General features: G+C 43.0%; 6 protein-coding genes and 1 non-coding gene across 16 annotated transcripts; 4 read left to right on the top strand and 3 right to left on the bottom strand.

Annotated features, from left to right (window-relative positions):
• Window positions 1-60475: 60475 nt before the first annotated feature.
• Window positions 60476-70918, top strand: F3 (coagulation factor III, tissue factor). Of its 2 annotated transcripts, XM_072129050.1 has the most exons (7): window positions 60476-60701; window positions 64608-64719; window positions 65954-66138; window positions 66819-67006; window positions 67398-67548; window positions 68438-68481; window positions 69551-70918. In XM_072129050.1, the coding sequence occupies exons 1-7, from the start codon at window positions 60632-60634 to the stop codon at window positions 69578-69580; spliced, it is 780 nt and encodes a 259-aa protein (XP_071985151.1). In that variant the 5' UTR covers window positions 60476-60631; the 3' UTR covers window positions 69581-70918. The 2 variants fall into 2 exon arrangements, with proteins under 2 accessions (XP_071985151.1, XP_071985150.1); XM_072129049.1 differs by lacking the exon at window positions 68438-68481.
• A 27209-nt stretch (window positions 70919-98127) lies between these two features.
• On the bottom strand, window positions 98128-129200 carry ABCD3 (ATP binding cassette subfamily D member 3). 2 transcript variants are annotated; one of them, XM_072128860.1, is made up of 23 exons: window positions 128989-129200; window positions 119008-119044; window positions 117601-117699; window positions 117422-117510; window positions 115100-115169; window positions 110550-110647; window positions 110247-110370; window positions 108862-108918; window positions 108636-108778; window positions 108031-108100; window positions 107779-107848; window positions 106580-106677; window positions 106412-106503; window positions 104893-104984; window positions 104740-104812; window positions 103783-103846; window positions 103521-103598; window positions 102694-102759; window positions 102504-102593; window positions 102075-102194; window positions 101282-101386; window positions 100833-100889; window positions 98128-99135 (listed from the first exon to the last, which is right to left on the bottom strand). In XM_072128860.1, the coding sequence occupies exons 1-23, from the start codon at window positions 129138-129140 to the stop codon at window positions 99058-99060; spliced, it is 2022 nt and encodes a 673-aa protein (XP_071984961.1). In that variant the 5' UTR covers window positions 129141-129200; the 3' UTR covers window positions 98128-99057. The 2 variants fall into 2 exon arrangements, with proteins under 2 accessions (XP_071984961.1, XP_071984960.1); XM_072128859.1 differs by lacking the exon at window positions 115100-115169 and adding an exon at window positions 114682-114751 and having other exon boundaries at window positions 128989-129199.
• Window positions 129201-183983: 54783 nt separating this feature from the next.
• Window positions 183984-271854, top strand: ARHGAP29 (Rho GTPase activating protein 29). Of its 3 annotated transcripts, none has more exons than XM_072128881.1 (24): window positions 183984-184140; window positions 192629-192963; window positions 228648-228791; window positions 242753-242849; window positions 243423-243495; window positions 245491-245554; window positions 246631-246768; window positions 246981-247045; window positions 247979-248089; window positions 248403-248483; window positions 249797-249985; window positions 250150-250287; window positions 255472-255662; window positions 255804-255970; window positions 256047-256172; window positions 256522-256620; window positions 257516-257679; window positions 257891-258079; window positions 258888-259025; window positions 259372-259601; window positions 260138-260411; window positions 260502-260613; window positions 261475-261561; window positions 268550-271854. In XM_072128881.1, the coding sequence occupies exons 2-24, from the start codon at window positions 192702-192704 to the stop codon at window positions 269419-269421; spliced, it is 4011 nt and encodes a 1336-aa protein (XP_071984982.1). In that variant the 5' UTR covers window positions 183984-184140; window positions 192629-192701; the 3' UTR covers window positions 269422-271854. The 3 variants fall into 3 exon arrangements, with proteins under 3 accessions (XP_071984982.1, XP_071984984.1, XP_071984983.1); XM_072128883.1 differs by lacking the exon at window positions 268550-271854 and adding an exon at window positions 262455-262542; XM_072128882.1 differs by lacking the exons at window positions 183984-184140; window positions 192629-192963; window positions 228648-228791 and adding an exon at window positions 232841-233069.
• A 12529-nt stretch (window positions 271855-284383) lies between these two features.
• ABCA4 (ATP binding cassette subfamily A member 4) lies at window positions 284384-435762 on the top strand. 3 transcript variants are annotated; one of them, XM_072127295.1, is made up of 52 exons: window positions 284384-284712; window positions 303559-303649; window positions 308332-308425; window positions 310904-311045; window positions 316863-317002; window positions 319975-320102; window positions 333771-333968; window positions 342570-342659; window positions 343070-343310; window positions 344238-344377; window positions 345697-345813; window positions 346106-346303; window positions 350649-350854; window positions 354902-355078; window positions 359284-359506; window positions 364920-365141; window positions 365302-365506; window positions 377707-377790; window positions 378983-379048; window positions 379394-379591; window positions 379874-380051; window positions 382845-382976; window positions 386393-386532; window positions 387452-387589; window positions 387718-387911; window positions 388022-388106; window positions 390455-390660; window positions 391496-391544; window positions 393158-393241; window positions 396925-397136; window positions 398276-398400; window positions 400782-400880; window positions 402425-402617; window positions 402832-402926; window positions 405527-405559; window positions 407301-407406; window positions 407492-407566; window positions 408745-408914; window positions 410026-410203; window positions 411076-411191; window positions 411536-411683; window positions 412996-413119; window positions 416233-416362; window positions 417842-417962; window positions 419153-419215; window positions 422223-422329; window positions 428055-428196; window positions 429153-429287; window positions 429719-429822; window positions 429899-429991; window positions 432547-432796; window positions 435072-435762. In XM_072127295.1, exons 2-52 carry the CDS (start codon window positions 303572-303574, stop codon window positions 435186-435188), a joined length of 7089 nt encoding a protein of 2362 aa, XP_071983396.1. In that variant the 5' UTR covers window positions 284384-284712; window positions 303559-303571; the 3' UTR covers window positions 435189-435762. The 3 variants fall into 3 exon arrangements, with proteins under 3 accessions (XP_071983396.1, XP_071983398.1, XP_071983397.1); XM_072127296.1 differs by lacking the exon at window positions 284384-284712 and adding an exon at window positions 295370-295390; XM_072127297.1 differs by lacking the exon at window positions 393158-393241.
• Window positions 435763-445235: 9473 nt separating this feature from the next.
• LOC140103631 (very-long-chain enoyl-CoA reductase-like) lies at window positions 445236-476430 on the bottom strand. 4 transcript variants are annotated; one of them, XM_072126783.1, is made up of 13 exons: window positions 476360-476430; window positions 459799-459849; window positions 458272-458323; window positions 455969-456013; window positions 455368-455471; window positions 454929-455044; window positions 454552-454657; window positions 451089-451161; window positions 450957-451000; window positions 450690-450747; window positions 450071-450159; window positions 448357-448402; window positions 445236-448272 (listed from the first exon to the last, which is right to left on the bottom strand). In XM_072126783.1, exons 1-13 carry the CDS (start codon window positions 476366-476368, stop codon window positions 448145-448147), a joined length of 921 nt encoding a protein of 306 aa, XP_071982884.1. In that variant the 5' UTR covers window positions 476369-476430; the 3' UTR covers window positions 445236-448144. The 4 variants fall into 4 exon arrangements, with proteins under 4 accessions (XP_071982884.1, XP_071982883.1, XP_071982886.1 ...); XM_072126782.1 differs by lacking the exon at window positions 476360-476430 and adding an exon at window positions 471449-471655; XM_072126785.1 differs by lacking the exon at window positions 458272-458323 and having other exon boundaries at window positions 455980-456013; window positions 476360-476383.
• A 38669-nt stretch (window positions 476431-515099) lies between these two features.
• On the top strand, window positions 515100-536372 carry GCLM (glutamate-cysteine ligase modifier subunit). Its single transcript, XM_072128762.1, has 7 exons — window positions 515100-515479; window positions 522251-522316; window positions 524440-524524; window positions 524771-524827; window positions 528935-529137; window positions 531314-531428; window positions 531855-536372. Exons 1-7 carry the CDS (start codon window positions 515354-515356, stop codon window positions 532025-532027), a joined length of 825 nt encoding a protein of 274 aa, XP_071984863.1. The 5' UTR covers window positions 515100-515353; the 3' UTR covers window positions 532028-536372.
• A 3346-nt stretch (window positions 536373-539718) lies between these two features.
• Window positions 539719-539803, bottom strand: TRNAR-UCU (transfer RNA arginine (anticodon UCU)). Its single transcript is given in 2 exon segments — window positions 539719-539754; window positions 539767-539803. It is a non-coding gene; the product is annotated as a tRNA-Arg (tRNA).
• Window positions 539804-576716: the final 36913 nt, after the last annotated feature.

The following is a 576716-nucleotide window of genomic DNA, read 5'->3' as shown; positions in this document are numbered from 1 at the left end:
CCGGGGCAAATCGGTTATTTTCGGGAAAACCGACGAAAAAAAGCGATTCGAGCCCTTAGTAAATGACCCCCATTGTGTTTTAGCAAATGCAGTGGAAACGCAATGTAACCTCAGCATGTGATCACGGCTAATGCCTTTGGAATGCGTCAAGAAACAAATCAAAAAATGTGACGCAACTAGAGATGAGTGAGCACTAAAATGCTCGAGTGCTCGTTACTCGAGTCGAACTTTTTCCGATGCTCGAGTGCTCGTTTCAAATACCGAACCCCATTAAAGTCAATGTCAGACTCTAGCATTTTTCAAGGGGACCAATAAAATGTGTCATTTTATTGAGAAATAAGGAAGTCAGTCCGGTTTTTTCGTTTTTTTTTTATTCAATGGAATATTCGTGGAACTTCGAAAAGGAGAATGACCCGTGTTAAACATCTGCAATGTGTTCTTCACACAAAGGGGGAAGATTTTCTTACCCAGTCCATTCGCGATCCAACAGTGCGTTCTGTGTGGAGGATTCGGGTCTTCCGGCGATTCACTAAGGTAGTGCGCCCGATGTCCACTAGGTGTCGCTGCTGCACTGAATGCACTGAAGTTCACCATCATATCCTAGGTGCAGGTAAGCGCGTGTCAAGTGACATTTTTTTTTTTAATGCGCCGGTTTTTCCACATCCATCGGGTTTTCGTTCTGCCACGCCCCCCATTTTCCGTCTTGTGCATGTCGCCGCCGATGCGCCACAATCCGATCGTGTGCGCCAAAACCCCGGGGAAATTCAGGGAAAATTGGCGCAAAATGGAAAAATTTGGGTAACCCACTGGATAACCGTGATTCGGGCCCTTAGTAAATGACCCCCATATTGTTTTTCATATACTATTGTGAAGAACACCTTTATGCACTCATGTCTTCCGATAAGTTAGCAGATGTATGTGTTCTCCACACATATTGGGTGTCATTTACTAAGGGGTCGGATCGCGTTTTTTTCATCGGATTTCCCGATATTTCCCGATTTGCCCCGGGTTTTTGGGGCACACAATCGGATTGTGGCACATCGGCGCCGGCATGCACGCGACGTAAATCCGGGGCGTGGCCACCGGAAAACCCGACAGATTCGGATAAACCGTGGAATTTTTTAAAAAAAAAGGGGCGCTTGACATGCACTTCCCTGCACCCAGGATAGCTTGGTGAACTCCAGTGAACTCCAACGGACTTTAGCGCAGCAGCGACACCTAGTGGACATTGGGCGCACTTCCTTAGTGAATCGCCGGAAGACCCAAATCAGCATCTGAGAACCCGCCGCTGGATTGCGAATGGGCCGTGTAAGTAAATCTGCCCCATTGTTCTTACCATACTATTGTGAAGAACACCTTTCTGCACTAATGTCTTCTGATAAGTTAGCAGATGTATGGAAACATCTGCAATGTGTTCTTCACTCTGTTCTTCACTTAAATGATCCTTAAGTGAAAGCTCGTTCTCGAGCAGGCGAGATACTCGTCCGAGCAACGAGCAGTTTCGAGTACGCTAATACTCGAACTAGCATCAAGCTCGGACAAGTGTGCTCGCTCATCTCTAGACGCAACGTATCATGTGAACGCGCTCTCAGGCTCTGCACATGTTATAGATTGTCATGCGCAAAATTCCCATCTAATACGTGCATTTTTTATAAGCGGGTTTTAATGCAGATTTTTGTAATTTTGTAACTTCATGATTATTTTTCACATAAACATTTTGTCAGAAGCATACATGATTTTTTAAATCAGAAAACAATTATGATAGCAATTATGATTAACATTATCAACCATCATAATATGTGGCTGTTCACATTTAATCCCTCCTCTCCCCCTCCATCCCGCCTAAACAGATGTGTCACTCAGCAGGAGGGAGGTGTCCAGTTATAAGGGCACTGACCTCATTGGGAAACCGCCAAATACAATGGCAATAGCCAATCGCTGTCTTTTGCCAAATTTGACTTTCAGGGGGAGGATCAGGCAGCGTACCACCCTCTATACGCTCACAGTCATAAGTCAGTGACGTACATTGTAAGGAAACACTGCTGAGCCCCACAAGTTTTCCTTATTATGTATGTGATAAAGAAGAGGTGACTGCAGCCGGAACATAACTCATAACTGTCCAAAACCTAAATTTCATGCTGTATTTCTTGTGACTCCATTTCTATTACAATCATTGGCCTAAATCGCTCATGTTTAGCACTTTCCTCAATGTCTCCTTCTTGTCCAGGTAGCTGCTCGTAGCAGATTTGTAATGCAATAGTCAGTGATTTTATTCCATGAATTCTTCACCCATGTCACAGCCACTTGCAGGATATAAATGATGAACTAATTCTACTAATACTAATGTATAATGTGAAGAGAGCTTCAGCAATGGCTGCCGCTAGATCTCATTTTCAGGGGAGGCCTTATATTTGTAAGCTTGAAAAAAATTATTTTAGGGTATTTTCTTATTTTCAGGGAAACAGGGTAGGTACTACATAGGTGGGCAGGGCTTGTACAGTAACCGGTTGTTATGTCAGACTTGCACTCGCCGTCTGTTTCCTGACCCTTGGTCTAGATCTGTTACACGGCATGTATCATGGAGATAGCTGGAGAAAGACAGAAGCTGTACTCAGTGTAGAGGGGTTAACTAATAACATTTTTGTCAAATTTAATGAGAAATTTAAAAGAATCTTTTCTCTTATTCCCGGTTTTGATACTATTCAGGCTGAGGACGTTTTCCCTTATGGGCAGAGTATTCCATTCCTTTGATGGATCTGCAGACAGGTTCGGGTGGGGAAGCCTCAGGAGTTTTTGGATTTCCCCTAATCCTTGCTACTAGCATAGGAAATTGTCCTGAATTATAGGAAATTGTCCTGCAGCTTGTGAAAGATTCTAAAAAGTTCCAATCACTGCAATTAGTCTAATCTGCAGTGGAGAGTTAGAGACTTACAGTATATAGGACTATGTAATATGGCATCAGATATTCTATTCCTTCATTATGCTCCCAGCAATCATTTGAAGGGCATCTATTACCAGGATGAAGGGTCATAAACAAAGCACACTGACATACTGGTGTGTGCCCCCTCTGGCAGGATCTGTTCTTCTTTTAGCTTCTTATGCCCTTGTTTAAAAAAAAAAAAATATATATATATATATATATACTCTTAAAATTATGCAAATGGGCCTCTAAGTGTCATTTGCATAATTTTAAAGCCTTTTATTATTTAAAGCAAGGCCATAGGAAGCTTAAAGACGAGCAGACCCTGCTCTAAATGTCAGTTCTGTAAAGTTCCTTATGTACAAGTAATGTTTATTCAGTTTTTGGCAATAAAGGAGGCAGCTGTTTGCAGCAATGAGGGTGGCATTTCCTTCTATGCCCGATCGCTGTGCTGTCACTACATGTTGGAGTGTAGGGCTCCTCCACAAGTGGCTGCACCTGAACTCTGAATCACAGCATGTATGAACGTGTAACCTATTACAGAAAGAAACAGAGAGTAATGTAAGGGTAGAACAATCATTTTAGGCTAGATGGGGAGGATTTATCAGGACTTGGAGGGTGGTAGAGTGGACCAGCACGGGGCATTCCTGTCCCGCACCAGTGCACTCACTGTAGCCTTCAAATATTTAGGACTGAATGTTCACAGGGGCCGGGGCTCCTGTTGTACCCGGAGGGGGGTATCATTATGTACCAGCAATCTGTGTGTTAAATTAAATTCTGTGTATTCAATATAAAATTCCCCCCAGTAAAAGAAAGTATTTTGGTCTGTTTTTAGAATTGGAAGTTGACCTATAAAACCTCATGCAAATTTACCTTTACTAGTCACAGGGAGCAGCTTCATCTAGACAAGCACTAAATAATGTCAGCTTTGCTTGCTATGGCTGATGTCAGACAGTGAGGGACATTAATTAATCAATCTGGGACTTGTTAAAGGAAATCAACCACAAAAAAAAAAATAAATAATTCTCAGCATGGGGCGCAGGGACAAGATGTGCAGCACTCCGGACTGCTTAATTAGGCACGCCCCCATGCTGGGAGAGGGAGGAGACGTCATGCGAAAGGCATGTGAGAGGGAGGTGACGAGGGCGTGCATAATTAGCAGCCCGGACTGGCGAGCATCTTGTCCCTGTGCCTTTTGCTGCTAATTATAACTTTCTTCAAGTGAGGAAGAGCGGAGATAAGAGCGTTTTTTTGGCTTTTTTATTTCCTTTAATCCTTTTATTTTGAATATTAAAGTATTTGATTTCTCGTAAGGGCTAGTTTAGGATGGAACATAAAGCAGGGTTGCCACTAGGAATTGCACAGCCCTACAGAACCCAGAACACGATACACATCTCAGGTGTCTCAGAACCTCATACTACACACCTCAGCTGCCTTAGAACCTCATAATACACACCTCAGCTGCTGAAGAATCACATTATACACACTTCATATGCTGAAGAATCACATTAGACACACCTCAGATGCTGAAGAATCACATTATATACACCCCAGATACTGAAGAATCACATTATGCACACATCAGATGCTGAAGAATCACATTATACACACATCACATGCTGAAGAATCACATTATACACACATCAGATGCTGAAGAATCACATTATACACACATCACGTGCTGAAGAATCACAATATACACACATCAGATGCTGAAGAATCACATTATATACACCCCAGATACTGAAGAATCACATTATGCACACATCAGATGCTGAAGAATCACATTATACACACATCAGATGCTGAAGAATCACAATATACACACATCAGATGCTGAAGAATTGCAATATACACACATCAGATGCTGAAGAATCACATTTTTGTCTTTTTATCCCCCTTTTCTTTTTGTTCATTTATCCCTAATATTATTGTTGTCATAGTTTGTACTTTACTCTCTGTACCCTCTCTGCTGCTGTAACGCTGTGAATTTCCCCACTGTGGGACTAATAAAGGATTATCTTATCTTATACACACATCAGATGCTGAAGAATCACAATATACACACATCAGATGCCGAAGAATCACATTATACACATATCAGATGCTGAAGAATCACAATATACACACATCAGATGCTAAAGAATCACATTATACACACATCAGATGCTGAAGAATCACATTATACACACATCAGATGCTAAAGAATCACATTATACACACATTACATGCTAAAGAATCACATTATACACACATTGAGATACTGAAGAACCACATTATACACACATCACATGCTGAAGAATCACATTATACACACATCAGATGCTGAAGAATCGCATTATACACACATCAGATGCTGAAGAATCACATTATATACACATCAGATGCTGAAAAATCACATTATACACACATCACATGCTGAAGAAACACATTATACACACATCAGATGCTGAAGAATCACATTATACACACATCAGATACTGAAGAATCACATTATGCACACATCAGATGCTGAAGAATCACATTATACACACATCACATGCTGAAGAATCACATTATATACACATCAGATGCTGAAGAATCACAATATACACACATCAGATGCTGAAGAATCACATTATACACACATCAGATGCTGAAGAATCACATTATACACACATCACATGCTGAAGAATCACATTATAAACACATACGATGCTGAAGAATCACAATATACACACATCAGATGCTGAAGAATCACAATATACACATATAAGATGCTGAAGAATCACATTATACACACATCAGATGCTGAAGAATCACAATATACACACATCAGATGCTGAAGAACCACAATATACACACATCAGATGCTGAAGAATCATATAATACATATATCAGATGCTGAAGAATCATATAATACATATATCTGCTGCCACAGAACATGTCACCTGCTGCAGAATCTCATAGCAAACACACCAGCGTATGGAGCTCTATTTTGCTACATTATATAATGGAAGGACATGATGGAAACTAAGTTCACATCACCCATATTTCTGTTACAAGGAAGGTGAAGGTTTTCCATTCATCTTCCATTCCAACAGGCTAGATCACTATCACAGGTGCCCCAGCCTCCATCATCTAGGGACTCCTACATAGAACTCTGGTGTTGCCCAAGGGAGAAACCATTCCATCAGCCTCTCCCTCCATATTTCTTGCACACCACTTGCTAGAGACCTGCCAGGCTGTAGGCCCGTCCTCCGATCCCAAATCCAAGCACCATGACCAGGTGTCTGGGCCCCCTCTCCTGTCCGGGCCCCTATCCAGAGACCAACTAAACCTCCCCTGAAGGTGGCCCTAACATAAACTGAACAAAGTCTGTGTAGCCTTTCTTTTAGTCAAAGGACTAAAACTTGGGGAGTAAAAAGGAAGCTTCCTGATACAGTACCTAATGCTGAGCCGTTCAGCTTACCTTATACTAAAACATGGTGCTGCAGATAGGACACTATGTACAATCTTCTCAGGACCTCCTACTTTATAACATGCTTCCTGCAGACAGGGCCGCATCTGCCATGAGGCGAGATGAAAATCTCGCTTCAGGCGGCAGATGCCCGATCCTTGATTAGAGCGGCACCCTGGGCATCTGTAATGTAGGTGATTCGGGCGCTCATTGCCGCCCGAATCACCCACCATGAAATTAATCGCGTCTGTTTCTTTAAGAACCCTGACGCGATTACTATAAAGAGCAGAGATGGGACGGGGGCGTGGTGTGTATGTACGCTGTGACCTGACAGCGTGCACTGCAAGTATCTCCAGCCTGCCGACAGGTTCTCCTGTCCTACCGGCCTCCATGTGCAGCTAACAGGAGTGAGGAGCCATGAGTGAAGTTGGCTCTGTACGGACCTTGTGCAGGGAGACCGGAGGACAGGAGGAGCAGCAGGAGACTGCAGGTGGAGGAGCCCAGGAGTGTGCCGAGCCTACACAGGTGCAGTACGGGTGTCGGGTGCCACAGGTTTGCAGGCAGGAGCCTCTGAAATGCTGACTGTAACCCCTGCTGTGCCAGGGAGCAGTAAAGAACAGAGCTCAGGTAGTGAGGGGCTGGATGTGCTCCAATATCAGGTTGTTAATAGAGATGAGCGAGCACTAAAATGCTCGGGTACTCGTTTTTCGAGACAAACTTTTCCCGATGCTCGAGTGCTCGTCTCGAATAACGAGCCCCATTGAAGTCAATGGGAGACTCGAGCATTTTTCAAGGGGACCAAGGCTCTGCACAGGGAAGCTTGGCCAAACACCTGGGAACCTCAGAAAAGGATGGAAACACCACGGAAATGGACAGGAAACAGCAGGGGCAGCATGCATGGATGCCTCTGAGGCTGCTTAATCGCACCATTATGCCAAAATTATGGGCAACAGCATGGCCATGACAGAGTGACAGAATGAAGCTAGATAGCATCTAAAACATCCAATAATTGACCCTGACACTATAGGGGACGGCATGCAGAGGCAGCGGCAGCAGCGGCAGGCTAGAGAGTGGCATGGCGACATACCCTAAATGGACTCAGGCTTCAAACCAATGGGTGGCAGAGAGGAACCAAAGGAAGTGAGCAAGAAGCGCTCAAATAATATCGGTACATGATAAAAGTTTGCCAGTATATTTTGTGGATTACACAGCAGGGTGGCGACAAAGTTAACATGGAAGCCATGAAAACAACCCAAAATTCTGCCTGACACAGCTCGTTTGATAAGGGGACCATGTATGGAGGCAGTGAACTAGTAGTAGATTAAAGGTGCTGCAGTTAAAACTATGTTAGTTGGATCTTGGCATGGAGCTGGCGCTCCGCTGCCAGGCGAGCTTTCGCCAATCCAAGCCCCTGTCTCTAGGCTACTCCCCATACAGCACTTCTAAGAACCTTTTGTATAAGATCAAGTGTAGTAATGATAAAAGTTTGCCAGTATATTTTGTGGATTACACAGCAGGGTGGCGACAAAGTTAACAAGTTTGTTGTGGAAGCCATGAAAACAACCCAAAATTCTGCCTGACACAGCTCGTTTGATAAGGGGACCATGTATGCCTACAGTTCATGCCAGTCGCTGCACTGGCTGCCAGTCTCCTTTCGAATACAGTTTAAAATAATAACCCTCATCCATAAAGCTCTGTATAATGCTGCACCCCCCTACCTCTCCTCTCTAGAGCTGCACCAATTCTATGGAATGCTCTGCCCCGGACTATCAGACTAATACCTAACCTCCAAAGTTTCAAACGTGCTCTTAAAACCCATTTCTTTAGCCAAGCCTATAACACTCATTAACTGCATGAAGTTTTAACTCTTCTACTAACCCGTCCTGTGTCGTCCTCCCATCTGTTATCCAGCAACCAACAGGCACCAGACTTCTCTGCAGTCCCATTCACCCTGGACCTGGTATATAAGATGACGGCTGAGTGGTTCAAGCGACAGCAATTCCATTTATTATATTTTGTTCTATTCCCTAAGAAGAATGGCTTGACCATTAAATATTCTTTTACCTCGTGTTACCCCATCATCTTCATAAACCGTAAGCTCTGGCGAGCAGGGACCTCACTCCTGTTGTTCCATACAAATGTTGTGCTCTGTTACATTACATTTGCATTTGTTTCCTATGATTTGTAAAGCGCTACGGAATATGATGGCGATATATAAATAAAGATTATTATTATTATTATTATAGAGGCAGTGAACTAGTAGTAGATTAAAGGTGCTGCGGTTAAAACTATGTTAGCTGGATCTTGGGATGGAGCTGGCGCTCCGCTTCCAGGCGAGCTTTCGCCAATCCAAGCCCCTGTCTCTAGGCTACTCCCCAAACAGCACTTCTAAGAACCTTTTGTATAAGATCAAGTGTAGTAGCGTTCTTATAAGTTTGGGATATGGCGGGTGAGGGGAATGTAAACAGAGGCGCAAGAAGCGCTGAAATAATATCGGTAAATGATAAAAGTTTGCCAGTATATTTTGTGGATTACACAGCAGGGTGGCGACAAAGTTAACAAGTTTGATGTGGAATGCCCTGTAATAGCTCTTGGGCGGTGTGCCTTTTATCACCTAGGCTCAGCAGTTTGAGCACCGCCTGCTGTCGCTTAGCGACGGCACTGCTGCTGTGCCTAGAGCTACCGACTGATGGCGCCATGGCAACGGATGGTAATTTGGAGGAGGAGGAGGTGGAGGAGGGGTGGGAGGAGGTATAGTAGGCCTTTGAGACCTGGACCGAGGTAGGCCCCGCAATCCTCTGCGTCGGCAGTATATGACCAGCCCCAGGGTCAGACTCGGTCCCAGCCTGCACCAAGTTAAGTGTAGTAGCGTTCTTATAAGTTTGGGATATGGCGGGTGAGGGGAATGTAAACAGATGCGCAAGAAGCGCTGAAATAATATCCGTAAATGGTAAAAGTTTGCCAGTATATTTTGTGGATAACACAGCAGGGTGGCGACAAAGTTAACAACTTTGATGTGGAATCCATGAAAACAACCCAAATTTCTGCCTGACACACCTCGTTTGATAAGGGGACGATGTATGGAGGCAGCTATATGGACGACTTTTGGAGGTAGCAATGGAGACAACGTGTGGAGGCTGCTATGGAGACAATTTAATTTGGATAGTGCCTGTATGTGGTAGTCCAAAAAAGTTTTCAAACCAGAGGAGCAGGTAGGTGGCCCTCCAGAAAAATGAAATAGATTGAGTGCCTGTATGTGGCAGTCCAAAAAAGTTTTCAAACCAGAGGAGCAGGTAGATGGCCCTCCAGAAAAATGGAATAGATTGAGTGCCTGTATGTGGCAGTCCCAAAAAGTTTTCAAACCAGAGGAGCAGGTAGGTGGCCCTCCAGAAAAATTGAATAGATTGAGTGCCTGTATGTGGCAGTCCAAAAAAGTTTTCAAACCAGAGGAGCAGGTAGGTGGCCCTCCAGAAAAATGAAATAGATTGAGTGCCTGTATGTGGCAGTCCAAAAAAGTTTTCAAACCAGAGGAGCAGGTAGGTGGCCCTCCAGAAAAATTGAATAGATTGAGTGCCTGTATGTGGCACTCCCAAAAATTGTTTAAAACAGAGGACCGGGTAGGTCGCCCTCCAGAAAAATTAAATGCATAAAGTACTATAGCTAGAGCCAGTGGGCCCTGTCAAAAAATAGCCAGTTTCCTCTGCTTTAGTGTACAAAGAGGAGGAGAAGGAGGAAAATGAGGAGGAGGAGGAGTGCATAAATTATTCAGGTTGAGCTTCCTTCACCTGGTGGAGATTGGAAATTATGAGAAATCCAGGCTTTATTCATCTTAATAAGCGTCAGCCTGTCAGCGCTGTCAGTCGACAGGCGTGTACGCTTATCGGTGATGATGCCACCAGCTGCACTGAAAACCCGCTCGGACAACACGCTAGCGGCAGGGCAGGCAAGAACCTCCAAGGCGTACAGCGCCAGTTCGTGCCACATGTCCAGCTTTGAAACCCAGTAGTTGTAGGGAGCTGTGTGATCATTTAGGATGATGGTATGGTCAGCTACGTACTCGCTCACCATCTTTCTGTAAAGATCAGCCCTACTCTGCCGAGACTGGGGACAGGTGACAGTGTCTTGCTGGGGTGACATAAAGCTGGCAAAAGCCTTGTAAAGCGTACCCTTGCCAGTGCTGGACAAGCTGCCTGCTCGCCTACTCTCCCTCGCTACTTGTCCCGCAGAACTACGCACTCTGCCGCTAGCGCTGTCAGAAGGGAAATACTGTTTCAGCTTGTGCACCAGGGCCTGCTGGTATTCATGCATTCTCACACTCCTTTCCTCTCCAGGGATGAGAGTGGAAAGATTTTGCTTGTACCGTGGGTCCAGGAGAGTGAATACCCAGTAATCGGTGCTGGAACAAATTCTTTGAACGCGAGGGTCACGGGATAGGCAGCCTAGCATGAAATCTGCCATATGCGCCAGAGTACCAACGTGTAAGAATTCACTCCCCTCACTGGCCTGACTGTCCATTTCCTCCTCCTCCAACTCCTCCCACTCCTCTTCTTCTGCCCATACACGCTGAACAGTGAAGGACTGAACAATGGTCCCCTCTTGTGTCTCGCCAACATTCTCCTCCTCTTCCTCCTCATCCTCCTCCACCTCCACCTCCACCTCCTCCGATATGCGCTGAGAAACAGACCTAAGGGTACTTTGGCTATCAACAAGGGAATCTTCTTCCCCCATCTCTTGTGACGAGCGCAAAGCTTCCGACTTCATGCTGATCAGAGAATTTTTCAACAGGCCAAGCAGCGGGATGGTGAGGCTGATGATGGCGGAATCGCCACTGACCATCTGTGTTGACTCCTCGAAGTTACTCAGCACCTGACAGATATCAGACATCCATGTCCACTCCTCATTGTAGACTTGAGGAAGCTGACTGACCTGACTACCAGTTCTGGTGGAAGTTGACATCTGGCAGTCTACAATCGCTCTGCGCTGCTGGTAAACTCTGGATAACATGGTTAATGTTGAATTCCACCTCGTGGGCACGTCGCACAACAGTCGGTGAGCGGGCAGTTGGAGACGGCGCTGCGCTGCCCTGAGAGTGGCAGCATCTGTGCTGGACTTCCTGAAATGCGCACAGATGCGGCGCACCTTCGTGAGCAAATCAGACAGATTGGGGTATGTCTTGAGGAAACGCTGAACTATCAGATTTAACACATGGGCCAGGCATGGCACATGTGTCAGTCTGCCGAGTTGCAGAGCCGCCACCAGGTTACGGCCGTTGTCACACACAACCATGCCTGGCTTCAGGTTCGGCGGTGCCAGCCACAGATCAGTCTGCACCGTGATGCCCTGTAATAGTTCTTGGGCGGTGTGCCTTTTATCGCCTAGGCTCAGCAGTTTCAGCACCGCCTGCTGTCGCTTAGCGACGGTACTGCTGCTGTGCCTAGAGCTAGCGACTGATGGCGCCATGCCCACGGATGGTAGTTCGGAGGAGGAGGTGGAGGAGGGGTGGGAGGAGGAGGAGGCATAGTATGCCTGAAAGACCTGGACCGAGGTAGGCCCCGCAATCCTCGGCGTCGGCAGTATATGACCAGCCGCAGGGTCAGACTCGGTCCCAGCCTCCACCAAATTAACCCAATGTGCCGTCAGCGATATACAGTGGCCCTGCCCGGCAGCACTCGTCCACGTGTCCGTGGTCAGGTGGACCTTGTCAGAAACGGCGTTGGTCAGGGCATGGATGATGTTGTCTGACACGTGCTGGTGCAGGGCTGGGACGGCACATCGGGAAAAGTAGTGGCGGCTGGGGACCGAATACCGAGGGGCGGCCGCCGCCATGAGGTTGCGAAAGGCCTCGGTTTCTACTAGCCTATAGGGCAGCATCTCCAGGCTAAGCAATCTGGAGATGTGGACATTAAGGGCTTGGGCGTGCGGGTGTGTTGCACTATATTTCCGTTTCCGCTCCAGCGTCTGGGGTATGGAGAGCTGAACGCTGGTGGATGCTGTGGAGGATCGTGGAGGCGACGATGGGGTTTTTGTGCCAGGGTCCTGGGCAGGGGGCTGACTATCAGCTGACACAGGGGAAGGAGCAGTGGTGTGCACGGCCGGAGGTGAACGGGCTTGGTGCCACTGAGTGGGGTGTTTAGCATTCATATGCCTGCGCATACTGGTGGTAGTTAAGCTAGTAGTGGTGGAACCCCTGCTGATCCTGGTTTGGCAAAGGTTGCACACCACAGTCCGTCAGTCATCCGGTGTTTCCTTAAAGAACCTCCAGACTTCTGAAAATCTAGCCCTCGCCGCGGGAGCCCTCGCCACGAGAGCTTCACTACGTGACACATTTGGCGCTGATGCACCTGCTCTGGCCCTGCCTCTCCATCTGGCCCCACCACTGCCTATTCCAACCTGTTCTGGTCAAGGACTCTCCTCCGTCTCAGAAGCACTGTGTTCACCCGGCCTCTCAACCCAGCTTGGGTCTGTCACCTCATCATCCTCCGATCCCTCAGTCTGCTCCCCCCTCGGACTTCCTGCCCTGACAACAACTTCCCCACTGTCTGACAACCGTGTCTCCTCATCGTCGGACACCTCTTTACACACTTCTTCCACTACGTCAAGAAGGTCATCATCACCCACAGACTGCGACTGGTGGAAAACCTGGGCATCGGAAAATTGCTCAGCAGCAACCGGACAAGTGGTTTGTGACTGTGGGAAGGGTCCAGAAAACAGTTCCTCAGAGTATGCCGGTTCAAATGCCAAATTTTCCTGGGAGGGGGCAGACTGGGGAAGAGGAGGCTGAGGTGCAGGAGCTGGAGGAGTGCCGATTTCGGTGACATGGGTGGACTGCATGGAAGACTGACTGGTGGACAAATTGCTCGAAGCATTGTCGGCAATCCACGACATCATCTGTTCGCACTGTTCTGGCCTCAACAGTGCTCTACCACGAGTCCCAGTAACTTCAGACATGAACCTAGGGAGTGTAGCTCTGCGGCGTTCCCCTGCTCCCTCATCAGCAGGTGGTGTCTCACCCCGCCCAGGACCACGGCCTCTGACCCCTGCAGTAGTTGGACGCCCACGTCCCCGCCCTCGTCCTCTGCCCCTAGCCCTCGAAAGTTATAACTTAAATTTTTTTTTTAACTTTTTTTTGTGTTTTTTTGTGGTTTTTTTTTGTGTGTTTTTTAGTTTTTAAAACCAAACGATGCTATGCTATTGCTATGGCTATTTTCTAGCCAAGTATGAAAGCACACTGCTATGCCAGATGAGATGACGCTGAGTTATGAAAAAATAAACGTAAAATAAAAAGGAAATGGCAGACTGTGCCTAATTGAAATCCAACCCCTAATAAATTTTCCCACTTCGGTCTTTGCGATGGATATGTGCGTCACTAAGCGCTAAACACAAAGGTCGCAAGTCTCACTACAAATTCCTCACAATTGGCTAGTAGATGCACTGCAGCAAGGACAGCCACCAGCAGATCAACCAGAAATAAAATATATATAACGCTATTGTAGGCGTAAGTAAGCCGTTTGGATTCTCCTTTGGCTATTTTCTAGCCAAGTATGAAAGCACACTGATGAGATGACGCTGAGTTATGAAAAAATAAACGTAAAATAAAAAGGAAATGGCAGACTGTGCCTTATTGAAATCCAACCCCTAATAAATTTTCCCACTTCGGTCTTTGCGATGGATATGTGCGTCACTAAGCGCTAAACACAGCGGTCGCAAGTCTCACTACAAATTCCTCACAATTTGGTAGTAGATGCACTGCAGCAAGTACAGCCACCAGCAGATCAACCAGAAATCAAATATATATAACGCTGTTGTAGGCCTAAGTAAGCCGTTTGGATTCTCCTTTGGCTATTTTCTAGCCAAGTATTACAGCACACTACTATGCAAGATGAGATGACACTGAGTTATGAAAAAAATAAACGTAAAATAAAAAAGGAAATGGCAGACTGTGCCTAATTGAAATCAAACCCCTAATAAATTTTCCCACTTTGGTGTTTGAGGTGGATATGTGTGTCACTAAGCGCTAAACACAACGGTAGCAAGTCCCCCTGCAAATTCCTCACAATATGGTACTAGCTGCAAATAAAAAAAAAAAAAAAGGATAACGTTATTGTAGCCCTAAGAAGGGCTGTTGGGTTGTTGTAGAATCACTCCTGCCTAACACTATTCTAATAGAACACCCTAACGCTTTCCCTGACCAGCAGCAGCTCTCTCCCTAGCGGCATCCAGACACAGAATGATCCGAGCAGCGCAGGCAGGGGCTAGTCTATTCCAGGGTCACCTGATCTGGCCAGCCAACCACTGCTATCGACGTGTAAGGGTACCACGTCATGCTGGGTGGAGTGCAGAGTCTCCTGGCTTGTGATTGGCTCTGTTTCTGGCCGCCAAAAAGCAAAACGGCGGGAGCTGCCATTTTCTCGAGCGGGCGAAGTATTCGTCCGAGCAACGAGCAGTTTCGAGTACGCTAATGCTCGAACGAGCATCAAGCTCGGACGAGTATGTTCGCTCATCTCTAGTTGTTAACCCTTGGTGTGTGCATGGAGGCAAAATTTCCCCAAAGATTTTATAAACTCTTTACCTCAACTCTTTGTTTACCTATTGATTTTTGCTCAGCTTTGTATAGATAGGCTGAGGATACTAGTAATTACTATATACTTCACTTGCATCAACTAATCCTCCATCCGCTACTGCTTATTTCACCTGCACAGAATGAAGTAATTCAGCTACAAATGGTATTCTTCATAGACTGACCTACTCTGGTATCCGTTATTGTATATTCCAGCTGTATAGCAACTATATTATGCCCCATGTGCAGAAAGTGAACTAATTCTTTACCAAATACTGTATATTCCTCCTGCATAGACAAAACTAATCCTTTATCAGATACGAATAGTATTTTCCATTCTTGGTGACTGAACTAATCTGGTGTCTACTGTATATTCTATCGGTATAGCAGTACGCTTCATCTGCAAAAGATCTTTTTATCAACTACAGGCGGTCCCCTACTTAACACCCGACTTACATACGACCCCTAGTTACAAACGGACCTCTGGGTGTTGGTAATTTATTGTACTTTAGTCCTAGGCTACAATAATCAGCTATAACCGTTATCACTGGTGTCTGCAACTAAGCGTTATTGTTACTCCTGGTTCTTATGACAACCCAACATTTTTTAAATGGGAGTCGGGGGGCAGCATTTTCAATTTTCGCCTCAGGCAGCAAAATGGCTAGAATCGGCCCTGCCTGCAGATAGGATTGTTACGCCTTTTTATGTTTGGGTCACAGGGTTCAGGTTTAAAGTGAAATGGGATGGTTGACTGACTACCAGAAAATCTCTCACTATGTAATTAGATTCTCATACTCTATAACATGCTGCCTGCAGATAGGACACCATGTACAATCTGCTCAGCTCCTCCTGCTCTATAACATGCTACCCGTAGGGAAGACATTAAAGACCTTCCCAGCATCTCCTTCTCCGCTGCTCTAGAGCAGGACTGCACTTGACAGGTTCCCTTTAAGTCAAAGCATCTGGCTGAGTAATGCTTAAACTAATACTGTTAAAACATCATGATTTGTAAAATCCACAAAAAAAAGAGTATGATAAATCGGAATGGTAAGGTTCCCTCCACGGGGCATGTACACCATTAGTTACATTTTGGTTGTGGTTGTATCATTCCATTAAAGCGTTGTGACTATTGGTCACAAGTTGTGATTAAAGATGAGGTCACACTACAAAGTTTCCGGTGTAAGCCTGTGTCTCTCTCCTGGAACCCTGGAAGCAGGAACCTACAAAAGAGTAACCAAGTATTACATTATTCTAAGTATCCTACTGCTATGGCTGTACAGTAATCATCCAAAAATGAGTGACTTTATTACTTTTTACTGAAACTTTTATGACCATATAAAGGAAGAACCCCTGACATGTCACTCCACTTTCTTCAATGGTCTTTACAGAAAGGAAATTGTGACAATTTTTGCAACTTTTTAAAATGCAAAAGGTGAACCACAGTCACAGTTTTTAAAGACCATTGTGAATTATGTAAAAGAATAATGTCGCAATTAACCTATTTTGCCAATTTCTGAAGCTAGAATTGTATAATGTTTGTCTATTGCGAGTCACAGGAAGGACATCTACCAAAGCAAAAACATTAAAAAACAACTTAATAAGATTTGTGGGCGTATCATGTAAGTTTACTGTTAGGCCTCATTCACACAAAGGTAATGGTGACCTATATGCTACTGCACTTGTTGCGCCTGTATATTGGTCCCCATTGATGTCTATGACCCCCAGTCACCGTGCAGTGAGCAAATGATGTTTTACCGCACAGTGACCATGCACGGCAAAATATAAGACATGTATAGGACATATATTTCAGACCGTGAATGCTTTATGATACACCTCAGCAGCTCAGCTGCACTATTATCACACAGTATTTAGCCTGGTATACTTAGTTACCTTATATGTGGTTGTTCAGGCAAGTCCCTTATGTAAGTGCCCATCAGCTTTCGATGTAACTTTTCCCATGATCTTTTCATTGTGTTTATGTCTCCGATGGTTTGGTGTTGGACCCAAGAGAAAATAATAATGCTGGATGCTGCCAGGGAACATAAAATTGGCGACTTTGTGTGATTATTATGGCAACATACCTAATTATTTCATCACTGGAACCACAGGAAAAAAATTGCAATTTTGCCAGAAATTGATATTGTGACCTAAACTGAGATAAAGCTCGAAGTTTTCCAAGAAGGAAGGATAACAATATCCATTGACGCTAATATGCTAGTCTAGACATGAATATGACACAAGGACGTCTTGTCCAAAACACTAAGGAATTGCACTTAATGGCCCAATAATTAATCTATACAATGGACTGCATGACATAAATGTGTAATGGATGTCTTTCCTACATAAAAGACCTTCATCTATCTTTAAAATGAAGCACCCATCGCTCTCCATCCATGACAATCAAATCCAAAATGGCCCTGGTCAGTCAGTTTTTACAGAAACAACCAAGACTTGTCATTTGTGATGTCCATTGATGACTGCAAATGTTCCCTCGTAGGAGTGAACCTGTCATGAGGCAAGCTTAGCCTGTTGCCTCAGGCAGCACCACCTGCAGGAAGTGGGGAGCAGCATTAAGACAACAGTCAGCTGCTACAAAGCAGGACTATACATCATATACAAATACATGCAGAACATACACATAAACATACACTATATAGACATCATACAAACATACATATAGTATATACACACATACACATAGCATATATACAGGGTCGGCTCCAGGTTTTAGTAGGTCCCTGGGTGACAGGGGTCTGATCACAAGGAGCCCTACTGCTGTTACCTTCATCCATTGGTATAATGGGGGACCCAATGGCCGACCTCGGCTTGTATGGGGTTATCTGCCTTAACCCATTATACATTACATTGGCGCCTCCTTACCCAACCAGATATCTTACCATGCTTTCTTATTGCCATAAAGCTGGGGGTCTCTTAGCGGACCCATGGAAATAAGGGACAGTTCATGTGCTTCGTTTTGTAAGGTCTCTGTATTTCCTTATTCCATAATTAGCTATTCCACAGAATCTAAAGCATGGGAAAGCGCTGTATGATGCACATACTATTGAGCAATTAGTTCCATGAAATGCATCTCATACGTCTGTCTGGTATTTTTACGCAGAACATTTTAGTGTTTTTCGGCTTTTAAGGCAATGTCTGCAATACATTATATGAAGGCATTACATATATACTGTATACAGGAAATATGCATCAAACTTTCATGATCAATATGATAACTTTATATATTTCTAAAAATTATCTCTATCATCTATATGCTATAATATAGATTTTGTATATCATCTTCCAACCATTTACCATTTATATTGCTTAGATATGTCACATGCTTTAGTAAAACTTTATTGTTCAATATTTTTTTTTACAAAATTCAAAAATTGTCAGTAAAGCTTCTGTAACAGAACAAAAGGTGCTACCTAAATGCCATTTTTCATCATAGATATTAAATAAGTTACCATAAATACCATCAGTGTCAGACTGGGTTGCCTTAGGCCCACCAGAGAAAATTAATCTGGAGCTTCCAAATTGGGTTGTTCTCTGTTGGACCTGTGGGATTAAGTATTCAGTAGGGTTGAACCGGGGCCCACCGGAGGATCCTCTGGTGCTCTGGTGGGCCAGTCCGACACTGAATGCCATATACAAAAAAGCTTGACCACTGAGACTCACAGAATGATAAATCCCTTAAATCATCCATAATGGGAACAGAATGTTTTTGAATTCTTTGAAAAAAGCTAGTTTTACATTATCACATGATGCCTTATATCCATTTCAAAGTTTTTAACACTTACCAGCCTACAGTAAAAATAATGATGCAGAGATCTATGGTTATTATTTGTCACAAAAGTATTACAGTCATGTGGTGCTACAATGTAGAAACCTTACTGTAATACTAAATGCACACACAAATTCTAAAAAATAAGTAATTTTTTTTTTAGTTAACAGATTTTTGGGGGCTTCCTTTAGTATTTATTATTAAGTGGCTTCTTGTGTCAGTTCCATGTCTGTCTTTGAGGCTCTAATGCCCTCAGATTTATTAAAGTGGCAAAAGCAAAAACCAATCTAAAGTGAGAATAAATTGTATATTAATGTTATCATGAGTATTACATGCATTCTTGGTCAGTAGCAACTTTCATAGTCAGCATAAAACTACTCAGGTTAGAACACATCTTTATGGTTTATTACATTATCTGTAATCAGAATGCATAACGAGATATATGTCATTAGTACTCTGTAATTAACATTGACAGAAAGTACAGGATTCCCAGCCAAGCCCTGGAATGAAGCAGAAATATTGCTTCCTTTACTGTCAATTGTTAAAGTGATAGGGCTGAAAAGAAGGATCAGTTTTTTTCTAGTACAGCGCCACTCTCTGAGTTTATCCTCAGTCACAAGTCACATCCACAGGATAGGTTTAGGAGACGTTAAGTTTTACTTTTTTTTTTTAATCCATCAGTCTGAACTGGGCTCTAGTGGCTGACCTGATATCTGCCACAGCCTTCACGCTGCTCTCTGCCTGTGTCTTGTAAGCATAACCCCTGTGTACCTGTGATTGCTGGCCCTTTCAACCTACGGAGGGCCCTAGTCTTCCTATAAGTATCCATTTGTGCCCCTTAGCTGGTCAAACTGCTGTTGAGCCTGTTCACACTAGCTCTGCCTTTGTATTTTCTAACCTCCTGGTATCTGATCTCCTGCCTGTATTTCTGACTTCTCTATTTGGATTGCAATTTGCTCCTAATGTTCTCAACTTGGATTGTCTACTCTGCCTTATCGTGTTTCTTGTTTTTTTTGGCCTGTTACATGTGGGCACTGAGAAATAAGGAGGGATCGTCTTCTAGTTGTCTACTCCCTACGTATGGTGGGCCGGGCCATAGGAAGGGATAGCTGGGGATTGGGTTTTGCATCAGGGCTCACTGTCTGTGTCTTATGTCTGTACCCAGGCCCTGCATTACATTTCTTAAAGCATGAAATAAAAACATGTTATCCCTGTCCCCTTGTCCTGTAAGATATATCAAGAGGTCAGAGCTCCTTAGCATGCAGCTGCATAATTACTTTGCTATATAAATGGGCACCCTGCAATTCCTATAGTTTATATCTGTAATTCTAGATCTCTGCTTGCTGTCCCTCTATAGAAAGCTTCTGGGTTTACTTACAGTGAACAGAAATCTGACCATGGTCACACAGGTGCACGGCTCGTTATAACACCCACATCTTATTGCTCTCTGTGACATAACGAGCCGTGCACCTGTGTGACCATGGTCCAATTTCTGTCCAGAAGCTTTCTATAGAGGGACAGCAAGCAGAGATCTAGGCAACCATGAGGAATTGATACAAAAAGTATATTGGAAAATTGTATAATTTTTTATTATGAAAACAATGACAATTTGCTGAAGTGGGAACACCCCTTGGCTGTGCTCCAGGAATTGTGACTTTATCAAGGCTTGTATGCCAGTATATTCTTCACCAATAAAGCTATCATACCAGTGCCAACAGAGCCAAGACCCATATATATGAATGGTTTACTCACAAGATTGTTGCCTATGGGTAATAAAGTCTGTATTTTACTCCCCTTCTTTCAAAAATCCAAGATTGTTTTTTGCATAACAATGTGTTTTTTCTTGTGGACCCATGTCTCGGATCGCGGGCGCACCCGTGTCCCTCCGTGTGCCCCCAGAGTCCAGCTGAATTCACCTCTCCTGGCTCCAGCGGTGGTCTCTGCAGCTCGCCCGTCCCCGTCTCCTAGGCTGATAATTGGCACTGGCCTGCCACCTTCCCACATAAATTCCTGCCCCTTCCTGTGACCCTTGCCGGATCTTCAAGCCATTCCCTGAAGAGAAAGCCCTGCTGTGTATCCGGGTACAGACTCCTGCATTACTACCTTGGCTACCACCTAGTTGCACCTGTGGAACGACCTGGTGGTACCCTGCCAAAGCAAGACCATCCCATTTTTCCGCAGGCTCTGGTGAAGACCAGGTGCCACTTAGACTCCGGTCCCAGGTGTCGGTGGTACGATCTCCCGCCGTGGTCCAGAGGGTCCACAGACTCAGAGCCCTGACACAATGTACTGTTAAACTGGAAAAAAATTCTGATGCCCATATTTTTCTTACATTGGTGTATAGACAAACAGACAAAATCCAAAATGGTGGCAGGAAGCAAGAAAATAGTATAACCAGCAGTAAGTGAACTGAGGATTAAGTATTTATAGAGTTCCTGGCTGCAGATTAGATAGGCCGTCTATCACTCAAACCACACCTGACAACCTCTAGTTCAGAAGTATGTTGTAATCACCCAGTTTTCCATAGAACTAACTATGCAGAGCCTCATGAATAGTAGCTCTGGATGTGGTTCCCAGTCATACAACTGTGCACCAAGAATCCATTCAGCGCTTTCTGATAGTACTACTAATTGATCAGTTCTTATTAAAAATGTACAAATCAGTGCAATACTCCATTTCCAGAGAACTTTAAGTTTGTTCAGCTATTTATCCTTAAAAAACTTTATCAGATACAAGAAAGTTTATTTTGGGGAGAGAATCATTACTGTGGCTTTGCTGGTGACACGGCTTTGTCCTATCACGTACAGTAGGAATGTTTCTTTATCCGGGCTGTAATTATTTGCTCTGACATGACTGCAGAATTTAATACCAGCAGAAATACCAATGTTCTTATGTCTGTAAATCTAATCTGCCATGCATAATCTAACAACAATGATGGCTTTGCAACTCAAGATGATTCAAATCTTTATAAAAAAAATACCAATGGGGAACAAAAGTGGGTGTTTGGAAAGCTCACATGTAAACAAGGCTGAGAATATAAAAACTACAAAGAAATGTGGGACTGTTATTCTCTGTCAACGAAATTAAGAAGTACAGGCCTCCATTGAAGCGTGCGGCAGAGAGGTCACCAAAACTATTATGCAATCCCCTTCATTAGGGAGTTCAACCAAGAACAGTGAGAAGTCCATGTGGTTTAGACCATACATTTTTAAAGATTGCTACAATTTGGTGGAATCCATAGTAAAAGTACAAGTTTTTCCTGTTCCTCACCCAAAAATGTGGACAAGGATGTGGAGACCAAGGAATCTTCACCCTTTCTAAAAGACATCCATGTTAGACTTGGATTATCGAAAGTGTTACCTTATTGCAACATCCTGAATATCAACTGATTGCTGTAGATCTAGAATTATAACCGCATATGATGTACTACAGGGACCACTAGCAAGTAGTCTCAATCTATTAAGGAGAACCTGGGTGGAAGTTCTCAATACATCTACAGTGCCCTCAAAGGGGAAATTACAGCATTACAGAGTGTTCATTAAGAATGAATGGGATTTACATGAACACTTTATTGACAGAGTGAGAAATGGTCTTTGCAGCTATTCTATGCTCCATCCTGTTGATACAAGCCTATTGAGTTCACACTTTTTGTTTTTTGCTATACGTTGTAAGGACACAATGGTCAGATTCCCGACTATCCTTACAACATATGGCATAGAACTATCCCACTGTATGCTTATACTGTGAGATACTTTGCCTGGTGACTCCTCCTCCCCCATGAATGCTGGTGGAGGAGTGAACAGCAGCAGGCAATCACTGCTGCCAATGTTAGGGGTGTTTCACCAGTGATGTCATTGTCCTTATATGGACAGTGACAGCACCAGCGTCCTCCCTCCTGCTGAGCGATGTATCTAGCAGAGCCTTGGGGACGTAGCATTTGTTCCCCATAGGCCTCTGTTGCCTCCACTGAAGGTATTAAAGGGAATCTACCACCACGATTCTACCTATAAAGGTAGAACAAGTGGTAGGCAGATGTATGGGACATGAGGATAGCCCTTTTTTGGGCTTATCCTCACGTCCCGGCTATCTTTTAGAAAACTTTAATCCCCTGATATGTAAATTTTTGTAAGCGGCTACTGGGGTGTGGAGTAGCCAGACATGAGGCTACAAGTCGTGGCTACTCCACGCCCAGTAGCCTCTTTTCTCCACCTACCATTTCATCTTCGGCGCGCAGCTCCTCCATGCGCAAAACACCGCAGATGCCGGGGACTCGGACGTGGGCTGCGCACCGAAGATAAAATGGTAGGCGGAGAAAAGAGGCTACTGGGTCATGGAGTAGCCGCAACTTGTAGCCTCATGTCTGGCTACTCCACACCCCAGTAGCCGCTTACAAAAATTTACATATCAGTGGATTAAAGTTTTCTAAAAGATAGCTGGGACGCGAGGATTAGCCAAAAAAAGGGCTATCCTCACGTCCCATTCATCCACCTACCACCCCTTCTACCTTTTTAGGTAGAATAGTGGTGGTAGGTTCCCTTTAAGTCACTCAGAAGGGGAGAGCAGGATGGAAAGACATAGCTTGCTACGTGTTTTCATCCTCTCTTTTTTACAGAATACGTTGTATACTGAGCAGAAGGAGTCTATGTCAATGGGTGCGCTCTAAAAATGGTTTGAACCCAGCCTAACATCTATTTATTCTACTGCTCTAATATAGTATATAATTATATTATAATAAAGTAATTGTATTCTAGCTACAAAGCACAGACTATAGACTATAGCCTGCAGATAACATTTCCTAATGCTGCAATGTTCTTATACCTATAGGTGGCACAAAAGGCACAGTCTTCCACCTGGCAGTGAGACATTTATCATATCTTTCCAATGATATAACTATACATAGGACTACAATTGAAGTCACTTTTTCATATAATTATAAAGTTAAATCTATACCATAAGGACATAGGATGCGTCATATTATGTATAAAGGGATCAATATAGAAATACCTTTCCTTGAAATATTTCCAATTCAATACATAGTGCCCAGACCTAAGTGTCATAGTACTGTTTCCCAGGATTTTGGAAAATGGCTTCTGGTATCCTGTTGTGTTCTCTGGTTAGATTCATTACAGCTTATTAACGGATATCACTTGTTTTAGTCTTCTCATGAAATTTAACAATTCTCATCAATGCTGGTGATTTGGAAGAGACAGAATAGAGTTTATGGAACACAATCAATCTGCCAGATGCAAAGTACTAGGAGCTCACACCTGTCAGGTGTACATCTGTGATGTTTGGGGATATAGGGACACCTGATATTTGACTACTAATGTGTCCAAGGCTCTTCTACTTCGGAAACTTCTACTTCTATAATTTAGGTGCAGTTCTTTGGATCGTTGCCCCATAAATTCCTATGATTTCGTAAGAAAATTATTTGCTTCATTGCATCTTCATGTAGTCTAAGAAATACAACTGATCAACACCCTGTAAGGTCAAGGTCAGTCAAAGTTCAGAGGTCTTAATTTCTAGAACCAAACAAGTACCAACAGGTAGTAGAGCGCTCAAGGTTAGCTGTTTGTACCAGATCAAAAATTCTATGAGTTGTGACTCACTAAGTAGTTCTGTAAACTCTGCTTTCACAGTTTTCCTATCTAGCCGGACATGTCTACCGCACAGGATGAAGGCGACCACAAGATGTCAGGTTATCTTCAGTAGCATAGAAAATTAACTTGGATTCTAGCACTAAATAATACCACTAAGATAACAATGTGGAAGTGGATACATAAATCTATTTAAATGATGATGTTTCCTAATCATCAGATGAATCCAGCATCAGACACTCTGATATATATATATATAAGGTTGTCATTTCACTCCTGTCCTGTCTATGTAGTAAGATTGATGCTGTTATTATGTAGTAAGTATTTTTTTAGTAAAATTTCTATGTAGTAAGTTTGGTTCCTCTGTTATATCTACAAAAAGAAATTGGTTTTGCAATTGTCCCAATTTAATATGTTTAGTTATGATACAGTTTCTCTGCAACAAGTTTAGTTAAAATAGTATTTTATACAATAAACATCAGATGATTAAAGAAATGTAGACCAATGGGAAGTCCATGCTCTCGGTATAGTCCAGGGCCAGCGATAGTCTTCAGCTGAAATTACTCTGGCAGCACGGTGGCTCAGTGGTTAGGACTACAGTCTTGCAGAGCTGGCGTCCTGGGTTTTTTTTTTTTTTTAAACGCTTTATTAAGACGATCAAGTCAACATACACGGTAATACAAAGTCTCATGATAATATCCACATAATTATGTATAATTCTGAAATACCAATAAAATGAATAAAACTTTTCCATGGACAACATTTCAGTGAAAATAATGGCTTTGTGAGCCACCCCTGGAAATCACGAGATCAGGTGAAATCACGTGAAAAACAATGGCAATGTGAGAGAGCCCTAAATCTGCAGGGTCTGTTTAATTACCATAATAGAATAAATATGGTTCTAAATGGGTCTTCTAGTTAAGTACCGGTGCTTAATCTTGATGAATATGATTACACAATACCGTAAATTACACAATGATGTCAAATAAATTCTGCACATTGTTGGTTTTCCCATATCAAAAATGTGCAATAATAACCCAGTGAATGTGAAGTTGAAGCCATTCCTATTATTCACTGCTGTAATGTAAATGTGGGCTGAAGCCATGTATCTGTAGTCACAGCGCATGTTTAATCCCTGATTCACTGCCAGACAAAGCTTATTGTTCTCTGGAACAGATCATACAGCCATTCGCCCATGGAAAGATTAGCAACCTCTCATCAAGGGTGACAAGGTCAGCTCGTTCTGGAATTGGGAATCATTTACCGAAAGCAGACTTCCAAAATCGTTCATCATATCTTTGTCTTATTGATCTAAAACTGTAAAACCATTCCATTATCTCACAACATGGCTGTATGTGTAGATAGTAGTAACTTTTGTACTACCAAATACATTCTGGTAGTATAAATGAACATTTGTCTGGAAAGGGGGTTGAGCCAAGTTTGGACTAATTAGCTGCAGGTTGAGCCACTGTATTCCATAGTAAAGGATTATTGTAAATTAGGAAAAAGGCTCTCAGCTATCTCCGGCGCTCCTTGAGACATGGGAACCCAGAGCATGCTCTGAAATTTTTGTCAGTCCCTAAGTATTGAATGGCGAGGCAAGACAAATGCTTGAACTGCAACTCCATCAAGTAAGAACTGTGCCAGTTTCAACACTTGGATGCCCAACATTGGGCTGTAGAATTTCAGGTAGGTGAAACTAAAAGGTTTAGGAAGCCCTATTTGATCTCCTGGTGCCCATTCTGGCATAGCCTGGTGAGTCACGCTGGTCTTGGCAGAAATTCTGCCCAGACCATGACAAGCCTTCCGTTCATGCATCAAGGTGCTGGACGGGTGAGGCCAAAAAGTCATGGAAGCCTTATCCATCCTTCAGGAGCCCTTTTCAGCATGGCTTGGTGGCTTGCCCCAGTTCTAAGCATCAGGGCTCCAGGAAGGCACACTTCCTGGATGTTTAGGAGTGGGAGGACCCCCATTCTTGTGACTGTGGCAGTCCCAGAAAGTTGACCCCACCAATCACATTACCGGGCTACATAGCAACTTTGCCCAAATATTACAGGTTAATACTAAATCTATCATAATAAATAAAATTGAATGCTGTCATGTTGCAACACAAATCTTTTAATTCTCATTAGCTGCAATGAACTTAGTGATACTCTGCAATTTGTGGCCATGTAGAAGGTGTTACAGCCAATGTTACCATATTGTGCTAGCTTATAGATACATTCATTGCATATCAGTGAAAGCAAGACTGATCATTTGAAGGAAGTAATTGCCAAATAACTCTTTTAGTAGTTTACCCAAATCCTTATCTAGCCAATATCTGTTGTTGGGAAGTCAGGGAAGCATGTAAGAATCCTTATGGAGACTTTGCCATTATAGGCCGTCTCTGGAGGGGTGTGGAGACTTCCTAGATTTAGATACACTGATCTACTCATTCAATAGATGATCTACTCATTTCAGGACCGGTTATGATATTTTTATTGCATTGGGTCCAAAATTTAAATCCAAAACCTCAGAATTTTGTACTTTGGATCACAACACTTTTGCTTTTGATAGTAATGCTCGGCTTTAGCTCTTGAACAGAAAATCCCCTTAAGACTTTTCCAGTCCTGAGAAGGATACTGGAAGATCATGAGCATAAAAGCATCACCACACCATCATACTACCGCCACAATATCTGACTCTGGGTACTGTTCTCACATTGTGGAATGCAGACGTAATGTGACTTTAGAAGTATTAGACTTGGATGTCATCCAGACTCCCTTTCTTGTTCCCAGTTTTTATCAAATGTAAGATAAGCATTGTTGTTCCTTATTGGAAGCAGTGCTTGAAACCCACCTATGAATCTAAATTTTGGATTTATAAAAAATGACCATCATTAAGCGGCCAGCGTCTTGTTTGGAAATTTGGGCTTGTCCTTCTAAATAGCAAATGAGTCATTAGAAATAAAGGTTATAAAACTCAAAGAATATCTTTGGTCTGTAGAATAGTGGTCCTGTAGAAACATTAGTTCAACATTAGTTCAAACATAGGGTAATGGTTTACTATTCCATGCACAGTTGTCAGAATTGAGCAAAACCAACTGATGTAGCTTCTTAAAAACATGCAAACCCCAAAAAGGGCAGTTTTGCTGATCTCTGGCATCACTGCCTCGAGGTCAGCTATGAAGCTGCAACAAAAAATGTCCTCTTTTCTTTGGTGCAACTATTCAAATATCTCCACCAAGTCCACCATTTTCCACGTGGTGGAGTGTTCCTGCTGCTGCTTTCTTTTCGGAGTTTGTCTGGGTGGTGTGGAAGGCTGGGAGCATTCCCTTCTTACACTTCTGCAGACATTGTGCCACCTGTACCTCCCTCCTGGGTCACCTCAACTGTTTCCCAACTTGGTCGACTGTCTGACAAAATTGGTGGTAGTGCGATAATGACAAATATGTACATTTAAATATTAAATTAAGGTTTAAAAACTTTGCCAACTGAGGACCTTTCACCACCTCCAACATTTTAGCGTACCATTCTGTAGGGGCCTGCACTCATCTCCTGTTGTATGTGCCAAAGCTGATAGGAGCCTGGAGCAAACAGCAAAGCAGAAGACGCTGATGTCAACAAGCAGTAAGTGTGGGAGAGGTAAGTATCGGATGTCTGAAACTCCTTAGGCAAGTGGCAAATTAGAAACATTAATCAATCTGGATCCTTATATCACCATAGGGAACTAGAATGTTAATTGACAATTAGCACATCCGAGCATGCTGCAATTCCGTCATGGCTTAGGACACTTTCCAAAAAAAAAAGAACTGATTATGGATGAAGCACATGGCACACTCCCTTCCTGGAATAGGTGTGGCAAGTGGCACTTGTTCTGTTCAAACTGCTAAAAGGGAGTGAGTCCTTGCATCTGTACCCAGTCCTGTAGCCAGGTACAATAAGCGAACAAAATGGGGTGAGGGGGAGAATAAACAGTACATCCAAATTTTGTCATGCTGTTTCGTGTTAGCCTGCTTCCACCCATCTGTGACCATCTTGTCCCTTATCTCTTCCCATGAGTCCATTGCCAGAGTACTACTATACACATGTATCCCACAGCAGGGCATGGGATTGTACCAGTGTAATTAATGTGTCCATATTGTTACGGCTCAGGGCGTACAGCTCAGGACACCAAACTTCTCTTCTCAGAAAGACGTCTGCAAAACTCTGGCAGCACAGGTCCCACTCGCTGATCTCTATGGCAACCCACCGCAAATATGGGCCACATGCAGATGTAACTCTCTGCCACATGTGGCCCATATATCTATGGCAAAGGATAAGACATGCTCCATTTTTACTGCATGGCCATACAGTTACAATACAGTGTGGTGGGGCATATGGGGGCCATATGGCCATAGGGCCATTTTTGGAGCCATATTTCCCATTAGAGTCTATGGAGGAGATGTATCTGTGTATGAGGTAAACATGTTCTCATTACCCATGGAAACCAATCAGAACTCAGCTTTAGTTTTATAAACATCTGTGTGAAAGCGAACGATGAGCTCAGATTGGTTGTCATCAGCAACAAGAACAGTTCTGCTCTTAGACACTTGTGATAAATCTCCCCTTTTTATGTGGACACAAATACAGTAGTACAGTCAGGCTAGCTCACAGCCCTGAAATATGGACGTGCGAATAGATCCTAAGAATGCTTTACATAATTAAGTGTCACTACAAGTGAAAACATCCAGACAATGTCATTAAGAACTACCTGAATGTAAAGAAGAAGACTGATTTCTGCAAGTACTTAAAGGGAACCTGTCATCAAGCCACAATAAACCTCACTCACCTTCTGTGGCTTTGTTGAAAAGTGCAGCACAGACGTCCCAGCTTAAATCTGCCTCCTTCCACTCGTAAAATCATTCCATAAACTTTTTCTGCCTTTGTCTATCTTGGCCCCGCCCACTGGAATGTGACTGCCACCACTTGGCCCCATCCATTATGGGGCCAATGAAATGGTTAAAAGATCTGCAGTTTCCCATACAGTTCTCGCTGCTAAATACACTATGCCCTGAGAGGGCAGCATTCTGGTAAGGACAGGAAGAGCACTTCATGTTTGCTTAGGTTGAGAGTTGAAGAGACACTGAGCTGTCAGTCAAAACAAGGAGGTGTGGTTCACTGGCAGCAGGGGAGGAAATTTGACTCTTCTCTTCAGAAGTTGACTCATGTCTACTCAATTGCAAATCAGAAAAACAGCTTTAATTGAGGTACAGTGCCTCAGTGGTAGATGACTTGGGGTGATTTGGAGAGTATTTTTAACCCTTAACCAGCAGGTATTACTGGTATGCGGCGTAAAATTCTGGTGGTAGGTCTTCTTTAAATGGCCTCTAAAGAGCTTTGATCTCAATATTGGGACACAGTTACTTACGTGGTACCTGCACAATCCCCGATCCGGAATGTCCGACGAGGATGAAGTCTGCCGCAATTCACTACGAACGTGCGCTCGATATCCTGCATGTTTCGCTTCACCCAACCAGGTCCCCTGAAGTTCACCTTCTTCTTCCTGGTGTATGTAAGTGCTTGGCTTGCTACACAATTTAAAATGTTAATTCCCGCACGTTGTCTGACTCCGTCGGATCGTCCGACGGCCCACTCCCTGATTTGTGCGATTGCGACAGAAAACGATCGAATGCCACACAATCCCCGACCCGATCCCGAAAAGTTGGGAAACCCAACAAAGATGAGGCTGTGGGACCCTTAGTAAATAAGCCCCATTGAGTTTGTTCAGATTATATGAAAAGACTCTACCAAGCATTCGAGCCATCATCCATAGAATTTTTCTAAAACGATCCGCAAGTATATCTAAAAGAACTGCTGCTGTTTTGTAGGGCAAGAGCGTTCACACCCAACTTTTTGTTTGTATTTTTACCCTAGCGTTACTGCAATCCTTCTTACTTTCCGGCATTTTCCACGCCTTCCTAAAACATTTGCACAGTGTTGTATATTTTTTTCACGATATCAGTAAGAGGTCAATTACTTTACATGGCTTATCAGTTCTTTGTACTTTGCATTTGCAGGTAAATTGTTATTTAAAATATCATGTAGAAATTCTCATGTGATTGTACGTGAAGGATATTGACAACCGCTGGATATTGTTCTCTGTTTAGATTATTCACCTCCTGTAAGGGACGGTAGCTAAGACCGGCTCCAATATACAGACACACAAATGCTTACTCCGTCTGCTGAGAGCTGGAAATGTGGAACGTTTTACCAGACTAAATGTTCCATAAGTCAGCAAGACGGCAAAAATGTGAGTCATCTGCAGAGGGTTACCTTGTGAGTCAATGCTCTCCCATCGTGTTGGCAGACGCTTGCATGTGTCAGAGCGTGAATGCAGTAAAGTGTATGTAAGGTGCTGTGTCTGCACAGTCCATAGCTGAGCCGGTATTACTCTATATAACATTTGTCCTATGTCCCCTGGTGTTGGATTTAATATTTCAGGTTTAATCAATGAATGATTTCAGTAACGAGGTTGGTATTTATGGCAGAGCAACGAGTCTACGCCTGGACATTATAACATTCCTCGAGTGATATTTCTTTGTGGTTGCCGCTTCTTGACCCTTACTTACAAGTTAATGAGTGACATAAGTGGATCAACCAGTTTTTCTTCATTTTTTTGAAGAATATTTCTTCTTTGCACATTCTTCCCTTTCTTTGTTAACCAGAAGTTTTCCAGATCTACTGTAGCTACTGGAAATTATGCTTATATGAAAGGCATCACAAGCGGAGGCTACTAGAGTATCCCTATACAGACTGAGGTGGTACTTGAGTGAGAGGGGAGACTCCTTTATACCAATTTTTTCCAACAAACTTATCCCTAAAAAAAATAATTTGCATGCCCAACACTTACCCTAACCACAAACCCTCGAGCACCCACAAAGTATAAGACCACCACTTACTGACATCCTTTCCAGCAGCCCCCAAGTTAAAATGACCCTTTCCTGCAGTACCCCCTTACAATGCTCCCTTTCACGCAGTACCTTGTTATTCTGCTGCACCTCCGTTATAATGCCTCTTTCCTGCAGTGCCCCTCATAATGCCCCTCTCCTGCAGTGCCCCTCATATTGCCCCTTTCCTGCAGTGCCCCTTATAATACCCCTTTCCTGCAGTGCCCCTCATAATGCCCCATTCCTGCAGTGGCTCTCTTATAATGTCCCTTTCCTGCAGTGGCTCCCTTACAATGCCCCTTTCCTGCATTGCCTCCCTTATAATGCCCCTTTCCTGCAGCGGCTCCCTTATAATGCTCCTTTCCTGCAGTGCCCCTTATATTGCCCCTTTCCTGCAGTGCCCCTTATAATACCCCTTTCCTGCAGTGCCCCTCATAATGCCCCATTCCTGCAGTGGCTCTCTTATAATGTCCCTTTCCTGCAGTGGCTCCCTTACAATGCCCCTTTCCTGCAGTGCCCATTATAATGCCCCTTTCCTGCAGTGCCCCTCATAATGCCCCATTCCTGCAGTGGCTCTCTTATAATGCCTCTTTCCTGCAGTGCCCATTATAATGCCCCTTTCCTGCAGTGCCCCTTATATTGCCCCTTTCTTGCAGTTCCCCTTCTATTGCCCCTTTCCTGTAGTGCCTCCCTTATAATGCCCCTTTCCTGCAGCGGCTCCCTTATAATGCCCCTTGCCTGCAGTTCCCCTTCTATTGTCCATTTCCTGCAGTGCCCCTTATAATACCCCTTTCCTGCAGTGCCTCCCTTACAATGCCCCTTTCCTGCAGTGCCCATTATAATGCCCCTTTCCTGCAGTGCCCCTTATATTGCCCCTTTCTTGCAGTTCCCCTTATAATGCTCCTTTCCTGCAGCCCCTACAATGTCAACTTTTCCTACCAGTACATGGCTTTGTAGGGAAGTCTGTTAAAAGCCAACACATAAGTGTCGTAAAGATAGACTGGACTGTCTTACAATTTGCCAGATTCATCTGATGCAGCTTTATACTGTCTAGCCTAAAGTTATGCTGAGGTTTTTAGTAAATCCCCAGTTTGCTTACCAGCTCCATAGTAGTGAATAGAGTCTTGGTCACACATGTGATCCAGAAGGGTATTTGGTCCCCCATTCTACTGATCGCTGATCCCAACCAATCTCCTGGAATAAAATCTGTAGTGAGACTACTCTAGTAAAGCCATTGATGCCAAAGTATTCACTTACCATTCACCTTAATATCCTTATATTACTGATTATATACGAGCTTGTCATTATTTTCTGGTTGCTAAGTGTTCTCTGTAGGAGTGGAAGCTACAACATTGTGGATTTACGTCTTTACTATAAACTCAAAGGAAAAATGCTGCAGGTAGTAAAAAGAATTTGCCTTTAGTAGAATCTGACTCACTCCTCGCATCCTATAGACCGCTACTTGTAATGTACATCACGCTGACTTTCCGTATCCATCTGCTCCTCTCATCAGTGAAAGTGATGGATGATAAATTTCCCCAAACCCCCAGCAGCATCTGAGAGATGAACAACGTACGACTGGAAGGACTCAATTACTGTGTCATCTATAAGAGGCTTTCTCGTCTGAGTAACTTCTTGTTGAGGTCAGTTATTCACTTCTGGTAGGAGAATACCTGGCAGCAGTCTGTGTCTGATTGTGTGCGGAGGCAATGAAGTGCAGGAGCATTATGTAATGTATAGCAGTCTTCCCAATATAACAGTGATGTCATTGTGCATACACTTATATATACATATGGTTATACAGAATGATGATGACAGGTGACTCAGAAGTAACGAAAAGAGGTAAAAGTTTATGGTCACATTACAACTCATCGCAACACGTCAGCCAATGTTATACAGTACTCATCCAATATACTAATGATACAGTACAGGATCTGTACTATAGTAAGTAATGTAATCAAATTAATAAAATATTTTCTGTATTTATTCCCTTCCCTTCCTTGGTTGAACTTGATGGACAAGTGTCTTTTTTCAACCGTATAAACTATGATACTATGAAAGGGGAAGATGAACGTCTGATACAAAAACCCCTAATGCTATAAATACATGAATATAACAAAACTCTATGTCATCAATTACCAAACAAAGCTTAAATAATTTTGCTTTTATGATTCACAAAATTATATGGGCTTTTTAAAGTAGGTGGAGTTATTGCCAAGATGGCCGCCATCTACAACTACAAGTCCCATGATCCCTTAGTTCTCAGTAACTCCTCCTCCCTCTCCCAGTGATGATGTAACAGACTGTCCTGCTCTGTTACTATAGTAATGATGTGTAACTGCCATCACTGTACATGGTATCACTGAGATGACGTCTCACCACAACAATGGTCATACTGGATGCACTGCAACCAACCGACTACAGCCAAATGTAGTGGTGATCACATGACCTGCCCAGGCAGGTGCAGGACATGTGATGTGGACATGTGATCTTCTGTCCTGTGGCACCTCCTTTTCTCCTCCAGAGGACTAATAGAAGGGCCAGTAGCATTTTAATTCTCCATTACACTGTATGTCCACAGCATTTTTCTGCTAAGAGAGCAAAATTTAAAATAACAAAATTTTAATGACAACTAATTAGCAAAGAGAGGACTGAAAATTAAAGATACAGAATGCAGTAAAGAAAAGTGCTGTAAAATGATGATTACACATCATATAATGGCCAGACAAGTATGCAAAGCAAGGAATGTATTAACCCAAAATTCCTTTTAAAAAAAGTGATGACATCATTGCTAATTACATATGTATCAACTTTATTACAATGATGTCTCTAATAAAGAGCATACTTCTTTATCACAGAGATTCCCATAACAAATGGGTCTAGAACCCTCAACTCTGTGGTCAGCCCCATGGACAATATTAGCATCAGGAGGAACGTTCCAGACTGTTGTTGTTGTTGCAAATTTCTGTGTTTATAACTTTTGAACCCCAAGAACTATTACAAATCTACAGCAACTGATTTCTTATAGTTCTGGACTTCTTCCATATGCTGCACCTTCCCATTGAAAATCATAACCTTAATCCAATATGGCAGCTTTCAAATTGGTGGCCATGTTACGGTCAAAGATAGCCCTCCTCACCCATTAATAACTGGGGTATCTGAGATGTCATTTTTCCTTTTCAGTTCTGAAAGAAAAGGGTATCCTGGATCTATCACCATGCACATTGAAATAAACATAGTGGGGGTTTTTTGGGGGGTGGTTGAGTTTTTTTATGGCACCATTTATTCTATATAGTGCAATAGTGCATTTGTTTAACAATTATTCAGGAGAAATGGAAAAAAGACAATTCCACATTTTTTTCGGTCCTTGTTTAATGGTCACAGTGTTTTCTTAGGTCAAATAAAACAAATAATTGCAGCGATTCAAAGTTTAGTTTAGATCTCAATCTCTCCATCACCATTAGCACACCTTGATTCTTGGGGGATGAGGTATTTGTCATGATTAGGACTCATGTATACAATAGTTATGGGGCTGTGATGTGGCCCTAAAATTGGCAGCCAGATCACCGGTCCCCGTAGAGGTCTATGGCACCCGGTCACCTTGCAGTGAACACACTCAATGGGGGACATTTATCATACGCTAGCGCATATTCGCAGCGGGATACATCAAGAGACGGAATCCTCTTGATGTATCGGGGCAGGAGGCTGCGCCGCGCCGGCCCACTCCCGGAAATAGCGACTTGGCGTAGAGGTCCTGATAAATATGCCCCAATGGGGGAGATTTATCAGAAGTGTCTGAGAGCAGAACTGTTTTAGTTGCTCATGGCAACCAATCAGAGCTCAGTTGTTATTTTCCCACAGCATTTTATAAAATTATAGCTAAGCTCTGATTTGTTGCGAATAGTTTTACCTCAAATACTTCTGATAAATATTCCTAACTGTGTCACCATCACAGGGATTGTTAAACATTCGAGATTAGAGTTATCTGCGATCCCTGAAACCTCCAGCGTTCGTGTTGTATGAGGTAAAGGTTTCAGGTTAAATTTTAATATAAAAGGGGTTTCACTGTTTATTTTTTAAGGTGTTTTTAATGCCATTTTATGTTAATCGCAAATCCATTTTAAGCGTTGATGTAATTGGGAGATTCTCCCGGCCGTAGATTTTGTTTTAGCCAGATGTTTTTAATACATATGGGACAGCACATAGCCAAAACTCTTTCACCTCCTGCTTCACAGCGTGGAAATTCTTACTGCATACTTTGTAGTTTATTCATAATACATGCAGTAGAATCTCTCCAGTCAGAGAGACTACCGTAGCCGCCTGATTTCCGATGTCTGCCATGTACGCTTGTTATGAATGTCTCCTACTGTGCTAACAATCCCAATAGGAACTGAGGAAACATTGTGCAGTAATAGACGGTTTCCCTATAAGAAAGGCTGAATGCTGAAACGATGACCAATTTTCTAGCACCAATTACAAATAATTCCATAGAATGTGAGCGCATTCATCTCTACCCTATGTTTACAAATATGGCTTAAAGGCGCAGACCACAAGTATTTTACAAGGTTTCTTCTGTAAGGAGATTACTCATTTCTAATTCCCCAGCATTGACATCATACGTGTTAAATACATTTTCTTGAATTTTTTTCATGTTTTCCGGAAATATGTAAATAAGTTTTCGTGAATGAGTTGGGAAAAGGAAAACATTACTCCTTAGCTACCTCATATTTGCATATTTCCAAGATTCCTCCAGTGAGATTCAATGGCTGGATGTCTCTACATGCCTGCAAGGCGGCCTTAATTGACAAAGTCTACGTAATGTGAGCTCTTACTTTTCCGACTTAATGTTTTTCATCATTTAAGACATTCTGAGATAGAACTTAAAAAAAAACACTTTTACACACCCAAAAAAGTTCAAGTACCCTTTTCCATGAATTTTCAGGATAAGTTGAAGTGTGTGTGTACAAAGGTAACAGTATTTCTAGATATTAGGAGACTTTTTCTTTCTAGCAGTTTTCCCCTCTGCAGGTTCAATCTTTAATTCTCATATGTCCCTGATCAGGTGGATGAGACTAGTCGCTAAAATGTATTCCTTGGAATATGGATAAACCAGAAGATTCTGGTCCATATCTCTTTCACTCACCTAAGATCACATCATGGAGCATATTAATACTAACTAAGTAATCCTAGGAATGTAGCTTTTGAGTTAGAAAGAAATGTACTCTTCAGCTCTTAAAGAAAAACTATCACTAGGTTTCCCCCCACCAAACCCCAAGCATCCTCAGCTAGGATATGAAATGTCTGTTCAAGAATTCACTCTTTTATATGAAATCTCTGCAATTCACCTATAAAAAGATCTTCTGTCAAATGAGGTAAATATGACTCTTCCCACCTCAGACTTTTTGTGTCATATTAAAGATAAGGATCTTATCTTTCGGATGACATAAATCATATGGTTTTGTAAGTTACAGAGGCAGAGATGCAGGCAGGTAAAGACAAAGGCCATATTTATCAAAATTAGTGCAGTCTGTCCCATGCACAGTTTGCCTGGGACAGAATGCACCAAATTAAAAAATATAGGCTTTTAAAATTATGCAAATCATTTGCCTAGTTTTAATGCCCATTTTTCTTAAAAGCAAGGGCATAAGAAGCTGAAAGAAGAGCAGATCCTGCCAGAGGGGGCACATACATGCATGTCTGTATGTTTGGTTTACAATCCTTGATCTGGTGATAGATGTCGTTTAAGATATTTAGTAAAAGTTAAGTTTAATTGGTCATACCGTGCTTATAGTTGTCATTCATATTTTCAGCCCTATTACACATTGGGGGGCATTTACTAAGGGCCCGATTTGCGTTTTCCCGACGTGTTACCCGAATATTTCCGATTTGCACAGATTTTCCCTGAATTGCCCCTGGATTTTGGCGCACGCGATCGGATTGTGGCGCATCGGCGCCGGCATGCACACGACGGAAATCAGGAGGCGTGGCAGAACGAAAACCCGACGGATTCTGAAAAACCGCTGCATTTTAAAAAAAAAATGTGTCGCGAAAATTGCACTTACCTTCACTCAGCCCGGCTCGGTGTATTCCAGTGCGTTCCGATGCTCTTCAGCGCAGCAGCGACATCTGGTGGACGGCGGAGGAACTACCTTCATAAATCCCGGCCGGACCCGAATCCAGCGCAGAGAACGCCCTGCTGGATCGCGAATGGACCGGGTAAGTAAATCTGCCCCACTGTATGGGGTAAAAGAGCTTGGATGCATCGATATTATCTCTCCATATAGACTTTTTTGAGATCTCTAAAACAGCTGTCTTGCTACAGACCGGAAAGCAATTTTGAGGATTTCCATGTAAGTGATGAAGGAGCAGGTTCCTCAGTGTGCTTCACTGTTACAGAGGACTTTCTGATTAGGTCATCTGTATTCTCCATGATGCTGACTAACTGCACTGTCCTCCCGTTCAGAAAAGAGGGAATGACAATGACTGAACTTACGGTGGTGGAAAATCTTCCAGATGCTAAACACGTTTCTGGAATTCCTGGAGATGTACGTGCCTCTGAAAACATCTCAAGGCAAGTTATTTCATTCAACAGCTAAATTTGGTACTGAACGAAGTTGGCCATCTGCCTTTAGATTTCTCCTGATACCAAATTCTGCCTAATATATATAAAAATGATGTTATGTTACTACAGATGATATATACACATATACAATCCTTTTGTAAATAGAAAACAGGGAAAAAAATTATCTATATTCAATCTGCAACTTACCGTATATACCAAAAACCAACCCGAATATAATTTTAAAACAAAAAACTGGGAAAACCTATTGACTCGAGTATAAGCCTAGGGTGGGAAATGCATTGCTCCCAGCCTCCAGCCAGTATATAGATAACCAGTCCCCTTACCCGCCCAGTATATAGCCAGCCCATTACCCCCTAGTACAGGGGTAGGGAACCTATGGCTCGGGAGCCAGATATGGCTCTTTTGTTGGCTGCATCTGGCTCTCAGACAGATCTTTAATAAATAGTGATGGCTGCTGATCACTGGACACAGGCAGCGACGTTACCGCTGCCTACGTCCTTTGTACGACCCCGGGGCCATCATCTAAGCCTGGTTCAAACCGAAGAATTTGGGAGTGATGAGGCGCTGCCTGCAGAGAGTGCTGGTAAGTGAATATTCTTTTTTTAATGGGGCTACCAATATACTGGGAGGCATGTGCTGTGGCTACCTATTTACTGGGAGTATGTGCTGTAGCTACTTTTCTACTGGAGGTATGTGCTGGGACTACCTATCTACTGGGAGGCATGTGGTGGGTGTCAGGATTTGGAGTAGTGAACCCCCTTGACCACCGCGATCAATGAAGTAAGCAGACACCTGGCACTGGAATCTAAGTGGCACTTGGTTTTCATCAGAGCCTGCCGCAAAGCAGAATGGTCTTGCTACAGCAAGGTACCACCAGGTCGTTCCACAGGCGCAGCTTATCCACCGTGGCAGCCAAGGTCGAGGTACAAGATCACTAGGCAGTCTCGTGGTCAGGAACAGGCAGACTGTCAAGGCAGGCGGCAATGATGCAAGGTCGGGGATGGAGCAAGAGGTCAGGGCTAGGAGCGAAGGAGCAGAATCAGGAACAGGTCCGGGGTCACAACGGGAGGTCAACTCTTTGGAAACATTAAGATCCGGCGGAGAAGAACCCGGGAAGTGGGCAGCACCAATCAGTGGCGCTGGCCCTTTAAATCCGTGAGTGCCGCCTGGCGCGCGCTGGCCAGCCGGGACAGGAGCCGGAAAGTGGTGAGTTGAGTGAGCTCAGAAAGGGGCGCCGCCAAGGAGAGGGGCACGTGTATGCCTGCGATCCGAGACATAGCTTGCTGGGACTACCTATCTATTGGGGGGCATGTGCATATGGTACGATTCTTACGGAATAACATTTTAAAATATGTGGCGTTCATGGCTCTATCAGCCAAAAAGGTTCCTGACCCCTGCCCTAGTATATAGCTAGCAAGCACGTACCCCCCAGCAGCCCCAGCCCCCAGTATATACCCAACCCGGTGCCCAAGTATATAGTCAGACCACTGCCAATGTATATAGCCAGCAGCACATTCCCTTAGTATATAGCCAGCAGCACATTCCCCCTAGTATATAGCTATCAGCCCCCGCCCCCAATATATTGCCACCAGCCCCTGTCCCCATTATATAGTTAGCAGCCCCCTGTCCACAGTATATTACCTGCAACCCCTGCCCCAGTATATTGCCAGCAGCCCTTGCCCCCAGTATATAGCCAGCAGCCCCTGCCCCCAATATACAGTGAGCAGCCCCTGCAAACAGTATATAGCCAGTAGCCCCTGCCCCCAGTATATCACCAGCCAATAAAAAAAACTAACTCTGTACTCACCTTTCCAATGCCCCCTGCAGGTCCTCTTCTTCGTTCTGGAACTTCAGCTCCGTCTTTGGGTTTCTAGCATGCTGGGACCCGAAGATGTAGCCGGAGTCCCGGAAGCAAGAAGTGGACCAGCGGGGGACGTTGGAACGGTGAGTACAGAGTTAATTTTTTTGTATAGACTCAAGTATAAGCCAAGTACATTTTTTGTGCTGACAAACTCGGCTCCTGCTTGAGTATATATACGGTAGTTTTAAAATCTCCTATGCAAACCTATGTGTCTCCAAGGAAACATCATGCAAACAAGCCTTGCGTAGTCTGATTCTGCAGTCTAGTTCCATTCTTTCTGCTCCCTATTGAAAATACTGTTAATAAAATGTACCCATATGAAAGTAAACTCTCTTTACTGTTTTTATAGTTGCAGATAAGTTAATCAATGTGATGATCTTAGAAACAGGTACTACATTTTCTTTTGAAAGACAAAACGTAGTTATGCTATTTAGATTAAAGGTCTTTTTTCATATGACCTATCCTGTGATAGTATCTCATTGTCGAGGGTCTGACACCTAGGTCTTATGTCAATCAGCTGATCTGGCTGCATCCAGATATCAGAAGCTATAAAGAGAATGCAGCCAGAAGCAAAGGGCTCCGTCCACTCCATAGTGGCAGTTCAGGAGTACTGCAGCTCAGCTCTCGTTCTTTTCAATGAGTACACTACCTTTTAATGGTGACTGCAAAGTGAACTGCATTATATATTTCCATGTTCCTCCACTGAGTAGTTGCCTATCCTTTTAAGAAAAGTGGAAACATTCTGACAGCTAGAGCCTCGATCATTTGTTGAACATCTTGATTCATGGATGACAGAATCGAAGAAAATTGCTTATTGTCTACCAGTTAAAGATTTTTCCACCTTTGGACCCAGTGAAAAGAAATACAACAAGATAAAAGTAAATAACATACTAATTGAAGATACAATTTAGATGATTGGGTTTGATCAAGTTTTATTACCTTTAGATAAACAAATGACGCCAACAATGGTGATACATGGCCACAACTTGTTCTGTAATCCTCTCGTTCTTGTGTAAATTGTTGGATGGTAATAAGAACTGTGTCATTGGTTTCAGTGTGAAGAACAATGTCTCATCAATGACAAAATCCACTTTCCTTATAAGGTACTGAGACATGATGCCCGGACGAGGGCTTGGCTTTTACATGTCAGTGGAGGAATGCTCTCTGCTACTGCATATTGTTCTTACTCTCCAATCCAGGTGGGTGGGGCAGTGAATAAGATATTAAAAATGCTAAGTTATGTGACAGTACACAAAGTTTATTCTATGTAACTGTCTTGCATCACATTGAGCAGAAGTGTTGATATTTTGGATTCTTTTACAAATAAGTATGGAAATGGTATGTTTCATGAGAAAGTTGTGAAAGTGATGTTATCAGGATTGTCATGTTGCCCCACAGTGAGTCGGTATAAGAGCTAAGCAGATTATATCTGGTCATATTTTTAGAATTTTCACAGAAATGGCAGCCATTGGGGCACATTTACTAAGGGTCCGCAGCCGCGAATCCGTCGGGTTTTTCCCGAATATTTCCGCTTTGCGCTGTATTGTGGCGCACGCGATCGATTTTTGGCGCAATCGCGACGACTTTCGCGCGACAGAAATCGGGGGCGTGGCCACCGGACAACCCGAAGGATTCGGAAAAACCGCAGAATTTAAAAAGCCATTTGTGTCGCAAGATGAAGCACTCACATACACCAGAAAAAAGCAGGTGAACTTCGGCGGACCTCGGCGCAGCAGCGACACCTGGTGAATATCGGCGCACGGACCTTAGTGAATCCCGGCAGAACCCGAATCAGCGTCGGAGAACCCGCCGCTGGATCGCGACTGGACCGGGTAAGTAAATGTGCCCCATTGTCTTTGCTTTTGTCTCTGCATATCAGCCTACTGGCACTACATGAGAGGTCTTAGTTCCTAAAGATCATGGCCTACAGGCATGAGATAAGTCAATATAGCATTTCATTCCCACACACCATGGTTCAACCATTGGAAACCCCAACATTCATGTGCAATATAAATAATGGGCAGTGTACATGATCAGCAGTGACTTCAGCACTAGCTGAACATGCAAACTGATAACCTATTGTTATGAAGCACTAAGGGAAACTTGCAGCCCCCTAAATTTCTTGACTCATGGGTGTCCCAGATGTTTACCCCCATCAAGTCTGTCTTAGAAGTATTAGAAGACCAAAACAGATTGAGCAGATCACTTCAGACTACTTGTTGACTACTGTAGCTCTTAAAGGAAACCTACCATGAGGTATCTACCATCAGAAGTACATCTGATGGTAGGTTCCTGCTGACTGCCTCTGCAGTAATCTGTAATGGAATAATCTTGGAACCAAACCTTATTTGTTAAAAAACTTTATTATAGGAATATGTAAATTAACCGCAGAGGCTCCTGGGGCGTGGAGTAGCCTTAGCTCCCAGTGCCTGGCCAGGCTAGTACATGTCCCACCACTTTTCCCTTAAAGGGGCCTCCACCAAATGTGGGTGATTGGGGTGGTTATGGGAGTGTATTTGGGTCCGGGGCCCCCGGGCCGAAGCCAGCAGATGTGCAACATGCCCCAACTTCTGTCTATGTAAGAGCGAGAGATCAATAAGTTCCCTGCTCTGCCATAGATGATTGGAGCCTCGGAGGTGTTCCAAGATGGCGGCGCCCTCCTGCTGGAGGGGGAGGGGGCAGAGACATCACACATTGCAAGGAAAGAATATGAGGTCGCAGGAAGGTGAGTACAATTTTATTATTTTATCTAGGACTGTCTATAGGGGGATTGTATATACTGTAGTTCTTGTAGGAAGTGTATATAGTTATTATAGGAGGGCTGTATATAGTTATAATAGGGGTCTGTATAAAGTTATTATAGGGGGTCTGTATAGAGTTATTATAGGGAGTTTGTGTATAGTTATTATAGTGGACTGAATATAGGGGTTGTATATAGTTGTCATAGGGGGACTGTATATATAGTTATAATAGGAGGCTGTATATAGTTACTGTATGATGGGGCAACTGCATATAGTTATAGGGTGGCTGTATAAAGATGTTATGGAGGCTATAAAGTTAATGTATATAGTATATAGTTAATGTTGGGGGGCTGTATATAGTGATTACTGGGGGTCTGTACATAGTGATTACTGGGGGCTGTATATAGTTATTGGTAGGGGACTGTATATAGTGATTACAGGAGGTTGTATATAGTGATTACAGGAGGCTGTATATAGTGATTACTGGGGGCTGCATATAGTGATTACTGGGGGCTGTATATAGCTATTGGTAGGGAGCTGTATACAGTGATTACTGTGGAAGCTGTATATAGTGATTGCTGGGGGATCTGTATACAGTGATCGCTGGGGGGCTGTATATATCGTTTACTTGGGGCTGTATATAATGAATACTGTGAGCTGTCTTTAGTTATTGTTAGGGTGCTGTATATAGTGATTACTGAGGAGGCTGTATAAAGTTATTTCTGGTGGGTTGTATATAGCGTTTGCTGTTTTCTGTCTGGATTACATTCAATGGTGGCCCCCACCAACCTTAATCTGGCCATGGTCAATGTTCTTGTGCTGTGACCACGTTCTTGTGGCATGGTCAATGTTCTTGTTCTGTGACCACATTCCTGAGCCAAAGACTATGTTCTTGTGCTGTGACCACATTCTTGTGCCATAGTTCATGTTCTTGTGCTGTGACCATGTTCTTAAACCATGATCCATGTTCTTGTGCTGTGGTCAATGTCCTTGTGCTGTGACCACATTCTTGAGCCATGGCCCATGTTCTTCTGCTATGGCCACATCTTGACCAATGGTCCATGTTCTTGCGCTGTATCCATGTTCTTGTGCCACATTCCATGATCATGTGCTGTATCCATGTTCTTGTGCCCTGGTCCATGTTCTTGTACTGTGACCATGTTGTTGAGCCTTGATCTATGTTCTTGTGCTATGATCATGTTCTTGTGCCCCAGTCTATATTTTTCTGCTAAAACCAAATCTTAAGCCATGGTCCATATTCTTGTGCTATGACCACATCTTGACCAATGGTCATTTTCTTGTGCTGTAACCATGTTCTTGTGTCATGGTTCGTGTTCTTGTACTGTGACCATGTTGTTGAGCCATGATCTATGTTCATGTGCTGTATCCATGTTCTTGTGCCACGGTCCATGTTCTTGTACTGTGACCATGTTGTTGAGCCATGATCTATGTTCATGTGCTGTATCCATGTTCTTGTGCCACGGTCCATGTTCTTGTACTGTGACCATGTTGTTGAGCCATGATCTATGTTCATGTGCTGTATCCATGTTCTTGTGCCACGGTCCATGTTCTTGTACTGTGACCATGTTGTTGAGCCATGATCTATGTTCATGTGCTGTATCCATGTTCTTGTGCCACGGTCCATGTTCTTGTACTGTGACCATGTTGTTGAGCCTATGATCTTGTGCTATGATCATGTTCTTGTGCCACAGTCCGTGTTATTGTGCGGTGATCACATTCTTGTGCCACAGTCTATGTTCTTGTGCTATAACCACATTCTTGAGCCATGGTCCATGTTCTTGTGCTGTGACCTCGTTCTTGTGCCATGGTTCCCTTTAAATTGCAAGGGACATGTATGTTTCTAATGGACACACCTTTGTTAAACATTCAGTTGAGTATTTGACCATAAGCCTCTGAGAACAGCAGGTAATAGCTGGGTAAACAGCTGGTGCACAATGCTCCTCTCTTCACTTATCAGATCCTGGTTTCACAATAGGGGGTGTCTGAATGACACCATAAATTATTTAAGGCATGCTCAAAAACATGTGACATCAAAAGTTCCTTATTTTTATGGCTTTGCATACAATGAGTTTATCCTGTTTCACCGTGTACTTGTCATGGATTTTCCAGGATCATAAACTATCCATCGGGTACAAGGAGTGTCTGGCAGAATGAAATAACTTCATATTACACTTCAAGTCACTGGAAAAAATCATAGTCAAAAATTGTTAATCCATGTGTCCTTGAGGTGAGGATTAAAGAGGATTTCCAGGTCCCCCACCGAGACCTTCATTGCCTCATTTCATTTTATACTGTAGAGCATATCAGACATTAACTGCTTTGCTAATAGAGGATTGTGATTGTACAAAGAAGCCAGAATGAAGAAGCGGAGCTGCAGTGTGAAGTAATGGACAAGAGAAAATGTGAGCTGCAACAACACCTGAACCTAAAATTTCTCCAGATTTAGTTTTTAGACTACCAAAGACACTAGTAGACAATGGGGGCTATGTACACACTGGTGTAGAAGTCCTGAAATAATCGCAAATGATAGCTTATTGCTAGCAATTGTGATTATTTTCCCCTTTCTGCCCCCTCTACACCAGGGGGTGCGAAGGGGTGTGAAGAGGGGCACGGCTGGGCATCGAGTGGGCATGGCCAGTGGCAAAATAACAGCCCAGATAGCAAATAACAAGCAATGGGCTGCTCATGTTGCATCTTCTCACAGTACATGGCGCCAATATTAATTCGGGACCAAGAGTATGCTTATCCATTTTTCTAGAGGAAATAACTAACCTTTTTTTGCCACTGTCTTCCCCTACCTTTTTTTGCCACTGTCACTTTTTGGAACGCAGCTCCTTATAATTTAATGCTGACTTTTAAGAAGTTGTGCGACAGGACCTGGGATTTAGCAAGGTGAACCAGTCTCCCCTTAACTGTGATTACTAGGAAGAAATATTAGATTATATGGTTGCCACTACTAATGGCTAAGTTACCTTCGACCTGTCTACTGCATCGTTACAGGGGTGCACCAGCCATGAGGCGAGTTGAGCCTCTTGCCTCAGGCAGCACCACCTGCAGCAAGATGGGGACAGCATCAGGGGCGCAGTTATCTGCTACAAACAGGACCCGACACTTAAAGATCCTGGGGCAGATTTATAAAATGTGTCCTAAGGTTAGGCACCACAGAGTTAGAGTAGACAGTCTTATTCGACACCAGATTTATAAAAGCCCTAATCCTGGATAATAAATCTGTCCTAGTATAAGACTGTCTAGTCATACTCTGCACCTCCAATTAGTTAGCTTACTTTACGCCAGAAAATTAGGACACAATTCTGACAGGTTAGCAGTATATCTGGCGCATAGACCTCTTTGGTGTGGGGCCACGCCCAATTTTCTTAGGCTACGCCCCTTTTGTCGAGCTAGTCAAAGGAGAGCCAGAAAACTGTCTAAAACCCTTTATAAATGTGGTGCAGACTGTTTTTTAGTGCAAACTACGACATATTTCTGCCGTTGACAGATTAATAAATCTCCCCCAGTGTCTCTTCATACCTGACGTCAGCACTGATGTAAGATGCAGCATGGAGAGCTCACTTAACCTGATACATGAGGTACTGAATGGGGCAGAGGGGGCGCCATTCTATAGATCGCCTCAGACAGCAGAGAGTTTAGGTTCACCCCTGCATGGATAATTGAGCTAAATATAGTTTGGATTAGAGGGAATAGAGCTCAGATTCTCAAATGAACTTGGCGGGAACTCTAGAGAGAATAGAGTTTGGCCCATGTCATCATTTACATATAAATGGAAAAGTAAAGAAGAAAACCCAGAGGAGCTACAAGGTTTATAGAATCATCAAGATGATTGTGTCATACAAACACAAGTATAAGAACTGCAAACAACGGTATTGACGTTACTGAATTATTAAAATCTGTTATCAAACACCTAGTGATGAGGCGAAGGATGAAGGTGAAACCTTCCCACTGAATAAACAAGGTGGCCTACGTGTAATAAAACATTAAAAATGTCCTGACTCATTTCCTTGATTAAGGTGTGTACCCAGCGCCTCAGACTGCACCCGTTCCCTGTAATGTGACATTAATTCTTGCCTCTTATTTCCTGGAATGGCTGAATATTCCAGATGAATTATACTGAGCTAATATATAAGAGTACTCATTAACCATCGAGAATCATAAACAACTTTTACTAAATTGGTCAGTATCTGAGCTCAGGGGGTTGGAAGAGATTTATATCAATCTATGTGTTAAAGGAGTTGAGAGAAATTTATAGCATATTAGAAAATGAAGCCATTAATATCCATGTGGAGGTAAAGAATGTCTCCACCAAAAAGACTTTAAAGGAAATCTACCATTTGTTTTTATGCATTGTGAACCACACATACCTTGAGAATGCTGTAGTTACACCGATGCAGAAACATATCTTGTTGAATCCCTGATCCGAGTGGTTTTGCTCAAGAAACAATTATAAAATTCAGGACCTTAGGAAAGCTGGATGCATACTGGTTGCTGTGTTTCATGGAGCTTCCTGAACTGCCCAGACAGGACTAATCAACCTGAGCTGGATGACTCATAAACAGCAGCTGGGGGATGGTGCAGCAACTGATTACTTCTGCCTGTCAGGGACAACACAGTGAATACAGTGTTCTCTGGAGTAGTGTATAATTAGGGTGAGGAGAAGTGCCGGGGCAGCCACAGGAGTGACAGTCTCATTATCATAATTTTAGAATCGTTTTTTTTAGCAAAACCACTTAGTGCAGGGATTAAACAAGATATGTTTCTGCATCCATGTAACTACATCATTTTGAAGGTATGTTTGGTTCACAACGCATAAAAGCAAATGGTAGATTTCCTTTAATACATTTTAGTGATGAACCACCAGAATTTCTCTTGGGACAACTCCCCTTAGGCTACATTCACATGCACGCAGCTGAGCAAGCATATGGGAGGCGCGCTGGAGAGGAGGAGGGCTAAACACTGCTCACCCCTCCCCTCTCCATAGGAATTGGTGCCGCACGGCCGTTCTTACGGCCAAAGATAGAGAATGCTCACGGAACAGTGAGCCATAACCGTCTTTGGGAATGTATATCCAGCCGCAAAGTCCCTCTGACGGTCGTGTGATGCGGCCTAAGACTGAGATTTTTTGTATATTCCAACAGAAAACATACAAACCAGGATCTCTACATAGTTCAGAATGAGATATACCTATGATAATACAGATAATAGTAATCTAGCAGATGACCAGGCTGGACCTGCCGGCAGTGTGAATTCCTCAGGCTGACTTCATTCACAAGAGAGATTATATTTCTCCAAGAATTCCGAAGAATTCACCAAGAATGTCCTCCTGTCATCTGCTCAGACTGAAGGATAAGAATTTCCATTCTACAACCTGTAAAGTAATTCTATCCCCAGCAAAGGACATTTGGAGAAAAAATTAGAATCAGGAGACAGGAGTCATTACGTCAGATTCTCCGTTTTGGCCTACGGAACGTCTTTAGGGTTTTAACATGTTCTTTGTTGAAGGAACAGGTAGATGGATAAAGCAGGATGAAATATTGGTTAGAGGAAAAAGTTAGTATAGCTAATATATGGTGTAAATGTGTAACGATGGAAGTTAGAACAGTGATGTAACAAACAATATATTGTAGACCCACAAGGTTACTGCCACTTGGTGTAGGAAACAGCTGACTCAGAGAAGTCAGCAGACACTGGTAAGAAGAACCAGGGTCAGGTAGAAAAAAATCAGGAACAAGCCTAGGTCAGGGCAGGGGAAATCTTACTTTTAATCAAGAAAATGAACACCAATCTTGGCGTTGGGTTCTCGCTAGGGGCGGATTAAGAATGCCAGGAACCAAGCTAAATATTATAGCCCCTAAAAGTCTGGAATCACAGCCTGCATATCGAACTAGAATCAGCTTCTTGGGAAATAGAGGATGTTTCCCTTCTGTCTGCTTTCAATCTGTGGTTTTAGGACCTTCAAAGGTTCTAAAATGGCTCTTTTGTACACATGTATTGAGAGCAGAGACAGATATACCAGTATGTCATGGGTAAAGGTCCTTCTGAGTATAAAATATGGTGGGTAGTTTGGGTGGCCATGGGCTAACCTAGAGGTTTTGGGCCCTGGGCTACCTCCCAAACCCCCTTTATTATAATCCACAACTTTTTCACACTCAGGAAAAAGTACCATATTTTTCGGACTACAAGACGCTTCTTACTATAGGACGCACCCCAGACTTAGGCTTCCAAAAAAAGGAAAAATATATTTTACACCAATTAAAATATCCCTGCATCATCCGTACAGTTACACACACAGCCCTGCATCATCCATAGAGTTATACACACAGCACTGCATCATCCATAGAGTTACACACACTCCATACAGTCTCACACATAGCTCTGCATCATTCATACAGATACACACCCAGCTCTGCATCATCCACACAGTTACGCACACAGCTCTGCATCATCCTTACAGATACACACACAGCTCAGCTATACACAGAGAACACCCCCCACACACACTTCCCCCTTCCCCCTTCCCCCTTCCCCCCTTCCCCCCTTCCCCCCTTCCCCTTCTTCCTACCCTGTCCCAGCCCAGCATGTCCCCATTCTCCCAGTATCAGGTCCTGTGGTGATGTAAGAAGCATGTGATCAGTCACATGATTCTGACATCACTGCAGGTCCTGTAGGACACCTGGGAGAGGGGACAGCAGTATGGAGGTTCCTCTCTGGGAAATCGGGTGCAGCTCTGTGTCAGGGGATCATCTGATCTCCATTACAGCGGTCAGGAGGGTCTGGCAGTGCTGGATCCTCCTGACCTTCGCTCTATAAGACGCAGGCACTTTTTAGCAAGATTTTTTTTTGCTAAAAAGTGTGTTTTATAGTCCAAAAAATATGATATAAAATGGATTGAGCAAACTAAAAAAAAGGAGCAGGGAGAGGATATATCTACAGATGACTCCATCCTCTTATTACAAAGGGTTTTGATATGGGTAAGTGTTACTCCTTTTAGGTTTAATTCTTATCTTTGTGAGTCTCTATTTGTATTAGTTCTACTGGGATCATTTTTCTATGTTTGAAGATTCACGTTATTTCTTAGTACATACCATATGGTTACCCTACAATCTTCATCTTGTAAGGCCCCTTCTACACTAGCGAGTGTGATGCGATGAACTCGCATCACACTCGCAACGCAAGCTGCCGGGAACGCACGGCCCGAACCCTGCACCGCGGGAGTGAACTGACATGCTGAGTTCACTCCCGCGGTGCAGTGTTCGGGTCGTGCGTTCCCGGCAGCTTGCGTTGCGAGTGTGATGCGAGTTCATCGCATCACACTCGCTAGTGTAGAAGGGGCCTAAGTCTAATTTCACTGACATGTGAGTTACCACAAGCATCCTCCGTGTGTCATATGGGATAACTCTCTATTTTCTGTGCTCCATTGTCTGTGGTCTGTATCTTTTTAACCGGTTACTCTAACAATAAATATGATTTTTTTAACTAGTGTATTTGTCGGTATTGTTATTTGGTTTGGCACTCCATGTTTATGGAGCACAATAGGTTATATACACTCAGGAAAAGCCAATATCTTCACATAATCACAGCAGAGCAGAAACAAGATCCAGAGCAGGAACACGATCTTAAAATATAAGCTAAGAGGGAAACAGACGGCATCATAAAAGGTGATAAAGGCCTCTTATTGCCGGGGGTCCCTGGGGATAGGACTAGGACCGGCTTTCTATCACAGGATGAGGTAGGGGTGTGCTGTGTGCCAAAATAAAGACATCTCCCCAGATAAAGTAACTGACCCACCACCAATGTGCACTGGGAGAGACAGGGTGCAGACAGTCACGTCCCACTAGCCATATTGGTTTTTACATTTCCTAGTTTACATCTACCACCAGGATTAAGGTAAACCAAGCTAACTTACATGCTGGTGTGTGCCCCCTCTGGCAGGATCTGCTCTTCTTTTAGCTTCTTATGCTCTGGTTTTGTACAAAAAAAGACTTTTAAAATTACGTAAATGCGCGTGATGGGGTCCGGACTGCCTTTTTTTAAGCCAGGGCTTAAACCATCCATAAAAAAGCACTAGGAGCTGATTACCAAAGTACGCATCTAAAGTAAGCAGCTCCTAGCGCTCCTATCTCAGATGCAGCAGTGTTACACTGCTAGCTTTATCGGAAACCTCTAATAACACTAGCAGACACTGCTTCGAAGTTCAATAGAAACGCCGGACCGCGCTCAAAAAGGTCCGGCGTATTCATGAGGGGGCGGAGCTCGGGGCGATGTCTGCCGCATGAAGCTTGGCAGTGAGCGCCGGCCTATGGAGTGGGGGGGCGGGGCGGTCCAGGGGCAGCACCTCGGACCACCCCCTCATTACAGATGCCCCTATCTTCAGTTCTATTGTAACTAGAAACATGTCATATTAAAGATAAGACCCTCATGTTTCACATTTCATGAGACCAGTATTTTTGCGAGATACATGCAGTTAAAGAAACTGACAGTAACTGAATTTTTATCTGCAACTCCTGCAATTTTCATGTCTTTCACTCTATCTCAGGCACAAGCCTGCTGCAATCTGAAAGGTGAAATAATGATCTTAATATGACAAAAGCAGGTGCTATAGAGCTGAGCATAGGGGCATCTGAAGTGAACTCCCCCTAAAGCTTCTAAACATGACTCATCTCAGGTAAAATATGACGCTTTTCTGCTAATGTTAACATGATTTTGGGGGTAGTTTTTTTTATAGTTAAACCGGTGAGGTTTTACATAAGAAAGAGAATTCTAGAAAGGTTTTTTTTTTACTCCACCTGAGGGGGCTGATAGTTTAATGGTCTAAAAGTGTCCATTTAAGCCCGAAATTTTAGATTAATTCACTTTTTAAATAAATCTATACCTCCATCGGCTTATCTCCTCCTTACTTGATAAGATTACGATTATGAATCATCTGCATTTTATCGTGACCAGTTCCCTATAAGTTTAGAGGTGCAAAGAATATGGAACCCTTTAAATACTAGGTGTTACTTTACCCTCGGGCTGTAAATATTTCCTGGTCAACCATTTCATTACACAATATCCTGTAACATAAAGTGTAAACACAGACATATCTATAAAGTGCGGTCCATGGCTGCTTTTCCAGGGGCTCCAGACGGGGCTGAGATTTGGGATTTCTCCGGAATTGTATTAACCTTTTAACTTTACAGCTTATGTCTGGGCTTTACATTCCATGTTAATGATATGCTGGCTCTGAGCGCTGCTTCTAGCTTGTTGTGTATCCGGTAGACTGATACAATGACCTGTGCGGCGTTGCATGTTCTTATATTAATATGCAGAATAGTTTTAAAGGACTCAAAGGACTAATAAACTACTGCATAAGGTTTCATTAGAGGAGCGAGAAATGAACTGAGCTGAAGCAGCCTCTTGGTTGTGAACTACACTCAGACATCCATACATGGGGTCTTCTAATGTGGATACTAAATGTAAATACCCTCAGGTTAGTCAGTTGGGAGGGTCATCTTAGAACTACAATTTCTGACATAATTGTGGTCTATGATCCGTTACACGACCACCTTCCCATTGTAAAACTTGCCCTTGATCAAACATGGCGGCTTTTAAGAAGAACCTACCACACGTGAAACCCCCACAAAACACACACATTACCTTCTAGATGTCTTTATACATGTTCCACTGATGCCTCTATCAATGGGATTAAAGCCACCATTCTTTTAAAAAGCTTTTAGCGATGTCCTCTGTTCCCGTCGTGGTGGCAGGGAGCTGCAGTATGTAGTCTGTACACCCCTCCTCCCCACCAAGGTTAACCCAGCCCCCCTCATGAATAAGTGAGAAATGTTACTCCCTGAAGGCAATATGCCTTCCTAAAGGCAGTATGAGGTTGATTTCTCTTCATACAGCCAGGTCTCTCTCAGCCCCCAGCTTTCTGAGGGAGTGGTTAATATTGTAGCAGTGCTGTGCCACACACAAGCCCTGTCTGTAACTCTCTCTCAACAAACCAGCAATGGATTATGTACAACTTCCTACTGCTCCTGAAGGAAGGAAGCTGTATATGTATTTAATTGAATATTGGCAGATGGTCCCTATGTACAAATTTCATACCAGCAGCATGTTTGTAGCCAGGGCAGAGCAGTGATATATCTGCATGTGCAGGACTCCAGTATCATCACTGGACTCACCTTAGGTGAGTTGCATATCAGTTTACAGTCGTGGAAAGGAACCATTTGGGAATAAAGGCAATGCTTTTTTATCATAGTTTTTAATGGAGTATTTATTCTGGTTGCATTAATTTGCATTACAGGTTCTCTTTAAGTTGACAGCCTTGTTCCGGACATACCATAAAAGATTTGCACCATTAACCCATTACTTGGGGGGGTATTAAGGGATTTAATATGCCCTTTTGTCTATGAAATAAAGGGGTGTCCCAACTCCCAAGACCCTGTATGTAAAAGATCCAGAATATAGTTATGTGGCCAGAGCTGCAGCAGAAGCCTTTACAGCTTTCTATAAAACAGACCCTTGGCATGTCATATCAGCTAAGAAAAACACTAGGAATTTTTTTAATATGTTTACTGTTACTTTACTTGAATGAATTATGAAACTCTTTCTACTAGGGCGCACTACTACTAGGATGCACTAAAAATTACAGCCTCATCCAAGAGATAAACCCTGGAACAGTTACATTCAATGTAAATGTAACTTATTTCACACAATTTTATAAATATTGTCTATGGCCTTCCATAATTTTAGACTGGGCCTTTCAAGGTGAACATTTTTCCCCCATTAGATCATCTATAGATAAAGGGACTATACATTTTGTAGGTTGCAACACAAAGTACTGATGAAATACGAGTCAAGGCAAAGTGCTGTATATATGACTGTATAAGTGCATTCCCCTCCAGAACTGCATTCCTATAGATCATAAGGAAGCCATCCCTGGCTGGTACTCCGGTCTTATCAGAACCTGGACTTGTCTGACATCTGTCTTCATGAGCCAGCCCAGGAAGATTGCCAGAAAACCTGGTTTATGTCAAGATCCATACATCACAAGCCACCTGACCACCCTCACCATTCCCCATGGTATGCCAGCACCTCCAGGTTTCCCACACTGAGGAATTCCTCTCCAAGTGTTAATAAAGCATACCGCCCCGCTGATTGTTATTGTTCTTCACTTCTAAGGGGATGACTAATTAACTTGGTGGGTGATTTGTGTCTGTAGTGTCCTATATAAAGTTATCAAAGCAATAACTTGATTAGTCAACCTCACCTCCCAAACACATCTTCCTCCTCCAAGACTTATTTTGCCTTCTGAAGTTTTACTACTGATATACTAAAGTATGTAGTTTACAGCAGAAACGTGGGAAAAAGCTTCATTACAGCACTTATGGGGGGCACTTATAGTGATAGTCCTCTTACCTACATCAAATTATTACCATTTATTATTGAACAAAACTCTAAACATAGAAATTATGGCTATTGTTAAAAGTAACAAAAACGTACTCTAAGTGCCATTCATTCTACATTCACAATACATTTATTGCTGTCATTGAATGTGTGTTCCACATAGGTGACATACAGTATCTATTATCTATGAATCTTCTGGATATCAAATCGGTCAAAAATTGGCACAGCATAAATATTGTGTATATCATATAATTTATTGTTTAATATACTATTGAAGGAGGATATTATAATTCTATTGGGGTGTTGCTGAATAACATATAATAATGGGGGTGTTGTATATTATACAGTTGGGTGATGCTGTATGAAATAAGAAGATTGGAGAGCACGGTATATATCATAATATATTGAGGGTTCATAGTGTATTTAATATTAAGGGGGTAAAGTATATATTATAATTTGTTGAATGATAAATATGGGGGATCACAGTTTGGTCAGTTTAAAGAAAGGGGATATGGCAGTGCTGGCTGTATGAGAAGGATGTGGATGAGGACCTGGGGGTGCAGGCTATGTGAGGAAGAGAACTGTGGATGCTGGCTTGAAAAGGAGGAAGATCTGTGGGTGCTGGCTCTGTGAGGAAGAAGAGGGGTACCTGGGAGTACTGGCTATGTGATGAGAATGAGAAGGACATGGGGGCAGCTCCCCCTCTTATTGTGCCCCCCCCCCAGCAGCTCCCCCTATTATTGTGCCCCCAGCAGTTTCTCCTCTTATTGTGCCCCCCCAGCAGCTCCCCCTGTTATGCCCCCAGCAATTCCTCCTCTTATCGTGCCCACCCCCCAGCAGCTCCCCCTCTTATTGTGCCCCCCCAGCAGCTCCCCCTATTATTGTGCCCCCAGCAGTTTCTCCTCTTATTGTGCCCCCCCAGCAGCTCCCCGTTATGCCCCCAGCAAATCCTCCTCTTATCGTGCCCGCTCCCCAGCACCCCTCTTTTGTGCCCCCAGCAGTTCCTCCTCCTATTATGCCCCCCCAGCAGCTCCCCCTCTTATGCCCCCAGCAATTCCTCCTCTTATTGTGCCCCCCGCAGCAGCTCCCCCTCTTATTGTGCCCCCAGCAGTTCCCCTCTTGTTGTGCCCCCCAGCACCCTCCTCTCTTTTGTGCCCCCAGCAGTTCCTCCTCTTATTGTGCCCCCCTGCAGCAGCTCCCCCTCTTATTGTGCCCCCCAGCAGCTCCCCCTCTTGTTGTGCCCCCCCAGCAGCTCCCCCTCTTATTGTGCCACCACAGTAAAATAAACCCAGCTTTCCCCTTTCCCCCTCAGCAGCTCCTCTCTCCTGCTGTATGTAGCAGTGAAGGTGACAGAGTCATAGGAATAATGCAGGGAGTTGTCTGCTCTCTGCATTGTAATCAGCTCTGTCTGCATTTAATAAATTAAACATCACAAATTAAAAAATGTCCCATGTGTCAATGAAATGTCCACAGTGAATAATAAAGACACCTACCTGCTGCTATAATGAGACACCAAACAAATCTGTTTCTTTGTCCCAGAAAACCCCAATAAATGCCATGAAGCACAATATCTACAGTAGGAGAAAAGTTACTCAAGGCGTTTATCTGAATGTATGTAACGACTGATAATTCTCTTTTGTAGATTCGGCAAAATTCTGATTAACTTCGACATTCTTTCTCATGATCCAACACGACTGCGGGTCATGAATCACTACAGAATGTAGATAATGCATGCGGAGAAGACAGGGTTATGCAACAGAATTCGAGACAATTACATGACTTTGTGAAATGAAACTAAAATATTACAAGTATTAGTAACCTGATTGGATATTTGACATGGTTTGGTCCGTTTAATGGAGTTATTTTATAATCTTCCCCATTAAAGGGATATTCCCAAGTCAGGTAGTTCTGAGTCCCAAGTCTTTGTCGCACACATGCAGCCATATTGTACTTACCCTAGTTAAGTTTCTCTGACCCCAGTCATATGACCCACCAGAAGCAGGACCCAGGACGTCCTGTGACTTGCTGAGTTCTAGTGGATGAAGGGGGCCATGTAACCACTACTGCATGCCCCATCCATGGTAACCACTCCCATAGCAGTAGAAAGTGGGTTACCCTATTAGGGTCTTGTACTAACCTTGGTAATCTTTCTTATAAGTAGTCAACCATAGCCTAATCTAGCCCTTTTCATTGTATAAATAAAAGTATGGCATAAAAAATAAATATTAAGAGAGAAATATAGAGAGAGGAAAGAGGTGCCACATGTGTAAAACCTTGTTAGGTTAATGATAATTCCACCTTCTTGGAATTGAGCATTTAGTATTATTTGGGTATAGGCGTAGAGGTATATATGTTGGTCTTGGCTGCATGCCTGGAGGTACTCGGCGATGCCGTCAAGATGAATATGATGAGGGAAAGAGAGATTCCTCCATTTCCCATCTGCATCAATCACATGATATTGAATTTTAAAGAAAAGTCACTTTTTTATTGAATGTACCATATTTTTCGGAGTATAAGGCGCTCAAAAAATCCTTTGATTGTCTCCGAAATCAAAGGGGCGCCTTATAATCCAGTGTGCCTTATATATGAACAATACTTACAGACAACAGTTGGCTTGAACTGTGCATAGGTGTGCCACCTGCTGGTCATTCATCCTTACAATCAGGTGCGCCTTATAATCCGGTGCGCCTTATATATGAACCTAGACGTTTTAGCAGGCATTTATTGATGGTGCGCCTTATAGTCCGAAAAATACTGTAGTTGAAAAAGCTGGTGAAACACATTTTAATGTATGTCATATGTTACTGTAAATGAGGCAAAGCCCAGTTCGAGCATGAAAGGCGTTTTGCCTGCATTTTAACTACATTCAAGATTTTTTAAAATTCAATATTGTGTGATTGGCACCAATGTCAAACGAAGGAATTCCCCTTTGTACTTCCTTCATCACATTAAATGATAACATTTTAGATAATTTTTTGGGGGGGCAACTTATGACCACATTTTTTGTTGTTGTAAACAGATTGATAATAAGAGCTTTTAAAGCGAAACAGTCTGTCACATTGGGACCCCGGAGTCCGTGTGTCCGTCTGATGTTGCCATGAGAATAAAGATTTTTTGGATCAGAAGATGTGTTCCTTCTGTTTCCAGATTGATAAAATGCCCCAGTATCTGATATTTTCTATCTGTGCTCTATTATTCTACACCTGGTATAATCCAGTTTGGAACAAGTTTTGGAGTGTTGCTTGGTAAGCAGAAGGGCGGTGCTGGCAAGAGATAATTTGTCAATAATATTAATTTTTCCTGTGGGAAAATCACCTCCGTACATATTGTAATGTAATCCTTTCTTATTTACTGCTGTCTACACACTGTACGCCCAAGGAAATCATCTTTTCTTTCTCTAACTTTCTCTTTCTTTTCTTTCTCTTCCTCGACTAAATAAAAAATTACAGAAACATCTACACATAATTTCCATTTTTGAACCCCCTTCTATCTCTCAGCCTCATATGGCTGGGACGCAGCCTGCTGTAGTATGGGCCACCCAAACTACTTTATAGCAATAAAAGCACCAACCTCATCAATTCAGTTTCGAAATTAATACAAAACACCACAAAACTAATGGATAGAAACATCATCTAATCATTTGGTTACCTGGCACTAAAATGGTACTAAAAAATGTACTTCCTGTAAGTTCACAAAATTCACTAACTGTTAAATGTTAGCGAAGTAGAAGTCATAAGATACAGAATTTACAAAAATACAGAAAAATATAATATAAATAATAATAATTCCTTTATTTATATAGAGCACACATATTCCGCAGTGCCACACAGAGCTTGCCAAATCAGTCTCTGTCCCCAATGGGGCTCACAATCTAATCAACCTATCGGTATGTTTTGGAGTGTGGGATAATTTGATATGAGCAAATCATCCAAGGTTAGATCCGTAGAAGCTTTGTAGAATTTTTCATTAATATTTGGTCCAAACCGATTGGTATACAATTCCCTCTATCACCTTAAACACAGATTCTTTTTTTCATAAAATGCCCCTCTCTCTTTTCAGTATTTTTCTACAATTTCCCCTCACTCATTTCCCTTCCCTCATCTCTGGGATGACAGCAGTAGGTAGATGCCATTTTGAAAGATTCATCCAAAGTGAATCAGAGAAGATTGAGATCCAATTTGATGCCTGAAAAATGACAGATTTGTACCGAATCTGCAAAGCAATAAAGAGATTCACTTATCTGTCAAAGTGATTTTTAAAACATTTTTAGATGTCTACAACATAGTCACAGGATATTCCGAATATATCTGAAGGACACGTGTTCCACCAATATCTATCTACGTCATGGTGAACTCTTGGCTGAGGAGACAGGTGCTAGACATAGGGGTCAGCTGAGCAATCATACTCTAGTTCTTCTACCACTCCAATAGTGGTAAAAGGAAGCTGAGCTGTGATGCCAACCACTACTCCATTTATTGCCTTGAAGTACAAGTCAGCAGTAGCCTCACTAGATAGGACAGAGAGTAGAACAGCCCTTTTCCAGAAATCTATGTCATATCTTTGGATAAGGAAAACCCCTCTGAATGGGTTTTATCACAAAAAACCTCATCACCGATTCACAGATTGCAGGACCCTTGGCAATCACACAATTGGCTGTCATTGTTTTACTGTGTAGACTGGTACAGTCAGAAGAGTCATCTCATGATCATTACAGGGCACTTATCAGTCATCATTCATAGGATCCCTGTTTAGCACAGGACTTTTAGGTTGTCCTGGGCACTAACTGTAGATATGATATTCTGTCTGAAAGACCTCCAACCCATCTGTAACCATATTAGATCATCAAAATACTCACATAAGTTCAAAGAATTTCAGGGGATGACTGAGCTCTTGTGGGGGGAAGGATCAGTCACTCATGGTTGATGGAAGGGATGAACTGGAAAGCAATGAGGCTTTGGCAGGAACAAGGTCATCAGGAGGCACGGAATAAATATGAATAGGTCCTTTTACATTGGGATGAATCACAATCTACCCTGTACAGTACATTACTATAATTACTGTATCCATGGGGATTCAGAGAAGAAATAGAAAGCAGAAATTGCAACAAATTTGAATCATTCTACTTTATAGTCTTGTGAGTTACATAACTGAAGAACTGAAACTTTAAAGCATTAAATAAATCTGTTAAATAAGCTGAGAGTAGTTTAGTCCAGATACAGTTATAAATCTTTGGCAAGTTTTGGGGTATTATTGTCTTACCATGAGTCCTTGGTGCAGCTGTAACATAAAAATCTATAGAAATGTAAGATTTACAGATAATGAAATGGATACATTTACTCTTTACAGATTTGTTGACATAGATTTGGTAATAGTCCAGAGATTGATAGACAGATACATTATAGATCATTAAAAATAGACAAATAGATAAAATGTATAGATACTTAGATCCACAGATGAATTATAGATGTGGATATGGATTGAATCTATCTACAAGATAGATGATTGATAAAAAGAGAGATACATTATATAGATAGGTAAATAGACAGAGAGATTAGTTGTAGATGGATTAATGATAGTTTCGTAGTTTCAAAACTAGTTTAGAAGACAGATAGATAACCAGGAGGACTGAAGGATATGTAGAAACTGAACTGATAGACATATGGAAATATTGATAGAGACATAGATAAAAAGGTCCGACAGATAAAGGCAACACTCCAAATATAAGTGAACTATTGACTTCTCCTGACATATGTTCTCAATTGTTGTGGATTAGATAATGATAGATAGCTAGACAGACAGACAGATAGAGATAGGGTACATTCACCGCCGTGTGCTGGAGAGGAGGAGGTGACCCCTCCTCCCTCCATAGAGAATAGCGGCGTGCAGCCGCACACTCGCCGACCGAAAGCATGCTCTATCTTTTTGCGGTATGCGGCCAGTTTCCCGGCTGTACCACTATTTCTGTCTATGGGGACGTACATACGGCCGTATGTATGTCCCCGCAGACGGCCATGTGAATAAGCCCATAGATAGATAGATAGATAGACAGACAGATAGATAGATAGATAGATAGATAGATAGATAGATAGATAGATAGGCAAAAATAATTTAATTATACAATAAGATACGAAAATATATGTGCATGAAGTTAGTAGGCTTACAGGGGAGAGAGAGAGAGATAGATGAGAGAGAGAGAGAGAGATGAGATAGATATATAAAGAAATATAGATATATGATAGACTGTAAGCTCTTGTGAACAGGGTCCTTACTCATCTAATTATGTTATTATTCTGTAATGTCTTGTTTTCTTTGTATATGTCCCCCATGAAATATACAGCGCTGGAGCATATGATAGCGTTATATGAGTAAGTAGAGTTTTTACTGTGTTATTACCCTTTGTGCTTAGGTAAAAGATAGATAAGAAGCATCTATCTGTGGATGAGGGTCTCCGGACACATGCGGGTCTGTCTCCCTTTGACGTCATCCCCTCAGCACTGTATGTATCAGCACTGTATGTATCAGCACTGTATACGTGATGAGAGCAGAGCGGCCTCTAGCGGCGCCGGGCAGTGGTGACAGGAAGAGCCGGGCTCCTCCCCCCGCCCTCACCTATGGAGCGGCTCCGGCTGAGGCGCCTGCTGTATATAAGGGAGGCAGCGGCCGGAGCAGTCATACAGAGCAGCCTGCTGCAGCACAGAGCACAGAGCACAGCTGGTGCCCGGCCAGGACACGCGTTATATTCTGTGCTGTACACCATTCCTCCGGGATTACCACAACTCTACAGCTGTAATCTCATTACCTGCGGATTATACCACACAATGCGCTGCCCACACACTGTACTGCTGCTGCTGGGCACCCTGTCCTGCTGGCACCCCAGCTCTGCACAAGGTGAGATATGTCACCCTTATGTATCTTACATATATGTCTCCTGTAGTGTTCAGATATCTTCATATAAAGTTCTCCTTTCCTGGATAGTTACTGATTCCTGGATTATAAAGGAAAACTGGAGTATTACAAATAGAGGAATTGGTAAATTCTGGATAATTGTGCTAATCTGGTTCAGATTATGTTGTGGTACAATATGTGTCCATTATTATTCCTACCATAAGTAGCAGAAGTGCAGGGATTTGTATGCTCCTCACACAGAAGAAGGAAACTTCTGCGATAAATCTTTGCTGCCTTTATAGCAATAGTTTCCCACAATCTGAGATTTTGTAATAGAAACCAATTGGATTATTCTCCATTAGATCTCAGATCAGTGTTAGATTACATGAAGATTAGATTATATGTTTAGAAATCACTAGATTTGTGTTCACTGGCATTTTTCTTGTGCTTTTTAATCTGTATTAGACAAAAAACATCATGGGACCGTCTTTTACGTTATTGTATTTGGCCGGAGTGAGAACAACTCGTTAGGCTGTGTTCACATTTGCGTAATGAAGAGAATGAACATAGAGAATCACTGATGAAGTAACGCAGTATGCGGAATCTGACACCAGACGGTCCCTATGGATTGGGGTTCGTTCTGGATGATGAATCCTCTAGGGGCCCTTTTTTTTGTTAATATATTGGTATAAAGTTATAATGTAATATCAATATGATTGCCTATAATATACAAGTTACCAATATCATATATGCCTATTCCTATTCATTGCCTATATCATACTTCTATATCATAAATAAGTTAGATTTTACAGTTGTAATATTCAGAGGATCTCACCCTACATAAGACTATTACAAGTTCCTTGTCCTTATAAGGACATGTGACCGGAGGCCAAGTGCATCTACAGAGGACACGGAGATCATAGGTTTATCCTCATATCATATATAATAGCTATACTATATACACCCATTTCCTGTGCCATGTTTACCACCCAGTAGTTATTACAGAATCCTAAATAATGAGATTTATGGAACACGACCAACATTGTAGAAGGTCCCCAAATCTGACCAACCATTGATAGTATTACTGACCTCCCATGACTAGTTAGTCTGCACCTCCTATTATTACAGACTTGCTAAATCCCTGTCCATGCAGGTAGCACTCATACATGGAAAGCCACCTCCTCCTATGAGCCGTAGGCCTGGGCATAGCTGCAGCTTCACCTCCCTCCCCTCCCCATTCCCAAGAACTTTATGTCCTCACACTCTCCAGCCCTGTGTGTTGTTAGATGTACAACCCCTTAAATCTCGACATCCCAGGAAACCTATATAACAGTAGGTCACATAACTTGGCCATTTACATGGATTAAGAGCATTTAAAGTGACCTTTGAAGTCCTAGTCCCCTCTCAGCAGGATGGTTTGACTTAGTTTTACTGTGATCCCTAATTGACTCGGGATGTTTTACATTTACAAGCAGATGAGGAAAAACTCAGAGACCAAACATGTTGTAAGGATCAAGTATCCCAGCGCCGCCTTACACAGTAAATCTCTGGATAATGGCTACAGATGTCTTCTCCTATATGAAGATATTTCACATCACAGTAACACATTTGTTATAGAGATGTGGATATGATGTCAGGGATTCTCTTTGTAGTCAGACCTTTCAGACAGGGCCGGTGCAACTATAGAGCGATATAGAGGAAAATTTATATTTGGCCACGTTTATCACAAGTAGTGCAAAGTACACTATGTGCGGTTTGCCTGTGGAGTGCGTGGCAATTAATCAAAACTGGCGCACAGTATTCAATAATGTGCCGCCCCCTGCACTGCTTGGGAAGTGTGCGCCAACTTTTTTTTGGTGCACCTTTAACATAGAGCGTGCAACACAATTCTGCCTAGTCGCAGTAATAAATATGGCGCACAGTCTTACTCTGCACCAGAACGCCCCTTTGGGTGCAGAATTTTATGACACGGTTAACACGGTGCAGCTGCGACACAAAACTGGCGCAGACTCTTTATAACTACATGTGCAAGAAGATTTTACGTTTTTTCGGTGCAAAGTCAGACACAAAACTGGTGCAAATGCTTTAATAAATGTGGAACGTTGTTCTACAAAAAAAAGCTTTTCAGAATTTTGTGGTTCTGTAGATTAATCTCCTTTATAAGTCCTTGTTGAAGGACCTGTGATCGGCGGCTGTACTTTACCCTCGGTAGTTTATTCACTGCTGACTGAAGAATGTGGCAATAGTCCAGATGATATCAGATCCAAAGAGCTGCTCTAGTTTCTATAAAACTCTTATTTTATATAAAAAAAAGTTAATTAATTGTCCTCACCAAATGTGATCCGAGAACCAAGATCCCCCGACTTGTGCTGTACTATGTATGTCATCTATAATATTCACTGTAGTCGCACAATAAAGTAACAAGTTGAAGTTTTATTTTGCACCAAATTATTGCAACATTTATAGCCCTTTTTGGTTCCATGTGTCTCCCCAAAGTATCATTATGTCTACGGCCTCCTGATCTATAAGAATGCACCATTCTCCACCCAATACTACTGCGCTGTCACAGTTAGTATTAACTTCTATCTGTTGGCAGGTTTCTGGACAGTTCACCGGATTTTAGTAAATGTATAAGCAGAAGTCACATTCAGCTAATTATGAATTCAGATTAACCCATTGTATTCAGTAAATGAAGTGAGATTTCGCATTGTGTTCTAAATATTTGATATTTTGTGTTTGTCATAACAAAAATAATAAATAATAACTTAAAGAGTTTTATCAAGTTTACATGATCTCCTATCAACAGGATAGAGAATAAACATCTGAGATTCTGACTGCTGGGGCCCCTATCCATCACAAGAACAGTCCTGAGAGCAGGGGTCCAGTTCTTACTAATGAGGACGAGAAAGGTGCCCCAGTACTATGGGAGCATTGGAAATTGTTGAGCACTGCTTGTAGTACTCCTTTAGAGAGTGACCAGGAATGGCGGCGATGTGCAATTTCCATCCATAAAAATACAACTGAATGGAGGAGCAGGGTGCATGCTCATCTTGCTTCTTTATCAATTAATGGGGACCACCATTCTTCTTTCTTGTGATCTGTGGGGGCCCCAAAAGATTGGTCCCCAACCCATCAGATTGTGCCATATACTGTGGATAGGGGCTAAAATGCTAATTTTTATAACTCCTTTAAAGCTGATGTAATGTGTATGGGTCCCAGTGCCCCCCTCCCTCAGCTCACACCCCTGTATACAAACAAAAACATAGGCAGTGTATAGGAGGAATCACTAGCAGGAATATTGCACAGTAGTTTCAGAAGGTTTTACTTGCCAAGTTTTTGTACCAGGTAGATAAATCTCAAAGCCGAATTTTCCAGGTCACGCCTTCGCCATAAACACTGGGATCTGGCTTGAGTCCTTACACAGTGGGATCTTATCTGCCAAGAAGCGTTTTTATGTATCTGAACTAAACCAGATTAATGAGGGAAAGCACAGACAAGGAGATATACCGGTATTTCAGAATATGAATTATTTTCTCAATGTGACATGCAGCCTACAGCATGATAGGAGTTGTAGTTTACAATCCATCTGTCCGTGAGGAAGAGGAATCATCCCTTAATGAACCAATTGGTAGGTTTGGGTTGAGCTTGTGTTCATAGACACCAACCAGTCTGAAGAAGGAGAGCTGCAGTCATAAGCTACACCTCTGCCTGGAGGTAGGTGTCAGACAACCACTGCCTCCAGTACACAATGCAATTAAACGTTTTGCAACGACCAACGATTGGGGCAGTTGTGATATTAAATGTGGCTACAATAATTTCAAAGCGCATAGATTTGTTTTATAATTACAGATGAAGCGTCCGCGAAGCAGCAGTAGTATTAACCTTTAGAACGCAATTTTTATTTTGTAGGTGAGAAATATCCTACGGCAACTGACATCAGGTGGTCATCTATCAATTTGAAGACTATCTTAGATTGGGCTCCGAAACCTACAAACTACACTTACACCGTGCTGATAAGAGGGTAAGTGATTATCTCAAGATATCCGGTTAAGATCAAACTTTAGGTTATTAGATGAATATTAATTTCTAGCTTAATTCCTAGAAACCTTTCTGGCTTCCAAGGAAATTTGGGTTGCATCCCGTCACTACCCCCTTGGTGGTTGCCATGACCTGAATCCTCATAAAGTATAGTATAACCAGCAACACTACAGCTTAGAGGAGCTGGGTGCCAACTCCTTGGAGCTATATTTCTTTTAACATTACCCACCACACTCTGCCAACCCGCACTCTGGGCACTCGGGGGCACAGATTATTACACCGTCATCATGGCTTCTGTAGAGGTTGAGTATCTTTGTGGGTACAATGAGTTGACAAAACATGTTCTGTATGACATATCACACCTTTTCCGGGAAAGTTGGATTGCGATTCCATTGTCAGGACCTTTTAGTTCATTAAGGTGTGGAACATATTTTCTTGATTACTCTGTGTGCAGACAGATGGGCAGATAGCGGAGGTATTGACATAGGGGAGAGCTGTGCACTGTGTGTACGTGTTCCTGCTTGTACTGAGTGATCACAAGTAGCTGTGAAGTTTTTACGTTAGAAAGTTCGGAAAAAAGCTTCAAGGTATAAAAGAAATAACTGGATGTACAAGTTCTGCATTCCACATTCACTGCTGATTTATGGCTGAATAACAGCTATGATCTATATGTGGGAGCTGAAAATCGGTACAAAAATCTAGTCTGGGTAAGGCTGCATTTCACAAGAACGTTGGGGGGCATATATTTGGGCGCAAATTTTCCACTGAATCTACATCCCCCCATAGTAGTCTATGGCACTCGGTACGCTGAGCACATCGTGTGCTCCCTCTAACACACCCGCAAAAAAGATGGGGCGTGCTCTATCTTTGGCCGTAAGAATGGGCGTGCGGCTCTATTTTCTATAGAGAGAGTTGGTCGCCTCTTCTCCTCTCCGGTGTGCCCGGCCATAGCATAGCGTTCATGTGATGCAGCCCAAGGGTCATTTATATAGCAGTTGCACCATGTACTCACCATGTAGAGAATTTCTATAAACTATTTGCCACCTCGGTGCTAAGTAGGAGTAATAAAACTAATAAAATCCACGTTTAGGGGGTCTATAGTTCATGCCCATGGGTGTCTCATAGCCCCCAATACAAAGAGGTCAAGTGTAAATAACATGTGGCTCCACCAGAAAGGACCTGAATGATGAGACCCGAATCTGTTTTTGTCTTCTCAGTAAATATTTTCTAGACTGGAAGAAGAAATGTATCTTCACCACGGACACCACATGCGATGTTTCCGACCTGATGAAGGACCCTAAGGACACTTATGATGTCCGAATTGTTTCAGAAATCAGATCACCGGATGGGATAGAGGAATCTCCCTATGCTGAGGGTCCTTCATTTACACCCTATGAAGAAAGTATGTATAGACGGGGGCTGGGACACATAAGTGAATATAGAAGAATGATATATGGTTGCACTGTTTTTATGGAATGATTTAAAGGGGTTGCCCACTTTACCTTGTGCTTTTCTAATGTGTCTGAAGGAGAGGCATATTATGTAATTTACTAATATACATCTATTAATAGTTCTGTTCTGCTTTCGTGATATGTAAAGTGAAGCCTCCTGTCTTTTACCTCATCAGTCAGACATAACATGTGTGCAGATGGAGGGTCATCTCTATCGGTCCCTGACAGGACCTTAATGTTGTATACATAAATGCATCATAAAGTCCTGGCAGAGCGATTGCTCATGGACAGATAGAGATCACATGACCCTCCATCTGCAGCCATTTTATGGGCAGGAATCTCTGGCTGATGAAGTAAAAGACAGGAGGCTTCACTTTACATATCAAGAAAGTGGAACAGAACTATTAATAAAGTATATTGGTAAATTATCTCATATCCTGCCCCCCACAAGTTACAAAAACATGAGGTAAAGTGGCCAACCCCTAGGAGTCATCACATTATTATACGAGTAGATGGTTGACTGTTTCAATATCAATAATTAATGCTCATAAAATGTTTAGTAATATTTCCTCTATGGTTCTATAATCCTCCTTGTGCTCCAATATTTACATGTTGTCTGTTTCTTTTCTAGCAATTATTGGGAAACCAGTTATCCGAAATTTTACACTGAACAAAGAGCTGAACACTCTCACAGTTCTGATCAGAGATACCCCAACGCCGTACAGATTCTCCAACAACACTCCAAAGACTGTGCGGGACTTTTTTCCAAATGACTTCACCTATACATTATTCTATAGGAAGGCGTCTAGCACAGGAAAGGTAAGTCCAAAGCCTCCTATTTTCTGGTACCATCATTGCCCCTTTTTGTATCACATGTGCACCTGCGGTAGCTGAATGCTATTCCTTCCAACTCCCTCTCGGGCTTCATTTACATGGATGAGCACATGTTGGCGCTGCTCCCCCCTCCACTATCCATAAGAAATCGCACTGCAGGCCGTTCTTATGGCCAAAGACAGGGCAAGCTCGATCTTTTTTGAGAACGCAGAACAGTGAGCACAACGTGCCGAGCCCGGACGCCATAGACGTCTATATGTCGGATATATGTCCCTCTGACAGTCGTGTTGCATGCTCAGTTTGGCAAATTGTACATCTATTATAAATGTCATTTGTTTATACAACCAATAGATGCAATTTTTTTTCACCCTTACAGAAACAGCAGTCATCTGACACCAATGAAATCGTCATAAAAACAGATGAAGGAGAAAATTACTGCTTCTATGTCCAGGCATCAGTTCCATCACGCAAAGTAAACCGCATGAGCCAAAACTCTGATGAACTGTGCACCTCATCTGATGCAGGAGGTAGGTGTCTACTGAGATGACTGCTCACTGCCAAAGCTTCTGCTAAAAAACTATTAAGGGGAGATTTTATTACGGGCTGATGTTGCCAATGGCTAGGGTAGACTTTTTGGGCCTTTCCATTGCAGGAAAAAAACTGTATAGGCTTAGGTCACACAAGTAATGAAAGGTCTGTTTACATCTATTGAGCTGGTAAGTATCTAAAAATTTGAGGGGCCAATACCAGCACCATTCAGTACTTACAGATTGCAGTGTACTGATCTAGAAGTAAATACCTACAAAGTGGCCTGCACCATTGCTTGAAGATAGACCATCATTAGAAAAATCATTGGCGACCCTTCTTGGGCCTTAGAGCCGTGGCAGTGAACCTAAGGCACGGATGATGGAGGTGGCACTTATTGCCCTATCTGCAGGCAACCCAGGCTGTCAACCCGGCACAGAGTTGACCAGACAGGACTCGTGGCCGCCTCCTGTAGTCCCAGGATGTGCCATGTTCAGGGATATTTGAAATCTACACATCTATGGCTGGCTGAGGGGTGAGGACTGATGGGTCACTGGAGCTCCCACAATTCTTCATGTTCAAGGGAACCTAAACAATAATCTAAAATGTCTCCTTCTTTATACTGTATTGATGTCCTCAAGAAGAGAATATGATTGAAAGCTGTAAAAAAGTAGGGAATAATAAGTCGCTGCTTAAATTGCCACGTTGTCAATAACAGGGGGTTTTTTGTTGCAGTTTGGGTTCTTGGTCTGTAAAAGGTTCTCCGTTATTACCTTAGAGCTTTAAGGATTTCAAAACTTGTATAAATATGACTATTTTGGAGTGTGGGTCATGTATACCTGTATCAGCCATATGATTGTCATAGACTCTGAACTTGTATTTGCTTTCCAGCTGCCAGTGGGTTTTTCCCCTCCACTGCAGTGTTGTGCCTCAGTGTAAGTTGACTCCTCTCGTAGACATGTGGGAGCTGGGTCCTAATGCATAACACTCCTTATTAATGCTCTTCCCACGCTATTAGGTCAATAAGTCATATGTGCTTCAACATGGGATTCTCTGTTCTCACCAGTCTTACTCTATTCATCTCTGCTGTTACCAACACATTACTTACTGCGATGTGTTGTGGCTTTTTATGAATATTCGAGTTTTAGTGGGAATGGGTCAGTTACATAACACTAAGGGGGCAAAACCTCCTTTAACAAGACCAGTCACCTCTCCAGACATGTCGATTTTAGTAAAAACTTGAATTCCCAACTTTTTTTGTTCCTCTCTCTATGTTGTCGTGTTCCACTCAATGACACTTATGAATAAATTAACAGATGGGAGTTACCAACTGGAGGTGTCTCTACATGGGCGGTGATGTAGGACTGTGCAGTGACACCCCTTTGACCGTTGATAATGGTTCCATCCAGTTGCCGGATTATTCATAAATATTTAGAGACCGTGATAATTGTTGATCCAGGATGGATACTAAAGGGCATCTACCACCAGGATGAAAGACTGTATGCAAATGAGCCCGAGGGGCTCCAGGCTCCATTAACACCTATGGAAATTGGAGCCCCTCAGGCTCATTTGCATACAGTCCTTCATCCTGGTGTTAGATGCCCTTAAAGGGAATGCAAAATTACTAATTTAATATGCATTGGGAGGTGACATCTGTGACATTTTATGACATATCTTCACTGCCTCCTCTTGGGACATGCAGGGAATGACTAAGATGTGATACAAGTCATAAAATGATATCTTGCTTCCAGCATAAATGTATAGCTTAGGAGTTTCTTTATGCACTTGTGGTATAGAATATAAATGATCTCTAATATAGACGCTGCTTTATAGATGATATCCTACTAATAAGATGGAAAGCTTTGGTGAAAAGGGAATAACCCCATATGTATCTACACTTGGCCTGAGATACATATATTGAATGCATGCGATATATACAACAATGTATTTCTGCTTCACGCCCTATAACCCTGGTCTTTGTCTTCATTTTCCCCCCCCCCCCAGGTTTTGATATTATTGTCCTGGTTGCGGTAGGAATTGGAGTAGCTCTTATCGTATTCATAATCGTGCTGTCGGTGATACTATGCAAGCGCAAAAATAGAAAGAATGAAGAAAAGTCAAAAGAAGAAGAAGCCCTGAACGCTGCGTAGGGGACGGCCCCTATAGGACCACTACATGGAGGCATTGACTCCTGCAGTCACGGACTCCTCAGTGCACGCTACCCACTGCTCAGACGCAGCAAAGGACAATCCTGGTTTCTGTGAAACTTCGAAATCTAATATTCTGCTATTATTTATGTCAATATTTGACTGGGTACAAGTTTTTAGTTTGTTATAATGGGTGTATGAGGCATTCCTATACCATGATGAATGTTTAGTTGTGATAATTGTCTGTCGGGTATCGTCGGTGCTACTGGACTTGGCACCGAATTAGGAATATTTGATAATCATAATAATAGCAATATAATAATATTTTACTTTCAAACACTACCATGACAAATGTTAGCATATTATGACATTCCATTTTTCCAGGATTTTAATATAATTGTTTTTTTTTTTGGGGGGGGGAGGGGGCTATTAGTATTTTGATATTTAATGATCTTGGGGGGAGGTCACTGCAGTGTTACAGTGTTCTTTCCATATACTGAACAGAGACTATGCTTCATATTGAAATGTTATACACATTGCTATCCACAAAGCTGTTTCTGTCTTGTCGCCCCTCATCAGCGCAGATATTAAAATCCTAGCTCTACGGAGTATTTTAGGAGGAACCTAAGCTGGCCTTAAATATTAGATAAGCATGATCTGAATGGATTTACCAGCTTCTTCATGTGGCAGATCTCAGGGGAGACAGAGTTGGCTTTAAACTTGATGTTCTCAGGGAGATAAGTCACTGCCAGATGTGTCCGGAACTGGTTTTCTACATTGATAACACATGTATGTGAGGAAGGGTAGGGGTAGTCGGGGACCGACTATATACTGCAAGCCCTACCCTTTATCCGAACTTAGGAAACAATACATATACATATGGATAATACAAAGCTGCTTTCTGTTTGTGAAACATTATAGAAATCCTATGAGAAACACTACTGTATGTCATGACATGGATCCACTGACCAGGAGATGTGTATGCTGGAGACAGAGCACTTATCAGGAGAATATTCTATATTTTTATAAAGGGACTCGTATAGAGACTTCAGATACGGAGATAATGTTGTAATTGGTGATTACTTTTATAATTTGACAATCAATGGTACTTATTTATATAATATATATGATTAATATTAGATGATAAATTTATTTGTGTTTTGTAAAAGAAGTAACTTATTTTTTTATAGGATTTATTTTCAAAATAAAGGTGACTGGGAAATAATATTGGAGTCTTGTCATTGGTCCGGCCACTATTGGTAGCATAAGGGAGATTTTATATACAATGCGTACATGGAAGACATTTGTACAACTGGTTCGTACTCAAAAGTTAGAAACAAGATCCGTCAAGTGTTGAGCTAAAGTTGGTGAAGGAAGAAGCAATTTGATACATTACAAATTTTCCTTTCACTCATACTATTTATTAATTTAGTTTTTTTTTCATACAAAACAACTGTAAGCAGATTTTAGCCCATTAAACTACCGTTCCCCTCAGGTAGGATATGAAATGTCTTTTCTAGAATTCCCTCTTATTTATGTGAAAATCTCATCCATTTACCTAAAAAAACACCTCCTTAACCCCTTAAGGACGCAGGGTTTTTCAGCTCATTTCTCGCTCTCGAACTTCAAAAATCCATAACTTTTTCATTTTTACGTGTACAGACCTGTGTGAGGGCTTATATTGTGCGTAACAAATTTTACTTTCCCGTAATGTTATTTATTTTAACATGCCGTGTACTGCGAAGCTGAAAAAAAATTCCACATGTGAAAAAATTGAAAAAAAAACGCACGTTCTTGTGGGCTCAGTTTTTACGACTTTCACTCTTCGCTCCAAATTACATGCCTACTTTATTCTTTGGTTCGGTGCGATCGCGGTGATACCAAATTTATACAGGTTTTATTGTGTTTTAATACATTTTCAAAATTTAAACGAATGTGTACAAAAAAGAAGAAAAATTTTTGCCATCTTCTGGCGCTAATAACTTTTTCATACTTTAGCGCACGGAGATGTGTGAGGGGTCATTTTTTGCGAAATGAGGTGACGTTTTCATTTTGGGACGCGGCAATACCTAATATGTTTGATTTTTACTGTTTTATATCCGTTCTAGGGAAAGGGGGGTGATTTGACTTTTTAATATTTTATTAATTTTTTTTTTCTCTTTAAATTTTTTTTTTTTTTAGACCACCTAGGGTACATTAACCCTAGATGGTCAGATCGCTCCTACCATATACTGCAATACTACAGTATTGCAATATATGGCATTTTTGCAGGTCATTCATTACAATGAGCCACTGGCTCATTGTAACGAATCTGCAGAAGCCATGTAGCCTCGTGTCAAAAGAAGACCCGAGGCTACCATGGTAACCGATCGCCGCCCCCCAATGACGTTCGGGGGCGCGGCGATTGCATTAAAGATGGCGGCGGTCGCGCGCCGCCGTTTTTTAAACGCCGGCGACTTTGCCGGCGGCAATCACATGGTTTATTGGTTATTAGCGGTGGGGGTTTTCTGCAAAATGCAAAACCCCCCACTTTTGTATGAAAAGGACTCCGCCCGTGAGCCCTCTTCATACATCCCTTATACCTCTGCACTGTAGAGCTACGGCGCAGAACTTTAAGGGGTTAAAACAACTGTAAGCAGATTTTAGCCTGTTAAACTACCGTTCCCCTCAGGTAGGATATGAAATGTCTTTTCTAGAATTCCCTCTTATTTATGTGAAAATCTCATCCATTTACCTAAAAAAAACAACTCCTTAAAGGAAACCTACCACTTGAAGTGGCAGGTTTCTGATGGAAATACCGGGCACCAGCTCAGGGTGAGCTGGTGCCGGAGCTTATTTTTGTTAGTGTTTTAAACCGCGGTATCGCGGTTTAAAACACTTTTTAAACTTTATAGCCGGTGCAGGGAGGTACACTTCCTATGTAGCCGCGCGCACGGTAAGCGCCGAGCGCGTACCTGCCTGCGCCGGCTATAAAGTTTAAAAAGTGTTTTAAACCGAGGTATCACCCTGAGCTGGTGCCCGGTATTTCCATCAGAAACCTGCCACTACAAGTGGTAGGTTTCCTTTAAGTCAAGTGAAAATGAGCAGAGAAGAGTCATATTTGCCTGAGGTGAGTCAAGTTTAAATAGTTTTGATAAATTAGGGACACTTAATCATAGATCCAGACACTATATTTGTTATCCGTGGCCTCCTCCCTTCTAAAATCAACTTTTAAAATAATGCAAATGAGCCAAGGGGCTCTGGTGGACGTGACCAGAGATTATCAGGCAGAGGAAGGGAAAGTGCTGAAGGACCATGGGAATGGGGAGACAGTGTAACAGCCAGAGAAGCTACAGCACTGAGGGGCTCTGTTAAACACACACACACACACACACCCCGCTTGTTGATTTTAGAAGGAAGGAGGCAATGGATAAGAAATATAAGAAGATTACCACAGTCACGGTGCCTGGATCTATGAATAAGTGCCGAAACTGTATATTTTATAATTGAAGTTCCTGACAAAAAATTTTTTGTCCCAGTGACAATTGGATTTTCAAATTTTTTTTTGCTGAAATGGGACCAAAGATTAACAATAAAGCTTCATTACAGACACCTTACAGCTGATCATTGCAGCCGGGGACTAAAGTAACATCCAGAGAGCTTCACCAGAGGTCACAGGGGGCAGAGGGGTCCATCTGTAACTAGGGGTCAGGTGTCCTTAAGTAGGGGACCGCCTGTATTGCTTGTCAATAATACTTGGCATTTATAATGTAATCAGAAACCCTTTGTTTATACACAGCCTATGCTGACAACTTTCAGGTACTTTGGACTATTTTCTGTGTATTTAGTCCTTAAAGTGTACTGAATGGTATTCATAGGGGAAGTTAGTGATGTGTAGCTTCACATTCAAACACTATTTCACAATTTAGATTTTGATAATACTTTAGCAAATAATTTACTTATCTTATCTGTATATGATGTAAAAAATTCTCATCCCAGAAAATGAATCAGCAAAAAAAAGCCTATGAAATGTTGTCCTGGATTAGAAAAACACAGCTTAAGGCTACATTCACACACATGTATGGGGACATATATATATATATATATATATATATATATATATATATATATACGGCCCCCCATACACTTCTATGGGCTCATGGCATCATACGGGAGCGGAACGGTGCAGCTCCGTAGCCCGGGAAAAGATAGGACATGTGTCCGTCCAGTGTTATGGCGCCATGCGCTGTATATTCCTATGGAGAGGGGCGGGGGTGTGCTGCGCTCAACTCCTCCTCCTCTCCCCGGGTGCTGCCGTGTGCCCGCCGTGCTACGGCAGTGTGCATGTAGCCTTAGGGTGCATTCACGCGTGTTGTTAAAAACGCACTACAATAGCTGGAGAGCCTAATTAAATTGATGTTTTTAACATTTGCCTTTACAAAACGCATACGTTAACAAACACTTTAACAATTTGTTAACTTTGGTGTTTTGGAAATGCAAATGTTAACCTCAATTTAATTAGGCAAATCTCTCTTCAGCTGTTGTTCTGTGTTTTGAAACGTATGCGTTAAACGCCACGTGTGAACGCCCCCTCGCTCTCCCAGACACAGCGCTGGTATTACAGCTCTGCTCTATTGATAAGGATGAAGAGCAATTTCACACCTTACTTACTTTAACACTGCACCCAAGATACAGTAACAGCCAATTGCACAATAAAGGGTCTTTTTAGTCTCGCCCTCTAAAACCAATCCTATTTTTCATGTGGCCCCATGGGAACATTAAATGCCCCCCCGCCCCTCGATTTGAGTACGGAAAGTATTCAGACCCCTTTAAATTTTTCACTTTGTTTCATTGCAGCCAATTGGTAAGATCAAAAAAGTTTTTTTTTTCTCATTATTGTAGCCCCTGCACCCCATCTTGAAAGAAAAAGAACAGAAATGTAGATATTTTTTCTTATTATTTGTTTTTTTTTTTTTTTGCACTCTATGCGACATAATATGTCTTGCAGTGAAGAGAGGCTTCTGTCCTTGGGTTTCTTCTTTACCTCTCTTACCAAGACTCTCCTCCCACAATTGCTTAGTTTGGCTGGATGGTCAGGACTTGGAAGAGTTGTGGTCATCCCAAACTTCTTCCATTTAAGGATTATGGAGGTCACTGTGCTCTTAGGAACCTTGAGTGCTGCTGAAATTGTTTTGTAACGTTGGCCAGATCTGTGCCTTGCCACAATTCTGTCTCTGCATTCCCTGGGCAGTTTCTAGGACCTCCGGATCCTCATATGATCCGGCATACACTGTGAAGTCTTATATAGACAGGTGTGTGCCTTTCCTAATCAAGTCCAATTAGTTTAATTTAACAGAGCTGGACTCCAGTGAAAGCGTTGAGCCATCTCATGGAGGATCAGAAGGAAATGAACAGCATGTGAGCTAAATATGAGTGTCACAGCAAAGGGGTCTGAAAACTGATAATTCAGTTTTTCTTGTTTAATAAATTAGCAAAAATGTCTATATTACTATTTTTTTGTCAAAATGGGTGCAGAGTGTAAATTAATGAGCAAAATAAATGAATTTTTTTGATCTTACCAATTGGCTGCAATGAAACAAAGAGTAAAAAAAATGAAGGGGTCTGAATACTTTCCGTATCCACTGAAATTATGTACTAGAAACAGAATGTTTTGCATGCAAATCAAATCTGTGGATTGCAGTCACCTGTAACACTAAATATTCACCAAGCTTATAGCTTGTAGTTACCCTACTCCAGTGATGGAGAACCTTTTAGAGACAGAGTGCCCAAACTACAACCAAGACCCACTTATTTATCGCAAAATGCCAACACAGAAATGTAATTAGTGATTTATGCGTCACAGCTTTCATTCATATCAGCACCCTGAGGACACCAATAAAGCAGAAAATACAAGAAATTTGGATGATCATTGTAGCTTCCCTCTAGGATCCCATAAACAGGAAGAATTGTCATGGCCGGAGCATTAGCTACAATGATAAATCCAGACCTGTCCACAGCTTCCCACTCCTCCAGCAGTCCCAGGTAGCACTGCCACTTTAAAATATCTCTGTGCACAGCAAGTCCTGGTCTGTCTGGGACTACAGGAAGATACCTGGAGTCAACTCTGGTGATGGCCTGGGTGCCCACAGAGAGGGCTCCGAGTGCCGCCTCTGGCACCCGTGCCATGGGTTCGCCACCACTGCCCTAGTCTGAGCAGAGATTTGGTGGTATACGTCTATGTGAATGCTGGAATGTCAGGTGGAGCGAAGCCAAAAGAAAGCAGAATTCTGTTTCAGCCTTTCAGCAGGGAAGAGGTTGGCAATGAGAAGTGACATGTCTACAACCCCTCCGGAATCACTGCACTCCCTGCAGCCTCTTCCCTCCTATTTGTACAAGTTAAAGAGCTGTTGACGTGGAGCACAAGCTCTTAATGGATCTCCCCCGCCAACCATTCCTCCTCGCTTACAGCCACAGTCCACTGCTTTTCATTGAAATCTTTCCGGCTCGGGCGATTGAGCCCATCCAAGTAATCTCACCAGGACAGGTTTGTGCATTTCCTGCATAAGGTCTTGTCTTGTCATGTACCCTGTACACTAAAGGACGACAATGCACAGGAATGGAGCAAACTCCCTGGGGGGCGCCAGCAGTCTATAATAACACTCAGAGGGGGTCAGAGTGTCCATATGAGGACACGACATTCATGTAGCAGCAGATGTTTGTGCTTATCGTAATGTACATGTATCTATCATCCACATCAAAGGTCATTCCCTGCATTCCTGTCATCTCTATTATGCCACTGGATCGCATTAAGTATTTTCCCAGGATTTGTACAATTGTTATTCTGTGTGAACATCACAGGAAGTTATTTCTTGCTTTGTAGGATGAAAAACATATCAATATCGAGACTTTTCTTGAGAGAGCAGCCACACAATCAGTTTTTCGGATGCAGGTGCGGATGATTTTTACTCTACTCCAGGTTTGGGCATCAAAAACTGCATCTGAAAAACTGAATGTGTGGACGCACCCTAAAACTTTTATTTCAAACATCCCATTATTATTTCTAGACATGATGCCCTTTCTAAGAAATTCCCATTTTAATCTGTATGCAAATGAGGCAGTTGGTGAACCAAGGACCAAGAGCACTGCCATTCATGCCTGGACCACTGCCCTCTCCATCGGATAAGCAGGGGATTGGTCTTGTCAACAGCATAGGTGACACTTCCCCGGGTGCTAGGGAAATAACCCTAACTGCATCAACTGCCTCATGGTTGATCAAGTTATGAGCCTTTCTTGGACCATGGCAACCAATAAGAACTCAGCTATAATTTTATAACTAGCTGTTGGAGAATGGTTGCCATGGGAAGTAGAACAGTTCTGCTCTCAGACACTGGGGATAAATCTCCCCCAAAGACTTTAGTTAGTGAATTATATTTCTTTGAAATGAATGAAAAAATAGTAACATGGTGCCTATATGGGCGGTGATGAAGGAATTACCACTACAGGTTATGCCTTTATACATTAATGCAAAACAAATCTACCATCAAAATCCATTATACTAAACCAGGGACACTTACTCATAGATCCAGGCACAGTGACTGTGGTAATCTTCTTATATAAGTTATCCATGGCCTCCTTCCTTCTAACATCAATTCTGAACCAGAAGGGCTCTTGGGGGTGTTACCAGAGTCACTCCATCCTGCTACACTCCCCCCTCCCACTGTGTGCTGAAACTTCCTCTGCTGCTGTGAGACTACATCAGGCAGAGTGAGGGGAAGTGCTGAGGAAGCAGGGGTGGAGTAAGACAATAGATCCTGTGAATCTGCAGCACAGAGGAGCACAGGTAACACCCCCAGAGCCCTACAGGCTCATAAGCATAATTTTATACGTTAATTTTAGAAGGAAGGAGGCCATGGATAACAAATATAAGAAGATCACCACAGTAACAGTGCCTGGATCTATGAGTAAGTGTCCCTGGTTTATCATGATGGGTTTTGATGGTAAATTTCATTAAAGTTGTATGCAATGGCTGAGCTTGATGTATACATAATGATAAGACACATTATATAGTGGGATCCAGTATTTATCAGTATTAGGCTACATTCACACGAACGTATGGGGGACGTATATACGGCCGACGTATATACGGCCGATATACGTCCCCCATACACTCCTATGGGCGCACGGCACCCTACGGTGTCCTATCTTTCCCCGTAATACGGCGCTGTGCGCCATTAATTCCTATGGAGAGGGGGGGGTGAGCTGCGCTCACCTCCTCCTCCTCTCCCCGTACACTGCCGTTGCCCGCTACGGTACGATACGGGCGGGCAACGGCAGTGTGAATATAGCCTTAGGGGGATATTCACACCGTTAAATGTTGCAGAAGTTACTACTAAAACCAGTTCCATTTCCATCGTGGCAGCGAGCACCTAGATGTCTGCAGGCACCATTCATTACAAAGGAGACAGTCACTGAAATGTCTGCAGCAAATCGGCTTCATGTCTTTTCACCCTTACACGGATCAGCACCAAATATGGCTGGTATCCTTCCCCGGTATAAACCAGGTGCAGCTTATCTTCATACAAGTGTCAAGTGTTTGCTTTCCTTTCAGTTCCCCGAATAAGAAGATTAACAGGCGTGTCATGCCGGGTAGGTACCTCCTCTCATTTCTTATCTGCAGAGCACTAAAATGTTAAAAGACATAAAACTTGTGCTATCTCAGCAGAAGAAATGCTGCCTAGTGCAACAAATAGGGATAAATAATGCTCTTAGCTGTAACAAAATACAATTGGTTAACATATTTTCTGTCTATATTTCTCTATCTATCCAACTAACTATCTCTATCTATCGTGTTAACTCACACATAAGCTGTTTTATGCTCATTGTCTATGCAATCAAAGCTAAGAGCTCATATTAATGACCGGTGGCAAAGTAGAATCTGAGCTGTGATTGGTTGCTTACTACCACAGCAGCAGACATTGGCTCCTGTATATGGTGGTTAATAAGTGGATTTTGGAAAGCATGGGATGAAAATCAACCCAAAACCTAGTCTATGACACTCTATGAGTCACAGAGAGCGGCTGTGCAAATTTTCGGTGATTTTAAACGTGACGGTGGAAATTCCTTTTGTGGACATAGATACATACACACATTTAGCTTTATATAGTAGATATCACTTAAAACTGCCACTTTTTGGAGCCATGATTTGGGTTTCCTCCCAGCACATACCAATGGCTCTAGTAAATAACAGACTGTGATGGCATATTCTGGTGATATTCAACCACTGAGGACATTTATGGTGATCCATCCCAATTTAATTAATAAAATAAAAATAGAATTGTGTTCATATGTCTCATATACACATATTGCCAAAATCATACCCCCTTAATAAGCAATCGTAATAAGGAAGATCAGATATGAGAAATCCGACGATTGCAGCTGCTTAATCCTGATTTTGTGTTAAGTAGGAGTGAGCTGCAATACCATACTTAGCCACCATCTAATGTAAAGCACTGTAGCTGGTAAGCAGTGTGCAGGCTGTGCTATGCATCGCCATTTTGGAGAAGACCATTGCACCAGATGATGTCATCAGGAGTGTCAACCCTTCTCAAAATGTTGCCTTCTCAAAACCCGACCCTGTTAGAAGTCCAGGGGACCTGAACCGGTTCTTTGCTGTTCAGGTCTACTCAACCACTGCTGAGCGTGAAGTCTCTGGTTCATAAATTTCCTTTACTTCCCCTTCCTTCACTTTTAAGCCCCACTGTCATCTAAATGGGATCTAGAAATACAAAGACTCTTGTCCTAAATGAAACCTAGAAACAAAGCACAGAAACCAACTAGTTCTATATAATGGGGTCTGGGGTCTGACCTTACTTCTTAGCTGTACATATGTTAATTTGGGTTACATGGAGTTAAATATTGTCTGGACTGAAAGCCGGGTCCTCTAATCACCTCCCATGGAACTTGTATGGAAGCGGAATTCCAAGAATCCCAAACAAGCAAAGCTGTCATCATCTTTTGTTATCAAAGAGATTAGAAGGAAACTTTCTGCCCACCGCATCACAACACATTTCCTTCGGCTTAGGGTCATGAATTTTCTGTTTGGGAGAAGGGAATAAATACAGTTGACAAAAACATGAGATAACTTTAGAAAAACTTTGGTATAAATAGATCACAGCAAACAGTGAAGTAATGTAACTATGTAACTACTGCTGGTATCAGTGACCTATAGTCCCCGCAGCCACTTCAGTCTAGTAATCATTTTCCTATGTCTCAGTAATGTATCGGTCTAGATGTGATGGATATATATATATCTACTGCTTTACACCTTGTACACATAAATAAGTGTCTACTCAGGAGAAAATAAGTTGCTTCTCCAGTGCCACCTACTGTATGGCTAGGCTGGTAAAAGTGTTGAAAAGCCCCAAACTGTACAGTTTGGGTCTGTACCGATCGTGGCGGGTTCAGCACCTACGACCCCGAAGCGCACTATTCAGGCTTTGGGAAACCATGGCAAGCTGAGCAGCCATTGTTTAGCCCCCTAATAACCACAGCCATGCCGACTAGAGGCAGGGTCACAAATCCCAGCACCGTTACAGAGAGAAGAGACAGCTAGTGAGAGGCTGATGATCATAATTTACCTTTTCAGGGCACTGAGGTAGACAGAGGAAGCTGCTGTTATAAGAGAAAGATGGAAGTCAGTAATATTTTCCCTTTTTATGGCACTTTGAAGAATTGTATATTGCTACTCAGTGCTACCTTATAGTACCAGTCTTAGTACTATTAGCATTATACAATGTTACATTACAGTACAAGTCAATAGTATTTGCATTTATAGCATCATACAATACTACCATACAGTACCAATCTTAGTACTATTTTCATTTACAGCACCATACAATACTACCATACTGTACCAGTTTTAGTACTATTAGCATCATACAGTGTTACGTTACAGTACCAGTCTTAATAGTATTTGCATTTATAGCATCATACAGTCCTACCATACAGTACCAATCTTAGTACCGTTTTCATTTACAGCACCATACAATACTACCATACTGTACCAGTCTTAGTACTATTTGTATCATACAATTCTATGTTACAGTTCCAGTTGAATTGTCAAACTTTTGTCAAGGCAACTGCCCTGTTTTATCATCTATCTATTATTTGTCATCTATCTATTACTCTACCCCATTTTGGGGTGTGAAAAGTCCCCCTTGACTTCAATTGGGGTTCGAGTTTGGGGTCAAGTCTGGATCCTAAACTGATTTTTCCCAATGTTCCATCTGTCAAAATTTTGAAAACCCGCATATAATTACCAGTAAGTCAATTTCCAACTTGTTAGCAGACCTTGAAATATGACTGAGGATAATAGTGTCCCAATCTGTCATACTGTATGGCTTTGACAATACGCAGTAAAGAGTCAACTCTCAAGAAGGAAGATCAAAAGTTGGGGCAACATTGCAATTAAGTGGAAATGCAATTAGACTACCCAGGGGACTCTCTGTAAAAAGTTCAGTCATTAGGAGAGATAGAGACTGCTTAAATATTAAACATAGAAAGAAGGACACATGAACAGATTTATTACATAAAATATAGTACAAAGTTTACTATTTTCATCTGCACTATTCAATTATAAAAATTTGTCTAAGTTTAGTTATGCTTAAAATTAATTGTATATTATATTGGTGGTGGTGGTGGTGGGGGGGGGGGGTTCTTAACCTTTGCTTATTCTGGATATCTGTATGAATGTCTGTACTGCAGTAACATAGATTGGCCACTACATAGGATTGGGAAACTTGCATATGTCTAGTATATTGATATGGTACATGATATTGTAATTGTACAAAGGACCCAAAGACATTCTTTCCAGTTAAGGGAAGGTGACTCTATCAAATGGCAATAACAATTCTACATAATGTATCGTTAGCCTGGGAAAGCAGGAGCCGCCTGAATAGTGACTCAGTAGGTGATCCATGTAAGTACAAAATATTTACTTGTGGTTGGAATAGTCCTGGTTGTTTTTTTAGCGGCAGATTATTTATCTCCTTTGGCCCTAAGACTAAAGAAAATTACTAAAAGAACCACAAATCAACAAAGAGCTAAAGGATGAAAGATGGACGCGGTTGGATCTGATCTATTCCAAACCACAGATCAGACATAGTTTACATGTAATACCGTGTCCCTCCTCATTCTCCACAAATATTGTGTCTACGGATCTAAAGATGTGATGCAGCTGCTCACTTCAACCCTTACTAAGGACATTCTCATCATCAATTTACTCAGCTCCCCCTGCTCTATAACATGCTGCCTGCAGAACACTACGTACAATCTGCTCAGCTCCTCCTGCTCTATAACATGCTGCCTGCTGAACACTATGAACAATCTGCTCAGCTCCTCCTGCTCTATAACATGCTGCCTGCAGAACACTACGTGCAATCTGCTCAGCTCCTCCTGCTCTATAACATGCTGCCTGCTGAACACTACGTGCAATCTGCTCAGCTCCTCCTGCTCTAGACCATGCTACTTCCTGATAGCACACTGTATAGTCAGCTTAAGAGCTCCTGCGTTAATATGCTGCCTACAAAAAGGACATTATTAGAGATGAGCGAACACTAAAATGCTCGGGTACTCGTTATTCGAGACGAACTTTTCCCGATGCTCGAGTGCTCGTCTCGAATAACGAACCCCATTGAAGTCAATGGGAGACTCGAGCATTTTTCAAGGGGACCAAGGCTCTGCACAGGGAAGCTTGGCCAAACACCTGGGAACCTCAGAAAAGGATGGAAACACCACGGAAATGGACAGGAAACAGCAGGGGCAGCATGCATGGATGCCTCTGAGGCTGCCTAATCGCACCATTATGCCAAAATTATGGGCAACAGCATGGCCATGACAGAGTGACAGAATGAAGCTAGATAGCATCTAAAACATCCAATAATTGACCCTGACACTATAGGGGACGGCATGCAGAGGCAGCGGCAGCAGGCTAGAGAGTGTCATGGCGACATACCCTAAATGGACTCAGGCTTCAAACCAATGGGTGGCAGAGAGGAACCAAAGGAGGTGAGCAAGAAGCGCTCAAATAATATCGGTACATGATAAAAGTTTGCCAGTATATTTTGTGGATTACACAGCAGGGTGGCGACAAAGTTAACATGGAAGCCATGAAAACAACCCAAAATTCTGCCTGACACAGCTCGTTTGATAAGGGGACCATGTATGGAGGCAGTGAACTAGTAGTAGATTAAAGGTGCTGCAGTTAAAACTATGTTAGTTGGATCTTGGCATGGAGCTGGCGCTCCGCTGCCAGGCGAGCTTTCGCCAATCCAAGCCCCTGTCTATAGGCTACTCCCCAAACAGCACTTCTAAGAACCTTTTGTATAAGATCAAGTGTAGTAGCGTTCTTATAAGTTTAGGATATGGCGGGTGAGGGGAATGTAAACAGATGCGCAAGAAGCGCTGAAATAATATCCCTAAATGGTAAAAGTTTGCAAGTATATTTTGTGGATTACACAGCAGGGTGGCGACAAAGTTAACAACTTTGATGTGGAATGCCCTGTAATAGCTCTTGGGCGGTGTGCCTTTTATCGCCTAGGCTCAGCAGTTTCAGCACCGCCTGCTGTCGCTTAGCGACGGCACTGCTGCTGTGCCTAGAGCTACCGACTGATGGCGCCATGCCCACGGATGGTAATTCGGAGGAGGAGGAGGTGGAGGAGGGGTGGGAGGAGGTATAGTAGGCCTTTGAGACCTGGACCGAGGTAGGCCCCGCAATTCTCTGCGTCGGCAGTATATGACCAGCCCCAGGGTCAGACTCGGTCCCAGCCTGCACCAAGTTAAGTGTAGTAGCGTTCTTATAAGTTTGGGATATGGCGGGTGAGGGGAATGTAAACAGATGCGCAAGAAGCGCATGATGCGCATGGAGCTGGCGTTCCGCTGCCAGGCGAGCTTTCGCCAATCCAAGCCCCTGTCTCTAGGCTACTCCCCAAACAGCACTTCTAAGAACCTTTTGTATAAGATCAAGTGTAGTAGCGTTCTTATAAGTTTAGGATATGCCGGGTGAGGGGAATGTAAACAGATGCGCAAGAAGCGCTGAAATAATATCCCTAAATGGTAAAAGTTTGCCAGTATATTTTGTGGATAACACAGCAGGGTGGCGACAAAGTTAACAACTTTGATGTGGAATCCATGAAAACAACCCAAATTTCTGCCTGACACACCTCGTTTGATAAAGGGACGATGTATGGAGGCAGCTATATGGACGACTTTTGGAGGTAGCAATGGAGACAACGTGTGGAGGCTGCTATGGAGACAATTTAATTTGGATAGTGCCTGTATGTGGCAGTCCCAAACATTTTTCAAACCAGAGGAGCAGGTAGGTGGCCCTCCAGTAAAATGGGATAGATTGAGTGCCTGTATGTGGCAGTCCCAAAAATGTTTCAAACCAGAGGAGCAGGTAGGTGGCCCTCCAGTAAAATGGAATAGATTGAGTGCCTGTATGTGGCAGTCCCAAAAATTCTTCAAACCAGAGGAGCAGGTAGGTGGCCCTCCAGTAAAACGGAATAGATTGAGTGCCTGTATGTGGCAGTCCCAAAAATTTTTTAAAACAGAGGACCGGGTAGGTGGCCCTCCAGAAAAATGGAATAGATTGAGTGCCTGTATGTGGCACTCACAAAAATTGTTTCAAACAGAGGACCGGGTAGGTGGCCCTCCAGAAAAATTAAATGCATGAAGTACTATAGCAAGAGCCAGTGGGCCCTGTCAAAAAATAGCCATTTTCCTCTGCTTTACTGTACAAAGAGGAGGAGAAGGAGGAAAATGAGGAGGAGGAGGAGGAGTGGATCAATTATTCAGGTTGAGCTTCCTTCACCTGGTGGAGATTGGAAATTCTGAGAAATCCAGCCTTTATTCATTTTAATAAGCGTCAGCCTGTCAGCGCTGTCAGTCGACAGGCGTGTACGCTTATCGGTGATGATGCCACCAGCTGCACTGAAAACCCGCTCGGACAAGACGCTAGCGGCAGGGCAGGCAAGAACCTCCAAGGCGTACAGCGCCAGTTCGTGCCACATGTCCAGCTTTGAAACCCAGTAGTTGTAGGGAGCTGTGTGATCATTTAGGACGATGGTATGGTCAGCTACGTACTCCGTCACCATCTTTCTGTAAAGATCAGCCCTACTCTGCCGAGACTGGGGACAGGTGACAGTGTCTTGCTGGGGTGACATAAAGCTGGCAAAAGCCTTGTAAAGCGTACCCTTGCCAGTGCTGGACAAGCTGCCTGCTCGCCTACTCTCCCTCGCTACTTGTCCCGCAGAACTACGCACTCTGCCGCTAGCGCTGTCAGAAGGGAAATACTGTTTCAGCTTGTGCACCAGGGCCTGCTGGTATTCATGCATTCTCACACTCCTTTCCTCTCCAGGGATGAGAGTGGGAAGATTTTGCTTGTACCGTGGGTCCAGGAGAGTGAACACCCAGTAATCGGTGCTGGAATAAATTCTTTGAACGCGAGGGTCACGGGATAGGCAGCCTAGCATGAAATCTGCCATATGCGCCAGAGTACCAACGCGTAAGAATTCACTCCCCTCACTGGCCTGACTGTCCATTTCCTCCTCCTCCAACTCCTCCAACTCCTCTTCTTCTGCCCATACACGCTGAACAGTGAAGGACTCAACAATGGTCCCCTCTTGTGTCTCGCCAACATTCTCCTCCTCTTCCTCCTCATCCTCCTCCACCTCCACCTCCTCCGATATGCGCTGAGAAACAGACCTCAGGGTGCTTTGGCTATCAACAAGGCAATATTCTTCCCCCGTCTCTTGTGACGAGCGCAAAGCTTCCGACTTCATGCTGACCAGAGAGTTTTTCAACAGGCCAAGCAGCGGGATGGTGAGGCTGATGATGGCGGCATCGCCACTGACCATCTGTGTTGACTCCTCAAAGTTACTCAGCACCTGACAGATATCAGACATCCACGTCCACTCCTCATTGTAGACTTGAGGAAGCTGACTGACCTGACTACCAGTTCTGGTGGAAGTTGACATCTGGCAGTCTACAATCGCTCTGCGCTGCTGGTAAACTCTGGATAACATGGTCAGTGTTGAATTCCACCTCGTGGGCACGTCGCACAACAGTCGGTGAGCGGGCAGTTGGAGGCGGCGCTGCGCTGCCCTGAGAGTGGCAGCATCTGGGCTGGACTTCCTGAAATGCGCACAGATGCGGCGCACCTTCGTGAGCAAATCAGACAGATTGGGGTATGTCTTGAGGAAACGCTGCACTATCAGATTTAACACATGGGCCAGGCATGGCACATGTGTCAGTCTGCCGAGTTGCAGAGCCGCCACCAGGTTACGGCCGTTGTCACACACAACCATTCCCGGCTTGAGGTTCAGCGGTGCCAGCCACAGATCAGTCTGCGCCGTGATGCCCTGTAATAGCTCTTGGGCGGTGTGCCTTTTGTCGCCTAGGCTCAGCAGTTTGAGCACCGCCTGCTGTCGCTTAGCGACGGCACTGCTGCTGTGCCTAGAGCTACCGACTGATGGCGCCGTGCCCACGGATGGTAGTTCGGAGGAGGAGGTGGAGGAGGGGTGGGAGGAGGAGGAGGCATAGTAGGCCTGAAACACCTGGACCGAGGTAGGCCCCGCAATCCTCGGCGTCGGCAGTATATGAGCAGCCCCAGGGTCAGACTCGGTCCCAGCCTCCACCAAGTTAACCCAATGTGCCGTCAGCGATATATAGTGGCCCTGCCCGGCAGCACTCGTCCACGTGTCCGTGGTCAGGTGGACCTTGTCAGAAACGGCGTTGGTCAGGGCACGGATGATGTTGTCTGACACGTGCTGGTGCAGGGCTGGGACGGCACATCGGGAAAAGTAGTGGCGGCTGGGGACCGAATACCGAGGGGCGGCCGCCGCCATGAGGTTGCGAAAGGCCTCGGTCTCTACTAGCCTATAGGGCAGCATCTCCAGGCTAAGCAATCTGGAGATGTGCACATTAAGGGCTTGGGCGTGCGGGTGGGTTGCACTATATTTGCGTTTCCGCTCCAGCGTCTGGGGTATGGAGAGCTGAACGCTGGTGGATGCTGTGGAGGATCGTGGAGGCGACGATGGGGTTTTTGTGCCAGGGTCCTGGGCAGGGGGCTGACTAGCAGCTGACACAGGGGAAGGAGCAGTGGTGTGCACGGCCGGAGGTGAACGGGCTTGTTGCCACTGAGTGGGGTGCTTAGCATTCATATGCCTGCGCATACTGGTGGTAGTTAAGCTAGTAGTGGTGGAACCCCTGCTGAGCCTGGTTTGGCAAATGTTGCACACCACAGTCCGTCGGTCATCCGGTGTTTCCTTAAAGAACCTCCACACTTCTGAAGATCTAGCCCTCGCCGCAAGAGCCCTCACCACGGGAGCTTCACTAGTTGACAGTGGCGCTGATGCACCAGCTCTGGCCCTGCCTCTCCGTCTGGCCCCACCACTGCCTCTTCCAACCTGTTCAGGTCGAGGACTCTCCTCCGTCTCAGAAGCACTGTGTTCACCCGGCCTCTCAACCCAGCTTGGGTCTGTCACCTCATCATCCTCCGATCCCTCAGTCTGCTCCCCCCTCGGACTTCCTGCCCTGACAACAACTTCCCCACTGTCTGACAACCGTGTCTCCTCATCGTCGGACACCTCTTTACACACTTCCACTACGTCAAGAAGGTCATCATCACCCACAGACTGTGACTGGTGGAAAACCTGGGCATCGGAAAATTGCTCAGCAGCAACCGGACAAGTGGTTTGTGACTGTGGGAAGGGTCCAGAAAACAGTTCCTCAGAGTATGCCGGTTCAAATGCCAAATTTTCCTGGGAGGGGGCAGACTGGGGGGGAGGAGGCTGAGGTGCAGGAGCTGGAGGAGTGGGGATTTCGGTGACATGGGTGGACTGCGTGGAAGACTGACTGGTGGTGGACAAATTGCTCGAAGCATTGTCAGCAATCCACGACATCACCTGTTCGCACTGTTCTGGCCTCAACAGTGCTCTACCACGAGTCCCAGTAACTTCAGACATGAACCTAGGGAGTGTAGCTCTGCGGCGTTCCCCTGCTCCCTCATCAGCAGGTGGTGTCTCACCCCGCCCAGGACCACGGCCTCTGACCCCTGCAGTAGTTGGACGCCCACGTCCCCGCCCTCGTCCTCTACCCCTAGCCCTCGGGTTAAACATTTTTAAAATGAGAGTTATAACTTTTTTTTTTTTTACTTCTTTTTGTTTTTTTTTGTGTTTTTTTGTGTTTTTTTTTTTTTTTTGTGTTTTTTGTTTTTTTTTGAGTTTTTAAAACCAAACAATCCTATCCTATTGCTATGGCTATTTTCTAGCCAAGTATCAAAGGAAGCACACTACTATGCCAGATGAGATGACACTGAGTTAGTGCCTAATAGAAATCCAACCCCTACTGAATTTTGCCACTTCGGCCTTTGCTATGGATATGTGCGCCACTAAGCGCAGAACACAGCGGTCGCAAGTCTCACTACAAATTGCTCAGAATTGGCAAGTACATGCACTGCAGAAACTACAGCCACCAGCAGATCAACCAGAAATCAAATATATAGAACGCTACTGTAGGCTTCAAGAAGCTGTTTGTATTCTCCTATGGCTATTTTCTAGCCAAGTATCAAAGGAAGCACACTACTATGCCAGATGAGATGACACTGAGTTATTGCCTAATAGAAATCCAACCCCTACTGAATTTTCCCACTTCGGTCTTTGCTATGGATATGTGTGCCACTAAGAGCTAAACACAACGGTAGCAAGTCCCCCTGCTAATTCCTCACAAAATGGTACTAGATGCAAATTAAAATAAAAAAAGTAGAACGTTATTGTAGCCCTAAGAAGGGCTGTTGGGTTCTTTGAGAATCACTCCTGCCTAACAGTAAGCTAATAGAACACCCTAACGCTTTCCCTGACCAGCAGCAGCTCTCTCCCTAGCGGCATCCAGAGACAGAATGATCCGAGCAGCGCGGCCAGCGGCTAGTCTATCCCAGGGTCACCTGATCTGGCCAGCCAACCACTGCTATCGACGTGTAAGGGTACCACGTCATGCTGGGTGGAGTGCAGAGTCTCCTGGCTTGTGATTGGCTCTGTTTCTGGCCGCCAAAAAGCAAAACGGCGGGAGCTGCCATTTTCTCGAGCGGGCGAAGTATTCGTCCGAGTAACGAGCAGTTTCGAGTACCCTAATGCTCGACCGAGCATCAAGCTCGGACGAGCATGTTCGCTCATCTCTAGACATTATGTACAATCTGCTCAGCTTCTCCTGCTCTAGTGATGGGTCGTTCAAGAACGAACCAACTCTAAGAGCTGGCTCTTTCATGTGAATGAAGGGAGTCGGCTCCCCTCAGTGAGCTGATGTCTTACTTAACCCCGGCCCCTAATCCGCACAAAACCCCCCGTTTTAGCCCGATAACAATGGGTTAAAAGTGGTGTGGAGTTGGGGGACTGGCTGAATTGAGGCTCCCTATCATATATTTAATAGGGAGCCGTTCAGGAGCCAGAAGAGCCAACTCTTCTTAGTGAGCGGAGCCAAATGATCCAACTCACTAAGAAGAGCCGGAATTCCCATCACTATCCTGCTCTATAACTTGTTTCCTGCAGATAGTAACCTTTGTACAATCTGCTCAGCTTCTCCTGCTTTATGACATGTTTCCCGGAGAAAGGACTATATGTACAATTTGCTCAGCTCCTCCTGCTCTATAACTTGCTTCCCTCAGATAGGACACCATGTGCATTCTGCTCATCTCCTCCTCCTGCTCTATAACATGCTGCCTGCAGATAGGAAACTATGTAAAATCTGCTCAGCTCTTCCCGCTCTATGACATGTTTCCTACAGATAGGGCACCATGTACAATCTGCTCAGCTTCTCCTGCTTTATAACATGTTTCCTGCAGATAGGACACCATGTACAATCTGCTTAGTTCCTCCTGCTCTATAACTTGCTTCCCGCAGATAGGACGCTATGTACAATCTGCTTAGTTCCTCCTGCTCTATAACTTGCTTCCCGCAGATAGGACACCATTACAATCTTCTGAGCACCTCCTGCTCTATAACATGCTGCCTGCAGATAGGACACTATGTACAGTCCGCTCAACTCCTCTTGCTCTATAACATGCAGCCTGCAGATAGGACAAGTGATGTGTATTGCTTATTTGAAGGGGGAAGGCAACATTTTTGAAGAGACAACAAGGTAGGTTGATAAAGGGCATTAGATATTGTTGTCAACTTACAACATCATTTCCCAGAGTTCCTGCCCTCTTACACAGTAGGATGAGAAATGTTGCTTTGGATCCGTTCCATAAACCCAGCAGTGCCGCAGGCAGTGTCTTATTCCGTATATATCCCTAAATCTGCAGGGCTGGGAGGCAGCTATTTCCCATGGATGTCAAGCATTTTTTCTTCCCTGAGCAGAAGATGAATAAACTGAGAACATACCTTGTGTATATTTATCCCGGCTCAGTATATACTCTGGCTGGAATAGTAAAAGCAGACGTGACCAGTCACAATAGCGGGTCCTAAATTTCCTAGGGTTTTATTTCTACAATGCAGCGAGTCCCACTGTGCCTTAAAGGAAATTTACCACCAGGATGAAGAATTGTAAACCAAGCACACTGACATACTGGTGTGCGCCCCCTCTGGCAGGAACTACTCTTCTTTTAGCTTCTTATGCCCTTGTTTTTACAAAAACAAGGCTTTAAAAATTACGCAAATGATCCCGAGGGGCTCCACACTCCATAGATGTTAATGGAACCTGGAGCCCCTCAGACTTATTTGCATAATTTTTAAAGCCTTTTTTGTAAAAACTAGGGCATAAGAAGCTAAAAGAAGAGTAGTTCCTGCCAGAGGGGGCGCACACCAGTATGTCAGTGTGCTTGGTTTACAATCCTTCATCCTGATGGTAGATTTCTTTGAACTCTTAGATGGATTATCCTGGTCATGACAACTGGGCATGAGACACCAATATCCAATTACTATGTAGTACTAGAAAATGTAATAATGGGCCAGGCGGGGAACAAGGCAGTGTTAAGATTACATGTTCTGGTTTTTGTTTGCATTTCTGATGCCAGATTTGGGTGAAAAAGAGAGAGAGGTTATAAATGTCTTCTGCCTTTACCAGTTTTTAGAAGTGATTTTACCTTTGTCAACTCCAAAAGTAAAACAACTAATATAGAATAATATATAAGGAGTCACATTTCCTACTTGATACACAACCCAAAGCCCCATCCCCCAGCACTGCCCCATTCACAATGACTGACACCCCTGGAAGAAATGGGCATAAGTAAGGGGTAAAGGTCTCCCAAGTTCTACAGTAGATTTTTTTACTGGCTGATTATCATTCTAGAATTTTTTTTTTATCTTTAATATGTCTATTGATATTGATATTTTAAAAAATAGGGGAAACCCAATTTCTTATTATGAAATGATATTTTGGTTGAGTACAATATTCTGCTTCATGTGGCATTTCAGTGAATCCATATCACACATGGTTCTGGAAAGGTAGGTGTGGAAAGCTTATATACCGGATTTTTCGGCCTATAAGGCGCACCGGAGTATAAGGCGCACCTCTAATAAATGCCTGCTAAGAGATCTAGGTTCATATACAAGGCGCACTGGAGTATAAGGCGCAGGATCAAATGCAGTACCTAAAAATGACCAGCAGGTGGCAGACCTGTGCACAGTTCAAGCCAGCTACACTTCCGGGAAACTTGTATTCAGCGTGTCAGAGAGCTCCGATCTCAGAGGTATGGGCTGTTGGGGGTTAATGCAGGGTCATGCAGCAGGGGTTAAGCGGTCTCCCTCTGCCCCTTCTCCTTCCCTCCTCAGCCAGGGTGTTATTCCTGTGGTGTTCCCTGTGGCTCCTTCTCTTTCCCCTGTTACAGGGCTGTCAGGTATGGGGGATTGGTTACTGATGATGATGATTGCCTGGTGGTCGGCACTATGGCCGCTCCGGTCTCTCCATGCTAGGGGAGGGCAGGATGGGCACAATGTTAGTTGTGGTGCCAGGGCACTTCAGGAGCTAGGGACCCTGTATACTGTGTGGGAAGGTGCAGGAAATTTCTGGGGATGGAGCTATTAAACACTGGTAAATGTACAGTACATCTTGTCTGTAGTACATTTCTGTATAAGTTCATATATAAGGCGCACTGGCCTATAAGGCGCACCTTTGATTTCTGAGAAAATTAAAGGATTTTTGGTGCGCCTTATAGGCCGAAAAATACGGTATATGAAGTGGTTTTATTTGTGAGGTTAAGGTGTAGACTCTCCCTTTGCGATATCATGTCCTGATGTAGTACAATAAACGCATAGTGACATGGGAAACGCTCCCGGATTTTCTGATCCTGCCACATAATTAAATTTATGAGTCCTACAGAACAGCGTAAGACAATGTAATAGATCATAATGATGGATCACCGGAAAAAACCCTTGTCAAATTGGGTAATGGAGTAGATGGTAGATAGTATAATAAAAAGTATATACAGTATTAATCACATAGATATATAGGACGTACGGCTATGACCATGTATATAAATCATCCAGTTAGTTACTGACTGAAGAATAAACCCAGTGTACTGCCGGCCGGGACTATCTGCTGTATTGGGGATCAACCAGATCATAACAGTTTACACTGATTCTTATACATTTTCTGAAGCCTTTGACCCAGTCCCTGCAATCTCCTGCATAGTTCAGCGCTCCCGTCCCTCTGTGAAATAGCCTAGAAATAGATGGCTATGGGGAGGAATGCAGCCATGACTCAGGCAGGAGGTGACCCACAAATGCTGAGCTCACTTTTACCTTCTTATAAAAGAGATGTTATGAAACCGCAAAAGAAACAGGATATTAAATGGGAACTAATGGTTTCACAAAACTTATATTTATATACAAAACCTTTGGCTATTTCTTCACTTGTCAGCCTTCCTTAAAGGGGTTGTCCAGTGTTAGGCCCTACCCACCAGTAGGGGTTCTCAGTGATTAGACCCCCACAGATCACAAGAACGGGTGTCCATTGTACTCCCGATGACCGTTTAGCTCTATAAAGCTGACAGAGATAGACAAGTGGGGTGCTCGGCTATCTCCTTTAGAACCATAGAAATGAACGGAGATGACTCAAGCTCCTCCAGTCATCTCGGGTGCATTGGGAGTCCCACAACTGAGAACCCCCGCCGATCAGCAAGTTAGGTCCTTTCTGGCGGCTAGGGCCTAACTTATTATTACTGGACAACCCCTAAAATCTCTTCTAATCTCTTGCTAGAGTACATTGGACAGAAACTTGCATTGATATCAGATTTCATAGAAGTCTATGGAGAGGAGAGGGGAAAGGAATGAGCAGGCTATGAATGATAGAGCTGAGATCCAGGAGCTATATATTAGTGGAGGGGGCCAGCACAGGGACACCCCTTGTAGAGCACTTACTATAGAATTATTTAAACTATTATCTAACCAAATCAGACCGTACAGTAAATGGAAACCCCTGTTAAGGATTCAGGAATGAGTACTACACAAATATCAGATTATATACTAAAAAATGAGGAGAGATTCTTCTTGGAATGAAAATCACTAGTAACTACTAGCAGTTTAAATGCTCCAGCCAAACAAGTTCCCAAATCTCAAATTTCTGGACGCAAGAGGATTATTGGGGTAAAATGTAGATTATTATTATAACATAGTTATATCTAAAATTGTATACTTTGGGGTTTTTCAAGATTATAAAAAATATTTACTAAGCGAGAAAATAATTTGTATTAGCTGATGTCTGCAGCAGTTATAGGTAAATAGGTATAGGCAATACAAGTCCATGACAAAACCCATGTCCCTCACTCAGCGCCTGTCCCATGTGTATGATGAACTATATGTCCTTATTATGGCTGGAAATAAATCTGAATTACTCCATCTAGTGGTGGTAACTGGATTTATGTATAAAAACACATACGGTATTAGGACTTTAATAAAAAAGCAAATTGTACACACTCCCACAGGTAGACGGTTCTACTGACCCTAGAGTGTATTATCAAGTGGCGTTTTGTGGGAATCTGCCCTTATGTGTTTTGGCCAAACCCCCTCCCACTTACATTTTGTAGTAACACCAAGGGGATTTAAAAAAAAAAACAAAACAAAAAAACAACAACTTTCCTCTAGTTCACCCAGCATTTTGGAACTATACACAGAATAGCATAATAGGGTGTCATAAGACACTTGTGGAAAAAGAAGATTACTCGCCATAATATGTTAAAATACCATCATCAGCAGAAAAAATCCCAAATAAAAGGTGGCAAAAGAGCTGCCCCAAGCTTTATTGTTACTCCTATACACCGGACCTGGAGGGGGCACAGCAGTGAGACCCTTGCCGATCAATCACAAGAACGTGAAATGCTGGACATGCAATGTGTGTCTGACCTCGCATTCAGTGGGGCTTATTTACTAAGCGACGTGCGCTGCACTTTCGTCAGACTGACTTTTTCAGGGATTTCACGTCTGGAACAGGCAACTAACAAGGGTCTGCAGCTGTGTGGGCTTCCATGCGGCAAAAATTAGAGGGCATGCTATCAGAAGATCCGACTCAGCACAGGATTTAACTTGCAAAATGTGTCGCAAGTCCAAGCACTTAAGAGTCCACCTTCTTTTTAGTGGTGCATCTATTGGACCTGAGCGGGGAAGCGACACTTGCAGGATATCGGGCGCACAATCTTAGTGAACCGCGGCAGAGTGCTTTATAGTCCGACAATGCACTTTTGGTGAACTCCAGCGGCCGAGTTAGTAAATGAGCCCCAGTGTGTATGAGAGCAGCAGAAATACCCGGGCACTGTGCCCAATCTTCCCATAAACACCAGATTGTGGGGGTCCGTTCTTATGACTGGTGGGGGGGGGGGGGGGACAATAAACCTTAGGATTACCCCCTTGAAGGGAACCTGTCACCACATTTGCACATATACAGCGAGTGACAGGTTCCCACAGTGCTCCATTAACTTTATACACTTTCCTTGCATACAGTCAAATCTAGAGGGGGCATATCCTCCCCAGGCTGAATCCAGCAGCATCTTCTTAGCATTCAACAATGTCATGTGACCAGTGACATCTCAGGTCCTTTAGCCTCCTAACATTAGCAAACTGTACCCCATGCAAATACCTGATCACATAATGTTATGCAGCCTGCATGGACTTTTACGCCTCCCCATCCTCCAAGGATGTGATTTCATATGATTAGATACATGCATGGGGTACAGTTTGCTAGTGTAAGGAGGCTATAGGACCTGAAATGATGTTAGCCAGAGGAGGCCCCACCCCCTCAATACCATCTAGATTTGGTTGCATGCAAGGCAAGTTTATAAAGGTGAATTGTAGGGATCTGAGATAAACAATCTTTAGCTAAAAGAAGGGTGTCAGTTATTTAACATGCGAACCTGCCACTAGTTGTATTTGTGAAAATGTGGCGACAGGTTCTCTTTAAAGCTTTATATTTCCAATTTTCAAAATTTGGTTTAACTTGTTGAGGACATAGGACAAAATAGATCAATAGTCTGACAAAGTGCTCCATGTCTGCTGTGTACGGTGGCCTATTAGGCCCAGTCCAAAACTGGATCTATGAGGCAAATTGTCAGTAAAAGACAGTTACAATACATTGCAGCAATGTACACTCACCGGCCACTTTATTAGGTACACCTGTCCAACTGCTCGTTAACACTTAATTTCTAATCAGCCAATCACATGGCGGCAACTCTGTCTTGACCATGTCTACATGCACCATCTCCTGCAGTTCAAACCGAGCATCAGTATGGGGAAGAAAGGTGATTTGAGGCCTTTGAACGTGGCATGGTTGTTGGTGCCAGAAGGGCTGGTCTGAGTATTTCAGAAACTGCTGATCTACTGGGATTTTCACGCACAACCATCTCTAGGGTTTACAGAGAATGGTCCGAAAAAGAAAAAACATCCAGTGAGCGGCAGTCTGTGGGCGGAAATGCCTTGTTGATGCCAGAGGTCAGAGGAGAATGGGCAGACTGGTTTGAGCTGATAGAAAGGCAACAGTGACTCAAATCGCCACCTGTTACAACCAAGGTAGGCAGAAGAGCATCTCTGAACGCACAGTGCGTCGAACTTTGAGGCAGATGGGCTACAGCAGCAGAAGACCACACCGGGTGCCACTCCTTTCAGCTAAGAACAGGAAACTGAGGCTACAATTTGCACAAGCTCATCGAAATTGGACAGTAGAAGATTGGAAAAATGTTGCCTGGTCTGATGAGTCTCAATTTCTGCTGCGGCATTCGGATGGTAGGGTCAGAATTTGGCGTCAACAACATGGATCCATCCTGCCTTGTATCAACGGTTCAGGCAGGTGGTGGTGGTGTCATGGTGTGGGGAATATTTTCTTGGCACTCTTTGGGCCCCTTGGTACCAATTGAGCATCGTTGCAACGCCACAGCCTACCTGAGTATTGTTGCTGACCATGTCCATCCCTTTATGACCACAATGTACCCTGTAACATCTGATGGCTACTTTCAGCAGGATAATGCGCCATGTCATAAAGCTGGAATCATCTCAGACTGGTTTCTTGAACATGACAATGAGTTCACTGTACTCAAATTGCCTCCACAGTCACCAGATCTCAATCCAATAGAGCATCTTTGGGATGTGGTGGAACGGGAGATTCCCCTCATGGATGTGCAGCCGACAAATCTGCGGCAACTGTGTGATGCCATCATGTCAATATGGACCAAAATCTCTGAGGAATGCTTCCAGCACCTTGTTGAATCTATGCCACGAAGAATTGAGGCAGTTCTGAATGCAAAAGGGGGTCTAACCCGTTACTAGCATGGTGTACCTAATAAAGTGGCCGGTGAGTGTATCTTATGAGGGCTCACGGTGTCCCTAGTGTAAGTCCCCTAATGGGACAGTAAAAAAAAAAAAGTTTTTTTTAGTGCTTACTACCTCCCAAAAATATATAACGGAAAGTTATCAAGAAGTCAGATGTACCCTATAATATTATCAATCTAACATTTCCCCGCTATAAATAAATTGAGGAGTAAACATACTATAGCTCTTAGAACATGGAGACACATAGGCAAAAGCGGTTTCCTTAAAAAGGGTTTTAAACAGGGTCAGAGGTTACCCTTGACCTGTGGATTTTATGGGGCTGCTTGATGAGGACACATTGGTTCTCACCAATTCACAGATTGGATGAACTAAAACAAATGTTTATTTAGTACAAAGGTGAAAGGTGATGTTACCATTTCACTGGTAGTTGGCTCAGGTTTCATGGTGGTTACACACAATACAACAACAACTACTCCCAATATACAAACCTCAATATGCACAAAATATGCTAAACTGTACCAAAAAATAACACTTCAGAATTCTGGTGAAGTCGTACCAGTTTATAGCTTTACCCCTTTGTGTCTAAGCCATTGTAGACCTTCAGGACCAGGCCTGATTGTTAAAACTTGCCCTGTGTCATTATAGGTGGTTATACCTTGGTAACGCTATAACATATCCAAAGGATGTTGAGATTGTTTTTTCGTCACACATTGTACTTCAAAGTGATAGAAAAATGTTGATGATATCTTTTGTGTTTAGTTACGAAAAAAAAAGGAAATTTGGCAAAAATTTTAGAAATTCATTTTCAAAGTTTAAAATGTTGTGCTTTTCAGGCAGATAGTTATAAAGTTTCTTGGGTGCTGCGACTCATATTTCCCAAATGTCTGCTTTATATCAGTGTGGGCTTATTATGCATCTTCTCTCTTATTTAGGTTGTCAGGAGGTTCAGAATTTTTGGTGCAATTTTTCTCATTTTTATGAAAAATGCCAAAACTCTTATTTAGAGGCACCTGCTCAGGTTAAAGTGACGTTGAGAGGCCTAAATGGCAGTAAAACCTCAAAAATTATGCCATTTTAGGAACTACACCCTTCAAGGTGTGAAAAATTAATGTTAAGAAGTTTGTTAACCCTGATCAATCCTACCATATACTATCATACCACAGTATGGCAGTGTATGGGGATATTTATCCTCATACATTACAATGGGCAACTTTTGAACTCTTTTACTTATCAAAGCGATTATAAGATTGTTTCTCATCACATTTATCAATGCAAAAATGAATAAAAAATTCAGAATTTTGAAAAATGTGCCATTTTCAAAATCCAAAATCATCGTGTTTTTATAGAAAGATAATAGAAAAGCAGATCCAGAGCCAGAGGGGGCACACACCAGCACACAAGTGTGACTGGTTTACAAAACTTCATCCTGGTGGTCTTAAAAACAAAAATGACGGGGAATGTTGAAATCCAAGGGAAGATCCTGCACTTCCTGAAAACTACTTTCGGAGGAATGTTATGCGGCCCTCCTATACATTATATCCCCAACAGGTCAGCAAAATAAGAATCTAACGTGTACAACCTTGTAATTTATCTCAATAATAAAGGTGAACGTCCAGTATGGAATGTGCATGTAATGAAGGAGACACAGGGCTGAGGATTTACACAGATCCCATTTATTGCATTACTCAGTGCATGCCTGTGTGCGTCATAGTCCAATGTCATACATATCCAGTTAATGCCCTTACCCTCCAAGTCATGTACACAATAAATGGTCTATCACCCTGCTCAGTGATCTCCTGTTATACAGCATAGCTACTATCTTAAGTTAATAAGGTTATAATAAATCACATGGAAAGTATCGGAAAAATACACTGAAATCTGCACGTGGGACGTGTAAATCGGTTACATATAAAATTAGAGACGGAAAGCATCAGTCTAGACATATCCAGTGGTATACACGTAGCCTACGCCTGCCTGGTGGATACTGGCCCAGTCCTCGGGGACGTGCGGTGCCTGCCTAGCAGACATTACAACCCGGCAAAGCCATCGCCAGCCAGTGTCATCCCCCGGTTGGAATCTCTGTCATGCTTTTGGCATCGTTATAACAAGAGAACATAATAAATCCTATAATTTAAGTGCATCTTGTCCATTTTTTCTGCATTATCTCAAAATATAACCTGAGATGAATTTAAAACAATAAAAAAAGGACGTATTTTACTGCAACCACATGAAGCCCCTCTAGTCCCAGACTACAGAGCAGTCAATGCTTAGAGAGGAAGCACAGGAACGGGCCAACAGTACTTTCCCTTAGTCCTTAAGACCAGAGCAAACTACGGGATAAGATCTTTCACTCCTTCTTGGAAACTGCCAAGAAAAACTGAGGAATTGATTTTTGCAGAGTGATCAGATCGGCTGATTTGCACCTCATGGAGGACTTTCATTGTACCTTTGTACAGTAGTGTTAATAATTACATTAACTTATTAGACTCCAATTACTTAAAATTAGTCAAAAATCTGCTAAGAAAAAGAAAACTAGGTCATAGTTTTATTTTTCCTTGAGTCGGTTCTCGGCTATGTTACTTTAAGATCCAAACTCAATGGTTTCTTCAGTAATTGGCTTGAACTCGTAGTTGCCGCGTCCATCCATGTGGAGGTAGTACTGCAAGAAGAAGAGACATATCCATAAGGGCAACATACACATAGCTCTTACTGATACTAGCATCTGCAGCCTTCAATCATGGATTAGAATCAGGGCAGGACAACCATCTTTCCGGCGGAAACTTCCAAGGAAATCACCAAGGGTCTGGCTTCCCATCCGGCTTTGGGCAAGAGACGATTTTACTGGCAATAAGACATGACCCTACAATGGCTGCTGCACAGGAACACAGCAGAACATCTATATGAATGACTCGCTGAGTAAGTAAAATACATGGACAATCTGAATTGTTGTGGACCTAATGGAATATTCAGGCCTATGTGTATTCCGGTAGTGGCAAATTTAAAAAAAAATGTTTTTAAGAGGTAGCTGCCTCTATCCACATGCCTAAGGCCAGTTGTGGACAAACCCAAGGAAACTCACCTGTATGTTCAGTTCAATCCTACAAACTGCACAAAAATACTGTATAAACTGTTACAGTGCCAGCGAGGCTGTGTGGTCAGCAGACAGGGAGTCCTTGCATCATATTTCTGTAAGATGCAAGGACTCCTGTCCTGTGCAATGTGTACAATCTGTGGGATCGGACCAGGATATTGCCTAAATACTATAGAGTTGCAATACCAGAGGATGTGGGACATGCATCTTTATTTTTACTTTTTTCTTTCCTTTCTGCACATTTTTAGATTTGTTGCTCCTTTGGGGAGTATATGCACCTACGCCAGGGTGTTAAAAAGTTTGGTGGTGTGTGTTTCTGTGTTACAAAAGTGTCTTTGCAAGACCAAGACAGGGCCTTCTAGGAGCAAATTGAAGTACAACAGACCCTTACTTGGTTCCTTGAACTCACAACACCATATGTTCTTATGCATCACAGACTGAAATACATAAGAAATACAGTGATGCACCCCTTAACACCCCAGCTGACGTGCTGTATATAATGATGTTATTTATATACAAAGTGGATTTTGCCACTATGGGCACTATGATCTGACATTGATCTATAATCCTTCCTAACGTTGTGTACTTAAATTTATATATTGTGGACCAGGACCACCACCATTGCTTGTGAATTTGGTCTTCAAGACCTATTAAGAATTAATATTGACATGATATGCTTGTAATTTTGCATTTAATAAAAATGGTCTATACTTGGCAATAATGTGATGTGTATTATCTTTTGAGTTTGGGTTATAAGATACCATTTTGTAGGGAATAATACAATACTAGTGCCCCAATGAATGCAGAACTGTGGCCTCCTATCAGAAAAGTTGTGAAAATCAGACCCCAACCAATATCAAATTGATTTGCCTATGATACAGGGTGGACCATCAACCTTATAGCCCTTGTGAACCCCTCTAGCAGACTCCATTATTATTCTGCTTTCCCTTTCAAAATGGAAAATGTATATCAACCAACAGATCCATAAATTGTAGAATTGTAAAGATTGTTTTAAAGAGTCCATCTCATCCCGGTCTCATTCTGTGGCTCCATGTGACCGGCCGATTCTGTCGATGAAAGCCGTGGCCAGCCATTAGTACCTCTATTCAAATACATGTGAATGGCAGCCACTCATGCTTCACATGGACAGATCACAGCTTTATATGATGGGTTGAGGGACAATTTCACTGTTAAGAAGCGGTGGAGGAATAAGCATTACAGTCTATGGCTATATATTTTGCACATTTGCTATAACTTGTATATACCTCATGGTGTTTCCACAGGGACTTTCTGTGTGACACAGTGAAGAGAGTTATTCCGACCTAGGAAAGAAGGAGATGTGTTTATTACAAACTATAAGATTTTGTGAAAAGATGCAGGATTTAAAGTGCCCTATGTAACCTTATCACTCATGATGTGTATTGAAAGCCAATTGTCTCCCTTTAGCTCATTCCCTGCAATTAGCCACATTTACTAAAATATTTGGAAAATCCCTTTAAATGGAGAAGTGCACCTCTGCTAGTAAGTTGCCAGTCAGAATGAAGCTGCCAGTTAGATTCGATGCCACATGGGGGACATTGTAAATTCTGACAATTATGAGATCATTCCTTCTGAATTGACCATGTCCTCAGTGATGAGGTTATACCTTACATTTATTAATGTACACGTTGTATGACTGTGTCCAGGACACTAGCCTCTGTCTATGTCCACTTACCTTCCTACAGTGGTTGTAAATGTAACCTTCCACATCCACACTGACCGCGCTCGTGCACTCATCCAAGATTGCAAACTGAGGCTTATGGTAAAATAACCGCGCCATCTGAAATGACAAGGACGGTATCCTCATAAAACATTACCTTACAATAATGGACACAAGTAAGCAATAGCTGTCATTCTTCAAATAGCGTCACTTTCAGGGCAGTTCAAGTGACAGAGAATTATACTTTCATCTCTGCAATGTTATAACAGGTCCACATCACCACGAGTCCAGGTGTGCAGTAAAATATAGAGGTACTACTTAGGTCCCATGCACACAGCCGTATGGGGGCCAAGTGATTTGGAGACATGGCACCCAGTGTGCACTCAGTGTCTCACCAAAACTGTGACCTAGTAGGATGGCTGCCGCTGAAAATATAGGAGTTGTCCTATATTTTGCCCCTTTTACTGTGCGGCCGCAGGGCTTTCAATGTAGAGGGGACGGGTGAGGAGCACTCAACCCTCCTCCCTCCTGCACTTACGGCTTGGGCAAGCATTCCTTCATGTGCATGAGGCCTAAGAAGATCAGATCAAATACATTAGGCGATAGATTGTGCCTTATGCATATGGCCACATCTGGGGAGGATGCAAGTCCTGGCTGTGGGTAACCATAATGTTGATTTTGTTTCTCCTACAAAAAAAGGTAGGTAAGTGGTGCTGGTGAAAACGTGAAAATTTGCACGTCGCAACACAACCAACCTGTCCTACAGAAGAGAAGACACAGAAGAAGAAGAAGAGCATTTATAACATACCGCCATTCTTTGCTTCTCTCCACCGCTGAGAACATCCATCCAGTCCTGGACACTATCCCAGCCACCCTCGCGGTCAAGGATCTGCCCCAACTGGACATTATCCAGATAGTCCTTCAGTACCTGTAGGAAAAAGATTAGACACAAAAGATCAATCAAATTAAACAGAGTTAGGCCACTTTTACACTGGTGTTTTTCTCATCTGTGATTCCTGGACTATGACGGAAACCTGACCGAGCCATTGTTTTCTACGGCTGTTTGCAACAAATCCAGTATCCTAGAAAACATTTTTAGGACCTTCTTTCCACCACTGGCTAAAAAAACAAAAAAAAAACAAAAAAAACACACAACTCACAATGGAAACACAAGTGTGAACTGACTCATAGGGGGAGAGAACAGCACAAACATTTATTAGCAATGAATTCTTCTTACCTTATCAGGTATGCCTTTGCGTTTCTGATCTTCTTGTGTGTCCGGATAGATGACTTGGTCTCGTAATGTCCCAAGTGTCATATACGGTCTCTGTGTTAGGAAAATTAGATAAATGTAAAAAAAAAAGTTGACCTTTTTATATCCTTACAATTATCAAAGTATGAAATAATAAATGGGAATGAAACTTTACCTGAGGAACGTAAAATAGCTTTCCCCGTTCAGGTTTGGTAAGAGATCCCCCAAAAAGTGGCCATAACTATTGAAATTAAAAAAAAAAAACAGATTTAGTAAGGATAGTTATATTTTATAATACTAATATTTTAGCATTTATCTCACTACAACTGTTTCATATGACTTATTATTATTACTGTTATTATTGCCTTTTTTAATTTGTATATGTTCTGTAAAGCGCTACAGAATTTGATGGCGCTATATAGGTAAAGATGATTGTTATTACAGACAAGTAAAATATGGGCTTTCAGGAGAAGCACAAGCATCTGTTTGTGTCATGATTCGATAGATCAGACCCCATCATGATTTTACTTTTCCTGTTCCCATAATGGAGAGACATGAAAATGATATTGTTAATGCGAAAACCTCTTAATAATGTCATATACCAAATAAACTAACACTGGTGTTCTGCTAGTTGCCCATCTGCTCTACCTTGAGACTTCTCCATCCATGGAGGACATATGTCTGCACTAAATAACCGACATATCGGATTCCTAATTCACTCCATCAGACACCATAGCCAAGGCTGGTCTGACTATTTTTTTGGCGCAGGTCCATTATAGCTGCACAGAATAGACATGCTGTACCTGGCATCCAGCTGACACACGGACAAAGTATGTCGGACCAAACTTGGCCATATGACTACAGGTCGGGGGGCTACACAGTTATGTTACCGTTAAGAATTTGGGGATTAGGGACTTCAAGTGGTATCAAAATCTAACATGAAAAGAAAGTATTAGTGTAGAAAAGTGTACTAAGAGACGTCTCAACTAGGAGTAAACTCACCTCTCCTAATACACGGAACAGGGAACTCTTTCCACAACCGTTTGGCCCACAGACAAGTACATTGGTACCAGATCTCACCTGTACAAAACAACAAGACACATTCAAACTTTTCCCTATGTCCAAAAATACTATAATAAACAAACCCCCAAAACCAGCAGATAAAGGTGGTCACGCACATTACTGCAGTACAAATACATCACATCCATTACTGCACTATATGTCAATGAATATACAAATAACCTTTCAGGGGGACATTACTTACCTCAAAATTAAGGTCTCGGATTAAAATATCACCATTTGGTGTTGCTAGGGGGACATGTTCAAACCTAATAATACAAAAGATTTACAAACGCATCAGGACTTATGCATGTGTCTTATAACAGAAAAATAACCTATTATAAAATAAAAACAAAAAAAGATATAATGGGGGAAATCTATCAGAAATGTCTGAGAGCAAATTTGTTCTAGTCCCCCATTGGAACCAATCGGAGCTCAGCTTTCATTTTTCCACAGCTGTTTAAAAAATTAAAGCTGAGCTCTGATTGGTATCTCTGGGCAACTAGAACAGTTTTGCCTGATAATTCTGATAAATCTCCCTCAATTTATGTATATGACTATTGCCCCCCTGTACACACTGTAGTACTGCGTAAGATTTCATGCACACAAACGTATAGCATACACCCCGCTGGAAAAGGGGAGCGCTCCTCTTCCCTCCATCCTTCACAGGGAGCCAGGGAGCTGTGCAGCCAGCCATACGTATGGTAAACGATGCTTTAACTTTTTTCCGGCAACAGTATGGTATGGTGACAAGCCATGCACTTCTATGGTGGGCATACGCCAACTGCGGTGTGTACGGTTGGCATATGGCCGCTATATACGCCATGTGCATGGGGCCTAACACTACAGTACACTATGACACCACAGCATAATATTCATACCTTGGTCTGAATTCTGTAACCTAAACCAGCACATATGATTCCTAAAAGCCTCCATAGTTTATAGTAGAGGAATAACCTGCAGTCCTGGTTACCGCTCAGTTACATGCGACCACTAATGTAGAAACTTGCTCAGCTATTCCAGTAACATAATCTGACATTTCCTGCCTGGATTACGACATAGCGGCCTTCCCCATCCTTGGGAAACCATTGTGGTCAATAACATGCCGCGCCGTTCTCCTCATTGCAGCTGTAAGCGGAGATAGGATCTGCTCAAAACCTACTTGATGATGTTGTCAGCGTTGATGACTTTTCCACTTCCAGGGATTAAGGGAATACTGGGGCGATTTTCGGTCTCTGCAATAACAAAGAAATGTGCCATCAATCCAGGCGTCTACACATGTCATGTATCCATTACAACACCGACAAACATTCACCTTTTTCCTGTTGAGAAATCATTGTCCGCTCATATTTCCCTTGATTCAGTTCTTTCAGCACCTGCATGAGCTCTGTGATCCTGGCTGTGAATCTAGAAAGGGAAGATAGGAGTTTAATTCATGCAAAAAGTACCAAACTGGGGGATAAACCAGGGACACTTACTCATAGACCCAGGCATTGTGACTGTGATCATCTTCTTACATTCGTTATCCACGACATATTTTGAAAAAATAATGTATAAATGTATGCTAATGAGCGTTACCAGAGCCCCTCCGTTCTGCAGATTTACCGGCTGTTATATTGAGCAGTACATGTCTCACCCCACCCCCTCCTGCTCTCTCCCTCCCCCCCTTTGCCTGTGTAATCTAACAGCTGCAGGAAGTGGGGGAGGAAAGACCTGTGCTGCTCATTGTAACAGCCTATAAAGCTACAGTACCGAGGGGCTAAATTTAGCAAAATTTAAAAAAAGTTGAAGGAAAGACGCCATGGATATCAAATAAAATAAGATGACCTAAGTCATGGTGCCTGGATCTATTAGTAAGCACTACTTTAGTGCTATGCAGTGAAGAAAGGATAAGGCAGAAACAGTAATAAAACGCTTCTACCTTCTCCCTACGGTCTCCGGCTGCCTGACATTCATAGACCCGTCCTGCTGCCACCAACAGCACGGGAGCAGGAGAAATTGTGGGCGGTCAGTATCAAATTAACAGTCCTAGCACAGAATAGAAATATTTGGAGAAGCATCTTGTCTAATCGGAAATTAAGACTATAGAAAGTGTATGCTGGACAGTCAGGCCGACAAGGTCATTTTCTGGTGCTCGGGGCATCTGCACAAGTCCAATCCTTATTAATGGGCCTCAGGTTTATGCATCCAGACAAAATGCAGTTCCAGCTTTGTGGGCTTAGAAGGTTTTGTCATTAATGATATTTATATATTCATTATGATATTGATATAAATATCACATTGTGGGGATCTCGGCTATGATCCCCAGTTCTGCCAAGTTCCTCTTATCAGATTTATACTTCCGTGTTTTATCCACCATAGTTCCTGATCAGAAACCTTATAGCAGTCCATGGAGTACACAATGAAGCTCTATACTGTGCCCAATTTTTGATCCCTTTAAGATATTGCTATACAATATGTTTGCTTAAAAATCACAGGATGGAACAGAACTTAAACAACCGTGCTGAGAGCATGATGGAAAAGACGATATAGAGAGAAGATGCAGGATTGTGTGGTGGACGGACCAAACACTATCCCTCATTGTACAGATATAACTGATGTCTGGTTGTTCCAAGGGGAGATAGAGACTCCCTGCACAATACAGAACTATGGTGTTTGGACTTCCATCCCTAGAAAAGTGTTCGGTCTATTATGTGTGGCCACCACATGGTCAAATTTCAGGGAGAGGCCACACATGGGGGTTTTAGCCCTAGAACAATCCACAACTTTCCTAGATGTAGGTGGATATGTAGATTACAGCTATCCATTTCTATAGATTATGTATGAGACCGTACCCTGCCAGCCTGGTCATCTCCCGTCCTGCCAGCACAATCCTTCCAAGTGCTTGGGACATCCTCAGCAGCATCCTTCCGCTCTGGTAGTAATCCTTTCGGAGAAAGACAAGCAGTGAGACAGAGGAATAACCACACAGACAGACGGTCTCGAATGAGGACATCACTCACCTCCAGGAGCTCGGCATGGGTGCTGTTCACATGTCGTGGGTGATTGGGTGTGAGGAATGGACGGCTGACAACCAGATAACCGACAACTGTAGCAAGATCTGCAAAAAAAAAAAAATGTATCATGTAAATACCTAAAACATTTCATGGAAGTTTTGGGGTTTTCCAGCCCCAAACTCTAAATAACTCTAAATTCATAGGGGAAATCATCACTGGGTGCTGTGGCTGTGGTCTTATTTTACTGGTTCAGACAACTTTGGCTACATGCAACACCCTGGTGGGTAATATAACTGGTTACAGCCAAATTGTATATATTGTTATATGTTTGATAACTGGATAGTATTTATCATGTACTGTAATACTATTGACCATCGCCACATCTTTTGTTTTGTGGTTTTTAATGTGTGTTTTTAACCTTGTTTTCTTGATGGCCAATTAATAAAGTTTGTATATTGTTTATAATGAATTGACTATTACGAAGTAAGATTTATTTTTGGATCCTATATACTTCAATTGGTATTGCATGGTGGGAGTGCAACAGGCATATCCCCTACTGCCAAACGAGCACCGATGTAGGATAATGGTCTCCCTGAATGTTTAAGTCTATAGGCATGGAGAGGGACAGTGTAGTGATGGGGGGCAATACTTTATACATTTTGTTTTTCTGGGCGAATTTGACCTTAACACTAGTCACTAAACCAGAAGCTTCATCCATAGGTCTGAATCTGTCTCTTTAGGCCACAATTACACAAGTAACCGACCTCCATTCCAGACTGTATCCTGTACTCTGCCCTCACCACACACTGCTAGGGGAGGGGTGGCCAGCACGAGGAACTAGAGCTCTGCATTTTGGATTATTACATGGGCGTCACTCAAGCACTGGCAGATATGGCTGTGCAGGAGATCCATGAATAAGCAGGACAAAGCTTCAGCTTCTATATTGTCATATAGAAAGAAAATGGCGAGCAGCACAATATGGGCATCATTCTCTTTGTTTTTAAAGGGGGAATCACATAAGAATTTGGTGAAATCATAACTTTATAGTTACACTTTAGGTTTACAGGCATGGAGAGAGCCAGCGCAGCGGCAATGCTTCCTAAGATTTTCAGTAAATGTAGTTTTTGGAGGGTTAAGGCCTGTGACAACTAATTGAATCCATTAATAAAAAGAACGAACACCACCGTATGCAGATAGTTACTTACATTTTGCAATAATGTTGTCTACAAAGCCCATGGAAAATCGGAATAAAATAAATTTATGCAAATGTTCCACCTGTTGGAAACAAAGTAAAAGTAATTGGATGAAGTTTTACTTTCTGCTACCCTGCACCGTACATCAGCAACTGCAAACTTCTGCTGCTTTTGCTACACACATACATTTTCACAATTGGCAAGTTCTAATCTTATGAATTTTATAAACAACAATAACTTTGCAGTTTTATTATGTTTTCTTACCAGTTTGTTAAAAGCGGAGTGGATGGTCAGTTTTTCCCTCTTGTTTCCATTGTAGAAGGCAATTTCTTCACTAAAGGAAAAAAAAAAGTGTAAATTACCTATAGGTGGTAGAGGCTGCCAGTAGCAATAACTTCCTATGCATCACAGGGCTAAGACAGGTTCTCTTGAAAGGGAGATGCTGCAGAGCATAAAACCCCTTTGACAGAGCAAGAGTTCAAATAAAGGAGGTTTCAGATTAAAATACACACCAACCATTACTAATAAAAAAAAACTAAAAACAAAAACACAATTTATCTAGAGATTAACCCATTGAGGCGCATTAAACTCATCACTTGGTTTCTGCACTAGGAGTCGGAGTAATACACCCAGCAAGTGCACAGTGAAGTTATACTATTATATTGTACTATAATATTATTTGTGTATGGAAACATATATAAAGTCCACCCACACAGTACAGACATTATTAAAGCTCATCTTCTCATAAAGGCAACACATTGTCTACCCTGAAGATGGTTAGACTTTTTCACAATAGGGAAACATCAGGCCTCTATAGGGTTAACTAAAACAAAAATACAGCGTTTCTTAGCAACAAAGATGAAGATTACCTATTGGTAATGAGCCGTGAGTTGACGTATCTGTATTCCCCTTCATATCTCTGTTCGGTAATAGTCATTTTACCAATGGGTCTCCTGAGGCGTGTAAGGAAAAGTCCTGAGACAAGCAGATAAGCCATCATGCTCGCTGGCCCCTAAGGAAAGAGGGCACCATGAGTATTAGTGACAGTGACGCACGTGCTACGTGGATAAGACAACAGCACCGGGGGCTACTTACCTGAGCTCCAATGGCACTTGTCAGCTTGAAGATGTACAAGACAATGTCCAAGAATGGCTGAAACACAGAATGATATAAATATAAGACTCGTGGCCAACAATGGGTTAAAACAGCTTATAAACACAGGTCAGATGCTGTGATGCATTTCAGTCCAGATTAACATCCCAGGTTCTCTATTATGGTGGAGAATGATGGAAATTACATAATGATGGTAAACAGAAGCCCTTCCACTTACCAACAACAATAATCCAGAAGACATTGAAGGATCCCTTCCATCACGCTTCTCTTATTAGAACGGAAAAAAACAATGTGTGCTGCTGCGTTACTATCAGCATCTCATTTCCGTTATTCTTTTCCATAAAGGAGAATATCAGAAATCACGAGCAGATATGTAAACCTTGCCTAACCTTGTTATCCTAATAGGTATCCAAGGAGAACAGATGGTCAGTTCCTGGCAGCTTTAGGAGACAACACCAAAAATCTCACCTTCTTTCAGATTACCACAAGGTGGCAGCACTAATCACTTCCCAACTTACTGGTCAGGGAAGAAGGGAGGCAACCTATACATGACTATTCACTGCCAAATACACTTACAGCTCCTTCCTGACAAGTACTACCCTAACAGTAAGCATCTTGCTTTACATGTGTATCCACACCAAAAGAGGCTTTACGCTCACTTTACCAAAACTGCACTTTAAAAATATGCAAATTAGGCCGTAGTGCTTAGGCAGAGCACCTCAGGACACCAAGTCCCAGGACCCAGGAGTGACATAGCCACAGGGGGAAGGATGAGAGAAGGTGCTTGGTGATGGAAGTGTAGCAGGGGGCATTGTTATTGCTGTCCTGAAGTGCTCTGCTAACATCCTCAAAGCACTTCAGTCTCATTTGCATATTTCTAATGTTAATTTTTGGTACGAAGAGGCAGCTAGAAAATAAAAACAAAGGAATGGGGTGGGGCCCTACATTACACAGCAGTTAGTTTCGGTAGGTAAATCGTAGTAACGAATTCCCTTTGAGCACATACATTTCTCTACACTCCACCAAATGGATTGAATACAGTGCTATCATTTCAAAGCAAAAAAAAAGCGTAATACAGCACCATGTCCTATAGAGAAAGTTTGTTGCAAAATACACGTATACAGGGTGATAGGAGAAGTCAATGATGAGGGGGGTAGTCCTGTGTCTCCTGTTCTAATGGAGAAGTCATACATATGCTGTGGCACACCAGTTATCTCTATGGCACTAGATCAGATCCTGTTTTATCCAAACAGGGGCTAGAGGGGTATTCTCAAGAATAGTATGTAGGTCCTCACAACCACAGGGTAGGGTCAAATACATGATAGATGTGTCCCAGCCTCTGTAGATGGGACACAGTGTGCACTCACCTTGCTCAGGTTGGAGTACAGGTCCACCACACTGTTGCAGAATTTCTCCACGTCCTGTGTAAGGAGCTGATCAGCATTTGCTATCCGGTTATCCAGGTTTCCCATTTTATAATAAGTGAAGGATCTTCATACAAATAAAAAAAATGAAAATAAAAACAAAAAAAAAAAAAAAAACATTGCAGCAATTTTGGAAAACCCAATTATAAAGCACCCACATATAACAGGTGGTGATCTATAGTATATAACTGTGTGTTATAGCACGTAGATGGACCCGTACAGGACCGACTCCGGGTAGGTACTTACTTCAGGTACTCATCATAAAGGTACTTGGTCAGGCGCTCCCGGAAACACAACTTCAGCTCATTCAGACCAAATTTTAAGAAGTTATTCACCAGCGAGATCTGCAAACAGGCAACATCATTTTAGGGTGTATTCACATTATGGGACATTTGGTATAGAAATGTTTCCATCATCAGAACGGGGTTAGAAATCCATATGCATCTGCCCAAGCACACCTACATACTACTATTATTTTGGTAGCACAAAGGTACACCAATTCTGACACAAATTGTCTTTCTCTTAAAAAAAAAAAAAAAAAAAAAAAAAAAAAAAGTTCTAAAACCTTTAACTATCCACTGGAGAATTCGGTGGGGATCCTAGTGCTGGTTCATGAAAACAGGGGTCCAATATGTCCCTAAAAGGAATAAAGCACTTGTGTCTGCTGCTCCAGAGCGATGACAGAGATGGGGAGTACAGTAGTGTTATGTGTATTATGTGTTTGTTATTACCGTATATACCCGAGTATAAGCCGACCCGAGTATAAGCCGAGGCCCCTAATTTTATCACCAAAAACTGGGAAACCTATTGACTCGAGTATAAGCCGAGGGTGGGAAATGCATTGGTCACAGACCCCAACAGTATACAGCCTGCCCCCAGTAGTATACAGCCCAGCTTGCCCCCAGTAGTATACAGCCCAGCCCAGCTTGCCCCCAGTAGTATACAGCCAGTCCAGCCTGCCCCCAGTAGTATACAGCCAGTCCAGCCTGCCCCCAGTAGTATACAGCCCAGCCCAGCCTGCCCCCAGTAGTATACAGCCCAGCCCAGCTTGCCCCCAGTAGTATACAGCCAGCCTGCCCCCAGTAGTATACAGCCAGCCTGCCCCCAGTAGTATACAGCCAGCCTGCCCCCATGTAGTATACAGCCAGCCTGCCCCCATGTAGTATACAGCCAGCCTGCCCCCATGTAGTATACAGCCAGCCTGCCCCCATGTAGTATACAGCCAGCCTGCCCCCATGTAGTATACAGCCAGCCTGCCCCCATGTAGTATACAGCCAGCCTGCCCCCATGTAGTATACAGCCAGCCTGCCCCCATGTAGTATACAGCCAGCCTGCCCCCATGTAGTATACAGCCAGCCTGCCCCCATGTAGTATACAGCCAGCCTGCCCCCATGTAGTATACAGCCAGCCTGCCCCCATGTAGTATACAGCCAGCCTGCCCCCATGTAGTATACAGCCAGCCTGCCCCCATGTAGTATACAGCCAGCCTGCCCCCATGTAGTATACAGCCAGCCTGCCCCCATGTAGTATACAGCCAGCCTGCCCCCATGTAGTATACAGCCAGCCTGCCCCCATGTAGTATACAGCCAGCCTGCCCCCATGTAGTATACAGCCAGCCTGCCCCCATGTAGTATACAGCCAGCCTGCCCCCATGTAGTATACAGCCAGCCTGCCCCCATGTAGTATACAGCCAGCCTGCCCCCATGTAGTATACAGCCAGCCTGCCCCCATGTAGTATACAGCCAGCCTGCCCCCATGTAGTATACAGCCAGCCTGCCCCCATGTAGTATACAGCCAGCCTGCCCCCATGCAGTATACAGCTTGCCCCCCCCATGTAGTATACAGCTTGCCCCCAGTAGTATATAGCATGCCCCCAGTAGTATACAGCTTGCCCCCAGTAGTATACAGCACCCCAGCCTTCCCAGTGTAGTATACAGCCAAGCCTGCCCCGTGTAGTATACAGCCCAGCCCAGCCTGCCCCGTGTAGTACACAGCCACCCCAGCATAAAAAAATAAATAAATAAACTTATATACTCACCCTCCGGTGGCCCCGATGCGCAGCGCTGCTCCCCCGTTGTCTGCACGGCTTGTCTTCAGGCTTCTGTGCCCGTCTTCCTTCTTCTGCGGGGCGCCACCATTGCTCTCTCCCGGGCCGGCGCCTAGTGTGACGCGCCGCTGCTGACGTCATGCTAGGCGCCGCCCGGGAGAAAAACAATGGTGGCGCCGAGCAGAAGAAAGAAGACGGGCACAGAAGCCTGAAGACGAGCCGTGCAGACATCAGGGCCACCGGAGGGTGAGTATACAAGTTTTTTTTTTTTAAAGTAATTTTTATTGACTGACTGCTGTATTGACTCGTGTATAAGCCGAGGGGACGTTTTTCAGCACATTTTTTGTGGTGAAAAACTCGGCTTATACACGAGTATATATTAAAAAAAAAATGGGTGAGGGGTGGTTTCTTATTGGAGGGTGTGGGGTGGGTTTATGTATATTTATAGTCATTTATGTTTATTTGGGGGTGTGGATTGTCGTTGGTTATTGGTTTGGTTTAGGATGTGATAATCGGTTGGGTGGGGGTTGTGGTATTTGGTGTTTATTCATTTTGGTGTATTGTAAGTTATTGTTTTTGCTAGGTGTGAATGTGGCTGGACCAGCAGGTAAGATATTGTATATATTTTGTATATATTGTGATTTATGTTTGGTTTGTATTGTTATGTTTTTTATTTTTATATAAAATAAAAAGATCTACAGTACTCCACCGCTTCCATCAGTAACATAGATAGTGAATGGAGCGATGGTGTGCATGTCCAACCTGCCACTACATTCATTTGAGGTATAAGGAACCACTGTTCGTGTGGTCCTTGTGGTCCCAGTAGTTGGGCCCCCATGATCAACAAGTTGCCTCCTATCCTGGAGAGTGGGGATAACTTGTTGTAGCAGCATAACCCCCTTTCGGTAGATGGATAGGTGTGCCGTCCTGAGATTCGAGCAGACAGGATTAGAGCCTACTTAGCATCTTGGGTAGCAAAACGAACATCACTTCTTGTTCGGGAGGGGTGAGAGGAAAAGTACTTATATTGCTGAAATCAGTAAAGCGATATCTGCTATAGGATGTGAAGAGATGAAGGAGAGAGGTTTTCCAGACAGCATGTGTATGATGTCAGGTTAGATCTTAATATCAGGGGCTGGGGAGGGACTGCACTCCCGTCCTCTGGTGCCCCGCTGTACTGTGCCCCCATTTGTTCACAGGGGCACGGAAGCTGTGTCGAGTTCGGCTTCTGGCCTGTCATGCCACCTCTGTTGCTATTCCTAGCTCTCTATCAGGCGCTGTGATATAGGGACAGGTGGGCATGGTCGGCCTGATGCCAAACTCAGCACAGCTTCCCCCCATGGGACACCGGAGGAGGAGAGTACAGCTTTGTTTTTTTTTTGTTTTTAAAAATCCCTCCCCAGCCCTCCTGCAGAATTTTAAAAACAGCCGGACAACCCCTTTAATGGTAAAGCTTCATTGCAGACTGGGACAAAAGTAAAGCATCTAGAGCGCTTCACCAGAGGTCACAGTGGGCAGCGAGGTCCGTCTGTAACTGGGGGTCGTCTTTAAGCCAAGGGTTCTTAAATTGGGGAATACCTGCACATACATTTAACCCCTGAATGCAAATAAAATTGCCAATAACTGACAGCAAGCAAAGATTGTCAAAACTGAGCAATTGATTTTTACTTTCCAATTTTAGAAGAGTTCCCATGATAAGAAATTACGGAATATATATAGAATGTTGCCACAAGGCGTTTTCCAGGCCAAAAACACGGATGACCCATTATAAGGATATAACCTCAATGACATTCATCCTATAGAATGGAATAAAGACAGACAGCACCATTCTCTGTATAGTGGCCTGGTCAGGTAACTGCAGCTTTACTACATATTCAGTCACTATACAGAGAAAACTGTCCGATTCGGGTTTCACAATTTGGAACCAAAATGAGGATAATGTCTTCAATTTCCTTTTTCAATTTTACCTGGAAAATCCCAAAGCGATGTGGATCGTCAGTGTTTACCAGTTAGGCCTAAAACCTATGTGCAGGTCTCATGTGACTAACTTGCATCAAATTCTCATCGTGTGCCAGAATGCCCAACCCAAAAGCTCAGCTTGTCAGCTCGGTCCCATTAGACGCGCTCATGGGTTTTAGGCCTTATGCTCAAGTTCCCTTTTGGATATTGAATCTCAGGGAAAAGGCTGAAGTTCCCTTTATACTCAAGATTTGGGGAGGGGGTCCTATTCTACATCCTAACCATAACCCCTACCGTCAGAATTTAAGGAATTTAGCAAAGATTAATATATGAAACATTGCAACAAAATCAATATGAAGAGAAGACACTTACGGCCGGCATGGCAGCGATAAAGTTGAACAGATATTTCTTAAAGTCTTTTCTGCTACGGCCAATGATTGCGCTGCAAACCATCACATGCACAAAGCGTTAATAACATACAACATACAGTAAAAAAAGAACAGACACATGTAAAGCCTGGCCTATGGGTAAAAGAACATTTCTAAGGAGACTCTACAGATCTGTGGTGACACATATTGTTACGATGCTACTGAAATCTCTCATGCTGAATGGGCACACAAGATCCCAAATTTTGCAATAAAACAAAATTGAATTTACATTATTTTGAAGGAAGGCGCTAGTTATTTACAAGCCGTATGCCATCTACACTTTGCATGCTTCACGGCTTAGCAGAACTCCACAAAGCAAAGGCCATGCTCCAAAAAGTTGGAGTATTTCCACAAAGTGTTACCAGTGGAATAGCAGCGATATACTGGAAAAAGTATTCCTGGAAAATGGCCGGATCTCTGCTTATGATTCCGCTGCAACCAAAGCAACAGAAAGGATTTCTTACTGGTTTATAGGGAATAAATAAAAGTCATCCACAAAAATGCAGATGAAAGAGGTTTCAATTGGGCATTTTCAGCTGTAAAGTTGTATAAAGAATAATGGCAACAAAAAGGAACCGCTGCAGAAGGACAAAAATCCATAACCTCCCTCCTTGTAAAATCAACTTTTAAAATTATGCTAATAAGCCAGAAGGGCTCTCGAGGCATTACCAGACTCCCTCTGTGCTGCAGCTTCACAGGCTGTTTCACTGTCGCACCCTCCCTACGCCCCCCCCCCCTTTGCTTGCTGTAATCTCCTACAGTGGGAGTGTGAAAACATTCAGTGTAACAGAACAGCCGGACAAGCTATAGCACATATTGGTAACACAGAACCCTTTTGATTCATTAACATAATTATAGAAGGGAGGCGACTATGGATAACAAATATAAGAAGATTACCACGGTGATCTGAGAAAAGCCTCATGAGCAAGACTATCTTTTTTCCTGTTCTGTGTATAAATAGATGTATTTTGGCTGTAAATATAGGACATTTTTCACCCATATGAGCATGTATGGCAGCATATCTGTAACATAGCCTCATAAAACACAGTGGGCCGGCAAATGATAGATGGCTTACAGAATGCACCTCCCACTGGTTCTGGTCTCCCAGGGTACTGCACGTATATACGGCAGTGTACGGTGCACAACTGTTTGCAATCTGTATTTTATATGTTCCCATAGAATTCTATAGGGCGTTCAGAATGGAAATACATGAGAAAACAATTTATGTCTCGCCGACAGTACGGTACGTTGCACAATACGGCCATTACAATGGATGGCCTCATTGCCCATTGTAATGAATGAGGCCGTAGGCTACATCTATATACGGCCATTTTCATACATTCATGTGCATGAGGCCCAAGTATCCCTGGTTCATGATGATGGATTTTGATGGTATAGTAGATGGAGAGAACCACAGCACCGAAACAGTAAAAATTCGAAGAAGTCTTTATTAGTCTTTCTCAAGATTCAAATTGGAATCAAAACGTTGCTTTTTTATGCCTGGATGATGCACTAATTAAGGCTTCTTTGAATTTTTACTGCTTCGGTGCTGTGGCTCTCTCCATCTACTATGCTCAATTTGGAGTTTTAAACACCTGAGCACACCATCCCTCAGGACGAATTGTCCTTCTCTTTCTGTTTACTGGATTTTGATGGTAGATTTCCTTTAACCATCCATATGGATACAGGGTCCTTGGTTTGACTTAAGCATCAGTCATGAGCTTTGCCTTTGTGAGGGGTCAGACTCCTGGGTTTACCTGGTATTGGCACAACAGGGACTGCAGTTCTACTTAGGTGCCCGGTGTTACAGAGAACTAGCAGGAGCTGCCCACCCATTAGCCCATGCCAGCAGAACCATAGATATAACTGGAAAACAGGATTTCTTCCACACTATTATTTATGTGATCTGCAGGACACACCAATGATGGCTGCTTCTGCTCCACAGACTGGCTATGTGACTTTTAGTTGGCCACATAGCCCAATGGCAGCTCAGTCCCTTTAAAGAGGACCTGTCACCCAAAAAATGCACAGGCAGCTGCTTACTTTAACGCTACCCCAGTTTTATCACTGAAACTGCTAGCTTTATCGGTATCCTCTGATAAAGTTAGTAGACACTGCAGCGCCGTACAATATGAACACTGTACCAAGCTCACAGCGGTCCGGCATATTCAAGGGGGCTGGACTAGGAGGCGGTGACTGCCGAATGAAGCCCGTTAGCCAGCCTATGGCGTGGGGTGGTCTGGTAAAGAAGCAGTGCCTCGGACCGCACCCTCATGAATACGCCGGACCACTGTGAGCTCTGTCCAGCGTTCCTAATTTAGAGTGCGGCAGTGTTTCCTAGCTTTATCGAAGGGTCCCGATAAAGCTAGCAGTTTATCACTGCTAACTATGGGGTAGCGCTAGGAGATTGTCCATTTAGTAAGCAGCTCCTAGTGCCTTTTTTTTGGGGTGTCAGGTCCTCTAAGGAACATGAAATTGAGCTGTAATATCAGGCACGGCCACTGTGCTATGTATGTTGTCGTGATTGATATGGAGTGAAGAGATCACAGTAAGCAGTGTTATCATAAAAAAGAGAATCTCTTTTGTGATATCATGCTGAATATATGCAGTGACGGATGCCAGGAAAGCATAAGATCCCCCAACAACTGCATGAAGTCCAGAGAATGATACCGGATCACAAATACCTTTCAATAAAAGTCCCATTCTGAATCATCCAAATGTCACAGTACGTGCGGGCGACCAGGGTGACGGCTATCAGCGTCAGATATCCGCTCTGTAACACACAGATATACAGGCATCTAGTGACAAGTCACAGCACAAAGCAGCAGAGGCTACACCACTGTACAAGGCATCAGACACCCACCTCTCTAGAGAACGCCTTAGGGACTAATATTCTCAGGATGCGGCCAATCCTGGCAAAGAAAACGTGGTCCACCACCGCTTTCTCCTTTTTTCCATCTCTCTGTAGAAACAGAAGAAGTTTTTATGTTAAAAAAAGCTATTAAAATAAGAATTTGATCTTTTTTTTTTCCACAATGGCAAGTAATGAGCATTTGTCCTGTCTATGGGAGTGCTGGAAGTTTCCAAGCAGTGCACTCTGAAATTTCCAATGATCCCATAGGAATGAATGCAGCTGCAGGATGCATGGAGCCCCGGTTTCATTTATCTAGAGAAGAGAACCCCCATAATTGTGAACTACAGGGGGCTGTTTTCTGTGTGTTTAGGGTCATTCGGTCCAAGCAGTCAGACTCATCCACAGGATTGGGATAACAATCAGATTGCTAAGTGTTAATGACGCATGGGACACCCCTTTTAATCCTGGTCTACAGCTCTGGGCGAATCTTTTAGACTGAGGAGCTTTCAGCTCCCTGTGCTGAGCGGTTCCACAGTCCTCCCCTAAGCTATTAGTAAGAGCTCTAGCATTAAATACTTCACCAGTTACTCAGAGCAGAAGGAAAGGTGGGAAGCTGCACAATGTAGAAAGCACTTCAGGCTGAAAAAGACCCTCCCAGAGCACTGCAGAACAGCAATGCCACAGAGCTGGTTTTAAACCTGGTCACGTTTCACAGTCCTGCTGCTACAGACACCATAAACAAAAGTGTGCAGTGGTAAAATGACCAACTCCACAAACATAAATGTAAAAGTTATGACATTTCCTTTACATTCCTGATCTAGTCCTGGTCTTAAGATTTAGGCCAGGGCTGTATAACAACATGTATTGGTCTAAGGGCCGTACTGTCATACTGCTCAACTTTAAGGGGCAGTATCAGTAACCACATCTACCCTGACTTGCTGTAGCCATGCTTAGATACCAGGTAAAACTATAAAGTTGAATAAATGGGAATCTCAGGGGAATAATTTTTAGCTAAAAGAAAGGTGTCAGTTACTAGGGCTCTATGGGAACCTATCACTACCAGGATTTAATCCAAAGCATACAACCACAGACACAGAGTGGAGTAGCAGGAATGTATCCAGGAGCACTGAGGACTAAGCTGCAGTTTGCAGTTTTGTATAGTTATATCTGCTGACCGATCCCCTATTTTTTAAATGTGTATGAGACACTTGATTTCAACAGGTCAGGCTTTTGATTCTTTATAGCCACTACCAAATATTGCTCCTTCCCCTCTGTACATCAGCAGTGAGGGTGGTCAGCCATCCTGTGTGCACACAATCTACATGGCCGCAGCAGACAAGCCTCTTCCCCAATACATTTCTCAGCAGTGAAGCATAAATCAGAAAGAAGACTTCTCTATAGAAGAAGGACACTCGCCTCATTATTCTGTGCTGGTGTCCTTCCATTTTTCTTCCTGCAAAAGAGAAATCAAATATTAATAAACAAGTTTTGTACATATCACGTCTTTGTCTCATTTCTAACCCGCACAGGATGCACCATAAATATCTGATAGATTACGGTCCCACTTATAGGAACCAAATGTATCCCCCAAAAGAATCCAGGTGATAATATACTAGAGATGTCTAAGTCCCAGATGCAGAATCAACAACCAGCCTTTCAATCTACCATAAATATCCAAGATAAGAATAAAACACATCATGTATGGTATGGGTGACCCTATTAGGGTCTTCTACTCCTACCCTATTAAAGTTTTTTTTTATAATTTGTCAACACCTTTAAAGCCATGTCTTGCAGGAATAGGTGCTGGATGATGGGGACACAACATCCAGCACCCCCACAGATCTGATTTCATGATAAACAGTAAAAGGGATAAGAACCAGACAGCTTCTGCCTCTGTGTAGTGGTCAGACAGGGGAACTGCAGATCACCTCTATTTATATAAATAGGAGCCAAGCTGCAGCGACACTACAGAAGAAGGAGCCGTATGCTTCCATTTCCATTCTCCGTTTATCTAACAAATATTTTGGTTGTCAATATTTTTAGCTTTAATGTGTCTTCAATTAAGCAGGACTGTAAAGAATGCCCCCCGACCTTTGTGGGTCCTTGTAGGTAATGTGAATCCGATTTGTTTCATTCTAATATATTTGGAGAAAATGCTACATAGAAAGGATCAGCACAGAGTGACAGACGGAAGAGCGAGTTAAAGGGGCGGTCACATTGGAGCACGCCCTCTAGGAAACACGTCCTCCACCTGTGCCCTGGGTGTTCTTTCACCTAGTTTCACACCAACGTGTTGCAGAACCTTTGTCCTACTGCTGGAAACACCCGATACAAGTCAAAGTTGAAGCAGATTATACTGAAACGGCTGCCGGCTGTCAATGTAATGATGCAATCCATAGTGTGTGAGCTCATAGAGATGAATTTCTCAGTGTGTTATCCTTTGAATCCATGGATAGCACATGGATGACATCTAGGTAGGAGTGTGTGAGGCTTGTGAGGGGCAGCGAGAATACAGACCCCACTCTGCACAGTCAATAACATACGTTGTATCCATCATCCGGGATACTCCGGACATTACTGACATTAAGACATTACTGAGCAGTCACATTTCCAGCATGACATGAACGTACAAGACTATAGCCTTCATTAGGTGCGGCTGGGAAATACAGGTTTATCATACAGATGAACAGATAACATCCCAATGCTTTAATAATACAGATACAATATTGTGAAATTCCATGGAAAACCCAAACAATTACAGAACAAAACAAAAAAGCTCACAATCCATTTTCTTGCTATAAAGTGTCACTTATGCTGCAGAGTATTGACCTTTGGTAAATCAATGACCTGCAATGCATACTCCAAGCACGCGCAGCGTACAACCAGATCCAGCCCACGTGTTATCCGATAACATGAGGCGAGCGGGTGCCGCACCTTACACTGACTCATCCCGCGTTACTACAAGATAATATACACGGGGTGGACCAGAACGCAATGTGCTGCATATATAATCCTCTCCTAGGCTGCAGACACCTGTAGTTTTTGTTGCTGTTTTGGTGCAAAATTTGCAGCAGACATTTGAGAAAAAGACAGAATTGGGTTAAAAATGGAACGTGAAATAGAAAGGAATGAACTTCGGTACATTCATAGAATTCCCTCATTTATGTAAATTCTCACACGTTTACCCAAAGAAAAACCATTTTCAAAGTCATATGCAAATGAACAGAAGAGAGTCACTCCCCCCCCCCCCCCCGAGACGAGTCACTTTTAGAGAATGGAGGTGGAATGTCACCTCGGAAGCTTCCATCTTCAGTTCTAATGATATGAAAGATGAGGATCACCTTCAATGCATGTTTCTAGGTGCTTTAGAACAGAAGATAAAGGCGTGACAACCCCCCCCCCCCTGCTGTAGCAACTAAACTTGACTGTTCCCAGGTAAAACATGACTCTGCTCATCTTTACATGACTAGTAAGGTAAAGTGAGGTAAACTGACAAAAATTTCACATAAAAAGGGAAGTCTAGAAAAGGACATATCCTAGCCCTATGGATTTCATATCCGAGCCATAGGGGGCTAGTAGTTTAGAGGTGTAAAATGGTGACATTGACCATGTAATATTAGGACACTATATGCACTTGCTAATTAATCACCTACAACATTAATGGTAAAACTGTTTGACCAACCCACCTATGACTATCCGGTACATCAGCTCTCTATACCTCTACAGCCCGGCCGCGCCAGGGTTGATGCCAGTTTGTGCCACGCGGTTTACTCATCTTTTGTGCTTGATCATCATTGAAGACCATATGCATATTTCTATATGGCCTATGAAAGGCAATTACTTCTTTAGAAATGGTCACAGTGCATTGCCCCGTTATCTGGGCGCAGACCTGGGGAAGGTTCATACATAAGTTCGGAGAGACGATACACTGGGGCAGGGGCTGGGAATGAATCAGCAGGACACAGGGCAAAGATCTATCACAGGAGACACTTCTACCTGCTCAGCCTCCAGATAAAACTGCAGATGGAACAGTTCCCTAATATTAGATTCTCTGAAGTGCTGACCCTAGAAGCTGGACCTCTAACAGGACTGAGGACGCCAAACCCTTCTTTATAATCTGCACCTTCGCCCTAGGAATCTTTGACTACAGGTTATAGCAGCCGACTACTATCCGCACAGAGACACCGACATGATACCTAAGTAATTTAAAATAAACTTTTCAGCTGAACCCAGGACATTACAGGAGATCTATCAGCGACACCATTTTGCTAGTAGTATATTGTAGAGAAATGAAAGGAAATCTACCATCAAAATCCATCATGATAACTCAGGGACATTACTCAGGTTCAGGCAGCGTAACTGGTAATCTTCTTATACGTGTTATCCATGGCCTTCTTCCTTCTAAAACCAACTTTTTAAAATTATGCTAATGAGCCAAAAGGGCTCCTGGAGGTGTGACCACAGCCCCTCTGTGTTGCAGCTGAACAAGCTGTTACACCATCTCCCTACCCTTTGCTCTCTTATTATTTCCCCTCCCTTTGCCTTAGTAATCTCACTGCAGCACAGCAACTTTCAGCGCACAGCGAGCGGGGAAGTGCTCCTGCACAGTGTAACAGCTTGTGAATCTGCAGCACAGAGGGGATCTGTAACAACACCAATTAGCATAAGTTTGAAAGTAGATTTTTAGCAGGAAGAAAGCCTTGGATAACAAATAAAAGTCATGGTGCCTGGATCAGGCGTCCCCTTTATCATGCTTGATTTTGATGGCAGATTTCCTTTAAGTGGGATTTTCAACATATCTATAATTTTTCTCATCATGTAATTTTCTAAGATATTCTCAGTTTAATCCATATATTAATGAGACATGTGGTACTCATGGGTCCTGCTTATCTGATGGAGAGGGTTCTGGGGGCTAAGAATATGACCTAACTGCCTCATTAACATATGGATTTAACGGAAGATTTCTCAGAAACACTAACGGACAGAAATAATAAAAGATATGTTGGGAACGGTGGTGTTTTTCTCTACAAAATGTTGCCAACAGATTGTAATACTTGGAAGAGATGCAGGACTCCCTTTAAACCAAAGATCTGTGGCCTAAAAAAATCTAGAAATATTCTCAGTGCTGACAGAGTAATATACAACATAAATCAAGATTATAACCAATACTACATGCAACAGGGAGATTACAAAGTGACAGCATGTTACATGCCTATGTCCACATACCCTAAATGAATAAATGGGATAATTGGAAATCCCCGATTGCTGAGAGAGGTGTAACAATTAATGTATCAGAGTATATTCACTTCATTACAATTGCAGACCATTACCTCCACTTACTGAGGTGCAGAGCAGAGCATCACTTGTTACAGGGATGTCGCTGGCCATAGATTAGATACAGAATGGTTGACCCAGACAATTTGGACAGGACTGGCTGATCAACTAATGTGTATACCTCAGCCCCAACAGCAAATAATGGAAATTAGGATCAGGCAGCTGGATTCCAACATGCCCGATCATTGTGTTGGACATAGGTGGCACTCGGCAGAGCCGATTGTCTATCAGTGAATAAGTCATCCTCCCAAGTGTGTGGCCTTGTATCCCAGTCATATATCCACTCGGAAGACATGTGTCATTGTGACCTTCAACACACACCTAGTTAATAATATAAGGACACTGAGCGCTCTTATAGATACGCAGAGAGATGGCATCTGATAAGGTTTTCGCCATGGTTGCAAAATGAAGAACGTAATAGGAGACTTGAGCCTAAATGTGAAGGATGTGAACCTAATAGAATAGTAACAGCTCCGCCCACATATCCACAAGGGGTGATAGGGCAATAATGTAGCCGGAATACTACTAACCTTTGACAAACAAGTCCCTGTTATACAACTCCTTAAAGGATGTTTACCACCAGGATGACAGACTGTATGCAAATGAGTCTGAGGGGCTCTGTGCTCTATTAACACCTATGGAGCCTGGAGCCCCTCAGGCTCATTTGCATACAGTGCATCCTGGTGGTAGACTATCTTTAAGGAGGTTATTACCATCTCATAAAGTGGTAAGATACCATGAAGAGAAGGGGAAACTAAACGCTTGGATGAATAGGCTACAGAACTGATCTCCTGTGACATCCGCCTCACAGTGTCCCTGTAGAAGGAAAAGCTTGGTAGCCAATCCATATGCAAGATTGGTGAGGGTCCTATGGGTTAGGTCCCAACCAAACTATAAGTTGGGAATGACCCCAAAAAGCAGTTTTGGCTGTAGTTACCCCAATCTGTAACCCCAATTCTTTTTACAGTAGTTTTGTAATTTCTTATACAAAGTCTAAGTGTTCACACATTCAGGTTTTCATAAGCAGTTTCCAAAGCCAACAGCAAGTGTGGATCATGATGGGTGAGGACAAATCATTGAGAGAAGCTGCTGCTCCTCTTTTTTCACTCCACTCCTGGTTGGACATTAAAAACTGAAAATGTGAACGCACCCTAAAGAGAGGATATGGAGATTTCTGCTGTGTGTGAATATACTCCTATAAAGGTCACCTATACACCTAGAACCAAGTCCATTAAAGGGAACCTACCACCACAAATCTACCTATAAAGGTATAACGGGTGGTAGGTGCATGTATGGGATGTGAGGATAGCCCTTTTTAGCGCTAATCCTCACGTCCCCGCTATCTTTTTGAAAACTTTATTGCCCTAATATGTCAAATTTGTAAAGCGGCTACTGGGGCGTGGAGTAGCTGGAGATGAGGCTACACGTTGCGGCTACTCCACGCCCCAGTAGCCTCTTTGCTCCTCCTACCCTGAGATCTTCGGTGCGCAGCTCCTTGTGGCTGCGCACCCTCGTCCAAGAAGCCGGAGTTCTGTGCAAGTGCAGTATCTCCGGCCTCGGAGCTGCGGCCACGCAGGCTCGGGCCTGGGCTCTGCGCATGCGCCGAACACCTGTTTGTAGGACAAGGGGGCACAGCTAAGAGGAGCTGTGCGCCGAAGATCTCAGGGCAGGAGGAGTAAAGAGGCTACTGGGGCGTGGAGTAGCCGCAACGTGTAGCCTCATCTCCAGCTACTCCACGCCCCAGTGGCCGCTTTACAAAATTTACATATTAGGCCAATAAAGTTTTCAAAAAGATAGCAGGGACGTGAGGATTAGCGCTAAAAAGGGCTATCCTCACATCCCATACATGCACCTACCACCAGTTCTACCTTTATAGGTAGATTTGTGGTGGTAGGTTCCCTTTAAAGGCTGAAACCTTGACAGGGAGAAGCGCTGGAGAATAATTGTCCTCAAATAAAAGTCCCCAGATTTCCAAACTGTTCTTTTTCACATAGTAAATCCTTTGTCCTGTTTGGCAAATCCTTTGTTCAGCATTGGGTTAGGAATTCTCCTTTTTTGTAAATCAGCTTATTTTATTTTCTTAAAGGAACATTGTATGAATGGCCAGCAGCAAAGTGAAAAATAAATCCACCCCGTAATACTTTGTTGCTCCCTCTTTTCCAACCAGTATTATTCCAATCAGCCTTGATAAATCACTGCTCAACTCTGCACTAGAATCATGGGAGAGAATAGAGATATAAATCAATAAAACTATCCGCCAATCTGCCTGCAGATAGGACACTATGCACAATCTGCTCAGCTCCACCTGCTCTATAATATTCTGCCTGTAGATAGGACACTTTACACCATCTGCTCTATAACATGCTGTATGCAGGTAGGACACTATATACAACATACTGAGCTCCACCTGTTCTATAATATTCTGCCTGTAGATAGGACACAGTGTATAATCTGCTCAGTTCCTCCTGGTCTATTACATGTTGCCTGCAGATAGGACACTATGTACAATATACTGAACTCCATCTGCTCTATTATATGCTGTCTGCAGATAGGACACTTTACACTATATGCTCAGCTCCACTTGCTCTATAACATGCTGCATGCAGGTAGGACATTATATACAACATACACTATGTATAATCTTTTCAGCCACTGCTACTTTTTAATGCATGTAGATTAGACTACCTTTCTTTGGTCTGAGCCTACATTGTCATTGACATTGGCAAGTTCACGCCATCATTGTTGCTGAAGCTCACTAAATATTTACTACACAGTTCCTGCGTTGCTTCACATTCTCTGGATTGGAGTAAATAGGCAGTAAATGTCGCACATACGTATCAACGGATGCACTTAAAGGGTTTGTCCAGTTTCCACGAATAATTGTTCTTGTTTGTAGAAGGAAAAGTTTTACAATGTGATGAGCTCACGAGGCCAGGGCGTCACCCTGCGGGTAAGCAGGGATGCTAATAGGACTCGTGTATAAGAAGGAATATTGGGCTATGTATCAGCGGGTCATGGAAGGACCATCAAGTCATCCTGAAGATGAACAAAAATGGAGGTGGGACGAGTGTGGAGAAGATTTACCGGTTCTGTGTAAATGTAGCCAAGTCATTGCAGAACGTTATGTAACTGCATAAAATAGAGAATTATATTGTAAACTGGATTAAAGAAGCCGGATAATGGATAGGCTCGGCTTACACTGGAGGCGTTTGTAGCTATGGCTGAGCTCACATCACATCACCAGTTTCTATTCAATGGGAACTGAACACGGATAAAAATTAAAAAAACTCTTCCATTAATAATCACTTTCCATCACGCTGATGTTTATGATGGAAATGGCACTTATCAGATGGGACAGGGTTATCAGCCTATAACAGAACCTACTAGTGGTAGTGATGGAAACCCGGCCCATTTCCCTCATATTTGATGGGCTACAACACTTACCGTATTTTGTTCTCAAAATGCCAGTGTTATCCATCATATGACTGGTTCACAAGTGTGAACACAGCCTAAACATATCTTCACAAGGCTAACATAAAACTGGGGCTAATCTGCTTGCAACCTTCTGGCCTGGACCAATCGTGAATAGACTGTAAGCTCTTGTGATCAGGGCCCTCACTCCTACTGTTCCATATAACTATGTTTGTCCCGTGTAATGTCTTATTGTACTTGTACATGTCCCCTATGATATGTAAAGCGCTACGGAATATGATGGCGCTATATAAAAGATTATTATTACTATTAAAGCTGTGCCAAGAAAGGAAAGATCACTTCCTGTATCAATGCCCAGAACCGTCAAGTCCTGCAGATATTCCCTATAGAATTTATGGGGGATACCCAGAAATATCCCCAAATCCACATCAATAAAACACAATGTGAACACGTCCTAGAATCTCTCAACAGAACAAACATGCTGAGTGCAGTTAAGTAGTTAAAAATTAGGCCCAGCAAGTCCTACAAAAATAAAGTGCAAGTTCGTCAGTCCAAACTCACCCTTTTCCAGATCTCTGCTTGCTGTCATTCAATTTGAAGCTTCGTCATTTAAGTCCGGTGGATGAATTCCAGGTCATGTAATGTCACACAGGTGCACGGCTCTAATTACTATGTGTTATATAACGAGCCTTGCACCTGTGTGACATCACATGACCAGGGACTGGTATTCATCCACGGGATGTAAACAATGAAGCGTTATATTGAACAACAGCAAGCAGAGATCTAGAGAACAGCGAGGAATTGATAAAGTAGATTGGAAAATTGTGTGACTTTTCATTATACAAACCATATTGATTATTTTCTAGAAGTAGACAACCCCTTTAAGCCTCTAATAGAAGTCTCGGCATATTTGTCAGGAAGAACAGCGTTACAGGAGGTAGAAGAAAACATGACATGACGTGATGAACCGCTTTATAAGATAATGGAGGTGTCATATCAGAAAGCATCAATAACAGTAGTGTGAACAGAACCGTGGGTCAGCACCACATACGCAAGGTCGGTCCGTAAAAACAAACTGTGCGCTGTCTGAGCGCTGTGCACGGACTGTCCACAGTGCAGAGGATGGTACACGGAGCATCATATAGTGATATATGATGCAAGGATTCCCTGCTACATGGCAGAACATCAGAGCCGCAGTGTTATAATAGACTATGAGTTCCTTCATGATATTACTATGATGCTTAGAGAGTCCTTAGTGGTTGGTCCATAAACCCATCCAGCACACGGTCTGTGATTCATGGACCGATCACCCTCGCAGGCCGCCTGTCTTCCACTTCTCACAGCTGAGAGTCTGCTACAATCTCTCCAGATTGTTGACCAAGACTGATACATAACAATATACAGAAGAGACGCTTCACTGAGAGTGTATGAGACCCGCAGGACGTATCTAACTACAATACAGCGACAAAGCTTCACTTTATTTACATGGAACCGGAAACGGCTATTGAAGGGCAATGTACAAAGATCGGCACAGGACACCGTTCACACCTGGTGCCAGAGTTGTGGGTGCAGCGTGGTAAGACACAAAGGTTACCAGCATCAATTATTCATGACTCAGCAGATTAGGGAGGAGGCGGCTGGCGATAAAGGCTTTCCCTATGGATGTAGAGAAGCCCCCGGGTGCAGGGGACTGGTCGCTGCCCATATACACCCTGCACCTGACTACACGCCCCATGGCATCGGGGATGTGATCTATCCCTCACAATGCAGTCTAGGAAAGCTGTGTATTCCCGGGAGAATCATATGTCCTCGCATGGCATATCCCACGCCTGGGAGATATCCACTGGATGCTACAGACCCTGCAGCAGATAATCTGCAGCAGAAAATCTTTCAGAAAAGTTAAGAGGATTCAGAAGGTAAATTCTGCGCCAAATCTGCATCAAAGCCTAAAACACATTCAGAGTATTCAGTGGAATGAACCAGGAGACGCTAAGCAGAGGAGAAAGAGTGGAGGACTACAAGTCCCAGCACAGCCTCCCCCATACAGTAACCAGAGGAGGACTACAAGTCCCAGCACAGCCTCCCCCATACAGTAACCAGAGGAGGACTACAAGTCCCAGCACAGCCTCCCCCATACAGTAACCAGAGGAGGACTACAAGTCCCAGCACAGCCTCCCCCATACAGTAACCAGAGGAGGACTACAAGTCCCAGCACAGCCTCCCCCATACAGTAACCAGAGGAGGACTACAAGTCCCAGCACAGCCTCCCCCATACAGTAACCAGAGGAGGACTACAAGTCCCAGCACAGCCTCCCCCATACAGTAACCAGAGGAGGACTACAAGTCCCAGCACAGCCTCCCCCATACAGTAACCAGAGGAGGACTACAAGTCCCAGCACAGCCTCCCCCATACATTAACCAGAGGAGGACTACAAGTCCCAGCACAGCCTCCCCCATACAGTAACCAGAGGACTACAAGTCCCAGCACAGCCTCCCATACAGTAACCAGAGGAGGACTACAAGTCCCAGCACAGCCTCCATACAGCGCACGGCTCTCGGTGTGATGACCTCTAGCGCTCGGGCCCCGGGTGTCCCGCTCTCTGCCCTCCGCCCCTTCCCCGGTGCTCTCACCCGCTGGCTCCCCTCCGTCTGTTGAGCAGGTAGAGCAGGACGAGCGCCGCCCCGGCCGCCGTGGAGTTGCGGGCGGTCAGGTACTTGCTGTACACCGGCGCCATGGTCACTGTCAGGAGAGGAGGAGGCGGCGCCGGCCGGGGCTGCAGCATGCCGGGAACGTCTCTATGCCCCGCCCCCGGTCCGCCCAACGTGTCATCTCCAGGGTAACGGCGTCATGGTCCTCCCCGGGCGCTGCGGCCTGCGACTAGTTATGCAGGAGAACCTGCCGGAGGCCAGGAGACCCCTAATACCAGAACCCGAACCATAGCCCCAAATACCAAAACGCCTAATACCAGAACCTGAACCAGAGCCCCTAATACCAGAACCCGAACCATAGCCCCTAATACCAGAACCATAGCCCCTAATACCAGAACCGCTAATACCAGAACCAGAACCCCTAATACCAGAACCCCTAGTACCAGAACCCCTATATACTGACCCAAGACCAGAACCCCTAATAACAGAACCCCTAATACCAGAACCCCTAAAACCGAACCAGAACCCCTAAAACCGAACCAGAACCTATACTGACCCTAAACAAGAACCCCTAAATACCGACCCAAGACCAGGACCCCTGTATACTGACCCCAGACCAGAACTCCTAAATACAGACACTAGAAGTGGACCCCTAAATACTAACCCTAGACCGGATCCTCTAAATACCAACCCAAAAACTAGTAACCCTTAATACTGACCCCGAATCAGAACCCCTAAATACCGACCCAAGACCTGAAGCCAAGACCAGAACCCCTATATACTAAACCAGAACCCCTAAATACAGATCCCAGACCTGGACCCCTAAATACTGAATGCAGACTAGAACCCCTAAATACTAACCCTAGACCGGATCCTCTAAATACCAAACCAAAAACTAGAACCTTGAATAATGACTCCAGACCAGAACCTCTAAATACTGACCCCAACTAGAACCCCTAAATACTGACCATAGAACAGAACCCCTAAATACAGACCCTAGACCAGATCACCTATATACCAACCCCAAATTAGTAACCCTTAATACTGACCGTAAACCAGAACCCCTAAATACTGACCCTGGACCAGAACCCTTAAATGTGACCTTGGACCAGAACCCCTAAATACTGAACGCAGAGTAAAACACTTAAATACTAACTTGAGACTGGATCTCCTAAAAACACTGACCACATACCAAAATTTTATATGGGCTTTTCTGTGTACAAATGATTTACTCCCTATTGGCGGGATATCATTTTCTATGCCCTGTACTGGTAACCAGACCAAAAATATTACAAATTCACTAAACTTGATGAAAAAACGGTATACCGCCATTTTATTTTGGGCTCTGTTTTTGAGGCTTTCACTGGGCCGGGCGATTATGGGTATACAAAACAATCTTGTGCCATATTATGACTTTAATAACTTTTGCGTCATACATTGCGTGCAGAGGTGCACAAGGGGCCAATATTTTTGCAGGATTTGATGACATTTACACTGATACCATTTGTGGGACTCTAAATTTCTATGAGTTGCAAAATGACAAAAAGATAGGGATAAAAATCCCTAACAATACTGTAACCCTAGGGCAGTGGTGGGGAACCTATGGCACGGGTGCCAGAGGCGGCAATCCAAGCTCTTTCTGTGGGCACCCAGGCCATCGCCCCAGCACACCAGACAGGACTCAAAGAATCCTTTCCGTCATACATTAAATTTATACTTTGCTACTGGGGACTTTAGATTGAGGAAGAATGTGTAGACAGGACCAAATGATCTCTGGAGGGCCTTCTGCTGGCCCCAAGATTCTCTGTGTACAGATGGACACTGGAAAGAAGCTAAAATGATGCAAATTTTCCATCTTGTCCTCAGGAGGCCAATATGATTGAAAGTTATTGAAGAACAGGGAACAATAAGTTACTGCTTTAATTTTTGGTTGGCACCTCACAATAAATTTTGGGAGTTTTGGGTGGCAGTTTGGGCACTCGGCTACTCATAGGTTCACCATCACTGCCCTAGGGGATCGACTTGATCCTACTATAAACTTCCATTTTGCACGATCTGTTACAATGTGCCGCCTGTAACAGATCATCAGACATTGGAACTTATTTACTAAGGGTCGCGGATCACACTTTCTTCGGACTGTTCATGGTTTTTGGGATTTGCACAGCTTTGATTGTGCTGTATATAGTGATCGCAGGGGGTTGTATATAGTGTTTGCTGGGGGAGCTGTATATAGTGATTGCTGGGGGAGCAGTATACAGTGATTACTGGGGGCTGTATGTAGTGATTGCTGTGGGGCTGTAAATAGTGAATACTGGGAGCTGTATATAGCGATTACTGGGGGCTGTATATAGTGATTACTGGGGGGCTGTATACAGTGATTACTGGGAGCTGTATGTAGTGATTGCTGGGGGTGTATACAGTGATTGCTGGGAGCTGTATACAGTGATTACTGGGAGCTTTATACAGTGATTACTGGGGGCTGTATATAGTGATTGCTGGGGGCTGTATATAGTGATTGCTGGGGGAGCTGTATATAGTGATTGCTGGGGTCTATATAGTGATTGCTGGGGGAACTGTATATAGTGATTACTGGGAGCTGTATGTAGTAACTGCTGGTGGGCTATATAAAGCGATTGCTGGGGGGCTGTATATAGTAATTGCTGGGGGGCTGTAAATAGTGATTACTGGGAGCTGTATGTAGTAATTGCTGGTGGGCTATATAACGCGATTGCTGGGGGGCTGTATATAGTGATTGCTGGGGGGCTGTAAATAGTGAATACTGGGAGCTGTATAAAGTGATTGCTGGGGGGCTTTATATAGTGATTACTGGAAGGCTGTATATAGTGATTACTGGGGGAGCTTTATATAGTGGTTGCTGGGGGGTGTATACAGTGATTACTGGGGGCTGTATATAGTGATTACTGGGGGTTGTATATAGTGATTGTTGGGCGGTGTATATAGTGATTACTGTTAGCTGTATATAGTGATCGCTGGGGGGTTGTATATTGTGATTACTGGGAGCTGTATATAGTGATTGCTGGGGGGCTGTATATAGTGATTACTGGGAGCTGTATATAGAGATTACTGGGTGGGCTGTATACAGTGATTGCTGGGGGGCTGCATATAGTGGTTGCTGGGGGACTGTATATAGTGATTACTGGGGGGCTTTATATAGTGATTACTGGGGGGCTGTATATAGTGATTGCTGGGGGCTGTATATAGTGATTGCTGGGGGCTTTATATAGTGATTGCTGGGGTGTATATAGTAATTGCTGGGGTGTTTATAGTGATCACTGGGAGCTGTATATAGTGATTGCTGGGGAGCTGTACAAAGTGACTGCTGGGGAGCTGTACAAGGTGACTGCTGGGGAGCTGTATACATTGGTTGCTGCAGGAGCTGTATATAGTGATTGCTGGGCGGTGTATATAGTGATTACTGTTAGCTGTATATAGTGATCGCTGGGGGGTTGTATATTGTGATTACTGGGAGCTGTATATAGTGATTACTGGGGTCTGTATATAGTGATTACTGGGGTCTGTATATAGTGATTGCTGGGGGGCTGTATATAGTGATTACTGGGAGCTGTATATAGAGATTACTGGGGTCTGTATATAGTGATTGCTGGGGGGCTGTATATAGTGATTACTGGGAGCTGTATATAGAGATTACTGGGTGGGCTGTATACAGTGATTGCTGGGGGACTGTATATAGTGATTACTGGGGGGCTTTATATAGTGATTACTGGGGAGCTGTATATAGTAATTGCTGGGGTGTTTATAGTGATTACTGGGAGCTGTATATAGTGATTGCTGGGGAGCTGTACAAAGTGACTGCTGGGGAGCTGTATACATTGGTTGCTGCAGGAGCTGTATATAGTGATTGCTGGAGAGATTTATTTAGTGGTTGCTGGGGGGCTGTATATAGTGATTGCTGGGGGCTGTATATTGTGATTACTGGGGGCTGTATATATAGTTTGCTGAGGGCTTTATATAGTGATTATTGGGGGCCTGTATGTAATGATTGCTGTGGTGTATATAGTGATTACTGGGAGCTGTATATTGTGATTGCTGGGGAGCTGTATATATTGGTTGCTGCAGGACCTGTATATAGTGTTTGCTGTTGAGCTGTAAATAGTGATTGCTGGGGGGCTGTAAATAGTGAATACTAGGAGCTGTATGTAGTGATTGCTGGGGGTCTGTATATAGTGGTTGCTGGGGGGTGTATACAGTGATTTCTGAAGGCTGTATATAGTGATTACTGGGAGCTGTATATAGTGATTGCTGGGGGTTTATATAGTGATTACTGGGGGGGTTATATATAGTGATTACTGGGGGGGTTATATATAGTGATTACTGGGAGCTGTATAGAGTGATTACTGGGGCAGTATATAATGATTGCTGGGGGCTTTATATAGTAATTATTGGGGGCCTGTATATAGTGATTGCTGGGGTGTATATAGTGATAACTGGGAGCTGTATATACTGATTGCTGGGGGAGCTGTATATAGTGATTGCTGGGGAGCTGTATATATTGGTTGCTGCAGGAGCTGTATATAATAATTGGAGCTGTATATATTGGTTGCTGCAGGAGCTGTATATAGTGATTGCTGGGGGGTTGTAAATAGTAAATACTGGGAGCTGTACATAGTGATTGCTGGGGGGTTGTATATTGTGATTACTGGGAGCTGTATATAGTGATTGCTGGGGGGCTGTATATAGTGATTACTGGGAGCTGTATATAGAGATTACTGGGTGGGCTGTATACAGTGATTGCTGGGGGGCTGCATATAGTGGTTGCTGGGGGACTGTAGTGATTACTGGGGGGCTTTATATAGTGATTGCTGGGGGCTGTATATAGTGATTGCTGGGGGCTGTATACAGTGATTGCTGGGGGCTGTATATAGTGATTGCTGGGGGCTGTATACAGTGATTGCTGGGGGCTGTATACAGTGATTGCTGGGGGCTGTATATAGTGATTGCTGGGGGCTTTATATAGTGATTGCTGGGGTGTATATAGTAATTGCTGGGGTGTTTATAGTGATTACTGGGAGCTGTATATAGTGATTACTGGGAGCTGTATATAGTGATTACTGGGGGCTGTATACAGTGGTTGCTGGGGGTAGCTGAATAAAGTGATTGCTGGGGGGTCATATATAGTGATTACTGGGAGCTGTATACAGTGATTGCTGGGGGCTGTATACAGTGATTAATGGGGGGCTGTATATAGGGATTGCTGGGGGAGCTGTATATAGTGATTGCTGGGGGAGCTGTATATAGTGATTGCTGGGGGAGCTGTATATAGTGATTGCTGGGGGAGCTGTATACAGTGATTACTGGGAGCTGTAAATAGTGATTACTGGGGGCTGTATAAAGTGATTGCTGGGGGGTTGTATATAGTGATTACTGGGAGCTGTATATAGTGATTGCTGGGGCCGCTATATATACTTATTTCTGGGGGCCTGTGTATAGCAATTTGTGTTGCCTGTTTGGACTACATTCAATGCGGGCCCCCACCAACCTTAATCCGGCCCTGTTCATGACCAAATGATTTAGCAGGGAACAATAAATAATATAGTTCTCTTTTATTTGACACATCAATGCAGATCTACAAGCGTTTGGGCCATTTTACACCTATAGGTGATGCCACACGTGACGTTTTTGGTCTGTTTTTAAGCATGCGTTTTCAGTCCATTTAAAAACACATGCATTTTTTTAGTTATTGCAGCAGTTTTTTGCACCAGTTTTTGGAGCAGTCTTACATATCAGGTGCAGATCTACTATTTCCACTTCAGCTGGTAATGGAATGGGTCAGGGCAAGGCATCCCTTCACCCGCTGCTGTATTATAGCCTGCAGACTGAAGCAGGGCCTGGCATAGAATTGTAGCCGGTCGCTGGATACATCGGGAGGTCGGAGCCACCTGATGTTTCCGGAAGGGTTGGCTTTACATCAAAGTTCAGGTGTATGATAAGTGCCCATTCCCCAATCTAAATGTTTTTTCCACAACTGGATTTAGCTCACAATAACTGATGCTAAAGCTCATGGAACAAAATACATATTAAATTCCAGGGGGAAAGGGGGGGGGGGTGGTGGCGGAATATGTTTTATTCTGGGTTCCCTTTTAGAGACTGCAGAAGACTGTACTTCTGGAATGGTTTGTTTACTTATACTGTATATTTTCATACCTTGTACTCAATATATGATTCATGGTACACAGGCTTGGCACCCGAAATTCATGTACCTTATGATGCACCTCTCATTACTATATTGAACAGATATGCTATGTTTTGCTTCTGTTTTGCTATATGCTTTACTTTGTACAATCCATTGTTCATTATCTGCAACGTGATTGTTTTATACATATTTACCGTACATATGGTTCTCAACCGAGGTATGGTGAGCACACACGTGTCACTGTACCATACCGTAGACGAAAAAAGAGCATGCTCTTGGCCCCGGCACTAAGCATCCTTATGGAGAGGGGATGGGTGTGGATGGGGGACAGGAGGAGGCTGGGGGGCTGGAGGACAGGAGGAGGAAGCTGGGGGACAGCAGGGGCTGGAGGACAGCAGGGGCTGGAGCACAGGAGGAGGAGGAGGCTGGGGGACGGGAGAACACAGGAGGAGGCTGGAGGACGGGAGAGCACAGGAGGAGGCTGGAGGACGGGAGAGCACAGGAGGAGGCTGGAGGACGGGACAGCACAGGAGGAGGCTGGAGGACGGGAGAGCACAGGAGGAGGCTGGAGAACGGGAGAGCACAGGAGGAGGCTGGAGGACGGGACAGCACAGGAGGAGGCTGGAGGACGGGAGAGCACAGGAGGAGGCTGGAGGACGAGAGAGCACAGGAGGAGGATGGGAGAGCACAGGAGGAGGCAGGAGGACGGGAGAGCACAGGAGGAGGCTGGAGGACGGGAGAGCACAGGAGGAGGCTGGAGGACGGGAGAGCACAGGAGGAGGCTGGAGGATGGGAGAGCACAGGAGGAGGCTGGGGGACGGGACAGCACAGGAGGAGGCTGGAGGATGGGAGAGCACAGGAGGAGGCTGAAGGACGGGAGAGCACAGGAGGAGGCTGGTGGATGGGAGAGCACAGGAGGAGGCTGGAGGACGGGAGAGCACAGGAGGAGGCTGGAGGACGGGAGAGCACAGGAGGAGGCTGGAGGACGGGAGAGCACAGGAGGAGGCTGAAGGACGGGAGAGCACAGGAGGAGGCTGGTGGATGGGAGAGCACAGGAGGAGGCTGGTGGATGGGAGAGCACAGGAGGAGGCTGGTGAATGGGAGAGCACAGGAGGAGGCTGGTGAATGGGAGAGCACAGGAGGAGGCTGGTGGATGGGAGAGCACAGGAGGAGGCTGGTGGATGGGAGAGCACAGGAGGAGGCTGGAGGACGGGAGCGCACAGGAGGAGGCTGGTGGATGGGAGAGCACAGGAGGAGGCTGGAGGACGGGAGCGCACAGGAGGAGGCTGGTGGATGGGAGAGCACAGGAGGAGGCTGGTGGATGGGAGAGCACAGGAGGAGGCTGGGGGACGGGAGAGCACAGGAGGAGGCTGGAGGATGGGAGAGCACAGGAGGAGGCTGGAGGACGGGAGCGCACAGGAGGAGGCTGGAGAACGGGAGAGCACAGGAGGAGGCTGGTGGATGGGAGAGCACAGGAGGAGGCTGGTGGATGGGAGAGCACAGGAGGAGGCTGGAGGACGGGAGCGCACAGGAGGAGGCTGGAGGACGGGAGCGCACAGGAGGAGGCTGGAGGACAGGAGCTACAGGAGGAGGCTGGAGGACAAGAGAGCACAGGAGGAGGCTGGAGGACAGGAGACTACAGGAGGAGGCTGGAGGACAGGAGACTACAGGAGGAGGCTTGAGGACAGGAGCTACAGGAGGAGGCTGGAGGACAGGAGCTACAGGAGGAGGCTGGAGGACAGGAGCTACAGGAGGAGGCTGGAGGACAGGAGCTACAGGAGGAGGCTGGAGGACAGGAGCTACAGGAGGAGGCTGGAGGACAGGAGCTACAGGAGGAGGCTGGAGGACAGGAGCTACAGGAGGAGGCTGGAGGACAGGAGCTACAGGAGGAGGCTGGAGGACAGGAGCTACAGGAGGAGTCTTGAGGACAGGAATACGCTGGAGGCTACAGGAGGAGGCTGAAGGACAGGAATACGCTGGAGAACAGGAGGAGGCTGGAGGACAGGAATACGCTGGAGAACAGGAGGTTACAGGAGGAGAATGGAGGACAGGGACCAGGAGTAGATAGTATTATGTGTAAGTTTGGGGAGATAAAAAGAAGTGGAAAAACAAATGTAAAGGGAGGATAAAATTGAAGATTTTCTATGTTGCAGAGCTGCATTAGGGGCATTGAAGTATTTGGGGACCATCAAGGTCGATATTATACTATGCTTCTGGGTGGGACAATGGGCGTGGTTTAGAAAAGGGTTTCTCTCACCCAAAAGTTGGGAGGTATGCTGGGTCGACAGGATACCAGCCAGTACAATAGCCGGATCTGCACATATAGCAGGGCAGCTCCCCAAGAGCCCTCCCCATAATTCAGCCCTGGTAACATTGTATTAATATATAATGTAAAAAATAGTTTTTTTGTTGTGTATTAAAAAATAATTTGTAATCTCCTGCAAGCAGGGCCCTCATTCCTTTCATTTGACCTTGTTACTACTCAGTAATGTTGGCGCTGATGAGGACAGGAGACTACAGGAGGAGGCCTGAGGACAGGAGCTACAGGAGGAGGCTGGAGGACAGGAGCTACAGGAGGAGGCTGGAGGACAGGAGCTACAGGAGGAGGCTGGAGGACAGGAGCTACAGGAGGAGGTTGGAGGACAGGAGCTACAGGAGGAGGCTGGAGGACAGGAGCTACAGGAGGAGGCTGGAGGACAGGAGCTACAGGAGGAGGCTGGAGGACAGGAGCTACAGGAGGAGGCTGGAGGACAGGAACTACAGGAGGAGGCTGGAGGACAGGAGCTACAGGAGGAGGCTGGAGGACAGGAGCTACAGGAGGAGGCTGGAGGACAGGAGCTACAGGAGGAGGCTGGAGGACAGGAGCTACAGGAGGAGGCTGGAGGACAGGAGCTACAGGAGACTACAGGAGGAGGCTGGAGGACAGGAGCTACAGGAGGAGGCTGGAGGACAGGAGCTACAGGAGGAGGCTGGAGGACAGGAGCTACAGGAGGAGGCTGGAGGACAGGAGCTACAGGAGGAGGCTGGAGGATAGGAGCTACAGGAGGAGGCTGGAGGACAGGAGCTACAGGAGGAGGCTGGAGGACAGGAGCTACAGGAGGAGTCTTGAGGACAGGAATACGCTGGAGGCTACAGGAGGAGGCTGAAGGACAGGAATACGCTGGAGAACAGGAGGTTACAGGAGGAGAATGGAGGACAGGGACCAGGAGTAGATAGTATTATGTGTAAGTTTGGGGAGATAAAAAGAAGTGGAAAAACAAATGTAAAGGGAGGATAAAATTGAAGATTTTCTATGTTGCAGAGCTGCATTAGGGGCATTGAAGTATTTGGGGACCATCAAGGTCGATATTATACTATGCTTGTGGGTGGGACAATGGGCGTGGTTTAGAAAAGGGTTTCTCTCACCCAAAAGTTGGGAGGTATGCTGGGTCGACAGGATACCAGCCAGTACAATAGCCGGATCTGCACATATAGCAGGGCAGCTCCCCAAGAGCCCTCCCCATAATTCAGCCCTGGTAACATTGTATTAATATATAATGTAAAAAATAGTTTTTTTGTTGTGTATTAAAAAATAATTTGTAATCTCCTGCAAGCAGGGCCCTCATTCCTTTCATTTGACCTTGTTAGTACTCAGTAATGTTGGCGCTGATGAGGACAGGAGACTACAGGAGGAGGCCTGAGGACAGGAGCTACTGGAGGAGGCTGGAGGACAGGAGCTACAGGAGGAGGTTGGAGGACAGGAGCTACAGGAGGAGGCTGGAGGACAGGAGCTACAGGAGGAGGCTGGAGGACAGGAGCTACAGGAGGAGGCTGGAGGACAGGAGCTACAGGAGGAGGCTGGAGGACTGGAGCTACAGGAGGAGGCTGGAGGACAGGAGCTACAGGAGGAGGCTGGAGGACAGGAGCTACAGGAGGAGGCTGGAGGACAGGAGCTACAGGAGGAGGCTGGAGGACAGGAGACCACAGGAGGAGGCTGGAGGACAGGAGGCTACAGGAGGAGGCTGGAGGACAGGAGCTACAGGAGGAGGCTGGAGGACAGGAGCTACAGGAGGAGGCTGGAGGACAGGAGCTACAGGAGGAGGCTGGAGGACAGGAGCTACAGGAGGAGGCTGGAGGACAGGAGCTACAGGAGGAGTCTTGAGGACAGGAATACGCTGGAGGCTACAGGAGGAGGCTGAAGGACAGGAATACGCTGGAGAACAGGAGGAGGCTGGAGGACAGGAATACGCTGGAGAACAGGAGGTTACAGGAGGAGAATGGAGGACAGGGACCAGGAGTAGATAGTATTATGTGTAAGTTTGGGGAGATAAAAAGAAGTGGAAAAACAAATGTAAAGGGAGGATAAAATTGAAGATTTTCTATGTTGCAGAGCTGCATTAGGGGCATTGAAGTATTTGGGGACCATCAAGGTCGATATTATACTATGCTTGTGGGTGGGACAATGGGCGTGGTTTAGAAAAGGGTTTCTCTCACCCAAAAGTTGGGAGGTATGCTGGGTCGACAGGATACCAGCCAGTACAATAGCCGGATCTGCACATATAGCAGGGCAGCTCCCCAAGAGCCCTCCCCATAATTCAGCCCTGGTAACATTGTATTAATATATAATGTAAAAAATAGTTTTTTTGTTGTGTATTAAAAAATAATTTGTAATCTCCTGCAAGCAGGGCCCTCATTCCTTTCATTTGACCTTGTTAGTACTCAGTAATGTTGGCGCTGATGAGGACAGGAGACTACAGGAGGAGGCCTGAGGACAGGAGCTACTGGAGGAGGCTGGAGGACAGGAGCTACAGGAGGAGGTTGGAGGACAGGAGCTACAGGAGGAGGCTGGAGGACAGGAGCTACAGGAGGAGGCTGGAGGACAGGAGCTACAGGAGGAGGCTGGAGGACAGGAGCTACAGGAGGAGGCTGGAGGACTGGAGCTACAGGAGGAGGCTGGAGGACAGGAGCTACAGGAGGAGGCTGGAGGACAGGAGCTACAGGAGGAGGCTGGAGGACAGGAGCTACAGGAGGAGGCTGGAGGACAGGAGACCACAGGAGGAGGCTGGAGAACAGGAGGCTACAGGAGGAGGCTGGAGGACAGGAGCTACAGGAGGAGGCTGGAGGACAGGAGCTACAGGAGGAGGCTGGAGGACAGGAGCTACAGGAGGAGGCTGGAGGACAGGAGCTACAGGAGGAGGCTGGAGGACAGGAGCTACAGGAGGAGGTTGGAGGACAGGAGCTACAGGAGGAGGCTGGAGGACAGGAGCTACAGGAGGAGGCTGGAGGACAGGAGCAACAGGAGGAGGCTGGAGGACAGGAGCTACAGGAGGAGGCTGGAGGACAGGAGCTACAGGAGGAGGTTGGAGGACAGGAGCTACAAGAGGAGGCTGGAGGACAGGAGACTACAGGAGGAGGCTGGAGGACAGGAGACTACAGGAGGAGGCTGGAGGACAGGAGGCTACAGGAGGAGGCTGGAGGACAGGAGCTACAGGAGGAGGCTGGAGGACAGGAGCTACAGGAGGAGGCTGGAGGACAAGAGCTACAGGAGGAGGCTGGAGGACAGGAGCTACAGGAGGAGGCTGGAGGACAGGAGCTACAGGAGGAGGCTGGAGGACAGGAGCTACAGGAGGAGTCTTGAGGACAGGAATACGCTGGAGGCTACAGGAGGAGGCTGAAGGACAGGAATACGCTGGAGAACAGGAGGAGGCTGGAGGACAGGAATACGCTGGAGAACAGGAGGTTACAGGAGGAGAATGGAGGACAGGGACCAGGAGTAGATAGTATTATGTGTAAGTTTGGGGAGATAAAAAGAAGTGGAAAAACAAATGTAAAGGGAGGATAAAATTGAAGATTTTCTATGTTGCAGAGCTGCATTAGGGGCATTGAAGTATTTGGGGACCATCAAGGTCGATATTATACTATGCTTGTGGGTGGGACAATGGGCGTGGTTTAGAAAAGGGTTTCTCTCACCCAAAAGTTGGGAGGTATGCTGGGTCGACAGGATACCAGCCAGTACAATAGCCGGATCTGCACATATAGCAGGGCAGCTCCCCAAGAGCCCTCCCCATAATTCAGCCCTGGTAACATTGTATTAATATATAATGTAAAAAATAGTTTTTTTGTTGTGTATTAAAAAATAATTTGTAATCTCCTGCAAGCAGGGCCCTCATTCCTTTCATTTGACCTTGTTACTACTCAGTAATGTTGGCGCTGATGAGGACAGGAGACTACAGGAGGAGGCTTGAGGACAGGAGCTACAGGAGGAGGCTGGAGGACAGGAGCTACAGGAGGAGGCTGGAGGACAGGAGCTACAGGAGGAGGTTGGAGGACAGGAGCTACAGGAGGAGGCTGGAGGACAGGAGCTACAGGAGGAGGCTGGAGGACAGGAGCTACAGGAGGAGGCTGGAGGACAGGAGCTACAGGAGGAGGCTGGAGGACAGGAGCTACAGGAGGAGGCTGGAGGACAGGAGCTACAGGAGGAGGCTGGAGGACAGGAGCTACAGGAGGAGGCTGGAGGACAGGAGCTACAGGAGGAGGCTGGAGGACAGGAGCTACAGGAGGAGGCTGGAGGACAGGAGCTACAGGATGAGGCTGGAGGACAGGAGCTACAGGAGGAGGTTGGAGGACAGGAGCTACAGGAGGAGGCTGGAGGACAGGAGCTACAGGAGGAGGCTGGAGGACAGGAGCTACAGGAGGAGGCTGGAGGACAGGAGCTACAGGAGGAGGCTGGAGGACAGGAGCTACAGGAGGAGGTTGGAGGACAGGAGCTACAAGAGGAGGCTGGAGGACAGGAGACTACAGGAGGAGGCTGGAGGACAGGAGACTACAGGAGGAGGCTGGAGGACAGGAGGCTACAGGAGGAGGCTGGAGGACAGGAGCTACAGGAGGAGGCTGGAGGACAGGAGCTACAGGAGGAGGCTGGAGGACAGGAGCTACAGGAGGAGGCTGGAGGACAGGAGCTACAGGAGGAGGCTGGAGGACAGGAGCTACAGGAGGAGGCTGGAGGACAGGAGCTACAGGAGGAGTCTTGAGGACAGGAATACGCTGGAGGCTACAGGAGGAGGCTGAAGGACAGGAATACGCTGGAGAACAGGAGGAGGCTGGAGGACAGGAATACGCTGGAGAACAGGAGGTTACAGGAGGAGAATGGAGGACAGGGACCAGGAGTAGATAGTATTATGTGTAAGTTTGGGGAGATAAAAAGAAGTGGAAAAACAAATGTAAAGGGAGGATAAAATTGAAGATTTTCTATGTTGCAGAGCTGCATTAGGGGCATTGAAGTATTTGGGGACCATCAAGGTCGATATTATACTATGCTTGTGGGTGGGACAATGGGCGTGGTTTAGAAAAGGGTTTCTCTCACCCAAAAGTTGGGAGGTATGCTGGGTCGACAGGATACCAGCCAGTACAATAGCCGGATCTGCACATATAGCAGGGCAGCTCCCCAAGAGCCCTCCCCATAATTCAGCCCTGGTAACATTGTATTAATATATAATGTAAAAAATAGTTTTTTTGTTGTGTATTAAAAAATAATTTGTAATCTCCTGCAAGCAGGGCCCTCATTCCTTTCATTTGACCTTGTTACTACTCAGTAATGTTGGCGCTGTATGAATACAGATTTATTATTATTATTAATACTTATTTGTGAGATAAACAGATTCATTATACATTGGGAAGATGTTATACCCATAATACCCTGCAGGGGGTGCTGTTGTCCTGCAAGTCAGATGGTCGTACAATCATTCATGTTCTGCTCCCTGCCCCTGTCCGAGAATGTTTCCCATACACTTTTCTTAATTATTACTATTATTTTATTTCAAATATATTCCACAATATAGTGCTATAATAATAATAATAAAATATAACATGTATGACGCAGGAATGCTGATTGGGTTGATCGTCTGGAGCTGCATACTGATGCCAAAGAAGATTGGTTGTTTTTTAGATTGTGTCTACACATTTGTATCTACATTATATAATCATGATTACAGTTTGACGCCATTGCCTCGAGGTTATGCAGGGGCTCCATGCATCACATATTACTATGATGCTTGGAGTCCCTCCCTAGCACTGTGTTTGCTCCATGAAATCCTACTAGCACATGGTCTGGAATTCACGGACAGAGCACATTTGTGTGCGTTAGCGTAAAGGGCTTATTCACAATAATATCTAAGTCTCTCTGTAATTGACAGCTCACCGATACAAGTCAATGGTTTCTAATTTTCCTCCACATGCAACTCGCTACTTCTCCTATGCTGCCATGTTTTCCATACCAGATTATTCCATTAAAGGACACCTGTCATCAGGTCTGTGTCACTTGTCCTGTCACTACTACCTGTTGGAGCAGCTCACAAGGATCCCATCCCAGCCTTTATCTAGTCACTTCATACATTAACCCCTTATCACCGACACTAGTTTTCAGCTCATTGACCAGACTCGATTTTTCAAATCTGCCCCGTCTCACGATAATTGGTTATAACTTCGGAACGCTTTAACATATCCCGGTGATTTTGAGAATGTTTTCTCGTGACACACTGTACTTTATGTTAGTTGTAAAATTTAAGTGATAAGTTTTGCGTTTCGTTCTGAAAAAAAGTAAAGATTTGCAAAAGTTTGTAAAAATTCTTCATTTTCCAAGTTTGAAATGTTCTGCTTTCCAGACAGGAAGTAAAACTACCCAAAAAGCTTGATAATTAACATTTACGGAATATCTGCTTTATGTTGAGCTGATATTTTATGCTTCCTGTCATTTTTCTAGGATGTTATGAGGTGCAGAACTTTAGGTGCGATTTTTCTCATTTTCATGAAAATCGCCAAAACTCACAATTTGAGGGACAACTCAGCTTTCAAGTGACTTTGAGAGGCCTAAATAATAGTGAAGCCCCATAAATTATAATGATAAAAAGTTAACCCCTCAACGTATCTAAAACAACTTCTATTAAGTCCATTAACCCTTTAAGTGTTGGGAAAATAAATTCATTTAGGCCAAAACTGACATTTTCAGAATAAATTAAATGATGAAACGCTCTGCAAAGTTTGATGCCTAATTCCTCCCGAGTTTACTGATACCCCATATGTGGTGGTAAACTGCTGTACAGGCGCACGGCCGGGCATAGAATAGAAGCTGCACCATTCACAGCAGATTTGTATTGTCACATTGTACTACCTATACATTTTTTTGGTAATGTGAACATATGAGGGCTTATTATTTATGGGATGAGATACAATGTATAGATAATTCATTTTGGGAGTCTAAAGCTTATTCATGAGATTTTACTAACTATTTCAAGGGGGTCACAAACAAAATCATCAATTTTTATTTAGGATTTTTAGCACTTTTTTTCCCATGCTCACCATAAGGTAAAAATAATATTATATCTTTATTCTCTGGTTCACTACGATTGCGGTGATACCTCATTTATATAGTTTTTCTTATCTTTGCTCAATTTTCCTGAGCAAAACCATTATTGGAGAAAATCGCATTGTTTTTACTATTGACAACTTTTCAGGGCCATAACTTCTGTATTTTTCTGTTGTCAGTTCTGGTTGAGGGCTTATTTTTTGCAAAAAGAGTTCAGTCGTATTATATTAGGGAATGTAACTTTTTTTGATCACATTTTAGAACATTTTTAGTGATGGTGTTTGATGAAAAATTGTATATTATGGGAAGTTTTCCGTGTTTGTTTTTACGTCGTTCACCGAGCTGGTTCAATATTGATTTAGATTTATTGTACAGATTAATACGGACGCGGTGATACCAGATATGTACCTTTTTTTGTGTTTTATATACTTTATTTGCATTTTATGTGTTACTGGGGAGATTATGGGACTTTTATTTTATTTATTTATTTAATCATATTATAAAATGACAAAAAAAAAATTTTCACTTTTTTATATTTTCTACTTCTTGGCTTGAACAAGCGTTCATCCGATCGCTTCTTCAAGCCTTAACACTGCAATACACTTGTGATCCACGGTAAGGGAGGGTCCGTGGCGTGTAAGGGGTTAAACACCCGGGATCAGAAAAACCCGACAGATCAGATATCACAGCCCGACACCGGCACTATACTGACCCGATGTCCCTAAATATTCTTCTGACCGCGCCGCCGCAGAAAGGCGTAGTGTCAGAAGAAGCACCCTTAATGACCGCCGTAGAAGCCCAATAGGGCGGTCACTAAGGGGTTAATCATTATAAAATCATATTTTCTTTACTATATAAATGAGGCTGGTCACATGGTCAGAGGCAGTGATGTCACTCCTGTTACCCCTCCCATCTCCTCCCCCTGCTCATGTCTGTGTGTAATGTATAGTAAAGCATTGCAGTGTGTGTGCTGCATCTGCTGACATGCTGTGTTCTGCTATACACATGTGTGATACACAGACATCAGCTACACAAGTACCTGACATGTTCTGCTATAATATGGCTGCCTGGAGCTGTTATATCTCTCCTATACACACACACATGCTGCAGGGGGCGCCAGCACCAGGAAGCACATGGAGGAGCCATTACACCATTATACATCACACCATTATGCAGGCTGTCAGTCATGTGTATAGGAGTATTTCACACACCCAGGCTGCAGGAGGGGACATTTCACAGGTCATTTGCATACAGCTTTAGGACCTCATTGCTTAGGTTTACAGGCATGTAGAGGGACAATGAAGGGATAGAGGCAATGCTTTCTAATGGCAGTTTATGAAAATATATTTAGTTTAGGGGGTTCTCTGTAAACTACACGTCTCCTCAGGCAGGGGATGAAATGTCCTTTCTAGTGAAATGTCATCTGTTTACCTATAAAAAATTTCACGTTTGCATTAAAAGCCGCATCCAATATTTATATGACTTTGTCATGCCGATTTGTCTGTTTAGTGTAGCGTGTTTTTGAGCGTTTATTATGCATTTTATGCACGTGTTTTTTTACCTGTTTTGTTTCATCTGATCTGCTCTGTCATTTCAAGCATAAATCTGCATCAAATCCTCATCATGGTTCTGTTTTGATGCACAAATTTTTGCACATTTTATGCACATTTTCAAGGTAAAGAAAACACATGAAATAATCCATGCAAAAGAAAAATAACATGATCAGTGCAGCGCTGCATAATCTGTGTGCGGCCGCACTTTCGTCGGGTTTCCCGTCTTTTTCCGTTTTGAGCCGAATTCCGTCGTGATTTTGGCGCACGCAATCGGATTTCAGCGCCGGAGAAGATGGTGAACTCCGGCGGACCTCGGCGCAGCAGCGACACTTGCAGGAAGTCGGACGCACGAGCTTGCTGAATCACTGGAAGACCCGAATCCTCGTTGGAGAACGCGCCGCTGGATCGCGACAGGACCGGGTAAGTAAATGAGCCCCATTGGGGTTCTTTTACTAAGGGTCCGCAGACCGCACTGTCATAGGAATATCTGACGATTTCCGATGTGTGCCGCATTAAGAAGGCCTTTTTCCGTACGCAACCGGATTTTGGCACATCAGCGCTGGCTTTCATGCGACACAAATTGGGGGGGGGGGGGCAGGCCGTCAGACGATCCGATGGATTCAGACAACGCGCTGGATTTAACATTCAAAATTGTGTCGCAAGCCAAGCACTATACTTGAAGGAGGGAGCCACAGCACCAAGGATCAAGTTCAAGAAGATTTATTTACATGTGCATCCAAACATGATCAGCGCGACGTTTCGATTCACAATGAATCTTTATCAAGCATGCTTGATCCTTGGTGCTGTGGCTCCCTCCTTCAAGTATACTGACTCTTGGTTTCCGGCATCAGAAACTTCGGCCGCGGGCACCACCATAAACTGCTCCTCATTAGAGAAGGATTGCTGTCCTACCCCTCCATTTGCAAGCCAAGCACTTACATGCTCTGGGTAATAGAAGGTGAACTCCGGCGGACCTCAGCGGGGAAGGGACACATGCAGGAAATTGGACGCATGATCTTAGTGAATCGCGGCAGCTCCGAATCCTCATGGGACAACGCACCTCAGGGATCGCAACGGGACGGGTAAGTGAATGTGCACCATTGGGGTTCATTCACGAAGGGTCCGTGGACGCAGCTGGGTCCGTGGCTGTGACAGATATTTAATAGGGGATTGTGTCGCATGTGATTGGATTTTGGCGCAGCTGCACTGACTAACATGCAACAGAAATCTAGGGACGGCCATCTTACGATCTGACGGATTCGGACTGAGCGCGGGATTTAACTTCAAAATAGTTTCGCAAGATCAAGCACTTACATGCACCAGAAAGAAGGTGAACTCCGGCGGACCTGAGCGGGGAAGAGACGATCTTAGTGAATCGCCGCACAGTGCATGATCGTTGGACAATGCACTTTCTGTGAACTCCCTCGGACAGGTAAGTAAATGTGCCCCATTGGCCCAGATTTAGAAAAAGTGGTGCAAACTTCCTAAGTACAGTTTAGCTCACTATCATGCAGGGTGCACGAGATGATTCAATAGCTGCACACAGTATCCATGTTTGTGTGGGTTTCCTCCGGGTCCTCCGGTTTCCTCCCATACTCCAAAATCATACTGGTAGGATGATTAGATTGTGAGCTCCATAAGTACAGGGACTGATTTGGCAAGCTCTGTACAGTGCTGCGTAATCTGTGTGCGCTATATAAATAAAGGAATTATTATTATAAAGGAATTATTATTATCTGGCGCAATCTGCATTTCTATGGGAAGTGTGAACCTTTTTCTTTTTGGTTCACTTACATTACAGCGTGTGACACAGTTCTATCGAGTGGAAGTAATAAATGTGTAGCAAGACTAAGTAGACTAAGCGCTACGTGGCACTTTAGGTGCACAGTTTTCCAAAGTGTCAGATAAAATGTTGCCTCGCCACAAAAGTAGCGCAAACACTTAGAAATACATGTGCAAGTTCCAAAGACTTTCTAGTTCACAGTTAGACAAACATTGATTCATATATCTGGGCCATTGTCTACATCATTTATTCAGTCACGTTCACTTTATTGCTACTGTATTATGCTGCAGATTTTCCACACCAAAATCCACAACCTGTGCAGATACGACGCTGAAAGGAGAGTGACACTTCAGACTCTCCTATCTTTTATTCTATAGAATCCAGAAACATGATTGTGATGAGGAGAAGAATCTCATCTAGTGCCAGTTTTTTGACGACCATGTTTTTCAACTTGGCTGCAGTTCGAGAATCTTCTCCTGTATGTATAGTTTCCTAGAACTTTTTTGGAGCAATTTTTGGCGGATTTAAAAAACAAACAATAAGTAGGTCTACCAACTTCTAAACCCCTTCTTGAATGTGGTTTGACATTTCTGATGCTCATTTGTTCTTCTTGTGGTGCGCCAAATATACTGGCCCAGATGTATAATTCGTGCTGTGCCAGTTTTCTGTCGTACTTTGCACAGAAAAGAATATCTTTGGAGCTGTACATGTATTTATAAAGTGTCTGCGCCAGTTTTGTGACGCAGCTGTACTGTGTCGAAGGCAAAAAAATATGTATGCCTAAAGTTAGGGATTAGTCTGTGTTTTCAACGCATCTAATACAGCGACTCGACAGAATTGTGTTGCAGGCTGTATGTCACGGTGCACCTAAAAAAAGTTGTTGCACACTTCCCGAGCAGTGCAAGGTAATAATTTTAGACTGTGTGCCAGTATTCAATAATCTGGGGCACCCTTTACAGGAAAACTGCCCTTAGTTGCATCTCTTTTGATAAATCTGGGCCAATAATGAATGCCCACCCTTATATCTCTCACCTCTGAAAGATTAGATTCTTATCTATACCATGACACCAACAGCGTGTATCTAGGTACAATAAAACCGCAGATAGGGTGATCTGAAGTCACACTCTTTCTGAAGTTTTTTTTTATGGGTAAATGGACGAGATTTCACATTTCTTGAACGGATATTTCATACTCTACCAAAGGGGCTGGTAGTTTAATGGTGTAAAATTTGGAGTCCTTGAAAGTCTATGGGGCTTATTTATTAAGGGTCTCAGAACGCACTTTCGTCGGACTTTGCATTTTTTTTAGGGATTGCAAGGCTCGGACAAGTATTTAATAGGGGTCTGCTCTGGGATTGTGTTGCATGCAATCGTTTTATTGTCGCAGCTGCGCTGGTTTCCATGCAACACAAATTAGGAGGTGTTCCTTTGGATGATCTGACTGATTCGGACTGAGCACAGGATTTAACTTTCAAATTGTGTTACAAGACAATGCACTTATATACACCAGGAAGAAGAAGGTGAACTCTGGCGGACCTAAGCGGGGAAGCGACACATGCAGGATATCGGGCGCACGATCTTAGTGAATCACAGCAGAGTGCAATATCGTTGGACAATGCACTTTCGGTAAACTCTGCGGACAGGAGAAGTAAATGTGCCCCTATGTGTTGGTGAAAAAAATTGGACAACCTCGAGTAACACCCACATGTTTTTCCAGGGTCTCTTGCAAATTGATGGCATGGAAACTTTTAAAGGATAAAAAGTGTCTGTTCTGGGCACATTAACAGTTCCCACCATATATTCCATAGAGCAGAGCACAGCATTGCCGGGCAGCCATGGCTACGGTATCCCTTTCATATATTAGCCCAAACAGTTAAAATACAATCCAGCTTATTGCATTTCAAATGCCAGCTCCATATTGAATGGAACCAGCGTAGAAACTAATTCTTCCTTTTCTATGGGGTTTATAGTCCGGCTGAAGCTCAATGCCGTACAGCAAGCGTGAGACGATCTGTGATTCTGTAGCTGCTGAATTGTACAAAAATATGGGCCTGGGGTATTTGTTGAGCTGAATGTGCTGATGCATCACACAGAAACCTACAACAGGAGCTTTACAGCAGCGGACAATGCTATAATCCCTAACTAATATTAATCAGTGTAATGGAGTTTTTAACAATAACTGTTTACTGTCTCATTGACTGCTCTGGACAAGGTAGGGTTAAATAGCTGAGAAGAACAAGCCCAGGGAAGAGAGTGTGAATGCAGAAACCATGGTGCAGGAGTATACATGTCATGCCTCTGGAGTATAATTAACTCCAGGTTACGGCAGGTAATCGCTGCTTTATTGTCCTCTAAACAAATAAATATTTCATGTGCAACCGACTCACAATTATTCTTCTAGATCTGCTATAGAATAAAGGAAAGCAAATCTGGAAATACAGGAGTTCTGCTGCTTAATGCACAGACCATACACTGCTCAAGGCTGGGGAACAAACCAGGCAGGGTCATAGCTGGCGTTCTGCTGCAAGTACGGTTGTGCAATATGGTGTAAACGGTGGAACATGTTTCAACACATGTGCATCACATTTTACTATGTAGTTTCCGTGGAGGGGAACTGTGTGACTTTTAGGCTACATTCACACTGTCACATGGAAGACGTATATACAGCTGACGTATATACGGACGATATGCGTCCCCCATAGACTGCAATGGCGCCCTGCGGGTGCGGCACCGTACCGCTCGGTACCCTGGGAAAAGATAGGACATGTCTTTTCCCGTATTACGGCGCCGTGCGCCATACATCCCTATGGAGAGGGGCGGGGGTAAGCAGCGCTCATCTCCTCCTCCTCTCCCCGCACGCTGCCATGTGCCTGCTGTGCTATGGTATTGCGGGCAACAGCAGTGTGAATCTAGCCTTAGTTTGAAAATCTGTAGTGATTTTGTCCACTTTGAGACTAGGAGGCTTAGGACTTTGCGGCTAAAAATTTGCAGTGATTACACCTAGTTTCATACTAGAAGCACTAGGACTTTGCAGTTGATAACTAGTGGTGTTTACACCAAGTTTCAGACCAGGACAAGTTTCAGACTTCAAACAAGTCTAGGAGACATAGGACTTGAAGGTCGATAACCAGTAGTGATTACAGCCATTTTCAAACTAGGAGACCTAATACTTTGCGTTTGAAAACTTGCAGTGATTACATCTAGTTTCAGACTAGGAGCCCTAGGACTTTGTGGTTGATAATTAGTGGTGTCTACACCAAGTTTCAGACCAGGAGAAGTTTCCGACTTTAGACAAATCTCAGACTAGGACTTTGCAGTGGAAAAGGTGCAGTGATTACACCCAGTTTCAGACTAGGAGACCTAGAACTTTGCAGCTGACAAGAAGAAGTGATGGCACCCAGTTTAGACTTGGAGGCCAATGACTTTGCGGTTGAAAACTTGCTGTGATTACACCTATTTTCAGACTAGGAATCCTTTGTGGCCTTTGTGGCTGATTACCAGTGGTGTTTACACCAGGTTTCAGACCAGGACAAGTTTTAGACTTCAGGCAAGCTGCAGACTAGGACTTTGCTGTTAAAATCTTGTAGTGCTTATGCCAGTGTCAGACTAGGAGACCTAGGAACTTATCGATCAACAACCAGAAGTGATGATACCATGTTTCAGACTTGGAGACTAAGGACATGGAGGTTGATAACCAGTAGTGTTTACACCCATTTTCAGACTAGGAGACCTAAGACTTTGCCGTTGATAACCAGTAGTGATGACACCCTGTTTCAGACAAGGAAGCCAAGGGTTTAACCTAGGACCCACAAGAAAAAATCTATTCTTGGGACCCGGCACTGTACAGATACAATCAAATATTATGTGGTACCCATTTCTAAATTCCAAAAACATAGCCAACACAAATTTCGTTCAGTAGATGTTTTTACTATATAGTAGGGTGCCTCGTATAGTTCTTGCATTGGAGTTCAGCAGCTTTAAATTGTGCCATCTTCCATGGAGTGCGGATGGTAATTACCACATTTATCCATCAACATTATAGGATAGGTTTTTTTTCCAAACACAAACTAAAGCAAGTTATATTATCCTATAGTCTTTTACTACACTGAAACGTGTCGCTCAGCACTTCCATCCTTCCACATCCCAAATTAGCCCTTACCTAATTATAGTACACAGTGATTAATAGGTAAAGAGTAATTCTATAAAATTATTGGATACAAGGCTTTAATCTTCCCATGAGTCACATTTTGGGTATTTTTATATTTTATATAGCGATGTTCCATTCATTGGATGGCAATGCAGGTCTTACAGAGATGGATATATACTCATTAAGGACAGATAAAAGGATTTAGTTTACTAGGTCATAACAACAAAATGAATGAGTGAATATGTTTCAGCAGATAAAGATTATGTCACTGTCAGTGCACACCTTAGGAAGCAAACACATCCTAATTATTACCTTGGCTATCCAAGACCTAGTCATTTTCAATACTACATATTTCTGAGGGAGAGAAGGTCCAATAATCAAAGAGGACCTGCCACCCCGAAAATGACCCCCACAAAATGTGCCATTTTTAAAAAAAATGTATTTGTGGTAAATTGATTTAAAGCGATACGACCTCTTACTAAATAAGAGGTCGGATTCTCCTATCTTGTGCCCGGGCAGTCGGCCTTATTCATAAGGGTGCTGGGCGACACACCCCCAGCACGCCCCTGTCTGCGGGGATCTGTAGGAGAAGCCGGCAGCATCGCATGTATTGCGTAATCGCCGCCGGCTCTCCGAGATTCGGCGCTGTATGTAAGCCTGGCGCGGCCGCAGCTGCTGTTAGTGCGATATATGGTCTATGGGTGGAGGTATATGTGATCTCTTCTCTGTATATGGTCCATGGATGGAGTTATATGTGATCTCCTCTCTGTATATGGTCCATGGATTGAGTTATATGTGATCTCATCTGTGTATCTGATCTATGAATTGATTTACATGTGATCTCTTCTCTGTATAAAGTGTATGGGTGAAATTTTATGTGATAACCTCTCTGTATATGGTCTATGCGGGAGTTATCTGTTATCTCCTCTCTGTATATGGACTATGGGTGGAGTTATATGTGATTTCCTTCATCGACCGATTTGGCAAGCTCTGTGGAGAACTGCGCAATCTGTGTGTGCTACATAAATAAAGAATTATTTTAAGTGAAGTTATATGTGTTCTCTTCTCTGTATAAGGTGTATGGGTGGAGGTATATGTGATCACCTCTCTATAAGGTGTATGGGTGGAGGTATATGTGATCACCTCTCTGTATAAGGTGTATGGGTAGAGGTATATGTGATCACCTCTCTGTATAAGGTGTATGGGTGGAGGTATATGTGATCACCTCTCTGTATAAGGTGTATGGGTGGAGGTATATGTGATCACCTCTCTGTATAAGGTGTATGGGTGGAGGTATATGTGATCACCTCTCTGTATAAGGTGTATGGGTGGAGGTATATGTGATCACCTCTCTGTATAAGGTGTATGGGTGGAGGTATATGTGATCACCTCTCTGTATAAGGTGTATGGGTGGAGGTATATGTGATCACCTCTCTGTATAAGGTGTATGGGTGGAGGTATATGTGATCACCTCTCTGTATAAGGTGTATGGGTGGAGGTATATGTGATCACCTCTCTATAAGGTGTATGGGTGGAGGTATATGTGATCACCTCTCTGTATAAGGTGTATGGGTGGAGGTATATGTGATCACCTCTCTGTATAAGGTGTATGGGTGGAGGTATATGTGATCACCTCTCTGTATAAGGTGTATGGGTGGAGGTATATGTGATCACCTCTCTGTATAAGGTGTATGGGTGGAGGTATATGTGATCACCTCTCTGTATAAGGTGTATGGGTGGAGGTATATGTGATCACCTCTCTGTATAAGGTGTATGGGTGGAGGTATATGTGATCACCTCTCTGTATAAGGTGTATGGGTGAAGGTATATGTGATCACCTCTCTATAAGGTGTATGGGTGGAGGTATATGTGATCACCTCTCTGTATAAGGTGTATGGGTGGAGGTATATGTGATCACCTCTCTGTATAAGGTGTATGGGTGGAGGTATATGTGATCACCTCTCTGTATAAGGTGTATGGGTGGAGGTATATGTGATCACCTCTCTGTATAAGGTGTATGGGTGGAGGTATATGTGATCACCTCTCTGTATAAGGTGTATGGGTGGAGGTATATGTGATCACCTCTCTGTATAAGGTGTATGGGTGGAGGTATATGTGATCACCTCTCTGTATAAGGTGTATGGGTGAAGGTATATGTGATCACCTCTCTATAAGGTGTATGGGTGGAGGTATATGTGATCACCTCTCTGTATAAGGTGTATGGGTGGAGGTATATGTGATCACCTCTCTGTATAAGGTGTATGGGTGGAGGTATATGTGAACTCTGATTTCCTGACCCTGTGTTACAGGTATATTTTATAATTGTAACTCCAAAAACACACTTGACACCAGACAGCTGATCATTGCAGCCTGGGACTAACGTGAAGTATCCATAGAGCTTCACCAAAAGTCAGAGAGGGCAGAGAGGTCCGTCTGTCACTAGGGGTCATCTGTAAGTTGGGTGTCCTTAAAGGAAATCTACCACTAGCTGGTAGACATATTAAACTACAAATACTTACCTACACTCCTCTTGATGTTGATCCCGGCTTTGCCCTTCTCTAAGCTTGACACGCTAGAAAAGAAACTTATAAGTAGCAGCCTAAAGCGCGGGGCTAATAATTATACACACACCCGCTCCTCCCTCTCCCATAATTAGCAGCCCGGAGCACTGGTCATCTTGTCCCTGCGCTTCAGGCTGCTAATTATAAAATTCTTTTCTAGGTGATCCCAGCATGAATACAATTGGATGAGTAGGCACAGGTGTAGGGGAGGCCTAAGAGATCAAATACACATAGCATATGTGTCCTGTCTTGCTAACATAATATGGCCTCCTGCCTAATAATACCGCACCTTGGTAGTGCCAGACAAAATACTCAAATAGAATCCAAAATTACCCTTCAGAGAGAAGGGAGAGAGGGCACTAATACGATACACAAGTGGTTAGTCTTAAAATGTCAAAACCTTTATTAATGCTACAATACATAGTACAGTTTTAAAAACCATGGAGACAAAGTTGTGGCCTTAACGTTGAGGATATCCACAGAATACAACACAATATTGAGTGGTGAAACACAAAGACAAAAAGGGCGGTCTAACACCGGGGCGAGGTGGAGCTGATACATATGTATATGCAGTATAGTGAGCTGGACGCCAGGGGGAATGAACCCTATAAAAGCTGTCTGAAGTATGCACAGTGTGCACAGCATGAAGATGGCCGCTGGGATGTGAGTCTAGTACACCAGGGCCTCTTAGATTAGGCTACCAGTTCTTACCTAATGTTCGTGATGTTGCTCCACCGCCCGGGAAGACCGCCTCCCCGACGCGCGTTTCGGGCTCTAACTGAGCCTTCGTCTGGGAGTGGCGTCTTCCCGATGATCCCAGCATGTCAGGCTTAGAGAAGGACAGTGCAGGGATCAACATCAAGAGGAGCGTAGGTAAGTATTTGTAGTTTATTATGGCTACCAGCTTGCGGTAGATTTCCTTTAAGTCGGGGACCACCTGTATACAACAATCTCCCTGCTCAGAAATAGCTCACAATCTAGAAAAGGGTTGCACATAATTAAATTGGGGGTCACAGTATTTAATATAAATCTAAGTAGCCTTTCTGCATTTCATTCTGCACCAGGTTATAACACCATAAATCTGCTAAGAGGTTCCCCATAACCTTTTCTCCACCAACGATGCTATCATTGTTTTTATGGCTTGTGGCACCTTCGGAATACTTCATGATCACTTTTCACTACAGGCAGGATCACTTTTTCTTTTTCCTGGTGTTTGCCTGCTGTTATTGAGTCATACATAGCAGCGTGATGTTGTATTCATGCCTGGATGGTCTACAATACTATGGGGGATTAACACCTTCATTATATGTTGACTGGTATCCTATGCTGACTTCCACCTCTCAGTCATGATCCATTGTCCCATTTCTTCCCACATGACCATGGATTCACTTGACTAAGTGCATTTCTTACCTGTTACTTCCAGCCTTGTCCAGCGTTTCTCACATTTACACTCCTGCTCTAAGTGACTCTCACATCACTCGTGTGTTTGTGTATCGGCCATGGTTAAACAATGGAGAGCACTCCAGTGACAATGACTTACTGTAACCCTACATCTCATGAATGTTGTTCATGGCACAGCAACAACAAAGGAAGTTGAAGCTCCTATTACATGGACAAGCATTTGTAGTTACACTACTTTCCAATGGAGGGATGAACATCACAGTAAGTGATGCCGATTAGCCACCACTTTCATCCAGCTTCTCGAATGGAGAGATTTTTTGCACAATTGTACTTTGATCAATGCATGCACAGGTAAATTAGGTTTTATTCCACGCCAGGAGATTATTTAAAGGAACTATGAAACATTAAAGACAGTGATCCCTCCTGTCTATGGCCAGTGTCTGGTATGACAGCTCTGTTACAATCAGTTTGTCGTTCCTCACTACAGTTATGTTCACACTGGGGCTCATTTACTAAGGGTCCGAATCGCGCATTTTCGTCGGGTTATCCAGATATTTCCAATCTGCGCCGCATTGACCCGGGATTTTGGATTGGATTGTGGCGCATCGGTGTCGGCTTTCACACAGCAGAAATCAGGGGGCGTGGCCGTCGGAAAACCCGACGGATTCAGAAAAAACGCGGAATTTAAAAAAAATTTGTGTCGCAAGAATAGCATTCACATACACCGGGACGAAGAAGGCGAACTCCGGCGGACCTCAGCGCAGCAGCAACACCTACTGCATATCGGGCGCACAACCTTAGTGAATCCCGGCAGACCCGAATCCTCATCGGACAACGCACCGCGGGATCGCGACTGTAAATGAGCCCCTCTGTGTTTTAGACTGCCATGTTCAGTGTATGAAAGACATGAAGTGTTAATTATATTTTGGAACTCAGACTCATGGACTCAGACTCATAGCATCATAGTCATCAATGATCCCATGAGTTATTCATTTTTTTCAGGACTACTGCGCCCTACTGAAAGTATTACAGAACAGGGCAAGAGTATCACAGAATTGGGGATAACATTCCATTTGGTGAAGGTCCAACAGCTGCGACCACCAATGGTCATGAGAATCTCAAAATCTCAAAATCAAGAGGATCTCAAAAAGTATCTGATTCTTAATACTGGGTGTAATGCCGGGTGTAACTATTGTGTGCAACAGCGCCCAGGCCCGGAGATAGAGGGGGCCTGCATCTGCCTGAGGTATGTGCCGGCCCCCCTTACCTCTTAAGGAGGCATCATAGTCAGTGGCGGTGACTCCGTCAGCCTCCTCATTAAAGAATAACGGTCAGAGTGGCCACCAGGAGAGATGCCTCTGCTTGTGGCCTCCCTATAACCCTGTCTCTCTGTAGAAGCCTAGGCTAAGAGGAAGCTATGATATCACCGACAGCTGAAATTAAATGATGGGTGATACTATTAAATAGGAGAAGTGTTTATAATAAATATATAAGGGGTGCTGCTATGAAATGAGGGGTGTTACTGTTAAATATGAGGGTGCTACTATTAAAAATATATGAGGGGTGCTGCTATGAAATATATGAGTGTTAAAGTTATGAAATGAGGGGTGCTGTATATAAATTAGGGGCTACTGTATAAATATTTTTGTGGGTAAAATATATATTTCTGCATGGGGTACTATATAATGGAATATAGTTTATACTTTATTATATATTGAGGGTGAAACAGTGTATTATATAGTATATGTATGGGGCAATGTGTGGAGTTGTATGGAGTAAGTGTTGTATAGCAGCACAGTGCTATCTTGCCATCAATGGGACACTATACTGTAAGTAGGGGCTTAACTAGAAGAGGCTGGACTTCTGAATGTCCCCCCTTAAAAAATATACATGTGTACACATCACATATCCACACACATACAGAAAATACACAGATACATAAAATACCATATACAGGCATACAGCACAGATACACCTAATATTCCAGATGCTGGGGCCCCATGACACTGCGGGCCCCATAGCAGCTGCTATGACTGCTACCACTGTAGTTACGCCCCTGACTATAAGTAAATGTGATATTTTTAGGGGAGATTTGGAGATGTGCGGCAAGGAACTGAAGACAACTGACTGGCAAATCCTGCAGTGACGGCCAGGAGAGTCATAATGAGGAGTTTTACCTGTTGGAGAGCAATTATAACCTCGGAAGAGCCCACCAGTATATAGACAAGAATGGACCAGGCCAGGACAGATGGGGAAGGCAGCAGCTGCAACTGATTGTGATGTCTATCTCTACAATATGAATAGTGTGAAGTACATTTATTGCTGCTATATTTATATATACAGTTTATTCATTGCTGGTATATATTTATGTATTTTTTTCTTCTTTTTCATATATATTTAGGTGTATCTGTGTGAAGCGTTTATAGAGTACATGTTTATGCTCAACCGCAGACATCAGTGAAGGTTTTTGTATGTGGGGCCACGACACACTGGGGCCTATAACTGTTTCCTTACCCCCCTGGTGAAGCAGCATGCTGAGCATGCACCCTGACACTCTATTCAGTTCTGTGGGATTAGCCAGGGAGATTCCCAGGCGCTGTGCTCACCAATCTTCAGCAACTGTCATATAATTGAATGTAGAGTCAGGGCACATGCTCAGGGGGATCCAATTTCTGGTGGTCCTGTCCCATCATACCCTAACTCATTAGGATGTTACCCCCAATCCTTTGGTTTAGGGATAAATACTTAAGTTAGGACAACCCCTTTAATCATCCTTGTTTTAAACAGTAGGCATTAGTTTCTGAAACTTTTTCTAGGAATACAACTATTAACCTTTTAATATGGTAGACAGTGAACACGGTATCCAATCTTTTGTTTTGTGAAACTCCATTCAGAAAAGCTTGAAAAATCAGTGTAAGATGGTGATAAGCAGCCAGAGATTATCTGCTCTGTACACAGCATTATTTATCTCTGTCGATGCCCTTGAAAGTTCTGGATGTGTAAAGTCATATTGTCTCATATTGTCATGGGTGTGTTAAAATTTTATAATTCTAAACCATTTTTAGGTTTTTTATTTTTAATGTTGATCAATTGAAGTTCCATTCTTAGCAAAATTATGTCTTTTTGTCTGAATGGAGTATTAGGTGCTCCATTTGAGTCTCTGTTGCACCTGGAGATAGGGCTACATTGGGGGTCATTTACTAAGGGCCCGATTCGCGTTTTCCCGACGTGTTACCCGAATATTTCCGATTTGCGGCGATTGTACCTGAATTGCCCCGGGATTTTGGCGCACGCGATCGGATTGTGGCGCATCTGCGCCGGCATGCACGCGATGGAAATCGGGGGGGCGTGGCCGAACGAAAACCCGACGTATTCGGAAAAACCGCTGCATTTAAAAACGGAAAATGTGTCGCTCGGGACACGTTTACCTGCACTCAGCCGCCCTCGGTGAATTCCGGCGCGTTCAAATGCTTCTCAGCGCAGCAGCGCCACCAGGTGGACGTTGGAGGAACTACCTTATTAAATCCCGGCCGGACCCGAATCCAGCGCAGAGAACGCGCCGCTGGATTGCGAATGGGCCGGGTAAGTAAATCTGCCCCATTATCTTTGAATGAAGCGTCAATGTACATGTTTGCCCTAAAACCCTATTCCCAACAGTCGTATCAGGACTGATCAGCAATTGTTCTCCTATTCACATAATTAAAAACTTGGATAATCCCTTTAATTGTATTGATAATAAAAAATCATGAGTTATTAGGTATAATATTAATAGACCACACCAAAACACAAGAACACTGTTAGAGCATGAACCTGCTGATCACACACTTCACCCAAACAGGTCCTGTCGCTACACAAGTTAAAATGAAGTGAGATTTAGGAGATAACGTTTATTAGGGCTAGTCACTCTACCTGCCTGATTACAAGATTGCGGTAGGTTTCAGCAATTATGTAAGATGTATGTGAACCCCCCAAGGCAGAGAGATCTCAACCAGTTTTAACTTGCAAGTGACATTCAGGTTTTGATCTTCTTTCAATAGACTAAACACCCTGAGTAGAAGTTCACAAGGAAGCCCATTGCCGAGTACTAACACTGACTCCAATTATTTGAATATGTCTTTAAAGAAAATTCACCATTTGCTTTTATGCATTATGAACCAAAAATACCTTGAGAATGCTGCAGCTTCACTGATGCAGAAACCTATCTTGTTTAATCCCTGAACTAAGTGGTTTTGCTGAAAAATCAATTATAAAATTATGATAATGAGGCTCTGTGGCTCCTGTGGCTGCCCCGGCGCTTCTCCTTTTACCCTAATTATGCACTGCTTCAGCCTTGTCCTGCCCAGCATAAGCCGAGAATACATCATCACTGTGTTGACCCTGACAGGCAGAAGTAAGCAATCGCTGCACCATCCCCCAGCTGCTGTGTATGAGTCATCCAGCTCAGTTTGATTAGTCCTGTCAGTTCAGTCTATGTGGAAGTCATGTGTTTATGTACAGCAGCCACATGCCACAGAGCAGAACCACATGGTTCAGGGGTTAAACAAGATATGTTTCTGCATCAGTGTCGCTACAGCACTTTCAAGGTCTGTTTGGTTAACAATGCATAAAAACAAATGGTAGATTTTCCTTTAAGGCATAGATATTGTTAGTGGTGGTTGTCGTATTGAAATTTGCATTATTGCTGAAGTTTGTTATGCTTGATATGTTTATTATACTCACCATAAACTGTATAAAATCCATAAACTGTATATCCATTAAAAAATTACTGCTAAAAGAAGTCACGTATTGCGATGACATGTTTGCTACATGTTTTCACTGTGAGCAAGGCAATCCTCAAAACATGTAGCCAAATTGTAGCCATGCATTTGGTTGGTTTGAAATCATTCTTCATTTGTAGAAGTTTGAGAAGCTGTGAAAATGTTAATACAGCTGCTTACACTTCCAGCAATGAAGAAAAACCAAGAATGAAGAAATTAACAAAAATTAAGAGAAGGGGAGGGGCGAGCCCACCTGAAACGAAAGTTGGAAGCCTTGCATATGGCGAAAGATGAAGCATACTCTATCTTTTTTCCGGTGATGGCACCTGCAACACCCTCGCCGATGCAATGGCGAGGGAGTGTTTGCGAATACGTCTCACCTGCATGTACCCACATCACATTACATGGTCCTGATAGGACATAGGGATATTGCAGTGGTGAATCCTGCCTGGCAAGGCAGAGGTTAAGTATTTTGTATGATGCAAGATGCTATTGTCCAATGATATGTGTTACATCCTGTGCTTTGTGAGCTGAGATGTGATTGGAGGAGCAGCCACCACCTGACCAAAGGGAGGTAATAAAACCCCCTGGCCAGGAATGTTCTGGGGGATTCCAGTATGTCATTCTAGAGAGAAGTCTCTCAGATCTTCAGAGAGATTCTAGTGTAGGAGAATCCTAGTGAGTGAGTGAGTGAGTAATCTGTCTAGCCCATACCAGAGCAGGAAGAGCCTAGCCCCTGCCTCTGAAGAGTGGAGCATTAGACTAGAGTAGTATAGTGAGGAAAAGGGGTATCATCTTACCTTTAAAGGTGATACCTGAAGCCCTACAGGACAAGCTGAAGCTTCCTACCAGGACACAGCTGCCTCCCAGCCTGCCCTCTACATCCAGGCTGGTGAACTATCTCCTGAGGCTCCCTCCAACTCACATCTCAGCACTCCATCTACCTGTTAAAGGCATGTTGCTGCGGTTCCTGCCGGTTCAAATAAAGAACTGTAAGTTGTTTTCTTCAACTTCTGTCTCCGTCTGGTCCCTGCTAATACGGCTGCCTTCATCACCGGCACCCTGTCCATCACCCAGAGACTCACACTCGGGACATTAAGGGGTTGCCCCAGGGAGATCCGCTATAGCAGCCTCTCCCTCATCTTTTCTTGCCAACACCACCCTGCTGGAGACCTGCCAGGCTGTAGGACAGCCCTCCGGTTCCCCCGTACCAAGCACCGTGACAATAGCGTGCTTAGGCCGCCACCGCCAGCCATATATAGCCTATTGATCTTCCCCAAAATGGAAGAAAAAATCCAACAAAATAGCACAAAAACAAGGGGTAGCGGTAAAAGGGTTTTTTTATACTTTATTTAAATCAAAAAATAACAATAGAATAATAAAATGACAAACACTGGTGAATGATGGTACAACCCCAAGTGGGACACAAAAGAAGCTGTGACCCAGGCAGCGAAATCATCAAAGTAAGTACATGTGGAGTGAAAGCAACTGTGGCTTTACAACTATGTACATGGGAGCTATGGACATTAAATATGACAAAGTCTATGAATCGGCAAAGTGCATGTGCATATATGGTAAGCAGGTATAGTGTATCTTACCCATGTGTAGGATGATCGTTGCCTGGAATGACAGCGCCCCGACGCGCGTTTCGGCTGGCGTGCAGCCTTCGTCTGGGGGTCGACCAGCCACTCCAGTACCGCGGGCCCCGGCTGTCACCAGGCCTCTCCTCAAAGGGCTAGGCCCCGGTGGGGGATGTTGCAAGTGGCGTCACGAACAGGATTGATACTTCTGTGCCTTATTACGGCATTAAAGACTTTCCTTTATTAAAAAGACTGTGCTGTCTAACCCTGCTGCCATCCGGGTTTAGGCCCAAGTGATTGTGTGTTTCACATTGAACTGTTATACTGCTGCCACGTGCTGTCGAGCGCCGCTCCAGCACTCAAGAGGTTAATTCCTGCAAGAACTGTTTCAGCTCTGCTACATCCGGCGCTGCCGCGCCTGAAGCATTTTACCTCAGAGGCGTGTGGCGCAGCAAGTATTTCAAGCCCGCCAAATCTTGACTGGCGGGAACTCCAGAGGCGTCATTAGGCTCCGCCCCCTGCGCGAGTGGCGCGAAGCACCGTGGAGGAGGAGCTGGAGCGTGTGCGGCCGGCAACGAAGAGGGTTAATCGGCCATCTTGGATTTCGGCGCAGGCCGCGCCTGAAGCCTGCCAGCAGCGTGCGCCTCATCCGGAGTTCCGGCGCACGTGTCCTGCCACTGGAGGAGAACACCGCTGAGCATCACCGAGCCCCTGCTGTCTGCCGGACATCGGGAACGGAGTCCTTCGTGTACCGGAGCTGTCCTGTCACCGCGGCTGATCCTGAGTGAGTACCGCTGGGGAAGTTAAAGGGGGGTAGAGATTGTTTCCGACGCTAGGTTATTGGCTCACCTCCCAGGGAATAGTGACTGTGTCTTAAAGTGCCCACGTCCCATTCTAGCCATCGCCCATAGCAACGGACTTTGTGTAACCCTACAGGCTTCCCTCAGTTAGGCCAGTCATGTCCACCCAGGACGAAGATACGGGACTGGAGCAAGTCCCGTCCCCTGGTCCCTCCTCAGGGTACCGGAGCATGTTAAGTCCTCCAGAGAGTCCCTTCAGCCCTGCTACAGCTAGTGTCCCTGGGACTCCCACCATGATGCCTCTGACTATGCCCTACTATCTGGGGGCCCCCTGGTTACCCTACTACGAGGGAGAATCACATACTCTCCCTGAATTCAGGGAAAAGTTGTTAGCCACCTTCGCCTTGCTCCCGTTCACAGAGGAACAGAAAGTGGGCATCCTCATCGGGCAGTTGAAAGGACCCGCTCTCCGGGAAGTCAAGTCTTGGCCCCGAGAACAGTGTCAGAATGTGGTCCAAATTCTTGATAGGCTACGCAACACCTTTGACAAGTGTACCGTCTCCGAGTTGAAGCAGAAGTTCTTCGGGAAAAGACAGAAGCCCCAAGAGTCCCTCCGAGACTTTGCCCTCTCCCTACAGGAGACATGGAAGGCCATCACCTGCCTTGAGCCCAAAGACGCTAAAACCTCTGATCAAACCTTAAGGGAACAATTTATTAATGGACTTGTTGATAGAAATCAAAGGTGTCAACTAAAGATCATCTCTTCTCAACATGCCCAGGCCTCTTTCCTTGAGTTTAAGGAAATTGCCATTGACATATTAGGAGACCGACCACCTATTGGACCGCAGCAAGAGCCTGAATCCGTGGAAATGGAAGAATCTGCTCTCGCTTGCCATCCCACGCAGTCAGCATCACCTACTCCGGCGGCTCTGGAAGCTACTGGCATATCAGGACCGGTCCCTAATCTGGCGGACACCCTGCATCAAATCCTCGATCGGTTGACCCAGTTGGAAGTAACTGTCTCCGCTATGAGGAGGAAACCTCCAGAGAACCCGGTACGGTCAGCTACTCCTCGTGAATCTCCGACTAAACAGCGCCCAAAGGAAGCGAAGTCGTTAAGCACCTGGAGTCAGAAGAAACCCCGCCAGCGGTGCAGCTACTGCCATAAGTATGGGCATGAAGAGAATGATTGTCGTCAGTTAAACGACAAACCCTTGGAGCTAAGGGACGACCTCCAAGGGAAGAACTTGTAAGTCCCCGAGATGCCAACTGGATGCCCAGGTTCGTGGGGACTCGCCCCATGGTTCATGTAACCATCAACGGAGTTACCCTACCGGCCTTAATTGATACCGGCTCTCAAGTGACCACCCTCCGGAGTGCTGCCTTCGAGAAATGCCGGGGAAAAGCATCCTTAGTCCAGCCTCCCAAGGCTTACTTGAACATTATTGCTACGAACGGAAAACCCGTTCCCATCCGCGGCTACTGGGAGCCCACACTAACCATTGGAGACACTGAGTTAACCAGACAGGGCGTAGTGGTGACACGTGTGCCCGAAAACGGTAACTTCTCCCTGGTACTGGGTACCAATGTCCTCCGCAACTGCTACCCTGAAGTGCTGAAGGCTCTCCACGACTCCCTGCCAACAGTGCCCAACGGTTCCCGGAAGGTAATTCAGGAGACTATGCAGGTTCTAGCGGCGCAACAGAAGTTTGCTGGCCCTAATGGAGAAATCTGCAGAGCCCGGATCAAGGATCCCCAACCTGTCCGCCTTCAACCTGGGACTGAGACGTTAGTATGGTGTCGAGCCTGCATGGGCGTCCAAGGTCAAGACTACCAGGCGATAGTAGAACCTCTACCAGCTGATGAAGACCTGCCCATTCTAGCCGCCAGGAGCCTAGTCACGGTATCCCGAGGACAAGTAACCATTCGACTGCTAAATGTAGGAGACTCCCCAGTGGATCTGAGAAAGTACCAAGCCGTAGCCACTCTCTTCATCGTCCATCCTGAAGACTTGGTGGAAACCTCTCTGTCTGCCTCCCAGCAGTTGGAACTGAAGCAAAGTGCTGAAGGTGAGCCTGCCGAGCAATCCTGGTGGCTTGAGCTCAATATTGGAGACGACGATTTTACTCCTGCAGACCAAGTACAAGGTGTCCTGGATGTCGTTATGAAGCACCACCGGGCCTTCAGCAAACACCCACTGGATTTTGGGCAGACTACTCTGATCCAACACACCATCCCTACTGGCTCTCATCCTCCTATCAAGGAACGATACCGGCCCATACCTCCAGCCCGCTACCAAGAGGTGAAAAAGCTGGTACAAGAGATGAAGACAGCCAACGTTATCCGGGAGAGTCACAGCCCATGGGCTGCCCCGCTGGTCCTTGTGAAAAAGAAGGATGGAACCCTTTGATTCTGTGTTGACTATAGGAAGATCAACAATATCACCCACAAGGATGCCTATCCTCTGCCTCGAATCGAGGAATCCCTCGCAGCCCTAGGGTCAGCTGCCTACTTCTCTACCCTGGACCTGACCAGTGGCTACTGGCAAGTGGCCATGGCGCCGGAAGACAGAGAGAAGACGGCTTTCACCACCCCAATGGGCCTGTTCGAGTTCAACAACATGCCGTTCCGGCTATGCAACGCCCCAGGCACATTTCAACGGCTGATGGAGAGATGTTTGGGTCATCGCAACTTCGAGACCGTCCTGCTATATTTGGACGACATCATCATCTACTCCAAGACTTATGAAGACCACCTCCACCATCTGGCTGAAGTCTTCCAAATCCTGACCCAACATGGGTTGAAAGTCAAGCCCGCCAAGTGCCACCTGCTACAACCTAGCGTCAAGTACCTGGGACATGTGGTGAGCGCTCATGGAATTGAGCCTGATCCAGAGAAGATTGCAGCTGTCCACGACTGGCCTACCCCATCAACCGTACGGGACATCAAAAGCTTCCTGGGATTTGCCAGTTATTACAGGCGCTTCATCCCGAAGTTTGCCCAGCTGGCGGCTCCCCTGCAAGAGCTTCTAAGGCCAAAAGAGAGCCAACGTTCCCGAGTAGCCATTGAGTGGACGGCCGAACGAGAAGCTGCCTTCCAGATGCTCAAGCAACGGTTGACTGAGCCCCCGGTGTTGGGATATCCAGACTATAGCCTGCCTTTCACCCTATACACTGATGCCAGCAAGCAAGGCCTAGGGGCGGTATTATCCCAGCTCCAAAATGGAACTGAAAGGGTCATAGCCTACGCCAGCCGTTCCCTCCGAGAACCGGAGCAAAACGACCAGAACTACAGTTCCTTCAAGTTGGAGTTTCTGGCGTTAGTCTGAGCTGTGACCGAAAAGTTCAAGGACTACCTAGCTGCATCATCTTTCACTGTCTTCACAGACAATAATCCTTTGGCGCATCTGAACACTGCACGTCTTGGAGCACTGGAACAACGGTGGGCCTCCAGACTTGCCAATTTCAGCTTTACCATCAAGTACCGGGCTGGTAAGACCAATGACAACGCCGACGCTCTGTCCCGTCTCCCTGACCAGTGGGAGGGACCCTCCGCGGATGCTCAGTGGGAAGATGTGGAGATGCCAGCGTTCTATGCCCGGTTTGTGCGTCAAGATGCCCAGAGAGTTTACTCCCTACCGACAGAGGCAGCGCCAGCTACTCCTCAAGAAGAGTCAGAGCCCCCTGCGGAAAAGGACCTCTGGATGAGTCTTCAGGCTGATAGCCGTGCCATAGGAGAAGTAATGGACTATCTCTCTAGTGGGCGAGTGCCTGAAAGAATCCGGCGCAGAAGAGCTGATGGAGAACTGTCTCAATTGTGGCGCCAGAGAAAGACTCTGAGCATGCACCAGGGTCTGCTAAAGAGAAGAACTCTGGACCCTATCACTTATGACCGGCTGTACCAGATTGTGATTCCCAGGAGGGATGCCAAAATAGTACTGGAAATGTACCATGACCAGTCCGGACACTTTGGCGCTCAGAAGACTGAAGCCACCCTCCGAAGGCGATTCTACTGGGTCAACATGAAGTTCGACATTGAAGCCTGGTGTCGAGAATGCCCAGCCTGCGCCATCGCTCGAGGAGAGCGACACAATCAAAGGGCCCCTCTACGTCCCATTGTGAACCAACGGCCCTTGGAGATCCTGGCATTGGACCACGTGAAGTTGGAGCCCAGCAGATCCGGTCACAGTTATGCTCTTACTATCATCGACCACTATACCAAATTTGTGGTTGCAGTACCTGTCAGAGACCTGTCTGCAAGGACCACCGCAGCGGCCCTGTGGAAGAGCTTCATCCTCCCCTATGGCTGTCCGGACCAGATCCTTACAGACCAAGGAACAGCATTTGAGTCCCAAGTCTTCCAGGAGCTGTGCACTCTATATGGCTGCAAGAAGCTGAGGACCACAGCCTATCATCCCCAAGGCAACGGGCTTTGTGAAAAGATGAATCAGACTCTAATCAATATGCTGAGGACTCTGACCCCTGCAAAAAGGGCTGACTGGCCAAAACTGTTGCCCGAATTAGTGTACCTGTACAACAATACCACTCATTGCTCCACAGGGTACACCCCGTATTATCTGATGTTCGGGAGACACGGCCATCTCCCTGCGGATATGACCTGGGACATGGAGTCCCCTGATTCCCAGTCTTTACTCCCCCAGACTGACTGGGTTCACGAACACCAGAGGCGCCTGGCGGATGCCAGAGAAGTTGTGGATCTGCGGTTGGAAGAGGCCCGGGAGAAACAAAAAAGGGACTTCGATCGTAATGCCTGTGCTGAGCCTTTTGCCCCAGGAGATCGAGTGTGGCTGCGCAACAACCATCCTACCAGTAAGCTAGATGGGCGTTGGGAGCGTGAGCCATACCTAGTTAGGGACAGTCTCTCCCCTGAAGTCTACGATATTTCAAGAGGAGACCGTCCACTACTCCGGGTACATAGGAACCAGCTGAAGAGATGTCTTCGTCCTTTTGCCCCTATGCCCACACCTCTCACCTCGACCCCCAACTTACAGACCTCATTGTGTTCACCTACCCCCAGTTTCTTGGAACTTGTGACTTTGCCTCAATTCTGTTTTGTTTCCACTCCAGTAAGAGGTACCTCGGAGAGACCATCATCCCCACCGCAGTCTCCAATACTGCTGCCTGTGGAGGATGATCCGGCTCCACTGTCTGCAACCCCTGAAGCATCAGAGCCAGCTGAGACTCCGACTCCAGCGCCTGAATCAGAGGAGGACGATGAGGAGATTGTTATCTTCTCCCAGCCGGAACTTCGGAGGTCTCAAAGGGAGACAAAAGGTAAAGCTCCTGCGTACCTGCAGGAGTACCAACTGGTGTCACACAGACGGAGGAGGCAGGTACGCTTTTCTGACACCGAAGTACTTACCACCGAAGAAGATACTGAGTAACCCCTGAAGGGCTGTAGCCCACTTCAGGTACTGTACCATGTACATATTGTATATTTCTGTCCTTTCCCCAAAGAGCCAGAGACTTTCCTGAGACTCTTACCCTTATTTATCTCAGTCAAGAGATTTCTTCAAAGGACTCTGTCCCTCTACACTAGAGGAGACCCTTTTCTTCTCAGTGCACTTTTCCCCACATCAAGGGCTGTACCCAGAAGATGGACTTTGTCATTAGAGACCTTCTGTGAGACTTTTGCCAGATACTACCGAGGAAAAGTTGCCACTTTATTTATTATTATTTTGCACTTAATGCCTTCCTTTTTAGGTACGGACATTATGTTTGCACTTCCATGCCTTTTCTTTGCAGGAAAAGAGACATTTGCTACCGTGCTACCCTGAGTAGCCTATCTACCTCTGTAACGTTTGTAACGTTCAAGATGTGTACCCATTGGGCTTCTTAGCCAATGTGAGTTGACCTGTTTGCACACTGTCAAGATATATGTCAGTAGTCTGCATTAACCCTTTCATAGGCTTTACAGGTTGTAGTGTGGCTGTGTCGGACCGTCTTTCTGTAAAACACTGACCGCTACCTTATCCCCCAAACCGAGGTTTGCACATGGGGGTAGTCCGTAAACTGCGGGTCTTTAGGGGACCGGGGGTGTTACAGAGCTAGCACCTGGATGCCACTCATACTATGGGTAAGGATGCCAGTCAGGAGGTACTCGTGTCGCATATGCTAACGCAATGCAGATATACACATTATATAATTGCCGCCAGGGAAGAAGTGTTGATACAACAAATATACAGGCCTTGGTGCAAGGAGTGGATTACAGGACATGACACCACACCTTTCCTACCGTACAGTTCGGTTTAATGGCGTCAGCGACCAACTGTCATACAGCTATATGTTTTGTCTCAGTCCGACACCAACCCAGGTGCCTGTCTCCAGGACCATGGGCGGTTTGTCCCTACGCCTCACATAGCCTGCACTTCCCAGAAGTGCCTTTAGCCCCCTCTGTGCCCCAAAACATCTATAGTCGAGCCGAGGGCGGCTCTTTCAATTGCCCCCGGGGTATGCAACACCCTCGCCGATGCAATGGCGAGGGAGTGTTTGCGAATACGTCTCACCTGCATGTACCCACATCACATTACATGGTCCTGATAGGACATAGGGATATTGCAGTGGTGAATCCTGCCTGGCAAGGCAGAGGTTAAGTATTTTGTATGATGCAAGATGCTATTGTCCAATGATATGTGTTACATCCTGTGCTTTGTGAGCTGAGATGTGATTGGAGGAGCAGCCACCACCTGACCAAAGGGAGGTAATAAAACCCCCTGGCCAGGAATGTTCTGGGGGATTCCAGTATGTCATTCTAGAGAGAAGTCTCTCAGATCTTCAGAGAGATTCTAGTGTAGGAGAATCCTAGTGAGTGAGTGAGTGAGTAATCTGTCTAGCCCATACCAGAGCAGGAAGAGCCTAGCCCCTGCCTCTGAAGAGTGGAGCATTAGACTAGAGTAGTATAGTGAGGAAAAGGGGTATCATCTTACCTTTAAAGGTGATACCTGAAGCCCTACAGGACAAGCTGAAGCTTCCTACCAGGACACAGCTGCCTCCCAGCCTGCCCTCTACATCCAGGCTGGTGAACTATCTCCTGAGGCTCCCTCCAACTCACATCTCAGCACTCCATCTACCTGTTAAAGGCACGTTGCTGCGGTTCCTGCCGGTTCAAATAAAGAACTGTAAGTTGTTTTCTTCAACTTCTGTCTCCGTCTGGTCCCTGCTAATACGGCTGCCTTCATCACCGGCACCCTGTCCATCACCCAGAGACTCACACTCGGGACATTAAGGGGTTGCCCCAGGGAGATCCGCTATAGCAGCCTCTCCCTCATCTTTTCTTGCCAACACCACCCTGCTGGAGACCTGCCAGGCTGTAGGACAGCCCTCCGGTTCCCCCGTACCAAGCACCGTGACAATAGCGTGCTTAGGCCGCCACTGCCAGCCACTCCGGTACCGCGGGCCCCGGCTGTCACCAGGCCTCTCCTCAAAGGGCTAGGCCCCGGTGGGGGATGTTGCACACCGTTTGGCACGATATGGGGAGACACGTGTATGTTCACCGTACCGTGCCATGCACAATGCACTTCTATGGCAGCCATATGCTAGCTGCCATTCATATGGCTTAGCATAAGCGTGGATTGTAATAGTGGCAGGACATTTTTTAAATTGAAGACAAATAAAGTTTATGGATTTTAAAGAAGAACCTGGATTACATGAAGTGACATTCAATATCATGTTTCTTGTAAGCAGTGGGCTGTACCACGTGCACGGTCATTTTCTGGACAGAGGTGATCATCAGAAACTGTATTGTGTGCAATGCTCTATATTCATTAGGCTGTTGGTGCAGGCCGGTGGGTCCTGTAAGTGAGCCATTAAAGGGATGGTTTGTGAGAGAATGAACTGCCAGTGATTGGGCTACGTACTGGAGCATTGGGATGTTTAAAATAGGGCAGCACAGTGGCTTAGTGGTGAGCATTACAGCCTTGCAGCGCTGGGGTCCTGGGCTCAAGTCCCAGGGTCAACATCTGCAAAGAGTTCCCTCTGTGTTTTCATGGGTTTCCTCCTGGTCCTCCAGTTTTCACCCACACTCCAAAACATACTGGTAGGTTGATTAGATTGTGAGCCCCATTGGGGACAGGGACTGATCTGGCAAGCTCTGTGTAGTGCTGCGTAATTTGTTTGCATTATATAAATAAAGGAATTATTATTAAATCCCATTGGTCTATGGACAAAGCATAACGAACCCAACCAAATTATATCTTTAGTAGCAAGAGATGATGATACTGTGTGAAGGCTTGTGGCTGTTATTGTTATTATTACTACTGAAGAGTAAAAAACGAAAGTGTAATGGTTTGCAGCAGAATGGTGTTCAGTTTATTTAAAGGGAATCTAGCACATGGAATGGATGCAGTGCTAGTTAACCAAGCACACTTACATGCTGGTGTATGCCTCCTAAAACAGGATCTGTTCTTCTTTTTGCTTCTTGCTTCTTGCTTTTTGCTTAGTTTTTCAGAAAACCATATTTTAAAACTATTCAGAGAGTTTCACTGGCTTCTGGCTCTGTTGTCTCAGTAAAGCTCTATGGGTGCGGAGGGAGGAAACGCTGAATGGAGGTGTGAAAGTTAACAGACAATGGATATAGACAAGGCTTTTGTGATGTATTCAGGAGCACCGAAGGCTCAATTGCATAATTTTGAAAGACAGTTTTAAAAAGTAAGTGTCATGGCCGTACCCGCGATCCTTGGTACAGATCGTGGGTATACCCGTGCCCTTCCCTGTGGCACGGTTATCCCCCCGCCCGGACCTACCTCTCCTAGCTCCTGGCTCTGCCCCGGTCCCATCTAGGCCGCAAGTGTCCCTGCTCACTAGGGGGCGCGCGCCAGCTCACTAAGATTTAAAGGGCCGGCGTCCTCCTGATTGGCGCTGGCTAATCCGGCTCCACCTTATAATCTGATGGCTCCAAGCATTCCTCACTGGATCTTCAAACCATTTCCCCTGAAGTGAAAGCCTCCTATTGTCCCTAGCGTTCCCATACGCTCCTGGTTTCTCCTGTGCATTTCCAGCGTTCCTCCATGTTGCTGAGTTCCCTGTGGCGTTCTTGTATCCCTGTGGCATTCCTGTGGCATTCATGTGGCATCTCTGTGGTGCTCCTGTGGTCCTGCCATCCTGAGGTCCAGCTCCTGTGGTCCATTCCTGTGTCCTGCTCCTGTGGTCCATTCCTGTCATTGTGTGGGTCATCGTGCCTGTACTCCAGTCCGTGCATGCATTCCTGTTCCATATCTCAGTTACGAAGTTCTAAGGTTTCTTCCAGCACTGTATTCCTGTTGTTTCCCCAGGCTTGGACTGTCACTAGATTGCTACCTTGGCTGCCACCGCGAGCCTAGTCGCACCCATGGAATGACCTGGTGGTACCCTGCCGCAGCAAGATCAGGTGCCACTTAGACTCTGGTCCCGGGTTGCAGCTAGCTCCTTCACCTCTCGTGGTGGTCCAGAGGTTCCACAGACTCTTCCCAAAGAGACTTTTCCCATACACTTGTCCCAGCAAGTGTGACAGTAAGATCCGGCCATGGACTCCGCCAAGGTCATGAATCCTGCTAAAGCCATGGACTTTGCCAAGGATCCACATCAGTTACTGGCTGATTTGCCCAGCATCATCGCCCCAAGAGACTGCTGCCCGAGGAGAACTTCTAGACAAACTCGCTGCCACTCTTCAATGAATGACTGACTCTCAGCAGCAGACTCCTGCAACTCCTTCTGCTGCTGCTTCAGTCACCCCGCCATGTTTTCCGGCAGAAGAGTCTAGACCCGAATTTTCTATGCCTGATAAATTTGGCAACTCTAAATTGTGCAGAAGCTTTGTTTCCCAGTGCTCGCTGTACATTGAACTAATGTTGTCCCAGTTCGCCACCGAACACTCTAAGGTGGCGTTTGTCTTCTATTTGCTCTCTGGAGAGGACCAGGTAATAGCTACCCGGTCATGGCTACCTCTACCACTTTCCTGGCAGAAATCCGGTCCATGTTTGAGCAACCTCCAATCCGGCTTCCACACCTGCCCTGCTTGGCTCCAGTTTTCCAAGAGCCACTCCAGCCTTCAGCATTCCAAGTGCCGCTCCACTTTCCAGTGTACCAAAAGCCGCTCCAAGAGCCTCTCCAGATGGCCGCCGTGCTTTCACAGCCTCCAAGCCCTACTCCGGCTTTCCAAGAGCCACTGCAGCTGGCTGCCGAGCCACCACAACTGCCAATCTGTCCTATGGCTTTCCCAGAGCCACTCCAGCCTGCAGCTTTCCCAGAGCCCCTCCAGCCTGTGGCTTTCCCAGAACCACTCCAGCCTGCGACTTTTTCAGAGCCACTCCAGCCTGCAGCTTTCCCAGAGCCACTCCAGCCTGTGGCTTTCCAATAGCCAATCCAGCCTCCGCAGCTTCCCATCACTGTGCCGGCTTCCCAAGAGCCATTCCAGTATCCGCAGCCTCCTAGTGCTGCTCCGGCCTTCCAAGAGCCATTCCAACCCTTCGCAGCTTCTTAGTGCTGCTCCGGCTTTCCAAGAGCTGCTCCAACCCCGAAGCTTCTCAAAGCTGTTCCAGCTTTGCTAGAGCCGCTCCTGCCACCACAGTTTCCCAGTGCTGATCCAGCTTACCAAGAGCCACTTCAGCCTCCGTCCGTACTGCTTGCAGAGGAGTCTATGCCAGTTAGCAGAGTACGTCTTTCGGCCAAAGAACACTCCAGACGTCTTCAGGATATTCTCAGCTTGTTCTCTGCCAGGTCCATGCAACTCATTGGGGGTTTGTTCTGTTTCTGCTTTCCTCCCCAGATGTCCCGTCGCCAAGATGAATTGGAGGAGGCGGAAGAAGAGGAAGAAGAGGCTGAAGAAGAAGAGATTGCGGTACGGATCGCGGGTACACCCGTGCCCTTCCCTGTGGCGTGGTTACCCCCATGGCCCGGACTTGCCTCTCCTGGCTCTGCTCCGGTCCCATCTAGGCCGCGCACGTTCCCACTCACTAGGGCATGCACACGCCGGCCCTTTATGTTTTAAAGGGCCAGTGTCCTCCTGATTGGCGCTGGCTGATCCGGCTCCACTTTATAATACGGCGACTCCCAGCATTCCTCGCCGGATCTTCAAACCATATCCCCTGAAGTGAAAGCCTCCTGTTTTCCCCAGCGTTCCCATACGCTCCTGGTTTATACTGTGCATTTCCAGTGTTCCTCCGTGTTGCTGAGTTTCCTGTATCCTTGTGGCGTTCCAGTGGCATCTCTGTGGTGTTCCTGTGGTCCTGTGGCTCCTGAGGTCCTACCATCCTGATGTCCTGCCATCCTGAGGTCCTGCCAACCTGAGGTCCTGCCATCCTGAGGTCCAGCTCCTGTGGTCCGTTCCTCTGTCTAGGTCCTGTGGTCCGTTCCTGTGTATAGCTCCTGTAGTCTGTTTCTGTTTCCTGCTCCTGTGGTCCGTTCCTGCCATTGTATGGGTCATCGTGCCTGTACTCCAGTCCGTGCCTGCATTCCTGTTCCATATCCCAGCTACGAAGTTCCAAGGTTTCTTCCAGCGCTGTATTCCTGTTGTTTACCCAGGCTCAGACTATTCCTACATTGCTACCATGGCTGCCACCATGGGCCTAGTCGCACCCATGGAATTACCTGGTGGCACCCTGCCGCAGCAAGACCATCCCGCTTTGCGGCGGGCTCTGGCAAAGACCAGGTGCCACTTAGACTCAGGTCCCGCATTGCGGCTAGATCCTTCACCTCCAGCTGTGGTCCAGAGGGTCCACACACTCTTCTCAAAGAGACTTTTCCCATACACTTGTATACAAGTGTGACAGTAAACCATTAAAAGCAGAAAGAAGAATGGATTTTGTTTCAGGAGGACTACCCCATCAAGTAAGTGTACTTGGTTTAGAAGCACTGCACCCATGTGGTAGATTTACTCTAAGAGAATAATCAAAAATCTACTTGATTTTGAAAAGAAATTTGTGGAATTAAAAAAACATTACGTATGCATCCTTGAATGTGGAAAGTGAGTCACTCTTCTATTTGACCAAGCTCTACCCACAAAATAATTCCAGATATGATGACATTGGAACACGATTAGATATAGTCCGCCTTCCTTTAAATTTCATGTCTACCACATTTTTTGCTAAGCAATTACTTAGGAAGGGGATAAAAAGCATCCATTTCAATCTAATAGAAAGTATTGGATTTTAGGATAACTGTTCCCCCGTTACCCAGGTAGTGAGACTCTAAGAACAGGTTACACATATTGTATATCTGACCCTGCACAGAGCAGCGAGAGGGTAATCTGATTAAATGCAGAACAGATTTCTCCGTCTAGTCTCTGACTCACCTGCACTTAGGCTTGTAGTCATCATAACAGTAATTTAGACTGTAAAGGTTCTTACCTGTCCTAATCCAGAGCTATCACATTATAGACACATTAGATGAGGTTGACCGAAATAATTAGAAAGTCTTCTTAGTAGTCTTATTAGTGATGTCACCGGGCACACGGATGATGCAACTAGTATTGCTGACCTGTCCTGCAATGATTCGTCGTGTTCTTCTCTTCTCTATGCCAGGCCGCCAGCTTTGTGCAGATGCATTTTTGCTAAGTCCCTACTCTGCCATTGAGGTCCAGATCTTTGCACCTAATGGGGCAAATCGGACGGTCCGATGAAGACGAAGTCCGGCGCGATTCACGTAGCTCGTGCTCCCGATTTACTGCATGTGTCGCTTCCCCCGCAGAGGTCTGCCGGATTTCACCATCTTCTTCCCGGTGCTTTGTAAGTGCATGCTTTGCGTAACAAATTGCTTTGTTAAATGCCGCGCTTTGTCCGAATCCGTCGGATCATCCGACGGCCCGCCCCCGATTTGTGTCATGTGAAAGCCGCCATCGCTCGCCAAAATCAGATTGCGTGCGCCAAAACCCCTTTCTAAATGCGGTGCATATCGGAAATCGTCGGTATTCCGGCGATAATGCGGACCGCGGACCATTAGTAAATGAGCCCCAATGTATTTTGACAGCATTTGGTAAATATTATCTGTAATACCCCTTTCACACAAACGTTGTGGGGACCGATATCTGGCTGCACAATTTGCGGCTGGATACCGGTCCCTATAGATGCCTATGGCACCCGGCTGTGGTATGGTGACAACACATGTGTCACATTACTGTACCATCCATGCTGTGTCTTTTCCCGTATGCACGGCAAGGCACCATGCCTCGCTTTGGAGAAGGGATGGGAGAGCAGGGCTCACTCCTCCAGCATGCAGTTGTACGCCCAGGTAAGCAAGCATTCGTGTGAAAGATGCCTAAGGGTGGGTAACAAATTGTTACAAAATTTTAATGTACTTTGTGAATTTATACTGGAATAAAGAATTTATGAAAGGTATGATACACGTTCATGGCTTTGCCTTGATCTGTGCCTAAACACTGAGGCTATTTAAGTCTCTTGGTTGGGAGATCTAGGAAATTGTTGTGAAAGTGGTGTGGGAACAGAGTGACAAATGCTCAGTACTGCAAATACAGACCTCATCAGCAGAGGCGTAAACGACCCGGGTCAAAGGATGTGCGATTGGGCTCGTTACACATTTACTAGCTTCCTATGCTTTTGTTTTTAAGAAAAAAAGGCTTTAAAAATCATGCAAATGAGCCTTAGAGGTTTATTTGCATAATTTTAAAAGCCTTTTTAATAAAAAAAACAATTGCATCAGAAGATATGAGAAGAGCAGATACTGCCAAAGGGGACACACACCAGTATGTCACTGCTTGGTTTACAATCCATGATCTTGGTGATAGGCAAAGGAGGCAGTGGTACCCGCACCGGAGCCATCACCGGCACCGCAATGGCCGCCTCAAAAAGGCGAATGTTACCAGCAGAGAGCTGGGCCTCTCTCTATAACCCAGGTGTGCCTGATGCCATGCGTGATGTTGTCATTACGCTCGGCATCACACACGTTTGGTTCATAGAGAGAGGCCCGTGTATACTGAGCAGAAGAGGAGCAGGGGGATGAGAAAGGGAAGCAGCTGGGTAAGTCCTGATTTTATTATTTTTTTAATGAGGACTGATAAGGGGGTCCTGTTATGAATTTATTATGAGTGGGGGGGCTGCTATTATAAATGTATTATAAGTGGAGGGGCTGCTTTTATGAATTTATTATGAGTGTGGGGCTGCTGTTATAAATTTATTATAAATGGGGGGCTGTCATGAATTTATGTTAGGTTGATTAGATTGTGAGCCCTATGGGGACAGGGACCAATTTGGGAAGCTTTGTGCAGCGCTGCGTAATCTGTGTGCGCTATATAAATAAAGTAATTATTACTATTATTATTATTATAAGTGGGGGTTGCGGCTATAAATTTATTATGAAAGAGGGTCTGTTATGAATTTTACATGAAGTGTGGGGACTGTTATGAATTTTATATGATGGGGGGCTGATGTTAATTTTTTATGGCGGGGTGGCTGCTGTTAATAATTTTATATGACACGCTGGCTACTGTTATAAATTTGACGTGACTGGGGGGAACGCTGTTATGAACTTGATATGACATGGGGGTCTTTAATAAATTTTATATTTGATGGGGGGCTGCTGTTATTAATTATATATGACTGGGGGTCCCTGTGGCAGTGTGTTCAGTTGTATGGAGTGTTATTTAGTAGCATGGGAAAAAGTAGTTATCCAGGAGACACTATAATCTATTGACTGTGATATATTTTTAGTGGCACAGTGTGGCAAGGAGTTGACAAACCCTGGCTCCCGGCTGGGAGAAGTCGATGTGAGGTTGTATAGCTGATGAAGAATTGTCACCTATGAAGAGCCCACCAGGATACGGACGAGGATGGACCAGACCAACACAGAGGGAGAAGGAAGCAACTGTGACTTAATCCACATGTGATGCCTATCTCTGCTCTCAGCCTTATTGTACAGTACAGTTATGTATTATATGCTGGTATATATTAATGTGTGCAGCACATTAATTTCTGGTATATTTGTATTCACCACAGGTACATATCCCTTCCTCATCCAATCCCTTCCCTTCCTTGGTTGAACTTGATGGACAAGTGTCTTTTTTCAACCGTATAAACTATGAAACTATGAAACTATATTTATGTGTATGTATGTGTAACAAGTATATGTATATTCCCATGTTTACTTTGTTAGATGTGGACATTGACAAGTGTTTTCGTATATGGGGCCCTGACACAAAGTTTGCACCGGGACCCATTACAGTCTTGTTACGCCACTGCTCATCTCTCTATTGTATCTACGTTATCCTAAAGTTATCCTTGCATGGGTTAGAAGGGAGTGAGCTCTAACCAAATTACATGAGGTGTCTTATTTTATTGCTTAAAAGACCTTCTTTCTTGCACTGAAGAAGCAGCAGCACCCGCATCATCCTCGCCTTAGGTGACATATAGCCAGTGTCAGGTATAGTGTATAATCTATAGCCTTGCTGCAATATATTGCGTGTAAAGAGACAAAGCGCAGACTGTTTGGTTAGTGTGAAAGGTTGGGCTTGATGGAACGCTTCTTCCTTTACATTCATTTAACTTTCTTATGCCTCTTTGTTACTTGAAAAAACAACTCCAGTAAAAATACTAGAAGAACCCGGCTCAAGGCTTTGTTCTTACCTGTTTCTTTGGCATAATATTAGTCTATATTAATCACCAGTGATGGACCGGGGGTTGTTGTCAGAGTCTTCCATGTGATCATGTAATATGATGTATGACAGCAGAGTGATAGCAATCCATTACCTGGGGCTACAAAACTACAAGGAAGGTAATGTATCTACAGACTTCAAAAGAAGTTAAAAGTGACATATCACAATGTAATACTAATCTGCTGCCCACAAGTAAACAGCATGGATAAACATGTCCTAGTTATCTTAAAGGGATCTTGCTACTGAGGAGACCACAGTAGTCTCTTCACTTTATACTTGCTTAAATATCTGCCTGAGAAGGAAGATGTAATTGTGTGACCAATCAGATGAACTGTTATTATTTTAAAGTAAAGAGAATGCTGGTTGGATAATGTGCTCGCCACCTCACAAGGTGAATTTATAAAATCCCTTGTGGCTGGAAACTCACTCTCTTACCACTTACTTCCCAGGATGGAATAAGGAACCACAGGTCTGTGGCACGCTGCCATGACACACTTGGCCTGTCTGGAGACCAGGCCCCAAACAGAGTCTGCCTCATCCTGCTGCTGAAACAGCCAACTATCCTCTCCAGCGTGAAGTTACCCTTACCGGGCTCTGAGCACCTCCTGTGGAAGAATATCCAACAGCCAACTCGACCCAGTTGATGTTACTGCTGTTGTGGCCATTGTAGATTTCCAAATAAACAAACTGTAATTTGAATACTTTACATTCTCTGCCTCTGAGTGATTCCTGTGTAAGGCTGTTACCACCAAGGGTGCCCCATTCACCATCACCAGGGATCCCTACCTCTACATCGGGGTTGCCCCAGGAAGAAACCTTCTACAACTTCAGCCTCTCCCTCCATCTCTTATAAGTTCACCTGCCAGAGACCTGCCAGGCTTTGGACAAGGTGTCACGGGTGCCCCTGCGATCCAGGTATCAGATCCCATGCACACCCGTGCCCCTCTCCGTTGCGCGCCCTGTAACGAGTTCACTCACCTCTCCACGTTCCTGCTCCCATCCCGGCTGGCCAGTGTGCGTCCCCGCTTCTTATGGCACGCTCGCCGGCACTCGCAGATTTGAAGGGCCAGTGCGCCGTTGTTTGGCGTTGGTAACTTCCGGGATTTTTCTGGCTCCTTCTTGTCCCCATAGAGTATAGTATACATATTGTTAAAAAGTTTTTCTAGTAAAACTGTCTTTTTTTTTTTTTTTAAAAAAAGGTAAGGTTTACCTTTCTCTCTGCCGGGCTGTGCCCCTAGTCCTATGGGAGTGGCCTGTGAGTAGTGGTTCCCCCACCCTCCGGAAGACGCTCCATCATGCAACTTCCCATGTGCGCCATATCACCTCCCCCCCAGTCGCTTCCGTCCCTCAGGATGTCATGCTATACATGTCTGCCCCACTCCTCAATGGCCACTCCCAGGGGACACGGGACACAGCCCTGCATACAGAAAGGTAAACTTTCATCTAGTATAAAACTCTTTGGATATGTGCACACTATACTCTATGGGGTCATGGGAGAGCCAGAAAAATGGCTCCTGATGACAGGTTCCCTTTAAAGTTGCCCCAAGCCCACATCCAGGGCACATGTGCAGTACAGAATTGGGGCCAGACAGCAAATATCCAAACCAACCTCAAAGATACTATTACAGACGTGCACATTTAATGCAGCAACATGCGTTTTCTTTACCTGCAATACAAGCACTCAAACAAAATTTGATGCTTCTGGTGTTAACCATATTGCAGATATAAAGGTAAGAAACTAACCACAATAATTAATCAAGCTACAACTCTCATTATTTAACGCAAGTTGGGAGATTAAAGATGTTACATCATGGTTGGCTGATACTTTTTCCGTGTCCTGTTATTGACAGACGGGGCCTTGGTGTAGTGTGTATATGTACAGCAGCCTCTAGATGGCGACAGTGTTTCCCTCTAACATGGATTCCAGGAGTATTTGAGTTGCTGCACTATTAACCCCATAACACAGACCTGTAGGAGTCAGTAAGAATTCAGAAATACCAACAATGTAATAATGCAATATCACTTATTATTTTGACTGCTTTGGGTGTATTTTTCACTGTAGAACTCAACACTTATCTTCATCTACAGTCTACACATAATAGTAAAAATTCATCTTTATTTATATAGCGCCAACATATTCCACAGCTTGTTACAGATCAATGGGGAATGTATAACGACAAAATAAGACATTACAGAGTCATAACATGGTCAGTAACCACAGGAATAAGGGCCTTGCTCGCAAGAGCTTACAATCCATAGGCCCCTTTTCACATGAATGTATGATTTCTCCAGTCCTGTATATCTATGCCGTATGAATCCGTATATTCATGACGTTTTTCATCCGTACCGTATCTGTATAAAACACACTGGGCTGGCAAATAATGGATCCTTAATGGATGGCTTCCAGAATGAACCTCCCACTGGTTCTGGTCTCCCTGGATGATGCATGTATATACGGCAGCGTACGGTGCACGACCGTATGCAACACATATTTTAAACGTTCCCATAGACTTCTATGGGTGTACGGAACGAAAATACTGGAGAAATTAGAACATGCTCTATATTTTTTAAGTCTTACTCATGATACAGTACTTGGACAATACGTCCGTGTAGATGGATGGCCATATTGTCCATTGAAATGAATGTGGCCGCACGCTACAATGTTTTCATACGGTCGTGTGAAAGAGGCCTATGAGGAATACAAAGAAGTTTCACATATACAGATTTGTGTAGCTGCGAGTCTCTTCTGTGAGGGCACTGCACTTGGCCTGGATCAAGTGTTTGGTTGCATTTTATAACATTATTAGTTGACTTTATGGTCTGGAGCTGCTATTTGTCTTCCTTAGGCCCATTCTCCAGCTATACAGATCATGTCACGTCTTTCTACTTTACATGCACACACAGAAAATATTAAAGGAAATGATGAAGGTCCCAATGTGGTTGTTTGGGCCTATTATTATATCAGAACAAGGATTCATAAGAGGATCTGTACATCCCCTCGAAAAGGTACAACTATGATGTCTTCTCCTATAGGCGTCAGTAGCTCTGGAACCTTTCAGGTCAGGTCAAGCCTTACAATGATGTAACCATTGATATTATCCTGCTGTAAATCATTTCTTTTTTTACTTCAAACATCAATGGAGGGTCATCTTGGATCCTTTAGCCTCAAGGCCTTCCAGGAGATCTAATACACGGGACTGAAATGACTGAGTGCTACTTACAAGCTATGAGCACATATGCCGGAGGTTATGTCAAGAATTAAAATCAGCTTCTGTCTAAATTTGGTAGATGAGCTGCAATCTTTTTAGATGCACAGTGGGGCCCCTTCATCGCAGGGCACAGAGCCGTACGTCGTATAGTGGCTGACAGAGCTGCAGGAAGATCACGTGAATGATGAACATTGGGGCACATTTACTTACCCGTCCCACCGCAATCCCCGAGATGCTTTGTCCGATGAGGATTCGGAGCTGCCACTATTCACTAAGATTGTGCGTCCAATTTCCTGTATATGTGCTCCCTGCTCAGGTCCGCCGGACTTCACGCGACATGATCTGTCCGAATCCGTCGTATCATCCGTGCCCCCCCCCCCCCGATTTCTGTCGCATGAAAGTCAGCGCCAAGATCCCTACGTCATCAGTGTGTAGTCCGTTTTAAAACGGATTTGCGAAAAAAAACTGAAGGCTGGACAGTGATGTCACTAGTTTGTCCCGAACTCTTGAAGGGACAAGATTGTGTTAAATAGCAGCAGATCTGCATATTTTTCATGCTCTCATAGACTTCTATATAAAATGCCCGAGCTCAAACATGGACATCCATTAAAATGAATGTGTCAGTGGTGCCATCCACAATAAATCTGCTAGAACATGGAAAAAAAACAATGTTCGTGTGCATGTAGCTAAACTGAGCATATTTATCAAACCCCTGATCCGTGGCTCTGGCTATCAAACCGCCAGATCAGGGATGCGGCTGTAAAAGCCCTGATCTGAGGCACCGGCTGTAAAACCGATGATCCATGGTTTCAGCTGTCGAACTCCTGATCCGTGGTTCCAGCTGTCAAATTCCTGATCAATGGCTCTGGCTGTCGAACCCCCAATCTGTGATCTTTCTTTCAAAACCCTGATCCAAGGTTTCGGCAGTAAAACGACTGATCTGAGGTTCCGGCTGTCAAAATTCTAGATTCAAAATCCCTGATCCAAGTCTCTGGCTGTAAAAGCACTGTACGTCGCTGCTCCTGATCCGTGGTTCCGGCTTTCAAATCATTGATCCGTGGCTCTGGCTGCCAAATCCCTAATCTGTGTCTCTGGCTTTTAAACCTCTGATTTGTGGATCGTCTGTCCAATCCCTGATCCTTGGCTCTTGCTATGAAATCCCTGATCAGTGGCTCCGGCTGTAACACCCCAGATCTGTGGTCTGGCTTTCAAAACCCTCATCCGAGGCTCCGGCTGTAAAACCCTCATCCGAGGAACCAGCTGTAAAACCAATGATCCGTGATTTCAGCTGTCAAATCCCTGATCAGTGGCTCCGGCTTTCAAAACCGTGATCCGTGGCTCCGGTTGTCAAATCACCGATTTGTGTCTCTGGCTGTCAATCCTCTGATCTGTGGATCGCCTGCCAAACTCCTGATCCGTGGCTCTTTCTATCAAACCCCTGATCTGTAGCTTTGGGTGCATCTTAAAGGAATCTGGAAAACTACTAGAGAGACAAAAAAACCCTGCTAGCCCTGCTCTTACTCTTGGTTCCGGTACCGTTCCAGTACTTCTGGCTTTCGGCACTACAGCTGGCTGTAAGTTCCAGGGCCCACTTCTTCCAATAAGTGGCTCGAGGGAGTCAAACCACAACAATTCTGGGACAATCCCTTTAAGAGTAGGCCACAATATTTTATGCCTCCCCACAACCCCTTTAGGAATAGAGGTTTGACTATGATTTCTTCCCTAGCTGACTGACTCTTCAACTGAAACGCCATGAGTGCAAGTGTGCACAGAGACGTAATGGTGCGTTTTCTGTGTACAGGCAGGACTCCTCTCTGGAGGAATGTGCTCTCCCCCTGACCTCAGTAACATGTCTGTGCGGCACAATGCTGCACACACCATGAGAAGAGGCCACCTGCTCCTCAGCCCGGGGCGGGGCTTACACCAGGGAGTGGGCGGGGGCTCTCTCTATGGTTTAGAAAGGCACTTGCGGAATGAGGGCGGGGCAAGGGAGGCGGTGATTGACGGCTGCTGCGCCGTATTCACGGTGACGGGGCGTGTCCGTGCAGCGGTTGTGGGCGTGTCCAGGGGGGCGCTGTGCGGAGAGGAGAGCGGTGGCGGCGCCAGTCGGTCACAGGAGGCGCTGCGCGGCGGGTCGTTGGTTTGTGCTGCGTGTTGTGTATTCAGTATCGGGACCGTTACCGGAGCCTGGGAGATACCGGGGCCCCGGAGGGATGCTGCACTGCTGCTGTACAGGTAATGGCTGCTCAGATCTCTAACATGTGTCTCTCCAGCTGTTGTGAGACTACAACCCCCATCATGCTGCTGTCATGGGACCACAGCTTACACAGCACTGCATGAGCTGGGGCCCCCAGGGTCTGTATGAGGGCCCCATGCTATGTCTCACTAGAATGAATGGCGATCAATCATGACTGCTGGAAAACTTTCCTAAAGTTTGAGAAACTTTTAGTGTTGTGTTATGACCTGAATGTAGGGTTGCTTATGGTGAACCCCATGTTATGGCGCTTGTATTACTCTCAATGTGAATCTTACATTAGGTCAACACAGCTGACATATGGTGATTGTGTGCTCTATAGTGTTATTCCAGCTGCTGCACCCCAGGAGGCTGCTCATGGTCTCCAGGTCTGAACAGCGCACAATCACCACTGGTAATATTCCACTATTCTGGAGCCGGTCATCCATGATCAACCCTTGATACTCCTCCGGTGAATCTATGATAGGGGGAGATCAGAAGCTGCCAGACACTGTTTTCCACCGCTTATCTAATGGGAAATGAGATCACAGTTGAAAAATACATCCTATAGGATTGATCTATGGATACAGGATTGGCGTATTGATCCGGATGTATAGGGTGACCTGTGTGTGGAGCTGACGCTATGTTTAGGAATTAATAATATAACTTGGTTGTGCGCAGAGAAGTTAAGCTCCATGCTCAGATAGGAGCACCGCGCTGCAAGGAAATAGTGGTGGCAAAATGAAATTAGTTTTTTCAGGACAGCGCCAATGTTTCACGATCTTGCCCATTCCCAGTTTGTTTACATCCAGTCCCCTGGTACATGCATGCACAGCTCTCCTGTTATCCAGGTATACACACACAGTACACACTGACATCCTAGCTAGTAGTGACTATATGGCGTTAGTTTATACTGATGGTCGATGATATCATTGGTATTCAGCCATGGTATGTGGCGGAGCTACTCTGTGTAGAGTATAAGGGCCTTGTATACACATGGATGCCAGACCATGATAAACATGTGTCTGAAATTCCACGTTCTTGGCACACGTTCATACATGCATTTGCGGCGTGGGGCAGCTGCACCACATGTTGATAATTAATAGGGAGCAATTCCTTTTACTACGTATTTCCAGACTGTGGGGGTCCCGGAAACTGGTCGTGGGTGTAATAACTATACATAGATGGATGCTCCCCCCCCCCCCCTCCCTCCTGAATGATCGCTGCCTTGGGATTGAATTTTAACAGAGAGTAGAGTAAAAGTTAAAGTTCTGTAAGTTCTCTGTTTAACAGTATTTCTTAAAGTGCAATATTTCCGCTGAACCTGCTGATTTTGTCAGGATTAGTGTATTATGTATGAGATCTACTTTCTACCTATTTGAGATGAATTTTTGACATTTGCGCTCCTTTGATACAAGTACATCACCACTTACTCCCTTCTACTCTACATGCATGCTCAGCTGAGCCGAGCATTCCAGTGTATAGGGGATCAGATGGAATAGCCATCAGATTTGTGTATATGGCCATCACAAGGCTGAGTGCTGCTTGTTTTGGTGCATTGAGCTCTGGGACGCAGGATGATGGAATTGCTTGTGTCTCCTCTTTGCCTCCCCTCATTTCATTGGATTTCAGACTTTCATTGTCTGTACATTCGCCTAGAATAAATGTTTTTCAGCATTCACTCCTAATCTCTCCATCTGGGTTTCACTATTGGGATTACTTAGTCTAGTTGCTAATGGTTTGTCAATATTTACTAATTAACCCTCCGAGGGTGTTTGTCAAATGTAAAACCGAAACATTGTAGCAGAGTAATGTGTATCATCTTGTGTCTTGATTTTATTTCCTTCATTATGGCGAAAGTTTCTCCTCCTTCACCCTTGTCAGGTGGAAGCCCCAGAGATTTGGGGTTGTATAGTGTGGTCCCTGTCTGTAAGAATGGGGGGCGGCTGTGACTATATATAGTGAATGGACATGTAACAACGTATTTAGTGTCTTTAGTAATATTTATTATCCCCCTATCCACAGGGTAGGAGGTAGATATGTGATAACTGGTAATTTTTAGCTGGGGGTAATGTTCCCCTGTTCTGCTTTGGTTTTGGTTGTCTTAGTGTGATAACTGATCCAGAGGTCTCCATAGAAGTCAATGAAGCACAGGACAGAACTTGGTCCTTGCTCCATTACTTCTTGGAAATGAAGAAAGTCCAGCGTCCTGCGTTCCAGAACTTTATTTCATGAAATGCAGCATATAGGATGTAGAACATGGCAGGTGATGGGCTGTTTTGTGCCACAGAGGTGCTTCCTCTAGGCTCCACTCCATTACTTCTATGGGGCTTCCGAATCTACTTGCAGCACAACGGAAACCAGAAGCCCCTGTGCTATGGAGTAGATAAGGAGGACTTGTGACACATTATACACATTGATTGATAATAAATATTAACCCCTTTAAGGTACCCATACACCTGATGGCTATTTTTCCTGATCCATCTTTCGATTATAAGTGGGGGCCACCTACACATTAGTCATCTGGTTCTCCAAATTTTAGGGCTTTTTTTTTTTTATAAGGAGGTCTTTGGGACTTTTACATTAAAAGCCACCCCTGCAGATGTGTGAAGACTGGCAATGATGCTCCACTGAGGTATTCTGGGAAATATGCAAATACCTTTTCCTGGATGAGTGAAGGACAAAGTTGACTAGTGGCTACCTAGAAGGGGAAATTAAACTTTTACCTGCACTATGTGAGTGCTGTGAGTCTTAACACAAAAGATAAGGACATCCAAAACTGCTGATGTCTATTAGACTGGCCAATCATCTCATGTGTAATAGGGGTCCCCTGATTTTCCTCCAGTGATATAGGATGGTCAGGTATGTTGCCTGTCAATGTTCCTGATTCTTTTGTCCACTAGTTATCCAAGGTGTTCAGCCAAGAGGAAAAATAATTCAATCTGCCTTCTAATTCCTGGACTGAAACTAAAGCCTGGCTATTTCTATACATGGTAGAGAGACAAGATAATTGAGATCACACAGTGATAAAGGTCTTAACTGAAGGGCCCAGACAGTGTGAAACTTATCTGAGACTTGGCCTGCACGTCCCCTCTGGCCATTTGAAGTGAGGGTTTCATCTCGCCTGGGATTGCTACCGGCACAATTGCATTCTAGCAGGTTTACCAGGAATTCTTGGGAGTATTATTTGTGTCTGCTAGCCAGAGATTTCCAGGAATAAACACTTTTTTCGGTGGCGTGGCTATACCAAAACGTTTGATATTGTTTTGGTGAACCCATTCTTTTCTTAACTTGGCATTACGCTTTGAGGGTGCTTTCACTCTTGGTGTTTCTTGGAGACATTTTTAAATGCATCCCAGAAACGCATGCGTTTTTCATGTTACCATGCATTTGGCGGATTTGACTGCTTAGACTTTAGCAATGAAGTAAAACAATTTCAAGTCAGCCAAACTCATGGTAACATGAAAAACGCACCCATTGAAAAATCTTTCATGGATCCTGGTTTGCTTTTTAGTTTGTATATTGAGTATATTTATATCCCAGTATGACGCTGGTGTCTATTCGGAGTCCTATTGATCACCTTTTTCCGGTCTATGGCTTCTTAGTATTTTCCACTCTGGTATGACATAATTGCTCTGCTTGTATAGCGTTTGGTTCTGATAATGACTATAGGTGGAGCGCTCTCTGCTAGGGGGCATTCTGGGCCTTGCAGAACAGGTGTTACACAAGTGAGGATGAGCTCACACTTGCTTCATTTCCTCCTGTCAAGTTCCAGAGTTTCAGTCTTTATTTGCGCAGAGAACAATTTACAAGTTTGATTTATGGCTTCTTGCTGGTTTGCTGCCGGGTGGCCGTGTTTAATGTGGACCTGTCACCTGGCATGTCATAGGAAAATCGGTGCCTATAACTACTAGGGGGTTTCAAATTAAGACCTTAATAGGTCTAACAGACATTGTGGACCATGTGGTGGACACGTTAATGGACCAAACACTGCTCTGGGGATGGGAGTTCAAGCAACATAGTTATACATCATATGAAGAGTCCTAGGAGCCAGAGCCACTGTAAATCATGGTTTCATTATCACTTAATGTCGTCCTGCCGACGTGCAGGGACTCCTTGTATCATGTGTAACAATGATTCTTGGACTTCCATTCTCATGTGTGGCCGCCATATGGTCTGTGTTTCACTGGTCGAACACGTTTGTCTGAATAAGCCCTTAGGCGAATTGTACGTGAGCAAGTATGTTCGCTCCGTGTTTCTGCAGGATTTACCAGCCCCAAATTCGGAACCAGTGAATTTCCGTTCAGGCCGGAAAATCCCATATACCGATTCGGGGAGTTTGATGGAACAAACTGGAGAGCAGATGTTTAGGTGCGGCATTGCTGGAGCCGAGATCTATTCTAATGTATATAATATATTTCCACTCAAGATGTAAAAGTAAAATTAGGAAAAGTAATGTGTCCATTAACTTCCCCCTGCGGCGTCCGAGAAATAAATTTTCTTTTGACTACCTGCTGTCTCCATACTCTGACGCCGTGACATCTGTTTTAAGCAAATATTAACATTCCGCCTGTGAAAATTCTGAGAAAAGTTGTTTCAGCATTTTTTTTTTAAAGGTTCACACCTCAGCTATTCCTCCGAGAAATTTAGGACTGAACTGACTGCTGGGTATTAAAAGGGTCGTCAGGAGGTTGAATAACATGGCTGCTTTCTTCCAAAACCAGTGCTATGGCTGCCCATGGTATTCCAATACAGCTATATAGAGATGAATGGAGCTTGGTTGCTGTACCATGGACCACCCATGGTGAGGAGAGGAGCTGTTTTTGAAATATTTTATTTCAGCCCCTGGACAAACCTTTAAAGGGTTTGTACACAATAATGAGTAAGATGATATACGTCTCTGTATAAATAAAGATGGGTATCCAACTAACAGTGTGCCCATATGGCAGAGAGCGGATTGCATGTCTCTTCTATGTAGTTGGCATTGGGTAATGTACACGGCTAGGAAACTGCTGCTTCGATTGTCGACCAGCACACGTCAGGTATGTGATTTGACCCTTTCGCTTGTTACTAGGGTGTGACCCTATGTGATAGGATATGGTCTGTGCTGATTAGAAATCCCCTCAAGTCTTTGCCAGTTGTTGGCACATATTATTCCTGCCCTGTTTCCAGTTAAATCGTAATGCCTCCATCACTTTAGTTTCCTTTCCTATCGACGTTTGCGCACAATAGAAGCGGAATCTATCCGAGCTGTAATCATCTTTTCTCTTTTCCCCATCCCTGCTGCCAGGGCTCCTTGTGTGGAGTGCAGGATGGTTATCAGCCCTGACTCTCGCCCCTCTGTGTTTTTCCTGTTGATGAGCGCTATCGATTGTATTAAAATACCCCAGAGAGTGTGGGATTTGGCAGCTAATCATATTGAGGCAATAGACATTGGCCCCTACCCCCACTAACCCAAACAACAAAAGTTTAAGGAAACCAAACTAATCTTAAGTAGCTGAATATGTGCAGCATTTTTTAACAATGGGAAAGTTCTCTAAAACTAATTGTACTTGGCTTGTATTATGTATCATCCCCTAACTGCTTGGACCACCTCTGATCACAAGAACAAGGGTTAAGAAAAAGTTTAATATCTATTCACATATATGAGATGGCTGAAGAAAACAAATGTACTGTGTACCCATGACAACTGCTCCATATGCCTTTTATGTCCAGCTAGAAGGTATGACCTTCTCGTAGATTACCTGTAGTCTCTTCTATGACGCTGGTGTTGGCCTGCCTACGGAAATCAATAGTTCAAAGGTAAGTATTTTAGAAAGTTCATTTCCTTTTTCATTTTAGGGAACTTTAAAGGGGTATTTCCACAAATACAAGTTTCTTAAATGTACTCAGGAGAACAAAATAACACATTCTTTAATTCAATGTTATTTACAAAAAGGTAACATTTCACAGATATAATTCCAACCTGTTTCTCTCAGTCCTGGTGTACACAATTTTGGTTGCCCCTAGACCCGACCCTGGATCCTTCTGAGTTTAGGGGTGGCGAATATTGGTCGCTCGGGAAGCCCATATTCTAGTGGTCAAAACCAGCAGACCTCCAGGAATCGGATGGCTGAAATTGGCAAATATGGTCATTGTATAGGCTTCCCTTTCCTTTTAGTCGTGTTGATGAGGATTTGTGGTGGCCTACTGGTACTTGAGACTACTTTATGTGTATCTACAGTATTGAAAACAGCTGATTTGGGTGACTTTGGAGAGGTGACAAGATCTGTTTAACTATTAAGGGCTCCCGGAGCAGAGTCATCCCCCCCCCCCTCCCTCTCATGGTGAGATAGATGGTGTTCTTCATGTTATGCTTCATAAGTTTGGTGGCCTGTGCAATGATTCACTCTGTCACTGCGCTCAATGGTCAACGCAACTGCTGAAACGTATCCAGTTTTCCTGCCCGGAAGTCGGTGTCAAGTCTCTTGCGTACATGACTACTCACTTGTATGTAACATATAATATTTAGGTGGTGAGGACACGACTTGGATGTGATTTTGCTCTTATTTTTGACAGTTTCTTGTTTTTATGAGTATTGTTGTAACAAATTCCAAATGTGTTTAAATTTATTGGGAGTATACTTTTTTTTTTTTTTTATCTGTAGTTAAAAAGACAACCCCTCTTAAAGGACACCTGTCAACAGGTCTCTGTCACGATTTCTGTCACCACTAACTGTTGGAGCAGCTCACAAGGATCCATCCCAGCCTTTATCTAGTCTATTCATATATTATTCATTGTAAAATCATCTTTTCTTTATTATGTAAATGAGGCTGGTCACATGGTCAGAGGCAGTGATGTCACCTGTTACCCCTCCCCTCTCCTCCCCCTGCTCATGTCTGTATGTAATGTATAGTAAAGCATTGCTAGTGTCTGTGCTTTATCTGCTGACATGCACTCCTCACATACACATGTGTGAGACACAGACATCAGCTACACAAGTACCTGACATGTTCTGCTATAACATGGCTGCCTGGAGCTTTTGTATCTCTCCTATACCCACACAGGCTGCAGGGGGCACCAGCACCAAGAAGCTCATAGAGGAGCCATTACACTATTATACCTCACATCATTATACAGGCTGTCAGTCAAGCACGGGGACTGTGGCTGATATCATAATGACTTTTGGACATCTCGCAGATCATTTGCATAAAGCTTTAGGACCTCATTGCTTAGGTTTACAGGCATGTTGAGGGACAATGAAGGGATAGAGGCAATGCTTTCTAATGGCAGTTTATGAAAATATATTTAGTTTAGGGGGTTAATTTGCCTGACGGGTTCTCTTTAAAGTTAGAAGTCATCCTGCGATCAGTTGATCTCTTCTGTCCAGCTTCTCTATCCTCATCAGTTGTCACTCAGGAAGGCTGTTTTGGCCATATATTCTGGATTGTCATGGCTTTATTTGTGTATTGAAAGGGTAAAAATGGATGTGATGAGACAACTGACCCATGATCGGTTGTTTGAGGCCTTTGTATCACCGGCATGTGATAACCATAGACAAGGACGGCTCACAAACATGGGCCGGAACAGGACCTGCTCTATAATTTGCGGCTCGGGCAGTCGGATCTCAAACCCTAGTTGTGTGTATGAGACCAGAGGAGTACATCGGAACATGTGAGAACTGTTGAAACAATGGCTGTCACACTAACAAAAACATCATTTGTGTGCATGTGGCCTAACCCTGTAGCATGAAAGTGTTAAAGGATTTACCCTTCCATGTTGAAGCGTTACATTTACCGTTTTGGGTTGTTTCTTGCAGACTCTGGTTTAGATGGTGGTTGAGGGTCATTTCCTTTTAGACTGACTTCCTGTTCTGAAGTTTTACTCTCCTGCTGTGCCTCTAATGGTTTCCTTTTATAGGTGGTGAGCAGGAGTCGGTTTCTCAATAATTACAGTTACAAAATCTTCATATTGTAAGGACGGCTATGATTTATCTTCAGAAACCTTTGTTTTCATGTTCACTTAAAAGATCCGTTTCTTGGTAGTTTCACTTCAGCTTTAGCAGTCAGGAGAAGTGACCTTGCACATCAGCTATTACCACCTCAGGAACTGCCTAACGCAAAGTCAAAATGACTGCAGTCTTATTGTGCGCAGTTGTGTTCCCAACCGAATATGTCCACCCTCATCCCTGTCCATACACTTCTGTTCTGCCGATAATGTCCACCATAATCCCAACCTCCTACCTTTTCCAAGACTTTTCTAGAGCTGCACCAGTTCTCTGGATTGCGCTAGCCAAGATGGTCAAGTTCATTCCCAACAGCCATGTATTCTGCATGCCCTACAAACACCACAGCAGTGTAAAACAACTGATAAGCTTTGTGCGTTTGATGGGAACAGTGCTGTGTAATATATTTGCAATCTATATAGATGATAATTCTTAAAAGAGCGGCACAATAAAAATATTCATTTTACAAGTTTAACCGTATTTTGCTTTCATTTCTTTTTTTCTAGGTTTTGAACTTTTCGCCTATGGGCAAAGGGTGGCACTGAATGCTTGCTGAGGACCCCTCAGAAGCACGCTGGGATGTTGCGTCAGAACGGAGGAGGTAACAGGCGTGGTTTTGGATTCTCAAGGTTTTCTACCTCAAACTTCTTCACCATCTCAAATTCTGCCACCTGGGGAATGGGGAGAAGCACCAAAAGTAACTCCCTGAGCAGTATAAGCACTAACTCCGATTGCTATGACGGCTCTGTGGTGGATCCGGAATACATCATGCAGCTGGTAAATGACGTCCGGAGGTTTGCCGATGTCCTGCTCTATCTGAAGGAGGCTTTTTTGTCTACAGGTGAGTGCTGAGCTTCATCCAGTATATAGCTTCCAGTATACAAACAAGCTATATATTAATGTCCTTACATTGGAATCTTGTTCTTGTACTGCTGTTTTATTTAATAAATTTTATATGGTATTTGGATAAGCTATTCATTAAAAATAATTAAAGTAATTGTCTTGTCATATTTTCACCTGTCCACGGGACTTGCTTATAGGTGCTGGACTCTCACAGATCACAGGAACTGCGGTCCATTGTACACCAAATGAATGGCAGGTCCAGTCAAGCATGCACATTGCTGTGCCATTCACAATATGGGGGGTACTGCGTCCTAAAATCCTCTCGACACAATAGAGCAGTGATGGCGAACCTTTAAGAGAACGAGTGCCCAAGCTACAACCAAGCCCACTTATTTAAATGTAAAGTGCCAACATGGCAATTTAAGCAGTAACATGTTGCTACCTGTTTTGTCACAGCTTTGAATTGTACCGGTGTCCTAGGACACCAATACAGTTGAAAGAAAGAGGATAAATATAGACTATCATTGTACCTTCCTTCCAGGGTCCCCTGAACAGGAAGAATGGCAGGGCCCAGAGCAGGAGCTCCAATAATAATACTTAAAGACGGACTCCTCTACCCCCTATGACCTCTGGTGAAGCTCTCTGGATGCTTTACTATAGTCCCAGACTGATCAGCTGTAAAGTGTCTGTAATGAAGCTTTATTGATAATCCTTGGTCCAATGACAGCAAAAAAATTTGAAATTCCAGTTGTCACTGGGGCAAATTTTTTTTTTTTTTTTGTCTGGATCTACCATTATAAAATATACAGTTTGACTTGCATACAAATTCAACTTAAAAACAAACCTACGGACCCTATCTTGCATGTAACCTGGGGACTGCCTGTAGTTGGTTGCATTTATTTTTAAAACCCATGAGGAAGTTACCTCCTCGTCATATGTTAGACACCCCCCTGTAGAAGTAAGAGGTTACTGCCACTCTATTCATTACAGAGCCACACCACTGAGGAACAGGTTACTGCCCCTTCATACATTAGATACACCCCTAAGTAAGAGGTTACTGCCCTGTCATACATTACATACACACCCCTAAGTAAGAGGTTACTGCCCATCATACATTACACAAACACACCCTGAGGAAGTAAAAAGTTTTTTGTGTGGGCTAATTTACATATAAACTTAAAAAAAATATAGAATATTTTAATTGAGAGGGCAGTTGTGAGCAAATGATAAGTCATTCAATATTTTGTATTTGGTGATAAGTTCTCTCTATGTAGGTCTTTACTTGAGAAAGGTTTAGGGATATAATGTATCACAGCTAAATCATCGCATCTATTAATACAACATTAAAAATCTGGAGTATCCTGCCTTGGTGATGTTTATAGTTACCACCCTGGTGATATTTTTCGGACTTTGTATGAAGACTGTTATGGGTATTCATGTTGAAGTGTTGCCCATTGGATTCCTAAGAGACTCTTTAGCAAACACGACACTTCTCGGCTATTGACAGAGTCTTGGTTCCTTTCCAAGTCTTGTTTGTGAAGCAGAACATTAAGGTAGCAGTGCGCTTCCTAATGGTGGTTAACAAAGTGCTTGAGACGCTACTGGCAGTGGAGGACTGCAGTTATCTTTGATGTTCATGTAAAAAGTGTTTTGGTGTGAAACGATTAGTGCCTCAGACCAATGCCCCGTCCCATCGCTCTTTGTGATGAAGATGGCGAGATGAGGAGGGAATGCCTCCCCCTTTTGGCATGGACATGGTAAATGAGGGCTCTTTGTGTTTTTGGCTTGTTTTGTAAGACTTTTTTTCTCTTTATGTTTTTATACTCGCTTGTTTGTATACGTGGCAGCTTAACGCCTCCAAAACAGGAAGAAAATATTTCTGTATATGTAATTACATGTAATAACCTAAAGCGCGTTGTTGTGTTTACTCAATTCATTATGGAGACCGGTTCTTGGCTGGTCTCCTATGCAGATACAGTATATTAAACTCTTTTAGATTACCCTTCATATCAGTGACTCATATGATATGTTAGTGCACCAGTATTAAATATCTCATGTGATGTCTTAAAGGGAACCTTGCACAATATAAATGCCGTCAATGTTATAACATAGGGGAAACTGCACAGACTGGTCTATAGCTTTATGGGAAAAGGCTTGGTGTAACTTGCAACTTATAGTTGAAATCCCTGTTTTTTTTCTGGAGTCCAGTGGCCAGCGTAGCTTTAATGGATAATTTACAGTCTTTCTAGTGGGGTGGTCTACACTTTCCTCCAATGGGTGGTGTAATCTTAATGAATATGCAGTCTACAGAATTGACTGTCCATTGGGTACTCCCAACCCATGACTCAATAAAGTGTGCAGATAATTTTCTGCATATCTTCAAGTATAAAATTTAGTAATAAGAAATAAAGAAATAAAAAAAGTTTGGAGGAGAATGACCCTACGTCCCTAGGAATCATAAGGGAAGATCTAGACAGACCGTAATAAATTTCCCCCTACCTCTTGTCGATACAGACTGGCCAATACAATTGGACAATTTATTGCCTAATTCTACTCGAGAAAAAAAACAGCACAGTTATGATGGGTGCTGCTTGTTACATTCCATGATTGTTTGCTGAAACTGGACTCCCCCTTCAAGAGCACTGTGCAGCTACACGGCTATAGGTCCGTAAAAGATATCTGTGCAGTCTTACCTGTCAAAAATAATAGCATTTCTCTTAGTGTTTGATGACCTTGTTTATAGTGCTGTTAGGACCGAGCCAGAACAGTAGATATGAGATATTACAGGGGTATTATATGTGTGCTCACCGGTTGACCCCCCTCAGAGGTTATCTCTGTGCCTGCTCTCATGTGTACGTTTTATCAAGGTGCACGTAACCAGAGGGTAAGACTAGTCCAACCTGTTCCTATACCCTTGAACTGCCCAGTAACCTAGAAACCTCTTACAAGAGCGGAGCGCGCAGATCGTTCTGATGGAATTCTACTTCTACATTGTGACTTTCACACGCAGGTAGTGTCCCCCCCCCCCCATTACCTAGGTGTAGGGAGAACCTACATCAGAAGTAGATTATTTACCCAAATGATTGATTAGGGGGTGAGCGTTTTCTATTTATTCCCGTTGTTTTTTAGTCCCTATCCCTCTATTCGACTGTCACTTCAAATCTGTAAACTTGTTGAGCTTTACAAAGATGCAAAGCCCCAGCGGGCAGCATGGGCACAGTCCATTGTGTGTGTTTACTACAGCATGGCGGGTGTTGATAGAATGCCCTCTGAATTCTTTCCAGCTAAATCTTTCATTTTTTGTGGCTTCAGAGGCTTTAGTGTCCAAACAGAGGGATTTGGGAGGAATTTATTGTAAATAAAAGTTATGAAGTGAACCCAAGTAAAATATGGCAGATCAAAGAGTAGAAATTGAGCGAAGGCTGGGCAAACATAACAGTTTGTAGCCATGTGTAGGGATATATCCGCAAACATTGGAATCCCTCGTCTGAATCCCAACAGATTATAAGATCTAAGATTTTTTTTTTACGGTACAAATATATTGAAATCTATTGAAATCCCCTTATTAGTGAAAATTCAGACAGTCTGTAACGAGAACATGAAACAAAACTCTGTGCCACCTGTGGGAGCATTTCTTAAGTCAATACCCGACCTTTTAATGAGCCCTACATGTCTGTTTTAGTGCTTGTGTTCCCCATAAAATAACATTTGTAGTAAATATTTACTTGCAATCTTATGCTCTTCTGTTATTCCTGGTAGAAATGTATAAATAAATTGGCAACTGGGTGGGGCCATACATATCATGATACTATTATAACAGTCAGGAGTTGTTCTTGTTTTGTGCTTGGTTCAGGGCTTCATTTGCCGAAAGGATACAGAATAACAGCATGATCATGTGAACAGACACTCTCTGATCACAAGAACATTAATTATAAATAATATTTATATAGCGCATTCATATTCTGCAGCACTGTACAGATCACTAATTGAATGAAGCACCACGTACAATACTATGGGAACGTCTGATATTGCTGAGCTTATCACTTGGGTATCTTTTCCACTCTTGTAGATAGTAACTGGATGTGTCAGATATTGCCAAGTGCTGTGTAACCTCAGGGTGCACTTGCTTGGATGCGTTTTTCAACGCATGCGCCTGAAACACGTGTTTGGGTACTTTGAAAGCATTTTCAATATTGCTGGGAGTGTAAGCAGCTGTTAACATTGGGACACAGCTACTTGCGCTTCCAGAAATGAAGAAAATGCTTTCAAACCAGCCAAACGCATGGTAATGTGGAAAAACGCAAGCCTCTCCTGCATTTTAAGGGTGCGTTCACACGTTGCAGTTAAAACTGCATCGCAATCAGCTTTGAGGTGGTTTTAGGTGCAGTTTTGTCAATTGAACAGGTGAAAGACATGAACTGACCGAGTGAATTTGATTTTGAAGGGAAAACCTGCTCCACAAATGTCATTCACCCGTTCAGTTCATGTCTTTCACCTGTTCAATTGACAAAACTGCACCTAAAGCCACCTCAAAGCTGCAACATGTGAACGCACCCTCAAACTCATCCAAAAAGGCGATTGGTATTCCCACAGCTTCTTTAAATTAGTGATAAAAGGACCACATTCTTGTGATCGGTGGGTGTCACTGCAGGATCTCCTGTGGGAAATTACACAGGTGCAGTGATCCCAAAGAGGAAGACCCCACTGCTCATTGCCCATTTCTGAGGCCAGGAGATGATTGCGCGCATGCGCATGATTTCATCACCTTGAGGCTAACTGCTGGGGGTGAAGAAGTAGAGAAAGTGTTCCTACCTATGACTCGGACACCTCCTTGAACTCTTCCCCCACCCCCCCCCCTCCCTCCCAGGATGCAAGTATTTCAAACTTCAAAGTTTGAACTTAAAAGTTCAATGTGTAGAAAGCTACAGAAATCTGTCATAAGATTGATATGTTAAGAACTGATGACACGTTTCCTCCTCCTCCTCTTGTGCCACTACCACTCCAGTGGTCATGTGAACGCAGGACATTGCCGAGTCTACTGATGTACTCTGGAAATAAAGACTATTATTATTATTATTATTTCGGCCTGTTTTATAGCCAAAATCTCTTCTTTAGACTTCCTTTAAGACATTTGACTGCACCTGCACGCTCGTTTCTCTCGTAGAGTTGCTTAGGGAGACTTTTTTTTTTTTTTTTTTCCCCTTTAATTTCCTGAAGTCTTTCTTTCCCTTCCCAGAAACCTCCTCATTCAGATCGTCTTTTGAAATGGAATTTTCTTTTATCACTTTGCTTATTACGCAAAGGATAATTTTGAGATGGTTCTAAAAGATGAAAGCCCACCAAAGGAATTTGTAGGCTAGTAGAGCGGCCTGTCGTTCTCAGCTGTATCCCCTCCCCCCCCACTCACATACCCTGCATTCCTGCCGAACAAACCTCTACTTGTTGCTATAGTGTCTAAGATCAACAGTCATTAGGTGTATGTGTGCGACTCCTTCACTATCAGGGGCATTATCAAATCTTGCATCCTAATGAAATGCGGCTTTCGAAAGAATTGACCAAAACTGCATTTTTTTTTGGTTTCAAAATCAAAGTAGTCATTTAATTTATTCAAACTACTTATAAATTGAATAATGTAAATATTTATGAAAATACAAAGTCCAAAACAATCCTAATTTTCAAGATGTAGAATTCCCCCCCCCCCCTTAATTTCAGGAGGTTAAGCAGTGGTTAATGTTGCTCATTCTTGAACACAAGCAACCAGATGCATCTGCGTTTCGGAGTAGCTCCTCCCCTCTGATTGTGTCTCTAAATAGGTTTTATACACAATATGTTTTTTTTTTTTTTTTTTTTTTTTTCTTCCTTCCAAATATGCCACCACGTCTGACCCGTGGACAGTGTTGGGTAATAAACATCTGTTCAAGTTCTACTCCTTGAACCTCTGAACTGAAATGGTGGCTGAGTGAGTAGCACATCTGCCTTGCAGCACTGGGGTCCTGGGTTCGAATCCCACTCAGGTCAACATCTGCAAAGAGTTTGTATGTTCTCTCCGTGTTTGCGTGGGTTTCCTCCGGGTACTCCGGTTTCCTCCCACACTTCAAAACATACTGTTAGGTTGTTTAGATTGTGAGCCCCACGGGGACAGGGACCAATTTGACATGCCTGTGCAGCGCTGCGTAATCTGTGTGCGCTATATAAATAAAGAATTATTATTATTATTACCACACATGGTCTGTGGTATGGCACTATTTTTGGAAGAAAGCAGTCATGTTTTTCAAATCCTGGACAACCGCTTTAAGGTGTTTTTTTTTTTTTTTTTTTTAATTCTTTCAATAAAGCTTATGGTAAAAAACTAGGGTTTTGGTTTGCAGGTCATTGCAATGTATTTTTCTAAATCGGCATATCTTTGCCATATGTAATGTTTCTAAAATTTTTGTGCCTTTTTTTTTTTTTTTTAACCAACAGTTAAAAATGCTAAAAAAAAGTCCCTGTATATTCTCTGGCCTCCCCATGATAGACTTGTATTCTAATATTAGACTAATATTTTCCTACCAGTGAGTAGTATTACTGGTAACTTCCTGCATATTTGCAAACTGTACACACACAACCATTGAGACAAAGACAACCCCTTTAACAGGGCGTCTAACAATATATTGTTAGACGCCCTGTTAAAGGGGTTGACTTTGTCTCAATGGTTGTGCCATTGCATTTAAGGCCAAAATAATTGGCCAATTCATTGGCTCCTTCGGGGGGAAATGTATCCTTACATGTGGCTATCCCATACCGGGACAGAGTAGGTCTGCCACATGTGAGTACACACACCCAACTTTGCCTGATGGAGTCCACAAAGGAGTACACAGCGCATAATAATAGGGACAGTCCAGTAAAGCAACCCCTTTACTAATCTAGGTGCTCATGTTAAATCAGTATTCACTATGAAGAGATGAGCCTGTGCCGACCATGGCAGTAGGTCTTGAAATAGAATTGAACAAGATCCTATAGTCAGTGGCGTAACCTGAAGCTGATGGGCCCCAGTGCAAAGTCTGTGCCAGGCCCCCAACTTTAATGTATTGTTTATAGTAGTAGTTTTCTCATATGGGAAAGTGTCACTTTATGGGCCCCCTAAGCCACTTGGGTCCGGTTGCGACCGCACTCTCTGCACCCCCTCAAGTTACGCCACTGCCTATAGTATGTAGTATGGTCTGTATTCACAGATGAATCTGAAGATTGTTCACATTTGTACCCCGGTGATCCACTTTGAAGCCCATGTGCCCTCATCAAAAGATGTGAATCAACGTTTTTCCTCTTGGGTAAATCCCCATTGAGATTTTTCTTATTGGTGCAGGTTCCCCCAGATGTTATAACCACCGTTGCCCCATATTATGTGTCAGGAAAGCGCAATCAGATATATTCGCATGAAAGCAAAGCAAACACAATTATTATTTTCCAATCATGAAATAATTTTTCATAAAACGTTCCCGCATAACCTGGCAACGGTTAACTCCGAAAAGCCAATGTTTACGCTGCTCATTTAGAGGCAGATTAATGGATTAGAACAGACTTGTTGTTTCAAAGCAGGAATAAAAAAAATGATTACTTTTGAAGCCGACTTTTGTTCTTTTATGTGAAGGTAGTAAAGATTATCATAGGTTATTTTATCTCTAAATATTGTGGAGACTGAAGACATTCTCTGAGGGATTAGGGTTAATCACCTATTTTACTGCACCTGTATCAGAATACTGAGTCAAATGGCCCCTAGCGGAGCGTGTGGTTCTTTCACAGACTACAAGATGCCACAAACTGCAGCTTCTATTCTGCCAACAGATTTGGAGGTCATGATGCTGTTATTTAAAGGGGTTGGCCACTTTACCTCATGTTTTTTGTAATGTGTGTAAGGATATTAGGTAATTTTCCAATATACATCTATTAAAAGTTCTGCATCGCTTTCTTTACATAGTTTATACGGTTGACAAAAGACACTTGTCCATCAAGTTCAACCAAGGAAGGGAAGAGATTGCATGAGGAAAGGGATTTGGGGGAACAATTCTATATAACATAACTCATCAATGTTATTTAGGTGTAAAAAGGCATCTAGACCCTTCTTGAAGCTCTCTGCTGTCCCTGCTGTGACCAGCGCCTGAGGCAGGCTATTCCACAGATTGACAGTTCTCATAGTAAAAAAGCCCTGTCTCCTCTGGTGATTAAACCTTGATTTCTCTCGTCTTTTGATTTGATTTAATCTGAAACAACTTACCACCATTTATTTTGTATCTAAAATAAATATATTAATCATGTCCCCTCGTAGTTGTCTCTCTTTTCCAGACTAAATAATTCTAGTTGTTTTTAATCTTTCCTCATAACTTTCCTTTTATATGTTAAGTGAAGACTACTTTTTTTACCTCATCAGCCAGATATTCCTGCCATAAAATGGCCGCAGTTGGGGGGTCACGACCTCTGTCCCTGAGAAATCGCTCTGCTAGGAGCTTGATCTTGTACTCATGACAACGATCATAAGACCCTGGCAGGGTGATTGCTCATCGATGGATAGAGATCACATGACCTTCCATCTGCGAACATTTTATGTTCAGGAATCTTCAACTGATGAGGTAAAAGACAGGAGGCTTCACTTTACATATAAAAGGAAGCAGAGCAGAACTTTTGATAGATGTATATTGGTATGTGACCTTATATCCTGCCCCCCACACTTACACCTACACACACACATTACAGAAAACATGAGGTAAAATAGCTATCCCCTTTAAAATCCTTGTGGGTATGTGGGTATTCACACTGTTCTATAAAGTCTTTCGATTGAGCTTTACCGATCCATCATTTGTTTAGTAAGTGATGTGCCGTTATAGGGTCTTCCCTTTCCCTAGTGGTTGTACAGAGGGTGCATATGGATTACTACTGTACATGGAAAGGGTGGTTGAATGCATATGTGACTGACCCCTATGTTGGGCTCATCGCCAGCACTAGAGAAGCTGGCCGCCATGTATATATTATTTTGATCTTGAGAGCGAGTGAATTGTGAATTTCTTAGTCATTTTGTACAATTTACCATTTTTTTCGGACTATAAGGCGCACACAAAATCCTTTCATTTTCTCAGAAATCAAAGGTGCGCCTTATAGTTTAGTGCGCCTTATATATGAACTGTATTTACAGACAACAGCTGCCTTGAACAGTGCACAGGTCTGCCACCTGCTGGTCATTCATCCTTATAATCAGGTGCGCCTTATAATCAGGTGCACCTTATAGTTCGAAAAATATGGTACCTTTTAAAGTCGGGTGACCTGATTCCACATAAGAATTGGATGTATGGATTCAGCGTGGATCTTCTATGTTCTCGCTTTTTTTCCTCAGAACGTTCCTACGTACAGCAATTCTTATAACCGTAAAGAGTTTTTGACTCTTTTGACCCTAAATATCTCCAGAGAAACCAATGCAAAAAATGCAGTCCAGTCTCCACCATCCCTTAACTCTCTCAGACCTGCATAAATTTACTCATAATTACTTGTGTCCAGGGAAAGGTTAGAGGTCTCCTGCTTCCCCCTAGGCCTCCAGCTACTCCATTGTGTTCTTTGCATATTTCACATTTGCTCATATTTTTGGTGGAGACAATACGTTTTACTGTTTGGAGAACTGTAGTGCTGATGCACTGTAAGAGCGGCTAACAACAGAACAATTAAGAAAACCATTGTTTCTCTTATGAAATCTGCATTTCTTCATTCATTATTTTTCCAGTGGAATTTAAGGAATTGTGGGAAAATCCATCTCTTTTAGTAAATGAAGTTTTTGTTGTCTGTGTCGCATCGGCACCTATGATGGAACCCGCATTCAATACAACTGAGAAGAGATTTGACTGATCACATAATTGTTAACAAACGTGTCTGTTAACATTGTGTTAAAGAATGTGTTTGTTAACACTATTTTAACAGCTATGTAATCAGGCAATTCTCCTCTTCTCAGCTTTTCAGATGCATTTGAAAATGCATGCATTACTGCCACGTGTGAACACACCCTGATGTTCAGCTCATGAGCTCCTTAATAAAATAATGATTAATTAGCCCTAATCACGCTCTTGCACTCGTCCCGTCCTACAGGTTGGATTCCTCCCAGGTGAAAACACTGAGCACGTGTAGAAAATTTTGTCATATAGCTGTTCTTCTAGTTATATCCACATGCACACTCTGCTTGACCTGGCTGAGCATGCATAAGTATAAAGGGTTAAAGGGTGCTTTCAATGTTCCTAATATTGATGAGAGAAATCAATATGCGATTGGCAGCGGCCTGTCTCTTTGGACCTCCTGCTGATCATCTGATTTAGTCGGTCTCTGTCACCAGAATAACACAAATAGATGCTAGAGGTCAAACTCCATTCTCTGTGTTGTGGCTTTACTCTGAGTAGTGCAGCCTTGAGTTTCGGGCCTGTCATGTTATAGCTACACAAAAAAAATTAGACTCTGTTCACACCTGCGACAGGGGTTCCGTTTTATGAGTGAAATGGAAACAAAAAAAAAAGGTGAATGGAAGGTCTTTCAATCCCCTTCTGTTCCCCATTGACTTCTAAGCATAATTTTAAAAGTTGATCTTATAAGCTTATCATGGTCATGGTGCCTGGATCTATGAGTAAAGAAAACCTACCATTTGCTTTTATGCGTTATCAACCAAACATACCTTGAGAAAGCTGTAGCTACAGTGACGCAGAAGCAGATCTTGTTTAATCCCTGAACTGAGTGGTTTTGCGGAAAAAACTATTAGAAAATTATGATAATGAGGCTTTGTCGCTCCTGTGGCTGACCCAGCGTTTCTCCTTTTACCCAAATTGTGCACTACTCCAGAGAATGATGTAATCACTGTGTTGTCCCTGACAGGCAGAAGTAATCAATCGCTGCAGCATCCCCCAGGTGTTAATCATCCAGGTCAGGTTGATTAGTCCTGTCTGGAAGTTCAGGAAGCTTTCGTGTAATGGTCTTATGCATGGCAGGCAGTCTTCACCCAGCTTTCCCAAGGTCCTAAATTTTTATAATTGTTTTTTTTTAGCAGAACCACTCAGTTCAGGGCTTAAACAAGATTGTTTATGCATTCTCAAGGTATGTTTGGTTCTCAATGCATAAAAATAAGTGGTAGATTTCCTTTAGACCTTATGCAGAGTTTTAGAATTTTTTTTAAAATTTTTTTTTGAACCCACTATTTGTTTTAATTGCTTATTATCTGAGGTGCCTTGATTCATGTTTCCCACCACACCAGTCCTGTAATTACTGCATGTCACTCCCTCCGACCACCTGTGGCAGAGGCACTTGTTCTTCTTGCTTTGTCATACTTTGATGTGAAGGGTCAGTGATGGCACCTAGGGCATTCATTATACCCCTCCTTAAAGGGAACCCAATCTGTACACAGCTCCGGGGGTGGACTTTGTTCAGTCAACTAGAGCCTCAGAGTTGGAGTTAGTAGAAGTTGTTTATCTCCTCCTGGCCGTGTGATGGGGGGTGTTTCTGGCTTGTAATGCTTTCATCCTACAGCGTGGCTACCTGCTGGGAGAAACCTCAATGGGGCTATCATTAAGCATGGGCTTATGCCGTTCTCATGCTCTGCAGCTTCTTTTATCTTGTCAGAGGTCCCTATAAGACGTGTGAGATGTGATTCCTCAAATTTAGAAATTTTAAAATGTTGGAATATATTCTGTATGTGAAGACCATCAATGCAGGTTTTGTAGGTGACCCCAGAATACTGTATATGATCTGACCACAGATACTATATGAGTACTGGGTATGAGTATTAGTACTATGTTGTGCCCATATATACAGTATAGCAGTAATAGTATTGTGCTGTCCCCATGTATACAGGATAAAAGTACAGACAGTCCCCGGGTTACGTACAACATGGGTTCCTTAGCTTTGTACTTAAGTTGAATTTGTTTTGCAAATGGGAACTGTATATTTTATAATTGTCACTGTGACAAAAAAAACATTTTTTTGACTGGAGCTATAATTAGATTTTCTACATTTTCTGCTGTAACGGGATCAAGGATTATCAATAAAACTTCATTACAGACTACTTACAGCTGATCATTGCAGTCTGGGACTAAAGTAAAGCATCCGGAGAGCTTCACCAGATGTCACAGGGGGCAGAGGGGTCTATCTGTAACTAGAGGTCGGGTGTCTTTAAGTAGGGGACTGCCTGTAGTATACCGGATAAGGGTGGTAGTATTATTCAGTATACATATATGCAAAATGATGGTTGTAGTAATTTAATGTGTGCAAATATGTAGAATAGAAGTGATTATACAGTGGAGTGTTGGGAACTTGGTGAGAGCTAATGGTGACCATGGGCCACCTGTGGAGCTGAGGGCACCTGGCGGCCACCCAAACTGCCCACTACTCACCTTCATAATAAAGTGAAAGTGTGCAGTGGAACACTCTTACTAATTACCCTATAAGAAAATACATTTTTAGCCCGGCCTTGTGTAAAATGTTACACACCCAAGTATTGCGCACCCCCATAGAATTTAATATACATTGGATTTCAAATCCATAACGTGTTCCTAAGGGGCACATGATATAATTCAATGATTTTCTAGCCTTTATGAGCCCCCAAACGTGGACTAACTTTATAACTTTGTTATGCTGGGGTCCTGGGTAAACATCTGCAAAGAGTTTGTATGTTCTCTTCGTGTTTGCGTGGGTTTCCTCTGGTTTCCTCCCACACTCCAAAACATACTGTTAGGTTGTTTAGATTGTGAGCCCCATGGGGACAGGGACCAATTTGACATGCTTTGTGCAGCGCTGCGTAATCTGTGTGCGCTATATAAAGAATTATTATTATTATTATTATTATTATTATTATTATTATTATTATTATTATGCTGGTAATTGTAGTTCAGCAGCTAAAGATCCCTCACAGAGCAGTCAAGTTGAATGTGCCGGACTAGGGTCTCCGCTCCTTATGACTCCAGTGATGCTGAATGGCACGGCTAACACGTTAATCTATGTGGCGCTGGTCCAAGAATGTCCATTTTCTCTAATCATATTGCACAGTGTAATATTCCGAGATGTTCCAGGCGTAGGATAAGTACTAGTGTTCCCCGCTCCATGCGGTCTCCATACAGCACAGCGTAACATTAAACCACATGCTGCATCTGTGATTTCAAAGGTGCAATTGTAAGGAAATTAGGGGTTACTACTCTGTGGGCTGCGTAAAAGGCATAAACCTGTCAATACTAATGTTGGCTAAGGAGCCTTTAAGTCAAAAGATACAAAGAGTGTCCATTCTAGTTTACGGCTCAATTGACGTGTTTGGAAGGGGCTTGGCCAGACGTCTTTTATTGGATGTAAATATACTGTATGTCCGTCTGTATAGCAGGAGAATATATACAGACTATAGTTTTCTATTTTCTTGTATAGTTTTTATTTAGTTTTACTATATCAACCAATCGGTATCCAGCTTTAATTTTCCCTTTTACAGATATGTTACCTGACTAGTTGCTGCTATATATGATGTGTACTCCACATATGTGTGTCATCTATACCCTCCCCTGCCTGGCTGCCTAAATGCAGATATTTTTAGTGATTTGTTTTTTTTGTGGAAGACTCACACAGTTCATAGTTATCTTTCACCACAATCCCACGGCTTGTGTCTGGATGGCGTCTCTCCCATAAACACTCTATACTTTGTCCCTGTTTATGACCGTATTCCCACCAGAAATAGTTCAGCGCTACTTGTTCAAACATGATTGTTGTGTATGTTCCCGCAGATTGGAATTTACGGTCTGTAGTCAGATTTGTCACTGACGCGGTAGTGTATGAAAGTGTGTATCTTGTGAAGCGCAGTGTGGTATATAGTGCCATTCTCTTCTCCAATGCCTTCTTGTATGTTTGTGTTTTTTTTTTTTTTTTTTTTATAGAGTTTTGAAATGTACAACTTAATTTAAAACTTTATCAAAAGCAATAAGTGGACAAGTCTTTGTATAGATGTATGTAAATGTTGCTTTGGCTGCTGCATATAACTTTGTATTTGCTATGTAGTTTGCTCTAGATAAAAAATGGGATGGTTCTTGGGAGCTTCATTCAACTTCAAAGGCGCACTACCTCCACAGGCAGCTTGTACCCCTCCTAGGGTGCTATCAGATGGTGTTCGTTCTTGCAGGGCCGCCATCTGGGGGTTTAGTGTGACTGTGTTCAGGGGGCCCCAAGGGGGAGAAGGGAGAAGTCACAGAAAACCCACCTCCCTTCCCAGGTGCTAGGAACTCATTGTGCAAACAGGGCCGGATTATCAATCTGTGTGGGGCCCACAAAATTTGCTAGTCAGGGGCCTAAACTTCCTAGTGCAACCCTGTTTTCTTGGACAATTATTTGTTTGCATGTTTACCATGCATTTGGCCGCTTGGAATACGTTTCACAGCTGCTTACAGCCGAACGCTTGGTAAACCTACAAAAACGCATGCGTTTTCAGTGTTTTTAAAAATGCACTAAGAACGCACCGCGTGACAGCACCTATAGACATACAGGGAATTGGTTATGAAAGTTCACGCACATCTTATGACTGAGCACTCGGCTTCCTCCCAAGATGTAAAACTTCCCGTCTTAGGTTGAAGTTGGTCAAAAGTTATTGGATTTTTCCCCCCTTCCCCCTGTATATTGTTTCTGAGCCCTCACATTCCAGCTACAACTTCCAGTGAATTTGTTAGACATCCATATGGTTCTGATTTATCAACAGATGCTAATAAAAGATTCATTTTGACCTCTATCATGGTTCTATACATCAACTTGAAATGTGTTGCAGATTGTTCTCTCTTAAGACAAGTGTAACGTGGCCTACATCTTCCTGACATGCACCTTGGTATGGTACAATGAAATATGCATTAGGCCAGTGATAGCGGAGCTATGACATGCAGAGCCCCCTCTCCAGGTCGTCTGACCGGACTCGAGGTTTTCGGCTGCACATGTGGAGGTGCAGAGGGGTCAAAATATCATTGGTGCTCCTGCTCTGGGCTATGTGATTTATTCCTGTTCATGGGCCCTGAATGGGAAGCTATAATTAAGGTCCGAATCTCCACCTTCTTTCTTTATTATTTCAGACCTCAGGAAGTCCATGTAGTTGAAAGCGGTGGGAGAGAAAGGAGCAATACATTATCAATAATATGCCACAGCTTAAAGTCTTGTTGGCACTTTTGGTTTGCAGTTTGGACACTAAAAGGTTGTTTTAAGCTGCCATAAACATTATTACAAATTGTCTGAAACCGCTGATTTTGGCCATTTGGACCGATTATCTGAATTGCGTGGGGCCCGTCTAGTTTCCCAGGTAGAAGACAAGTTTTTGTTGTACAATAGTTGGGTACAACTCCCCTTTTTTGATGTTAGAGTAGGTAAAAATAAGTTTTTGTTGGATAGCTATCCTTTTGTTTTTAGGAAATTGGGCAGCTCCAGACCGATGGTTTTCTTTGTTAATCTTACATGGGCTTTCAGATGAACCAATTTTGTAAATGAGGGAGCCGGGATAAACATTCAGGTGTCTGTTATGGGAGCCTTTTAGGCCGCACATCCAGGAGCAAGTACAGTCTGTGTGCTAGACAAATTCCCAGGAGTGAAACTCATGGCACTGACCTCCAGTGTATTTCTCAGACTCCGCTCTGTTTTGGGAAAGCAGACTTCCTGGGCCAGTCGTGCCCATGGCTAGTTGATGGGGGTATCTGTTTGCTGGATTTGTTGGTCAGCTGCCAATCTGGCAATATGTCCTGGTAGCGCGGTCCATACCTAAATGGAAACATCAGGTCCACTCGTCTCTACTAGTAACCAGTAATGATTAACAATTTTGGCATCTTGCCCCGTACTCATTCAATACACTCAAACGAAGTATGAGGACAAATGATTCTGGTGTTGCTCACCCGTTTTAGTGTCAACAGTTAAGCCCCCAGCATGTTCATTGTAAGTGATGTCTTCATTACCTCTAAGGGAAGTGGTTGACAATCTGTGCATTTGTTTTGTTTATAACATTTCCTGCGATTTTATTTTTTTTCACACATTTCACGGCCCCTTTAAGAAAGTTTGGCTTTGGGGGGGCGTGGCCTGATGCCGGACTGAGAAGGACGTGCGCCGCGGAGCTCCCGGGACCCGACACCCCATCTCCCTCCTAAGGCAGCCATCCCTCACTTGTGCCCGTTCCCCTCCGCCCCGGGGTGCCCCACACACCTGCCACTGTCCTCCGGTGCCGTTTTGGAGGCGGCTACGGACACCGCGCCGCTCCTCCGTGCTCCCCCGCGGCCGACCACGTGACCCGCGCGGCGGCCCGCTCCTAGCCGCCCGGTGCAGCGGTAAACCGATCGCCGGGGACATTTTCCTGCACCTTGCCGCCTGGACATCGCTCCCACCGCCGAGGGCACTGTGACAGCGCTCCAGCCAGCACTGCATCCTGCTGGAGGCGCCATCCTGTGGACTCCCCTGCGCTGCCTGAGGCCTAGGCGCGCAGGGTTAACCCTGTCACTGCTGGACTGATCCAGGACCAGGTAGGGAAGTAATTCCCCTGCTGCTGCCCACCTCTGCCCTGGGGACCCCAAGCTATACAGCCCAGCACTGAGTCCTCCATATTCCCAGAGATCCCCTGTTCCTGGGTTCTGTTTTATATTAACCCTTGCAGTCCTGCTGCAATACTCCACGCGGGTTTGGACTGTATCTCTGCTAACTACTGGACGCTAGGCTTCCTGATTGTTTATCACTGGCCCCCCCCTGCCCAGACGCCATGGGTAATCGGAGGAAGACGGCTAAAATGCTCAAAGCAGCGTCCGGGGTGTCTGCACCTCCTTCGGATGATGAATCCGTCCATGGGGATCCTCCATTCCAGTCCCTGGAACCCCTGGATGCGCAGGAATGCTCCACATCACAAGCCGTTCTGGAGCAGATACAGTCAAACGCTGCCAAAAAGTTAGGGAGATTCTCCCGCACACAGCCTTGCTCTCCTCAGGGGTCCCCAAACTCCTCTCCCTCCCTCTTTGAAGGCTCCCAGAGCCCGCCACAGCTTGTAAGCTATGAAGAGGGTGCTGATCCGTCTGACGCGGCCACGGAGTTGGATCGGAAATTTGCAGAGGTGCTGGCGGCCATTAACGGATGCCAATCCAAACTGGTCACCAAGGTGGATGAGCTGCGACAGGACTTTGTTCTATTACGACATGATGTCCACAAAGCCAAAGAGCGAATCACCGAAACTGAACGCAGAATATCTGAGGTGGAGGATGTCCAGAGGCCTATGCCGACACAGATCAGAGAGCTTCAGCGCCAAATGTCTGCATCCATCGACAGAGCTGATGACCTCGAAAACCGCCTGCGACGGAACAACGTCAGAGTGGTTGGTCTCCCCGAAAAAGTGGAAGGGTCTGACCCTGTATCCTTTTTTGAAAATTGGCTCAAAAATATGCTTCCTGCAGATACCTTCTCCCCGTTCTTCACAGTGGAAAGGGCCCATCGCGTGCCATCCCGCCCTGGCCCCCCAGGGGGCAATCCGAGACCCTTCCTGGCCCGGCTGCTGCACTTTAGGGACAGGGACTCTATCCTCAGGGCTGTCCGTACCAAGGGAGAAATTCTCTATGCCAACAGCAGAGTGTCCTTCTACCCTGATTTCTCTGCATCCGTCAGGAAACAGCGAGCACAATTCACCGAGGTCCGTGCCCGTCTCCGTGACAAGGGGTATAAATACTCCATGATGTACCCTTCCAAGCTCCGAATTGTGGACGGCCAGAAGACTCGTTTCTTCACCTGCCCAACCGAAGCACTTCACTGGGCTGACGCAGCCCCTCGGGCTCCTGCTGGAAGGCCCGCACCTCCTGAGTGACTGGACTCACATATCCTTTTATCTGATGTGCTATGACAATGCTGGACTTAGTCCTGAATAGTTATCTAGGGGTCCCAAATCACTGTTACAGTTTTCTAATATTTGTTTACACATTACGTGCCTCACAAATGTACCCTGTGATTGATTTGTGTTCTCTGTTTGGTCATATCGACCAGTGCGCCACATATGGCACTTCATTCTTTCCCTATTCCCCCCCCTCCTCCTCTCCCCTCCCCCTTCCCCCTCCCCTCCCCCTTCCCCCATCCCCTATCTCCTCTTTGGTTTTCTCTAAATATGGCTGCCTAATAACCTCCTGATCATATATACATTAAGGGTTGAAGGTCCCGGGACAAATGGTGTAGGTTTGTCTTGAGTTAGGGACCACTGTTCTACTCTTTGATTGTTATTGGGTATAGGTCTACACTACTGCTGTTAGGGTGTTAGACAGGGGGTTTGTATTCTTGGGATTGTTAGTTCAGTTCTGTTATATTTGTTATGCTCACTGTTGTCTGTCTGTCTATGTCTTTGTGGTATGAAAGGATGAATGCTTGGTTGCTCACGTCTCCTTCCCCACACCCCTTTCCCTTCCGCTAAGATGTCTTCACTTAAGGTAATGAGCTGGAATGTGAGGGGACTTAATTCTAAATTCAAGAGGGCTCTGATGTTAGATGTCATTAAGCGTCAAGCCCCTCACATTGTATGTATCCAAGAGACACACCTTACGGGTCAGAAGGTCCTCTCCCTGAAGCGGGCCTGGGTGGCTAGAGGGTATCATTCCTCCTACTCTGTCTACGCTAGGGGAGTATCCATACTCATATCCAAAGCGCTTCCCATAGAGGTCATACAGGTAGCGCCGGATCACTTTGGCCGTTATGTGATCGTACATTGTGCCTTGTGGGGCTTTACCTTTACTATAGCGTCTATTTATGTCCCCCCTCCCTTTGATCCAGCTGTATTGCACCTAATATCCAGTAAGCTGGCTGCTATGCCTCCAAGTCCGATACTCTGCATTGGTGACTTCAATGCAGTCCCTAATCCCTCCTTAGATCGTACAAGTGGTCTGGACACAGGCTCGGTCCGTCTGAACGAGTGGCTCACTTCTCTAGACCTCGCCGATGTTTGGCGTAGTAAACACCCTCAAGAGAGAGAATATTCATTCTATTCCTCTGTGCACAGGAGCTTCTCTCGGATTGATCTGGCCTTTGTCTCCCCTGATATGTTGCCGCACGTTGACCAGGTATCCTATTGCCCACGCAGTGCATCAGACCACTCCGCCTTGCTCATTAGTCTCCTTATAGGCCCCCCCAGCGACTCCCGCGTATGGCGCCTGCACCCGGCCTGGCTCCAATCCCCAGCGGTCCTGAGTACTGTCAGGGCTGCGCACAGCGAGTTCTGGGATGTACACTCAACCCATCCTGATCCTCTCCTAGTCTGGGACTCGTACAAGTCCTCGGTGCGGGGAGCATTCATGTCAGGTGTAGCTGGCCATAGAAAGTCTCTAAACGCGCAGGAGGAGAGGCTGACCGCTGCACTGGTAAATGCAGAAAAGGAGTATCTAGAGAAACCTACTCCGGGGAATAAAAAGACTTGGGCTCAGGCGCAGAGGAACCATCTAGCTGTAGTGAAGGAGCGCACCAGTAAGCGCCTGCTAGCCAGGGAAGCGTCCATCTTTGAATTCGGAGATAAAAATGGGAAGCTGCTTGCGTATTTATCGCGGGCTGAACGTCCTTGTGCTTCCGTTCCCTCTATCCTTAACAGTAGTGGAACCCTGATCACAGAACCCCGGGCCATAAACATGGTATTTCATGAATTCTATTCCTCTCTTTACAGCTCCAGATTGTCCGCCTCTTCCGTCGAGATTTCCAGATTCCTTGACAGTCTTCCACTTTGGAGACTCACATCGGCACAGTCATCGGAGCTTGATGCTCCGCTCTCGGCGGAGGAGGTGGAACTGGCCATCCAATCGTTGCCCCTCGGCAAGACACCTGGACTTGATGGGCTGGGAGGTGAGTGGTATAGGGATAACTGTGAGACCCTGGTCCCTCATCTACTTAGCCTGTACTCCGATGCGCTCGACAGTGGTTCCCTCCCTGACTCCATGCGAGAGGCCCTTATTGTAGTTCTTCCTAAGCCTGGCAAGGATCCCCTGCTTCCCGACTCGTACCGCCCAATTTCCCTCCTAAACTCAGATGTTAAAATCCTAGCAAAAATTCTGGCAACAAGGCTTAATAAAGTGATATTATCCTTGGTTCACCCGGACCAGACAGGCTTTATGCCTGGGAGGGGAACTGACATAAATATACAAAGACTACACCTGAATGTAGCAGAGGCAGAGCGGTCTCCAGACCCTGGGTTTATCTTATCCTTAGACAATTGTAAGGCGTTTGACTCTGTGGAATGGGCATATCTGTGGACCCTTTTGCCTAGAATGGGTCTTGGCCCTCGATTTACAGCATTAGTTAAACTACTGTATAATGATCCCAAGGCTAGGGTACGGACCAACCTTAACATCTCACCTACTCTCCCTATGGCCAGGGGCACTAGGCAGGGCTGCCCGCTATCTCCCCTCCTCTTCGCACTTGCCATTGAGCCCCTTGCTGTGGCGATCCGTCACTCTGATAGCATTAAGGGTATTACTAGAGGTCCTATCATTGAAAAGGTATCTCTCTACGCTGATGATACACTTGTATACCTTGGAGACGTGGGCCCCTCTCTGGAATCCCTTCTGTCCCTGATAGAACGCTACGGGGGGTTCTCAGGTCTCCGGGTTAACTGGGACAAATCGGTCCTTTTCCCCTTATCTGATGTAGGGGTACACTCCCTCCCCGTCCCAGTCCAGGTGGTGTCCACCTTTAAATATCTGGGAGTTCAGGTGTCACGCAGGGTCCAGGCATATACGGAGTTAAACATTACACCCTTGATAACTGCAACGGAATCACGCCTAAAAGCCTGGTCCACTCTCCCCCTGTCTTTGTACGGGCGTATTAACATATTTAAAATGATTTTTCTCCCAAAATTTCTATACCTTTTCCATGCCTGTCCTATACTCCTTCCTAAGAGTTTGTTTAAACGCTTAGACGGCATTCTCAGGTCCTTTTACTGGCAGAGTAGTGCCCCGCGGTTCAGTTTAGCGCTGCTTCAGGCTCCCAAGTCTAGGGGTGGACTGGCTGCCCCGGATCTGTATCTTTATTACCTGGCTTCCCAGCTTGTATATGCCCAGTGGTGGATAGATATAGACATGGGTAATGCAGCTACTGCACTGGCTGGTGCCCTGGTAGGTTCCTACGAGGCCCTTACAAACCTGCTGTACAGGTATAAGTCCCCATCTGATACCCCACTTCCCCTACGTACGGTAGCGGTGTGCTGGCGTAGGGCACAATCCCTGGTAGAGCCGAGCAGCTCTCCCCCCCTCTCGCCCAGGACCCCATTGTGGCTCAATCCGTGGCTCTCTCACTTCCTCTCCCTCCCGGGCTGGACAATGTGGGGGGCGGCGGGGGTGAAATTTGTAGGTCAGCTCTTATCCCCGGAAGCAGAATTACTCAGCTTTAACGAGATAAGGGAGAGACATACTGTACCCAATACGGCTAGCTTCCATTACACGCAACTGCGGCACGCATTCAAAGCCCAATTCGGCTCCTTCAGCCTGACAGTGAAATTCTCCAAACTAGAGACTCTGATGAGTACCCCGGACCTCCCTAAGCCACTCACTCAGTGCTATGCTCTCCTACAAGAGCAAAAGTCCAGACCGTTTGATAGAGCCTGTGAACGCTGGAGACAGGATATCCCTGACCTGTCAGATGATGACTGGAGGGAGGTCGAACTGTCCTACTTCACATCTGTAGTGAGTGCGAGGGACTTCCTGATCCAATCTAAATTCCTCCATCGAGTATACTTCACCCCTGCTAGACTATTCCGCATGGGAGCAATGCCCAATGATCTTTGCTTTCGCTGTCAGGCTGAAGTCGGATCCTTCCTGCATTGTGTCTGGTCCTGCCCTAGGGTCCATGTCTTCTGGTCCGAAGTGCTGGAATTCCTAAATATACACTTTGATTTCCCACGCTTGATGTCTCCCTCTGTGTGTCTCCTCGGCATCATAAATGAAGTTGTCAATGGCCACTATGACAAAATTTTCTTTAGGTTTGTCTTATACTACGCCCGAAAAGTGGTGGTGATGACCTGGAAGGACCAGGAGCCCCCTCCATTAAAAAGATGGATACTACTTATTAACAGCGTCATTCCCCACTACCGGTCCCTGTATACCAACAGGAAGTGTCCCCAGAAGTTTGATCGCATCTGGTCCAGATGGTGCGCGACTCCCCATACAGCCTTATAATCACATGTGACATATACTCCTCTCCATGATGAAGGAGACTGAGCGTGCTGGTATGTGTGTGTGTGTGTGTGACTGATTGTCTATGTGTCAATAGTTGTTTGTGTTGTATCAAGATGTCTGGCTGTAGTATCCTGCTGTTATCTATTGTGTAATATCCCTCAGGTAGTTTTGTAACACAGCAAGAACCTGATTGTTACCATGGCTGTTGTATAATAATCCTGTAATGGGGGGAAGGAAATATGTGGCAGACAATCTTGTTTTCTGGTTTTGTTTATTGTAATTGTATAAAATTTCAAAAATTGCAAAAATAAATACTTTTAAAAAAAAAAGAAAGTTTGGCTTTCTTTGTTTTACAGTCATTAAAATTGTATTGATTATTGCCTATGAGGTTATGAAGAGGTCTGGGTCCACCGTATAGATGGTCGTGCATGAATTATTAAATTTTACAGAAAAACAAACTACAAACATCAGTGTTTCCGAATCTCATACAGTTTCCCCGTTTAATCACCGGCAGTGAGTTGAGCCCTTGGGATTAGGAGACATGACAATGGGAGCTCGGTAGAGTTTCCCTTTTCTGTCTATTGATCCTTTTTCTATGTCTTATCTGATTTTAAAGCCAACAAAATACAGCCTTGATCTATCCTAGAAAGTTCCGCACTAAATAGTAGTCCTGGGACCATTCAGAGGAGCAGAAGACACACAGTTTTTTTTTTTTTTTTTTTTCTTTTTTAGAAGTTTTTGTTTACCATCTCTTTTAGATTGCAGGTCGAAAGGTAAATTGCTCATAAATACCATGAATGGGAATTGTCACTTAAAAGCTTTTATTGTGTCCTGCACCTCTGGCCTTGTACATGGCTTCTCTGCCATTATCGTCTCAAACGGCTGTTCAAAGCCTGTCCCATAGAAGAAATGCCCATGGAGTGTAGCCAGCCATTCACGTGAATGATATATGACCAACCGGTTGGCTGACTATACTTTTAACCAATGGCATTGCAGGGATTTATTTATAAATTACTGTCAAAACCTCGTCCCAGGAAGAAGTCTAAACTTATAAGTTACCGATTACATCACATTACGCCCTAAATGGCTCACATCTTTAAATTTGGTATTTTGGAACAAGTCTTTATAGCTTTTTGTTATATTTTTGATATGTTGTACAACTCCTTTAGCCCAGATTTCTTGTTCTAGATACTTTTTATATGTAAAAAAATCTAAAACCCCACAATATATTTGACGTGTATTACTGATATGAGCACTGGTAACTCTGAGTTAACTCTGTAGGAACTGATGTCATTAACATCACACTGAGAATGGACGCTACCGCGGGTTTTGTTTATTTTCCCCTCCTTTGTTCCTACATCTGACCTCTTTCAAACGGAGACCTTGAAGGCTTTTCTCCAGGAGATCTCTACATAACAGGAAGGAAAAGACACGAATTGATGCTGGTTTGTGGTGATGTCATGTCATCACCTGCTACATGTAGGGGAACGCACACATAACATACTGCATGTCATGTATTGTGAGCACAAGACCCAAACGCCTTCAGTGTGGACACAACTTTCCCTCCCTGTACCCCCACCGCCACCACCCACCTGACTCTATATAGCACTATGCTTCTATTATATATACCGCAGCCTCTTCCCCTACTTAAGTTTTAGATTTCCCTACTTTCTGTCCATATCGGCCTTGCTATCAATCCCATGATGCACCAACATTGCCATTTGCTACTAAACCATCTGTAATCTCTATACTCGATGTATACGGTCTAGTGGGCTGTCCTTTGCCTCTATGTGCAAGCAAACTACGTTGACTGGCGTTATGTTTATACTTTTATACAGTCGCCCTGTAAAGTGCAGTTGGTGAAAATCTCTCTGTGCACTGGAAGGATTTCCTGGACCGAACCTTGTATCACTGGACTGAGCTGACATGCTGAGTTCAGCCTAGGGATAAACCAGGGCGCTTACACATAGATCCAGACACTGTGACTCTGGTAATCTTCTTATATCTGTTGTCCATGACTCCTCCTTTTTAAAATTATGCTAATGAGTGGTAAGGCCCCCAGAGTCCATCTGTGCTGCACCTTCAAAAGCTGTTACACTGGCTCACCCTCACTTCTGTTATCTTTGCTCCTGCAATGTAACAGCCTATGAATCTGTGGCACAATGGTGTTCTGTTACACTGTGCAGGAACAAAGCGCAGATAACAGGAGCGAGGGTGAGACAGTGTAACAACCTGTGTAGCTGCAGCATAGAGGGACTTTTGGGGGGTGTTCTTCTGGCTTATTAGCATAATTTTTACAGATGATTTTAGAAGGAAGAAGGCCATGGATAACAAGTGTTTGAAGATTACCACAGTCACAGTGCCTGGATCTATGAGTAGGTAGGTGTCCCTGGTTTATCATGCTTGATCTTTAAATCATTTGAATCTAAAGTGCACAAATGCCCCCATTAATTTGTGAAAATATTTCCCCCTTCTCTTTATTACCACTGGCAGTACCCCCGTTATGGCCAGGTCAGTGCCCCAGGCCCTTGCCCCGTCCTCTTCTGTACTGTACGTCGTATGAGAAAGCAGAAAATGAAATGGATTATAAATTGCCATAATTTATTCCGGAGATTAAAATGCATGAGCGAGCACATCTAGGTTGGATGGGATCGGAATCTGCAAGGCTAATAAATACAAAAGATGGAGGAATGCGGCATACAGCATATTGAAATGGAATGATGAAAAGCCGCATTGTGGTGGTCTCCTTCGCCGTGGTGGGGGAGGGAGCTAATCTATGAATTTCAATGTAGGGCTGGCGCTGGAGCAGCAATTAAATGGATGATATCAAGTGACTAATCTGTTAGTTTAGTCAAATATTTGCTGCTTTTACCTTTTAATTAAAGGGAGGGGATAAATGTTCCATTTTATTGTCCGTGTCTGGACGGTGGGACATGTGAATAGGGGATGAACCTGCGCACGGGAGGCGGAAGATTAACCAATTATGTATAAACAAAAACAAGCTTCTAGACCTTGAGAGATCGCAAATTTTGGAAAAACACATAATTGAGGTTAAAATGAAAAATCTCATGGGATAAATGATTTTTGTTCTTTAAGGGTGTTTTGAGTATTTGCACGCTTGAACTACTCAAAGTTCTGTATTTAGACGGTGACCTCCTCAGTTTATGACTCTTTAGTACCTGTACACACTAAGCCCCCACTGTCAGCATAACCTTAGACTCCTGGGCTCTTATAATATTATATATTGTAATATTGAATGAGCTTTGTGGGTGAGTTTCCCCCCATGTATTTTTTTTAATATACCGGTTATATAGTATAAGCCGACCCGAGTATAAGCAGAGGTATCTAATTTTACCAAAAAAATGGGAAAACCTATTGACTCGAGTATAAGCCGAGGGCGGGAAATGCATTGGTCACAGCCACCAGCCAGTATATAGCCAGCAAGCACATTCCTCCTGCCCCCCCCCCCCCAGTATATAGCCAGCAGGCACATTCCTCCTACCCCCCCCCCCCCAGTATATAGCCAGCAGGCACATTCCTCCTACCCCCCCCCCCCCCAGTATATAGCCAGCAAGCACATGCCCCCTGCCCCTCGCAAGTCTTCTTCTGGCTTTGGGTTCCTCCGGATCACACAATGTCAGCTGCTTGCCGGTGACATCGTGTAGGGACCGAAGCAAGAAGAGTGCCTGCGGGGGGCGTCGGAAAGCTGAGTACAGTGTACATTTTTTTTTTATTGGCATGGGGCATGCTCGGGGCAGTGGCTGGTCTGACTATATACTTGCGGGATGGGCTGGCTATAAACTGGAAGGGGGCAGGGCTTGATGCATTTAACATCTAACATTTTTAAATAATGTCGTTTTGTAGAATTATTGGAAAAAAATACAACTTTTCTCTCCCCATCTCCAGTACATACCGTATCTACCTGTTATATTCATTAGTTGTAAACATTTTCTTCCCACACCGCTGGTCTGTGCTATGAATTACTTTTCTCTGTTATGAATAAACATCTATAAAACTTTTGGAATGTTTTCGTGTATGAAATTTTTTTTTTTGTAAAGGACTTTAACTAAAAGAACAAGTTCAAATTTCATTTACACCGAACATTTCACAGTAATTGTAACAAAACTAGTGAATGATTTCTTATTTTGCTGGGCTCCCCGATGGCAAAGTCTAACAGCGAGTTATTTTGTCTCGCAATCTTCTTCCTGTGCTGGTATTTACTTGTGCAAGCGACGTCACTATAACACTCAGAGATGTGGGTCAGTAAGTGGAGATGCCAAATTAGAAGATATTTTTCTTTTTTTGTTTTTTAACGCTTGAACTAAAAAAAAAATTACCATTAAGACCTCTTAGGCATTTTATTTGCATTTTTGCACAACGTAAAAATTTGTTAAGCCTTTGCTCAAGTTAGTTTTTCCCAGTCAGTGAAATAACATCTCACGGGTGGAAGAGACTTCTGTATCATGTGACCTGAGTAAAAATTTTCTTTGTGACTTTCTACAATCAACATGCAAAATTATTATTCAAATTATTATTATTAGAAAAAAAACTAAAAATCACATGAAAATGATCAGTAAAACTAATTGCCAAAAATGAACGGTCTCTTGCAGACCAATGTGACTATAAATGAGGAAACTGGATATCATCTTCAGGTTAGGGACTCGTCTTTCAAGTTGGAGAGGTGTCATTGTATATTTTGTGTAGAAATGCCCCCGTTTTTTTTTTTTCTTAGTCTTTTCCTCCCAAGCAAAGATGGAGGAAACTGATAGGAAAGGGCTTCTCACTCTGTGCCTGCAAGATTTCCTCTAAACAGCTTCTTCCTGTAGTCTTTTGGGTTATCCATTGTGGACATTTTTGTATGTGTTTTTGTTTCGTTATTTGACTTGTTGATGGTGTTTCAAGGCTTTGTGTTCCTTTAAGATGGCCTATTGGCCAACAGGGTTGGAATTTTTATCATTCCTTGAGCTGTGTAAAACTATCTGTGATGTGCGACAACCAGTAAGTTTGGACCAGAACGTCTAAGGCCATTGTGAAACCCTGATGGTCAGAAGATATATTGTGTACTGTCTGCCTTCTGATGGCCAGAAGTGGAAAGGCTGAGGAGAAATTGATCCTGAAATGCTGCTGACCTGCTCTATATTTTTTTTTTTTCTCACTTTGAGCAATTTATACTTTTGTAGGCTTCTACGGTACTTTCTATTGGCTAAAGGATCTAAAACCCACATGGTCCTATTCAACCAAACCCATAAAGGGCTAAAATAATAACTAAGTTGAGTAGAACTTTCGAGCAAGAGTGTATGTAGACTGCTATGGGCCCTGGGTTGTATGAATATTGTAGCCACTACAAGTCTGGAATTCATTAATTCTACATATGGTGCTAGAATCAAGCTTCATGGGGAAGCTTCTGCATGCTCTCAAAGATCCTGAAATCGCTCTAGTGTACATGGATATTGAGAGCAGGACCCACATGTATGAGGATTTTATGTTTGAAGTTCCTTTTCAGTATAAAATTTGGTGGCTGGTTTGGGTGACCATGGCCCGCTAGAAGGCTTGAGCCCTGGGATACAGCCAAAGCTGCCTATGTTATAATCCACTACTGCTGTAAGGACTCAAAAAATGTTGGTTCCTTAGATGAGATAATGTGATATCCGCAGAGCTGCTCTACAATGTCATGGTATAAAATGAGAAGTGGCAAATATTGCTACGACCTTGCACTTCCTTCATAAACTCGTGGTAAAAAGAAGCAAAGTTAAACATGGTTTTCAGCAAAGGGTATATAGGATATCATGAGCCACACCACAATTGTTTGGTTATGGTTATCATGGCCTTTTACTCTCACTTCACCTGTAAGGACCCTCAATCTTTTTCCCTCTAGTGGACAAATAATAAAGCGTGGGACAAAAACATGGTAACCTCAGGTCAGTGCCCTCAGAGAGCAGACACATTTGTCTCTGGAAGGGTATGACCCCAACTCCTTATGGGAACCTTGGAAACATCTCCTCCTTACTCACACTCTGAGGGCCTTGATGATCCCTGAAAGGAATCCCCAGATTTTATTTTGCGGCTTCTAACTGGATTTATGACCTATAAAGACCCTTAGAATGATGGCGATAAACCTGGACAGCCACTTTCTGAACTATTGATGGTTACCAGCCTTTTGGAGGATGAGTTAATTGTCCTTTTGTGTTTTAATAAAGTTCTGGTTGAGAATGGAATATTTTTGGCTTTTTTTTTTCTTGTAATCCCTCTTGTCTATTTTGTCTGCCTCGGAGTATCAGAAGGGGGTACACACCGTATGGTAAATTCCTATACGCTTTTTGCAATATATATTATATTATATTAGATTAGATTAATGATGTGTCTGGGCAGTTGGACAATTTTTACTTTTTGGTTCCAGTATCCAGAGCCATTTCCGCATATACTTGCCATACAATTTATATTTTTGCGTGTGCCTCATGGTCATTGTTAAATAATTCTTTTGGGAATAATTTAGCGATTTTCATTTTATTCTAAGTTATTTTATGTTTAAAAAGGAAACAATTTGTAGTGAAGTAAACTTTGAACCAGTTTTACTGGTCTGTTTATGGGATTATCCAGCCCTATACTGACCGGACGTGTATACGGGTGTGATCCTATTGTGTTGTGTCTGTAAATAACCTGTTCTTTCTTATGGTAGTCTACAACTTGCGCTGTTAGTTTATTTACATATTCAGCCTTGGTCGGGATGACGTAGTTTTTGTGGATCCTTTGAAGTCTGTGGTCCACGAATGTGAAAAAAAATTAGGCATGCTCTGAATATTTTTCAATGGACCACTGATTGAAAAAATAAAACTGCAAATGATCATACAGGCTCAGTATGTGATCCTTGGAAATGTGTTTTGGTATACTAAGGAAAAAAAACTGATGTGTGAATAAGACTTTAAAATCAGACCTGATACCACGGCCTGCACACCTTGTACAGAAGGGGAGTCCTAGCATTATTCCACAATATGATGCAAGGATTTCTCGTCCGGTGGACGGATTTCAATATTAATTGTTACGCTTTCGGTCCTGCAGTTAGGCCAGCAGACCGGAAGTCCATTCATCATATTTTGTCAATGCCATTCTATGGGATTGGGCCGACATACGGGCCCGTTTTCACAGGCTGCATACACTCATGTGCAAGAGGCCTTACACTGGATTTTCAGCACAGAAATTCCACACCCGATATGCAATACCATACACAGATTTCAGAAAGATCTGGAGCAGAAACTGCCTCCTGCTGCAGATCCCATTGAATGATAAAAGCTTAGGAGCAGCAAAATCATGGTGTAGAACCACATCAGAAACCAGGTGATTTTAGCCGGTTCCTGATGCTTCCGGAATGACTGCGGACAGGGCCGGCGCCAGCACTGGGCATACCCGGGCAAGTGCCAGGGCTGCTGGGGGGCCCATATAAGGCTATACATAAGGGGGGGGAGAAGGGAGGCTTTATATAAAATAACCATGAGGGGTCTGTCTGGTATGATAGTCTAGGGAATATTTTAGTGAACAGGAGACTGTTTTAGTTTCTGAATTTTCAATGCTGCCATGTGAGTTCACTGCAAAGGGGCCCACTGAGGCTCTGTCGCTCAGGGGCCTACTAATACCTGGAACTGACCCGGACTGCAGTAGTACCACTGTGTAAAATTCTGCAGCCATCCGGTTTTGTCTGTAGATCGCTTCAGGGTTTGTTTCTGGCACAGGTCCTGCTTCCCATAGATCGATCTGCCCCTGATTGTGTAGAACATTAGATAACTAGACCCTGCTTCGGTTATAGAAAGTTAACTTTTATCAGAGTGAAACAAACATGATGCTTTGTGCATTGTTTCCCTGTTATCTGCTGTGGCTGGCCTCTCTACAGATGGACGGGGAATACAAGAGACATCCTGTACCAGCCAGACCGAATGTGCTGAGATCAGTGCTCCGGCGGACTACGGGCCATCTTTTCTGTTGAGCACCAGAGAACTTTTGTTTGTTGTTGGTATTTCTTTTTTAATAGATTTTTCCAGTTTGCAATCGGATCATATCTAGAATGTGGCCAAACTAGTTGCGCGTTATCTCTTTCCTTTTGGCAGCAGACGCCTCACTACCTGATCCAAGGCTTGGCTCTTGCTGAATCCTGAATTCCTCCTGTAGCGTTTGTTTGATTAATGTGGTCTTTGTGTTTGCACAGATCGCTTTAACCGTTTAACACCTTTCTGATAACTTTCCAACGAGTCTGCGTATCTCCGGAGATTGAATCTCCTTCCTAAATATTGACCTACAAAACGAAAACCGGCCCTTTACGGAAGGTAGAAAAGCTGAACGAAATGCCTAAATATTGAGTATTGTGGATTGATGACACCTTGATTTCAGCCGTACATTTTTGTTCTGTTGTTTTTTTGTTTTTTAGTCTGCCATGTTAGGTGAGGGTACACATCTGGCGCCCCAATGGGTTAACTTTTCTCGAACGCAGACAACACTGCATCCAATGTAGTGGTGGAATTGAGTCACTACAGATTAGCGCCTTTTCTTTAAATGAATTTTATTCTGCAATAACCTTATCTAACCACTACACAGAGAATGGCGCTCTTTCAGCTTTCTGTTTTAGTTACAACAGCTGGGGATGTTGAGTATTATACCCCCTATACAAAAATCATAATGTATAGATCTATCATCAATATTTTAGCCCAGAAGTGCCCCTTCAAAGGAAATCTACCATCAAAATCAAACCTGACGGATTCTAAAATATAGATACAGGCACTGTGACTGTGGTAATCTTCTTGGCCTCCCTCCTAAAATCAACTTATAAAATGAAGCTCATGAACCTGAACAGTCCTGGGGGCATTACCAGGTCCCTTCAGTGCTGCAGATTCACAGGCTGTTACAATGAGTAGAACGTATTTCGCCCAACCCGCTGCTCTCCCTCCTCCCTCTGCACTTCCTGCTGCTGCTAGATTACACAGTCAGAGGGAGGGGAGACCTGCTCTGCTCGCAGTAACAGCCTGTGAAGGGCTCTGGTAATACCCACCAGAGCCCTTCAGGCTCATTGGCATCATTTTTAAAAGTGGATTTTAGGAAGGAAGGAGGTAATGTATAACAAATATAGGAAGATTACCAAAGTCACTGTGCCAGGATATATCAGTAAGTGTCCCTGGTTTATCATCATGGATTTTGATTGAACAAGGATTTCATTGTCTGTAATAGACTGAACGTTAAAAGAAAATCTAAAGGGACCCTCCCCTCTAAAAAAGGCTTCCTAGATAGAATTTTAAAACTGAAAGCAATTTCCTGCAATTCCGTCATACGATGGGCAAAATTCTGCAGGTTTGTGTAATTATTATTATTATTGTTCAGTTTGTCTTTTTGATAAATAGCACCACCTGCGCACCATAGTCAAAGAACCAGCAAAACAAAGAAGATTAAAAAGTTGCTGACATGGAAAAAAAAAATGACAAATGACTTGGTATACACTGCAGATCTCTGTAGTGTATATTCCTGGTATCATAGTATATGATGCTGGAAAAAGATGCAAGTCAAGTCCAACCTTTAAGAATTATATTCCTCTTACATCTGCTCCAGCTTCCCATCAGCTCAGATCACCATTGGATTGATTGTGAATAATAAAATCTCGCTACTAAATGTGGTCTATGCTTGAAGATTTCCTACTTTTTGCCACGTGATCTCTCTATCAGGCTGATATATTGAAATCTGTTGATGCTTCTCTATAATGTTCCTTGACAGCCGCTTTCAACTAATACCTGAACATCTCTGGTTATCATGGGATTGATGGTGGATAGTAAAAAAAAAATTCTCCCTAGTAAGTGTTGTCTATCCTTGATGGTTTCCTACTTTTTGCAGTCTTTTTGTAATCTCCTTACTGATATTGAAACCTGAGGATGTCCCTTTGTAGTGCATATTCCTTGAGAGCCGCTCTCTAGTAATACAACCGCCCCTCAACACCTGGAACGTGAGTAGGAGTTGGATAATTCCTAGAAAGTAACCTAGGCCTGTGTTTTGTCTTGCTTCAGCCTGTTATGCTGTGCTAGTAAGGAATGTCATGTACACAAGATCAGTTTTGTCAGTGATTTCCTGTATTTTTGCATTTTTTTTTTCTAAAGATTATTTCTACGTTGCTGCAGTGAGACACAGCTCATACACTTTACACCTCGTTGTGGTTTGCTTGTGTCTGCCGCCTTCTAAAGGTTACATTTTTTTTTTTTTTTTGTAGGGATTATTTTGTTGGCCTACCCCGCTGTAATTGTGCCCAGCAGAGTGGGCCAGGTTTTTCTCTAATCGATTTGGCCTATTGTCCTTCTGCACATTTCATAAAATGTTGTTGTTTTTGTGTTTTTTTTTTTTTCTCTTTTGGGTTTTGTGTGCTGCGCACGTCTTGACACAGTTCTGGGTCACTGGTTTATTTAACCACTGACCCCCCCCATTGTGTGGTGCTCACAACCTGCCCAGAATAAAAGGGCTGCCGCTTTACCTCATGTTTTGTAATGTTGTGTGAGGGGCAGGGTATGAGGTAATTTACCTATGGGATATTTATAGTAAAAGTTCTGCATCACTTTCTTGATATGTAAAGTGAAGCCTCCTGTCTTTTACCTCATCAGCCAGAGATTCTTGTACATAAAATGGCCGCAGATAAAGGGCTATGTGATCTCTAACTGGCCATGATCAATCACACTTCCCGGACCTTGATCTTATATTTTGAATACTATAGTAAGGTCCTGGCAGGACGATGAGGTAAAAGACAGGAGGTATCACTTTACATATCAAGAACATGGTGCAGAAAATTTAACATATGTATATTGGTAAATTACTAAATTACCTAATATCCTGGCCCCCCCAGCACACAATACAAAAACATGAGGTAAAGTGAGGAAAAAAGAATCAATTTAATTGATTGATTTAAGATTTTGCTGAAAGAAGTTGAAGAAATTACCTGTAAACTACTATTCGGGAGCCCTCTATCTTATAATTGTGGGCCAAGGCATTCCTCTGTTGTTCTACCTAAAGTTGGTAACTAGGAATAGCCATTCTCCTTATCTAAAGGTTTTGTCTTTTAACATTTTGGACAGACGCCACAGATTTGACTTTGTGAGCGCATGTAGGACACACCCCTGACTTGGAACGACTGTCAACTTTATATATACATTTCTAGGAGGAATAACAGAGGAAAGGCACATTATAGATTTAGAAGATAAGGTGATTCCTAATTTTAGGCAGATGCAGTTGTTGAAAAGACCTTTCTGGAAAGGGAATGCATCCACTATAAGAATAATGCGTTGTGATAGTAGAGTGTAGCATCTGTAAGCAGTTCTGTATCTGCGGCTGCAATCTATTAGACTTCCTGGGTTGACGTGTAGTCCTTGAGATGCATGTACCACATCCATATGAACACTAACAAAATGTTATTCTTGGAATGTACGCTTTCCTGTGTGATTCTTCCGAATTGAGCAAAAATATTTTAAATAAACGTAACCATCACCCCTCCCTATTTAGCGTCTCATTTGCTGTTCTATTGTTGTTTGGGGGCAAGTTGTCACTGCCTTCTATCGGTGACCTCTACCAAAAACCGTACTACTGAGGTCATGCTGTAGGTTTAGCGCTAGAACAGAGGGACAGAAAGGTTTTATTTTAATTAACATAATGCTGCATTAAAGTGAAACACCTGGACATCCCCTTTAAATCCTATGAGGACCCTTGCTCACATCTCTTTTAATCTGGCATTATGTAATAACATCTCTCACGGCCTTTATAAACCCTCTCTGCCGTGCTCTCGGATTAGGTCCAGGCTTCTGGAGGACTGTTGCCAAACTTTCTGCAGTTCACCAGGTTTCATATATAAGGATTTTGCTGCTCCATTTTCACAGCACATGGAGTGCGCCCTGTAATGTCTTCCCCATGTGGTTTTCCCCTGTATTTCCGGATGAGATCTGTGCTACAGACATCCTGCTGCAAGCCTTGTATAGATGTCGGGCTTCATCGCCATATAGCAGTGATGTCTGTGAAGTTTGTGGTGTAAGTTATATACACGCAGAAGCTGAGAGAGAATCTAAGTTTGCTGAGTTTGTGACTTCATTTCTACTTTTTTTGTTTGTTTGTTTTCTAGTTTCTATGCTGTTAAAAGTTTATGCACTACTTCACACCTAGGACTTTTCATGGTAGTAGGATTCTGTCAGGCTAAGCTGACCCTACAGTGTCCTGTAAAATGTGAATTGTGCCATCCTGGGGTTCTCTTTACATGACATTTGACTTTGCATGAATCCGGTTTATTCACCACTCCAATACACTACTGTATGCAGATACATAGGCTGAGCATACACCCCCAAGCCAGCCAAACCTAATGGTTCATTGTGTGTATACTGGTATCTTAATTAACCATTCTGCTGTTAGTGTTATATTTAAAAGGGACCTGTTGGCAGAAATTGACCCAATAAACCACTACCGGTGCATTGCCAAGCAGCTGAACATCTTCCAGATCATGTTTCTTTTATGGTCCATCATCCAGAAAATCTACAGTGAAATGAGATGTAAATTAGTTGAATAGTTACAGTTTTTTACAGAAGTCAAGCTCTCCCTGCCTAAGAATATTCCCCTCTACTGTATTTGATGCCTCTGGATTCACATAAACGTATGCCCGTCGGGCAGGTATGGAGAGCAGAAGGGGTGATCCCTCTCCATAGAAATGCCCGGCGTACAGGCCATACACACGGGGAAAGATAGGACATGTTGTATGTGTGGCACCATATCACTTCGTGCAGCCATTACCGTCTATGGGTTATGGCCTGAAGCTTGTCAACTTGCATACGTCTCCCACACGGTCGTGTGAATGTAGCCTTACGTATGTAACAGATCTCCTGAAGACTCCATGACTTCAGTGCTGAATTATTTACCTCCATAACTTTATACCACCAATTTATATATCACTTCAGAGTGGATTTTCTGGATGATTCCACCACACTGGACCATGAGAGAAACATGAACTGGAGGGTGCACAACACACTTTTAGCGTTTTATTATGTAAATTTCAGGTGGATGGTTCCTTTTAAGGATGCCTCTAACGACAGGTAGGTTAATTAAGATACCACACACATTGTACCACCAGGTTTGGACGATTTCCATCAAATGTGTATTCCTACCTCAAATAGATTCTGGCAATTTGATTTTATTTTCAAAAGCTGTGAAAAATAAGTAGTAGTGATTCCCACTTGGTTTTGGACATCTTCAAAGTTCGTTGTTCAGCACCTGCAAAAGCAGGGAGAGAATTTGGCCATATCTTGTTCCCGTCTCCATATGATGGTCTGTGTATCTATGGTTACAGACTACAAACAAACCCTGTGTAGTCTGGCATTATTTGTTTTCTCGCTTCAAGCCAAATTACAACATACTATATATATTACATATATACTTTAGATGAATAATCTACAGCATGATTTAAAGATGAACTAATCTTAGTCAAAACTATCTCACTCTGTACATTGTAGTGACTGTTTTATGAATCATTTCTGCATTTGTCTTTCAGAGAACCCGGATAGCTTACACCATGTGGTACACGAGCGTCTGGGAGAGCTGCTGCGTGTGCTGAAAGGGGTGATAAGCAAACACCAAACTCTTAATTCTGTGGATATCCTTGGCGCTGCTGGGACAGTGATCGCTAAAGTGAAAGGTGAGTAACAGGATATCGAATAGGCAGTGCCCTGCCTTTAAGAGGATAGGTGATAATCTGGTGGACCCCTACTGTCATGAGAATGGTAACCCTCTCCCCACCCCCTGGCTCTCTTATTTCATGGAGAGGCGGGTCAATCATCCGTCCTGTTTCTCCATTCAGTACAATGAGAGCATTAGAATTGTCTAACCACAGTGCTCCGGGATTTCCTGCACCACCATTTACTGTTTTAAGAGAATGTCAGAGATGACTGAGCTCTTTGCCCAGCAGTTTTCAGCACTTCCTTGGTATTGAATAGAGAATGATATATTAATGAGAATCAGGGGCGTAATTACAGTGGTAGCAGCCATAGCAGCTGCTATGGGGCCCACAGTGTCAGGGGGCCCCATCATCCAACCTGAAAAAAGAATGGACATCATTATGTACACCATTATTTACATATACATTGTACAACATAATATGTATACAACATATATGTAATGTATATATGCTGTATCTGTGATGTTTTATATGCTGTATCTGTGATGTGTATTTACTGTCTGTCTACGCAATGTATGAGGTGTATATATGCTGCATTATGCTTGATATATGCACTGTGTATACCGTGCAACTGTAACTCACATTTGTGAGCATATAAATATGTATATTTTTAAGGGGTAAGGGGAGCTCCATTCAGAAGTCTGATATGGGACTCGCCTCTTCTAGTTTACCCCAGCACTACACAGATTATCCCTCTTCCCCTGATATTATGATACAGCCGCTTTAATACATTATATGAAATGATCAATATTGGGCCTTACTGATAATCGCAGGATAGGTAGATGATCAGTAAAACAAAATATGTATGACTGACAGAATCCCTTGCACACTCAGCCCTATAGGAACATTCACTGGGTGGATGGAAACGTAGAGTTTATTGCCAGATTTAGCCCTCTGACTACTAATGTTACCAATTGTACACATCCCCCAATCTAGATATAAGCAGTGATTTATGCCGCCCATTTACGAATGTATGACCCATATCTCATTTTTACATGGAATTTCTTCTTTCACTTCCTGAGTGTGATTCATGGCTAGGATCTCAGTCATACAAGTAGAAAATATTTCTTGGCAATGATCATCTCTCCAGGAGGTTCTGGCAAAAAAAAAAAAAAAAAAAGTGTATTGTCTAAAAGTTTCCAAAGAGGGGATGTATTTGATAAAGTTATGACATCGCTGATTGGTGTCATCGGGTGTCATCCTTGCAGCGATTGAAGATGCATTTCTGAGATTCCACTGTTATCCCGGGATACAATGCCTCGTGTTGTACTTCTTGACTTGCCGCTCTTGTAGTACAACTTGTTTGATAATAATGCGGCGGTGAAACATTGATAAGAGCCGTCGTTACCAGCCCATTCCTTCTGGTATAGAGGATACAGATAGCGTGAAGTGTTTTTTTTCTATATCGGTATAGCTACTGGGTATTACTTCTCTTCAAAGTGAAGGAGAACTTTGATCTTTACAAGTTTACCCAAGTTTTTCTTGTAGAAGATAGAAGATCTCTAACCCCATGACCTGATATCGATCAACAGTGCTAAGAATAGGTGATCAATAGAAAAAAAAATTCTTGAAAAACCCCTTAACCATTGGAAGGACCGGACAATTCCATCAGGACTAATGTGCAGATGTCAAGGAGAAGGATTGGTCATGTTTGATTTTTACCTAAGCCTTAAGATCGGCCTCCTCATTTGTCTCGTGCTAATTATCGATCTGGTGCAAATTTTTACAAACTCTCAGGCGTGGCCATCGGTCCGGTCCGGTGCCAGGCTGGATTTATTAAGGGATCACAGCACCCACTTAAGCTACTCGGTGACCTCATCGGACCGTGGAACAACTAAGAAAGTGATCTCTGTGGTCAAGGGAAATTATGTTTCTTGGTCAGAGAAGGCCATTTATTGGCCAAAACTGGAAGTTCTGGAGGGAGCCGGAGCAGAGGAAGTACACATTCCAGAATTCCCGATGAACCCCTGTGAAGTGTCGATTTAAAATCTATGTTCCCACATAGTTTGTTTGAGAACTATCTCATGCTCGTCAAGGGGGGGTGATGACCTTTGACCTTTGATAACCTGTAGATGCTGTATGTAAATAAAAGGTTACCACCCCTTTGGATGTTTTGAACTAATTCACATATAACTTTAAGGGGCCATATATTTGGTCTGTTGAAATTCAAAATTGATCAGGGGTCACCACGGTTATGACATGGGTGTCATTTAGCATTTTATGGTTGTGATGAGGCCCTTTTCAAACTACACAACCCACCAGAAGGGACATCTGGCAGTGGGAGAGATTTACTTGCCCGTCGCTGCGCGATCCCCGAGGTGCGTTCGCGGACTCCAATGCACAGCTGCCGCTATTCATTAAGATTGTGCACCGCCGGAGTTCGCCGCCTTTTCCCCAGTGCTTGATCTTGCGACACAACTGTCCGAAACTGTTGGATCGTCCGACGGCCCCATATACCGCGCAGCCCTGTCCGGCTTTTTGTTGCATGTAAGCCAGCGCCAATATGCCAAAATCCGATCGTGTGTGACACAATCCCCTGCACGATCCCTGAAAAGTCGGGTAACCCGACGTAAATGCAGCCACGGGACCCTTAGTAAATAAGCCCCAGTGACTTGTTCCTCTCTCCCTCTTGAACACGTGAGGCAAGCCTATAACACTTGTTATAACTGCATGAAGTTTTAACCCGTCCTGGACCACTATACAGGAAGTCCCCGGGTTACATACAAGATAGGGTCTGGAGGTTTGTTCTTAAGTTGAATTTGTATGTAAGTCGAAACTGTATATTTTAATGGAAGTTCTAGACAATTTTTTTTTTTTTTTTGCCCCAGTGACAATTGGAGTTTCAAAATTTTTGGTGTAATTGGACCAAGAATTATCAATAAAGCTTCATTACAGACATCTTACAGCTGATCATTGCAGTCTGGGACTATAGTAAAGCATCCAGAGAGCTTCACCAGAGGTCACAGTGGGCAGAGGGGTCCGTCTGTAACTATGGGTTGTCTGTAAGTCGGGTGTCCTTAAGTAGGGGACCGCCTGTATAAGCTTATTACCTCTTGTGTTACCCTATTCTTCCTCATAGACTGTAAGCTCTTTTGTTCCACATGAAAGTATGTGCTCTGTCATGTAGTATTTTATTTGTACATGTGATTTATAAAGCGCTATGGAATATGATGGGGCTGTATAAATGAAGATTATTATTTATGGCCACCTAAGAAAGGCTTGTGATCGCTCCTCCTGCTGTCGTGTGACGTGTGTAATTCATGTGCGTCTCCAGCACTTCAGCATTGGGATACTACAGGTAGGTAGTAGATGGTTGCAGGTATGTTTCATATTTGCTCCCGCTGCAGTGTAGACCTCCCTCTGTGGATTTTATACATTGTACTTTGTTTTCTACTTGGTAAAATTGGCTTCAGCTTCAGAGAGCAGTCTGTGTGCAAGAGGCCAAACAAACACGGATTCCACCCTCCGCCATACACCTTCCATACCTGAGCCCTGGAGCATGTCCTCCTTTGTTGCTAGAAGAACGACGTCTACACCAAAACAAACCCACTACTATTAGTTGGAAATGACAGATACACGGAGCGCAGCAAAAGCTTTTCTTATTGTGCGCTGGGGCCCCAGTCATTGTTGTGGGGCGACCATTGTGTGCAGCCAGGATGTCCTGGGGAAAAGTGTGTGCGTGTTGTAAAGTGTTGGGCATAGCCGCTGTCCAGGCAGGCAGGGAAGGCAGCGCCGGGCAGCCCTACAGCCACTAATACTGGATCTTCTAATGGAAGGATAGTGTCCTGGAATTGGGCTGGACCACATAGATTTTTTTTTTTTTTTTTTACTTTGGATGCTTCCATTAGCTTCTCATTCCTACTGCAAATGTTTTCCCCAGCACTCAACAGTTCAAAGGCCTAACACAGCCGTGACGACACAGCCTTCCTGACACAGGAAAAGTATTCACTGCAGATAAATTCTTACAGTCTAACAATCTCTATTCTCTTCAGCTTTCTCCAGGGAGGCTGCGGACATGACCACACCATTACAATTCCTTGGATTTAACAGATTTTTTTAAAAACCAAAAAAAAACCTTCTTTTCCTAGTTTTCGATCTTCTTTTTTGGATTACTCCTGGACTATTGACGTGTGTTGTTTTTTATATCGAACTAAGGTTTTTTTTGTGTGTTTTTGGCTAAACTGCGAACACATTAAGGTGTGTCCTACAATGGGAAAGGCTGGAGAAGAGGATTTCTAGGTAAGACATCTTTTAGTTTGTTGGGTCGTAAGTTTCCATCTTTCTAGTCTCGTTATTTTGTTCATAAGGTTTGTGCTTTAGGTTGGGTGTACTGCCTGGCTAAAGAGAAACTTGTGGAAAGTGTGTCGGCGTATAGATCCTTTAACCTGCAATGTTTTCCAGGCTTGGATCGTGCAGGCAAAATGCAATCCACATTCTTCGCTTGTGACTACATCCTTTTTCACAAAAGGCTCCGTGGGAACACGGGAGGACATTCCTTTTTTTTTTAATCTGAATGGACAGCTCTATTGCAGCGCCGTGTATAAACTAGAAAATAATGGCTTCGTGGGCCATGTCTGGAATTAAATGGCTGGCGTTGAGGCTCTGTCTTTGTGCAATCGTGTGTTAAATCTTTGTATGTTTGTGTTTTTGAAGATGAGAAATTATATGCCAAACACACCCTGTCCAGTGGCACGCCTCCGACTCTGGGGCACGTTATAAGGAAAACATGTATTCATTATAATGGAGTCCAATCTAGTCTAGTTGGAAAAACACATCTTTGGGATGAATTCTGAATTTAGATGAATGTGTATATATATATATATATATATATATATATATATATATATATATATATATATATATATATATATATATATATATATATATATATCATTGGCCTACTTAGGCTTTGTACTGTTGACCTTTTTGACTTGAGGGTTGGCAGCCGAAGAAATGAGAAGTATTGCATATGTCTGTACACCACTGACTACTACTATTCCAAGACTATTTTAAAATTTTCAAAAATCTTGCTCATGTACTAGCCATCCATGGAATGATCCGTGAGACAATTGCCTTCACTGAACTCTCCTTGTACCACCCATGATGATGATGACCTATAGTGGAGATATATTTGCCAATGATGTGGAATTTCTTTTTGTTACATTGTCAAGCTATTTAGATTATTAGTATACTGGTGGTCCGTGACTTAAGGACACCCGACTGGGCAGATGGACCTCTCTGTCCATGGTGATCTCTGGTGAAGCTCTCTGGATGCTTTCCTCTAGTCCCAGGCTGCAATGATCAGTTGTAAAGTGTCTGTAATGAATCTTTATGGATAATCCAATAGTCACTGGGAAATTTGTCTGTAGCTACAATTCTCAAATATACCAGTTATGACTTAAAAATTCAACTTAAGAACAAACCTAAAGAACCTATTTCCCCCATCCATATTGTATGGACCGAGTGGTTGATCCTTTTCTCGGACACCCCTGACAGCGATTTGCTCCCCAAGGAACAAGGTATTGACGGTCATAAACCTCAACATGACCTAAGCTTCTTCTCCTGACCTCATTTGTCATGGGGGAGCCATAACCACCAATACATAAAAGATGGCTGGTCCTGCCCAATTATTTTGTCTGGGGGGAGTAACAAAAAAAAAACTTGTGCAACTTTCTGCTTTGTAACAAAACAGTCCCAGGGACTTATAGTTAAAGAAAATCGAGCAGGATAAACCAGGGACACTTACTCATAGATACAGGCACCACAACTGTGTTCATCTTTTTAAATGTGTTTATCCATGGCCTTCTTCCTTCTAAAATCAACTTTAAAAATTATGAGCCACAAGGGCTCTCTAGGGTATTTTCAGAGCCCCTATGTGCTGCAGCTTCACAGGCTTTAACACTGTCTATGAGCTCTTCCCCCTCCCACTGTGTGTTGATACTTGCTCTGCTGCAGTGAGATTATATCAGGAAGAGGAAGGGGCAGACAGTGTAACAACCTGTGCCCTTTTGCATGTAGGGGCTCTGGTAGCACCCTAGGGAGCCCTTCAGACTCAGTAGCAGAATTATAAATGTTTATTTTTTAGGAGGAAGAAGGCCTCGGATAACAAATAGCACAGTCATAGTGCCTGGATCTATGAGTGGGTGGTTTATCCATGCATGGTTTTGTTTCTAGATTTCCCTTTAAATTCATGTAACCAGTAATCGGTATATAGTGAGTTAGGATTTTTTATTTTTATTTTACTTTTATCCTAGTTTGCAGTGTACTGTACAGTGTCATGTACACTTAGTCAAAATCCACAAGGCAACATTATTCTATGGCCCATGTAAATGGACTTTTCTTAAACACTTGTCTTGTGCTATACTTACGGAAGTGGTAATTGGTATTTGGTATTTGCCCGGATATGCCCCAGTTGTGTACGATCAGGCCTTTCACAATGTGAAGAGACTCTGTAACATACACACAACCCGTTTTATATTTTAGACTGGAAACTTTTAGTTTTCTTTTCGTACTTCCCTAGCAAGCCTTCGTTCCTCTTTTTGCTGCGTCTTCACAAATATTTTCTGATCGGAAGTGTCCTGAAAGAAGTGACTATTGTATGATTGCAGAGCAGAGCTCGTCTGCAGCGACTCCATTTCCGCCTGGAAGCCGCATTATTGGAGACGTTTGCGCGGGGCTGGGGGCTTCGTGGGAATGAATGGGAAGCTGTTTTAGCACTGTACTGTTTTCTTTACGGTTATATGCAGAAGTGAAAAAGAATGGAGCTTAAGGATTACTGACTTTTTTTTTTCCTTTTTTTTCTCAGCAGCTATTCTATGCCGCTACTAAATTAGAGTTGAATAACTCTTAAGCCCATTTAACCATTTCAATTCTGGATTGTCAGACAGTTCATGAATGACGGGGTTAGCCACACAGCTTGATCTACTATTTCACCTCGTACGATCCGACAGATTCTGTTTAGATCAATGGTGATTTTATGGGACAAATAACAGATTCCGGCCTCGTTTTGTATCCATACTGAAGTGGGCAGTGCTGATGTAAGGACAGGGCATGTTAGTTTTCATAGGAGACGGGTTACAAGTCGACAGTATTCCGGCTTTGGCAGAATCTGAATCTGAACACCTGTGATCAGTGTTTAATTCTTTTAATGGGTCTGCTCACCCATAACACGCGCGTGCTATCCTTTTACATGCCGCAACCAAGGCCGCCAGCAGACTTGTAGTTGCCGGCGGCACATGCAGGCCACCATTATGGTTTGGATCGTCTTTTCCCGTGGCATCATGGGCAGTAACGAGAGTTCTGCCAAAGTCATCTGCGATCTGTGCCAGCTCCGAACACTGGTGGTACCACTAGAAAGGTCGGTTTATTTCAACCCTCACTTCTGATTAAAGTCCAGGTCTGTGTTCTGCGGACCCGAACTCAAAATGTACGGTAGTATCAGTATCTGGTCCACTTATAAATAGTTTGCACCAGTTATATCCTGCTATAGATGACTCCCCTTTTCGCATTGAGAACACATGCATACTTGGAAAATGCCCATAGAAACATGTTTAAAAAAAGAAATTATAAAAGTATCAAAAAAAAAAAACCTGCCAAACTGATAAACTCCTCCCGATCTCTGTCTCCTTATGCCGGAAATGCCACCATGGTCTTCCATTTGAGTCATTGGCTGACTGAGTGACAATTTCTTCATGTTCAGGTCTGCAATCGAGAAATGGAGAGTGTTAAATACCAGCCAGGTATTGGATAAATAAATACAAGCGGTCCCCTACTTAAGGACACCCGACTTACAGATGACCCATAGATAAAGACGGACCCCTGTGACCCCTGGTGAAGCTCTCTGGATGCTTTCCTTTAGTTCCAGGCTGCAATGATACTGGGATTTCGTTTTCGTTTTTCCATAACGAAATCTTTTTGTGAACACTTACTGTCAACATCTTTCAGACCCAGGAGCCCAGTGTATGCCAAGAGATGACCTTTATGATTTGGTATATAACATAGCTTATGTATGGGGATAGTGTTGTGTACTACGCGTTTCTCCGCAGAATACAATAAAAACAAATGTATACAGCAAAACGACTCTTAGGTTGAAGCTGATTAGATTTGAGTAATATTAGAAAATGGTTTTCTGAGTTTTAATCAGTGTTTTAATGGTGTTTAGCAAAATGGAATAAAATCTGTTGAAATGTGATGATAAAAAAAAGCATAAACTTCATATACTGCAAATCTATTATAGCTACTAATTGGATCTGTGCATTTACTTATTGCCGGTCTATGTAACATATTAAGAATGTGAAGTCTGGTGGTGGACAGATGAGACCACTGGTACGGCTCTCGTTTTCCTCCATCCCCCTCCTGTCTTCCTCCTGTTGTTTTCTCATTTGGCTCAGCTACGTGTCGGTGTCTGGACCCACCCATCTTATTCATTCTGGCTTTACTCTCTGTGAAAATGTATTAGACTTATACATAATTCATCAAACCGTTTTCATGTTTGTGCCCCCTCTTTTAGAAGAGACTGAAAGGACGCAAAATGTTTGCATTAGCGACGACTACTTCTTTTATTGATATGTTTTTAATTGCTGTCTTTGCATCTATTAGACTGGAAGTCATTGCATAACTTTCAGTCACTTGTTTGTAGGCACATACATAATATAATGTGTGTGTAACCAGGCAGCCCCCGTGTAAGTTTAGAATAAAATGTTGGACTTGTGTATTTTCTAATAAACTGTATATAGTATATACTTTATATGGTTCTGTCTCAACATGCTGGTGTTGGCATCTTCACAAAAAGGATGAAATGAAGGATGACAAATCTTCAGAGGTGATCACAGTATCCATAGACCATAAACGTCTGGTCCATTTTGAACAGAAACCGGCTTGACCCGCAGCTTTTCCACCATCTTACAAATGCTTAGCTCAGCCGACAGGCATTTGTTCAAATTGGGTTAACGAATAAGTCTCTACAAGGCAACTAGAAGCACATTTTTTTTTTTGTTTTTACCTTGTAGACCAAAAAAAATTAGGCATGGTAGAATCCAACTTTCGGGCAATGACGTACTCAGTATATCCCTAGATGGATCATGTAAAATTCATCCAATATGTATGACAAGCACAAAGAGGGTGTCCCATGACATACTAAACCCTAATCCAAAGCAAAGGTGTAAATCCTGATCCTGACACTCAACAAGTGGTGGGATGGGGCGATTCATGCTGCCTCTGGGTTCACCCTGTAATTTGGCGACCGGTGCTCCATTCTCTTCTGTGAGGTTACTGTGACGATGATATCACGGGATCCCCTTAAAGTGAATGGAAGTTGAGGGAACTTCTGGTTCTCCTGTGGAATGGGGGATGCTCTTGATGGGGTATAAGTATTTTGTCAGACAACCCCTTTAGCATGTGAACCCCGGCTTGAGCCTGTTTTTAATGAGTCTCAAATGAACCTTCACTGTATCTGGAATTTCTCAAGTGAGGATATCCAGAGGTAGCCTATGGAGACTCCATGTAGATCTAACCCTGGTAGTGATGCAATACAAGAAAGGTGTTTTTGTGGGGGGTTTTTTTGCCCTTGGTTGCCCATATATCGGGTATTTAAAATAGTAATTTTCATAATGTCTCTTTATGGTAATGTAAAAAAAAAATTCTCTCTCATTGGATCTAGGATATCGTGCCATTTAAGACCAGTTTGGCAACTTGTACAGTGTCAATCGTTCACAAACATCTTCAAAGGCCACAGACTAGTTATGTTTTACAAACTTAAAAAAAAGTGCTTGAAAAACATCCCTTTCTTTTGCTGCCACTCCCGCCATCCTTTAAGAGTATATTTAGGTGCATCTGTCTTGTTTGCTGGTGAGCACCACCCTGGTTAATGCAGCCCATGAATACAATGGTCTTGCTAAAACAGATGCAAGGACAGGAAAGGGAGGCCGGCTTTGTTTTCATGTCACAAGGATTTGTGTAATGTAGGAGGGTGGAATTCATGTCTCTAAGAATGTAACAAGTTCTTTTCGCTTCCCTGCTCGGTGGTTGTTTCTTCTCGTTTAACTTTGTATTTCTTTTGCAATTCTCGAGTGTTCTAGCAAGCACAAAGTCAACATTCAGATGACCTTGTTGGCACAGCACAATGTTGGGTTCAAATGTTTTTGGATATTTTTTGGAGGTCAGTTGTACATTTAATGCTTTGAGGGTGGAAGTGGTTCTACTCATTTTGACAAATGGTGGCCCAGTGACCATCGTTAACAGTAAATGGCAGAAAAGTATCTGCATGCAAGAATATCGGTATGATGACCATCTGTTATCTGAGCAGAAATCTTTAACCTTAAGTCGTCCATACACATTAGACCTAGTATAATGAATTGGCGAACAATCTGACTAAGCATGCCCGAGTTGGGCTCCCTGCACACCAATGTAGTTTTGGGACACGCGCCATGGCTATCACCACTCCCCATGTATTTCTGTCTGCTCTCACACATAGCCATGGTTTTCCTGGCCTCATGTGTTAGTCGACTGCCTAAGACTTAAATTATAGACCAGGTCTTGGTCCTGCCCAAGGTTTGTGGCCTGAGGACGCACTTGTTTGTTAACTGTCTACAGTGGTTAAAGGGAACGTGTCATAAAAAATTGACCGAATATACAACTACCAGTATGTTGTCAGGCAGATTACCACCTTCCACATCATGTTTGAATTGTGATGTAATTTGGTTGCATAAAGTCACGGAAAGTTTAGCACTGAAGTCAAGCTCTCCCCGCCTCAGAATGCCCCCTCTGCTGTGATTGACATCGTTCAACAGACATATAGAGAAACATTTATGATGTCTGTTAACAAGACCATCAATAACCGCTATGGGGGCAAGTTTCGAGAGAGCTTGACTTGTACAACAACTTTACCTTTACTTACAAAATTTATTTTCTGGGTGATGCCCCCACACTGTTCCTTGAAAGATAACTGATGTGTAAGTTGCTAAGCTGCTTGACAATATTCTGGTTGTGGATTATAGGTAAATTTATGCTGACCGCTTCTCCAAAAAATGTTACCAACTTTTATCTTCGTATGATGGTTCTAACTTGGATTGTTTTAGATCCTTACCCATCTGAACTTAGTTTCAGTAACCGTCAATAAAGAGGTTGTCCGACTATTTCAAATACTTTGCTGGTGGGCTTTACTTACCTCCTCCTGTTTACAGGGAAACGGCACCAGAGGAGGTAAATAAAGGCGTTTGTTTTTATCTGCCCTACCCAGCCCACCAGCAAAGTTTTTGAAATGATCGGACAACCCCTTTAATTAATACAGAAAGAGCCGGATGTTAAAATCTGTTTTAAGGAACCATGCAAATTGTGGTCACCCTTATTGACTTGTCAGAATATGATTTACAAAAATTGGAAACCATGAAGATCCTTTATGTCCTTATTTAATATAACAAGAATAACTTTGTGTGTATGTTAAATATTTAACTTACTTTTGCAGAGTTGTATTCCAGCACCCCAACAAATTCTTTAACAGGATAGGTGGTAATTAGACAAGCTACGCTACTTCACCTCTTCTGCTGTAGGTCTGGATGGGTGGAGATGTCCATCACTTTCATTTCGGTTTCTTGAGGACACTTTCAATGACCTGTGGTCTCTGACACAATAGCCAATCCGCTGCCACTTTAAAGAGGAATCTTAAGAGAATATGGTGGGAAGGGTAACAACCCATTGTAACACGGCATGAGTCACTTTTACAGGATTAAAAGCCACACTGAAAGAGTGTCCTTCAAGTCATACAAAGGCTTTATTTTTCTTCTCTAACTTGATTAACAGGCTATTAACTCGCGTTGCCAAGGGAATGTATCATATTGCTGGGCACTACTGACAGAGGAGCAATTACATTTAATTTTACTCTTAAGAGTACATTTGATGTATGGGTATATTGTTTGCATGCACCTCGCGCCAACTCTTCAAAAACCTCTGAACTGAGCCGAGAGGATTGAGAGGCTCTTTTCCTTTATGCAGATGTGCCATTACCTTTGGCTGATCATAGGTTGAGTTCTTGCAGCTTTTGGAGTATATTTTCTAGTCTTGCAATTACTGAAGTTTTACCTAATGGCTTTGAGGATCTTGCACAATAAGTTTAGGGAAGTTATATTTTACTTGCAAAACCTGATTTTGTTAAAAAAAAAAAAATGGTTGGATGTTTTATTAAAATTCCCACCATTCCCTTTTTTTTTTTTTGCTTTTGTTCCTCATTAGCCACTGAACTTGTTTGCTTTGTGGTCTGCTGCGAGTTCATTTACTGCTTGTTAAAGGAGGTCTTGGCTAAATAAAGCAATCTGCAAGCATCTACAGCTCTTCTAAGGTCAATACACATTAGTTAGGAGTTGGCTGGTGCTTGGACAACTGTTGAACAAATGGTTGTGTCATTTGTATGGAAACCTTCAGAAGCTCGCTCCTACAGCCTGTATCAGGGGAGATAAGAATTGGGCACTTGGATTTTAACTTTCTGACTTCTTTGTGGAATGAGTAATCTGGCAGCAGCTTAAAGGGGTTTTCCCACTGAAGTTAGGCCCTATCCGCGGGATAGGGCGGCGCCCAGCAATTTCCGTCAGCTCCATATAAATTAATGGAGCAGAACGGTCACGCACGGCCGCCTGCTCCATTAGACTGAGGAGCAGCGAGGGGTCCGTCGGACCACTCGTGATCTGTGGGGGTCTCAGCACTGAGGGCCCAACTTGAGTTGGTGGGAAAACCCCTTTAAGGAGTGTACATACTTGGGATCAACCAGTTGGATGCTCCTCCAAAAGATATCTCTTCATTTTTTCCTGCCTTTCCGATGTAGGAAAAATGCATGGCCTTTGCCTTTGAAGGTGTGCAGAGTTTATCTTCACAAGAATGAATTCCTTCATGACTTGTGTCCAAGGCCTTTCTTCCAGCCAAACTGGTGCCCTATACTGTACTGGTGAGATGCAATGACACAAGACATGCATTGTCTTCAGCTGTTGCTATTATCCTACATCATAGTATTAGGCTTCTTGAAAGTAGGACATTGATGTAGAGGGAGATGTCTTGTATAAGGTAGCACTGAAGCATTTTCCTTTTCTTCTTCTGGAAAACGTGCATATTCCTGCATATTCCTTACCGAGAATCCCCAGCAGAGCATGCATGGTACTTAAAAGTCTTAGCCTTTGCCATCTCCAAGAGGACAGTGAATTCCTTCCTGACCTACACCCCTATACACTTGTATGATCGGCATGGCCAAAAGACGGTTCTGGTATTCTGGCTTATCTTTCCAGAACAAAATAATCGGGAAGAGGAATTTCTCCTTACATGTTCCTTATCTTCCCTGAAGAGTGTTCGGATGCTCCATACATAAAAGAGCTTATTCACACGAATGTAATGGGGACCGATATTTGGCCACACCCTTTGTGGATAGATATCGGTACTCATTGATTTCTATGGTGCCTGATCAATTTGCAGTGAGCGCATGTTTTCTCACTGCACCGTAACTGTGCATGGCGAAATATAGGACATGTCATATATTTTTCCATGTAACGGCGCTGGCTGCTCACTTCTCTATGCAGAGGGTAGGGGTGACCGGCGCTCAGCCCTCCTCCTCTCCAGTGCGACGCTGCATGTGCCCCCGGGCTTAGGCATGCGCCATCTGAATGTACCCCTAAGATTGTCAGTCTAATCCCCCAACGTTGGATAATTTTCCTCTGTTATATAGGAACCTTAACTTCCTTTTGCTTTCAGGGGACAGTGACATTAAGGATCATTTATCACCAAATAGTAATATAAAACTTATTGGCGATTTATCCTGAATGCACATGTTTAGATTTGTCTTGTAATCCTGTAACTGGTAACACAAAATCATAATAAAAATGGAGAAATTTAAATGGTTCCAAATAAAAAAAATAATCTTAATCTTTTGAATTTCTTTTTCTTTGTAGCGGTGAACTTCAAAAACATTAATGAAGAGAACAGGAGGGAGCAATTTGGAGAAATCTTCACATCCATCGACACTTTAGCCTTCACCTTTGGCAACGTGTAAGTAAGGGAGTGTGGGCTCTCACACGTAGATGAAAGGGGCACATTGTTTGTACCTGGACAACATTGATGAAGGCTTTGAGGGAACCAGATGACTGGTCAACAACAATAACTTCTGTGACCAACCACCTGCATAAAGAAGGCTACAGAGGCCAAAAAAACATAATGGAGAAATACTTGAAACATGACCATGTTTGTATTTTATTCCATTGTCATACAAAAAAAATTAATTGGGAGCATCGGTCAAATGCCATAGATTTTCTGTGATACTGGTTCTACCCAACTGCGCCTGAAAGTGGATTCCTGGATTCACACGTTGACATGTGTCTTCCAGAAGCTCAATAGCGCACCCAAGAGGTCATTGTAGCCAGATAGAAATTTATTGATTAACCTTATGTCTATAAACATTTTAAACTCCTACTTCTGTGAACCATATTTTGAAAATTTTTGACCTCATGTAAAATAATTGTTAAAGGTGGACATTTTTTTTTTTTTGTATATTCTTTTTATTTTCCTATTTCCTCACCATAACTCTACTTCATGTCATGGAAACTATTGTTGTCTCCCCCACAGTGTTTCCGATTTCCTTATGGGAGATGTAGACAATGGCTCATCACTGGGACTTCATGCATCTAGGAGAAGTCGAGTAAGTGTTTTTTATTTTCTTTTTGTTGTTTCTCAAATCCCTTAGTATTTTTAACTAGAAATATAAATTTTTTGTTTATGGCTACATTCAGACGCACGTTGCCGCCGTACCATAGCACGGTGGGCACACGTCAGCGCGTGGGGAGAGGAGGAGGAGGAGGTTAGCGCCCCCAACCCTCTCCATAGGGATATATGGCGCCGTATGCCGTGAAAAGATGGAACATGTCCATGTCCTATTTTTTCACGGGGTACGGTGCCGCATGAGTACCTGTGCACCCAGCCGTATATACGTCTGAATGTAGCCCAAGTCTGTAAATCCTTATAGGGACAACATCACGCCACTTGTAACCATACATCATCCCTGATCTGGCTTTCCAGCGGTTTGTCTGTTCAATTGGGAAGAGGTCTGTGAGATGTCGTATGGACTGCACTTGTGTGTTTGGCTTTTTGCTTTCTTTAATATTGACGGTCCATCCTTTATGGTCATGTTTGGTACTGCATATGTCTCTATACAGTAACTACCCAACGTAATATTGAAGTCCCTGGATACCCTTTTAATTTGTGGTTTCATCCTTACACACACCATAAAGTTCAGTGTTTGCCGGTTGAGTTTCACTGTCAACATCAATGTTCTGCTCCTTTTGTAAACACTGATGTGGATGATAACGCGGATGCACACAGTGTCCTTAAGATGAGGCTCCCCAAGGTCCAAATGGGGGAACAGGAAGTATTATAGGGACACAGGAACTGGCGGCATTAGACCTGTAACCTCAGGCAGTGATAACGCTGATAAGAAGTAAACTATTAAGGAAGTTTACTATTATTAGCAAGTTTCACTAATATGTTTCTAAGTATTGGAGTTTCATTACGTTTTTAATGCATTCACTTGCTATAAACGGTAAATAGTTTCTAAACTTCCTGTTCCTGGCTCTCGGTGTGAAATCACCCGTTCACTGCTTATCATTAAATTTCCCAGGGGTCATTTATTTAAAGCAAAAGTAACATTTTTTCAAACTTGCAATGTAAAAGTGCACATTACCATCAAAAGCTATATGACTATAGATTTCCTACAAATTTTGTGACATATTTTTTTTTTTTAATATATATATAATTTGCAGTTACATAATTTACTTGGCTCTGCATGACTTGCTGAAAAGAATTCCTGAGGGAAGGGGAATGAGGGACTTGATTTCTCTTCAGCGAGTCACACACAGCCAGTGTCTCTCTCAAATCCATCATTTCCCTCTCCCTCATTCCTGAGGGAGGCGGGGTTAGCAGTGTCAGTGAGAAGGCAGGCTAGCTTGACTGTATAATGCATCTCCCCGCCTCCATGACTGGATCTTTAGTAACAGTATCAATCGCTCTAATACCATGGATAAAACCACCAGGGTACAATGTATAAAGACATATAAAAGCTAAGGCATGAGGTTTGGGGGTGGAAGGGGAGTCGCTGGTGACCGGTTCCCTTTAATAAATAAAATATTACCCAATTGCTCATGTAACCAAGACATCAATATTTGCTCCATACTACACAAACAGCTGTGTAGGTAAAACCTCTTGATGGAGTGATACTTGGGATCCCATGATTGGTAAATGGCCATTACACACATTTTGGAAAAACCAGAGAATGTGAAGAAAATTCCAGCTCTTAAAAAGGAATCCTGTGCATGTAGCAGGTATTCAGAGTATGGTAATAGTGCCTGTACAGTGGCTCGCAGAGGCCAAAAACATAAACTGCTGCAGTATCTTGTAGCCTTAGACCCACTGCACACAACAGGGTTTGCTCTGACAAGCACAGTGACTCATGAATACAAGTGGTCATGTACTATGTGTCCTGTGTATTATTTGATTGCGCCAATTTGGTAATTGCCTGGTGCCTGGAGCAAAGATCTGTGCTCTTTCATAAGACTGCATTGTATGTTTCCACAGTATGGTGCACATTTGGACCTCCAATGTTTTTATTAAAAAAAATTTTATTTGAACTTTTTTTTTTTAGTCATTTGAAAATGTTTCCATGGAGGATTCTGCTGGGTCCATTCACGAGAGGGACGATCTTCAAGGTAAATATCCTATTTAATGTGATTTCTTGTATTGTATTGTACAGACGGTCCCCTACTTAAGGACACCCGACTTACAGACAACCCATAGTTACAGACAGACCCCTCTGACCTCTGGTGAAGCTCTCTGAATGCTTTACTATAGTCCCAGATTGCAATAATCAGCTGTAAGGTGTCTGCAATGAAGCTTTATTGATAATCCTTGGTCCCATTACAGCAAAAAATGTTGAAACGCCAATTGTCACAGGGGCCAAAATTTTTTTTGTCTGGATCTACATTTATAAAATATACAGTTTTGACTTACATACAAATTCAACTTAAGAACAAACCTCCGGACCCTATCTTGTACTTAACTGCCTGTGTTGTATTACTCTATGTAATGACAGGCTTTTTTTTTTGTTATATTGTTTCTATGGCCTAGATGTAATGGGCAGACTGTTATTCTTTTATGAGTCCTTTAGTGACTGATGAATTGCTGGAGTGCATTCTATGTAAATTGGCCTAATCTCAAAATCCTTATTGTCTCCCCATCCCCCAAATCCCCTTTACCTATAAGTGTCAAGTACTGCTGACCTCCCGGACCACACCAGGTTATTTCTAATTGGAACGTTTGAAGCGTACATAAATCTATCTAAGCTTTTGGGAGTTCTTGCAGAAGACCTCATTTGTTGCACTCAGCCGACAAATTCTGTCCATATGTCAGACATATTTCTCAGCCTGAACTGAATAAAGTACAAACCTACTGTGTTCGTTTTTTTTGTTTGTTTTTTTTCTTTTTTGCTTTTAAAGTTTTCAGTTTCCTTTTTATGTTGGTGTTCTATCAGAATAGACCACTTTAGTGTGAAGACACATTTTTGATGTGTTGCCATTCGAGTCTAAAATGGTCATATGGCAGGTGACGGGCTCATCGTAGTTGCTTGTGACTCTGACCCTTTCTTTCTAAAATCCCTGTCAATCCTATTTAGTGTCAAGCGGCTTTAAAGAACTATCCAAGATCAGAGTAACGTGAGCGCTCCCTGCGAGCCAGCGCGGGGCTTCTTATAGGAATAGTTCATCTTCACATCGTATGTTGTTTTCAGGTCACCTCCGGGCTGAAGAAGTGGACAGCATGCTCCTCCGCATTGACAGCGGGGTTGAATCAGCCTTATCGTACGCTAAAGCGTGGTCAAAATACGCCAAGGATATATTGGCCTGGGTAGAGAAGAGGCTTAATGTGGGTGAGTGCCTTCTCTTGGTGCCTAATGAGCTTTGGAATTAGATCTGTTGCCAGGCTTGTGCTTCAGACTGTCAGTAATGTGATTTCTAAATTACCGCCCGATTCACTGACTATTCTTCATTACTTTTGTTTCTCTTTTTTGTTTTTCTGGGGGGAATCTTGAATCACAGCATGTTTCTCCCTTTTTAAATTTTTTTTTTTTATTTATTGCAGAAGCCGAAGCTGCTAGAAATCTTGCAAAGATGGCGGAAACTGCAAAGTCTATTGTCTGCCCACAGGTTGGTCTACGTGCACCACTTTGTACTGCTCAATATAATATACAATCTTAGTAGGGCTTCCATTTAAATGATCCCTCCTTAGAAGGCTTTATGTGCATGCCATAATGATAGTAGGAGAGAAGTGTCTGATCAATGAGGAACATGTGTCCGGCTTCTGATAACGATGGTCCTTTGCCTCTCTCCGCATGAATGAAGTGACCAGTACACGTCAATTCACTTCTTTGGCCCTTGTGAAGATCTCAAAACCCTGATGTTTGGTTATATGCCAATAGGTGATACTAATCTGTATTACGTGCTTTGCCCGTATTCAGCTGTAATTCGGGCAGGTACAAGACTCTACAGAGGGAAGGTATACTAGAAAGACTGTGTGATCAATCACTCCTGGTTTTGGCTCAAAGTAACTGATGCAAATTACTGAAGACTTAAAGGAGATGTGAACTTGGCCTTTACACGTTGAATGAATAGTGACAGGGCTGGGCATCCATCTAAGACCTCTTTAACACCATCTTGGGGGCGAGCATACAGCTGCTCACACCTCCCGCTGGTGTCTGGCCATACATACAGTAAAAGATAGAGAATGCTCTAAGGTGAAACGCGTGTGGTCAAAGTAACACGGCCGGGCACGTTAGTGTGATATCTAATGCCTAATATCTACAGACAGGATCCCAGATGTAGAGGGTTTAGGCATATTGGATTTTGGCATGGCCCAAAAATTATTTGTAAAGAGAGTCCAGCTGTGCTATAGGTGTCTAAAAGTGGCTTCCTCCCCTCATCTGCCAATTGAGTGAAGCTGAATCAAGTGTCTACATTTTTTTGAATATTTTCTGACTGTCACTTTTAAAGTGCTGTTTTTCCTTCTATGTCCTTGAGTTAAGAGTTCGCCGCTGCCATGAATAAATATATTCACAATGTTCTTGTTTGTTTTCATTGCAGGAGTTTATGCCTTTCCAGCCAATTTTCACCACGGCTTTTCAGAATGACATTGAATGCAGCCAGTTATGGCTTCAGACCATCGGCGCACTTCAGAGCAACAAGTTCATCCAGGTAAGAAACACGTCAGACCAGGTGACATGACATTATGTGCGATTTACAGCTACTAGGAAGTGCCTGGAGTATTATAGCAGGGGTCAACGCGCGGTTGGGTGGACCTGGCCCTTCCATATATCGCATAGAGCGACCCCCTTCCCTTTAACCTGGACCTTCTGCTTGAAGATGAACTGGGTTTTATGTTAAAGATAAATATCACGCTATAAATCCCGGTAAAATTTTGTCTTGTGTTCCTTATGTGACCATAGATATGTCCAGCACACACTGTATCATACATACCCGTAGCATAACCCTCCTGCTTTGATTCTAGCCTCTCCAGGCCCGTAGATCTGAGCTCGACAGACAAAGGAAGGAAATGAAAGAACTTTGGCAGCGAGAACAGAAGAAAATGGTCAGTACACAGGAGTTCTCATTACATTTTGCTTCTGCTCCTCCTCTCTTGGATTTTCTAGCACTATCTGCCACTCTTACAACACTTGTGTATTACGTCGTTGTGGATACATTACAATTAGTTCCTAATCAGTAACCGCGCGAGAATAAGGGATTTTCTATAAGAATATACAGGCAGTCCCCGGGTTACATACTCGATAGGGTCTGGAGGTTTGTTCTTAAGTTGAATTTGTATGTAAGTCGAAACTGTATATTTTATAATGGAAGTTCTAGACAATTTTTTTTCTTTTGCCCCAGTGACAATTGGAGTTTCAAAATTTTTGGTGTAATTGGACCAAGAATTATCAATAAAGCTTCATTACGGACATCTTACTGCTGATCATTGCAGTCTGGGACTATAGTAAAGCAGCCAGAGAGCTTCACCAGAGGTCACAGTGGGCAGAGGGGTCCGTCTGTAACTATGGGTTGTCTGTAAGTCGGGTGTCCTTAAGTAGGGGACCGCCTGTACTGTAACACAATCTGCAATTGTCCAAGCACCTATGTATTTATATTTCTTAATCCTCCTAATATTACCCTATGTTTTTCCTGTGATTTATGTTTTTCCTGTCCACATTGATTTGTATAATTTTTTTTTGTGTGTTTTAAACAACATTATGAGCAGGTTAAACGTGTGCCCTGACACTTCATTCAGTGCTATGGGAGAGTAAGAAAATGCTGAGCACAGCGCTTGGCTGCGGTATTTCCATAACTCTCATAGATGGTGAATGGAAATGGTGGAGATAGCCAAACGCTGTGATCAGCAATTTACAACGTTCCCATGGTATTTGAAGGAAACCTACCACTTGTGATGGTGCTTCTAAGCTGCAAATGCCGTGCCCCAGCTCAGGGTGAGCTGGTGCCGGTACTTATTTTCGTTATGTTTTCAAACAGATGTAAAGCGTTTAAACAATTTAGTAATCTTTATATACCAAGTAGATTCACTGCACCGTGGTACGCGCTCGGCACTTCCTATTCAAGAGCAAACACGCACTTCGTAAATAAAGATTACTAAAGCGTTTAAATGCTTTACATCTGAGCTGGTGCACGGCATTTGTAGCTTATAAGCACCATCGGAAGTGGTAGGTTTCCTTTAATAGAGCGGTAGGACACATACTTGACCTGCCGCAGCATAGTTTGGCAATAACGTGATTCCTGTTCTCGCAATGTAGGACCCTCCCTAATCAGATTGTTATCCCCTTGCATCTTGTGGACCGCGAAAGCTAAAAAGTTATTTTTGTTTTTTCTCATTGTGGTTTATGATCTTGTTTCATGCAGCAAGAGTTAGAAACTGCTCTTCGAAAAGCGAAATTATTAAACGCTCAAAAGCATGATGAGCACGAGAAAGCAAAATCTAGTACCATCCGTGCGGAGGAGGAGCAGCTCAGTATATCGGGAGGACTTATGAAAGATGGAAACAAACAAGTAGAAAAGAGGAGACGCCTGGAGGAGGAAGCTTTACTAAAGGTATCTGGGGGGAGGAGGGGGATGCGAAAATCTTCACTTATGCTATAGGTGCCACCGGCTCCATGTCTGCAGTATAGAGGAGACATTTAATGGGCTGCTGCTCAGCTTTACATCACAATGTGAGTAAATGAGTAAATCTTACCTGTCGTCTTCTACTTTCGTAGGCTGAAGAAGCTAAAGAAAATTACAAGACTTGTATGGCCGAGGTGGAAGAGAAAAGAATAGATATGGAAAATGTTAAGAGTGAGATTTTAACACAGATCCGTGAGCTGGTGTATCAATGTGATCTCACACTAAAAGCTGTAAGTGTTTACTAGATGACTTACTGTATGTGCAATGTCCTCCTTAGCGGCTCACAACCTCCTAGGATTGATAATATGGGAACTCGGCGGGGTAAATTTTATGATTGGAGTGGTCATTTTTAAAGGGATTGTCCAGGTTTAATCTAAAACTTATAACCATCCGGGGGGAGGGATGAGTTAAAGAGGAAAGAGCTTATACTCATCTTTGCTAGAGCTCCCATTTTCCTGCACTGTCTCCCTGACAAGTACCGGTCGCTGGCTACAGCATTTCATCTAAAACTGTGTCTGGTGTGCGCTGCCTCTTTAAATAAGCAAAGGAACTGACGGCAGATGTGCGGGACAACAGGAGCACCAGAAATGGGAAGTACAATCTTCTTTTTTTTCTTCTTCTTTTTTTCTTCTTAACCCCCCCCTTAATTTAACCCTAGACAACCCCTTTTAGGAATCCTGTATAAGATTCCTGCACCGAACGTCCACAAGAGTCATCCAGAATGTCCTCCTCCATTTGCTAAACCCTCCCTTTATTATATTAAAACGGACAACCTCTACTAAATGACCTCACATCAATTCTTTAATGTCATCTGTTCATATTACAGGATGTTAGCTTCTCCAGTTGAGCTGGTGGCACGTCCTTACACTCCTGTGCTCTTAGATCTCTGTACTGAACTGCCCCAAAGCCCCTCCCCTCTGCTCTGAATGTCTGCTGTAGTAGTCAACCAGAAGCCTGCTACAATTGAATAGAATAGAAACTGGTTATGTGTCCATTGTAGGAGCAGTATATATTTAGTCTGGGATGGAATACGTTTCTGTACTGTGTGGTCTAATAAGCCTGTCCCAAAGAATAGTTTGGAAAGCTTACTTGATCTCATAGGGCGGGATACAATCCCTTCCCTGGCAATAAATGTGCAGCCTCTGCAGTGAGACATAATATGCTTGTGGGAAACCAGCCTTATACAAACATCCATGTACCACAGTCATTCCAATGAATTCCAAGAGTTATAAAGTGTACAGTACACCCCGAGCAATCTTACATTAATGTATCAGGAAATACATGTTTACAAGCCAGTGGACATAGCCCAGCAGACAAATAGTCTGCAAACATGACTTTACTTATTAGCAAGGGAAGAAACTATTGTTTGTAGGTGTCCGGAGAGGCACTGGGGATTCTCTGACACAAATATGCACAGACATTTTCCAGGGTTTGAATAAGGAAAATTTTAGCTCAAGATCATGGTTGACCTTTTCAAGGAGCCCAGTGTCATGATGCAGGATAGTAGCCAAATTATATTTACACATTCCCCATAATCACAAAGTTTTTTTGTCTTTCTCTCTTTAGAGTGGACCTTTCACTGTCTCCACTAGCGCTAACTTTTAAAATGGTTCTTTTCACTGACTCCAGCGCAATTGGAATCTTTTCTCTAGCCCCAGCCATCTCCAAACCAACATTTAGCAATTAGTTTTTGCACCCGATTTACAAAGTTGGCTGTTAATGTTAAGCGGGCAGTGCCATTGTGTCTTCTCTAGCCAAGGACCACCCACCTTATAGCCTAAGTTAACGTGTCAGGTGCCGAAACAAAAAGTGCTGATTGCATGGGAAAAGACGGACTGCAAGAAAAAGAATTCTAACTGTGATGGAATCGGTGGAGTTTAACATCTATCAAAGTATACAAGTAGTGGAAGGTCGTCTAGGGTTAAATTTGTTGTGTTGTAGAGCTTGTTGTGTGTACCTTGTTTGTGTGTAATTCTTATTCAATCTGATGGTACATGTCCCTAAAGTGACATTGTAAACCAAGCACACAGACATACTAGTGTGTGCCCCGTCTGGCAGGATCTACTATTGTTTTAGCTTCTAAAATCCTGGTTTTTACAACAACAAAGAAAAACAGATTTAAAAATTATGCAAATAAGACTTTGGGACTCTGGGCTCAATAGATGTTAATGGAGCCTTCAGCCCCTTTGCATGATTTTTCAAGGTTTTTTTCAGTAAAAAATAGGGCATAAGAAGCTAAAAGAAGAGCAGAACCTGACAGAGGGGGCACACACCAGCATATTTATGTCTGCTTGCTTTGCAATCCTTCATCCTGATGGTAGTTTTTTCCTTTAATTGATAGACTATTCCTACTTACTTGTTCCTTAGTATGTCTGCTGATGGGAGCTTCTTGTAATATACGGTAATCTGGAACGGCGTGATTTTGAAAATGACGTTTGAAAATTATGCAAATTAGTCTGGGGAACTCTGGCTTATTTCACCAGAGCACCTCCAACAGTCTCCCCTTCACTTTCCCAGTTCTGCCTGGTCCTTCCTGGTCCTGCCCGTTGAGATTGCAGAGATCCAGTGACGTCTGGCACAAGGTGGGACTGGGCAAGAGAGGGGCAATGAATAAATTAATAGCCCCGGCGCTCCGCTGACATACTGCATCATTTTAAAAACTCTTCTTTGGAAAAATTTAAATGTTCTGGATGCTCGTATCAGAAGACATCCTAAGGAGCATGTGAGTAGGACTAGTCTACCATGCGTCAATCCGATGGCAATAAAAATTGCTTGCAACTTGGCAACTTCTGCCATGATGGTGGTTGTGTCAGGAGATATTGAGTAGTTGTTAGTGGGTATTAGTGTTTCATAGGGTAAGTATGAACGCAGCGAGTTATTTCCAGATTACCCTAAACCAAAATGAACTCAAAATATTATGACCCAATTTGCTTTTCTACGAGTGGGATAGTTCCGTTGACTTGTACGGCTTTGTAGTGCTGCCAGGCCTTTCAGCAGGGAAGGAGTTAGATTGGGCGGGTGCTGTAAGCTTCTCCTGAAGAGGCTTCTTGCCAGAACCTTCTCCTTCCCCATTATTAATACCAAGACGAAACTGGGTCTTCTAATAATCTGCGTTAGGTTTCTTTGAGAACAGACGCCCATTCTCATCTCTCCTATTTAATCTCCTTCAGTGGGAAGATGAAAACATGTTTTGGTATAAAGATGATTCCCCCCCCACCTCCCCTCCCCCCCAAATCATCCTTCAAGTTGAAATCAAAAGTAGCTCTTTCCTTTTGAGAGGCGTCCAGCAGTATAAAACCCTTCACTTGTGCTATCTGGGTACATTGTCCATGGCTCTCCTTCCATAGTGAAGGACTTGTACTACAAATATAGTCTGTGTGTGCCGGAGCCGTGACTGTTGAACCAGTGTTCTCTCTTGTAATAAGTTAATTATTTCGCTGAATGAGTCTTTTATTACGAGGTTGACAATCTTTTAATCCTTGAGTGCCTTTCCCTTAAAATGGAAGTGCTTCAAGGTTTAGGACTTTTTGGGAAGACGATAGGTTGCGCCTACATAGTGCATCTCCCTTTTAATACAAATGGGAAGAATGCCCTGCAATATGCAATGGTGTTACTGGGTATTTTTAATAATTATAACTATAAAGGATTAGATGGGTAGATTTGGAGGGTTTGGACTTAAAGGGGTTAAAATTTTTTATCTTAATTTACTTTAATCGTAGGAATCTCTAAATCTCATCAATTAAATTGTTATTGAGTTTCCTTTCCTTTTTAATTTCACTAAATAAAAAATAAAACATACACTTCTTGTTCATTCATCATCACTTTGATAGTAAAAGTGACAGATTTCTCTTGGAGCACCATGTTTTGTCATGGGTGGGATGCCACTGGTCCATTTAGTTTCCTTTTCATATAGATTAATTAAAAGAACTGCCTTCCTTAGAGCAATTGGTCCCAAGAATGTTTATCCTATCAGTTTAGCACATTTTGCTCTATAACATAACATGTGCAGTTAGGGCACTATGTTCAGCTCAGCTCCTCCTGCTTTATAGTACATGTAGATAAAACACTGTACAATATGCTTGGCTCTATGCTGCCTGCACATAGGTCATCTTCTCTTGCTCCATAACATTCTGCCTGCAGGGACACCTTGTACAATCTGCTAGGCTCTTCCTGCTCTATAATATGCTGCCTGCAGATAGGTAACTAGGTACAATCTATTCGGCTCCTCTTGCTCCATAACATGCTCCCTGCAGATGGGACACTATGTACAATCCGCTCAGCTCCTCCCGCTGTATAACATGCTGCTGCTCAGCTCCTCCCGCTGTAGAACATGCTGCTGCTCAGCTCCTCCCGCTGTAGAACATGCTGCTGCTCAGCTCCTCCCGCTGTAGAACATGCTGCTGCTCAGCTCCTCCCGCTGTAGAACATGCTGCGGCTCTGCTCCTCCCGCTGTAGAACATGCTGCGGCTCTGCTCCTCCCGCTGTAGAACATGCTGCGGCTCTGCTCCTCCCGCTGTAGAACATGCTGCGGCTCTGCTCCTCCCGCTGTAGAACATGCTGCGGCTCTGCTCCTCCCGCTGTAGAACATGCTGCGGCTCTGCTCCTCCCGCTGTAGAACATGCTGCTGCTCAGCTCCTCCCGCTGTAGAACATGCTGCTGCTCAGCTCCTCCCGCTGTAGAACATGCTGCGGCTCTGCTCCTCCCGCTGTAGAACATGCTGCGGCTCTGCTCCTCCCGCTGTAGAACATGCTGCGGCTCTGCTCCTCTCGCTGTAGAACATGCTGCGGCTCTGCTCCTCCCGCTGTAGAACATGCTGCGGCTCTGCTCCTCCCGCTGTAGAACATGCTGCGGCTCTGCTCCTCCCGCTGTAGAACATGCTGCTGCTCCTGCTCCTCCCGCTGTAGAACATGCTGCGGCTCTGCTCCTCCCGCTGTAGAACATGCTGCGGCTCTGCTCCTCCCGCTGTAGAACATGCTGCGGCTCTGCTCCTCCCGCTGTAGAACATGCTGCGGCTCTGCTCCTCCCGCTGTAGAACATGCTGCTGCTCCTGCTCCTCCCGCTGTAGAACATGCTGCGGCTCTGCTCCTCCCGCTGTATATAACATGCTGCTGCTCCTGCCCCTCCCGCTGTATAACATGCTGCTGCTCCTGCCCATGCCGACTGCAGATTGCAACACTGCATTTTAAAAACCATCTTTTGGGAGGTTTTACCATAAGGCCATTTTATGAGAACCAGTCCCACATCCTCTTCTCTAGACATTGTGCTCTAGATGTAGATTATGTAAACATTTGGCAGACTTGCCCCTTTATCGGCGTGAATTTTTTTTATTTTATTGCTCAGGTGTTTGTTTTCTAGATCATGGCAAATGCTTTTTGAGAATTTCTAATATATTCAATCATTTTTTTTTATAACAGGCAACGGTGAACTTATTCCAGCTGCAGCATGCCCAGGTGGTATCGCTGCCCGTCAACTGCCAGACCCTCTGTGAGAGCGCCAAGCGTTACGAGCCAGGCCAGCAGTACTCAGAGTTTGTGAAGAACCTGCCCAAAGATGACTGCGGCATTGAAGTAGGGTCTTGTGACGCTTCACACACACAGATTGAGCGGTGAGTACATGAGTCCTTATTGTGTTATGTGCCAGCACTTGGCATCTGCCTCTTCTGCACATTGTTACAGACGGCATCCTGTTTTTTTTTTTTACATTTGGTACAAACAAATGCTAACTTTACTCTTTTGGCCCTTCTTAGACTCTCTTCAAAAGGAGAAGAGAACAGTACCCGTGCATCACATGGGAACCTATCCCAAGGTTCAGCCGAATATCCCCTTCAGTCTCCTGATGACATTGGCAGTCCCTTCTATAGCCGCTCTCAGAAGATTGGGCAGAAGAGATCGAGTAGCAGCACTGATATTCATGGTAAGATGTCTTGGACAAGCCTTGGTGCATTTGCTGGTGACTCCCGGTATGTAACCATTTTGCTGGTTCTTTATAGGGATAAGAGGCCCTCCGTTCAGGTCGTGGTCTACAGGCAATGGCAGCGGAGGCATGTGCAGCGATTCTGAGAGTGCAGGGGGCAGTAGTGAGTCCCGTTCCATGGACTCTCCATCGGCTAGTCCAGGTACATTGCATTGATTATACTTTCTTCCCTTGGTTTTCCCTTTTACAGATATTGAGCGCCTGTATGAACTACTGCAACCTCTACAGTCATCAGATTGATGTGGAAGTGTTACATGTATGACCACAACTCCATACATTTTTGTGGGATTGAGTGGTGTGCTATATTATCTCCAGCAGTCCCATAAAAGTGAATTAGGCATCATAAATTCACACTTCTCTATTTACACAGGGAACACTCGGACCCCATGGCAATTTTAAGAAATTGTCATCTGTCCTATAGATGGATGTCAAATCCCTAACTGTGATCGGTATAAAGATGAATCTTTGATTTAAAGGCTTCTGTATTTTAGGAGATTTTAAAAGACGGCTTCCAAGGACTCCATCCACAGGAACGATGTCATCCGCTGATGATCTGGATGAGAGGGAACCCCCTTCTCCGTCAGATAATGGTAATGATCATTGTTATGATGATGGGTATGATGGTATGTGAAGCTGATGGGAAGGGGACTTGTTGGTGAGCACTGTTGTCAGCTCTTGGGTCAGATTGTACTTCAAAGTGGGACATAGACTGATCTTGGTATATTAAATGGTTTTGCAGGTCTACAAATTTACCCCTACATACGGCATAAAGGGTAACCTTCTGATCAGGGAGGGTCCAACTGCTGGGACCACTAGTGATCATGAGACCCCAAGATATCTGAAGAGACCTGTTCTCACTTATTGGTGAGAGCAGCAGGTCAAGCATTCGTCTATACTCCATTCACTATGGGAGTGTCGGAAATTCCCATGCAACTCTTATGGCTATCTCCACTTACATAGACCGGAATTAAGTATGTGAGAGAGAGCAAAGCGCTATCTCATAGTAACAATCTCATAGTATGGAGTGGCAGGACACCTGCTCCACGTGCAGCTCCATCAATTAGTGAGAACGGATACCTGTTCTCTGGATTGCGGGGGGTCCCATTCTTTTAATCAGTGGGCAGTCAGACTCTCAGCTCGGTACTGGAAAATGCTCCCCCTCTCCATGAAAGCAGAAGAACTGTGTGCTCTATATGAAAGGAGCAGCAGGTCCGCCTGCTCATTGCCTCTCATTGTATCCATGAAAAACTTTCATAGTACTGAATAGAACAGCAGAACCGCTTATTTGGGGGGATATGAAACTTCTAGGATATCTGCGCTCCCAACCACTGATCATTATGTTAAACCTTTTGTCCACTGGATAAGGGGGTTCACGTATAGTTGCCAAAACACCCCTTTAAATATTGCTTCAGATGGCGTTTAAGATGTTCAGCATCATATTGGTGAACTTTGTACTTAACCCAGTTGTTCCTCTCCCTTTTGTAGGCTTGAATGACCTTGTTCCTGAGATGGCCAATTCCCCAGGACCCTTTCGGAACACCATCATGTCCAAAGCGGCCCAGACGCACAAACTGCGAAAACTCCGCGCTCCCTCCAAGTGCCGGGAATGTGACAGTCTAGTGGTGTTTCATGGGGCTGAGTGTGAGGAGGTAAGCCCGGCCAGTAATTCAGGTTTTGCCTCCAGACTTCACGGCTATGGGACATTGCGTCTCTTGTGCATGCTTTGTATGACTCTACTGCGTTTCCCGTCCCACCCAGGATTTATTTTCCCCATAGCTTTAAGTCAATGATTACACAATTGTTATTATTAGCCTTTGCATAAAGGGACAACGGCCTATTTAAAGTGTTTCTTTATTGCAGTGTTCTCTTGCTTGCCATAAGAAGTGCCTGGAAACATTAGCCATTCAGTGTGGACACAAAAAGCTTCATGGAAGACTTCATCTCTTTGGAGTAGAATTTACTCAGGCCGCGAAGAACACTCCTGATGGCATTCCTTTCATTATCAAGAAGTGTACCTCCGAAATAGAGAGCCGGGCGCTATCTATAAAGGTAAGGGCTCTTCTAAATTATACCCTGAATTTAATTTTCTCACTTTTTGGGAGGGCTGGAAAACTCATCATAAATAGCAATAGCATTTTTTTTAATTGTACATAATATTTCTATACACATGCTGTGCTGTTCAATGCAGAATATAATATTTGTTAAATGGCTTGTACCATGAACAAGACTTATCATTTCATCAATGGACATGGGATAGTAATTTTCTGTATGGTTTGGATCCAACATCCAGGACCCGGTCCAGTCATGAGAACGGAGCCCCCAAGCTTCCCTATTTTTCAGTGGAGCAGAGGCTTCGCATATCATCATGTATCAGACTGCTAAAGAGAAGCTGAATACATCTCTTGGTTATCCCCAGCTATCCCATAGAGGAGAATTGGTAGCAGTACACATCAGTGACTATGTTGGAAAAATTGAGAGTTGGGGTCCCGTTATTTGAGCCCCCTACCAGTTCACTCATCCCATATTCCCTGGGAGCACCACATGTGGAGCCATCTCCTTCCAGACCTGTATTACATGATAACTGGCCTATCTGCCCCCTACCCATCACATAGGCCTTCAATCAATCTTCACAGACACCAAAAACATGTTGCATTAACTTCATGCAACCCAAACCCTGCGAAAGTGAAACTAAGGTATTGTCTTGTGTCCTACAGCAGCCACTTTAATAGGGCACATGTAGTTGGCGTATCACACGTTTGCCATTTGTATGACGTGGTACAAAGACAATGCCTCTTAAAGGCTACTCTTGTTCTACACATTTTGACAAGATATTACAATTAATTTCTATGATTTTTAGGGAATTTATCGAGTTAACGGAGCAAAATCCAGGGTCGAGAAACTGTGCCAGGCGTTTGAAAACGGGAAAGACTTGGTGGAACTGTCGGATCTGTTTGCGCACGATATCAGTAATGTCCTCAAGCTTTACTTACGACAGGTATGTAATCTGGTATTAGACTCCTTAATTATAGCTATTAATGAACATCAATATGAGATTAGTGGGGACCAAGAGCAAAGAGAACAGAGGGGAAACCACAGCTCCATTCTCTGTATAGTGGCTGCCTCTATTACTGCAGCTTTATTTAGCAGCAGCTGTTACCATTTGCTGATCAGTGGCAGGGAGGTCATTGTGTACCACCAAGATTTGATAATATTAATCAATCATTATGATAGGTCATCCAGGATCTGTGATCTGGAGAAATCCCTTTCTACTATTAAGAATATCTTTAATGTATTTTTGTGTGGATTATGTAATGATTAACCATGTTTCATCTATACTTCAGCTGCCGGAGCCTTTGATTTTGTTTCGTCTTTACAACGAGCTGATTGGATTGGCCAAAGAAAGTCAACGTGCTACCGACGAAGTTGACTCAAAAGCAAGTAGCCCTCCATTAAAGAGACAACCGTCGGGAGTGGAGCTGAACAGAGTCGTCCTTAAGATCAAAGATCTACTGAGGTCGCTGCCATTGCCCAACTACAACACATTGCAGTTCTTAGTAGGACATCTTCATAGGTAACTATAGGACAGACCTCTATAGGGCGTCACAGTGGATCTGCCCTCATACTATGCTGTGTTTCACTAGGGAATTCAGTCTATTGTACTGCTAACATAAAAAAATCCATGGTGTAGGAGAAAACCAGCTGATCAATAAGGGTTCGGCTGCTGTACCCCCTAGATGAGGAGAACGGGACCCCAGCTATTCAAAGAACTAATTTGATTTGTTATGGTTTGTTGAAATTTGAGCAAGCCCGGCATTTGGCTATCTTGGACACTCCCAATCACTCTACTAGAGTGCTGGAGATAAGTCCAACACACCAATACAATCATTCTCTAGATTGCTGGGGCTCCGGTTCTTGTGATCGGTGGTGGTCCCAGCAGTCATGCCCTCACCAAACAGCTTGATATTCCCTATTCTGTGTATAGGGAAGAACTTGAAAAATTGGCACAATCCCTCCAAATGTGTTAAAGAAAGTGTGTAGGTTGTCTTGTGCGGTGTTTGATGTAGTCTTCCTGTTGCACATAAATTTTTTTTTTTTTTTTCGTTTCAGGGTGACCGAAGAGGTGGAAGAAAATAAAATGACGGCTAGTAACCTGGGAATCATTTTCGGGCCCACGTTGCTTCGGCCTCGTCAGACGGACGCTACCATTTCCCTTTCTTCTCTTGTGGATTATCCATATCAGGCGCGAATAGTTGAGCTTATGATTTCACACTACGATAAGATATTTGATGTGTCCCGTCAGATGATTAACCCCGTGGATAAGGTAGAGGATCGGGAGCCTCAGCACGTAAGGAAGTCACAGTCCCTGCCGGTGGGGAACGAGGTAAGGTTTGCATAGTTGTACTTGTTATACATAGTGGAGAAGCTATACAGATATAGGACTAATCTTCTGCTATATTCTTGGCTTTATTAGAATATCATGTTGTCGAAACGCGCCAGCTCCCTGGACGATGCCTCTTTAGATTTTAGAGGCGTGGAGGAGAGGGAAGTCCGGAGTCAGAGTATGGATATCGTGGAGGAGAATGGTAAGCAGTGGGCTTATGCTATAACCATGGGAGGATTCTCATATAAATTAATTCAATCAGGGCAATTTGGGATGTTAAATAAACTACTGGTCCTTATAGATTGATGGTTTAGTGTTCCAAATCGCCCTGTATCATCTTTGTCCGTGGCCACAAACAAGTCTGTCGTATAAGACGCGTCAAAATCATCTCTGATGTACCTGATTCTTACTTCATTGAAGCCGCTATCGAACAACCAGGCTTCATTGCGCATGTGCCCAATCTAATGTACATGTGCACTGGAATTTGGGGTGTGCTTTACCACGATGACTGAATAATTACTTGCACGCTGAGAAATAAGCATAAGGTTTTTTTTTTGGGGGGGGGGATTTATCTTATTTTGTAGAACCTGGTTATAAATTATATTGGGCAAGCTGGGACACACAACCATAGGTGGTTTAATGTCCCAAATTGCCCTAACAAGTTTCCTTTTATTTATTTTTTTTCTGTATTTTACATCTGTTATCTGAGAAAATTATAGCTAGTTTTTGTCATCACCGCTTTATTTTATTTTTTTAACCCCCCGGCACCCCCTCCAGTCCTACAGGTGGAAAAGGCTGCAACACCAGCCTGGCACAGCACCACAGGCTGCAGTTTCCTAAACTGTGGGTGGCTTGATAAATAAAACTAATCAAGAAAAAAAATTATTGGTTACTTCTAATGGTAGACATTACTACACATTCTCCCTGCTAAAGGCCCTTGCCTATTGAATGAGTTCATCTTTTGGGGTACATTTTTGCATTTTCACGAGTTCAAACATGTTATACCCAGTTCTTGTGGTCGTTCTGATTTTTTTATTTTTTTTAATTTATTTTTTAATTTTAGAAAACAATCCAAGTGAATATGAAGAGAGAAGAGACTCCTTGGAGGCAGTCAGTCCTGTCTTTTCGTTGCATGCTACAGATGAACAAGGTGAGTTACCGGCCACATGATGGATTATGGCTGACATATGCCTCAACAGTGATGTGTACTTTTTGGCATACTCGTAAATAAAAAAACATCTAACCTGTTGTGGACAGAGTCTAAGCCTTTACTATGTTGAATTCTTATGCCTGGCATAGACATATAGGCTAGACGTCAGTAAACTCGACTTGAGGTGCTACAAGCGACTACTGGAAATTGCCAGATTTCCCTTCTACAGGGGTTTGATGCTAAACACTAAAGTGAAAAACCTTCCTGTTTGTGTCATACCTGAAATTTGGGGTTTTGGTCTGCAGATTCTACTGTTACCGGTACATCGCATATTACTGATGGGTTGCCAGCTTTTGTAGGCCCAGTTAACACCTGTTTCCCCCTCTCACCACGACAGCACCCAACCAGAGAGAGGGATCCGCCCCCAGGGACAGGAAACCCAGACTTCAAATTCTGCGGTACGCCCCATCTCCTTCAGTGGTTTCCTGTCCCTGACGGGGGATCCAGTGAGTCTCGGTGAGGCTCAGGAGTCGCGGTGAAAGGGGGGAATGGGAGTCCCAGGTACCCCCAGGTGGCTGCACAGGTCCCCCGCCGAGGCTTACCGGAGGGTGGTCACTCGGCGGCGGTGGAGAAGTGAATGCTGCGAAGTGCAGCGCAGTCTGTGGGTGCGGGCGGACTCCGGCACGCCTCCGATCCGGAGTGGAGGCGTGTGTGTGGAAGGGCGGCTGAGCGCTGGCCTCTTCCTCTGCGATGGTCTTCCCCAAAATGGCGCCGACTCCACTTCCGGTGAGGACCGGAAGTGACGCGCCGCCCAGCGTCCACATGGGAGATGACGTCAGACGCGGTAATTTTAAAAGGAGATCCCACACAGGAGTCCTGTGTGTTGTTTCTAGCACCCACAGCCAGCCACAGGAGTTGCTCCAGTCGTGGATGGAAACGGAGCTGTATCCTCACCACTGAATAGGATGAGTTCCAATGAAGGTGGTAGAGAGTCGGTGGACACCGCTACGGTAAAGTTTGAGTAGGGGGATGGTCCGCTGATTGGTGAGTGTGGCCTTACCATGCCTTTAAACTGGTTCTGATGATGTCTTATGTGATTCTTATTTTAGAGGGAAGAATCTCGTAAGGGGAAAGCCACTGTAAAGTCTAAACATCATGCATGTAGAATCTGTGGAGATAATCTGCCTGACTCTTATTTAAAACCTAACTGTGACCAGTGTGTTCAGCGCCTGTTAGCACAAGAGCAGTCTACCTTGTTTGAATCCATGCGTATGCTAATCCAGCAGGAGGTGCGTAGTTCTGTGCAAGAAATAAGGAGGTCCCTCAGGTCAGAGAATTCCCCAGGCACTTCCAGGCAACTTGAAGATTCTGGCCCTAGTTCGGGAGAATCATCTGAGTCAGAGGAGGAGGACAGGTCAGGCAGACCCCTATTTCCTATAGAGGATATTGATCATCTAATAAAATTAGTAAGATCAACTATGGAATTAGAAGATGAAAAAGAAGAACGCTCTGTAACAGACGTTATGTTCCAGGGTCTAGGAGAAAAGAAGAGAAAGGTTTTTCCTATCCATGAGAATATTTCCTCCCTTATCCAGGCAGAATGGCGCAAGGCAGACAAGAAGGTTTTTATCCCTAGAGCTATGAAGCGGAAGTATCCCTTTCCTGAGAAGGAGACAGAGATTTGGGACAAGGCGCCAAAAGTAGATGTTGCCGTGTCTAAAGTGTCTAGAAAGAGTGCGCTTCCAGTGGAGGATTCAGGTGTGCTTAAAGATCCTATGGATAAGAAGGCAGATGGCTTCTTAAGGCGTTCCTGGGAGGCAGCAGCGGGCGCATTCAAACCCAATGTCGCAGCTACATGCGTTTCTAGGTCTCTTTTTGTGTGGCTTTCCCAGCTAGAGGAGAAGATTAAGGCTGGTGCATCCAGGTCACATCTCATCTCGGAGGTTACCACTGCACAGAAGGCCTCTGCCTTCTTAGCCGATGCCTCGGTGGACGCCTTAAGGTTATCGGCAAGATCGGTAGCCTTATCTAATTCTGCCAGAAGAGCCTTATGGCTGAAGAACTGGACAGGTGACCTCCCATCTAAAAGTCATCTATGTAGTATTCCTTGTGAAGGGGAATTCTTGTTTGGGTCTGCACTAGACAACATCTTGGAAAAGGCAGCTGACAGGAAGAGAGGTTTTCCTAGTACAAGGCCTCAAGAGAGGAAGTTTTTTCGCCCCTCACGACGATTTAGATCTCCTCAGAGATCCGGAGACAAGAAGGAGGGGTGGCGACCCTCTAGGAGGTCTAAGGGATTCATGTTTTCCCGGCCTCAGGATTCCAGTAAACGTCCCGGTCAGCAATGACGCCAGGGGTCCTGTGGGGGGAAGGCTCTCCCTGTTCAAGGCGGAGTGGAGCAAGATTTCAGGGAGCAAGTGGATTTTGGGGATCATACAAGATGGCCTAAAATTACCTTTTCTATCCCCTCCCCCACAGCGTTTCAAGATAACCTCAGTGGCCGGAAGAGCAGAAAGACAGGCTCTAGAGACCGAAGTAAGATCCCTATTGGAAAAGGAGGTGCTACGGCAGGTGCCACTGCAGGATCGAGGGACAGGATTTTATTCAACCCTGTTCCTTATAAAGAAACCGGACGGAACATTCCGGACCATTATAAATTTAAAACCACTAAACTGCTACCTAAAAGTGGAAAAGTTCAAGATGGAATCGATAAGGTCAACCGTAAACCTGCTCTTTCAAGATTGTTTTATGGCTTCCATAGACTTAGCGGATGCCTATTACCACGTCCCTATTCATCCGGACAGTCAGAGATTCCTGAGAGTGGCGGTGAGGATGGACGGCAAGATAGAGCACTTCCAATTCAGGGCTCTGCCCTTTGGAGTGGCGATAGCACCGAGAGTTTTCACAAAACTAATATCGGAGGTGGGAGCCTACATACGGAAATATCAGGGCATCTTTGTGCCATATCTGGACGACTTCCTGCTGATAGCAGGTTCGGCAGAAGAGTTGCAGATCTTAATAAAGGTGGTGATGAAGATCCTACATCGCCTGGGCTGGATGGTAAATCTGAAAAAGTCCTCCCTCACTCCGGCCAGATCAAAGATATTTCTCGGCATCACATTAGATTCCACTCAGCAGAGATCTTTCCTTCCTCAGGACAAGGTGGTGAAGATAGTAACCTCGGTGGAGAGGCTGTACAGACAGCCATCCCCTACCATAAGGGACATTATGAGGACTCTGGGTCTCTTTACAGCGGCAATCCCAGCGGTGTCTTGGGCGATGTATCACGCAAGGCCCTTACAGCTCTTCATGTTGGAGAACTGGAGGGGGGACCAGTCCTCCTTGGACCAGAGGATTACACTTCCTCAACAGATCCTGGATTCCCTGAGATGGTGGCTAAGAGAGGAGAACCTCCAGGCAGGCCGGCCTTGGAGAGAGGAGAACCCTCTATCCATGATTACGGATGCAAGCTCTACGGGTTGGGGAGCCCAGGTCAGGGGCCTCTTATTCCAGGGATCATGGAACGAAGAATCCAGGAAAAAGTCCTCAAATCACAGAGAACTAGAGGCCATCCTGCAGGCGATCAGACAAGCTCTGCCGATGATTCGGGGGACAGACCTGAAGATTGCCTCGGACAATGTCACAGCGGTGGCGTTCGTGAATCGCCAGGGAGGTACCCGAAGCGGGTCCTTAATGAACCTCTCGCATCAGATTCTAGAACTAGCGGAAGCCAATCTAAGATCAATATCGGCGGTTCATATAAGGGGCAAGGACAACCTGCAGGCAGACTTCCTAAGTCGTCATCTCTTACGTCAAGGAGAGTGGTCCCTGAATCGGAGGGTGTTCTCCAAGATAACCAGGCTTTGGGGTCAACCAGAAGTGGATTTATTCGCCACAAGAAAGAACAGACAGGTCAGGCTCTTCTGCTCCCTAGACCCGAGAGACCGATCTTTAAGTCTGGATGCCTTCTCAATCAGGTGGAACTTCAGCCTAGCATATGCATTTCCACCCCTGTCTATTCTTCCAAGGGTTCTGAAGAAGATACGGCAAGACCAAGCCAGAGTTATTCTTATAGCCCCCTTCTGGCCCAGGAGGGCATGGTTCTCGGTACTGAGAGAGCTATCGATATCAGACCCTTGGATCCTCCCAGAGAGTCACGATCTCCTCTCCCAGGGCCCAGTATTCCACCCGCAGATTACGAACCTCCATCTGACGGCCTGGAATTTGAGAGGCGCATCTTGAGGGAAAAAGGCCTCTCGGACAAGGTAATTACAACCCTGCAGAAGAGTAGAAAGGTAGTTACCTCTAAAATCTATTTCAGGGTCTGGAGAGTATTCTCAGATTTTTGTGCCCCAGATAAAATAGACTTAGCTCATCCAAATATAGCTAAGATATTAGATTTCCTGCAAGCAGGATTAGATAAGGGCCTAAAACCTGCCACCCTTAAAGTTCAGATCTCTGCTCTTAGCTCCCTGTTTGAGTCTCCTTTAGCCTCTCATCCCTGGATAGCTCGGTTCATAAAAGCGGCATCTCGTATGACCCCCTTTAGGAGATGTACGGTGCCCCCCTGGGACCTCACTCTGGTATTAAATTATCTGATAAGAGACCCTTTTGAGCCCCTGGAGTCTTGTTCACTAAAATGGCTGACCATTAAAGTTGTATTTTTGGTAGCTATCACTTCAGCCCGTAGGGTTGGAGAGATATCGTCTCTGTCATGTAGAGCGCCTTTTCTCAAGATCTTGGATGACAGGGTAGTTCTGATGACAGACCCGGCCTTTTTACCAAAGGTAGTCTCTAGATTCCATAGATCCCAGGAGATCAGGCTCCCATCCTTCTGTAGTAACCCTTCTACGGATAGGGAGAGAGAGTTTAACAAGTTGGATGTTAAGAGGGCCATTGAGCTTTATTTGGATAGGACTAGAGATTGGAGAAAATCTGATAGTCTTTTTGTTCTTTTTGGTGGCAAGAACAGGGGGCAGAAGGCCTCAGCGGTAGTTATAGCTAGATGGATTAGGCAAGCCATTAGCTCCGCTTATTTAGCAGCCGGTCAGCCGATACCAGAAGGTCTAAAAGCCCATTCCACTAGAGCAGTTTCTTCCTCATGGGCAGAATTTAGAGAGGTGTCGGTTAATCAGATTTGTCAGGCTGCCACCTGGTCTTCTCCACACACTTTCTATAGGCACTATAGGCTAGATGTAGCAGGTGCACAGGAGCTTTCCTTTGGGCGAAGGGTTCTTTCTTCGGTTATCCCTCCCTAAGGATTTCATCTATGTTATTCTCTCTGGTTGGGTGCTGTCGTGGTGAGAGGGGGAAACCGGTAATTACTCACCGGTAATTGTGTTTCCTTGAACCACGACAGCACCCTGGTTATTCCCTCCCTTGTAAATTCTTTTTCACACTTGGGTGTTCAGTGTTATGTGTGTGTCACAGAGGTGTGAGATTCTCTCATTAAAAGTGATACTGAATGACACGGTGGTCAGAATTAATCAAGAACATTAAGTCCCATACAGTCTCTGTAATCCACTGAAGGAGATGGGGCGTACCGCAGAATTTGAAGTCTGGGTTTCCTGTCCCTGGGGGCGGATCCCTCTCTCTGGTTGGGTGCTGTCGTGGTTCAAGGAAACACAATTACCGGTGAGTAATTACCGGTTTTGGGACCTTTTATTACACTGTCCATTTAATTAAATCTACCTCAGATGCAGTGTTTCAAAACCAAGCTCACCTACCTGCTGGCGTGTGCCTCCTGAAACGGGATCCATTTTTCATAGCTGAGTTTTTTGAAAAAAATGAATAAATCTTTTAAGATAATGTAAATGAGCCTGAGGTTACAACACAGAAGCCTCTTCTGGCTTCGCCGTCTGCTAATTATTCATGCTTCCATTCGGGAAGGGTGGATGGATGCAGGCAGAACCCCGCAAAAAGGGACGCGTGAATAATCAGCAGGCGGTGGAGCAAGAAGTTGCTTTAGTTAAGGAGCCGGGCTCCTCTCTGGCTCATTTGCATAATTTTGAAAGTCTGTGTTCTTAAAAACTTGGCTACTAGACTCAAAAAGAACACATTCTGTTACAGGAGGCACACACCAGCAGGTAGGTGAGGTTGGTTTAGAACCACTGCACCCATGTGGTAAATTTAATTAAATGGAGAGAGCAAAAACCTGTCCCAATATAGGTGTTAACTGGGCCTAGAAAATCTGGCCAACCACCCTTCAGTAACATGAGATATAACAGTAGAATCTGCAGATCAAAAATTTCTGGAAAATGGGCAATTATCCTTAAAGGAGAGCGCAATGGAAACCGTTAACCTTTCATTCACCCTGGGTCTTCCGTTACCCTTCTCTTTGGTCACTACTATCAAGAAAATTCACTCACAATGCTGATAAGGTTTCTGTTTCATTACTTGCCTTCCACAGAGCACATTTAAGTCAGCAGAAACCCAAAATTCATGGTTTCCACCACCTTTTATTAAGTGGGTTACATCTTATTTGACAAGGGGCATTACTTATAATGCAGAATTTAGAAAAAAAATTGTCTACATGTGCTTGGCCGGACCAGATCCCAGGCGAGCACAGGCACCCCTCCTCCCTTGATTGGCAGATGAGCGGCCTGCTCTGTGATCAGGAGCCAAAGACGTCTATGGTGGCCGCAATCTGGTTGCATGATTTGCCCCCAGTATGGCAATCTGAATGAGGCCTTAGTACTAATCTGTCTTTTTGTATCCACTGCACTAGGCGGTGCTTTGGGATGTTAAGGAAGATTTATCAAACGTGTCTTAGAGCAAAACTGTTCTAGTTGCTAATGGAAACCAATGGCTTTTATTTTCCATAGCAATCTATAAATTGAAAGCTGAGCTCTAAAATCGAGCATATTTTTCCAGAAGTAGTTTATAGGTTTCACATGTTTCATAAAGCCTTTTTTTTATAAAATATAAAAATACTTGTTGATAAATTAAAGTCTGTGACCGCCATATAATTTTTAATATCTTCTCCTAGACTGTTCCATGGATACAATATCGGAGAATGCTGTTGGAAGGAGCAGCTTAGAAGACCTTTCAAAGACCAACATCTCTGCACCGATAAAATCTTATCGGCAGATATCCAAAGTTCAGCTGAGGGCTCCTCGGTCTAAACCGGTGGTTCGCCCGGTAAGCTTACCTGTAGATCGTCTTCTTCCTCCTTCTGTGCTGAACGAGAATTCCAGGAATGTGGGTGTCACCACTTCTGATAAACTTGGCAATAGTCCTATTATTGAAGAGGTCTCGGAGAACAAACCATTAACTAGCATCAATTCTTGCCACCGACTTTCATGTTATGATTCCCAAATCTATCGTAGAACCTGGGATAAGCAGTATAAACAGTACGACATGACCCCAAAGACTGCAATGATTATGACCAAAGTGCCACAGGAGATCAGGGCACTCGATGGAGGACCACCCAATCTGCCTTCGAGCAATACCACAGCTATTGCTACACTGCCAAAAATACCCTCTGCGACTCAGCTCAAGCCCATTACCACAGACAGTAACTCAGCAGAATCTAATCTGCTGGCCACTTTCAGGGCGCCAAGAACTTTGCAGCCAGGAACTTTTTACAAGCCACCTTCCTATAAAACCAAGCCAAGTGAAGAGCCGTCTCAAAGCGAGGCATCTTCTGCAAGTCTGGCAAAGGCGCAATGTCAGAGCAATAACAACAATGTGAATCTCATTGTAGACTCAGATCTGGCAACTGACCCTCAGGGCCAAGGCAAAAACTCCCAAAAAGCCACTCCTGAGGGAAGTCCCCAAACAGATGTGAAGCCAACGTTTCCACGACTAAGGCCAAAACGCGTGCAGGAACTGGAACACAGAGAGGCGCACTTTGTGTAGCTCGAGGACTGCAGAGTCGTCTTCTCCATCTGGTACGGAGGAGACATTTGTGCCATTTTCAGAATTTTTTTTTTTATAAGGACAATTTTAACTGGAAAAAACAACACACTGAAGTGCTTTTCTATTCAAAACAGTCTATTTTATGCATTGTGGAACAATAGAAGTGGTTTTGCAGGTGCACTTGGTGAAATATATTAAGTCAATGCTTATTTATACCAAGAAACAGTATTCGTATATGGATCAAACTGTGTTTCATGTAAATTTTGTTTAGTAGCTGAAAAAAATAATATTGCATTTCTAATGACTGCAGCAGCATTTGCTGAAGGAACGCATGTAATCTGTGCAATTGAGATTTCATCCTGTATAGATCTTATACAAAGCCCAGCGGACGCATCTATTTATCGTGTTTGTCTACTTCCACTCCCATTTTATCCATTGAGCCGTTTCTGTGTTGTCACTTTAATATTCTTTTTACAGAGAAGATGCACTTAAAATGTATTTTTTGCAAAAAAAAGTGTGTGTGGGGGGAGGGGAGATGCCATCACACAAAGGTTGGCTGAGATGTTGCTATTGGAACTCGGCAATTTGTTAAGAATTTTACATATTGGGCCCTGATGAGTAAAATTGAGAACAAGTAATGTCCATTGCCTCTTTATATGTAGTATGGTAATTCCCTCGTCTTTATTTTACAGATTTCAGTTCATAATATTTGCAATTTGGTCCTCCCTGTCCTTATGAGTCCAGTGATCTGTTCTACTCGGTGATTGGCGGTCTTCCTTGTGTGACTGTGCATTTAGAGATAAGTGGCAGTCTGTCAGTGGGCCGTCAAGTGGACTCTTTCATTTACCCGTAATTGATATTTTAAATAAGTCTAATTAACATGTCAAAGAGCTGAGGTTCCTTGGTCCCCTTTTAAAGCAAAGAGGTAGCTACCCGGTCCTCTTTTATAGGGAAGCAGTAGTTGCTTGGTCCCCTCTTTAGGGAAGAGGTAGCTGCTTGATCCCCTTTCTTAGGGAAAAGATAGCTGCTTGGTCCCCCCTTTTTTAGGAAAGAGGTAATCACTTCTCTTATGAAATCATCTTAAGTTATGGATTTGAGTAGGCCACATAGTTGTTCATTTTTTTTAAGATAGTAGGGTGTCTTAGCTTCCAGAACCACCTTGATTTTTGTGTTTTTCAATTTGCATATGATATTAAAAAATTCATTTTAAGGGGTTATCCAGCCATAAAAAGACAATTCCTCAAAATAATAAGGGTGCCTTACGGTTTCCGATCTCTCTTGTTATATTACCTTCCAGGTCCTCCTTAGTCTGTTTTTCCCACTTTGGTGATATGTCGAGAACATGTGTCTATGACAACCAGTCACTACCTAGTGATGACCTTGTTGGTGTTTAATCATCAGCGCAACAGTGGTCCAATGTCAGTAGCTGGAGCAGGAATAAGAGACTGGTGGGAGACCTAAGAAGTGTGGCAATTCGAATTTTATAGTTGGCATTACATGTTTTTATTTATATAATTTGGAGGTGGCCAGACAACCCCTTTTAAGGGGGGCTTTAACACAAGTCAAAAGGTCAATCTTTTGCATTGCCTTTGTCAGCCAATCAGATTTATGTTCTCATCTGCTAAATGACTCACAGAATGTGAAGTGGAATGTGATTGGTTGTACAAGGCAACGTCATGGTCCTTTTATGTTGATTAAATTTTGAATAATAAGCACGGGGAGACCAAGATATGTCTTCTAAGATAATCTTCTGACATCTTTAGGACATTTTTGTGTATATAATCATCTGTAAAGTAAAATATTTTATTGTATCCTTTTGCTGCACACATCAGTTCAACCAAAATATATTTAAAAATTGAAAGCTCAGCCTATCATCTTCTTAGAAGCCATCTCAAGAACAATGGATCAGCCCAAATACGACTGCCTATACGATCTGACGTCTTAGAACCGGCATTTGTAATTGTTGTAGATCGTCAACTTTATGCGTTCATGGTTTTTGCACCAATCTGTCGCCATTCCCACTGTACATTGAAAATCCTATATATTTATATAGCGGGGAATTCCGTATTCCTGAGAGATCAGAATAGACAATGTAAATTAACCCTTTACGACCAAATATGTCCATTGTATGTGCATCCAGTTTTTATTTTGTATTAAATATATATATATATTTTTTGTTATATACCATTAAACTGTTACACTCAAATATATTAACTTTTTAACCTCTGCTCAGAGTTCATGGTTTATATAATCTTGGTTTCTTTTTAACTTATTAAAATGTAGATTCTACCCTTGAGGCCAATGGTAAATGCTCGCGCTGTAAGATCTTTTATGTATCAGCCATACTCTCAATCTTAAATGAAAAGCGTTTTGTGCACAAATGTATATTACAAAGGTTTTTTTTTTTCATATTAAATATAAAGTATTTTATTACATGAGTTTGCAGAGTTTTTTTTAATTATCTGAAACAAAAAGTGTCATTATTATTTTAGAACCCTGCGCCTCACCCCTCACCCCTGTATTGTCCAGCCACACCTAAGCCTTCTAGAAGTGGGACATTTCACAGAATCCTAACACTTTCTTTTATGTTCTTGCCCAACCATGCACATAACATTACAATCATCCGACCACAATAAATCCCAAAATAGTCAAGTAGTTCCAACTTTATAGGTCCTTATTGATCAGAATTGGCCATCAGAGGAGAGTCAGAGTCGTTGTCTTTGGGGATAATTTTATTACAGGGATGTGCCGATCTCATTCATTCATGGTTGACATAAGATGATGGGGCACAATAACTAGGGGGCTGCGGACCGCATTTCCGTCGGGTTTCCTGACTATTTCCGATTTGCACCACATTTAATAGAGGTTTTTGGCGCATGGGATCAGATTTTGGAGTAATCGCGCCCACTTTCATGCGACACAAATCGGGGGGCGTTGACAACCCATCTGATTTCAACTAAGAGCGGGATTTAAAATTCAAATTGTGTCGCAAGACATGCACCTACATACACCGAGAAGAAGAAAGTGAACTCCGGCGGACCTCAGGGGGAGCGGCACATGCAGGATATCGGGCGCACGATCTTAGTGAATTGCTCCGGACTTCATCCTCGTTGGACAACGCACCTCGGGCATCCCCACAGGACCAGGTAAGTAAATGTGCCCCATTGTGTTATCTTCACTACTGTGGTGGCCGCGTTTGCAGAAACCGCTGATAATGGCTGTTCTATGCTTTTTTAATTATTTATTATTACTCCCATATGGGAGTATATATGGGGCATATAAAAATGTATAATCTTTATATTGCGCCATAATATTCTGTTGTACTTTACAAATCATGGGGGACATATAACAACAAAAGACATTTTCGTGTGAAACAATAGCAATGGGGGCCCTGTCCTTATAATCTGTGAGGTTCTGCACCCCCAGGAGTAGTACGTAAGGTCGGCTTTACTCCTCTCTTCACAGATGCTCCCTAGATGCTCGGGGAGGGAAGGAACTGGGAACTAAAAAAACAGTTCATGAAACCTCCGACGTGGCACACCACGCAATTAAAACCTAGATGGCCTTTCATGAGTCCCAGAGTATCCGAGTTAGATAAAAGCCTGATCCATAATGGAATTATTCCGACCATGAAACATCCTGTGGTACCGTATAATGATAGACCAAGAGCATGAATTTGTGGCTCCAAATAAGGGCAGTCCAGGTAAAATTTAATATTTAATTGCTTTAAGGGCACTTTAGAAATAACAATATACACACACAGGAAATACATATACAATGGCCATACATTAAAGGGGTTGTCCACTATCAGCAAATATTTGGTGTGTGTGTGTATCCGTATCAGTTCCTCATGGTTTTCAAGATCTCTTAGAAACCATTAGAAAAAACCAACAAAAACCTAGAAATAATCACCTCTGCTCCTCTTGATGTTGATGCCGGCGCTGTCCGTCATGAATCCTGACACGCTGGGATCACCTACAAAAGAAACGTATAGCGTATAGCGATGTGCAGCGCTTCTTGCTGCTAATTATGCGCACCCCGCACCTCCCTCTCCCATGCTGAGCATTGAAGGTTGATTTCCTTTAAACAAACCATATTAATTATTTGCTGAAAGTGGATAACCCCTTTAAAAGGCATCTACCACATGGATGACGGACTGTATGCAAATGAGCCTGAGGGGCTCCAGGCTCCATAAGTGTTAATAGAGCCACCCAAGCTCATTTGCATACATGCCTTCATCCAGGTGGTAGATGCCTTTTAAAGGGGTTATCCACTTGAAGGACTGTATGCAAATGAGCCTGAGGAGCTCCAGGCTCATTTGCATACAGTCCTTCATTCTGGTGGTAGATGTCCTTTAAGTCTTGGAAATGGCTGTTGTTTCTATAACTCCTATTCAACCAAATATAGGAGTTACGAAGACGACGCTTCCACAGACTTCCCACAGCAATGTGGGAAAGACATCTCTGCTACTAATGGCTGGGATAGGAAAACCCTTTAAACATCTTGCTAAGACATTTTGCTGTCTTTTGCCCCAGAAAGGTTTTAAAATGGCAAAGGAAAGGTTAATGTTCATGAAATATTAGAAATGCCAACCGCTGCCCCTAAACATCAAGCACCTTGTTTATAGACCGATATAATGTCAGGAAGTTTCTCTCCACCTCCCATCTTTGTCAATCACCTTCGAGGACTCGCATTTATAAAATTCTCCCTCTCATGGGTGGTATCCTCCTATGCTAAAAGTTTCCTAGAATATTTACAGGCATCTCAGGAGATGTGAGAGTAGCCTGTCTACCAACACAGAAAGCAGAAGAAGCATCTTCTCCTAATTTTCTGGTCCAGAACAGAGGGACAGGCTAAGATGTCTCCAACCATCGCCTTAAATAATAATCCTGAATTATTTATCAGTTGTATTTATTTTTCTGTAAACTAAATGTACAAGCGGAAATAAATACGCTTTCAAAAGCTTCACGTATCCGGCGAGAAGTGGCGAAAATCCGACTCCAGACTGATTACGGTAAAACTTTCCAAAGTTTCCAAAGTTCTTAATCTGTAGGGAACGGAATGCAATGTTATGTGATCATAAAATATCGTATAGAAGTCTCTATATACAGAATTACCTCTAAGACTTTCTATGTTAAGACTGTTGATAAATAGAAAATAGAAGATTCTCCCAACACTTTCCACAAGTTGTATATGTACAAAAAGAAAATTGACCGCACTATAGTAGGAGTGATTGGGTCATGGGAAAATGTCCTTTGCATGTGACCTGTAGCCTCAGTCTTTGTCCCTTTGTCCTCTATTGTCCTTTTCACTTAATTAATTGCTCATCATGTGTGGACCATTCGGTTGTCTTCAAGTGACCATTAGATCTGCATTTAACACACACACACACATTATGAACATCACAGTTCACAGAGCATCATGGTCACTGGTGTAATTGGCTACATATATCCCATGAATACAAAGGACCCCGGATCCTCATATATCTATGTGTGGGCCGATCTATATAGTCCCAACACATATTCCAGATATTTTTGTATCACAATAAATATAATCATGGGGCGGATATTATTCATTCTTCCACTACCTGTTGGAAAGTTAGTTGTTATATAAGTCAATGTCCAACCCTTTAAAAAGTTCTTGTGAAACTACTAGGAAGTGGAATTGTTGAGGGCCTCTAAATGGTGGTTATGTTTCTCCATAGGGAGAGTGGCATGTAGCTATAGAGTTGTAGAGATCAATGCTTTATTGGGGATCATGTAAATCGGGTCTCTTTTCAAAGAAAAAAAGATGTATCTATAGCACTAACAGTTTGCATGGATCTATCCTATACTTATGGAATGAGTTGTTGGGTCAATTCTAGCTTTCCTAATATTTTAGGGGTTGTCCCATGTAGAAGTTATCCCCTATCTACAGGGTACGGGATAAATAGCTGATCGGTGAGGGTCCTACTGCTGGAACCCCCGCAAAACGCAAGAGCAGGACTTCCCAGGGATTCAGGGAACAGTTATCCCATTTTCACTATGGGGTAAAGGGGCATGCTGAGCACGGCTATCTCCAACGCGCTCATAGACAGTGAATAGAGTGGTAGGGTGTATGCTCACCCTACGGGTCATATCTTTGTACTGTTTTTATTGTGTCAATAAACTTCCCCTATAAGAAAAGAAGGGATACCCATTCATATGGAATTAGTTATTAAGGAAGAGCATGCATGAATCGTTTTTCTCTCTACCTAATATCGCTCCTGCTCCGTTCACATTGTGACTTTCAGTTCGTCCACCAAGTGTCTTTGTTTCAGACGTTAGGGGGAGTCGATACAGATCCAAAACATCCAAATCACACAATTATGTACATGAGTGTAATTTATTTAGTTAAAAATCAAATCTTATGCTTGTCAGAATATCTATAAAATGTCAGAAAACATGTTGCCCAACCTTAGGTTTCACAAACATCAGGCTTCTTCTGCGGCAGGTCTCTGCATGAGAGTTGTGGTAAAAGACTTGCCCTCAGAGTGGTAGCACTGGCCAAAACTAACATTTTATTTCTTAAGACTTACTTGTAGTTTCTGGAACTTACTCCTTCGTGTCAAGAGCTCCTCTGATGTACATAGACATATGGGACCCTAAACTATGATTACACATCTAAGAAGTCAATGTCTAACCCTTTAACCCCTTAACGACTTGGCCTTTTTTAGTTTTTTCACTTCCATTTTTCACTCACCAACTTCAAAAATCTATAACTTTTTTATTTTTCCACATAAAGAGCTGTGTTATGGCTTATTTTCTGCGTAACAAATTGCACTTCATAGTGACGGCATTTAATATTCTATGGCGTGTACTGGGAAGCGGGAAAAAAATTCCAAATTCAGTGAAAATGGTGAAAAACCACATTTGTGACTTTTTCTTGTGGGCTTGGATTTTACAGCTTTCACTGAGCGCCCCAAATGACATGTCTACTTTATTCTCTGGGTCGGTACGATCATGTGGATACCAAATTTGCATAGGTTTTATAATGTTTTCATACATTTAAAGAAATTAAAACCTCCTGTACAAAATTTTTTTTTTTTATTTTGCCATCTTCTGGGGCCAATAACTTTTTCATACTTTGGTGTACGGAGCTGTGGATAGTGTCATTTTTTGCGAATTTTGATGGCGATATCATTACTATAATTTTTGGGACTGTGCGACCTTTTGATCACTTTTTATTAATTTTTTTATATTTTTCAAAATGGCAAAAAAATGCCATTTTCGACTTTGGACGCTATTTTCCGTTACGGGGTTAAACGTAGTGAAAAAACATTATCATATTTTGATAGATCGGGCATTTTTGGACGCGGCGATACCTAATGTGTTTATGATTTTTACTGTTTATTTATTTTTATATCAGTTCTAGGGAAAAGGGGGTGATTTGAATTTTTAGGTTTTTTTTATTATAATTTTTTTTTTTTAAACTTTTTTTTACTTTTACTATTTTTCAGACTCCCTAGGGTACTCTAACCCTAGGTAGTCTGATCGATCCTATCATATACTGCCATACTACAGTATGGCAGTATATGTGGATTTTACTCCCCATGCATTACAATGTGCAATTAGCACATTGTAATGCATGGGTTAAAACGAAGTAGCCTCGGGTGTTCGGAACACCCGAGGTTACCATGGCGACGGATCGCCGCTCCCCGTGACGTCATTGGGGAGCAGCGATCCACGACAAGATGGCGGCGCTCATGCGGCGGCATCTCTTTGAAGCCGCCGGCAATGCTGCTAGCACCAATTGCGGGTGTTACCGGTAAGTCTTTGCTGCAATATGCAGCAAAGACTTACCGGCTATGGAGAGGGCTCGGCCCGCGAGCCCTCTCCATGCACCGGGACCCGGCGCGCGCCGCACTAGTACGGCGCGCGTCGGGAAGGGGTTAACAAGAATTGCAACACAATGAGGGTAAAGGTCAAATCCGGGTTGTGACAAAAACATTAACTTACAGAAAACTCCTTCATGTTGAAGACTTTTATATCCGATTTCTCATAAAGTGATCCACTATTGAAATGATCTTCATGAGTTTTTAGTCTTCTGGTTCCATCTTTGTATCGCGTCGCAGGTCATTATACATTTGGACATACAGGTATCCACACATGGACAAAATTGGTGGTACCCATTGTTTAATGAAAGAAAACCCCACAATGGTCATAGAAATAACCTGAATCTAACAAAAGTTAATAACATTTCTATGAAAATTAACAAATGAATGTGTTCTCTCATTAGCACCACCAATGTCTTCAATCTTGTATTTTGTACAATCATTCAGTGGCCTGTATGTAGGACTACAGCTACTCACTGTGCTGTATATATGTCTACAGCTATTCCCTGAGCTGTATATAGGGGCTACAGCTACTCGCTGTATTGTATATAGGGCTACAGCTACTCCCTGTGCTGTGTATATGTCTACAGCTATTCCCTGAGCTGTATATAGGGGCTACAGCTACTCACTGTATTGTATATAGGGCTACAGCTACTCACTGTGCTGTATATATGTCTACAGCTATTCCCTGAGCTGTATATAGGGGCTACAGCTACTCACTGTGCCGTATATAGGGGCTACAGCTACTCACTGTGCTGTATATAGGACTACAGCTATTCCCTGAGCTGTATATAGGGGCTACAGCTACTCACTCTGCTGTATATAGGGCTACAGCTACTCACTGTGCTGTATATAGGACTACATCTACTCGCTGTGCTGTATATAGGACTACAGCTACTCACTGTGCTGTATATAGGCTACAACTACTCGCTGTGCTGTATATAGGGGCTACAGCTACTCACTGTGCTGTATATAGGGACTACAGCTACTCACTGTGCTGAATATAGGCTACAACTACTCACTGTGCTGTATATAGGGCTACAGCTACTCACTGTGCTGTATATAGGGCCACAGCTACTCACTGTGCTGTATATAGGGCCACAGCTACTCACTGTGCTGTATATAGGGCCACAGCTACTCACTGTGCTGTATATAGGGGCTACAGCTACTCACTGTGCTGTATATAGGGCTACAGCTACTCACTGTGCTGTATATAGGGGCTACAGCTACTCACTGTGCTGTATATAGGCTACAACTACTCGCTGTGCTGTATATAGGGGCTACAGGTACTCACTGTGCTGTATATAGGGACTACAGCTACTCACTGTGCTGTATATAGGGGCTACAGCTACTCACTGTGCTGTATATCGGCTACACCTACTCACTGTGCTGTATATAGGGCTACAGCTACTCACTGTGCTGTATATAGGGGCTACAGCTACTCACTGTGCTGTATATAGGGCTACATCTACTCACTGTGCTGTATATCGGCTACAGCTACTCACTGTGCTGTATATAGGGCTACAACTACTCACTGTGCCGTATATAGGGCTACAGCTACTCACTGTGCTGTATATAGGGGCTACAGCTACTCACTGTGCTGTATATAGGGGCTACAGCTACTCACTGTGCTGTATATAGGGGCTACAGCTACTCACTGTGCTGTATATAGGGGCTACAGCTACTCACTGTGCTGTATATAGGGACTACAGCTACTCACTGTGCTGTATATAGGGCTACAGCTACTCACTGTGCTGTATATAGGGGCTACAGCTACTCACTGTGCTGTATATAGGGGCTACAGCTACTCACTGTGCTGTATATAGGGGCTACAGCTACTCACTGTGCTGTATATAGGGACTACATCTACTCACTGTGCTGTATATAGGCTACAGCTACTCACTGTGCTGTATATAGGGGTACAACTACTCACTGTGCTGTATATAGGGCTACAGCTACTCACTGTGCTGTATATAGGGGCTACAGCTACTCACTGTGCTGTATATAGGGGCTACAGCTACTCACTGTGCTGTATATAGGGCTACAGCTAATCACTGTGCTTTATATAGGGCTACAGCTACTCACTGTGCTGTATATAGGGGCTACAGCTACTCACTGTGCTGTATATAGGGCTACATCTACTCACTGTGCTGTATATAGGGGCTACAGCTACTCACTGTGCTGTATATAGGGCTACAACTACTCACTGTGCCGTATATAGGGCTACAGCTACTCACTGTGCTGTATATAGGGGCTACAGCTACTCACTGTGCTGTATATAGGGGCTACAGCTACTCACTGTGCTGTATATAGGACCACAGCTACTCACTGTGCTGTATATAGGGGCTACAGCTACTCGCTGTGCCGTATATAGGGGCTACAGCTACTCACTGTGCTGTATATAGGGCTACATCTACTCACTGTGCTGTATATAGGCTACAGCTACTCACTGTGCTGTATATAGGGCTACAACTACTCACTGTGCTGTATATAGGGCTACAGCTACTCACTGTGCTGTATATAGGGGCTACAGCTACTCACTGTGCTGTATATAGGGGCTACAGCTACTCACTGTGCTGTATATAGGGCTACAGCTAATCACTGTGCTGTATATAGGCTACAGCTACTCACTGTGCTGTATATAGGGGCTACAGCTACTCACTGTGCTGTATATAGGGGCTACAGCTACTCACTGTGCTGTATATAGGGCTACAGCTATTCCCTGAGCTGTATATAGGGGCTACAGCTACTCACTGTGCTGTATATAGGGCTACAGCTACTCACTGTGCTGTATATAGGACTACATCTACTCGCTGTGCTGTATATAGGACTACAGCTACTCACTGTGCTGTATATAGGCTACAACTACTCGCTGTGCTGTATATAGGGGCTACAGCTACTCACTGTGCTGTATATAGGGACTACAGCTACTCACTGTGCTGAATATAGGCTACAACTACTCACTGTGCTGTATATAGGGCTACAGCTACTCACTGTGCTGTATATAGGGCCACAGCTACTCACTGTGCTGTATATAGGGCCACAGCTACTCACTGTGCTGTATATAGGGCTACAGCTACTCACTGTGCTGTATATAGGGCTACAGCTACTCACTGTGCTGTATATAGGGGCTACAGCTACTCACTGTGCTGTATATAGGGGCTACAGCTACTCACTGTGCTGTATATAGGCTACAACTACTCGCTGTGCTGTATATAGGGACTACAGCTACTCACTGTGCTGTATATAGGGCTACATCTACTCACTGTGCTGTATATAGGGGCTACAGCTACTCACTGTGCTGTATATAGGGCTACAGCTACTCACTGTGCTGTATATAGGGGCTACAGCTACTCACTGTGCTGTATATAGGCTACAACTACTCGCTGTGCTGTATATAGGGGCTACAGGTACTCACTGTGCTGTATATAGGGACTACAGCTACTCACTGTGCTGTATATAGGGCTACATCTACTCACTGTGCTGTATATCGGCTACACCTACTCACTGTGCTGTATATAGGGCTACAGCTACTCACTGTGCTGTATATAGGGCTACAACTACTCACTGTGCCGTATATAGGGCTACAGCTACTCACTGTGCTGTATATAGGGGCTACAGCTACTCACTGTGCTGTATATAGGGGCTACAGCTACTCACTGTGCTGTATATAGGGGCTACAGCTACTCACTGTGCTGTATATAGGGGCTACAGCTACTCACTGTGCTGTATATAGGGACTACAGCTACTCACTGTGCTGTATATAGGGCTACAGCTACTCACTGTGCTGTATATAGGGGCTACAGCTACTCACTGTGCTGTATATAGGGGCTACAGCTACTCACTGTGCTGTATATAGGGGCTACAGCTACTCACTGTGCTGTATATAGGGACTACATCTACTCACTGTGCTGTATATAGGCTACAGCTACTCACTGTGCTGTATATAGGGGTACAACTACTCACTGTGCTGTATATAGGGCTACAGCTACTCACTGTGCTGTATATAGGGGCTACAGCTACTCACTGTGCTGTATATAGGGGCTACAGCTACTCACTGTGCTGTATATAGGGCTACAGCTAATCACTGTGCTTTATATAGGGCTACAGCTACTCACTGTGCTGTATATAGGGGCTACAGCTACTCACTGTGCTGTATATAGGGCTACATCTACTCACTGTGCTGTATATAGGGGCTACAGCTACTCACTGTGCTGTATATAGGGCTACAACTACTCACTGTGCCGTATATAGGGCTACAGCTACTCACTGTGCTGTATATAGGGGCTACAGCTACTCACTGTGCTGTATATAGGGGCTACAGCTACTCACTGTGCTGTATATAGGACCACAGCTACTCACTGTGCTGTATATAGGGGCTACAGCTACTCGCTGTGCCGTATATAGGGGCTACAGCTACTCACTGTGCTGTATATAGGGCTACATCTACTCACTGTGCTGTATATAGGCTACAGCTACTCACTGTGCTGTATATAGGGCTACAACTACTCACTGTGCTGTATATAGGGCTACAGCTACTCACTGTGCTGTATATAGGGGCTACAGCTACTCACTGTGCTGTATATAGGGGCTACAGCTACTCACTGTGCTGTATATAGGGCTACAGCTAATCACTGTGCTGTATATAGGCTACAGCTACTCACTGTGCTGTATATAGGGGCTACAGCTACTCACTGTGCTGTATATAGGGGCTACAGCTACTCACTGTGCTGTATATAGGGCTACAGCTATTCCCTGAGCTGTATATAGGGGCTACAGCTACTCACTCTGCTGTATATAGGGCTACAGCTACTCACTGTGCTGTATATAGGACTACATCTACTCGCTGTGCTGTATATAGGACTACAGCTACTCACTGTGCTGTATATAGGCTACAACTACTCGCTGTGCTGTATATAGGGGCTACAGCTACTCACTGTGCTGTATATAGGGACTACAGCTACTCACTGTGCTGAATATAGGCTACAACTACTCACTGTGCTGTATATAGGGCTACAGCTACTCACTGTGCTGTATATAGGGCCACAGCTACTCACTGTGCTGTATATAGGGCCACAGCTACTCACTGTGCTGTATATAGGGCTACAGCTACTCACTGTGCTGTATATAGGGCTACAGCTACTCACTGTGCTGTATATAGGGGCTACAGCTACTCACTGTGCTGTATATAGGGGCTACAGCTACTCACTGTGCTGTATATAGGCTACAACTACTCGCTGTGCTGTATATAGGGACTACAGCTACTCACTGTGCTGTATATAGGGCTACATCTACTCACTGTGCTGTATATCGGCTACAGCTACTCACTGTGCTGTATATAGGGCTACAACTACTCACTGTGCTGTATATAGGGCTACAGCTACTCACTGTGCTTTATATAGGGGCTACAGCTACTCACTGTGCTGTATATAGGGCTACAGCTACTCACTGTGCTGTATATAGGGCTACAGCTACTCACTGTGCTGTATATAGGGGCTACAGCTACTCACTGTGCTGTATATAGGCTACAACTACTCGCTGTGCTGTATATAGGGGCTACAGCTACTCACTGTGCTGTATATAGGGACTACAGCTACTCACTGTGCTGTATATAGGGCTACATCTACTCACTGTGCTGTATATCGGCTACAGCTACTCACTGTGCTGTATATAGGGCTACAACTACTCACTGTGCTGTATATAGGGCTACAGCTACTCACTGTGCTGTATATAGGGGCTACAGCTACTCACTGTGCCGTAAATAGGGGCTACAGCTACTCACTGTGCTGTATATAGGGGCTACAGCTACTCACTGTGCTGTATATAGGGCTACAGCTAATCACTGTGCGGTATATAGGCTACAGCTACTCAATGTGCCGTATATAGGGGCTACAGCTACTCACTGTGCTGTATATAGGGGCTACAACTACTCACTGTGCTGTATATAGGGGCTACAACTACTCGCTATGCTGTATATAGGCTACAGCTACTCTGTCTGATGGCATGGTGTGTAGCACATTCAACATTGACCGAGAGGGAGCAAAGGAAAGTGTTGTCTCAGTAGCCAACCTCCCTGTACAAGACCACAGGAAGAAAATGTCTGACAAATCAAAGAGACAAATAATATGAATGGTAATAAGAGAGCTCAGAAAAAAAATTCTTAAGAGGTTAAAGGTGAACTTTAAGCTAAAGGAATATGAATGTCAGATCGCACAATCCATTGTGGTTTGAGCAAAAAAGGACTTAATGGGAGACGACCAAAGAGGACACTATTGCTGAAAACAAATCATAAAAAAGCAAGCATTGGATTTGAAAAACTACACGTTAACAAGCCACAAAGCTTCTGGGAGAATGTCCCATGGACAGATAAGACTAAAGTCGAACTTTTTGGAAAGTCACATCATCTCGATGTTCACAACCGGAGAAATGAAGCCTATCTTGAAAAGAACAGTTTCCCTAGTGTGAAACATGGAGGAGAGTCTGCTATGTTCTGGGGCTTGAATAATAAACATCAGTTACTTACCTCTCCTTGCTCCCCTGCCGCTCTGCTCTTCTCCAATCCTTCATGACATTTCTCCTGCCGCCGAGTGAGCAAAACCAGCATGTACCCGGGCATGCCAGATGCTGGTACCAGCCTTGGTCACTGTATCAACCATCCATTTTAGGTATATTGTTATTATTTTGGCTCTATATAGTGGTGGCAACTTTTGGGATTTCCATAATGGAAATTCCTGTGCGACCTCAGTCTTAACATTTCAAGGTCAGTACATAATACATGCAGTAATATCTGGATTTTCTCTACCTCTGGTAATCACCCAGACAACCCAGTTATATATTGCTCAGATTGCTTTATCTTTTTCACCCAGGGAATATTTGATTTGTGGGTCAAGTTTCCATATCTGAAATCCATCAGCCTAAATATTTACCTGATCAATAAATGTAGATGGGCTGGTAGGGATTCATAGCGTCTTAGACATGTGACCCGGCTTATCATGTAATAGGTAAGGCTGCAGCGTGCACTTAGGTCAGGTGTCTGCGATTAAGATTCTGCAGACGATTGGCTTTCATAATTTAATATCCTAATTGGTCCTGACACTTGTTCCCTTCTAATGGGGTCATCCCTAGTGCAGCGCTCCGTTGCTTTGATCTTTTTCCAGCACATACAAACTGCGTATGTGACCATATTCTATGTGGAGAATTTTAAGTTTAGGTCTTTTTATACGTAGACTAAGTCTTTTTCCCCTGGATATTGTGTGTGTTTAGGTTTGTGTATAGGGCTGCTCCATGTTGAGACAAAGGATTACAGAAATCTGATTAGGACTTAGCTGCATGTGGAAGAAACTACCTTGTGAGAATGCGCTCCTTTCATGAAATGCCTACTTTAGACATTTCATTTCTTATGGAGACCCTCGGCATGCTGTCATCTCCCTAAATACAAGGTAAGTGAGTCGTTATTTTATAGGTTTGTAGCTTCAATCCACGTAAAACTTTATAGTTCCTTGGTCACAACATTGACAATTTTGTCTAGGCCTAGATAATACTGCTTGTAGTGTGCAGGAGACTGACGAGGATAACAAGTTCTGGGGCTTGGACCTTTAAGATTCGGGTCATATTCCACCTTTTTGGGTGCAGAGTTTGCTACTCTTTGGTAATTTTTTGAAGGCGAAACGTATAAAAAATGTTTTAGGATGATTACTCAGGAATAGGGTAGACTCAGGAAGAGTCTACATGTGCCGTGATGCTTGGAATCTGGTATATGGGGAAAAATTATGTATATAGAATTTCCACAAATAAACAGATTGTAGATAGATAGATGATAGACAGATAGATAGATAAATAAATAAATAGATGAATAGATAGTTAGATAGATAGATAGATGTCAGATATATAGATGATTGGCAGATAGATAAATAAATAGATGAAGGATAGATAAGATAGATAGATAGATATGAGATAGATAGATAGATAGATAGATATGAGATAGATAGATAGATAGATATGGGATAGATAGATAGATAGATAGATAGATAGATAGATGATAGACAGATAGATAGATAAATAAATAGATGAATAGATAGATAGATAGATAGATAGATAGATAGATAGATAGATAGATGATAGACAGATAGATAGATAAATAAATAGATGAATAGATAGATAGATAGATAGATAGATAGATGTCAGATATATAGATGATTGGCAGATAGATAAATAAATAGATGAATAGATAAGATAGATAGATAGATATGAGATAGATAGATATGAGATAGATAGATAGATAGATATGAGATAGATAGATAGATGAATAGATAGATAATTGCTAGATACATATTATAGAGAGATACTAGATAGAACTACACATTATCAAAATCCAATGTGAAAATGTATGGTACCTGTAAGTAAAATCCTCAACAATTCTATCCCATGTGTACAATGCAGGATTTTAATGCAGTTTCTGAAGCCAAAATTAGGAGTGATTTTTTTGTGGGGCTTCAAAAACTGCATTAAAAAACCTTCTGCCCTCTCTGTGCAATATGTTTTTTTCTTGTCTCATTACGAGAATGCAAATAAGAGGAAAATAGTGCATGCAACTCATTTTTTTATTCAGGGGCTGTAGGTCAGGGAAGAAAGTGTGAATGGTTCCACGTATTATGGTCCATGGTTAGAAAAATTGGTTGTAGGGAAGAACCTTTAGGTCAGTTGCCCACAAATTAGTGGAAAATCAGACTTTTACCATCTGTGATCAGATTTTGGTCCATTTTGATGCAATGTTGGTGCCATTTCAGTCCTAGTGCTACCTGAATATGTCAGATTCTCACGTGTGGTTTTTAGAGTTTAGAGCTACTACCACTACTTTTTTAGCATTTCCTTGCAATACATGGGTTGACGTCCAGGCGGTGTCCATTTTTTTTTCACATAATCATTGACTTCAATGGCAAATTCTACTCGGGTCTGAGTAATGTCTGAGGATTTGGACAGCAGTGAACATGAAAACCGTTTATGGGCAAGGAATATTGATGGGTTTGTAGGTTCACATTGTAGGTTGCTGCTAAGCAGAGCCATCAGATACCAAGGAAGGAGGATGGCAACTGTGACCCTAATGGATGTGTGGGCGTATATGTATTTATATATCAGAGTGGGAAGGAATATAATAGAATCATTTCTCTAATTATAGAAAACCACATAAAACACCTATTGCAAAAGTTCAATAACCACAGAATGTTAATATGACTTCCTTGTACAAGTGGCAAATCCACAATAGGAATATCTGGTCTGTCCACAAACCACCTGCCGGGTATGCATGGAGGTGGGCTGGAGTGATTCTTAAAGGGGTGTTCCCATTTCATCAAGTACAACTGTTGTTTGTATGATGAAAAGTTCTACAATTTTACAATATACTTACTGTATCAATTCCTCACAGTTTTCTAGATCTCTGCTTGCTGTCATTCTATAGAGAGCTTCTATGTTAACTTCTAGTGGATAGAAATCTGACCATGGTCACACAGGTGCACAGCTCATTAGTATCATAGAGCTGTGTGACATAACGAGCCACGCACATGTGCGACCATGGTCAGATTTCTGTACACTGGAAGTAAACATAGAAGCTTCCAGTAGAATGACAGGAAGCAGAGATCCAGAAAAACATGAGGAATTGATAAAAGAAGTATATTGGAAAATTGTATAACTTTTCATCATACAAAGAATAACATTCATTTGCAGAAATGGGAACACCCCTTTAAGCCCCCAGTCCTTGCCATGTAAACATGTAAATCAGTAAATGACATAATGGAGATAACTTTGCACTTGACTCGTTTGGGTGTTTCTATGTTCTAGTTTTCCTTGTACATTCGTAGATCGGGAGATCCTGATTGTGTGGTCAGGTGTAAATTCTCATGATTGTGTAAGTGTCTGATAAGTATCGGTCTCTACCTTCTGCTGACCACTGACATAAGCTTCACCCCGTGTTTACAAGTGACAGCTATTTATGGTGGCATTCCTGGCATTCTATAAGAAGCATCAAGTGCAGAATGTTCCTAAACCTGTTAGTTTATTTCCAAAGCCACATATTTTTCCAGTCTGTGTCTTGTGATTTCTCAATGTTCTGCATTGACGAGAACAGACCTGGCGCCGACTCTTCTGGGTGTTAAGTTTAGGGCACCGTACCCTGTTCTGCATGGATTAGATAAGGGGGTTGACATTTGTTGGCGTTTTATATTAATATCTCATGGACATTTGGTTTATGATTTATTGATTTCTAGTCCATCCTGTAAGTTCTATGTAGAATAGGGGCAGGGTCGACTCCAGGTATCAGTAGGCCCCTGGGTGACAGAGCCTCAGTATTAAAAACAAAGAAACTAAAACAGTCTCCTGTTCCCTAAAATATTCCCTAGTTTATCATACCAAAAAGCCCTTCCCATGGTTATTTTATATACAGCCCCCTCGTTAGTATTTTATATAAAACACCCCTCACCCCCATGGATTCCTTAAAGAAAACCTACCACTTACCGGCGCTTATCTTCGTTATGTTTTAAAACGGTTTTAAGGCATTTAAACACTTTATTAATCTTTATATCCGACCTAGCTTCCCCGCACCTTGGTCCGTGCTCGGCACACCATGCGTGCGACCGTGCGTGCGCCTGAATAGGAAATGGTCGTGTGCCGAGCACGGACCACGGTGCGGGGAAGCTACTTCAGATATAAAGATTAATAAAGTGTGTTAAAACCGTTTAAAAACATAAGGAAGATAAGCGCCGGCACCAGCTCACTTTGAGCTGGTGCACGGCATTTGCTGTTTAGAAGCCCTATTGGAAGTGGTAGGTTTCCTTTAAGTGTGGGCCCCCCAGCAGCTCTGGGCCCCGGCACATGCCTGGTGCTGAGACTGGTGATACCCTTTATTTTGATCTCCGACCCCCATAAGCAATCAGACATTTTGCCTTGATTCTGCGTCTAGGGGATGAATGTCTTAAAGACCTCTAATTCCAATTGGAAGCAGCAGTTTTGCTTGTTCAATACTTTATTAGATAAGACGATTAGATCCCTCAAGGGAAATTAGCACAAAATATCTACCAGGTACAAAAAAAAATTAACATTTAACTGGAAAAAGTAGGTCAGCCCTGTGAATAGATGCATCAGCAACACATCATCCGACTGTATAATATAAGCTCATTACACAAGATTACTCCATATAATACCCTAAGTTGTTAGTCCTTGCCCGTATGCACGGCTTCAGGTTCAGAACACTGCATTTATATGCTCTTTGTTGAGTTTTCTCTTCACGGTAGCAGACTTTATATGTGGTAATGATAACTCTACTGTATAGGAACAGTGGGTCAGGATATATGCATCAGAAGCTCCATCAATTTTATTACATTGCTGAAAATCACAACTCAGATGTGAACAGAGCCTTAGTGTCAGACAGTCGTTCCTCCGGCTGACCCGGAGGAGCTGAGAGCTGAACCTCAATAAGTCCTTAGGAAATAAACCTCAGCAGCCTTCAATTTAGATTGTCTACAGATTGACCTCTGGAATCCAATTTTATGGGTATGGAAAGTTTTCAGACCCCTTTAAATTTTTCACTCTTTGTTTCGTTGCAGCCAATTGGTAAGATCAAAAAAGTTCCTTTTTTTTGCTCATTAACGTACACTCTGCCCCATCTTGAAAGAAAAAAAACTGAAATGCAGATATTTTTGCTTAGTATTAAACAGGAAAAACTGAAACATCACATGGTCATAAGTATTTAGCCACTTTGCTCAGTATTGAGTAGAAGCAGCTTTTGAGCTGGTACAGACAGGAGTCTTCTTGGGAATGATGAACCAAGTTTTTCACACCTGGATTTGTGGATCCTCTGCCTCTTCCTTGCAGATCATCTCCAGTTCCCTCAGGTTGGATGGTGAACGTTGGTGGAAGCCATTTTCTGTCTCTCCAGAGATGCAATTGAGTCTAGATCCGGGCAGTCAGGAATGGTCACAGAGATGTTCTGAAGCCTCTGCTTTGTTATTTTAGCTTTGTGCTTAGGGTCATTGTCTTGTTGTGAACTTTCAGCCCAGTCTGAGGTCCAGAGCATCTGGAAGAGGTTTTCATCCAGGATCTCTCTGTACTTGGCCACATTCATCTTTCCTTCATTTGCAACCTTCCTCCATAGCATGAAGCTGCCACCACCATGTGTCACTGCTGGGATTGTATTTGGCAGGTGATGAGCAGTGCCTGGTTTTCCACACATACCGCTTAGGATTAACAACAAAAAGTTTAATCTTCGTCTCATAAGACCAAAGAATCTTATTTCTCATCTGGGAGTCCTTCATGTGTTTTTTTGCAAACTGTATGTGGCTTTCATATGTCTTGCACTGATGAGAGGCTTCCGTCGGAAGACTCTGCCGTAAAGCCCCGAATGGTGGAGGCTGCAGTGATAGTTAACTTTCTCCCATCTCCCTACTGCATCTCTGGATCTTGGGTTTCTTCTCTACCTCTCTCACTAAGGCTCTTCTCCTATGATTGCTTAGTTTCGCTGGGCGGCCAGGTGGAGTAAGAGTTGTGGTTGCCCAAACTTCTTCCATTTAAAGATTAAGGAGGCTAATATGCTGCAGGCACCCTGGGTGCTGCAGAAGTGTTTTTGTAACCTAGGCCAGATCTGTGCCTTGCTACAATTCTGTCTGTGAGCTCCTTGGGCAGTTCCTTAGACCTCATTATTTTCATGTGCTCTGACATGCACTGTGAGCTGTGAGGTCTTATATAGACAGGTGCTTGCCTTTCCTAATGAAGTCTAATCATTTTAATTAAACACAGCTGAACTCCAATGAAGGAGTACAACCATCTCAAGGAGGATCAGAAGGAAATGGACAGCAAGGGGTCGAAATACTTGACATTTCAGTTTTTTTCTGTCAAGATGGGGTGCAGAGTGTACAATAATGAGCTAAAAAAAGAATTGAAATAAATCGTGAAAAATGTAAAGTCAGAGCCTGGGCCTTCCTTAAGACCCTATGATTCTCTGGTGTGCCACTCAAACAGTAAATATTTATTTTTATAAAAATGTAAATTGTCTATGGGGTAAGTTAAAGGTGTATGAAAAGGTTGTCCACATTTTTTTTCATTGAGGAATGCAAGTATTTAGTAACGTAGACACGTCACCAGAAGTGACAGGTTGTCTTTAAACTGTTGAATATTCAGTTATGTGGACCTAGAAAACTAAGACAAAAAATATTTACTAATGTATGTAAAACGTGTGAAACCATTCTGTCTATCTTAGGTTGGGCAGCATACTTTTCTTTCTGCCAAAGTAAAGAAGACCTTCACAGGCTTCTGTTAAAGGGGATATAAGTGTACATCCAGAAAAAAAGTAGTGGCACTCACCCGAAGGGATAATATGGCGAACAAGCCTTTATTGAATCAAAGCGGTGGTGCAGGGAGGACGCCTCAACATGAACAGGCAACAGGCCATTTTGCGTAAACGTATGCAGTCAATACTGTGTGCATGCCCCCTCCATGATAACCATGTGAGTGGTTGGGGGGTCTGTGGATGTCCTGGTCACAGCTCTCCGATCACAGATATGAGACTAGTGGCTGTCCAGCCTCTGCCATCCATCACAAGTCTTGAGTTCTCCTGCTGGCGAGTCACATGACCCATCAGCCCAGGCAACTACATGGAAACTTAACCAGTTTGAGTGACCCTATGAGGGTCTTATACTTACCCTGATAATGTTTTGTATTAATGGCCAACCCCAGGTCATTTATACGACACAACAAATGCAGTAATGCTCAAATTTAGAATAGTGGGTGTCGGATCTTATTTAACTAGATACTGATGACTTATGCTACAGGTAGATTGTCAATATCAAAAAGTTATTGGGCCAATGTTGGCAGTATGCAATTATTTTCATCTGCACTGAATCCCAGATGCACCTGTGACTTCTATGGGTTGGCAAAATAAATGCATAACACACAGACACGATCTACATTCATCAATTAACGTGTAGAGACTGATCGCTACAGGACAAGACTTCACTTTTTGTTGAGCAATTTATGTCTATAGGTCCTCATAGTAGCCATGGAAGTGGCCTTTGCAGGCCTGTTGTAAAACCATAGGATGAACCCGTAAACTGCTCTTGGCTGACTGGTCCTCCATGTCCCATGCAACTCTCTCAACCTTCTAGACAAGTCCCCCCCCCCCCAACAGAACATCACACTATGGGGCTCATTTCCTAAGGAACCGCGGAACGCATTTTCGCCGATTTCCGTTTTGTGCCACATCGCGCCGGGGATTGTGTCACAACCGATCGAATTTTGGCGCATCGGCACCAGCTTTCACGCGTCAGAAATCAGGGGGGCGTGGCCGTCGGACAACCCGACGGATTTGGACAACGCACATTTAGAATTGTGTCGCAAGACACGCACTTACAAGCACCAGGAAGAAGAAAGTGAACTCAGGCGGACCTCGGCGGGGAAGCGACGGATGCAGGAACTCGGGCACACGATCTTCATGAATCGCGCTGGACTTCATCCTCGTCGGACCATCTGAATCGGGGATTGCGACTGGACCAGGTAAGTAAATTTGCCCCATTGAGATAATCATTGCATGAGAAAATAAAAATTGCATCTGCTTGTGGCTTTCCAGTGGATGTTTTTGTGGATAGTCTTTCTTTTTTTTTAATTTCCTTTAGTCCTCGTATAGACACCATTGATTTTAGAAATGTACATGTGAGCCAGGCCTGTATGTGAATGCTGAGTTCCTGGAATGATAATGTTTCTGACCTCCTCATTCCTCCACTGTATTCCTAAAATCTCTGCGTCCAGCAAATCTTCAATCCCTCTGTTTTCCTCCTGCTGGACGTGTCTGCACATTCTTGGATGCAATAAGGAGCTCGGCTCTTGGCACGGCTTATTGCTTTAATATGAAACTATTTGCAGTCTTTGCATTCTCCGCAGCCTCCTCCTTCAAAATTATGCAAGTGTTTCTTCACTAAACTCATCAGAAAAAAAAGTAGGCAGCGGTATCTCTGCTGACTAAAACATACTCCTAAGTGTAAACACAACCTCCCGAGTATTTCCAAACCACTTCTCATACTTGTCATAGAAAAAATCTGGACAGGTTCCTGTGGATTGTTTTTTTAATTTAAAGTTAAAAATTATTATTATTTATTATATAAAAATACTGTATTAGAAATTTCAAGTTATATTTTTGTAATGTTGTAAAAAAAAAAACATAGCCATATTTTACCAACTTTTTACAGCGTTTGGGGGAAGTTCCTGGCCCCACCATTAGCAGTGCCTACGCCGATCGCATGCATTAACTCTTTAAATACCTTAAATTGGTTTTCCCACAAACAGAAGTTTTCCCCCACAGATCACGAAAATGAGGGATCCAATGGGGTCCCACGCACCTCCGTCTGACCCCTCGTCGCTCCGTCAGAGTAATGAAACAGACGGCCGTGCATGACCGTTCTGCTCCATTAATCTTTATGGAACTGACGGAGATCGGTGAGCGCGGTGCTCGGCAATTTCCATCAGCTCCATAGAGATTAATGGAGCAGAACTGTCATGCACGGCCATCTGCTTCATTACTTTGATGGACGTCGAGGGGTCAGACGAAGGTGCGTGGGACCCCATTGGATCCCTCGTTTTCGTGATCTGTGGGGGTCTCATCACTGAAATCCCCACTGATCAGCAGGTTAGGCCCTATCCCAGTGGTGGCGAACCTATGGCACTGGTGCCAGAGGTCGCACTCAGAACCCTCTCTATGGGCACCCGCGCCATCACCCCACCGCAGAGTTCGCCAGACAGGACTCAAGGCCTCTTGCAGTCCCAGGCAGCCCAGGACCCTAGAAGGAAGCTACAATGATAACCAAAGCTTTTTCTCCTTCTTTCTACTGTATTTGTGTCCTCAGGTGCCTTTACAATTTAAACATGTGACAGAGCAAGGAGTAATAAGTTACTGTTTAAATTGTCGCATCGTCACTTTGCGAAAAATATGTGGGTTTTGGATGTAGTTTGGGCACTCTGCATCTAAAAGGTTTGCCATCACTGCCCTATCCTATGGATAGGGCCTAACTTCTGTTTATGGGAAAAAACCCTTTTGATAGATTTAAATTTTGGTGGCCAAGCACTAACACTAACCTGTCAGTGGCACCGGGTACCACCATTTCGAGAGCAACACCCCCCCCCCCCAATATAGCAGCGTGCAATGCTGCATTTTAGTGCCGACCCATACGACCACAGTAATTTAAATGCCGCTGGCGGATAGTACAAGTTTTTAAAATTCGGGTTCGGCTTATCACTCAATTTTAACAGGTCTCTTCATAACTACTAATTGTGAATATATAAGATTTATTTTACACTAAGATTTAAATAAAACACAATTTTGGAAAAAGATAGATACGAAAACATAAAACTTATGCTAATTAACATATTAGGGGCATTAAGTGTTAGGGGATGGTGTAGGATAGAGGAACAATTCTACATGAACCAGAATTAGTAGAGGGACACTTATTATATGGAAATATTAGGAGGGTAAAAGGTTCTCGTAGTAGGGAACCTGTTATGGCGATTTGGGACACTTATGGACACTACTGGACCAGTGGTTTGGAGTGCCAAATCATTCTGCATTTTTCCTTCCATACTTGCAATAAACACAAACAATCTTGTATACTTACCTTGCTCCGCAGCTCTTGCCACCTGTGCATTGATGCAGTTAAGCGGCTGAACTATTTCAGCTTCATTGTATCACTGCGCAGGTATGGGGAACACAAACACCAGAATCCCACAGACTCATCTCAAGGCAGTACCAGAGAGGGCTGTAACAGGGCGATATTTGTCACTAAACCACAGGTTCAGAAGCAACAGTAATTAGTTTAATGCCCCAAATCGTCCTGACGGGTTCTCTTTTATACACATGTAAAAAGAAGCTTGGTGTAATGTAAGCCAGGTGGTATACACAATCTTAAAATGCATTAGAATTATCATCCACATTGGCCAATGTGATAAGTCTAGGATTGGACTATTTGAGAAGCCGCCATTAACAGTTATCTAAATAAACCATTTCGGAAGATAATTTTTGAACATGCAAAGCTGCAGACAGGGCTAGGTGTTGACGCTTGAGATCTGTTTAACCATATCTTTTAGTATGTTGTTGATATTAGCAGAAGGACTGTGAACATTTATATTCCAAGACTGTAGCTGGACTTAAACCACTGGCAGAGCGTCCTCTCAATACACTTTGGGGCAGATTTATCAAGTGTCTGAAAGTCAGAATATTTCTAGTTGCCCATGGCAACCAATCACAGCTCGGCTTTCATTTTACAAGTGCTCATGAATATTTTAAAGGGGAGCTGTGATTGGTTGCCATGAGCAACTAGAAATATTCTGACTTTCAGACACTTGATAAATCTGCCCCTTTGTTTTAATCTCTGCATTCTAATATCTAATCCGAAGTCTGCAACAGCAGTTACTCAGGGTAAAGTTGAGGTGCTGTTCATGGCAGTGCACCCCAGTACACAGAGTCCAGCTACAATCCTGGAATATAAATGCATTTTTCAGGTATGATTACACAGGCCTCTTTTGGGACAATACTAGTGGTACTGCTGTCAGGGGGAATGTCACAGCGTTACCAATCATGCAGGAATAATTTAATTTGTGCCATTAAGATGCAGATGTTATTGAGTATGAGAGTAGGGAAGGCTGATAAACCTATGTCCGCACCCTCTCTATGACCAAAGGGGTGCAGGATGAAGCCTTTTGCCTATGTGTCAGGGTAAGGCAGAATTCAGATCTCATTTTTCCTTCTTTTAGGATATGTTGGGAGGATTTTCAACATTTCCTTAAAATGGTGGGCAGTGGTGTATCCCTCTGTATGTTCGTACATTGGAATATGTCCCCCAACCTAGCTCCTCCATGGTGATAGCAGGAGGTTACAATAACATTGGGAGCAGCCAGTGATTTGTTGCTGTGGGTTTTCTGGGTGTCTCCTAAGTGATGTAAAATTCCATATTTGGACACTACTGTTCCTGGAAAACATCCAAAATGTCAGCATTCACCTAATTCAATCACTTATCACCGACATTTGTAGATTTCAGGTCAGTGTACATATGAAAAGTAACATGGACTCTCACAATGGGATGCAGATTTCAGGTTAGTATAATAATAATAATATTAATAATAATACTTTTTATTAAACCAACTCTTACAGATCAAAGTTTTGTCTCCTACTTTTATTTTACATGGTCAGAAGTAGGTGACATCCACAGTAATAAGATGGTCCAATGTACCCTTATCGGTTATTTCAGAATTTTTTTTGCATGTTTTATTTGTTATGGTAAAGACTAGAGATGAGCGAACACTAAAATGCTCGGGTACTCGTTATTCGAGACGAACTTTTCCCGATGCTCGAGTGCTCGTCTCGAATAACGAACCCCATTGAAGTCAATGGGAGACTCGAGCATTTTTCAAGGGGACCAAGGCTCTGCACAGGGAAGCTTGGCCAAACACCTGGGAACCTCAGAAAAGGATGGAAACACCACGGAAATGGACAGGAAACAGCAGGGGCAGCATGCATGGATGCCTCTGAGGCTGCTTAAACGCACCATTATGCCAAAATTATGGGCAACAGCATGGCCATGACAGAGTGACAGAATGAAGCTAGATAGCATCTAAAACATGCAATAATTGACCCTGACACTATAGGGGACGGCATGCAGAGGCAGCGGCAGCAGGCTAGAGAGTGTCATGGCGACATACCCTAAATGGACTCAGGCTTCAAACCAATGGGTGGCAGAGAGGAACCAAAGGAGGTGAGCAAGAAGTGCTCAAATAATATCGGTACATGATAAAAGTTTGCCAGTATATTTTGTGGATTACACAGCAGGGTGGCGACAAAGTTAACATGGAAGCCATGAAAACAACCCAAAATTCTGCCTGACACAGCTCGTTTGATAAGGGGACCATGTATGGAGGCAGTGAACTAGTAGTAGATTAAAGGTGCTGCAGTTAAAACTATGTTAGTTGGATCTTGGCATGGAGCTGGCGCTCCGCTGCCAGGCGAGCTTTCGCCAATCCAAGCCCCTGTCTCTAGGCTACTCCCCAAACAGCACTTCTAAGAACCTTTTGTATAAGATCAAGTGTAGTAGCGTTCTTATAAGTTTAGGATATGCCGGGTGAGGGGAATGTAAACAGATGCGCAAGAAGCGCATGATGCGCATGGAGCTGGCGCTCCGCTGCCAGGCGAGCTTTCGCAAATCCAAGCCCCTGTCTCTAGGCTACTCCCCAAACAGCACTTTTGTATAAGATCAAGTGTAGTAGCGTTCTTATAAGTTTAGGATATGGCGGGTGAGGGGAATGTAAACAGATGCGCAAGAAGCGCTGAAATAATATCCCTAAATGGTAAAAGTTTGCAAGTATATTTTGTGGATTACACAGCAGGGTGGCGACAAAGTTAACAACTTTGATGTGGAATCCATGAAAACAACCCAAATTTCTGCCTGACACACCTCGTTTGATAAAGGGACGATGTATGGAGGCAGCTATATGGACGACTTTTGGAGGTAGGAATGGAGACAACGTGTGGAGGCTGCTATGGAGACAATTTAATTTGGATAGTGCCTGTATGTGGCAGTCCCAAACATTTTTCAAACCAGAGGAGCAGGTAGGTGGCCCTCCAGTAAAATGGGATAGATTGAGTGCCTGTATGTGGCAGTCCCAAAAATTGTTCAAACCAGAGGAGCAGGTAGGTGGCCCTCCAGTAAAATGGGATAGATTGAGTGCCTGTATGTGGCAGTCCCAAAAATGTTTCAAACCAGAGGAGCAGGTAGGTGGCCCTCCAGTAAAATGGAATAGATTGAGTGCCTGTATGTGGCAGTCCCAAAAATTGTTCAAACCAGAGGAGCAGGTAGGTGGCCCTCCAGTAAAATGGAATAGATTGAGTGCCTGTATGTGGCAGTCCCAAAAATTGTTCAAACCAGAGGACCGGGTAGGTGGCCCTCCAGAAAAATGGAATAGATTGAGTGCCTGTATGTGGCACTCACAAAAATTGTTTCAAACAGAGGACCGGGTAGGTGGCCCTCCAGAAAAATTAAATGCATGAAGTATAGCAAGAGCCAGTGGGCCCTGTCAAAAAATAGCCATTTTCCTCTGCTTTACTGTACAAAGAGGAGGAGAAGGAGGAAAATGAGGAGGAGGAGGAGGAGTGGATCAATTATTCAGGTTGAGCTTCCTTCACCTGGTGGAGATTGGAAATTCTGAGAAATCCAGCCTTTATTCATTTTAATAAGCGTCAGCCTGTCAGCGCTGTCAGTCGACAGGCGTGTACGCTTATCGGTGATGATGCCACCAGCTGCACTGAAAACCCGCTCGGACAAGACGCTAGCGGCAGGGCAGGCAAGAACCTCCAAGGCGTACAGCGCCAGTTCGTGCCACATGTCCAGCTTTGAAACCCAGTAGTTGTAGGGAGCTGTGTGATCATTTAGGACGATGGTATGGTCAGCTACGTACTCCCTCACCATCTTTCTGTAAAGATCAGCCCTACTCTGCCGAGACTGGGGACAGGTGACAGTGTCTTGCTGGGGTGACATAAAGCTGGCAAAAGCCTTGTAAAGCGTACCCTTGCCAGTGCTGGACAAGCTGCCTGCTCGCCTACTCTCCCTCGCTACTTGTCCCGCAGAACTACGCACTCTGCCGCTAGCGCTGTCAGAAGGGAAATACTGTTTCAGCTTGTGCACCAGGGCCTGCTGGTATTCATGCATTCTCACACTCCTTTCCTCTGCAGGGATGAGAGTGGCAAGATTTTGCTTGTACCGTGGGTCCAGGAGAGTGAACACCCAGTAATCGGTGCTGGAATAAATTCTTTGAACGCGAGGGTCACGGGATAGGCAGCCTAGCATGAAATCTGCCATATGCGCCAGAGTACCAACGCGTAAGAATTCACTCCCCTCACTGGCCTGACTGTCCATTTCCTCCTCCTCCAACTCCTCCAACTCCTCTTCTTCTGCCCATACACGCTGAACAGTGAAGGACTCAACAATGGTCCCCTCTTGTGTCTCGCCAACATTCTCCTCCTCTTCCTCCTCATCCTCCTCCACCTCCACCTCCTCCGATATGCGCTGAGAAACAGACCTCAGGGTGCTTTGGCTATCAACAAGGGAATATTCTTCCCCCGTCTCTTGTGACGAGCGCAAAGCTTCCGACTTCATGCTGACCAGAGAGTTTTTCAACAGGCCAAGCAGCGGGATGGTGAGGCTGATGATGGCGGCATCGCCACTGACCATCTGTGTTGACTCCTCAAAGTTACTCAGCACCTGACAGATATCAGACATCCACGTCCACTCCTCATTGTAGACTTGAGGAAGCTGACTGACCTGACTACCAGTTCTGGTGGAAGTTGACATCTGGCAGTCTACAATCGCTCGGCGCTGCTGGTAAACTCTGGATAACATGGTCAGTGTTGAATTCCACCTCGTGGGCACGTCGCACAACAGTCGGTGAGCGGCAGTTGGAGGCGGCGCTGCGCTGCCCTGAGAGTGGCAGCATCTGGGCTGGACTTCCTGAAATGCGCACAGATGCGGCGCACCTTCGTGAGCAAATCAGACAGATTGGGGTATGTCTTGAGGAAACGCTGCACTATCAGATTTAACACATGGGCCAGGCATGGCACATGTGTCAGTCTGCCGAGTTGCAGAGCCGCCACCAGGTTACGGCCGTTGTCACACACAACCATTCCCGGCTTGAGGTTCAGCGGTGCCAGCCACAGATCAGTCTGCGCCGTGATGCCCTGTAATAGCTCTTGGGCGGTGTGCCTTTTGTCGCCTAGGCTCAGCAGTTTGAGCACCGCCTGCTGTCGCTTAGCGACGGCACTGCTGCTGTGCCTAGAGCTACCGACTGATGGCGCCGTGCCCACGGATGGTAGTTCGGAGGAGGAGGTGGAGGAGGGGTGGGAGGAGGAGGAGGCATAGTAGGCCTGAAACACCTGGACCGAGGTAGGCCCCGCAATCCTCGGCGTCGGCAGTATATGAGCAGCCCCAGGGTCAGTCTCGGTCCCAGCCTCCACCAAGTTAACCCAATGTGCCGTCAGCGATATATAGTGGCCCTGCCCGGCAGCACTCGTCCACGTGTCCGTGGTCAGGTGGACCTTGTCAGAAACGGCGTTGGTCAGGGCACGGATGATGTTGTCTGACACGTGCTGGTGCAGGGCTGGGACGGCACATCGGGAAAAGTAGTGGCGGCTGGGGACCGAATACCGAGGGGCGGCCGCCGCCATGAGGTTGCGAAAGGCCTCGGTCTCTACTAGCCTATAGGGCAGCATCTCCAGGCTAAGCAATCTGGAGATGTGCACATTAAGGGCTTGGGCGTGCGGGTGGGTTGCACTATATTTGCGTTTCCGCTCCAGCGTCTGGGGTATGGAGAGCTGAACGCTGGTGGATGCTGTGGAGGATCGTGGAGGCGACGATGGGGTTTTTGGGCCAGGGTCCTGGGCAGGGGGCTGACTAGCAGCTGACACAGGGGAAGGAGCAGTGGTGTGCACGGCCGGAGGTGAACGGGCTTGTTGCCACTGAGTGGGGTGCTTAGCATTCATATGCCTGCGCATACTGGTGGTAGTTAAGCTAGTAGTGGTGGAACCCCTGCTGAGCCTGGTTTGGCAAATGTTGCACACCACAGTCCGTCGGTCATCCGGTGTTTCCTTAAAGAACCTCCACACTTCTGAAGATCTAGCCCTCGCCGCAAGAGCCCTCACCACGGGAGCTTCACTAGTTGACAGTGGCGCTGATGCACCAGCTCTGGCCCTGCCTCTCCGTCTGGCCCCACCACTGCCTCTTCCAACCTGTTCAGGTCGAGGACTCTCCTCCGTCTCAGAAGCACTGTGTTCACCCGGCCTCTCAACCCAGCTTGGGTCTGTCACCTCATCATCCTCCGATCCCTCAGTCTGCTCCCCCCTCGGACTTCCTGCCCTGACAACAACTTCCCCACTGTCTGACAACCGTGTCTCCTCATCGTCGGACACCTCTTTACACACTTCCACTACGTCAAGAAGGTCATCATCACCCACAGACTGTGACTGGTGGAAAACCTGGGCATCGGAAAATTGCTCAGCAGCAACCGGACAAGTGGTTTGTGACTGTGGGAAGGGTCCAGAAAACAGTTCCTCAGAGTATGCCGGTTCAAATGGCAAATTTTCCTGGGAGGGGGCAGACTGGGGGGGAGGAGGCTGAGGTGCAGGAGCTGGAGGAGTGGGGATTTCGGTGACATGGGTGGACTGCGTGGAAGACTGACTGGTGGTGGACAAATTGCTCGAAGCATTGTCAGCAATCCACGACATCACCTGTTCGCACTGTTCTGGCCTCAACAGTGCTCTACCACGAGTCCCAGTAACTTCAGACATGAACCTAGGGAGTGTAGCTCTGCGGCGTTCCCCTGCTCCCTCATCAGCAGGTGGTGTCTCACCCCGCCCAGGACCACGGCCTCTGACCCCTGCAGTAGTTGGACGCCCACGTCCCCGCCCTCGTCCTCTACCCCTAGCCCTGGGGTTAAACATTTTTAAAATGAGAGTTATAACTTTTTTTTTTTTTTTACTTTTTTTTTTTTTTTTTGTGTGTTTTTTTGTGTTTTTTGTTTTTTTTTGTGTTTTTTGTTTTTTTTTGAGTTTTTAGAACCAAACAATCCTATCCTATTGCTATGGCTATTTTCTAGCCAAGTATCAAAGGAAGCACACTACTATGCCAGATGAGATGACACTGAGTTATTGCCTAATAGAAATCCAACCCCTACTGAATTTTGCCACTTCAGCCTTTGCTATGGATATGTGCGCCACTAAGCGCAGAACACAGCGGTCGCAAGTCTCACTACAAATTGCTCAGAATTGGCAAGTACATGCACTGCAGAAACTACAGCCACCAGCAGATCAACCAGAAATCAAATATATAGAACGCTACTGTAGGCTTCAAGAAGCTGTTTGTATTCTCCTATGGCTATTTTCTAGCCAAGTATCAAAGGAAGCACACTACTATGCCAGATGAGATGACACTGAGTTATTGCCTAATAGAAATCCAACCCCTACTGAATTTTGCCACTTCAGCCTTTGCTATGGATATGTGCGCCACTAAGCGCAGAACACAGCGGTCGCAAGTCTCACTACAAATTGCTCAGAATTGGCAAGTACATGCACTGCAGAAACTACAGCCACCAGCAGATCAACCAGAAATCAAATATATAGAACGCTACTGTAGGCTTCAAGAAGCTATTTGTATTCTCCTATGGCTATTTTCTAGCCAAGTATCAAAGGAAGCACACTACTATGCCAGATGAGATGACACTGAGTTATTGCCTAATAGAAATCCAACCCCTACTGAATTTTGCCACTTCAGCCTTTGCTATGGATATGTGCGCCACTAAGCGCAGAACACAGCGGTCGCAAGTCTCACTACAAATTGCTCAGAATTGGCAAGTACATGCACTGCAGAAACTACAGCCACCAGCAGATCAACCAGAAATCAAATATATAGAACGCTACTGTAGGCTTCAAGAAGCTATTTGTATTCTCCTATGGCTATTTTCTAGCCAAGTATCAAAGGAAGCACACTACTATGCCAGATGAGATGACACTGAGTTATTGCCTAATAGAAATCCAACCCCTACTGAATTTTCCCACTTCAGCCTTTGCTATGGATATGTGCGCCACTAAGCGCAGAACACAGCGGTCGCAAGTCTCACTACAAATTGCTCAGAATTGGCAAGTACATGCACTGCAGAAACTACAGCCACCAGCAGATCAACCAGAAATCAAATATATAGAACGCTACTGTAGGCTTCAAGAAGCTATTTGTATTCTCCTATGGCTATTTTCTAGCCAAGTATCAAAGGAAGCACACTACTATGCCAGATGAGATGACACTGAGTTATTGCCTAATAGAAATCCAACCCCTACTGAATTTTGCCACTTCAGCCTTTGCTATGGATATGTGCGCCACTAAGCGCAGAACACAGCGGTCGCAAGTCTCACTACAAATTGCTCAGAATTGGCAAGTACATGCACTGCAGAAACTACAGCCACCAGCAGATCAACCAGAAATCAAATATATAGAACGCTACTGTAGGCTTCAAGAAGCTATTTGTATTCTCCTATGGCTATTTTCTAGCCAAGTATCAAAGGAAGCACACTACTATGCCAGATGAGATGACACTGAGTTATTGCCTAATAGAAATCCAACCCCTACTGAATTTTCCCACTTCGGTCTTTGCTATGGATATGTGTGCCACTAAGAGCTAAACACAACGGTAGCAAGTCCCCCTGCTAATTCCTCACAAAATGGTAAAAGATGCAAATTAAAATAAAAAAAGTAGAACGTTATTATAGCCCTAAGAAGGGCTGTTGGGTTCTTTGAGAATCACTCCTGCCTAACAGTAAGCTAATAGAACACCCTAACGCTTTCCCTGACCAGCAGCAGCTCTCTCCCTAGCGGCATCCAGAGACAGAATGATCCGAGCAGCGCGGCCAGCGGCTAGTCTATCCCAGGGTCACCTGATCTGGCCAGCCAACCACTGCTATCGACGTGTAAGGGTACCACGTCATGCTGGGTGGAGTGCAGAGTCTCCTGGCTTGTGATTGGCTCTGTTTCTGGCCGCCAAAAAGCAAAACGGCGGGAGCTGCCATTTTCTCGAGCGGGCAAAGTATTCGTCCGAGCAACGAGCAGTTTCGAGTACCCTAATGCTCGACCGAGCATCAAGCTCGGACGAGCATGTTCGCTCATCTCTAGTAAAGACATAAAGTTACATAAATGAATATATGGTTTAGTGAGAACAAATTGTTGGTATTAGTGTAAATTGTTATTAGAACAGCCCTTTTCAAACAAATATATGTGGGACCCGGATATTGGTCCCCATCGACCTGGCACCCGGCCACGTTATGGTGACCACACACGTGTGTCAAAGTACCATCCAAGTGAAAAAGATAGAGCTGGCTCTATCTTTTCCCATTTGTACAGCCAAGCACCATTCCTTGCTATGGGGAGGGGTGAGCACGTGCGAGCAGTCCTCGCCACAGGCTGCATACGTGTGTGTGAAAGAGGTCTGAGAAGTCCAATGGGTGGGCAGTGATGAGCGAATGTGCTCACAAAGATGGGTAGCCAGGACCACCCACTGGACTCCTAAGCTTAAAAACCGGATGGTTTTATATCACTAAATGACAAGTTACATAACACTGTGCATTAACCAGCTCAGCTCCTCATGCTCTATAACAACTGCATTTTCATTATGACAAATTCCCTTTAATTCTCAGTACTATTGTAAGCCGTAACTTATTTTTATTTATGCTACAGCTCTTAGACAACCATGTTGAAAAAGATGAACTTCAGTGCCAAGGTTAAGCTACTGCTATGGAAGAACTGGACCCTCCGGAAAAGGCAGAAGGTATTCTCACAATTATAATATATATATATATATATATATATATATATATATATATATATATGTATATATATATATATATACACACTCACCGGCCACTTTATTAGGTACACCTGTCCAACTGCTCGTTAACACTTAATTTCTAATCAGCCAATCACATGGCAGCAACTCAGTGCATTTAGGCATGTAGACATGGTCAAGACAATCTCCTGCAGTCCAAACCGAGCATCAGTATGGGGAAGAAAAGTGATTTGAGGCCTTTGAACGTGGCATGGTTGTTGGTGCCAGAAGGGCTGGTCTGAGTATTTCAGAAACTGCTGATCTACTGGGATTTTCACGCACAACCATCTCTAGGGTTTACAGAGAATGGTCCGAAAAAGAGAAAACATCCAGTGAGCGGCAGTTCTGTGGGTGGAAATGCCTTGTTGATGCCAGAGGTCAGAGGAGAATGGGCAGACTGGTTCGAGCTGATAGAAAGGCAACAGTGACTCAAATCGACACCCGTTACAACCAAGGTAGGCAGAAAAGCATCTGTGAACGCACAGTACATCGAACTTTGAGGCAGATGGGCTACAGCAGCAGAAGACCACACTGGGTGCCACTCCTTTCAGCTAAGAACAGGAAACTGAGGCTACAATTTGCACAAGCTCATCGAAATTGGACAATAGAAGATTGGAAAAACGTTGCCTGGTCTGATGAGTCTCGATTTCTGCTGCGACATTCGGATGGTAGGGTCAGAATTTGGCGTCAACAACATGAAAGCATGGAGCCATCCTGCCTTGTATCAACGGTTCAGGCTGGTGGTGGTGGTGTCATGGTGTGGGGAATATTTTCTTGGCACTCTTTGGGCCCCTTGGTACCAATTGAGCATCGTTGCAATGCCACAGCCTATTGTATTGTTGCTGACCATGTCCATCCCTTTATGAGCACAATGTACCCTGTAACATCTGATGGCTACTTTCAGCAGGATAATGCGCCATGTCATAAAGCTGGAATCATCTCAGACTGGTTTCTTGAACATGACAATGAGTTCACTGGACTCAAATGGCCTCCACAATCACCAGATCTCAATCCAATAGAGCATCTTTGGGATGTGGTGGAACGGGAGATTCGCATCATGGATGTGCAGCCGACAAATCTGCGGCAACTGTGTGATGCCATCATGTCAATATGGACCAAAATCTCTGAGGAATGCTTCCAGCACCTTGTTGTATCTATGCCACGAAGAATTGAGGCAGTTCTGAAGGCAAAAGGGGGTCCAACCCGTTACTAGCATAGTGTACCTAATAAAGTGGCCGGTGAGTATATATATATATATATATATATATATCTCAAGGCCCTATTTATCTACTGGGCCATTCTTAATATTTGGTGCTTCTTTCCTCTATTTGTGGTGACAGTAAACGGTGTTGTCTGTCAGTCTCTATACTGATTTTTTCTTTCTGTTGCCAGCTGTGAGTTGCTGTTGACAGATACTTTTATGTATTTAATGTTGATGCTTAGCTTGTTGCATTAAATGGGTTTCCCAGCCACATTTCAATTTTTACGGTATATGAATACTTGCTGACCAGTGGTGGTCCCAGTGGTGAGACCCCACATATCATGTGAACGGGGGTCCATTGTACCCTGAATGCACAGTCATGTTTTTCTCTGAAAAGCCGTATTTGGCTATTTCTGTCAGTTATATAGACAGTGACCTGCCGCTCCATTCTTTTTGGTTACAATGAGAGGACCTTAAAGGGTTTTTCCCACAAACCAAGTTAGGCGCTATCCACAGGACCCCCACTGATCACGAGAACAAGGGGTCCCATGTACCTCAGTTGGGAGATTAATGGAGCAGATGACCCTTCTGCTCCATTCATTTCTATGGAGCTGACAGAAATTGGCGGAGCTCGGCAATTTCCATCAATAATCAACATAACAGTCTGCCAGAGGAAGAACAATATTAGCATTATCGTGTAATACAATTGTATGAGAGATCAGAGTCCCTGGAATTAATTCACTGTAGAGGGTCTAAACAAATAGAAAAAATGTAAAAAGTAAAATAAAATACAAATACACACATTCAAATCACCCCCTTTCCCTAGAAAGCATATATAAAAAACCAAACACAATTATAAACATGTTAGCTATCGCTGAATCCCGACATACCCATTCTATTATGATAACATGAGAAAGATAACTTTTAAGCCCTTTCTATGCAGTTTTTCTCAGTTTTATTGCTGCTTTTGTTCCATTCGCTGCGTTATTTGCTCACTGTAAGTCTGAGCTCTTTGATCGGGCACTAGCTGAGCAGACACTTCCTGATTCCTCTGTGCTAAGCTTGTGCACAAGATACTGTGTGCAGACAATGTGCTTAAATTATCAGGGCACAGGGTTTATCTACACTTTCGTTTAGCTATTGAAGATTCTGCTAATATCTGACGCATAGGAAAAGAATGATGAGAGAGATGGATATGAGACACAATGACACACTCACCTCTGGTATTTCATCTAAACAAACACACACTCAGTACTCAATATGGATCAAGATGCTTATTTTGTTGTAGAGCTGCTGCTTGTCTCTCTACAGGGTGCTGGACAGGATGTGCCTCTTGTGTGTCCTGCTCCACCCCCAGCTCCTGCAGTACAGGAGATTCTTGTTCATGTGAGAGGAATCTGAGCAAACAGGTAGTTCTGCCCGACCAAAGTTAGGACTGAATTTATGGTTGTATCCACTACCAACCAATAAATACAACAGCAGTACTAATAGAGACAGACTAAAATAACTTCTGTGCAATGCTGTATTTTTCTTAAAAACATTAAATCAGAGAATGTGTTATTTTGCCATCCTAGGTATATTTGATAATTTTGTCTTTGTGGGAACACCCCTTTGAGAGGTTAATTAATGATAGCTGAGCTTCAATGTCAGAAACAGCCTACTGTAAAGTAGCAGCCATTTTTTTCTCTCTTCATGGATAACCCCTTTCATCTAAAATGTATGGGGAGCCAATGACTCAGAAAGTGATATACTTTGTTGGCTTGTTTTGCCAACAGATAATCCTTTTATTTAGCTAATGGCTTTATAATGGAGACTAAGTGTTTGGACATTTGCACAGTAAATGTCACAGCATAACATGACACTAATGATACATCTGGTAAAGAGTTGAGACTCGGCTACAACCATCACTCAGCGTGCACTAGGTGTGGTATGTGAACCTGTCTTAGGTGAAAACTGTTAGCAACTTTATTGTTGTGTCACAGTTGTAAAAAAGGTGAAAGAGCCCTAAGGTGAAGAGCTTGTCAGATCCGTGACATTTCCATCATAGAACTGCTAAAGGGAAACTGATTCCAGAAATGATCTTTTATATCGGAAGCTTCTGGCATTTCGTGAATCCGTTTTGCAATGGATGTTACTCTTCACTTTCTGGCTATACTCTTTCTATGAAGCCTTCATCAGTTATGACTGACCTCAGCATCATTATGTCCCAGTGATTCTTCCATCCTCTGAAAAGTTATTCAAGTTTGGTGACCCAACCAGTTACTTCAACTGTGACTTACACCCCCCTGCCCTTCTAAATGAGCTAGGTCGGGGCATGGTGAGCTTGACTTCTTTTGCTTGCTCTCCACCCCCTTGACGTGAACGTATTCATTTGCAATCAGAAAAAAAGTCATATATTCAGAATGTTGCGGTATTACTCAGGCATTATAATAATTGGTAATATATGGGATGCCCTTTGAAGTGTTGATGATTGAATTGGGATTTCATTTAGCTGACGGGTTCTCTTATAATAAAAAAAAAATACCATAAATTGACAAAATTTATAAAAGTTATTCAAGCTTGGTGACCCATCCAGGACCTTCAACTGTGACTTACACCCACTCCCTACCATTCTAAAACCACCACAACTGTTAGACTTAAGGAACTCAATCAACATCACAGGGCTAAGTCGGGGCATGGAGAGCTTGACTTCTTTCGTTAGCTCTCCACCCATTTGACATGAACGGCCTAATTTGCATCTGTAATACAAGTCATGTATATTCAGAATGTTGCGGTATTACTCAGTCAATATAACAATGGATAATACATGGGATGCCCTAATCCAATCAAGCGCCGATGATTGGATTAGGATTTCATGTAGCTGACGGGTTCTCTGAAAAAAAAATCCAATACTTTTGTCAATAAATTGACGAAATTTATACCAAAGCAAGCACCCAAAAAAATTCTGAAAAACTTAGATAAAAATATACCAACACCAATGAAAGAAAAAATAGATTTGACAAGAAAATTTAATACATTTAACAAGCACAACAAATCACAAATAAAATACATAAATAATATATCCAAAAGTATCATGAGAGTCAATATGCTTACCTGCTCCATACAACCCTGATCCAGTGACGACCACTACTGTATCATCACAACTGACACTTGCTGATGTGCAGTATCCTTCTGGAGGGCCATATATTGGATTTTATCATAAAACTTGACCTGTTCTTTCTTTCTGACATGAACTTATGGGATTTCAGTATAAGGTGTAGGAAGATTGTGGAGACAGATCGTGGCCCCATAACATTGCCTTAAAATGTGCTCCTAAGATAAGCAGACCCAACTAGACCACTGCCTCAGAAAGTCTTGAGTTAGAGTTAAAAAATGGTTTGTTTTGACATGTAATAACTGTTTTTATTCATTTTGTTTCTGACAGCTTCGCTTTTTTGTGGAAATTTTCTGGCCCTTATCACTGATTCTTGTCCTGGTCTGGCTGAGAAATGCAAACCCATTGTACGGCCAACATGAATGTAAGGAATCTATGGATTTTTTCACAATACTTGTAATAGATGTTACAGTATGCTGGAACAAAATAAACAATGTGTCGTGAAAATTTTTTTAAATATGCATAAAATGAGGATTCTAAGTGCTTTTTTTAAATACAGTTTTATAAATTGTTAAAAAAATAGAAGCACAAGTTGACAAGTGTTGTCCTCAGAGAATAGTGACAATATATAGTATATCATATATTATCCCAATGCCCTTTGTGACCTTCAAAGGACATGGGACCTCTGGTGCCTGTGATTGCCTTGACCACACCTGAGACAGGAGTGCTTGTCCTCCAACACTATTCCATGATCTTTAGATGAATTCCCTACGCTCTTATTTGATAAAGATGTAGGTCCTTATTGAAGGGGATCTCTACACAGGTTCTCTACAGAAAAAAAATTAACATGGAGTCCTTTTGCCTTTTTGTGACCTTCAAGGGTCATGAGACCTCTGGAGCTTGTGACCACCTTGACCACACCTGAGACAGGAGTGCTTGACCTCCAACACGTCTCCATGATCTTCAGATAATTTGCCTACGTTCTTATTGGCCAAAGATTTAAGGGCTTCTTATAGGGCAGTGATGGCGAACCTTTTAGAGACGGAGTGCCCAAACGACAATCAAGACCCGCTTATTTATCGCAAAGTGCCAACACAGAAATTTAATTTGTGACTTATACTCCCTTCTCTGTCACAGTTTTCATTGATACCAGCACCTGAGGACACCAATAAAGCAGAAAATAGTCCCAGGTAGAGCTGTCACTTTAAAATAGCTCTGTGCACAGCAAGTCCTGGGGTGTCTGGGACAGCAGGAAGATACCTGGAGTCATCTCTGGTGATGGACTGAGTGCCCACAGAAAGGGCTCTGAGTGCCACCTCTGGCACCAGTGCCATAGGTTAGCCATCACTGTTATAGGGGATCTCTGCACGGGTTTTTTAAAGAAAAAAAAATGAACATGGAGGCAGTTATAGAGCAAGATGAGCTGAGTAGATTCATAGTAATAGTAGAATTACTAGTAATGTTTTAATTTTAATAACAGGTTTCCATAGCCATTTTAATACTATTTCGCAATCTACTATTAGAATTAACACTAATAGTTAGACCTACTTTTAAAAGTCGATAAAAGTATACCCTGTCTGAAAACTTCATCAAGTCACCGGGGAGTTGGAGTCACTGGTGTCATTATCATCTCCTCTCTGACCTGCTAGATCTTCCTCCCTCATGCAAACTTGCAGCATGGAGTCAGCTAATGGCTGCATCAGGTAGGGAGGAAGATCTAGCAGAGCAGAGAGCAGATAACGATGATGATTGCAGCCTTGTAACAGGTGACCCGGTTTGCTGGCAGGGTCTGGCTGGACCTTCTTCTGATTTCATTAAAATGGTACTTTATCTGAATATTAGTAAGTTGCTTAATATCAAGTCCCCAATAAATAGTACAAAGCATTCAACCCCTATAAGAAGATCACCCACTGGTCACCTAAGCCAACTGCGGAGGTCCTGCATTCTACTGTGAATCATTTCTTGGCTGTTTGCACAAATATCTGCTCACTCATCACATTGGACAGTTCTGGTTCAATCTTTGGGTTTCCAGGGATGTCTTAAAAATATTTTTACCACTGTTGGCCTCACTCATTTTTGACCTGTATTGGGTTTGTGTAGTTTATCTTAAAATGTGTTAAATCTGGCATATTTGTTGTTTTTTTTACAAATAATTTCCAATTCAAGTCACAATTTTTTCTAGCAAATGCAATGTAATCTTTTTCCTAAACCGGCAAAGAAGAGGAGGGTATTTTGTTGTTGTTTTTTTAGAAAGAATTTGTGACTTTTTAAAACATCAACATCTGGATTCCAGAGATATATCAGATGCAACACTGGAAAAATTGGTTTGCACGAACTTTGATGGGTTGGATTCGCTGAAGACTCCAGATGAAGGGGTTGTCTCCTTACATTTGGGCAGGTTGTATAAAAAGGTACTAGAATAAATTCAGCTAGATAAGGTAGTGATCTAGAATCATGGTCAAGGACAGGAAGAAAAAGTGAAATATTCCATGGTCTCCCGTTACAGTCTATATTTGCTCTGTAGACTACTGTATACAGTCTGCTGCACATATAGATACTGGAAACCTTGGTCTAAGTGGATTGTCAATATTTCCACCATCTTGGAACTTTAAAGCCTTCAGCTATTAAAAAGACAGTTGTATATATTTTCATGAAAAATGTACCACCTTATCAGGAATCCGAAAGTTTCCACCGGTCATGGCAGGGAATAAGACGTCAGGATGTGCCCCTCCATAAGATATGCATACCTTCAAGGAGATAAAGTCCAGACACAAGCGGAAAAAAACCTCTTCAAGTAACCGAGAAGGAATGTAGCACATAGACTTCTGATGTTTTGACAAGTGCTGTTTTTAACACTAAAGCTAAATTTCAATTCTTTCCCTGTTTTTATCCATTTATACAGGCCATTTTCCAAACAAGGCGATGCCGTCGGCAGGGGTGTTGCCATGGTTACATGGAATTTTCTGCAATACCAATAACCCATGTTTTAGAAGTCCTACACGTGGAGAGTCGCCTGGCGTGGTGTCCAACTACAACAATTCCATGTAAGCAGCCATGCCTATGTGAAGACAGTACTCTGGGTGGCAAGATGTTTATGTACTAGGGGTATCTTGCATTTCTTTAATGTTCTTTATCATTTTTTAATGTTCCCATCAAGAAAAAAGTTCATTCACAGGTGAAGTATTCCTTGGCATACAGAACATTTTTTGGAACACTCACAAAACACATGGTGGACCCTTTCTTTGCTCTTTGGTTCCTAGGGTGGACAAGCAGCTCATGCACTGTACATCTACATATCCTTACATCATCTTCTTGTAAGAAGGCCATACCTTACTGGGAAGGGACGTAACTTGAAGGGGTGCAGAGGGTATGGTAGCACTTGAGCAAGGGAACCTTAGGGGGCCTATAAGATGTCTATTCTCCAAGGTAACAGACAAGTACTGTAAATTACATTTGGGAGGCCTGGTATAAATTTTGCATTGAAGTCTAGCACCTTCAATTCACTAGCATTTGTTTTGCACTAGTCACCACTTACGTAATTAACCCCTTAAGGACGGAGGGTTTTTCGCCTCATTTCTCGCTCTCAAACTTCAAAAATCCATAACTTTTTCATTTTTCCGTGTACAGACCTGTGTGAGGGCTTATTTTGTGCGTAACGAATTTTACTTTCCCATAATGTTATTTATTTTAACATGCCGTGTACTGCGAAGCTGAAAAAAAATTCCAAATGTGGAAAAATTGAAAAAAAAACGCACGTGCGTCACGTTCTTGTGGGCTCAGTTTTTACGACTTTCACTCTTCGCTCCAAATAAAACACCTACTTCATTCTTTGGTTCGGTGCGATCGCGGTGATACCAAATTTATGCAGGTTTTATTGTGTTTTAATACATTTTCAAAAATTAAACGAATGTGTACAAAAAATAAAAAAAATTTTTTGCCATCTTCTGACGCTAATAACTTTTTCATACTTTGGCGCACGGAGATGTGTGAGGGGTCATTTTTTGCAAATGAGGCGACGTTTTCATTGCTACCATTTTGAGGTCTGTGCGACATTTTGATCATTTTTTATTTCATTTTTTATGTTATGTAAAAAGGTGTAAAAGTCGCATTTCGGACATTTGGGCGCCATTTCCCGCCTCGGAGGTCACCGCCGGCCGTAACCGTTTTTATATTTTGATAGATCGGGCATTTTGGGACGCGGCGATACCTAATATGTCTGTGATTTTTACAGTTTGTTATGTTTTATATTCGTTCTAGGGAAAGGGGGGTGATTTGAACTTTTAATATTTTATTAATTTTTTTTATTTTTTAAACTTTTTTTTTTCTTTTTTTTTTCACTATCTTTTAGACCATCTAGGGTACATTAACCCTAGATGGTCAGATCGCTGCTACCATATACTGCAATACTACAGTATTGCAATATATGGCATTTTTGCAGCACATTCATTACAATGAGCCACTGGCTCATTGTAACGAATATGCAGCTGCCAGATAGCCTCGTGTCAAAAGAAGACACGAGGCTACCATGGCAACCGATCGCCGCCCCCCGATGACGTTCGGGGGCGTGGCGATCGAAAAAAAGATGGCGGCGCCCGCGCGCCGCCGTCTTTTAAACGCCGCCGGCGACTTTGCCGGCGGCGTTTAGGGGGTTAATAGCCGCGATCGGTGCAAGCACCGACCGCGGTTATTAGCGGTGGGGGTTTTGTGCAACATGCAAAAACCCCCACCTCTGTATGAAGAGGACTCAGCCCGTGAGCCCTCTTCATACAACCCTTATACCTCTGCGCCGTAGAGCTACGGCGCAGAGCGTTAAGGGGTTAAAGGGGTATTCCCATTACAGCAAATGAATGTCATTCCTTTGATAATGAAAAGTTATACAATTTTCCAATATACTTTCTGCATCAATACTTTACATCAATACTGTGGAAAGAGTCTATGTTTACTACTGGCGGACAGAAATATGACCATGGTGACACAGGTAACACAGCTATGACTGTCTGTGTTATAACGAGCCATGCACCTGGGTGACCATGGTCAGATTTCTGTCCACTAGTAGTAAACATCAGCAGCTTTCAATAGAATGACAGCAAGCAGAGATCTAGAAATCAGTGAGGAGTTGATACAGAAAGTATATTGGAAAATTATATAACTTTTTATCATAAAAACAATAACATTAATTTGTTAAAAAAACCCTTTAAGGATGCAGGCAAAGCCAAGCAAAAACTTTATAATGGTGGGTTACCACTGCTCAGTGCTACCAAAGTCCTACAGGTTCAGCTGCAAACCAGGGACCTTGAACTTGAATGCTACAGAGGATGACTTTCTAGAATTGAAGGATCATTTTAGCTGGGGTGCCTTAGGTCCCCAGTCTGACACTGCCCAACTATTAAATATTATTTTCATCCAGCACACAGTGATTGTCAGATATTTTTGGATAGGTGAAATTGAGGCTGTCAATCACTGTGTATGGTAGAGTAATGAGGGCTTGCGCTGTCAATCACTGTGTGTGTGGGTGGGCTAATCCGGACTCTAACTGTCTAACACTGTGTGTGGGGGCGGAGTAATCCAGACAATCACTGTCAATCACTGTGTGTGGGTTGGGTAATCAGGACTCTCACTGAAAATCACTATGTGTGGCTAGGATAATCAGGACTCTTACTGTCAATCACTGTGTGTGGGGGTAGAGTAGTCCAGACACTCACTGTCAATCACTGTGTGTGGGTGGAGTAATCAGGACTCTCACTGCCAATCACTGTGTGTGGAGGCGGAGTAGTCCAGACACTTGCTGTCAATCATTGTGTGTGGGAGGGGTAATCAGGACTGTCACTGAAAATCACTATGTGTGGGTGGAGTAATCAGAACTCTCACTGACAATCACTGTGTGTGGCGGCTGAGTAATCCAGACTCACTGTCAATGACTGTATGTGGATGGAGTAATCAGGACTCTTACCAGGACTCTTAATCAGGACTCTCGTTTATTAAACCTGCTTCAAATCATACAAATCCAAGTATCACAGAACTGAGCTTTTCTCCCTCTAAAAACTAAACAGTGGGAATACAAACATAAAAAGTATTCATCCATGTCTGGCCCTTAGGAGTTTTAATGAAAATGGAACTAAGAGTAAAGAAAATATGGATGCTGCTACTTTATTATAACCTGAAAGATAGAGGATATTGGTGTTTATGAACATGTGCATGGGCAATGTTGTATGGGATGAGATGGTATCAGTTGCACCTAAGTCTTAGGGTCCTGGAAGTATATTCCTTAATATGCTATACAAGGCCATGCATATAGGATGATATAATCTCAATAATATATCTATTGAGCCCACTTCATGGAGCCTAAAACAGTCTCAGTTATATTAAGCATGAGGTTGATGAAAGCTTTGCAGCATTTCAGGTCACTAGATGACAGGACACAGACCTTCTCACTGCAAACAGAGGGCTATGGAGAAAGTTGCAGATAGCAGGTAGTAGTTAAAGTATTTTTTTTGGACGAGGTCTTTTTATGTCATTACAAACAAAAGCCTCATTGTGAGCAAAGCCCAGATGTTACAGGATACATAACGGGGGTGATAAGAAAATAGGTGCTAAGGTATCAATCATAGTCTTGGTTGCCACAGCTTTACAACAAACCTTTGTATGAAGCCTTTGTTATCATGGAGGTTCTCTGCTGAAATTTTGCGGATGCCGGACAGCAAATGTGTACAGATTTGTGATGTTTCATGGAGACTATTGGTAAAGGATATGTATTAACACCAAGTATTTAATGATGGAGACACATGATATCCTTTATCATATGGAATGAATCCCATTGACTTCGCGACAGCTTCCCCCTACTCAATGTTTTCTTAGAGCTCGGCATGCCCAGCACCCACTAAATTCCATATTAGTTAATTAAATTGCTTGGATTTTCTTGTCAATATCCTAATGATCGTTCAGGCAAATCATTGGAACCAAGGAAGTATTTGGTTACCGCTGCTATGTTTTAGATATGTTGTGAATTTTTGAACATAATGAGAGACAATGGGATGACTTGTTCCCGGGTGAAATTAAAACTTTAGAGCATTACATTGTCAATGATGACAAGCTTTATTTCTCTCCTTCTTGGGTCTCAGTCTAGACCATTAATGGGAAACGTTGGAAACACCAATGGATAGGTGTAACTTGTATATTATTTGGGTCTGACCACTTGGACCTCCACCAATCCCAGGTCCTATGTATCCTGTTTGATAAAAGCTAAATATGGCCCATATGATCCATACAAACCATGGGGTCACTTGATCCTCCTTCTCATGGTTCACTAGGGTCCATGTGCCGCACAAATTTATAAGTCATCTTCGATTACAAGTCATCTAATGAGTATGCTCTATAGATCATAGGGAGGGGTCCTCTTTCTGCTATCCTTCTAGAATTTTATCAGCAATACACATAACTTTGTAGAGGTACTTTCGGGGTCAGTGTAGGAAATGAATATCTCCAATAAACAATAAGAAGACAGAAATGGAAATGATGGACAATGGCCCTAATGGTAGTAGCAATAAATATATGAGATCGCACATTCCCCAATGTGGGACTGTTGTGTTTCTCAAGACACAGGATATAAGAGTTCTCCTTATGGAGACTTCGCCAATTATTGCCTTGTGGACATGTGGAGACTTATAGCCATTGATGCTCCACTGGGGAATTCTGGGAAAATATGTAAATGAATTTTCCAGGATATTAAAAGGAAAACCATTCCTTTTATGCTAACTTAACACCAAGCATGACTTTTAGGAAGCCTAATGACATCATGCGAGATTGAAACCAAACCAGTATATTTGTACTAAAGAGACGCTTCCACATCGATACAGCGTTGTCTACATTAGGGAATCTGTTCCTTCTGAAATAGATATACTGGTTTGGTTTTACTTCTGCATCATGTCATAAGGCTTCATGAAAGTCCTGCATGGTGTTAAAGGGGCTGCAATACAAGATAACAAAAAAGTCATGGCTTTCCTTTACCCATCCTAGAAAACATATTTGCATATTTTCTTAAGCCACCAAAGATTTGAAGTTGTGTAATATTACAGAGCTGCTCTTGACCTACTTAAAGCGTAAAGGGAAAGAGCTGCCAAGCTAGAAGGCAACAACATATTTGCCAACCCAACATATCACAATGGTGTTAAAGGGAACCTGTCATCAGAAATTGCCACAATTAACCACTAATTGTATATTGTCGAGTAGCTGAGCATCTTCATGTTTCTTTCAGTGTGGTGGCATCATCTAGAAAATGAACTTGGAAGTGATAAGTAAATTGGTTGTATAAAGTCAGGGAGGTGGAGAGTTTAACACTGAAGTCAAGCTTTCCCTGCCTCGTCACTAACTGGATATTCTGAAGTCCAGCACATGATGTCAATCACAGGGGAGGATGTGTTAAGAAGTGGGGCATTCAAAGAAACATGACCTAGAAGCTGCTGTTAAGCTGCTTGACAATATACTGGTAATTTTGGCCAATTTCTGATGACAGGTTCCTTTTTACATACAATTCTGTGGTTTGGCAAACTGCACTTGTATAACTTTTTAGAGCTCTTCTCTCTATGCGATTTTTAGGACTTTTGGATGTGCTTCCTATGGCACTTATAACTAACCATGTGTATAACAGATAAATCAGTCTTTTTGTAAAATTGATAATTTTATTTGTTAAAAAATATGAAGCAATTGTGTATAGTATAATCCAAGTAACCTTGTGTTGGCGTCTGTTGATGTACAATAATCCTGCTATATTTCTTGAGAACGGCTCAGACCTCTGAAGTTTTATCAGTTTGCGGGTTTAGTATTTTTCTGTAACAAGTAACCATTTGTTCTTTGCTTCCTCTAAGCCTTGCGAGAGCTTATAAAGATGCTCAAGATGTACTTTTGGAGAGGCCTGAAATCCAGCATCTTGGCCGGATCTGGAAGGAACTGTATACTATATCAAATTTTATGGATACCATTCGGACTAACCCTGGAAAAGTTTATGGTAATTTCCTGAAGTCACTGAACTGTTCATTTAGAATTAGATTTTACTATCTTGGCAAATGTGAAAGATTAAATTATAATGTTTCACTGACTTTTTGGGGAGTAAATTGCAGAGCAAAAAACATACAAAAGAAATCCACGGCAGAGTCATAGAGATAAATCATTAGACAGGCTCCAAGTTCTCGACAGATGATCTCTGTTGTTATCCTGTATGTTACCTGAACAGTCATTGATATATAATTATTGCACTTCATTAAATGAAAAACTATTAAAATAATGATATAATCCCCCTCTTATGTTCATGAAAGTATCTTCATCCTCTGATACTAGAAAATGTTTTCAAGGAGAAATTATTAAAATAAATTTCCAAACACCAATTTAAAATGAGTAGCACTTGTGGGCCCTATGGAAATTTACAGTATGTTCTTATGCATGGCTCCCAACCAAAAATAGCAGAGATCCCTTAAAGGACATCTATCAGCAGAATGTATGCAAATGAATCTGAGGGCCTCCGGGCTCCATAGGTGTAAATGGAGCTTGGAGCACCTCATTTGCAGACAGTCTTTCATTCTGGTGGTAGATGTCCTTTAAGCACCCCATTCAAAACAATTTATACATGGCACTTTTCATCAAACCCCCCCAAAAAAACCTACCATCTTTAAGCAGATCCCAGCAATATGCAACAGACCTGGTACCCATAATTAACAGACTTACCACCCTTCAGTATCCTTTAACAACCTAAGAACCTTTCAGGAAGTCCCAGAACTACTAACACTCAGCCACCCTACAACAGCTCTGGAACCCTTCAGCAGCCCCCCGTACCTTAACAACCATGGAAACCTAGAGTAGACCTCAGCACCCTTCATTAGACCTGGCACTCATTAGAACACCCTAGCATCACAAAAGCCTAAGAACCCTTCAGTAGACCCAGACAATGTTGACACCCCAGAACTCTTCAACAGCTCTGGAACCCATCAAACCCCAGCAAAATCCTAGCATCTTTAAACAGGTCCCAGCAATATGCAACAGACCTGGTAACCAGATTTACACAAATCTGGGACCTTTTAACAGACCTGGCACCCTTAAGCAGACTTCAGTATCCTTCAACAGCCTGAGAACCTTTCAGGAAGTCCCAGAACTACTAACACTCAGCCACCCTACAACAGCTCTGGAACCCTTCAGCAACCCCCCGTACCTTTAACAACCATGGAAACCTACAGTAGACCTCGGCACCCTTCATTAGACCTGGCACTCATTAGGCAACCCCAGCATCACAAAGGCCTAAGTACCCTTTAGTAGACCCAGACAATGTTAACACCCCAGCACTCTTCAACAGCTCTGGAACCCTTTAGAGGACCCCAACATCCTTCAACAGTCATAACACTCTTTATCAGGTCCCAGAACCCTTTAACAGCCCTGGCACCCATAGGAAACACTAACACTCTTCAGCTGACCCCATCAACCTACAATAAACCTGATCATTCTTCAGACATAAACAGACCCCTGTATCCTTCAGGATATCCCCTCTTCTAGCATCTAATTGCACAGTCCTTTCTCCTCTCAATAGTAAGAAATGAGGAAAGAAAGAGAATGTCTTAAAAATTATGCAAACTACGGAAGTACTTTGGTTGGTGCAACCTTGTGCGCGCCCTCATTTTCTTTACTATGGGTGTTGCAAGTTTCTGTTTTGTCTGCCTGAAATTCACATACTACACATAGTAGGGAATAAATTGGCTGCAAGTTCATGGAGAACATTCAATAAAGGATCAAAAGTGGAGAGGTGTTAATACTATACTTCAGATTTCTGCGTCTAAGACAGACCCACATGTCTGTATATCCTCAAGCTACACAGTAACCATCACTTCATTAGTCACTGTCATTCTTAAGTGGGGCTTTAAAAGACCCTGTTGAATGGTGAATACCAGACTAGTGAACATTTCAAACAATTGGAACCTGTGTTCTGTTACTTTGTCCTGGAATATAAGCTGAATTCCATTCCCACTACAACATTCAGAAAACGTGTTCTCTTTGTTCCCTACTGGTAGTAAACATATACGTTCGCTCATAACACGTACGATGTCTGAGCTTCCACCTGCTGGTCTAGGCTGGAGGATCCACGTAGTGTAAGAGGCAGACAATGCAGCTCCACCATTACCTTCATTATACATTTTTGACCTAAAACATTTGCAGATTGCCCCCTGACTCCACATTGCCCTCGTGAGATAGAGACAGAGCAGAGTTGACAAGGTAATTTCCATCAGCAGATTAAAGGTTTTTTTTCAAATCGTTTGACATTGACCGTTGACCTACCGTCCAAAAGAAATGATTGTTTTGGATAAGAATTGGGATCCTTTCTGTTGGCTTTCTGTTTTGCAGTTCCACTATCAGAGGACCTTCAAAGGTCTTAGAAAGGCTCCTGTATGCATGATGGAGGACTTTGGGGCTGGAGGTCCCTCTCTTTATTATCTCTACAGGGCAGTATCAATCATAGTGATGGTCATGGACCTCCAGCTGCCGGCCAAAGCAATCCTATTATAATCCGCTACTGAATTTGACTTTTAGGATGTATGATTTTAGTACTTTATGGACATTACACTAATTATTTGTTAAATATACACTTCTCAGAAATAGAAATGTATTGAAAACATAAGGCATGTACATGTCCCTTTAAGAGCTGCATACAAGCTCCTAGTTGCATGTGTAATTTAATAACATTAATAATATATAGCATACTGTACCTTCATGTATCTCTATTTTATGTGATTCTAAATGAATACAATGGAAGGGAGACTGTAACTTCCCCATAATATACACTGTAATCCAGAGCCATACAGACATATGATGTGATGCAAGGAATCCTTGTCCTGATTTACCCTGCAACAAGTGACAATTTATTGAATAGTACTGTCATTTAGATAAGACTTGTTAGTACGTGCACTTGTGTAATGTTACTGGTGATGTTTTCCTGTACAGGTCGGGGTGTCCGAATCAGAGACATCTTGAAGGACGATGAGTTACTGACGCTATTTCTGCTGAAAGATATTGGACTTACTGATTCTGTGGTGTTTCAGCTCATTAATGCTCAAGTGCGGGTAGAACAGGTAAGAACAAGACGGCAGACAGTCATAAGCCATACTATAATAAATAAGCCCTTACATATAAATATAAATCTTTATATGTAAATAAATAATTTTAAAAAGTTTTCATAAAAAATGGAAAAATACAGAAATAGATGAAATATTTGAAATTACATTATATCACAATATACAATATATACATATATAGACTTACCTATCATTTTGATATAATGTCTTTCCAAATCTTTAATCTATTTCTGTATATCTATATGAATTTTTCAAATTTTCCATTTTTTATGAAAACATTTTTAACTTATTTATTTAAATACATATATTAATCTTTGATTGTGTGTATATACCAATTGCAAGTTTGTTTTCCATTCTGTTTTTCATTTTTTTATTTTGTTTTTTATTGCATTTGTTATAATGTTCCTATCAGTGCAAGTAAGACCTGATAAAAATGATGGTTCATTCTCGAAACCTGTATTTTTCTACCAATTAACCTCTGTGCAGATAAGACATTGGGGCAAATTTACTTACGTGGTCCTGCCGCGTTCCCCGATCGGGACGGTCCGACAAAGATGAAGTCCGGTGCGATTCACGTAGCTCGTGCGCCCAAGTTCCTGCATCCGTCGCTTCCCCGCTGAGGTCCGCCGGAGTTCACCTTCTTCTTCCCGGTGCTTGTTAGTGCATTGTCTTGCGACACAATTTGAAATGTTAAATCCCTCACGCAGTCCGAATCCGTTGGGATGTCCAACGGGCCGCCCCCCCGATATGTGCCACCGATGCACCAAAATCCTATCGCGTGCGACACAATCCCCGGCACGATGTGGCGCAGGTCGGAAATCGTCGGAATATCCAACCAAAGTGCGGCCGCAGGACCCTTAGGAAATGAGCCCCATTATGTACTCACCCTGCTCTATAACATGTTGTCTGTAGAAAGGATACTTTTGGGGGGATTTATCACAATGTTAATGTTCCCCCTGCCCCGTTTAGCTTGCCCTATGTGAAATCCGCTCAGCTCCTCCTGCTCTATAATATGCTGTCTGCAGATAGGAAACATTGTACAATCGGCTCAGCTCCTCATGTTCTATAACATTCTGTGTGTAGATAGGACACTATGTACAATCTACTTAGCTCCTACTACTTTGCTGTGCTATGCTATGCTGCCTGCAGATAGGACTCTATGTAAAATCTGCTCAGCTCCTCCTGCTCTGTAACATGATGCTTTCATATTACACCATGGGGGAAAATTTTCTTAGTTTTTCTTTTATCTCTTTCATTGCACCTTATTTTCACCATATTTGCACTATTGTTGTGCCTATTCCATAGGTTGTTTAAAATCGTCTAAATTGTACCAAAAAGACACTAAACTACGGCAACCAAACTTTGTTGTTTGCAAATTTATTTCACGGAAGCAGGAAACAAAGAAAGGCAAATGAAAGGCAGAAAAAGAAAAGTGAATTGACAAAGTAAGAAAACCCTTACGATAAAATAGACCAAAAAAAAACAAACAGGAAAAAAGAAGAAAAAAGAACAAAGAGAACTAAATGACCCCTAAAATTTAGTGTGACAGGTTGCCTAATTACTTTATATAAGACAAGCTTTTATACCAGACCTAATCAGATTATATTGTGTATTTACAACTTGTTATACTATCTGTAGAACAATGGCAGCTCTGGCTTGCCAGTCTAAATTATGATGTTACTGAAACAAATAGTTGGCACATCTGAAGCCTGGTATTTAATCGCAACTGGCCTAATAAACCACTACCAAAACAGTGTAACACCTCCTAGTTTTTGTTTCTTTTATGGTCCAGTATGATGGCATCAACCTGAAAGTCTACTTTAAGGTGAGCTGTAAATTGATTGTATAAATTGATCCTGCGTGATCTGGTTAGTGATGTCTGGATGCAGGACCATCAATACAGTGAAGGGAGCTTTCTGAGGAAGAGAGAGCTGGACTTCAGTGATAAACTCTATGCCTCCTTGACTTTATACCACCTGTTTACTTCTCACTTCAAAGTAGATTTTCTGGATGATGCCACCACACTGGGTTATGAAAAAAACATGATCTGGAAAGTGTGTAGCTGATGGACAACAATCTGGTAGTGGTTTATTAGGTCAATTTCTGCTGACATGTTCCCTTTAAAGACCCTAAGGACACATAAGGACACCCTGGAATTATGAAAGTCACATGGTAGGGGCCCAGGAGCTTCATATTTGTGTATGAGCTTTTGTACAGTATCATATGTGTATTAGTGACACAGACAGGAAACTGCATTTTAATCTCTATTATGAAATTTAGGACACACCTTACTCCGAATCCATTATGCAATTTGTATTTCATTTTCGCTAATATTTGTATCTGGCTCAGGTTTTGTTTGAGAAATAGAATATTGCGCGGTCGGATCGGAATGTGTCTCTTGCTCCAGTTGTTTCTATAAACAATAAGTCACTTGTGTGTAATCTCTGTTAATCTTTTACTCATTGTGTTCTGATACTTTGTGACAGGTATTCGCTCGGACTGACACAGCTACCGGCCTTTCCAGTATGATAAGTCGGTAAAGGCAATTTTACATAAAAAATGGTTTTAGTAATGAGTAGGGATTGGTTGACATCTGATGGGTTGTGAATGAAGCTGAAATGGTATCCACACCCAAAAAGTTTTGAGTGATGTTGAGGATAGTCTCTCTTTATAGAGAAGGTATACGGCTCTTATGACATAAGATCTGTATAATGGTTTTTATATAGGTCTTCCAGCTCTATTCTTATGGTTTTGCCTAACTTGGCCCAGGCGCCATATTGGTGAAACTGGATGATTTTTCACCCCAAGTTTGACGATACTTTTGGTGCAAAGTCCTCTTCTCTTCTCCACTGTGCCGCAGCAGTATGGGGCTCTGAAGCTGGCATGCAAGATGATATCATGATATTGTGTCTGCCTGCTTCAGAGCCGCATACTGCAGTGGCTCAATGGATAGGTGTGTGTGGCACTTGGGCGGAGTTAGGCAAAACCGTAAGAATAAAACTGCTGCTGTTTTGTGGGAGCGAGGTGAACTGGAGTAAAGGGTGCATTATAAGTAGGGGGACTAGAGAAAAGGGGGTAATATAATGACTACTTTTTGGTTAACACCCCCCCCCCCCCCACAGCCAACTGAAAAAGGGGCATTACAAGTAGGGGACTACAGGAGAGAAGGCATTGTACTGTGGGCTGCAGGAAAGGAAAGGTACTATTATAAGAGGGGGGCTGCAGAAAGGGGGGCTTTACAAGGGCAGGTTGAGGGAAAGGAAGCATATAAGAAGGGGAGCTACTGGAAAGGAGGCTTTATGAGGGGGCATAGGAAAAAGGGCATTATTAGGGGGGGCAACTACTGAAAAGGTGGCATAATGCGGGGGGCTGTAGGAAAGAGGACATTATAAGAGAGCAGTTGTGCCAAAGGGGGCGATGTAAGAAGCTGTAGGAAAGATAGCATTATATGGTTCAGTATTAGGTATGGAGTAAGGAGGTGGTACATCATTTCATTTTCCAGGGACCATTTAGTGGAGGCACGCAGCTGGTCCCTGGTAACAAAATGGTTGGGGACCACTGTCCTGTTCAGGAGGAAGAGTACACGCGGGTCCAGATCCACCGATACAGCATTTAATTCACACAGTTCTAATAAAAGTTGAATATTAATGAGGTATGGCAATCAGGATTTATCATTGTAGGGGAACAGGTAGTATTTTCTCATCCCATATATGGAATGTTATTTCAAAACATTAAACCGATTACTGTATACAAATTATTTTATTGCTTTTATGGCTATATACTGTAGAATGAGACAACATACACAGTTTATGGCTAAAAATAAATAGCCCATAATAAAGCGTTGTGTTTCCAGGGTGTGTAGTAAGAGATTACTGATATATAGCTAGCTGTATGGATATGACAGAGTCTATGTATGCCATTATATATAGATTTATGTCAGTAAACGAACTGGATCTAAGAGATCAGATGCTAGGACGGATATGTCATCATAGTTAAGAGTTTCTACATATGTATACATACAGGCAGTCCCTGGGTTACGTACAAGATTCTGTAGGTTTGTTCTTAAGTTGAATTTGTATGTAAGTCAGAACTGTATATTTTATAATTGTAAGTCCAGGCAAAGTTTTTTCTGGTCTCTGTGACAATTGGATTTTAAACATATTGGACTGTTATAAGAACCAGTATTAACAATAAAGCTTAATTGTGGACGCCTTTGATAACTGTTATCTATTTTTATCTATCTATAGCTATTATCTATTTATTGTAGCCTAAGGCTAAAGTACAGTAAATGACCAATTACCAGAGGTCTGTTTGTAACTAGCGGTCGTCTGTAAGTCGGGTGTTCTTAAGTAGGGGACCGCCTTTCCATATATAAACTGTGTTTCCTCGGAAATAAGCCGTAATTACAGGGCCGATGCGCCAAAATCCGATCTTGTGCGACACAATCCCCTTCTAAATGCCTGTCCCAGTGGCGCGATCCCCTAAAAGTCGGAAAACCCACCGGAAATGTGGCTTTGCGACCCTTAGTAAATAAGCCCCAATGTCTTATTTTCAGAGACACAGGGGGAATAAGCCCATGAAGCATACAGCGCAGCCTCTGGCCTCTTCATGTATCTGGCGGTGGCCTGTATAGCCTCAACTATAGCTGCAGCTAGTGTGCAGACGCAGGAACGGGAATGCCCCGTACCGGTCCACTCCCAGCCGGCCGCGCCCACCCCCTTGTCAACTGTGCATGCCCGTCTATGCTGCCCTTCCTGACAGAAAGCAATAAACTAGCACTTTTGATTATTTCACTGGCGTGGCGCAGAAGCCCTGATACATACCCCCCCCATAGTGTATATATAAAGTTACCTTCTATAGTCATGAGATACTGGGTCAGCAGAATGGACTACGACACAACCTCCCAAGACATTAATCGGCTTAGACAATATTGTTTTGTATGTTTTTCTCCACCACGTCTCATGAGTAATTCCTTTCATTGGAGATAATTTATTTTTGGCCGAACACAGATCAATAGGTCAACATTTTGGAAAGCAGACTCTAAGGTTTAAGTAGCTGACGCCTGGATAAGGCTCCCCCTGACACTGACCACAGCAGCCTTAGTCATCACTATAGATAATACCTAGTGGATCATTCTGCTGACATTGACTCAGCTCTTGTTATCACCCTGTACTTTCTGCCTGTGACTACTACATTGCTGGGAAAGGCCAGGAAGGAGAAGAATCCATCTCTTTGTAGGACTGGAATCATAAATGAAGCTTAGTTACAGAACATTACAGAAAGAATCCTGAGTCACAGAGAGGGAGGAGAAAGGCTCCGACACATTTTATTTCACCTATTATCTGCCCTGACAGGTCACACATCGGGAAGACATGCCGGTCAGGTTTCTCAGCAGGGGATTATATCATTCATTGGTTTCACTAGGATTATCGCAATTCATACAAAGTGTACAAACAAAACGATACTGTAGGATCTGGTAATCATAGTGTATAGCAGTGATGGCGAACCTTTTAGAGGCCAAGTGCCCAAACTGCAGCAAAGACCCGCTTATTTATCGCAAAGTGCCAACACTGAAATGTAATTTGGGATTTATACTCCTTTCTCTGTCACAGTTTTCATTGATACCAGCACCCTGAGGACACCAATAACGCAGAAAATAGTCCCAGGTACAGCTGTCACTTTAAAATAGCTCTGTGCACAGCAAGTCCTGGGCTGTCTGGGACTGCAGGAAGATACCTGGAGTCATCTCTGGTGATGGCCTGAGTGCCCACAGAAAGGGCTCTGAGTGCCACCTCTAGCACCAGTGCCATAGGTTCGCCATCACTGGTGTATAGGAACCAGCCCTATAGTGTATATAGATATCATAGCAGGGAGTCCACACTCAGGAACCAGGATAGAGCCCTGTGCCTCCATATGTTGTCAACAGCAGTAGCAGCTGATGCGCAAAGATTTCTGTAGAGTCAATGTACCAGGCAATTCATGTTAGTTATTACGTTCTCCTATAAAACAGAAGTGCCAAGATGTAAAAACCATACGTCATTAAATCATTAGTTATTATTTGTGCGCTTTTTCTTACATTAATGAGATTAGATTTTAGCCAATTTAAAGGCAACCTACCATCAGCAATCTACCTATTAAGGTAGATCTGATAGTAGGTTCTTCCTAGCATCCTAAACCCTAAACCAGTGGTGGCAAACCTATGGCACGGGTGCCAGAGGTGGCACTCAGAGCCCTTTCTGTAGGCACCCAGGCCATCACCCCAGCACACCAGACAGGACTCAAACAATTTTCCTGTAGTTCCAAGCAAATTAAAAAATGCAGTTTTCAGTGATATTTTAAAGTGACTTACTTGTCTACTTGGGACTGTAGGAAGAGGGAGAATGTGTAGACAGCACCGAATTATCTCTGAAGGACTTCCTGCTGGCCCCATGATACAGAGAGACACTGGAAAGAAGCTATAATGATGCAAATTCCCCCCCCCCCCCCTTCTTTCTACTGTGTTGGTGTCCTCAGGAGGCCAGTAAGATTGAACATTGTTGAAGAACAGGGAGCAATAAGATACTGCTCTAATTTTTGGTTGGCAGCTGGCGATTAATGAGGGTTTGGGTTTGCAGTTTGGGCACTCAGTCGCTAAAAGGTTCGCCATTACTGCCCTAAACTATCCTTCCCTAATCCATTAATACTTCCAAACCTGATCTAAACTTTATCAAACTAATATTCACATTTTCAGCAGCAGCAATAAAAATTATAAATATGTTTTGAATGGTAAATTGGTAAAACTGATACGGCAAACTACTTTGGGGTGTTGGAAGATTGCATACTTAATTTTAGTGCCCGGCGTCTACAGCTATCAAAAATAAAATTATGGGATGTAACAAGAGAGAAATAAATTCTCATCATAACTCATAGTTTTGCCCTTATATAAATTACTGGAAAGATAGTAGAACTGGAACTGGTGCACAGGAGAGCAACCAAACCATTATTAATTATATAGGAGGACTAGAATACAGTGATAGATTACTGAACTTGGGATTATTCATCTTAGTAAAAAGATGAGTAAGGGAAGTCCTCATTACAATGTACAAATACCTGAACGGACAGTACAAGGATTTCTCCGATGATCTTTTTATACCTAGGCCTGTAACCAGGACAAGGGGGCATCCTCTACGCCTAGAGGAGAGGCGATTCTACCATCCACATAGACGGGGGTCATCCTCTAAGCCTGGAGGAGATTCGGTTCTACCATCACCATAGACAGGGGCATCCTCTACACCTAGAGGAGAGACACTTCTACCATCACCATAGACAGGGGGCATCCTCTACACCTAGAGGAGAGCCGGTTCTACCATCACCATAGACAAGGGCATCCTCTACACCTAGAGGAGAGGCGGTTCTACCGTCACCATAGACATTGTATATCCTGTACACCTAGAGGAGAGGTGATTCTACCATCACCATAGACAGGGGCATCCTCTACACCTAGAGGAGAGGCCGTTCTACCATCAGCATAGACAGGGGTCATTCTCTACACCTAGAGGAGAGGCCGTTCTACCATCAGCATAGACAAGGGCATCCTCTACACCTAGAGGAGAGGCGGTTCTACCGTCACCATAGACATTGTATATCCTGTACACCTAGAGGAGAGGTGGTTCTACCATCACCATAGACAGGGGCATCCTCTACACCTAGAGGAGAGGCCGTTCTACCATCAGCATAGACAGGGGTCATTCTCTACACCTAGAGGAGAGGCCGTTCTACCATCAGCATAGACAAGGGCATCCTCTACACCTAGAGGAGAGGCGGTTCTACCGTCACCATAGACATTGTATATCCTGTACACCTAGAGGAGAGGTGGTTCTACCATCACCATAGACAGGGGCATCCTCTACACCTAGAGGAGAGGCCGTTCTACCATCAGCATAGACAGGGGCATCCTCTACACCTAGAGGAGAGGCGGTTCTACCGTCACCATAGACATTGTATATCCTGTACACCTAGAGGAGAGGTGGTTCTACCATCACCATAGACAGGGGCATCCTCTACACCTAGAGGAGAGGCCGTTCTACCATCAGCATAGACAGGGGTCATTCTCTACACCTAGAGGAGAGGAGGTTCTACCATCACCATAGACAGGGGGCATCCTCCACACCTAGAGGACAGGAGGTTCTACCCTAACCATAGACATGGGGCATCCTCTACACCTAGAGGAGAGGCCGTTCTACCATCAGCATAGACAGGGGTCATTCTCTACACCTAGAGGAGAGGAGGTTCTACCATCACCATAGACAGGGGGCATCCTCTACACCTAGAGGACAGGAGGTTCTACCCTAACCATAGACAGGGGGCATCCTCTACACCTAGAGGAGAGGTGGTTCTACCATCACCATAGACAGGAGGCATCCTCTACACCTAGAGGAGAGACTGTTCTACCATCACCATAGACAGGGGGCATCCTCTACACCTAGAGGAGAGGTGGTTCTACCATCACCATAGATAGGGGGCATCCTGTACACCTAGAGGAGAGGAGGTTCTACCATCACCATAGACAGGGGACATCCTCTACACCTAGAGGAGAGGTGGTTCTACCATCACCATAGACAGGGGGCATCCTCTACACCTAGAGAAGAGGTGGTTCTACCATCACCATAGACAGGGGCATCCTCTACACCTAGAGGAGCGGTGGTTCTACCATCACCATAGACAGGGGGCATCCTCTACACCTAGAGGTGAGGAGGCTCTACCATCCCCATAGACAGGGGCATCCTCTACACCTAGAGGAGAGGTGGTTATACCATCACCATAGACAGGGGGCATCCTCTACACCTAGAGGAGAGGTGGTTCTACCATCACCATAGACAGGGGGCATACTCTATGCCTAGAGGAGAGGCGGTTCTACCATCACCATAGACAGGGGGTCATCCTCTACACCTAGAGGAGAGGCGGCTCTACCATCACCATAGACAGGGGGCATCCTCTACACCTAGAGAAGAGGTGGTTCTACCATCACCATAGACAGGGGGCATCCTCTACACCTAGAGGAGAGGTGGTTCTACCATCACCATAGACAGGGGGCATCCTCTACACCTAGAGGAGGGGTGGTTCTACCATTGTCCATAGACAGGGGGCATCCTCCACACCTAGAAGAGAGGAGGTTCACCATAGACAATATATTAAACTCTTTTTTTTCCTGTGACAAAATACTGCATTCCTATTACGAACTGTTCAGATTGCACCTAGCTGTCTCTCACTGGGTCTCTACTTCTCGCTTGGAAATCTAAATATTCCCATCTACATTTTATATTCATTGTTTCCCCCGTGGGGAAAATTCTGAAGAAAACATGAACCTGGCTTCTGTCCTAATATAGGAAATTGATTCTAGACTGAAATCGGAGATTCCTTGCAGTTTAGCAACAAGAAATGAAATGATGTCTTGAGCCTGAGCTTGTGCATTGATGGTGCCGCGTTGGCTTCTCTGGTACAGAAGTGGTCTAATGACTGTCTGTCTCCGTATTGCTGAGCATGCTGTGAATGCTGGTATTATACTGGAGCCCAATCGGTTCAGTCATCTCTCCCAGTCAAGCATACATTTATACTTAAAATGAGAACCAGTAATAGGTAACCAAATCCACTCAGACCGACATTAGTTCCACTCTGATGATTTCTCATTTCCCATATTGATCGTAACAAAAGACATTCCATTATGTTCTAAGCAGATAAATATGTCCGCTGTATGCAAAAGGTCTATTACCTTGTTTGCCAGCCTAATCGTGGCGTACTGATAACACTTTCACTGACTGAAATGCGAAGATCAAGTGATCATTTCTGACGCGTTAAATACTCAGGGCTTCTCAGGACAAGCTCCATGACAGGAGGCCTATTATAGCTGTGGATATGTACAGATGAGCGACATTTGATCCATTCGTCAGGAATGGCCTATGGATATGTAAAGTTTTGTAAGGAGCTGAAATAGTTCTGGTTAAACTGATAGGAATAATGTAAATATGTCACATACCCTGTTTCAATGAAAATCAGAAAGTCTTTTAAATATATTTTTGCACAAGGTCTTATTTTAAGGGGATGTTCCAAAATAAGGGGACACATAGATAAAAAGGTAGTAAAAGTTTAAACTTTTTTTTCATTTTTATTTTTATTTCGGTTTAAAAGTGGAAAAAGGCTTTTTTTTTTGTCATTTATAGTCCTTTTTTGTTGATTTTCAAATTAACTTAAAATGAACAATATTAATGAATTCCCTATTTTGTTTCAGCTGTTGCATTTTTATAAATATTTATTAATATTTTTTTGTGTGTGTGTTTTTACTTTATATGTCCCCCATGAGGAGGGGGACATTTTCCCTTTTTTAAAAAAAAATTTACTTTATTTTTTGCTTTTACAAGTTTTCCCCTGTAACTGGGGCATCTGTAAGAGCCTCAGTTACAGGGGAAATTACCACCTGTGACTGGCGATTCTGAGCTGGACTGGGTCTTGTTAACCCCTTTAGACCCAGCGGTCACGTGACCGCCGAGTCTATGGAGCTGGCGGCCACGCAGACTCCACTCCTCTATGCATTCAGTGCAATGCTGTGAGGAGCGGAGAAGGGACAAACCGCATCTCCCTTCTCCCTAGCGTCTGGCACCCGGAAACCGGGTCCTGCTCCCCCGGCTATCGCAGGAGCAGTAGAAAACTACAGTGACGCTTAAAGGGGTTCTCTGGAGGTGGAAAAACATGGCTGTAGTCTTCCAAAAACAGCGCCTCACTTGACCATGGGTAGTGTGTGGTATTGCAACTAAGCTCCATTCATTTCTATACAGCTGAGCTGGCAGTAACCTTGGTCAGGTGTGGTGCTGTTTTTGGAAGACTGCAGCCATGTTTTTCCACCTCCTGAGAACCCCTTTAAAGACCGGACTGGTCTGTAACGAGTTAATATACATATCACCATAACCAGCCAAACTCTGAATGTCATCAAGAATTTCTTGTGACTTTATTTTCATGTTCTATGGTACATTTGGTATTTTAAGTAATATCTTCATCATCTAAAAACCTCATCATAACTCTCCAAACCCTGAATTTCATGCTGAATTTCTTATGACCCCATGTATTTAAGTGTGCGGTCACACGGTACATTTTGAACACGTTTTGAATCAGTTTTAAAAAGCATTACAAAAACATGTTTTTGCATGTTTACCATGCGTTTGGCTGGTTTGAATCCGTTTTTTTCTTCATTTCTGGAAGTGTAAGCAGCTGTACAAATGGAAAACCTAAAGCATACCAAGTATAGACCAAAAACTCACCAACAACGCACACAGAGGGCATTCTGACACATGTGCCTTAGACACATGTCAAACATAAGCAGTCAAACGCATAGTAACATGAAAGCGCATGGGCTCAGAATGCCACGTGTCAAGACATTGGCCCCAATCTTTCATGTTTAGCAATAGCACTTTTCTTATATGAGCACTGTTTAGGTAGCTGCTCATAGAGGATTTGCAACACAACGGTCCGAGTGCGGTCACACTTACCACATTTGTAAACGCAGCGCTAGCAGTACGTGTGACTGCACCCTAAAAGATCTATTAATGATAATATACAGCATGGAGGAGCAGTAGCAATTACTCCAGTTAGGTCTTATTGTCAGGTGACGCCTTATATTTTTGAGCTTGAGTAAAATTGCACAAGGTCTTATTTTAGGGGGAACAGGGGACTATATTATTTCAACAGATACGTGCTAAGAGAATACTGAAGCCCTTACAGCTACATTTTTCTCCACTGCCTCCCCATACTTGACTATATACTACTGTGGTTCATCAAAAACACCCCATGCCCTTATTTTTTTGTTCCGTAAGATGGGTTAGGGCTTATTTTCATGAAATGTCTTATTTTTTTCATGAACAACAATCATTTATTATTTTTTTCTATAAACAATTGGCATTAAACATGTCGATTCACAAAGATAAGAAGGGACCCCTAAAAGATCACTCTTGTCAGAACCCTTTAGATCCCAAACAATTTTGCAGTTTGTAAGTGGTGTTGGCAAATGGGTTCTCACACACAGATCTGTGTCATTCCTGTCTATGGCCTGAAACTGACAGGTCCCTTCAATAGTGGATTATAACATAGGAGGTTTTGGTGGTAGCCCTGGACCCAGGCCTTTAAGGGGGCCCATGGCCACCCAAACCACACACCAAATTTTATACTGAGAAGGGCCTTTACCCATGAAATCCTTGTATATCTGTTCCTGCTCTCAATACACATGTACACAAGAGCCATTTTAGGACCTTTGAAGGTCCTCCAAAGGGCCTTAAACTTCAGTTTGAAGCCAGACACAAGGGAAACATCCTCCATTCTCCAAGAAGATTGATTCTAGTACAGCATGTACGAAATTAACTCCAGACTTGAAGGAGCTATAATATTCATACAGACAAGAGCCCATGGCAGTCTTAACCAACCCCTGGGTCCCTTGCTGTTTTAGCTGTGTATAGCAACAGCAATGTGTAACAGTTGTCTCCCCCCCCCCGGGGGGCCAGAAGCAGTGACACACAGCAGGCTGGGAAGTGGGGGTATGACAGAGGGACTACCTGATCTGTATATGAAAGCCCAACACTAATCCATTCATATTGCCCAGGGATCTTTTGAGTGTAATTCTTTTGCTGGTGTCTGCTTTCCTTAGGGTCTAGTGCTGTATTCAATTTACTTTTTTACATGTATATGTAACTGCCTGTAAACATTATTAATGAATTTTAACTGGGGGTTATATTTCGAGCATGCTCAAAAAAATCCAGAAATATGGATTATTTTTGGGGTAGGTCGTATTTTCATTAAAACACAATAACTTACTGCTACTTTTCACATTGCAAAGGTCTTATTTTAATTCTATTTACATATGTGGAGGGACTCATATCTGGCAGCCTGTGTAATATAAATCTCAGTACAGAGAGCAGGCAAAAGAATTTATGATTCTTAATCTGACGTAATTCAAAGGAGATCAAAGTGTTGGACCTGACTTCTGAGCCTGCTCACCAATGAATAAGTAAAGATTTGGCGAAAAAATTGTAGTGTAGTTCATATAATGTTATAGTCTGTCCCAAGAGTAGATATTGGGGCACATTTACTTACCCCATCCTGCGCGATCTCCGATCCGGAATGTCCGCCGGAATGCACATCTGCCGTGATTCAAGAAGATCGTGCGACCGATTTCCTGCATGTGTCGCTTCCCCGATCAGGTCCACGAGAGTTAACCATTCCTCCCAGTGTATGTAAGTGCATTGGATGCGACACAGTTAAATCCTGCATTTAGTCTAAATCCGTCAGATCGTCCGACAGCCCGCCCTCCGATTTCTGTCGCATGAAAACCGTCGCCGATGCGGCAAAATCCGATCGCGTGCGACACAATCCCCGGCGCGATCCCTGAAAAGTTGGGAACCCGCCGAAAATGCGGCCCCGGGACCCTTAATAAGCCCCATTATCTTTATAGTAAGCATACTGCTTTTTTTATAAGTGTTTTTAATGAATATTCCAATATTTTACTAGTTTATTACACTGCAAAAATTGTCATTCTGTACCATATGACCTTTGCTCATGTTCTATTTGTCTATGGCTTATTAAAGTTCCATTTATGATACTGTGAATATGCACATAATACGATTTTCTTGCTCGTTTTTCCCCTTTTAGTTTGCAGCTGGTATACCAGACCTGTCTCTGAAGGATATAGCATGCAGCCAGACCCTCCTGGAGCGATTCATCATATTCAGCAGCCGCAGAGGAATGCATACAGTGCGCAATGCAATGTGCGTCCTATCCCAGCAGCGACTGCAGAGGATAGAAGATGTGCTCTACGCTAACATTGATTTCTTTAAAGTCTTTCAAATTGTAAGTATTCTCCGCCTGAGATGATTTAGCCTTAAGCCTATAGACCCAAACCAACAGGAACAATCTCATGTCCTTCCCTGCCTGAGATATTCAGTATCGCACAAAAAAATATATTTGAATGTTGTATACAAAAGTCATAGCTTGTATATATCTGTATTGCTGCTTTACCGTATTCCAAGGTGTGAACCTAGTGTTACCTATATAATTTACCATAATCACTCTCCCCATAGTTTATATGAATCATACAAGGAGGAATGTCCTAACTATGTTTACTTTCTATGGTGTGTTTTAATATTTTACATTTTTTACATAGCTTTATGAATATACTCCTGAAGCACTTACGGTAATAAACTGAAATCCTAAAGTAACCCTAAAGTGTATTAGACCTAGAAGGTTGAGATTAGTTTTCTAATATGGAATGAATTGTGAACCTGTCCTGAGATCTTCCCAGAAATACAATGATTTGGGTTACAGTTGAAGATATTTTATATTTTATGCAAACATTGGACTGGGGTCTGTTGTTTGTGGCCCACGTGTCATCGTTTTTTGAGGTCCACTGAACCGAACCAGCATAGACAAAATCAGGATCTGCAGTTGGATTCATATAGAAATTAATTTACTAACCTTGGATTTTATGTGTAGGGAGCCTAAAGGTTACTTCATAAGGTGGTATTTGACCTGTACACGGTTTATCCTCCTGGGGCAAACGCATGAGAATAGTTGTCAGGCTTGGGCTGTATATTTTTTAAAATACATAGGCAGGGAATAACCTGAATTTTCTGCTGCCTGAGGTGAGCTAAAGACTGGCACCCCCTACACTCCAGTAGTGATATATAAGGTTAACTTTTTATTATGTGGGTTTGCATGCAGTGTCTCATGTCCATCATAACATCTGATGTGAAGAAATACTATTTTTAAGTCCAAGTTCTGCTTTGTAGCCAGTGACTGCTCCCCTGATGCTGCCCCCTGCAGATGGTAGTGCCTAAGGCAGTGGTGGCGAACCTATGGCACGGGTGCCAGAGGTGGCACTCAGAGCCCTCTCTATGGGCACCTGCGGCATCACCCCAGCACAGAAAACGGCAGACAGAACTCGAGGCCTCTTGCAGTCCTAAGCAGCCCAGGACCCTAGAAGGAAGCTACAATGATAATCCAAAAATCCTCTCCTTCTTTCTACTGTATTGGTGTCCTCTGGTGCCTATACAATTTAAACCTGTGAAAAAGCAGGGAGTAAAAAGTTACTACTTTAATTGTTGCATTGGCACATTGCAAAAAATATGTGGGTTTTATTTGTAGTTTATATATAGGCCTTTATATAGGCCAGAAAATGGCAGCTGCAGTGAGGAGAGTAGGGGGCACTACTACCAAAAAGGGGCCCAATGATTATTATAGTCTGCAGGATTACCAATTAGGGTTACACTGCAGGAGCATTTATAACTCTAGGGGTCATTGTTACCAATAGCAGGTACCACAGTGGGTACATTACTACTATCAGTTTTGGTTTCAGTAGACCCCTTGGAGACAGAGCCTCAGTGGGCCCCTTTGCAGTGAACTCACGTTGCGGCATTAAAAATTCAGACACTAAAACAGTCTCCTGTTCCCTAAAATATTCCCTAGTTTATCATCTCAAACAGCGCCCTCATGGATATTTAATATAAACCCTCCAATACTCTATGGATTCACTAAATAAGGCCCTTCTGACCCCTATAGATTCCGTACGTACAGCCTTATGTGCCCCCCCCCCCCCCAGCAGCTCCGGGCCCCGGTACTTGCCCAGGGTATGCTCAGTGCTGGTGCAGGTCCTGGTTACTATTGAGCTCTATGGAGTACTATTCCCAATGGGAGTCAGAGCAGGGGGTCATCATTACAATGGAGAGCACTGCTACTAATAAGGAGGTTCTGATCAGCCCAGGGCCCAAGCTACCCTCAATACCGCTACTTGTAATGTAAGGTTTCTGAAAAAGCAGAATAGAGCAATCTGAATATATCTCCATTTATGACCAAGCAAATGAATGATATAAGAGAGAAAGTTGGTCAATAACTGTATTTGCCCATAGTTAGCCTGCATTCACACAGACGTATGAAAACGTTTGTATATGTGGGTAGCTTACATCCCCATTCATTTCAATAGGCATAGGCGTTTTCAAGACATAAAAAATATAGAGCATGTCCTATTTTCTCATATTTTTCCATGTCCGTATACCCCATAGAAGTCTATGGCAACGTATAAAATATGGGTTGCATACACCCTGCATACGTCTGTGCACCGTATGCTGCTGTACATACCTGCAGTATCCAGAACCAATCTGTATCCAGAACCCACTGTATTTTATATGGATATGGTACGGCTATAGTGACATACGTGCACATAAGGATGAAAAACGTCACATATATACGGATTCATACAGCACAAAAATACAGGACTGGAGAAATCACGTGTTTGTGTGAACGCAGCCTTGGATATATTAGTCCCGTTTCTATTACTTTTTGCACATTTCAACACAACTAGTTCAGAAAAAGAAAACACGTCTTGTTTGTGGTCTGTGGTCTGATAGGAAAAGGAAGCCTGTTTGTGTTGGCGCAGGACACAGCAAGTCACATTGGTTGGTACCTGTGGAGCGGAGAGGCAGCAGAGTGATCCCAGCGCTTTGTATCTGGTTTGCTCAGCTGTAGCGGGTAAAGTGAGCCTCTGCCTGGAGCCCGGTGTTATTACAGCTGTCACATTGTGCTTATTACACGAAAAAAGGGAGATCGCAGTTACAGCATGAACACCACAAGAAGCGAAAGTCATAATGGAAATATTTATTACTATTACAATGTAAATATTTTCTACGACTCTCTCCCTATCTCCACACGTGGTGTGCTTTATCAAGCCACAAACTAAATTCGCTGTCCACTTTCTGCCGCCTGCCACCAATGACCACAGAGAAGACTGACTGAGGACGTGAGCAGGGGCATAACTACAGCGGTAGCACACATAGCAACCGCTATGGGGCCCACATTGTCCGGGGGCCCCCGTGATCCGACCTGACACAATAAAGAATGTAGGATGTGCACCATTATATCTATATTGTACTGCACATTATCCAGCATAATATGTATATAACATATACTGTGATGTATATATGCAGTATCTGTGATGTGTATATGGTGTCTGTATACATTGGGGGTCATTTACTAAGGGCCCGATTTGCATTTTCCCGACGTTTTACCCAAATATTTCCGTTTTGCACCGATTTCCTCTGAATTGCCCCAGGAGTTTGGTGCACACGATTGGATTGTGGCGCATCGGCGCTGGCATGCACGCAACGAAAATCAGGGGGCTTGGCCGAACAAAAACCCGACGGATTCGGAAAAACCGCTGCATCTAAAAAAAAAAGTGTTGCAGGACTCGCGCTTACCTTCACTCGGTCCGGCTTGGTGAAGATCCGTACATTCCGGGGAACTTCAGCGCAGCAGCGCCACCTGGTGGACGTCGGAGGAACTACCTTAGTGAATCCCGGCCGGACCCGAATCCACCGCAGAGAACGCGCTGCTGGATCGCGGATGGACCGGGAAGGAAATCTGCCCCATTGTATGTGAGTATGTTGCATATGGCACAGTATATGTGTATATGCACATGAGTGTATTTATATGTGATTGTAACTTGCATGTGTGAGTATACCAATATGTATATTTTTTTAAGTGGGAAGGGGGGCCCCATGCAGTAGCCTGCTAGGGGGCCCCGTCTCTCCTAGTTACGCCACTGGACATGAGTTTTGTGGCCCGGGCAGTTGTCTTCCATGTCACTTTATTCACAGGATTTTGAGTTCACAACAAGTTTCTATTTCCAGGACTTTTTATGACATTACTCCTGGCTGCCCATACAATGTGTATGTAGAATAGATGTGGGATGAGGTCATCATAAAATGATTATGTAACTATTATAACCCAGGGATTGTAGATCCCGCTCTCAGCATTGTACAATGTCATGGGAGGGGATATTCGAGAGTAACACTAAGATCCTTTGGGGATAACACATTGTTCTATAAGTCACTTGAAATAGTTTCACTTCTGGAGAGTAAACTTACTCATAAACATGGTATTTGAAGGAAGTGTTCCCAACTAGTTATTAGGAGGAGTGTGCCAAAGACAATGTTATGCTATGCCATTTAATTGTGTTTTCCCGGGCAAACATGGAAGTAATGGGCAATGAACAGGAATTTATAACTTCTCACACTATCCAAAGACCCAACATAAAGCACAACTAAACCATTGGGATTTTTTCAATTTCAGAAATCAATAGTGCTAGAAATAATAGTAAACTTTGTAATATAATTCATTAAAGAACATCTACAATCAGGATGAAGGACTTATGCAAATGAGCCTCATGAGCTCCAGGCTTTATTAACACCTATGGAGCCCCTCAGGTCTCATTTGCATACAGTCCTTCATCCTTGTGGTAGATGTTCTTTAAGTAGAGCAGATTCTCTGTGCCTTCTGTGCCTCTCTGGTTAAAGGGATATTCTCATCTGGGCATTCACATTTATTTAAATTTTTCATTTATAAATACTGTATATACTCGAGTATAAGCCGACCCAAGTATAAGCCAAGGCCCCTAATTTTACCACAAAAAACTGAGAAAACCTATTGACTCGAATATAAGCCGAGGGTGGGAAAAGCATTGGTCACAGCCCCCTTCCCCTGTATATAGCCAGCAGCCCTCCTGAAGTAAATAGCCTGTCAGTCCCCTGTAGTATACAGCCAGCCCCATGTAGTACACAGCCAGCCCCCTGTAGTATATAGCCTGCCAGCCTCTGCCCCAGTTATATAGCCTGTCAGCCCCTGCCCCAGTAACATAGCCTGCCAGACCCTGCCCCAGTATATAGCCATCCAGCACATATCCCCCAGTATATAGCCTGCCAGCCTCTGTGCCCCAGTATATAGCCATCCAGCACATATCCCCCAATATATAGTCTGCCATCCCCTACCCCAGTATATAGCCTGCCAGCCCCTGTGCCCCAGTATATAGCCGCCCCCATCCCATTATGCAGCAGGCCCCCCGTCCCGTTATACAGCCGCTCCCCCCGCCACGTTATTCAGCCTCCCCCTCCCTCACCCTCTCCCTCCCCGTTATACAGACAGTTGATAAAAAAAAAAACTCACCCCGCATGTCTTCTATGCGATCCGTCAGTCAGCGACGGGTCCGTGCGGCGCACACAGCTCTGACGTCAGCAACAGCAACATTTTTTGTGCTGAAATACACGGCTTATACTCGAGTATATATACAGTATACGTTTTTGCACGTTATTAAAAAGATTACCCTTTCCCATAAATGTTGTCCGTTAGAAACATGATAGCTGTCCTTGTATACGACCATGTCTGCACCTTTGTAGTAGCAGTCAGACATGCTCTTTTTATCCCTGCCTCACCACCTGGATTCAGCCTGGGAATTGGAAAACGGCTGTGGGAAATGGAGTAAACTCCAGCAATTTTATATGCAAAAATCATGGGGGACATTTACTATGGGATTTACGTCTTTTTTGTGGCACTCCCACCGCCTTTCCTCCTTTCCGACCCATTTATTAGTGGTCGGCGCCAGAAAAAAAGGGGATTTTTCTCATCCTTAGACTCCATTCCTAAAATTTGCATTTGTCATTTAAATTTTTTGGGTGCTATAAAGTGGCATAGAGTAGCCCAAAAGAAAAATGGTCTAGCAGAATAGAAACTGGTGCTCAGGACAGACAATTGTCCCTGGGACAGAAATATTAAATATGTACCTCATTACTAACAGCTAGTTGGATACCCAGCCATACGAGGTAATGACACTATATTATCTGTCCAGCAGAGGTGGTCGGATCCAAGGACAACAACCTTGTTTCTAAGGGATGTTTTAATAATTTTATGAAAAATCATCTTCACACAGGTGTTAAATAACATCCAATCAGAGAAATGTATGTATATGGTAGATTAATTCAATTAAACTTGAATGCCCAAATTAGAATACCCCTTTAAGTCATGTTCAGGTTCTTATCGGTTCTGCTGTTAGTGGATACAGAACCGAAAGCTGATTTACACAAACTGCTTAAAGAAGTAATAAAGGCAGGGGAAATAGAAGGGCCCAGGAATATATGTCTTCAATAAAGTAGGGGAGTAAGTTTACTATTATCATCTGCACTATTCATATATAACATTTTGCAGAGAATTTAGTTACATTTTAAAAAGGTCAATTGTCCCAGAGATTATCCATCCCATCTATTACTCATCAACTGTCTATACATACTATGGGTGGATCTGCAAGAACATTGCTCCATCCATAGTATATCTCTTGTCCGGTCATTCACTTCATTCATACAGGTCTTGCCTATTGATAGCCTCAGCATGTTCAGGTATTACATGGGCAGTTCCTTCATTATATAGAGCACTGTGTTAAATATAATATCCCTCTTGATGGTGTTATCAAGACTTAGTTATCACATTTAGCACATATGCTCTAATCGCTTGCCTTTATAAGCTGCCATAGATCATGTGACATTGCTGCCTATAGTGGGACCTCGATCATAAGATGTGATAGAGGCATCAATTCTGAGCAATGGCCTGTGACCATGCAGAGATTGCCACACTAATATGATACCAGATTACTCAACTGATCGTCCTGGATCCCCATGGGGTGGTACTCTAGAATTCACTTAATGTCCACACATCCTCTTTTTATTTTACATTCTATTGACATTCACAGAGGACGAATCCTGCAACAGAACCTTATTATCCGATGAAAGAACCAAGACCCAATGGAAAGCCCTGTAGTCCTTGGGTCTCTTTGGACATAGGTAGTGTCCACTGTGGGATACAACTGGAGTTTTTATTTTTTAATGGTTCTGCCCCATAACAAAGGAGGTCCCCCCCCAATGGTGACACTTGATGTAGAGATATTTATTCACTAGTGCAGCCGTGTCAGTCCAAAGTTTGAGAAGCCCTGTCCTAGAGGACGTATTCCACCTCCATTCTGTGCAAACTTTCCAAATAGTTCTCTCTTTCTGAAGGATAATTAATAAAATATTGGAGGAAAGTTTCATCTGTTTGCTTTAAGCATTGCTCAATATCGGCAAACTATTTGCAAAGTGCCAACTAAGTAAAAGAGGCTGCATTGTTTCCGGGTATAAAGAGACTGATTATGTTTTGCTGAGGCTCACAGACAGCTCAGAGGCATATACCTCCCATCAGATTACAGATCCCGGGCACCTCACGTGTGGAATGTACAAACTATGGGGGAACAGCAGGCAGTAATGTGAATGGCAAGGAGAGCAGGATATATCTTATTCCTGTGTAATGTTTAGTCTCAACAAGTCCTGAGGCTATTTCTGGCTTTACAGATGTGAATGACACTATGAATATGAATGAAGGAACAAGAAGTTGCTGGAGTCTTGTGATGCTGGCACTGAACGTACTCCTGCATATAATCATGTTCTTCTGTAGACACGTGACATAAGGCAGTTATAGCTGCAAGGCTAATTTCCTTGTCTCCATTTCTCCATTTCTTAAAACGGTCCTCCAGTGAGGATCTCAAATCTAATTTTCAATATTTTAGTAACATCCTATAAAGTACTTGTATTAGTACAGCACATATATTACTCGTGTATTATCTATGTATTTCAATACATTTGGTTATAGATATAGTTAATAGAAAAAGAAAGTTCATCCTGTTTGATTTGACATACCTGAACATACTAAACTAAATTTGGTCCTTAGAAGATCTTAACATTTGGTAAATACAATCTCATGTTTTTCACTTTGGAATGATGGACTTCCAAATGTTTGAAAGTAACCTTGTGAGCCTTCCAAGTTTGATGGGCATCATCATTAATTGCTTCTCTGAGATCATTGCTGTTATCTTCCCTCCTTGGTATTGTGCATACACATGCATGAATTCTCTTAACCAGCAAAACTGCCCAAACATCTGCTTTTATACAGGTGGTCACACTTACTGATAATCTTTTAATCAATAGTATTTACAAAGAAAGCACCTAACCTCTTCATTTCGATAGAAGCAGTAAGGTTGTACACACTGCTTCTGCATTTTATTTTATTTTTTTTTTGCACAGGGTGTTCGTAATCTATCCTTGTTCCTGAATATAGATTTAATTTTGATTTTATATTGTTAATTGTCTTGGACCCACTGATCTTATACCGTAACCTTTTTGTCATCTGACCCTAGCTGGTTTGCACTTGTGTCTCACAGCCCTTGGCTGGCTTTCTCCTACACTAAGACCACTGGTCATTTCCCTGCAGTCCAGGGACTATGCAGAGGGTAAAGGGTGAAATTTTAGACAACACCCTTAGAAGTGGTTAGATGACAAAGTGGGTCAACAACCCACTGCTTGCAACACTTTCACAGGAAATCTGGTCATGATAAGGGAATGGAAGTCTTCTCAAAGAAGTGGTCTTTTGGAGCCGTGTTGTACTTATTGTATAAAACAAAATCACATATGGGAATCATTGGCGCTGAGGAATTGTTCCCCATGTCTACAAGTGTTTCTTATTCTCCTGATTTGTTATTGTGGTGAGGATTTTTGCTTTGGATTTATATTCCTACATTATGTTTTATTTATTTTCATGTCTCTGCAGCTTCCAACTATTCTAGACAGCAGTTCCCGTGGGATCGATCTCAGATTCTGGGGAAGAGTTATCTCCAATATGTCGGACTCATTGAGAGAGGTATGTAGATGACTATTTTGTCTATTTTTTGGACTATTTAATGATCTTTTTTTATACTTTGTAAAACAAATTTGTCTGTTACTATTTTTTTAGTCTTCGGCTGAGCAGAATTGTTACTTGGAAATAATGATTTGCCGGAATTATGTTTATTATTTTTATATTCTTATATATAGATTTATACTCTTTTATATGATATATGTGTACTGCACAGAAGATGACATGCCAATTCTAGCCTATGGTAGAGGACATAGGACTGGCTGATGAGTAGTGGCTCATCCCGTTTAACTCTTCTGCCATATAAAGGTAGAAGAGGTAGCTCGGCTTTAAATGCAGACACCTTTAAAATATGGTTGCTAAGACTCTACCAAGACTCTCCTCACAAGATGTTTCTAATGTTTTTCTTACCACAGTTGTCTCACAGACAAAGTATCCAGGACCTTCTATGGGTTCTACAGCCTATTGTGCAGGAAGGAGGACCATCCACCTTTACACAACTCATAAGTTCTCTATCAGACTTGTTTTGTGGTTATCCAGAGGGCGGTGGGGCTAGAGTGTTCTCCTTCAACTGGTATGAAGATAATAACTATAAGGCTTTCCTCGGAGTGAATTCAACCAAGAAGGAATCCTATTATTTATACGACAAGACAACCAGTAGGTGCTCACATGGATTTATACTGTAACTTAACAGTAGCTACTTCATTTCCAAAGTTTGGGTTACTATAGTATGTATCCTCTAACACACATACATAGGTCCTATAGCATATATGGGTATATTTTCAATGGTCTCCATGTGCCGCTGAGCCACTGAGTGGCCCCATACTGGTTTGCTTTTTGTTTTGATCTGTAGGCTGATCACAGTGATAGTGATGCAGGTTATTACTGAAATCACCCCTAGACCAGACCAGATTTCAACAGGGCAGTTTACCCATCAATGTTGTTGAGATGATGATATCACCATTGAATTGTTCCACTTAAATTCTCTTTCTTCATGATATAATATCACTTTTTACTTTTTCCATAAATTTAATTCAAAATCCCCAAAAAATTTTCAAAAGTGTATTTGGAATATAGAACCTGTTTATATGGAATTAGTGCAACATGGATACTACCGTATTTTTCGGACAATAAGGCACACAAAAAAATCCTTTGATTTTCTCAGAAATCAAAGGTGCGCCTTATAGTCCAGTGCGCCTTACATGTGAACCGTACTTACAGACAACAGCTGCCTTGAACTGTGCACAGGTCTGCCACCTGCTGGTCATTCATCCTTATAATCCAGTGTGCCTTTTCTATGAACCTAGATGTTTTAGCAGGCATTTATTGCCTTATAATCCGGTGCACCTTACGGTACTAATGAAGAACCCAGTCATATGAATTGATAGACATGATTTCCCTCTGACACAATTGCTGTTCAATTAGGGTAAAATCACCATAAATATAAAATAAAAATAAATAGCCACAGGAGCTGTAATAGGCAATAATGTATTTGGTTTAAAGCCCTGTATTTAGTTTAATATACTAGATGTATAATATAACTGAAGGATATATAAATGTAACCTACATTGTCTGTGTCAACAGCTCCGTTTTGTAATGCCTTGATGCAAAGTATGGAGTCCAATCCTGCAACCAAAATAGCGTGGAGTGCAATGAAACCTTTGCTCATGGGCAAAATTCTTTATTCTCCCGACTCCCCAGCAGTCCGAGAAATACTGAAGAACGTAAGTTGTCTTTATGTTACAATGTAGCCTCAATCACTGCTTATCAGCTTCAAACTCAAATGTCTAAATGTCCATAGTCAGTCCCTTTTATGTCACAGAATTTTAGCAAAGCTTAAAGGAATTGTCCTAAAATTGTTGGATAACCCACCATCATTGGGATTTATATTGCTGGGATTGATAGGACAAGAAATTTAGGTAAAAGTAGACTAAGATTAGACAGTCTTAAAGGGAACCTGTCATCAGGAGCCATTTTTCTGGCTCTGCCACGTCCCCATAAAGAATAGTGTGCACATTGTGGTTTTATAATAAAAGTTACTTTTTCCAATAAAAAGAAAATTTAGATGAAAGTTTACCTTTCTCTCTGCAGAGCAGTGACCCATGGGGGTGGGCAATGAGTACTGGTAACCCCCACACCCCCCCCCCACCCTCGGGAAAGCGCTCTGTCATGCATCCATTTAAAATTTTCCTAAGGGTGTGTAGGAAAAGTTTGTATGTTCTCTTCGTGTTTGCGTGGGTTTCCTCTGGGTTCTCCGTAATCTGTGTGTGCTATATAAATAAAGAATTATTATTATTATTATCACTGGCCACTATGATGGGACACAGGACACTGCTCTGCAGAGAGAAAGGTAAACTTTCATCTAACTTTTCTTTTTATTGGAAAAAGTCAGTTTTATTATGAAAACACTTTGGCAATGTGCACGCTATTTTATGGGGACATTTGGGAGTCAGGAAAAGGTCCTCCTTGTAACAGGTTCCCTTTAAAAGGCTTCAGGTCTATCACATTGGCTGATGCTGCATGATAGACCTTATCCATCTGTGACTGTCTAGTTTTTCCTAATACTTAGTTTACTTTGTGCTAATTGCGTTGCCCATTGGCGCCTCTTTTAGAGGGTTTCCAGGCTAAAGGCAAAACCTCTTAATGGCCAGAGCAAGTGTTAAATATTTGATCTAGCGCCATCCCTGCTTTTTAATCCTCCCTAGTCTCAAAAAATGTGCTGATATGTCACCAATCTCAGACGTGTGACCACTGAGCTGCACCATTTCTTGTCCCTTGGGAAACAGAGAGGTAGAAGTAGACGAGAATGAGTGAATTTTTATTTTACATGCCTTCCCTCACTTCTGCAAGCTATAAAACGTATAATATTAGAAATCACTACAAGCTAAATCATGACAAATTCATAGTAAGTATATTATACCTGCATTAAACCTGTTCTATGCTTTTACATATTGAATGCAATGTTTTCTGCCATCCGATTTCTGTGTTCCTTATATTTCATTGGAATAATAATATGCACTGAGCTAGGTATTTTGTCTCTCAGGCTAATACAACATTTCAACAGCTTGAGCGCCTTAGGCAAATTGGCAAATCCTGGGAAGAAGTTGGACCTCAGTTGTGGCACTTCCTGCAAAACAGTGTTCAGATGAGCGTCATCCGGGTATGGATAATGATGGATTAATATACATTTTTAGTACAATTCAGATTTACTAAACTTAAATGGTCACACATTTTTGATCAAACTTTGCATAGATCTACTGTACAATATTTTACAATAAACTTTGTATATTATCAAATGAAAGTTTCCAGGTTCAGTAATTGAATCCCAGCACCCCTTGATGCCACCATGCTTAGCTTGGTATGATAACAATATTAACACTAGCAGCTTGGCTTTTGCTTTACTTCATGTTGCAAAATTTCTGACATGCTGTACTTTATTTTGTTGTTCTAAGGATACAATCAAAAACCCAACAGTGAGGGATTTTCTGAATCGACAACTTGGTGACAATGGGCTAACCGCTGATGATGTAATTAACTTTTTGTATAACGGTCATCCAGATGCACGGCCTGAAGGACAAGCAAACTATGACTGGAGGAATGTGTTTAACTTCACTGATAATCTTGTGCGTCTCTTTAATAATTACATGGAGGTAAGTTACTCCATATGTGATACTGTAAGGTAGTTACTGAAATTGGACAGATGACACAAACAGAGACAGTGGGCTATGAGAATAAATCCCCTTTACACCTGTTCCTGCCTGATTGCCTTTCTTTACCCTAAGCAGTATGGGACAACTAGTCGACATTCCCTTCTTGCACCAAAGTGCAAAACCCAGACAGTATAAGCACAGTAAAGTCACCAGATCTGGGTCAAAACCAAAAGGACAAAAGCAGTACAAAATTGCAAGGCAAAAGGATAGTCTGAATATGAGAAAAATGGTCAAAATACCAGAAGCGGAAAACCAAGATAAACAGGAGCTTGCTAGGAGCTAATAATGATAATAATAATTCCTTTATTTATATAGCGCACCGCTGCACAGAGTTTGTCAATGTCAAATCAGTCTTACTCTATAACAGGTATAAATACAGATAAGGATGAACTTATATGAGAATCCATAGTCCCAGTTCTGAAGGGGATTGGAGAAGAATTTGGTCAATCATAGTGGGTTAACTCAATGAGAACCAGAGCAGGAGACAAGTGGAGGTGGTGCAAAAACAATCAAGGTAGCAAGTATAAAGCAATGTTCACGCTAGCAATATAAGAGTGAAACACAATCAGTGCATCTTCAGCCATGCTTTACGGGCAAATATTACAGATACTGTCTGTAAGGATGAAGAATTCTCACCCAACAAGTACTTAGCCGCAACCGCTAAATGCATTCCAACAATGTTGGTCTCCTAGAATATTCCTTGTTGGAATTACATGGTCCACTGAACTAAATTTTCCTTCATTATATTGCTGTACATTATTTTCACCCTTCCATGCAAACAAAATAGAAGAACGGATATTCATTCAAAATTACTCTTCTATGTGTTCTATGTGTTCTTTTTGTATTTTTCTGTTGCAGACTGTCTCCTGTAGGTTGGCATCTTGCATTGATTCATTGTTGCAGTTTCTCCATTCATTAGAAGGAGACAAATAATTGGATGTATACGGAAATGAGCTCTGTATGTAAACAAACGACACGTTACAATGTATCCCTGCCCGGTTCACATAATGAGGGAAGGCTGCCAGCACCCTGTCCATGGCCCTGCCTAATAAGACACGGGCAGGAGCACTATAATCAGGGCGGTGAGGGGATTGTTGATCATGAGATGTCTTTTAACTCTTCCAATGAGGTCTAATAAATGATGTAACTTATTTTGACAGTTATTAAACTAAGAAGTGACCCAGAATGCCTTCATTTAACCAGTCAATTGCTAATTCTACCTAGAATTAGCCAATAGACCAACTTAACGCAGCTAAGTCCTGAAAAAACTAAATTTTAAAATTGTGTACAAAAGTTTATCATTTTTCTTTTCACCACAAATCATTGATCTTTGCTACATGAGCAAATGACTTTTATATTTCCCACAACACAAATTTTCTCTGCTGATTTAAAGAGGACCTGTTCCCCCCCCCCCCAAAAGACCCCTACCAAATATGTCCCCGATAATCCTCCCCTAGCCCTATTCTAGCAATGACATTTTTTATTAAAATTTAGGTTGGCAAGTTAGTTTTAATAGATCCGACCTCTTGCCAAATAAGAGATCGGATCCTCGTATCCTGTCCCCTGGCAGTCGGCCGGCTATTCTTACAGGTCCCCGCTGACAGGGGCGTGGAGGGGGTGTGTCGGCCAACTCCCTCATGAATACGGCCGACTGCCGGGGAACAGGAAACGGGGATCCGACCCCTTATTTGGCAAGAGGGGGTGTCAGAGACATTAGATTAAAGGAAATCTACTACCCGTAGACAAGTTTTCAACCAAATACACCTACTTACAGGCCTGGTGTGCAGGACCCCGGGACATATCTTGAGAAGTCCTGCAAAGGTTTTATTCCAGAGAAGAGTTTTTAAATATGCTAATTAGTGTGAGGCACTCCTGTGTACATCACACACACAGCCTGGTGCTCTTTTAGCTACTAATTATGCACACCCAACATTGCCAGACAATTTCTACCCCCTTGTCTGAGAGCCGGTGACATCACCTGGCTCTCCGGAAGTCTTGTGAGTGTGAGAGTTCGTCTGTAAAGGGAGCGCTCGTCTGCGAGCAGGGATGAGCACTCACAGTCACATGACTTCCTGCCGGCCATGTGTGCAATGTATACAGGGGCACCCAGCGCTAATCAGCATATTTTACCAATTTTCTCAGGATTAAAACCTTTGCAGGACTATTTAAGATATGTCCTGGGGTCTGGCACAGCAAGCATGTAAGTAGCTGTATTTGGTTGAAAACCTTTCTACCCCTGTGGTAGATTGCCTTTGAAGGAAATCTACCACCAGGATCAAGGATTGTAAACCAAGTATCCTATCATACTGGTGGCTGCTGCAGGACCCACTCTTTCTTTAGCTTCTTATGCCTTTTAGCTTCTTGTTTTTACAAAAACAGGCTTAGAACATTATGCAAATGAGTCTGAGGGGCTCCATGCTCCAAAGCTGTTAATTGAGACCAGATCTCCTCAGGGTCATTTGCATAATTTTAAGCCTTTTATTAATATAAAAACAGGACATTAGAAGCTAAAAGAAGAGCTGATGCTCCCAGAGGGGGACACACACCTGCATGTAAGTGTACTTAGTTTACAATCCTTAATCCTGGTGGTGGATTTTCTTTATTATATTAAATTAGCATTGTATTTTATGTCGACTTTAAGTATGTTTTAAGTCAACAGGAAAACATTGCAGCAAATAATAAAATCCAACCTAATATACTCAGTTTCATCTAACCTAGAAAATTGGCTTTTAGATCATCCAAAATGTATAAACCTGTAAGGCTCAATTTAGCAAATTGGATGGGTAAACAATGCAGTCTTTACTTATGAGACTTGTCTGCCAAAAAAGTAAGAACCTGAGCACATCAACTTTGATGTCAGGTAATTGCTCGCTTTTACCATCGATGTGTTTCAAGAGAGAGGATCAAACAAGGTATTGGAATTACTGGTATATGAAGTGTGCTACCAGGCCAAATTGCTTCCCATTGATTTTGTAGGTCAAGCAGTCCTACTCTCTATAATTTGAAACCAGTTGTTTTTGTCCTCATCGTGAGGTTTCTCAACTCTGTAGGTGTACAACATAATAAAGCTCAGAGGTCTGAGCAACTAGACCCTACAATTTTACTTATAGGGTGGGCTCATTTATATAGCACTTACATATACCCTAGTGCTGTACATTAAACGTCACCACTTGTTACAACGTGACTATGATAGGACTGAAAGTTGAGAAGTGACAAGAACCCAGATAAACCCAATAACGAGACAACCTGATAATGTCTTTGCTTTCATATTAAGAAAGCTTTTTGAGATTTACCCAAAATTATATAGAAACTTGAAGTTGTTCTCCTCAAAGACAGTCAATGGGGGACAAGTATCTTTATTTCTGCTAGTTTATCACATTTTTGCAACTTTTGTCATTTTTGCGACTTTTCACTGCGACCTTTACTGTCGTCTTCCAAGTACGCCTTCGTCTGCAACTTGCGCAGTGCCTTACGTATCTTTATTTTCCATATTTTACTATGCGACTTTTCACTTATGAAGCACTTTTTTTTTGCTTATTTATTTGACTTTTTAGACTTTTGGCCCTTGACCAGGTGCAGAGGAAGGATTTTTTTTCATGCACCCTGTTTTAACATGCAATTTTTTTTTTAATTCATACATATTTGCATTCACATTTTATTGAAATGTATTGGTTACTTCTAAGGCAAAGTGTCACCGCAGTCTCATATGTCGTCATCTTCCTGGGGGGTGACTAGAGCTTATAAATGCTGGCCTCAAATCCAAAATTTACAGTAGTGTCCGCTGCTATAGATAACTCCTCCTCTCACGTGGTTTGTGTCCATGTGGATTTTAGACATTTGCAACAAAAAATCTAAAAGAAAAGCCAAACGTTGCACCTGCCAGATCAGGAAAAACTAAACATGTATCACAAGAATAAAGACATGATCATACATAAGACACAAAAAAGACGTTCCAAATGTCTAATTTATACACCGAAGGAAAAAAACTAAGATATATGTCCCCAAATATGTATAATATATAGTGCCACTAAAAATCTGCCACAGAAATCTGATCTGGATGATGGGATGGTATTCTCTGAGCACCAAAACCTGTGTATATGTGTTCCCTCCCACTGGGAAACCCCTTTGAGATCACCACCCAAAATTGCATACTGTACCAACAGGATGATGGTCTCCTCAAAGAAGACAGCAATTGCACATAATCTATTAGTGGGTGATTTTCTCCTACGAGTTTGTCTTTTGAAGATGTTTCACTAGATGTTTAAATACACTTGCTTTTTTACAGTGCTTAACCTTGGATAAATTTGAAGGTCACGATGATGAATCCCATATGACACATCACGCTCTTTACCTGCTCGAAGAAAATAAATTCTGGGCTGGTCTTGTGTTTATGGACATGTTTCCCTGGACCAATGACATTCCACCTCATGTGAAATACAAAATCCGGATGGATATTGATGTAGTGGAGAAAACTAACAAGATTAAAGATAGGTTAGTATTTTTGAATATTTGTGATGTAAGTTGAACTTCCCATTTTTTTTGTAAATCTGGAGCATTTTTTTTTGGTCCAAATAAGTATTTCTGAAAATATTATCCTAGGCTTGATGGGTAGGAGGTATTACTTAAAATTGTTTGGGGTAATCCTTAATTATTAAAGGGCTTCCTTAAAAATGTGATGTTAAAAATGGGTCTGCTTGCTGCGACTAATAGAGATCGGATGTAAAGTAATTGGAAGTAAGCGTTTCGTTTCCAGCAGGAGAAAGTAGGTATTACACAATGCCCATTTATATCAATGTTTTTTATATGTTCTTTTTTTACTGTTTTCTACCCTAATTTAATGATAAGGATCCTCAACTGAAGGCACCCCATTCTTTCTATTAATAGGGTCAATGATTTTTTTTTTTTATTCTAAGTAAGAGACACTGGTCCCCTATCTAGTATTTTCACTGGTGCTAATGTCAGTCTTGACCCCAGTTGCAATAAGCAAATGGCTAAAAAGCAGACAGAACAGGAGTCATAGGGTAAAACAGTTTCAATTAGATTGTGTTGTTAGTTAGATTGTAGTCTTGCTAAAAAATGATGGTAAAGACAGACATAACACTGTGGAATGGTGCAATTGGTTCTGATATCCAGTACATAAACCAGAACCTTAAATTTGGGTCCACTTACACATAGATGTCAGGATCACTTTATTTGGTAATTGGGAATAGTTGTCTCAAAACATCAATGAATCAAGTCAATAAATACCCACTTTTTCAAGGAATTGGTAAAATATTTATTTTCCTTCTCTTACATCAGCTCGCATGTCGCTGACACCTTGGTCTTTGTGTGTTTTTCTAAGCTTCAGGTCTGGCACTTGGATAATTAGAAGTCTCTACATCTTGAAAAAGTAGTATTTATACCTTGCAATGAAATTCTGATCCGACTATTCTCACCTATTGGCTGACATCTATAAGTGTACCTAGGCTTATACTGTACACCTTGGGGCACATTTACTAAGGACAGGACAAATTGCACTAAATGCAGTCTGCATGTGTAGTGTGCATGGGGCGCCATATTCTTGATTTGTGGCGCCCGATCTTCATGTATCTGGTGCCCCCTGCACTGCCCTGTCAGAGTGCTCCAACTTTTTTTTGGTGCACCTTTAATATAGGACGTGTGACAAAATTCTGGTGGACTTTGCATGATAAATCTGGCACACGGTCCATCTGAGCATCAGAACACCCCCGAATTTTGCAACGCATGATGCCTAGTGCAGCTGCACCACAAAATGGTTGCATGTGACACAATTGTGATGCAGACACTTCTCAAATACCTGTGCAAGCAGTTTTCACCTAAAAGAACGTGTAAAGTCCTCCAGATAACAGGCACACAGCCCTAAGTAAATGTGCCACATTGGGGCAGGTTTACTTACCCGGTCCATTCGCAATCCAGCGGCGCGTTATGTGTGGAGGATTCGGGTCTTCCGGCGATTCACTAAGGCAGTTCCTCCGACGTCCACCAGGTGTTGCTGCTGCGCTGAAGTTCAACGGAATGCACTGAAGTTCACCAAGCCGGGTGCAGGTAAGCGCATGTCCAGCGACACTTTTTTTTTTTTAATGCGGTGGTTTCTCCGAATCCGTCGGGTTTTAGTTCAGCCACGCCCACCGATTTCCGTCGCGAGCACGCCGCCGCCGATGCTGCACAATCCGATTGCGTGCGCCAAAATCCCGGGGCAATTCAGGGAAAATCGGCGCAAAACGGAAACATTCGGGTAACCCGCCGAAAAAAAAATTTGGGCCCTTAGTTAATGACCCCCTTTATGTTCAATTTGCCATGAACAGATGGCATATACAATGACTACTAACTCTCCACACTTTTACAACAGTTTTCATCACTTTTAATCCAAGCATTGGTAGGTTAAAATTTTAAAGGGACCAAATTTAGCACCATTTGGTCATCTGTAAGTTATGGAAAGTTCACAGTAATATGTCATTTTTTTTATTGACCTCTTAATCTTAAACTCATTCTTTCTGTATAGATGGATTTTGCATTGTTGCTCAGTTTACATCTATACAAATCATTATATTGGCATCTACTTTAAATAATTTTACTATTCATTTTCATGGCAGTGTAAACAAGTAACACCTTTCTTAAGAACAATATAACTTAAGTAATTTAGCAGCTTTACTTTGTTCTTTTGACGGATTTCTCTGGACACCCATGAAACCATAATTTTCTCCCCCACCAGTGCCAGAAGCTGCATTCTGGAGGTAGATTAAGACCTCTTTGGGATGCATGGTTCCTAAGTAACAGGATTACAGCCCTCGAACATTTAGTTGGGTGGTCTCAGGTTCAAGTATGTAGGTTAATGAGATCAAAGACAAACAGAATTGAAATCCTCTTATCTGACCCTCTGACCTTGAACACTATTGACTTCTGCAGGTTCTCCAGCTTTCGGTAAATACAATCACCCTTATGGCGATGTCTTATGGTTCCAAGCACAATGTTAGTGTTTTGAAATATAAGAAACAAGGCAAAAACACAGGGTAAATAATCATTTCAAGGATCAACGCAAAAACTTCTAAAATAACAGACAGGGCTAAAGTAGTTGAAATGTAGATACAGAAATGTAGTAACTAGCATATTCTACCTCTTACACCAAAAATACACTATTTTTCCATAGTTAATATTAAAATAGAACATAATTTAAATATAAATTGGAAAATTTAACAAAACTAGCGTTTTCCAGTTATTGTTTTTTAGACTTTAAGTTGCCAATTCACAATTTCACTTATTACCTTCTATTATAAATGCACTCTCAGTCAAGAATAATGTGGCTGCAGTGTGGATAGGGGGATATGCTACCTTAGGGAGTGATCTGTCTTCCATGTGAACAAAGGATCAGACATGTTAGAATTCAACAAGCCCAATCCCTCTTTCACTTTTATTTTGTGTTTTGGGAAGTATTGGGACAACCTCCTTACAAGTACATATACAGGCAGTCCCCAGGTTACATACAAGATAGGTTCTGTAGGTTTGTTCTTAAGTTGAATTTGTATGTAAGTCGGAACTGTATATTTTATAATTGTAACCTCAGCCAAAATTATTTTGGTCTCTGTGACAATTGGATTTTAAAAATCTTGGGCTGTCATATGAACCAGGATTAACAATAAATCTTAATTGCAGACACCTTTGATAACTGTTATAGCTAATCATTGAAGCCTAAGGATAAAGTACAGTAAATTAACACTATCCAGAGGTCCGTTTGTAACTAGGGGTCGTCTGTAAGTCGGGTGTTCTTAAGTAGGGGACCGCCTGCAGTTGGTAGCCTCTGCCAACATCACCAATTTCGGCAAAATTCCCTTTCATATGTCGTTACTTGTGTCTCCAATATTTGCTCTTTGAATAACACCATTCAGATGTTTCTAAAGGTTTTTGCCCAAACATGTGTTATGAATTTGTCATTAATATTATGGTGTATGATTTGTCTGAATGTCATCTGTTTTAGGTAGATGTAACTTAGGTATCCAGGTGCATTTTATACTTTTCCTATTTTATTTTCTGCCATTGTTGCACCTCCAAATTTAACAAATTTAAGTTCTTACACAAGGAGACAGGTGCAGGCTATTTGTTAGTGTCTTATTTTGACATGTAGGGAATGTAGTATATGTCTTCAAGAAAAATGTCAAAACTCAAGGTAGATAAATTACCCTCATTGCTCAAAATGTTCTAAGACAAAGAGTTATTGTTTACCTGGCCAGTGCAATACCTGTCAGCTGTTTGTAATATATAGGAAACATTAAAGAATCACAAAAAATTCCTTAAAAATGCTCAACAAACTATTATTGCACCTATATTTTTATTATTATGTTATCTAAAATTAGTGTCATAGTAGATAAGGTTGAAAAAAGATGTAAGTCCACCTTCTGATCCAATGGTGGGGATCCAGCGGAAGGCAGATGCCAATTGGCTCATTGTACGGAAACATTCCTTCCCGAACTCAAATGTTCATTAACCTATGATATAAATTCTGGAGGTTTTGTATTTTTTCTGCAGATATTGGGACCCCGGACCAAGGGCTGACCCTGTGGAAGACCTCCGCTACATCTGGGGAGGCTTTGCATACCTTCAGGACATTATTGACCATGGCATTATCAGGACTCAGACCAACAATGACTTGCCTACCGGGTTATATGTGCAGCAGATGCCGTACCCCTGCTTCGTTGATGACGTGTGAGTGAGAACAATTGTAGACAGAACAGTGATCACTGGAGTGATTGTACATGTCACGTACAAGTCTAGATGTTTGCACTTTGACCTTGTCGTTTCGATAATTTGACATGTTGCCAGCTGAGTACTACAAAGCATGCCTAAAGTTTGGGTTTCCTGTTACATCAAGATACTTTTTTTCAAACCTTAGAAGTGGATATCATAGCATTTCATGTTTTACAGTAGAGTATTATCTGCATATCTTGTCATTGGTCTGTGAAGTCCCTAGATGAAATATTTGTTGGGTTCCCAGCCTTCTACATGAAAGATCAGCCTAATAATAGCACCATATAGTGCCTAGATAAGACTGGCCTAGATTATCCAATAATGAACACATTGATACACGGCCTAATTGCCTTTCTCAGCAGCCAGAACACACAACTTCTCATTGCCACAATCTGGTCCCATTTGTATGCTCAGCCCTGCAGGAAAGGGAGCACTATAAAGGGGGCATTATAGGGTGTTGTTGCAGCTGAAGGGGTATTATAGGGGCTGATGCAGGAAAGGGGGCATTAAAGGTGGTTGCTGCAGGAAAAGGGGTATTTTAGGGGGGCTTTACACATAGGGTTGCGGGAAAGGGGACATGACAAATAGGGTTGCAGGAAAGTGGGCACTACACATAGGGCTGCGGGAAAGGGGGCATTACACAGGGCTGGGGGAAAGTGGGCACTACACATAGGGCTGCGGGAAAGGGGGCATTACACAGGGCTGGGGGAAAGGGGGCATTACACATAGGGCTGGGGGAAAGGGGGCATTACACATAGGGCTGGGGAAAAGGGGCATTACACATAGGGCTGGGGGAAAGGGGGCATTACACATAGGGCTGGGGGAAATGGGGCATTACACATAGGGTTGTGGGAAAGGGGACGTTACAAATAGGGTTGCAGGAAAGTGGGCACTACACATAGGGCTGTGGGAAAGGGGGCATTACACATAGGGCTGGGGGAAAGGGGGCATTACACATAGGGCTGGGGGAAAGGCGGCATTACACATAGGGCTGTGGGAAAGGGGGCATTACACATAGGGCTGGGGGAAAGGGGGCATTACACATAGGGCTGGGGGAAAGGCGGCATTACACATAGGGTTGCGGGAAAGGGGGCATTACACATAGGGCTGGGGGAAAAGGGGCATTACACATAGGGCTGGGGGAAAAGGGGCATTACACATAGGGTTGCAGGAAAGTGAGAACTACACATTGAGCTGGGAGAAAGGGGGCATTAAAAAAAGGCTGCGTGAAAGGGGGAATTACAAGAGGGGCTGCATGAAAGGGGCATTATAAGTGGGGCCACAGGGAAGGAGCATGGAGATAAAGGAGAAGGAGAGGAATTGTACTTTGTGGAGTGGAGTAATTTACAAGCAGCTGGTTAGAAAAAATGAATGACAGATTGTCTTTACCAGGAGCGATCACCAATCATAATATGTATCGTGTTACACTGGAGAAAATTCTCCAAAAAAAAATGTTTTAATCTCTCTACATAAAAAGATCATACAATACAGAATGAGTAGAGTGATTATTTCGGATATTAAATTGTAACTCTACAAATGAAGAAGTCATTGCCCATCTGGCAATCAAATTTGGCCCGCTTCCTGTACATGATGGATCACTTCATTTTTGGCTTTATAGAGATTTCTTTTATGTAATCACAATAGATTCTTTTGTGCATGAATCTGAATTTGAGGCTGCTCTCGAAAATGATTCCACTGTACACAACCAACCATTTACTGAACCATATTTTTTCCCCATCTGATTACAATTGGGCTAAAAGCTAAAGGGTCTTATTGGGCTCCTTCATAACAACAACCCTATAAATCAATTGCAGCGTAGGAAGCCCTATTCTTTATGTATCTTGTCTACCAATTCCTTAAATTACAAAGTAGTTTGAGCCAATTGGGCTGGTTTCCACCCTTTGTTAGCACCAATTGACTCTTGTCATAGGATTAGATGGAAGAGGAACCTATCTGAGATAGTTTCCTCTTAGATGGTCTGCAGATGTTATTCCGCTTGCACGTGACAATGTTTGTCCCTGTTAACATGAAACAATAAGTAACATCAACATAAGGTATAAACAAATCATTTTGACAAAATTTTATTGAATTGAGAACATTGAGGCCCAGATTTATAAAAAGTGGTGCAAACTGCCTTAGCATAGCTACCTCACTAATATGCAGGGTGCGCCAAATAATTCAATACTGGCGCATGGTGTACAATTATCTGGCGTAATCTGCACTGCTCGGGAAGTGTGGACACAGTTGCACTTTGATTCAATATACAGAGTGCAATACAATTGTGTCAAATCCCAATAATAAATGTGTTGCAAAAGTGCTACAATGCCATTTTTCTAAGGTGTTTAACAAAACTGGCGCAGACACTTTATAAACATATGTGCAAGCCCCAAAGACGTTCTTTATAATGCAATGTTAGTCCAAAGACTGGCACAGCCAGTTTAATAAATCTGGGCTATTATGTACAACACGTGATTTAGAAATGCTATATTTGAGAAATTCTACTCAAGCTGAACTAAAAATATCTTGTCAACACTTGGCCAGGAGCCTGACAGTACACCCCGGTGATGTTTGTCTAGTAATTTCCAATCTTCGTGTAGCTGCAGTAGAGAATATGACCTAAGTCAAACACACAAAAAGTTATCATTCATATCCTCATGTGCACTGCATATTTGTTGGTTGTGCAACAAATATAACCCACGCTTGCAAACAATCTGTATCTGACCTCTAACACCGTAAGTAGAAAAAAATAACTTCAAGTTCAACCTGTTAATTTCTTTGTTGATGCAGAGGAAGGCAATAACAAATGGAGGGTGTTTGTTACTTGACCTTATCAAACCAGAAGAAATAACTTCCTTATTAAAAACTCTTGTATATGCCTATATTTAATGGAAACAACTACAAATGATAAATTTTATAGGCTTGTCAGCTAAGAAGGGTCATATAGGGTCACATCAGGGGGGGTCAGCCACTGGGATCTCTAACAATGTAGAGAGGTAGTGATATTTCAATGAGGGGACTTCATTTCATAAGTCAACCCCCTGATAAAATCAGTTATTATTATTATTATATTATTGTTATTAGACCCTAATGATGTGATGACATATTTATAGTGTCTGTCACTGGCCGGCTGTCACGGGTGGGCCCGCGACCCATATTGCCCGAGCATCCCACCTGTCCCGGCTCCTGTTCCGTCCTCCTCCCTTGTGTGCACACATTCCCGACCCATAGGGCGAGCGTGCCGTTAATTGGCTCTGGTCATTTTCTGAAAATATGTAAGCCTGTCTCTTCCTGCCCACCTTGCCGGATCTTTAAGTCTATGCCATTGAGAAAGCTTCCCTGCGATGTTCCTGCGTTCCCATCTGCCTGAACCTCCCGTTGCTGACCCTGGAGTGGACTTGACTTTGCATCTCTGCCACCTGCCCTGACCCAGTGCCTGAACCTGACCACGAGACTGTCTCCTGCTAAGGTACCCTGACCTTGGCTGTCACCACGGGCTAGTTGCGCCTGTGGAACAACCTGGTCGTACTCGGCCGCAGCAAGACCATTCTGCTTTGTGGCGGGCTCTGGTGAAGACCAGGTGCCACTTAGATTCCGGTACCAGGTGTCAGCTAGTACCATCTCCCACGGTGGTCCAGAGGATCCACTGATCCCGAATCCTGACACCGACCTGTTCTTTGGGAATGGGAAATTTAAGGATAGTTGAAGTTTTTTTCCCACAAGAATACTGATTGGAAACTCAATTTAACAAGTGGGTTAATTTCCTCCAACCCAATGGGGTTGGCCATAATTAAGAAAGTTTGCCAAGGTAAGTACAATCCCCTAATAAGGTCATTCATATTGTACTTATCAAGGTAAACTTGGCCTGCCAGTAGCTGCTTAAGGGACTCTCTGTGGCCTCCTGTGTCAGCAGGACAGGAGGTCATATGCTCATTGCCCCTCTGTGAACACCACTCCTATGCCCATGGTTGAAGGGGTATTCCGATATCCTTAGTTTGCTTTTCCAACCAATGACATAGGGATGGTGTTCACAGAGGGGGGTGCATACAGCGCTCAGTCCGCCCCCGACCCAATTGAAGTTGAAAGCTGGATTGGTAACTTTCTCACCTGTAACAATTTGTAATATTATGAGCTTTATTTACACCTTTTTCAACTTCCCCCTGCAGATTCATGATCACATTGAATCGATGTTTTCCAATTTTCATGGTGCTGTCTTGGATCTATTCAATTTCCATGCTGGTAAAGGATATTGTTCTAGATAAAGAACTGCGCCTGAAAGAGACCATGAAGAACCTGGGGGTCACTAATGAAGTCATTTGGTTCACATGGTTCATAGACAGTTTTAGTGTCATGACCCTCAGCACCCTTCTTCTGACCATTGTGATTGTGGTAAGTCCTTAGCAATGTAACGTTCTTGTATTGGTGCCAGTGATGTCCTTCGCTATTGGCAGGTGCCACATGTTATTGTTGCAGTGCCACCTACTGGAGAAGTGATGGACAGTGTTGTTCTTATTGCACATATGTGTATAATGGAGCTGTGTATAACTTACAATGAACTCAAACTGCAAAATAAAATTCACACAGACCTTGGAGGAATGTAATAAGTCAAGAAAGAATAAGTATGCCCCAGCAAATCAGGTATTTGAGAATTTAGAAAAATATCAGTTTTGGGCGTACAGGCATCTCAGACAAGTCTCCTAAAGTGTATCTAACCTTTTAGCATATAATAATAATAATTCTTTATTTATAAAGCGTACACAGATTATGCAGCACTGCTCAAAGCTTACCAAATCAGTCCCTGTCCCCATGGGGAACACAATGGGGCTTATTTACTAAGGGGCCGCGAATCGCACTTTCGTCGGCTTTTAGAAATTTTCGGGATTTCCGCCACTGGGACAGGTATTTAGCAGGGGATTGGGTCGCATGCGATCGGATTTTGGCGGCGATCGCGCCAAGTTTCATGGGACAGAAATGGGGGGGGGCGGGCCGAAGGATTCGGACTAAGAGCGGGATTTAACTTTAAAATTGTGTCGCATGACAAGCACTTACATGCACCAGGAAGAAGAAGGTGAACTCCGGCAGACTTGAGCGGGGAAGCGACACATGCAGGAAATTGGACGCATGATCTTAGTGAATCGTGGCATTATCATGATCTTAGTGAATCGTGGCATTATCGCCGGACAACGCACAGCGGGGATTGCGACAGGACCGGGTAAGTAAATGTATTGTATATATGGCATAAACCAATATTTAGTATTTGTACACTAGGACTAAAGTGATTTGCGGCCATTATATGACTTCTTGTAATCTTCCATTTCTAAATGTGATATTTTGTGAGCTGTACCAGCCCTAGATACTGTGACTGTCATTCTTTACCTACCCTCATCATACTACTGCAATATAATCTGACAACTCAGTCAACTTAAAGGAAATCGACACCAACCTCCGGGCTCTGTGCTACTGATCCCAGCACATAATTTGGTTAGGGATAAAAACCGATAGTTAAGTCACAAAACCGATTTTTATAACTTATTCAACCAAGGCTCTGGTGCTCCACTTACGTGGACAGGCCGATTCTGCGCCCCTCTGATAATTAATTATGCACTCCTCCATGTTTGTTCTATTCCTCCTCCTGGCGGCAAGACCCAGTGACGTCTCTCGGCACTCTCGGTCTTTCATTTAAAGGGTTGTTTCCGAGAAGACAATATACTCAGCATAACAAAATAACACATTCTCTAATTCACTATTATTAGCAAAAATACAGCATTTCACAGATATACCGTGTATACTTGAGTATAAGCCAACCCAAGTATAAGCCGAGGCCCCTTATTTTACCACAAAAACATGGGAAAACCTATTGACTCGAGTATAAGCCGAGGGTGGGAAATGCATTGGTCACAGCCTCCCCATTATATAGCCTGCCGGACCCTGCCCCATAGTATATAGCCAGCACCTGCCCCATAGTATATAGCCTGCCAGCCCATATCCCCCAGTATATAGCCAGCCCCCTTCCCCAGTATATAGCCAGCCCCTGCCCCAGTATATAGCCAGCAGAGGGGGAAGCTGGAAAGTGAGTTTTGATATATTTTTTTTACTCGAGTATAACCCGAGTTTGGGTATTCAGCACATTTTTTTGTGCTGAAAAACTAGGCTTATGCTCAAGTATATATGGTAATTCCAACCTGTCTCTATAATTTCATTTGCCCCTGGTTTTCGACCATGGATCTTTTGACTTTAGGGTCAGCTGCCATCTTGTCTGATGCTGTGTAGCTGAACTTTTCTCTCCCCCCTGCATTACAGGAAGAGCTCACACTGATACAAACTGACTTCCTGATGACAAACAACACAACGCATCCTTTATCTGGGTGGGAGGGAGGCACATCAGATCTGTGTGATAGAGCAGAGATGTAGGAGAGCTGACTGTCATTGTGTGTAATATGCATCTCATGGATCTCATCATCTCATCTCTCTTTCTATGTGTCAGATACTAATACAATGTTCAGAAGGTAAGTGAAAGTATATATAAATCTGTACCCTGATAATCTAGCCACACTGGAGGAGGACCAGAAGAAACATGGAGGCGTGTATAATTATATATCGGAGGTGCGCGGAATTGGCCTGGTGACGAAAGTGGATTATCAGAGCCTTTTTTCAATATATTATAATATAAAATCTGTTTTGTGACTTATCGGTTTTTGTCCCTAACCAAAATATGTGCTGGGATGAGTAGTACAAAGCCTGGAGGGTGGTGTGCTCAGGTCATTTCGGCCAAGTGGCAGATTTCCTTTGAAAGGCTAGTGTTTTGACCATATAAAGCTGCAGACAGTGTTAGGTATAAGGACTGTAGATCTGTGTAATCTGTGCTATGTGTATGTGTTGTGAGTAGGACTGTGAAAAATGCATTGATATTCCATGATTGTAGCTGGACTTGGGGAGTGTCCTCACACACTGCTCATTAATCTCTACATTACTTTGATCCCAATCCCCTTGGCTCCACTATATATTAACCAGAAAACCGCCACTTCTCTTACTCAGAGCAGATTGGTGGCATTATGCAGCAGTGCATTGAAGATTTCTCACACCCTATTGCACAAAGTCCAGCTACAATCGTGGAATATACATGCATTTATGTCAGTCCTGCTGCTACTAAGAACACACACAAAGGTACTATTACATAGATCTCCAAGGCCAATACATAACACTGAAGCTTTGTGTGGTCACAACTTCTGATAGACTCCTTCTAAATAAAGGGACCATTAAATAAATTTGGGACATCTCAATAAGCAGTGTACACAGAGTAGTATTATTAGCCTAGGTCAGTGATGGCGAACCTTTTAGAGACCGAGTGCCCAAACTACAACCTAAAGCCACATATTTTTCACAAAGTGCCAAATGCCAATTTAAAGTAACTTATTGCTCCCTGCTGTGTCACAGATTCGAACGTATTGGAGCCCTGATTACACCAATACAGTATGATGGAGAAATTCGGATTATTATTGTAGCTTCCCTGTAAGGTCCCCTTAACAGGATGAATCGCAGGCCCTGAGAAGGGGCTTCAATGATAATCCAGCTCTACCCAAACCTCCTTGCTCCTCCCTTACTCTTCAAGTCACTTTAAAATAGTGCTGAACATGGCACGTTCTGGGCTGCCTGTGACTGCAGGAGGAGGAGTCCTGAATGGTGACCTTTGTGCTGGTTAATGGCCTGGGTGCCCACAGAGAGGGCTCCGAGTGCCACCTCTGGCACCCGTGCCATAGGTTCGCCACCACTGGCCTAGGTCAAAGTTCTCCCATTAGCTGCCTGGTATACAGCAGTGTATGACGGAAAGGGTCATTCATGTATTTGGTATACAGGACCCTTAGTAGGACACCTGCAGCTATGTGTATGTTTGGATTAGAAGCTTTCAGAAGGAAATGACTTCTGTTGTAATTGGCTGTAGTTATTTGGGATTATCACTGGTTTGCACGGGTCGGCTACCTGCGCTTTACATTCTTTACGTGCTTTATCAGCCCTGTCCGATCTGACAAGGGAGAAGGGTAATTGGAAGTGGATCAGGGTATGTGTGCTGGAATGTAAAGAGCATCATTCCCCACACTGAAATTCTTAGAAAATGTAAAGCTTGTAGATACATTTTCACTCATCATTGCAGCGCAGGTCAAGCCACATACATGTCTGCAGATATGTGAGATATGTGTCAACAGCGGGGAGAAGCGCTTGTATACACACACTAATACCTCTAGTAAATCACAGTAAGATGGTGCCATATAAAATACATCTACAAGTGCAAACCAGTATATCCTGTATACTCTGTAATATATATAGTTCCAAAAGAAAGGCAGCACTCCAAGCTCAAAGTGAAAAATTAAGTGGATTTATTCCTACCAAACCGCAACGTTTCAGCAGCCTCTACTTTTTTGTCTTTATTAAAACCTGCACTAGCATCCGTTCCCGCCCCGTGCCTGCGTTCTTTTGCAAAACCAGCAAACTTTTGTTCGCCCTTTTTTACGCAAGACTACGCCAGCTTGCCTAAGCCTCTTGCTGTATCCGGCGTGACGAGGCGGGATGTAGCCGCTTTCATATGCTAGCGTAGGGGCGCAAGCGTTTGATAAATCTCCCCCATATACTGTATATATACACACATTTATTCAATCTTACCCACCTTTATACACATGTGCACACATATAGAACATATACACGCCACATATACAATCATTCAGTGGCATATACAAATGTACAGCATATATACACACCATATACACATACAGCATATAAACATCACAGATATACAGGACTTCCAGTGCAGTTGCATTTCCTGCTACCTCTCGTCAGTTTGAGGGGGCTTTTCCCTCATTACTCATTACTGATTACTAACTATTTCCATATCTGTGTTCCAACCCATTCTAGAGGAGTGGTCATCATGGAGGGGGTGTGCATTCAGAAATGACTGCACTACCCTCTCTATCCACCAGGAGCCAACAAGACACGGGACACCACAGGAAGTCCCAAGTCCTGCTCCTGGCTGGTCACATGACCCACTTTTCTTGGCGGCTTTACAGAAACGTTACCAAGGTAAGTACTATATATTGGTGGCACTAGTAAAGTTCTGAGGAATGGCAAAGAGGAATAGCAAAAGCAGAGTTGTAAGAAAAGTTTTTGTGCTACAGCAGACAGATCAGTAATACAGTAGTTTCAGATCATTTTGACCTTATTCAGATGTCTCTGTTTTGCATCAGTTATTTTGAGCCAAGTAGAAGTAAGTCGAAATCACAGAGCAGTTGTAAATCTTTCCATGGCACCTTATCTTGTGTATTCATTAAAATGCTCTTTCCTATGATATTGATTGCTTATTACAGAATAAATAACTTCCATCTCTACCCATTTCCTTTCAGCTCCCTCCCAGGAAGTTATTTAGAGAATTCTAGAAAATGATGCTTATTCCATTGTTTTATAACCCATCATGTTGCCAATTAGGAAATGATTAAATACATATTTTTCCTGCACAAACCGAACATGAGCAGCTGATAATGATTTTCTATACCACGACGCGTTTAATTGACCCGTCCTTTAGAAAGTCAGTGTTGTTCCTAACAGTTTACAATAAGGGGAATTCATGCAACTATAATATGGGTTTTATCTAGACAAGTTCACCAGATTCTTCAAATGCATCCAATAAGTCATCTGTTCTGCCTTCTTTCCGCTCCTTTCTTATCCATAATGTGTCAAAATCTCATTTTCCTCCATTCTTTTGTGTTTTGCAACAAGAAAGATGTGAGGCTGATTGGTTTTCCTTTTCTGTTTGCAGGGTGGCGGAGTTCTTCACTACAGCAATCCCTTAATCCTGTTCCTCTTTCTGATGGCTTTCACACTGTCCACCATCATGCAAGGGTTCCTCATGAGTGTCTTCTTCTCTAAAGCCAACCTGGCAGCCGCCTGCAGCGGAGTTATTTATTTCACACTCTACTTGCCGCACATCCTGTGCTTTGCCTGGCAGGACCGCATGACTATTAAATTGAAGATTTTTGCTGTACGTCACCGGGGGAGCTCTTCCTAGAACAGTCGTAGATTTTTCAATGCAAATGTTTTTGCAAAAATTCCCTAGTGCTAGATACAAGTTCTTAGATTCATATCCTTTATACAGTCCATGACATTATTAAGCTGATTGGTGCATTTCATTCTTTTTACAGAGCTTGTTGTCACCTGTTGCTTTTGGCTTTGGAACAGAATATTTATCCAGATATGAGGAGCAAGGTCTGGGCTTACAGTTTGGAAACATACGGAAAAGTCCAGTTGAAGGAGATGAATACAGCTTCTTATTCTCCATCATCATGATGCTTTTTGATGCTTTCGTGTATGGGGTTTCTGCATGGTATATAGACCATGTATTTCCAGGTATCCTCTTCATCCTAGATGGTGAACTTTGGGTGCAATTGTTATGCAGAATAGAGACAAACCCAAAGTATCCTAGTGTGTCTTTTCAGTGTATAAGGTGCTTTTAAAGGAAATCCCCATCAGGAACTAACTAAGGTACTCCTGATGGTACATACCTTTCTATCTACTAAGCCCTATGCTGCCTTTACCTAAAGTATTACCCATACCTAACTAACTACAAACTTTATTTATGCTTTTGTCAACTAATACCTCAGTTAGTGTATTCCTCATGGTAGGTTTCCTTTAATTTAAGTATTTTATTTGCTTTGATTGCGAATGAGATATCCCGCAATGGATGAATATTGGGGAGCCATGCAATGTAGAATATTACCCTGGGTGCGTCCTCAGACTCCTGGAGACAGGAGGGATTCTGGTGACGCACCCCCACCCTTTTGGGTGTAAGGGTGAATACAGTTATAATCCGGAGGTAAATTTCCTTTAGAGGGGGCTGTGGACTACTGTGGACATTTCATTAAATGGGGGCCCTGCTGGGTATATTTCATTAGTGAGGGGAGGCTGCTGTTGGACATTTCATTAAAAGTGGCGGCTGCATTTCCCCCTAGGCTTATACTCCAATCAATAAGTTTTCCCAGTTTTTTTGTGTAAAATTAGGTGCCTTTCTTATACATGGATGTATACTCAGAAAAGGGGACATTATAGGTGTGTGCGGGGGCTATAGAAAAATGGGTATTATAGTGTCCCCTTTTCTGTAGCCTCCTTCTTTTAAAGACAGCCAACAGAAAAAGGAGGGGTCTGCAGGAATTGAACATTTTAGACCGAGGGCTGCTGGAAATAATACATCATATGGCTCGGAGCATATGTGACCGGCTTCTCTATCTATTTTGAGATCTGTGGGTACCCAAATTGAATATTACCGCTAGAACTCTTTGACTGGGGAGGGGGGCGTCTCTTCATAAATCGCCTCAAGCAGCAGAGAGGCTAGGTGCACCCTGCCTGGGTACACTAACAGCCTCATTAACATGAAAACATTAAAATGAGATTTTCTTGAAAAGGGCAAAATGGAAATCGGAGCGCGTCTCTCAACAACATGCTTTCAGTATGCTTTTTATTCAAGCTGAAGTGTCCTCTAACTCCTCCAGATTGGCAATACTTTGACATGCTCCCTCATTCAGGGTCTCGGCAGATAGAGGGTCATGTGATCTCTAACTGGCGATTGATCATGGACAGATAGAGATGACATGAGCATTTTATGGACAGGAATCTCTGGCTTATGAGGTAAAAGACAGGAGGCTTCACTTTACAACAAGAAAGATGTGTATTTGTAAATTATCTAATATCTTGCCGCCCACACTTACACACACATTACAAAAACATAAAAACATGAGGTAAAGTGGCCAACCCCTAAGACCAGCATGCTTTGCTGCAATGGGGAGGAAAACGTGGGGGGGAGAAAAGAATACTTGTTGGACATTTGGTGTGGTTTAAAAGAGTGGAAATGAAATTAAAAAAATGGCAAAATCAGCCTGTCCGTCTATTCCAGTCAGCATTGTGTTAATGTTATATTTTACTATACAAAAAGTTACCATAATATATTATGACCTTAGCTATCTCTTGGCTGGTTGTGTACCATATATATAATCAGGACTCATAGGCAGAGTTGAACCTACTAAACTTGCACTATAACTTAAAGGGAATGTTATGTCTTTTTTATAGTTAGTTTTTATCTGCAGAATATTTTTATTGCTGCACTTTTTGATTAAGGGGTCAGCCATCTTTCCTGATAGCAGCATTTCAAGAAATACTTAACAGCAGCCTTTATGAACCATATGAATCCATAGGAACCTATAGTTTGGAAATGTTTATTCAAGGAAAGCTTTATAGGCATGCTCTATGTAGAGGTCACTTTGGAAGAAAGAAAAGGGGCATGGAATTCAGTATGGACCACAGACATAACAGACATAACTTTACAAATATCCCCCTTCAGAGGAAAAATTGACCATCACCTATTGTGAGTGGTGGATCCTGTGTTATCTATAAATAGATAATACACTTCATTTTAATTCTTCCTTACAATAATAAGGCTGCTCAGAACTGATCTCTACAGCTCAATATATAGAGCAACATAAAGTAACATTGAACCTATAGTCAATAAAAAGTCTTAAAACATGTTGAACACGCAAATGAATACATTTTGTAAAGAAAACTCTCACTTTAAGGCTACATTCACACAAACGTATGTGGGGCGTATATACGGCTGACATATATACCGCGTATATACGTCCCCTATATACTTCAATGGTCTCACAGCGCCAGACGGGAGCTGTACGATGCTGCACACGTGCGGCACTGTACCGTTCTGTAGCCCATAGAAAGATAGGACATGTCCTATCTTTCTATGGAATACGGCGCCGGGCAATATGTTACTCTGTGGAGAGGGGCGGGGGTGAGCAGCGCTCATCCCCTGCTCCTCTCCCTGGGGCCGATGTATGCCCACCGTAATACAGTACAGCGGGCATACATTGGGGCACCAGGTGTCGCTGCTGCGCTGTAGTCCGTCGGAGTTCACTGGAGTTCACCAAGGTAGCCTGGGTGCAGGTAAGTGCGTGACAAGCGACACATTTTTTTACAAAAATACGGCGGTTTTTCCGAATCCGTCGGGTTTTCCGACAGCCAAGCCCCCCCCCCCCATTTCCATCGCGTGCATGCCATCACCGATGCGCCACAATCCCATTGCGTGCGCCAAAAACCCGGGTCAATTCAGGGAAAACCGGTAATATTCGGGAAACACGACGGAAAAACGCGATTCGGGCCCTTAGTAAATGACCCCCATTTTGTGAATGTAGCCTAACATTAACATTCAGCATATACAAGTCAGGAATGTAGGATTGTTCATTGGGTCCTTACAAATGTTGGGTCCTTACATTTCCATGTGGTTTATCTAGTGAAGTTTTCTATGCAGAGCCTCCCCAGGAATGATGGATACCAAAAATTGTAATTATCTTACAGATTCAGTAATATTTATTCATCCTGATAGAAGACCTTTTCAAGTGATACTTAATTTAAAGATAACGTATCTTCTGAATTAAAAAAAACATTATCTAAAAGCACTTTTCTTCTGCAGAATGTATATACAGTCCTAAAGAATCTGCTCTCCCCAGACTCATCTTCTTCTTACCATTACTCCTACACTTTTACTATCGTCCTTCCCCTTTACGAGTTGACGGCACCGGTTAGGTACTTAGCCTGCACACTTGATAATTAGAAATACATTCTTTAGGGATCTGTGTGGATAAACCATGTGTAATAGCAAAAGGAAACCCCTGGATTATATTACATTAGGAAAAATTTCATTTTATATCCAAAACAATATTTCCCCCATGTTATGGTGTCTATAGATCTTCATAATTTGTTACAAATATTTACATTTCAGACCCTTTTTTAACTTTAGCTTTGAACATTTATTCTCTCTATAATGATTGATTTATAGTCCACCATTTATTTTCCCGAATTGGTCGACATTAGAGATGAGCGAACATGCTCGTCCGAGCTTGATGCTCGGTCGAGCATTAGGGTACTCGAAACTGCTCGTTACTCGGACGAATACTTCGCCCGCTCGAGAAAATGGCAGCTCCCGCCGTTTTGCTTTTTGGCGGCCAGAAACAGAGCCAATCACAAGCCAGGAGACTCTGCACTCCACCCAGCATGACGTGGTACCCTTACACGTCGATAGCAGTGGTTGGCTGGCCAGATCAGGTGACCCTGGGATAGACTAGCCGCTGGCCGCGCTGCTCGGATCATTCTGTCTCTGGATGCCGCTAGGGAGAGAGCTGCTGCTGGTCAGGGAAAGCGTTAGGGTGTTCTATTAGCTTACTGTTAGGCAGGAGTGATTCTCAAAGAACCCAACAGCCCTTCTTAGGGCTACAATAACGTTCTACTTTTTTTATTTTAATTTGCATCTTTTACCATTTTGTGAGGAATTAGCAGGGGGACTTGCTACCGTTGTGTTTAGCTCTTAGTGGCACACATATCCATAGCAAAGACCGAAGTGGGAAAATTCAGTAGGGGTTGGATTTCTATTAGGCAATAACTCAGTGTCATCTCATCTGGCATAGTAGTGTGCTTCCTTTGATACTTGGCTAGAAAATAGCCATAGGAGAATACAAACAGCTTCTTGAAGCCTACAGTAGCGTTCTATATATTTGATTTCTGGTTGATCTGCTGGTGGCTGTAGTTTCTGCAGTGCATGTACTTGCCAATTCTGAGCAATTTGTAGTGAGACTTGCGACCGCTGTGTTCTGCGCTTAGTGGCGCACATATCCATAGCAAAGGCCGAAGTGGCAAAATTCAGTAGGGGTTGGATTTCTATTAGGCAATAACTCAGTGTCATCTCATCTGGCATAGTAGTGTGCTTCCTTTGATACTTGGCTAGAAAATAGCCATAGGAGAATACAAACAGCTTCTTGAAGCCTACAGTAGCGTTCTATATATTTGATTTCTGGTTGATCTGCTGGTGGCTGTAGTTTCTGCAGTGCATGTACTTGCCAATTCTGAGCAATTTGTAGTGAGACTTGCGACCGCTGTGTTCTGCGCTTAGTGGCGCACATATCCATAGCAAAGGCCGAAGTGGCAAAATTCAGTAGGGGTTGGATTTCTATTAGGCAATAACTCAGTGTCATCTCATCTGGCATAGTAGTGTGCTTCCTTTGATACTTGGCTAGAAAATAGCCATAGGAGAATACAAACAGCTTCTTGAAGCCTACAGTAGCGTTCTATATATTTGATTTCTGGTTGATCTGCTGGTGGCTGTAGTTTCTGCAGTGCATGTACTTGCCAATTCTGAGCAATTTGTAGTGAGACTTGCGACCGCTGTGTTCTGCGCTTAGTGGCGCACATATCCATAGCAAAGGCCGAAGTGGCAAAATTCAGTAGGGGTTGGATTTCTATTAGGCAATAACTCAGTGTCATCTCATCTGGCATAGTAGTGTGCTTCCTTTGATACTTGGCTAGAAAATAGCCATAGGAGAATACAAACAGCTTCTTGAAGCCTACAGTAGCGTTCTATATATTTGATTTCTGGTTGATCTGCTGGTGGCTGTAGTTTCTGCAGTGCATGTACTTGCCAATTCTGAGCAATTTGTAGTGAGACTTGCGACCGCTGTGTTCTGCGCTTAGTGGCGCACATATCCATAGCAAAGGCCGAAGTGGCAAAATTCAGTAGGGGTTGGATTTCTATTAGGCAATAACTCAGTGTCATCTCATCTGGCATAGTAGTGTGCTTCCTTTGATACTTGGCTAGAAAATAGCCATAGGAGAATACAAACAGCTTCTTGAAGCCTACAGTAGCGTTCTATATATTTGATTTCTGGTTGATCTGCTGGTGGCTGTAGTTTCTGCAGTGCATGTACTTGCCAATTCTGAGCAATTTGTAGTGAGACTTGCGACCGCTGTGTTCTGCGCTTAGTGGCGCACATATCCATAGCAAAGGCCGAAGTGGGAAAATTCAGTAGGGGTTGGATTTCTATTAGGCAATAACTCAGTGTCATCTCATCTGGCATAGTAGTGTGCTTCCTTTGATACTTGGCTAGAAAATAGCCATAGCAATAGGATAGGATTGTTTGGTTTTAAAAACTCAAAAAAAAACAAAAAACACAAAAAAAAAAAAAAAAACACAAAAAAACACAAAAAAAAAAAAAAAGAAGTAAAAAAAAAAAAAAAGTTATAACTCTCATTTTAAAAATGTTTAACCCGAGGGCTAGGGGTAGAGGACGAGGGCGGGGACGTGGGCGTCCAACTACTGCAGGGGTCAGAGGCCGTGGTCCTGGGCGGGGTGAGACACCACCTGCTGATGAGGGAGCAGGGGAACGCCGCAGAGCTACACTCCCTAGGTTCATGTCTGAAGTTACTGGGACTCGTGGTAGAGCACTGTTGAGGCCAGAACAGTGCGAACAGGTGATGTCGTGGATTGCTGACAATGCTTCGAGCAATTTGTCCACCACCAGTCAGTCTTCCACGCAGTCCACCCATGTCACCGAAATCCCCACTCCTCCAGCTCCTGCACCTCAGCCTCCTCCCCCCCAGTCTGCCCCCTCCCAGGAAAATTTGGCATTTGAACCGGCATACTCTGAGGAACTGTTTTCTGGACCCTTCCCACAGTCACAAACCACTTGTCCGGTTGCTGCTGAGCAATTTTCCGATGCCCAGGTTTTCCATCAGTCACAGTCTGTGGGTGATGATGACCTTCTTGACGTAGTGGAAGTGTGTAAAGAGGTGTCCGACGATGAGGAGACACGGTTGTCAGACAGTGGGGAAGTTGTTGTCAGGGCAGGAAGTCCGAGGGGGGAGCAGACTGAGGGATCGGAGGATGATGAGGTGACAGACCCAAGCTGGGTTGAGAGGCCGGGTGAACACAGTGCTTCTGAGACGGAGGAGAGTCCTCGACCTGAACAGGTTGGAAGAGGCAGTGGTGGGGCCAGACGGAGAGGCAGGGCCAGAGCTGGTGCATCAGCGCCACTGTCAACTAGTGAAGCTCCCGTGGTGAGGGCTCTTGCGGCGAGGGCTAGATCTTCAGAAGTGTGGAGGTTCTTTAAGGAAACACCGGATGACCGACGGACTGTGGTGTGCAACATTTGCCAAACCAGGCTCAGCAGGGGTTCCACCACTACTAGCTTAACTACCACCAGTATGCGCAGGCATATGAATGCTAAGCACCCCACTCAGTGGCAACAAGCCCGTTCACCTCCGGCCGTGCACACCACTGCTCCTTCCCCTGTGTCAGCTGCTAGTCAGCCCCCTGCCCAGGACCCTGGCACAAAAACCCCATCGTCGCCTCCACGATCCTCCACAGCATCCACCAGCGTTCAGCTCTCCATACCCCAGACGCTGGAGCGGAAACGCAAATATAGTGCAACCCACCCGCACGCCCAAGCCCTTAATGTGCACATCTCCAGATTGCTTAGCCTGGAGATGCTGCCCTATAGGCTAGTAGAGACCGAGGCCTTTCGCAACCTCATGGCGGTGGCCGCCCCTCGGTATTCGGTCCCCAGCCGCCACTACTTTTCCCGATGTGCCGTCCCAGCCCTGCACCAGCACGTGTCAGACAACATCATCCGTGCCCTGACCAACGCCGTTTCTGACAAGGTCCACCTGACCACGGACACGTGGACGAGTGCTGCCGGGCAGGGCCACTATATATCGCTGACGGCACATTGGGTTAACTTGGTGGAGGCTGGGACCGAGTCTGACCCTGGGGCTGCTCATATACTGCCGACGCCGAGGATTGCGGGGCCTACCTCGGTCCAGGTGTTTCAGGCCTACTATGCCTCCTCCTCCTCCCACCCCTCCTCCACCTCCTCCTCCGAACTACCATCCGTGGGCACGGCGCCATCAGTCGGTAGCTCTAGGCACAGCAGCAGTGCCGTCGCTAAGCGACAGCAGGCGGTGCTCAAACTGCTGAGCCTAGGCGACAAAAGGCACACCGCCCAAGAGCTATTACAGGGCATCACGGCGCAGACTGATCTGTGGCTGGCACCGCTGAACCTCAAGCCGGGAATGGTTGTGTGTGACAACGGCCGTAACCTGGTGGCGGCTCTGCAACTCGGCAGACTGACACATGTGCCATGCCTGGCCCATGTGTTAAATCTGATAGTGCAGCGTTTCCTCAAGACATACCCCAATCTGTCTGATTTGCTCACGAAGGTGCGCCGCATCTGTGCGCATTTCAGGAAGTCCAGCCCAGATGCTGCCACTCTCAGGGCAGCGCAGCGCCGCCTCCAACTGCCCGCTCACCGACTGTTGTGCGACGTGCCCACGAGGTGGAATTCAACACTGACCATGTTATCCAGAGTTTACCAGCAGCGCAGAGCGATTGTAGACTGCCAGATGTCAACTTCCACCAGAACTGGTAGTCAGGTCAGTCAGCTTCCTCAAGTCTACAATGAGGAGTGGACGTGGATGTCTGATATCTGTCAGGTGCTGAGTAACTTTGAGGAGTCAACACAGATGGTCAGTGGCGATGCCGCCATCATCAGCCTCACCATCCCGCTGCTTGGCCTGTTGAAAAACTCTCTGGTCAGCATGAAGTCGGAAGCTTTGCGCTCGTCACAAGAGACGGGGGAAGAATATTCCCTTGTTGATAGCCAAAGCACCCTGAGGTCTGTTTCTCAGCGCATATCGGAGGAGGTGGAGGTGGAGGAGGATGAGGAGGAAGAGGAGGAGAATGTTGGCGAGACACAAGAGGGGACCATTGTTGAGTCCTTCACTGTTCAGCGTGTATGGGCAGAAGAAGAGGAGTTGGAGGAGGAGGAAATGGACAGTCAGGCCAGTGAGGGGAGTGAATTCTTACGCGTTGGTACTCTGGCGCATATGGCAGATTTCATGCTAGGCTGCCTATCCCGTGACCCTCGCGTTCAAAGAATTTATTCCAGCACCGATTACTGGGTGTTCACTCTCCTGGACCCACGGTACAAGCAAAATCTTCCCACTCTCATCCCTGGAGAGGAAAGGAGTGTGAGAATGCATGAATACCAGCAGGCCCTGGTGCACAAGCTGAAACAGTATTTCCCTTCTGACAGCGCTAGCGGCAGAGTGCGTAGTTCTGCGGGACAAGTAGCGAGGGAGAGTAGGCGAGCAGGCAGCTTGTCCAGCACTGGCAAGGGTACGCTTTACAAGGCTTTTGCCAGCTTTATGTCACCCCAGCAAGACACTGTCACCTGTCCCCAGTCTCGGCAGAGTAGGGCTGATCTTTACAGAAAGATGGTGAGGGAGTACGTAGCTGACCATACCATCGTCCTAAATGATCACACAGCTCCCTACAACTACTGGGTTTAAAAGCTGGACATGTGGCACGAACTGGCGCTGTACGCCTTGGAGGTTCTTGCCTGCCCTGCCGCTAGCGTCTTGTCCGAGCGGGTTTTCAGTGCAGCTGGTGGCATCATCACCGATAAGCGTACACGCCTGTCGACTGACAGCGCTGACAGGCTGACGCTTATTAAAATGAATAAAGGCTGGATTTCTCAGAATTTCCAATCTCCACCAGGTGAAGGAAGCTCAACCTGAATAATTGATCCACTCCTCCTCCTCCTCCTCATTTTCCTCCTTCTCCTCCTCTTTGTACAGTAAAGCAGAGGAAAATGGCTATTTTTTGACAGGGCCCACTGGCTCTTGCTATAGTACTTCATGCATTTAATTTTTCTGGAGGGCCACCTACCCGGTCCTCTGTTTGAAACAATTTTTGTGAGTGCCACATACAGGCACTCAATCTATTCCATTTTTCTGGAGGGCCACCTACCCGGTCCTCTGTTTTAAAAAATTTTTGGGACTGCCACATACAGGCACTCAATCTATTCCATTTTACTGGAGGGCCACCTACCTGCTCCTCTGGTTTGAAACATTTTTGGGACTGCCACATACAGGCACTCAATCTATTCCATTTTACTGCAGGGCCACCTACCTGCTCCTCTGGTTTGAACAATTTTTGGGACTGCCACATACAGGCACTCAATCTATTCCATTTTACTGGAGGGCCACCTACCTGCTCCTCTGGTTTGAAACATTTTTGGGACTGCCACATACAGGCACTCAATCTATCCCATTTTACTGGAGGGCCACCTACCTGCTCCTCTGGTTTGAAAAATGTTTGGGACTGCCACATACAGGCACTATCCAAATTAAATTGTCTCCATAGCAGCCTCCACACGTTGTCTCCATTGCTACCTCCAAAAGTCGTCCATATAGCTGCCTCCATACATCGTCCCTTTATCAAACGAGGTGTGTCAGGCAGAAATTTGGGTTGTTTTCATGGATTCCACATCAAAGTTGTTAACTTTGTCGCCACCCTGCTGTGTTATCCACAAAATATACTGGCAAACTTTTACCATTTAGGGATATTATTTCAGCGCTTCTTGCGCATCTGTTTACATTCCCCTCACCCGGCATATCCTAAACTTATAAGAACGCTACTACACTTGATCTTATACAAAAGGTTCTTAGAAGTGCTGTTTGGGGAGTAGCCTAGAGACAGGGGCTTGGATTGGCGAAAGCTCGCCTGGCAGCGGAACGCCAGCTCCATGCGCATCATGCGCTTCTTGCGCATCTGTTTACATTCCCCTCACCCGCCATATCCCAAACTTATAAGAACGCTACTACACTTAACTTGGTGCAGACTGGGACCGAGTCTGACCCTGGGGCTGGTCATATACTGCCGACGCAGAGAATTGCGGGGCCTACCTCGGTCCAGGTCTCAAAGGCCTACTATACCTCCTCCCACCCCTCCTCCACCTCCTCCTCCTCCGAATTACCATCCGTGGGCATGGCGCCATCAGTCGGTAGCTCTAGGCACAGCAGCAGTGCCGTCGCTAAGCGACAGCAGGCGGTGCTGAAACTGCTGAGCCTAGGCGATAAAAGGCACACCGCCCAAGAGCTATTACAGGGCATTCCACATCAAAGTTGTTAACTTTGTCGCCACCCTGCTGTGTAATCCACAAAATATACTTGCAAACTTTTACCATTTAGGGATATTATTTCAGCGCTTCTTGCGCATCTGTTTACATTCCCCTCACCCGCCATATCCTAAACTTATAAGAACGCTACTACACTTGATCTTATACAAAAGGTTCTTAGAAGTGCTGTTTGGGGAGTAGCCTATAGACAGGGGCTTGGATTGGCGAAAGCTCGCCTGGCAGCGGAGCGCCAGCTCCATGCCAAGATCCAACTAACATAGTTTTAACTGCAGCACCTTTAATCTACTACTAGTTCACTGCCTCCATACATGGTCCCCTTATCAAACGAGCTGTGTCAGGCAGAATTTTGGGTTGTTTTCATGGCTTCCATGTTAACTTTGTCGCCACCCTGCTGTGTAATCCACAAAATATACTGGCAAACTTTTATCATGTACCGATATTATTTGAGCGCTTCTTGCTCACCTCCTTTGGTTCCTCTCTGCCACCCATTGGTTTGAAGCCTGAGTCCATTTAGGGTATGTCGCCATGACACTCTCTAGCCTGCTGCCGCTGCCTCTGCATGCCGTCCCCTATAGTGTCAGGGTCAATTATTGGATGTTTTAGATGCTATCTAGCTTCATTCTGTCACTCTGTCATGGCCATGCTGTTGCCCATAATTTTGGCATAATGGTGCGATTAGGCAGCCTCAGAGGCATCCATGCATGCTGCCCCTGCTGTTTCCTGTCCATTTCCGTGGTGTTTCCATCCTTTTCTGAGGTTCCCAGGTGTTTGGCCAAGCTTCCCTGTGCAGAGCCTTGGTCCCCTTGAAAAATGCTCGAGTCTCCCATTGACTTCAATGGGGTTCGTTATTCGAGACGAGCACTCGAGCATCGGGAAAAGTTCGTCTCGAATAACGAGTACCCGAGCATTTTAGTGTTCCCTCATCTCTAGTCGACATCTAAGGTGACTACTAACATTAACAGTGCCGATCCACACAGGGCCAGTTTTAGACACAGTGGGGCCTTGGGCAAAACTAAAAGTGGGGCACCAGAATAATTTTATTTTATGACCAGTCACATTCAGTAACATGCGCATGTGCCGGCCCGTGAAGATTTAAAGGGCCAGCACTCTGCTGACTGGTGCTGGCCGTTCCAGGATATAGTTAAGAGCCAGGCCGGATCTTCATGCTGTATGCCATTGAAAAAGCTTGTACCGTTGCCTTGTGCCTGTTCATTGACTTTCAGTTGTGACCCCGGTTCCGTGTTTAACTTTCATCCTGTTCCGCCTGCCTTGACCTGTCGCTACGTCCCTGGCTCTGATGCTGTGCTGCCCGTCCTGATAGTGGTACCATACCGCAGCAAGTCCATCCCACTTTGCAGTGGGCTCTGGTGAGAACTTGCCTTACTTAATCGTCCGCCATGGTCCAGTAGGTCCACTACCCCCGGAGCCTGCGTGGGACCCTGTGCAAATGCCCAGTTTGCCGCCTCCTAACACTAGCCCTGCATACACATAAGAACAAAGTCATCCCAAACCCTTGAATTTTAGTGGGACCACTGACCGTTGTTCATCTTGAATTTTAAGATATCCTATCGAATGTTCTCAAAGAAAAAACCCACAAAATTGGGTCTAGCAACGTATTCCCCTTGTCTCACTGAGAATTTATGTTTGTGTGCCCCTAAATTAATGTGCTTGAGTATGGGTATAGAAAATATATTAAAACCTGCTATCCCTTTTCACGACTAATATAAAATGCTCTCTTTTCAGGTGAATATGGAATACCGAGGCCATGGTATTTTGCAATTTTACCGACATACTGGTGCAGCTTTCAGAACCCCTGGGAAGGGGATGGTAAGCAATGTCCTGCGCTAATCTTGTTAGATGAACATACAATGTACAGTCATTGTGTGACCCGGTAAAAGGATTACATCCAGTATAGTCAATGGGAATATTATTGAGTGACTTTGAACTACTAATTGGCCTGTAATTATTATTATGGAATTACTAGGAGCTGAGTCACCAGAATGACTTTGATGCTAATGAGAAAGATCAAGTACAACGAAACACAACTAATTCTAGCGCACCATAGAAGTAGATAAGCTTATCTGAAGGGGATATTTTTGTGGTTACCAATGTAATTGGAAATCTCTATTGAGATCAGTTGGCCAAATCTCTTGCCAGGGTTACAGAGCAATTGCTTTAATATTAGCAAGTACAGTGGCTACTGTTCCATTGACTCATAATCCCATAAATACCTACCAGCTGTTTGATGACTCAAAACCTCATGCCCTTTCTATTAGATGCTAATGTTTGAGTATTTCAGAATTTGTAACACTACCCATCATTCACATCCTTATACTGTATCTATAGCACAGTGTTCATATGTGTAAATGCTTAGCTTTTATTCATAAAATATTCAGTAAAAGTTATACACAACAAGGAAATGGGAATATATTTACAACCTGGGGAGCCCAAATTGAAATTAGAAATAAGTAATGGGACATGAGCTTCTGTTGATGGTCGCCAAAAAGTCCCCAACAAGTTATTCTGTGTATGGTTAGACTATTTAGGCTGGCCATAAAAATTAGATATCTGTTGGTTGATACATCTGACAGCTATCTCACCTGATTCCACCGTACACACTAATAGCTAAGCTGTGAGTATGTTCTGAATGAGGAAAGGAAAGAAAGCGGATTCCAGACTCTTCTGGGCGCGGCTACCTAAAAGCAGAAGCTTTGGACACGCAAAAATCCACCATACACAGCACTTCCGGGTTAAGTAACTTGGCCCCATCAACTTTAAATGGCCGCCTTGTTTCTCTAAAATTATTGATAATTTATTATGTATATGGCCCTTTTCAGACACTTGTTTTATTAGGATCAAAGCTGAATACTTCAAATATCACTTAGTTCACTTTGTGTTAGGAGTTTATAGCGTCAAATAATGTATAACTAAAGTGCTGCATACCACATATTCAGTTTTATCACTTTTACAAAGTTTTAGTTGTCTTACATAATTTGAATAATTTGTTTTTGACCCACAGCTGATTCTGTAGAAACGGAGCTCTCAATCCATGAACACATGGAGGACAATCCTGGAGATGCCGGCGGTAAGAATCGGAAAATGTTCATTTCGGAGATGGATATCTTTATTTGTGTTGTATACTAATGACAGTTGAACATTACCATACACAGTGGGGGAAAGATTTATCAGAAGTGTCCGAGGTAAAATTTTCTAGTTGCCCATGTAAACCAATCAGAGCTCAGTTTTAATTTTATAACTGAGCTATGATTCAAGCTGAGTTCTGATTGGTTTTCATGGGCAACTAGAACATTTTTACCTCAGAAACCTCGGATAAATTTCCCCCAATTCATTGGTCACTTACATTGTGTTACATTGAGCTCTTAATAACACCGGATACATCACTAATATTTTGGTACCTTATATTTCACAGATAAGCCACATCAATGTCCTCCACAGGAAATGAAAGAAGTAACGCCAGAAAAAGTAGAGAATCCCAAAGTCCCTGATAACAAACTTGTTGATAAAGATCGATGCAAACATACAGTAAAGAAAGAAAAGGAGAAAGAAGAGAAGCAGCTGAAGGATGAACTGGAGAAGGAGAGAAAGGACAAGGATCAGATGACCTATGGTAAAAGAAAGTAATAGTAAAGTACTGCTACCTATATATAGCACAGCCATATGATGGCTCTGGTTTGTACCCCAATATAAAAGCACAACCTACCCCACTAAATTTCTAAAGACCCGGCTCAAATGTCTAATGGTTGCTTAGCCCCAAAGAGACGGACATCAGTCAATCTTGCACTTTGTGGTTTCCAAATGTGGTTCTGATTGAATGCCTTACCATATATGAGTAGTTTATAAGGAATAAAGATATAAATCAGTATATGTATTATCTCTATTTCATTTTCAGCAAATCCCTTCTTTGAACCTGAACCCCCTGGAATGGTGCCCGGAGTATTTGTTTGTGATCTAGTTAAAGTCTATGGAAATTCTTACAAGCCGGCTGTGGACCGGATGACTCTTACGTTTTATGAAGGCCAGATTACTGCTTTCTTAGGGCATAATGGAGCTGGGAAGACAACAGTACTGTAAGTTATTCTACGTACTATACTTTCACACAGGGCCGGCTCCAGGTTTTAGTGGGCCCCTGGGCGACAGAGCCTTAGTGGGCCCCTCCGTGGGCCGCCCTCCAGTGGCCACACTGCCCCCCCTCCCCTGAGGACACACTGACCCCCTCACCCCCCTGCGGACACACTGAACCCCCTCTCCCCCTACGGACACACTGAACCCCCCCCCCTCCCCCCTGCGGACACACCGACCCCCACCTCCGGACACACTGAACCCCCCCCCCCTTGCCGACACACAGACCCCCTCCCCCTGCGGACACACAGAACCCCCACCCCCTCCGGACACACTGAACCCCCCTCCGGACACACTGAACCCCCCTCTTGCTGACACAATGACCCCCCCTGCTGACACAATGACCCCCTCCCTCCCCCCTCTCCCTGATGACACACTGACCCCCTCCCTCCCCCCTCTCCCTGATGACACACTGACCCCCTCCCTCCCCCCTCTCCCTGCAGACACACTGAACCCTCCGGGAAAGAAAAAAGAATTCACCTTTCCTGGTTCCCCCGGAGCAGCGCCTGCAGCTGTCTTTGGCCTGGGCCTCCCTTTCGCCCCGGCTCTGAAGCCGGCACACATGATCCGATGACGTCATCATGTGCGCCGGCTTCAGAGCCGTCGCATACCCTGTGGAGCGCCGCATCGTGGGATCCAGGACAGGTGAGTTTTAGATTCTGCCTCTAAGCTGCGCTCCCGACCAGCGCAGCATAGAGGCAGAAAAGTGATCGATCCGGATGTTGATCAATTGTACCAGTGTCTTATAGCGACACTGGTACAATTGATCCGGGGGCCCGAGTGGGCCCCTCCAGTACCCCGGGGCCCCGGCACTTGCCCGGGTTGGCCGGGTGCTGGCGCCGGGCCTGCTTTCACAGCTGTGATCTTAAATGATACATTTTTCACAAATACAGCCGATGGCAGGTTCCTATATAATCCTTAAAACTATCTGACACACTTCTTTTAGCAAAAAATTGTTTCCCTCACATCCCCATAAAATCAGTTATAAACTTGCCTGGTATCTAGGGATCTATAGAGCAAGTTGAGGGGCTTGACCTAATGTCATGTGACCAGGGTGACATCATCATAGGTTCTTAAGCCTTTTAACAGAAGCAAACTGTACCCCATGCACATATCTAATCACATAAAATATCACATCATGCCTGCATATAATTCTACTCCTCTCCATGCAGGCTACTGTGATTTCAAGTGCTATGATATGCTGAGTTTTCATGAGCTATATGCTTGGTGTACAGTTTGCTATTGTTAGAAGGCTAAGGGACCCATGATGATGTCACCCTGGTCACATGAAATTACTGCTGCATGCAGAGAAAGCATGGGGAGGAGCTGCTGGATTCAGGAGGCCACACCCACCTCAACTCGCTATGGACATCCATGGAGACCAGGAAAAATTAGGGCAACAATTTTTACTTAAAAGAAGTGTGTCAGTTAGTTCTTATGCACTGTGGGAACCTGCTACTAGCTGTATTTGTTAAAAAGTGTAGTGAAAGGTTCCCTTTAAAAATTAACTTCACTTAAAAATAAGGCTACTGACCATGGGAATTAAATTAACAATATGTTTACCCATGGGGCTATGCAAGTGACTTTTCTACCCTTGGATCATGTACATGGCATATCCATGTCCAGTAAATAGCAGGTCTACCCATAGGCCATGTATATGGCATGTCTACCCATGGACCATGTAAATGGCATGTCTACCCATGGACCATGTAAATGGCATGTCTACCCATGGACCATGTAAATGACATGTCTACCCATGGACCATGTAAATGACATGTCTACCCATGGGCCATGTAAATGACATGTCTACTTATAAGCCATGTCCAGTAAATAGCAGGTCTACCCATAGGCCATGTAAATGGTAGATCTTCCCTTTGACCATGTATATGGCATGTCTACCCATGGACCAGTTAAATGGTATTTTTACCCATGGACCATGTAAATGGCATGTCTTCCCATAAGCCATGTAAATGACATGTCTCCCCATGGACCATGTATATGGCATGTCTACCCATGGACCAATTAAATGGTATTTTTACCCATGGACCATGTAAATGGCATGTCTTCCCATAAGCCATGTAAATGACATGTCTCCCCATGGACCATGTAAATGACATGTCTACCCATGGACCATGTAAATGACATGTCTACCCATGGGCCATGTAAATGACATGTCTACTTATAAGCCATGTCCAGTAAATAGCAGGTCTACCCATAGGCCATGTAAATGGTAGATCTTCCCTTTGACCATGTATATGGCATGTCTACCCATGGACCAGTTAAATGGTATTTTTACCCATGGACCATGTAAATGGCATGTCTTCCCATAAGCCATGTAAATGACATGTCTCCCCATGGACCATGTATATGGCATGTCTACCCATGGACCAATTAAATGGTATTTTTACCCATGGACCATGTAAATGGCATGTCTTCCCATAAGCCATGTAAATGACATGTCTCCCCATGGACCATGTATATGGCATGTCTACCCATGGACCAATTAAATGGTATTTTTACCCATGGACCATGTAAATGGCATGACTTCCCATAAGCCATGTAAATGATGTGTGTCCACATGGGCTACGTGATTGCCATGTCTAACCATGCGCCATGTAGGTGGCATGTCTGTGTGTTTCTCAGAAATCATTGTTGTTTTTTTAATGAATTCTCTTTAACACTTGCATATCTACAATTATTGTCCTTTAATTCAGATTTTCTTATGGTTTATTTACACTTAGGTCCATAATAACAGGGCTATTCCCACCTACCTCTGGTACAGTCTGGGTCCGTGGCAGAGATATTCAGTCTCATATGGATTCCATCAGGCAAAGTCTTGGCATGTGCCCCCAACACAATATTCTTTTTCATCGGTAAGCGTTACAAAAATAATATGGCAAAACTTTGTGGCAATAGTGCAGCGTAGGGGAACTCAGTAGTAGGTAATTTTTCTTTGTATGGAATAACCAACCACCTATAATTTAAGATATAGCCTAAACCTGATCCTCTTTAGGTTATAACATATCATTAAGGGCTTGTGGTTCAGTACCATTTCAAGCTAAACCTTGTAATGTTCTTATATTACATACTACATTTTTGTTACATTTCTTCAGAATTTTTACTTTGCTATTCTTACAACAATGTTTCCTGGTGTGTTTTGACCTTTCTTCACTGTGGACAAGAACTACTACAAAGAAAGTCTTACAAATGTATCGAAGTCTGATAAACTTGACTGTCTCTGGTGTGTGACCAGACACAACAATTGACCTTTCATAATTGTTTTAGCGGCATCATCATGGTTTTCTCAAGAAGTGTGAAAGCTGCACATAACCTCCTGTGAAAATAATGGGAAATAGGAGTGGGAGTAGATGACCCGAGCCAGAAATAATATCACTGACATTTTTTTTTCTACAAGAGTTTAAATACCAAAAGGTCAGAAAGGAAAAAATGTGAGGAAAAATAAAAGCTGGGGAAAGTGAAGGGACATAATTGTGACAGGATAGCTGCAATGTAAGCATTTTCTTTGATGATACCCTATGTAATATCTCCTCCAGGCAGCATTTCTGCACAAAGGAGCAATACGTAGGGTGTATGTAAACAATAGAGTCCATACAAGTATTAGCCCCCCCCCCCCAAGACCTACATACAGCTTATATTTGTTATCAATGTCCTCCTTTCTTCTAAAATCAACTTATAACATTTTGGTAATACACCTCTAGGGCTTCTGGGGGTGTTACTGGAGCTGGAGCTTACTGGAGCTCCTCAGTGCTGCAGATTCACAGGCTGTTACACTGTGCGGAATTCATCCCCTCTTCCCATTGTGTGCTGAAACTTCCTCTGCTGCAGTGAGATTACATCAGGCAGGGGGGAGTGAAGAGAAGGCAGAGGGGGGTGGAAGGCAGTCTAGCAGCCTGTAGCTACAGTACAGAGAGGCTCTGTTAACACCCCCAGAGTCCTTCAGTCTTATTGGCATAATTTTAAAAGATGATTTGAGAAGGAAGGAGACTATAGATAGCAAATTTAGGAATAAGGTTACCACAGTCACAGTGCTGGGAGTAAGTGCTCCTGGTTTATCATGATGGGTTTTGATGATAGATAGCTTTTAAATAAACATGTATTTGTTTCTTCCAATCTAGTGTCGCTCTCCAACACACCAGGTCTCTATTTATGTGCACATATTATATGACTACTGCATCCACTCAATGTTTGGTAACTGATGCAGCCATTGATTGTCCACATGTAAAAACAAAAATGGAAAACTTTCAGAAAGCAATAGATGGATAACCCCTTTAAAGAAAACCTACCATTTGATGCATTATGAACCAAACATACCTTGAGAATGCTGTAGCTACATTGATGCAGGCACATATCTTGATTAATCTCTGAGCTGAGTGGTTTTGCTGAAAAAACAAGCTACATAAACACATTACACATGAAGCTTCCTGAACTGCGCAGACAGAACTAATCAACCTGAGCTGGATGACTCATACACAACAGCTGGGGGATGGTGCAGCGATTGATTACTTCTGCCTCTCAGGGGCATAGTGATTACATCATTCTCTGGTGCAGTGCATAACTAATGTGAGAGGAAAAGGGCTAAGCCAGGCAAAAAGGAGAGAGAGAGCTTCATTATCATAATTTTATAATTGTTTTTTCAGTAAAACCACTTAGCACAGGGATTAAACAAGATATGTTTCTGCATCAGTGTAGCTGCAGCATTCTCAGGGAATGTTTCCTTCATACTGCATCAGATCAAATGGTAGTTTTCCTTTAAGCAGTTCAATTGCATTATTGTATTGTTGTATTAGTTGTTGCCGGATTCCAATGCATTGCTTCCTAACCATCTGTAACTATATGTGTTACAATGTAGCTGCAGTGTAATGGGCTTCTGTAGCCCTGTTGTTCTGCTGTAGTGTCCCATAGTCCTAATTGTGTCCCTCTCTATTGGTTGCTAGGTTTTGAGAAATTCCTCCGATCCAACCACTTATGTTAACCCTTCCAATGCTTTCCTTTCCCTCTCCTTAAAAATAACATATAAATCTTGTTCACAAATCTCATTTAAGTAATACATGGATATAGTTAGGCTGTATTAACATCTTTTTTTCCCTCCATTGATAGGGATATGTGGAGAGGATGTTTCATTGCAATTGAGGGCAGCAGTGTATTCCACTCTATGTTCATACAGTAGGATACATCCTGCAACCCTATTCTTATAAGGACAGTTTGGAGGAAATCTACCATTTGTTTTTATGCATTGTGAACCAAACAGACCTTGAGAATGCTGTAGCTTCACTGATGCAGAAACATATCTTGTTTAATCCCTGAACTGAGTGGTTATGCTCAAAAAATATTAAAAAATTCAGGACCTTGGGAAAGCTGGGTGGCCTGGCTTCCCTACATAAACACATTGGGGCAAACACATTGGGGCTTATTTAGTAAGGGTCCGCGGATGCACTTTAGTTGGACTTTCCAATATTTGCGCCGCCGTGACAGGTATTTAACAGGGGGTTGTGACGCACGCAATCAAATTTCGCTGCAGTGTGCATCATCGTCGGACAATGCACTTTCTGTGAACTCCTCCAGACGGGTAAGTAAATGAGCCCCATTAATTCCACATACACAGGAGCTGACTGAACTGTCCAGACAGGACTAATCATCCTGATTTGGGTGACTCATACACAGCAGCTGGGGGATGTTATAGCGATTGATTGCTTCTGCCTGTCAGGGACAACACAGTGATGACGTATTCTCATCTTATGCTGGGAAGGACAAGGCTGCAGCAGTGCTTTAGAGGAGAGCACCGGGGCAGCCACAGGAGTGACAGAGCCTCATTATCATAATTTTATCATTGTTTTTGCAGCAAAACCACTCAGTTCAGGGTTTTAAAAAAATATGTTTCTGCATCAGTGTAGCTACAGCATTCTCAAGGTATGTTTGGTTCATATTACATAAAAGCAAATGGTAGATTTCCTTTAATGTCTTCCGCTGAGAACATACCGCTGAATTATCCAGTATTTTCTACTATATGGAGATGCAGGCCATACGTCTGCCAGTATATGTCTATGGATATACAGTATTCAGTATGTATGTTTGAGCTTTTCTGGCATAAACACTGAACTTGTGTAATAACAAGATATCTTTTCAGACAACAATAGTAATATTAGTTAGTAAGCTGTATAGGTTGGCATGGTAGGTTAGGGGTCAACATCAAAAAACATCTGAAAGAGCTTTCCTCAATGGTGAAGAGAACATCTGATCTGTGTCACATGCTGAATTCTTTGCTCCTCAGCCTAACCGTAGAAGAACACATACTGTTCTACGCTCAACTGAAAGGAAAATCAAGAAAACAAGCTGAGAGAGAAATGGAAGTAATGCTGGAAGATATTGGGATTTCTCACAAAAGGAATGAGGAAGCTCAGAACTTGTCAGGTTTGCATCACATTCTTATGAACCTATATCTCAGCTGTCAGATCTTTAAAGTGCCATTAGACTGACCCACTTTGTCATCTATACAGTTGATCTTACTCCCACTCCTAAAAACATTATCCCAGCAATCAGCCTGGTTTTCACCCTACTTAAGAACACCGGACTTACAGATGACCCCTAGTTAAAGAGTGACCCCTCTGACCACTGGGAAACTACAATTGTCACTGGGGCAAAAAAAATTTGGTCTGGATCTACAATTATAAAATATTCAGTTTTGACTTACATACGAATTAGACTTAAGAACAAACCTATGGAATCTATCTGTGTACAACGAACTGGATTTTGCTCCAAGAGGTCATTGGGCTGCTTGCTCCTGAAATGGTCCTGGTGCAGCAGCTGCTGGTCAATCCATACAAAACACTTGGGCCACAGCACGTAGAGACAGGCATAGTCGTTGGGTGCAAGTCAGGTTAGGAGGAGTTGAGAGTCAGGCCATGGTCAAACTGTTGGTCAAGGCAAGCTGGGGGAGAACAGATCTAAGAAGAAGCCCAAGGTCAAATATTAAACAGCTAGTAAAAACTTCCAATTTTTTTTATTTCAAGCGAGGTACATGTGCCCTAATGGACAGGGAAAGAGGGGGACACACGTTTAGATGTATGCTGACTAAAGGGGCTAACCAGGTTCAGGATACTAATGTTTATATTAAGGAGGTCATCATTATCCAGGAAATCCCACTGCATTTAATTGCCCTGATGTCAAATTTCTGATCCCATTTAGTTTGTGACCCACATCTCAAATGAATCTGATGCTTTTAATTGGATTTTTATTTTTCTCCTCATCTCCTAAAATGTTGATCTTGTGTTAGAATTTAATGTAATGGCCTACAAAGTTTTATATAGTGATATTTTATGATCATTTATAGGTGGAATGCAAAGAAAACTATCTGTAGCTATGGCATTTGTTGGCGACTCTAAAGTTGTGGTTTTGGATGAACCTACATCTGGTGTTGACCCATATTCTAGACGTTCCATTTGGGATTTGTTGTTAAAATATCGATCCGGTAAGACTGATTAGAAAAACATGGGTAATAAAGTGTTTATTAATTTAAATGGGCTTTGGAGCCTTTGGAGCTGAAGCCCAACCGAGCTTACATAAATCGCATACATAGTTAAAACTTGTGTTGTTCAGGTAGGACCATCATTCTTTCTACACATCATATGGATGAAGCCGATCTCCTAGGAGATAGAATCGCAATCATTTCTCAAGGAAAGCTTTACTGCAGTGGGACACCCTTATTCCTCAAGAACTGCTTTGGAACAGGCTTTTACTTAACCCTTGTCAGGAGAATGAGAAAGGTGAAAGACCCAGTGAAAAAAGATTCTGTAAGTTTATTCATTTCTTGCTCAACTCATTTTACTTTTAAATAAAACTTGATACGTTCTTCTCGATCTTATGCTGAACACTGTTACAAGGTATGAAATCATGTTCTTAGGCGTCCTGCAGATCTGACTGCTCCTGCCCTTGTCCAAGCTGTGCTCCTAAAGCTAAAGAAGATCCTCTAGAGCAAGAACTTGATGGTGAGTTTATCAGAAAGTACAGTGTAGAGTCCATTTGATGTATCTAAATAATTTCTGAATGAATGCTTTCAAACTTTTAAAAATTAGTTTGTAATCTAAAATGTTTGATGCAGTTTGTCCTACTTTCCTGCATATCAAGAGTTTTTGTATTTATATATGTATGATTGCAAAGCAGCACACTAGAGGAACATTATTTCAACAGCACAAGCTATAGAAGTTTTATTTTGGGATATTTCAAAGTGGCCTTTAAAGGACACCTGTCATCAGGTCTGTGTCACTAGTCCTGTCACCTCTACCTGTTGGAGCAGCTCACAAGGATCCATCCCAGCCTTTATCTAGTCAATTCATACATGAATCATTCTAAAATCATCTATTCTTTATTATGTAATTGAGGCTGGTCACATGGTCATAGGCAGTGATGTCACCCCTGTTACCCCTCCCCTCTCCTCCCCCTGCTCATGTCTGTGTGTAATGTATAGTAAAGCATTGCTAGTGTGTGTGCTGCATCTGCTGACATGCTGCATCCTCCTAATACACAGAGACACAGACATCAGCTACACAAGTACCTGACATGTTCTGCTATAACATGGCTGCCTGGAGCTGTTGTATCTCTCCTATACACACATACAGGCTGCAGGGGGCGCCAGCACCAGGAAGCACATGGAGGAGCCATTACACCATTATACCTCACATCACTATACAGGCTGTCAGTCATGTGTACAGGAGTATCTCATACAATTACATTAATGCCAATTGTAATTGCCATTGTGGTACGTTCTGCATTTCTCACAAGGCCCTCCATCCTAGATCTCTGGGGTGGTTTATCCTGGGCCCTTATTGATTTATCCCTTTGACTATTTTTATTGAGTCACAAGAAATATTCCTTACATACATGTATTGGAGTAGACATCAGACTCATTTTGCAGTTACGGTAAACGGGTTACAGAATTATCTATACAGTGTATTAACAAGAAAGAAAGAATGTTAACATTGCAACAACATATAAACTGGTATCAGAGAGATTCATTTAGTTTCCTGTGGGTGGATATCATTTTCTGTTTATTGAGGGCAATAAGATGGGTATTTGTGGAAACAGTTGCGGGGGGTAGAAGGGAACTAGTATCTATTCTAACATTCTATACCCCAGGTCCCACATAGCATAATGGGCTTTAAGGGTTCAGTTTCTGTGAGCAAGGGTTCTTTCCAAATGGCAATGTTGGGTCAACATTACTAATAACTTTTATATAGTTGGTGGTTGGGTTTTCCACACTCTTGCTAGGAGTTTTGCTGCTTGGAGAATATTCTGTAATAATAGTATGCATTCTCGCACGAGTAGCAGGGCGCTACTTTCATCCCCGTTCCATGGTAGGACTTACTACGTATGTATAATAATTAGAGATGAGCGAGCACTAAAATGCTCGGGTGCTCGTTATTCGAGACGAACTTTTCCAGATGCTCGAGTGCTCGTCTCGAATAACGAGCCCCATTGAAGTCAATGGGAGACCCGAGCATTTTTTTAATAAAACTGAATAGTAAAAGAACAGTGCAAAAAAAAAAATTCCAGATGTTTGCAGATGTTTTACTTGTAAGAACACATTGAAATAACACTATTCTTCACTTTGCAGGTGTTCGCGCGTGTCTCCCGCTAAGTTAGGAGATGTGCACGAACATCAGCAATGTGAAGAATAGTGTTCTTTCAATGTGTTCTGCACTTAAATGCTCCTGTGTTCACTGTTTTTAATGTTTTAATTCTATTCTTCACATTGCAGGTGTGCGCACGTGTCTCCCGATAGGTTCGGAGATACGCGCGCACAGCTGCAAAGTGAAGAATAGTGTTATTTAAATGTGTTCTGCCCTTAAATGTTCGTGTTTTCACTGTTTTTAATGTTTTAATTCTATTCTTCACTTTGCAGGTGTGCGCGCGTGTCTCCCGATAGGTTCGGAGATACGCGCGCACAGCTGCAAAGTGAAGAATAGAATTAAAACATTAAAAACAGTGAACACAGGAGCATTTAAGTGCAGAACACATTGAAAGAACACTATTCTTCACATTCCAGATGTTCCGAACATCTCCGCGCGAACACCTGGAAAGTGAAGAATAGTGTTATTTCAATGTGTTCTTACAAGTAAAACATCTGCAAACATGTGTAATATTTTTTTTTACAATAAAAATACTTTTATTCAATTTATTTTATTAATTTACTGCTCGATCTCGAGCCGGCGAGATACTCGTCCGAGTAACGAGCCGGTCCGAGTATGCTATACTCGACCGAGCAGTATACTCGGACGAGTATACTCGCTCATCTCTAATAATAATGTTTAATAACATTTCCCTTATCGTCTTACAGGTGATATAGCTGGGCTGACTGAGTTAATTCACCATCATGTTCCTGAGGCTAAGCTAATAGAAAGTATTGGACAGGAACTGATTTATCTACTTCCCGGTAAAGATTTTAAATACAGAGCTTATGCCAGTCTGTTCAGAGAGCTGGAGGAGACTATGGGGGACCTGGGACTAAGCAGTTTTGGAATTTCGGATACACCTTTGGAAGAGGTAAACCAATACGAATGTTGTAGCACTCTCTGTATCTCCTCAACATGTAATATAGATTTTGATTTTAATAAAATTAGGATTAGATTTGAGATGCTCAGCCCCTGCACAGCCTTCTGTTAATTAAAGGGGTATTCCGTGAATAGGTCTGATACAAAAGCCCATAATGCTACAAATAAATGAATATAACAAAACTCAATGTCATTAGTCATAAAATGGAGCTTAAATACTTTGATTTTATGATTCACAAAATTTTATGTCCTCTCTAAAGTATCCCCAAGATGGCTGCCACTCGAAACTACAAGTCCCAAGATCCTTTAGTCCTCCTCCTACCTCTTATTTTCTGCCCCCACTGATGATGTAACAGACTTTTCTGCTGTGTTACCATAGTAATGATGTGTAACTGCCATCACCAAAACACTGGTTATACTGGATGCACTGCAACCAACCGACTACAGCCAAACGTAGTGGTGATCACATGACCTGCCCAAGCAGGTTCAGGACATGTGATGTGGACATGTGACCAGCGGCCATCTTCTGTCCTGTGTCTCCTCCGCGCGGAGGAAATTAACTGACTGATTAAAGGGCCAGTAGCATTTTAATTCTTCATTATAGTGTATGTCACCAGCATTTTTCTGCTAACGGGAGCAAAATTTTAAATAACAACCAATTACACATTAGCTTATATTTTAATGACCCATTTGTATATGAATTATGCTGATTACTGGAATACCCCTTTAATACAATGTTGGATATTAATATTATACACTTTTTATACCAATAGAGTAAATGTTTATCACTTAAATGAGGTTAAAGATTTATATCTATATCTCTACAGATCTTCTTAAAAGTTACAGCTGATTCAGTGACTGGAACAGAAACTCCAGGTATTAATATTTTCTCAAATATTTACCAAAAATGTATCTCTTGATTCTTATCACGTTATTTTATGTACAATACAAAATTCCCCAAATATCAGGCAGGGGCGTGACTTTAAGGGGTGCAGAGGTTGCGATTGCACCTGGGCCCAAGAGGTTTAGGGGGCCCTTATGGTGTCACTTTCCCATATGAGAAAACTATTACTATAAACCATACATTATAGTCGGGGGCCTGGCACAGACTTTGCACTGGGGCCCATCAGCTTCTAGTTACGCCACTGATATCAGGGATCACAAACCAAGGAAAGGTGCAGCTGTGTGCAAAAAAATTACTTACTTTTTAAACGGTATACACTTGGCCTATATAATTTGATCATTTTGTTGTGCTTAGTTGTGCTAACTATCCTGGAGGACCACAAAGAACATTTTAAGTTGTTGGCTTGCCCCAATACAGCTAAATTTTATAGCATCCAATTTTTAAGCAGAAAATGAATCTGTACATTAAAAAATTAACTAGCATTTAAATAAATAGATTTTTTAAAAAGAAATGTATGCATATGATATAGGACATTAAAGCTACAAACTTATGTATGTTACCAAGCAGCTGCCAGAACCCCTTTAAGGTACATTACCCATAAAGAGTTATTAACCTCAAGCAAATAAACACACTGCTAAAAGCAAAATGAAAATTAGGAAAACAGGACCAAGAAACATTTTTTAAATAAAGGATACAGGCGGTCCCCTACTTAAGAACACCCAACTTACAGACAACCCCTAGTTACAAACGGACCTCTGGTAATTGGTAATTTGCTGTACTTTAGCCTTAGGCTACACTAAACAGATGTAACAGTTATCACAGGTGTCTGCAATGAAGCTTTATTATTAATCCTGGTTCTTATGACAATCCAACATTTTTAAAATCCATTTGCCACAGAGACCAAAAAAATTTGTCTGGACTTACAATTATGAAATATACAGTCGCGACTTACATACAAATTCACCGAACAAACCTACACAAACCTTGTACGTAACTGCCTGCATTACAAAGTAAAAGAGGACCTGTCACCAAATTTTCGGCACTAGTGCTTGATCAAACGCCGCAGTGTTACAGTGATAGCGTTACCGGAAACCTCCGGTAACGCTATGAAACACTGCAGCGGGGTACAGTGTAATCATCGGACAGCTTGCAAAGCTGTCCAATGTATTCACGAGGGGGCGGTCCGATGCGCTGCCTCTTCCCCGGACCGCCCCGCTAGCTCCATAGGCTGGCAGTGACTGCCGCACGTTAGCCACGCCCCAACCCCGCCCCCTCATGAATACATCGGACAGCTTTGCAAGCTGTCCGATGATTACACTGTATCCCGCCGCAGTGTTTGATAGCGTTACCGGCGTGTGATCAAGCATTAGGAGCTGCTTACTTTAGTAAGCAGCTCCTAATGCCGATAAATTGTGTGACAGGTCCTCTTTAACTATTATCTTCTGCACTATTGAGTTATACAATTTGATATGTTACTTTAGTAATATCTTCTCTGCAGCTCCCAGCTATAATACATGTATCAGTGGTTATATAGTTGGTGAATTGCTCTATTTTTTTCACTTTTTCTGGCTGATCTTGACACCAGAGGAATGGATGTTACAGCAGAGGAAATCCAGAACGAGTCTTGCAACGGATAATAAGACAACAATTGTCAATATCGATAATAAAGGTGATTCAGGCAGAATAAGTTGGGTAAACTCTTTGGAAGGTCTGGTCTTGAAGTCATTTTAAGTTTCCAGTAGTTTTTTGCTATTTCTGCATTACATTTCGCGGGAAACCTAACACATGTTTAGGATTTTATTTCTTTATTTATATATGTTTCTAAATCAAGGGGGGTGAATTGAATGTTTTTATCTAATTTGTTTCAAATCCCTATGGTGTTTGAAGCTTAAAGGGAACCTGTCACCACACTTGCACTTATAAAACAATTGACAGATTCCTATAGAGCCCTATTAACTTACTGACACCCTTCTTTTAGCTAAAAATGGTTTTGCTTACACCCACATAAATCACCTTTTATCTTATATTACCTGGCATCAAAGGGGGCGTATCCTGCTCAGTCGGCCCCTCCCATCTACTCCTCCCAATTTCCCATGGCTCTTCTATAGCAAACTGTATCCGTACTGTATGTGACCACATGAAGTCACAGCAGCCTCCATGGACTTCTACTCCTCCTCATCCTCCATGGAGGCTGCTGTGATTTCATGTGATCACATACATGGTGTACAGTTTGCTATTGTTAGAAGGCTAAAGGACCTGCGATGATGTCACTCTCGTCACATGTCATGATTGTAACACATGGCACTGTGTAAATAAAATTAACATAATATTTCCAATATGAATATATAGGTATATATGTCTGTAGTTGAATATTAGCTGACAGTCCCTCAGCACAAGGAGGCAGAGCAGTGATCTGAAGAGACACAGAGCTGTCAGGCAACTAATGAGGCTTGGCTCACTGCCAGCCTGAGAGAGAGAAGAGTCACAGATGCCAGACATGAGTCAGAAAGCTAATTTGCATATCAGAAAAACATCTGTAATTAAGGTACAGTGCCCCACTGGCAGCTCATTTTAGGTGATATGGGGAGGACTTGTAACCCTTTATCAGCAGGCATTGTTAGTCAGGGTGGTCAAAATCTGGTGACAGGTCCTCTTTAAGGGGTCTGATCATTCATCCAATATGCTGCAACATGACTGTATTGCAGTATATTATTAACATACTACCCATCTATTACAATCTGCCTAGAGAGAGAGGCTCACAGTGCTGATCCCAGAAGTTAACGGCAGGTGTCTGCTGTATAATAAAACAGACACTTGCCCTGTATGCAGAGGCCTCTGCAGTTATGTTCAGGCATTCCTGTTACTAGAGCAGACACAATCACAAAGACTCATATTTTATAATGAATTACGCTTGTATAAAGCAGGTGATTATGGGAATAAGAACATTTGTGTTCAGTCAAATGCAGCAGATGTAAAGCCGGACATTCTCCAGTTTACCCATTCTTATTTATTACCTGAAACAAAAGATTGTAAGGCATTTCTATCTTGTGCTTCTGCTGATGCAGCATTTCTAGTTAGACCTGCACGTTATAGTGCCAGCAGATTAATATTTACTAGATGCCATAGTTGCTTGCCACATATAAAATGCTACAAATTTGCTTCACATGCTTTAGTTAAAAAGGAATCGGCATATATTTATCTTTGCATTAATTGTTAGTAGAAACAGAAATGTGATATTATGTTATGTAATGTAGACTTATATTCCAGGATTAAAGCTTCTCCAAGTGCAGTAGGGGCTTATTCTCACCCTGCTGTCTGCATTGAACTGCTCCACAGCCTCTCCCCTCTGCTCTGAGTAACTGCTGTAGTAGAGACTATGACAAATTTTACATACGTTAATGGTTTTAGATTTCTGCACGTCAGAAATATATTAATTGGTGTTGGTCAAACTCCCAGCAATTAACTGAATTTAGCTTCTTGGGAACTGCCAAATCCCCTTCAACTTTTGTGCAGGGACATCACTATACATATAGATGTGGCTGTGCCTGGTACTGCACCTCATTGAGCTGTAGAATACAATATCTCTTAACATCCTCAGTGCTTCATCATTTGCAGGAGAATTTTAAGCTCAGGTACTTTTCTGCAATCTCTTCCTCACTTGGCCAATTTTGTAGGATAGTCTAAGGTGGAAGCCATGCTAAAGTACCAGGCACTTGCTGATAACACTGTAATACAGCTTGCACACAATGAAGAAGGCATGGCTCTCCCACCACTTTCTTCAGTTCACCAATCAAATACTGAGTACAGATACGTTTAGACCATCCATATTAATGTTCCAGAAAATCCCTTTAATTGGCTTTTTTTACTTGTTCATTGTTATTTTGGCATATGATTAACTTCACCATTTAATTTTTTGGGAAAAATCTTTGACAGTGGTTTGAGGCTTTTATACCACTGCACTGTAGCGAAACAAGTCTGTCATTTGTATAACACAGAATAAACTGTGCCAAAGTGTAAATTTTTGGTAACTTTTAATCCAAACATCCAGTTCTCAGCTACAGTTCCTTAGATTTGAGCAAAGCTGTCATTTCAGTAGACAGTAGCAACAAGAGAGAGGACAAGGAAGAAGTGCTGATAATGTAACATCAGTGTAACAATAGTGTAACATCATTGGCAAAAGACAAAGGGAAGGTAAAAACATGCTCATTCTCTAAGCTTGTGCTATAGAAAGCCACAACGAAATGTTGAACTTCAATAAGGGGCTGACTGGTGCTGCCTTCAGCTGTTTACAGTAACTACAAAGAACAGAATACTTCGGGAATATATCTGGTTGAGTTCTAATTGAGTGGCGCACTCAGACATATCAATGTATCATAGTATATAAGGCTAGAAAAAGACGCAAGTCCATCAAGTCCAACCTTTAAGAATTAAATAAATGTTTTTTCCCCATAACCCGTGATATTTTTTCTCTCCAGAAAGTCATCCAGGCCTCTCTTGAACATGTACATAGAGTCGGCCATAACAACCTCCTGCGGCAGAGAGTTCCATAGTCTCACTGCTCGTACAGTAAAGAACCTTTGTCTATGGTGATGGTAGAGCCGCCTCTCCGCTAGGCGTAGAGCATGTCCCCTGTCTATGGTGATTTTAGAACCACCTCTCCTCTAGGTGTAGAGGATGCCCCTGTCTATGGTGATGGTAGAACGGCCTCTCCTCTAGGCGCAGAGGATGCCCCCTTGTCCTAGTCACAGGCCTAGGTATAAATAGATCTTTGGAGAGATCCTTGTATTGTCTGTTCAGGGATCCCCTCAGTCGTCTTTTTTCTAAATTTTATAACTCCAAATGTTGTAATCTATTCTAGTCATCTAGCCATTGTATTCTAGTCCTCCCATTCCCCTAATAATCCTGGTTGCTCTCCTCTACACCCATTCCAGCTCTATTATGTCCTTTTTATACACTGGTGCCCAAAACTGTACAAAATGTGTGATCTGACCGGGGATTTCTATAAGGGTAAAACTATCATGAGAATCTATTCCTCTCTTGATACATCCCATAATTTTATTTGCTTTGGCAGCAGCCGCCTGGCTCTGGTCACTAAAATTAAATTTACCATCCACCAATACCCCCAAGTCCTTTTCAGCTCCAGTTTTACCAAGTAATTGACTGTTTAGAACATAATTATATATTTTTTTCCATGGCCCAAGTGAATACCTTTACATTTATCTACATTATGTCTCATATGTCTGAGTGCGCCACTCGATTAGACCATGACTAGAAGCTTTCATTTCACACATGGTATATGCCATGGGGATCACATGTAGATATTATCTAATTATTTTCAATATCCTGTCTCAGATCAACCAGCATGTTTGAGGAAACAGTCTCGGAAAAGTGTGGCTGCAGATGCTGCACCGGATGCTTGCAATGATCATCCTGGCCTCACAGAAACGGAGGGCAAAGGATCCCGACAGATAAAAGGCAGTGATCTCCTGAACCAGCAGTTTAAAGCACTTCTTATAAAACGCTTCCAACACGCAACTCGTAGTCATAAAGACTTCCTTGCCCAGGTAACCTCTTTCTGCCCATACTCCCTGTTTCTGAACATGTTGTGCTCATACCGATGTTTCCATGTATAGCACATGTGCCAATGTATTTCTATGGGCTCATGCACAAGGCCCTGGTTTCCATGTTTCTATGTGAGCCTCAAATCTCGGAGCAGGTCTTATTTCTATCTGAGTTTTCTTGTCGGGTACACCTCACACATTAATGACACACGCTTCACAAGCAACAGACCATGGGCCCATTGTTTACAGCCCATAGTCATGGGCATATAGCTCTCCTGTGAGCCAATAAGCCACACACAAGGAGCAAAATTGCTATATTTTAGCCACAGTGAAATCACTGGTGGTAGCCTGCAGCAATTAACAGTGACAGAGACCACCTGCTGCGGAAAAATGATTGCAGAGGATGCAATGCAAAAATACTGAACTCATTGCAGCAAATCTTTTGCTGAAAGTTGCGGCAGGCAAAGTGTGTCCCCTTCTATTTTCCCCTAATTTATATCACATACAGAAGTGTATTAACATGTGACGCTGAAACAAGCAGGACATTTCTAACAATACTTACGTTCTACTCCATCCCTGTCACTGTTTGTTCATTAATGGAGCATTCAGTTCATTTCTGCTATAAAATATCTGAAGCATAATTTATTAATGTACGGTATGTTTCTTTGCCTGTTAGGCGATAGATTCAGATTTGCTACATTAAAGATGGAAAAAAATCTGTCTGCAGTTGGGAAAATACTTCATCTTTCACATGACCATTCTATAGCAGAAATTATACAGATTTACACATTGTATCTGATGTAATCTATAATCTACTGGAAATCTGCAGAAAAATTCTACTAAATATAAACATACCATAATATAATCTCCTGTGGGAACTAGATAAAATAGCCGACATATATAACCTGTTTCTTAGCAGGTCACAAAACACTCATTGCCAGCCACATTTGAGATGTATCACACATTACAACACCCTAGAATTATTCCATAACACCCTTTAATCCTGCATGGCTTTGCATTATTTTGCATGGACTGTGAAATATAAGAGCTTCTTCTATATTATCATCATGTTTGTTGTATTCCTTGATCTTTTCATTGCATCAGCCAAATCTTTTATCTCTGTTATCTTTACCTTTCTGCAGATTGTGCTTCCCGCCAGCTTTGTGCTATTAGCCCTTATCTTTACTCTCATCGTCCCTCCTTTTGGTGAATACCCCAGTCTAACACTTCATCCATGGATCTACGGACAACAATTTATTTTTTTCAGGTCAGAGAAACCTGTAGAGTAGTAACATCCCAATGCATTCTAGAGTTGTAAATTGCCTTTCATATTCAACATACAACAACATCATCATGTTTTATCAATGGGGATCAATTTAAGAGTTTGCATCAGTGCAGATATTGGTATTTGGTGTCAAGGTGCCAGCATTAGGTATTGTCATTGATTGAAAGTGTCAATAGTTGACATCAGGAGCTTAAATTGCTGGTATCAGATGTTGGTGCCTTGTGTCAGAGTTGGCACCATGTGGCAGTATCTGGTGTCAGGACTAAGAATCATGTGTAAGTGTCGGGTATCAGTGCCCAGTGTTATCAGTTGGCATCAGGAATAAGAATGTACAGCAGTAGTCATGAAGAGCTAGACTGGTAGTGAGACATTGAAGGGAAACAGTCAGCAGAAATTGACAAAATAAACCATTGCAATATGTTGTCAAGCGGCTTAACACCTTCTAGATCAGTGATGGCCAACCTATGACACGTGTGTCAGTGCTGTCACGCTCAGCCATTTTCAGTGACACGCGGCCGCCGGAGAGTTAAGTTTCATCCTCGGCTCCTACATGGCCAGGTGAAGTAGCCGGGAGGCTGAGAGATTGCCATGCACTGAGCTCACAGCACTTCCTCCTCCTCTTCCTCCACCGGGCCGGCCCCTCCCCCTGTGTGAGCTGTGCCTCGTGTCTCCAGTCAGCACAGGTATCATCCCGGGGCTCAGCTCCAGGAGAGGTGACCCGGCCATCAACTCCACAAACTCCTCTGCAGCTCCTGATAGTTGTGCTGGGGGGAGTTGTTGTGGTAGGTCACCTCTACACTGACCATCTCCACAGCAGGGATGAGGGAGGACAACCACTCTCATCATACATACAAGACATCATACAGTGAGAAATGTCAGTGACTGTATGATGAAAGACAGTCATCAGGGCTTGTGTGTCAGTTTTGTGACGTACAAGCCCTGAAATAATCACAACACCTTGCAAATCGTCAGACATTGCGATTATTTTGCTCCTCATGAAGGAGATGCAGACAGCGGCACCTGCGACTCACTATAACCTGTGAACTTTCATGACAAAGTTTGCAGGTTACTAAGCATTTCCACACCTGTCTGATTGTAGCCGATCTATTACAATGTGCGCTTTGCACATTGTAATAAATAGATGATGTGGAAAATCCCCATATACTGCCAGACTGTAGTATACTGTAGTATGGCAGTACATGGTAGGATCAATTAGACAACCTAGGGTTAAAGTACCCTAGAAGTTAAATAATTATACATATTTGTTATTTAAACTATTAATATCACAAAATTCTGTTTTTTTTTTCTCAAGGTGACACACCACCCGAGTTATGCTCGGTTTTTTGGCGAATTTTGACACACCAAGATCAAAAGGTTGCCCATCACTGTTCTAGATCATGTATCTTTGATAGGCTGGTGTGATGGCACCATCCAGAAAATCAACTTTGAAGTGGGTATAAATTGGTTGTATAAAGTCCTGGAAGTAGAGAGTTTAACACTGAAGTCATGGTAATTGATGATCCTGCATCCAGACACATCACTAACCAGATCTCCTGAAGTCTGACTTATGATATCAATCACAAGGGAGGAGACATTCAGAGGTGGGGGGAGTTGGACATCAGTGCTGAGATCTCCGCAGCATGACTTTATACAACCAATTTAAATCTCACTTCAAAGTAGATTTTCTGGAAGATGCCATCACGCTGGGTCACAAAAGAAACATGATCTAAAAGGTATTAAGCTGCTTGAATAGTGCTTTATTAAGTATACTTCTGATGACGGGTTCCCTTAAATCATCATATACCCCAACTAAAGTAAGCAGCTCCTAGTAGTGCTACAACAGTCCCAGCAGTGTTACACTGCTAGCGTTATCAGAAATCTCTGATCACGCAAGCAGACTCTGCCGCACTGTACACTGGAAACGCCAGGCCGCTCTCAAAGCTCCATAGGCCGGCGGTGACTGCCGAGCGTCATCCGGCAGTCACGGCCCCTAATCCCGCCCCCTCATGAATACACCAGAATATCTATCAATGACCCTAGATAGTGTTAAAATAAGAAACAATTCTGGACATCCCCTTTGAGTAAGAAAGTAACCATTATCCTTATTTATTTCAATGGGAGTCACAAACAAAGCTGAGACTGTCTGCTTGGTTATTCCAGAAAACCTCCGTAATCTTCATAATGATAGAATGGCAAATCAGATCTAGAACCACATTGTATCTGGTAAATCAAGTCTTAATTCTGTTTATTAACTTCAACATCCTTTACTTCTGTTAATTAACGTTTGTGTATGTGTTTTAAATCCATTTAATAATAGATATTCATAATCAATTCATTTGTTTTATCACTAACTATTATTTTAGTAATGAACATCCGGGCAGTGAAGCGGTAGTTCCCATATCAAATGGATTCCTGAACAATCCAGGATTTGGGACTCGCTGTATGAAAGATTTGTCTTTGGGGTAAGTAAAAAAACATGATAACAGTGAATGTGGATTTTCTTTACAGCTGCCACTGGCTAAAAATAAAAACTGCTGGATCAGCTGGAATTTCTTAAAAATGTTAAAGGAAATCTACCATCAAAATCCAACATGATAAACCAGGGACACTTACTCATAGTTCCAGGCACTGTGGATGTGGTAATCCTCTTATATTTGTTATCCATGTCATCCTTCCTTATAAAACCAATTTTTTAAATTACGCTTAGAAGCCTGAGGGCCCTGGGGGTTGTTACCAGAGCCCTTCTATGCTGTAACTTCACAGGCTGTTACACTGCTGCTCCTTCAACACTTCCAACTCCTCTCCCTGATGTAATTTGACACAGTTGGGATTAGGGACTCGTTCCTGCACAGTGTTACAGCCTGTGAAGCTACTGCACAGAGGGGCTCTGGATGTGCCCCCAGAGCCCTTCTGGCTCATTAGAATACTTTTCAGAGTTGATTTTAGAAGGAAGGAGGCCATGAATACCAAATGTAAGAAGATTACCTCTTTCGCAATGGTTTATCATGCTTGATTTTGATGGTAGAAATGTTACTACAGACCCGAATTGCATCTTCAGTCTAATTTATCTCTACAAACTGAACAATTCTAAGAAGAACTTGCACTCACAGATATGATTTGGAAAGACTTTGATGCCAATAAAACATTGGGGCAGATTTACTTACCCGGTCCATTCGCGATCCAGCGACGCGTTCTGTGCGGTGGATTCGGGTCCGGCCGGCGATTCACTAAGGCAGTTCCTCCGCCGTTCACCAGGTGGCGCTGCTGCGCTGAAGTCCGCTGGAATGCCCTGAAATTCACCGGCCTATTCCTAGTGAAGGTAAGTGCAATTTCCGCAACACATTTTTTTTTTTTAAATGCGGCGGTTTTTCTGAATCCGTCGGGTTTTCGTTCATGCACGCCACCGATTTCCGTTGCGTGCATGCCGGCGCCGATGCGCCAAAATCCGATCGCGTGCACCAAAATCCCGGGGCAATTCAGGGAAAATCGCCGCAAATCGGCCCCTTAGTAAATGACCCCCAATGTGTGAACATACCCTAATCAGCTGTCCCAAAACTAAACAAAAACACAGCAAAGATTTTAGGGCTTCTTTAATCAAGAAGCTTACTGACCAGGGCCAGGCTCCTGATTCCCACATTGCTCCGGTGCTTCTGGATTTCAGACCTGCATCCAGATGGAAGTTCTGGGAGTCACAGACGGACCTCCTTGGGTCATGGGGCATCACTGTCCAGAGGGCTTCATTTTCTTTGTTGTTCCCTGGTCCTTGGAGGCCCTAAAGTGGGTCCTCTCACTCCTTCTTCAGAACTTCCACCTGGGTACCACAGGGGCATAAGCAAGCATTCTTTCTTCTCGCATCCTGGCACTAGATTATATCTAAATAGAAATTGTATTTAAAACCAAATTAAAGACTTTCCGTCTAAACGAATGAAAGTTGAGAAGGCAAACATAGAAGATATTAATCTTCTCCTACTCAAACTTTATTAATGCAATATTTTTTTTTTCCTAGTAAAAAGTTTCCTTGTACAAACACATCAGGAGAGTGGACCATCCCTACCGTGTCTCCAACCGTAACCAACATACTGTTAGGTCATGAGTGGACTCCTCATAATCCATCCCCGTCATGTACCTGTAGCACAAAAAATAAGCTGATAATGCTGCCAGAATGCCCAGAGGGGGCCGGAGGACGACCCCCACCACAGGTAAGGATCTTAATATTTCCAAAGACTGAAAGAATTTCCTTCCCACACCTGTGGAGATCATACAATCACTGATGTATTGGAGCAGTATTATTTATTAGTTTCTGATTAGATTATGAGAATAATAATAAATCATGCAAGCAGGAGGCCTGTATATGACATTACTGGTAGTCAAAGCAACATAATACATTTTTATTACATTTTCCTATCTTCTCAGAGGATCCAGCCGAGCTCCGAGATTCTCCAGGACCTCACAGAACGAAATATTTCAGATTATCTCCTCAAAACATACCCCACTCTGATAAGAAGCAGGTGCGGAGAACATCGCATTGATTGATAAATGTGTTTATCTTGTGTACAGATCCCTACTAAATTATCCGGCTACTCGTCTAATACTCATAATCCACATCTGCACAGTTACCAGGCACATTCCTTTTTGTTGGAAGGTGCATCTGGGGTGGAATGAGTTAATCATTCACACTGCTGTGCAAGCCGCCACAAAGTTATCAGGAATAAGAAGATTATTAGTAAATGTCTATTGGTCAGTTTTTATATGAGAGAGATTATCGATTGGGTCTGCAAACTGAAATAGTGTCGACTAAAGGTGACCTTGGAAAAAATGTTGATAATCTCGTGGATTTAAGAAAGTGTATAAGTTAAAAAACAAAATAAGGATTTTCCATACACATTAACTATGCGTTTAATCAATAAAATATGGTATAAAGGCAATGGCAATATAAAATTCTATAGGTAGAAACTAAGAGCCCCCGGTGCCCCCTTAGTGGGTGTGCCAGAGACTGTTTTCTTTGTAATTTTCTAAATGCAGGCACACATCACTTATAGAATACCTCCTATGTATTTAGCTTATACTACCAATGGTAACCACATTGTACTGCCATATATTGTCTACAATCTATTGCCAGGTAGTGCCCAGAAATATTATCATTCTACATTATGTTCATGGAAAGTTACAACTCAGGGTAGTAGGAATAGTAGTACTCTGCACTGACCATATATGCAGTATGGGTGTAGTAGTAGTATGCAGTGGCCATATATGCAGAATAGATGTAGTACTATGAACTGATCATATATGAAGTATAGGTGTAGTAGTACTATGCACTGACCATATATGCAGCATAGGAGTAGTAGTACTGTGCAATGACCATGTATGCAGAATAGGAATAGTAGTACTGTGCACTGTCCATATATGCAGCATAGGAGTAGTAGTACTGTGCAATGACCATGTATGCAGAATAGGAATAGTAGTACTGTGCACTGTCCATATATGCAGCATAGGAGTAGTAGTACTATGCACTGACCATATATGCAGCATAGGAGTAGTAGTACCGTGCAGTGAGCATGTATGCAGAATAGGAGTAGTAGTACTGTGCAGTGACCATGTATGCAGAATAGGAATAGTAGTACTGTGCACTGTCCATATATGCAGCATAGGTGTAGTAGTACTGTGCACTGACCATATATGCAGCATAGGTGTAGTAGTACTGTGCACTGACCATATATGCAGCATAGGAGTAGTAGTACTGTGCAGTAGCATGTATGCAGAATAGGAGTAGTAGTACTGTGCAGTGACCATATATGCAGAATAGGAATAGTAGTACTGTGCACTGTCCATATATGCAGCATAGGTGTAGTAGTACTGTGCAGTGTGCATGTATGCAGAATAGGAGGAGTAGTACTGTGCAGTCACCATGTGTGCAGAATAGGAGTAGTAGTACTGTGCACTGGCCATATATGCATGACAGTGGAAGTTGCAATTTGCTGTGTACATACATGCAGAATAAGAGTAGCGTTACATAGAAGTGAGAGGCAGAAGGCACATCTACTTATTATTTCTAAATCTCATCTCTGTATAAACCTGTTGAGTAGTTTAGGAGGCTTTAGGAACCTTTTGTGCCCTTGGTCTTATGTTATGCTGCAGTAATGTCCATATGTGCCTAAATTATAGGCACATACATTAATGCTGACCAATAACAGAACAAGTAGGAGAAAGTATACTGTTCTTAAAGGGAATACAAAAGAAAAGAGCTGCAAAACTATCAATAAAAATATACTTTATTATATTGCCAATGCACAATATATATAAGAAAGGGGAGAAAAACAAGTGGCCCTAGATGGGATCGGCCCACACGGAGTACATAAACCCCCCTCAAAAAGCCCAATGACCTAAAAATACCCAGTGGAATGTAAAGCAATCAAAGGTAAAGTGACCATTGCTCAATACAGCATAGTGAAAACCGGAGGTACCTTCCAGTGTTAAAGTATCCACATGCCAACAGTCCACTTACCCAAAATCATGATGATGGGTGATCGAAAAGGCTAATTGGGGGGGCAATGGTACACCGCACAGATGCTTAGTCAGGAGCTGTATTGAACAATGGTCAACTTACCATTGATTGCTTTACATTTGTTGGATTGAATTTTCACCGACTTCTACTAAGTATTTTTAGATCATTGGGCTTTTTGAGGGTGGTTTATGTACGGTACTCCATGGGGGCCCGGATCCCATCTAGGGCCACTTGTTTTTTTTCCCCTTTCTTTGATTTATCCATTCGATATGGTATACATTTGTATATATATATTTTGTGCATTGGCAATATAATAAAGTATATTTTTATTGCTAGTTTTGCAGCTCTTTTCTTTTGTATTCTGGATGCTGTAGTTGGAGAGGTGCATGTTTTGCAGGTCCTGTTTTGGTTAGGATGTTCTTAAAGGGAACCTGTCCCTACGAAGATGCAGTGTAATTTGAAGAAGTGAGAAGATTTATATAGAGAATAACTTGTCATTTATTCATTTTTATCTTTGCTGTTTTTTCTTGAGTTGAGTCACAAGGTGGTCTTATCAGTCTTATCGGTGATTGAAGGCTATCTCTTCTTTTTTTTTACTGTTTTTAGTATGAAGAGCAAATATTGGGTCAATGAACAAAGGTTAGTGTCATCTGCATACTTAACCCATTGAATATCCTCACACCCCAATTTCTAAACCAAATTGAATGAAAACCTAAAAATGATTACATCTTTGTTCCAAAATATGTAATGTTCCTATAACACTGGTCAAGTTTAATATTGGGCTGGTGTTTATCTTTGCATTGTGTGAGATTTACTCTGATTTTTAATGAAGTGTGATGATACCAAACCATGCAAGTGTTCCCGTCATCTGCAGAAGATATACTGAGTAACTCATTATGGACTCAACTGACTTTCACCACTTTGGTTACCATCATACGTACCCAAAAAGTGTGTCTGAAGAGCCAGAGTTAGATATTTTACAAAAATGTTCAGAAATAAGGCAATAGCTGGCACATAGACATAATAGGGTCAGTGCTGACCTCTAGTGGTAGTTATTCAAATTTACTCCATAAAGAAATAGGCCTTAGGCCCCTTCCACACTAGCGTTGCATTTCATGTCAGGGTGCAATGCGTGAAAAACTGACGTTTTTGGCTGCGTTTTTGTTCCATTTTTCCTTGGAGTCATTAGCGTTTTTGCGTTTTTCACGCACGTGTTGTTCGCGTTTTTTTGCGTTTTCGGTGCGTTTTTCACGCGCATTTTTTAAGTCAATGGGACTTTTTCAAAGGGACCATGGTTCGGGAATAAAATGTTTTATTTAATTGAAAAAGAATGTCTTCTGATAAGTTAGCAGATGTATGCAAACATCTACAATCTATTCTTCACTGTTCCGCGCGCATATATAATCTCCCGACAAGTTAGCAGATGTGAAGAACAGTGAAGAATAGAATAAAAACAGTGAACACAGTGAACACAGGATCATTTAAGTGAAAAACACAGTAAAGAACACAGTGAAGAATAGATTACAGATGTTCGGCACATTTGCTTACTTGTCGGGAGATACGCGCGGAACGGTGCGAACAAAATAGCATGTGAAGAACAATATATATGTGTGAAGAAGACATTGCAGATGTATGGAAACATCTGCAATGTGTTCTTTACACACATATATATTGTTCTTCACATGCTATTTTGTCCGCACCGTTCCGCGCGTATCTCCCGACAAGTAAGCAAATGTGCCGAACATCTGTAATCTATTCTTCACTGTGTTCTTCACTGTGTTTTTCACTCAAATGATCCTGTGTTCACTGTTTTTATTCTATTCTTCACTGTTCTTCACTGTGATTTTTTAATTAAATGCTTGATCTCGAGCAGGGGAATTATTCATGTCACCTAGCAACCCATCCATTTAAAATGCATTGCACTCGCATTGCACTTGCAATGCTTGCGAGTGCAATGCATTTTTGATGCGTCTCCATAGACTTGAATGGGGCGGGAAAAACGTGCGTGAAACACAAAAGTAGAGCATGCTGCGATTTTGACGCGCGTCAAAGCAAACGCAAGCACGCGCGTAAAAAACAACACAAATGAGGAAAGACCCATTGGAAACAATGCAATGCAAGTGCGTGAAAAACGCTAGTGTGGAAGGGGCCTTACAGCCAACTACAATCGGTTTCCCCTTTGACTCCTTATTTTTAGTTAGAAAAGTTACATTTCTTTTTTTTTTAACTTTTTTTAATGTTTCTTAGTCACCAACACAGAAGCCGCAGTTATCACATCCAGATGTATCTTTTCTATACACAATATAGTCAATATATACTGATTAAGCTTATAGTTTGCATTGCAGTCAGTAACACAGTTTCCACCCCTGGTTCCCTATAGATATGGAGGCATCTCTGTTGGGGCAAAGCTTCCTGTTCTTGATGTGCAAGGAGAAGCGATTACAGAGATTTTCGGCCAACTCGGTCAAATGACCAATGTGTCTGCAGTGAGTAAGATGTGAAATTATGTTGGTGATAGGTTACAATGAAGTTCTTAATCTTCTCTGATTTTTTAAATTCTGTGTCTGGCAGGGTCCTGTTACTAAGGCCATGTCACAAGAAATACAAGCTTTCATAAAGAATCTGGAAACTGAGAACAACATCAAGGTACTAAGCAAATTCACTGATGACATTGATATTGGGAGAACTGGATGAAACGTTTATATACATTGCCAGGTGTAGGCTTAAAGGAAATCTACCATCACAATCAAGCATGATAATTGTTTTCTCGCTTCTCCCCCATGTGTGCTCCTAACCCACCCCGACCCCCTTTGCTCAATTGATACAGTAGCTGGCTATGTATCCAATGAGACTGTTGTATATTTGTTCCCCTGGTGAAGGGCATATGTTTTGCCTGTCCTATTGTAAGGCATCTTTTTGCTTATTGATCAATAAAGTTTTGTTGAAACTAAAATGAAGCATGATAAACCAGGAACACTTAGGTCCAGGTACTGTGACTGTGTAATCTTCTTATATTGGTTATTCATAGAATCTTTCTTTCTAAAATCAATTTTTAAAATTATGCTAATGGACCCTAGGGGCTCGGGGGGGACTGTTACAGGAGCACCTATGTGCTGTAGTTTCACAGGCTGTTACACTGTGCAGGAGAATGTCTCACCTCTCCCCAAGTGCCTGATTTTGATGGTAGATTTTCTTTAATAAGCTCAGAAATAAAATAAAATCTGATATTCTGCTGACATGTTCTAATTTTACAAGAGTATCAATATGTCACCACATTGTGTCCACACATTAATCATTTATAAATGTCCTCCACAGTACAATTGTCTCCAATACTAGGAAATGTCAGTATTTTATAAATGGGTTCCTCAAAAAACTAAATTAGTAGCCCAGTGCATGAACATGAGGAATAGCACTACTTTTTTTCAGCATTCAATATTTGTAATTTGCATTAGTCTCATAGCTGGTAGCTGGAGAATTAGCAGCTGTGACTCACTGACCCTCCTCCCCTCTCCATAGAGCGTCTATGTAATTTTACATCTCAGTGAGCTTCTGTCTGTCTTGCTAGAATGAGAAAATTCAGCAGAGAAAGTCAATTTATTTAGGAAGTGAGGAGCAAAGTAAGTGGAGAATAAGGATGTTTTTTTTCTGATTATATGTACTACTATTGTATATACTCAATTATAAGCCCGTTCTTTTATTATCGTTCCAGGAAAGTATCAAAATTGCTGGGTGCTTTGAAGAAGGGGGGGGGGGGTTACCCTAACTGCCCATATAACTATATGCTGCTGTTAGTTATATTGAGACATAATGATTTACCTCCTCAGGTCTGGTTTAATAACAAAGGCTGGCATGCTATGGTTATCTTCATTAATGTTGCCAACAACGCGATTCTCCGAGCCAACCTAGGAGAAGATAAGGACCCTGAAGAATATGGCATCACCACAATGAACCATCCACTCAATCTTACTAAGGATCAGCTGTCAGAGGTCACTGTGTAAGTACAAAGTAGGAAATGCCTATCTTGGTGTTCACATGTCATTTTATGTACACATTTAAATCTATATGGTGGGAAAGCTCCCAGTGTACACGCTGACTGACGGATACTCTTCCTTTCTGTATATGTCACATAAGCAGGAAATCACATAACAAATTACGTGCAGCCAAAACATATTTATTAGAAAATTCATTTATCTTCATAAATACAAAATACAATGGAATATCGGTACATCACCAATCTTCATTTTGCAGGAAGTTGTAGTCCATTGCTTAAGTTCACGCTGCACTCTAGGCTTCACTGAGACCACGAAAATTCAAGTTGACATTCAGACATGTCCGAAACGTCACACAGCCCCCTTTGGTGATTAGTTTAATAAGGAGAATATGGTTGTCAATCAAGGCAAAGTGTCAGATTCTGGGCAGTAAAAGTGAGCAAGAGAGAGATCTGGACCTCCCGGCCACACTTACACTCCATTGAAATGCTCATTAAATACTATAATAATTACTATGCAGGACACTACAGCTGCAAGATGACCCAGGAGCTGTCAGGCTAACTATATTGGGTGCATGTCACTAGTGCCCTACTGTACCTGCTATACAATTGCAGGATACATAGAGCCCATACAAATAGTGTCCCTATGAAGTTGTGACAGGGCTTATTTACTATGATTCTGACAATCTATGGAATAGCCTGGCTCAGGCGCTGGTCATAGCAGGGACGATATATAACAATGTTATAATATAGAGTTGCTTCCACTAAACCCCTTCCTCATCCAATCCTTTCCCTTCCTTTGTTGAACTTGAGGGTCATGTGTTTTTTTTCAACCCTATAAACTATGTAATTATGTAACTATGTATATTTATCTCTCTTTGCTCCTGTGCCACATCTGAATCTGGTCAGCACCATAATGTGACAAATTTACCCAAGTCATCTTAACAACCAGGTTGTAAGAACCAGTTCGCCAGTCCTATAAATTCATCCTTTATTCCCAGAATGTGTGATAAGTCACAATTATTATTACAATGTGTTGATACTAAGAATTGGTCATGAAACAGAAATGCTATAAAATCCTAATACATTCTAATGTGAACATGTATTGCCCCTGCAGACTGACTACTTCAGTGGACGTGGTGGTTGCAATCTGTGTGATATTCGCAATGTCTTTCATCCCTGCGAGCTTTGTCCTCTATTTGATACAAGAAAGAGTCTCCAATGCCAAGCATCTTCAGTTTGTCAGCGGGGTGACGCCAGGAGTTTACTGGCTCACTAATTTCACATGGGACATAGTAAGTTACACAAGTTTTTATCAAAAAAGATTATGTTTTATGAACTTACCTTTATTACAATGACAACAATGATTATTATAACATTGAGATTATAGAACCTGTTCCTTGCCAGGAGGGTCTAGGACACAGGTCAAATACAAGCCCGTATTTGCCCCGCAGCCTTATGTTATCCAAGCCAGCTCTGGATCCCTGCCCCTAAGCTGTGCTCGTTGGGAGTGCAGCATAGTGGCAGGGTAACTCCAATACTCACCTTTCCCCGCTCCCCCGATGCAGCTATTGTCCTCTTCATCTTAACTCCTGTGTGCGCCCGTTGTACGCGCCGACGGCTTTAGAGCTGGCGCATACAGCGGGCGCACACAAGAGCGAAGACAGAGAGGACAACTAATGCTACTGATTCTGGGGAGCGGCGAAAGGTGAGTTTCTTTTTCCACAGTGGGGGGGGGGGGATAAGTAACATGTAGCTGCTGTAGGGGTAATAAGGGGCACTGTAGTTGCTGGGGGGGATGAGGGGCACTCTAGTTGCGGGTGGGGGGGTAATAAGGGGCACTGTAGTTGCTGGGGGGGATGAGGGGCACTCTAGTTGCGGGTGGGGGGTAATAAGGGGCACTGTAGTTGCTGGGGGGATGAGGGGCACTCTAGTTGCGGGTGGGGGGTAATAAGGGGCACTGTAGTTGCTGGGGGGATGAGGGGCACTGTAGTTGCTGGGGGGGATGAGGGGCACTGTAGTTGCTGGAGGGGATGAGGGGCACTGTAGCTGCTGAGGGGGGATCAGGGGCACTGTGACTGCTGGGGGAGGGTTAAAGATTATGCTCATCTATCTGATCTCATTGCATTGTATTGGACAATTGTCACTTATACTTCTTTTTTCTCAGGCAAACTATGCTATCAGTGTGGTCATGGTGGTTTTAATATTCCTTGTGTTTGATAAGAAAGCTTATACTTCCTACAATAACTTACCAGCACTTATAGCTCTACTCTTCTTCTATGGGTAAGTACAGTAATACACTATTACACTGGCTGCATACTATATTTGCTGATATTTTAATAATATTTATTAGCAACACAATCCATACATTTTACAGAAACGATTCTAATAATCAGCCAAATCCTTGAGTCGTTTGTATGTTATTGGGGCATACAGGTGCTAATTACAAATCAACCACTAGATGGAGCTCATTTTCTCAGTCTTCTTTACACCAAGTTCAGGGCTTGAAAACGAGTTGAAATATAGATAATTTTTTTGGCATATAATAATACAAATGTATTTTCATTTTAAAAATAGGCGCTGCACATTATTATTTGTTACTTCCTGTGAATTATTTCTATCTGCAGATGGTCTGTCATCCCAATGATGTATCCTGCATCATATCTTTTCCATGTGCCAAGCACGGCCTATGTGGCTTTATCTTGTATGAATCTGTTCATTGGCATAAACAGCAGTGCCATCACCTTCATTCTGGATCTTTTTGAGAATAACAGGGTAAGTAAAACAATACAAAAATATCTGAGAAACTGATATACTGTGACATCACTGTGTGTATTATCCATATAGTGTTACATCACTGTTGGTATTATTTCTGTACTGTGACATCATTGTGTGTATGATCACTGCACTATGGTGTCACTGTGTGCAATATACCTGTACTGTGACATCACTCTGTGTAGTATCCCTGTACTGTGACCTCACTCTGTGTAGTATCCCTGTACTGTGACATTACTGTGGGTATTATTCCAGGACTATCACATCAATGTGTGTATTATCCCAAGACTTTGACAACACTGTGTGCACTATCACTATACTGTGACATCACTGTGTGTATTATCCCTGTACTGTAGCATCACTGTGTGTATTATCCCTGTACTGTAGCATCACTGTGTGTATTATCCTGGTACTGTGACATCACTGTGTGTGTTATCCCTGTACTGTAACATCACTGTGTGTATTATCCTAGTATATGACATCACTGTATGTAGGATTCCTGACATCACTATATTACCCTTTTATTGTGTTATTGTGTGACTGTGTGATTATTCCTATAATGTGACACCACATTGTGTATTATAGCTGTACTTTGACATTACTGTGTATTGTCCTTGAACGGTGACATCATTGTCTGTTTTATCCCTTTATTGTGACATCACCGTGTGTATTTTCCCTTTACTGTGACAACACTGTGTGTGTATTAGCCTTTTACTCTGACATCACTGTGTGTATTATCCCTGCACTGTGACATCACTGTGTGTATTATCCCTGTACTGTGACATCACTGTGTGTATTATCTCTGTACTGTGACATCACTGTGTGTATTATCCCTGCTCTGTGACATCACTGTGTGTATTATCTCTGTACTGTGACATCACTGTGTGTATTATCCCTGTACTGTGACATCACTGTGTGTATTATCCCTGTACTGTGACATCACTGTGTGTATTATCCCTGCACTGTGACATCACTGTGTGTATTATCCCTGCACTGTGACATCATTGTGTTTGTAATTTTTGTACTGTAAAATGATTATACCTTGCACTGTGACATCATTTCCCTTGTGCTATGACATGTGTGAATTCTAAGTTCAATGACATCACTGTCTATGATTATCTAAGCCTCCTGCATGTACAGTATCTCCATAGCAGAATAGGGTTGATATGGGACAGTATTGTGAACCATAAACCTTAACATTCTCGGATCAATGAACTAGTATTATCTGATCCCAGCCATATATTTTTCATGATGTGCTGTAAAATTTCTTTTTAAACGTCTTTCAGTGACTGCTTTGTTTGATATTTTTTAGTCTTTATTAAAATTCAACGAGAAGCTGAAAGATATTCTCTTAATCTTCCCACACTTCTGCCTGGGACGAGGACTCATTGATTTGGCCATGAATCAAGCAGTGACGGATGTGTATGCCCGCTTTGGTAAATGTATTATTCTCTTAGGGGTCACAAAAGCCTATTGCTAGAGACTATTCCTTCAAGCTGTAAAATGAAATCTGCATTGTAAAGCGAAGGTAGACTACAGTTACCATAGAGCTGCTGTATATACACCTAGCTAGACCCAAAATGACCAATAAGTCAAGCCTGCATGGTGTTATAGACATCTAAAAATACTTTATATAAATCAGAAACATTTCAGACATCTATAAGATAAATCTACTGTATGGTCTAATAAAGCCTTATAAAACATCACTTTTAATAAATACAATAAAAGATCATAAAATAGTACAGACCAAGGCCACTCTCCATCTAATCACAACAAAGGGATGGAGAGACACAATATAACAACCATGATGCAGAAATGCACAGGATCCCAGAAAAGTAGTAAGTAAACAGGAGAGATCTCACCCATATAGAGGAACCAGGAGCCGAGGTGAGGAGCAGGATAGCAGAGCTGCTGTTATCAGATGGGATCCCAGACCACAAGAAGATGAAGGCTCTGCATCCAGGAATCCCTAAGACTACTCTATCCCTGCTCCCCAACAAAAAGCTCATGTCCTAACAAGGACAGTCCCAGGGTGAGATCTCTCAGGTTTATTTCCTACTTTTTCTGAGATCCTCCCTCTGTGCATTTCTGCATCATGGTTGTTATATTTGGGCACATTTACTAATGGTCAGAATCGCGTTATTCCATCGGGTTTTCCGATTTTTTCCATTTTGCGACGAATTGCCCCAGGTTTTTGGTGCACACGATCAGATTGTGTCGCATCATCGCCAGCTTCCGTGCAACGGAAATGGGGGGCGTGGCCGTCGGAAACCCCAACGGATTCGGAAAAATCGCGCTATTTTTTAAAAAAAGTGTCGCTTGCCCCACACTTACATGCACCAGGAATAGGATGGTGAACTCGGCGGACCTCAGCAGACCTCGGCGCAGCAGCGACACCTAGTGGATATCGGGTGCACGACCTTAGTGAATCGCCGGAAGACCCAAATCCTCGCCGGAGAACACACCGCTGGATCGCGACAGGACCTGGTAAGTAAATGTGCCCCTGTGTGTCTCTCCATCCCTTTGTTGTGAGTAGATGAAGAATGGCCTTGGTCTGTAGTATTTTATGATCTTTTATTGTATTTATTAAAAGTTATGTTTTATTAGGCTTTATTTCACCCTTCATGTATATGTCATTTGGCTGGTGAATTTATATTCATCAATTTGATTGATGTAGTGAACTGACTTTGGTGACTTTTTATGGTCTGCCTAGTTCTGCCTCCTGTAGTTTTATATGGACTATTGGTATCTTAAGGCTTCAAAGGGTTAAAAATCTTCCTAAAAGAGCGGTGTACTTTTGAAAATGGGGGGGGTTTCATAAGTGGATTTTAATACATTGGGGGTCATTTATTAAGGGCCCGATTCGCGTTTTCCCGACGTGTTACCCGAATATTTCCGTTTTGCGCCGCTTGTACTTAAATTGCCCCGGGATTTTGGCGCACGCGATCGGATTGTGGCGCATCGGCGCTGGCATGCGCGCGACGGAAATCGGGGGGCGTGGCCGAACGAAAACCCGACGTATTCGGAAAAACCGCCGCATTTAAAAACCGAAAATGTGTCGCATAAGGACCGCTTACCTTCACCTGGTCCAGCTCGGTGCATTCCGGCGCGATGAGTTTACTTTCAGCGCAGCAGCGCCACCTGGTGGACGGCGGAAGAACTACCTTATTAAATCCCGGCCGGACCCGAATCCAGAGCGGAGAAGCCGCCGCTGGAACGCGAATGGACCGGGTAAGTAAATTTGCCCCATTATGTTTAAAACTCATTTAAAAAAAGAAAGAACTCAAAAATTTCAATTTAGAAATTTTGGGAATTAAATTAAAATCTCTGTTCTAATTTTAAGCTGCCTACCATCATATACGAATAAAAGGAGATAACATGTAGTTGAGATATGGGAACTACTAATGAGTAACTCATTTCGGTGGTAAAAGCAGATAATTTTGAATTTTGAAATTGCAGAATTACTAAAATTGGCAAATTTTAGTTTGATTTTTTTTACAAACGCAAAACACATGAACCAAAATTTACCACTAACATGAAGTACAATTTGTCACGAAAAAACCTTCTCAAAATCATTTTGGTAAGTTGAAGTTTACAAAAGTTATAGCGATATAAAGCGACACAGGTCAGGTTACAAAAAAAGAGGCTGAGCCTTAACGTACATACTGGCTTCGTCTTTAAGAGGTTAAAAGAAATATGTTCCTGTGTACTTTTTTTCTCTGCCTTTCTTCCTTCTTTAAGCAGTTTGTGTAAATCAGCTCAGTCTCTCCTTACACCACTAAAAGCTAATCAGATAAGAACCTGATAATGTTCCTAATTAATTAAAGGGGTGGTCCCCTTTGTCAGCTCCATAGAGATAAACAGGCAGCCTGTGCATGCACAACCAGCTGCTCCGATCATTTCAGGGTCTATCAAACCCACAAACTCATAGTACGTGCAGGTCTCATCACTGAGACCCCCACTGATCATGAAGTTAGGCACGATCCTGTGGATAGGGCATGACTTGCTTAGATGGGACAACCCATTTAACTATTCAAAGACAATCTCTGAATAGTCAGAGCACCACAGAGAACAGAATCATCAAGCGAAATATTCTCTAGTTATGAAAAGAGTTAATCATTAGACTCCTTAACTGTCTGAAGTGGGCGGAGCCCTCTATTCTTTCAAATACACTGCTCTCTGCACCATAAAGAAGCAAAAAAAAGATGCAAATAAGCTGCTTTGGTCATTGAAGATAAATCAAAGTTTACTATTTTCAACTGTTTAAAGTACAGTTTACAGGTATGTACATCTTGCCCAACAAAATTATAATATAATATAAACATAATAAAATTATATAGCCAATTTTCTTAGAAAACACCTAAGCTTAGAAAAATTTGAGCTAGTGTCAATATAGTATTTTGAAAATGCTTTATTTTGCTTTATTTTGCCCCCATGAAGCCATAGAGCACCCACAGTATCTAAACCAGTCCTCTGATATACTTATAGCAATATTCATTTTGGCAAAAAGTTTACATTTTTTCCTGTTCTGTTTTATTTCTAAATTCAGGTGAAGAACATATAACAAACCCTTTCCAGTGGGAGTTCCTGGGTAGAAATATCTTTGCTATGGCTGTTGAAGGAGTTGTCTATTTTGGCCTGAATCTACTTATTCAGAACCGTTTCTATCTCAGCACTTGGTAAGAGATTATCAATAAGATCAAATGATAAGAGAATGCATGTTTAATACATGAGCACATAAAAAATAAGGATTGTGACACTGCGTTATAAAGGGATTTATAACTAAGTTCTAATGCAATGAGGTATTGGCTAGAATCAGCTGAAAGGACAGACGAAGGCAGTGAGCTCTAAAACTAAACCCCCTTCTCAGCTGTCCCAACTTAATTGCCCAGTAGGTGACAGCTTGTCAACATTCCCTCGCTGCGCCAAAGTGTGAACACTGAGACAAAGACTGGACAATACAAACATAGAAGAGCAGTTTAAAGATTGTGAGTCAGTACCAAGAGGACAATGCAGTACACAATCGATAAGCAAAACGGATGGTCAGAAAACAGGTAAAGGGTCAAGGAATATAAAATACAAGCAACGAAATAATAGCAGGCAAACTTTTTTTGAGATTTCAGAATTCCGATCCAGAAGTAGAAAGGACAGAATATAACCTATGAACAAAATCACACTTACAGGCCACCAATGTTACAGATATGTAGCTATATTCCCCCATGTAATCTAAGTTAAAAAAAAAAAAAAATAGGTGGTTTAAAAACTTGATGACCCAATTTCCTGAAACAATATTGTCTTGTTCTGACCATCCAAGAGAAAAATTTAAGGGATTGGCCACTTTTCAGTACAGGCGGTCCCCTACTTAAGGACACCCGACTTACAGACAACCCATAGTTACAGACGGACCCCTCTGCCCACTGTGACCTCTGGAGAAGCTCTCTGGATGCTTTACTATAGTCCCAGACTGCAATGATCAGCTGTAAGATGTCTGTAATGAAGCTTTATGGATAATTCTTGGTCCAATTACAGCAAAAATTTTGAAACTCCAATTATCACTGTGACAAAAGAAAAAAATTTGTCTAGAATTTCAATTATAAAATATACAGTTTTGACTTACATACAAATTCACCTTAAGAACAAACCTCCAGACCCTATCTTGTATGTAACCCGGGGACTGCCTGTAAATCCTCATTATCATTAGACATGTCTTTGCATGTATATGTCCCTGTACCTTTTCTTCCTTTGAGAGCTTCAGCCTTTCCCCGTTCTCTCCATGCTGCCCTCTACATATATACAACTCCCCGTTTCTCACTCCTTAAGTCCGTCCTAATGGCGACACCCCTGTGCCTATGTCTCACTGACAGTGGTAGGGAGAGGGTAGAGGGGAGCAGGATGAGTTATGATCTCCTGCTTCAGCCCATCCCATTCATCAGTGCTTAGACGTAAATAAAGATCCACAGAGAGTTTGCAGACAGCACTAAAGTAAGTAGCAGGACTGCTGAATCACTTGATAAACATATAGGATTAATTATTAAGGCAGTAAAATCACCAGGGCAATTTATGTAAAAGAATGGCCAACTACTCTAAGGAAGGACTCAACCGTATGGGTGCCCATTTGACCATTGGTGACAATCTCATGGCCTACATATATACTTCAGGTTTGCAGAACCTCCAAAAGGTCAAATTGAAGGAGAAGATGAAGATGTTGCCCAAGAAAGACAACGAGTGATGAAAGGTGGAGGAAAGAGTGATATATTACGGATAAAGGAGTTAACTAAGGTAAAGCAGTATGATTGAGTGCATATGACAATAATTATTACAGTTTAGGATTAAACTATAAAAGCATTTTGTGATTAATATAATGAAAAATATTGGAATGCTGTAAGTAAATTTTAGAGAAGATGGTTGGAAATGGGTTGTTTGAATTGAATAATAAAATAATAATCTAATAATCTGATCATACTTTCTGGTATTCCGTGGATTTTCCACTTGAAAATAGTGGGACACAAATCTCACAACACAAAGATACTTGTATAAGATACATGTCTATAAACAAAGGACAGATTGATAAATATACATATATTTTTGACCAGTTCATAAAAAACTTTTATTATTTTTATTTTTTTGCAATATAACACACAATGGGGCACATTTACTAAGGGCTTAGTCGGACTGTTCACGTTCTTCATGACTAAAACGGCTTGCATGTGACCCTTTTGTGATTCGCACCGAGCACCGTATTTAACGTTGAAATTGTGGCGCGCACCCTATGTTAAAGATGAACCACAAAAAATATGTGAACTCTGTTGGAATTGAGCGGGGAAGCGACACATTCATGATTCTTAGTGAATTGCCACATGTAGCATTATAGACGGACAATGCTCTTTCAGTGGACTCCAGCGGCAATGTAAGTAAATGTGCCCCAATGAATCAGGTTTATGATGCAAATGAAAGGGACATGTTCCTATTTTGTATAGCTGTATAATAATACTCAGCCTGATCCCTTTAAAAAGCATAAAGGGGTCTTCCAGTTTCTTTCTATTGATGACCTATCATCATATTTTTGGGACTCTGAAACTGGAACCCCTACTGACCAGCTGATTCTGACTGCGTCTGGTGCTGGAATTAACATAGAACAAAGCCAGAATAGAATAGCTCCACTCTCTGTGTAGTGGCCAAGCTGGGTAATCACATCTCAGCTCCCATCCAAGTCAATACAAACTTAACTGCAGTAACACAGCTTGGCCACAAGAATGCAGCGCTCCAGAATCAGCTGACTGGTGGGGGTCCAGGTGTCAGATCTCCAGTGATTTGATATTGTAGTCCTTTCTGTCCTTAAACAAAACTATAAAATTTTGGTAAAATTTTCTCATTTAATAATAAAGCTAAAATTTCTGCAATTATCACAATACAGGCAAACTATTGTATAATGCCGTGATATAATTTTTTTGTTCTATCATTGAAAACAGATCTATGCTGGTAAACAAACTCCTGCAGTGGACAAGCTCTGCGTTGGTGTGCGACCCGGAGAGGTAAGTCTGGAGTGCGGGGAGCAAGAAAGGTGTAAAATGTCATCATATTTCACATATATGCAGGGCCGGCGCTATGGGTAGGCAAAGGTGGCAATTGCCCAGGGCCCCCAGGGAGAAAGGGGAATCTCTTCTTTCAAATGAATCTTGAATTTTGTTTCTAGGTGCTATGGATCCAGAGATATTCAGGTTTAAAGTGAGAATATCAGGTGCCATTTTTATACATAAATATCTCCGTTTTCCTACATTTTAGAAACACAAATTTAGATTCATATAAAAGAGGAGACTTTCTTCTTTCATTGGAAAAAAGGAGTGAGGTTCTATGAGTCACAGAGCCAGAGATACAGCCCCCTGAAGTGTCTCCCCCATCTCCAGATTCTTAGCCATCAGGCTGCGGGAGCATTTGCTGCACACAGGAGCTGCTGCACCTCACAGATAATGGGAATATTCACTTTATATGTTACTACATTTTGAGAAGGGATAATATCAACTAATATTCATGTTTTTAACCCTTCTCTATGCAAATCTAAGAACACACTTTGGGCCACATGTATCAATCGTTTTTTTCTGTTGTTTTTGCGCCTTTTCATTCAGACGCACCGTTTTTGTGCCATTTTTGCAACTAAATGCCAAACTAGCTGCGCAGCAAAAAATAACCAGCTTTCCCTCATTTATCCTAGCAATCCAGATGTTTTGATGTGCCTAATGATATTCATCACTTGCGACTTTTCATTTAGGCGCAAAAATGGGCGCAAAAACACTCCAGCCCGAAGCTGGCGTTAACTGAGAAGAAAGCACTGAGCCCCTTTGCAGAACAGCTAATTTCTAGCAGCAGAGCTCAGCCAGACACTGCAGACACTAGTACAGATAATACAGACATGAGATACTCTGCAGACACTAGTACAGATAATACAGACATGAGATACTCTGCAGACAGGAGCTGCAGACTCTATTTACAGTTCATCACCTTCTATTTACAAAACATTCTGCAGAATCCTGAGCTCAAAGCAAGAGAGAAGAGAACGTTACAGAATGTTGCACATAGTACTGACAAGTGTCCCCCATGTCATTCTGCACAGTATCAGAAGTGTGTCTAAGGGGGATACAGTGCAGAATTACAGGGGTGCAGCAGGAGACCAGCACTGGGGGATCCCCTCCAGGAGAAGCCACTGCTGAGGAGGTCACTGGGTGCAGGGTGTCACACACCTGGGTGCTGCTGTGAGTGTTATCCTCATTCTGGGCTGTGGGAGAAGCAGAGAGGAGCTTGTAGCAGGATCACATGTAAGTGCCTGAATCTAACATTGCGCCTAAACTGCGCCAAAATTGCGCCTAAACTGTGTTAAAGTAAAGTGATTAATAAGAGGCAGGAAATTACCTTATCACAGATGGTTGTAGCTTGTGATAATTCTGGAAAACAGTGCGCCAGAATTTAGGCGCAACTACTACTCTTAGGCGCACAAAAGTGATAAATGTGGCCCTTTCTCTCTTATTCCCTTTTATTTTGTGATATTTTTTGTTGGGAAAATTGACTGAAACGATGAACATTCAATCCTCTTCACCTAATGTGACTACACCGCGACCAGAACGTGTCCATAAAGTTATATGTAACACCAAAAACACACACATGTCCTGGAATAAAGTTTTTATTTCCCATCATCCTCCATTATTTACACCCATGTTATGAGGTTCTCACTCTCATTCTTATGAAGCGCGGAGGGTTCTGTTATTGTGCAGCTAATACAATGGCGACATCTAAACGTGACTTTTATTATCTCATTAGAGAGGTTTATGGATATATAATTATTTATTTGGGTGACCATTGTGTAAGGAACAGACAATGATACATCTGTGTGAATTTTCTGCAGTTCCCTTTGCTGCATATTTTGGTGAATATATTGGTGTGGGGTCTGTATGATCTCCTCACATCTTACTGGTTTAGGAAAGTAGATTTTCTTTATATAAGTATCTGGATTTGTACATATTTTAGAGGAAATTTTGAATGTTAATTGCCAAATGCATCACCTGGTTGTTGCTTTCAAAATTCTATAGGTTTTATGGTGCATTTACTTTTTATTCTGTTTTATTGATATATTTTGCAGGTTGTGACTGTCTAAAAATGTCTAGCTGAAAAGCAGATATCTAGTTATTACAGTTTTAGTCATATTATGTGGATTTATTCATGTGAACATATCAATAGGGCACATTTGTGAACTCTACAAATGTCCATGTTTGGATCAAATTTTTTGCCATCAAAGTCAAATTTTAAGTATTTTTAATAAAATGTTTCAATTTGAATCAAAATTGCATGAAGGCGCCTATGTCTATAAAATCTTTGATGCAATTTTGAAAATGGGGCAAGTGTCTGCTTTCAGAAAATATCGGTCCCTCTCCCCAATGGGCCTCACAGTCTAATCAACCTACCAGTAATTTTTTGGAGTTGACTAGTGCTGCAAGGCTCTAGTGCTAATCACGGAGCCAACATGCTGCCCATAAATCTCCCTATCATTTATCTATCTCCTATAAAATTCTCCCATATTACCGTTTGTTTTACCATACTAAAGGAGCCTCTTGCTGACTGTGACTGGTCATAAAATAGTTTTATTTTGGGGCCCCACTTTTAGTTTTGCCCAGGGCCCCACTTTGTCTAGAACCGGCCCTGCATATATGAAATCATTGCCAAAACGTTCCCCACCTGCAGTGACCTACAGTCACAAAATTATGTAAAGGGTGTGCTGTGGTCCAGGTTTCTTCTATGCATAGAAATATTACCCAGTGATAACCATCTTTTAATATTAATGACTTATTCTAAGGATGGGTCATCAATAACATTGAGCATGTGATATTCCAGTGCAGGTCCCATCACTGGATGAAGTTGCCTGAAACAACCACTACACAGTGTATGGCGCTATGTACTTCTAGCTACATACATTTTACAAAAAGTACATAACCTGACTGTTGGCCTATTTTGCCTTTTGGTAAACCATACATAACTGAAATTTCTTTAATTTAGTGTTTTGGTCTTCTGGGTGTGAACGGGGCTGGAAAAACCACCACTTTTAAGATGTTGACTGGAGACATTGAGGTGACATCAGGAGATGCCACAGTGGCTGGATACAGGTAACGGAAGAAAAGTGAATTTCAGTGATGCCAATATGATGATTAAAGGGGAGGTGTTACTAGAAAAAAGTACCTACCACATGGATGCAGTGCTTTTAAACCAAACATACTTACATGTTGGTGTGTGCCTCCTGAAAGAGGATCCTTTCTTCCTTGTGCTTCTAATAGCCTAGTGTTTAAGAAACTCAATTTTTAAAATAATGCAAATGAGCCTCATGGTCTCCCGTCTTTGTCTGCCAATTATTCATTAGCTGAGTGGTTTTGCTGAAAAAAAACAATAATAACATTCAGGACCTTGGGAAAGCTGGCTGCCTAGGTAAACACATTAGACCCGGAGCTTGTATCACACATGGAAATTAGTCAAGACATGACTAATCAACCTGAGCTGGATCACTCATACACAGCAGCTGGAGGAAGGTGCGGCAATTGATTATTCTGCCTCCAGGCAGAACCCAGGGATTAGATCATCTTCTCCTGCAGTGAATAACGAATGTGCTAGGAGAAGAGCTGAACCAGCCATAGAAGTGAGAGAGCTTCATCATCATAATGTTATATCAGTGAAACCACTCAGCACAGGGATTAAACAAGATATGATCCTGCATCAGCTTAGCTCCAGCATTCTCAAGGTATGTTTGCTTCATAATGCATCAAATCAAATGGTAGGTTTCCTTTAATGGTTTATATGTTTTTATCATAAAAAATTAATATATCCTGCAAGTCTCTTAATTTACATCACGGTCAGGAGATCAAGAGGTATTACCATCATTACATCACTACTGACAATAGATGATGTCACAGCTTATCTACACCTCCCATCAAGAACTCACTAAGTTGCCTCCACACTATTGCTGCCTATGGCCATGAGGCTGCTGTAAAGCATACCACTAAATGCTGTTACCAGAGCTCAGGCAAGATGGCTGCCCCCATCATCATGGACAGAAAATAAAAAAAAAAACAATCAAGGAAAGTTTAAAAAAACTAACACACTTTATTTGGTTTTAATGTTTCCAAAAGAAAATAAATGACACATTGGGGGAGATTTATCAGAAGTGTTTGAGATAAAACTGTCCTAGTTGCCAATGGAAACCAATCAAAGCTCAGCTTTCATTTTATAAACAGCTGTGGGAAAATGAAAGCTGTGCTCTGATTGGCTGCCATGGGCAACTAGAACAGTTCTGCTCTCAGACATTGGTGATAAATCTCCCCCATTGCCTTTGATTTGTTGCTCCCAGTAGTATAACCATACAGTTCTGTGCCTTGTGCACAGTCTAGAGCAGTGATGGCAAACCTTTTAGACCCGAGTGCCCAAACTACAACCAAAACTCATGTATTTTTCGCAAAGTGCCAATGCGACAATTTAAGCAGTAACTTATTACTACCTGCTCTTTCGCAGGTTTGAATTGTATATGCATCTGAGGACGCCAATACAGTAGAAAGAAGGAGAAAAAGTTTGGATTATCATTGTAGCTTCCTTCTAGGGTCCTGGGCTGCAAGAGGCCTTAAGTCCTGTCTGACGAACACTGCCCTTGGGTGATGGCAAGGGTGCCCATAGAGAGGGCTCTGAGTGACGCCTCTGGCACCCAGTTCGCCACCACTGATCTAGAGCCTGCAGAGCTCTCCCTGCAATCAGCAGTTTGGTGGAGGTTCCAGCAGTGACACCCACAGCAATCTGTTGATTGGATCATCACCTATCCCGACGTTATCAATATTTCAGTCTTGAAAAGCCGATTAAAAATCCATTCGTCATTCGGCTTTGTAGTCCTCAAAAATGTGGACAGAACAATCTGTGCGATTATCTGTTGACAGCCCCATTATATGTTCTATTATGCTTGCAGTTTTTGTAATACTAGATATTTTATTGTTATTACACTTAGCAAATTGCAAGCAAATGCATTACACAGACTTGTTCTAAGCCAAGTATTAGAAAATTGCTGTAAATATTAGGTTTTTTTTACCCTCATTGATTTGCACTCTGCTGCCTTTTCACGTGTTATTCCTCAGGGGGTCATAAATTCTATCAGGATTGTCAGATTGTGAAAGTGGTAAGAGAAGGACGAGGCGATGGACGTAACACGAGTCATGCATTTTTCCTTTTCCCTTTACTATTCAATGGGTATAGATGATAGATCTTTATGGCATGTCACCTACTCTCTAGATCTCAAAGGATAATGATTTCAGAGGAGAGAAGGATGCACGACTGTGCCGTCATATTGTCTGGACTGACCCAGTACATTATCAGTTCAACATCAATAATACAAATTATTGTTAAATAAGTCACATATAAAAATGCTGAAAATATATTAAAATATATAAAAAATGTAATAAAATAAACATAAACAGGTAATACACAAGTAATTGTGATATCACTTTGACCATAATTAGCATAGATCCCAAATTTATGTTTGTGAGAATTGAGGCATTTCAGGCCGTCCCCTGGGATTTTCCTGACACACAGGGAACCACCTACTTTGGTCCAGGAACAAGCTGAATGTTTAAGGATACCGTATTTTTCGGAATATGACTAGGTTCATATATAAGGCTCACCAGATTATAAGGCACACCTGATTATAAGGATGAATGACCAGCAGGTGGCAGACCTATGCATTGTTCAAGTCAGCTGTTGTCTGTAGTACGGTTCATATATAAGGCGCACTGGACTATAAGGCGCACCTTTGACTTCTGAGAAAATCAAAGGATTTTTTTGTGCGCCTTACGGTAGTTACAAAAATATTAAGGACAGTCACAACAAATTTGGGATGAGAAAAGTTATAAATAATGTTCTATTTGAGAGGGGACAGGCTACATTGGTTGGATGATGTGCAACACCCCTGCCAATGGCAGAGGAGTGTTTGCGAATAATCCCCCATCCTGATACGGCTGTAACATCAAGGACGCCCCATCCACTACCCAGGGACATATACTACGGACACTAAGGGGTTGCCCCAGGGAGAACCAGTACCACAGCCTCTCCGTCCATATCATTTCTTGCACACACCACCTGCTGGAGACCTGCCAGGCTGTAGGACAGCCCTCCGGTCCCCATACCAAGCACCGTGACACAGTGTGCCTAGGTCGCAACAGCCAGCCACTCCGGTATTCTGGGCCCCGGCTGCCTCCAGGCCCCAAGAAAAAGCGAGGCCCCAGTGGGTGGATGTTGCAGATGCATTACTAAATAAAACTACAGAATGTTAGATTATATGTAAGGAAATGAACAAAGCCAGAATTTTTTTCATTGCTGCACCCAGGGGTGGATTTAGATGTTGGGGGAGGAGTGCGGTATATTAAAGGGATTGGCTCATGTTTTTTTGTAAGTGTAAGGTAATTTACCAATATACATTTATTAAAAGTTCTGCATCACTTTCTTGATATATAAAGTCAATCCTTCTGTCTTTTACCTCATCAGTCAGACATTCCTGTCCATAAAATGGCCGCAGATGGAGGGTCATGTGACCTCTTACTGGCGATTGCTCATGGACAGATATAGATCACATGACCCTCCATCTGCGGCCATTTTATGGTCAGGAATATCTGGCTGATGAGGTAAAAGACAGGAGGCTTCGCTTTACATATCAAGAAAGAGGAGCAGGACTGTTAATAGATGCGTATTGGTAAATTACCTAATGTCCTGCCCCCCACACTTACACACACATTACAAAAACCATGAGGTAAAGTGGCCAGCACCTTTAATTAATTTACAAATATACATCCATTAAAAATTCTTCACCACACTCTTGATATGTAAGTGAGGCCTACTGCTTGAGAAATGTCTTTTACCTCATCAGCCAGACATTCCTGTGCAGAAAATGGCCGCAGATGGAGGGTCATAGGATCCTAACTGTCCATCTCCAATCTTTTTTTCCAGGATCTTAATATTAATAAGGTTCTGGGACGTACATTGGTCATGGACAGTTAGAGATGACTTGACCCTCTGCAGATCTTTCATGGATATGCAGGATAGCTCTGAACCAGTGGGCCTCACATATCAAAAGTGTGTGGTGAAGTGGCCAACCCCTTTAATTTCTTAAACTATTATTGTGGTGAGATTGGTTGTTATGGGCAATGAAGTGACTGTAAGACAGCAGTGTAAAGTGCCTATAGGTCCACGAAGCGTGGCTTTTCTGGCTGCCTTACGATGTATAATTACACATGTGGAGATATATTCATGGAAGGTATTTCTCCGATAGGGCTGCTATTGTTATGACATTTTTGATATACGAGTGTTATTATAGTAATTACTGGCAAGGGAAGCAATTTATAAAACCCGTAATGGCATTGCTAGACTAGATCAGCTCATACCTGGAGCTGTGTGCCCTCCCCACCCTCCTGCTGCCCAGAAGCTGCATAAACATGTTGTGCTGGGGACATGAACTGGCGGGAAGCAGAAAGCCAATATGCACATTTATTTGTACAGCATATAAAACGCACCATCAGCAAAATAAATTTGTTTTTCCAAAGATTTTATGTCCAATCTGCCAGGCCATTTTCAAAACATGTTTTTGATATCTGGACTATTAAGGTGGAAAATAAAATTCACCACGTGTACAGCTCGTGGCAGTCTGGGGGCTCCGTTTGTTAATAGCACCCAAGACCCTGGAAGGTGTTTATTCACTGTGTAATGTGGGTGTTTTTCTGCCTTTACCTGTAGGCTGATTATACAATTTCACATGGATACGCAACAACCCTGCCAATGCATAGGGTGGCTAGTTGTTGTGAATAGCGCCCTCTCCATGTTAGGAGCTGTCTAGGGAGACTGAGCACCTCTCTAGGAGGTCTCAAAAGTGGAATACTTCATAATTGCAGCTGGAACCACTGCATGGAAGGGGAAGTGTTAACATATCTATTGTCTCTAACCAATGATATGCTGTGTTCTTTACTGTAAAGCAAGCTGGAAGCTGATTGGAGAGTGCTGCCACCTCACTAGAGGAGTCTAAAAACCCCTTGTGAGCAGGAGCACATGGTCTGGATCTGAAGTCAGTTTTGAGTCAGCAGAGTGAGAAGCAAGTCCAGTGTGCAGCTCCTGCAGAGCTGCCATCCAGACCCACTACCAGGAAGCAGAGGTGTCTCAGGCCTACTGACTGACACCTTGGGTAGTCAGGAGACCAAGCCCCAGTGCAGAGGTCCACCATCTGGACTCAGCTCCATCTTTACCAGCCCAGCCTGAAGTTAACCAGGTTATGAGCAACCCTTGCAGACCAGCTATCTCGTACCAGCTTTCCAGGGTGCTGCTGATGTTAGGCCATTGCCTGCTGTTGAAGTTCCAATAAAGAACTGTGAGTTGATTTGCCCAACATTCCTCCGTGTGATCCCTGTATCAGGCTGTTCACCATCTCGGGTTCCCCATCCTCCATTACCCCGGGATCCCTATATATACCGCAGGGGTTGCTCCAGCGAGAAACCTATTCAATCAAATTCTCCCTCCACTTTTCTTGCACACGCTACCTGCTGGAGACCTACCAGAGCAGAACCTGACAGAGGGCCACACACCAGTATGTCTGTGAACTTGGTTTGCAATCCGTCATCCCGGTGGTAGTTTTCATTTAATTTTTTTTTTTTTAAACTGAAGCCATTAACAGTGGTTACGTATGTGTGTATAGCTTTCAATGTTCACTCCTTAACTGTACTCTTTAATTTTACAAATAAGCATTTTGCAATAAAAAAAATATAACATTTTTAGATGTAATGCTTATGGTAGCCTTAATATTGTGCTTCATTTTGTACATTACAGCATACTGAATGATATTGCGGATGTGCACCAGAACATGGGCTACTGTCCGCAGTTTGATGCCATTGATGAGCTCCTGACTGGTCGTGAACATCTGCAGCTGTATGCACGTTTAAGGGGAGTTCCTGAAGAAGAAGTGGACATGGTAAACAAAAGATTACCCCTAAAAACACTGTTTTACAATTAATAAAAAAAACTATAAGTGCAATTTTAATTTATAGAACTATCGTATAATTTAACACAAAAAAATGGGAAAACATATTGACGCAAGTCTAGGGTGGGAAATGCATTGGTCACAGCCTCCCCAGTATATAGCCAGCATCCCCCTGCCCCCTTGTATGTAGCCAGCAGCCTCCTGCCCCTGTATATAGCCAGTGCCTGCCCCCTTGTATGTAGCCAGTATGTACCCCTTGTATACAGCCCCCCGTATATAGCCAGTGCATGCACCCTTGTATGTAGCCAGCAGCCTCCTGCCCCCGTATATAGCAAGTGCCTGTCCCCTTATATGTAGCCACTATGTACCCCATGTATATAGCCCCCCGTATATAGCCAGTGCCTGCACTCTTGTATGTAGCCAGCAGCCTCCTGCCCCCCGTATATAGCCAGTGCCTGCCCCCTTGTATGCAACCAGTATGTACCCCTTGTATATAGCCAGCAGCCCCCTTCCCAGCCTAAAAAAACAAAACTCGCCTTTCCGACACCCGCAGGTCCTCTGCTGTTTTCAGCTCCAGCTCCGTCTTCAGGTCCACGCACGGACCGGTCGCACATGACATCAGCTGCTTGCTGACATCACTATGTGTGCACACACTATGATGTCAGTAAGCAGCTGACGTCATGGTGTGTGCGATGCAGCTTGCGGGAACCCGAAGACGGAGCCGGAACTGAAGACAGAAGAGGACCTGCGGGGGTTGTCGGAAAGGTGAGTACAGAGGGTTTATTTTCATAGACTCGAGTATAAGCCAAGTTAGGGTTTTTCATTTTTTGTGCTGAAAAACTCATCTTCTACTCAAGTAGAGTATATATGGAAATATGAGAACGTGACCTTCATATTCTTTAGTCAGAAGAAGAAATGTCTTATCATTCTCTTATCATATTCTCCAGGTAGCAGAATGGGGGATTGAAAAATTGGGCCTTAAAAAATACGCAGACCAATCAGCTGGCACCTACAGTGGTGGAAACAAACGTAAACTATCAACTGCGATTGCTCTCATTGGTTGCCCTCCAGTGGTGTTATTGGTAAATTTTAAGTATTTTTATTTTAGATTATGACATTTTTACAAAATCTCCACTTTACATTTATTGTTCCCATCTCAAGTTTTCCCCCAACTTTACAATAATCGAATAAACCCGCTTTGATATATAAACTTGTAGGGATATAAGTCCATAGGGAGATTCTTGTAATTGAGGCTTTCCTTGAGCCTAACGGTGTACTCCCAACCTAGCCACTTAGATTTACATTGCATACAGTTATTCCATTTATGAAGTACCACCAGAAATTTCCATTAATGATTATCACATCACAGCTCCCCCATATACATGAGTAGCCATTAGTTGCATAACTTTACATTTATCCATAATGAATTTAACTTGCCATATGGATGCCCATTCATTTAATGGACCAGTATAACAAGAAATGACCAATATAAATAATTCATTTCCACTTTCAGGATGAGCCCACTACAGGGATGGATCCTCAGTCCCGACGCTTCCTATGGAATTCTATTGTAAGTGTTATCAAAGATGGCCGGGCAGTAGTACTGACCTCTCACAGGTAGGTTGACTTCACTGTCACAAGTTACTGTAAATTACATGGGATAGTGTACTAATTGTTTTGCTTTTGGTTTTAGTATGGAGGAGTGTGAAGCACTATGTACTCGTCTCGCCATCATGGTCAAGGGCACCTTTAAATGTCTGGGAACCATTCAGCATTTAAAATATAAGTAAGTAAATAGCTTTTTTATATGTGATTATTTTAGGTGACCAATCTCCATAGGGGCCAGGCGGCTGTGCCGTAATCCGTGCGGGAATAGGATCTGCTCCATCTCTTGTGGTGCGGCCACCTGGATCCATCACGGTGGGGAGAGACAAGGTGTGCTCACCATGAGCTGGCTGCAGTTTGTACAGCAAAGTTACAGACTGCCGTTTACAGCCGTCTGCATGGGGCTTTATACTGATATATACAAAGACTGAGGCCTGATTCCTCACACCCATGTGCAGAGGCTATGAGCTGGCGGCACAAACTGTAGCCCATGACCCCCTTAGCCTTCGATTGTGAATGGTAACGGTAAGATGAGTCACAGTACATGCACTGTGTCTCACCACACTGTGAACATGCCAAACAGCCGTGGTCAGGTGCTTTTAATGGACACTCTACAGGACGCAAACAACGGCGCACGACCCATTGTTTGTGGCCCACAAACCCCGCACGGTCAAGTTCAAGAAGCATGAGATTGAGAATTATCTCAAGATCTTCTGACGCTAGTGATGAGTCCATCATGAACGAGCCAGCTCTTCTATGTGAACAATGGGAGTTGGCTCCCCATAGTGAGCTGATGACTGACTTAACCCCGCCCCTAATCATCTGACCACGCCCCCTTTAGCAAAATCGTGTTAAAAGTGGTATGGAGAAGGGCTGACTGGCTGGACTGAGCCTCCCTATTATACATGTAGTAGGGAGCCGTTAAGGAGACAGAAGTTTTGTCTCTTTTTAGTGAGTGGAGCCTAATGATCCAACTCACTAAAATTAGCCATAATTCTCATCACTATCTGACACTGCTAGATTTGGACAAGGGAGGACTGAGCAATAAGTGAGTGTTACATGCAGAGCGGAGAGGTGTGGCTGAGTAAAGGGGATTGTCTGAAGGAGGGATTGGGCTGTATTACTCTGAGCTGTCAACTGTGAGATTGGAGTAACATGTGAGTGAGTGAGGTAACACTTTACTATCTGAGCTGTCTTCTGTGAGATGGGAGGGTGTGTGGCTGACAGGGGTGTTGCTAGGGTCGCAAAAGATCCGGGGCAGGACCCCAATGCATATGTACCAAATTTTCAGTAGTATATCTTGTACATAACCCCTTCACATATAGTTGTGCCGATAACAGCTACAGAAAACACAGGAGAAATCCCTACCTATCATATCTATCACAATGTGACATGTCCTGAGACTTGTAGTTGTTCTCGATCTTTTCCATTAGGCCCGGATCATCACGTCTCCTCTTCAGCCACATGTCCTCCCTGTGGAGTTTACCACACAGAAATCTTATGTTCAAGCACTTTCTCTCACATACACATGCAGCCCCCTGTAAAGTCCTCATAGCCCCCTGTAATGTTCTCCACAGCCCCCCATTTCCTCATAGCCCCCATTCGCAGGTAATTTGTCCCACAGCCCCACCATGTTCTCATAGCCCCCTTTCATGTCCTCCGCAGCCCCCTTTCGTGTCCTCCACAGCCCCCTTCTATGTCCTCATAGCCCCCTTTCATATCCTCCACAGCCCCCTTCTATGTCCTCATAGCCTCCTTTCATCTCCTCCACAGTCCTCTGTAATGTTTTCCACAGAACCCTTCCCCCCCCCCATCGGCAGGTAACATGTCCCACAGACCGTCCCCCCTCCCTTATGTCCTCATAGCCCCCAGCTGCAAGTAATGCCCCCCCCCCCCCCCCCCCACACACACACACACACACACACACACACACACACACACACACACAAAGATACACAAAAAAAAAAAACACATACTGATCCGTGTCTTCCCTCCGGCTTCTCGCAGCACTGAGGAGCGGTGACGTCATCACCCGGCGTCTCCTGCTCCCGGCAGCCACAGTGAGCTGCTTGAAGCAGGAGACGATATGTGATCGCGTCTCATGCCCTCTGCAGTGGAGAACGGAGCTTATAGTGAGAGTGGGGAAATCCCCCCCCGGACAGCGGGACGAGTGTCCCACTGACCCGGGTTATTCGGGGCATGGGCCCCAGATCCTTTGACCTAGCAACGCCCCTGGTGGCTGAGTTGCCTGGATGACAATCTGAAATCTTCGCTCTCTGCTGAGTATAGCTGTCCATGCAAGCTACCTGGCACAAAGTGTATGGAAGTTTTCATATATAGGTATAAATAATATAAAACATATTATACATAATAAAAATATAGTCACCTTAAAAATACAATGGGCATACAAATTACCTCTTCTCTGCCCACCCGCTAACTTTAGATGTCAGTGGGTCTGCAGCGACGTCTTTAGACATAGCTGCAGCTTTCCACTGCTCCCGGGCTAGGAAGATGCAGTTTATTAACTCTTCTCCACTCCTCACAGAATAAAGGAGCAGAGCTGGCACTAAAGGGGTTAATCAGAGCTTTTAAGTGTTTTTATTGGTGTATCAATAAATTTGTACGGTATTTACTTTTGCAATGAATCCCATCTTTTGAGGATCATTTCTACACACCACACTGGGTTTTTCGTAGTTCATACTGTAATGGCATCATTGCTTTGGTTCTGTACTGTAGATTTGGAGATGGTTATATTGTTACCATGAAGATCAGAGCACAGAAGCCCGGTTCAGCCCCCGACCCAGGACCCGCCGAGAAGTTTATACTGACAAACTTTCCTGGCAGCTTACAGCGCGAAAAACATTATAACATGTTACAGTATCAGATCTCTTCCTCCTCCCTGGCCAAGATATTCCAACTTCTCATCTCCAACAAAGACAGCCTCCACATTGAGGAATACTCCGTGTCTCAGACAACTTTAGACCAGGTAAGACATACTGGAATTTGTAATGGCCTACTGCAAACTATTGAGAATATTAAGGACCTTTATACACCCTTTGCAAGGGTGCACTACCCATTAGGCAAGTTGAACCACTTGCCTCAGACAGCAGCAGCGTACTGCAGGAAAGGGGGGGCAGTATGAGGGGTGCATTCACCTGCTACAGAGCAGAACCGGACACTTAAGGGACCTGTCAGCAGATATTGACCTAATAAACCCCTACTAGTATGTTGTCATCCAGCTAAACACCTTTCAGACCATGTTTCTTTCATTGTACCGTATGGTGGCATCATCCAGAAAATCAGCTTTGAAGTGAGATGTGAATTAGTTGAATAAAGTCAATGAGGTGGAGAATTTTTCACTGAAGTCAAGCTCTTATAAAACACCCCCTTTACTGTAATTAATAGTCCTGCATACAGAGGCATCACTTGTCAGACGCATTTTGGCACACTCTATCAATTACATGGGAGGATGTGGGTGGAGCTTAACTTAAATGTTAAAATCTCCACCTCCTTGACTTCATACCACTTTATATCTCACTTCAAAGTAGATTTTATGCGTGATGCAACCACACTAAGCCATGACAGAAACATGATCTGGAAGGTGTTAGGCCCATTTCTGATGACAAGTTCCCTTTAATAATAGTGGCCCAGATTTATCATTAATAATAATGTGCAGAGTTTCCCAGATAATTGAAGACTGTCACACCGTGAAAGCGCCGATAGCACTTTAACTGAGTGCACCAGTTTTTTCTTGTGAATTTTCACTGGAACACCCCTTTAGGTGCACAGATTTGTGTTGTTGCACAAACAGAGCACATAATAATAACCTTTATTTATATAGCGCCATTATATTCCATGGGGGAGATTTATCAAGCTGCCTGAGTGTAAGAATGTGCAAACTGCACTGGAAAACTGGTGCAGAGACTTTAATAAATCTGGGCCTATTGTCTCTTCTCACCGGATAACAGCATGGGAATGAAAGACTGCATAGAGCACCCCCCTACTAAAATATTTCCTAATAGATCATTACTGGTTAGGGCAAAGGGGTTGTGCCATCTATTGCTCAGCTTCGGTAGTTTTAATTCACCCCTGACCCTGTGTCATTGTATGCTGCAGCCATGTCACAGTGTGTTGTCCCATGGAAGGGACTATATGATTGCCAATACTTTATTAATACAACCACTGATGGAGCAGACCCCAATTTGTTTTCAACATTTTGTGAAAATGGAAGCAAAAAGGATGAAAAACAGTTTACAAGGCAATGATAGATGCCCCACTAATGTCTACTACCATGCTAAAGCTGTTTCCTAGGGTTAATACATAATAGGCCTAGGCCAGTGGTGGCGAACCTATGGCATGGGTACCAGAGGTGACACTCAGAGCCATTTCTGTGGGCACTCAGACCTTCGCCCCCAGGACAGAGTTCACCAAATAGGACCAAATCCCCTAATCTTCCTGCAGTCCCAGAATTGCTACTCTCAGCGCTATTTTAAAGCTGTTTGGAACTGTATGAAATCTGAGAGTGTTGACAGAACTGCAATATCTTTGGAGGTCCTCCTGCTGGATCTACCATTCTTCGTCTACTGAGAGACCCTGGAGAGAAGCTACAACATCCGAGTCTGAATTTGCCCTTTTTTTTTTAAACTGTATTAGTGGCCTCAGGGGGCCGATACAATTGAAAGATTGGAAGAACAGGTAGCAATAAGTTACTGCTTATAATGCCATGTTGGCACTTCACGGTAAATAAGTGGATTTTGGTTGTAGTTTAGGCACTCTGTCTCCAAAAGGTGCACCATCACTGGCCTATGGCATCAATATCCGATCAGTGCGGATCTGGCACTCCCACCAATCAGCCTCCACTGATAATTAGATATCCTGTCAATACTGTGGCCTCAAAATACATAACCTGGAAAATGAAATTGCCTGATCCATGAAATCTCCACCTCAGAAACTCCACATCTATTGGGGGGACCACAGGTCCGAAGTCTTCATGACATTTTTTGTTAACTGGTTACATGCACCTCACCCAGCAATAAAATGTGAATAATTATCCTGTGTTGTGTAGATGACAGGGCAATAGGACATTTTCTTATGGTTTTACCCCTAAATCAGAGCCTCCCCTATCCCCATCACAACACATTGGCAAGCACAGCATTTTATTTAGCCATGGAGAGATCCCTTGTGTTCCAGACTTTATTCCACTACATTTCCAAATTGATTGCTTATCTGTGGTGAAAACGTTTCTGCTTTTCCATCTGCAGGTCTTTGTAAATTTTGCTAAACAGCAGACGGATGATGAGGATATCCGTCTACATCCTCGAGCAGCTGGAGCCACGCGGGATGTCAAGGTTGCACCGGTTCCACCACCAAAAGCATAATAAAAAATTGAGATCAGTTTGCTCTGCAACTAGAGAGCAATGGTCAAGAGTGTATGAGCCTAGCGAAGGACAGTATTCTAGAACTGTGTCCTTGCACACTCCAAATCCGATTGAGTGGCTTCCGGCTGTTGTCTCCTGGGCTGGTCAATGTGATAGGGAGCACCTGTATGATGTACCATATATATACATGGTGGACAGACTATGCCAGCCACAGTTATTGGATACTTATAGGGACCATCAAAATAGTTTTTAGAAAATTGCAAATTCCACAAACGCTCCAATAAGGCATCACTAATTTTGGAACAGATTTTGACAACTTCTATCAACTTATTTAATGTCAGTTCTCACCTATAAAAGTACTTTTAAGTTGTAAACCGGACAGAATCACCTGCTACACGGAGACGCTGCTCTGCAGTCAGAACCAGAGGAAACCGTCTAGAAGAGTCAGGATATTTGTTATTGTCGGTAATGCATTGAATATGGAATGATCATGTGACCAGACTACATGAATAGTTATGCTTTGCTCTGTTTTTCACGTGCTTATTAACAAATAAAATCTAGAGAATTGAATCTACCTTCATTGCAATTACCATTCCATTGTGAGCTGCGACTCCCAGCCCATATTAATGCTCAATTCTCAGTGCAAATCCTGCCTTATAGCAGGACGTTCTCCATACAGCAAACATACTGCAATTGTATAACACCTCTGCTCTGGGTACATCTGACTTCCTCCCATTTCTCGTGGCAACTTATGGAATTCAAGTGGAAAAAAATTTTACTTTGGCAACAGCTCTTGACCGCAACAGCATTGATGCCACAGATGCAATTGACCACAGCATCTCAGTGGTTAATAGCTGTGATAGAGGGCTCAGAAGCAACAGCACCTCGGTAACTTCCATCCAACAACATGAAATAACAGTACATGTCTCCCAAAAGTTTTAAAATGTTGTGTATACTTTTGTCATATTTAAAAAGACGCTGTCAATAGATGTTATCCCATTAAAGGGAACCTGTCATCAGAAATTAGCCTACTGAACCACTACTAGTATGCTGTCAAGCAGTTGAACAGCTTCTAGATCAAGTTTCTTCCATGGCCCAGCTTGGTGGCATCCCCAGAAAATAAATTTTGAAGTAGGATGTAAGCTAGATGCATGAAGTCCGGGAGGAGGAGAGCTTAACAATGACGTCAAATTCTCTCATTCTCTGTGCACTTCCTCCCATGTGATTAACATCAGGAGATTTGATCTGTGATGTCCCTGGACACAGGAACATCAATTACAGTGAAGGGGATGTTCTATGGCAGGGAAAGCTTGACTTCAGTGTTATAATCCCTGCCTCGACTTCATAAAACCAATTTACATCTCAATTTAAAGTTGATTTGCAGGATGATCCCACCGCACCATCCCATGAATGAAACGTCATCTAGAAGCTGCTCAGCTGCTTGACAACATTAGGCCAATTTTGATGACCGGTTCCCTTTAAGCTACTAGCCCCTCAGGTAGTATATGAAATGTCCTTTCTAGAATCCTGCCTTAACTCATTTACTTATCAAATCTAATCTATTTACCTATAAAAAAAAAAATCACATCAAAATCATATGCAAGTGATCAGAGAAGAGGCATATTTTGCCTTAGAGGAGTGACTTTTAGAGCTTGGAGCGAGGGTCATTTCATGACTGACACGTTTGAGTTCTATAGCACCTAGAAACAAGCTTTTGGTGTTATGTTAAAGATAAGAATATCATCTTTCTAATTAGATAAAGAAAGCAAAACTTGTGGAACCCAATTCCACCCCCCCCCCCCCCCCACACACCTCAGTTGATCAGACATTTATCCTCTGTACCATGAATAAAATAATAGTGTTCGTATAATAAAGTACCAATAAACATGTAAATCTTGTCTTTTTAGAGTTTTTTAAATGAGACAACCTTTTCCAAATAATAAAACACTCAGAAGTTTACATATGAAAACGCAATCTTTTTTTATTACTTGATTTACAGAATTATACAGTATGGCTTTTCTACTGCTGTAAAATACAGCACAATACAGCAATGATTTATTAGACTATTATATGGCTTCTGTTGGTATTCCAGTAAGCTTTGGCTCATAAATGGTGCATAAGGCTTCTTGAACTAAATCTGGCCCTATAAATATATTTTTTCACAAAGCTTTTTGCATCTACGTGCTGGGATTATTGTGTGATCTAGTGTCCCTTATACTTGACTGGGCATGTAATAGCCATGACCTCTCAATATTGTTCATTTTCAGTTAATTTAGAAGTTTTTTAGCTTTAATTTGTGCTTTTTGACTATATATAATTAGTAAAGTTAGCAAAAAATAATAACAGAAGACAAACACTTAAGGGCTTTTTCCCAATTACGAAAAAGTAGTGGGGAGCGTGGGGTCTCCTAAATTATATAGTCATTTGTTTTATTGAGATCATGCACAGAAAATGTTTTACAAACACTAATAAAATTCCCAAATCCTTTGTGTCCCATTATAACATTTGGAGGCATGTGGATGGACATTATGGGCTCCTAGTAGGCTTAAGACAATGGGGGGGGGGGGGGATTTATTATTGGTTTTCCGATTTTGGTGGAATTTTTTTCCTCCCTGTGGTTTGTGCGCTATATTTTTGAAGTGTCAGCTTCACACCTTTTTCAGGTAGCTCAATTTGGGCACAATAATGGGGTGCGGAAACTAGCTCTGCAGCACAATTGCAGCATCATACCAATTTTGGCTGTTTTTCAATCCTTGTGGAATGGCATTGAGATTACTGCTGAGATATATCCCATGACCGTTCTACAACGTGTGCAGATACCCTTAAAGGGAAGCTGTCACCACATTTTTGCACAAATACAGCTAGTGGGAGGTTTCCATAGAGCCCTAATAACCGACACCCTTTTAGCTAAAAATTGTTCCCCTCAGATTCCTATATATCCAACTTTAATCCTGCAGCTCCTCCCCATGCTTTCTCTGCATGCAGCAGTAATGTCATGTGACCAGGGGGACATCACAGGTCCTTTAGCCTGCCAACATTAGCAAACTACACCAAGCATTTATGATTTTTCATGTGGTCAAATATGTGCATGGGATACAGTTTGCTAATTTTAATGCTAATGTGATGAAGTCACCCTGGTCACATGACATTAGGCCATGCACCTTTACTTGCTCTAGAGATCCATAAATACCAGGCAAGTTTAGAACTCTGATTTTATGGGGATCTCAGGGAAACTTTTCAGCTAAAAGAAAGGCGTCAGTTACTGGGACTCTATAGCAACTTGCACTAGCTGTATTTGTGAAAAATGTGGTAACAGGTTCCCTCTAAAGGGAGTCTGTAGTCTCTTTCACATGATGCATTGCGTCACTTATGCATTTTTGCCGCATTCCGAAGGCTTTAACCTTGATCACATTCTGAGGTAACATTGCGTTTTAGCAAATGCAATAGAAACCTTTGGAATGTGTCAAAAACGGATCAAAAAAGACGTAACGCATTGTGTGAAAGGGCAAATAAAATCACAATACAATTACTCTTAGTATCTTACATTGAACAAAATCATGACAAAAATAACACTTTTTGAAAATCCATTCTGCCATATGTAAATGAACATAGGAACCATACATAATATAACGTAATATTATCACCTTTGCCTCTTTTCTTAAATTCACACCCACTGCTTTCACAGCATTTCCTCACATTCCTGCTCGGAGGCTCATCATTCGTATTCCCTGGCTGATACATGTGTTGTACAGTTTATACAGCTGTTCATGTTATCTAGAACTGTGCTGCGCATGCGCCGGGTAGCAAGTGCTAAGGATTAGCCTCAGAGCAAGAAAGAGCCGTCAATCAACTGCACTTGGGAGCTGCTGGTTGAGGTTTTTGGCAGTGAGGTAGAGCTGGAAACAAAGTCCATTAAACTTAACTCTCATTTGGATATTGCAAAACAAGTAATTAAAATAAATTAAGCAATTTTGGCATTTTTTAAAGATACACTTGTGTTTATTGAAGCTGCCCCAGTACCTTGCAGTGCAAACTATTATTCCGATTTCACTACTGACAGACTGACTTTAAACCCTTTAACAGATAGACGTTAAAGCAAACCTGGAATGTCTTTTTAGCTGTTGGCAGGTTACAATGCTATGCTGATCTTAAAATGCCTTTGTCAGCATTCTTAATCATTTCAGTACTTTATAAAGTAAAGTCTCCTTACGCATTCTTCCTCTACTCCACACCACCCCCATCCATCCCCAGCCTGCATAATGCACTTGACAGTAGGGAGGGACCATCAAAATAGTTTTTAGAAAATTGCAAATTCCACAAACGCCCAATAAGGCATCACTAATTTTGGAACAGATTTTGACAACTTCTATAAACTTATTTAATGTCAGTTCTCACCTATAAAAGTACTTTTAAGTTGTAAACCGGACAGAATCACCTGCTACACGGAGACGCTGCTCTGCTTGGTCAGAACCAGAGGAAACCGTCTAGAAGAGTCAGGATATTTGTTATTGTCGGTAATGCATTGAATATGGAATGATCATGTGACCAGACTACATGAATAGTTATGCTTTGCTCTGTTTTTCACGTGCTTATTAACAAATAAAATCTAGAGAATTGAATCTACCTTCATTGCAATTACCATTCCATTGTGAGCTGCGACTCCCAGCCCATATTAATGCTCAATTCTCAGTGCAAATCCTGCCTTATAGCAGGACGTTCTCCATACAGCAAACATACTGCAATTGTATAACACCTCTGCTCTGGGTACATCTGACTTCCTCCCATTTCTCGTGGCAACTTATGGAATTCAAGTGGAAAAAAATTTTACTTTGGCAACAGCTCTTGACCGCAACAGCATTGATGCCACAGATGCAATTGACCACAGCATCTCAGTGGTTAATAGCTGTGATAGAGGGCTCAGAAGCAACAGCACCTCGGTAACTTCCATCCAACAACATGAAATAACAGTACATGTCTCCCAAAAGTTTTAAAATGTTGTGTATACTTTTGTCATATTTAAAAAGACGCTGTCAATAGATGTTATCCCATTAAAGGGAACCTGTCATCAGAAATTAGCCTACTGAACCACTACTAGTATGCTGTCAAGCAGTTGAACAGCTTCTAGATCAAGTTTCTTCCATGGCCCAGCTTGGTGGCATCCCCAGAAAATAAATTTTGAAGTAGGATGTAAGCTAGATGCATGAAGTCCGGGAGGAGGAGAGCTTAACAATGAAGTCAAATTCTCTCATTCTCTGTGCACTTCCTCCCATGTGATTAACATCAGGAGATTTGATCTGTGATGTCCCTGGACACAGGAACATCAATTACAGTGAAGGGGATGTTCTATGGCAGGGAAAGCTTGACTTCAGTGTTATAATCCCTGCCTCGACTTCATAAAACCAATTTACATCTCAATTTAAAGTTGATTTGCAGGATGATCCCACCGCACCATCCCATGAATGAAACGTCATCTAGAAGCTGCTCAGCTGCTTGACAACATTAGGCCAATTTTGATGACCGGTTCCCTTTAAGCTACTAGCCCCTCAGGTAGTATATGAAATGTCCTTTCTAGAATCCTGCCTTAACTCATTTACTTATCAAATCTAATCTATTTACCTATAAAAAAAAAAATCACATCAAAATCATATGCAAGTGATCAGAGAAGAGGCATATTTTGCCTTAGAGGAGTGACTTTTAGAGCTTGGAGCGAGGGTCATTTCATGACTGACACGTTTGAGTTCTATAGCACCTAGAAACAAGCTTTTGGTGTTATGTTAAAGATAAGAATATCATCTTTCTAATTAGATAAAGAAAGCAAAACTTGTGGAACCCAATTCCACCCCCCCCCCCCCACACACCTCAGTTGATCAGACATTTATCCTCTGTACCATGAATAAAATAATAGTGTTCGTATAATAAAGTACCAATAAACATGTAAATCTTCTTGTCTTTTTAGAGTTTTTTAAATGAGACAACCTTTTCCAAATAATAAAACACTCAGAAGTTTACATATGAAAACGCAATCTTTTTTTATTACTTGATTTACAGAATTATACAGTATGGCTTTTCTACTGCTGTAAAATACAGCACAATACAGCAATGATTTATTAGACTATTATATGGCTTCTGTTGGTATTCCAGTAAGCTTTGGCTCATAAATGGTGCATAAGGCTTCTTGAACTAAATCTGGCCCTATAAATATATTTTTTCACAAAGCTTTTTGCATCTACGTGCTGGGATTATTGTGTGATCTAGTGTCCCTTATACTTGACTGGGCATGTAATAGCCATGACCTCTCAATATTGTTCATTTTCAGTTAATTTAGAAGTTTTTTAGCTTTAATTTGTGCTTTTTGACTATATATAATTAGTAAAGTTAGCAAAAAATAATAACAGAAGACAAACACTTAAGGGCTTTTTCCCAATTACGAAAAAGTAGTGGGGAGCGTGGGGTCTCCTAAATTATATAGTCATTTGTTTTATTGAGATCATGCACAGAAAATGTTTTACAAACACTAATAAAATTCCCAAATCCTTTGTGTCCCATTATAACATTTGGAGGCATGTGGATGGACATTATGGGCTCCTAGTAGGCTTAAGACAATGGGGGGGGGGGGATTTATTATTGGTTTTCCGATTTTGGTGGAATTTTTTTCCTCCCTGTGGTTTGTGCGCTATATTTTTGAAGTGTCAGCTTCACACCTTTTTCAGGTAGCTCAATTTGGGCACAATAATGGGGTGCGGAAACTAGCTCTGCAGCACAATTGCAGCATCATACCAATTTTGGCTGTTTTTCAATCCTTGTGGAATGGCATTGAGATTACTGCTGAGATATATCCCATGACCGTTCTACAACGTGTGCAGATACCCTTAAAGGGAAGCTGTCACCACATTTTTGCACAAATACAGCTAGTGGGAGGTTTCCATAGAGCCCTAATAACCGACACCCTTTTAGCTAAAAATTGTTCCCCTCAGATTCCTATATATCCAACTTTAATCCTGCAGCTCCTCCCCATGCTTTCTCTGCATGCAGCAGTAATGTCATGTGACCAGGGGGACATCACAGGTCCTTTAGCCTGCCAACATTAGCAAACTACACCAAGCATTTATGATTTTTCATGTGGTCAAATATGTGCATGGGATACAGTTTGCTAATTTTAATGCTAATGTGATGAAGTCACCCTGGTCACATGACATTAGGCCATGCACCTTTACTTGCTCTAGAGATCCATAAATACCAGGCAAGTTTAGAACTCTGATTTTATGGGGATCTCAGGGAAACTTTTCAGCTAAAAGAAAGGCGTCAGTTACTGGGACTCTATAGCAACTTGCACTAGCTGTATTTGTGAAAAATGTGGTAACAGGTTCCCTCTAAAGGGAGTCTGTAGTCTCTTTCACATGATGCATTGCGTCACTTATGCATTTTTGCCGCATTCCGAAGGCTTTAACCTTGATCACATTCTGAGGTAACATTGCGTTTTAGCAAATGCAATAGAAACCTTTGGAATGTGTCAAAAACGGATCAAAAAAGACGTAACGCATTGTGTGAAAGGGCAAATAAAATCACAATACAATTACTCTTAGTATCTTACATTGAACAAAATCATGACAAAAATAACACTTTTTGAAAATCCATTCTGCCATATGTAAATGAACATAGGAACCATACATAATATAACGTAATATTATCACCTTTGCCTCTTTTCTTAAATTCACACCCACTGCTTTCACAGCATTTCCTCACATTCCTGCTCGGAGGCTCATCATTCGTATTCCCTGGCTGATACATGTGTTGTACAGTTTATACAGCTGTTCATGTTATCTAGAACTGTGCTGCGCATGCGCCGGGTAGCAAGTGCTAAGGATTAGCCTCAGAGCAAGAAAGAGCCGTCAATCAACTGCACTTGGGAGCTGCTGGTTGAGGTTTTTGGCAGTGAGGTAGAGCTGGAAACAAAGTCCATTAAACTTAACTCTCATTTGGATATTGCAAAACAAGTAATTAAAATAAATTAAGCAATTTTGGCATTTTTTAAAGATACACTTGTGTTTATTGAAGCTGCCCCAGTACCTTGCAGTGCAAACTATTATTCCGATTTCACTACTGACAGACTGACTTTAAACCCTTTAACAGATAGACGTTAAAGCAAACCTGGAATGTCTTTTTAGCTGTTGGCAGGTTACAATGCTATGCTGATCTTAAAATGCCTTTGTCAGCATTCTTAATCATTTCAGTACTTTATAAAGTAAAGTCTCCTTACGCATTCTTCCTCTACTCCACACCACCCCCATCCATCCCCAGCCTGCATAATGCACTTGACAGTAGGGAGGGACCATCAAAATAGTTTTTAGAAAATTGCAAATTCCACAAACGCCCAATAAGGCATCACTAATTTTGGAACAGATTTTGACAACTTCTATAAACTTATTTAATGTGAGTTCTCACCTATAAAAGTACTTTTAAGTTGTAAACCGGACAGAATCACCTGCTACACGGAGACGCTGCTCTGCTTGGTCAGAACCAGAGGAAACCGTCTAGAAGAGTCAGGATATTTGTTATTGTCGGTAATGCATTGAATATGGAATGATCATGTGACCAGACTACATGAATAGTTATGCTTTGCTCTGTTTTTCACGTGCTTATTAACAAATAAAATCTAGAGAATTGAATCTACCTTCATTGCAATTACCATTCCATTGTGAGCTGCGACTCCCAGCCCATATTAATGCTCAATTCTCAGTGCAAATCCTGCCTTATAGCAGGACGTTCTCCATACAGCAAACATACTGCAATTGTATAACACCTCTGCTCTGGGTACATCTGACTTCCTCCCATTTCTCGTGGCAACTTATGGAATTCAAGTGGAAAAAAATTTTACTTTGGCAACAGCTCTTGACCGCAACAGCATTGATGCCACAGATGCAATTGACCACAGCATCTCAGTGGTTAATAGCTGTGATAGAGGGCTCAGAAGCAACAGCACCTCGGTAACTTCCATCCAACAACATGAAATAACAGTACATGTCTCCCAAAAGTTTTAAAATGTTGTGTATACTTTTGTCATATTTAAAAAGACGCTGTCAATAGATGTTATCCCATTAAAGGGAACCTGTCATCAGAAATTAGCCTACTGAACCACTACTAGTATGCTGTCAAGCAGTTGAACAGCTTCTAGATCAAGTTTCTTCCATGGCCCAGCTTGGTGGCATCCCCAGAAAATAAATTTTGAAGTAGGATGTAAGCTAGATGCATGAAGTCCGGGAGGAGGAGAGCTTAACAATGAAGTCAAATTCTCTCATTCTCTGTGCACTTCCTCCCATGTGATTAACATCAGGAGATTTGATCTGTGATGTCCCTGGACACAGGAACATCAATTACAGTGAAGGGGGTGTTCTATGGCAGGGAAAGCTTGACTTCAGTGTTATAATCCCTGCCTCGACTTCATAAAACCAATTTACATCTCAATTTAAAGTTGATTTGCAGGATGATCCCACCGCACCATCCCATGAATGAAACGTCATCTAGAAGCTGCTCAGCTGCTTGACAACATTAGGCCAATTTTGATGACCGGTTCCCTTTAAGCTACTAGCCCCTCAGGTAGTATATGAAATGTCCTTTCTAGAATCCTGCCTTAACTCATTTACTTATCAAATCTAATCTATTTACCTATAAAAAAAAAACACATCAAAATCATATGCAAGTGATCAGAGAAGAGGCATATTTTGCCTTAGAGAAGTGACACTTAGAGCTCGGAGTGAGGGTCATTTCATGACTGACACGTTTGAGTTCTATAGCACCTAGAAACAAGCTTTTGGTGTTATGTTAAAGATAAGAATATCATCTTTCTAATTAGATACATAAAGTAAAACTTGTGGAACCCAATTCCACCCCCCCCCCCACACACCTCAGTTGATCAGACATTTATCCTCTGTACCATGAATAAAATAATAGTGTTAGTATAATAAAGTACCAATAAACATGTAAATCTTCTTGTCTTTTTAGAGTTTTTGAAATGAGACAACCTTTTCCAAATAATAAAACACTCAGAAGTTTACATATGAAAACGCAATCTTTTTTATTACTTGATTTACAGAATTATACAGTATGGCTTTTCTACTGCTGTAAAATACAGCACAATACAGCAATGATTTATTAGACTATTATATGGCTTCTGTTGGTATTCCAGTAAGCTTTGGCTCATAAATGGTGCATAAGGCTTCTTGAACTAAATCTGGCCCTATAAATATATTTTTTCACAAAGCTTTTTGCATCTACGTGCTGGGATTATTGTGTGATCTAGTGTCCCTTATACTTGACTGGGCATCTAATAGCCATGACCTCTCAATATTGTTCATTTTCAGTTAATTTAGAAGTTTTTTAGCTTTAATTTGTGCTTTTTGACTATATATAATTAGTAAATTTAGCAAAAAATAATAACAGAAGAAAAACACTTAAGGGCTTTTCCCCAATTACGAAAAAGTAGTGGGGAGCGTGGGGTCTCCTAAATTATATAGTCATTTGTTTTATTGAGATCATGCACAGAAAATGTTTTACAAACACTAATAAAATTCCAATATCCTTTGTGTCCCATTATAACATTTGGAGGCATGTGGATGGACATTATGGGCTCCTAGTAGGCTTAAGACAATGGGGGGGGGGGGGGGATTTATTATTGGTTTTCCGATTTTGGTGGAATTTTTTTCCTCCCTGTGGTTTGTGCGCTATATTTTTGAAGTGTCAGCTTCACACCTTTTTCAGGTAGCTCAATTTGGGCACAATAATGGGGTGCGGAAACTAGCTCTGCAGCACAATTGCAGCATCATACCAATTTTGGCTGTTTTTCAATCCTTGTGGAATGGCATTGAGATTACTGCTGAGATATATCCCATGACCGTTCTACAACGTGTGCAGATACCCTTAAAGGGAAGCTGTCACCACATTTTTGCACAAATACAGCTAGTGGGAGGTTTCCATAGAGCCCTAATAACGACACCCTTTTAGCTAAAAATTGTTCCCCTCAGATTCCTATATATCCAACTTTAATCCTGCAGCTCCTCCCCATGCTTTCTCTGCATGCAGCAGTAATGTCATGTGACCAGGGGGACATCACAGGTCCTTTAGCCTGCCAACATTAGCAAACTACACCAAGCATTTATGATTTTTCATGTGGTCAAATATGTGCATGGGATACAGTTTGCTAATTTTAATGCTAATGTGATGAAGTCACCCTGGTCACATGACATTAGGCCATGCATCTTTACTTGCTCTAGAGATCCATAAATACCAGGCAAGTTTAGAACTCTGATTTTATGGGGATCTCAGGGAAACTTTTCAGCTAAAAGAAAGGCGTCAGTTACTGGGGCTCTATAGCAACCTGCACTAGCTGTATTTGTGAAAAATGTGGTAACAGGTTCCCTCTAAAGGTAGTCTGTAGTCTCTTTCACATGATGCATTGCGTCACTTATGCATTTATGCCGCATTCCGAAGGCTTTAACCTTGATCACATTCTAACATTGCGTTTTAGCAAATGCAATAGAAACGCAATGTTACTTCAGCATGTGATCAAGGCTGAAGCCTTTGGAATGTGTCAAAAACGGATAAAAAAAAGACGTAACGCATTGTGTGAAAGGGCAAATAAAATCACAATACAATTACTCTTAGCATCTTACATTGAACAAAATCATGACAAAAATAACACTTTTTGAAAATCCATTCTGCCATATGTAAATGAACATAGGAACCATACATAATATAACGTAATATTATCACCTTTGCCTCTTTTCTTAAATTCACACCCACTGCTTTCACAGCATTTCCTCACATTCCTGCTCGGAGGTTCATCATTCGTATTCCCTGGCTGATACATGTGTTGTACAGTTTATACAGCTGTTCATGTTATCTAGAACTGTACTGCGCATGCGCCGGGTAGCAAGTGCTAAGGATTAGCCTCAGAGCAAGAAAGAGCCGTCAATCAACTGCACTTGGGAGCTGCTGGTTGAGGTTTTTGGCAGTGAGGTAGAGCTGGAAACAAAGTCCATTAAACTTAACTCTCATTTGGATATTGCAAAACAAGTAATTAAAATAAATGAAGCAATTTTGGCATTTTTTAAAGATACACTTGTGTTTATTGAAGCTGCCCCAGTACCTTGCAACGCAAACTATTATGCCGATTTCACTACTGACAGACTGACTTTAAACCCTTTAACAGATAGACGTTAAAGCAAACCTGGAATGTCTTTTTAGCTGTTGGCAGGTTACAATGCTATGCTGATCTTAAAATGCCTTTGTCAGCATTCTTAATCATTTCAGTACTTTATAAAGTAAAGTCTCCTTACGCATTCTTCCTCTACTCCACACCACCCCCATCCATCCCCAGCCTGCATAATGCACTTGACAGTAGGGAGGGGTAAGGGATAAATGTGTAGGAGAGAAGGCTCAGACACAGGCTGCTGCCCCCCTTCCCAGGGACTAACCAAATGCAGCTGGCAGAGGCAGGTCATGCGAAATAAAATTTTAATAAGTACTGAAATTAATCACAGAGCAGACAATCAGGAAAGCATAGGCTATTGGAACCGATCACCACATAAAAATGACAATCCAGATGAAAGGTTTTGCTTCAACCTTTGAAACATTAAGAAATTATAACCTTATTGCTAATGTCCTGAAATGTGGACCTTGAGACCTAGTGGTGTAACATTGATTGAAGGTATGCAACCTTAATGGCACCTACAGTATATAACATGTTGTACTATGATATGAAGGTCCAGCACCCTGTATAAAGATGGTTGTTGCTGTATATTACAACAATGGATGTTACATTGTTTTTAAATTTGCAGAAAAAGCCATACAAAAAAAACGTTAAAAAATGTAATGCTGTTCTGTGCACATATTGAGCTAGAATTCGGTATCAAATGTTAAAACAAAATCATAGAAATGTTATTTTTTTTGCATATGTCTCTTCACAGTAAAAAAGGGATTATTGACATCCGGATTCTTGGATAGTCCTTGAATTCCCTGATATATCTGTGATGTTTCTCCTTTGCCCAGATTGTCATCTGAATGAAACCAATCAACGTAAAGAGTCCAACTGAAAGCACAAAAATAAGACACTGGGCAAATAGAGATTTGATATTGAAGACAAGTACATTGTTTTATGGGCAGGAATCCGTACCTGGAACACATTGGGTCATCACGGTGAAACTGATCCAACTTCCCACCTGTAAAATAGTTCATCAAGTCATTTGTGGTCCAGTTATGTTGAGCTGGTAAAGTAATGTACGTAATGTCACAAACAATCACAAACTGTTCAACAAACTTTGCATAAATCAACAGCTCAAGTGACAAGACATTTGGGAAATATGCAAATAGGTTCCCCTTGATGGGAAATGGAAAATTAAACCTCCTTTTGCTACCTTGTAAGGCAGCTCCCTTACCATCAAGCATGACTTTCAGGAAGCCTAATGACATGATGTGTGATTAAAGCCAAACCAGTATATCTATTCCAGAAGGAACATTCCCAACTATAGACAGCTCTGTTTGGACATGGCTGCATCTCTTCAGTAAAGTGTAGGGAACTAGTTTGGTTGAGTAGAGGCTTTTGACTAGGGTCAGGGTGTAAGAGTTCTCCTTATGAAGAGTTTGCCTATTAAGGCCGCCTTATAGGCGAGTGGAGACTTCTACCCATTGATTCTTCACTAGGGGATTCTGGAAAATGCGCACTAAGTTTTCTTAGCTGCACCAAGGAAAACCATGCCTTTTTTCTACCTTGTAAGGCAGCCCCCTTAGGCTACATTCACACGTACTGTAGCACCACGGGCACACATTGGTGCATGGAAGAGCAGGAGGGGGTGAGCACTGCTCGCCCCCAGCCCTCTCCAGAGATATATGGCGCACAGCTCTGTATTGCGGGGAAGATAGGACCTGTCCTATCTTTTCCCCGGGTACAGAGCGTTACGGCGCCGTACTGTACCGCTCTGTGTAGCCCCGTGCACCCTTTGCCGGCCAATGGGGGATGTATATACGTTCCTTAACGGCCACGTAAATGTAGCCTTACTTTGCAATATAGCTAATCAGTAGAAAATGCTTTCTTCTCTACTTCCATGGCTCCTCTTATTCTCCCTCCTTTCTTGATAAAATGAGCTTCACCCAAAAAGTGTCTGCCAAAAACAGCCCTGATACTCCAACCATCGGATACGCCTGATATACTTAGAGGCTCTACCCCCTTGATGTGAAGGTGAGGCAGAGAAATATGACCCAGGATCGCAACTTTTTCCTAGTTTATGTAAGAAAATGTACGTACAAGATATGGTAAATCCACCCCTTAACCCATAAAAGCCATGGGATACTGAAACATACACTGAAATTTGCTGAGAGATTAATAATCCTCTTCAAACATTGATATGTCAATTTTAAGGTCAAATTATGTCAAATGTGGTTATGTTTGCTGGAGACCGTAAACTCCGGTGTCCCTATAGTTTACAACTACTAGTATGGTTAACATCACGCCCCCGCCCCAAAGAGCTGAAGAGTCCATGGCCAATCCACCTCTTTTGTAGGCTATATTAGGGACCCCCTCTACAAAATGAGCCATATATACATTGTGTGATCCATTGAATCACCCCCATGTAACACTTCAAGTGCGCTCATGTTAAACCGCTATAGTTTTGTTCTGAACAGTTTCTTTTCACTTTGAGTTAGAATCAGAAAATCCTTTTTTTTTTCCAAAGCTGCTGTAGGAGAAACTGAACGCACTTCATGTGTAGAGAAGGATCTCAGCCCTCTGTCAGCAAACTTACAGATGCTACTGCCAAAACTTCCATTATAGCCAGCATTTAGTGTAATCGGATAAGGACGTGTTCACTGAGCGATGAGTTGCCAATACCTACCTCATAGGTATAGTTAGGACATGACACAAAGAAAAACAACCATGTAAAAGGATTTCGTGTTGGGAAGGGATACCTCCGCGACCTGGAACCTGAAAGAGTTAAACAGATTCTGTTGTGTTCAAGGATTTTTCCGTCCTAAAAATTCAGCAGTCACACGGATGTTACCCCCATACTGTCTGCGTAGTCCTAATATTAACCACATAGCATCTAAGTGCATTAAATATTTCTCAACATTTGCTGCTGATGTGAAACCCAAGACGCTTCCACCCAACAGCTTATTGCTACAACCATGGTAACTAATATCTTGCTAAAAATTCCATGTAATAGGTTCCAAATATCAGATCCCAGTACCCCCCAAACATCAGCTTTTGCCCTTGAGTTACACTACAAGAGACATCATTTGGATATTTTTAGCATGTATTATATGTAGTAATTGAATTTTTGTACATTTTTATGCCCATTTTTTATACATTATTTTGGCATTTATTGCAACTCCCGAAAATAATGACATTTTAGCATTGATAGCTTGATTATATTTCAGGTACAAGCAGAGCTGGTATTTTTGAGATTATAAATACACAGAAAAGAAGAAAACAGTAAGAAAAAATAGAATACATACCGTCTATTTTCAGATTACTTAAAGCTATATGGATAGAGAAATTACCAGTTTCACATATCTTCAAAATAGAAAAAAATAGAGTTAATGGTTTGAAATAAAGATATATCTACATACAGTATCAAGTTTTACAGCAGGCTGTAAAGTAGCAGTCTGAGCTATGTCATTTGTGCTGCCATCTAGAGGCCACTATCAAAGTTCAGAATTATTTTTATATGGACAGAAAGAAAGGAAAACGTTTAAATAAAAACTGAATTGTGAAACACTCACTAGAAACATGATCATAGATAAGCTGATCTGCTTTTTCCCATATGCTGGAAGACATTAAAAGGCAACAAATGAGGGATAGTAAAAACATATAAGTTGACTTTAATACAAGACATCTCCAAATAAAAAACTTACAGGGTGGGGTGTAAAGAGGGTGATTGATATAGTATGCAAGCCACGCAGCAAACCCCCAGTAGTAGAAGCAGTTCTGTAAAATAATCAGAGTTATAATAATCTAATTTATGGTCCCCAACAGAATTACAATGAAACATACAATAAAAGCAATAAATACACAGTAACAGGGAACATGTGTATATTCAGCCATACTAAGCCCAGTATGAAACTGGGCCCCCAGAATCAAATATACTCCTTTTTTGTAACACAGCCCCCCTCATTTCCCTATAGCACATCCTATAGTGTTCTTGCTCCCCATCCCTTCTTTCTTACTGGCGGCCATTGCTGGGGGGTCATCTACAGTCAAATGTGCTCAGAGACTAAGTAATTAGCGCAGTTACTTGGGCTTTCCTGTGAAATTGAGGTCTATTCCTCTTCTTGTCACAAGTTATTATACATTCCCCTTGAATAACCCATTTAAATAGCATGTGCCCCACCTTACATTCCCGAATTATGTAGTGGAATCTCATTGGAGAAGGAATATTCCTCTTATTCCTTGGTGTAATTGTCCCTATATTTTTTAATTTTGGTAGTCATTGGTAGCAATTAACCATCTACAATTCTTTTGATTGGTATTTAATTGTTGATATATTAACCACTTAACGACCTGGCCATTTTGCACCTTCCTGATACAACCCATATTTTAAATCTGATGTGTCACTATAATTGGTTATAACTTTAAAGGATTTCAACAAATCCACTTGACAGATTGTTTTCTTCTGACATTATACTTCATGTTAAAAAAATTTGAGCGATATGCCTTGTGGTTATGCATCCTCCCATTTTTGTAGGATATTAGGAGCCTGAGAACTTTAGGCAGGGCCGGGACGAGGTGTAGGTGTGATATACAGGGGGTAGGCTGCCTATACACTACGGGGTGAGAGGAGGGCTTGCAGGCTATATACTACAGGGGGCAGGCTGCCTATATACTACAAGGTGGGAGGAGGGCTTGCAGGCTATATACTACAGGGGGTAGGCTGCCTATATACTACAAGGTGGGAGGAGGGCTTGCAGGCTATATACTACAGGGGGCAGGCTGCCTATATACTACAAGGTGGGAGGAGGGCTTGCAGGCTATATACTACAGGCAGGCTGGCTATATACTAAGTGGGGCAGGCTGCCTATAAACTATGGGGCTGCCTGGATATATATTGGCTGGCTATATACTGAAGGCATGGGCTACCTATATACTGGGAAAGTGTGCTGGGGCTTCCAGATTAAGGAGGAGAAAATTATATGGTAGTATATATTCTAGTATTTGGATGGGTCACAGTGTATTATCTGTAAATGCAGGAGCCACTTGGTCTTGTTCTTCCCTAGATGACAGCTAACACAGATCTAAAAGGAGACAGCAGGAGCCTAACAGTAAGTGATGTCTGTGCCCTAGTGCAGCATATTTATAGGCAGTCCCCAGATTACATACAGGATAGACTCTGTAGGTTTGTTCTTAAGTTGAATTTGAATGTAAGTCGGAGCTGTACATTCTATAATTGTAACCCCAGTCAAAGTTTTTTGGTCTTTGTAAAAATTACATTTTTAAAATGTTGGGTTGTCATAAGAACCAGGATTAACAATAAATCTTAATTGCAGACACCTTTAATAACTGTTACAGGTTATTATTGTAGCCTGGGACTAAAGTATAGTGTAAATTACCAAAATCCAGAGGTCCCTTTGTAACTAGGGGTTGTCTATTAGTCGGGTGTTCTTAAGTCGGGGACTGCCTGTACTGCTCATACATGTTGATGTGTGTAAGAAATGTAGACCAAAAATTAATTTACAAGTGCTGTTTGATAATTTGTGGTAAATATATATATGCAGCCCAGTCATTGGCATCTATGTGTATATTCATTGCTGGAATATATTTATGCATTCGCTACATGCTTTGCAGGTATATATATGTTTGCTATAAGCATTGCAGGCATTTTCACTGGAGGGACATATTTTTCTATTTTACACTATATTTACAGCATGGAGGCCTTATTGTAGATGTTTTCATAGCAGATTGGCGACTTATATTTTCTTTCTTATTATTTTTAATGGAGGGGCATTTTATTTTTCCTGTTTGGATCGGCCCCGAAGGTGTTTGGCACAATTTTACTTGTCTTCCTAGGGCACCAAAACGCCTTGTCTCGGCCCGGACTTTAGGTGCGATTTTTCAAGTTTTCATGAAAATCGCCTAAACCTACGTTTTGAGGGACATGCTCAGCTTTCAAGAGAGGTTTAAATGATACAGCATTGTAGCAACTACACCCCTCAATGTATGTCTGTTACCTTTAAGTGTTGCATAGGGGTTAAAACGAGATGGATGTGTGATTTTTCTGGCTAAAATTATTGTATTTTTTTAAAAAAATTATACATTCACAAAGTATAAAATGTCAAAATGCACTGCATAGTATGTTACCCAATTTCTCCTGAGTATGCCGATACCCCATATGCGGTGGTAAGGTTGGGTTCACATGTCATTATTTGCCATATGTTGTAAGGACACGTCAGGAGGATTCCTACGTGTCCTCACAACATATGGCACAGATGTAGGCAACAACTATGATCTACTACTGCTCTACCGACGTATACGCTTAGCATATAAATAAAACTTGGTGTGAACCCAGCCAGGTTTGGGCACATAGTGGGGCACTGAAGGGAAGACATATTTGCTTTGTCACACTGTATAGACTTTTTTTAAGTCAGTGTGGACATTCGGGTTTATTGTTTGCGAGATGAGATCCCCTTTACAGATCCTTCAGTTTAGGGCAGTGATGGCGAACCTTTTAGACACCGAGTGCCCAAACTACAACCAAGACCCACGAATTTATCACAAAGTGCCAGCACAGAAATGTAATTTGTGATATATACTCCCTTCTCTGTCACAGCTTTCATTGATACCAGCCCCTGAGGACACCAATAAAGCAGAAAATAGAAGAAAGTTGGTGATCATTGTAGCTTCCCTCCAGGGTCCCCTAAACAGGAAGAATTGTCAGGGCCGGAGCAGGAGCTACAATGATAATCCAGATCTGTCCGCACCTTCCCACTCTTCCAGTAGTCCCAGGTAGAGCTGTCACTTTAAAATACCTCTGTGCACAGCAAGTCCTGGGCTGTCTGGGACTGCAGGAAGATATCTGGAGTCCTCTCTGGTGATGGCCTGAGTGCCCACAGAAAGGGCTCTGAGTGCCACCTCTGGCACCCGTGCCATAGGTTCGCCACCACTGGTTTAGGGCATCTATATCTTATTGATCAGATTTGATTAACTTTCCATAATCATTGCAAATTGTAAACTCCATAATCATTGCAGTGAAAGGGATAGATATTGATCCTCCATCAGTTACAGAAAAGTGTAACTACCATTGCCTGAAGAAGACACTAAGTGCTCTACTTTAGGTCCAGTCAAGGATCCCAGGATTGCTAGGACAGCAGTCATATCCCTTACCTTTACTATACTCTTCAGCGGCATTGTCCCATGTGAGAATCGATGGACAAATATGGTTTCAATCAATCTTTTGATATAGTGGAACGAATGACAGCAGCAAGCCAAGCTGTAGAGGAAGAGACGTATCATCAGCAGGTCACAACATCACATCAGTCAAAGATAGGGCCGCCATCAGGGGGGATTAGTTTTACTGTGTTCAGGGGGGCTCGAGGAGGAGGAGAAGGGGCCCCAAATCACAGAAAACCTTCCTCCCTTACCAGGTGCAGGGAATTCACTGCGCACACAGAGCCCGATTATCATTCTGCACGGGGCCCACAGTCAGGGGCCCAAAACTTCCTAGTGGCGGTTCTGGCCAAAGATAACAATATGGAACTTACTGTACAACTGAGTGTGGACTTGATGTAAAAGCCTTGGCTAATCCGTAGAAAAAAGGCATCCGAAAATAGAACAAAAAGTATACAAAAAGTGGCCCTGCGTATTCTGTTAGAAAAACCTGGAGAAGGAGAAAATAGTCTGTTTTAATAAAGTGGCTGTGTTTGGGCATCTCAGCAAAGTTATGGGTTATTTAGAAGTTTCAAAACCCCTAGATCACAAGAATGGGGTCTCTTGTACCCCAAATGAAGTGTGAGTCAGGTTTCAGGGACTGACAGAAGTAGTGGGGTGATACACAAAGCTATCACCAGCACAATAGACATGAATAGAGCAGCAATTGCTTGAGTCATGTCCCACACAACATATTTGATAGCTTAGTTCATAAGAAGCTAACAGAATTTACACTTAGGATCTGAAATATAAAAATAAGGTTTGATATTTTACCATAGTCCATCCAATCTGAGGACCTAAGTCTCTAAAATATAAGGTAGCTGTGGTGCCAACTGGAAGCTCTCGCAGGACTTCTTCATCTTTTAATGACCTTCCCTCTATATTGAAGGCATGGAAATCATTGTAAATATACAGGACATAACACACAGACCTCTGTCTCCTCCTAAGAAACCAGTGCCCTGTCTAAATGATACTTCAGGGAGAGAATGTTTTATATTTCTGATCACTTTTTCCCATTATCATCATTTTATACATTCACACCAAACAAATCCAGTAATTTCCATAGCGTTACAATGGAAGTAACATCACCTTGGACGAATCTATGTAACATAGTGGGCGGTGAGGACTTCAGCATTTTATGAAAACTTTTTTTTTTTTTTTTTTAATAATTAAGAGCTAGTAGCTTTTTTGATAATACAACACGGATATTACCATATATATTTATTAATTAACTTGTAACCAACATTGGGATTTCTTTTATTCGCCATCCACATGCTAAATGATGGGATTATTAACATCTTACATATAAACATTAAAGGAAAAAGCAACTGTTGTCTACAAGTCATTTACTTCTATGGCAAACTCCCCTACATACTGGGGTCTAACCGTATTGATTGTCTTGCTGGATACCACTGAGGATCTGCAAAAGAAAAAAATAAGCTTTAGCAACCAAAAAGTAAAAGGAAACAATCACAATTATAAAATATATTGGTAGAGATGAGCAGATCCAAACCTCCTGTTCGGATTCTGGTACGACGCACCACTGACATACTGCCAGATTGACTGCTGAACTAACAATCCGACATGTTAATGCCCCTAGCAACTAACCATGGCTTTGATTGGCCAGGGGTGTACCCTTGCCCAATAACAGTCATGGCTAGTAGCTGAGGCCATTAATTTCCCAGATTACCTGTTCAGCAGCCAATTTGGCAATGTGTCCAGGTTGTGCAAGGCGCACCCAAATTTAAATATCACATTTGGGTCCGGTCATCTCTACACAACCATCTTCACCCAAAATTCTCAGTCTGGAATTTGGACTGATGGACTGAAAAGTTTAGTACTGGCAATCAGGAAACATGGTTGGTCTCGTCCAATAAATAATCATGTCTCTTCCTTATTTATCATACTCCGCAAGTCGCAGGAAGGTTAAATAAGCCTGAACAGATCAGCTCACTGATTGGTTATTCATGAACTAATTCCACCCCCAGAGAACCTGATTCAGGAAAGGGGTTGGTCCAGATATTAGAACAGGTGAAGCTGGAGATCTATATTCAGCTGAATATATTCATTGAATGGATACATGACCAATAAATTGTCATTATAGATAAGGTTGCAAAGAGATGCAGGTCCATCAAACCCAACACAAATCATACAGTGTTGATCCAGAGAAAGGCAAAAACAACCCTTTAGGGCCGATGCCAAAAGTAGGGGAAAATTCCTTTTCCACCCCAATATTGCAGTCAGAATAACTCCCTGGATCAACATGAAAGTATTGTGGTATATGGATTGTTTTCATTAAAGGGCTTGTCCAGCGACTTATTTCCTCAGAAATAATGTCTCCCATACTGACAATTCCAGGGAACCACTTGAGATAGACATGTACACCTTTGGCAAAGGCTAGAGACTAATGAGGGACCCAGCAGACATCAAAATGGGAGTTGTAGCAGATCATTTTAAGAATTCTAATAAAAAAAGTGAATTTAAAGTTTTAGGGAGCTGGCAAACTATTTTTCAGTTAAAGGGGCTGCCCCATGTTTAGCTGCCTCATTCATGAGATAAAGGATAGCATTCTATTTAGTTGGGGTCCAACCTCATGGACCTCACTAATCACAAGAACAAGAGTTCTCCCCATGTAGTAGAGAGAACTGTCCAGCATGTGTTCTTATACTTCTCGCACCAGGTCACATAGACAGGTAGAAATAGGACGTGCTCTATGACCCATGCACAAAAAAATGTCTAGCTCACGGCCAAAATATGCGGCCGTGTGCATGAGGACTTAGATTGTACTTGGGTATTAATAAATATATGAGAACATGGGAGGAGGTTAGTAGCAGATGTGGTATAGCACAAAGTTATGCATTGGGGACCACCTAATGGTAAATTTCACCCCTTGGTGTGACAAGATGCAGTCTGGTTCTGCTGTCCTCCTCCTCGGTCTGGTTTAAGGGAAACTTAAAAGTAGGAGATCAGTCAGGGAGGACATAGGATGAAGGGTTTCATCAATTTCCACCCTTGTTCCTCACACAGATTGTTATTTTCACAGCCTTTTGGTCAACTATCTCTGAAGGAGGTACGCTAATGTTTTTTTCATGCCCCTGTAAAGCTGGATATTCTTACATGGCCCAGTCTCCCTGTGATTCTTCTCTGTCATCTTATTCACCTAAACAAGGTGAAGGAAAGACTTCCGATTTTTGTTTTCTAAGGGCTCCCAAAGGCCTCTATTCACCTGACAATCTTGGTTCTATTCTTTTGGGTTTCTGAGATAGATACCGCTCCCAGAGGTAGGACCCGCATCTATCCTCTATTTAGGACATGGATATGTCATAAATAGTCTACAGGGGAATACCACTTTAACAAATGCAACTCTGACAAAATCAAAAATTTACCTTAAAGGGGTTATCCCCCCACAGGGGTTGTCTCCCACCGCAGGATAGGGCCTAACTTCCTGATCAGTGGGGTCTCAGTGATGTGACCCACAAAGATCATGAGAATGGGAGTCAGATGTACCTCCCCGTCACACTCAAGATGACCGAAGCAGCCAGTCGCGCATGCATGGGCTGACCCATTCATGCTTATGGAGATGACAGATTCCTGAGTACGGCGCTTGAGGATAGGGCCTAACTTTCTTCATGGGAAAACCCTTTTAAAGAGCACATATAAAATATCAAAAATACTTACAACATTTATGAAACATCAATTTGATGTCATTAACCGTATGATTGGGTTCTACCTATTTTAGATGAAAAACAAAAATTGTGAATTAGAAATTACTGATTCTAATAAAATTTTTACCTTTCCCATGTAATTGGTGCGATGAAGCACACCATCCTGGGTGTTGGGTATGGAATAGTATTTTATGAAAATGTAGGATGATAGAGATTATTCGCCAATAATTCAGACTTGCAATGTAAGAAGTTAAAAGGGAACCTGTCAGGAGATATTGACCTAATAAACCAATACTAGTTTGTTGTCGAGCAGCTAAACATCTACCAGGCCATGTTCCTTTGTCCAGTGTGGTGGGATCATCCATAAAATAAACTGGTGGGAGATGTAAAATAGTTGGATAAAGTCATGGAGGTGGAGAGCTCAGCACTGAAGTCAAGCTCACCCTACCCTGTCCAGGGACATCATGCCTTCACTAGAAGTGTAATAAATCATGTCAATCACAGCACTTGGGATGTTCTGAGTCAGGGAAAGCTTGACTTCAATGTTGAGTTCAGCCTATCCCTGACTTTATACAACCAATTTAATTCTCATTTTAACATTTATTTACTGGATGATGGCACCACACTGGGCCACTAACACTGGTAGTGGTATATGAGGTTAATTTCTGCTGACAAGTTCCCTTTACGGAACCAGCCTGGTTTATATGAACGTGGGCGCTGGATAACTTTTTCCATCAAATAAATACAAAAAGGAGGCAGGGATGGCAGTGCACTATAAATTTGTGGATATTTATACAGGTGGCGTAGCAGTTTTAGGCTACATGCAGGCCGTGTGCTCACTGGCACCGGGACCCAAGTCAGCACTTTTCACCGCTCTCCTCTCCAAAGAAGCCAATGGCTAAGCCACAATTATGGTCAAATATAGGGCATGTCCTATATTTTGCATAATGGCTGCTCATCTCGGTCATGGAGCATTGAGACACCATATGCTCACTGCACCGAGACAGTCCCATTACAGTTGTGTGAATGTAGTCCTTAAATATTTTATTATATAAAATTACCAATCGACCTTAATAGAGTAATAGAGTACAACTATATAAAAATTGCTTATCGGTGACTAGACTCCATATAAATTTTCACTTTCAAATATATTGTCCAGCATATTAACATGTGAAACTGGCTTTCTTTCATGAGTTTTTTGATCAGTTATTGTAAGAAAAGCGTGTCAGTAACTGCTTAAAAATAATACTGATGTGTAAAGCTTTATTCCATAATTTTTTTTACATCCATATTAGAAAGTATTAGATTCTACAGCAAAAAAAATAATATCTATATTTTATATTAACGGAAACATTTGTACATCTTCTTTGTAGGAGTAAATTCACATTTTGGCCCCCCAAATACTGAAGAAACATACTGAGCAGAATACTGCAGTGTAAAACTGGCCTTACTGAGATGTGAACTGGCTATTACATTGTGGAACATTGTGGATGTTGGTTCATTGATTTTGTAGCTTCTTACATCTTGTCTGGTAACTTACCTTATCTAGAAAACACAATTGCTGCTTGGTTTTGCAGTCTAGGATTTCTACCTGTAATGGATAAAGAAATTCCTTAAAAGGAATTACTGCTCACAGGCAACATTACCACCATATAATAAATAATAATAATTTATAGAGCGCACACGGATAACGCAGCGCTGCACAAAGCATGCCAAATTGGTCCCTGGCTCACAATCTAAACAACCTACCGGTATGATTTGGAGTGTAGGAGGAAACCGGAGGACCCGGAGGAAACACATGCAAACACAGAGAAAACATACAAACTCTTTGCAGATGTTGACCTGGGTGGGACTAGAACCCAGGACTCCAGCGCTGCAAGGCAGAAGTGCTATTCCACTCAAGCACAGATTGTGGTCTCTGTTCATATCAATGGTGGTGAACCTATATCACGGGGGCACTTGGAGCACTCTGTGGGCACCCGAGCCATCACCCTAGCACAGAGTTCACCAGACAGGACTCAAGACCTCCTCTGGCAGTCCCTGACCAGCCAGGATGTGCTGTGATCAGGGCTATTTTAAAGCTACACATCCTTAGCTGCGTGGGACTACAGATGGAGCAAGGAGGTGCAGACAAGACTGCGTTGTTATTGGAGCTCCTGCTCTGGGCCCCGCAATTCTTCCTGTTCATGAGACCTTGGAAGGAAGGTACAATGATGGTCTGAATTTATCCTCTTTCTTTCAACTGTATTGGTGTCCTCGGGACGCTGACACAATTAAAAGCCGTTACAAAACAGGTAGCAACATGTTATTGCTGAAATTGCATTTAATAAGTAGGTTTGGTTGTAGTTTGGGCATTCGCTCTATAAGATTCGCCATCACTGTTCTATATCCACAGCACAGGGGATAAACTGATCAGTGAGGGTCAAACTGCTGGGGTCCTATTATCACTAATCGCACAGAGCTCAGGTATCTCTCTGGTGTCACTCCCATTCACTAAGTGCCAGAGATGGCAAGGTACAGTCTTGGGAATGGAGCGCGAGAACAAATGATTAACCCAGCGCTCCATTGATAACAAGTCACCCGTTCTCTTGATTGCTGGGGGTCCAATTCTCCTGATCACTGGGGATTCTATTAGTCAGACCCTCACTGATCATCTTGTCATCTTCTATCCTATGGATAGGGTACAACACCTAAATTTATTACAAACTATTAGTGTATACATAAAGGATATTCTTTACTCCCGGCCTCAAAATAAATAGTGCCACAAATCAGGGCCCATCATCCCCGCAACCACATATTTACAGTAGCTTCAAAACTCCTGTCCAAGTACATCTCAGCTTATTCTATAATAACAGCCTTAAGTATTATACTCCTGTAAAGATATTAGAGGAGGATATTGTAGTTCAGATGGGAGAGCAATCAGGCAGATCCAGTATTTATCTCGGGTGAAACTATAGCACTTAGATAAAATTGTAGATCTGTTCATTTCACACAACTGCAGGCTCCAACAGTGTCAGGACTTAATGTAAGTCGTATAGGACTGGAGAATTTTTAAGATGTTTAACCTTTTCCGTAATTCTAATTCCAAATCAGAATGAGTCACCGCGATATAAACAACACGCAGACGCTTTGGACAGCTTAGAAAGGAATCAAAGTTAAAACTCAGCCTATTATCACTAGAACAAATGCTAGGTTTCAGATCAAGAGTGCCCTTCTAAATTAAGTTACAACAGATGGTATACCTTACAGAATCCGTTCTAAGCCAACAACACACTATTATACAACATTATTCGTGTATGAAAACTCTTTAAAAACATTTAAAATTGAAAGTGATAGATATATATATAGTCCTATTTTAGCTCTGTGATAATTCTTGATAAGCCATGGCCAACCAGACATTTCCCCCGTATATACCACACCAGAAGATCTCCCCAATCGTGAGAACGGGACCCTCACAAATTGGGAGAACTAGGGTCCCATAGTCAATAATGGATAGAGTGGCCCAAAAATTCAAAAATATACTTAAAGGAAACCTACCACTGGTAATGGTAGGTATTAGCTGTAAACACCGGGCACCAGCTCAGGATGAGCTGGTGCCCGAACTTACCTTTGCTAGTGTTTTAAACCGCTATATCGCAGTTTAAACAAAGCAGCGCCGAAGCTACCTCGGGTCTGTTCATCAAAATGTGTTTAAACCGCGATATAGCGGTTTAAAACACTAGCAAAGGTAAGCTCTGGCACCAGCTCACCCTGAGCTGGTGCCCGGTGTTTACAGCTGATACCTACCATTACCAGTGGTAGGTTTCCTTTAAAGTTAAGTTTAGATAAAATTAGGCAAAAATGGCAAAAATAAAAAAAAAAAAATGGGAAAAAATGGCATGAAATAAATTTGTAGTTTTATTTTGCAGATCAGGTGCAATAATAGCCACAAAAAAAAAAAAATTGCTCAAACAAAATTGTGGAGTGCTGCCCAATAAAATTTTTTATATATAAACTTTTTTTTTAATTGCATAATTGTTATTAATATTTCAATAAACCAAACAAAACTGCAAATGTACTGTATGAAGCCAGTAGGCAGGTCTTCAGCACAATATAAAATACTTACACAGGGAGAGAGTAACCGGGTCCGAGTCTTTGTGATAAGGGTGGAAACCATATGCCCAAACTCTTCCAGCTCAGTACAAGACCACATCATATGTAGTAAGGTGTCTGAGCCCATGTAAGAGATATTTGTGGGACAACCTATGAGCCTCAAGCAAAAAGCTGTGGGATACAATCCAACATCTCCTGTCATTTCCGGTCCTCAATGGTATCTATGCCTACTTCTCATAACCTGTGAACATCCTGCATCTGCTGAAACTCACAAAGAATTCCTTCTGCCGACATATGTATAATCCACGGAACCCAGTATACTGGGGGAATCTCTCAGGGGATTGTACATCCCACACCCACCAGACTCTACAGAAGTGTCTTCAGCGGTTGGGTCTGAGCAGCAAGGGAAATACCCCCCACTAGTTAAAGGCCCCCAATTCCCCTCCGACTTGTCGATGGAGTGTCTCTAAGTTAACACGTGCGGACAATATCCAGTTTCAGGGCAGAGTATATAGTATATGGCTATATTCCCATAAAAAATTAAAATAGTGGTGCATGCGTAGTACAGTCTCCATTTGACCCGGATGTGGGTTGCCGATTCCAGAGGTTATAACCACATCAGGTATTCATGACATATCTCATGGAGATGTGCTTAATAGTCTACATGCAAAACCCCTTGAATGAGTGAATTAATTAATGCAGTAGTGAAAGAAGATGAAGTTACGGTAATATCCTAGTCTGTGCATGAACAGTTGGCATCTGAGGACTGGTTCTATTTATTACATATACATTTGGAAAATTCCACTGAAAAGCTGGATCTTAGAGCAATCTTACCATAAGGGAAGGAAGGAGGTTTTTGGCTGCATTTCCTTGAAAAATTGATTGAGTATTTTTCTTATGCAGAAGGACTACATTATCTGTACAGATATTCTATTCTATTTTTCTTGTAAAATCATGATAATCAAATGCTTCATTTCAAAAAAACGCTTCCAAATAGAAAAAGAAAAGCTTTGTTGATTTTATATTTTCGATGTCTAGCGAGTAAATGAACTTGCGGTTGGATATGTATGGAGATGTATGTGTGATATAGATGTTTTGTGGATCTAAATTATCATTCACCTCAACACCTGTATCCAACTGTTACATGATTAATGACACTGGTGTCAGTTATCTCTAATGGTCATAAACCTGGGTACCCAGCTTGGCCAATGATGCATGGTTTTTGAAGTGACTATTTCCTTTAGGAAAAAGAGCAGGTTTTCGGGGGTAACGGGATCTGCTTCAAGCATCGATTGGATTGACACAGGAAGTGAAGACCCCTGGAGAATGGAAGTATCATAGTATCATAGTATATAAGGCTGGAAAAAGACGCAAGTCCATAAAGTCCAACCTTTAAGAATTAAATAAATGTTTTATCCCCATAACCCCATAATTTTTCTCTCCAGAAAGGCATCCAGGCTTCTCTTGAACATGTACATAGAGTCCGCCATAACAACCTCCTGCGGCAGAGAGTTCCATAGTCTCACTGCTCTTACAGTAAAGAACCTTTGTCTATGGTGATGGTAAAATCTCCTCTCCTCTAGGTGTAGAGGATGCCCCCTTGTCCTGGTCACTGGTCTAGGTATAAAAAGATCTTTGGAGAGATCCTTGTACTGTCCGTTCAGGTATTTGTACATTGTAATGAGGTCTCCCCTCAGTCTTTTTTCTAAACTGAATAATCCCAAATTTTGTAATCTGTCAGTGTATTCTAATCCCCCCATTCCCCTAATAATCCTGGTTGCTTTCCTCTGCACCCGTTCCAGCTCTACTATATCCTTTTTATACACTGGTGCCCAAAACTGTACACAATATTCCATGTGTGGTCTGACCAGGGATTTGTATAAGGGCAAAACTATGTCTTTATCATGAGAATCTATTCCTCTCTTGATACATCCTATAATTTTATTTGCTTTAGCAGCAGCCGCCTGGCTCTGGTCACTAAAATTAAGTGACCTCCCATGTCCAATGAGGCCCCTCAATGGCCAAAGTAGTACCTGTGAGCCCCACGGTCCAAGGAGCCCACCCATTGGCCAATGCAGAACCTGTGAGCCTCAGAAATTCTGACAAGTGACAGAGCCACAGCAGGATAGGTCTGCATTTTTTTCTCCAATAAAGCTCTAAGGATTTTCTAGGTTCCAGAAAAACCAATTCAATGTCCATTAATAAATATCAATGTTTGTGGATGATTCTGGACCTAGATTCTCATGACAGGTCCCTTTAAGTTGACCTTACAGTCTTGTGATTACAATGCGCATAAGATGGTTAGCAGGTGTAACCAACATTTAAGGTATTTGGAAATTTTCATACATCAATACAAACCATCTCAATTTCTAGTATTCTACAATTGTATGCCAAAGTACAGCATTATGTACAAGATAGATTCCATAGGTTTGTGCTTAAGTTGAATTTGTATGCAAGTCAAAACTGTATATTTTATAATTGGAGATCAAGACAATTTTTTTGACCCAGTGACAATTGTAGTTTCAAATTTTTTTTTCAATAAAGCTTCCTTACAGACGCCTTACTACTGATCATTGCAGCCTGGAACTATAGTAAAGCATCCAGAGAGCTTCATCAGAGGTCACAGAGGGCAGAGGCATCTAACTAGGGGTCATCTTTAAGTCGGGTATCCTTAAGTACACCTACTTTTTTTCCACCCTGTATGTAGGCAAACAAGTCCCTTTTAGTACATTGGAGCTCTATGTTGGGGCTAGGATGAAGAGAAGGGCTGTCCCGGCCATTATACATTACATTGTAGTGTAGTTGATGTCACACGGGTTGTTTAGGCAACAAACTTTCAGATTAGAATCCTAAACCCTGGTGGAAATTGATATAGACATACTGCATTCCTCTGACTCACAGTGTCTGGGGTATTTACGCGTGTTGCAGGAAAAAAACTTGGCAACGCTGTGGAATCCTTGGAAGGATTTATACGTGTGAAACATTAAAAAAAATAGAACCTAACTGACTGGAGCGCTGCCACTTCTTCCCTCCCAAAACCGTTAAATCAGCATTGCAAATAGTAAATCACACCTCATCTTTCCAGAAACAAAGAAATTAGCAGTCACTGAGGATTAAGAAACACTGAGCCATACGCTGCTCCTTGAGGCTTAGGCTTCTTCCCTAGAAACACAGGAGAAAGGAAGGACTCTTCCGGCATTAATAGTGCAGCTGGAGAAGGTGCTCAAATATCAGAAATGGCACATGGTAGGTGGACCAGTGACTACAAAGAGTGCTAAAAGATTGGGAAATCTAATGCACAGTCTTGGTTTATACTGGGAAGATCATATTTGAATTTAACTTATTGGTTTAATTAAAGGGATATCCTCATCATTGGAATTCATGACATGTCCACAGGGTCTGGAACCTGCACCTATCGAGAACCCCCTTCCTGCAGCCAGGCCAAATGTAGAGTTTACAGCACATGCACATGGATTTTAAGTGTAGATGTTCATGCAGAAAATAGTTTATTTTGACCAAATTTTAGTTGTGGATTGCACCTAGAGAAGTGGCGAAATAAGCACCGAAATCAGCTAGTGGATTTGTAAAGGATTTCAATGTACATTTAAATGTAGACAATCTGTATTCACCCAAGACATGTCATATGTTCTATGCATCGAAGCAGTGATGGTAATGGATCAGGTTTGACTAACTATAGTAAATGGTGGTCCCTGTGTTATTTATATATCAGTGATACCGGACATTCTAATGCTGCCTGTGCTGATAACAAGGCGTCACAAAACAGAAAGGTGACCCCATTAGGTGACCGGGGCTAAATGGAGACGATAATGAGGTGACTGGTGATAAATAACCTACCGAACAGAAAGTCTCAGGCAGTTATTAGACTTGGGGTAGGATTTAAGATGGCTTTCGTAAATAAAGATGAACTAAAATTAAAAGAAAATAAAAAAATTCTATTTGAAAATATATTAAGCCTTGGCTATTTTATGAACTATTGTCAATGGAGATGCTAAAGCTTCTGGTTCAGCACAGCGGGACCCACATAAGACATTTATAGTATATTTTATGAATAAAGCCATAAATGCTTAGATGAGAATACTTTAAAATTCAAACTAGTCTTCAAAGATCAGTTTTATCAGTTTTTGATTAAATACCGGCGGTCCCCTACTTAAGAACACCCGACTTACATACGACCCCTAGTTACAAACGGAGCCCCAGGTTACAATGATCAACTGTAATAGTGGTGTGTAACAATGGTGCCTGCAATGAAGCTTCATTGTTAATCCTGGTTCTTATGACAACCCAACATTTTTTAAAAAGTTAATGTTCGCTGAGGTTATAATTAAAAAGTATACAGTTCAGACTTATATACAAACTCAACTTAAGAACAAACCTACAGAACCTATCTTGTACGCTGTGGTTCAACTAGCAGAAGCAGGGCCCCACAGCAGGCTTCTCCATGGGGCCCCCCTTCCCACTTAAAAAATATACATATTTGGATACTAACACCTGCAAGTTACAATGACACTTTATACACTCAAGCACACACATATAGAGAATATACACACAAATACAGTGCCATATACAAACATACAGCATCTTTACACACACACACATATAATATATACAGACACCATACACTGTATACACATGCAGCAAATACACATGACAGATACAGCATCTATACATCACATTTATGTTATATACATATTATGCTGTACAGGGTGCAGCATAATATGTATATAATCGTGTATATCCTCCACTCTTTAGTGTGTCAAGTCAGATGATGGGGCCCCTTGACACTGCGGGCCCCATAGCGACTGCTATGGCTGCTACCACTGTAGTTACGCCCCTGCTTGTACATAACCCTGGGACTGCCTGTAGTTTAAAGGGATATTACAGGATTTTTTGTGATTAATAATAAAAAAATAAATAAATTGGGGTTGATAATACAGGGAACTATTGAATTCTGGGGAGGAGGCATTCAGATGAGTATTGCAACAGGGGATCTGCAAGTTTGTGTTTTGTTTAAAGATCCATTGTTTAGTTATTAGACAAAGCTGAAGGACTTTGTAATGTAAACATTCTCTCTACTATACTAGTCTGACTTCTCTGAGTGAAAGCAGCAATGTAAGCAAGGGATATTTCCATCCACGCTGCCAAGGTTATGACCACAGACATGTATACATCTGTAATGTAATTAGCTTTCTTTTATTTATATTTGCCAGATGTAATGTAGAGTATGTTATTATTTGTATATACACAGGATAATCTACATGGTGTAGTGTTGGCTGGAGAAGGAACTGTACATACCGGTAAGTTTAGATTTTATAGTAAAATAGTTAATTGCGGTTACTAATATTAGGACGGTTTATCTTCCATGTGTTTCTGTAATGTCCTGGGAATTTTATGTATTGATTTACAGTTTGTTAAAGAGGTTGTCCAGTCAATAAAACACTATTCAGAAGAGGGTTAAATAAAATAAAAATTCAAGACGACGTATCACCGGCTCCCCTTCATTTCCAATGGATTGATATTTTACAAGCAATGTTACCATTTTACATTGATATATAGGCACTTGCATTACTGTTAAAGGCTACAACAGTGTTTGGTATTGTCCCTGGAGACTTGTGCAATTGTGCCCTTGTGTGTGTTACTAGCAGTAGCACTGTAAAAATGCATTTATATTCCAGGATTATAGCTGGATGTGATACACTCTGGTGCACCGATGTATGAGATCTCCTCACTGTATTGCTGCACACCCCCTGCTATGAGTCACTGCTATAGCAGGCTTCTGTATGAATACCACAGCAGTTACTCATGGGGAGTGGTAGAGTTGTGCTGTTTTTAGTAAAATGATTTCACACTGCAGTGCAGTCAAGCTACAATCCTGGAATATAAATCCATATTCCCCAGTTCTGTAGCTAATAACAACACATAGTTCGAGTTACAAAGCCTTCCAGGACGGATACCCAACACTGTAGGGATACTTCATTTAAAGTTCCATTGTAGCTGTGTTGGGAACACCTTGGCTAATAGCAGAGCATTGGAGAACTGTGGTCGTCTATGTGAGCACAGTGGCCATTACTACCATATTTTGGTGGTACTGTGGCGGTCACTGTTATAAAGACACTGTTTTTGAGACTGATTGGTGAGGTTTTTACTTTCTCCCTGAATACTATATATTCCTTAAAAGGGTTGGTCCAAGTTATAAGTTGTTCATAAGTAGCAGCTAACTTGCTGATCACTGGGGGCTACCCACATTGAACACAAAAACAGCAATTCTGTTTCCCTGAAGGAATGTAGTTGCAGTTCAAGCGGTCATATTGCTGCTCCATTAATTTTCTATTAGCTTCCATAGAAGACTATGGGATGTAATCGGCCATCATCAGCAGTCCCATCAATAGTGGGCATTTCCAACCTGTTGCCTATTCAAAGGAACAGGACCTTTTCCCATGGTAGGTGGTGTTCCCTGTATTTGCTATGAATAGGAGGTACCTTTACAGATCACAATCCATTGATGACAACATTGTAGGACTGGGACCCTACTGATCAACAGAGTGATCAATTGAGAGAATATAATATATAAATAATATATAGAACTATAATGCTATGCATATACAAAGTGCCCTTTTTATTACAACCAGGTTTTCTCTCTATATTGCAAGGATTTTTTTTTCGGTTAAACAAAATATTCCCCCCTTCGTCCTTTGTGTGGGACTCCTGGCATCCTACATAGTGAAAGAGTCCTCAGTACAAAACACTTTATAAGCACGGAAGAAGGAACTTTTAAATCAGGGGCGGCACCAGTACCAGGTATACCCGGGCAAGTGACGGGGCCCAGAGCTGCTAGGGGGACCCACACAGCCGAATCTCAGTCCTCAGCAGCCTGGCCACATCTGGTGGGGTGGGGGTTGTATATAATGAATCCAAGAGGGGCTGTATATAATAGGACAATGAGGGGGCTTTATATTAAATAATTTATGAATTTTTAATTCTGCCACATGGGCTACAAAGGGGCCCAATGAAGCGGTTTGCCTGGAACCTGCTGAAACCTGGAGCCAGCCCGGGTATAAATCAACAATTTCTCTATGCAATAGCTTATGAAACCTATGGACATTGCATGGATGCAGCACTCACATCTCACAGCCTTATCACCCTTTTATCTATGACACCTTGGATCTGCCACATGTTTCTGCACTACGACTGCTCTCACATTCCCATTATCACATTTCACACCACACAAGCTCTGCCACAGCATCTACAACTAGGCAGCTTGTTCCATATGCCTGTGTACTGACATAATCATGTGTATATAATCCACAATCCAGAATCTTGTCCATTGACATATTTACCTAATATTTATATAAACCTAAAGATTTGATATTAGAACCTGCACAGTGTATCTTTGGCAGTGTCAATCACTATCACTATAATGTAATCTACACTTTTACACAAAGGAATTTTTTGCAGCATGTTCTGTGCAGGGTCCCTACCAGTGTCCCCTTTAAAGGAAAGGCATAGTTATCCTGCTGCAGCTCCCACATCCATGCTTAAAGGGATGTTCCCATTTCAGCAAATTATTGTTATTGTTTGCATAATAAAAATTATCCAATTTTGCAATATACTTTATGCATCAATTCCTCAGTTTTCTAGATCTCTGCTTGCTGTTCTTCTATAGAAAACTTCTATGTTTACTTCCAGTGGAAAGAAATCTGATTATATCACAGAGTAATCAGAGCTGTGTGTTATAACGTGCCCTGCACCTGTGTGACCAAAAAGAATTGCATTAATTTGCTGTAATGAGAATACCCCGATAAGGTTCTTGGCACTGCTCACAGTTCAAGCAGATCCTGTGACCCCCCCTTGCACTTCCAGAAGTACTGGAGCAACATGGGAACCAACAGTAAGAGGAGGGTAACCATTTTTCCACCGATCCCTTTCCTGGGCACTTGGGGGTTTACCAGCAGGAGGCTCAAGAAGTCTGTTTTCAAATCTATAACAGAGGTGGGATAAATGACTATATCTTTGGTTGTCTAGGGCACTGATGGGGTAAACGTCTATCTCTGGCGGCCCAAGTTTACAATACATATCTCCCACTCCTACGTTGCTCAGGTACTTCCACTTTTGAAAGTTATGGGGGGCATCACGGTACCCACGTGCTGCCACACGTTGCATCCTTGGACCATTTTTGGCCCATTTTTAAACAGACTGAAAACACATGCGTTTAAAACAAAATGTATTGGAGAAGTGAAGTGAGGGCTAAAGAGGGGGATGATTATTTTTTCCTTTTCTCCTTGAAATTTTCTATATTGGTAGAAACACCCTTTTTATGTACTTAAACCATCAAAAGTCAAATCGGACATTCATATACCAGCAGTTACAAGTTCCCTAAATCCCTGTCCCATCAACCATATCCCCTTCTCCCTCCCTTGATTCCAGAGAGGAGGAAAAAAACACACACACACACACACACACACACACAACACATTACTTAAAGATGATTATTGTCCCATGTACACCAAGATGGGAAACCCCTGCAATACCAACATCACTATGGACCCCAAGCTATAAACACAATTGTGACAAGTTTTTGCCACTGAATAGCAAGTATTGTCCGTCCCGTATTCCCCAACCTCTGTATTCTGTACTATAAGCTATATAGTATTGCAGATGAATGTGGATACATACACTTCTATCCTCCAATACTAATACCAATCATCTCACTTGCCACAAATGCCTGAAGTCGCCTTACTACAATCCTTTCTATTTATCATTAGTGAATATATATCTTTATATATAGTTAAAAATATACAAAAAACAATCTCAGAATTCTGCTGTGTGAGAATATACATAAAATATTGATCATATCCTACAGAAAACCTCAGCTTTACTGCATAGACCCAGTGACGGAAGAGAACGGGTTAAACAAGTCCCCCCCCCCCATGGCAGATGAATGGCAGCGGAAACTTTGTGCAGTTGATGAGGTGCATGCGGTATATTCTGTGCATATACAAGACACGGGGTCTGTGTCCATAGTCCAGTGTATTGTTAGCGCAGAGCATGGAGCCTGCAGATCTGCAGATCCTGGTACTTACCTCAAAGAAACTGATTCTGCTGCTGCTCATGATGGCTCTATGAGGGAGTCCTCTCCAGGAAGCCATGCAGAGAGAGCCAGCTGGTGCCCCCAGCACCACACACACCACGTCCTGCCAGTCCTGAGCCGGGCGCAGGGGATCCGGTTATATAGGCAGCATCAGCAGCTCTGCACCTCATCCCGGGAGGATCACACAGCACATCAGAGCGGCTGGGAGCGGGAAGCCGGCCAGCACTGGGAGCCTGACTGATAGCAACATGCTCGCTGCATTAACCCCTTCACGTCTCCGTTAGGTCTTCAGTCATTTGCATCAGTTATTGTGAGCCAAAACAAGGTGTGGTCCAAGTCTTTCCATCATACCTTACAGATCTGTAGTGGCTTCACCTAGTTTTGATTCACAATAACTGATGCAGATAACTGAAGATCTAAGGGTGATGTCACACATGGCGTTTTGAACCCGTTTTTTAAGCAGTCCGTTAAAAAACGCATACGGTTTTTTACAGGTTTTACCAATTGTCTTGATTGACAATTGTCAAAAACGAATGTGTTTTCAAAAAACGCATGCGTTTTTTAAGGATCTGCTTAAAAACTGACCAAAAACGGGCTCAAAACGTCATGTGTGGCATCACCCTGAGGGTGATGGCACACGTTCAGTTTTTCAGATGCAGTTTTTGAAGCCAAAAGCAGGTGTGGATCATAATGGGTGAGACAAATAATTGAAAGGTGCTGCACCTCCTCCTCCTCTTACTCCATTACTGGTTTGGGCATCAAAATCTGCATCAGAAAAACTGAACGTGTGACATCACCCTAAGGCTGGCGCCACGCGTAGCGCTTTGTCTGCGCTTACAAACGCAGACAAAGTCGCGCCCACTGGGGCGGGCCTCGGCCCGATCGCATCGGCGTTTCTATGGAAACGCCTGCGATCGGGAAAAAGCCGCCGCTGTTTTGCGTTAATTTAATGCAACACCCCGGTGCCTTGTTCCCGATCGCAGGCATTTCCATAGAAACGCCAATGCGATCGGGCCGCGGGCCAAAAACGGGTTCAAAGCGCCATGTGTGGCATCACCCTAAGGGTGACGGCACACATGGCGTTTTAAACATGTTTTTGGCCCGTTTTTAAGCAGTCAGTTAAAAAAACGCATCCGTTTTTTGAAACACGCATGCGTTTTTGAAAATGCATCCGTTTATGACAGGTTTCAAACTGGTCAAAAACGCATGCGTTTTTTGACGGACTGCTTAAAAATGGGCCAAAAACGCGTTAAAAACATCACGTGTGCCATCACCCTAAGGAGCAGCACCTTTAAATAATTTGTCTCAACCCATTATGATCCACACCTGCTTTTGGCTTCAAAAATCTGCAACCTCTGGCCGGCGACACACATTGCGTTTTTGTAGTGATTTCGAACACATGTGTATCTCTAATGTTTGCTTGCGTTTGTTTTTAAAAACGCAACACTTGATGTGCACTATTCTTGTGTCGCTGCACTATTCTTCACACAAATTTCTACACTGAAGAAGCATTACAGTGCTTAGGGTGGTGGCACACGTGCCGTTTTGTCTGCGTTTGCCTGCGATCGAAAACTAGCCGCCGGTGTTTTGTATTAATTTAATAGAAACGCCGATGCAATTGGGTGGCAGCCCGCCCCGGTGGGTGCGGCTTGGTCTGCGTTTGCAAACGCAGCCAAGATGGCACTTCTGACATCACCCTTAGTAGGACCGCGCGCCAGATTTATCATGCAAATTCCGACAAAAATGTGACACGCACCTTAGGTTAGGCCCTGGTCACACTTTCCGTTAGCAGTCCGTTCATAATGCGCCGCTAGCGCACAGGGGGCCGGCCTCGGCCCGATCGCATATGCGTTTCCAGAGAAACACATGCAATCAGGTTATCGATCGCATGCGTTTCCCTGAAAACGCATATGCGATCGGCCGAGGCCCGCAGCCCTAGAGGTGCACCAAAAAAGTGTCGGAGCAGTGCAAGGAGCACCAGATTCATGAAGAAATCCAGAATCTAGCGCCCTCTGCACACTGCACTGGCAACTGCACATAGTAAAGTTTGCACTGTGTTTAGTAAATGTGGCCCAGTGATTTTGTTCTCCCTGCTGTTTGTGCAAGTAATTGCATGCGTTTCAAAACGCAGACCACAAACCCATGCGCTTTCAAAAATGCAACCGACTGGAAAAGCGCAGTGAAAACGCACTTCAAAAACGTTGACAAAAACCGCAGGGTAGAAAACGCCAAGACACTTTCCTAAGGGCGCTGTCACACAGGACGTTTTGGCTGCGTTTGGAAACGCAGACCAAACCGCACCCATTGAGGTGGGCCACGGCCCGATCACATCGGCATTTCTATTGAAACGCCTCCGATCGGGAACTAATGCAAAACACTGGCTGCTCGGTCCCGATTGCACGCGTTTCCATAGAACCACCGATGCGATCGGGCCGTGGCCTGCCCCAATGGGTGCGGTTTGGTCTGCGTTTGCGCATGCAGCCAAAGCGTCACGTGTGACAGCGCTCTAAAACCCATTTAAAGGGCCAATATGCAAATCTGATACATTTTTGTTGCTTTTTTCATTTCATTTTTTTCATATTTGCATATTGGCTTTTTAAGGGGTTTTAGGGCGATGCCTCACATGGCATTTTGAACCCGTTTTTGGTCCGTTTTTAAGCAGTCCGTAAAAAAAATGGATGCGTTAAAAGGCTACACAGGGTACGGAGCCTTGTGCTATCATCTGCATACACTGTACGGCCAGTTTTCTGTCTTACTTTACCCATTCTTTTTAGTGCACATGGATTTATAAAGTGTCCAAGAGCAGCTGACAATTGTGGCGCATGCCGTATGTTAAAGGTGCAATAAAAAGTTGGTGCACTGTGTGGGAGCAGTGCAGGGGGCGCCACATTCATGAAAAATTAGATATATTGGGGGACATTTACTATGGCGTTTCCACCAGTTTTGTGGCACTCTCACCGCATGTTCTGCTCTCCGACCTATTTATTAGCTGACAGCGCCAGAAAAAATGAATTTTTCCGCCTGCTCCGATTCTTCTCTGAAAAGGGGCGTGGCTTTGGCGGAGTAGAATATCAGACACAATTAATATGTGTCGCAGCCATTTTTGGACGCTGTAAACTGGCGTAAAGTAGACCAAAAGAAATTTGGTCTAGCTGGGACACAAAGCATTGCTATTGCGCAGTTGCCTGTTCTCCGACTGTTGGACACATTTCTGGTGCTCAGAACTGATTTTGGTCCCAGGGACAGAAGATCGTCTCAGCGCCAGAAATGTACAGCTCCACAATATTAAATGTGTATCCATTCCAAGAGCAGGTCGGTAACAAATCCAATTTACCGACACTTTATATAAATGTCCCCCCCCCACCCCCCCAATCTGCCACCACCAAGTTCATGTTAGGAGAATAAGATTCTACTACAGCGCTGTGGACATCGTATCCTCTGACTTCATCCTCAACTAATTCAAATGTAGTGTCCATAAATCCAATAGACCACAACATTAATTCTGACTTGTAAAGTTTCAATACAGATTGTTGTCACATACACCACAAGTAACATTCTCTAAGATTAGTAGCAGCAGGACTGTTAAAAGCCGGAGCAGAACCTCTGGCTGGGCACAAGCCTGAAGACTGGAAGTACCAGAGCAAGGTATGGATTTTCATCCCCACCTCAACTCTGCCCCCCCCCAGGAGTTTTCCAGATATCTAGAAACTCCATTTAGGTTTTTGATCATGTTAATTAAAGTCTCATCTACATGAAGACATCAGTATACCTCGATGCATGTAAAGACTTTGTAGTATTGGAAACGGGTTTTCTGTAACTTTGGTTGTGGTACATTAGTTTCTTGGTTTGGTAAGCTTCTGAGTGAATGAGTGTGAATGACTGAGGGTGCGGTCACACGGTGCGTTGTGATAGCGTTTTGGAACACATTACAACAGCTGAGATGAGGTGATTTGCCAAATTACATTACTGTTAACATTTGCATTTACAAAACGCAGTGTAAACACAATGTTAACACATGCGTTCACAAAGCATTTACATTAGCATTTTGTTAACACTTGTTAACGCATTTTGTAGTAACAGTAATGTAAGTAGGCAAATCCCCTCTTCTCAGCTGTTGTAATGCGTTTCAAAACACAATGAAAACTCAGTGTCACATGCCCTTAGGCCTCTTCCACACTCGCGTTGCTGATGACAGTCTGATCAGGGTGCGATCAGGTTTTGGTCAGTGAAAAACTGACATTTTTCATCAGATTTCAATCAATTCGGTCAGTCTTTTCAGTGTTTTCAATGCATTTTCAATGTGTTTTTCATGTGTAGATAACGTGCGTGAAAAAGACTCATGACTGAGGCCGCGTTCAAACGTTGCGTTTTGGTTGTGATTTCATTGCGTTTGAAACGCATTACAATGGCTGCAGAGAGGGGATTTGCCCAATTATATAACTGTTAATATTATGTGTGGGTTTCGTTAACACATGCGTTAACATTGTGTTAACGTAAACAGTAATGTAATTAGGCAAATCACCTTATCAGCTGTTGCAATGCATTTAATAGCAATGAAACGCAATGTGTGAACGCACCCTGAACTCTATCTTTTCCATGGTAATTGATCAGTGAAAAACGCACTTGCATTGGGCTTGCATGTGTCCCAGAGTGCAATGCGTTTTTGATGCATCTCCATAGACTTGTATGGTGCGTTTTTCACAAGCGTGACTCTGAAAATACCATTGATAACAATGGGTCAGAGCGCAATGCATGTTCTGCGCATCCAAAACACGCGCATGAATGGGGCCTTACTGTCTACGTCTCTCAGTAGGCGGCCACCTAACGCTCTATTCTGTCTGCTATTACCACCTGGGAGCGATGGGAATGTAACACAATGTAATCTATGTTCTGTCCTCCTTACCTGCCACATAGTGTCTGCTCTGACCTTTTAGGAGGCGCCAGCAGCAGCTCTGGGGTTTTATAGGGGAAGCTGCAGAGAATTGTGGGAATTTTGTATAAAAGGTGTCACTGACCGGCAATCTGGGGCATTGTGAATGTGGAGATTTGTGGGTTGCCGTCTGTAGAGCTACAAGAGCCTGGTGTCTATTGGATCTGTTATGTTATACTGTATATGGACTTTCTAATGTGAAAGATGGACTTTTCAAAATAAACTCCTTTGGATTATTTTCATCAAGCAAAGTCTGGTTGTCCATTGAAAAGCCTATGCCTCAGGGTGCATTCACACGTTGCGTCGTGTGTCGCGTTTTTGACGCATTCCACTGGCTTCAGCCTTGAACACATGCTAAGGTTACACTGCGTTTTAGCAGATGCAGTGGAAACACAATGTAACCTTAGCATGTGATCAAGGCTGAAGCCAGTGGAATGCGTCAAAAAAGCGACACAACGCATCGTGTGAATGCGCCCTCGCAGTGCAAACATTGAATTGGGGCCCTTTATAAGTAAATTCTTATAGCCCCCCCACTTTTCCAAACATTTCACTTGAGAATATACATATATGCTACACAGACATATAGACCAGTGATTTTCAACCTTTTTTGAGCCGCGGCACACTTTTTATACTTAGAAAATCCTGGGGCACACCACCAACCAAAATAGCACAAAATGACACTAAAACAGTCATATTATACATATAGTTAATAATATAGATTCTACACTTATTTTACTCACTCAGTGTGAAAGCTGGGCCTGTTTCGATAAACACAAAAGGGATATCCTGGCAGGAATGGTGGAAAGACCATTTTTTTTAAATATTTTTGTTGTTTTTAGTATATGGTGCTGATTATTATGTGGCTCATATACTGCTAAATAAAGGGGTACAATGAGAAGTACTATGGCCATGAGGCCAGAGTACAAGTTCCAGCTTGTATACTCAGCATATGAGCTGGTACTTGTAGTACTTCAGCCTCATGACTATAGTATTTCTCATTTTACATTTATCATTGTTATATGCAGTATACTGCTGGAGTACTAAAAGTACCAGCTGAGTATTCATATGCTGAGTATTCTGCCAACAGTTCATATACTCAGGCAAAAGCTCATATAGTCAGCATTATTGGTGGGCATTACCTTGGCGGTGGGCAAATGCGAGAGTCTCTCCGCTCTCAGGATGATGCGCCGGCCTCGGTGACGTCATTTTGTCGCGCGAGGTTCAAAGCTTGCGCATGTTCTATTGTACACGTCTCCTACATTGTAAGAAGTCGTGACTGCGCATCGCTGCGCATTGCCGGAAAACAAAACACAGGGGGCACCATAGTTTGGGGAACTTTCCCCGCGGCAGACCCCACCATGTGTGGCTGGCTTCCATGGCTTCAATGCGGCACAAATTGGTGGTGATGGGTGCGTGCCATCGGACTGAGCGCGGGATTTAACTTTAAAATTGTGTCGCAAGCCCAAGCACGTACATGCACCACTAAAAAGATGGTGAACTCTGTCAGACCTGAGCGGGGAAGCGACACATGCAGAATATTGGGCGCGCGATCTTAGTGAATCATGGCGCGGCGCATCATTGTCGTACAATGCACTTTCTGTGAACTCCAGCGGCCGGCTAAGTAAATGTGCCCTATTGATTCTCTTCTCCTCTGGACACGCAGTCTACCATTTGGCAGATGCGGCCCCCTCCCTCCCCGGTCGCCTCTGCTACTGAAAATATCAAGAGAAGCACATAGAACGCCAGCGCCGAGGATAAAGTATGTGGACACTTTTCAGTAAATTAGCAATAAATAACATATATTTATATTATCAATTATTATATATTTATACATGAATATTTTAACTGGAAGTCCAAAACAAGTGAATTTGCTCATATTCCAGGAGGATTAGTGTGAAAACGAAGCTACTTTCCTATCTAACACTAATGTGCTGCTGTGGATGTATTATTATCACAGTGTATTCATTAGTTCCAAAAATATGCACTAATTTACAGATACACTAAAAGATTTCACAAGTGCGCTCAGAGGTGCATGTTACCATCTCCTTGCAGGCGTTGCTTAAATATAGGTTCTCAGTAAGTGTCTCATTTATCTACTGGAAAATGAAGGGGCATGATCAATGTAGGAAAGAAAAGCAGTGTGATCCCTGATATCTATAAAGTCTTTCTACACAACAGCGGATGAATGGATTTTATTAACACTGGTTTTGGCTCATTATCTGCCAACAGGTTTTTAAAGACATTCAGAATTGAGGAAAAAAAAGTAATTCTGTTACGCAGTTAGGAATATGGACTTCTCTATGTGGTCTACAGGCTCAGGGGTTGAGCTGACCACATCACCTAGAGCAGTGATGGCGAACCTTTTAGAGGCCGAGTGCCCAAAATGCAACCCAAACCCTTCTGACTTGAAGTGAAGTGCCAACACAAAAATTTAACTAGAATAACAAGGTTTTAATTGAGAAAACGAGCCATAGAGAGACGCCCCCCCCATATACGTAATATAGTATAAAATGCATACAGCTTGTCGCCATGTAGTATAAAATGCATACAGCTTGTCGCCATGTAGTATAAAATGCATACAGAATGCCGCCAAGTAGTATAAAATGCATACAGAATGCCGCCAAGTAGTATAACATGCATACAGAATGCCGCCAAGTAGTATAAAATGCATACAGAATGCCGCCAAGTAGTATAAAATGCATACAGAATTCCGCCATGTAGTATAAAATGCATACAGAATTCCGCCATGTAGTATAAAATGCATACAGAATGCCGCCAAGTAGTATAAAATGCATACAGAATGCCGCCAAGTAGTATAAAATGCATACAGAATGCCGCCAAGTAGTATAAAATGCATGCAGAATGCCGCCAAGTAGTATAAAATGCATATAGAATGCCGCCATGTAGTATAAAATGCATACAGCTTATCGCCATGTAGTATAAAATACATACAGAATATATATATATATATATATATACACATATAAACACCTACATATACACATAACATACATATACACCCACATATGCACATCACATACATATACACCCACATATGCACATCACATACATATACACATTACATACATATACACATACATATACACATTACATACATATACACATTACATACATATACACAGATAAACTTACTTTATTTTCTTTTATTCTACAGGAAGGTTCTCCAGGAATGCATACAGGTTACACTGTATGCATTCTCCACTCCCACCTGGAGCGGAGGAGAGGGGGGCCACGGAGCGGAGGAGAGGGGGGCCACGGAGCGGAGGAGAGGGGGGCTACGGAGCAGAGGAGAGGGGGGCTAAGGAGCGGAAGAGAGGGGGGCTAAGGAGCGGAAGAGAGGGGGGCTAAGGAGCAGAGGAGAGGGGGGCTACGGAGCAGAGGAGAGGGGGGCTACGGAGCGGTAGAGAGGGGGGCTATGGAGCAGAGGAGAGGGGTGCTATGGAGCGGAGGAGAGGGAGCAAAGCAGTGCGGAGCGGACCGGACAGAGTAGAGCGGACAGGGAGGGAGCAGAGCAGAGCGGAGCGGCCCGGGATAATTAATGCGCATGCGTGGTTTCTATGGGAGCGACTGAAACTTTCAGCGCGTCCCAAGTTACCGCGCATGCGCAAAAACTCTGTCTATGGTTCTGTCTTGGAGCGGCGCGTAGTTCCGCCGCTCGCATAGACCAAATTTTTACGGGCAGAGGCTTACTGGCGACGGTACGCGTGCCAAGAGAAACGGCTTCGCGTGCCGTCTGTGGCACGCGTGCCATAGGTTCGCCATCGCTGACCTAGAGCTTTCATTGCTGAGGAACCCGCATCTAGCTGTATTTGCTAGCATATGCTTCTATAGCATATAAAAATATACCTGTGGCACTATAAAGTCCAAAATAGGGGTGTGTCCATATTGAGCTACTGTAGATAAATATGGCACAATAAGAGTGGGGATTTATCATATTTATGTATAGTTTCTTCTACTACTTTTGAGACTTTTTTTCCACAGTTAAGATTTTTTTGTCTCTTAACTTGAGAGATGCAACAAAAACTCTCAACTGAGACTATAAGGTACTACACATTGTACAAGACTTAAAGGTAATACAAGAAAGCCATCGTGGTGATAAATACTCCTGCCTCTGCCTTTTTTCTACTTCTTTCTCCTTTAGTGAGGGTCTGAAAACCTTTGGAGTTCCTTACACTCTTCAAAGGGGTGTGCCCATGATGCTAACATGAAAAAAAGACTTACTTTGTAATTTTACTCAGGTTTTTCTGCTGCTTTTGCTCCTATCACTGCATCAGTTCCTTATAGTAAGATTCAGATCTGTGGGAGGGCAATAGCTGAGCAGTTACATGGTGCAGTGCAGACACTTCCTGATTTCTCTTTGCTGTGTTTGTGCACAGGAGCTTCCTATCTCCTGCAATTGTGTGCTGACTGTGTGCTAAGATTAGCATGTGTCAGGCTCCAGGGGTAGTGGACCCACTGGACCACTGCGGACAATGACGTATGCCAACACTGGGGAACAGAGTCTAAGTGGTACCTGGTTTTCACCAGAGCCCGCCACAAAGCGGGTTGGACTTGCTGCGGTACCACCAGGTCGTTCCACAGGTGCGACCTTGTCCACAGTGGCAGCCAAGGTCTAGGGTTTACAGAGAATGGTCCGAAAAAGAAAAAACATCCAGTGAGCGGCAGTTCTGTGGGCGGAAATGCCTTGTTGATGACAGAGGTCAGAGGAGAATGGGCAGACTGGTTCGAGCTGATAGAAAGACAACAGTGACTCAAATCGCCACCCATTACAACCAACGTAGGTAGAAGAGCATCTCTGAACGCACAGTACGTTGAACTTTGAGGCAGATGGGCTACAGCAGCAGAAGACCACACCAGGTGCCACTCCTTTCAGCTAAGAACAGGAAACTGAGGCTACAATTTGCACAAGCTCATCGAAATTGGACAGTAGAAGATTGGAAAAACGTTGCCTGGTCTGATGAGTCTCGATTTCTGCTGCAACATTTGGATGGCAGGGTCAGAATTTGGCATCAACAACATGAAAGCATGGATCCATCCTGCCTTGTATCAACGGTTCAGGCTGGTGGTGGTGGTGTCATAGTGTGGGGAATATTTTCTTGGCACTCTTTGGGCCCCTTGGTACCAATTGAGCATCGTTGCAATGCCACAGCCTACCTGAGTATTGTTGCTGACCATGTCCATCCCTTTATGACCACAATGTACCCAACATCTGATGGCTACTTTCAGCAGGATAATGCGCCATGTCATAAAGCTGGAATCATCTCAGACTGGTTTCTTGAACATGACAATGAGGTCACTGTACTCAAATGGCCTCCACAGTCACCAGATCTCAATCCAATAGAGCATCTTTGGGATGTGGTGGAACGGGAGATTCACATCATGGATGTGCAGCCGAAATCTGCGGCAACTGTGTGATGCCATCATGTCAATATGGACCAAAATCTCTGAGGAATGCTTCCAGCACCTTGTTGAATCTATGCCACGAAGAATTGAGGCAGTTCTGAAGGCAAAAGGGGGTCCAACCCGTTACTAGCATGGTGTACCTAATAAAGTGGCCGGTGAGTGTATATACGGCGTATACACTTCTATGGGCTTACGGCATCGTACTGGAGCGGTACGGACATGTCCTATCTTTTCCCGTGATACGGCGCCGTGGCCCATATGTTCCTATGGAGAGGGGCGGGGGTGAGCTGCGCTCACCTCCTCTCCCCGCGCACTGCCGTGTGCCCGTTGTGCTACGGTGCGGCGGGCAACGGCAGTGTGCATGTAGCCTAACACTGCAAGATTACAAATATAGTTACTTTATTAACAAACACGAAAAGCTCCGTACAGATATTGATAAAGATAAAGATAACTTTATTTGCTCGGAAATATCAAAAAGCTTTTACTCAAGATCCAATGAAAGTTATATTTTATTTCATTTGGTACCTGGAAATGGAATCAATCTTTCTTTGCCTTTGGCAATATTCTGTAAAATTGTTTGGGGTTAGTTACAGATAATATGAAGCATGGGGATCCACTCAGATCAGACCCAAAATGTGTTCCCCCAAGAACCCATAATGACTGCGTCTACCACAGATCAGATCCATAATATTCAAACCTTCATGGCATGTGACATGTACAGGCTCCAGTAACACCAAGTATCATTCATAGGAAAACCTTATAAATTGCGGTGTATGTGATGCTACACGCTATGCGGTTCTGTAACGGAATTGAGACGTTGCATCTCGGAGGGCATCTCCTGGGAATAGTAACGCTGACTGGCATCACATTATTGCACTAGCAGCATACATACTAAGTGAGGCTGTAATTTCTTACAAATACTGCTTTCCTCCATGCCACTGTAGTAACAGCCTTTATTTTTTGCTAGTGCTCAGATTTCCCTGTGCTGACGTCCAATATGTTTAGACTACGTGGAAGCAGTTTTGCAAAGTGATGAGTAGTACAGAATGATTGAATTTATTACCACTTTGTTGTGTCAGTTATTCTGTAATATTGCATCTATATTGCACTGCGTGAAAGTGAATGCTATTAGTTTAAGGTGACTGAAAACAAAACATTGTAAGATTGTCTTAAAGGGAACCTGTCACCAGCATTTCCCCTCTAAACCCACAGCACCCCCAGGTGATGCTTGTGCAGTTGTCAACCAGAATCTGAAGTGTATGAGCAGAGGAATTAGCTTGATGACACCATTAGGTGCTCAGAGCAGAAAAACCACAAAAAATGGACCTGGCTGGTAGTTTGGATATATTAGTGGTTTTGACTGGTTTTGCAGCTCTAGACTTCAGTACTAGGCACAACTGCTACAGAATATGCATTGTGCCTATAGGATTATGCCTTATAAATAGTGAAGAGATATTTGGGAATTTCCCCCAGATCTGATGTTAATGACGATTGTAAAGACAAAGCATCAATGTCAGAGCCACAGAAGACTCTACAGCATGGTAGGAACTGCTCTCACCCACCACAAGAGGGAGCTTAGGAAATAATTCCATACATGTTCATATAATGGAAAGGAATTACGGCAATGTGAACTAGGTTTAAAGGGGTAATCCCGATATTTATTGCTAAATGTTGTCACTAACAAGTAGTGTGTTCGGGAAGTTTGTTACCCGTATGTAACCCATATGCCGACGTAAACATGCCTTATCCTCAAAAAATATATGGCGGGCTGGTAGCCACGGTAAAAAGGAGTTTATATGGTTGCAACTGTGTTATTTGTACTCCTATACAATGCTATGGAGAGACCTGACCTTAAAAAGTAAGAAAATTGGACATGTTTTATGTGGTATGTAATACCAGATACATAGCCATATTTCCTATTAAAGTCAATGGGGCCGTTTTCTAGACAAAAAAAATAGCTGTGGCCATTTTTACTTTGAAAAAAAAAATGTGCACAAGGTCTTAGGCTGCATGGCTACGGCCAAGAGGGCATACATCCAGGGCCATGGAGACAGCTACGGCGTTCAGGCGATAACACGTGGAAAGATAGGACATGTTCTATCTTTTCCCCGTGTACGGAGCGGTACAGTGCCGCATGTCTGCTTGCGGCACCGCCCCCCAGATGGCCTTCCCGACCCCAATCTCCCCTCCTCCAGGACGTGTGCTTGTACATACGTCCCTGAGACGGTCGTGTGCATGGGGTCTTATAATGATGAGTCAACTCCAGGTCATGGTGTCTCCTTCTTCTGAAAGTCGGCAAGTCATTAGATACTGTGACCAGGGGCTGAAACCAAGCAGCTGTACTGAGGAGATCTAGCACGCACATCCCTGAACCTGCATTCAAGCTTTAGCAACTGCCGTGACTGAGGGTGCTGGATCTCCTCAGTATAGTAGATTGAACATTGAATCCAGTTGCTGTCATTTTCTGTGTGGATACATTCTGCGCTGTGTACACAGTATTTTGGGGATCTTAGAAGAAAAGTACTATAGACCACATCAGATTTACCACTTACAATTTTTAACATTTCCACCGCACATGTAGACAGCGTTAAACTCCCCCCATGCTCGGATGTATTTACCATCACTGGCTTTGAAATTTTCTTTGTTGCAATTTGCAAAACAAACTGTAATTGCGACTGTACAATGTGGTTTTTCAGATTTTTGTTTAATAAGTGAAATATTCATTATTCACCCGGGAGTGCAGCACCATCAGCAGCTACTTTTTATGACACCAAAGTAGCGCATTTCCTGACATAGGACATTTTACAACATGTTCAGTTTACGCGGAAACATTATCCATTTCCTGAAGAGATATCATTATAAGTCGGATGAGCAAATGTGATTTATATTTCGCAATGCGTGCCACCAATTGAGATGAGATCAAGGTCATTAAATCTGAAAGAGGAGAAGATGGCATTTGGGCATGTCTCATTCACAGAGCTACAGGCCGTCCTCTTCTGCTCCATCGCTTCCCATGATATGGAATCTACAAAGCTGAATGTAGCACCACATCCCCTGCTGTTTTATATTAGTCCATAATCTGGATTCTTGTCGAATTTTGTGTATTAATAAGAAAATCTAAATCTTTTAAACCGTAAAATATTTTCTTATCGCATTTTTGTGATTTATTGTAAAACTGATAGAATTGTACATAGAGAGAATAGGGTCATAGAGCATTACACAGAAGCAATCGTGAGCCAAGATGTTATTGGTAGGTCTAATAGGAAAGCAGTTGTGAATTTTTCGCTCTGGTGTAGTTTGCACTTGTACCTTACAGTGGACGGTATATTCAAATAATACAAAATATAGTAAAATGGGTTGGCCACTTTACATCATGTGTTTTGAAATGTGTAAGGTTGGGGGAGCAGGATATTAGGTAATTTACCAATAACATCCGTTTTCTGGATATGTAAAGTGAAACTCCCTCTCTTTTACCTCATCAGCCAGACATTCCTGACCATAATATGGCCACAGATGGAGGGTCATGTGATCTGCAACTGTCCTTGAGCAATCGCCCTGCCAGGACCTGGCCGATGAGGTAAAAGACAGGAGACTTCACTTTACATATCAATAAAATGGTGCAGAACTTCATAGATGTTTATTGGTACATAATTACACAATATTCTGCCCCCCACACTTACACACACAAAAATCAAAAGGTAAAGTGGCCAACCCCTTTAAGGTATTGGGAGGGTTATAGTCAAAATTTTGCTATGGAACTAATTTATTTCTAAATTATTAAATTTTAAGGCGACTGCTGGGAGAATTCATTGCAAGGTTCTTTACCTGATGGAGAACTGTAACCTGTGAGGAGCCCACCAGGATACGGACTATGATGGACCAAGCCAGCACAGAGAGTGATGGCAGCAGAGCTGAATGACTTGATCGGTAAGTGAACTGGTAATTTAGGGTATATTTGCACTATATTCACTACATGTACATATTTATGGGTGTAGTATTTATATAGTAAGTGTTTTGGTATATGAGGCACTGAGTCAAAGTTTGCACCAGGGCCCATTACAGTCTTGTTACCCTTCTGCATAGACGCCTGTGGCGCGCCTATGTGTCTCCATACCATACCATTGCATTCTCTATCTTTTCCCATACGTATGGTCGGGCACCAAGTCTATCTATGGAGAGGGGAGGGGTGAGCTCATGCCTCTGCCTCTCCAGCCGGGCGTTGCACACATAGTCGTCAAAGTAGCCTAAGTCAGGAAGCAGCCTTGTTGGATCAGAGTGGAGGTTAAGTTAGTACCACTTTATTAAGGTTCTCTGCTAAATAGTATTATAATAATATATAATAATATATTAGTTTTAATAATGATAATATAATTAGTTTTCCCTGCGAACCCCAATTAAAGTGATTGCCAGAAACACAAAGCTGCCATGAAGGATTTATCCCAAGTTTGATTGTTATCCCCTGTCCACAGGTCTGATCACTGGGGGTCCCCAATCAGAAGAGAAGACCCCAGAAGATCAAGAAAATGCCCCCCCCCAATCAAGAGAATGGGGGTCCCATTGTGATGAGAGGTAGTTCTCGTGGTCGTAGAGGTCCCAGCAGTCAGATCCCCAGATTTGTATTATCTATCATCTGGAGGGGGGATAATAATAATGCTTCGTACAACCCTTTTTAAAGCAGGTCCCCAGCAGATTTTGTCATGCCATTCGAGGACATGTAATTGTTACTGCTGATGTCAATGTTAAAAAAATCTAAATATTGTTGTAATTGTGATGAGATTTTCCTGATGTACATGCCAAGCATGCACCACAGACTGTACTGTTTATTCAAAGGATCCCTGCGGATACAGTTCCAAATACTGATACCTGACAGATGGGGAGCTGAGTCTAAAGGATTATCTGTGCTTTAACTCAAAAACCCCCTAACGGAAGTTTGGACTTTTTCGAGGGAATCCCCAGGTTGGCATTTTCGAAGTCTCTGATAGGAACAGCTGACATATGAGCAGACTGGAGACAGATGCATCAGGTTAGGTCCTCAGGCATAGTTTTAAATTTGCTTTTAAAACACAATTCCAATACTGCGGGGATGAGCTTGGCCCAATTTCATCCACTTTTGTAGCAAAACACTTGCAATCGGTGTATGACGAAGGGCACACTCCATCTCCAGCCCCCTTCCCCATTGCAGTGGATACATCAAGAAAATCCAGGCGCAAATTACACCAGGTCTAACGTTTGCAGGTTTTTAAAAAGCAAGCAGGCCCATGGCAGCAGTGCCCCTCCAAGCCCAGATGGGGTGTAGGTGAGAATCCCAATCTCTAGCAGTGTGCACAAAATTGCGATTATTTCAGTGCTTCTACGCCAAAAACTAGTATAGAAGCACTGATAAATTCTCACCATGTGTTTTGAATTCTTTACTTTCCTAAGGAACTCTCATCCACACATTGTTTTCCTGATATGTACTTTGTTTGTGTTGGAGGCAATTGTATGGATGAAGTTCGTCATCATCACTGATCCCCATCATCATCACTGATCACTCATCATCATCACTGATCCCCAAAAAGACAAAATTCTTAAATATACTCAGGATAACAAAATAACACATTCTCTAATTTAAAATTAACAAACATATAGCATTTCACAGATATTATTCCAACCTGTCTCTATCAGTCCTCATGTTTATATTTTGATTGTCCCTGGATACGATCCTTATTTCTTGACTATTGTCAAGCAGACTCCTCTGGCATGAATAGCTTCTCTTGTACTGTTTGGAGAGGATTAGAAGGCAGAGGAAATTATAAATACAGGCACTTCCTGTCCAGCTGCAGAGTGCAGAGCTGAAAGCAACAGCTCTACAGACAAGATAAGCTCTTTATCCAAGGGGAGGGGGTGACATAGCATAGGTGAGATAGCAGAGCTGTGTCTTTGTGTCTTACATTCATCTCATGACTGTGATCTGTCTCATCTCCTCTCTTTTTCTATGTGTTAGATACTAGTAGAATGTTCAGAAGGTAAATAAAAGGGTAGATAAACCCTGTACCCTGATACTCTAAGCACATTGTCAGCACACAACATCTCTTAGCACAGAAGAATCATAAAGTGTCTGCTTGGAGAGTCCCCGATCACACTCTAGAATTATACACTGACCATCACTGAGTGATAGGAGCTAAAATGTCGCAGGCGCACCCATGTGTCTCGCTGTGCCCCCTCACGCCAGCAGTAGGTTCACTTACCTTGCCACGCTCCAATGACGGTCTCCTTGCTCTAGCACATGGCAGCCATCTGAGGTTTAAAGGGCCATCGCTAATTGGTGCTGGTCACCGAGCAATCTATAAAGAGCCAACCTCTTCCCTCATGCTCCACCGGATCTTTGTGCCTCGTGCCTGTGAGAAAGCTGTGTTCTTGATGCCTTGTGCTTGTGTTGAGAATTCCCATTGTGACCCCGGTTCCATCCCTGACTACGCTCCTTTGCTGCCTGCCCTTACCTTCTGCTTTGCCTTTGATCCTGTGACGCCTGCCTCGGCCTCCTGCCTGTCCTCGACCACCATTCTTCCTCATGACTCTGTACCTCACCTTGGCCGCCACCATGGACAGTCGTGCCTGGGGAGTGACCTGGTGGTACAATGCCGCAGCAAGTCCAACCCGCTTTGTGGCAGGCTCTGGTGAAAACCGGGTACCACTTAGACTCCGCTCCCAGGTGTCGGCTAACATCATCATCTGCGGTGGTACAGAGCACTATCCCTGAATCCTGACAGTAAGATCCGTCCATGGATCCCGCCAAGGTTCTGCTATCTTACCTGGCTTCATCTTACAACTGTCGTGGTCCAGCAGTCCCTTGGACAAGTCACCGTCACGTTGCAGCAATTGATGGCTACTCAGCAGCAGTGTCAAGTTCCTGCGGTCTCTTCTGCTACTACAGTTTGTCTGCTCACCACTGAACCTAGGCTGAGACTCTCATTGCCTTCCGAATTTCATGGGGACCCCAAGTCGTGCAGGGGCTTTATTACCCAGTGTTCCTTGCACATTGAACTCATGCCTACCCAGTTTGTCTCAGAACGGTCTAAAGTGGCCTTCATGATCAGCCTCCTTTACGGGAATGCCCTGCCATGGGCTTCTCCCCTCTGGGACAGGAAAGACGCTGTCACAGCCAATATCACTACCTCCTTCTCTGAATTCCGGTCTGTCTTTGAGGATCCAGCTCAGGCTTTATCTGTCAGTAACTATGCAGTTCAGTTCTGAACCCTAGCTTCTGAGCTAGCCTGGAATGAAGCAATCTTGGTCGCAAACTTTAAATAGGGACTTTCTGGAAAGATTAAAGATGCATTGTCTGCACGAGACCTGCCGTCTACTCTGAGTAGTTTCATCTCTCTGGCCACTCGGATTGACATCCAGTTTTCTGAGCATTCTGAGGAGCAGCATCTTGAACAAGTACAAGTCAGGACTCGACAACTACTTCCTCTGGCTACTGTCTTCCAAAGACCACCTCAGTCGTCTTCCATGTCAGCTACAGAGGAACCTATGCAGGTGGATAGAGCACATCTGTCTACTCAAGAGTGTTCCTGGTGAAAGCAAGGGAATTCTCTGTCTCTATTGGGCTATTCTGGAGCACTCTCTTAAGACGTGTCCAGTTCGTCCTCAGCATCCGGTAAAACGCATGTACCTAGGGCTCCTGGGAGAAGCACCCCTAGGTAAGAACAAAGCTTCTCCATGTCTGAATGTTCCTGCTCTTCTCAGTTTTAGAAAAGGCTACCCGGTTCAAGCTTTAGCCTTCCTGGATTCTGGCTCTGCAGGGAATTTCATGGATGTTCCGCTGGTGTCCCAGCATCATTTTCCTGCGGATCGCCTAGAGAAGCTGCTGGTTATCTCATTCTTCAGTGGACATATTCTCCCCGACCCGTAGTACCACACCGGGCCTCTATCTCTGAAAATTGGGGTGTTGCACAAGGACAGACTGTCATTTTATGTGCTCCCCAGTCTACGTCCTCCGTGCTTTTGGGCCTCCTGTGGTTGCCGCAACACGCTCCAGTGCTCGACTGGGTAGATTCTTCGTTAGGGAACGGAGTGCCATTCTAGCTGTCTCATGGCCCTACATCCAGTTTCCACCATGTCTTCTGCAGACTCCTCCAAACTGGGTCTTCTAGCTTCTTTTATAAACTATGCTGATGTCTTCTCAGAGAAGCAAGCAGAGATTCTGCCACTGCACTGCCCCATTGAGCTGCTGCCGGGTACATCTCTTCCATGAGGTCGGGTGTACCCATTGTCTGTGTCCAAAACTGCAGCTATGTCGGCCTACATCAAGGAGAATTTGCAGAAGGGATTCATCTGCAAGTCTTCTTCTCTTCTTCTCCTGGATTCTTCTTGACCTGTGACCTGAACCGCTTCACCAGACGGGTACCGCCTCCTGCTTAGTTGAATTAGGAGGACACATTCAATGAAATAAAAAAACTATTTCAATCCCAAGCATCCTAACAGGCAAGGTACATGTAACATGGGAACCTTTTTTGTGATATCACCTTCACAATTCTGCATCCTTTGAACTTGTGAGTTTTTTGAAAGTATCTGCTTGAATTTCTGTGCATAATGTCAGAATGGCCTCCCAAAATTGTTGTTTGCACGAGAACTGTCTCCCACCCTTATAGTTCCTTACTTTTCTTTTATAGGACAGCACTGTGCTGTGACAATGCTACCGGTCAGCTGTAGAGGAATAGCTCTACATACATACATTAGCAGTTTAGGGACTTATCCTTGATCCCCTGTATGGGATTAACACAAATCCAAGACCTGAGTGAAGTTGCCCCCCCCCCACCTTGTTCAAATCAAACAAAATTGGTGTCAAACATTTGTGCTACGTTTGTGCTGGTTTGTGTAGCAAAAATTTTCGTTTGTGCCTCTATCATTTTTAAGATATTAATGAAAGTTTCCTGAGGTCATCAGAGGTCAACTAGCTCTCCCACATTGCCCAAACCAAACAAAACTGGTGCCAAACAATTCTGCTACATTTGTGCTGGTTTGTGCTGCTCAAATTTTTGTTTGTGCTGCTTTTGTTTTGAATATATGAACAAAAAATTAAAGGTCAAAAGTTTAAGCAGCCCCCCCACCCCACATTAACCGAATGAAACAAAACTGGTGTCAAATGTTAGTGCTGCGTTTGTGCAGCAAAAATTTTCGTTTGTGCGACTATCATTTTTAATATATTCATACTTTTTTCCAGAGGTCATCAGAGTTCATTTCTTCCAAAGTGTGTTTGCTAGCTCCCCCTGGTGATCAAACCAGGGAAGTGTCACTAGATTTGTTTTTCACCAGTTCATCCTAAACATCTTTAACGTATGTAAACACCTGAACATACCTTAAAAATGAAAATTTTTGCTGCACAAGCGTAGCACTAACGTTTGACACCATTTTTGTTTGATTGATGTGGGGCGGGCTAGTTAAACTTTTGACCTTTAATTTTTTGTTCATTTATTCAAAACAAAAGCAGCACAAACAAAAATTTGAGCAGCACAAACCAGCACAAACGTAGCAGAATTGTTCGGCACCGGTTTGGTTTGGGCAATGTGGGAGGGGCTGGCTGACCTCTGATGACCTCTGGTAACTTTCATTAATATCTTAAAAACGATAGCGGCACAAACAAAAATTTCTGCTGCACAAAACAGCACAAACGTAGCACAAACGTTTGACACCAATTTTGTTTGATTTGAACAAGGTGGGGGGGGGGGCAACTTCACCCGGGTAAATCCAAGCCACATGATGCAAAAAAAAAAGTGTTTAGGACGTATTCTGCTGCAGAAATCCTGCAATCCTGCAGGTGCTAAAGGGACTGTTAGTCGACTTTCAGAAAATAATTAATATTGTTTGTGTAATTAAAAAGTTATACAATTATCAATTCCTTCATGGTTTTCTAGATCTCTACTTCCAGTGGATAGAAATCTGTCCATGGTCACGCGGTGTCATGCAGGTGCACGAGCCATTAGTATCACACGGCTCTTATTACTCTCTGTGATACTAACAGCTCGTGCCCCTGTGTGACATCACATGACATGAAAATATATATATCCGGTGAAAGTAATCATAGAAGCTTTCTATTGAAAGGCGGCAAGCAGAGATCTAGAAAACGGAGAGGAATTGATGCAGAAAGTATATTGTAAAATTGCATAACATTTTCCTTACACACCATATCAATTATTTGCTGAAAGTGAACAATCCCCTTAACAGATCTTACCCCATTATACTACCCACCCCGCAGGTAGGGGATGAAATGTCCTTCTAGCCTTCTCTCTTCACAACCATTTAGCTATATACGTCCCCGTGCAAATGACATGACAGTGGCGGAGAATCTTCCCTTTGATATGAATTGTGTATGGATGCTTCACAGAACCAGAGATATCCACTCTTAAAGGGGACCTGTCACCCAGAAATTCGGCACTAGGAGCTGCTTACTAAGGTAAGCAGCTACTAGTGCTAAAACAAACGCAGCGGTGTTACAATGATAGCGTTATCGGAAACCTCCAATAACGCTATCTAAGGCTACATTCATATGATGTATGCCCGCCGTACCGTAGTACGGTGAGCATACATTGGCGCTGCAGAGAGGAGCAGGGGATGAGCACTGCTCACCCCCGCCCCTCTCCACAGGAAGATACAGCGCACATTGCCGTATCACGGGAAAAGATAGGACATGTCCCATCTTTTCCCGGGCTACGGAGCGGTACGGTGCTGCACGTGTGCTGCACCATACCGCTCCCGTACAGGGCCGTGAGCCCATAGAAGTGTATGAGGGACGTATATCGGCCGTATATACTTCCCCCATACATGTGTGTGAATGTAGCCTAACACTGCTGCGGAGTACAATAGAAACGCCGGACTGCTCGCTCCATAGTGTGCGGTGACTGCCACGCGTCATGCCCCCATTCTCGCCCCCTCATGCACTTCGCAGCGGTGTTAGTTAGCGTTATCGGAGGTTTGCGATAACGCTATCATTGTAACACCACTGCGTTTGTTTTAGTGCTAGAAGCTGCTTACTTTAGTAAGTTTCTGGGTGATGGGTCCTCTTTAAAGTTGTATTAAAAATTTTTGATTTAATAAACAGCTTTCTATTTCGGAGATTTCTGATTCTAACTTTAAGGCAGCCGTCCCACGTTAGAGTTTTGATTCTGTTTGGAAGGAATCAAAACGCACTGGGCCAGGCCAGGGGAATGGCATATGCATTTGTATGCAAACACATGTGATCAGCACCCGATGTCATCTATAAAAGTTATGCTAATTACCCTGGGGCGCTCAGGCTATGTCACAAAAACTCCTCAGGGAGCCTCGTATTTTAATGTATGCACTCCCCCCGTTGCGCCGGCAGTCCCGTGAAGCATCCATACACAATCCTTCACCATCCATGGCCAGGCCTGTTATAGTGCTGATGATAGGAAAGTCTGAAGTGGAACATTTTCACCCCACTTTTTCACCCCACTGATATGAATACATTTGCAATGCTGTCCACTAGCATCTGTTTTAACATCTAAGATATTCCGTTATTTTAACAGCGAGGTAGACAAAAAAAACAACAAAAATGTGTGGCTATAAAATAATAAAAAACAGACACTGTTTGTCTCCCATTGACTTCAATGTAAAACTATAAACATCCGTTATGAATGTGTTATCTTCAAAAAGAAAAAAAACCTAACCATCATTTTTTATCTGTAAAAAGTAACGCCTAACTGACCAAAAGAGATGACCAAAAATTTACATTGATGTCGATGCAATTTTTATTTGATACGTTAAATCACTGGTAGTGCGACCTGAGCCAAACTGACAGTAATGGAAAGCGTTGAAGACATCCTTTTTTAAAAAAAAAAAAAAATGAATACTTTGCGCAGAGACCCTTTATCGTTTTTGTGTTTCCATTTTTTTTCCCAACCTTCAAAAATCGAACTTTTTTATATTTCCATGTAAAGGGCTGTGTGATGACTTGTTTCCTGCATAACAAACTGCACATTATAATGATGGTATATGCCTTGTCTTGGGAAGTGGGAATATTGGTGACAAATTGCATTTGCGCCAACTCTGCACTTGCTAAACAGGTCTATTTTTCTAATCTAATATCCTCTCTAATAGCATCTCTCTGATACCCTTTCCTCCGCCCCACTACCTGCATCAGTGACCCCATCCCCTCACATCTTGTACAGTCCCTCTCCCCAGCAGACACTTCTCACCTCACTAAAATCTTCAACTTCTCTCTCTATTTTGGCGTGGTCCCCTCTTCTTTCAAGCATGCAGTTGTTACTCCATCTAGTGCTACTAACTACAGACAAATTTGTTATCTCCCTTTCATCTCCAAACTCCTGGAACGCTGCGTCCATTCTCGACTAACCTGGTATCTCTCAACTAACTCCTTGACGCCCTACAATCTGGTTTTCGGACCGTGCATTCCACTGAAACTGCTCTTACTAAAGTCTCCAATGATCTCCTCACTGCTAAATGCAAAGGTGACTATTCACTCCTCATTCTTCTGGATCTCTCTTCAGCATTTGATACTGTGGTCCATCAGCTCCTCCCTAGGATTCTTCGCTCCATTGGCCTGAAGGACACTGTACTAGCTTGGCTTTCTTCCTATCTCTCTGACCACACTTCAGTGTCTCCTTTCTGGATCTCTCTTCCCGCTGACTGTCATGGTTCCTCAGGACTCAGTCCAGGGTTCTCTTATCTTTTCCTTCTATACTGCCCTCATTGGACAGACCATCAGCAGGTTTGGTTTCCAGTGTCCTCTCTATGCTGATGACAGGGGCGTAACTTGAGGGGCTGCAGAGGTTGCGGTCGCACCCGGGCCCAAGAGGTTTAGGAGGCCCATAAGGTCTCACTTTCCCATATGAGAAAACTATTACTATAAGCCATACATTATAGTCGGGGGCCTGGCACAGACTTTGCACTGGGGCCCATCAGCTTCTAGTTACGCCACTGGCTGATGATATATCCAGCTATATACTTCTGCACGTAACATCACCATTGCCTTACTCCAGAACATTAGTGAATGTCTTTCTGCTATCTCAAACATCATGGTCTATTGTTGGGGTTCAAAAGGATGGCACACACAGAGGTGAGTATACTAAAAAGTTTTTATTCAAGGTCTTTAAAACAAGTGTTTTTAAGACCTTGAATAAAAAATGTTAGTATACTCACCTCTGTGTGCGCCATCCTTTTGGACCCTAACAATAAACCACTTTCACCACATCCTATAGAGTTTGGCAACTCCATCTTGGAGATTATCCTCTGGAGGCAGCACCAGACAAAAATTATCACCTCAATGCCTACAATAGTGTTGTGCCTACCTGCAGCACAACCTAAAGCGGTGAGCACAATCTACAGCTTTATGTCCATTTGTTACCCCCTAAGACAGTGATGGCGAACCTTTTAGAGGTCGAGTGCCCAAACTGCAACCCAAAACCCTGCTTATTTATTGTGAGGTGCCAAACAAAAATTAAAGCAGTAAGTTATTGCCCCCTGTTCAACAACTTTCAATCATATTGGCCTCCTGAGGACAGCAACACAGTAGAAAGATGGAAAATTTCCATCATTGTAGCTTCCTTCCAGTTTCCCTCTGTACACAAAGAATCGTGGGGCCAGCAGGAGGTCCTCCAAAAATAATTCAATACTATTTAATTCTCCCTCTTCCTACAGTCCCAAGTAGCAAAGTATCAAAATATGACTGAAAGCAGCATCTTTTAAGTTGCTTGGAACTGCAGGAAGATTCTTTGAGTTCTGTCTGGTGTGCTGGGGCGATGGCCCGGGTGCCCACAGAAAGGGCTCTGAGTGCCGCCTCTGGCACCCGTGCCATAGGTTCGCCACCACTGCCCTAAGATGTCACACTATTAGCGCTTTCTCCCTGTCCTTTCTTGCCACTTTCTATATCTCAAACATCATGTCCTCTCTCTTCATGAAAATTGAACTTTCTAAGACTGAACTCCTACTAACCGACACAACCTTGACTTCACCATCTCGGTCTGTGGGATTACCCAACCTCCAAAGTTTCAAATGTGCTCTTAAAACCCATCTGTTTAGGCAATTACAGTCGCTAACTGCATGAAACGTCAACTCTCTCTTTACTCATCATCCAGTGTCCTCCTCCCATCTTTTAATCGACAAAAAACAGATATATACCAAGCTGCAGGCTTCTCTGTAGTCACTTTCACCTTGGATATATAAGATGGCGGCTGATGGCTGGTTCAAGCTGCAGAATTTTCATTTATTAAATTATTTTATACTGTTACCTTATAAAAAATACCTGGACCATTATTACTCCTCATCCTCATACACTGTAAGCTCTTGTGTCACCCCCTCATCCTCATATACTGTAAGCTCTTGTGTCACCCCCTTATCCTCATAGACTGTAAGCTCTTGTGTCCCCTCCTCATCCTCATAGACTGTAAGCTCTTGTGTCACCCCCTTATCCTCATAGACTGTAAGCTCTTGTGTCCCCCCTCATCCTCATATACTGTAAGCTCTTGTGTCACCCCCTTATCCTCATAGACTGTAAGCTCTTGTGTCACCCCCTCATCCTCATAGACTGTAAGCTCTTGTGTCACCCCCTTATCCTCATAGACTGTAAGCTCTTGTGTCACCCCCTCATCCTCATAGACTGTAAGCTCTTGTGTCGCCCCCTCATCCTCATACCACAAGACAAAGAAAGGATACATGCCAAGTGACCAAGACAATACATTCTTTATTCATATATCAAAAAAAAAACACAACACAAGAAGAGAATAAAAACCATTAAAAAATGTGAACAATCACAGAATAATCTACCACAGGAAAACCAAACATGTGATAGTGTTAGTGATCCTGGGACCACCAGCTCCCCCTGGAGACTAAAGCCTTATGTAACACAAAAAGAGATACAACAATATTATCCTATAAGGGATTACACATTGGGCTAGGGAAAATGCGGTACCAATATATAATGTAAGCGGATTGCAAAAAAGTCACACAAAAAAAAAGAGGGGGGGGGGGTATTTTTTGTATGGAGCATGAGTGTATGCAAGCAAAAGTAAATAAATATATGGTACCACACTGCTAACCTAAATCATGAGATAAGCAAGTATTACCTGTTCGGCGAACCTTTTAGACACAGAGTGCCCAAACTACAAAATCTACTTTTATGTCGCAAAGTGCCAACATGACAATTTAAGCAGTAACCTATTGATCGCAACTGTAAGCTCTTGTGTCTCCCCCTCATCCTCATATACTGTAAGCTCTTGTGTCTCCCCCTCATCCTCATAGACTGTAAGCTCTTGTGTCACCCCCTCATCCTCATATACTTATAGGATAGATTGTAAAAAGGAAGAACACAGCGCATCAAAATAACATAGAAAATTCGGTGTGAAAAGGAAATTCAATGTAGATCGTAGTAGGAGCATCAATTAATGAGTCAACTGAGGTTTAGCTGCGTAGTCCTGCTTCCCGATCTGGTTAGGTCGGGATTGGGAAATGTACAAACATAGGACAAAAGGCAGGATCAATGACCGCGCTTCTCAGTGTAGAAAAGGTTTTTTATTTTGATTGCATGCGAGGACGACGCGTTTCGGGAGCGTACCGTTCCCTTCTTCAGGTCCGTATGATTTTAATACAATATTCTAAAAAATATATATATATATATACGTATATCAGATATATATAAAAACATAGACACAAGTAGGTAAAATGCATAAAATATAAATAAAAATAGATTCGTACATAGAGGTGGTTAGTATGGAGAACATGGGTGAAAATTCATACGGAAAATCGGGTTCGAGACTAAGATTCTAACTGTTTAAATCAGCTTTTGCTGTACAAACAAATAAATATAAATAAAAGGTAGCGGAATAAAATTACATTGTGGATACATCAGATAAATAGATAAATAAATAAATATGACATATTATATATAGAAAGGATATAGGGGACAGTAAAAGATCATGAGAAAGACGTAGACTAACCTATGTGGCCTTGATCTAGCCTGTCCTGGTGGTAAAGGATGTGAAATCTATCCTAGGATGATGTTGTTCCTAGGAAGTTTGAGGGAGATAGAATGTAACAGTATAGTACATTTTGTGGTGATAGATGTGTGGGAGGATGGGAAAAAAGATGGCTTACCCTGGCAGTATTAGCTTGATTAGTTATGTTAATACTGTAGATGAGATGGTCCTGATCCGTCCCTGTATGGTACATGGGGTTAGAGAGTAACTCTGATTGGTAGGTAATATAATAAAGGAGACTTACTTAGTCCGAGTTCGGCTATTCAAGGAGCGCTGTGCGTGGTGTCTCCTGCAGTAGGGTAAGGAGCGCTGTGCGGTGCGTTCCGTTTGACATTTCTTATATGCGCTCGTGCGCGCGTGCGCACATGGGGAAAGGGGAGGGGAGGAAGCCTGCGCATGCGCAGTTTGAGGGATCGCTGTCAAACGCGGTGAGGATTGTTAGGTTGCCTGGGAGACAATGTGGAGGAGCGATTAGGTATCGGACAATGATACAGTGGTATTTTAAGACAGGTAAATAATGATTAGGGGACTGAAATGTCAATAGTGTATATGTTTCATGGGGCCAGGTGAGAAGGTAATGGGGGAAACTGTGGATGTATTATGGATAAGCGGTGAGACCTCGGAGAGCAGCAGAGTGGACATTTATGATGGGCAAATAGTATAGTGGTGAGCAGTGAGAGGGGAATGAAGTGGTACCTTTCCAAGCTGGGAGAAGGGGGTACTTGTAACTACGTAATTATTAGTGTAGCCTTACGTTCTTTCTAGTGTCTCATTGAGACCATAGGGACACATAGTGTTTAATTTAAAAATCCAGTAATTTTCCCTTCTGATTAGCTGGTTATATCTGTCTGGGTGGTCTTTCGGAATTTGTTCTATTGGGATAAGGGTCAGGCAACTGAAGTTTTGTTCATGATGGGATCTGCAGTGTCTTGACACACTGTGTAGCTGGAAACCAGACTTAACCTTGCTGCGGTGCGTGTTCATTCTTTCTCTTAGTGTTTGTGTAGTTCTCCCGATATATTGTAACATACACGGGCATTGCAGTAGGTAGATTATGAAATCTGAGGCACAATTCAAGAAAGAGGTGATTTCAAATTTTTCACCTGTGGTTATAGAGGTGAATATTTTGGTACGGTGTTGTATGATGTCACATGTGAGACATCTGTCGCTGTTGCAATGGAATGCTCCTTTTAAAGTTGGGAATAGGGACATCTGTGGTCTTAATATCACTTTTTTTGATGTGCGTGGTTTCGTTGGTGCCAATATCGTTTTCAAGGTGGGTGCTCGTCTGTAGGTGAGTTTAGGACCTGCAGGGATGGATTTGGCTAGATGTGGGTCCTTTGTCAGAATTGGCCAATGCTTGCCTAATACAGTTTTGATTATTTTGTGATCTGAGGTGAAGGTGGTAATGAAATTTAGGGCCCGATCATTTGTAGGATCCTGTTGTTTCCGTGGGGCTAAGCATTCTTTCTGAGACAGGGCTTTTGTCTTCTTGTAGGCATCCTTAAGAATTTCTCTGGGGTACCCTTTTTCCTTAAAACGTTTTTGTAGCAGTTTTGATTGTTCATGAAATGTGGAGTCTTCAGAGCAGTTTTTTCTAATGCGCTTGTATTGGCTGTAGGGTATGTTATTCAGCCAACTTTTGTAATGCGCACTTGTGTAGTCCAGGAAGCTATTAACATCGACCTTTTTGAAATATGTGCTTGTTAGCAGGCCGTTTTTCTTTTGGTTAACCGATATTAACAAATCAAGAAATTCAATATGGGTTTTAGAGAAATTCAGTGTGAGTGAAATACCCCAGGGGTTCTGGTTAACTGTATTCACAAATTCAAGTGCTTCTTCCTCGCTCCCTTGCCATATGATGAAGAGGTCGTCAATAAATCTCTTAAAGAGTTTGATATTAGAATTATATTTGGGGTTGTTATAAATGAAGGTGGACTCAAATTCGCCCATAAAAATATTTGCGTAACTCGGTGCGAAACGTGTGCCCATGGCCGTACCTTTCTTTTGGTGGAACACCTGGTTTTGATAGTCAAAGATGTTGTGTTCTAGGATGAACTTGATGCTTTGAATCAGGAAGTCTGCCTGAGGTGGTGGTAGTGCTGAATCTCTTTGGAGTGTTCGTTGTATTGCTTCGATGCCAAGGACGTGGGAAATGTTGGTATATAATGATGTTACATCCATCGTGAGCAGATTAAACGTAGTGTCCCATTGGAACTCCTCCAATTCTGTGATCAGCTGGGAGGAGTCACGAAGATATGTCGGGAGGTTCTTAACGTAAGTTTGTAGATATGAGTCTACATAGGCCGATAGATTACATGTAATGGAGTTGATGCCTGATATGATGGGCCTGCCTGGTGGGTTTAACGGATCTTTATGTACTTTTGGTAGGTAGTAAAAAAGGGCTAATCGTGGGTGGGAGGGAATGATGAAGTCCCTTTCTTTTTTGGTTAGGATCCCTTTTTGGTAGGCCAGCTGGGTGAAGCCTTTGAGTGCTTCGAGATGTTCGTTACTTGGATTGTGGTCCAGTTTCTGGTAGTACTGCCCATCTGATAGAATCCTAAGGCTTTCCTTTACGTAATCGGTGGTGTTCAGAATGACTGTTCCTCCTCCTTTGTCCGCTGGTTTTATTGTTAGTTCAGTCTTATTTTTTAGAGTATTCAAGGCTTTTCTCTCTGATCTCGAGAGGTTATCCTTCTGTTTTCCCTTTCGAGATTGGTCCAATGTACGAAGTTCAGAGGATACCATTGAAAAAAAGGTTTCAATGTAAGGTCCTCTGCTTTGGGTGGGATTGTAGTTGGACACTGGTTTGAGGCCAGAGTGTAAGTAGGGGCTTTCCAAGTTCTCTGATGTTTCTTTGCTTTTTGCCTGGGAGATCGCAAAATGCCTTTTCAGGGTTAGTTTCCGCACAAAGCTATTAAGATCTAGGAAAAGGTCAAATTCTCTAGATTTAGTGGTTGGGCAAAATGAGAGTCCTTTGCTGAAAAGTGAACTCTCTTCTTCCGTTAGTATATGGGATGAGAGGTTGAAGATGCGTACTTTTTGTTGAGTTAATCTCGGGCTATTCGTTTTTTTGTTGTTATGTTTAGTTCCTCCTCTTTTTCCTCTTGTAGTTTTTTTCTTTTTTGTCCTGTATTTGTTCTGGAGAAAATTGCAAATGCTGCTTTTGGGCTCTTGATAATTGGTATGAGTTCGTCTCTTAAAGGTGGAGTTTTTTGAGGCTGGGGAAGCTCTAAAAAAGAAGGCATTATACTATTGGAGCATGAGGCTTCTATAGAATGGTTAGTGAACTCAATGGGGCATGTTTCTGGAGGGCTTTCATCGTGTATGGTGAGGGACAATAGGTCCTCCTGTGTTGGTATAGTTTCTGTGTTCAGAACTGCACTTTGGCTGGATGTCAGAGGACTAGATGAGTGTTGGTCTGATCTGGCTTTTACTGGTGTTTTCTTTGGGGGTGGGATGGTTTTCTTAGCTGAGTGGTTGGGTGTAATGTTACCTTGTGGTGAGCGGGACCTAGGTCTAGTATGATTCAGGGATGGAGTCTTCTTATTGTCATGTGTGGCAGAATGATCTTGACTAGCTCCTGTTGGGAGTGTGGCTTTTTGTAGTTGGGTTCTTAGGGTTTGGTTAGTAAAGGTCCTCTTTTTATTCTCCTTTTGTTGGGGTTGCAGAGATTGGTTTGTAAGTGGAGGGGGTGGATGTGGTGACTTATAGGTGATGTTTGTTTGTGTGTCGGAATCCGGGTTCCAAATTCTATGAAGATTATCTGAATATTCCCGTCTATCTCTAGATAGTTTTTTAGATTTTTTGAGTATTAATTCCTGTTCTATCAGTCTGAGACGGTGGGATGTGGATAAATTAATTCTGTGGTATTCTTGGTGATCAGAGTAGGTTTCTAGATCTTGTCTAATTGTGTCTATCTTGTTGGTAGTGTCCTCCACTATAAGTGATCTTTTGTGGATTAGTCTCCTGATCATCCCTTTTGAGCACTCCTCCATGTATGATTCCCAATCACTGGTAAATGTGGGGTCATTCTGGAAGGGGGATTGGAATGGGAGTCGGAGACCCCTGGGTGCGATGTTCTCAGTAAGGTAAATGTTTAGAAATGAAATGTCTATGGTGTGCTGTATCTCTATTTTGAGAAGGTCTTCCAACCTTAAATATAGATCAGTCATGGTTTTTGTTTGTGTGTCACTATAAGTGGCTGTGGCGTTGATGTGGTTAGCCAAGGGTTCCTTGGTGTTGGAAAATTTTCTGATTAGAGATTCACGGTGTGTCCATCGGTTATGGTAATAGTCCATTTTTGTGAAGATGCTGCACGTGTATTGTAGGTTGGTCCCCGAGGGGGTAGCAGTGGGAGACCTACAGTAGTTCTGGAGTAACGACGTTAACCAGAATAGAGATAGTTATAGGATAGATTGTAAAAAGGAACCTTCATTTATAACAACCCCAAATATAATTCTAATATCAAACTCTTTAAGAGATTTATTGACGACCTCTTCATCATATGGCAAGGGAGCGAGGAAGAAGCACTTGAATTTGTGAATACAGTTAACCAGAACCCCTGGGGTATTTCACTCACACTGAATTTCTCTAAAACCCATATTGAATTTCTTGATTTGTTAATATCGGTTAACCAAAAGAAAAACGGCCTGCTAACAAGCACATATTTCAAAAAGGTCGATGTTAATAGCTTCCTGGACTACACAAGTGCGCATTACAAAAGTTGGCTGAATAACATACCCTACAGCCAATACAAGCGCATTAGAAAAAACTGCTCTGAAGACTCCACATTTCATGAACAATCAAAACTGCTACAAAAACGTTTTAAGGAAAAAGGGTACCCCAGAGAAATTCTTAAGGATGCCTACAAGAAGACAAAAGCCCTGTCTCAGAAAGAATGCTTAGCCCCACGGAAACAACAGGATCCTACAAATGATCGGGCCCTAAATTTCATTACCACCTTCACCTCAGATCACAAAATAATCAAAACTGTATTAGGCAAGCATTGGCCAATTCTGACAAAGGACCCACATCTAGCCAAATCCATCCCTGCAGGTCCTAAACTCACCTACAGACGAGCACCCACCTTGAAAACGATATTGGCACCAACGAAACCACGCACATCAAAAAAAGTGATATTAAGACCACAGATGTCCCTATTCCCAACTTTAAAAGGAGCATTCCATTGCAACAGCGACAGATGTCTCACATGTGACATCATACAACACCGTACCAAAATATTTACCTCTATAACCACAGGTGAAAAATTTGAAATCACCTCTTTCTTGAATTGTGCCTCAGATTTCATAATCTACCTACTGCAATGCCCGTGTATGTTACAATATATCGGGAGAACTACACAAACACTAAGAGAAAGAATGAACACGCACCGCAGCAAGGTTAAGTCTGGTTTCCAGCTACACAGTGTGTCAAGACACTGCAGATCCCATCATGAACAAAACTTCAGTTGCCTGACCCTTATCCCAATAGAACAAATTCCGAAAGACCACCCAGACAGATATAACCAGCTAATCAGAAGGGAAAATTACTGGATTTTTAAATTAAACACTATGTGTCCCTATGGTCTCAATGAGACACTAGAAAGAACGTAAGGCTACACTAATAATTACGTAGTTACAAGTACCCCCTTCTCCTAGCTTGGAAAGGTACCACTTCATTCCCCTCTCACTGCTCACCACTATACTATTTGCCCATCATAAATGTCCACTCTGCTGCTCTCCGAGGTCTCACCGCTTATCCATAATACATCCACAGTTTCCCCCATTACCTTCTCACCTGGCCCCATGAAACATATACACTATTGACATTTCAGTCCCCTAATCATTATTTACCTGTCTTAAAATACCACTGTATCATTGTCCGATACCTAATCGCTCCTCCACATTGTCTCCCAGGCAACCTAACAATCCTCACCGCGTTTGACAGCGATCCCTCAAACTGCGCATGCGCAGGCTTCCTCCCCTCCCCTTTCCCCATGTGCGCACGCGCGCACGAGCGCATATAAGAAATGTCAAACGGAACGCACCGCACAGCGCTCCTTACCCTACTGCAGGAGACACCACGCACAGCGCTCCTTGAATAGCCGAACTCGGACTAAGTAAGTCTCCTTTATTATATTACCTACCAATCAGAGTTACTCTCTAACCCCATGTACCATACAGGGACGGATCAGGACCATCTCATCTACAGTATTAACATAACTAATCAAGCTAATACTGCCAGGGTAAGCCATCTTTTTTCCCATCCTCCCACACATCTATCACCACAAAATGTACTATACTGTTACATTCTATCTCCCTCAAACTTCCTAGGAACAACATCATCCTAGGATAGATTTCACATCCTTTACCACCAGGACAGGCTAGATCAAGGCCACATAGGTTAGTCTACGTCTTTCTCATGATCTTTTACTGTCCCCTATATCCTTTCTATATATAATATGTCATATTTATTTATTTATCTATTTATCTGATGTATCCACAATGTAATTTTATTCCGCTACCTTTTATTTATATTTATTTGTTTGTACAGCAAAAGCTGATTTAAACAGTTAGAATCTTAGTCTCGAACCCGATTTTCCGTATGAATTTTCACCCATGTTCTCCATACTAACCACCTCTATGTACGAATCTATTTTTATTTATATTTTATGCATTTTACCTACTTGTGTCTATGTTTTTATATATATCTGATATACGTATATATATATATATATTTTTTAGAATATTGTATTAAAATCATACGGACCTGAAGAAGGGAACGGTACGCTCCCGAAACGCGTCGTCCTCGCATGCAATCAAAATAAAAAACCTTTTCTACACTGAGAAGCGCGGTCATTGATCCTGCCTTTTGTCCTATGTTTGTACATTTCCCAATCCCGACCTAACCAGATCGGGAAGCAGGACTACGCAGCTAAACCTCAGTTGACTCATTAATTGATGCTCCTACTACGATCTACATTGAATTTCCTTTTCACACCGAATTTTCTATGTTATTTTGATGCGCTGTGTTCTTCCTTTTTACAATCTATCCTATAACTATCTCTATTCTGGTTAACGTCGTTACTCCAGAACTACTGTAGGTCTCCCACTGCTACCCCCTCGGGGACCAACCTACAATACACGTGCAGCATCTTCACAAAAATGGACTATTACCATAACCGATGGACACACCGTGAATCTCTAATCCGAAAATTTTCCAACACCAAGGAACCCTTGGCTAACCACATCAACGCCACAGCCACTTATAGTGACACACAAACAAAAACCATGACTGATCTATATTTAAGGTTGGAAGACCTTCTCAAAATAGAGATACAGCACACCATAGACATTTCATTTCTAAACATTTACCTTACTGAGAACATCGCACCCAGGGGTCTCCGACTCCCATTCCAATCCCCCTTCCAGAATGACCCCACATTTACCAGTAATTGGGAATCATACATGGAGGAGTGCTCAAAAGGGATGATCAGGAGACTAATCCACAAAAGATCACTTATAGTGGAGGACACTACCAACAAGATAGACACAATTAGACAAGATCTAGAAACCTACTCTGATCACCAAGAATACCACAGAATTAATTTATCCACATCCCACCGTCTCAGACTGATAGAACAGGAATTAATACTCAAAAAATCTAAAAAACTATCTAGAGATAGACGGGAATATTCAGATAATCTTCATAGAATTTGGAACCCGGATTCCGACACACAAACAAACATCACCTATAAGTCACCACATCCACCCCCTCCACTTACAAACCAATCTCTGCAACCCCAACAAAAGGAGAATAAAAAGAGGACCTTTACTAACCAAACCCTAAGAACCCAACTACAAAAAGCCACACTCCCAACAGGAGCTAGTCAAGATCATTCTGCCACACATGACAATAAGAAGACTCCATCCCTGAATCATACTAGACCTAGGTCCCGCTCACCACAAGGTAACATTACACCCAACCACTCAGCTAAGAAAACCATCCCACCCCCAAAGAAAACACCAGTAAAAGCCAGATCAGACCAACACTCATCTAGTCCTCTGACATCCAGCCAAAGTGCAGTTCTGAACACAGAAACTATACCAACACAGGAGGACCTATTGTCCCTCACCATACACGATGAAAGCCCTCCAGAAACATGCCCCATTGAGTTCACTAACCATTCTATAGAAGCCTCATGCTCCAATAGTATAATGCCTTCTTTTTTAGAGCTTCCCCAGCCTCAAAAAACTCCACCTTTAAGAGACGAACTCATACCAATTATCAAGAGCCCAAAAGCAGCATTTGCAATTTTCTCCAGAACAAATACAGGACAAAAAAGAAAAAAACTACAAGAGGAAAAAGAGGAGGAACTAAACATAACAACAAAAAAACGAATAGCCCGAGATTAACTCAACAAAAAGTACGCATCTTCAACCTCTCATCCCATATACTAACGGAAGAAGAGAGTTCACTTTTCAGCAAAGGACTCTCATTTTGCCCAACCACTAAATCTAGAGAATTTGACCTTTTCCTAGATCTTAATAGCTTTGTGCGGAAACTAACCCTGAAAAGGCATTTTGCGATCTCCCAGGCAAAAAGCAAAGAAACATCAGAGAACTTGGAAAGCCCCTACTTACACTCTGGCCTCAAACCAGTGTCCAACTACAATCCCACCCAAAGCAGAGGACCTTACATTGAAACCTTTTTTTCAATGGTATCCTCTGAACTTCGTACATTGGACCAATCTCGAAAGGGAAAACAGAAGGATAACCTCTCGAGATCAGAGAGAAAAGCCTTGAATACTCTAAAAAATAAGACTGAACTAACAATAAAACCAGCGGACAAAGGAGGAGGAACAGTCATTCTGAACACCACCGATTACGTAAAGGAAAGCCTTAGGATTCTATCAGATGGGCAGTACTACCAGAAACTGGACCACAATCCAAGTAACGAACATCTCGAAGCACTCAAAGGCTTCACCCAGCTGGCCTACCAAAAAGGGATCCTAACCAAAAAAGAAAGGGACTTCATCATTCCCTCCCACCCACGATTAGCCCTTTTTTACTACCTACCAAAAGTACATAAAGATCCGTTAAACCCACCAGGCAGGCCCATCATATCAGGCATCAACTCCATTACATGTAATCTATCGGCCTATGTAGACTCATATCTACAAACTTACGTTAAGAACCTCCCGACATATCTTCGTGACTCCTCCCAGCTGATCACAGAATTGGAGGAGTTCCAATGGGAAACTACGTTTAATCTGCTCACGATGGATGTAACATCATTATATACCAACATTTCCCACGTCCTTGGCATCGAAGCAATACAACGAACACTCCAAAGAGATTCAGCACTACCACCACCTCAGGCAGACTTCCTGATTCAAAGCATCAAGTTCATCCTAGAACACAACATCTTTGACTATCAAAACCAGGTGTTCCACCAAAAGAAAGGTACGGCCATGGGCACACGTTTCGCACCGAGTTACGCAAATATTTTTATGGGCGAATTTGAGTCCACCTTCATTTATAACAACCCCAAATATAATTCTAATATCAAACTCTTTAAGAGATTTATTGACGACCTCTTCATCATATGGCAAGGGAGCGAGGAAGAAGCACTTGAATTTGTGAATACAGTTAACCAGAACCCCTGGGGTATTTCACTCACACTGAATTTCTCTAAAACCCATATTGAATTTCTTGATTTGTTAATATCGGTTAACCAAAAGAAAAACGGCCTGCTAACAAGCACATATTTCAAAAAGGTCGATGTTAATAGCTTCCTGGACTACACAAGTGCGCATTACAAAAGTTGGCTGAATAACATACCCTACAGCCAATACAAGCGCATTAGAAAAAACTGCTCTGAAGACTCCACATTTCATGAACAATCAAAACTGCTACAAAAACGTTTTAAGGAAAAAGGGTACCCCAGAGAAATTCTTAAGGATGCCTACAAGAAGACAAAAGCCCTGTCTCAGAAAGAATGCTTAGCCCCACGGAAACAACAGGATCCTACAAATGATCGGGCCCTAAATTTCATTACCACCTTCACCTCAGATCACAAAATAATCAAAACTGTATTAGGCAAGCATTGGCCAATTCTGACAAAGGACCCACATCTAGCCAAATCCATCCCTGCAGGTCCTAAACTCACCTACAGACGAGCACCCACCTTGAAAACGATATTGGCACCAACGAAACCACGCACATCAAAAAAAGTGATATTAAGACCACAGATGTCCCTATTCCCAACTTTAAAAGGAGCATTCCATTGCAACAGCGACAGATGTCTCACATGTGACATCATACAACACCGTACCAAAATATTCACCTCTATAACCACAGGTGAAAAATTTGAAATCACCTCTTTCTTGAATTGTGCCTCAGATTTCATAATCTACCTACTGCAATGCCCGTGTATGTTACAATATATCGGGAGAACTACACAAACACTAAGAGAAAGAATGAACACGCACCGCAGCAAGGTTAAGTCTGGTTTCCAGCTACACAGTGTGTCAAGACACTGCAGATCCCATCATGAACAAAACTTCAGTTGCCTGACCCTTATCCCAATAGAACAAATTCCGAAAGACCACCCAGACAGATATAACCAGCTAATCAGAAGGGAAAATTACTGGATTTTTAAATTAAACACTATGGGGGTCATTTATTAAGGGCCCGATTCGCGTTTTCCCGACGTGTTACCCGAATATTTCCGTTTTGCGCCGCTTGTACTTAAATTGCCCCGGGATTTTGGCGCACGCGATCGGATTGTGGCGCATCGGCGCTGGCATGCGCGCGACGGAAATCGGGGGGCGTGGCCGAACGAAAACCCGACGTATTCGGAAAAACCGCCGCATTTAAAAACCGAAAATGTGTCGCATAAGGACCGCTTACCTTCACCTGGTCCAGCTCGGTGCATTCCGGCGCGATGAGTTTACTTTCAGCGCAGCAGCGCCACCTGGTGGACGGCGGAAGAACTACCTTATTAAATCCCGGCCGGACCCGAATCCAGAGCGGAGAAGCCGCCGCTGGAACGCGAATGGACCGGGTAAGTAAATTTGCCCCTATGTGTCCCTATGGTCTCAATGAGACACTAGAAAGAACGTAAGGCTACACTAATAATTACGTAGTTACAAGTACCCCCTTCTCCCAGCTTGGAAAGGTACCACTTCATTCCCCTCTCACTGCTCACCACTATACTATTTGCCCATCATAAATGTCCACTCTGCTGCTCTCCGAGGTCTCACCGCTTATCCATAATACATCCACAGTTTCCCCCATTACCTTCTCACCTGGCCCCATGAAACATATACACTATTGACATTTCAGTCCCCTAATCATTATTTACCTGTCTTAAAATACCACTGTATCATTGTCCGATACCTAATCGCTCCTCCACATTGTCTCCCAGGCAACCTAACAATCCTCACCGCGTTTGACAGCGATCCCTCAAACTGCGCATGCGCAGGCTTCCTCCCCTCCCCTTTCCCCATGTGCGCACGCGCGCACGAGCGCATATAAGAAATGTCAAACGGAACGCACCGCACAGCGCTCCTTACCCTACTGCAGGAGACACCACGCACAGCGCTCCTTGAATAGCCGAACTCGGACTTAGTAAGTCTCCTTTATTATATTACCTACCAATCAGAGTTACTCTCTAACCCCATGTACCATACAGGGACGGATCAGGACCATCTCATCTACAGTATTAACATAACTAATCAAGCTAATACTGCCAGGGTAAGCCATCTTTTTTCCCATCCTCCCACACATCTATCACCACAAAATGTACTATACTGTTACATTCTATCTCCCTCAAACTTCCTAGGAACAACATCATCCTAGGATAGATTTCACATCCTTTACCACCAGGACAGGCTAGATCAAGGCCACATAGGTTAGTCTACATCTTTCTCATGATCTTTTACTGTCCCCTATATCCTTTCTATATATAATATGTCATATTTATTTATTTATCTATTTATCTGATGTATCCACAATGTAATTTTATTCCGCTACCTTTTATTTATATTTATTTGTTTGTACAGCAAAAGCTGATTTAAACAGTTAGAATCTTAGTCTCGAACCCGATTTTCCGTATGAATTTTCACCCATGTTCTCCATACTAACCACCTCTATGTACGAATCTATTTTTATTTATATTTTATGCATTTTACCTACTTGTGTCTATGTTTTTATATATATCTGATATACGTATATATATATATATATTTTTTAGAATATTGTATTAAAATCATACGGACCTGAAGAAGGGAACGGTACGCTCCCGAAACGCGTCGTCCTCGCATGCAATCAAAATAAAAAACCTTTTCTACACTGAGAAGCGCGGTCATTGATCCTGCCTTTTGTCCTATGTTTGTACAATCCTCATATACTGTAAGCTCTTGTGTCTCCCCCTCATCCTCATAGACTGTAAGCTCTTGTGTCACCTCCTCATCCTCATAGACTGTAAGCTCTTGTGTCACCCCCTCATCCTCATAGACTGTAAGATCTTGTGTCACCCCCTCATCCTCATAGACTGTAAGCTCTTGTGTCACCCCCTCATCCTCATAGAATGTAAGCTCTTGTGTCACCTCCTCATCCTCATAGACTGTAAGCTCTTGTGTCACCTCCTCATTCTCATAGACTGTAAGCTCTTGTGTCTCCCCCCCATCCTCATAGACTGTAAGCTATTGTGTCACCTCCTCATCCTCATAGACTGTAAGCTCTTGTGTCACCCCCTCATTCTCATAGACTGTAAGCTCTTGTGTCACCTCCTCATTCTCATAGACTGTAAGCTCTTGTGTCACCCCCTTATCCTCATAGACTGTAAGCTCTTGTGTCACCCCTCATCCTCATAGACTGTAAGCTCTTGTGTCTCCCCCTCATCCTCATAGACTGTAAGCTCTTGTGTCACCCCCTCATCCTCATAGACTGTAAGCTCTTGTGTCACCTCCTCATTCTCATAGACTGTAAGCTCTTGTGTCACCCCTCATCCTCATAGACTGTAAGCTCTTGTGTCACCCCTCATCCTTATAGACTGTAAGCTCTTGTGTCTCCCCCTCATCCTCATATACTGTAAGCTCTTGTGTCTCCCCCTCATCCTCATAGACTGTAAGCTCTTGTGTCACCCCCTCATCCTCATATACTGTAAGCTCTTGTGTCTCCCCCTCATCCTCATAGACTGTAAGCTCTTGTGTCACCTCCTCATCCTCATAGACTGTAAGCTCTTGTGTCACCTCCTCATTATCATAGACTGTAAGCTCTTGTGTCTCCCCTTCATCCTCATATACTGTAAGCTCTTGTGTCTCCCCCTCATCCTCATAGACTGTAAGCTCTTGTGTCACCTCCTCATCCTCATAGACTGTAAGCTCTTGTGTCACCTCCTCATTCTCATAGACTGTAAGCTCTTGTGTCTCCCCCTCATCCTCATAGACTGTAAGCTCTTGTGTCACCTCCTCATCCTCATAGACTGTAAGCTCTTGTGTCACCCCCTCATTCTCATAGACTGTAAGCTCTTGTGTCACCTCCTCATTCTCATAGACTGTAAGCTCTTGTGTCACCCCCTTATCCTCATAGACTGTAAGCTCTTGTGTCACCCCTCATCCTCATAGACTGTAAGCTCTTGTGTCTCCCCCTCATCCTCATAGACTGTAAGCTCTTGTGTCACCCCCTCATCCTCATAGACTGTAAGCTCTTGTGTCACCTCCTCATTCTCATAGACTGTAAGCTCTTGTGTCACCCCTCATCCTCATAGACTGTAAGCTCTTGTGTCACCCCTCATCCTTATAGACTGTAAGCTCTTGTGTCTCCCCCTCATCCTCATATACTGTAAGCTCTTGTGTCTCCCCCTCATCCTCATAGACTGTAAGCTCTTGTGTCACCCCCTCATCCTCATATACTGTAAGCTCTTGTGTCTCCCCCTCATCCTCATAGACTGTAAGCTCTTGTGTCACCTCCTCATCCTCATAGACTGTAAGCTCTTGTGTCACCTCCTCATTATCATAGACTGTAAGCTCTTGTGTCTCCCCCTCATCCTCATAGACTGTAAGCTCTTGTGTCACCTCCTCATCCTCATAGACTGTAAGCTCTTGTGTCACCCCTTCATTCTCATAGACTGTAAGCTCTTGTGTCACCTCCTCATTCTCATAGACTGTAAGCTCTTGTGTCACCCCCTTATCCTCATAGACTGTAAGCTCTTGTGTCACCCCTCATCCTCATAGACTGTAAGCTCTTGTGTCACCCCTCATCCTTATAGACTGTAAGCTCTTGTGTCTCCCCCTCATCCTCATATACTGTAAGCTCTTGTGTCTCCCCCTCATCCTCATAGACTGTAAGCTCTTGTGTCACCTCCTCATCCTCATAGACTGTAAGCTCTTGTGTCACCTCCTCATTCTCATAGACTGTAAGCTCTTGTGTCTCCCCCTCATCCTCATAGACTGTAAGCTCTTGTGTCACCTCCTCATCCTCATAGACTGTAAGCTCTTGTGTCACCCCCTCATTCTCATAGACTGTAAGCTCTTGTGTCACCTCCTCATTCTCATAGACTGTAAGCTCTTGTGTCACCCCCTTATCCTCATAGACTGTAAGCTCTTGTGTCACCCCTCATCCTCATAGACTGTAAGCTCTTGTGTCTCCCCCTCATCCTCATAGACTGTAAGCTCTTGTGTCACCCCCTCATCCTCATAGACTGTAAGCTCTTGTGTCACCTCCTCATTCTCATAGACTGTAAGCTCTTGTGTCACCCCTCATCCTCATAGACTGTAAGCTCTTGTGTCACCCCTCATCCTTATAGACTGTAAGCTCTTGTGTCTTCCCCTCATCCTCATATACTGTAAGCTCTTGTGTCTCCCCCTCATCCTCATAGACTGTAAGCTCTTGTGTCACCCCCTCATCCTCATATACTGTAAGCTCTTGTGTCTCCCCCTCATCCTCATAGACTGTAAGCTCTTGTGTCACCTCCTCATCCTCATAGACTGTAAGCTCTTGTGTCACCTCCTCATTATCATAGACTGTAAGCTCTTGTGTCTCCCCCTCATCCTCATAGACTGTAAGCTCTTGTGTCACCTCCTCATTCTCATAGACTGTAAGCTCTTGTGTCACCCCTTCATTCTCATAGACTGTAAGCTCTTGTGTCACCTCCTCATTCTCATAGACTGTAAGCTCTTGTGTCACCCCCTTATCCTCATAGACTGTAAGCTCTTGTGTCACCCCTCATCCTCATAGACTGTAAGCTCTTGTGTCACCCCTCATCCTTATAGACTGTAAGCTCTTGTGTCTCCCCCTCATCCTCATATACTGTAAGCTCTTGTGTCTCCCCCTCATCCTCATAGACTGTAAGCTCTTGTGTCACCTCCTCATCCTCATAGACTGTAAGCTCTTGTGTCACCTCCTCATTCTCATAGACTGTAAGCTCTTGTGTCTCCCCCTCATCCTCATAGACTGTAAGCTCTTGTGTCACCTCCTCATCCTCATAGACTGTAAGCTCTTGTGTCACCCCCTCATTCTCATAGACTGTAAGCTCTTGTGTCACCTCCTCATTCTCATAGACTGTAAGTTCTTGTGTCACCCCCTTATCCTCATAGACTGTAAGCTCTTGTGTCACCCCCTCATCCTCATAGACTGTAAGCTCTTGTGTCACCTCCTCATTCTCATAGACTGTAAGCTCTTGTGTCACCCCCTCATCCTCATAGACTGTAAGCTCTTGTGTCACCTCCTCATCCTCATAGACTGTAAGCTCTTGTGTCACCTCCTCATCCTCATAGACTGTAAGCTCTTGTGTCACCTCCTCATCCTCATAGACTGTAAGCTCTTGTGTCACCTCCTCATCCTCATAGACTGTAAGCTCTTGTGTCACCCCCTCATCCTCATAGACTGTAAGCTCTTGTGTCTCCCCCTCATCCTCATAGACTGTAAGCTCCTGTGTCTCCTCCTCATCCTCATAGACTGTAAGCTCTTGTGTCACCTCTTCATAGACTGTAAGCTCTTGTGTCCCCCCCTCATCCTAATAGACTGTAAGCTCTTGTGTCACCCGCTCATCCTAATAGACTGTAAGCTCTTGTGAGCAGGGTCCTGACTCCCATTGTTCCATATGACTGTTTGTACTGTAATGTAATATTATATTTATATGTGTCTCCCATAATCTATAAAGTGCTATTTAATTTGATGGCGCTGTATGAATAAAGATTATTAATATTTTCTTGTGGACTTGGTTTTTACGGCTTATACTGTGCGCCCCAAATGCCATGTCCTTTATTCATTGGGTCGGTACGATCACTGAGATGCCAAATTTATACAGGGTTTATAATGTTTTTATACATTTACAAAAATAAAAACCTCCTGTACAAAAAAATGTATTCTTTATTTTGCCATGTTGTGGCGCTGATAACTTGGGAACGTGTGGTGTCATTTATTGCGACTTTTGATGACATTTTGCGACAATTTTTAGGACTGTACGGCTTTTCATCACTTTTTATAGAATTTTTAATATTTTGCAAAAAAGCTGCATTTTCAAATTTGCCGCTATTTTCCATTACTGGGTTAAACGCGGGGAATAACCATTATTATATTTTGATAGATCAAACATTTTTGGACGCGGCGATACCTAACGTGTTTATGATTTGTAATGTTTATTTATCAGTTCTAAGGAAAGGGGGGGGGGATTCATTTTTTTTATGCAACTTTCTTTCAGACCCCCTAGGGCACTTTAACCCTAGGTTGTCTGATTGATCCTACCATATACTTACATACTAGAGTATGGCAGTATATAGGGATTTTCCTCATCATCTATTACAGTGTGAAAATCGCACACACATTGTAATAAATTGTTTAAAACATTTGTGTATGACCCGAGGCTGTCATGGTGACGATCTAAGCCAATATGGCGGCACCCACGCACCTTTGGCTTTTTTTAATGCCGCCAGCAACTATCAAAGTATTAACGCCCGCGATCATTGCTAGTAGTCTGCAGATGTGTTTTGTAATCTGATGAAAGCAATTGTCTTCTGCGCCTTTGAAAAACTCATAAAAGTTGGGACCCTGATAAAAAGTTAAGGGAAACTGCTTCCCAACAAAATGCTAATGTAAAAACGCATCACAGAGGCAAAAACACAACATAGAGACAGGAGGGCCTTAAACACATGCAATAAAAGGGAACAGGAACGTCTTTCCAAATGCGTCAAAAACGCAACGCATCGTGTGAACGCGGCCTCACACGTAAGGTGAGCGGCTCCGGTGTTATATAAGGTGTCCCGGGCTCCACTGAGGTCACCAGTGCTGTGCGCACTCCCGGGCAGCAGGTGGCGCTGCTCCTCCTCGGTGATGATAACACTGGAGCGGAGCAGCGTGAGGCGCACATGCCGCGGTGCCCGGGGTGAGTCACGGTTACACAGCACTTCTCCTGAGCGCTGGCCGGCTGCCCAGTCATCGTGCTACAGCAGAAGCCGCCTGTATAATAGACGGGAGCTCAGGCGGGGCGCACACACTACAAGCGGCGGAGGAGGACACAGCGCATCATCCTACACACCCGCAACATGGGCACAGACAGCGGAGCAGCCAGAACCCTGCTGGACCGGGCCGGCACCCTGCACCTGCACACCGGAAACCTGATGAACTGGGGCCGGCTGAAGAAGAAGTGCGCCCTCAGCACCAGTGAGGAGGTGGGCTACACACACTGTGCAACTACAACTCCCAGCACTCCCCGCACCTGCAGCCGGCACAGGGAATTCTGGGAGTTGTAGTTTTTTACAGATCACCTTCTCTCTGTAGAGATAGATGCTTAGTGATGTCAGATACAGCACCTTTTGTAAAATTCATGTACTTTGGCGGTGGCGTGCTCCCATTCCTTGGTCCTGATTGTGTTAATGATTTTTCTAATTTTTTTTTATTGGAATTTGATCAGAAAAGCTGTCAAAGTTGTCAGGGGGCGCCGTTGATAATATAAGCCATACCTGCGCATGTGAGGTGTTGTCATCTGAGTTTTTATAAAGGTGTGGGGTCCTGATTTGGAAAGTATCTGCTGTAAAGTATGAATGTTGTCACATGGAGTCTATGGGGCGGCTCCTTGGATCATGTACACATTGGGGCACATTTACTAAGGGTCCGAATCACACATTTCTGTCGGGTTTGCTGAATTTTACATTTTGCGCTGAATTGACACTGGTTTTTTGCGATCGGACTGTGTCGCGCCGGCTTGAATGCGATGGAAATCTGGGGTGTGGCCATCGGAAAACCTGACGGATTCAGAAAAAACTCGTGTTTTTTTTTTTTTGTTTGTTTTTTTTTTAAATTGTGTGGCTTGACACGCACTTACAAGCACCAGGAAGAAGATGGTGAACTCCGGCGGACCTCAACGCAGCAGCGACACCTGGTGGTCCAATTACAGCAAAACATTTTGAAACGCCAATTGTCACTGGGGCAACAATAAATTTTGTCTGGAACTACAATTATAAAATATACAGGTTTGACTTCAACTTAAGAACAAACCTTTGGAAGCTGTCTTGTTCATAACCCGGTGACTGCCTGTATATCAATTTTTTTTTTTTATATTCCAATTTATGAAATTTTGTGTATTTTTAGGAAAAACCATTGATTTGTATTTATGTTGAGGAAAAATGGAATTTAGAATTGAATGCTTTTTCTTTGTATTTACACATTATTCAACTTTATTTGGAACATATTAGTTTATTACTTAAAGGAAATCTACCAAAAACCTCAAGCATGGATAAGACAGGGCACTTGCTCATAGTTCCAGGCACCGTGACTCTGGTAATCTTCTTATATCTGTTATCTATGGTCTCTTTCTTTTTTTTAAAATCAACTTTATAAACTATGCTAATGAGCCAAATGTGCTATGGCGCTGTTAGCTTTACAGGCTGTTACACTGTCTCCCCACTGATCCCTCAGCACCTCACTCTTCTTCTGCCTGTTGTACTCACTGCTGCAAAGGAAGTTTAAGCACACAGTGGGAGGGGGGAAGGGCTCCTTCACTGTGTAACAGCCTGTGAAGGTACAAGGATGGACTCTGGTAACATCTCTCATCAGTATAATTTATAAGTTAATGTTAGAGGAAGGATGCCATGGATAGCGCCTGGATCTATGTGTAAGTGTCCCTAGTTCATCACGCTGGATTTTGATGGTGGATCATAATCTTTCTTTCACTTTCCAACCCCTTTAGCTCCAAACCTGATCATTTGTGTGGTTATTTCCCCTATTTTTAGCTGACGATACTATATATTCAGTAAGGGGGAGGTTACTTTCTCTTTGCTCTTGAGGTCCCCTGTCAGCATGACTTGCAGAATGTCCTTCCTGTAGTAGATTGGTTTGCTGATTAATCCTGTATTTACCTTCCTCTAGTAGTTTAGGAAGGGTCGCACAAGGGCAACTAAGTGTCTGTGTTTTTGTTCAATTTTCTTTACTAGAAATTATAAAAATCTTGTTTGTAGCCCCTTTATGGAAGTTAAAATGGGTTGTCCCCAGTACTTAAAGGGGACCTACCACCACGATTCTACCTATAAAGGTAGATCGGGTGGTAGGTGGATGAATGGGACGTGAGGATAGCCCTTTTTGGGCTAATCCTTACGTCCCGGCTATCCTTTTGTAAACTTTAAATGTCTTTATATGCTAATTTTTTTTAAGTGGCTACTGGGGCGCGGAGTAGCTGAACATGAGGCTACTAGTCGCGGCTACTCCACGCCCCAGTAGCCTCGTTCCTCCGCCTACCAGGTAATCTTCAGCGCGCAGCTCCTCGCATGCGCAGAACGCAGGGTATTCGAACGAGGGCGCGCAGCTACGAGGAGCTGCGCGGCAAAGATTACCTGGTAGGCGGAGTAACGCGGCTACTGGGGCGTGGAGTAGCTGCGACTAGTAGCCTCATGTCCGGCTACTCCGCGCCCCAGTAGCCACTTAAAAAAAATTAGCATATAAAGACATTTAAAGTTTACAAAAGGATAGCCGGGACGTAAGGATTAGCCCAAAAAGGGCTATCCTCACGTCCCATTCATCCACCTACCACCCGATCTACCTTTTATAGGTAGAATTGTGATGGGGTAGGTTCCCTTTAAGTTATCCCCTGTCCACAGGATAGGCAAGGATGAGCTGATCAGTGAGAGACTAACTTATGGGACCTCTACCGATCACAAGAGAGAAGCGGGACCTCACCGGATACATCAGGAGTCCAGAGCCTCTTGGTGTATCCTGCTGCCCCGGATGCTCGGCGAGGTGTGCCGGCGTATGATACAAAACCCAAATGGGTCCGCTCATCTCTGCTCTTCAGCCTTATATGTCCTCTTATTCTGCTATTGGGGGTTGATATGTTGAAGGTCTACAATTTCTCAATGACCTATTCATAAGATCAGCCATCTATGAGTTTGGTGTCAGTCTTTATATATTTTAGGTCATATTTTTTTTCATATTGCACTTTTGTCACAAAACGAGAACTTGATCAGATGTTTCTCCCATGAAAACCACATCTTCCTGTAAGTGGACATATAGACTTGACTGTCTTCTTCATTACATGTAGATTCATTAACCCCTTATCACCGACACTAGTTTTCAGCTCAATGACCAGACTCGATTTTTCAAATCTGACATGTCTCACGATAATTGGTTATAACTTCGGAACGCTTTAACATATCCTGGTGATTTTGAGAATGTTTTCTCGTGAAACATTGTACTTCATGTTAGTTATAAAATTTAAGTGATAAGTTTTGCGTTTCGTTCTGAAAAAAAGTGAAAATTTGGTAAAAGTTTGTAAAAATTCTTCATTTTCCAAGTTTGAAATGTTCTGGTTTCCAGACAGGAAGTAAAACTACCCAAAAAGTTTGATAATTAACATTTAAAGAATATCTGCTTTATGTTGTGATGATATTTTATGCTTCCGGTCATTTTTCTAGGATGTTATGAGGCGCAGAACTTTAGGTGCGATTTTTCTTATTTTCATGAAAATTGCCATAACTCACATTTTGAGGGAAAACTCAGCTGCCAAGTGACTTTGAGAGGCCTAAATAATAGTAAAACCTCATAAATTACCCCACTATAGAAAGTTCACCCCTCAACGTATGTAAAACAACTTCTATTAAGTCCATTAACCCTTTAAGTGTTTCACATGGGTTAAAAAATATGGACCTGCGATTTAGAAACTATGGAATTTTTTTGGAAATACATTCATTTAGGCCAAAACTGACATTTTCAGAATAAATTAAATGATGAAACGCACTGCAATGTTTGATGCCCAATTCCTCCCGAGTGTACTGATACCCCATATGTGGTGGTAAACTGCTGTACGGGCGCACGGCCGAGCATAGAATGAATGGAGGCACCGTCGACAGCAGATTTGTATTGTCACATTGTACGACCTATACATTTTTATTTTTTTTGGTAATGTGATCATATGAGGGCTTATTTTTTATGGGATGAGATACAATGTATAAATAATTTATTTTGGGAGTCTATAGCTTATTCATGAGATTTTATTAACTATTTCAAGGGGGACACAAACAAAATCATCAATTTTTATTTTGGATTGTGAGCATTTCCCAACCCAGCCACCCCCCCCCCCCCCCCCGCTCACCGTAACGTAAAAATAATATTTTATCTTTATTCTCTGGTTCACTACGATTGCGGTGTTACCTCATTTATATAGTTTTTCTTATTTTGCTCAATTTTCCTGAGCAAAACCAATATTGGAGAAAATCGCATTGTTTTTACTATTGACAACTTTTCAGGGCCATAACTTCTGTATTTTTCTGTTGTCCGATCTGGTTGAGGGCTTATTTTTTGCGAAAACAGTTGTTCTTTTCAGTCGTATCATATTAGGGAACGTAACTTTTTTTGATCACTTTTTAGAACATTTTTTGTGATGGTGTTTGATGAAAAATTGTATATTATGGGAAGTTTTTCGAGTTTTTTTTTTTACGTAGTTCACCGAGCGGGTTCAATATTGATTTAGATTTATTGTACAGATTAATACGGACGCGGTGATACCAAATATGTACGTGTTTTGTGTTTTATATACTTTATTTGCATTTTATGTGTCACTGGGGAGATTATGGGACTTTTATTTTATTTATTTAATTATATTATAAAAAGATTTAATTTTTTTTTTAACTTTTTTACATTTTCTACTTCTTGGCTTGAATAAGCGATCATCCGATCGCTTATTCAAGCCTTTACACTGCAATACACTTGTATTGCAGTGTATAGTGAAAGTAACTGAGCATGCTGCGCATGCTCAGTTACTTACAGCCGGGTCCTGCCAGGAAGGCAGGACCCGGTGAGAAGAGGAGCCGACAGCCCCGGGTCACTCGTCGGAACCCGGGGCAGCGGCAGGAGGGATCGGATCCCCCGGTAAGCACACCGGGGGGGGTGCGATCCACGGGGGACACACTTGCACGCCGCGGTCTGCATCACATTTATAAAGAGTTTTAAGGGACTTGTACGACAAAAGGAGCATGGCAATGGCGGATCTTCATATAGGTGGGATGGGCAGATGCCCGGGGCCTTCTTCTTCCTAGGGGTCCACACCTGCCCAGGGTTTTGCATCAAAAGATCTGTGCAACAAAAATTATGCTAACCCGACAGGATTTTGTCCCAGTATTCTGGTGTAAAATAAAATGAGCAAAGTACAACTGGACAGTCTTCTACTGTGTCAGATCTATCATCCAGCATCAGACACTTCTATGAATCTGGTACAGTAGAAGACTCTAGTCTAACTCTGACCGGTCTAACCCTATGACACTTTTCATAAGGTTCATAAATGTGGCCCATGGTGTTATAAGAGTTTGGCAAGGATTGTAATCCCCAAGAGGTACCAAAGGTTGTACTTTCTGGTTATTGTTGTCATCACTTTTTGAGATGGGAATTGAAAGTTTCTAGTACCTAGGAGCATGGAGTCCATGGAGCTCAGTTGTGATTATTTTGGCTATAGACGATGGCTCACAAGCCCATTCATGAGCGTGTGGGATTTCCTAGACCAAACCTATTGGACCAAAACTGAACTCTGCATGTCCATTCAATTCAATGATTTGGGGTTTGGTACAGTAAATCCCAAAAGCGCCTGGAGGGAGTTTATCTAATCAAACTAGCTGGTGGGCAACAGCTTGACTCTGTGACTGGCCTGATGGCATCTACATGTCTCAACTTTGTCATTGCTTTTGACTGTCTGTAAAGCCCCTACACAAAAACGCAATACAGAGGACTGTGCCATCAGTGATCCTACAGAATCTCTATGGTTTGAATAGATCTATTTTTTTTCAGTCATTTTGGACAATAGCTAAGCCCTGATGAACAAAAGCCAAACAACTCTGCTTACATTTTGTGATATAACCTAATTTTACTCGTCTTGTGTCTTTTTGCCGTGGTTGTTGAGTTACCAGCACATCAATCCAAGAGAACCAGATTTTACATCACTAAACTACCAGCCCCCTGAGGGGATGAAATGTCCTTTCTAGAATTCTCTCTTTTATATAATATCTCATCTATTTGCCTAATGAAAAACAGTCACCTGCAAAGTCTTATGTAAATGAGCAGAGATGAGTCGCGCTGAGAGGCTGAAGAGGGAGTGTCCCTTCAGACTCGTTCACAGTCTCTAGAAACATTGGTGTTTTTGGTTTCATGTTAAAGGTAAGAATCTCCTCTTTCAGACCGCATCAGGTTTGTGGTAACTAAGTTAATTATAAATGAGAATGTGAGCTGCAGATAATGATCCAGTTTCTGCTTTCTTCTTTAACTGCCTTTTACCGCTCATGTTCACTAAACTACAAGCCTGAGTCTATCTGAAGGCTGAGATTCTTGTCTTTAATAAAAACAAAAAATGTGCTGAAAAACCCAACCTTTGCTTATACACGTGTACAAAAAAATAAAGTTACATACTCACATTGCAGTGCTCTGCGCAGGTCCTCTTCTATCTTCTCTCTGCATGTAACTGCACGCATCCATGTGCTCTTCCGGCTGGCACACGCTATGGTGCAGAGAGAAGAAGAGGGGCCTCGGGGAGTACTGGAAGGCGAGTATGTAGGTTTATTTTTTTTTTTATTTTTTTTTTTTATACGCTGAGGATGTAGGAGAAGGGGGAGGCTGGCTGCATTGGGGCATTCTATAACTTGGGGAGGCTGGGGGCGGGGGCTGCATGGGGCTTTTCATTACTGGGGGCTTATAAGCAGTTATTTAATGGTACAATTAGGTACCTCGGCTTATACTCAGGTATATACAGTAAATTGGTGAGATTTTACATAAGGGGTAGTTCTGAAAAAGAACATTTCATACGCTCACATACCAGATTAAAGGGGGTTAAAGCTGATAATGGTTCCTTTAAATGTTCAGGGACTTGATGCTCAATTGTTGCTTTAACTATTACGTTTTTAAAGGAATAGAATATTTTATTAGTAATTTAAAATTTTTAGTTAATTTCCTTTTTTTTTTTTTTCTTCCAGCTGGGGGATTGCATAAGGACTACATTGAATGAATGGAGCATGAAGGTTTCTCCTGAGCTTTTACAGGTAATCATTTTGTATGTCTAGAATTTCTCATTGTGGGTTTTGCTAAATACTGTAGTGACCTACAATGTAAGATTCGGTCTTCATTTTGACATCCGCACATTTTGAGCGTCTTTTAATCTGTCACACCATGTTCTATAAAAACTTTAAAGCTTTAAAACTCTCAAGCGAGTGAGAGAATGTAATGTGACCTAATTTTGACAATCTTTTCATTAATCCCCAGCAAAATGACTTTTTTTTTTAATGCTTTTTTAATGCTTTTTAAGGATTAAAGTGGAAATTTCATTTTCAATAGTGAGATGGAAAGATACATTTTTTATTTTTTTGTAACTTTGCACCCTGTGTTATGCCTGAGTTTACCCCATGGTCACTGCGATTTCTGTGCCATTTCACTAGTTAATCATTAAAGACGATTATCTCTAGAAGTCAATTACATTTTGGCAGGATAAGCTTTGTGTACACGAACTAAATCCCCCTCCAATTTTTTTTTTTTTTTTTTATGCGATCTGCAGCGGTATCCAATCATGAGTAATTGCTTGGTTTAGATGTTCATTTTTTAGATAATTTCAACTACAAATTTCATTGAGAAGTAATTTTATCCAACAATAAAGGAGCAAAAATTTTAAAAAAAAACTATTTCAAAGCAAAAAAAAAAAAAAAAAACTTGAGGAAAAACCTAAGATTAGACCAGGTACAAGAAGTTCTCAACCAGCAAAATAACTGACTCCTAGCTGCAACCTTAGGACTAATGAGAGAAGAGTCATTTTTTGCCTGTGGTGTCAAGTTTAGAAACTGCAGGCCGTTTCTTTGGTTCCATAGTACCTAGAAATATGGTGTTATATTAAAGGAAACCTACCTTCTGGGTTGTATCTAACAAGTTGGATCCGATGGTAAGTTGCTTTATAGAGCCCCATCCTTATTTTGTTTAAACTTTTTTTAATAAAGCAGAACCTAGTTAAAAATAATATCTTTTATTTATGCAATTTTTTTTCTACGGGCTACTGGGGCGTGAAATAGCTGCGCTGTTCTTCTAGATTCTGCTTTATTAAAACTATACACAAAAAGGATGGGGCTTTATTACGCAAGCTACCATCAGATCTATCTTATTAGGTGGATCCCAGATGGTAGGTTTCCCTTAAATATATGAACCTCTTCTTTAAGATTGCATCAGCAATGTGGTTCTATGAACTACAGTATTAGAGATATGACTTTAACTTAGCTGTATCTCTGGCTCTGTAGATCATGATTTGAAAATTGAGAATATTCTCTTTAATCTGACACTAAAAGCCAGTTTCTAGGTACTATAGAACTGGAGATTTGGGGCTTCTGGGGTCCCAATCAACCTGAAGCCTCTTTACATGACTCGTCTCAGGCAAAATGTGACGTTCACATTTTTCACCTTTTGTTGCTTTCATCTGCTTTTGATAATGTGTGGATTAATACAAACGGCAGCCTGGCTTTCTTATGACTGATATGATGGTGAACGGCTCTGATGGATTAGACATCTGGTATGTAGAAGGGCTTTGTCTGAGAGCAGACGGTTATTATAACCAAGGCGCGACTTTTCACACTGTTAGGAACGTGTAATCCCTCCAGCATTTCCGTATTCGCTTGAGTTCAATATTTGGTGAACAGTTTGGTCCCAGTGTATTGGAGAGGAAATACTGTCTATAAACCGAGGGACTATATACATACTGATAACTAAGCCCCTCAGATTCTGCTCCTTGTTTGCATCTCCTTGGTCATTTCTGTTACTTAAAGGACATATAAGAAGTTATTATAACTCTATATCCTGCAATAAAGTTATAAAAGTTATCCAAATTAGCCTGGGGCACTCAGGCTATGTCCTAATGTCACCCAAGTGTCTCAAGGAAGCCTTATATTTTAATATATACACACCCCCACATACACCTCTCCTCCCATCACGGTAGGTGACTGCTGGGGCCACTAATGCTATCTACATTATAAGACATGATGCTTCCTAGCATTGAATCCAGTAATAGAAGCTTCAAATTGGGTAGAGTGTTGAACAGTGAACGTGTGTGCTGCACTATAAAAGTTAATATGTGCATGAGAGCATCTACATGTGACTGTTATCCATAATGCGTCCCTCTTTAATTATTCAGGAATCTCCAAATACACTGGAATGTGCCATGACCCCAGCACTGGAGACCATAAACCCAGAAGAAAGGGATGAAATGAAAGTCTCAGGTAAATAGATTTATATTGCTCCTTTATACCTTTAAACATAGGTTCTGTTCACACAAACAAAATTCTTCACAAAGCAGTCCGAATAGTAATAGTATGCGGGGAGCTGCCCTGACCGGTCAGGGGTACGAGATTGGTGGTGGGCTGATCAACTATTTTATATACAGATCATAGAAATTGCTTAGTATTTTATTTCCGCTTATCGGTTCTAACCAATTTTCCCCCTTTTTTCCCCCATTTCTTCTGAAGTAAAACTCTTTATTTTGGGCGATGGCCTTTCTTCGCTGGGACTTGCTGTAGACATGGGTAAGTCTTACAAATCTACATCTCCTATACCTTTTTTTTATTTATTTTTTTGTTCCTGCAGAGTTGTGAAGGTTTTTATATCAATTGACCTTTATTTTTAGTAACACACGATGTTGTCATTGCTTGCCAGAATGGATTATGAACGGATTATACTCCTGTGATGCAAAATTTCATTTCTGGAGTTCTGATCACTAGAGCCCCAATTGGCTGACTGATTTTGTCCATTATATGACCCAAAAAAAAAAAACGACAACAAAGCAAGTCGCCTGTCATCAAATTGTTAGGTGCATAGCTAAATGTACCCCAGTAGTAATTCCATAGTCAATCCACAACCATCAGGATTTTGTTTTGCATCTCAAAGCTGTTGCCATTGCTAATATTTTAGGCAATGGGGAGATTTATCATACACTGGCGCGCCGGATATGTCAGGAGGCTCTGGCATTTTTTGGCTTCCTTTTTTCTTTCATTTTTGAGACTTTTTATGGTGTTTTGTGCCCATTTGCGCCTGAAACTGTCTCCTTTCAAAATTCACGTTATCGAGTTTTCTGCAGTGTTCCCATAACTTTCACCTGAATCCAGTTGTGAAAGTTGCCACTTTTTAAAAAGTCACAGAAAAGGCAAAAATCTAATCCTGTCCCTAACCAGGCGTAGGAATTATCTTTGAGATGATTGCAACTTTTTTTTAGTCACAAATTCTCTAAAGACCAGACAACACGTGTATCAATGGGAAAAACCGCAGGGCATCAAGTATCTATAAATGGCAATTCTAAAATTTAGATGGTAGGATTAGGTCATGGTCTTGGTCGTAGGGGATGAGATTGCAGCGTGTCCTGTGTACTGGGATATGGAATATGCCGTCAAGTGGAGTAGATCATCAATATGCAAAAAGACAGGCGCTTCCCAATCACAGAAATCGTTTATTTTGGAAACCATACCGGGTGGTCTACAGGGGGCGTGAACAGCTCCCTTCTTCAGGTCCATTACATGAAAACAATAATCCATTAATGTACTATACAATAAAATCTTAATTTATTGGTAAGGTCTAAAAAGTTAGTATAATACTACTCAGTTGCATTGTTAAAAGTAATATACATATTAAATGTGAATAAAAAACCACATATGTAGCATGGACCTGAAGAAGGGAGCTGTTCGTCCCCGAAATGTGTAGTCCACCCTGTAATGTTTCCAAAAAAAACAATTTCTGTGATTGAGAAGCGCGGTCTAGATTACTGTCTTTTTGCATATTAATGATCTACCACATGTATCAATAAGGAAAAACCACTAAGCTACATCTGACCAGTAGAAAATCCAAGAAAAGTCCCAAAAAATAGACGGACAAAGCTGGATTTATGATACTTGTGCCCCATAGACTGCCAGGTAATTGGTAGCCCCAGTGAAGAGCTGTTGTAGTTGTTCTGGTTCATTGCTATTGGACAATTTTGAAAAACTTAAGCAGCGCTCCATGACCTGGGGGTATGATGTGGTCGGCTAGAGACCTTCTCTTCCACACCTTCCCCATCAATGATAAAAAAACTAAAGTATTCAGTTCGGTTACTGTAAGGTCGGCCCATCTTGTTTGTGCAGCAGAGTTTATAGTTCAGAGTCTGGATCTTATCTATTTTACGTTACAGTTGACTTGTTGCTTGGAGTTTTCCGTGGCAAAGTATGTGATGGGGACTGAGCAGGTCTTATCCTGGATTATACTATTTTGGCAACGCTTTATAAAAACGGGCCTGACCTCACATGAACTGGTTTTCAGTAACACCCATTGTGTTTAAAGATATGGGGATTCTGATGTGAACCACATTGAAAATACACAGCTATTTGGCAGAGATTGTGGCTGGCGTCAGTACTAAAGAGTCCGTGAACACAACAGATTAGCAAACATGTGTTGTTAATACTGTATACAAGTTCACATTCCATAATCCTCGCCCTGCCAGAGGCTTGTGCGCTATTGTGTCCATGGCCTTGTAATAGGAAGCCAGGCATAGTGTACTGGGAACAGATATGTATATAGTATCCATCACACAACGGAGCAAACTACTTACTCCGCTTTTTCCATTTTGTACAATTTCCTAAATTTCTTTTTTTTTTTCCATATGTTTTTAAATTCAGGGGAAAAATATAATTCTGTACAGGCCTATGGGGGTAGTCATCTTTCCTGAGCTGCTGCATATTCATTGATACACTACAGTGCCATGGATCACAGGAACTTGTCATTTTGAGATGTTTGAAAATGATGGCTGCTTCCTCCTAAAAAGAGCGCCACACCTGACCATGGTATGCATCGGTATTGCAGCTCCTCTGTATGGAGCGAAGTTACAAGCCATGCACTTACCAGGGTCAGGTAAGGAGCAGTTTTCAGAAGGAAGTGGCTATGTTTTTCAACATCTGGAAAACCACTTTATTCAAATCAAAACTTTTTTAAAACCTATCCTGGGGTGGTAGACAAGGAATTGGGGTCCACCACCTCTTGTAAATTATGTGATTGTGTCTGCTATGTGTTACCAATCACTATAATCCATGAGTTACTGTCTGAAAAGTGATCTTTATAGAACAGGAGGTGTCGGAATGTTATTGGGCTCAGTCACTAGAATAAGATTGCAAGATTTAATTATTTGTAATGAAAGCAGTTTTCATATTCTGTAGACAACCACCTTTCACAAGATGGGGAATAAGTGTCTGATGACTGGAGGTCCGTCAGGGTTTATGTGATTGGGTTCCCCATTAATAAAATATTAATAAACTTGGTTTGTTGTGTTGCACCTTATGAACTGACAATTGATAACCATGGTGCCTCTCTCCTGGTCCCAGTGTCAGAGGTTACAGTAGCTGATACTTTCTATGATTATGGGACTATGTTTTAATTGGCGGACGTATTATCATAATCGAGACTAAGATTTCCCAGGGCCATAACTCATTAGTTTACCCATCAACCATAAATTCGGTGGATGAGGATCATCTGCTATTTTCTCTGGATGTACTTATAACTTATTTTGTGCATGGTCCTGCACAACCTTTTACTTATATCACCCTGTACCTCTTTCTGTATGGTCTTGTATGTTGTTATAAAGAAAAACCTTAAAAATAGATATTTTGAATACAAAAAAAATTAATTAAAAATACGTAACTCAGAAAATGACTGATTTGGCAAGCTCTGTGTAACCCTGCGTAACCTGTGTGTGCTATATAGATAAAGGAATTATTATTAATGACCCTTTTGTATAAATCATGTTTTAATCGGACCTTTTCTCTTACCAGTCTTCCACATGAGTCTTGCCAGGTATTGCTGTACGGAGTTAAACTTTCCCAGTGTTTCTTTCATTGCCATAAGGGCGTGAACTTGGCTTGTCCTTATCTGACTTTGACATGTTTGTGTTTCTCATTGAAAGCTTGGATAGAGATTGCACTAGGGAAACGCATGTACCATATTTTTCGGACTATAAGGCGCACTGGATTATAAGGGCGCACCATGAATAAATGCCATCTAAAACATCTAGGTTCATATATAAGGCGCACCGGATTATAAGGATGAATGACCAGCAGGTGGCAGACCTGTGCACAGTTCAAGGCAGCGGTTGTCTGTAAGTACGGTTCATATATAAGGCGCACTGGACTATACACCATGCCTTTGATTTCTGAGAAAATCTAAGGATTTTTTTGTGCGTCTTATAGTCAGAAAAATACGGTAATCAACATCATGCTGTTTTTTGAAAATGTAGAATTTTAATTCATTTAAGTCATGTTGCAAAAAAGACAGAGTCCCCTGGTCACCCTGTTTCTAACCCAAAACAAACCTTTGAGACGAGACGGATCCCCATCCACCAGTATAGTTCTCCATTCCAGCAGGTGACCGCTTAAAGCCTCTTGCTTAATCCGACAAACTCTCTCTACACACTTCCAGGGTTTTTACCATTCTGAACCTAGAATCACTAAACTGAACAGACTGGGGGAGTTCAGTTCAGTGATTCCAGGTTGGTTCCAGTAATCCTGAAGACACACAGAGTAAACTTTGCTTGTGGTTGGTTTCATGCAATAAATCTGTTAAATTGAATCCCATGTTGTGTGACTTGTCATCACCTCTCCCATCTTATTGTGTCCCCCCAGCCTGTGCCACCCTTGATATTGCACAGTTGGATTCGGTAATCATCGCTCCACCTCCTTTAGAAGATGGAACCGTCCTTACCTTGGAGCACCTGGAGCCCTACTGGAGAGAGCTGGAAAGTCTTGTACAGGACAAAAAAGTTGTTGCCATAGGGACATCGGATTTGGATAAACCACTCTTGGAACAGCTTTACCTCTGGGCACAGGTGAGGTTTTCATTACTGTCTGCCTGAACATCATGTGCTTTGTGTGTGGGTAACCTATAATTTACTATGCTGGTGTAATAGTGTAATCTTTTAGCTTTTGCTTTGTATAGATGAAATGTCATCATATTTTTTGTTGATCTCAAAGCTCTTTTGTATGGAGAACAATAACAAAGTAGTTATCTGATCCTACGTAAGTAAAGCATTTGTTATTGTATGACGAAATGTTCTACAACCTTCTTATTTCACTCCTGATTTGCTTTGTTGCTGATTTCAAGATCTCTGCTTGCAGTCATCTGAAATTTCATACCTCGTCTTGCTTAGAAATGTGCAGGTACCCTCACAAGAGAGGGAAAGGATTCATGCAAGTGGCCAGGATGCTTTAAATACACTTAGCAGCGGTAAAGGGGTCTTGCCCATCACTTAAAGGACATCTACGGTAGCACTTACATGTGAAGCTGTTCTTGATAAGTAAAGAAACGGTACAATTTGTGAGAAAAAAAGTGTTGCCTGAGCGGCTCTCACCATCGCCGGCTTTGAATGTATTCATGCCCTAAACTGCTAGTCCTGCCCCAGCTCTCTGACATCCCCGGCCGGGAGCAGGCAGTGCGTGGTGTGAATAAATTTAAAAGCTGGTAATGCCAAGAGCCACCAACTCATTTACATATTTATTTTTTAAAACTTTTTCTCACAAATTGCGTTGTTTCTTTACTCACCCAGAACAGTTACACTTGTTGCAATAAGAAAACACACGTAAGTTCTCCACATCTAACATCAGTGAAAATGATGGAAGATGTCCTTTAAAGGGGTTGTCCACTTTCAGCAAATAATTCATATGTAAGGAAAAGTTATACAATCTTCCAATCTACTTTCTGTATCAATTCCTCACGGTTTTCTAGATCTCTGCTTGCTGCCTTTGTATAGGAAGCTTCTTTGTTTACTTGCATACTGTGTGTCCTTGATTTATTGTTCAAGCTTTTTTGGTACATTGTAATTTTGAGCAGGGGATAAGTCTGTAATTTACTTAGTGCCCATATCCTCAGCTTTATCTCTTTTGGATTACTTCCAGTGGATAGAAATCTGACCATGGTCACACAGGTGCACAACTCGTTATATCACACAGCTCTGATTACTCTGTGATATAACAAGCTGTGCACCTGTGTGACCATGGTCAGATTTCTGTCCACTGGAAGTAAACAGAAGATTTCTATAGAAAGGCAGCAAGCAGAGATCTAGAAAAACATGGGTAATTGATACAGAAGGTTGATTGGAGATTTGTATAACTTTTCCTTACAGAAACGATATAAATTATTTGCTGAAAGTGGACAACCCCTTTAAGTTGCATATCAGTAGGTTACATTGCCACTTTACTATTGAACGTTTTGGCCTCTCGGAATTAGACCCAGCACAAAGATACTACCAGCTCCTTGGCTCTGCAGGCAGTAGTTGTCACCATTTTAGTTAAAGGGATTCTCCAGCCACATCTGCACATATGTGCAAGATAGGGTATAAACGTGCTGATCAAATTGGTGGTGGGGCCCCCATGGATCACAGGAACGGGGGTCCATTCTAGCTAAATGAACACACATGTGCGCCTGCTGCTCTATTAATCTTTATGGCACTGCAGGAGATGGATGAGCTCACTACTTGGCTACTTCAGTCACTGCAATAGATAATGAATGGAGCAGCAGTGCACGTGATGAAACTGTCACTTCATTTGTTTGGGGTACAACAAACCCCTGTTCTTGTTATCCACAGGGTTCCCATGACTGGGACTGCCACAAATAGGCATGTTATCCCTATCCTATGGCCAGGGCGAAAACTTGATGGGGATGGATAATCCCTTTTAAATATTGCTGTGCTTTAATTTCCCTGTACAGCGGGTGGCTGGGGCGCCGTATCCTGTACTGTAACTACTTCATTGTCCAGACCAGTGAGGGCCCTATAGTTTAGATCTCCAACAGTGATTCCCAATCCTAGTGCTTTGTACTAACTGTACTAACTGGATGGGAATTGCCATCTAGTAAATTTTTCTGTCCACATACAAGTAGATTGTTTAAAACTGTAGGAAAAGTTACATATTTGGAGAGTTCTGTACATTTTTAGTAAAGGGAGATTATTGCTAATGTTCTTGTTTGTACCTCTTGCTTACTCACATATATGAAATTGTCTTTGACAGGTCAAGCCAAGTAGTAATCAGGTGAACCTCGCCTCTTGCTGTATCATGCCCCCAGATCTTACAGCCTTTGCAAAGCAGTTTGACATTCAGTTATTGACACACAGCGATTCCAAGGGTAAGTCAATAGACTTGACTGGTTCTAGTCTTTAAAGCTGTAAGGGTGGGGGGATATTAGTGGTACCTATAGGGATCTACCCTGGAAGTTAATATGTGCCCTGTAAAAATAAGAAATTCAAACTTATCTAGGGATATTGGTCTTCTTTGGGGGGGGGGGGGGGGGCGTCGGGGAGGATGGTTTTTATGAAGAGTATTGCAGAATCAAAGAAATTGTACACTTTCCAAAGAATAGGGTCTCAGTAAGGCTTCAACTGTTGGAGCTTTCACTGAATAGGGACCCCCTTATCACACCTTGTGAAGGGTCACTGCTGCTCCAATAAATAGGGGATAATCATTGAAATATTAGGTGATCTAGTATATGTTGTATGTGGTGTGCAATAAATTACCATCTCTTCTCTACATAATCTCACTTCTTTCCCCCCAGAAATCCTATCTGAAGACAGTTTCCAAGAAGCTCTTCGAGAAGGCACCCAAGGAGCTCAAGTGGATGGTTGGTCACCAGAATGGATCTTGCGATATTCTGTTATTGTTAAAACACGTGGAATTATAAAGTCCAAAGGTTACATAATCCAAGCTAAGAGGAAAGCTCTCCATTAACAAGTGTGGGGATCCAGAACAGGCCACTGGCGCTATAAAACGCACATTAACGATCCTTGGGTAATAAAAGAGAGACCAAAATAACTCGTGCTGCTAGGAAGTACCTGCGGGCCTGAGTGTTTACAATTGGATACTGGGGATCATGGAGAAAAGCGTGAAAAGCAGACCCTCCCTCTAAATTCTGGCAAATGTTTGAGAGTTTATTGTGTTAGTAGTTACGTCACTCGTTGGCTCCGGGTAAATGGCACAAACAGTCTCCGCATTGTTCCGTCTTTTTCATATCAGATCATGGATTATGTAGTTGATGTGAATCATAAAAGGCATAATCGTCCTACAAAATAATATGTCACAATTGTTAACCCCTACACAGCTTGACTAGTAGGTACTTTACTTTATCTTTGATATAAGGATACTAATAGACAGGCTTGCAACGCAACGGGAACATGTCGGTGCTTTGTAGGATTATCCTGATCTTTTGATATTCCTCCTGTCCAGGGACTTGGACCTTTCATCTTTCTCCTACTTTCAGAAAGTAGGTTCTTGTTGTTTAGCACAATGCAGACATCAAGATTAATAGTTAACACAGAAAGTTGTGAACAAGGATAAGAGATAATATTTCGGCGCTGTACTTTGAAGGTTGCAGGATTTTATTGTCCTTATCTGTGTTTTTCAACCCCAATATAAGGACCTTGGCTCTAAGATATGAAGTTACTCATTGAGTTAGAGTAGGGATCTGCCAGGAAATGGATTTTTTTTTTTACCTAATTAAGGGTGCAAATTCTAGGAAGGCAAAACTGTATGAAGCAGATGCTGATTAGTCTATTGAAGAGAAAAATTCCTTCCCGAATCCAAAGATGGGATCAGTGTCTCATAATTTTTTTTTTGTCCCCATCACATTCCTTCAGGCCATCTTGAACATGTACAAAGTATCTGCTATTACAGCATTTTTTTATGGGATATCATTCCACAATCTCACTGCTCTTACTGTATATACAGAGACCTTCCTTGAAGCTGCTGGGCCTCAATTACATTACTAGTCTCCCTTAGGGTGATGGCACACGTGGCGTTTTGAATGCGTTTTTGAGCAGTCCGTAAAAAAACTTGTGCGTTAAAAAACGCATGCTTTTTTGACAGGTTTGACCAATTATCTTAATTCAAAAACACATGCGTTTTTTGACGGACTGCTTTAAAAAGGGCCAAAAACATGTTCAAAACTCAATGTGTGCCATCGCCCTCATATGGGGAAGAGCCGTCACATAAGCTCCCTGGATCCAGCCACATCTTCCACAACTACTTGTCACACCCCTGGTCCAGATTTTTCTATATATGGAATAATAATTTGCAAACAAATCGATCACCAGGAAGCAGCACTCCAAAGACGATTGAAGATTGATTCGGCAATTGTGCAGAGCGCAACGTTTCAGCCAGTTTGATGTAGGCTTGAAAATAGCTGAAACGTTGCGTTCTGGCAAATAAAGCTTTGGAGTACTGCTTCCTTGTGATTGATTTATTTGGACATCCTGAACCTTGAGCCTGATTTGCTGAACCCTTAACCCTCTCTGGGGCTAGATCCTCACACCACAGCGCTGCTCATCTTCCCCTTGTTGGTTATTATAATTTTCTGTAATTTTTCGGAGGCTAATCGTATCATGACTGCTGCTCGTCATATATACATGACCGTGGACCCTGCAACCACTCTCCTTTGTGTAGATGAGAGGACCAGATATGTTTTTTGTATATCATTATGACTTTGTCGTCTTCTTTTCATTATAAATGGCTTTTTGCTGCCTGCTCCTATACGGAACAGCGGAATATGTGCAACTCGGCTAAGAACAGTCTAGTTATAATTCAAGGCATTGGAAGTGTCAAGTTGTGCCCATTACCTATGAGCGGACTCCATGTTTAAAGCTCCTTAACGTGCGTGGCTACTGCCTGTAAGACTGGAATTCCGGATTGCGTGGAATTGTTAGACATATTAGAGGTTCCATAGCAAAGATTGCTGGGCTACCGCAGGCGGGAACATACTGTATATCACCGCATGCAGCAGATCTATGGTCCAGTTAGTTTGCAAGGTTTTTTTTTTTTTTCTCATTCTACAGAGTTAACGTTTTAAGGTTCAATGGTCTTGTTAATAATGTAACATAGTGAAGAATATTTAATTATTATACAGTGTGAGCGTTGCCGATAGTGTAGGAGCTCACAGCGATAGTTAAAGGTAATGTTTGATTATAAATATGTTTTGTATATACAGCGCGTTTTTCGTTAGGAATAGAATTTTACCTTTTGGAAAACTTGAAGTTAATTTATAGCATCAGTTTATGGTTTTTGTCACCAGTTTATGTTGCTACAAGAGGAATGGATTATTGTTCTAACTGGGACTTTTTGCATCCAGGGCTCCCTTGGGGTGCGGTCACATGTCGCGTTTAACGGGTGCGTTTAAAAACGCATTGCAAAAGCTGAAGAGAGATTTGCCTAATTAAACAGCTGTTAACACTTGCGTTAACAAACTTGTGCATAAATGTGTTAACACATGCGTTTTGTAAACTCAAGTGTTAACAGCTGTTTAATTAGGCAAATCTCTCTTCAGCTTTTGCAATGCGTTTTTAAATGCGACATGTGACCGCACCCTTAGATGAATATCAACCCAGTTTAAATAAAGGGATTATACGAGTAGTGGATTACAAAAACGTGGCTGCTTTCTTTCAAAAAGAGTCAAGTTTTTCAGATTCTGATAAAGGTTGGTAACCCCCATTAAATAGGGTTAATGTGTGTGTAGCCACCCACCCCGGCAAGCTGGGGCAGAACAAGCTTTAGGGAAAAAAGTGTCCATCACTGCCTCCTGTTACAAACAATGGGTGGAGAATTTTCCTCTCCTTGATTTTAACATGTCAGAATGAGCATAAACTTGGGCTAGAAGCACCTGGCATTGGTCAGTCCGTGAATAGAGTACAGTGTTCTGGCCAGATTTCATGGACTAACCCCAGAGCAGAGGACAGGACTCCGTTATATATGATACAAGGAGTCCCTACTTCCCTGCAAAACAGCATTGCTGAACTGTAATCAGGATCCCAGTGGGGAAGAAGGGACTCCTTACATCATGCATCACTATGGCACTGTGTTTAGTCTCTGAAATCCGAACAGTGCACGTAATGCGATTCATGAACTGACAACAATCGTGTCTCTGGACTTGGTGTGAACCTACCTCCTATAGAAGAACTTCATCATTTTACATCTCACATTCCTTAGAATTATATCAAACTTGTTTTGTGTTTCATTGTCCATTTACATATTTTATTCAGACTGTAAATATTTCTACCTTGTTTTACAGAATGCCAGGATCGCATTCCTAATTTATAGGGAAAAATATTCTCTCATCATTTTATACACATGTTGCTAGCGTACCTCAATTCATGCAGTCAGGAGGGTTTTATATTGGGGCTGGTATTGTACAAATGTTATCTGTGGTATTGCCCAGGGCCCGGTTTTCATTTTGTAGACTAAACAAAAGAATTTGGCTCCGGGTTTGTTGGAATTGCTGATTTATTTTTATATTTTACGTATATAGTTCCCTGCATAAGATAAGATCTTCATCACAAGGACATCTATACAGTGTCCAATCAACTCTGAGAACTCTGTTCTGTTTCTGTGGGATTTCCCGGCTGAACAGAGGACTAATGAACTGAACTCCATTTATCCGTTCAGTTCAGCATTTGCCAGTTCAGGCCGATGCATCCCGCAAAACGTGGAGCAAGTTTGTCAAAAGGATCTCTCTCGCATACAAGCCTTACACAAACTAATAAAAAAGATTGATTAAAATGGGTTTCCCCACTAATCATCCCCGATCCCTCAATAATGCGTAGTCTTATAAATGAGAAATGTTACTATGGACAGTGTTTCCTAAACCTCAATCTGAACTGTTTGTGCATGGATCACTATCCATAGACCATCCTCTTCATAGATGCATATCCAGTCTCACAGAAGGGAAGTAGATTGATGACATTTGCATTGATGCCCTTTGATTAGATTGGAAGCACAGTAGACATTATTGCCTTGTGACAATGTCCTTTTTTTATGGGGAAACTTTTTCTTAATCTGTCACAACTTTGTATTTCCTATGGTGCAAGTCTCCGTTTTAATGGCATTTCTTACACCGTTACTAATACTTGTTTTTTTTGTGTGTGTTGTGTTGTCATTTATACCTCTTTATAATCCACTCTGTGTAATGAGGTCCACTAAATATCCGGCTTGTGTGCCCCGCAGAGTTGTGCTGCTGCTTTTATGTCTATGATTTGCTGCAATATTACTTTTTTCCTGTTACTTGAAATAAACTGATGCTGAAAACTGACTGTAGTTACTGTGCCAATTGTAGAAGCTCAATATGTGAAGGAAACGTTACACAGCACATGTATTTAAAAGGGTTCGGGGAAAACCAAAACCACTTCCCAGCAGTCTATTCCTCTATCCTGTGGGGGCTGGGGACCCTCAGCGATCATGAAAATGATGATCATCATCCAAAAGTCTTAATATAGAATGGAACGTTTACCCCTCTCACTTCTATAGGATTTCTGGATTAAAGCTCTGCAGTTTGCCTTCTTTTTAGGACTATGGGTGATAACTGTCCCAAAAATACCATGGAATTAGAGCGCTGTCTATACTTAAACAATTGGGTGCACTGGGCAGTGCAACATTTACAATCCCAATAGCAAAGCCATATGTTACACAGAACTTTTAGGCTATGGATATACTGCATCATGGATTATTGACCCAGCCAGGTCCCTTATGGCATAATGTGCAGCCAGCGTTGTATAGATAAATCACTGGATTTGTGCCTTGTACATCTGTCACATAGGTTTACAATCGTCATATGTTCCATTGTGATACGAATACACCCAAAGGAACCCTCCTAGTACACAGACATTACTCCCCGGTTCAGGTTAGTTTTAACTATTTTCCACAATGTACAAAATATTCCTCTTTTATATTTAGTCATTGGTCCTTGGCAGCTGCTGACATTTCATAGAGGTCCAGATCACATCAGGAAATGGTTGGGTACACCGTCTGTAGGACCCAACGATTGTCCACACAGCCAATAATTCATTGCGTTTGTGCAACTAATTCAACAGCAGACGGTTTGCATCAAAATTTGACTTTTTGAATTGTCCCATGTCTTAGATCGGGTTTGGGTGGCAGATCGGTAAGGCACGATTGACAATTTTTTACAACCAGTTGGCCACAAGCCAGTTAGTTCTGACTTGTTCAGTGCAGGATTTACCGGACCAAACCTAGAACTGCTGAATTAATAAGTTAAAGGGGTATTCCCATCTGGGCATTTACATTTAAATAAATTCATTTGCCATATGTAAACATTTCTTCAATTGGATGTTAATAAAAAAAATGTTCCCGTGTGAAGATAATTTCTCATAAATGTCGTCATATGGTCCCTTAGAAACCAAATAGCTTCCTCGGATACGACCACGTCACACTCTGGCAGCGGTGGCCAGACTTGCGCTATAGAGTCCTGCCGGACCACCAGGATTCAGCGATCATTACCACAGGACGGCCGTGCGACGTGTAGTAACTCCCAGACATTTTATATACAAAACCTTTTGTTTCTTTGTGCACTCACTCCAGCAGAGGTGGCCGTATCCGAGGAAGCAATCTTGTTTCTAAGGGACAACATGGCTACATTTATGAGAAATTATCTTCACACAGGAACATTTTTTTTTTAATAACATCTAATTGAAGAAATGTTTATATATGGCAGATTAATCAAACTGAATGTGAATGCCCAGATGAGAATACCCCTTTAAGTTCAGTTCAGTGGCTCTTTGTTCAGTCCGGTTCATGAAGCACAGAGTGGGCAATGGAGCATAGTCTTGCAAATTTTTATAATAAAGCTGCACCAGCTTGTGCAGAATTATTACACTTGGTCTAATGGGGAACACTTTTTCATAATGAAATGGCAGAGCATCCAAACACCAGAGCGACCGGCATTGTGATGTCACCACTGCTGAGGTCACCTGTCACAGGCCACATCTCCTGAGTGAAGCTAGACTCCACAGCGCTTGATCTGGCCTCCACAAAGGTGGGATACAATGTGAAATTGGTAAAGTCTCTGCAGCAGCATAACCACGCCCAATGCAAACTTTGGATTGGGGCCCCATATAGCTAAACCCAGTGCCACACATTACATTTGAGAAGACACATACATACACACAGCACCATATATATATATATATATATATATATATATGTGTCCAGCAACAGCCCACTCATTAATAAAATGTCCACCGCAGCCTCACAATATTAAAGGAAATCTACCACCAGGATTGTTAACCAAGCACACTTACAGTACATGCTGGTGTGTGCCCCCTCTGGCAGAATCCGCTCTTCTTGTAGCTTCTTATGCCCTTGATTTTACAAAAAAGGCTTTTAAAAAAAACGATGCGAGTGAGCCTGAGGGGCTCCAGGCTTCATAGCTATAAAAATGTCTAGCAGCAGCCTCCCCCCATTAATAAAATATCCAGTGGCTGCCCCCACTATTACATCATAAATTAGCATTCACAATTCCCCTCGTCATACAAAACTAAAATTAACTCTGCACTTGCCTCTGGCGCTCCGTCTTTCTCTTCTCACCGCAACTTTCCACACAGCGTGTCTGAGCGCTCTGCCCGCTCACAGTGTATGATGTCATCAGGCAGCGCCACCGCCACATCATACAGTGTGTGCTGGCAAAGCTTACAGACCTGTCTGTGCTCGTGTGCTCAGGTAATCACATGTACTTGTCATGTGCCCACAGTCTCGACTGAAAAGAGGAAACCCGCACTCAGTATGAGGGTCTGTTATAAATAACTGCTCTTTTCCCCTAGATGCTGCACATGTTTAAATGGCTTTATTTCCAGGAAACAAAACACTAGTGCCAGGGCCGGTCCGATATAGATGAGTAGCATGATCACAATATACTGCAATGTCGTAGTTCTGTATGAGCCGCATCCTTAATACATAAAAATAATCATTCAATACTGTGAATACTGAAATAAAAAAAACCCTCAACCTAAACGATTTTTGCCACTTTGCCGACCAGGAAAAAAATCTAAGTGATCCTGCAAAAAATGGAAAATGGAAACTTTTGTTATGTGTCAGAATATAGCTATGTATAAATACATGTGCATTTATATAAATATATATATATATGCATTGTTTTACACAGTTTTATTAATTTAAAAAAAAAACATTAAGACAGAATGTAACCATATAAAGTGGATATAATGTATATATCTTCACGGCACAGCAAAAGCCGTAATAACACAACTCATGACATACGTAGCCATGTACTATTTATAAGTCTTGACAAAATCTGCAGTAAAGACAATGCAGATGTGAACAGAGCCCTAGGAGCTCAGTATGTTCAGATTTTACCTCCCACAATGCAGCCTCGGAGCACCATCCATTAGTGCAGCATGCGGAGTTAAATTCCATGGGTGAAAGCCGCAGATGGTGCAGTGTGAACATAACCCAATGCGCTGGGGGTAACAGGAATATGTTATAAACACAGCAGTGCTCAATGCCACTGGTTTCCCTGCAGTCACATTTTCCTTCCATATTACACGTAACAGCTTTTTACTATTCATTAGAAATAAACTCGATCGAATCGAAAGATAAAATGTAATGTAAACAAAGACATAAAAACGCGACTCCGCCGGGACTCGAACCCGGAACCTTTGAATCTCTTCCTGCCCTAGAAGTCCAATGCGCTATCCATTGCGCCACGGAGCCACCTGTTGGATTCGGAGGAAATAACGTACATCAGGAAAGTCATAAGAAGCAGCGGTACTTCCTGGAGGGTGAAGGACCTGTGATGATGTCATGGTCATGTGACCGGATTGTTATGTGGGAGGGGCTGAGCTAAGATTGTAGAAGGGGAGATGATTAGGGAGGAGAGAAGCAGGGGACAGCGAGCAGCTAAGGAGCAGGAGGAGGATAGGGGGTGCAGGCAGTATGAGGAGGAGGACAGGGGTGCAGGGTGTAATGAGGAGGACAGGGGGTGCAGGCTGTGAGAAGGAGGAGGACAGGGGTGCAGGCTGTGAGGAGGACAGGGGGTGCAGGCTGTGAGGAGGAGGAGAGGGGGTGCAGGCTGTGAGAAAGAGGAGGAGAGGGGGTGCAGGCTGTGAGAAAGAGGAGGAGAGGGGGTGCAGGCTGTGAGGAGGAGGATGACAGGGGTTGCAGGGTGTAATGAGGAGGAGGACAGGGGGTGCAGGCTGTGAGGAGGAGGAGGACAGGGGGTGCAGGGTGTAATGAGGAGGACGACAGGGGGTGCAGGGTGTGAGGAGGAGGAGGACAGGGGGTGCAGGGTGTGAGGAGGAGGACAGGGGCTGCAGGCTGTAATGAGGAGGGGGTGCAGGGTGTAATGAGGAGGACAGGGGCTGCAGGCTGTAATGAGGAGGAGGACGGGGTGCAGGGTGTGAGGAGGAGGATAGGGGGTGCAGGGTGTAATGAGGAGGAAGAGGACAGGGGGTGCAGACTGTGAGGAGGAGGAGGACAGGGGGTGCAGGCTGTGAGGAGGAGGACAGGGGGTGCAGGCTATGAGGAGAAGGAGGACTGGGGGTGCAGGCTGTGAGGAGGAGAAGGACAGGGGGTGCAGGGTGTAATGAGCAGGAGGACAGGGAGTGCAGGGTGTGAGGAGGAGGAGGACAGGGGGAGCAGGGTGTAATGAGGAGGAAGAGGACAGGGGGTGCAGACTGTGAGGAGGAGGAGGACAGGGGGTGCAGGCTGTGAGGAGGAGGACGGGGTGCAGGCTGTGTGGAGGAGGACAGGGGGTGCAGGCTGTGAGGAAGAGGAGGACAGGGGGTGCAGGGTGTAATGAGGAGGACGACAGGGGGTGCAGGGTGTGAGGAGGAGGAGGACAGGGGGTGCAGGGTGTGAGGAGGAGGACAGGGGCTGCAGGCTGTAATGAGGAGGAGGACGGGGTGCAGGGTGTGAGGAGGAGGAGGACAGGGGGTGCAGGGTGTAATGAGGAGGAAGAGGACAGGGGGTGCAGACTGTGAGGAGGAGGAGGACAGGGGGTGCAGGGTGTAATGAGGAAGACAATGGGTGCAGGGTGTAATGAGGAGGAGGAGGACAGGGGGTGCAGGGTGTAATGAGGAGGAGGAGGACAGGGGGTGCAGGGTGTGAGGAGGAGGAGGACAGGGGGTGCAGGGTGTAATGAGGAGGAAGAGGACAGGGGGTGCAGACTGTGAGGAGGAGGAGGACAGGGGGTGCAGGGTGTAATGAGGAAGACAATGGGTGCAGGGTGTAATGAGGAGGAGGAGGACAGGGGGTGCAGGGTGTAATGAGGAGGAGGAGGACAGGGGGTGCAGGGTGTGAGGAGGAGGAGGACAGGGGGTGCAGGGTGTAATGAGCAGGACGACAGGGGGTGCAGAGTGTGAGGAGGACAGGGGCTACAGGCTGTAATGAGGAGGAGGACGGGGTGCAGGGTGTGAGGAGGACAGGGGGTGCAGGGTGTAATGAGGAGGAAGAGGACAGGGGGTGCAGACTGTGAGGAGGAGGAGGACAGGGGGTGCAGGCTGTAAGGAGGAGGACAGGGGGTGCAGGGTGTAATGAGGAGGAGGACAAGGGGTGCAGGGTGTAATGAGGAGGACAGGGGGTGCAGGGTGTAATGAGGAGGAGGACAGGGGGTGCGGGGTGTAAGGAGGAGGAGGATGACAGGGGGTGCAGGGTGTGAGGAGGAGGAGGACAGGGGGTGCAGGGTGTGAGGAGGAGGAGGACAGGGGCTGCAGGCTGTAATGAGGAGGACGGGGTGCAGGGTGTGAGGAGGAGGAGCACAGGGGGTGCAGGGTGTAATGAGGAGGAAGAGGACAGGGGGTGCAGACTGTGAGGAGGAGGAGGACAGGGGGTGCAGGCTGTAAGGAGGACAGGGGGTGCAGGATCTAATGAGGAGGAGGACAAGGGGTGCAGGTTGTAATGAGGAGGAGGAGGACAGGGGGTGCAGGCTGTGAGGAGGAGGACATGAGGTGCAGGCTGTGAGGAGGTGGACAGGGGTTGCAGGCTGTAAGGAGGAGGACAGGAGGTGCAGGGTGTAATGAGGAGGAGGAGGACAAGGGGTGTAGTTTGTAATGAGGAGGAGGAGGACAGGGGGTGCAGGGTGTAATGAGGAGGAGGACAGGGGGTGCAGGGTGTGAGGAGGAGGACAGGGGGTGCAGGGTGTGAGGAGGAGGACAGGGGGTGCAGGGTGTGTGGAGGAGGACAGGAGGTGTAGGGTGTAATGAGGAGGAGGACAGGGGGTGTAGGGTGTAAGGAGGAGGACAGGAGGTGCAGGGTGTAATGAGGAGGAGGAGGACAAGGGGTGTAGTTTGTACTGAGGAGGAGGAGGACAGGGTGTGAGGAGGAGGACAGGGGGTGCAGACTGTGAGGAGGACAGGAGGTGCAGGCTGTAAGGAGGAGGACAGGGGGTGCAGGGTGTACTGAGGAGGACAAGGGGTGCAGGGTGTGAGGAGGAGGACAGGGGGTGCAGGGTGTGAGGAGGAGGACAGGGGGTGCAGGGTGTGTGGAGGAGGACAGGAGGTGTAGGGTGTAATGAGGAGGAGGACAGGGGGTGTAGGGTGTAAGGAGGAGGACAGGAGGTGCAGGGTGTAATGAGGAGGAGGAGGACAAGGGGTGTAGTTTGTACTGAGGAGGAGGAGGACAGGGTGTGAGGAGGAGGACAGGGGGTGCAGACTGTGAGGAGGACAGGAGGTGCAGGCTGTAAGGAGGAGGACAGGGGGTGCAGGGTGTAATGAGGAGGACAAGGGGTGCAGGGTGTAATGAGGAGGAGGACAGGGGGTGCGGGGTGTAAGGAGGACGACAGGGGGTGCAGGCTGTAAGGAGGAGGACAGGGGGTGCAGGGTGTGAGAGGAGGAGGACAGGGGGTGCAGGGTGTAATGAGGAGGAGGACAGGGGGTGCAGGGTGTGAGAGGAAGAGAAGGACAAGGGGAAGAAAAAAGCTTAGGACTTAGGAAGTCCATATTTCTTTTCACTAATTTTGTAATCTAAAGATGTTTTGGTTCAGTATCTTTCAAGTGGCTTAAAATACTTTTCTGTCCCCGGAGCTGGTTGAAGGCGACTGTTTTGCAGGACGTGCTGTACTTTACTATCGCAGCTCGGGGCAGGAACATTCTTTTGATCACATTTTATTGCATATTATGTGGGATAAGATGGCTAAAAATCATTATTTCTGATGGCTTTTTAAATTCTTTTTTATGGCGTTTATTGTGAAGTTTCAATAATGATTTCGTTTTCTAGTACAGGGCTATGTGGTCCAGTAGACCTGGGCAGCTGGGATTAGTATCAGTGTTCACTTACCTTTACCCCGCCTGACAAATATGCTCACACTGGACAGAAAGAAATAAAGAATACAGAATTGTATAAGGTGTAATCTGAACTCTTACCACGAGGTGGCAGTAGAATACAGTTTATTCTGTTTTATTTCTCTTTCAGGTCATGTTACATAGTTTTGTAGTCTGAGTGTTACTTTTATTATTTATTGTTACATTTTGTTATTTTGTGTGTAATTATTTAGGGGCTTTTCTGTAACAAATCTTCTCTGCTGCTTAACTATTTTTTTTGTCTGGCAGACCTGACACAGACGACTATTAATCTGAACAGCCAAAATGTTTCCTATCCAGTGGCCTCTATAGGGAAAATATAGGGAGCTAATGATGACAACACTCCTTTTTGTGCCAGTCATTCATGGCTCTTATTCAACAAGGATACTGTTCACATGTAATATTAAAGGGATCTTCCAACCAAACAAGTTAAGCCCTATCCACAGCATAGGGCCTAACTTGCTGATAGGTGGGGGTCTCAATCATGAGACCCCCACAGAACACAAGAGCAGTTTACCCCAGTTGCTTCCCAAGATGAGGGGCGCAGCAGGATCTGCATGTCAGGGCTGCCCCTTTCATCTCTATGGAGTTGACAGAGATAGCAAGCATTTCTCAACAATCTCCATCAGCACCATAGAGATGAATGGGGCAGCCCGGCCAGCTGCTCCGCTCATCTCAGGGAGAAACAAGGGTCCGACTGGGGTACATCGAGCCCCCTGGTCTCATGATCTGTGGGGGTCTCTGTATAGGGCCTAACTTGTTTTGTGGGAAAACCTCTTGAAGTATCCTAAGATGGTGCCATGATAGATAGGCTGCCGTGTTTCCATGCCCCTTTTGCTCAAATCTTACACTGGCTTTAAGGCCCCCACTCTGATGACCAACTGATGACCACCAGATACAGCCCCGCATGTTGAGACAGCCAATCCTGCCCTCTGGAAGGCCTGCTCGAGTTGATGGAGTGCCTGCCTTCCACGACAGCCGCAGATTGTGCCTTGCTCAAACTTCGGTACTGCTGGTAAGGAGATCCTAGTAGAAAATACCGGCGCCCGCCCAAACCGCAGCCTCACGGCATGGAGTCTGGAGCTTTGGGCCAACTGCTGCCAGGCCGCAACCAGCCTAGGATGCGCTCACTACTGAAAGGCTGGCATTGATGTAGGCCAGTAGGCCCTGTGTCACTCAAAGCGCTCCACCCCTGCCCAAGCAGCTTTTGTGGTCTAGACCTGGTCCAGGCTAGAAGTGCAGCGGACCATCCAACAGTCGCTGCACTGCAGCCCGTACAGCTCGCCACTACAGGTAACCACAGGACCATCCTACAACCGCTGGCCCAGTGACCCACCTGGCCCCATCTACCAGGCCCTGTATTGTCAAACATATGTAACTATATGCTGGGCACTATGGACAAAATAATTTTCCCTTCCCAGGGATCAATAAGGTTGTATTGTATTGTATTTGGTTAAAGAATGGTAAAAAAAAAAAAAATGGGCCCCCTTGAACTTTTCTACCTTTTGGTAGAAAACATAAATGTATAAAATTGGAATTTTTAGGTGAAGAATCAACAACAAGTGTGACACAAAATGGATATTTTAAAGTTTTGTAAAAAATAAACTGAAAAGTGGGGCGTGCAATGTTATTCGGCTCCTTTATTTTCAGTGCAGCGAACTCACTCCAGAAGCTCAGTGAGGATCTCTGAATGATCCAATGTTGTCCTAAATGACTGATGATAAATATAATCCACCTGTGTGTAATCCGGTCTCCATATAAACACACCTGCTCTGCATCATTGAAGACCCAATAACACACCAGGCAGGTCTACCAAGACCCGGCCGTCCCTCTAAACTTTCATCTCGAACAAGGAGAAGACTGATCAGAGATACAGCCAAGAGGCCCATGATCCCTCTGTATGAACTGCAGAGACCTACAGATGAGGTGGGAGACTCTGTCCATAGGAAAACAATCAGTTGTACACTGTACAAATCTGCCCTTTATGGAAGAGAGGCAAGAAGTAGCCATTTCTCAAAGATATCCATAAAAAGTCTTGTTTCAAGGTTGCCACAAGCCGCCTGGGATACACCAAACACGTGGAAGAAGGTGCTCTGGTCAGATGAAACCAAAATCCAACTTTTTGGCAACAATGCCAAACTATATGTTTGGCTTAAAAGCAACACAGCTCATCCCCCTGAACACACCATCCCCACTGTCGACGTGGTGGCAGCATCATGGTTTGGGCTTTTCTTCAGGAGGGACAAGGAAGATGGATGGAGCCAAATACAGGACCATTCTGGAAGAAAACCTGTTGGAGTCTGCAAAAGAATTGAGACTAGGGCTGAGATTTATTTTCCAACAAGACAATGATCCCAAACAAAAAGTAAAATCTACAATGAAAGGTTCACAAAGAAACGTATCCAGGTGTTAGAATGGCCAAGACACAGTCCAGACCTGAAACAAATCAAGAATCTGTAAAAAGCTGAAAACTGCTGCTCACAATCGCTCTCCATCCAACCTCACTGAGCTCCAGCTGTTTTCCAAGGAAGAATGGTCAAGAATTTCAGTCTCTAAATGTGCAAGACCCGATACCCCAAGCAACTTGCAGCTATAATCACAGCAAACGGTGGCGCTACAAAGTATTAACTTAAGGGGGCCAAATAATATTACATGCCCCAGTTTCAGGATTTTTTTTTTAAGTTTCAAGTATCTAATAAATTTTGTTACACTTCACAATTGTTTCCCACTTGTTGTTGATTCTTCACCAAAAAATTCCAATTTTATATGTTTATATTTGAAGACTGAAATGTGGCAAAAGATTAAAAAAAGTTTACAGGGGCTGAATACTTTTGCAAGGCGCTGCACATACTTCTCTGAAGGATCCTGATGCTTAATTACTGAGGATGCCCAGTGCCCTGTACCTCTAGATGTAGTGATGTTCCCATTATTCACTGGCGTTGGATCACCATGAAAGTCTCCTTTTAAATAACCGAGCGATGGCGACACACGACCTCATTGCTTTATTTATAATTTCACTTTTGTAATCACGGGGTTCCCTAGCGGTTGGACCCCAGAAATCATCCACTTACCACCTATCCATTGGATATGGGCAAAGTAAAATTTTAAAAAAGCACCACTTTTTTTCTACCTGTAAATAACGTAAAAGGATGAGACACAACCACCATGAGGAGTGACCTAGATAGCTGACAGAATAGCGTTTGAACTCAAGTTTCTAGACTATGAGGCTTATTTACTAAGGGTCATGGATCGCACTTTCATGGGATATTGCACCTTTTTGGCGATTTGCACGGCTTGGACAGGTATTTAACAAGCGTCTGCACTGGGAATGTGGCGCATGTGATCGGTTTTTGGCGCAGCTTCGCTGGCTTTCATGCAACATAATTTGGGGGGGGGGGTGCAATTAGAACAATCCAACTTATTCGGACTGAGCGCGGGATTTAACTTTCAAATTGTGTCGTGAGACAATGCACTTACATGCACCAGAAAGAAGAAGGTGAACACAGGCGAACCTGAGCGGAGAAGCGACACATGCAGGATATTGGGCGCACAATGCCCCTATGTCTCTGGGGGTTTTAGGTTTATTTTTTTCTAGACTGGTATAGCTTACGTTTCCGAATTCTGCGATGATTTTTCAGCATTGCTGAACAATGAGGGGTTTTGATAGTGATTGTTTTATTGACCCGGTGATGGATTATTTTGAAATATCAAGCATGTTCCAGTATAATATAACACACAATATTCATGCTTGAACACATACTAGACAGCTGCAGGAATTCTATCCTCCAGGTAATAACCGTACTTTCCTACCCTTTGCTTTCTTATTCTATGCAAAAATGATATATACAGGAACACGTTTACATTCATGTTTGGGGTACACTGTTGGGACAGCAGCAATTTATTGAAAATACAGATTTTATGAATTTCTATTGTTATTAACTGCTGAATGTACACACAAGAGGACATTTATCCGGACTTTTTTGGCGTACAAGCCCTGAAATAATTGTATTTTCCTCCCCACGCCTCAGGTGTGCTTGTGCGCCCACTATAGTCTGTGAACATTCACTCGTTACGTGCAAATCTACATCAGGCAGTACCTGGCACAGAATTGCTCAGCCGCCCGTCAGATACATCAGGATTCAGGAGCCTTTGTGTTCAGCCGTGTATGATAAATTCCCCATGAAGAATCTATAGCTACAGTATATGAGTCAATGATCAAGGGGCTCCTCTACATATTCACACAGCAACAATAGATAACAACTAATATAGATTCCAAAAATGTATGAATTATGAAATAACTCATAGAAGTAGAAAACAGTGAAGCGCTGAACTTCTGTTAGTTACCTTTCCCTTACTTAATATATTCTGTTCGAATCGGATGCACAGTGTCCAACCGCTGTCCACGGTACAAGTAGCCAGCGTCTATAGCATAAAAACGTCTTATTATTTATATTGTTAAGCAATCCTTCTATAACATGTGGATTATAACAACATGATAAACTGGGGTCACTTACTCATAGGACCTGGCGCCATGAATGTGGTAATCTTCTTTTGTTATATGCTGATGAGAAAGAAGGGCTCTGGGGGTTGTAGCTTCACAAGCTGCTACACTGTCTTCTCCTCCCTCTGCCTGCTGTAATCTAACAGTGGGAGGTGGAAGTGCTCCTGCACAGTGGAACCGATTGTGAAGCTACAGCATAGAGGAGCTCTGATAACACCCCCATAGCTCTTCTGGCTCCATAGCATAATTTTAAAAGTTGATTTTACAATCAATAAGGCCATGGACAACAAATATAAGAAGATTACCACAGTTGTGATGTCTGGATTTATAAGTAAGTGCCCCTGGTTTATCGTGCTGGGTTTTGATGGTAGATTTTCTTTAAACAAGGAGATTTTATCCAATGGATGCTGGCTCCTCTTACATAACTTATTAGTGTACAATATTCATTTATATAATATAAATTTAGACCTAATTAAAATCTTTTGAAAAATTTGGTGAAGCCACAGGGAAGCAAATCTTGTAAGGTTTGCTCATCTATTCTGGAGCATCTTATATTTTAGCATTGGTGATACCTCTGAATTTGGACAGGTGCGGTGTGGTATTGATAGAAAGCAGCCATCGAAAGTCCCTGTAAGGCCCCTTTCACACTCACGTTTTTCACGCGTGCTTTCTGCGTGTGCATTTGAAGAGCAGAACTTGCATTGCACTTGTAATCAATGTGTTTTTTCAGACTTGCATTATTTTTACGCACACACGTGATTTTTTCTAATGCGCGTTTAAATTTCAGCATGCTCTACTTTTGCAAGTCACGCACGTGAAAAACGCACCATACAAGTCTATGGAGATGCATCAAAAATGCATTGCACTCTGAGACACTTACAAGCGCCAATAAAATGCACTGAAAATGCATTGGAAACACACAAAAAAATGTGCATGAAAAACAGACACTGAACAAACTCTGACTGAAAACTGTCAGTTTTTCACTGACCAAACCCTGATCGCCCCCTGATCAGACTCTGACGTGATCTGCAACGCAAGTGTGAAAGGAGCCTAAGTCTTTGGATCAATGGCGCAGCGTCATTGCATGTTTCATTTAAAAACATTTAAACTATAACATCATTTTCCATCTGAAAGCTGTTGTTGAAATTTGAAAATGTTGTAGGATTTCATGCAAAGTGAGTTCAGGAAATTTTGCAAACACAACATATCCGATGCCAAATCTTGCCCTGCGGCTCTAGCTGTCTCTTGCTCCGCATCATCAGCAGTAGAGGATTATGAATGATATGCTTGCAGAGCATCTAAAGCTGGAGAGATGTTTGATAGCGGGAAGGAGAATTCAAGAATGTCTGGAATGTTCATCTGCCTTCCATGAGATGAATAAAGTTATTTAAATACTTTTCTTTTCTTAAACAAATGTTACCGGAATGCCCCCCATTCTCATTCTGAGCAGTCACTGACTTGTGGAGGGCAAATGCATCACTTATTTCTTTCGTAAACTTCCATCTTTAATTTACTGTAAATGATTTTGTCTGTAATTTATTCTTAAGATGAAAAATGAACTGCACCAAGTTTATGAAAAGTTTTTGTCCTTATAAAACCTTTTGCGGTGGGTCACAAAAAGATATATTGATCAATCAAGTCATTCCAGTCGCTCAGCAACCATCTCAAATCTATGGTGGAGTGTGTCAAAAAGTGTTTGATGAAGTTGCAGCACCTCCACAGGGCAAATGAGGCATTACACAGTGTTTTTATCCCCAGGTCATCCAAAGCAGAAAATTCTGTTTGTATTTGTGTTGTAGTGTGACTTATAGAGGAAGACCCCCCCCCCCCCCCATTACCTTGTAACACCATACTATGAAATCTGAGAAGGGGTTTTCTAAACCAGATAAACCCATTTGTTGCATAGACTCGTAAAAATTCCAAACTTTGGTGCGTACCACCTAGGAAGCAAAAAACATTCTGGATAGCGTTGACCTTTCCTTAGATAGCTCTGACTAGTCCACCTCTGTCAATCAGGTGATATAAACAGCCTCATATAGAGCGCAGAGAACCGGTGATGGGGGTTCCAGGTTTAGGACAATACTGATCTGATATTTATAAGCTATCATACGGATAGGTCATCAATAACTAATGCCCAGAAAACTTACTTACGTTTGAGGTTGTACCAAGTTGGCATGTTATTCCCTATCCAAAGGATAGAGGATTACAAGCTTGAGGGTCCGACTACTGAAACCCCCACTAATCATGAGAAAGCGTTCTCTCTATTGCTGGGGGTCCCGTTCCCATGACCCTCACTGGGCAGCCTGTTATACTCTGTCCGGTAGATAGGTGATAACTTTCCTATTTGCTACAACCCCTTTAACTTTAACTAATTCTCTAATAGGTTCCACAAAGACAAAGTTCCAAAGCAGACGTCCTCTGACAGATTTCAGCTCATGAAATTTTGCTCAGTAGCATCTGCTCACAAGTAATATCCTTAGTTATGCAAACTGTAAATGGCTGTTTGTGTCTATGGAGGGCGTGTAATAGCAGCCAATGTGTAATCCACAATAAAGAATGTGTGAGGCGTGAGGCTGGTATGCGTTGGAGGCTCGTGGATGGCCTCTTATCATTCTTGTGTGTATACATAGAGAAATGAACGCTCAGCAGAGGAGAAACACCTGATTCACCACATCTGAGTTATGCACAAGCACCGACAAGTTCATTTTTCAGAGCTAAACAGACACCTCCAGCACTTTGGAGTTGTTACTGCAGATAGTTATGAATAAAATGGCTGTATGTCTAGGGACAGCAATACATTTCACATTTTCTAACAACTTTGAAGCGTGTGCCAGAATTTATTATACTGGTTTAACCCCTTACACCATACTACAGCACAGCGCTCTCCATACAAGCCTCATTATACATGGCAGGTTTCTGTTGTATTATGCTGTAGACACTCGCCCCCAACATCTGTGATCGCTGCAGGCTCCGATTGTGGTGGGCAACTCTTTAAGTGACACTTTCTCATTTGACAGTGCACAGGATGCTGGCAATTGGGTGCCATAATCTTGGCTCCGATTGATGCTCCATTTCAGTTCACACGATGGTGACTTTGACAGCCGAGATCCCATGGCTGTCATAGCAGAAACCTTAATAGTCCCTGCCAGAGGTATGAAGCACTTGGGGGTCAGAAATACAATGGAAAGGAGAAAGCCAAGGTCAGGGAAGATGGCATACTAGCAGAGTCATGGAATAGGTTGTAGGTCACATTGAGCACCTATTACAATTCGATATCTGAGATTAGTGTGGGATGGGTTTGCAGAAGTGCCTGTGTATCACAGAGGAGAACCCCCCACTTGTAAATATCATGGAGGAGGAGACAAAAAATGGAGTCTATGGTTAGAGTTGGTCCTGTCAATAAATTAGGAAATACACTTTAGACATATGTAGACATAACCCAAGTATAGGGATGTTTTATTGTTTAATAAGTAGATGCCAGGGTGCATAAGGATTAGGTCCGATCCATATGTTTCCAGGAAGTTAGACCTGCCAGCGTATTTTATTAGTTGCGTTCTTCCCCCTTCTAACTTATATAATGGGGAAGATTTATCAAGCTGTCTAAAAGTCTAAAAGTCAGAACAGTTCTAGTTGCCCATGGCAACCAATCGCAGCTCCCCTTTAAAACATTCATGAGCACTGGTAAAATGAAAGCTGAACTCTGATTGGTTGCCATGGGCAACTAGAAACATTCTGACTTTCAGACAGCTTGATAAATCTGCTCCAATATGTATGCTCGTCCTAACCCTGGGAAAGATGGCTCATTTTATTCGCAACTTTAGACATTTTTATGGGACTAACATAATTAATTAAAGGCCAGACATGGCAGTATTGTCTGTATTATCTAGAGTTTAAAGGGAACCTGTCACTACATATTTCTCAAATACAACTAGCATGGAGGCATTTCATGTGATCAGATACATATATTTTGCAAATGTTAGGGGATAAAGGACCTTAGATGACATCACTCTTGTCCAGGGCCGGTGCCAGCACTGGGCATACCCGGGCAAGTGCCAGGGCACAGAGTTCTTTATATGAAATAGCCATGAGGGAGCTGTTTAGTATGATAAACTAGGGAATATTTTAGTGAACAGGAGACTTTTCTGAATTTTTAATGCTGTCACATGAGTTCACTGCAAAGGGGCCCACTGAGGCCAGGGGCCTACGGAAACCTCGAAGCAACCCTGCTCTTGTCACATGACAAGAAGTGCTGAATGATGTTACAGAGCTCTCTCTCCAGCAAGGCACTGTGTAAAACATTTTACACATTGGGGCTTATTTACCAAGGGTCCCGCGGCCGCATTTCCGTCAGGTTTTCTGACATTTTCGGGTATTGCTGGGACAGGCATTTAGAAGGGGATTGTGTCGCACGCGATCAGATTTTGATGCAGCGTCGCTGGCATTCATGCGACAGAAATCATTGCTGTTGGACGATCAAACAGATTCAGACTGAGCGCGGGATTTAACAGTAAAATTGTGTTGCAAGACATTTCACTCACATACACCGGGAAGAAGAAGGTGAACTCTGTCGGACCTGATCGGGAAAGCGACACATGCAGGATATCGGGCGCACGATCTTAGTGAATCGTGTCAGAGTTCATTCTCGTTGGACACTCCGGATTGGGGAATGCACAGGGACGGGTAAGTAAATGTGCCCCATTATTTCCTACACAACTGTATATGTCTGTAGTTGAATATTTGCAGATGGTTCCCAGGTACATTTATTTTTTTTATCTTCTATATTTATTTTTGTTACTTTTTGTTACTTTATGATATGAATTACATAAATTATATGAAATATATATATTTCAGACTATGTCCCACAATTTTCTAGACCTGATGAAGCACCCTTTCTGAGTTGCGAAACGCGTTGTCTTTAGTGTCTACCAGTTTTATACCTTCAATAGACAGAATTTTGGGAAGAATTTGGAGTGGAATTGTGCAATCAATCGTCATTTAATTGATTTCATTATCTCATTAATTATCCCATTTGTCATCTTTACATGATATATATCCCCAATCTGTCTTTGTGTGTCCCTAAGTACTGGTAGCAATGGGATCTGTCAATCAGGACTAGGCAGGCAGGGTAATGCAGTGATAAATCTGCATATGCAGGACTCCATTTTTATCATTGGACTCACCTGAGGCGAGTTTCACATAAGTTTACAAACTTTTTTTTTTACATTGCAGCCATGGAAAGGAACCATTTAGGGATAAGGGCAATGCTTATTAATCATATTTCTGTGTGAAGTATTTATTTTGGGTGTGTTTAATTTGAATAGCAGGTTCGCTTTAACACAATGTAACAAAGCAATGAGATGAGCCAGAGCCGGAGATCCATCCAGGTACATGCTATCAGATGAACCAGAGGGCATCTGTGCCATAATAACTGATAATGGATTGTATTCAGCGTTCAGGTTACAGGTTTCTCTCCAAGACCCATCCACATGCTGACGCTGCTTGGCAACTCAACACAGTGACTAATGGGAGGTTTTAATTAAACATTTAAATCAAGTTCATGACAGACTGTTCTGTGCAAGTAATCCAATATTCAGCTCTGTGTTCGAGGACCTTTGATATATAGCAAATGCCAGACAAATCTGATTCATCTTCCAGACCTGTTCCAAAACCACCTGTATGAAAAACAAGTCATTTGTTATACAGCGGACGTGGAGCATCCCCACATCCCCTTCTGGAGGCCGCCGCAGGCAGCTGTGGCTACACTCGTGCAGGTTCGTATTTTAGTAATAGTTTTTAATCAGGACGTATTTGCCTTTTAAAGGGGCATTCCAGCGTAAATAAATAATTGTTATTTTTTGTGTACTAAAGGATATATATGTGTATACATTATGAATTCCTCTCTGCTTGGTGTTTTCCGATTGGAAACTTTCATTATTTATCTCTGGTTAATAAAAATCTGCTCTGGTCATGTTATCACCACACAGTGCTGACTGGCTGAACACCTTCGCCTTATAATCCGGCACCTCCCTTCCTGCCTCGCTGGATCTTTGAGTGTTAATGCCTTAGTGAAAGCTCCCCTGCGATATTCCTATGCATTCCTGTTCCTGTGTGTTCCTGCGTTCCTGTGTGTTCCTATGTGTTCCTGCGTGTTCCTGTTCCCGTGTTCCTGTTTCCCTTCTGCCTGAACCTGACCACGAGACTGTCTCCTGCTAAGGTACCTCGGCTGCCACCGTGGGCACCGGTGGAACGACCTGGTGGTACCCTGCCGCAGCAAGACCATCCCTCTTTGCGGCGGGCTCTGATGAAGACCAGGTGCCACTTAGACTCCAATCCCAGGTGTCGCCTAGTACCACCTCCCGCGGTGGTCCAGAGGATCCACTGATCCCGAATCCTGACAAAGGAAAATGAAAAAGGGCCTGGCGAGAGTCAGAAGTATCTATCACCTGTCGAGAAATGCATGAAGACTGTTTGAGACATCACAATTATATCCAGGAAGATTTTAGTTAATTACATTTTTGTATATTTGTAGTTCAACGACTTGTGAGGACTTATAAGGATAACTAATCCACAATATTAATATTTAAAGGGGTTCTCCAGCCATAAACATTGTATTTAATAAACATCAAATATACCAAATTGTTAATTTAAACTGATTTGCTAGATATCACAATTATAGTATTATAATTATCTGGTTTGCTTTCCTCAGCGATCTCCAAGGAAATGACCTGTAGACTTCTGTTCTTCTTGTTGCGTATGCACAAGCTCTTCCTGATTTCCTGGAGGGCTGCTCGTTCATTTGTATAACTTGAGTTCAGAAGCTCATGGGAGTAGAGAAAAGCATGATGGGAGTTGAAGTCCTGAATGTGGTCATCTTGGAGCTACAATCACTGTCAGCAGCTTAAAAGGTACTAAAAAGATAAAATGTAATTTTGTTTTAACAGTAATAGATTATGTCCAGGACTAGCCCAAATTTTACATTTAGTGGCAGGAGAACCCCTTTAACCCACCTCTTCAAGGTCTGCCTCAGTAATAGATGAAACCATGTACCGTGACGGACATAAATATAAAATTACTACTTGACATTTGTCTACAACCAGGTGGAACAACCCATAGATGTTGCAAATAATAGACTTCTACAGGACTTGACTTTGCTTTTTCTGTAGCGCTACTGGGGGCAGAGAGTGATGTGGGTGATGGCAATGGTGTACAGTGCAAAAGAATATGTTAATACTTCATAACCAATGAAAAATGAAGTTAAAGGACAACTATAAGCAGGGGTAGAATGCAATACAGATAGGCTCCTCATTACAACTCCATGTGAGGCTACATGCACAGGACCGTTTATTTAGGCTGTGACCTGACCACAGAATATAAATATAAATGCTATTTCCTTCTGGTTGGCAGGACCTGCAATGATGTCATCTCAGTAGGTAGGTGATACAGTGGGACACATTTACTTAGGCTATGCGCCACTTTGCGACGCACTTTTTTCGGACTATGCCATATCTTTAATGGGAAAATGGCTTGTACAGGTATTTAAGTAGCGGGTGCGCTGGCATTGTGTCACATGCAACCCTTATTGTGACGCAGCTGCGCTGGCTTCCATTCGACACAATTTAGGGGGGGCACGCCATAGGACTTCCGACTGATTTGGACTGAGCGTGAGATTTTACTTTCAAACTGTCTTGCAAGCTTAAGCACTTACATGCACCAATAAAAAGATGGTGAACTCTGTCAGACCTGAGCGGGGAAGCGCACAATCTCAGTGAATCGCGGCACAATGCATTGGAGTCGGACAACGCACCTTCTGTGAACTCTGGTGATGGGGTAAGTAAATGTGCCCCTGTGTCCTTATTTCCTAAATTTTTCTTGCTGCATATCATGGCAATTAAACTGATTGAGGTAGGACAGAGGCATCCTAGGCAGTCGCCTGCCCTTGTAAATGTCTTGTCCCAGACCAAAGTATAATCATAAATTAAAAATGTGATTTGGACCTTATACCTAAGACTCTTCGGCAGACATGAACTCTGTGACTTCTATTGAAAATATTTGACTTTTGGGCTTAGACAAGCTACTTTCTGGCCTACGATTGATGGATGGCATACCTCCACCCCACCTATCAAACACAGCAAAATGTATTCACTGCTATACACACAATCCCATATGGAATGGTCCAGCAAACAGTAGATATTTTTATTGCATCACAGGAATGTACTAAATCTTGGCTTGTAAGATTGATTTTTTTTCCCCTGACCTTTGGCTCACAATCATTTTTCTGTTTCTAAGAATTTTAATCCTTCCAGAAGTAGGAGGATAATTTGATGAAGCTATTCATGAATGTCTTAAGTTGGTAAAAATTAACAACTTACATCTTTTGACATGAGTATGCACCTCTTTGTGTACCCTTCAGAGGTTTTGGGCATTTTGCAGAATATAAAAAGCAGTGACAGGGATAAGGACAAGCTGATGATAAGTACACGGAAAAAGGAAACAATTAGCGCAGAGAGGTACAACACACAGTACAAGAATGTTATTATAGTAGGGCCTGCATGTCATTTTCTTCCTGACATACTGTTTGCTACCTGACAAGAACCATTATATGAAATACCACATTATAACAATGTTTTATTTGACAACTAGTCAGGTTCGAGAAAAAATATATTACTAGAGATTGGTGCAATGAAGTTTAAGTTAGTCAAGACATTTTTTTTATAAAAAAAAAGTAGCAAAACTGAATATTTTTTAAAATGAAACATCTAAATATTATTCAGTTACTGTAGCCACGAAAAATGCTAGTGTGAAATAGCCCTTATAGAATGGTTGGTTACCATGGTCCACTTAGGGAACCCAGTTCCCATCATTGTTGGGGGTCCCCCTAATCAGACTACATGTGATGTATATATATTTGGATCATATATCTACTTTATGGTTTCATTTTTATGAGAGTTATACAGGATTTTTTTTTCAACTTAGTCTTTATTATCTAGAAGTGGAATATTTTGTTTAAAATACTAAATAAAGTTTTTCAATGGAAAATTCCCTTTAACTATTCAAGCAGATTTACATCCCTCCTAGACCACAGACTCATTCCACATTCTAGTTGGAAATTATTGAGTGGATAACAATAAATACCACACAGCAGGAGGCGATGAGGGCTAACTTGATCTATTGAAGTGCACACATGCAGACTGGTAGCCTATTGTGCCTCTCCGGCCATTGCTGGCTGCTTGAATCATTCTCATTTCCTTCACTTGTGTGGAAATGTAAACCGATGAGAGAGCAGAACAAATGCAGCTGGCTCAGATTATATTCATGCCGTTTGGACATTAATACTAGCGGTCCTTGGGCCGGGCTGATCTCCTGCTCTCACTCAATGGGTATATTTGCCTATAAACATTCACAATCCACACTGTAAACCATTAATCTTTTCTCAGGTCAATGAAGTGGATGGATTAGAAGCTGAAATGTGAGACTATCAGGTTCATTTAGTAGACCAAGTAGGGTAGTTGGGCAGATCAGCCTTTCCATACATTGAAAATCTGGAAAAAAAACTGATATACCAACTGAACATGAACCCAACACAGTCTTAGTTTCCAGGATTTTTCTAAAAAGTGTTTTAGACAGTTTTGAGACACATTTGTGACATGTTTGAGAAAATGGATGGGATCTTATGAAAAGGGTGATTGGGGTATGGCTTAAGTGGCAGCAAGCTAGCACAAACTATCCAGTGATTGGGAGGTAGAAATCTAAACTAGATGCATTATTCACCATTAAAGGAAACCTACCATCAGGTTTACTGGCTACTGGGGCGTGGAGTACCAGGCTAAGCACCGGGGGCTAAGACTACACTACGCCCCTGTAGCCTCCGTAGTGTTACCTCCATCTGTGGCCCGCAGCTTCTCCGGCTTTTCTGCCATGCTCACACATGTGCAGTAACATCTTCCTCTTTTCAGCTGTGAGCTGAGGGTTAAATGTATCTACCATCAGGATTACCCCATTTAGTGTATTCCTGATGGTAGTTTTACTTTAAACAAAAAGCTATCTGTTTCATTTGCACCATATAACTTTTAGACACTTTTAGTAAATATCACTATGTTTCTTCATGTGTTATCTCTCCAGCTGATCAGTGGTTGACAGGTTTCAGACACCATGAAGCCCCAATACATCTCATACAATGATATAGAGGATGGCAATGGCCTGTATAATCTTTATGGCCAAATATTCCATCTTATACATCATATACAGTTAGTTACTGGCCACAACTTCCAAAAGAACATTCTCCCACAAACCTTAGCTTAACATGGAAAAGAAGTTCTATGATCTATGTTGTCCTATCCGCTGGCATGCTTTTGCTATTCCTGTAACTCAGAGGTGTCTCTTTTTCCCCCATGGCTCCTTTGGGGTTGGCCAAATTGTAAGAAGACTTCACTGCCTGTTTTTGCTTCCTCCACTTTTCCTTCTTGTTTAATTTGTAGGTTCTATGTTTGCCAGACTGCCACCACCTCTTCAATTTTAAACTGGACTCTTCCCTCCCTACTTTTGGGGACACCAGTTGGGTTGGGCAAACTAATAATGTGTTTTTTCTTTTATATTGTTTTTGGCGACAATGCCTACTTCTTCTATAGACACTAATACTGTTATAGGCGGCCCCCTACTTAAGAACATCTGGCTTACATACGACCCCTAGTTACAAACAGACCTCTGGATTTTGGTAATTTACTGTACTTTAGCCCCAGGTTACAATAATCAGCTGTAACAGTTATCACAGGTGTCTGCAATTAAGATTTATTGTTAATCCTGGTTCTTATGACAATCCAGAATTGTCACAGAGACCAAAAAATTTTTGACTGGGGTTACAATAATAAAGTATACGGTTCCGACTTACATACAAACTCAACTTAAGAACAAACCTACAGAACCAATCTTGTATGTAACCCGGGGACTGCCTGTAGTTGTATTTATAATTTACTTATAATAGTACTAGCATATGAACAGTAATGCCACTGCTGCTTTTGATGCAAAGTTCTTGAGACACAAGTCACAAATAGATTCAAAAGAAATATAATAAATAAAGAACTTAAATACTATATCGATCATTCTAGCTACTCCCAAAAAGAATACAGGCAGTCCCCGGGTTACATACAAGATAGGGACTGTAGGTTTGTTCTTAAGTTGAATTTGTATGTAAGTCGAAACTGTATATTTTATCATTGTAGTTCCCGACAATTTTTTTTTTTTGCCCCAGTGACAATTGGAGTTTCAAATTTTTTTGCTGTAATAGGACCAAGAATTATCAATAAAGCTTCATTGCAGACAATTTTAAGCTGATTATTGCAATCTGGGACTATTTTAAAGCATCCAGAGAGCTTCACCAGAGGTCACAGTGGGCAGAGGGGTCTGTCTGTAACTATGGGTTGTCTGTAAGTCGGGTGTCCTTAAGTAGGGGACCGCCTGTACATCAAAAACAGTAATGATCGGAAAAATGCCAGGTGTGACACCACAGTCATTAGGGAATCATTTCTCTTTGATCCGTCCCCATGGTATAAATTAAGAATACTCTGTCTATTGTCAGACAAATATTACTTGTTGTCTGTGAAATGATGATCAAAATGTTATCTTGATTCTGGAGTAATGGTCTTTCCAGAAGAAAGAGTATTAAAGAGGTGGAGAAGTAGGTCTAATATTATCCACAACATTTGTATTCCATAAACCAAGTGGAAGATTCCGGGTGAGCTGGCATATAATAATAGAACAGCTATTAGGCACATTTCCTGTGGAAATTTGGGTGGTACTGAAAATTTCCATTAAGTGTGGTACATTTCCTCTTGCTGAACAATACTTGTGATGAGGAAGAGATGATATTTATTTACAGATTTAAATTAATAAACTGAATTCTCCATATAAATAACTGGCTCTAGAAGACAACAGTTCCCTTAGGAAGGTCGGGGTCCGTGTAGAAACTGGTGTTTAATATATGACATAAATCCCACATTTGCCTATGATATCTACCAATATGGATAGTAACATTTAAGCAGGGTTGTTCCTATTTGTTCCTTTTGAATGATATATGGGTTGGATGTTCAGGAAACCTATTATTTTACCCGTAGAAAGTGATTACATGTCATCTGTTATAACACAAGTGCAGCACCACCTTGAAACCCCTGAAATAGACCCATCACCAGATGGCATACACCGTGGTAACTGCAGGAATAAAGTACTGTGATAGAAGACCTTCATTAATAATATTTAAAGATTTGTTAAGAATAGGTTCTGTTCCACAGAATTGTCGCATAGAAAATGTGTTACCAATATTCAAAACAAGAGTCAAACACCTGGATAGTGTGAGTCAGACTTGTGAGCTTAAAGGGGTTGGCCTCCTTTCAATAAATCTCTCCTATTAGACATGTCTACATGTATATGTACTTTTATGTTTGCCTTATTGCATAGCCTCAGCCTTTCCCTGTTCTCAACAAGTTGCATATATACACAGCACTGTGCAATGCTTACTTATTACCAAGTTTATTCACTGATGTATGCTATTGAATTATATTAACTATTATGTATTAAATCTAAAAGTGCATTAAAAAACTAATTTATATATACATATTTAAGAACCATTCACACTTGATTGTTTTCAGGAGTTAATATTAATAATAGCATTTGTTCATCATTAACAAAATGGAATTATTTAAGCTCTCTCTGTGCCTGCCCACTTACAACCTATTACCCCCTGCTCCTAAGTACTACTGCCCCCTCTGCCTCAACTCCTTACACTTATATTGCCTGCACTTCCAGTTCTACATGCAGAGAACCCTTCTGCCCCATCTTTATATACTACAACCACTCTGCCCTCTTCCCTAAATTCTATGACCCCTTGACCCCCCACTTATAGTTTCTACTACTAATAATAATTCTTTATTTATATAGTGCACACAGATTATGCAGCGCTGCACAGAGCTTCCCAAATCAGTCCCTGTCCCCATGGGGCTCACAATCTAATCAATCTACTACCGGTAGTATGTTTTGTAGTGTTGGAGGAAACCGGAGGACCCGGAGGAAACCCATGCAAACATGGAGAGGACATACAAACTCTTTGAAGATGTTGACCTATAGTTTATGAAACGCTATCAGTTTGGCTAGGATGGAGATTTGAAAAATTAAAAAATAATGAAAGAAAAAACTTTCATGCTCCTGGAGGTGCCTCCTCCACAACTGGATGCCCTAGGGCAGGCACATGTCCTTAAGTGTCTAATGATTAATACGGCCCTGGGGGTGGGTACTTGTAGCAACAAAGTCTTTCCTAAATTAGAGTGAGAGTGACATATTACATGAAAATCTTTTGTCTTGAATTAGTTAATCTAATTTCTAAAAAAGAGCATTTCTAATGGAGACTAATAGATAGACCTGCATTCACTTTCTAAGGAGATAACTCAGTTAATCTTGGTTGTTCCATCCATAAATAAGGTAAACATAAAAATGAGATATACCAGAGCATTGTGTGTCTTGTTCTGCAGCGTCATTAAAACAAAAGCTCATTATGCTGCGCGGAACAGACCAACAGGTTATAACAAGAACATCAGGATAATTAAATTGTCTTTTTGGCGTGAACTGCAGGCAAAGCTTCTTGTTAAAGTTAATTACAATATTCATGTTATAATTTGGCTGGTTGGTATTGTCCTTCAAATAAAACTTGTTAGAGACCAATGGCGTAACTAGAAGCTGGTGGGCCCCAGTGCAAAGTATGTGCCAGGCCCCGACTATAATGTATGGTTTATAGTAATAGTCTTCTCATATGGGAAAGTGACACCATAAGGCAGTGATGGCAAAACTTTTGGAGAAAGAGTGCCCAAACTACAACCAAAATCCACTTATTTTCCCGTGAAGTGCCAATATGGCATTTTAAGCAGTAACTTATTGATACATGTTCTTCCACATCTTTCAATTGTGGCAACTCAGTGCATTTAGGTATGTAGACATGGTCAAGACAATCTCCTGCAGTTCAAGAAAGGTGATTTGAGTGCCTTTGAACGTGGCATGGTTGTTGGTTCCAGAAGGGCTGGTCTGAGTATTTCAGAAACTGCTGATCTACTGGGATTTTCACGCACAACCATCTCTAGGGTTTACAGAGAATGGTCAGAAAAATAAAAAACATCCAGTGAGCGGCAGTTCTGTGGGCAGAAATGCCTTGTTGATGCCAGAGGTCAGAGGAGAATCGGCAGACCAGTTCGAGCTGATAGAAAGGCAACAGTGACTCAAATCGCCACCCGTTACAACCAAGGTAGGCAGAAGAGCATCTCTGAATGCACAGTACGTCGAACTTTGAGGCAGATGGGCTACAGCAGCAGAAGACCACACCGGGTGCCACTCCTTTCAGCTAAGAACAGGAAACTGAGGCTACAATTTGGACAAGCTCATCGAAATTGAACAGTAGAAGATTGGAAAAACGTTGCCTGGTCTGATGAGTCTCGATTTCTGCTGCGACATTCGGATGGTAGGGTCAGAATTTGGCGTCAACAACATGAAAGCATGGATCCATCCTGCCTTGTATCAACGGTTCAGGCTGGTGGTGGTTGTGTCATGGTGTGGGGAATATTTTCTTGGCATTCTTTGGGCCCCTTGGTACCAATTGAGCATCGTTGCAACGCCACAGCCTACCTGAGTATTGTTGCTGACCATGTCCATCCCTTTATGACCACAATGTACCCTGTAACATCTGATGGCTACTTTCAGCAGGATAATGCGCCATGTCATAATGCTGGAATCATCTCAGACAATGAGTTCACTGTACTCAAATGGCCTCCACAGTCACCAGATCTCAATCCAATAGAGCATCTTTGGGATGTGGAGGAACGGGAGATTCGCATCATGGATGTGCAACCGACAAATCTGTGGCAACTGTGTGATGCCATCATGTCAATATGGACCAAAATCTCTGAGGAATGCTTCCAGCACCTTGTTGAATCTATGCCAAGAAGAAGTTACTAGCATGGTGTACCTAATAAAGTGGCCGGTGAGTGTATATGTATTTTTTCGGCTGTCACTGTTTATAGTTTCCTGAAGTTGGCCTACTTAATCAATGCAATGTATCTTACGTTTTTCCCCTTTGTGAAACATGTGATAAGTTTCCTGCTTAGTTTCACTTTTGCAACTTTTTGTGGTGTGTGACTGTTTAGTCCCAAATAGTACCTCCCAAAAGTGAGTCTTGGGGGCACTTGTAACATAAGTCTGGCTTATGGCTGTTTTTTGAGACTTTTCTATGTGTTTCTGCTGGTCAGATGTATCTTAATGGTTTTGCCTTGTTGATATATGTGGCGTTTAAAACAAAAGTCGCAAAAATCTCCAGAAGTCCCCAGCTTATTTCCATGCCTGGTCAGGGGCAGCCGTAGATTTGTGCAAATATGTGCGACTAGTTTTGCAATTTTTAAAAAAGTTGCAACTTTCACATCTGGATTAAGGTGATAGCTCAGGGAACACTGCAGGAAAGCAGATAATGGCAAACTTTGAAAGGAGACTGTTTTAGGCACAAAAATAGTCGCAAATGAGCACAAGAACCATGAAAAGTCTAAAAAATAAAAAAAAAACACATGTCATATCACTGCATCCATAATGACCCGTACAATAGAACTAAATCATTTTTATCCCCACACAATGAATGCCATAAAAAATTAATTGAAAAAAAACAACAAAAATTATGATTTTTACTTTGTCACACAAAAAAATTCAATAAAATGGTAGTGGTGTAAGTTCAATATGTCCCGCAAAAAGAAAAAAAATTCCTCAAGCAGCTCCCTGAACAAAATAAATCAAAATGTTATACCTCTTGCAAGATGGCGATTTAAAAACTATATTTATTTGGTAAAATATGGTATCGCTGTAATCATAGAATACAGATAAAAAGTAACTTTATGGTGAACATGAAAATGAACAAAACAAATTAATAAATCAATTACAGAGGTTTTCCTTTGTGTTTTTCCTACTCCCCTGAAAAAAACGTTAATAAATATTCATCAATAAGGCAGAGCAAACTAAAAACATTGGGGTACATTTACTTACACGTCCCGCCATGATTCGCGCTGTCCGTTGCCCTACGAGGATTCGGAGCTGCCGCGATTCACTGAGATCGTGCGTCCAATTTCCTGCATGTGTCGCTTCCCCGCTGAGGTCCGCTGGAGTTCACCATCTTCTTCCCGGTGTATGTAGGTGCATGTCTTGCGACACAATTTTGAATGTTAAATCCCGCGCTTAATCCAAATCAGTCGGGTTGTCGCATGAAAGTCGGCGCGATTGTGCCAAAATCCGATCGCGTGCACCAAAAACCCCAGTTAAATGTGGCGCAAAACCGAAAAAGTCGAGACACCCGACGAAAATAAGGTCCGCGGACCCTTAGTAAATGTGCCCTGGTATCACTGAAATGCATCTCCTGCAAAATATAAACTTTCACATGGCAACATTAAAGGAAAAGCAAATATTTTATAGCTTACTAAAAACTGCTACATCCTGTAGGGCAAAACTGGCAGCAGTAGGGCGCTCCTTACCTTCTGCGCCACATGTGGGGGTCCCTGTACTTGCAAAACAAATTTTAATATCGGTTTATCCTTTTATCTTTTGTGAATGTGTCAATTTTATGGCAAAATAAACGTATTTCAGACAAAATTTGACCATTGTACCTGGGGGGGGGGGTGGGGGGCATTTTTACAAACATCTAACTACAAGAGAGAACCCTTTAGCTTATGTTAATGAAAGTAATATTTTTTATGGTGTCAAACCAGGAGTAGATGGGACAAAGCATATGACTGCAAATAACTCAGGCAGTTTTTATTACTAAGTTGACACCCATCACCCCTGGGCATGGACCTTTTCATGACTAGTCTCCTTTGCCCAGGTGTAAACATCACTACATTAATTCATGGGAAATCCTCTGATTGCACAAGATACCAGTAATCCCAGACAGCTGTCACATTATTCATTTAAAAGTAGCAATAAGTACTTAAAATTGCTTCATTTAATGCTACAGAAAGAAATTTGGGGCATTTAGAAAGTCAAAACAGCTCTAAAACCGGTCATTCATTCACATTACCTAACAAAATAAACTTCCTTAAAAATAAAAACATCCTAATATGGTTTATGTGACGCTTAAAATGTTTGGTATTTAACCGTATTTGAAAATAAACTATAATAATAATTCATTTATTTATATAGCGCACACAGATTCTGCGGCGCTGCACAGAGCTTGACAAATCAGTATAAGTTGTACTGGAAATTTCTAATACAAGATGCTTCCTGCAGAAGGAGCGCTATATACAATCTACTAAACCCCTTCTGCTGCCTGCTGATAGGACACTATGTACAATCTGCTAAGCTCTTCCTGCTCTATAACATGCCGGCTGCTGATAGGACACTATGTTCAATCTGCCGATCTCCTCCTGCTCTATAACATGCCGGCTGCAGGTAGGACACTATGTACAATCTGCTCAGCTCCTCCTGTTCTGTAGCAAGCTTCCCGCAGATAGGACACTACTTACAAGCAGTTTAGCTCCTCCTGTTGTATACCAAGCTTCCTGCATATAGAACACTACATACAATCTGCTCAGCTTCTCCTGCACTATAACACGTTGCTTGCCGACAGGTATTTAAGAAGTGCCTGTACCCCATTTGTGCTGTACCCAACCGTTTTGTATTGCGGCTGCACTATTCTTCACGCAAAAAAAAAAATTCTGCACTGAAGGGGGTTGCGGTGCTCAGTCGGACCGTGCACCACATTTATCATGCAAAGTCCAACAGAAATGTGTTGCTTGCCCCATGTTAAAGGTGCACAAATAAAAAGTGGTGCACTCTGTCAGAGCATTGCAGAGGGCACCAGATTCACGAAGAATGTGCCATCAGCACACTACACAGGCAGGGACAGGCTCGGACTGGCCCGCCGGAGGACCGGTGCATCCTCCGGTGGGCCCCGGTACCTCTGCTACAGCAGGGGCCTCCATCCCCATCGGAGGCCCCTGCCAGTGAAAGCATTGGTACTCGATGCGGCCATAAGCGGCCGCTCGAGTCCAATTGCTGCTGTTACACACCGGCCTGCCATTGACCCTGTGCGTGCGACGCGCCGGGAACTTTCCCCAGCGCGCGTCGCACTGTGACCCCTGATGCGCGGCAGCGTGAGGATGCAGTCGCGCTACCGCGCGTCTTGTTCAGTGTACAGTCCCAGTGTAGCGGAGAAAAGCAGAGGAGGGAGGACGCGGGAGCGCTGCTATAGGTAAGTGAGTTTCATTATTTTTTTTAGCTATTCACAGTCCGGAACAGAAATAATTATTATGGGGCTTTTCAAAATGTGCCAATATGTGGGGCCTTTATATGATGACTAAAAATTACAAGAGGGGCGCTACTAAACTAAATATATAATAAGGATGGCAGGACTGTATATAAACTAGTAAAGGGTCAGAAGAAGACTATATGAAATGAGGGGGGTCGTTACAGGGCGATATATACTAAGGGGGGCACTACAGTACTATAAATTATAAGGGAAACCATTGCAGGATTGTTTATATTAAGGAGGAACATATATAATAGTCCATATATAAAGGATAGGAGTAGTAGTGCTGTGCCCATATCTACAGGATAGGAGTAGTAGTACTGTGTTGTGCCCATATATACAGGATAGGAGTAGTAGTACTGTGCTGTGTCCATATATACAGGATAGGAGTAGTAGTACTGTGCTGTGTCAATATTTACATATATGTAGGATAGGAGTAGTAGTACTGTGCTTTGTCCATATATACAGGATAGGAGTAGTAGTACAGTGCTGTGTCCATACAAACAGGATAGGAGTAGTAGTACTGTGCTGTGCCCATACCTATAGGATAGGAGTAGTAGTACTGTGCTGTGCCCATATCTATAGGATAGGAGTAGTAGTACTGTGCTGTGCCCATACCTATAGGATAGGAGTAGTAGTACTGTGATGTGTCCATATATACAGAATAGGGGTGGTAGTTCTGTGCTGTATCCATACATACAGGATAGGAGTAGTAGTATTGTGCTGTGCCCATACCAATAGGATAGGAGTAGTAGTACTGTACTGTGCTGTGCTCATATATACAGGATAGGAGAAGTAGTACTGTGCTGTGCCTATATATACAGGATAGTAGTAGTAGTTCTGTGATGTGTCCATATATACAGGATAGGAGTAGTAGTACTGTGATGTGCCCATATATACAGGATAGGAGTAGAAATCCTGTGCTGTGTCTATATATACAGGATAGGAGTAGTAGTACTGTGCTGTGCCCATGTGTACCGGATAGGAGTAGTAATATGTACTGTACCAATATATACAGCATAGTAGTAGTGTACTGTACCGATATTAACAGGATAGGAGTAGTAGTATTGTGTTGGTCTCATATATACAGTATAGGAGTAGTAGTACTGTGCTGGTCTCATATATACAGGATAGGAGTAGTAGTACTGTGCTGGTCTCATATATACAGGATAGGAGTAGTAGTAGTACTGTGCTGTGCCCATATGTACAGGATAGGAATAGTAGTATGTACTGTACCAATATATACAGGATAGTAGTAGTAGTAGTGTACTGTACCGATATTAACAGGATAGGAGTAGTAGTATTGTGTTGGTCTCATATATACAGTATAGGAGTAGTAGTACTGTGCTGGTCTCATATATACAGGATAGGAGTAGTAGTACTGTGCTGGTCTCATATATACAGGATAGGAGTAGTAGTAGTAGTACTGTGCTGTGCCCATATGTACAGGATAGGAATAGTAGTATGTACTGTACCAATATATACAGGATAGTAGTAGTAGTAGTGTACTGTACCGATATTAACAGGATAGGAGTAGTAGTACTGTGCTGGTCCCATATATACACAATAGGAGTATTACAATTATTAGGACTTTTATATAAAATATTTCAAGAAGAACACAATAGAAGAAGAATAACTAAGGAGAGCATTATATAAAACATAATAAGTAGGAGCCCTATAAGACTGTATAAATGATTAATTGGAAATGATATATTATGTCATTATTTATGGGAGTGATGTCCAATTTAATTTATTAGGTGTACAGTATTATTTACTCAAGGGCTATAGTGTGTATTGTAATATACTGAGAAGTTGCAATGTCATATTTGATTTATGGAGAGGGGGCAGTATGGTTTTGTTATGGGGGTATATTTGATATTTGTGGGGGGCACCGTGTGGTCAGTTGTGTTGTGATGGGTAAATATCATTTAGGAGCACAGTTGTTATCCAGGTGACATTATATTGTAGTGACTGTGATACTTTTAGTTGCACAGTGTGGAGATGTACCATACGGAGCTGATGATATCTGAAGATAAGTAAAAATGACTGTAATTACTGACTAACTATCTAGACTATTTCCTTAGTGTCAGTGCCTAGTCTTCTTTATGTGGTGCAGCGAGGATACGGGAAAGATGAAGGGTTATTCTTATTAGTAAGTTAGTGCTGAGCACTGACGATCACATCCCTAATGTTTATGGCTTGGCATAAATTCATCATGTAGCCACTGTTAACTCCTGTGAAATATGGAATATTTCCAAGTAGCAGTATGGTGGGCCCCCAGGATAAATTTCTCTGGTGGGCCCCAGGCACCCCAGTCCGACCCTGGGCAGGGACCTAACTACAGCGGTAGTAGCCATAGCAGCTGCTATGGGGCCCGCAGTGTCAGGGGACCCCAGCATCCGACCTGATAATAATAATAATTCTTTATTTATATAGCGCACACAGGTTACGCAGCGCTGCACAAAGCATGTCAAATTGGTCCCTGTCCCCATGGGGCTCACAATCTAAACAACCTGCCAGAATGTTTTTGGAGTGTGGGAGGAAACCGGAGGACCCGGAGGAAACCAACGCAAACAAGGAGAGAACATACAAACTCTTTGCAGATGTTGAGCTGAGTGCTACCCACTCAGCCACCGTGCCACCCTATTGACTAAAGAATGGAGGATGTGCACCATTATATACATTATGCTGCACATTGTACAGCATAATATGTACATAACATATATGTGATGTAAATATGCTATATCTGTCATGTGTATATGCTGTATATGTATAGGTGTATGGTATGTGCATACACTGTATGTGTGTATATATGCTGTAGGTTTGTATATGGCACGGTCTGTGTGTGTATATGTACTATATGTGTGCACATGAGTGTATAAATGTACATGTGTGATTGTAATTCATGAGTTTACAAATATTTGTATTTTTTTAGTGTGTGCAAATATGACATTATGCACAATTGGGGCTTATTTACTAAGGGTCCCGCACACACATTTCTGTTGGGTTTCCGACTTTTTGCGGATCACGCCGTTGGGACAGGCATTTAGAAGGGGATTTTGTCGCACACGATTGGATTTTGGCACATCGGCGCCAGCTTTCATGCGACAGAAATCGGGACAGAAATTCAGATTATTCTTGGTTGCCTGGCATATATTTATGCCCAGCGGCGCGGCTGCCTGACGGATACATTAAGACGTCTTTACCTCTTGATCTATCTGCCATGCCAGGGGTGTGTGACCTCTATAATATGCCAGCGCACGATAAAATCCCTCCTATGTCTAAAATATACACTATGCTGGTTCTCCTGAATGCAGCAGATTGAAGTAGGTGCTCCTGTCTACTACTCACTAATTTAACCTGCATTTTCAAATTCTTAAGAAAATATTCCTGTGTTTTAGGGAAAGTAGAAAAATCATAAACAGAGAGGTTCAGTAGATTACAAAAAATTATAAATCACGGCAAAAACCTCACCTGGTTTATGAATTCTTGCCGGCAAACATTACTTAAAAGTGGTGCAGAAGTGCCTGGAAAAATCTGAAGTATGCTTGTGTATACATCAAACATGTACTGATAATAGTATTGAGAAACAGGCCTAGTGAAAAGAATATAATATATACATGTCAGATATGGTAAAACTGTAATATTACAATATACGATCAGAATGTAAAATTAATGAAGTTTTCCAGAAATCAAAACCCTAAAGCGGCCATGGCTGGGGTGGGAAAATCGAAAGAAAGCATACTTAGGTTGGATTCACACGCACCTATGCCCACCGGGCCATAACCAGGCGTGCATTAGTCCGGCGTAAGGGAGAGGAGGAGGGGTGACCCGTGTGCCCATTGCCACCTGTGGGGGACGCATGTACGACCACAGGCTTGCGTCCATACATACGTCCCCCATACAGTTGTGTGAATTCGACCTTACCCTGCTCCTTTTGGCACTGCACCAGCCAATGAATGGCCTCCTCGGACCACTCATCAACAACGGCCTGTGGTCATTGAGGTCATTGTGGTCAGTGAGAGTGACATACCATTGGGTTTTCCAGAATGACCCAGAGAACACTGATGCCATCAGTGACTGTGTCTACAATTCCAATTTGGAAGAACTATATATGACACATATATTCAGGAATGTCACCAGCACCGGCGTCTCCTGGCAAGTGCCTAGGCCCCCTGCTGTTGGGGGCCCACTGAGCCACAAACTTGGGGCAGTGGAAGGTATGTCCCGAGACTTCATCTCTTTTGGCGTCTGGCGACTACTATTATAACAAAGTTTGTAAGAGAAACTTGAAGCTCTATATTTGGTAACACGTTTCTTCTTTTTCTCTTGTATTACATCAGATATTGTGGATATTACAGTTAAGTAGTGACTTTTATCATGTGCAGGAACCTCTATCTGGTTATCTTGGATTAGTGTGACTACATTCTTTGTGTATCTCCATCTCCAGGACTGGTGATATGATGTCAGCCAGAAGAAATGAATAATAATGTGTGCATTGTCAGATAACTGGGTTTATCTGGATGCCTGGCAGCCATATCTTGCAAGGCCACAGACATGTCAGAGTGTTCCTTTCTCAATTTATCTCCTTCAGAATTATTTGGTTGTAATTGTTGCTTAGCCCATTACTCCAATCACTTGGGCTTTTGTTCTGGATTGGAGTCACTTAAGATGTCATTTTGTAAAACTATCCGGCAGCTTTGCTGTTTTGTCTATATCTTCTTTCGGCAAGAAATATCAGATGATTTACTCTGAGAGTTTTGCATTATGTCATGCAGGTACGGACAACAAGGGGGATATTTTCTTATGTCAGTTTGCATAATTCATTTTGGAACGATCCCTCATACAGACAAAATGAATAACCATACATATCATGTTCCATTAGAACACTGTCAAGAACTTACCACAATGTATGGTCGCAGCGACAATATGGCTGCATTGCGGGTCACGATTTCCACAGTCTTCTTACTATGATTACTGTAAAATGGTCATAATATACATTGGGGCACATTTACTAACCCGTCCAGTCGCGATCCCCGAGGAGCGTTGTCCGGTGAGGATTCGGAGCTGCCGTGATTAACTAATATCGTGCGTCCAATTTCCTGCAGGTGTCGCTTCCCCGCTGAGGTACTCCGGAGTTCATCTTCTTCCCGGTGCATGTAAGGGCTTGGCTTGCGACACAATTTTGAATGTTAAATTCCCTGCGTTGTCCAAATCAGTCGGATCGTCCGACGGCCTGCCCCTCGATTTGTGTCGCGTGAAAGCCGGTGCCGAAGCGCCTAAATCCAGTCGAATGCGACAAAAAGCCCTTCTAAATGCAGCACACATGGGAAATCATCGGATATTCCGACGATAGTGTGGCCCACGGACCCTTAGTACATGAGCCCCACTATGTTTTTCAAGTAGTTGTCACAATTTTCACAATGTTTATTTCCTACAGTTTTCTTCTAGGATCACCCTACTTGCAGACAAATTATCCTAAAAGTAGTCATGATGAATGCTGACCAAGACATTGTTTCCAAATAGTCTTTATTCTATACAAAAAACAAATTTCTTACCATTTTCTTATACTCTCAAAGAAAATTTGATCCAGTTCCATGAATTAAATCCAACTTTATTTGACATAATTCACGATATCCAACAGAAGCACAGGTAAAAACTAACGCGTTTCAGGTGCATTAGGCAGCCTTAATCATGGACAAATGTATTATTATTATCTTATGATAAGTAAATGCTCTTATAGGAACAGGAATAAAAATAGGCATCCCCAAAGGCAATTTCCAAATGGCAACTTATCTCCTTACTTAACACCATGCTGGAAGAACAGGACAACCACGAACACAGGAATAACCTGGGCATTAGGAAGTTCACGCAATCCCATCTGCATTTCCTTCCTATCTAGTGGATATGGACGTGCAATATGCGACCCTGCATTTTTAAATACTATGGAATAAAGAATTTTTGGATTTTATCAAGATTTTGTGAGTGCTGGAGTATTAACTTTCTCTCCATTTAAAAATTTCCTTCCTATAGTTGTCAGTTGGACTGTACCCCAGGTTAAGCCTCCACCTATTGTCATTGGTATTTTTGAGTCCTGGCCACTCTTGTAGTCTGTATTTTTTTAATGTATAAGGCAAAACGCTATCACAGACACTTTATAACAAAGCTTTATCAAACTGCTGGGTCCTAACATTACTATATTACTATATCTCTACAGTACTGTCGATTATTTTTGGATAACTTTATTTTGCTTTTGTCTACTTGGTTCACATTAATTCGTGGGTGCACTTGAAATAACCTCCTTCAAAGTTATTATCCTCGCTTCTTTATAATAAGTCATATTTAACTTAAAATAAAAGCAAAAATTTCCATTTGTGCTTTTCCAAGAATCTCATATAAGTCCAGAGGTGTAAGAATTACCTTACATCTCTATTTCTGACTTTTGAAATCAGTTTCCCTTTACTTCTTATTTACTTCCAATAATAAGTAGCGGTACCTACAAAATCTTATGTTTAGTTAAAGTACAAAAAAGAAAATGGTACATAGAAAAAGTTTTACTTTTCTAATTCTATATTGCATGTGTACACATGATTAGTGATTTGCTAATAAATTGTGTTACTCAATTTTATATCATTTGTATTTTACAAGAAAATGTACCTCCAAGATGCATTGCACCACCTTTTTTACACTCTGGGGGATAGCCACACTGCTGCATTTTCGCAGCAAGATACATCAAGAGGCTCCTGCCTCTTGATGTATCAGGCAGGGTCCTGTGCAGCATTTATTTCTACGCCAGGCCATGCAGTGACACCCCACGCCGTCCAACTCCCAGCCGACCACGCACTCCGCACGGCCGGCAGCCCACCTTCATGCCCCACTGGCGTGAAGGTGGCAGATTGGGCTAATTATTTGCAAATCCTAGCAATAATATGCCCCTCTGTGTTTATTTACTAAGACTGGCTTTTTAAATGGCAGCCTTCGTTGTCCCTCACATCACGCTCCTGCTTTCCATCATGTTTGACTTGTTTGGACCAAGTCAAACCTGGTCTAAAAAACAGATGTAGTCTCTGCTGTTTTCAGGCGGAGACTTTAGTAACTTAAGTAGGGCAAGGCCTTTATGCCCCCACCTGTTTGCCTCCATGTTGCATCATTTCCAAAGTGGCGTGCTGGCAGCAAAATTGGCTCTAACAGCAAATATTTAGCTAAAAAGGTTCCTGTCTGCCAGGAACCTGGTATAAAGTACATAGAATTTTCCAGGAATGTATTTAGGCCAAAAAGTAGTCTCCTCAGATCTGGGGACAACAAAGGAAGTAACCTTCGTATTCAATGGAAACCAATCCCCTAGTCAGTGGAGGCCACTTATTGGCTGAAGCGGGTCACGTGACCTTCTGGAACTACTGGCCTAGTGTAGTAGCACAGTAGCTAGGAGGGGGAGCAGGGTACGGTAAGTATTTTCCCAGCCCACCCTGTCAATCAAGGGGCTATCTAAATTCATGGATAACCCTACTAAACTAGAGAGTCTGATAATTCTACTGATTTATCATCCAGCATTAGACACTTAGGTACATGTTAAGACTACATTTTCACAATCTAACTTGCCATTCTTTTCTATGCAATGGATATATTTTGTGAACAAAAATAATAATATTACCATAGGGATATTCCCAGAAAAAAAAAGAGGAGCACAAGAGATATATTATCTAATATTAACAAAAGTCTCTTAATTGCACATAGCAGTTGTGTCATAAAATCAGGTCAGATCATACAAAATTAAATGGGACATATCCAGCATTATAAACCAATCACATTTACTTGCTGGTGTGTGCACCCTCTGCAGGGATCTGCATCTTTATAAATTATGCAAATGAGCCTAAGGGGCTCCAGGCTCTATTTACACCTATGAATCCCGGAGCCCCCCAGGCTCATTTGCATAGTTTTAACAGTCTTTTTTTTTAAAAAAAACCAGGACATAAGAAGCTAAAAGAATTGCAGATCCTGCCAGAGGGGACTCACACCAGCATGTAAGTGTGCTTGGTTTACAATCCTTGTTCCTGGTGGTAGATTTCCTTTAAGCTTTAGTACAAAAGTCCCTGGTTTATACATGTTTTTTCCAATGTATGCATCATTTTTAGCAAACGTTAATAAGATGGTGACCAGTGAATCTTACATACTGACATTATTTGTCTATTATACGGTGGATCTAGTTTAAAAGAAACCTACCACTTGTAGTGGCAGGTTTCTGATGGAAATACCGGGCACCAGCTCAGGGTGAGCTGGTGCCGGAGCTTATTTTCGTTAGTGTTTTAAACCAATGGTATCGCGGTTTAAAACACTTTTTAAACTTTATAGCCGGCGCAGGCAGGTACGCGCTCGGCGCTTACCATGCGCGCGGCTCTCCTTCACTTCCTATGTAGCCGCGCGCATGGTAAGCGCCGAGAGCGTACCTGCCTGCGCCGGCTATAAAGTTTAAAAAGTGTTTTAAACCGCGATACCGTGGTTTAAAACACTAACGAAAATAAGCTCCGGCACCAGCTCACCCTGAGCTGGTGCCCGGTATTTCCATCAGAAAACTGCCACTACAAGTGGTAGGTTTCCTTTAAACCTGCAGTTGGTTTACAGTCTGAACTTCTATTGCCTTCATCTTTTAAGAGTAAACCATAAGAAGAGAAGTGTTAATTTTTGCAGTTCTTGTGTCTGTACTGTCGACTTAAATTACAGGGATTAGGACATAGCGTTGAGTGAATACTTATACAGCAATGTCTGCAGGTTAATTGCTTATTTTACTAACCACAAGTTCAGTCCCTGAGGCAGGCTCCAGACTAAAAATGTCATCTTTCCATGAACAAAAATCTGTTGCTGCATATTCACTGTCATTTTATCTAAAATTGCTTTGAGTCGAAATGTAAACTGAAGCGTTCACTTTTTACCTTTTTCAGTTGTGACTGTAGTCAGCTTCTAGCCATGAAATCTACTGAATAATACTTATGTCTACCTAAAATCTATAACAAATTACACTATAGTACAGGAGTGAGAGCTGATGACAGACATAACAACTTTGTTCATATAAATTCCTGCTGTTTTGTACACAGGAGTCCAGTGGGAGGTGCTACTTATGATATGTTTCTCTGTTATCTCTGCATACATAGCTATACATAGTCACAGGGGTGTAACTACAGTAGTAGCAGCCATAGCAGGTGCTATGGGGCCCATAGTGTCAGGGGGCCCCGGCAACCGACCTTACACTCTAAAGAATGGAGGATGTGCACTATTATATACATATGCACATTGTTGCACAGTGTACAGTATAATGTGTATATAATAGTGCACATCTTCCACAGTATACAGCTACTGTGGAGGATGTGTACTATTATATACATATGCACATTATATACAGTATAATGTGTATATAACAGTGCATATCTTCCACAGTATACAGCTACTGGGACAGATCTAAGTATGTGGATAAATGTATATATCAGTGGATAAATGTTTACGCATAAGTATATAAATGTGTGAGTATACAAATATGTATATTTTCTGAGGGGAAGAAGGGCCCCATTCAGAAGTCTACTATGGGGCCCTGCTTCTCCTAGTTACACCCCTGAGTTATATTAAATCTTATAACAAAATGATAAACCTGCTCAATAACCTGCTGCCCACAGAAAGGACTACATTTTCTTCATGACATGTTCCCTTGAAGTCAGGGCTCCTCTGATCATAGGCTATCATAGTACTACAGCAACAAAGGCTGAAAAAAACTGGTACATGAAAGCAGTTGTGTACTAAGTCCTGACTACTGGGATCCCCAACAATCACAGAAAAGGGACCCCCATTATCACTGACTGATGGATGTGACAGATTATTCAATACTTTGGGAGCCTTGGAAAATGCTACGCACAGCGCTTGGGTGTCTCCAGAATTCCCATGACAGTGCTGGAGATAACTGAGCGCTGTCCTCAGCAATATCTGCCGTTCTCATAGTATGGAGCGTCGGGTGCATGCTTTTACTTTAACTTGACGCTCCATCAAATACTGAGAACATAACCGCTGCTCCTGAGGCAGGATTAAGCACATGTGAAGCGCAAAACGGGCCGTCGCCATCAGTGGGCTCCTGCTGTCCTTCTCCCTCCCTGCAACATAGTTTTTACTTTATCTTTATGGAATAAAGATTTGACTTTCAATGGTGAGCGCCAGCTCTATTCTTTCTTTCTTTTGGTGATTTCCGTGTCCTATACTGTTTAATGTTGACATGGAACGAGGAACATGAAATGCTTATTCGTCTAGGTACAGTGCCCCTTTAGTATTCTTCTTTCTGTTTTAAAAGTCATTTATTTTTTGTTTTGTTTTTTTGTGTTTGCCACATACCCTAAGTAATATGTCACATTTATTCAGTGGGTCTATATGATTACCGCAATAACAAATTTCTATATTGTTGCTTACGTTTTACTAATTTTTTACAATAAAATCTCATGTAGGGAAAAAAATCTATAATTTTTGCATCACCATTTTCCAAGTAGCAAG

This window comes from Engystomops pustulosus, chromosome 10, assembly GCF_040894005.1.
Source record: "Engystomops pustulosus chromosome 10, aEngPut4.maternal, whole genome shotgun sequence".
Classification (NCBI taxonomy): Eukaryota; Metazoa; Chordata; class Amphibia; order Anura; family Leptodactylidae; genus Engystomops; species Engystomops pustulosus.
Note: the sequence above shows the minus strand (reverse complement) of the source record. Positions and strands in the feature narration are given on the sequence as shown.

Coding starts and splice junctions, on each gene's coding strand:
- F3 (XM_072129049.1), top strand. CDS start 60,632: ATGCGCTGCCCACACACTGTACTGCTGCTGCTGGGCACCCTGTCCTGC. Junction 60,702..64,607: donor GCACCCCAGCTCTGCACAAG/GTGAGATATGTC, acceptor TTTATTTTGTAG/GTGAGAAATATCCTACGGCA. Junction 64,720..65,953: donor TACACCGTGCTGATAAGAGG/GTAAGTGATTAT, acceptor TTGTCTTCTCAG/TAAATATTTTCTAGACTGGA.
- ABCD3 (XM_072128860.1), bottom strand. CDS start 129,140: ATGCTGCAGCCCCGGCCGGCGCCGCCTCCTCCTCTCCTGACAGTGACC. Junction 117,511..117,600: donor CTAAGGCGTTCTCTAGAGAG/GTGGGTGTCTGA, acceptor TGTGTGTTACAG/AGCGGATATCTGACGCTGAT. Junction 103,599..103,782: donor TCCGAGACCTTAATTTTGAG/GTAAGTAATGTC, acceptor TGTTTTGTACAG/GTGAGATCTGGTACCAATGT.
- ARHGAP29 (XM_072128881.1), top strand. CDS start 192,702: ATGTTGCGTCAGAACGGAGGAGGTAACAGGCGTGGTTTTGGATTCTCA. Junction 255,971..256,046: donor TAGCAGCACTGATATTCATG/GTAAGATGTCTT, acceptor GGTTCTTTATAG/GGATAAGAGGCCCTCCGTTC. Junction 260,412..260,501: donor CCCTGCCGGTGGGGAACGAG/GTAAGGTTTGCA, acceptor TGGCTTTATTAG/AATATCATGTTGTCGAAACG.
- ABCA4 (XM_072127295.1), top strand. CDS start 303,572: ATGTTGAAAAAGATGAACTTCAGTGCCAAGGTTAAGCTACTGCTATGG. Junction 388,107..390,454: donor TCTAGAGCAAGAACTTGATG/GTGAGTTTATCA, acceptor ATCGTCTTACAG/GTGATATAGCTGGGCTGACT. Junction 419,216..422,222: donor TTGGTGTGCGACCCGGAGAG/GTAAGTCTGGAG, acceptor TCTTTAATTTAG/TGTTTTGGTCTTCTGGGTGT.
- LOC140103631 (XM_072126782.1), bottom strand. CDS start 471,514: ATGGCTTCCTGGAGAGGACTCCCTCATAGAGCCATCATGAGCAGCAGC. Junction 456,014..458,271: donor ATTGATGTTTCATAAATGTT/GTAAGTATTTTT, acceptor TTTCTTTTGCAG/ATCCTCAGTGGTATCCAGCA. Junction 451,162..454,551: donor CGCTGAAGAGTATAGTAAAG/GTAAGGGATATG, acceptor ATTATTTTACAG/AACTGCTTCTACTACTGGGG.
- GCLM (XM_072128762.1), top strand. CDS start 515,354: ATGGGCACAGACAGCGGAGCAGCCAGAACCCTGCTGGACCGGGCCGGC. Junction 515,480..522,250: donor CCCTCAGCACCAGTGAGGAG/GTGGGCTACACA, acceptor TTTTTCTTCCAG/CTGGGGGATTGCATAAGGAC. Junction 529,138..531,313: donor AGCTTTACCTCTGGGCACAG/GTGAGGTTTTCA, acceptor TGTCTTTGACAG/GTCAAGCCAAGTAGTAATCA.